Source organism: Anser brachyrhynchus (genome assembly GCF_964034855.1).
Source record: "Anser brachyrhynchus genome assembly, chromosome: 1".
Lineage (NCBI taxonomy): Eukaryota > Metazoa > Chordata > Aves > Anseriformes > Anatidae > Anser > Anser brachyrhynchus.
In genome coordinates, this window is record NC_137694.1 from 6,727,510 (window position 1) to 7,269,447 (window position 541,938).

The window sequence follows — 541,938 nt, forward strand, 5'->3', positions numbered from 1 at the left end:
ACGTCACGGCGGCGGCTGAGGGAGGGCGAGCGGCGGTGACAGCGGCTGAGGCAGAGCCGGCCCCGCCGCCGCCATGGGCAGTGAGTAGCGGGCTGGGGGCGGCCGTGGGGATCCTCCTCGCTGCCCCCCTGAGGGGAGAACATGGCCCGGGGGGGGCCGGGCAGGACGAAGGGGGGGCGTCGGTAGCGCCCACCGGCAGGGCGAGGGTGGTCGGAGCTTTTTGGGGTGGGTTTTTATGCCGCCCCCCCCCCCCCCGGCTCGCCATGGGGCGTGAAGCCAGGCTGTGGGATGAGCTGTGAGGGGGGTGAAGGAGAAGCTTGGCCCAGCCGGGAGTGTGAGCATAAATGATGGGATTTCGACCCAAAAAGCTGCCTAACCTCGGTCCGCAGCGTAACGAGTGCGGTTTGGTGGAAGGGGAGCCTCTGGTGGGTTTTGGTGGATATCCAAATGTGTGTGTCTGGGGGGCGCTGGGGATACCGTGCAGGTTTTGGCAGGGAAATTGCCCACCTTTGTACGTTCTGGATTTATTTTTTATTTATTTTTGTTTTCCAGAAAAAGAGCTCAAACTGTTGAGCTTTTCTGTGTTTTTAAAGGAGAAGCTGTGAGCGGAGATGGACCAAAAGTTAAAGTAAAATCCCACAAAGTTCTGGTCAGAATAGGTGTTGCAGTGATTTAAGTTAAGGTTTCTAAAATTATTTGAGTTCTTTTTTTTCTTTTCTCTCACCTACATGCACATGTAAACCACAAGGTACTGGTCTCTGTGTAGGTACTCTTTAGCATCCTTTGCTGCTGTGTTTAACAAGCACAGGCCAATATATATATTCCACATATATGGAATATACTCCATTTATTTTTAAATTGAATATAGTTTAGTTCACTTCTTGTGATACATGTGGTGTTACTTCTCCCACAAATGATTGGAGGAATAGAGGATGGGCCAAATCTGTTTTAAAAAAGGATTCTCTTCCACATTTTTACCCATTTTTCAACAGCTTCAAAAAAAGGGAGTTATTTTTCAAGCTTGAATTAGAGTATGTTTTGATGAAATAATTGCCCTATAAAGTGTTTTCACATTTTATTTTTTCCCTAGAAGATAGATAAAGTCGTAAGAAGTCTTATAAATTCATGTAAGTTCGTTAAAATATTTCCCTCTTGTTCTTTTTTCGGTTTGTTTTTCTGGAACAGTTAAATTCTTGGAAGTTATTAAGCCATTCTGTGCGGTTTTACCTGAAATCCAGAAGCCGGAAAGAAAGGTGAGTGCCACATTATGTTTTTACTTTTACTGGTTCATAGATAAGATTGTTGTGCCATTCGAGTACACGCTACAATACTAACACAAACAGTGGGCCCTAAAGTAGGACAGGTTCTTTGGAGGAGAGGAAATCCATGTTAAGGTGAAAGATTAACGCAATGATGAAATCGTAACTGCCTTCTGATAAGTTGTTCCATTTGGTAATTGTATTAACTCTTTTTTTTTAATGTCTTATCTCTAGACGAACTTTATTACTTTCAGCTCCCTATGACTGGATCTACGTTTGGTGGTAACCAAACCAGAGTTTTCAAGCTTTTTTCCTGTGGATAACACTGTTGGTATTGGCTTCAAGTCCTGGTGACACTTCTAGACTTTGAGTTGGCTAAGGTATTACTTTTAAAAGGCCTGTGCTGGAATTCAGGAACCTTGCATTTAGTACTTCCTTTCCTACAAAACAAAACGTTTCCTACTCCAATAACCATTTCCCTTTGATGAGGTGGGAAAGTGATCTGTGATAAAGTTCACATAATTGCTCCCTGTTCGCATACTGAATGTGACACTTTTCTTTGTTTTGAAACCAATAAACTGAGTTCATTTATGTCTGACCTACCTATTCCCATAGCCCTAGAACCCAGTTCTCTGCCTATTTTCTAGATCAAAATTAGTTAATTTCTGCAGATGAGAAGGATCAGAGAGACCGGCCCTGTCAAAAAAAAAAATGTTTTTTTAACTTCTAATACTCAAGCACTCATGTATTGCCTAGGTGACAAAGGTTCTAATTAGAGCAGCAAATTTATGGAATGTTCATGCCAGTGAATATTAGGTAAGAGCTAAATGCTGATTTTTATTTTTAAAAGAAAATACATAGCTGCAAGTATGATACCAGCACGGAGAATCCTCTTACCCTGATGAGAGATTCCCGAGGGTTAGGACTGGATGAAGAGATGTTGGTTCCAGTCACCGTAGCTGAATGTGCTGGATTGGATGGAAAAGATGTGATAAAAACTGCCAATTATCCCCCTCTGGGTCTGATTTTTAATAAGATTGGGATTTATCCCGTCTCTTCACCCTGTATGTCATTCCTTGCTGATTCCCAGCATCTTTCCCTCTCAGGACAGGTCTCCAAACAACTGATATCAATCAGACAAAGGCATCTTCAGAGCAGGAGTTTGCAGAGCCAGACTTTGTGCTCAGATCAGGATGCAACTGCTTTGAGTACAAAGTTTGAGTGCTGTGTTTCTGCAGCAATGAACCTTAGTGCAGTCTTCTCGTGCCGGTTTAGAGCATACCTTTGACGGGTTGGTTATATCTGCCTACCCCATTTTTTCGAATGAAATAGATGAGAAGAGGAAGCTAAGATAAATCTATAGATATTGAGGTTTCTGTAAAGCTCAGCAACAGTTGTGATTTTTCTCTTGGCTTCTTTCTCTTACCCTTCTCATTGCCAGAGAGGAAGAGAGACTTTATTTGTCCATGTCCTCCATCAGCTGATGAAAGATGCCCAGGGAGGTGCTGAAATTCTTGTCCTTGCTGCTTGGGTCACTTTGTCTCTTTCACTATCTAGGTCACTGTCTAGGCAGTGACTCTCGGTTGCCAGCTTTGTACAGATTTGAAGTGAAAAATATACTTGGGAACGTCGTTCCTAGACTGAAGAGTCGTTTGAGCATTTTACATTATGTTCCTTGCTTGTGTCTAGTCTGTTAAGAGACCTAGGTCACTCTGTATAGCTGTAATTCTTTTTTATTTATTGTTTGCTTGCAAACTCTTACGGGCAAACATAATTAGTAATGATTTTAGTGGATTGGTTAAGGCCAGGACAAGAAATGAAGATTAAAAAAAAAAAAGTCCCCTTCTCTTAGCTTGCATTGATTGTCCAGTGAAGATGAAGTTTTAATTCAGATGTGCTCCCGTTGAACCATTTTTCCATTATTTCTGATGAGGGAAGTGGGCTTTTGCTGTCACTGGGGAGCGTTGCTTTTGTTGTCAGGCCAAGCTGGTTACCAGAAGCAAGTGCTGCTTTTTGTAGTTAGTAGCATTTGTTCGTATTACCCTGATATGCACAGATTTTTTTCGAAGTAGAACACAATGTTCTGAACACCAAGATGATGATGCTCAAGTCCCTTTATTTTCACAGGTTGTAAGTGAGAAAAATGTCGAAGGAATAAAATGTCCAGTTGAATCTGATCCGATGATGAAATGTACTCTTTTTGTGCTTGTTATCATTTGTGGCTGGAATATTTTGGTACCAGTTGGTATTTTGCCGTTCTTGGCATGCAGATTCAGATGCCTTCTTTTTCTTTTTTTCTTTTTGGATCACAGAGACTGTTCCTTGTGAATGAACTGTGATTCGAATGTTGCAGAATTTCCCTAATGCTCATGTTCACCGTAGTTAAAGTGAGAGCCTGGGCAGTTACACAGCTTAAGAGACTGATACCCCAGAAGCTAAGTTTGGGCTGCAGAGATAGTTCTCCTCGTTCTTCTTCTTTTAAAACTCTGTACTTAAAAGCTGAAATATAAAATCCAAACAGCACTTAGTAAAGTGGGTCAGCACTGCATAAGGTCTAACACAAGACACTGGATTTATTTGCTGCTGTCACTATTTTTCTTTTTTTAACTTTGTACTGCATGTATTTTTAGCATCTGGCCTCTTTTAGCAGTGAGTCTGTATCAGTAAATACATTAAATTACTGGAATTATTTTGCTTCAAAGTAAGTGCATGTCTTCACTTACAAAGATATGGATTATTTCCGAGTTTTTGTTTGAGAAGCTGCACTGCTGCCTCAGCTTGTAGCTTCTTGTTTGTGGGTGCTCAGGGCCTATAAAACTAGGCACTGATCCTTTCTCTTGTTACTTCTCTACAGGCAGATTCAGTGGTTGGAGGCAGAAATCTCTTACTTCTGCTGTGTCTGTCTTGTATGTTAGTTCATGTCTCGTTTTAGTAGCTGCTGTGCTCTTGTCTGCAGAGAACACGCTTCTCCCAGGGTTTACAGTCCGTGGAGGAGAGGTGGGAATTTGAACGTAACGCTGAATCTTAGCTCTCTCTTGGTCTCTGCAAATGCATTCTTTCTCTCTCAGGCTTTGAGAAAATCTCTGGCTCAAACGTAAACCTTGTGATTCTTCTCTTCTTGCTCATGGCAGTAGTTACAGTATTCTGCCTCAAAAGTTGTGGCCCTGAGAATGTCCTCAATACGTTAGTGACTGATGATCATTAATCTGACAATCTTTTAAAAATTATACCTAATCTGCATGGACAGAAATACTTCAGAGGGAAAGAAGATCCTTTAAAATCGCGTTGTAGTCTGTGTCTGTGATTGCAATGGTTAATTTAAGCTTCCTGTGGCACCTTTTGACGAACTGCCTTCTGAATGGTTTGAATTCCTGTCCAAAACTAATGGTTCTTCTGGTTTTTAGTCACTTAACTTTCAGCTTTACAAAACTGTGCCTCCAATCTGTTGAAGCCTAGAGATAAAATCACTGCAGATAAGTTTTTTTTTGAATTAATCTTTCGTGTTTGTTCTGGTATGTTTGTGTTTTTAGCCATGCTGTTGCTTTTCTGTAAATACCCCCTGTATTAGAATACTATATATAAAACATGTTCTACTCACCAAATACCAGGCACGCTGTCTGCCGGATGCCATGTAAGCTTTCTTTGACTACCCAGAAGCCCATGACTGTTTCTAAAAACTCTGAAATCATATTAAAAATAATTTCTGATGAGAAATGACGCCATCTGGCTCAACGTCTTCACATCTAATTCTGAATGATGATCAGCACTTATGTGGTAGTGGAGTGAAAATTCTTAACTACAACGAGCGCAATAATCTCTGTCTCCAATCTGTTCTTCAGATCCAGTTCAGAGAGAAGGTGCTATGGACAGCTATTACACTCTTCATTTTCTTAGTATGCTGCCAGGTAGGTGTTGATACTTCCTGCGTTTCAGAAAGGAGATATTCGGTATGTGGAATGCTAAAACTGTGAGACTTTCTCTGTTCATGTTGACCTGTCAGCTTCAGTTACGTATTTTTGTGGTTAAGGATTTAAAGTTCATTTAAATGAATAAGACTATTCCACTGTTATTCATGGATATGTTTTTAGAAGTTAATGCTTTCTCTTTAATCTGAAATAATTTTTTTAAATGTGAAATATCCTATGAAATGGTGATACTGGCTGCAGGGTAAACAGCAGAGATAATTATTCATTGAGTAACCTAAGCAGCAAGTTTATGCATTCTTTACTGTCTGTTCATAGCTAAATTTAAATTTTAGCAGTAACAAGTTTGAAAATGAGCTAGAAGTGACTACTTTTACCTGATTCCTCTTGAGCAAGATAATGAGTTGTAAAGATTGCGGGGAAATGTTTTTCTGAGGTGTTGAAGTTGACATTTAGAACTTGAGTTTTTGAATGTATTGTTGAAGATATTAGCTAACCTCCCTCCCCCAGGGTCTTTGTAAACATTTACATGATCCTTAATATTTATAAATGCAGGAGTTCTTAGAAACCTGCACTAGGGCTATGAATGGATAGCTTTGTTTTTTAAAGAATACATATTGCAGAAGATCCACGCATTACTTGATTTATTTTATTTTTTAGAACTGTTAGGCCTCTTAGATCATTAGGATGAACCAGACGTCTTCAGGCCTAGGCTTTTTAGGTTATATTTTATTTATTTATTAACTTGAACTTCTATCCCAGTCAGGCTCTGTGGCAGCAGTTTATAACTTGGATGTTTACAACACTGAAGGACTGCTGAAAGGCTAAACCCCAGCTCGCATACCTATCTACTTTTTGGGTGGACGAGGCAGGAAGGATACTAGAGATAGAAGAACGTGTAGTTTATCTGTGCTTCCTAGCTGCTAAATAGATGCATAATTAAGATTTTTTCTATAAACTTGGCTAACTTTGACATTTTCACATAGGATATTTTAAAAACATATTCCCAGCTGTAGAATTTGAATATTTAAATTTGATGGAGGAAGATATTTATGTTGTAATTTATGCCTTATCTTTAATTTGTACTGAAAATAAATTTTGTTTAGGGCTGTTTAAAAATAATAACAAAAAACAACAACAACCCTCATTTCTTCTGTATTCTCAAAGAAAATTTGGCTACAGTTTGTTCCATTGTTCTTGCTGGAATAAGAAATGGAATGTTGCAGGGTTTTTTTTTCCTTTTTTTCCGCCCCTCCATTCTGTTAATATTTTGTGGTATCTAACCTATTTATCTTATATTTTTTTCCCTTTCCCCCCTCCACCTGGGCTGTAGTACTCCATAATTGCCTAAAACAGCCATTTACATCTTCAGCTTCAGTAATCTAGCTTATGTGCACTGACTCTTTTTTTCTAGGGAGTTCTGTTTTTTTCCTGCAGAAGGGGTCTTAGGTTCCATAGCATAGTCCTCTGAGTCATACCCCAGTTAGAGGATTAAAATAGATGGTCTCGGTATCTCTGTTATTGTACATTCTGGTTTAATTAAAAAAAAAAAAAGGGAATATGTTATACTAAAGAGTGTAACAGTTGAATCATTACAAGTTCAGATTCTTGGGTTAATGGAAGCTTTCTTTGTATATGTGTTTAATGCTGCTGTGTGCTCTGACAGATACCTTTGTTTGGAATCATGTCATCAGATTCTGCAGATCCTTTCTATTGGATGCGAGTCATTCTTGCGTCAAACAGGGGTTAGTAGATTATTTCTTTTCTCTGTTTTTTTATCGGTATAAAACAGACTGGGGAAGAAAATGGGTGGCTGTTAAATTTCGTAGAACCCAGGTGTCGTGTGGAAACACTTTGTAAGGTTCTTAACACAGAATAACTGACTGATACCCGAGACATACGTCACTGTAGGAATGGGGTCCCCTCTGATGAGTAAATGAGATTCATCTTGACTCTCAGCTTTTGGGATGATTCTGTTTCCAAGTCTTTTCCTGATAAATGTATGGGACATCAAGTCTTTTCCCCTGCCAGTTAAGAACGAAAATACCTTCTGTGTGCAAATCAGTTATGCCTCGCAACGCCTTGGGTGATGATAAGTCATTATGGGTGATTTGATAGGTTGGAAAGCTAAGGGAAGAGATGATTAGGCTTGTAGTTCAGGAAACACAAAGTAATTTATTGTAGAATAGACAAACGAAGCCGAAACAAATACATAAAAGATTTAAACTAATGCTAGAAGTCTAAAACTTAGGACCTGGCAAGCGTGACTACAAATGAGGTCACTACCCAAACAGAATGGTAACTGGCCAAGAAAAGACTAGAGAGACTGTGAAGGCAACAAAAAACAGGAGAGGGAAAGTTAATTTACACCTAAGTCAACTGACTAGATGTCACTGGAGGATGTAAGGTAAAAGGCTAAAGTTTTTGACATCCTAATTTTCCCAAATCGTTATTAAAATCTTGATCTCTGGTAAAAGAGTTCATAAGGTGTGGAGAGGCACTTTTTCCTCTTAGCGTAAAAGAGAAGGGGCAGCCCATGGTGTTTTTAAGCAGCATGTTACAATTAGTGGCAGAAGTTGCCAGAAGCAGTTTCTGAACAAATTCCTAATATATCTGTGGGAAAAGGGAAGTACAGCTTGATACATCCCCCAGAGAAGGGACCCTTTACAGAGGTGGAATTTGAGAAAACATGAGTTTCTAGCCTGATCAGCTATGAATACACCGTTTCTAGTTCTTTTGACCTTCCTCAAGACCTTACAGACCGTGCATCCCCTGTCACCGATTCTTATTGAGACTTTGCAAGTCTCCAGTGTCTAAATACTCTTTTTATTAATAATTTTCTGGTAATTTTATGATGGAACACTACTGTGCTAAAAGTGAGAGCAGAATGGCACTTAAATGTAAAGAACACTGAAAAACTGTGAGCTGATTCTCCTTTTAATCTCTCTGGTGGATATTGTGACAACGTCAGGAAAAAAATGTGAATTATTTATATCCCTTGAGCGTTCATGTAAAAGATAGTTAAGAGGTAATTTGGTCTGGGTTAATTCAATATTAAACTTGTAAAATGTGTCCTTACCCAAACTTTTTTTCTTCTTCTTAGTTTTAAGGTTCTAGTTTGAGAAACGTGGGAAGATTCAGCACTTGGTAGTTTGTTTCTTAATTTTCATCCAGGTTTTCAGCTTTTTTTTTTTTTTTTAATAAATCTTCCGCATTTTCATACTGGAGAAGATTTTCTGGTATGAACTGAAGGATAAATTAAATTTCAAAAATGATCTCTTTGTAATACTCTTGCTCTAAAAAGGTGATGTGGAAGATGTTTCTTGTATAGTCAAGAGAGTATATTTTACAGGCAAAAGGTGGGTTATCTTCCTGAGTTTAATTGCCTTGAGTATCTTCAGTTGTGTTCCCATACCACAAAGTAATATAATTCAAACAGATATCAGTAGTTAAACAAGACCTTGCTGAGAATATACCTGAATTAAAGTACGTGGTGGTAGGTCAGTTATTGCGTGTGGCACTTGAGGGTGAAAGCAATGTTACAATGCCTCAGTTTTTATTACACCAAATGAAGTGACTGGGGGGAAAACAGAGAGATTTTCTGGAACATAAACCTATATGCTGCAGAATTAGTGTTTTACAAAGTTATATTTTCCTGTTTGAGTTGTCTGGAGTTGAACATTGATACCTTGCACCAGTAGGTGAGGTGGCAGCGTGGAACATCTTAATGATGCGTTTGTTCTGTTAAGAACTGGTTTAATCCTAAACTTCTGTGCTCTTAACTAGAGGTAGTGATTCGGAGGGTGCTGTTGTTGGGCTCTGTGGATCTGCATCTTCTTTCTTGTGGTTTTCCCAATTAAACTTCTGTAAAATGTAACAGCTGAAGCAGTGACTGAATAAACAGCCAAGGAGAAGATGGTTTCTGGTGAAAGGTTCCTTGATATGACATGGCAAAAAGCTCGCTCTGTAGCCTGCTAAGCTTCAGTGTGTGTTGACCTGTAGCATTCACGTGGTTTCACAAAGATATTTAAGGTGAAAAGCTACATAGGTTTGTCATGCTGCCTTCAAGCTTACAAATTTTTAACACAGCACGCTTCTGTGAGGAGATGATGGTCTTTGTTTTGATTATGCCTGTACTGGGATATCCATTTGAAGGGTTATGAAAAATGTTCCCTGTAGGTCAGAAGTTTTTCTACAGGCCTAATATCCTCCGTGTATAATCCTTTAGGAGAGATGCTTGAATTGCAATTTTATTGGTTTTTCTTCCTGGTCAGGTACGTTGATGGAATTGGGTATCTCCCCCATCGTGACATCTGGTTTGATCATGCAGCTGTTAGCTGGAGCAAAGATCATCGAAGTTGGTGATACGCCGAAAGACAGAGCCTTGTTCAATGGGGCTCAGAAATGTAAGCGCTGCTCGGATTAAAATTAATGAACATCTTTTTATTTTTGGGAAAGCAGTCTGCATAAATGATGTTAGATGTGAAATTTCTTCGATAGGTGAATCCAGGAGATTTTTTTTAAAGGATTTGCTTTCTTTCCTGTTCTAGTATTTGGGATGATTATTACCATCGGGCAAGCCATTGTCTATGTTATGACTGGGATGTACGGAGATCCTGCTGAAATGGGTGCTGGGATTTGTCTTCTTATTATAATTCAGGTTTGTAATGAGCTATTTTGTGTGTAACTAAAACTGGCTAGATGCAGTACGGCTGGAAGAAACAATCTTTCAATGTCTGTCTGCCTTTTATTTATTTTTAATACTAGGAAGCACCATCCTTCATATCTGCTGTCTGTATATGAGAAATTCCTACATCTTCCGTAACGGAGGAGAAAGTCAGGATAATTAATATCACAAATGTTTCAGATAAGGAGTGGCTGCTTGATTCCAAATGTAGAAATTAGTAGACTTCGAAAGCAGCAGCTGCTGTTCAGTACCTCAGAGGACTTCTCACTTAAGAGTAAAGATTTGACTTTCAGGCGTTATCCTTTAAAGCAAATCAGTAGATTCTCAGACTTAAACACTTTAATGAAAAAAAAAGTGCTCTTTGAGTAGTCCGTTTGCTTGCGTCAGTGTTGAAAAGTCACAGAGATTATTGCCAGGTGAGATGTGCAGGTGTGTACGTGAGAGGGCAGAAATACTGCATGAATGGTATTTAGGTTAAAAAAACCTTAAAGATCACTTTCCAACATGATGAAAATAACTGAAGCAAGTAATTAATCTGTAATTCCTAACTTGATTCATTCTTGTTTCTGCTCAGTTTTGTTTCTTTTCCCACAGCTGTTTGTTGCTGGCTTGATCGTGCTGCTGTTAGACGAGTTGCTGCAGAAAGGTTACGGGTTGGGGTCCGGTATTTCCCTATTTATTGCTACCAATATCTGTGAAACCATTGTCTGGAAGGCTTTTAGTCCCACTACCATCAACACCGGCAGAGGTATGGGTGCTATTACAACAAGTTATAACGTGTTTCAGTGGATTTATACTATACATACGCTTTATCAGCTGTAGCTTCTAAAATAAATTGTCAAAGATTGACGATGAGAATGTCGTCTGACTTCCAAGAAGATAAATTAATTACCTGCAAGTTTTCTTTTGCTGATTTGAATTTCAGTGGTTAAGATAGGAGCTATAGCCCCTTGATTGAAGATTTTAGATTTCCAGATTGAAATAGCCTTGGTTTAGCATAACTTATTTTGAAGAAATAGAAGAGAGATTAGATTCTGTATGTTCAGGGGAGTTGGTTTTGATCCAACTGTTGTTTGTGGCTATAGGTTACTGTCACAGTTATTGCCTCCAAATTACTTAAAGCTTGTTTGAGTCTTCAGAGACTGCCATCTGTTTGTTCCTCAGCCAATATCTGGTTGTCCGGAGACTCTGGAAATACCAAGCCAAGATACATCCTGTGTTTGCATCAGGAAGTTAATTAGATTAATGAAATCTAGTTAATTATCTTAAATTCTGAGCCAGGATTTAGTTAGCTCTCATTTTCACCAGACTTCCAGTATTTTTCTCTGCTGTGGTTTATTACTGCTTTTCTAAAGCTATTTTTTCTCCTCTTTTATTATTTCTTCCTTCCAATCCTCCTCCTACCCCCAGGAAAGAAAGAAAAAGAAAAAAGAAAAAGATTCTTTTGTGTGAAACCTTTTTTTCTTTTTCTTAACCAAGAATAATCTTGGTTATTCTCCCTTCTGTGAATTAGAACACTGTATTGTGATACATTTCTTGTAACAGGATTTATGTCCTATTGAATCTGATTTTAGACATGTCACTTTTAAAATTTCCTGAAGAAAGCTGTGAAGATTTTTTTAAAATCTGTTTTAAATGTACAGTTTAAAACTTCTTTTCTTTTTTTTCTTTTTGTAGGAACAGAGTTTGAGGGTGCTGTGATTGCCTTGTTTCATCTTCTGGCTACGCGAACCGACAAAGTCCGTGCTTTGCGGGAGGCTTTTTACCGACAGAATTTGCCCAATCTCATGAATCTGATTGCTACAGTATTTGTGTTTGCTGTTGTCATATATTTTCAGGTGAAATGAGAAATTTCTCTTAGTAGCTCTGTGAAACTGCATAGGTAGAAGTGCTTGGACTCCAGAGAGTGCAATCGCTGGGGAAAAAAAAAATTGCAAAACTACAATAGCTGAATTATCTCAGCTTTGAGTAAGGAATTCTTTTATTTGAATAGTGTTACATCAGTACTGTACCGTGCCTCTGTGACAGTACAGCTGTTAAACTTTATAGCCACACGTACCCGTATGCAGGCAGTGATGTGATTTCATATTCTGTTAGATACCTTACGGGCCGTCAGAGTATTTGTACTAAAAATGGGTTCTGGAACTGCAGTGGTTGTATCGCACAACAAATATCCTTGATATTCGTAGCTGAGTTAAAAAATAACACCTTTGGCCACAGCTGGAGAACCTTGCTTCTTTGGGGCATGCATGATACAGATTTGTTCAGGAAATGGCTGTGTAATTAATAGATTGTGTCGTGTTCCCCCCTGCCCTCCCACTTCCCCAGATTTTCTTGAAATACTTAGCTGTTTATTTTTAAATTTGAGTATTTGCTAAAATGGGTACTAAAATAGACCCATATATATATATTTTTTTGGTTTTGTTTTGTTTGCTGGGTGTGTCCAAAACGTGATGTTTTTCGAGCTGTTGAGAGTGAGTGCTGGCAAAAAAAACAACACTTGAATTCTGTGGTTTTCAAATTCATGTGGCTTTTTTGGGCCTACTGAGATAGGAGCCCACCCCAGAAAGGCTGGACTTGCAAATGTAAGTCTCCTGATGCTCACCAGTTAAGTTAAAAGCCATTAAAGGGTTTTATCAAACCATATTCTGTAAAGTAAGTGTATTTTAGAGAAATGTTACTTAGCATTGGAGAGAGAATGTTTATATGAAAAGAATGTAACGCGACCAAGCAGTAACACTTACAAATCCCTAAAATCTGTAAGGCAGGCTGCAGCAGAAAGCCTTTGGGCTTTACTGTCCTCGAGTTTGCACTCCTTGTTTATCTAGCAGATATCTTCAGGGATAGCTTTTAGGCACACTAGGAATGATTTCTGTCTTAGAAATAAACTTGATGCGTTTGTGTTCTTTCTTGTAGGGATTTCGTGTTGATTTACCGATCAAGTCTGCACGGTATCGCGGACAGTACAGCAGCTATCCTATCAAGCTCTTTTATACCTCCAACATTCCCATCATTCTGCAGTCTGCCTTAGTGTCGAACCTCTATGTTATTTCCCAGATGTTGTCTGTTCGTTTTAGTGGCAACTTCTTGGTGAACTTACTAGGACAGTGGGCAGTAAGTATTTCATCACTTAAAAAAAAATTAAAAATTATATATAAATACATATCTCTATTACTTTATGGTGAGACTTGGGTACTTAACCAGCAGAAAATTGGAATGCTTATTTCCTAACATTTGTAGGGAAAAGCTGTTTTAAACCTTGAAGAGGAATTCCTCTGTAAACACAGGATAGGAAGGTGAGGTCTGTGAGAACTAACTGTTTCTTTTCTTCCCCTCTCCCAGGATGTCAGTGGTGGTGGCCCTGCTCGTTCTTACCCTGTTGGTGGCCTGTGCTACTACTTGTCCCCTCCAGAATCCATGGGTGCGATATTTGAGGATCCCGTCCATGTCATAGTTTATATCATTTTTATGTTGGGATCCTGTGCGTTCTTCTCAAAGACTTGGATTGAGGTGTCTGGTTCCTCAGCGAAAGACGTAGGTGTTCTGCTAAACGCGCCTAATGGTTGTATTTTCAAACACTGCCTCTAATTTAGAACCGACTAGTTCCTAACTGATCGGTTATTGCTCTGACTAAACACCAGCTGACTGTGAAACACCGCAGCAGTTTCATAAAGCCGTGTTTCCGCAGGTTGCCAAGCAACTCAAAGAACAGCAAATGGTGATGAGAGGCCACAGGGACACTTCAATGGTTCACGAGCTTAACAGGTGAGGAAGTGCTGACCTCCAGCTGTGCCGCTCTGCTGGGTGGGGAAGAGGGCTGGGAAGGTGTCAACCAGAGCAGATACGCTCGGAAAAATCGGGGATTGTTTCCAGTACAAATGTCAAGATCCTTCCCATTCAGCTGTCTTCTGTCCCGGTAATGCAAAAGATTTATATAGCAGTGGGTGAGAGATTAACCTGGAGATTATTTGTGTAAGCAGAATAAGGAGGGAATTTGGGTTGATTCTCGAATGTGTTTTTAAAAGGAAGAAACCTTGATTTTTCCCAGGTGTTTAATTTACCATTTCTGAACTAAGATGACGCTACAGAAGTGGTACTTGATGCAGTATGCAAAGCGTGCAGGTGTGGATTGCACGGCAGGGTTGTCCCTGCATATTTAAGTCATTGGTTTCAGTCCTGTGGAGGTTACATAGTATGCATATAACGAAAAAAAAGTTACCCTGTTAACTAAAAAGCTTTGCCGGTGGTCAATTACTTATGCAGCTTTCCCGTCAGTGAATATTTATTTTTGTTTCTACGCTGTACAAATATAATTTAGAAGATCGTAAGATGTAATGGCAGAGTTCCAATTGCAATGCTAAACTCATCCCTAAATATTCGAGTTGGTTGTTTCAGGAGTAGATATATTCCTAGAACCCTTGTAGGAAAAGGTGTCAAGACGAATACTTTTTGTTACAGGTACATCCCGACAGCAGCTGCATTTGGCGGGCTGTGCATCGGCGCCCTTTCGGTTTTAGCTGACTTCCTAGGAGCCATCGGGTCGGGCACTGGCATTCTGCTTGCAGTCACCATTATTTATCAGTATTTTGAAATATTTGTAAAAGAGCAAGCAGAAGTTGGAGGAGTGGGCGCGTTATTTTTCTAGATGTCCAAATATTTCATGGTTTTGTGTGAAAGGGAAAGTATTTTGACAACATGCGTCACTTAGTCCAATAATGCTCTTTTCTTTTTACTTGTTTTGAAGTGCTCCGTGTCCCGTTAATGTAACGGGCATCGAGCCACGCCTGTGTGCAGCATCAGTACCAGCTGCCTTAAGAATAAAGTTTACATTATCTCGTTTAAGTATATCTAGTGTTGCCTGTAATGCTGGAAACCAATTCATCTACCTTGCTGTTGAAACACTACAGTGAGATGGTAAAATGTATCAGTTCGATGTTGGTAAACATTTTTGCACAGTATTAAAACGTTAAATTTATTTCCCAGTCCTTAATAGGAAGAGATCTCCATTCAGATTGCCACGTGTCAGTATTCTTAATGGAATTGATTTGTAGCCTGTATTTTACCTTAATTTTTATACTTTTTTAACTTGCATTTCCCCATCACCGAACTCAGCACTCCTTATTCCTTTGCGGTGCCTCCACCCAGGCACCTTTCCTTTAGCTCTAAGGGTGGACGAGCAAACGTTTTTACCAGAGACTGATACTCATCTCACCTGTGCACTGGTTTGGTGGTGGATTTGCTGCATCACGAGGACCGGGGCGCTGCTTTCTTGCCCTGGGTTTCCTGTGAGACAGCGCGTGATAGCTGCTGTCATGCTGGCAAGTCAGCCCGGTAGTTTTGTTTGAAACATGTACTTGTGAAAACTGTGCCACTGAAACTTCATGTCCACTTTGCTTTCGTGAGTCTAAAGAGCAAGGCCTGGTTCCTAAAGCAGTGTTCATAGAAGGGAAGAGGGGGGGGAACGTGGAGTTCCTGCTGAAAATCTATTTATGTTGTCGCACTTTACAGCGGCAATGTAACAAGTGTAAACGTTAGACAATAAACTTATTTAATTAAGCTCTCTCCTGTCTCTTTTCTGTGCAACGTACATAATTCATACGCAGTTCTTAGTAATTTTCAACAGGCTTTGTTAGTGAGGTAGGTCTGTAAGGCCTCTTTTTTTTTTCCCTGTTTTTTTTCCTTTGTCTTTCTAGAATATAATTAAGGCTGCTGAAAAAAAATAAATCTCAAGTTTAAAAATTTTAGTTAAAGTTAAAATCGTTGAGGTTTTCTGCTCACCTGGGACTGCTAGCTTTTTCCCTTTGATTTTCTATTTTGATTTCTTTTGTCTTTCACACCTGAAAGTAACTTTGTGGTGTTGTTTGGAAAGGTAGAACCTTAAGGAAGGTTTCTACTTCATTTCTAAGTTAGGAAAGTCTTCCTTGTTTCTGCATGCTCATCCATTTCAGAGGCAAGACTGATACTACTATATGCTGATGACGACTTTTAGATCCTAACCTTTAAGTTGTGGTGGTGGTTTAGATAATTAGAAGCAGGTGAGTGTGCACTGAAGCGGTTGTGTTTTTGGGCAGAAGATTTACCTAGAAATGATTAGATTGAAATAAATTGTCACCTCCTTATGCAGGTACATGAGGCAATTGGAGAAAGCATAGCCTAGCAGATCTCAGGGTGTGTAAGGAAGCCCAAGCATTAAGCAGCATTACTTACCAAGGCCATACACTGTTTTAGTTTGTGCCAGTTGATATTTCGTTACTGTCATCAGAGTCTGTATTTTCTTAGATTAAACAGTGCCTGGATCAAATTAACCAAGTTTCTCTTTCCACATAGTTTGGTTAGGGCTGGAAGAAGGAATCTGATCTTCAGGTCTAAATCATAGAAGTGCCCTGAACTGCACTTTCAAATGCTGTAGTTGGAGTGTGCACGGTGTGTCCTTGTGCAGCTGTTGCTGCTCCTAGTGCAGAAAATTACCTATGGTTGTTTAAATGGTGCTGCTTGTGCACGTGGACAAAAGCACGATGCGCTCTTCCTCATTTTTAACAGGTGTTGCTACCCCACCAACTACAGGTCCTTAAGCATCTTTCTTCCACTGAAATATAAATATAGTGTTGAACATGAAATGAAACAAGGTGTTTTGAAAATTAAACAGTGTTTTTATTATGATTATCCTCTAAAGGCTTGATAGATTAAACAGTTAGGAGAAATACTTTTTGTCAGTTACATAATTCCAGGTAAAAATATCAGAATTATTCCAACAAAGTGTTTTTTTATTCTGCATGTAAAGTAAAGGACCTTTATAATAAGAAGAGTTACATTCTAAGCCATCTAGACTGGACAATTTTCAACTACATTTGCCATTGTGAAATTTTAGAACTTCATGAAAGGAACTTGGAGCGGTTTCTCTGTTGCATGCTTCAGGGCCAGTGCATAAGTATAAACCCTGGCATCCACTGCAATGTGCTCTTCTGCTACTAGCTCTGGGAGAGGGGAAAAAAATGAGATGCTGTTAAGACTTTCCATAAATTTCCAAGTTCATTACTAAAATGAAGATGTACTTAGGCAGATGATAGGACAAAGGGGAATGGCTTTAAACTAAAAGAAGAGAGGTTTAGGTTAGCTATAAGGAGGAAATTCTTCCCTCAGAGGGCGGTGAGGCCCTGGCCCAGGCTACCCAGAGGAGCTGTGGCTGCCCCATCCCTGGCAGTGCCCAAGGCCAGGCTGGATGGGGCTGGGGGCAGCCTGGGCTGGGGGAGGTGTGCCTGCCCATGGCAGGGGGTGGCACTGGGGGGGCTTTGAGGTCCCTTCCAACCCAAACCGTTCTGGGATTCTAAGTATGGCGTTCTAGAATTAAGTTCTTCAGGCTAATGCCTAAGACTTTCAGTAAGTCTGTCATATGGCCATGTCTTCTGCAGCTTTTTTTTTAAGACACAGAACTGTAGGAGGAGAAATGTCAGGAAGAGTTATGAGAAGAGGTACTACGGGTTGCTTGAAGCTCATATTAGTGCTTTTAATGTGTCAGAAAGCTCTTACCATCAATTCTTTGCAGTAAGTCATTCTTTGGAAGTGAAATAACTTCCACATATTCTAGGAGAAAAGAAGAAAATGTTAAACACCTCTAAATCAGTGGACAGTAGAGGAAGTCTGTCTCAGTGTTGTATTTCTTAAAGCTTACAGGAGGAAACAAACTGGCTTAATGCTCATCACCATCTAGGAATTGTGAACTTTCATGTATCATAAAAAGGCTCATTATATAAGGGAAGACAGTGAGTGGGGCCATTAAAAAACAACACATTTGGCAGAATAAAAGTGGGGAAAAAGGCGGAAGCTATGGAGGGTGAGAACCCCTTGAAAGGAGACTCCCCCTTCTGAGAAGGGAAAAATATCATATTGTTGAAGTGGACTCCTGTCTGGCTTAACTGGTACAGTAAGGGATTTTAGATGCATTCAAAGAGCAAAATAGCATGCTATGTAAAGAATTAAGTTTTGCTAGTGGTGAATTCGTACTGGTTTATAGCTGCACAGTGTGTCTAAATTAGTTGCATTTGGGGGGGTGCTTGAATTAATTACAGCTGTTGTGGATTCACTAATTTTTATTTCTTTAGATACCAGTGCAATGCTTGAATGTAACTGATGTGATAATACCCCGCAGGAATTTTCTTGTCTAGGCCAGAGTCAATCTCAGGTATGTTTGATTAGGGTCAGGAGATTAACCAAGCCCAAAGAAAAAACATTTTTAACTGACATTTTCTAAGTAAAACACAGAAAGATCACACTTGACCTTAAATGTCACTGGGAGCACAGTATGTAACATACCTCCATCATCTGTAAGAAACAAAACAGAAAAAGCAAGTTAAGGGTTTTGAAATATACTAATGTTCACAACTAAAAAAGCAGTTTTTATACCTGACTGGCTGTGAATGACACCATACTTACTTCCAGGTCAAGCCCCAGCTAAGGAAAATCAAAGTTCATAAGTGCTTACGGCACTCACTGAAGTTTACCACCTGAATTTCTCATTTTGGGTATGCCCGTACCTGACACCTAACAGCTATGAGTTTAGCAAACAAACATGGTTCTGCTCCACTAGACTACAGCATGGGATTTGAAGGATTTATTTACAGAGTCTAAACCAGCAGGGAGGGAACAGAAGAATGCAGTGGTAGGTATAGTTCCATTAAAGTTCCGTTATCTTCTAAGAATTTTTATATAAATGGTAGAAAACTCACCAAGTTTTTGCTTAGGTCTTGTATTCTCAGCCTCATCTCCATTAATGGTGACGCTCACAATGTGCGTTGTGCTGTTTGACAAACCTGGGTCCAAGCAGAGAGCTGCAGACAGGCAAACAGGCTCATTTTTCAAAAGCAGAGGTCAGGAACCTTGCCATTTTGCAAAAGATTCCATCCAAATATACTTTAGGAGAACATATATTTGCTGTTAAGTTCATGCTGGAGTAGTGAAAAGTAATGCTTCTGTAACTCATCTCTCCCAGATTCCTTATAAGATGTGTTTTCAGCACTTAAGTTTATTTTTCATTCCATAAATTGTAGATTAAACTGTAAACTACAATTCTCCTGTAAGCTTCCTCAGCCTATTAAGTCTAATTTTGCTACCACCTGTCTCTACTTCTCTGTCCCCAGCATGCAGTTATACCCAATAATCAAGAGTCAAGTTTTAATTGTACTGACATTTACTTGAAACCATACATAAGTTGCCTCAACAAGTCACAGATTTTGAGTAAAGTCTCTTATTTAATAGCAAAGTTTTCCCCTATGGATGTCAGGCTTACTTTAGTCCTGTTCAACAGGAGTTCAGCAACCGACTCACCAAGGACCAAAGTCTCACGAGTACAGCCATGGGACACCACTCTGCTAATCTGCATAGAGTTTTCTGGATAGGTGTTCCCTTTTGGTTTAAAGCATGTTGTGTCTATCAGAAAGAATTAGCTTTGGGTGGGAAAGAAAAAGAAAAAAGCACGGACCTGGAGTACATTCAACGACTTCCCCCTTGTACCCCGTTTCTTCCTCCAACTCTCGCAATGCAGCACTTTCTGCAGTCTCGTTTTCCTCAATGAGGCCTGCAAGATAAATAATTACACAAGAACAACTTAAAAATTAGCACGCACTTACCCACAATACCCATTCTGAGATCTAATGCAGCTTTACAAATGAGGTGAAACATCCTCGTCACCCCATTTTACAGAGGAAGAAACTGAGGCATTAGGGAGGGTTCCAGTTCCTGGATTCATCATTGCTGCTGCCCATGTCTTCAGCTGACTACCTCCAGCCTCATGCCACCTTCCCAAAAGATGGCGTTAATATTCTCATGAGGGAAAGAAGCCAAATGCTGTGGCTCTTAAAGAGAAGAGTGGAGGGAAATGCAATATTGTCTTATCAGACTCCTGTGCAAAATGTCTCTAATCTCCTAAAATGAACGATGCTCATTTTGTATTCTTCGTTACCAAATATTCTTATTTCTGAGCAGCACACTGAGCTACAGAGACCACCATGGATTTCTCAGAGCTTCTTCATTACGACTGAAACTCCAAGCACACCTAGACACGCTTAACTACCAGCTTTATGTGACCCGTCTTAACGTTTCAGCCACTTACCTGCAGGAAATTCTAAGCAGTAGCCGTTAATTGGAGGCCTGAACTGTTTCACTAGGACAACGCAGTCGTAGTGGAGAGTTCTCTGTAGGACAGCTATCACTGCTACACCTACAGGCAGCAACAGAAAACATAAGCACGAAATATCTGAGTATAACAAAGTGAGCATTTGGTGCTAGACCCAAAAAAGAACCTATGGACTGTAACACTGTGCATTAAAATGACAAACATTTAGATGTCTGCTCTGTAACCCTGAACTACTTTATACCATGCATGATGAGAGGTAAAAGCCCCAAATGGGATCTCCAAAATACCCCAACAAATTATAGAGACATGTACCAAGGACGACCAAGCATCAGCCCACCCGTAGCTTGGTGGGTGCTCGCACCTGCAAACAGTTTGGATGCCAAAGTCTGGAACCTACGCTCCTTTTGTGGCTGAATTGTGTCCCTCTTTTGCCTGAAGAGTATCGTATCCCTAGTCCCTAACAGCAAACCCAGTTCATCAGCCTGTGAGCTGCTCTGCATCACGGCATCCCTGACTGAAACTGTCCCATTGTTAGGAAGGGAATATAATCATCTTGGGAACACACTGCTACCAGTCAGTTCCTGATTCTTCAGCTCTCAAGCTGGGATCTCGCTAGAGCACACTTGCTCAGTGGTCTGGCGTATCCTGGGAGCCCTGCAGAGCTATTTGTGCATTCAGCACCACATTGGCTCTCAGTCTGCTCTGTGAGTTTATCAGAACTTTCACAAAAGCTACAAACAACCAAAGTCTTACATCATCTTACCATCGGCTGAAACTCCCTTTTTCCTGCCAGCACGCTTTACGGTTTCCCAAGTTCTGTTCAGCACAGAGAAAAGAACAAATTGATACATTAAAAGGAACAATATCCATTTCTTGTAAGCCGTCTTCTACCCTTGCTTTCATTTAAAAGCAAAATATGCCATTATTCAGTGAAGCTCCATAAGAAAGCAGCTGGCCTTAGGCATCCCCTGTCCTGTTTTGGCTCCATAAGATGTCTGAGGTATAATTTTGTTTTGCCTACCTAAAGGAGAGAGAAAATAGGTACTTACTGATTGCTTAGGGTCACTAAAAACAAGGGAAGGACATAAATGATTGTCACGGAACACACAAGTCATATAAAAGTCATCCTGGAAAAATGCAGAATAAAATAATTTATGTATTAAACCTGTCAGATTTTGTTAGTTTTGAAAAAAAAAAAGACTACGTGCATTCTATCTTTTAACTTGCTTTTGCATACCATTAATAATGTAAGTTATTGTGAACTCAGCTCAGTTACTTGGGCAACAGAAGCCTGTAGGCAAGGAAGACCCAAACTTCTCTCTCCATATAAGCAATGAAATGAACAAAATCCAAAAACCCATCACCAATAATAATCCATTCACAAAAGCTCCAATCTTTGCTGTTTCTTAGAAGGATACTTTGCTGATGAACAGGGAGGCACTTAGAGAAAGCAAACTTTATGGAATCTAATACACGAAGGGGGGGAGGAATAAAGCTGTGTCACGTCTAGATAAACATGGCAAAACTAAAGCATACAAAAGAATTGGGCAGGTGTTATAATATACAAGAGGACGATAACTTGTCAGTACTATGCAAGGTTCTGTAGTGCCAACAGGGAAAAAGGAGCCCTTAGTGAGGAACCAGAAAAGTCAAAGGACGAACTCGCTGATCATCACAGCTTCTCTGGACTACTAGAACTTCCTTCTGCACAGCACCTTTACAAGAAAGCGGAAATGCAAGGTAAACCAAGGTCTAATGCACCCTAAAAGATTTAGATGCCAAATTTGATCCCACATGCTAGCTAGAGTAGGATTTTTTTCTCTGGACAGTATGAATTATAAAGAAATTGAACAATAAATACATCGTCTTTGTTGAATAATAGGTTTGTAGTGCTCATATTCTATCTAGCCTGTGGCTGGTCCATATAACAGGGAACGTGATAGGAATCTGAAAAGAATGCAAAAATAAAATTACCTGGTTTTACCATTGGGATCAGTATAAGTTGTTTCCTCAAGCTTCAACCATTTTCTTTCTACAATTACCTATAAAAAAATGATTCTTTGTTAAATAAACTACAAGATTAATCTCAAAGATATTTGGGTTTAGGGGGGAGAGACAATACAACTTTATTTGAAATTCTTTTGAGACAAAATCTCAGCATCAGAATATACACAGGAACACTTAACGACTTCCTGTAACAAGCAGGGAAAAAAAACATTTTGCCACGTTCTTGAATTGGAATAGCAAATAAGCTTAGTAAATTCTTTTAACTTCATTTTCATAACCAAGCTGCAATGAATTCAGTGGGATTTCATTTAGCGAAAAGTCCTATCCCCCTCGTCTTCTGAGAAGAACTTTTCAAGGGTCAAGTTTCTGCTTAAGATGGGGCACCTGTCTGCATAGACCTTACCCATACTGCTGATTATCAGAGCCTGTTTTTCAGAAAGCGTGCCCTAACAGCTATCCATGAAATAGCTAAGCTAAGACTGAAAACCCAACTATTTTGAAACTTTTTTTGGCCTTTATTATGGCCTCGACTCACCGTTGCCTTCTGTAACTGAGAGCCCTTTTTACATACATGCGTACCTGACCTTTTAGGATTTCTGAAAGCTACTGACTGAGTGCTCGGCATTAACACTATTATAGCTTGTCTGTTCTGAGCTAAATGATTTTTTTTCCCTGTGATATTTTCTTATCTTTTATGTAATTCCTTTAAAAGGGGAAAATATGTGTACTAGGCTTCCAGCTTATATTTTTTTAGCATATCTTGAATTTTAAGCCTTACTAAGTGCGTAGGCAGACAAAAAGCTTGCCTCCAGAATTTTGTAACAAGTTGGCCGTAGGTCTGACCACAGAAATCATGACTAACCAGTAAGATGGACAGATTGCTTTCTATTGTCTACTGAGACATACTGCTGAAAGCAATGGAGTCTGTACAAGCAAGGGGAAAAGAGGCTCTGAAAAAAACCCACAACATTAAATTGTAGCAAAGAATGAAGTTAGAGGCTATTCATGTCACAGGCTCGTTACAATCCTCCAGTGCAGGACAAAGAGCAAACAGGACCTGAGTAGCCATGTGAATCAAGAACTTTATTTGATAGATTCACCAACTAAACCAACAAATCTGTAGAAATGAACTGCAGTATATGACACAGCTATAACCAGAGTACAGAAGCACAAAATAGCTTCAACCGGATGCAGAATAGAAACTGGGAGTGACTCAGGTGTCCAGTAAATTATAGTGGAGCTGAATAAACTCACGTAGTCCTTAATCTGTGTCCTTCGGAACAATTATTTTGATATTGAAATATCAGTAGCACTTCTGTGGTTGTAAATATGGCCACACGTACTTTACATGGAGAGAGTTTTGGCATTTGCTTTGGGAAGTTTATTTCCAGGTAGCACGAACTGAAGAGGGGAGCTATGTGCTCTCAAAAGGGATTTCTAAAGGATTTGTGGTCACAAAACCAGCAGGAAGTTTATGATGTCTGTTTCAGGAACAAGAAGTAATTCCACTTGGAAGCATTCAGATATATTTTAAATAGCTTTGCATTCGCTCCTAAGGCACTGCAGAATGAGAGTACAGGAAGATCCAAAAGAGATGAAAATCATGTCCCACTGGTTGTCCAAGGAGAAGAACCAATATGCTTCAGTTGAAGAAACAAACACAGCCAAATGTTTGTGTTAATGAATTTTTTAAACACTGCAGAGAAAGCGAAAGACTAGGCTATTGGTTGTAGTTTGTTGCAGCATTCAACAGCACTGGCAGATCACTACCACTGTCGCCAAGTTATTGTTTGCTAAGCAGAAAGGGGAAAATGGCTGAAAAACAGGAAAAGCTCAGGTGCCAGGAGTCCTAGAGGAAAAAGAAATCACTAGTCTGTAAGAGATTTGACCTATCCGAACTCCAGAAAGACAACAAAAGGACAAAATGTAGATTTTAAGCATACAAAACAAACAATGTCAAACAAAGTGTCTTGTTTTTCATCTGGTATTCTTAGGTACAGCTTTTGGCCTCTACTGTCATGGAGCAGTAATTAAAAAGTACTCTAGGCCACGGAGCATAAATACGTACAGTGGAAGTGAGGTGAAAGCCTTGCTGCTAATTGCCTACAGGGGGAGGAAACTGAAAGCAGCCAGGTTTCCCTAAAAGTAAAATAAAATGTTATTGTCACCCACCTTGTCAGGTGCACAACTAAAACCTTTTGGAAGCTGGCTTAGAAACATAACTCTTGCCTTGCAGAGCTCCTTACTTAGGGCCCAACGGCACTTTTCAGGGCGTGTTCTACTAACCATACTCAGTTTTAGAATGAGCAATTTTTTATGGCTTGATCTATTACTTTGATGGGCAAATACCACGTGTTTTTGCTCACAACAGCCTGACTGTGGGTTCCCAGAAGCAGGTAGAAGAAAATAAGATCAGCAGCTACGTTCACGAAAGAAGATTCTCCAACATCAAGCCACACAGGTGCTGAAGACCAAAACACTTTCAATATAAGGGTGACTGGCAGACACATGGTAAACATTCTCCTCAGCTATGCCCAGAAAATGACCGAAAAGCTAAATTGCTTAGAAGATGTAAGATCTAATTACAAATTTCTAATGACACTGAAGAGTGCAATATAACAAAGGAGAAAACCTAAGAGGTATTATGAAGAAAAAGGAGCATAAAATTCAAGTATTACCTGAAAAACAAAAACAAAACAGGTTCTAAGGTCTAAAAAAACTCATAGTTTCAATTATGGTGAAAATGCTCCTAAAAAGCAGCCAGAAGTACCTCAGAATTCCATTCTGAAGACCTGATATTTTCTGATTCTGTAAAGGTAAGGTGCAACTACAGTGTTTTTGACAAATATTACTACCTCCTTACTAACGTCTTTAGAACAGCAATCATCTAAATTCAAATCCTTCCAGAAAACATCAGAGAAGATAAAATCCTAAATGTTAAGGCAACTCTTAGAGGTTCATCTTAGAGGAACAGACAGCATTTTCACAATCTACCCATTTCTACAGTATCTGAGAGGAATCAACATTATTTCTTAATATTGAAAACAGCCTGAACAGACAATACAACAAACAGCTATAAAATTAGGAAAAAAAAAAGCTGAAGCTTAAAAAAACTGAACACTGTAGATTTCTCTCCCTCTCCTTGATAATTTGTATGATTGTTTCGCAAAAAGAATTACATATTCCTCATCCACGTCACCTTCTTTAAACTCTTTGACCATCAGGAAGAAGTGCTCTGCCTGAATAGATTTTACAAACCTACAGCATCTATACCATTTCTTACTCTGCACTCACAAACATTCTGATCTGTCTCAGCTAGTTGTTATTTAGCAATAAAACGTGTCAAAACCAAACATGTTATACCTCTTCTTTAAGGACGAATTGCCTAGCAGTTTTCGGAACTTCTGCGGATGTCTCAGTTGCCATTTTCAGGAATGTCAGGCTTTTCCCCTCCTGTGCAAAGTCCAGACTACTATGAAACAAAGTCAATATTTGCTTTCAGAGTAAAGTTAAAAGGTTCATTTCTGCATTCTAAATTAACAAATCCAACTTGCGAGAGAAAGTTAACAGCATGTGATGGCAAGTGCAATTCACATTTTCAGCTCCACCTGATGGTTTCGAAGGAAGTCTGGGTCAAATCCCAGACTTACGTAGTTGGTAACAGTCCTATCAACTGCAGAGCAGCTGTGCTGGCTGAAGATACCCTCCTTACCCGTTCAAAGGTCAGGCACACGCAGAAGCAAAGTTGATCCATTTAGTAGAATTGTTTCATTCTGCTCAGTGAAGTGCTCTGTCAATGCAGCATTGCCACAAGAAGTCTAAGCACTCCACTGTCAAAGTGGAAAAAAAACTTACACCAGAAGGACTTCCGGAGTAAAAGTTGCACATTATTGAGAAAGAATCAGAACCAGAACCTACATACATCACATATACGTACATAAATGGCTCAATTCTTCCCCCCCAAAAAAACTCCAAGGTCAAAAAGTCACCTGTGTGTTGCAAGTCTAGGTGGCACGTGGAGTTAGCGTGATCAAAGCACGTCACTCTCCCTTACTAGGAATGGTGTGGCCAACACAAAAGGCACCTGGATGTGCCCAAAGCAAGGCTGTCTCACTGCTGAGGTATGCAGCACTTTCGGCACAGAAACTATTATTCCAAGGAAGCTCATCTTTGATATTATGTTCCTGTACTGAAGCCCTGAAAATTAATTTTAAATAAAAAGACAGTGCAAAGAAGAAACTCAGTTTAGGTGCCAGGAAAGACAAGATCTCAGAGATCTGTTATTCTCAAGAGTTCATTTAAGGTTGTAATCTTTCCATGAAGTCAACAGGAACCTTTCCATTGACCAACTATAGTTTAATAAGGGGTCTCTAGCAATGAACACTGTCTTCTGTGAGTGCTCACCTTCTCTGTCACCCAATTTTAGCACTTTCATTCTTACTTCATCTTTATCCTTCTGTGATAAAATCTACAGCACGTTTGTGAAACATACATGAGCATGGAGCTATATCAGCTTTCCTACATATAAGTTTTGTATTTAATTTCACAGAGTAGTTCAGAGGACTAGACAGTACAAGCTATGTCTGGTTATCAGAAGGATTACAACTAATGTACATAAATCCATTTCCTCAGTAAGTACAAAGGGCAGGCTCTTTCTTAAATCTTAAGACGGTCTTGTTGGATGCAGTACATCATACCGGTTGTCAAAGTTTCAAATTGTCTTTAGGTAACATAAAACTTGCACAGGAACCCTCACTTACTAAATCCAATTCTGTCATTTCAAAAATATATTACCCTTTTTTAATCCTAAAATTACATTATATTATCCTTTCTAAAAGCAATGATGCTTCATCTTAAAATTATGTAGTTTTATTGCCTACCTTACCACTACTATGAAAAACTGTTGTAGGACCTTACTTGCTTATCTTACGTTTATCCCATATTAGTTCAATTAGTGTTGCCCGTTTGTTCTTAAGCCAACTCAAACCCTCCTCACTTAGGATTTAAGAGACGTGACTGGCAAACAGTCATAGTATCTCGCTGTGAGTCTAACATACAGTATTAAGCTTTCCATGAAACTCATGCAAAAGAACCACAGCCCAGCATACTGGTTTGAAAAGGCTCCTGGTCATCCATGGGAGACAGTCAAACTAGGCTCTGTGCGACGCCCTAAGTATCCAGCTTCAAAAATATAGAAAATTCACATAGCTAGCTACAAGAAATGCACCTCCGATGTTTGGAAAGAATTATAAGCTTTCTGATTGACAATATGTACCTATCAAAGACAGGAGATAGCAAATGGTGTTGATCTTAAACTTTTTTTAGGACTGGCTGAATAACTATTCCTCTTTTAATCCCCCCTCAAAAGAAATCCCCTTCCATTGATCATCGTAACCCTTCTACATTAACTGCATCTGCGTATCTCTCTCAAACAGATTACCACAGTTGTTCCCAAAATCTCATATGCAACTTTATTAATGCTTTCTATAACAGTATTAATACTTACCTACATCAATTACAAATACACCCTAGGAGCTCATCTCATGCCAGAAGCTCTTTTCAACAGAATTTGCTCTCTCCTGCAGTGACAGATTCAAGGATGATTTGTGACTAAAATTACAAGAAATTACTGAAGATGGCTTCAGTTTGAAATAGCACGAAAATGTGCAATGAGTGAAAATGAGACTCATCCATCTCAGGTTCTGTACTGAAGATCTTCTCCACTAGTGGGTGCAACAACTCTATATATGAGTGACATTTTAAAAAGTTCTACCAAAAAAGTAATGTTTTCCAAATCCAACTGACTGTGTAGAATTGAAAATTTCAGCAGTTACAAAGCTGAAATACCACTTGGCTAATTGAAGGCTGCAGGTCTGGTATCTCACATTAGCCAAGGGTGCTCAGAAAAAGGAGGCAACACAGCTCCTATTTCATAAACATTCGTGGTAACTGACAATTAAATCTACAGATGCAAGGTAAAGCTCTACGTTAGGTTTCAGAACAGACATTGTCTCACAGCCCTCAGAGAGGAAGGCTCTTTCTCATACAGTTACCACTGGATCATTTGAGTCAAAAAAACATAAAGCTGCTGGCACAGCAGCCAGGAACCTGATTACGTGACTTCCACTTACATGAACTCCGTGAATTTAAATACTTAATAATTATCAGCAAAACTTTAAGAATACATCAAAATGTCCACATTTACCAGTCTTCTTAGCGTGAATCAACACTATTTGAACTATAAATTCTAGGAAAAAAACCACACAGGTTGGCCCACTTCTACCTTCTTGTTGGCCCACTTCTACCTTCTCTGATGACTTCCATGGTTAGTGTCACAGGATATTGCCGGCAAATTGTGCTGCTTGTTCCATTTGCCTCATGTAGGGCTCAAATTCAGACCTCAAAAAGTCATACCATTTACAAAAGGTATAACTTTACGCCTATTGCTTATTCCTTTACTGAGTGGTTTCCTTCGAAGGGAATATCCAACCTTTTGACATCAGTTTCTACATTATCCTTCCCGAAAGTTAAGATCTAAAACCGAGTGAGGCCTGGGAATGAGCTTACAGAGCAGCCAGGCTACCAGGGCGTTACGTTAACCTCTTCAAGTCACAATAGATGGATTAGCTTTTCTAAACTTCTTTTCAAAAGGAATTATCTGATCCAAGCTACACATCCCAACTGACAGCAACCAGATTTAACAGAAGCTCAGCAACGGTGTCCCAAGGCAAGATTAAGCTAAAACACCAGACAGGATCCCTTCCGCGGAACGTGCAAAAGGGGCACTGGCGAGTGTTTTATGCACAATTTATCCAGCAGAGTGCTAAGATACGTGCTCAAAACACACATTGCTGAAGTTTGGGAAGTCACTTTTATTCACCGATTTGTCACCAGGTTGCAGCGAAGTTCGTTTGTATTTCAGCAAGACGATTCGAGCACCAAAATCAATTGATTAGAAGTTGAGAGGAGAGGAAAAGGGAAGAAAAAACATGTCATTTCTGTCCTTATTTCAGCAGTATGGATGACCCACTCACTCAGAAGTGAATAAAATACGGAGAAATAACCGGCTCCTGCCACGTAGAAGAGAACAAAAAAAGAAAAAAGGGAAAAGAAGGACAGCTTTGTGCAAGCAGAAGAGGGTTAGCAGCACCCGTGTGTTGCTGCCAGCCTCCCCTGAGGGGCAGAGGAGGGTGAACTAAAATCGCAAAGTTCAGAGGAAATAGGGGAATATGGAACTGAGCACAGAGAGCACCGAGTGGGACCGAGGGGGGGGCTCGAAGGCGGAGCAGAACCGGAGGGCTTAAAAACCCCACATTTCCGTGGGCAATTCCGCGGCTCCCGGGGAAATACTTAAGGAAAGGGATGAAAGGGCGTCTGGACGCCGTCCCCAGCGGGTGACCCCGCAGAAAAGCCCCACGTACGAGCTGTGCCCGGCGGCAGGAGGGGAGCCGGGGCCGCGGCCGGGTGGCGCTGACGAGATGGCGGCGGCTGAGGCGAGGCGGGGCCGGGCCGGGTGCGCCGCCGATGCCGGCCCGGGCGGCTCCGGGAGCGGAGGGGAGGTTCCGGGCGGAAAGGGAGCTTTTCGGGGAGAAAAGGGGCCGAAACGGGTCGGGCCGCGCCGTGCCGGCCTGAGGGGAGGATGAAGAAGGAGCAGGTAGCGCACTGCCGCTTCTCCGTGTGGTACCCGCTGTTCAGGACCGTCACCATCCGTAGGTGCGTGGGGTTGGGGGAGCCCCTGTGGGGCGGCGTGTGAGGGGGGGTGTGGGGCGGTGTGTAGGGCGATACGTGGGGTGGTGTGGGTTTGGAGGCAGGGGGAGTTTATGCGAGGCTGGTCCTGGCCCTGTGGGTTAGGCTGCGAGCTCGGTTAGACCCGGGGAGGGGTGTTTGGGGCCGGGCTGGGTGAGAAATAAGGGCCTGCGTGGGGCAGTGCTGGGTGGGAGGAAGCACAGAGGTGTCCATCGAGGCTCCAGGGGTTGCCCCACGAGCTGGAGCCTTCTACATCCACCCCAGGGAGCTGCTTTGGGAGGCCCGAGGTGCAGGCCTGGCGCTGGTGTTCTCCGTGTTGTGCTCTGGTGGGACCCCAGGCTGTCCGCATCCCACCTTGTGCCCGCTTGGTTGCTCAGAGAACCGGGCTGAGCGCCCCCAAAACAAGTGGCTAACTTCACGTTCCTGTATATTTTTTGGAAAAAGTAGCAGCTTCTGTGGTTGCTGAGGTGCCGCTGTGGGTCACCCGGTGGTTATGAGACCCACCAGCAGCTCAGGGAAGTCAAACTCAAGAAAGGTGCCCCGGTGGATCAAAAAGCTGTAATTATCAGGCATTTGGTAATCAAAGCATTTCATCTTTATGCATTTTAGTGTTTAGCCAGTGTAGGGTTTTTGGTCAATTTAGCAACAGTCATACATTTTTGGAACATTCAAGTGATAAAGGCAAATTTTGGTTTGGATTTTAGTAGGGAAACCTTTGTTTTGAACAACACATTGCCCCTCTCCTCACTGGCCACATGCAGTCTTTGAATTTCTTACAGGTTTGAAGAAGTGGAGTATTTCTGTGCATTTTGTCTGAGATTTTTGTCTCTTTCTTTCTTCTCTACTTCCCTGGAAGGAAAAAGAGAGTTGCATTTTGGGAAGGGTGGGAGGGGAGGAAGAGAAACATGTCTTTTCATAGCATTACAGAATAAAACATACCGATATTGAGGTACGTTCCATTTAAAAGCTATTATTCTTACTCAACAATTTATTATTTTAGCAAGTAATATTGATAATAAATTACTGAACTAATTTTCTTGTTTTTTTTTTTTTTTTTTTTCCAGTGTTATACTTCCCCTGCCAGATAATGTGAAAGAATACTTGCTGGATGATGGGACGCTTGTGGTTTCTGGAAGGTAAAGAGTGTTTCCCTCCCACCGTGCAAGTATTAATACTATTTTATAATCACAATGGTATTTTGTATTCATTTGTATTACAATTTGCATAAGGAGTTTTGTATGTTTGACCAGCCTGGCTGCAGCAAACCTCATACTATATGAACATGTGAGTGATCAGACTGTTGCTGCTACCAAAGCTTGACTTGCTAATGCTTGATACAGATCTAAAATCCATGCAATATATTTGATTGGATTCTTTTATTTTCAAAATTAAAAAGTTCTTTTATTTTTTTCTTTTTCCTTCCAGAGTCTACCAGTCTCTCAGGTTTCAGTGCATAGCCTGATGATTTGTGTTTGGTTGCTTTGGTACAGTTACTTCCAGTTCAGTGGCCTGAACAGTGCCACGGCATTCCCTTGCCTGCAGCCTTATTCAGGGGTGAAGTGTCATTACTTGAGTTTAATTCTCAATAATATAAACAAAATACAAAAATCTTACGGATTATTGAGGCTGTATTGAGGTTTGCTTACATATAATCAATTTCTACAAAGAGACTGAATGAACTGTATGTATACCTATGCCAAGATTTTGGGTTGTGAAGAGTGAGATAGGTACCTGTGAAAAACAGTTGGTATGAATCCAGGCTTTGTTCTTTGCTTTCTCCTTAGGATCTCACTGTATGGCTTCCTTGTAAAATGATTATTGCACAAATATATCTTGCTAATGATCAGGCTCAATACAGTCCACACTTTGTCATCTCCTAACTGGTAGTTTGACTCTCACAGGGCAACCAATTACGCTGTGGGTATAAGGGAGCTATGTCTAATTTCTCAGGAATCAATCTATACAAAATTGAAGCTGTTTAAACACCTTGTAAAGGTGAAAGGTCAGAATTGTTTTTTTTTTATTTTTAAACCAATTTGGTTAAGAATTAATACTGTCACCTGTTTCTGCAGAATTTGGTAATTTATTTAACAACAGCCATTTAATTTGTAATCAGACTTGAGAAAAATTAAAACTGAGGACTTGAGTTCACAGCTATGCCATACGAACAATTTCTGCTGTCTTCAGTGGAAAAATGGACAGCTGTATAATTGAATTAAATTATATTAAGGTAGTTCTAATTTAAAAGTCCCCTTTAAAACCCAGCTTTTCTATTAAGTTGAACTTTCTTAGCTAGAAGTCAATGTGATCTTCCTACAGTCAAGGCCAACATCAATTTTAAACCTCAATGAGCCACTGTCTGAGCTCTGGATCTCAAAAACTGAATTGACAGTTTGACCCCTGTGGAAGTGCATTAAGGAACTGCAGAAATGTAGCTTGTTGAAGAACTGACTTTTTGCTAACAGTACCTAGTTGTATGGATGTACATTTGAACTTACCCTGTTTGCTATGCTGACTTGCCTTTTTCAAGAGCTTGGTCTTCTACCTTAAAAGATCTTCACACTCAGTTCTATTGGCCAAATAACTTCAAAAGTAATGTAAAACTTTAAGGGAATATTTGCAACCAAGTACTTTCTCCCACATATGCTAATGTTTACAGCAGCAGATCTCATCTGTGGAGAAAAAGGAGCTTCCCAGGAAAAAGTTAATGGCCCTGTAATCACTTTCAGTAGGATCCTCTTTTTCTGTGTGTGGAGTGTGAGGAAGTTTTATTTTCAGAACCTGAAATACACAGGTCAGCATTTCAAACTAAAGTTTTATAAATTTTTACTTGGAAAAAGAGTGTGGAGGCAAAGCATAATCTAAGTTGATCTCTTTTTTTTAAAGTTTCTAACTTTACTGTGCTCACCCCGTAGCACAAGTTAAAAGAATGATTAATAAGGTGTTGAAAAGCTTGAATTATGGTCTTTTCAGAGCAGCAAGTGATCTGCTAATTGGAAAGAATCAAACTGTTTTGGATAGGGCTCAAGTCTAATGCCAGGGAGCTTTGTCTTTAGTTTTTCTATATTGTCTTGCTCTGATTTACTCTGCCAGGGGTTTGAGGCTTAATCCTCTCACGAAAACATTGAGATCAACAGCTGGAAGATGCTGTGGAAGTGTAATATATATGATCAAGTCAAACTCTGGTGCTCAATTTTTTTTCCTATTTATTTTTTTGGTTTAGAGAAGATCCGCCAATGCATGCTCAAGAAGGGAGTGATGACGCAGAGGAAATACAGGTCAGTGTAAAACACAACTTAATGTCAAGTGTCTGGAGAAAACCATGAATATTTCTGCATGCTTTAGAGGTGAGGGTAGTACTTCACCAAAATAATAATCACATAAATAATAATCACACAAAATAATAATCGCTATTTGCCTTGAAAAAACTTACAAACATCATGATTGACACCACAAACATGACGTCAAGGAAGGTTTAAAATGTTAGCTTTTTCACACACAGTTTTTTTTTTCTTGATAATTACATTTCTAATAATGACCAAGGAATGTTGAAGGATGTTGGAAATGAAATTAAAATGGTTTTATGTCCAGAAAAATTAGAAGGAGTTATTCAAGAAACAATAAAAGTCTGTAAGGCCATAATAACTCTGAGGGGTATTCTGGGGGGGGGGGGGGCGGGGGGGGGGGTGGAACCACAACCACTGAAAAATGTTATAAAATGCAAGGTGACAGAAGATGCAAAAAGGATGAGAAACAGAAATAGAAGTGACGCTAGTAGATTGTGGGTCTAAGGATGAAAGTGAGGGAGGTGGAAACAACGTTTAGATACGGAAGACTCCATTATGTTCTGAAATGTTCAAGTCTCCGACATAAATCACAGTTAAAGTATATAGGTGTTAGGTGCTTTGTATTCATGCCTTACAATAGTACTTTGGCTGGATATACACAACTTTTTTGTTACTTTATAAACATAATAGTTAGAGGATAATGGTATCATGCTGGAGTAAAATCAGGGCAATGATGACATCTACATGTTGTAGGAAGCTGTATAGTTTCCAATATTCTTAATAAATTCATAATAATTATAAATAAAATCATAAAGGATGTCACAGGAAAGCAGTGACCTTTGATTTGTTCTTATTTTTAACAGTGGTCAGACGATGAGAATACTACAACGCTTAAGGTAAGGTCCCAGCATGTGGGTTTTTGTCAGCAGTATTCTTCCTGAAACCTCGTGATAGGAACTTTTCGCCAGTTAGAGATAGCCGTTGTAGTTAGCATTTTCAAACCGTTCTAGACAGATGGCAGTGTAGATACCTGTAAGCTTAAAAATGTTGTTTTGCTGGCTTAATTTTATTTAACTAAAAATAAAATGCTTCTTTTCTTCATCCCTAACAATCACACACTTGTTAGACTATAGGAAATGAACTGAAGGTTGGCTCTAAATATAGCTGTCTTTCATTTTCACCGCTTTGAATATCTCCCAATTACTTAATCAGACTGGATGCAGAAAAAATGACGCCCCTGCAGCTCAATTTTCACAGCTCTTCTCTTGCACCTTTGCCATTATTTCCTCTAAAGTACCTTTCTTTCCATCACCATTTTTCCCCTTTTTCCTGTCTTTAGACTCTCCTTGTGCTGTGCCCAGTTTAGAATCAGGATCATGATGGATATGATTCGGGCTCCCTGAGTTTTTTTAATTTTTTTGAAACTTGCCATTGCCCTGTCATTGTCAGAGTTAATATACTTGCACCACTTGACTGAAGCAGTAGTATCAATGGCAGACCTGTTAGCTCCCCAGTATTCGACATGGTGTTGGATTGGGTGCTGTGTAAATACCACCTGCTTTGAGTTACATCTGTGCTACCATAGAATTTAAAGCACAGATTTTAAGACTAATACATCACTGCCTTGTACATTTTAATAGTTTCAGTTCAAATACCTGCCTTAGATTGTAATTCAGAGCAAGGATTTTGGTATTCGTCTTATTTTTTCCGAAAGTCATGTTGCTCTGTCTTGCTAAAGAAGAAATCCCAGATTTTCGATCTGGGTTTCATCATAGTGTACAACAGAGTATAAAAATCCTTAGTCAGGGTGTGCGATAGCCACTGGAAGGGTACAGGTGATTCCAGGTTAGCTAGGTAAGGATTGTGTACTTTGCCCCGTCTTCTCTCCAGTGGCAGGGCCAGGCATGGGCAAGAGTAAGGGAGGGGACAGAGCCAGGACAGCGGACCCAGGTTGTCCTCAGGAATATTCCATTCCATATAAAGTCGTGCCCAGCAATGAAATGGTAGAGGAAGAAGAGGGATGTTCTGGCTTCTAGGGTTGCTTTTGTTCAGAGACTGGCTGGACCTTGTCTTTCATCGAACCTGGCACTTTGAAACTGTTTGATTATGAACATGGCTTAAGCCCGTGGCTCTTTACAACAACAACAAGGCCACGTTCGGTCATACAAAGATTCTAGAAGTGGGATTTCACAATGTGCTCTGTACCTTCTCATAAGTTTGGAAGGTGATCGCCCTGAGGGCTCCTTGGCAAATGTATTTTCTCTACCTGAAAACAAGGGGCTGCTCTGAGGGTAGAGAACGAATGGGACCAGTCTCTTGTGCTTTTAAGTGTTGCTTGTTACCACTCTGGCAGTGATGAAGAGGAAGAAGAAACAGCCTGTCTCGAAAGCAGAAGGGTGGGGAGCTGCACCTGGAGTTACTGCAGAACATAGGAACAGATCAAGTAGCTATTTGCAAGCTGAACAGGGAGACTCTGGGGAACGTCATATGTAAGGAATTGCAGAGAGGCTGGAAACTGCAGCTCTGCATTCATCCTCCTTATTTTGCTAACGATAAATCAATGGATTATAATTGGTTTCTTCACCGGTTTCTTTGTTCAGGGAGCACTAAGGTGGGCTGTGACTGCGATTATTTCATTTTGATAACCTGCCTGAGTCATCAGGTAGAACTTGTTTCCCTTGCCCCTTCTAAATTCTGAAGAGAAATTAGAGCTAGAACCACAGAACAGCCCAGGAAAATAATATTATATGTCAAGAGACATGTCTCAAGGAAGGAAATCCATACTTCCCAAATTTATTTTGATCCAGATGTGAAGGGAGAGTCAAGAGACAACAAAAATTTTACTTTGTCATGAATTTCTTTTTTAAACATAAAATATTTCTCTGGAATAAGAATCCTATTTAAATTTCTGTGAAAGTTTCTGTTTCAGAACACTTTTGTTAACGTATTCATTGTAGAGAGTATCATCTCCGTTCTACAAATAGGATCTTGAAACAGACCTGTTTAAGTTAAGCTATTCACAAATTTGGAACATCATGGGATTATAGAAAATCGTGTTTAAACAGATCTGTTAATATTAATGATTGTAAAGTCAAATGAATTTAGTAAAAGTTCATTGAGTTTTAGTAAAAAGAATTCAGCTTATTTATGCTGCCTTAGAGCTGTCCTCTTTGTGTAATATTTCTTCACTTGTATTAATCAAATGACACGAAGGTAACATTTCCCCAGGGAGGTTTTGTACGCACTGGTATTACACATGTAGTGTCACTCCTCTCTTCTGTCTAAAGAAGAAGAGATTGGATCAGAATGCACTGCACGAAGAGTTTCTCTTCTTGCAGCAATGATTTCTAGAATCGACTGAAGCTCTAAAAATAAAATAAGAGCCTTTTTAGTACGTTACCTGGTCTCCACGGGAAACTACACCTGAAACACTAAGGAAAGATTCAGAATGCATGAAGTTCAGTCTAGGACACTGCACTTTTTTTTTTGAGTCTGTTTTGTGAGGAGCTGCAAAAAGGAGATGACAAAATGTATTCAAACTTTTTTTGATCGCTTGTGTGGCTGTGAGGGCTTTGTTTCAGAGATCAGTTAGCTTTAGCCTAGATGTTATCTTTGGGCTGCGTTAATAAATATAGGTGGAAATAGTGCTGTTATATACTGTTCGCTATAAATCTGTAAATCCTTGACATGTGTCTGAAATAGCTTCATGTTACTGTAAAGGTCAGCAGTCTGTTTTTTCTCTTTTTCTTGTGTGCCACAATTAGAGTGGAGTTTATAGCTTCTTGAGGAGGTTTTTCCCCCTTATCTTTACAATATTTGCAGTATTCTTTACAAGTCAAAGTTCTCTGGTGCAACAGTCTTTGCAGTGTGTCCTGTGTTATGATACAAGTTAACATATATTATTAAAGAGCTACTTTAAGTCCTTATTTAAAGTAATACTAGAAATACTTTGTAAATAAAAATACTAATGTATACTATATAATAAATAAATACTTTGAAAAGAATGTCATGATTGATTCTTAAGTGATTTATTTCTACAAATGCATTATGTCTGTGGTGGAAAAGTTTACTAATTTTTGGACAAGTTTATTCCTTCTACGATATGCACTTCTAATTTTTAAGAATCTTAAATTAATCTTAAATTTTAAGATGGCTGCACTTCATTATTACCTGTATTAATTTTTTTTCTTGTTCTTTGTTCAGGCACCAGAGTTTCCTGAGTTTACAGCTAAAGTTGAAGAAGCAATAAGTTCCTTGGGTGGTAGTGTTTTTCCTAAGCTTAACTGGAGCGCTCCGAGGGTAAGAATGCTGAGTCCTAAAATTTTTAACAGATGCTATCGCACAGATTTTTATTTTTATTTTTTGGTTTATCTTAATGCATTGGAAAGTAGAGGAGACTGGGGTGTTCTGATAAAGAAAGGAGTGATAGATGACAGTGAGGTTTGATACAGCAGATTGTTCTGGTGGATTAAAGCTAAATGGTACGCTGCTTGGTCAGCCCGATGCAAGACAGCTCTGTCTTTGTTATATAACCCCCCTGCGTCATTGTTATAGATAACTGTCTGGTGGTCAGACTCTCCTCGTTTAGGATATTTGTTGAAAACTTTACCTTGGATAAGGAGGAAAAAAAATTAATAAAAAGCAATAAACTTCCTTCTAGTTATTTTAGGTACTCTAGCTATATCTTAAGGATGTGTGCCCTTAAATGACTTTGTATCATGTTCACAAGGAAAATTAGTGTTCAAGCATTCCAGGAAAGTACCTGGAAGCCGTAAGGCAAAACCTTGGTTTTCAAATGGATTTTTGCAGCAGACTATTCGTAAGAAAAGGAACAGCTATTCTACACCCTTGTAATAGCAGGTAAAGCTTGCCTCAAAATCCAAAAATCATTTTCTGCATGTATGTCCAATGTTGCATAGTATTTCGATCTGATAGATCTGTAGCTTGTATCTTGTAGCTTTATCTTTACTAGATTCTGCTAGTAAAGATAATTTTTTGGATATATTTTTTCCTCTTTAGGATGCCTACTGGATAGCAATGAATAGCTCTCTGAAATGTAAAGCTCTAAGTGACATCTTCCTCCTCTTCAAAAGTTCAGACTTCATTACTCGTGACCTCACTCAGCCGTAAGTAGACTTCTAACAGAGAATCTTATTCTTACCCTGTCAAAAAAGAACAAAACACAGAGGGTAACTTTTCAGTTCCTTTGAAAGATCTCACTCTTTACTGCAGAAGAACATCGAATATCTGATACAAAGATTCTTATTTATGTCTAAAAGTTGTGAATCAAATGAATTTCAAGTGCAGTAGGAAGTTAGTTCTTTGAAACTTACCCCATGCCTTTTCTTCTTCATCTTTGTCTCTGCACCGCGCAAAAATAAATTCCAGGTTCAACTTAGTGCAGAGAGTTGTGAGGCAAATTATATTCAGTGTTACTTACTGTAAGTGATTTTTTTCTAGTAAAGCAGAATTGTTTACCTAGTTGCAGTCAACAATAGAGAAGCAAGCTTTCTTTTATTCCTAATTATCTCTTTTTTTATACATAGTGAAAAACAAAACACAGACATTACATTGAAGTACTGCATGTGAAATGACACTATGGACTAAGACCGTTTTGATTGAATTAATTTCCAAGGCAAATGATATTTTAATGTTAGGTGTTTTTTTCTTTTTTTTTTCTTTTCCATCCCACCTCTCTTTGCATTTACTTCTTGATAGTTGTTAGCTTGTTACTGCTAGTTTTCATGGTGATACAGCATGACTTTTCCATGTCCCTTCCAAATTTTGAACACATTGAAGTTTGTGTGGCTGCCTAGAAGAAACCTGAGACTTCTGAAGTATTGCTAGAGCTCCTTGTGAATCCAAGATCTTGAAGCTCTTGGAGTTCCTGCACTCCAGGAACTGTGACTAAGGATAATAGTTAAAGTTTTATAAATGCAGTGTGCTTGGTATTTATTTTATCTGTGTACGTAAAAAGAATATTCAATTGTATAGGAACAGTTTCCTCCTGTAGTAACTGAATCTGATTCACGTAACTAATTTCTAAAATATAGACTTTCTGGAAGAAAACACAGTTATTGAAATTTAATGTTCTTCTTATTATGATTACTATTATTTTTCATTGAAAAGAATAAAACAATTTCAAAGAGAGAGGGCCGTCCATGCCTCAACATGAGAGATCGTTTTCCAGTAGTTATTCGATGCTTGTTTATGTTACTGCAATATCTAGGAGCCTGACTCAAAGGCAGGGGCCTTGTTCTAGGTGCTTTGTACCGAACATAACGGTCCTGTCTTAAGTAGCTTAAGAACCAGTAAGAATTATGTTGTCTAAAACGTGAAACCAATTATATTAATGCTGTGCAACTGCCTTCCTTTTTATTCCTGCAAGTCTAATAGCACTTTTTTTCCCAATTTGTTGGTGCATTTAAAAAAAATGAGTAGGTAACAGTATCTTCGTCCTTATCTCTGCATTTATGTAGTGCTAACAGTGTTGTCAGTCCCGTTCTGATGCTAGGTTTTACATTATATCTAATGTACAATATGATGAGGTAAAGGGGAAGAGGGTGAGAGATTAGGGAGAAGATGTTGGAGTGCGAAGACAGTTTGAAAAGCATGTTGGGCAAGGGAAACTGTTTTAAGCACTGAGAATTTGGAGTTCTGGGACTATAGAGAATGAAAGGGCTGGGGGAGATGAGAAGTCTGCAGTCTGCAATTCAGAGTTGAGTTTGTACTGATTCTCAGGAAACTTTGATGCCTTACTAAGGAGCTCTTCATCATGATTTCTGCTAATGGGAGGCCAGGCCACTTGGCCAGGTGTCCTGAGGACAGTTTGCTCCAAGGACTGAGCACTAACATTTAATGTGACCTCTGCTGTAACTGCTTTTACGCCTGAGTTGTGCAAGTCTGAAAATATCTGTACACTTTATATCAAGCCCTTTGTGAATATGAATCCTTTCTTTTTTTCTTTTTTTTTCTTTAATATTCTACTGTCCCCTTGCATAAAGAAGTTGAGAAAAAACTACTACCCCAAGCTCCACGGAGAATTCCTGTTTGGATAACTACATTCTAATGAGTTTGGGACACAATCAAACATTTATCAAGCACTGTTTGATTAAAAGGTGTGGCAGCTGGGGGTGTATGTGTGTGTGGTCTTGTGCTCTTAGGTTATGCTCTTTGTATGGTAGAATGAGTCGGTTTGATGACTGAGATCTAAATTGGTGCGTTTCACTTGAGTTTTATCTCGTATCAGGCAAAGTTTAGCGCCTCAGCTTATTCAGCTTGCCCACTGCAGGCAACACTGGCTTACATGGGAGGCAGTGAACGCGTTCCTGTGCTGTGAAATTTCACAGCATGGGTGATAACTTGAACCATCAGTAATTTCACCTTAAATTCACACCGGACGAAGAGCGGTAGTGGCTGAGCAGCCTGCTGGGGGAGAAGTAACCTCCAGCAGAAAGGCAGTGCCTCAAGTTGCGCTAGTTCAGTCCATTTGTACTCCTTTTCAGAGTGCTAAGATGGATACAGTTGGATAATGGAGCTCAACACGTGAGTAGCAAATAAACCAACCTTGTGTCATGAATGCGGGATTATCACCTGATCTAATGGTTACAGTGAAGTTTCATTTGAGAAGCACTGTATTTATTTCTCCTCCCATAAAGCCTAATGTAATGTTGGTATAAAATCAGTTGGTTTCTTTTTCCAGAACAGCTTTTGATGTTTTGTTAAAGTAGAGTTAACATGGGCAATGCTGCCTTGCAGTTTGATGCAATTTTCATGAATTTGAAGTTGTGTATATGACAAGGTGAACATAAAGTGTAAAAACACTTCAGTTTCTGCATACCTTATATTTTGAGTGTTGTGTACCTGAAGAAAGCATGTATTATCGTCCACTGTGTGCATGGTATTTCTAAACTGCTAAGTTATTCATACAAAATGTCCCCATCTGAACACAGAAATGATTACTGCTGAATCACAGAGGTGGTCTTAGTTGTGCTATTGATTAGCTGCCAGCTCCCTAGTCCTTAGCAAGCAGAAACTGGAAATGCAGTTGGCGTAAGAACCTGAAGTACTGAACAAATGAAAATTGGAAACGTACCCAAGTCACAGCTAGTCAGAGGGAGGGGAAGGGATAAAAGCAATGTATTTCTGCTTCTTTCATTAATATTCAGTGGGGTCTAAAAGTTTCTTGTCCTGCATAAGTAGCAGCTGAAATCTGTGTGTGTGTGTATATATACACGTGTATATATGTATATATATAATTTTTTTTCCTGTTCAATGGTATTAATTTAAAAATCCACTTCCTGGGGCATAATATGAAACCTTTACAATGGAAATTTGAAGATCTGTTTCTTACAGCAGCTTTGCCAGTGATGTGGGACTTAAAGCACTTTCTGTGCTTCTTTCTTCCTCTTCTGTTTCCTGTCTGCTTATCTGATACTGATCTATCCGTTGTTCAGGTCAGGGAACTGCCCTTGCTGTAATTCTCAACTGTCTCAAGTTCTGAGAAAATTTCAGCTACGCAATACTTCAGTACAAACCATTAGAAAATACAGCTTTAACTGCAGATACACTGAATGAGACAAGATAAGCTTTAACTCTTTAAGTGTTTGGATTTTCTCATGACATTGACACTTGTTAGGTTTCAGGCTCAGAAAACTGAATTCACTTTCCTCTTGGAACAGGAATAAATTAGCAAAGACTCAGAGCAGTCTGCTTGTTACTGTAGTTGATGTGGTTTCTGCTTCACGTAAGCATTACGTTTTACTTAGCTGAGTTTGCAGAAAAGGTGGTGGTGGTGTGACCCTTAAGCTTTTGAGAGACTACATTAAAAACTGAAAATGTAGTGTGGATGTTTGATAAAAGAAACCCCTTTCTAATTGGGATTTCTGTTAAATGGTTAACACTCCTTTTTTTGAACAAAAATTCCTTTGAAATCCTGTTGAGTGTATTGTTTTAGTAAGTAGTTTTCTTGCGCATTATTAGAATGTTTGGGCTACGTTTTGTTAAGATGTGAATACCCACCTCGAGACTGGTATAAATATTAGCAATAGTTTTAATGATCTGATAATGCCCTTTCAATTATAAGATAAGCTGGTTGTTGCTAAAAAAGCATGATGTAAACCTTGGAAATTTTGCTGAATTTTGGAGATCGTTCCTATTCTGCAGTGCTGAGCGTTTTAAATCTGCAGGTGTCACTGCTGGGATGTTGAAGCCTACAGCGTTCCTATTTTTCTGGTTGTTTATCAGTCATAACAGAGGTGAAATAAGAAATCCTGTAAGTTCAACCTTGTCCAAAAGCAACCTGAAGCAAAAGATGTTCCCTGCAGGGACTGCCCTTTGCCCTGGCATGGAGGGGCAGTTAGGTGCCAGAAGGTGCCGTTTTCTGGTGAGCACATACCAACTGCTGTAAACCAATGTTCAGTATTTTATTGGACCGGCTCGTCCTGCGCACCTGTTATTTCCAAATGTTCACTCCTAAAACCTTTTTGAAAAGGTTGTTAGACAGGTGAAACGAAGAGTCCAGAGGTAACCACTGAACCCTGCCTGGGCCCAGGGTGCTACTTTGCAAGTGAAATAGAGGTAAGGGACCACCTGCAACACCTTTAGTAGTTAGGAAATATCTCCTAGGTTAAGGGAGCAGGTGAAACTGCTCCCAGTGAGCCAAGTTTCCAAATGTGTTAATGTGCAAGACAAAAAGGAACATGAGGGGAGATGCGCTTTTTTATATAGGAGTTTATCGGAGGGCTTTTTAAGCCTTAAATCTAAGCGCCTGTTTCTCAGAGCAGTTGAGAAAGTCTGTTGTCAAGTCAGGTTTAGCCCATAAGGCTCGTAAGGACATTGAAACAGGGCTTTAAAATCAAATAATTTTTTTTCCTTTAATGTAGCACTCAGACTTTTATTTTTGAAACCAGACTTAACTCTTTAAAATATCAAACTCCAAAGCTCTCTGTTTGACCCAAACGGTATGCTCATGGCATGAAAGCTCACTTATGAGCGACGAAACGCCTGACTCAAAGGGAATCAGATAGGACAAAGTCTCCTCGGAGGAACCCGATCCAGGAGGTGCAGGTCGGGTGTGCCCAAGCACACGAACGTCGCTGGATTCAGCCAGGTGCCTCGGTGCAGTGCTGCCAGGTGCTGCATCTCTTAGCCAGAACGCTTGCTAGCTAGGATGTGAATGATGGAGACATCCTACCTACAGCATTAGTTAATCTATTTTATGTTAGATGGAAAAATTAAATAGAATTGCCACCTCTGTATTTCATCTGCTCCCTCCTCCCCAGGCAGTCCATTGTGATCTGAGGAAAAACAGCAGACCACCGTTTTTCTTCTACCTCTTATTCTCAGTCTTGTTTCGTTTTCTTTCCAATTCTTGCTCTCTGAGAGGAGACAAAAAAATAGTCGAGGCTTAATACTTACTGTGTTTCTGCCTGCATCTAAACTTGATTCAGGTAAAATATTATTTTTGCTTTTTAGTGGGAAGTTACAAAGTTCTTTCGGAGACGTGGAGGGATAGTAGCCTGCGTTCTCCTAACAGAACATAGGAGGCAGCGTTGGCTCATAAAGATGTGACTTGGCAGTCAGAATACTTTTTGTAAGAACGGTAGCTGTTGGTTTAGACTTTAATATAGCCTATTTCAAGGTAAACAGTTCCACATTATCTCATGTGGAAAACAAGGCCTTTGATATTTTTTACATGCATGCCCATTTTTCCGAGGAATTTACAGTGCATATAGTACAAAATCCTTTTTCAAGTGGTGCCTGAATTCCTATCTGCTTGTGGTCCTTAAAGTTAAGTATTTCTTGCTGTTAGAAACTGGACTATTTTATTTTATTAAGGTTTGAAAATAAGCTGTGAGACAGTAGCAGGGGAACTGTCTGGTACAAAACGGCTTTTACAATTCTCATTATACGTGTAATAGCTTATTCTGTGAATAATAATCTCAGCTATTTGCAAATGAGTTGATGGCTTTTATAGCAGGCTAGGTACCGGAGATCTTACAAACCTTAAATCACTTGTCTCTGTGGTGCAAGCTGAACTGCATAACAGCTTCATGTGGTGTGTCCTGTCGTCAAGCGTATGCATTTAGAGATTAACATCTGCTACAACTGAGAGACCTTGATCCTTCTCTTGTTGCCATCTAAGTACAAATCTGTAGGCAAGCTGTTGACCACAGCACAAGCAGCGGAGTTCATTCCTTCACCCTCCTAGTGTTTAAAATTCTAATTTTCAAAGGCTTTGGAAAAGGGAGCTGGGATATCTTTCAGTTTTGCGGTCCTTGAGTCTCTGAATGCTCTTTCAGTTACCTGAAAACCTGAATGGGATGCAGGTTAAAGAAACCCTGCTTAGCCTTCTGTCTCTAATGTTCAGAAGGCTGTAAGGAATGGATGAATTCAGCCGTGTCCAAGCAGTTAATGCTAGAATAAGTTGGTAAAAGATATAAAATGGCAAGGAAAGAGAGAGTATCTTTCCCCACTTAGCCCCCACCCAAAATATTTGAGGGTTGAGCAAAAGATAACTTTGATTTTTTTTTTTTTTTTTTACAAGGCTGTTTTTTGCTAAATGGAAAAGTCTGCATCCTACTGGAATGGAGCAGATTACAGATAACCCCATCTCAAATACGGAAGTCTGAAAGATAATGCAGCTCCTAGCACGCAGGGGCTGCAGAACTGTGGGCTGGACTTCAGCTGCCTTTTTACCTCTAGTTTATGGTTATTTTGGTGTGTGGGGAATATTTTCTTGAGCAAGGTAAGCAGATACGATCGTAATGGAGGAGTTCTGAGTCGAGCAAAACTGCAGGCTCTTAGGAGTGTTTCTACTGCCTTGACAGATCTTAAATTGCTGGGAATATAAACTGTAGCTGAAGGATGTTATCTGTTTACATAGGCTTACAGATTTATACAATCGGTTTGATTACAGTACTTTCGGAAAGCATGCCTGCTATCACTCTGCTCTTCTCTGTGTGGTGGATATTACAGCCTAATCTAAAAACTTACTTCTTCTGGCAGCATGCTGAGAAAACTGTTACGATCGCTCTTTGCTTCCAACTGAAGGCCGGGCAGCCGTGTCTTAACAAACGCAGTGCTTTGCTTATGAAGAGCAGAGACCTTGGGCAGCCATGTCTTGCAATGCACTGCTTGTAGGAGAGATGTGAGACTTCTGGATTGAGTGCCAAAAGGAGATGTCTTAAATGGCTGCGTTTATCCTTAGTGCTCAGCCCTGACCCTTTACACAGTTTTGCGCGTCGAAGTAGTTTGTTGCCAATAAGGTCAGGGAGTACGCCTGGAAGGAAAATGCATGTTCTTCCGATAATTCCCTTGGACAGTTACGGGATTTATTGCAAGATTTGCTGTATAGCAACAAAAACGTTCGTAGAAGTTGTCTTGGGTATTACTGCCTCCATTCTTGGTAGTTACTGAATGGTGGCACAAAGAGTGAGCTACTCACAAGGAACAAAACCTTGGCATCTGCTTGCAGTTATGGAAATAGTTTTGTTTATTCCCACTCTCAGGAGATTTCTAAGAGCATTTCTTAAGGCTCTTAATTTAGAAAAATACTATGCTGTGGAATCAAAAGCATTGAGTGGCGCTGTTTTGCATCCCTTATTCATAAATGAAAATAATTCTGAACTGCTGTAAGATAAGTGATGTCTCTCAGTTGTCTGGTTTAGGAAGTTAAACTTCAACAACCTAATCAAGTTTCATTGCAGCATGTTTTCCTTCGTACTTTTAATGTTTATCTGGTTCTTGGAGGATACGATGATGGCAACATAACAATAAAGAGAAAAGGAGCAGCACTGTTGAATCAAACAAAGGACTTAACAGTGAATAAGCACTCACATGCTAGCCAAGTCCCTGTCCATTAAGTGCTTCCAAATTACACTAGATCAAAAGAGGTGATTTTTTTCCTCGATAATTGTAGAAAGGAGGTTTGTTACTGCCATACTGAAATTACCTGCTTTATACATCTTAGAGGTAATTTATCTGTAGCTTTTGTGATTAACGTTTTGGGGCTAATTTTCCTCACTATCGCTAAAATCTTGTATGTAAAAGCAGATTTTGACGCCTGTGGTTTATTTTCCAGATTTATTCACTGTACTGATGATTCCCCTGATCCTTCCTTAGACTATGAGGTAAGACTCTTTGCATGACTTCTAGGTAATTTAAGTGAATTACGCACGGGCAGGCTGCCACTTGTACTTGGGCATGTGCCCACAATACTTTTTTGTTTGTTTGTTTTAATTGTGTTGCTTGGGCAGTGTGGGGGAAGTCTGGTGAAGAACTGCAGGTCGTAAGGAGTTCATTTAGTTATGGGTCAGAGATGAGCTCAGTGCAGACTTTCGAAGCTTCCTTGCAGTTCCCTATAGGGTCTGTCAGGTTTTGCCAGGAAGGACAAGCTCAGTAGCTGAAAGTCATATATTCTGTGTAAAGTGCTTCCTGTGGACATCACAGCTGAGAGAGAAGCTAGCTGTAGTGCCTGGGGTTTGTAGCTGTTTGTTAAGAACTGAGATGGACTATCATACCTTGTTATATATGCTCGTTCCTGCATTAAAATGGTAAGTTAGTTAGATATTAGTAATGCTTTAAACTGTTCTTGTGCTACTGTCGATTTTATGATGGCATCTAGTCATGTCTCTAATAATTTTAATGTAAAAATAACATTCGTCATCATCCTGTGGGCTTAGAGGGCTTTAGAAAAGTGAATGCACCTCATGTTTTGAAGCACTGTCTTAATGTGCTTTAAAGATAGGCCTCTGAAACTTGCAGCAGTTTCATGTTTACGTTGTATTTAGGAGTGTCACCTTCAATTACTGAGGTTTTTCTACTGCACTTGATAGGTGTTGGGAGTTTCCAGTACTGTGAGCAGCAACTGAGGCCCTCCAAAGAATGGATCCGTCTGAATGCTTCAGCTTAGGAAAAGCAGAAACTTGATGAAGTGCCAGAGAGATGCTTTAATTACCAGGCATTCTGTCCTATTGGCAATAATAGTTTGGTTACTATTTCCATCTCACGTCCTTATTTGAACTGGTTTGTACCTCCAAAGGCATCGCAGAATGGTGCTTGGGTGTATACCAGAATAGAGGTTGAGCTGGTTAAATTTAATTCTGTTCATCAGCTCTTTTTACTAGAGAGCAACTTCTGCCAATTCCATGACAGATTTGTTGTGCTGTACAGCAGGACTTTTTGTTTTCCATGCTGTATCATTAATGAACCTTGGAAGTCGTTTCACAAATAATTTCACGCTTAAATACTGGATAAAGTGGAATAGCACGGGATAATTAAGGTGGGAAGAGGCCTCAGTAGTTCTCCAGTCCATTCTCGTGCTCAAAGCTGGGTAAACTGAGATCAGTTTGGGTTGCTTGGTGTTTTCTCAAATCTGGTCTTGAAAACATCAGTGGATGGAGGCTGGGCCAGCTCTGTGAGGGGGCTATTCCAGTGCTGGACTGTCCTCCTGGTGAAAAGGTTTCTTCCTATGAGCAGTCTGAACCTTTCTTCTTACAACTTCTACTTCTCATCCTCCCACCAAGGGCTTGGTAGTGTTGCTTGGCCTTGCAGCTTTTGTTGTGATGTATGCTGCTACAAAACTGCTTTGGTCTCAGCTAGCTGTCAGTGAAATACACAGAGAAATTTTGAGAAGAATACGTATAAATAGTTAACATAATGTAAATCCAGGCTCAAATAAAATTAAGTGGAAGATGAGTTAGAAAAAAGTGTGTGCCTCTTTCCTTCAGGTGGCCAGAAAGCTATGAAAAGACACTTTTTGATAAGGTTTGGTGACCATCTCATGAACTCAGTGCTGGTGGCAGAGGGCTTATGAACGTAGCAGATTTATTCAAGGGTCTTGAAACATGGAACTCAGGCATGTATACTGACATAGTGTGCTCCAAACATGGAAGGAGGAGGTATTTACTGAATTGTTCTCTGGGCATCAGTGTTGAAATATATTGGGCTTCATAAAAGGGGGCTCTAATTGGTAAATTATAGTCTATTAGGGTAATTTTCTTGTACATTCTCATTATGTATAAAATAGTATTAAGTCAAATTGCTTTGAAGTATTTCCTAAGATAACTATGTGAACTGCAAGTTAAGATCGTTTTGTTTTCTTGTATCAGAATTAACGCCAGAGGTTGTCTTACTATTACAGCCAAACTGTTGGAAGATCTACAAGGTATGCGTGTTGACAAAAAATTACCGTTCTGAAACAATACTTTGTCATTTGTTTCCCTTTATAGCTCGTTCTTCGCAAATGGTGCGAACTAATCCCTGGTGCAGAATTCAGATGCTTTGTCAAGGAAAACAAGCTTATTGGTGAGAATTGTCTTAGCGATGAAATTATTAGCTGAAGTTCATAAGAGTTTCTCTGATTACTTGGATCGGTGCTAAATCTGAAGATGCTTCTTCCTTATTGCTCTCATTTCAGGGAATTAATGTTTTTCTTCTTTCTCTAATTTAAAATGTGTCATGCCAATTTTCTCTCTTCACGGTATTTGAAGGCCTGATGACATAGTCTGTCCAATATTACAGCGGGAATGTTCTTGATTCTAATTGCTAACTCAGAAACTTCACCCGAAGGCTGTTTTGTAAGGGCTTCCTTTATATCCAGGAGATTATTGACTCATAATCAACTTACAGAATGAATACAGAGGCAGCTGGATATTGTACTGATAAGATGTGACCGCATTTGGATACTATATACTGAAAGTTGTGGAGGTCAGAATGTGTCCACAGATGTCTGAATTTGCATTATATGGAGTGTAGCTTAGTCAGAAAGTCTATCTAACTGTTACTCTGGCTGGAAAAAAAACCCTAGATGTAGAATGTTTCAAATGGCACTGAACAACTAGGGTGTCCACAGCATGCAAAGAGCTGGTGGATGCAGCTGGAGGACAGGCAGATTGCACGAGAGCACGTGTGTTAGGCAGCTTTCAGGTGAATTTAGCTGAATTGTGCCCCTCTAGATGTATTGACTGATCTCTCCTGACTATAACTGGAGCTTAGACACCTAGTGCACGTACAGCTGCTTAAACTGAGGGGTTTAATTTCAGCCTTAGTACCGTCCTGTAGTTTGAATTCCCTTTTGGTGTGGTCTATCATGGAATCTTTAGAGATGAATGGGAAGGTGAATAGCACGGGACTGGTGCACACCTGTCCTTAACTACTCTGCCTGAACTCTAACCAGGAAATGTCCTTCATAGGAAGGAAGGTGACTTTTGCTTTAAAATAAAAGCAAATTTCTACACTTTTTGTCGCACACCTACATACTCACAAGCACCAAGATACATTTATGTAAGTGGTCTGTCCAGGATTCCTTGTGATGATACAGAGGTAAAGAGGCATAAGGTGTTTAGTCCTCATTCTTTCTCCTGGCACCTTCTCAGCACGGTGACTGTGCTAGTACTGGCTGTGCCGTTTTGTACCTGTTAGGAGCTGTCAGCCATTTGTCTCCATCCTGTCCCACCATTAGGAATTTACTTCTTGTCCTTTGTCGCTTGGTCTGGTTGTTCCATGAAGTTTCAGGTTCATTTTCAGTTTTTGGATCTGCTAATCTAGGTGCTGTCAGCACGTAACGTTCTCAAAGCCCTTTTATATGGCTGTGCTTCCACGCTCATCTTCCCGTTCTCTCTCCATTCATGCCAATTGCAGGGTTTGTGGCAGTTCTCTGTAACAGATTTTTGTCTTACTAATAGCAAAGACTATCCGTTAATCCACTATTGCTTAATTGTATTGACGTAACTTTTTTGAAGTAGGAAAAAGCTGAATCTTGTCCTGTTTATTGCTGCTGGAACACAACTGCCAGAGATACGCATCGCTGTAATAACCTCTAAAACATCTGACTTTAGATTTATTATAGAGTGTATGTATCTATAATCAAGAGAGAGAATGAGTGATATTTACTTTCAAATACCCCAACGCATTTGTACTCTGGCTAATTAAAAGCTCTGCACATTTCATTAATAGGTTTCGAAACCTTGGGAATCTACCAGTATGGGTTTTTCAGCTAGCACTCCAGCTGCATTTCTGAGCACCCTTCCAAGTTTTTTCACAATATGTTCCCATGCTCTTAAAATTAATGAGCCTGTCAGTCAAGCTAAGGAGTGATACTTGCAGAGTGTAGTGAATGCTTTTCCAGTTAGACATCTGCATCCCCTGAGATGCCACCATCTCTTGTTTTTTTGTTTTTAGGCCTGAGTTAAACTTTGCAGTGATATTAATAATTCAAAGTTCCACTGACTTCATAAACTTTGCTGTATGCAGACTTCTTTAAAGGGCAGATCTCAGAAGGAAATCAGCTTTGTCCTACAGTAAAACTTGATCTTTGTGCTTTTTGTATGGCTAAAAAAGTAAACTGCCGTCATTGATACATCTTCCATGGGGACTTCTGGGTTTTTTTCCTCCATGAATAGCGTATATTACTCATTCTGCAGTGATGGCGTAGGTCTTGATTTGACGTTTGTCCAGCAGGATATTGCAGTGGCTTATGTTGACATATCCTGTACAAGAACTTAGGTCATTTAAGATGCAAGTGTATAATTCTGTTGATGTCAACTTAAACTATTGTCTTGTAGACAAACAAATATCTGAAATCAAGCACTTGTGATGTAGTTGGAATAGTTTACCCAATGTCAGAGATGCAAGAAAGCAGTGAGGGAGGGGCGAAGATACTAGGCTGTATGCCAGTCTGTTGGTTCTAGGATTTAAGGCTTCACCTCTAGTGTCTTTTCAAACAGGTACACTCTATTCCAGGCTTAATGAATAGTTTAAATGAGAATCTTTATGGTACACTCAGTTCTATCATCTTTGCTAATGTGCAAACCTGGCCTCTCCTCCTTTCATTTTGTGGTTCCAAACTCTGGTTTCTACATTTGATGTGCTGAACAGAAAAGGTTTTTGACCAGAGTAACTAGGGTGAATAAAACTGAAAGGACAAGACAACTACTGGAAACTTAAACTCAGGCGAAGATTCCTCCTGAAATTCTCTTAAAATAGTCAAAGTGTGTATGTATAAAATGAGGCTCACAAAATGTAGGGCAGAACTGTTCAAGGAGAAAGTTCATAATGACAGTGTTTCAAGTACTGGAGAATAAAGCCAAAGAGCAAGTCACTGTTAATGGCTGAAACTTGGGAGATTTGTGTTTTGACTGTTTGTGGGGTGGGTTTTTTCTGTTTGTTTGTTTGTTTTCACATCTAAAGCTCTTCATAATCAAGTAAAATTTTTGACAGGTATATCGCAGAGGGACTACACGCAATACTACGATCATATCTCTACGCAATGTGAGGAGATCTGTCGATCAATACAGGAGTTTTTCAAGAAACACATACAATATAAATTCTTGGATGAAGACTGTAAGTATCTTAACGCTTCAGTTAGAGGAATGTGGGGAGGAAAGGAGTGCGTTTATAAAGGTTTTTAAGAAGACGCTGCATTCGTGGTTACAAAGACTTAAAAATGAAGGGTCTACCTTTCTGAAGTTATTTTGCAGGATGCTGGGAGGTTTGTAATTGAAAGGGCTTGCAGGAAGGACTGTCTCTATAGAAATGAGACCTGTTGTCCTGTCCTCTTGCTGAGCCAGGCTTGTTTCCTCCACAGCGCACCAAGTTGCAATGTGCAGAACTCCAGCTCACTGCTGTAGAGCAAAGGGATAAAGTGGTATACGTCAATAAGAAATGATATCCCTGAAATTTTAAGTCCGTGGATGTGTCTCTCTCTCATCATAGCTATTGATTTCACAGGGCTTGGGTCTTTTTGGCTTGGGAGAATGTTATATCTCTAGTGGCTACAGCGTACGTTCAGAGCGGTGTTGTTCTTGCCTGACCATAGAACTGAGAACAAAAAACCCCAAAGGAAAAGGTTCAAGCTTTTCAGAAAAGCACAAAAAAAGAGTGAAAGATCTCTTTCAGAGGGCATAATGTGTTTTTTGTTCGTTTGTCTTTTTGCTTGTTGGCTTTTTTGTTTGTTTTTGAAGGCGTTTTCCCCTTATACATGTTTTTAAATAAGAAAAATTCAAAATCCGAGTAATGGGTAAGAAATACTTAACAAAAGACATTAAATAAGTAGGAAAAATAAGAAAATGTTTTAAAGGTGTTTGCTGCTGTAGTATTGTTGTATTTTCCAAAGAAAGGATTTGAAATGTCTTTTCAAGAACTTATACAGACTTCTCCTAGAATATTGATGTACAGAATTTTATCTGCTCAAAATTTTGAATGGTATTTGATGAGATTCTACTACACCTGAGCAGCCTAAGTAAATTGTTGCAGTTTGTAAATATGGAGTCCTTTACAAATTTTATGGGAAATAGTTTCCAGACATGGTGTAGTGAGAGTAAGATAGTTGTTTTTGTCATGATGTGTGATCAGGACTGGTGAAAAGTATGATGAAGGAATTTAAATTGGTCTGGCATGAACCAACCCTCGGTTTAATAAAATACATAAACATAAGAATTGTCTGTCAGTTGTATTGTCTTTCATAAAGCTTTGGCCACCCAACCTGTAGGTAAGTTTTGAGCATGGTTAACTATTTTGCTGAGTAACTGGGACAGTCAAATAGATCTGTTCTGACTTTTTAGAAAGGATACCTCCTAATGCCAATCTGTTTTACTGACATTCTTAAAAATTTGACTCTGCACGGTTCCTTTATTTCAGTTTGGACATAATACATACAATTAGTATACTAATTTAACAGATCTCTAGCCCTAACGTTCTGAAGTAAAATCAATCATACAGATCTGACATTCTGATTACTGTTTTAATTTTCCTCTGTGTTCCAACATAATTTCAGCTGGTGTGTAATCAACTGATAGATAAGAATTCAGGGCACTATTTTTAGAAATCAACGCCTAGATTTAGGCTCTGAAACTGCTGCCTAGTGAACTAAAAGATCTGAAGTGTTGTCCTGTGTAAAGTAAAACTGTGCCATCTGAATTACCTTCTGGGGGAAAAGAGGTTTCAGGGTCACCTACTGGGATGGAGGTTTGTTAACCTTTTGGTCTTGGGCACTAAGTGAGGTGTCTGGCCAGTTCTTCTGCAGAGAAATGCCATGCAGAAAACATCTTCTGCCCTCTTTTTATCCCCCATACCTTCATTCATCCCCCGGCGTATTCCTTGATTCACTGTCTGGTAGCATATGTGTTGTTAACAATGAAAATCTGGGTTTACTTGTTTGTTTGCTTTTAAAAGGAAAGGTATTATAGCTCTTTCCCCGACTTCTTGCTTCGTTGAGGCTTTCAGTGCTGTTTGCTCTGCTTTTTCCAGTTGGTCTGGTAGCATCTCCAGATGGAAGAGTTGAGTCAGAGCAGCTGAAGCACTGCGGAGTCAGAGCAGTAAGATAACAGATGGGCGAGTGCTTTTTAAATACTTCTAAATGGTGATAGAACCCTCTAAAATCCTCTCATAAGAGCCTACTGAAAACAATCCTACAGAGGTATTGATACTCGCTGTAGGGTCAAGCTTTAGCTTACCCTCAGTTTTGAGCAGCTGCAGGTACAGTCTCACTGGCACGCAACATGCCTGTTCTGAAGTGGTCCGTAAAAGAAAAGGGACACGGTTCAAGTTTTCCTCTCTGTTTGCTGTTTGTGAATGTCCCGAATGAGTCACCGAGGTGCAGTCAGTCTTAATGGGGATGTAAATCCCACTAAATGTGGTCAGCCTCAGTGATTAATGATCACTGCTGCCATAGGCTCGCCCCAAGCTGACAGCCATCGTTCAGCCATAAAGCTGAAATGAGAGTTTTTTCATTAGTGAAATATGGCTAATGAGGGTATGTGGTAAAGCAACAAGTTCAGCTGAGCAGCTGGGGAAGAAATCTCGGGTTGCTGTGCTTTTCTTTGCATCGGTGACTTAGCCACCGAGGGCTTGTCTTAGTGAGCAAATCACAGCAATTAATCCTACAGCATCACTTTAAATTGACGTAACCGAGCTTGTGCAAAAAGCTGTGTGGATTCCTAGGCCATATGGCCAAAAACCAGTTACGTGACTGGCTTTAGCTCGGAGTTGTGGTTTGCCCTTAGCGCAGCCAACTTCACACAAAGCAGTAGGTTAAGTTACGGAGTAGCTTTACATGCGTGGATGTGATCAATCAATGTGTCTGCTATTGACAGGCAGCTTCCTGAGGAGCTGCTGAAGCTCAAGTGCTCTTCAGTCATATCCTGAATTTAGTTTATCTTGCATGGATTGGGAAATCTCTTAGTTAGCTGAACTATTCCCTCCCTTATTAGCGAAGGAAGTACAGCGTTTGTCTGAGTTTCTTCTAAATTTGGCTTTTTTTTTTTTCTTCCTGCTGAACTGGTACAATTTCTGCAAGCAGTCATGCCTGAATGCTTCTCTGTATGTTTTCCGTAGCTGAATGGAAAGACAAAGATTTGTTTAACCATACAGTACAGAAGCTAATAGGTAGATACATCTACAGAGATTTCTGCTTAATTAGGCAATGGGACGGACAACAATGTGACTACGCAAGACGGCTTGACTTAAATCACTGAGCAGCAGAGTCTCTTTTATAGAGCTGGTGATAATCACTAGGTGTGCAGTATCTATCTGCAGTATCTGCTCTGTTTTACTTCAAATATAACCATTTCAGGGCCAGCTCATCTTCAGCATGCCCACTGACTCCTGTCTTCCTACAACCTGTTTGTCTTATCTGCTGAATTCCTAATCTCTCTGAAGCAGGAACTTTCTCTTATTACATGTTTGTGCCACGTCTAGCACAATGGAGTCTTGATCCTTCCTTGAAATTTCTCACTTCTGCTGCAAAACAAACAGCAGTAATGTAGAAGATAAGCCTCTCTCAGTGCTAAGAGTTTATCAAATGTTCTCCATTGGGGGAAAAATCAGCAGAACAAACCTGAATTAAATGGAAAAGCCTGGCAGACGCTCTCTCAGTGCATTAACAGTAGTTCTTGAAATTTTTCAACTTCCTCTTGGAAATGAACCTAATTCTGGCTTTCAGTTCTTTGGATGTATTGACTTTGCAGATTGTGCCGTGTATACAAGTATGTGTTTAATTTTAGACAACTTCTGTGGAATTGTATATCTTTAAAGATTAACATATGTATTTCTGTTTTTCAGTTGTTTTTGATGTCTACAGAGACAGCAGGGTAAGTGAACAACAGATTATGTATGTCCTTAGTATTGAATTGTTTGTTCTGTGGAAACAGCACCTGAAACACTACAGAGATGAAACAAATAATAGCTTCATCTTCCTAGAAGTGGTCCTGGCAAAAAAAAATAAAAACAAAAAACGTCAAAAACCATTACCTAGTTTTACCATTCTCTTTCCCAGTTCCTTTTCAAAGTTTTCTGCTGTCAACGGTAGGAGAATGATAGGATTAGGGGTGCAAATATGTCTGTGCCAGTGATGTAATTATTTACTAAATATCTTCTTCCAGACAAGTAATCTGTTTTAAAGAACATACCTTTGGTTTCAGCTGCAATTCAGTCTGAATTGCCTTCTACTGAGGGCAATTTAGTTTTCTTTTAAGATAGATACTTAGTATCGTACAATATCACTAAACAGTTTTAGTGAAGCAGTACTTGTTATTAAGGCTCCCTCTAGATAGTCCCTACTGCAGGTGCTTTTGACAGAAATGTATCTGAACACTCAGCCAGAATGACTGGCATATTTCAAAAATTAGGGGGAAAAGAGGATGTTTTGCTCACTGAAAAAATGCAGGAGATTCTTACGACTTTTTCTTCCAAAAATTATTTCTTTGGCATTTTGTCCTGTGATCAACCCTATAGCATCTGAACTGATCCAAGCTAATCATTTCTTCAGACTGTCCTTCAGAGGTTGGCAAATAATAACTCCCTTCCTCTAGGTTACAAAGGGATGATCAGTATAAGAGTATATGAGTGTTGCGTGCTTGGTTTGAGGCAGATGGAAGCTAATTGTTTTCTTCTCAAATTATTCCAGCCGTGATTTCGAGTGCTCAGCAAATCAGAACCTTGAACATCTGGATAGTGACAGAGCAGGGAGAAATGTCCCACCCTAACTTCACAGGCTGATACCTGCATTAATCACTTTCACCTTTCCTAGTGTCAATGGAGGAGTAGGTCATATGAACTGTGCTCTAAAGACACATACATATATTATCTTAAAAGCAATCACAGCCAAAAAATGCATTATATAGCCTTAAATCTCAATACCTGATTTTGGGAATAACATTAACACATGAGAATTAAATACTTGTTTTAGCTTAAATTTATTTCCAAATCCTTATCCAGAAATGCAGAAAAAGATGTTATTGAACGCTATGTACTTTTAAAAGTCTCGTTGTTTGACGTGTTTACAGTTAAGGGACTGGGAAAAGTCTTTATTTGAGGTGAGTTAGGAGTATTTGTAGTAAGTCCTGATTATGACTTTGAATGTTGCTAAAGTATTTTTTTAATCGTGTAATAGTAAATCATGCCATTGTTTGCAAAACAGAAACAAAACAAGAATATGCCATGTGAAAAGTAACTACTGTATTGTTACTCAGCACAGCTTTTAATGTATGTACCTAAAATCAGGCTGCAGGCTGAAAACAGCCATGCTGAATGGCAATGAAAACTACCTGCCTGGACTCAAATCATCAGACTTTAGGATGCTGTCAGCCGAAAGGAGAATGAATGCTTTAGCATCTAGCCAGGTTCTGCTTTTGGGTACTCCACTTCACAGCTGAAGCATGAAGACAGATTATTTAAGTAAAAGGTCTCAGCCTGTGTGATCTCAAATGAACAGTGTTTCTTCATCTGTCAGGATAAAATATATCTGTTTGTAGATATCTCTTGGCGCCTTTTACCCTCAGGTCTTGTAAACTGCCAGATAGCCCTGTGTGTCAAGTCTTCCTCCTTTCACACATGCTTTTGTGGTTTGCAACTGTATTATTCATTGCTCCCTTTGTGTGCGGGTTGCAGGCAGCAAAAGAATATTGAGTGTTGCTGAGTCTGATTAATTTCCAGAGCCCATGCTCTTCTTCGGGCTGGTTGCATGGCAACCTCACCTACAGAATGAGAGAAATGTCCAATGTCTGCTTACTTTAAATTCTTTCAACTCTAAATATTCAGCTTGGACAAGCTTGTTCTTTGCTGTAGTTGTGGGAGAGAGCAAACCCTCCACATGCTTTCTTTAGTTACTTGAGAGGCTGCAGAGTGCTCTGCCACAAGGCCAGCTCATTGAGTCGGAGGATGCCATAGAATCAGCAGTTGCCCTGTTGAGAACAACTTTTTCTCTGTCTGCCTCTCCTGGTATGCTCTCTTCACCAAGCACATCTGAGCTAGCACCTGACTTGGCAGACTACTCATCTTTTAAGGAAGAAAAACCGTCGTGCAGTCTTCAAAGCCCGATGAACTGGAGACCTAGCCCTGAAGAAGTCATACTGCAGGGCTAGTAGCCTGTTTTCACTTGGATACACTTTATTTTTTTTCTGCTAGCAGCATGCATCGTTGTGCAACAGCTGACCAGCCTGAGACTCAGCTCTGCTGTTGCTCCTTTTCTCTCTCTTACAAGTCTTACACCTTGTAACCATGTTCAAGACAAGTCACTGTATTAAGACGAGGAAAAGCAAGACGAGTGGCTCCGGAGCACTGCTAGTTCACAACTCTTCTTGTTAACATGCAAACGTGTGCTAGCGTCTCTGCTCAAGAGCATTGTCACCGTGCATGAAGGTGCAGCTGGAGTTAGGGAAATGTAACAGTTTGGTTTGCGTTTTATCTATCTTTTAACTTCCTTTAAACAGTCTTTGTCACAAGCACTTCCTTTCAGCAGCGTGCTGCTTAATGCTTCAGTAAAACAAAGCATGAAGGTGTCATGGTATGGTAAATCTAGTGGTTCCTGTTTTAGGATGAGAGAAAAAATCTCATGTAATGCATGTTTTTTTTTTTTCTCCCTCCAGATATGCACAACTTTGCTTCTCTGGCCTGTGCATTTGTCTGCTCTCATGACAAAGATCACGTATGTCAGAAGGCAGCAGATAAATAGCTTTACTCCTGCTCTTCAGATACACAGTGCATGGCATCTACATGCATACATTTAAATAACAGAATTGCATAGAAGACTTGAATGAGTATTTAATCTGAAGAAAAGATGGTTTGGTTACCGACCCAGAGTTGTATACATTCCCTTTATCGAGGCCTGAGAAAATGTATTTGGTTTGTTCGCCACTTTTCATCAGTTTGCTACTACTGGAGCTCAGCAGAGATTTAAGGCGGTCTCAAGGAAGCAATTGGTGTTGTGGATGGAGTACTGCTGTCTGCAGAGAGGGAAAACACTGCTAGGGTGCTCACAAAAACCAGATGTTGCTTTCAGTAGTCTCAAACCAATTTTCTTTTTTTTTTTTTCCTACGGTACATCTTTTCCCTAGAGAAATGACCTTGAATTTGTATTTAAAAAAGAAAAGCACGACACCCAACAATTTCATGTATTTGGGGTGAGGAAGAGACTCTGTGAAAGCCTTTCATAAGGAAGTCCTTTATTAAGTGTAAACATTTTTGATGCAAGGAAAGATTCTCTGAACTGCACAATGAACTTTGCCAGCCACTGCTTCTGCCTGTGGTTAAATTGGTTCATTAGCTTGTTTTTCTAGTGCGATAGAATGAATCTAAATTTCAGATTCCTCCTCCCAATGCCTTGGAGCTAACAAGATGTCCCCATTAGCAAAAGTAAAACATCGCTTATAATGAGAATTTGTGACTGTGTTTCAGGCAGGAACAGAGACGGAAAATGGTAGCAGAGCTTGCCCCTGTTTGCAGTCTGCACCGACGGTGTCAATTTTGGTTCAGAGGTGTTGCAATTTAGCAGATTTGTGCTTCCTCACCCTTCCAAAAGTAAGAAGCAGGTCCGTGTCCCTGCAGTTCAGAGTTTCTTTTGCAGCTGTCTGGTGTCGGTAGCACCGTTGCAGTGTATTTGCTTCCTAAAACCCTCTTTGGGACGGCTGTACCCCATCGATCTACCCGGAGGGAGCGAGACCTGTGACAGTCTGCGTGCAAACCCCAGTGTCACAGGTCGCCGCGCTGGCACGGTTCCCATTCCCATTCCCAGGAAACATCACCGCTTTCGTCTGCGCTGGGACTCCCCCCACCTGCATTAGTAACTCTGTGCAGATGATGGCAGGCTGCTTTTAGCCTCTAGCATTTCTGTTCTCGGCTATTGGGTGGGTTTCTACTCCTTTCCCACTCTGCAGCGCCTCTGAGGGTGGTTGAGGCAGTGTGGGTGGGAGAGGAAGTCTCCAAGCTACTCTGTGACTGAAGGCTTCAAAGGGATCTTTGTAAGTTAGAAAACAGATGGCTCTAGTGTAAATCATTAAAGGTACGTGCATTTTGTATCAAAATAGGAAGGCTCTCTCAGAGAAGGAAGATCCTTTAGGAACGAGGGAGGGAAAAAGCAAAATAATCTTTCAGTAGCTACACAGTTTCAGGTTTGGTTTCCAATTCCAATCGGTCTTTACTAAATACAATAAAACCCTCCAGTACCAGATGTTACAACAAGCTTTTTCTCTCCATATTTGATAGATCAGATTTCTTCCAGATGTGATGCTTGTTTTGCTAGTTTTTACTACCAGTTGTATTCATGTTTCATTGTAATTCATCATAAAGTATTTGTTTTATTAGAATAGATGACGCTTTCTTGGGTAAGAAGAGAAGGCAGTGCACTGGGGGTTGTATCTCGAGATGACTCAAGGAATTCAAGGTCTTTCTTGCTCCTGGCAGACTTCTGTTACCTTTAATAAGTCATGTTAGTCTCCCTGCTTTCATTTTTCAGTTGTAAGTAGGCATGCTCTTGTGCATGCTACCAGAACTGTTCGGCATATTAATATAAGGCAGGAGAAAATCTGGACTACTAGTGATATTAAAATGCCTTTAAGTTACTGTTTTATTTTATTTTTAATCTATATCTGTGCAGCTTTCATGATCTCCACTAGCATTTTGCAGACCGTGCTCTGTTCTTTTACAATTCCTTCTGAGAGTACAGGAGTGCTGAGGCAGCTCTTAATGGAAAGCAAAATCCCTGTTTCTCATTTCTTTTTTTTTTTTCCATCCTTCTTTATTCATGCTGTCTGTGAGTCATGGAGGACCACAGCAAAACTTCTGTGCTCTCATCCTTGTATACAACTGTACCTTGTGTAGAAGGGAATTCAGTTTATTTGAGCTCTGACTGATATTCTGCCTAAAGTAATAATAATAAAATATAAATTCAAAGCTTGCTATGTTTTAACTGTTCGATGTTAAGTATGTTAGAATACTTTCAGTGTGTTAGAACAGGTGATTGCAATTTTGACACCTTTTTTTTTTCTGTAAAGACCAGGCATATTACAGTAGAAGAAGTGTGTGTGTGTTCTGGTTTTGTTTAAAATTTTATGGCTTGTTTTAACTCTTTTGTTGTTCTGTTGCAGGGTAAGATTTGGCTAATAGATTTTAACCCATTTGGAGAAGTAACAGATTCACTGCTGTTTACGTGGGACGAACTGACCTCTGGGAGAAATTTGAAAGGCGACCAGAGTGAAGAGGAAGCAACAGAACAGGTAAGGCTGTGCTGTGAGGAAGGCTGGTGAGTAAATCTAAAAGGCGTTACGGCCTCTGCTGCTTCTTTATGATGAAATTGTGATGCAAATCCCATTGAAGTAAATGGATGCCCTTGATTCTTGAAATGTAAACTCTTTGTAGGAAGAATTGATCTTTTTAGGTGGTAGTTAATCTCAACAAGTACTACCTGCTAGTTCTAGATGCCTGCAAAGGAATTTGTATTTCAAACCATACAAACCCATATTGCAGTTCTGACTTCAGTTGAAGATGATGCCCCAAAACTTGGTTTGATGCATCTTAAATTTCTCCTCATTCTTTTCAATTTCATTTAAAATTTGTTACTTTTCTATATAATCACTTGAAGTTTTTTTTATTTTTTTTCTGATACTCATCATACAAGCTCTCCCTGAGTTCCAGATTTACATTTGGTGGGAGGCAAAAGAAGCTTAACTTCTGTGTCTCTCATACTAAATGCCCTCAGGGAAGAAGCGTTGTCCTTTGATTGAACTCCATGACTTGCAGAGCAGGTCTTTTCTGTCTCTCTTCCAAGCTGCCTCTGTAAAAACAAATAACTTCCCATTAATACTGAGAGAGAGGCATAGTCTTCATTTACTTCTACTCCAACTTTTTCCTCCTTGTGTGACTGAGACTGAGCCCTTGCATCTTAACAAGTCCTTGGATGGCTGGATAGGAGATGTAAAGTAGTGTGTTACCTGATCTTGTGAAGCACTTGCTGTTTGTCTGGAGAGGGATGGCTAGTCAAATAGGGCTTTTCTTTAGTTTCTAGCTGTTAAAACGCATTAAGAGTATCTGAAGTATCATGCTATGTAGAGCTTATTTTTAACATTTGGTCTTTGCTTTGATTCCATCACCATTTTCATAATATGTTGAAAGGGAAATAAACTGCTATGCAGGTTACTCTTCATGCTATTTTCTTAGCTTCACGGTCTGGCTATTGCTGTATGAAAATTCATTCAGTGAACCTTTCTGCTAAAACCTGTCTCCTTTGTTAAAAGCACATTCCCAATTCTCAAGCTGTCCATGGAACACCTGAATTTTGGATTTATTTTTCTGTGCACCAGATGCTTTACATAATTTCTCTGGTGTAAGCCCGTATGTAAAGTAGAATGACTTGTCTTCATCCTTCAGCCTAAATTGAATCACAGGATCTGTTGTAAAGTTACCGAATGTCTGTCTTTTAAAATGAAGTTACTTATCGACGTGTAATTGCCAATTAGGTTGCATGTCTAGAGCATCTTTAATGTACAATATGTTGAAGTGAAAATTATATCAAGTTACCTAAAGCCTGTTGCAAGAATTGAGAGGTTTAGAGATACGTCTGGGTATTTTATAGAGCAATTTATTCACCAAAGGCAAAAATATGTCAGAAAGCTTAGGTCATAATTTTGATAAGGTTATATTTGCAAATATGGGTTTAAAGAAGGAACCTGCGAAGAGGGGCTTAGGGATATTATTGTAAATATTTATTCACATAACTCATTGTAGATTGTATTGCCTAAATTCACTGGTAGCTCCATTACTATGGCGCCATTAGAAATGTGTATATGTATTAAACACATTCACAATCGATACACTGTAGAAATTTTGAAGTGAGGAAATGAATGCATTTATTTGACTGTTGATAACATTTTAATTATTGCTCTTAAGTGGGCAGAGTTTTTCATGAAAAAATAGTTGTTAGAAAGTGCAGGTTTAGTTGAGTGAGAACTAAATAAACTCTTTGGCAAGGTGATTCAGACAATATCATGGAGGAGTTCAAATGATTTTAGTGGTTATAGTCTTGGACACTGTTTTTATGTTATCCATTATCTTTTCCAAAGGACTATCCAGTTTTCCGCTGTACGAACAGTAAAGTTACTGTCCAGCCTAGTCCATACCTGAGTTACCGACTGCCAAAAGATTTTGTGGACCTTTCTACAGGAGAGGATGTTCACAAATTAATTGACTTTCTTAAACTGGTAAGAAGTACTGAAAAAAATCCTCACCTTTCATCTCTGTAAAATGGGAACATCTAACTAGGTGCCTGGACTTGTGCTTTTGTAATTAGCATAGATTACATACGTACCTGTAACATATGATATGAAGCTATGATACAAAGTACTGTTGGTTTTTTGTTTGTTTATATATATTCATGTATATATTTTATACATATATACATATTTCTTTAGTGATTAAGAGCACTCTCTCATTTTGATCTTACTTCATTTAATTAATTTTATCTTTAGGGAAGCAATGTAAATAAAAATGTAGTCTAAATGGAAATGTATTCTTTGAAGAGCTGAAATTAATGCTTCTAAGAACTTTTTTAAAAGTTAGAAGATAAGTATATTAGAAAAATTCTATTTCTTTATTCCTTTGATAACAGTGACATGAAAACATGACATTTTTGTAATCTGGGGAAGGGAGGGTTAAGTTGCCTTCATCTTGACTACTGGCTTCTGCCACCACCATCGTTTTCTGTTGGTTAATGTGTGGGGCAAATCTTGTTCTTTACCTTCAATACAATCCAGTAGTTTGGGATGAGGGAAAGGGTTGATGTGTTTGCTGGAAACATTACCTCTTGCCATTCAAAAATGGCTCAGAAACACAGTCATTGTCTGATATCCAATGAATCTGGAAACACTTGTGGTTTAGTAGCACTCCCATTTCAGATAAATGTGTCCTAACATTATGAACTCTTCTGTTTCCTTGACAGAAAAGAAATCAGCAAGATGATGACTGAGGTGTCAAGAAGCATTACAATGAATTACAAACAAGAAATGAGGCAAAAGTTATATTTAGCGTAACTATTAAGCTATCAATTTAAAGAAAATCTGCTTTTTATAGTCATTGAAAGAACTGAAGAGCTGTTCATCCTCTGTGTTTGTTGGTTTATGCAACAGTGTAGAAAGGCTTTTTCATGGAAACCTGGGGGGTTAGGGTGAGTTCTCCTTGGAATCCACGTTTAATGCAATTATATGGCAATGCAAGCAAGCAACAATCTGAGCACGACTGAATGCCTTCTTATCTCCTAATGTGAAAACTGATGCCACTGAAGTATGCTGTCGGACTCGGGTGATAAATATGACAACCTTTAATTCTTGTGCAGTTAAAACATCAAGAATTCTCCAGATTTCAAGTCAAGTAATGTTTTCGCACTGCACCTAAAGCTATGAAATTTGTTAAGCTTCATCAAATTTAATTTTGTTTTCATAGCAAAACTTTCTTGGAACTTGTTTTTAACATGATTACGTATCAGACATCAACTTTGGCTTTAATATAAATAGTTAAGCATAACATCAATCCATGATTTTTATATGTGGACTCAGTTTTGTTTCTTTTGTATTAAGTCTCTGAGTTTCTGAAGCATACGATTACTCTTTTAGCTCTTAAATTCTGTATTTATTTGGTGGTACTTCATGTTTTTTGTATAAAAGGAAGTTTGACTAAGTTTGGGGAAACAGAAGCTCTTGTTACTGATTTTCTGTAATTTTTTTTTTAAAGGGGTGTTCAGTTTCAGACTAAAAACCAATTGACTTCTGGATATAGGTGTTTGCATGGCATCAGTAATTTAAGTGTGCCCAACTGAAATGACAGTAAATTCAGAGGTGCTCACAGCCCCTGGAAATTGGTTCCTATTTTGAACCAGTTATGTGATATTTTGTGTGTGTATATAAAGTTGTTCATATTTCTTTGCCTCGCTTTTGCTGGCAAATTGATGTGGCAGTCAGTTACAATCTGGTCTTAGATGCTAAATCTGCACTTAGACATTAAATCGTTTCTTACTGTCTCTATTTAGCTTCAGTTTTCAATGAACTTTGCTTAAAGATTATGCAGATTAAGGATCCAGTTCTACCAAATAGAATTATTAAACATCACAGATTACAACTTCTGGAGTCTTGAGTACAGAATGTGCCCTACCCTTTCCTTCTGAAGCAGTGGAATCTCCTCCATAGCTTTTTGCACATAAATTAAATGGACATTAACTCAGGGCTGGGCTATACGCAATCCTGTCATGCTGTGCGACTTTGGATGAGGTTTTCTCACCCTTGTCAGAGGGTTTCTAAACCCTTGTCAGATTGTAAATTCCTACCTGATTTAGAAACAAATAATAATAATAAAAATAATAAAAAGCTTTACTCTTTGCTTTGAAGTTACTCCTTCCTGGCCGTAACCTCTTCAGGTCCTGTTACAGAAAGTCCCCACTATAAAAAAAATCTGTTCTACATAACTGGGTTCCCCAAAATATTATCTCGTCGTAATTTAAACATATACTCAATATTTACTTTGCTTCTTTCTTTGTCTTTTGGTTACCAGTTTTTGTTGTTGTTATCTGCTAGATCAAAGATTGCTCTTCTACAAGAATTCTCATCCCCTACGACCTTTTGGTCTGTGAAAATAATTAAATGTGTTCCTCTTGGGGAGATGGGGAAGCCAACGTTGCTACATTAAAAATGTGTTATATCGGTTTTAAATGGAAGATATGTGAAGCTTTTAATTCTATTTCAGGTCATAATAAAATCAATTTTTGCCTCTAGCTATCATACAGAAATTTCAAAATACAAAACTGCAGTTGTACAAGCCCTTGTTTCTGTGATTCAATGATACGATCACCATTTGCTGAGTAAGGACTATCTAAATACTATATATTTTTAGTTATATGCCTAAAACATTATATAAAGATATTTGTAATCTAACCTAGATGGCAAACAGAGAGCTTTAGAGGGAGGTGGCGTGTGATCTCTGTACAGATCACAGGCTTGTCAAATAGCATCCTCTTAAAATCTGGCTACGTCTAATGGCTCAAGTGTAGTGAGTCTCTATTCTTGGATCGCAGCTCTGCCACAAGTGTCAAAGAAGTCTTCATTATTTCATGGCCAATGGTTGCGATATTCGATCTCTCAGGTGGATTTGGAATAATGCTTGTGTATCTTTGGGCTATGGACAGTCCATTATATTTGTACTCCTTTGGCTCTTCTTTTCCAGTGTTGTCCTCATCTTCCTGACCCACCAATGTAATATTTGGGTGAAAGTTAAGATTAGAACAAGCAGCAGCATGGATAATACTGATCTGAATTAAAAAAAAACTGTGTCTATTTGTTTCCTGCCTCTTAGATGTTCTGATTTAAGTTTCTGAGTGGTGCTCTATTAAGATCTGAAAAGAACCCTAAAAATAGGGGAATAACTTGTTCCTCAGCTCTGAGCCTCAGTAAAATGAATAGCACTTGTTAGATTCTGGTCACACTGTGTGGTTTGTTAATCCTCATAACTGCATCCGACAGTCTTACCTAGAAATTTCATAAAACTCATTCTTAAGCACTTGCAAGTAGCTGATGTCCAGGGTGCCGTGCTGGCTAGAGGAAAGGCACCACGTCAGACACAGTTCAGGGGTCCGTTTAAGCAGCATAGACTACCAGACGAAAGGCTTTCAAGAGACCATTGCCAGAGGAAGGGGTTCCAAAGTAGATCAGTGGTAGCGTGGAGATGGGTAATAGTGGGGCACAAACGGTGTAAAAAGACTTCCTGGTACTTTTGCGCACACTTGAGTTAGCGTAGCTCTTACAAACCACCTCGGTTCTGAAGTGTTGGCTAGCTGGAGAAGACCACAGGCTACCTGCCAGGGAATACTGCTACACAAATCAGCCTGGCATCTAGTAATAACTTGAACCTCAGAGGTCAGAGTTATGCTATTCATTTTGTGTTTGGACAGCAAATCTGTGACTCCAGCCAATAAGGTTGTGTTAAAAATCATATCTTTGGTCAAGAGAAGATGGGCCTTAAAGTATAATACAGAGACAGACCGTGGGACGTTTGATTCATGACAAATACTTGGTAATGCTGCTATTTGGAGGCTTAAGTCCAGCTGTCTTAATAACAGAGGTTTACCAGGATGTGGAATTTACATATATCATCAAATTCAAACTATGATATTGTAAAGATAAAGTCTCCTTGAACTTACAGCCATCCGGAAATAGCATAGAATTAAAATAAGATTTGTTGCCTAACTGGCTTATTTTGTTCAGACCTTAAAAGTACAGAGTCCTTAAGCAGTAATGTGTGATCATAGATTTTTGTAATAATAAAGAGATTAGCACTGCCCTAAGAGACTTCTGATTCTTTGAAATGGCATTTCTGCCAAGAGGAAAAAACAATCAGTACCTTTTATTTCTAGTCTTCAGGGCTCACGTTCAGATACTAGAGTAGGGCTTAAAATTTTGGTTTGTCTCACATGACCCAGGATCTCTGAATGTGGGTTCCTGTGTCTTCAGGTGGAGGTTTTAGCTTCTGACTCTGGTTCTGGCATGAAACTCTACGTCCTGCCAGACTGTTGCACTTCACTGATGTAAATAAATTATTAACTGGCCTGAGACTCTCTCCAGGAGAGAGAATGAAGCAACATGTTCGGCTAAAATGTCTTTACACCTGTATGGGTAATACAGGAGAGGAACTCAGTGTAAGTATATCTCAAAACTCTGGTTGATGGACATTGCAGAGACTTTGGGAGACAAACCGGAGAACTGGGATAGAGAGATGTGGTTCGTTCAGGAAGGATTGATGCTGAGCCATCATGCTCAAGAGCAAGTGTGTCTGTATGTACAAAGCTTGGGAAGCTAGATGTTCCCACAACAGGAAAAGCAGAAGCTGTGCTCTAGTTGGTATTAGGATAGACTAACTAAAGAAAAAAAAGAAGTCAAATGGGGACTTTAGACATCAGGTCGACAAATAAAGTCTGGTGGAAATGGGAGGTATTTGCTATTCCTGTATCTGTTGGGAAAGTAACATGGGAAGACCTGGAAAGACAAAGAGTTAATGATTTTTTTTCAAGAGAACAGAATTTGTATCTCAGAAGGTGTAGGGTGTTGTACTAGGGTCAGCTGTTTTTGGATTACATTCAGGCTTATTAGAAGTGCTTAAATGTCTTGAAGTCGGAGTAATTCAAGTGGAAGCGTCTGCAGAGTCGGTGTTGAATGCTCTTGGGAAGGGAGGGAAAGAAGCAGAACGAGGACCTCAGAAGGCAGCTCCAGTGAGCATGGGTGTTGGTGCCTGGGTCCGTTTGGAAAATGATGAGTGGGATAAGGAAATTGAGGGGAGCTGCTTTTTTTTTAATGGCCCAGCAGCAATCTGCTAATGTGAAGAGAAAAATTGCATAGCAAGGACTTCTAAGGATCAATCAAAATGAAACTACAGAAATTGGAAGGAAAGGCACATGATTAAGTGTGAAAAAATGAGGGAACAGAGGAAGAAATGATGAACGATTCAGAGAAAACTGATGCAAGTAATGTTTTCCTTGCCTCACTTTCTTTTTGCAAGCAAAAGAAGGAAACGGACTAAATTATCAGTGTGGTAGGAAAAAAACTACACTTGGAATAGTTACTGGTATGTAGTCAGAGAGGGTGTTTCTTCTAGTAAGGTCTGCATCTTTCTGTATCTTCATTAGTGACTTGAGTGGTGAAATAAGTAGCCCATATAAAAATCTGTGGTTGTCACCAGCTTGAGAATACGTGCAGGCACTTCAGATGGCTATATCAGACTTGGAAATGGCCGTAATACCCGGGGAAAAAATGGCCTGAAATCACCAGGAAGAAATTTGATAAAGGTGAGTGCAAAGTGCCGTTCTTCGAAGGAGATAGCAGGCGTTCGGATACCAAATGGGGAAATCGCTGGCGGAGCAGCAGGACAGTGGGAGTGGGTGAGGTACAGGAGGGACCATTAAACGCAAGGCGATAATAAGCTGTTGGGGGAGGAAAAAGGCAGGTGTCATTGTGGGCTAGCAGGGGAAGGACACGTAAGAAACGCGATTATGTTGCTTGGTTTGGCGATGGCGTGCTGCAGCGTCCAATTTTAGGCATGATATTTCGAGAAATATGTCGATCATTGGAGAGTGGCCAGAGGGAGGGAGGATCATTATCACAAGAAAACGCGGCTTGTTAGGAAAGACAAAATCTGGATCCTTCAATAAGGAAAGTGGCGCTGAGCTCCATGTTGTTTCTGAAAGAAACTGGCAGTGTGTGGCAAAGGCGAGCAGGGAGAGACCTCCGAAAAATTATTCTACTCCCAGCCCTAAAGTAAGCTGCATGGGGAGTCTGGGGAACCCTGCAGGAACCTATTGCTTTATGCTTGATTTTACTTGAGACCCTTCCTCGCCCTGCTTCTTCAGGACTCGGTGCAAATTTCAGCCTTACCCAGCGAGACAACCCTCCCTGGGACTTCACATCCCCTCTGTGGGTGCCGCGTGTCCTTTCCCAGTTGTACCTGTGCTTGATTTCATCGATTTCATCTGGATGCCCTTGGTGTTCTCCCGTCTGCACGTGGCCACCACCATCTCCTTTGGGGACACAGTGGTCCAGCCCTGCTCAGAGCACGGGGGTGAAGAGGAGGGTGAGTTCAGCTCCAGCGCTGGGGTTGGATTTGGATTTTCTGACTCGCAGGGAGGCAACGATCAACACCAAGCAGTGCAGCAGTGTTAGGGAACAGCAGTTATTCTCTCGCAGAAACCATTTGATTGGCATCAGTGAGCTGCAAAACGACCTGGTGGGCTTGCCGATGGATCGGGATTGCCTGCAGATAGGTTTTCTCTCTAACCTCACAGCAAGGGGAAGAAAACTCATCTGGTGCCTTTTGTTCTCGCATACACCCGGGAAAGGGAGAGCGGCTCATTTGGAGGGGAGATGCAGATCGGGAGCAGGTGAGGAAAAAGGAAGACGGTGCCACATTGGAAGGCCTCTGTCTCAAAGGGTTTGCTAATCGCCTTGCAGCATTTGGTGTTCTTTGGAGCATAAATATCCACAGAACAGAACAAAAGAAAAAAGCATTAGTATAATTTGCTGGTAATGTTTAATTACAGAAAATCCTGCATGATGATGCTCTGTGTTTGTTGTGTTTCTTGAACCCCTTTCAATGACCTTGAGGTTTGTCAGAAATACTTGAATCAAAGAACTTTGGTAAATCTGGACACTTTTGATGTGCTTCAGATGACCTTTGTCCCTAAAGAAGACCTGAAGCCAAGGGATAATGAGTGCTAATTGCTGCTTTTTCACCTGTCAGGCCCACCTGGCTCTAAGAAGTGATTGATGACTCCTCCTTCAGTCTCAGAGCATGTGAGGTTTATTTGCAGAATTAGCCATCGGGGAAGAGCTGTGCATTTCTGACTATCTGACATCTCAAATACCTCGGCAATCTGCAAACGAGCCACCTCTTCCCTCTCCCTCCCCAAATCCTGCCTAGCAGTTTGCCCAGGTTGCTCCCCAACATTTTGATCACAAAATCATCCAGGTTGGAAGAGACCTCCAAGATCGCCGAGTCCAACCTCTGACCTAACACTAACAAGTCCTCCACTAAACCATATCACTAAGCTTTACATCGAAACGTCTTTTAAAGACCTCCAGGGATGGTGATTGAAATGTTAATGTAAACATGTTTTTGAACATAACATTGGGATGTCTGGGTTACGTTTTTCTTGGAACATAAATGCAAGTCCATGTGGAGGTAATCCAGCCTGAGCTTCTTCTGGGCATGGAAGCAGTTGCTCCGTTTGATGTTATTTTCCTAAGCAAAAGATTATCTGCTTCTCTTTAATATGGACGTATAATTTCTAAACTTCAATTATGTTGTTTTAATACATATCCTAAAGATAATTCTCCTTAATTATTACCTTAAGCACACAGCTCAGATGCTGTTTACACATTATATACACACATTTTCAGTAAGGGAATCTGCATTAGTCCTAAATTTTGACGTGTTTTTCATTATCTAGGGTGCTAATAAGTTAGTCAGCCTACAGCTTTCATATGTCAGGAGATGAGGGGCTGTGGTGACTTCATGGCTGCAGAACCCTCTTTAAAATTAGAGGAGGAGAAAAATAGTACCCAACCCTGAAATAAATTAACTGGAGTCATTCCAGACACCTGCAACCGCCATGTGTAACCATCAGTCTTGTGGCTGACATTTATAGGAAGAGAAACAGGTTTCCGGGTGGAACAGCATTAACCAGCTGAAGCCTACGAATGGTGTTGTGCACAGGTGATGAGTTTTCTTCTGAGGACTCTTCAGCAAGGACTCTGACTTCAAAAGGTCCTCGCTGGGCAGGAGGCTCTCCCTTGTGCTCTGCGCTCACCGTGTCATCCAGCACCGGGAGCTTCGATCTGTCTTGAGGCTGGAAGGGGAGGAGGCACGATGGCTGGATGGGTGTTACGCTGAGATTCAGGTCTGCAGGCTTCAAGTGGCTGCTGTGAAACAAAACCCACTGGTTTTCTGCTGCGTTCAGCTTGCAGAAGCTTCTCCAGCAGAAGCACAGAACCTCTGTGTATCCGTGACCTCCGGGGACATCTCGGTGATGGGCTGAAAGCCACGGCTATGGTTGAGGACAGGAGGTCTTCCCATGTGGGGTGTTCCACCTTACTCACTTTTCTCTCTGCAATAGCCTGTTTTGGGGCCTAGGGCTTCAGAACAAGCCCTGCACCCATGGCACCCCCAGCTGTGCATGGAGAGGGTCTTGGTAGGGAGAAGCTGCAGGATCAAGCATCCGCTGTGAGGAAAGGACCAGAAGGAGCCGACGCCGAGGATGCATACAATCCTTTTTTTCTGTGTATAGTGGGGCTAACAAGGTCTGGTTTCCAAAGGTCTTACGCCCCTGGTGTCTACACAGGCTCCTATGTCTTAACCTCATGTCCCTCCCATGTGCCCTGTTCTTCTTCCTCAGCCTTTTCTGGTCCTCAGCCATGGCCAAGGCAAGGCACAGCCTCCTGGGGCTAAATTTGAGTTGTCCATTGGGTCAGTTACTCATGGGCTATCTGCTCAGCTAGGACAAATAACACATTAATGTTACCCTTGTGTTGAAGTTTATTAGGGAAAACACTAATTTCAGACTCTTCTTTTCCTCTGCCCCACCAGTGTTCTTCCCAGAACATGCAGCTTCTTCATGTCTTTGATTTTTAGCTGTCAAGATTGGTGCAAACAAAAAAAAAAAATTGTGGGGACAGACGGAAACAGAGCAATGACACAAACCTCACACCTTAACGAAATAAGGCAAAAAACTGTGCTGCGTTTTGCATCCCAAGATCTGGATGTGAATTTTCCACCCCAGCTTCCTCTGGAATCATGTGCATCGTGCTGACTTCAGACCTGGGTGCGTGGAGGCTGGGCTCAGCCCCTAATATTCCACCAAGTTTTCCGTGAGCCTCCAACAGCTTGTTAAACCAGATGATCCTGGCTGCATACTTCCTACAAACGTTCCCATTCATAGATCCAGCACGTGTTTCTCCTCATTAGCGGCAACACTCCCGATTCGGATGGCAATTTTGTCATCAATAAAGTGAAGGGCATCTTTATGTTAAACTAGTAAGAAACACAAAAGACTCTTAACATCAGATGCTAACACATGATAACTTCAGAGAGAAAGCTGTTTTCTCACTCTAAAGTACAATTTGTAAAATTTGGCTCCCAGCCTATAATTCATTTTGTAGCTGTTTGATGATTTTCTCTTGTATCGTTCAGGCCTATTAAAAAACAATTTTCATTTTGTTGGTAAACATTAACCTAATAGCGTCTTTTGGCAAAAATAAATATAATTCTTTTAGGGAAAATTACGATGGTGATTTTGGATTCCTGGTGACCTAATGCTGAATTTTGTCCAAGCTCTGACTTCAGTAAACTTTTAATTGTTTGAATTTCAGATGTTATTTATTAGTCTGGAAGGGGGAGCACACGAGAAATAAGGGGCAGAAAATAATTAGCATAGAGTGTTAGGTAAAAAGGGAGGGCGGAACAGGAGGGAGATGATTATTGTGATAACATTGTGAAACATAATATTGTGAAACAGCCAGTGTTTGCACATAGGTTAAACGTGGTCAGGATTTCCATGAAACCGTATCCTGTTTGATACAACAACACTGTGTCCTTTCCATTGATGGGTTTGTAGGTTTTGAGCTGAGCCTTTCCAACAGTGAGGCACCTTGCAAGTCAAACACAGACCTAAGTGGAAATGTATGTCTTTCAACGTCTGAGGCTTTGATATAAAAATAAATAAAGAAAAAGGAAGAAGAAAACCTGCTTTACTGCCTATATCCTTGTGTGTGTCTCTGGGGTAGTGTAAGGTGACTTTTTGTTCCAGCTTGAGTTTTTTAGCTGTGCTTTGGGTATGTGGGTGGAGATGCTTTGTGGATGTGTATGTTTAGCTTTGTGCACAGTTATGCAAGAGCGTATTTCTTAAATAAAGGAATCCTGGGGAAGGGGGAGACTGCAGATCCCTCTCTGGTGCTCCCAAAACCTCTGCATCAACCTCACGCCTCCTCTGAGAGTCAGTCCCGTGGGGAGGAGGAGCACATTTACACAGCACCATGTTCCCTGGCCTTAATGGAGGTTGCCATAATCTGATTTACTTCCAATAGCTGGAGGGGCTCCCCACAAGATGGCATCAGCCTGGCTAGAGGCTCTAGGAACCGACCTGTCCTTGAGATGAAGGAAAGCATGCTACAGAGGTAGTGCCCAGTGCCACGCTCAAAGCAAAGCCCAGAACGGGCTGAGCCCCATGGTCTGGGGCATCCCAGAGGGGCTGCTCACATCCGAGCAAGGGACCAAGTAATTCCAAAGAGGAGCCCAGCTCAGCACAGCCCCCTTCCCCTTGGCTTTCTCTTCAGCATCAAGCAGGACCAGGGAGGTGATCGTCCCCCTGTACTCTGCTCTGGTAAGGCTGCACCTCGAGCGCTGTGTTCAGCTTTGGGCCCCTCACTACCAGAAGGACATCGAGGCCCTGGAACGTGCCCAGAGCAGGGCTACGAAGCTGGTGAAGGGCCTGGAGCACAAGTCCTGTGAGGAGCAGCTGAGGGAACTGGGGTTGTTTGGTCTGGAGAAGAGGAGGCTCGGGGAGACCTTATTGCTCTCTACAGCTACCTGAAAGGAAGCTGTGGGGAGCTGGGGTTCAGCCTCTTCTCACAGGTAACTAGTGATAGGACCAGAGGGAATGGCCTCAAGTTGTGCCAGGGGAGGTTCAGGTTGGAAATGAGGAGACATTTCTTCTCAGAAAGAGCAGTCAGGCACTGGGACGGGTTGCCCAGGGAGGTGGTGGGGTCACCGTCCCTGGGGGTGTTCAAGGAAAGGTTGGACGTGGTGCTTGGGGACATGGTTTAGTGGTGACATTGGTGGTAGGGGGTGGTTGGACCAGGTGATCTTGAAGGGCTTTTCCAACCCTAATGATTCTGTGATTCTATGTTTGAGGAGGTCTTGGGTGTACTGGACTGGCTTTTCATCTATACCATTCCTGTCCCAGCTCTCGGAGCATGTTTGGGAACCGAGAGCTTAGCACAGGCGTGTGGTTCCCAAAATCAACTGGGGGGAAGCTTACGCTGCCTTCTGGGCATTTCTGAGGTACATCTGAAGGCTCTGCAGCTCCTCACGAGTTCAGCTCTGGCTGTTCCACGCTCTGAGGCCGCACACCTCTGTGCCCTCCCTCCTCCTGGCTGCATTCATTTCCTTCCACGGAAACATTTCCGTCCTCCGAATGTGAGCTTTATTAAATTGTATTCACAGCTCATTAGGGCTTGCCAATTCATCTAGGGGAGCACAAAAGCTAATATTCCTTGTGAAAAGCCATTAAAGCTGAAGAAGAAAGGCACCCACAGGCCTGCTCCGACGTGTTGTGGTGGTCTGCAGCACCGAGGCCCACCTGAACCTGAAAGTCTGGAAAGCAAATCCACAGAAAACAAGGCTGGGGGCAGAACAAATTGCCCAGGACCTGGGGCCAGGGCTCAGTTTTGGATGCGATGGCTCATGGGTGCTTACTGAGTTTTTTCCAGCAACTTAAATGATGGTACCAAAAGCTGAGGAAACGTGTTTTCTCAGGCCCAGGTGCCTGAGGAGCAGCTCCTGCCAGCCTCCCCAGGCCCTGCACCGGCTGACGCAGGGATGCAGCTTCAACAGCAGGGCAAAAGTTTGCTGATGGCTGTGACTTTCTGCCCGGGTGATGTAAATTAACATATGTGTAATGGTGCTGTCCTGTTACAGCAGCTGGGCTGCTTTTCTCTGTGAATGAGGGCTAAATCACTAAAACAGCAACAGGTTTTGGATGATTGGAATCCAATAACTTCCTTTATAAAGGCTCTGGGTTAAGTAGCATCTGATATGATGGGTATTCCTGTGTCAGTCCTGGGGAAGTCTGCCTCGGTTACAGTCCTAGAGGTACTAAAGCATCATCGGACAGCATTAATGCATCATAGTTCCTCGGACAGCCTCTAAAAATCTGGAAAACTTGACGGGAGATGGCAAGAAATATTGTTGCTTTTTGGGCCAAAAATACCACTCTTTCCTGGGGCTGCAGAAACATTATCTGTGCAGACTGCATGGGCAGAAATGCTTTTCTGCAGCACGTTTTAATGAACGTACGGACAAAGCCGGCTGCCCTGCTGTCGTTGGGGGAAATGCCATGCAATAGTTGGGCACCTGGCATACAGATAAAGGAGGAAAATAGCTTTTCATCTTTCCGGTTGGGAACGTAGGAAACAAGCCACTAATTCAGATTTTCAGTTGTGCCAAGGAAGAGAGAAGAAACAACGTTTTCGTACAGTTAGAAGAACAAACTGTTATTCGACGTGCTGGGGGAGAGCTGCTAGCGGGCCTTCAGACTTTCTCCCGCAACAAGATGAGCCGTCCTTTCATGTCAGATACAAAAGCGGGAGCAAACGTGCTTCTTAGTACATGCCTTCTTTGTTCGGAACAAGAAAAGAGCCAGCTTCTCTGCTGATATAAATCAGCACAGCCCCAAAATTACACTACCTGAGGAGCTGACCATTGCTGCGCCAGCGACTCGACGAGCAGCGCTGCGGCTCCGTTAGCATTCGCTGCACGCCAGCGAGGATAAACCCACGGTTATCTCCTCGACACCTTGGGCAACGCTTGGTGAACACCAGGGCTTTTGCACAAAAAGATGTAACTTGGGGCTGCCTGCGGCCCCGCCAATCTACTCAGCAATCTGAAGCAGTGCAGAGGGAAGCGTGTGCTGCATTTGGGATTCATCCTGCCCATCCCCGGCTGCTCTGAATGCCTGTGCTGGTGCCTGGTGTGGAGTTGCTGCTGGTGTTCCTGTGCTGAGGCATGGTTGGGATGCTGGGACTGCAGCTGTTTTCTTCCACTTTCAATTTATCTATGTAAAATAATAATAATAATAATAAAAAAACTTGTTATCTTTTATGTGCAATGCCACCTGCATTATAGAAAAATCCCTTTGGCCCTGACTATCCTCGTTCTTTTCAAAGCTGGTCAAAAAGGGGATGTTTTTCACCCAAAGTGTTTCCAGGCTGCCAAGGGAGGATGAGCGAAGTGATTCTGGCCAGAGAGGACCACATCGTCACAGCAGAGCAGCGGTGAAATGATGATGTTTCTCGAAGCTGTTGCAGCAAAAGAGGCCAGATTTGACGGTGGCTACCATGTTGGGTTGGGGAATATTTTTTTGGAGCATCCCTCCTGCAGGCAGGGCAGGGTGGGAGGAAAGTGCTTGTTTCACAACGCAGCTCTGCATTCATTTTGCCAAGGCTGGAAACAGCCCGACCAAAGAGACTTGCAAGTGAAGGGGGAAAAGCCTGCAGAAAATGGCAGGAATTTGTCAACAGCTGCTTGAGCATCACATCAAGATAGGCACCAGCCTGAGAAAAAACTTCACTGAGCTGGGCCTTTGCAGATTTTCAGAGCATGATAAGGTTTAAGTGGGAAAGATGGTGCCTACAGATATATATAGATAAATAAATAAAAATTCTGTTCTCTTCCATGCTGTGTCTTTCTTTCACGGAGCACGGAGCGACAGGGCTGCAAAAGGGAAAGCCCTTTGGTACCCACACAGCCATGCCTCACCATGGCTGGGTGTCCCAGGATGGAAGAAATGCTGGCTTCTGGCCTAAAAATAACATCTTAGTAATTTTTCCTTATGTTTCACAGGCCATCCTTTGTTCCTGTACCATGCCTATAGCCAAAAAGCAGAGCCAGTTTACCTTCAGGATATCCCTGTCATTTCCCCCTCTTTGGGTCCTTGCTCTTCTAGGAGAACCCCAAGCTATTTTCACTGAGCATTGATTTTTCCCCTGCAGCGTTACCAGGGCCACCCGCTTCAAACTGATCTTCAGGAAGGGCAGCAAGTGACCTCCACAGAGGTGCCACCTTCATGTTTTTCGGTCATTGCTTGGTACGTTGAGCACCAAAGTATTAAACCATCTAGCTCCACTTGCTGCTTTGCCTGGGGAAGCAAACACCCTGTCCCCGCCGTGCATCACAGAATCAGAATCGTTTAGGTTGGAAAAGACCTTCAAGATCATTAAGTCCAAACTAATAGATCCTATGAATCAACATAAAGAGAAGTTGGCAGTACAGCAGAAAAATAAGCTGTCAGGATCTAATGAATCTTCTTGTTTTTTTCATATTTTTTTTCCTACCTAATAACCCCAATTTTCCTACTCAATAACCCCACAGGAATGTGTTTCACATTATGAGGAGAAATGGTCCGATGGCGATCCTTATGAGACTCACCCCCACATCAGCAGCACTTTGCACCCTTTTCTCCCCGACCATGACTGCCCCATGGAACTTTGGATAAAAATTGCTTCCCAAAATGAAAATGGTCCCACTGCTTATATACCTGCATGGCCTGGCTTTTCCAAGTGAGTCCAGACCCCCTAGAAAGGAGAGGGTTTTTTTGCTGTTTTGGGAGGCACGAAGGCAAATGGGGAAGAATAATAAGAGCAGTGAAAAAAAAAAAGAGAGTAAAGAAGAGGAAATGGCCTTTTTTTACCACATAGGATGTCCCATAATGAGGCCTTTCTCAGAGGGACAAGCGGCATGGGGCTGGGGGATGGAGGTGTTGTTGTTCTGGGAGATAAAGCAGAAAATAAATGAGCCTGTTCTGGGTGGAAAACATCACGGATGTGGCTGGTTCCTGGAAGAGAGCTGTTTGTCTGAACAGTGTCCTGCGTGCTCCAGCCCCCGGCAAACACAGAGCCCAGGGTACAAGGAGACCTGTGTCAAGGCACCCCAATGAAACACGTGGCAGCAGGAACAGTACTGCCCCTTCCAGGAGACTGGTAGGTGGCTCTAAAACAGTGCTTTTCACTAATTAAAGCAGGTCTTTTTGGACATAAAACGGCTGAAAGCTTAATTTTCCTACTTGGTGCATAAATTAAGGATCAGGCAGGCTGGGTCAAACAGACTTCCCACCCACGTCCTTACGTGAATAACCGAGGCTTTAGGGAAAAGGGGGTACGCCTTGGGTCTTAGTACAGGGTCTGGCTTACATGAGCTCTCTTTCAGGCTGTAATTTTCAGTTCATCACCTTCAGCAGATCAGCTTTGCTTTAACAGTCTGAAACCACCTAGGCAGTGGCCCTACTGAAGCTGTCCTCCTGCCTAACCTGCCCTGACCCCAGTGGGCAAGAGGACGAGCATTCAGTCTCCCTTTTAGGTGTGCAGTGCTAGCAGAAATCACTGTGGTTTCCACTCAGATGGAAAATAAGATGTTTGGATGGGTCATCTCTAACACCATTGAGCAGCGAGATCCCAAGCCAGCAGCCTGCCTTCACTTTGCAGTGGATGCTGAGCAATGGGCACCTCCATCCATCCCATCTCCAGGTGTCTGAGCAAGGCACCAGGCTTGGCGTGTGCACTTGAAGGCTGAAGGTAGGTGAGATGAGGTCAGGTCTTCATCATGGGCTTCTAGGCAGAAGTGCAGGTGTGTTGTGTTTTTTCCAGGCCCCATCCACAGTGTGACTGCCCCATAGAACCACACGGGTAAGAGGGCAATGGCCAATGCTCAGTGGGTGCACCCAAAGTCTACGGGTGAAGGCAAACAGTGCATGCTCCCCACGGAGCCCCAAAGGCACATTGCAGAAATGGCAGAGCTGAGGCATTACTATGTGGCTCATCTCCTTGTCCAAGCAACTAGCCAACATTGAGTGACACTGGAGGAGCAGCTGGGGAGATATGAACAGCCAGGCTCCTCAGCTGCTTCACATACCAGGCTTTTGTTTTCATTGGAGACATGGACCTGCTTTTGGGGGCTGAAGGCTTGTTTAAGTGTCTGTGAAGGGCTGTGATAAGGTGAAAGAGTTTCAGTGAGACTCAACATGATTAAAACATGCCAGTGACATTGTTGATCAGGCCAATGGCTTTTCTGCACCTCTACAACGGGGATGAGGATGCTTACTGAACAGCGTGCAGCAAGCATAAATCAAGACAAGAGCTTTGATGACAGATAGGACAGAGCTTACCATATCCCAGCAGGAATTGCTGCAGAGTCAAGGTGAGGAACCCGTTTTTGGCAGCTCTTGGGGGCTGATGTAGTTGTAGAGCAAAGTGCCTGCAACGGTCTCTGCTCAAAGCAGGTGCAATAGATGAGTGAAGGAAAAGAGCAGAGAGTTTCTGAACGGACCTTGGGAGATGGCCTGGCTGCTCCACACTGGAAAGAATCCAGTGTGCTGGGGAAAATGGGTATTGCTGAATGAAAGGAGCCGGATTCAATAAAGCAGGCTGGCTTTCCTTGCTTTCTACGCCTATGCAAATCTATTTAAGGGAGGGTGCCTAAAATGCACCAGAGTTTATAAAGAGCATGAAGTAAAGCTCAATTCCATTGGAGAAAGCCACCTGCATTGTGCTGCAAGGATTAGAAACACCTGCTTAATTAAACACTGTATCACTGTATAACAACCTTTATGGGGCTGTAGCTTTCATAACAATTAGATAAAAGCACATTTTTTTCGAGATGAGTTATAGATCTCTGGAAGAAAATGAGATTTGCTCTTCTACTAGAATCCTTTCCCTGTCCACCGCACTGCATAACTCACCGTCTGGAGATCTTTTCACAGGCTGCTCACATCTCAGTAGCCACAAATTTGGACAGCTGGAAGAATTACACTGGCTGGCGCTGGTGGCCTGGAAGTTGGGAATTCCATTAAAACTTTCCCAAACACGTCTGCTTCTGCTAAACACTGGCACCTTCTGCTTTCAGCTCTGGCAGGGAATGAGACTTTTGGCAGAGCTAAAATTGCAAAATTGAACCCTTTCTTTGCTTGGCAACTCGGTTGGTAATTCATTTTGTTTTGTAAAAGGAGTGTGGCTTGCAAAGAGCAGAGGGCATTGATCTAGCCAGGGGGCAACTTTAGCTCAGCTCCATCACCCGATTGCTGCTGGGAATGTGCAGGATGAGGCAGCGTTTAGGCTTAGATCCAGTGCCCTGCACCAAATCTTTGCTTGTGGCTGCTCTGGCTTTGTGAACAGGATTACTGCTTGCATTAGTTGCACTCTGTCAACCCAAGCATCACGTTAAGATGTTGACCCTCTACACAGGAAGGGCTGAGCACCGTGTGAAGCATGGGGCTGTCCTGCTGGCCCCATTCTGGAGGAATAAATCTCTTGTGCTTTGCCTAAAGCACCTACTGAGTTTGGGGTTTGCCTGCCAGGGAGCACTAGGGCATGGCCTAAACCCAAGGCAAGAGCATATTTTATGTAAAGAAGAAGAATTAGGACTTGAGCAAGCTCATGTTTAGCTTATAGTCTGCATTCCCCTTCCACGCAGGTGGGTCCCATTTCTCCTGTAGGCTCTGTTGACTCACTAACTTTTCTTCCAACCCAAGCATGAGATTTTGATGGATTTCCCCGTGGATTTGGAGGTCTGCAGCCTCCCATGGGCTGCTAAGGTCTGCCTAACTACTGCAGGCTGGGAAGAGGCAGGGGTATGCCCAGCTACATTTCTTTTTCTCCTTTCCATCGCCATCCCTGCAACACAGCCCTGTTGCCAAGGAGCTGGTGCTAATGGCTTGAGCTTGCCTCATGCAGCCCTTCAGGGCACATATAATGTGATGGAGAGGGAAATGGGGTGAATAAATACGAGATCAGGCTGTGTAAGCTTCTTCCTAGCTTGTTGTCCAGTTAGCCAGGGATCCTGGTCCTCACCAGGGGCTTTTGCAGGGAAAGGTGAGGAACATATTCCCCAGCAGACCTCCCTGTTGGCAATCAGGCTGCTCGCTATCTTTGGAGATCTCTTTGTGGGAGATAAAAGTGCTGCCAGTTTACTTTTTTCACTGCTTGCTCCAGGGCATTTCCTTTTTTTTCCTGGCAGCCAACACCTGGAGCGAAAGGCCCGGGGGACTCTCTCAGCCCTCATTTCATAAAGGCAGAAAATTTCTGTAGAAAACCAGGATGGTGAGACTGCCCCAAGTGTGTATTTCTGTGTCATACCATGACTGAAAACAAATATCATCATTTTAACCTGGAATCCCATCATGATTAGAAACATATAGTAGGAAATCATGGAAAGCAGGCCTGAATAATGCATTTGGTTGGGGAATCTGCCCATTAATAAAGACTGCAACACTTCATCTCTCCTCTGGGATCAGTTTGGACATCAAGGCTCAGCTCCGGCTGTTGTCTCACATGCTCATCCGCCGATGGCACGGTGCCTTTCTTGCGTGCGAGTGCAATGTCAGCCTGGACTTAATGCAGTGGCTGCGGTTAATTAACAAAGCTGCTTCTCTCTTCATTATTCACCAATGTTAATGGCTGTGAAAGGAAAGAACAAAATGAGCCAAGTTAATTTCAGTTCTGTGAGAAACACAGGAAAACAGAAATGTTCACCAAATGGGAAAGAGAGAAAATGAGGAGACAGAAAAAAAAATTAATTTCCAGCTTCTAAGAGGACTTTCACCAATAACAATATAAAAGATAGCTGAGTGTTCTTCTTAAATGAAAAAAGTGATTACTTCCAAGGCAAGTGAATGGCTTTCCATATTTTCTTCTTCTGCCTGTGTCATTTAATTTCTGTTTTCCTCCACTTTTCACTTATTATTTGACTCCATCGATGTGGTGAGATGTTGCTGGAGGCTGTCAATGTTTCTCCTGGGTGCAAGCAACGGAGACATCCAGAGTAAGTCCCTTCCTTTGGCTAGGAGGACCCTGGCTGTCACCCCTGCAAGAGAGTCTATGTCCATGTGACATTCATGTGTTTTGGCCGTGCACGTCAAGCTCACGGTGACAACTCGTGTATGGCTTGAGCAGTAATACTGCGTGAAGCTGGGGGGTTGTGATCTGTCCTCAGGGTGAACCCGGACCCAATGCAAGCATGGGCTGAGAGGGAAAAAAGGTTCTTCCATGGTGTCAATGAAGGTGCTTCAAGGAATCATAGAATGGCTTGGGTTGGAAGGGTCTTCAAGGGTCACCCAGTTCCAACTCCCCTGCCATGGGCAGGGACACCTCCCACCAGCCCAGGCTCCCCAAAGCCCCATCCAGCCTGGCCTTGGGCACTGCCAGGGATGGGGCAGCCACAGCTCCTCTGGGCAGCCTGGGCCAGGGCCTCACTGCCCTCTGAATGAAGAATTTCCTCCTAATGTCTAATATAAATCTCCCCTCTTTTAGCTTAAGGCCATTCCCCCTTGTTCTATCATTATCCACCCAAGTTCCCTCTCCATACTTTTTATAAGCCCTCTTTAAGTACTGAAAGGCTGCTGTGACGTCTCCCCAGAGCCTTCTCTTCTCCAGGATGAACAGCCCCAGCTCTCCCAGCCTTTCTTCATAATAGAGGTGCTCCAGCCTCTGATCATCTTTGTGGCCCTGGCAGGGCCTAGCAGGTAGGATCTGGCCTCTACGTGTCATTTTGAGGTTGACAAGCCCGGTTTCCTGATGTATCATAGGGATCATATGGATCATATCCTATCATATGGATTGTATCCTATATCCATCAGGTGAAAGAGCAGCACAGGGGAAGCTACACCAGAGGTGCCCATGTCCTACGGACTCATGTCTCCAGTTTTGTTTGCATCTCCTGTGGGTTTCCTGGTGTGCAGCAAGGCAACCTGTCGCCTTCAGGGGGAATAGCTTTCCCCTTTTTCTTCTTCCCTGAAACTTTCTCTTCAGGGGGAATAGCTGGACCTTTTCTCTCTAGTCTGCCTCCTTGCTCATTGAAATCTTCTCTTTTTGTGGTCCCTACAGTGGCATTATTTTGGGTTGGATTTGGTTATCAGATTCAAAAGTTACCAGGGGTGGGGTAGGCTGACAGGCACTGAGATAGTGCAGGGAGAGGCTTTGGTGAGATAAACCTCCCTTCCTCCGGACACAGGCTATAAACCCACGTGTGGGCAACAGTGAGGTTGCAAAGTCAAGCTCTCAGGAGGAAACGCCAGAATTAAACAGCCCGCACACCCATAATTTGGGCCTTTGTGCACATCGAGTGCAATGCATCCTTTAATTATCCGATCACCTACGATTTTGAGTTATTTTAATCCAGCGAATTGCTCTAGGCCACATTAACACACGCTGTTCAAACCACACACTGAATTCAACATTAATTTCCTTGTGAGCTTCTCTGTAATGCTTCAGCATCTGATCAATATTAATGCGTTTATCTGCACAGCGCTCCTGCGATATCACCAGCTGGTGAACTGAGGCACGGGGAGATTAAGGCCAAAATGATCAAAGGCGCTTGCTAATTTTGGGTGCTCAATTTGCAACACCAGGGACATGATCTTCCAAGGCCCTTGGCATTTTATAGCACTTGGCGCGTTTGAAGCACGGCTCTTGTTGGCTTGTTCCTGTCTCCAAGTGCAAATCCAGTCTGAGTGTCCTACAGGGCATCAGGAAGATGGGCAGAGCCTTATGAGCAGCCCCTTTGCTGTACGGGTGAATTCACAGGAAAGGAGAAATTCTGAAAATAACCACCCCAAGAAAACCTGTAGCATGATGCTAAGTTGAAACTATTAGGCCATCTTTATTTTTATTTTCATTTTTTGTAACTTTTGAGTCTTTCCCTGTCACCTAATTTTCTTTCAATATAGACTTTGTAGATGTAACATCCTAATTTATATCTCCCTCCAAAGAAAAGGAACACAAAGCCAAATCATAGAAGGATAGAGTGGTTTGGATTGGAAGGGACCTTAAAAATCACCAGCCAAGCCACAGATGCAGTTCTCATTTTGACCCAAATTTGGCTCATCGGCAGGGCTCGTCCCATTGGACCCAAAGCCCAGACCTCCCCCTCGGCACCTCAGGGACCGAGAGGGAGACATGCGAGCAGGGTTTGTGCTAGCCCTGCAGCTCTTGTTATGAGATGCATTTTGGCATTTTGGCAATTTTGCATTTTTCACACAGCATTGAAACTTTGAGATTTGGGACTCCAGAGCTCAATGCCAGGAAGGGAGTGGGACGGGTGGTTTTGCTTTCTGTGCCTTTTGCCCCCTGGGAGCATCTCCTGCCTCTCATCCCTCAGTCCTATCCATCCCTCAGCTATTCCCTGGTCTCCTGTCCAGCCACTGCCTGCTCTCCATGGCTCACATCCATTTTTACCAACATGTTGCTCCTCTCGCTCCTGCTTTGTCAATGATTGCTTTTTATTCCTCACCATAATTTTATATGACTGTGATTTATGATCCTGAGTTTAAAGATTTATTGCAATGGACACATGGCATGGCAGACTTAAAGGGAGGTGTTCAGCTCGTTATTATTCTCTTAAATCCCAATTCTTCCGTACTCTAAAAAGCAGCTTCTGCATCGTGTTTTCAAGACTCTTGTCCCCTAGCTTTCTAGGTTTATCAAGATGAGGAGAAAACCAGGCAAGAAAAGTTGCAGCTCTACAGTTAAGAGGTTGGCTGGCATCTATGAACCTCACGAGTAATGTAAGCACCTGGGGGCTTAATAAAGCACTGGATGGTCTTCAGGCAACTGGCTGCAGGCTGAGGATTCACCAGGATCAGCACTTGCTTATTCCACCTTACAGAGATGGTTGATAACCCTACAGCAATTTAAGCTCGCTCCTCCCCAAGAGAAAAGCAGCACAGACAGCAAACATCGACCGTCTCCTCTTCCTTGCATTTGTGTGGTTTTGGACAGTGTTTTAACTGCCTAAGATGAGCAAGGGCCTTAGGTTGTCTTCAAGAGCTTAAACTGATCTAAAGCTATAAAGTGCTTAGAGGTGGTTTAAGGACATCGATTATAATTAACCGGCAAAAAGAACACAAAACACCACGTATCAAAGACCTGCGGCCGCCTCTTGTTTAGGGTGGATTTTTTTTTTCTTTACACGCCTCTTGTACAGCTCAAGTCAAAGTCCCCTGAAGTCACCAAAAGTCTTTGATGAGCTCGAAGGAGCTTTACTGTTGGCATGGGCTGCAGCAGGTTCAGCCTGGGAAAAACAGGCTGCTGTGGCCATGCTTAGAGCTGAGCTTCTAGTTTTGTATCCTGGATTTGTGGTGGCAAAATAAGCCTGGTAAACATTAAAACCCAACCACAAGCACTAGTTTCACCAGTGGTGAAAACCAAAAAGAACCCACAAACCCTGGTCCCCTACCAAAGGGCACCTTTCAAACTGCGGTTCTCTTTAATTACTGTCCTGAGGGAAGAAATAATGTTGTTGTTGTTGTTGTTGTTTTTTATATATATATATATATAATATTTTCTTATATAAATAAACATTTAAATTTCCCATTTTAAATATGCAATTTCCTCTCTTTTTTAAATAAGCAATCCTTCTCATAAGTTAATTTTCTCATGACTCAGTGTAAATCCCAAGAGGATTTCCTCCCCGTTTCCTCCCAGGTCACCTTGGGTCAGAGACTGCATCCAAAGTGTTCCCCTCCTTGCATAAGCCAAGAAATGCCATAAATGTATATAAAAATAGTGAGTTTGGAGGGAATGCTTATCATGCTAGTCAGACCTGGCACCTACTATAATTAAGACAGTAACACATGCTGCCAAATATGAAGATGCTTTGCTCCAGGATTTTAGTGTATCTTAGGCTCATCCTAGAGACTGGGAAGCATTGGGGATGTTACTTTGAATTTCTTGCTGAGGTCTGCACCCACGTGTGGCAGCATTGCTATCAGCATCCACGTGAGCAAAGCCCAACCAGCACCAAACAACTTTCCCCCTATAGTTTGTACGTATATATTTGTGGTGTTTAGATGTGGCTGAAACCAATAATGAACCTTTCCAGTAGGGATGGTGAAAAATTGATTTGCCATGAGCAGAAAAGCCGCTGTCAGAGGTTGCTACGTGCTGGATATTAACCCGTGCCATGGACATGGACCTGCAGGTGCTCAGATATCGGGCTCAGACCAAGGCAGCTGAGGAAGAGGCACATCCCTGTTATTCTCGCAGAAAAGTGCTGATTTGTAATTGAAATGGAGAATTATATAGAATGACTCGGAAACAATGTTGGGGAAGAGATCTAATAGTGTAGCACTTAAACAGAAGAAAACCAGGTTGTAAGTGGAAGAGCTTGGAAAGTGGATGTGGCTCAATTTACACTCATTATAACGTAGCTTGCACAGTGCCATATTAGGGGCCAACAGCAAACGTGGCCCTACGCAGCCATCCCGCCTGTATGCAACCCCAATACTGTTGGGTTTGGAGCATTTATTTGAAATACATTTCAAAAGTATTTGGAAGGACCGAAGAGTTAAGGAGCATGCCCAGGCAATGAGAGGTTGCCCCTAAGCAGCCACAAAAGGGGACGGGACTGATGTCTCCTCGGCAATCGTGATTTTTGCATTTCTGTGTGCTTCATGTTGCCACTATATTAATGTTTTGTAATCTGGTTGTAAGTAATCAAATACTGGATACAGCCATCCGGAGCCACTTCACTGCCGCACGCCCTGCTACAGAGAGAAGTTTTCTTAAAAGATTTTTTCTTTTTTTTTTTTTTTTTTTAAATACCTGTTCTTCAAATAACTCAGTGCTCCACAATGGCTCTGCAGAAGACTGTCAATCAAGCAAAATTACAGCCTGACATGACAGACAGTAATGACTCTAAAGGGGCCGTTACCATCTATTGTGCCAGGGGGCCCTTCCTAATAGGAGTGTCTCCTCCGCTTCTCATTAAAAGTGCAATGGCTCCCGAGATTTTATACATTACCGGTTATTTCAAATACAAGTTATCACGCACACACACACAAAAAAGCACATTTATGGGATGTTAAAAGCGCGGGCTAAATTGGGAAAAGAAAACTTAGATTTACAGGCTGGCATTATGCTTAGAAATTGCAGCACGGGCAAGGATTTGGGTAATTTTAGGTAAAATTTTTGTGTGCTGAAAGTTGGAATGGCAAAGCGGGCGATGCTGCCTGGGCAGTGAGATTATAGCGTGATGCTGTACGGGCAAACACGACTTCAGAAATAATGGCAGTGAGTGGTTTGGCTATGCCACGGCTCCAGGATAAATTATGGCACCAGCCTCCTGGACTGATGAAACCCTTCGGCCTCTGTCAGGCTGGAGGTCAGGGCAGATGATCGCTTTTGCCCCTTTTGGCCTCAAATTGTCTCAATTTTCTCCCAAGGACAGCAGGTTACTTTTGGCAGCCCCATTCAGCAACCCCAAAAATCTCAACACGGCATTTCTGGCCCCAAGTGATTTATTATCTTGTGAAAAAGGGAGAAAATACAACATTGGTGTGGGTTGGAGGGAAAATTATTCGGTGTCGGCTGCATCTTTTTGGGGCTGTCCCACCCCCATCACTTCTCAGGCGGGGGCCACCAGCTTGGGGATCCCTGGGGACACGGACACGGGGAAGGAAGGCTGATGGGACGAAGGGGATCCCCATGGGGAGCAGGAGGATGTGGGTAAGCCAGCAGCAGAAGGAAAGGTTTGGCTGCTCCAAGAACATACTGGGACAACACACAAGCACCCATCGCAGGGAATCCCAAGCGATTTGGGCCACCCATGGGGCGGGATGGCCACCAAAGCATTGCATTAGAGAGGGCACTAATTAATGCAGGAGCTGGCACACGCTCAGCCGTGTGCCTGTGCCCAGCAGAGGGTAGCATTGCCCAAACACCCCGGCCTGCCTCGGTGTTTTCCCCAAATTTACACCTCCCCACCCGGCTGAGCTCCCCCAGGCTCCAAACCCGCGTGGAAGTGGGAGCCCCAGGGGAAAGCTCCCGTGCTCATAAATGATGAGCGGTCCGGAAAATCCCTTTCCAAAGTGGGATTTTAAGGACTCTGTGAAAGGACACGGCACATTTTAAGCAGTTAGGCGCACATTCACATCTGTTTACGAGTCGATGCAATATTTAGTCGTGTCACGCCTCGTTTTCAGCCGCCTCATTTGATGACCAAGGGTTTGAGCCGCCCCCAAAAACACCCGTGGGTCCGCACCTGCCTCTTTACTTCCCAACTTGGAGGAGAAATCCACTTTTTTTTTTTTTTTTTTTTTTTTTGCGCTTTACCTATTTGCAAGACATTAACGGGAAACCTACCCACGGGTCTAGCGCGTATTTCTGCCGTGTCACCGGGGGCGCATCCTGCCCGTCGCTCCCGCTGCGGGGTGGGCAAGGGGCTGGGGGCCACTTTTGGCCCCCACGGGGCGGCTGCGCTCACGGTGGGCACCGCAAACCCCGCGCAAAACCCGCGCATCCCCCGCGCATCCCCCGCGCAATCCCCGCGCATCCCCCGCGCCGCTCCGGACCACCCCGCCCGGCCGCCTGCGGTGTGGCTTTTAATTTTTATTTTTTTTTTCCCCCGCTTTCCCTTTTTTTTTTTTTTTTTTATCTCTTTGCTTTCCCTCCCCTCCCGTTTGACGTGCGCGGTTTTGGTGCAATGCGAATTATCTCCAGTCATTCAGTCAGGAGGGGCAGCGCCAGGCAGCAGAGCAGCGGCGGGGCTGCCTCCTCCTCCTCCTCCTCCTCCTCCTCCTCTTCTTCCTCCCCCTCTTCTTCTTCTTCCTCCTCCTCCTCCTCCTCCCATTGCCATAACAACCGCGCACAGCCGCACCGCGCCCGGGAGGCTCGGAGCATCCAACGGGGCCCCCGCACGCCCTGCTTGGGGACAGCGGGGGGGTAGGGAGGGGGGGGGGAAATCAGTGACCTCCCTCCAAAAAAGAAAAAAAAAGAAAAAAAAAAAAAAAAGGGACTTTTCCTCCCGGAGTGGGGGGACCAAAGTGTCCCTGAGGGTGCTGAAGGAGGCGGGGGGGGACACGGGGCAGCCCCGGGGGTGGCACGGGGAGGGGCGAGGGGGGAGGGGGGAGGACGAGGGGAAAGGGGGTGGGGGGGGGCAGAGAAAGTTGGGAGGAAATAGCCCAGGAAAAGTGGCACTCGTGGAGCCCGCCGGAGCGCGGAGGAAATAAAAGCGGCGGCGGGCAGGAAGTGTGAGGAGGAGGAGGAGGAGGAAGGGGAGAAGGAGGAGGAGAAGAAGGAGGAGGAGGAGGAGGAGGAGGAGGAGGAGGAAGAGCCGGCAGAGGCAGCAGCCGCTGCTTTCTCAGAAGAGAAAGCAAAAGCCGCAGGCGGCTCGGTGCCGCCCGGCATCCGCGGGGCTGCGCGGGGCTGCGCGGAGCGGCCATGGCCCGGGAGAACGGGGACGGCGGCGGCTCCTGGAAGAAGCAGGCGGAGGACATCAAGAAGATCTTCGAGTTCAAGGAGACGCTGGGGACGTAGGTGGCGGGGAGCGGAGCGGGGCGGGAGGCGCCGTCCCTGCGCTGCGCGGGATTTGCGCGGGGGGGATTTGCGCGGGGGCTGCCGCCGGGGTCGCTCCGGGCATCCCGCCCGGCACCGAGCCGGGGAGGTTTGGGAATCCCGGGACAAACGGCACCGGGGGGGGGGGGGGTTGGTAGGAGGTGAGGGATGAGGATGGCTGCGGGGCAGGCGGCTGGGCTACCCCCCCCAAAAAAAATAATTAAATAATAAAAAAGAAAGAACAACAAAAAGAGAAAAGAAAGAAAAAAAAAAAGAAAAAGAGAAGAATAAGAGAAAAGAAAAAGAGAAAAGAAAAAGAAAAAAGAAAAAGGAAAAATAAAAAAGAAAGAAAAAAAGAAAAATAAGAAAAAAAGAAAAATAAGAAAAAAGAAAAGAAAAAGGAAAAAGAAAAAAGAAAGGAAAAAAAGAAAAAATAAAGAAAAAAATAAAGAAAAAAAAGACCCCCCCCACCCCCCGGTTTAAAATGTTAATAGGATAGGGAGATGGGGAAAGGCTTTTTCTTGACGGTGCCACTGTAAATAAATGCGGTCTGACTTGCATGCTGTCCCCTAAAGCTGATGGCTGCATCCATTCGTGGACGGACAAGCAGAAATAATCGGAGTGGATTGGATGTGCTTTAGCTACGATGCTTAACTGTTGTTGGGCTTTATTTCTGTTATTTATAGTGGCGGGGCATAAAGATTAGTAAAACGTTGGAGTTTTTTTTTTTTTTCTTTTTTTTTTTTCGGAAGGCTCAGAATAAACATGCGCAGATGGTGGAAGGGAGCAGGGTGCAGGCTGATGCTTTTTTGGCTGAGCGGGGAGTTTTATTTCTGTTGAGAGAAATTTTCGCTCGTCGGATGTTGTAGAGGCAGAGAGCCGCGGTTGCTGGGGAAGGGCAGGGTGCGGGCTGCCGTGTGGGTGGGCGAGGACGTGAACGCTGGGTTGTATGGGACGGGTGCTTTATCGCCATGTCCCCCTCGGTGTAAATTCAACTTCGAGCACGTCTCTAAGTAAAGCATCGCCGAGCCCAAGCAGCGCGTTTTGTGCTCCGCATGCCACTTCCAAAACACGGCTGAACAAGTTTCGGCCGTAATATTTCAGTTTCTTTCTGCTTCCAAGGGAGGGCTCTCTACAAACAGAGTATTTCTGCTTCTGCTGATTTCCTGCACACCAAGTGCGAGTGAGAAGCGGGCTGGGTGCTTGATGTGGAGGGGGGGGGTCACGCACCCGTGTGGTGGTGAGCACGGTGTGGAAACACCGCCCGGCTGGTGACATTCGTGCCTGCCCAGGGCTCTGAAGATGCAGGGTGAGGTGTCCCTGAGAGACATGTCCCTGCCTGTCACCTTCAGCACCTTCCTGAGCTCAAGGGTGTAGGGGAGGCAAGTCCTAACGCCAGGAGACTTGTGGGAGCAGCAGGACAGCTTGCTGTGGTTCCCATCACACAGCCCCGTGTTATCTTCCCACTTGTGGTGTATGGAGCATCTGTGAGGGTTAACTTGCACCATTAGAGAGGTCCAGACAGAATTAATGCTGTGGACTTGGTGGGTATCCCACTGGAGTTGACAGGATCAGGTGTAGGTCCCAAGGTAGGTGGAGTTGGGCAGAGTTCATCGCTGCGCACATTGGGATGGCTGCTGCAAATGAAATCCACTCACCATGACCATCTAGTGCCTCGCACTCTTAAACATCATCGTAGCCAGGCCTTCGTGATGAGAGGGCAAGCTGTAAGGCTTTAAAACTTGACCTAACAGTCAGCATAGAAACTTTCAGAAAATTAAAATAACTGCATCAAAACCCCGTACCTGTCTAAAGGAGGCAGATCTGTCCCTTTTCCCATACACACGGACATTGTTTCTGGGTGTAGGTGCATTTACCAGCCTACACCTCAGTCGCCTTCTGGCTGTGTGTTCCTGAGTCACCGAGGGCAGACCAGGCAGATAAGGAGACATGGATGTGCGTTTCGGATCTGCTGTGAAACTTGTCAGAAATCGAGGCCATTACTGTGCAAATCATTAAAGGATTTCTTCAGCTCCCACTGAGGCCAGCGAAGGTCTGTTCACTGACCCCAGCAGCAGATACAGGGGAGCTCGAACCCTAGGACACATTCAGAGTTACCGATAGGAAAAAAAAAAAAAAAGAAGAATTAAGCAAAAGTCTAAATACCTTTAGAGCATCTGGACCAAAAAGCTTTCTTCTAGCTTTATTTAGGAGCAGGGATAAAATCTGCTTTGATCCCTCCTGCAGTGTAATGCTGAACTGCGTTGGACATGCATCAGTCGATCTCATCAGTTAATAGATTTTTCTCTAGCATGGCTGGGGCTCGGAGTGAAAAACCTGGAGTCTTGGCTGAGGTGTGCTGGATTAGGGTTGTGGCTGTGTTTTGCATTGCCCTGCCGCCTTCCCTCTCAGCACCTTTAGCAGAAAAGCAGCCCTTTTTCCTCGAGTCTCTGCAGCTGTCTTAACTCACTGTGATCAGCTACAGTAAAATAAGCCCCAAACCCCTAAATCAGGGAAAAAAAAAGTCAAAGAGAAACTTTAAAAACATGTTATGTCAAGTGCATGGATTTGTGAATGTTTAATCTGTGTGTGTACTCTATTAATGATTTGCTCTCTGAAAGGAATCTTTCATTTGAATAAAAGGGTTTTACCAGATCTCTAGCATGTGGAGAGATGAAATTGCTGGGATTATTAAAAAGATCGTAACTCAGTTAATCATGATACCATTTGTGCTTCAAGGAACCTCTGATGAGTACCCAGCTCTCTTCCAGAGCAGCATTACAGCAGGAATTAATTATTTACATGTCTCTGTAAGTCATGTCCAGCCATATTGATAATGAAATAAGCATCCTGAATTGGACATCACCTCCAGAAGCAGGAAAGTAGCCTTTTACACCCAAAGAAATGCTTCCTTCGGTGGCTGAGGTCCTTGCTGTTTTGCTCTGCTCGGTGCTGGTGGCAGTAGGGTTTCCTAAAGGATTTCTCAGTGATGCATCTGGCTCAGGTGGTACTGAACCCCAGGAATGGCTGCAGCCTCCCACAGGCACAATTCTTGTTTTATTTTCCCTCACAAAGAGAATTTTGCTTTTACGTCTCAGCTTCCCTGGTGACAGTGGAAGTGGGAAGAGGGATGGAGGAAAGGGTTTAAGGCAGACATCAGGGAAGAGCAATACAAGCAGAGGTGGAAGGAAAAAGGGGAAGGAGGCAGAAAAATGAAGGGGGGTGGGGTGGGAAAGTTGAGAAACCGAAGATGTGAGACTCTTTTTGTTCTGTATTTGCACAGTCCCTATGCACATGTGATCTTAGGTTTGTGATTGCAATCTCTTGGGTATCAGGGTATCAACAAATTATTTTGGTCATATTACTCACGAAAATATAACAAAAGAAACGTGGGCAATACACTGATAAAATGTGGTTCAGTTCCGTGGTCCTTACATACGATTCCTCTTAGCCTCCGAACTTGGGCTTTCTGTTTTATGTTTGAGATTTGTGGCCATGGGAGCTGTGGTCCTGATTCATCCACGTGTAACTACGGCAGCACAGCAGTGATTCGTGCTCTGCATTAGCAGCTTCGGTGCAGGAAACTGGACCCAGTCACTCCTGAGAATATAAACTGAGGTTACAGATCCTGAAAAAGTAGCTAGGAAGGAATACACAAAGCAAATCAAGGATAAAATAAAATCATAGCGGCGGGCCAGGTGCTCAGCGGTTGCAAATTTGAGTCTCTTCCAAGTAGAAACAGGTAAGCTTGAGGAAAGAAGAGGATCTGATTAGCTGCTTATCTTCTTAAATTTCCACAAATTTGCCTATTCTAGCTCTGCTCAATTCACAAGCCTGCCTGGAGAGGGGGATTTCTGCCCCTGGGAGACGTGAAGTTTCACAATAGCAGGAAAATCTGATGAGTGGTCACTGAAATACCATTTTCTCTCCACGTTTAACTGATATTATATCTAAAGCATTTTAAAACTAAGATTTTGATGTTTTGAGAAGTAATGTTACACAATGCTATCCGCCAGCCGAACAGAGGAAAGCCTCTGATCATTCGGTCCATCTAATCGGATCAGGCTGGCATTTCTAAGATATCTGTCATTAGGCCTTATTGACATTCGAGTTATGATGAAGTTATCTTATTTAGGAAGGCTCAGGCTTAGTAGCTGTGGAAATATTTGTGTTGCCTGTAAAACTGCCACAGCAGATTCCTTACAGCTTAGTAATGATAACGTAGGGAGTTGCAAGGATGTAGCCACAACATAGTAGTAGCCGGTTGGGAAGACAAGTGCACTGCAACGATGTCTCCAGTTCTTTTCTAAAATATAGTACAGAGGAAACTATAGGTGGTTCTGTTTTTCTTAGAGGTTCTGTCATAATTTTTGGTTCCTCTATGTCCAGGGTCTGTTCCATAGTCTTACATCACCCGATGGGCTCCTGGTGCTCTGCACAACTCTTTTATGCACCTGTAGGGTGCTAGTTCTCAATGTGAGATGCAGTCACCCGAAGCCTTGCCCTCACATCTGTTTTCCTTTGTTTTCCTTCTCACACACATGCACAGGCATTGTCATAAACTCTTGTGCTCCGTCTTTTGTATTTTTGTCCCCTCATGTCCTTCGTCATGTCCCCCCAAGTCTCACGCGGACACCCAGGCTTGTCCTGAGCAACTCTGCCCCATGCTCCCTTCTGCTCTTGGCTGCTCAGACCCTCACGGGGGACAAGGCTGATGGAGGTGACATTGTCACTAACTCAGGCCAAGCATTCAGCCTTGTCTGCCACTGGGGAGTGCCAGAAGATGAGTGCAAGAATGTGCTTGTGGTAAGGACGGGTCCCGGTAGAGGTTCTCCAGGTGTTTGAGATGCTGTGAAGAGAGGAGGTGCTGGGAGGCTCCATTAGGTTCAACATCTGGTTGCCTCTGTTCAAAGACCTTCCCTTCTCATCAGTCAGGTGCCCAAACCACCAGTTATTGTAATCAACCACTTGTCATATTCAATACATCAAACCATACTTGTTAGCTCATTAACATCAGGCATTGTGTTAGTTACCCAGTTGTTTTTCCCTTCTGATTTTGGAGATTCTCAAAACTTAAGGAAATATCTTTACTGATATTCTTGAAAATCTTGATATTTGGGCTTTTTCCATCTGTGAAGACTGAAGAGTGTCTGCTTTCCATATTTGTGCTCACATTACGAGTAATTTCTGCCTCTCTCTTATGGCACCCTGGTGAGGCAGCAGTGACTATGTCAGACTGTTTCATCCACTTCTCTGTTCAGTATTTGTCTGGTTTTTAATTAAATTAAGGAAACATTTCACAGTGAAAAGTATCTTAAAAAGAGAAAATACAGGGTTCCAAAGGGCTGAGGTTAAGGCTTGTGTTTCCAATAGGAAGGCTGATCAACCACTGGGACAAATTATGAAGGCAAGGGGTTCTTGTCCGCCCCAGGAGGAGTTGATGGCAGAAGTCCTTTTGCCATCTGAAAGCTCTCAGGCTTTATGCAGGAATCACCAGACAAGAACCTCTTGCCCATGGGTACAGGGGAGGACATTTCATGGTCTTTTTGACCTTAAAATCTGTGACTCTGGGAAGCTTACCATCAAAACCATGGGGGTTAGGGATAATTAGAGGTGTGTGGTACCCCCAGCACCTCTCCAGCATCTCTGGGAGGAGGAGAAAAAGCTGAGATCCAGATATAGATACGGATGTTTAACTGAATGCTGTGAAACAGCTAAGATATTTTGGTTTGTAAAGAACGTAGAGAAACCAGAAAAATACTGAGATGACTCCTTTAGGGTGACATATTTGTTTTAAACTAAGGAATCCTCACTGCTATCATGTGATGTAGTTTTACTATCCAGTGTTCCTGCAGGCTTTAAAATTACTTGTCCCAGTATCTGCAGTGTGAATTGTAGTATCTTATGATGTAGATTGTTGGTCTCCCTTGAAGCGTTACAGAAAATAGCAGGTTTGAGCGTTCAGCTGGAATTGAAATGGGGAAAAAATGGAAAGCAAGATGGCCAACTGATTTAAAGGCTGAGCGAGAGGACTGGGAAAAAGTCTGCAGCCCCTGGTGATTTTCACAGCTCTCCAAGTGTGCTTCGCGGGTGCGTTTTTTTGACACTGCTTATTTGGAGCAACAGGATAGCATAAAGGTCAATTTTCTTTCGTTAACTAAAAATAAGATTCCAAAATTCTCAACAGCCAGAGGCTTTCAGGAAAATACGTCATTTTGAGGGCACCCAGTTTGCTGCATTGCTATTTGGGCTGCGATGGAGTGCTCGAGAGGGTTTGGAGGCCTGGTGGAGTGCGTGGAGCTGAACCCAGCTCTTCGGAGTCCCCTAGTAATCCTTGAACCAAAAGTCTATTCTTCCCATCACAGTCACAACACGGTGGGTGTGAGAGCCTTCTTCTCCACAGCTCCTGCCATCTGGAGAAGCCTGTCTGCTTCCTTCACCCTCCATCTGCTTTCACACAGGAGCTGAAATATCTCCTTATCCATTTTTTCCTTCCTTTTTCCTTCTTTTTCTCTCCTCCTCTGTGACTGACCGCAATTATTTCTGCTGCCCCTTGCACATGATTCTGTGTACTATGTGCAGAATATTGGTTGGAGTTATTTAATCCTTTCACGCATCCAAAGATGCAATTTATATTGAATAAAGTTGTATTGTTTTGGCTTGCCTGACAATAACAAGCATTTATAATAGGATTCTGAATTTATTGCCAGTAATGGTATTCACTTAACTGGTGAGTCACAGTTTATGTTCATGATTACTTAATAGGACCTAATTTTCTAGTCATTTTAGATAGCATGAAAACAAGTTGGAACTAAAAAGGTGCTGTTAGTAAACAGGTAATGAGTGAAAGGAGGGAGAAAAAGTTCCTTGGGGCATCGATCTGTCATTTTTCGTTGGAATTCAAGCCATCTTGTATTGCAGTGGTTTTCTGTAAATAATAATTAACAACAATAACAATAATTTGCAAACTTGTGTGTGTGTGATTGGGCTGTTCTGGAATGACAAATAGCTCAGCAATCAGAATATTTCTCTTTTATAGAAATCATACTGTTCCTTAAACCTTTCTGTCAAATCTTAGCACTGATATGCTTTTGTGTTCTCTGACTTGGCGGTTCCTGTAATTTTCCTCTGAATGTTGTGTCAATCACTTTTAAAAAGAAAACCATAAATAACAGATTGTTAATAAACTTTTCAAGGCCCTTCACTGCTGTTTTTATGTTGAAAGCTGTGTATTGAGTCTTGTGCCAGAATTACTCACCAAACAGATTGTATGAGGTTAAATTAAAATAATACTTTTTAGCAGATTTTTTTGGCTGAATTAAAATGCTGATTTTTTTCCTAATTAATTAATTAATTAATTTAACACTGGCTGTGCTAAGAGAAAGCTAATGGGAATCTCTCTTGGATTTGCTCTGTGCTCTGTGTGCAGAACAGCTGAGCACAGGGCTGGAGATCCTCCGTTACAATAGATCACTGATTTTGCTTGCTCTTTTCCTGGGCAATTTCATATGCTAGATTTAAAAACACCAAATGCTTTGGACAAGAGGGCTACATAACCACAAAGATAGTTCCTAAAATACCTTTTTCAAGGGTCGAAAGGGGAAGAGGCGAGTGAGAGAAAACATGCTGGCTCCGCTGTATTGAGGATTTATTTTGATTTTTGTTTGGATGTTCATACATTACAAAACTGAGCTAAATTAAACAGTTTCAGTCTTGTTCTGGTTTCCAGGAAGGACCAAAGGGAGGTTCTTTTAACAATGCAAATAAAGGTGAGCATTTACCATTGGCAGCAGCAGGGCAAGGCACGTCTCCCCCAGACCCTTTGCATGTGCACACCTTCTGCTAGCCATGCATTCTGCTCCTAATGCTCTCCCTGATTTAGGCTGACTATTTGAAGGTGGGTTTTTCAAGCCTAAGTGACAGAAACTTGGGGCTTACATCAGATGCTCACGTTTCAGAGTACAAGACCTAGAAGCTTCATCCGTAGCTGGTGGGAGTGGAGCAAGGTCAGATGTGGAAAGTCTGATGTCTGAGAGCCTTTAACCTCTGTGTTTCTGTAGGTGAGGGTCAATGTGTCAGTTCAGACTTCACACGTAAGAAGAATTACAACCCCCGATCATCAGCTGTGGGGTCTGAAGGTTTGCAGATCGTCCCAGGAGCTTCAAAACAAGGGTTGGATATTAGGAAGAACTTCTTTTCTGAAAGGGTTGTTAGGCATTGGAATGGGCTGCCCAGGGAAGTGGTTGAGTCACCATCCCTGGAGGTCTTTAAAAGACGTTTAGATGTAAAGCTTAGTGATATGGTTTAGTGGAGGACTTGTTAGCGTTAGGTCAGAGGTTGGACTAGGTGATATTGGAGGTCTCTTCCGACCTAGATGATTCTGTGATTCTGTTTCTCAGGCGTGACCATCCTTAAGATGATGATCCAGTATCATCCAGTGCTGCAGAGTGGTCCTGTGACGTTGAGGTGTTTTAGCTGAGCAGCGTGTTTAAAACCTCCCCGCAGACCTGAGGCATGGGCATTTGAGGAATGTGGTTGCCCATCTCCCATCAGCTACGTCAGGGTTGCAGAAATGCCTGGGTTTTTGTGGGTAGTGCAACATGAACTCACGTAGCCACTCACGTTTGGTTTGAAAGATTTGCGAAATGTGAAAAGCCAGTGTGTTTTTTAGGTTTGGACACTCGCAAATGAAATATGAAGGGTGTAAAATAATTTTCGTATGTTTTTTTAAAATTTATTTCTATGACTTTTGTTGGCCTCAATGGAGACCAGGCTCCGTTGTGCTAGGAATACTACAAGCAGCAGAGTGAAAGACAGCTCCTACCCAGAAGAATTTGAAATCTAAATAAATAAGACAAAAAAGCTAACACGTCTTTGTTGAAAACGAGGCAGCGTGTCAGTTGTAAAAGGCAGAGCTGTGCCTGCATCTTAACTCCAGCCTTATGCAGCGGGCCGTCTTGCTTCTTTCAGCTTCTGTCAGCAGCAGCTTCTTCAGAATGTATTTATTTCTTTGTGAGTCACCCAGGGGCATCACAAATAATTAGTTTTTACTAGTTAAGGTTTGTAGAAGGCTTTGAAGATGCAGAGTGCTGTGCCTATGCCGTTGGTAACGGCACGGGCGTGTTATTGCCGTGTTGTGTCACAGATGCTCAGAGGGACTGAGGTTTTCCCAGAGCTATAAAACGTTGGAGAAGGCAAGGCAATGGGGGATTGGGGCAATGTGGGATTGCTTCAGTGTCCGTGGTGGTCTCTGGTGGTGGCATTTCCCAAGGGTTTCTTTGCATCATTGATCTTTTTCCAGCATTTTTTTGCCACTTCTATGCAACATAACGCAATGCAGAGTCAAGCACCAAAACCAGACTCACTATCTATGTTCCTACCATTCCCTCCGTTCTGGGCAAGGGCTCAAAAGAGGGAAACTTTTTGATGAAAAGCTGCTGAAAAAGCTAAACAAAATAGTAAGCCCCCAAAACGACCTAGAGGGAGGACGGGTGGGGAGGGAAGAGTCCTTGGAGAACATGCAACCACGTGGGAGTCTCCTCGGGGAAGGCAGAGCTCGTAGTCAAATTCATCCATGGTTGAGAGAGCCTGTCGGAGCATCCCTTAATGATCCTTCACTATTACTTGGAGCTGGCTTGGAGATTTCCTTCCACTGTTCACTCTCATCTTCTGCTGCCTCTCAGCTTAAGCAAATTACTACAATATACCTATCCATGAAGCCTGCAGCGTTTTGGAAATTTCAGGCACCGCAGAGTGCTTGGTGTGTGCTGTCAATGGCAGAAGATACTGGGAACATGCTAAACTTGTTTTGTGCTCCCTCCTTATTTTTTTACAGAGTACTTGAACAAATTCAAAGGCTTCATCTTTTACTTGAGGACATTTTGAAGGTGGGGCATGAGATATCTAAAAGACTATCTAAAGCTCTGGGATCATCGTGAGCCTCACACCTCTGCCTTAATGGGATTTCCTGCCGTAGCGGTGTAGTTAATTTGTTCAAGAGACAGAGTATTTTTGAGGGGAAAATCTGACACCATTGAGTTTCTCCTTGGGCTGATGATTGCCACAAAAACACCACCCCCTCTGAGTCCAAGCCACAGTGTTTTGATATACCTTCTCTAGCATAATTACATAGCAACCTGAATATTGCAAAGCAAACAAGCTCTCCTTCCCAACACAAAATCCTCCCAAGCTTTAACACCCAACAAAACAAATGCACAAACCCATCTACTAGAGGGCTGCTGCATATGCACGTCCTTCTGTAGGGAGAGAACAGGGAAGTAAATAGCATGTGACACCTTAGCTGAGTTGCTCAGTGCACCATGGGAAGATGCAAAAACATGGATGTAAAAACACATATGGGGCAGAAAAATGGTCTGGCCTCTGTTAGCCATATTACCCAGGTACTGGGGCATAAGAGAGATAAATTAGAACAAGGGAAATGTATCGTGTCCAAGGCTTTATTTATATAGATTATGTTTTTTTGGGAAGCTGGACGGTATATATTTAGAAGGGATAGGATGCACCAAGAAATGAGATTAAAAAAAAAAAAACAAACAAGCAGGGTTTTCAAAAGCATGCAGACACAGGACATAGAGGTACTGCGGGCTGAAGGGAGGTTTCTGCTCTTGGGTATGTTCAGGTGTTTCTGAAGTAATTTTAAACTGCCTAATTTTCCTGGCAGAAGCCGTGTAAGTGTAATTTATGTTACAGACATAAATCCCACGCTCTTTAGAGAGAGACCCTGAAAAAAATCTCTCAGAGCTTTATGGGCAAGTCCATTGAATACGGTTTCTATTGTGATGAATCTTGTATTTTTAATGGAAAGAAAATCAATTGATTCTAGGATTCCTGAGTGACAGCTGAGATGGTTTGTACCTAGAGAGCAACCTGGTGCCCTTCTGGCACTACTGAAGGAGAATATAAAGAATATGAAAGCTGAGCACTTGCTCATTCTGCAGGTGAGTGGAGCTACACCGGGGGGAACATCAAAAGGGAGAGGTTTGGGGCAAAGAATAACAATGAGAGTTCAGCTATGGATCAAAGCCAAGAAAGAGATGTCTAAAATGAGGTGGGGTTTAGCCTAATTGACTTCCACAGACAGCTAACCCCAATATGCTTGTTCATGAGACAACCAACTGCAAAAATTCGTAGACACAGGTTCTTTGGGCAGGATTGCTCATATCTGGCACCAGGCAACACTCTGTCATTTTCAGTTGAGGGCCACTGGAATTACCAGCAGCCTCAGTGCCTGTGTTTGCTCTGCTGCGAAGCTGTAACATCTTTACATAGTATTGCCACATAGCTATCAAGAAGGTGTAGGAGTCCTTCATATATATATATATATATAGCTATGTATAGTGGTATATATATACATTAAAACATTATTTATATGGTGATATATAGTGCTATATAGTGCTATATACTGATATATAGTGCTAATTTCTTACTGCACAGCATGTTGTTTGGCTTCATTAATAAATTCACAGAGAACGACCTGTGCCATTTTGTGAAAACTGTTTAAGAGCACTGTGGAGCACAGTTAATATATTCTGTAGTCTGAATTTCACTTCTTGTTGGGGTTACATTTAGGTGAAGGCAGGAGATTCATGACTGCTTGTATCACCTAAGCTTCATTATTCCTGGTAGTGTCTCACCCACAATTCAGTATGAGAATGTTTGCAGAGATGAGGTGATTTTTGTCCTTGGCTGCAAACAGACTTTAGCTGGTTTCTAAGTGCCTTTGCTTATGGCATGACTTCTTGACAGATGTTTTTGCGATGCCTTATTTTGTTCTTCCGTCTACTGAGATGAGACTTAAGTTCCACCAATGGCTCTGTGTTTCTGTTGTTGTTCACTAGAGGGTTGCTTTCAGCGATGAAAGGGGGGAAAACTGCTTCTTCCCATGCTGTTCTCTTCATCAGGACTTGGTAGTGCTGCCACAGCTGCTCAAATACGCAGTGTTTGACCTTGCTCAGTTTGTGACCAGAGATGATGAAAAGCTCTCAGGGGTGGGAGGTCTTGGCTCTTTGATGCCCAAGGTCCCCTGTGGCCCTCAGACTTTGTTTCTGGGACTCTTCTGATAGGTCTCTCTTAAATATTGGAATTACAATACTCGCTTTGCCCCACATTTAAACAGGAACTGTGCGGTGCTCCCTTGTTCATTTATCTAATGGGACCGAACACAGCCGGGACAGAAGTGTGCAAGGTCCTTCCCTGGTGCCATGGCCGCATCCTGCAGGTGTGCAGAGCCGGGAAGCACAGCTGGAAGCCAGCACAGCTTCTTCCCGTGGGTCAGCCGAGGGCTAGATTTGTTTGGGTAGCACACCCTTCACGTGGGGAAGTGAAAGCGGCGCGCAGCAGATGGAGTCTGTTTGAGCTCGCTGGGTGCAAACTTGACCTCAAGCGTGTGGAAGGGGAATGAACAAACACGGTGCTTGGTGCTAGCAGGTCTGTCTCCTGGGAGGTGGGCCACTTCTGCGGGTGGGGTGGTTGGTGCATCTTCACCGACCGCATTAACTCCTGCTTGCACCACTGCCCGCCAGCTGAAGGCAGCTGCCTGTTGGACTCTCTTGCAGCATGGTCAGGGCTTGCAAGCTCGTGTCGATTAGAAACCCACTGTTATAATGTCATTAGAGAGGCAGGTGCATTAATTTCTGTAACCAGTTCCCTCTTCTGCTATTATTTAAGCAATACCCATAGGGATGTAACAGTGTCTTGGGTATTCTGGTACTTCAGCTAAAGGTGAAAAATGGAAGAGGGGGAGACTGATAGTAAATATATTATTTAAAAACACAGTTTTGCTTTTGAAAGGTGGCTGTAAAATGTCTTCCTAGAGGTTTCTGTGTGTGTTGGCTTAGTGCTCCGAATAGATCTTCCTGAAGTCAGAGGGTAGCACACAAAAGCACACCAGGTCTGTTTTCCTTCTGATTTCCTCTTAAATCATTTGTAGCGGTGCAAAGTGACTGTAAAATTCTGCCTTTGATGTGCACAGCTTGGAGGTTTTCCTCTGGGAGTCCAGAAGGGCCTATATTACTCAGCAGCAAGCTGGAACAGCAGCATTTTATGCTCCTTACTTTCGGGTTTCAAATGGCAATATAAAATTACAAGACTGTGGAGAAACAGGTTGCAATTCCAGGCCGGAATAGGAAGGGGCTGTGCCTGTCCCGCGAGGCGGTTTGCATCTTCTGCCAGCCCAGTTGTTTGCAGGGATGTGCCGTGAATGTGTTTACCGAGGTGATAGAGGTTAAAAACAGCCTTCCAAAAAGGGGGCAGGGGCAAGGGGACAAATACAAAGTATAAGAAGTTTTACTTCTTTCCATTCCATAGAAGCTATAAATCAGCAAAGAAGTGACATGTGTTGTTCTTTTTTTTTCTTTGTCTGGCATCGTTAAAAAATCATCAGCCACTGCCCTGAAATGGTTTGCAAGAGCCACTTCACCAGGAACAATATCTGAGTGAGAACAATAAAAAATTGGTGGATGCCAGGTCGAATTCGTGTGTCAGCAGTTGCTGAATTCAACTTAAGAGCTGTAAATGGAACCAATCATCATTTCTTAATGAGATATATGAGAACAAAGAATCACAATGCTTGAATAATCTGTCACATCTCCGTCAATGCTGCTTAAGCAATTATGCAGTTTGTTCAATGGTTTGACAAGGTAACATGACAAAATCAATTTACAAAGCAGATTAAATATAAATATGCAACACTTTTTTCCAGGAAAGTCATTCTCAAAGCCTTAAGTTTTTTATCTTAACGCTCCCTACCCAGTCATCTGCTTTCAGGACTGCTTGGATGAAGTCCTGCATGGCCCACAGTGACATTCACCAGATCATTTTTCACTTATCCATCTCCAGCCTAATGATACTGTCGTCTGGGCCATGGTAAAAATGAATGATGCATTGCTGCAATATACAGTGTAAGTATGCTTTTCACTCAGTGCTAAGGCTGTATTTTTCCAGGGTCCTTAAGGAAGCCTGGTCCTCAGCCCCTTTTAACACTTAATGTAAATCTTTCTGAATATTTTAAGTGTTTGGCAGCAAATGTAGGAGAAACTTTGTACGAGTTCCCTAGGAACTAAATAACAAGCAGTGTACATTGAGGTGATACAGTCATCTATTTTAATACCAGACCTTTCATCACATTGCAGCAGACAGGGACTGGGACAGCCCCATCCCTGTTTGCAGAGATGGGTATCTGCAGAAAACCACAAATAAGAAGAGGTTACAGGGACCATGACAATAAATGCCGTCCTTGAGGATGAGGCGGCTGCTGGCGAGTGCTGGCTGTGTTTAGGTGCTGTAACAGGGCAGTGCTGAGGAAGCCAGGCTGGGAGAGCATTAAAAAATGAAGAATTGTGGTTTGTAGGACTGTCAGCAGGAACTGAAAAGAATTAGGAAGAATTGAAAAGATTAGGAAGGAAGGAGAAGCACTGTGAAATCTGAACTTGTTCTGCCCAGTGCCAGGACAAGAGGCAGTGGGCACAAACTGGAACACAGGAGGATCCCTCTGAACACCTGGAAACATTTCTGCACTGTGGGGGTGACGGAGCAGTGGCACAGGCTGCCCAGAGAGGCTGCGGAGTCTCCTCCTTCGAGATCGTGGACCTACCTGGACGTGGTGCTGGGCACCCTGCTTGGGGTGGCCCTGCTGGAGCAAGGGTGGGACCAAACGGACCAGAGGTCCCTTCCCACCTCAGCCACCCTGTGACTCTCTGTTTTGCTGATAAATGGGTGTGCAACAGCAACTGGCTTCTTTCAGCTCATCCGAGTCTCCAGTCTGTACGTATTTTTTGGTCTTACATTTTTCTTCCATAAACAAATCTCCATCCTTCAAATGCACTAGTGCAGCGTGGTGTAATGAAGCTGGCACAGAAAACATTATTTTTTCCTCATGTAAAATGTATGCACCTCTCATCCTCTCCATGGGAAACTCAAGGATAGAAGATTTCTGTTCCCCATACAAATAACTCTGGGATTCCCTCAGTCCATTTTTCTTTTGCATAGTTTACAAAATGCCATTGATATATCTGGCTGCATATCTCATTATGCCTCTAACTTTGATTGTCACTGGGTTCGATGTTGTAAACAACTTTTAGGGAACTGTAAGCACTTTTCTTTTTATTTCAGGCAAGTTGACAGTGTTCCCAGCAGCCTTTTAAATATACCAGAGGATTGTGTTATAGAGGAGAAGAATATTTTTTAAGTTATCATTGCCATATGACTCCTGTTGCTACAATTTCTGAGCAAATCTCAGTTCTTACAAAATCTGTGATACCGAAAACTCGTATGCTTGTATTTTTGCTACATTTATGCATGACATATGGACTTCCAGTATCTGGTTACTCAGTTTCTGCTCAACATCTTGTATTTTCTGATGACTATCGAAGTATCTGAATATGCATGGTATTTCCTTATGTACTATTAGTGTTGCTGCACTCCTTGGTCTTTTGTGGCTTGTTGGCTAACCGACAGATACTCATAGCTTTATCAACAAACAGATGTACAGGTCTACTCTTTGTTTTTGTAGCTGCACTTTTGACATATTGTAAATGTCCTTAATTGATTTTGTTCAGGATAATACCATCTGCTGGCATCTGTTTCTGCTGTGGCTCTTGCTAAATACTTGTGTGTATCACGGTCTGTAAGGACAAATTATAGAGTTTCAGCACAGCATTATGTTAGTTTTTTTTTTCTTTTTTTTTTTTTTTTTTTTTCCCTGAAATAAATGAAAGCAGAGTTTGGACATTGGAAGACCTTAAAGAATCATAGAACCATTAAGGTTGGAAAAGACCTCCAAGATCATCTGGTCTTGACCATCCCTCTACCACCAATGTTACCCACTAAACCATGTCCCTAAGCACCACGTCCAACCTTTCCTTGAACCCCCAGGGATGGTGGTTCCACCACCTTCCTGAGCAACCAGTCTGTTCCAAAAGGTGTTTCAGGCAAGAACTGGGCCCTGTGACCATGTTGGTCTCTCTTAATTAATTGTTGGCATATCTGCAAATGTATCTGAGCTCCCAGAGAGAAAAGCAGCCTTTGAGTTTATATTTGGCTGCTTTTCATCATAGAGTGGTGTGGAATAAACTTTTAGATCTGCCTGAAGCCTTGACATGAAACTCTGTCTAATAAACAGTCAAGATAAGTCATCTTTAAACATCACTTACCGTATCTGCAAGGTTGATGGACTTGTCAGCTTTTAACTGAGTACATAGCTGAGTGTGTTCTGGTATGAAGCTTTTGGAGGCAAAAGCAATACTGGACAGGCACTGGATGAGATGTCTGCTGAGGATGCAACTAGGAAAATGCGTGCTGTCTCCTGAGATTCCAGACCAAAGTCCTTCTTATGTAGCCAACTGTCGTGCTGTGTTTAGCTCTCCATCCTCAGATCAGTCCTTTTTATTAGGTGGCATCAGCACTTATGGTAGATTTTATTACAGCTGCCATGTCCGTGTCTGAACTCTGAAATGCAATAGAAATTTCATTTCTTGGCGCGTTCTGTCTCTGGTCATGACAAGTGCAGGCAAGCGTCAAAAAGTATCCGGGCTGGGATTTATCTGTAGTGGTCTAACTCTGCTCCCAATAAAAATAATGAGAGCTGGCTTTTGATGTCACTGAGACAGCGTTAAACCAATTTTGAGGCCCTTGAGAAGCCCTTCCTCCTCTCTGCACCACTCACGTGTGGCAGTGACGGAGGGGAAGTGGGGTCATGCAGGGAAATGAGAGCCCTTCAAACGTCATCGAAGACAGGGAGTTAGGTGTGCTTACTGTTTCGTTGGGAACTCCTGGAGCTCAGGAGTTTGGCTTTGTAAAGTCATGAGCTGTGGAGGTGATGTGGACTAGTGGTAGAGGCATTGGTGGCATCGGGTGGAAGGACACTAGATAATGATTTAGAGGACTTGGATTTCATTTCTGACTGTGCCACTGGGCTTTTTTTATGACCTTGGAAAAGTTGCAGCATCTCTCTGGCCTGGTTTTCCTGTCTGTCAAAGAGTCACCAACCTACTTTGGAACTCACTTTGAGACGTAACCGATTAAAGCTTGCTATGCAAAATGTTCAATATGTACTGTGCAAGGTGTTGTTTTTGTTATGGCAATGTGGCAGTGATCTCCACCATTGTCTTACGTTATATTTGACTGTGTTGGGAACTTGGCTGTAATGCTGGAGTTTTGTAGATGATTTTTTTTTTGTGGGACATGCTTCTGCAAGAACCTGTTCCCTTTCCTAACAACACCACTGACTCCAAAAGGAGGTGGACACCCCCACCACTTTCGAAAACACTAGAAACGGGACAACAGAGAGAAACCAACTGAAACACATTTCATTTTCTGAGACTGTTGTAATTTTTCAGTGTGTTGGAATTCTAGCAGGGCACAAAGACGTTCCAGAAATGTCTCTTAGCTCCCAAATCCCTCCTGCTGATGGGTTTTGCAGCAGAGGTTTGCTGGCAGATGGACATCAGGGAGATGATTGGAAGCAGCTGTAGAGCTGTGAGGCAATTTTCCCCTCCTGTGAAAGCCAGGTTATAAGTGGGAGAAAAGGAAAATGAGAGTGGTTTTCTCATCATGCTGCCAACGGAGTGGGATTTGCAAAGTAGTGGATGCAGATTTGTATTGCCCTGAAGAGCTCTTCAGTGATAAGACAACGTGGTCTTGTCTTGAAAATAAGTTGGTATCATTACTGATCTGTTAGTTATCAGTTAATTATGTTTTTCGACGTCTAACCGTTTTTGTCCCTCTTGAAAAATCACTTCAATTGCTGAAGTCAATGTGGTGAGTATCCATGGTGACCCTGAAGTTACAAGCTTTCTGAAGCACCGTCAGAGAACAATTAACGCAATTGGAGTAATTTCTTCATTTCCATGTCTTTGTGGGGAAAACAGTGGTACCTGTGAGATGCAGCAGGAATATAATCGTATTTCCAGTCACTGCATCACTACTGTTTTTAAAAAAAAAACAACACACAAAACAAAGCACAAACCTTTTTTGTAGGCAGAATACATTCTGTTTTTTCTCTGATTCTGGAAAAAGGTAAAATTAGTGCATAAACTGGAAAGCAGGCTTTCATTTAAGCTGTGTGATTTAGAACTGCTAGTGAAGCTTGCTGCTGTAGGGCATTTGGCATTCATCAGAAAAATCCCCAAGTCTAAATAGTTTTATTATGCAAAGCTATGTACTTGGAAGGTAAACCGCTGTGCCTTTTTCCACTTTGAAGACCAGTGCCAGCTGATGGATGTCCTGTCGAATTTCTCATAAGGTTGCAGGGGAGGTGAATAGCTGTAGGTCTCACCCTTCAACCTATGGCTGCTATAAGTAAGGGGCCTGGGGGAAAAGGATGCTTAGCTGGGCCATGGGTAGAATAGCCTCGCTCAAGGAGCCATGTGGGTGTTCTCAAACCATGTGTCAAACAAGGACTGCGTTAGCAAACCACTGATGCCTTCCTGGATTAAGGTCCCAATATTTGCGTCTTTCCATTCAGATTTTATTAGTATTGCTTTTTATTCTTATGAAATACTTCTACAGCTCCACAGGCAAAGTGTAGTGACCTTTCACATCAGCGTAGAGATGTCCTTGAAGTGAATTTTCCTTCACGATGTAAGGTTACAGTTCACTAAAACATTTATTAAGACTTCGCCTTGTTTAGTGCATGATTAATTTGCTTATGAATACTGCCAGGTACACTTATCCCCAAGCACCTGCTGAATCCTATTAGAGATGTGAAGTCAAAGGGACTTCAGCAGGAGCCAAAATATTAAGCACTTAATTGCTTTTCTGATAGGTGTTGATGACTGAAAAGTGACCGAGAGCCTCATGAGTGGTTGTTCTGTACATTTCTTAATAATATAAGGGACCAGGTTTGTAATCCCACTGAGAGCTCATCACAACAGCTGAAAAAGCTGAGTAGGATGGGAGCCGTGAACCAGACCTCGCCCTGCAGCAGCTTTGCCTGATCGGGGCAGCCTGAGCCATGGGGATGGTGTTGCAGAAGCAGCCAGAGCTGGTGGGGTTGCAGAAGGGACGTCTGGTCCTCGTTGGCCTTTATCTGCCTGGCACTGAGCTGCAACCAACGTGAACCAGAGCCCTTTTAAGTCACTTTGTAAAACTGCCCTGCAGAAATATCTTGGCAGGGTGAGAGAGGGAAAAATGTATTTAGCGTAGCACGCTGTTGATACACCGTGAATACTTTTCTTGGTGGCATAGAAACTGCAATAAGGGAACACCAGCCTTTATGAAATGCCCTTTAAAAAGAAAACTCAGCATATTAACAGGTTCCTATTTAATCAAGCAACCTTTTACAAATAAAATAAACTCTGAGAGCTCAGAAAAATAACTTTCCTCCATCACAGGCAGAAGAAATGTGTTGTTTCTTATCTTTGGATAGCTTTAGCTTTTCTGGGAAGAGGACCATAGCAGAAAGAATAACCCAAGGCAATGAACTGGGCCTTGAACAAAAACATTTTCTTGCATTTAATTTGGGTTTGTTCTCAGATGAGCCTGTGCTTCAGGTGAAATGTCTAAAACTTGTTTGTCCTTCAAAATGCTGAAGAAATATGGGAAAGAATGCATTATTTGTTTGCCCTGTGCATCACAGGATCTGCAGAAATTTAGAAAACACTGCTCTTTCTCGGACTAATCTGCTGCTACCCAGGAATTTTTAAAAACAGCAAAGAGGCTGGGGGGATTCACTGCACCGATAAGGATTGGAGGTATTTAACTAAATTTAGGCATTCAGTGTCATTTGGGATGTCCTAGGGTATCTGAAACAGCCACACGAAGACTGGATGTGCTGGAGACGGGCACCTTGTGGGAGCTGAAAGTTGGATGGAGTAGCAGAGAGGGTCTTAAATGGCATTAAATGGCATAGGAGTAGGACACGCTTACGGGTTGTTCAGTAGCATCCCTGACATTTGGGTCCTGAGATGAATGCAGTAGAGCCCTGCATGACCTTCATCACATCAGGGTGGGGGAGCTGATGTGCTGCTGTCAGGAGGAATGAGCTGGGTGAACACTGTTGGTAATACAAACGCTGCCCTAAGCTTTCTTCTTTGCCTCCTCATGGTCTTACAGGTAAGAGCAAACATTTAATAGTCTTGGTGCTCTGCTGTAGGTAATGAACTCATCTGAAATTAGGCCAAAGGTACCTCAAGCTGGGTCACCACAATCAACAAACAGCTTTAAAATGTAGGTTATGTGATTAGTCTGTATTAACCTTTGAGAAAACTGGTTGACTGTCATGTTTCTGAACCAGCAGCTCTTTGCTGGGACTATTTCTGGCCAAGTAAGTTAACGCCAATGTGGCTTTGCAGGGTTGGGTCCTTTCTGTGAGCTACACCCAGCTGTCCTGAGGATGAGATGGGTACAGCGTCTTCTCCTTTCTTGGCCAGATCCAGGATTTTTACTTTGCTTGCACAGTTTTCTTGGTGTTATGAAAGTACAACATACCTGGAAGACTGCCCTAGCATGGCAGTCAGTGATGGGCAGTCAGGTAGAAAAAAGGACCCAAGGAGTAATAATTAAAAAATCAGCATGTAAAATCTTCCACTAAACAATACTGGCGAAAGTCATATTTTTTTTTTGGTTGGATCTCACTTCATGCTCTTCACTTTTTTGTTTCATTTGCCAGATGTCCAATTATCTCTGGAAACTTAAGACAATTTTTTTGGTCCTCTGAGGCTGGCAGTAGCAGTATTTTCTCTCCCTGGATCTGGCACAAAGCAGGCATTCCTTTGATGTTGGTCATTTTCAAATAACCTCTTGCAAAGAAAAAGTAAAACCACACATATCCCCACTCAAAGCACTCGGGTTGTTTTCCTGAAAAACCTCTGGTGTGATAATTTCATTCTGGGTTTGTAACCCATTAGGAATCCTCTGTGATCTTTGTCTTTATAAAAGCAGCATCCACAGTCATTAAACATTAACTCTACCTTTGCTTGAAAATAGCTGGCATCATTACTCTTGGCAGTTGTGAGATTTTTTTATTTATTTATTTTTTGTGCATACGGCTTATAGGCTTTTAATGCACATGCTTGATTTTTATCTTGGTTTGTATTTGCACTGAAAGGTGATTTGGATCTTGTGGTTTCATGTCAACGTGGCCAATCTGCTTAAAATTACTTCTGGGTCATTATGCAGAAAGGCAGGATTTCTTTGCTCCAGGTTCAGTGGTTGGAGGAAGGGGCTGCTTTCTGCCTTCTCATGGTAAAGTCGGCAGGAGCGGAGGCTCAGCCACCTGGGGATGGCTTTGATCGAGCATTTCTTCAGGGAAATGTGGGTTTGGGCAGAGGAAGGTTGGCAAAGGTATGGGCGGGTGGGGAATGGAAACTCCAGCTACACACCAGGGCTTTCTTCAGCTCCTTTTTCTCTGAACCATCCTCCAGCTGGCAACGTCTTCTTCCTCCTGTGGCAAGGGGACATTCAGGCTCAAAAGTGATGGTTTGGTTGGTTTTGGCAGCCTGGTGCCCTGTTAGCTTTCAAAGAACCACGGAGTCCCAGGATGGCTGAGGTGGGAAGGGACCTCCGGATCCGTCTGGTCCCACCCCTGCTCCAGCAGGGCCACCCCGAGCAGGGTGCCCAGCACCACGTCCAAGTGGCTTTTGGAGATCTTCAAGGAGGAGACCCCACAGCCTCTCTGGGCAGCCTGTGCCACTGCTCCGTCACCCCCACAGCACAGAAGTGCTGCCTCGTGGTCAGATGGATCCTCTTGTGTTCCAGTTTGTGCCCACTGCCTCTTGTCCTGGCTTTGCTGGTTGCATTAATGCTGCTGTGAGAGATCACGCACATAAATATGCCTCTCCTGCACCAAGCAGTGATGGCTGGGTGTTACACAGCCAGTGGTTGTGGATTGCTGGGGCCAGAGGGTGAGCCCTACAAGAACTGGAGGAAGAAACCAGACCCCTCAACCCTATCCATGCAGGTGAGCTACCGAATAAAATACAAGGGGGCAAGAGGGATGGGGAAATACGTATCATAAATGGATGTGCCAAGTTTAAGTTGCTTCTTGGATGGTTTTAAAGGAAAAATCACAGAAAAAAAAAAAAAGAAAAAAGAAGTTGGACCATTCTTGGATCAGAACAGTGAGAAGCACTCATCAGCATCCTCTTCTGGACTCTGACCACACCGTTAGATGGTTTCCAGTTCAGAGCAGGCTACTACCCAGCTGGTGGGAACATGGGCTGAAACATCTCCCATACACCTCTAGATGTATGTGCCAGTCTAGCACACACTTCACGGCACAACATGGGGGTCAGGAGTGGGGGCAGCTCAGACACACACATCCTTTAAGGATAAATTTGGTCTTTTTCAAATTTCCTGGTGGCTGCTGAGCACTTTCCTTACTTTCTCCTCCCCTCTCCAAGTGGGAAAATTGTTTTTAAGTCTAGGGAAGTTGCACCCTGTATAGTGCAAGTGTCAGAGACCCTGTATCCTGGGGAATCTGTGATGATTATATCCAAAAGGAGAAGAAGTTGTTGGTGAAGTGAAACTTGCTGAGATGCAAATGCTGCTTAAGTCAGTGAGCAACATGGGACCAGGATGGGATCTACGGGTATCTTCTGCATGGCAACCTTTAAAAAATACTAATCAAGTAATTTCTGCCATCTGTCAGTGCCAGCCTCTCACTATATTTTGTATTTCTTTCCTGCATGGACATTTTGAGTTCTCAGGGTCAGGGGCCAGCACTTCTGTAGTGATATGTTTTCAGCTGCAGCAGTATGTGGTCGTTTCAGCATCTTCCCCATCGCTTCCCCTTGACCAGGAAGCAAATCTCAGGAAGACATTTGCCTCGCTTGGCTGTGTGAGAGCCAGAAATGTGCTGTTTCTTTGAGGATTTGATTTTTAACCCAAGCAGCAACTGCAGAGATTGAATTATATTCCCAGGGAGAAGGTGCTGGGAGCAGCTGTGCTTGCGTGACCCTGGGACAATTCGGCTCCGGTGTCCGTGCTAAGGAGTCAGATCTGGTTCATCTGCATCTGACTGTAGGCTCAGTTTAATTAATCTTCTCTTCAGAGCAGATTAAATTGATTGCTTTGCAAAAAAAATAAAAAGATAAAAAAAAATCCCCCTTTGCATTGTTTTTCAGTAGCCAGCTGGGGGGGAAAAAAAAAAAAAGAGAAATTGCATGGGTTCAGATGGTTTTGACTTTTAAATCTTTGTTCAAAAGGACCCAGGCTATAGGGTATGAAACGAGAGGCTGTTGTACAGGAGATCCCCTCATTTTTAGTGTGACATGTCCTGCAAAAGGAGAGTCAATAATGGAAATAAATATTTGCTTTACAACCCAGTAAATGAAGAGAGACAACTCCAGCTCCAACCAGCTCCCTTCTTTCCCTGGCAGACCCTACAGAGACCCTGTACAACATATTAAAGCACTGCTATTTCTATCTGGGGCGGGTGTGCATGCACTCTGCCATGTGTGCTTAGAATATCCTCCGCACCTGGGATGGGATGGATTTACTACTTGTGTCTGGAGCCAGGGCTGTACACGTTGGATGAAAGTGTACATTGATTTTTATGCATGCACGTGAGCAATGCATGTGGAGCTCCTGCTGACCAGGACTTACGAGATTTTTGGATGTCCTGAAAGTCTTGTGTTCACTGCCAAGTCTCTCTTTTTTGCACTTACACAAAATTTCCAGACAGAAATGAGGATCTCTGTGGGGAAACTCAGAGAGACAATAACCTAAAATTAGAGTGGTGAACAATGGATTTGGGCAGGGTAGGTAGCCCAGACCCCCCTAAATGGGATTTTTGTTTAAGTTTGGTCTGGATAAAAGTTGTTTTTTTTTTTTTTTTTTTTTTTAAGTGAAATGTTTCACTTGGCTTGTTAAATCTTTTTTTAAGCATTTTCGAGTGTTGCAAAATGTGAATGTTGCCTTGAAAAGTGAGAGAAATAATAATAAAAAAGATGATTTTTCCTTTCCAAACTGAAACTAGTTTGTAGCTAGTTCTGATGTCCTCCAAACCATATGGTCTACTGAATGTAATATTCATTATGGTATTTTTTACACCGCAACTGTTTTGTGTGTCAGTTTTTCCATCTGATAATTGAGGATAAAGAACAGTATACTCCTATTTTCAGAACTGCTTTGAAATCCACTTTAAAAATCCCAGGCAAGTGCTGTCTACTGCTATTGACTGCAGGGAGGGATTGTGCAGAAGAGCTGCCTCTGCCTTGCCATAATCTGATTGTAATTTGAGTTAAGTTTCCATTTGCAGGTAACTTGCAAAGGGCTGATAGGTAATTAGAAGACCTCTTGTAATAATAAATAAAACGTCCAGATGTGAATTATATCAGCATGGTGCCAGCAGCAGCCTGGCTATAACCATCCGCGATCCCTCTTATAGGTGCACATGTTCCCATCGCTAATACCTTGACCAGACGCGTTGGCCAACTCTCCCGCTTCCTCTCAGCCATTTAATTGTGGGAATCAGAGTTTGGCCTTTGCCCACAGCTTCAGCTAATCCTCTGCCCTGGTCTTTCATCCTGAGCTATTCAGAGATTTGCTTCTTCGTGCTGTGCCCTCCCACTTAAGCTTTTTAGGTGGCGTGTGATCTGCTGTGGCACATGTGAGCGTGGCTCTACCAGGTGCTTCCATATAGCCAGGGATACACGTGGCCAGACATAAAGGGGCAAATTTACTCTCTTGTGAACTAGAGCTACACCCTGGGTAGATTCGAAGTCCAGACTGCAGCTTATTGCTGATCATCTCCTCTGGTGGCAGTGCTGGTGCCCCACGTCAGTGTCCATCGAGCTGGGTTTGCTCCCTGTGTGGCTCCTCCATTACAGCCTGAGAGATGGGAGGACAGCTATGAGGAGGCATGGGGGAGCTGTCAGGCAAAGCTGTGGTCACAGTTCTCTCTTGAAGGCAGGGCCTGGCTGGCTTTTTGGCAGGTGATGGAGCAAAGACATCTGAAGGACCTTGGGGCGCTCGAAATTATTTCCTGTTCCCAGGCTTTGCACAAGCATTCCCAACCTAGCACTCCAAGAGCACCAAGACCCCAACATGAGGGATAATCCTCCCCTGCCAGAGGTCAGCAGTGTTTGGGTACCCCAGTTTACCCCCATGCAGACCCCCACAAGGAAGGAAAAGTGTCTGGGAGTAACCTTGAGGCTTGTGAGAGCTAAAGATGAAAGTGTGAAAGTTCCCAGTGGAAAAAGGACTTCTTGGATGACTAAGGCTGTCTGCTGCCCGTGGTTTCCTAAAGCAATAACCGGGGGGTAGGCTAATCCAGGGCAGAGATGGAGGAAGAGATGAGAGGAGCCGGAACCATGACATCATTGTATTTTCTTTCCTGGTGTTATCAAAGCATGTGGCTATGTTTATATGAGCTCAGTTTTAGGGATTTATCATGTTTTGGAAGCTACTTAATATGAATGTAACTTATCCATGTAATGTTTTCCCATTTCTGTGGGACGCAGACATCAGCGGGGGAGCTTTGTGTCAAGGAAATCATTCAAATTAATGTAACTATCTGTTTGCAAATCTTGGTGGAAAGTCCTTTACCAGCAATGCAAAAACACCATCTAGCAGGGTTCACTCTGGTACTTTTTAAGTACCAGATTTGTGTGGATCCCAGGGAATTTTAATCTCCTGTTTGATACAGCAGGGATTTGATGAACCTGGAAGCCTGTGTACACTGCCTTGGGTGCATGGTGGGAGCATGGCTGCATTTTGGGATGGGTGGGATGGCTGAGGAGGGCATAAGAGGGCGTTGTGCTGGGGGCTGGCTGGAGAACACCTCTGTGGGTCGGGGAGCTGTGTGCCACCAGGCTCTCTGCTGCACCATGGCCAAAATCTGCTCTCTGTTTGGCTGCTTTCCAAAGCATGAGCACCTAATCTCACTGTGGCTTATTGACTTTAATGGAGTTTATTATTATAATTTTTACAATGGTGTAAGTGAGAGCGGAGTTTGGCCAGTAGCCACTACAGTGCTGGCAAACAGAACTGGTGAAACAGAGAGGGCGGAAACAAACCCAAGGCAGGGTGGCTTCAGGTTTTGAAATACCCAAACCCACTGTGATTGGCCCAGGTTTCTTGTTTTCCAGGATCGCTGGAAATGAACCATCTCTCCCCAGTAAAGATTGAGTATGTGTAGAAATAAAGAGTTTGGGGCCTTATTCCCAATTCTCATTCTTTTCGTACCAATTATTTCACCATCCTGAGCCATGCGTTTTGAGTTGATAAGATGTGCTGCCTTCCCCAGTGCTTCTTGAAGAGTCACATGCTTTTGCTCCCCAAGATGACAAAGACCAAATCAGAAAGAATGGGCAAACCTGTCGTTTCTGTGCAGAAAGCTAACGTGTAACCACTGGCTCGGGATGACACATTGACTTGAGCGGTAGAGGCAGCAGTTGGGGCTTTCAGAAGAGCAGTAGCTGTGGTCTTTGCTAAGAAAGACTTCAAACCTAGTGCCACCCTCCTAAATTCACTCTTTTAGATACAGATTAAAGAGGTTTAAAGATGTGAAGTATGAAGCTGTACGTGTAGGTGTAATAGGAAATTGTATATGTATACATGAGCAAGTGAGAGAGGAGGGGAAGGTGAGGGCTCAACCATGCACATTATTTCCTAATAACTTCTGTGTTCTTCATGCACTAATTTCATTGCCAATGCGTGTCAGTAGCATTGTCTCTCCTCTTCCCTTGCTTGGTAGCCTCCACATAATGCTGTGGAGGGAGACACAGAAAGCAGATATGTGGGTTATCCCTCCCCCATCCCCCATTCCTTATTACATACCCTTTTTGATTTCTCATGCTTCAAAGACTGGTTTAAGCCCTGAATGTGACCTTCAGTATGCAGTCAAAAAATGTTTACTCATTAGCTGTAACTCTGTTTAGTCTAATTATCCGTATAAATGCCCAGTAGTATCATACAGTACTATCAAGTTGGTCGTATAATTAATTAGCTCATGCTTTATATTTGATCTGATGAGTTTTAATCCAGCAGATGCTCTTAGCTGATCAGTGTTTTCCACGTGTATGTGGTCTCCCTCCCTTGCTGCGAATAGAAATGTGTTTACACTCATTGAACATATTGTAATCCACGCGTACACAACATGTACAAAGGGATGTGCTTTTTGGGTGCACAGCACATGGAGAACAAGAGAAAGCACCTGTACGAGTGGGCCTTGGCTGTTCTCTGGATTGTGTTTAACTGGTAGCCTTGCACTTGGAAGAGATTTCCTTCATTTGGCAGTGTCTGCTCTTTAGTAATGTTCCAATTTGTTTTCAACACAGCCTGAATGTAATTGAATGGCCTCTTTTATTTCTATGTAAAAAAATGTCTGGTTTACATGCCTCCTGAGGATTAGGGAGTGAATTAAAAGCAAGTGGTTTTAGAGAATCACAAATAAAGCTTTAACCTCCCTCCCCACTGAAACCAATGAATGATTCTCTAAATAAACAGATTTTCTCTTGTATATGTCAGGCTGGAATGAGACGAGAGTCTCTTTCCCAGCTGGCCCCCTCCAGACCCTGGCTGGACCCTGGTGGTACATGAGTTATTGCGGGTTTACCAGCCATGGAGTTCATCCTCCCTCGTGATGGGGAGCTGCTGAATTACTTCACACATGGCTTGCCTGGTCATCTGGGTTGGTTTTATCGTAAGTTGCATAAAGAGTTTAGAACAAGACTGTTCCTCTGTGGCTCTTTGACTATTTTTAGTTAATCTCTGTGACTTCCCTACAGCTCTCTCCCCCCTAATGCAGCTTATACTAATAGGCAGAGACAGTCGCTGGGGACGTTAATGACTTGTCTGTTGAGGTCTGTCACTTGCTGGCGACTTGTGCAGTCAGGTTGTTGTTTTTCCCCCTGGAGCGCTTCACGATTCTTTATCCGAGCCTCCCTCTCTTGTCTTGCTGGGATTACTAGAGAGATTTTAGCCACAGATGCACTTCATCAAACACAAAGTACTCTGCATTGTTTGCTGGGGTGTTTCTTTACCTCCTCACACTTGCCTTATGGAGCCGCTTGTTAAGCAAAATTTAAAAACAAAACAAAACTTGCTCCTCTTATCAAAGGACTCTTAGGAGAGAACCAAGCATGTCTTGTATTGTGAGGGCTTAAGTCTGTATGGATTAATGGTGGGTGACAAAAATACTGCGAGGATGGGAGGTGCTGACAGTTTGGATGATGTAAGTCTTGTAGCTCCTGTGTTGCTGCATTTCTCTTAAAGGGTCTGTCAACAATGTCTGGACTTTTGGATGATTTCCCTTCAGTCAGGTTTTCCTTTTACATTGAGCCATCGCAGCATGTGGTTTGGGAGAACATCTCAGGAGGAGCTGGGGGATACCGTAACTCACATGCCCTTGAATGTACTGGATTTTCTGAATGGATAATGCTGGGTTTAGTTTTATTTTTTATTTTAATGAAAAAGTAACAGTTCCCTGTCAGAGAGGTTTCCCTCATCTTAGGAGGAACTCAGGCACCTGGCAGACGTTGCATAAAGTTGTCGTGCGTGAGCAGATTACTACCTAGAGCCTTGTTTTTTGGTCTCCACTGCCACGGTAACTTATGGTCTTGCTGTCAACTTAATTTGATTGCAAAGTCGAGTCCATCAAGGAGAGACTTCCAGCTATGCTTGTGGGTTGAAATTGGGAGAGCATCAATGAGACCATCATCTCTACCGTCTGACTCAGCAAGCAGACACTCAGTCTGGGTTCTATAATTACGTTGTATATTACAACTACATAAACATATAGCAAAGCCAGGTCTCTGCCCCTGGCTCTCGTACCCAGATCAAATGGCTCCACTTAAGGCTCAGCTCTTCTGTGTATTCTGCTTAGTCTGATCAAGCTGTAGCTGAATACCTCCTAGGAGTACAAATCACATAGATAATTTCTGTCTTCCAAGTGTTTGTTTTTTTTTTTTTTTCCTCATCTCCTCTCAGAAAGACAGTAGAAAAAAAAAGTTAATCTGGAACACAGAATTGGTAACAATGAAGTACAGAGCCATTGCCTTATACCGTATCTGACAGCTGTAGATATCCAGACAATGTAGAATAGTATACTCTGAATTGTCTCCCTTCTTCAATAAATATGTTAAGTAACAATAATAATTTCACATATGCCTGAGCTTTGTGAAAATTTGAATATGAATCTAAATGTAACTTTGAATTAGGTAGTATACTCTTCTGTTGGGTCTAGACGTGAATCCGCATCTCAGCTTTGGGACTTTAGTTCTATATCTAACCATAATGGTTTCTAAAGAGATGAATGAATACAGTAATATAAGAAACAAATGCATTAGATACCCAGAGTATTGAAATTACAGGGCCAAAGAGGTGAAAAGGGGATGTTGGTATGGCATTTTGCATCACTGCAGGAGCCTTCAGGGAAGCAGAATTCTCTGCTGGTGTGGAGGAACCTCACCTGAGGTGTCACCTCCCCTCCCTGTGAGCATCTTCTTGTACCAGCAATGCTCCGATAGCAGGGAGGATCTCCTGGGGTTGAAAGAAGCAGGCAGTGGCAGAGGTCATTATTAGACATAAAGGGAGGTGGGTTGTTGAATCCTGAGAAGATTGCCTTGGGGACACGTCTGTGGGGCACAAGGGTTGATATCATGGTGTGTAGGTGAGTCCCTGCTGTTTGCAGGGGGGGAGCAGATAGTCCGTGATGGTCCTGGGGACATGGTGGAGTATGGGGGGTGTTCTGCAGGATAAGCTCATGCTGCTAAGGGGGAACTGAAGTCCAAGATTTCCATGGTAGCACTCTGAGATACTGCCAGAGTGACAGGTGAGGCTGGAGAGAAAGATCTGTGGTCTCAGTGCTTGGAAGAGATGGTGTAGAGAACCAGAGGGGTAGTCTTTGGGTCTTCAGAAACTGGAGAACCTTGAGTGGACAGGAAGACCCTGTAGAGAATCTATTTTTGTCAAAACAGATTGAGATTCAGAGCCATGCTACTGGTACTGAGCAATAAAAGGATCATAGAGGAGCATTCAAACTGGGAGCTGGGGAAAGCTGGAAGAAGGTGCAGAGAAGTGCTTGGCTTGGACTGGTGCAACCAGTGAGCTGGATGTGGTTGGTGCTCAGTGCACATTTGGAAAGTTTGGGTGGACCACACAGAGCAAAACTGAAGTAAATGGAAAAGGTGAATCAGGCTCCCTGCGAAAGCAGCTGAGTGACTTTGCAGCAGCATCAGGTGCTGGAGTGAAGACAAAAGTGCAGGTGCTCATACCCCAGTGCTGGAAGCCTGAAAAAATGTTAGGGGAGCCAGAGTGCTTGGTGTTAAGTGACAACCGTGACATAGCAGGTACCTCAGGGACCAGATAATTAGTGGGATGCAGTGTTGCCAAGCTACCAGTTTCATAAGAGTGCTGGAGTGGGATGTATAGGTGGGGGATTGACAGTGCAAGTGAAGGATAATACAAAGTGCAGCAGCATAGAAATGTTATGGGAAAAGAGAACCCCTATAGTATCCTTGTGGGTGGAAATCCTGACTCTAATAATAAGTACAGTGCTTAGATTGTACTGCTGCCCCCCACCTTGCCAATCAGGAAATATTAAGTGAGATTAAAGAAGATGCCAATTTGGGACAGGTATTAATAGCAGGAGATTTCAACTACCCATACATAGATTGGGTTAGTGCCTCATCGGGATGAAATGTGGCGAGAAAGTTTTGGACAGAGTAAATAGTTGCTTCCTAGAACAAGTAATCCTAGATCCTGTAAGAAAAGATGCTATTCTGGATTTGGCCTGGAGTGGTGCACAGGACCTGGTCCAAGAGGCATTAGCAGACGAGCTCACTTGTAGGGAGTGCAATACAATTAGATTTAACATCACAGGAGAAAAAGGCAGGCCACATAAATCCGGCATGTAGATATTTGATTTCAAGAGCGGCACAAGGTAAATACGAGGCAGACTTTAAAAGGAGCAGTTCAAAAAAGCAAGGAACCTACATGCAGCTAGAGGCTGTTAACAGTAATGTGTGAGAAGTGAAGATAAAATGTGTGCCACAATTAGAATAGAAAGCAAAGTTGACACCCAAATCCCCTGCAGACTCAGTAGGAAAGTTATGCAGCATATCATGGGGAGAAGGTTGGCACCTGAGAAATGGAAAGCTTGTTCAAATGAAGGGAATGGGAAAGCCTGGAAAATATGGCAAGTAAATGTAAACAGAGAATTGGGTTTGCAGAAGCCACTTGAGGTAGTCAAATGCCATGAGGCTGATGAAGAAGTCCAGAAAAACCTCGTAAAAATGACTGTGTGTCAGAAAGGTGGCACACAAGCTTCAGTGTAGATAAATGTAAGGTAATCCATCAAGGGAAAAGTAAACCATGCCTTCATGATGCTGAACTCAAGAACTGGAAGTACAGCTTGGGAGAGAGATCTTGGAGCCACTGTTGGCAGTTACCTGCAATCACCTGCTCTGTGTGCAGTGATGTCCAAAAAAGCAAAAAACCTTTTCCAACCTTAATGATTCTGTGATTCTATGCTTTGTTCCAAGCCAAGGGCTTCTTTTAATTGAGCAGAAATTTATTGACTGTAAAGGAAAGCAATCAAAAGAAGTAAATGGGCAGATGCATGGAGCCTCTATGATATGTGACTGGCCAGTAGCTGGCTTTATCTAAATATCAAACTACGAGATGATGGCAGCTGTTGATACCTGTCAGCATGATTTGCCTTCTCACCAGCTTTACATTACACAATGCTCCTACGCAGATTAAAATATTGTCGCCCTTATTTCCCTAAAGGACAAGAAGGAAGTGAGGATGGAGGTGGTGGGAGAAAGGCTGTGGGTGTGGATAGGAGAAGGACAGAGCATTTAGGGTAGTGTGGAGGTAAATGCAATGCCCCAGGTGTAGCGGACAGAGTGTGTGGAAAGAAGAAAGTCCAAGAAAGAAGTTCATGGGGAGGGGTTCAGAGAGCCCTGGTATGGGGCTGAGTTGAGGAAGGCAAGAGATATGTATTATGAGGGTGATTATAGTACCTCTGTAGAAGCCAGTTTGATGTGCATCTAGATCTATTCACCCCCCCACCAGACCATGGCACATACATACCATATATGTGGTTAAGTAGTAAAGGGGTAAATTAGCTGGTTCCTTCATAAATTAGGATGTTGGTGCAATGCTGATTGGTTGGTCTAGAGACTCCTAAACCAAACTGTTTTGATGCTCAGTCAAATCTGAAAAGCAAACATGAATCCTGCCTAATGCCATGGCTGTTATAAATCTACCCACCCCAAACTAATTCTAATACAGACAGAAAAACATTTTCCTGATGAGGAAGCTCTTAATAGAGCGCACTAATCTCAAGGCAAGGAGAGGACTGTGGGCTCGGGTGCAGCTTAGCAAATAGGCTGGGAAGGGGAAGGAGGCCAGTGTTATGAAGGATTGTCCCCAGTAGTTAGGGCAGGAATGGCATTTCAGGAAGACCATGACTGAGCTGCAGAAGAGACCCCTTGAGACCCCTTTGCTCTGTGCTGTAGAGGCAGCAGATAGGGGTTTCTTGTCATGCAGAGCAGGAGAATGGCAGCACCCCATTGCCACAGCCATTGCTGGTGTGATGCTAAGGTCGGCGTGGAGGTCCTTGGCCAACAGCTGCATGAGTTAATGTGTAGGAGTGGGTGTGGGTGCATTTTCATCAGCTTTATGTTGTTCTGAGATATCTTTCCCAGTGAGAGGTGTCTCACTTCCCACTTGTCTGTCTCTGGGTTCAATCAGAGGACTTGGAGCCCGTGGGGCCAAGCAGACAGAGATGGAAAGCCTCCAGGAAACTCAGCATTTTCCCTTGGCTTCCCCTGCTGTTTTTGTTACTTTCCTCCCCTCACTTTGCAGCCATTTGCACTGGCAGCTCTCACTCCCTGCGAGGGCTGAGGTGCTGAGCCTGGCAAATGTCCTGAGGGGCCGAAAGGGTCTGGGATCCATCCTGCCAGCTCCAGTGAGGGGCTGGGAGGCCTCACAGCTCCCTGTAACCTGCCTGATGGGGCTGACCCTGAGTGCCAGCTCTGCGGTATCTGGCTGCCTCTAGGCCTTCATCAGCTGTCTGGTTTTCGGTGGAAGCCCTCCCGTAAGAGTCAGCTTGCTTATAATAAACTAGTGAGTCACGCAAATGCAGCGTTTCCTTCTGCTTTACCTTGGGATTGGGTTGGCACAGAAGCAGGCTCCACAGCCTCGACCCATGAGGCTCTGGTTTGCTTTGGCATCCCTTCTTCTCTCCCAGGGGGGTGTCATTTTGTTGTACATTTTTGAGCTGCCCCGTGAACAGCACACAGAAATACAGCTCCCGTGGGAGCAGCGAGGGTTCCCTGTCAGTCTGCTGGGGGCTCCAACATGGCCATGCTTGGACCCAGCCCCTCCGCACGCCGCAGGGCAGTGATGCTCCTTTGTGGCTTCCCCCACGTAGCCTCTGTGGGTCAATTGGTGTGTGGCAGGTGGATGAATCCTGTGGCAGGCACCCCTTGTCCCGTGATGGAAATAACACCGGGGCCCCACTCTGAGGAATGTGTCACAGCTGCTCTATTTTGGGAAACAGCCCTACGAATGAGAGTTTTCAGCGAGCATCAAATCCAGGACTCGTGTTTGGCTCTGGCAGGCAGCGGGAGGCTGGTTTGCTTTTACAAGGGGGTGATGGCATCCTCTACTTTCTCTGGGAGCTGCTTCCATTCAAAGCCCCCTGAGTCTGCAGAGACTGCCCCACCATGGCTCCATGGAGAGCTGCAAGCTCAGCCTCAGAATTAGGGGGGCAGTCAACACTGGTCCCCTCCAACCCCACACCTCCTACCCATGTCTTAACCACAGGGAAGGATTGTCGCCATCCAGAAACAAATGTATGACAGGGTCTATTTATATAGAGTCTTCCACCATGGGTGCTCCCTACTCATCTGATTTCACTTCTGGAGTTGGTTCTGTCATTAAATTTCATGCCCAGGTTCTGGTTGACTAAGAAATTGGTAATGGCTCCACCAAGAATTTGGTTTGACACTCTGAGTAAAGGCTCTGCGGGACTGAAGATTTCACCAGAGCAAGGAGCACTGATGTGAACCCATAGGATTTATACTTTGAAAACCAGTGGTGGTCACAGCAAATCTCAGTTGCTTTACGCCGTGGTGCCAAGGCTGTAAAATGGAATGGTACCTTCTGCCCAGGTGTGATGGGCAGGGATGTATCGGGAGAATAATTTAACTGGCTGGAAAGCTGCCCAGCAGAAAAAAATGGGGGGTGCTGATTGACAGCAGCCTGAATATGAACCAGGTGGGCAGAGAGGCCAAGGGCATCTGGGCCTGCATCAGAAATAGTGCAGCCAGCAGGACCAGGGAAGCGATTGTCCTCTTGTATGTGGCACTGGTGAGACCACTCCTTGAGTACTGTGTTCAGTTTTGGGCCCCTCAGTACAAGGATACGGAGTTACTGGAGTGTGTGCAAGAAGAACAAAAAAGCTGGTGAAGGGACAAGAAAACAAAAGTTATGAGGAGTGAGTGAGGGATTTGGAGTTGTTTAATCTGGAGAAGAGGAGGCTGAGGGGAGACCTCATCGTAGTCTACAACTGCTTAAAAGAGGTTGTAACAAGGAGGGTGTCAGTCTCTTTTCTCAAGTGACAAGTGATAGGACACAAGGAAATGGCCTCAAGTTGCACTAAGATGGGTTTAGATTGGACATTAGAAAGAATTTCTTCATGGAGAGGGTGGTCAAGCATTGGAAACGGGCTGGCCAGAGACATGGTGGAGCCTCCATCCCTGGAGGTATTTAAGAGATATGTGGATGTGGCAGTAAGGGACATGGTTTCATAATTTTCCAACCTGGATGATTCTGTGATTTCAAATAATTTGTAGACCTTTAAGGCTACGGGGAAATGTAGTGACACAGAGTTGGAAACACGATCATAGGATCTAAATTTGAATTCGATGTCTACACCCTTCCCAGAATATGTACAGAACTCGCTTTTTCCGGCACAGAGATCCAGCCCACTGCAGTAGAGGTATATGCTTCATACTGCCCTGCTCATCTCTGGGTTGTGGCAAGAGATGAAAAACTTCATCATCCAATGGAAGAACAAGGAGGTTTTAACTAAGCAAATTATTATTACCCAAACTTGGTTTTGCCGAGATAGAAGAGACCGGTGCCAGCCAACGCAATGCTCCCGTTCCCCATGGAGATGTAAAGATTTACACTAAACAAGGAGCTTGAAATGTGCATCCAGTAGAGGAAGTGTTACGTAGGATTTTGGAAGAAAAAATATTTTCTGTCCCTTTTAAAAAAAGCAACACTTCTGTGCTGTTTTCTGCAACACAAATGGTGCCACACACTCAGAAGAGCTTGGACTGGGATGCGCTGCTGTCTCCTGAGTCCTGGAGCTGGTGGTGGGATACTGGCATGCAGAAAAGTCCCAGAGTTGCTGTTGCTCATTATTTTTGAGTGTTTTGCTTTGCTGAGTGCTTCCCTTGCTGAACTGCGGCTGCAGGTCTGGCAGACCTTCACCTGAACGGTGGTTGATAAGCTTCAATCTCCAAGGATGGCTTTATTTCAGAAATGAAAAGACGGCGGTACCTCCAAAGGTGGGAGGATCTCCAGGGACCCCCCTTCCTATCCGTACGAGGTGGGTTTGAATTCCCTCTCCAGCATGGCTTTGGCCCCAAAGATGAGATTGCTTTGCCGAACCTATTAAAAGCCAGATTAAGATCTCTTGCAGAGGTCATTTAGCAAGCTGTGAGACGAATTGGCAGCCCTTCTCTGAGGAATACTTGTTTTTCTCCCAGTCCTCAAAACAATCTGGGGAATGTGTTTGGAGCCAGTTTGTTTCTGCTGAATTTAACTCTCTCATCCCCAGGAGAAATAATTCATGTTGTGTCCATGTGCCCAGGATGGGGCAAGCTCTTCCCCAGCCCATGGGGACCAAGAGGCGTAAAGATGCTGTTGCAACTTGTGGGATGGTTGTGCCTATAACCAGATCCTGTTCTGGCTTTTTGAGCCACGTTGGTTTTCAGAAGCAGGCAGCAGGGTTTGTGATGTGTGTGTGTGTGGGTATGCCTGCGTGTGCGTGACGAGAGGGTGACTAAACCCGGCTGCTGTGCGGTTACATAAATTTGCATCAGCCCCTATGTTGTATGTAAAGCACAGGGATGACTCAAAGGCAGGATCTGCAGTGGCACGTAGCGTCTGCTGGCTGTCACTGATTGTCAGCCCGGGGCAAAGCTGTCGGATCGATATTTGGGGCTGGCTGGGTGTTCTCGCCTGCCGTGGGCCATGACACTGGGGAGCAGGCATCTCCTGCATCTAGGAGCTACCAGCAGGTCAGCACCACCAGGAAATGCAATATTGTGCATGCGGGCTGTTGAAATGCAAAAGAGCTGATAGGAAAATGAGCCCCCTATTTCTGCTGTGGTGACTCCCCCACTGCCCGTGTGAGGTAAGGCCACGGTTAGGTGTAATGACAAAGGATGTGCTGCCAGCAAAGCTCAGCTCTGAGCCCTCTTGAGCTCAGGATCCGGACTAAAAGCCTAGCGCAACACACTTTGGAGCACAGAGAAAGATTTTGCTTCTCTCTAATTAAAAAATAAAAATAGTTTTATACAGCAATTAGTGCATTCTTTATGGCTATCCTTAATATTCAGTCATCCCTTCAAATTGCAAGATCAAAAAAAAAAACACTAAATTTTTAATGTTCAAATTAACTTTCTAGGTGGTGAAGCTTAGATTTCCTTGCTTTACTTTTTGTTGTTGTCGTTGTTTTGCTTTTTTGTAGGTCAGAAGTGTATTTGAAAAAAAAAAAAAAAGAAAGGAAAGCAGCACCCCAGTTTCTTTCTCTTCTACCCCACTTCAAAACTCCTTGGGTAGCTGCTGGCTCTGGGAGCCAGGATGTTCAGAGAGGACCAAGTATTGCAGGATGCGCAGTTCACCCCAATAATAACCACACTGAAGGCAGATGGTGAAGTGCATTTTTTTCATGTTTTATGTGGATTAATGATTTCAATAAACATTTTTTCTCATTTGTGTATGTTAGGGAAAGCATCTACCTGGCATCTGAGAAACCTCTGAGCTTTCTCTGGCTTTCCTGGTGGCTGCACTCGAAGGCCAAGTTTGTTTGATCTGCCTCAATCCCCTCTAATGTTTGTCATCTGTATTAGCCACAAGACTGCAGTGAGACAGCAGTTACTGGTCCCTGAGGGGTCTGGTTTTCCCTTGATGTGTCTGTAACTCCTTTTACAATAATAAGAGTTATTTGTACATACAGCGGGGATTAGTTAATGGCCTGCGATGCGCAATCCAGCAGGGCACGGCTCTCCAGTGACTGCCATTATGCGATGTGCCGCGGTGATTTCTGAGTGCTCCGGAGCCGTGCCTTCATTAAGCCGCAGCGCATGGTGGAGACAAATATCCCTGCCCTCGTTTCGAGATGGGAAAGCTGAGATGTTCCCCATTTTGTGGGTAAATAACGTGAGGTGCTGCAAAGTGAAGCAATTTATAGCAAGCCAAGCTTTGTATGTATGGTCAGGGTGCTGTGGTTTAACAAGCCACATCTTCTCCTCTCTGCTCTTGCAGGGTCCATGGGTGTCCTCTTAACTGGGGGTAATTGCTGGGAAATGAGCTTAGCCGAGGAGAGAGGTGATGGAGCTGAGATGCGTGAGGCTAAGCTCGATGAATACATCAAGTGTGCTCACTTTTCCCAGGGCTTTGCTTATGAGGTTATTTAGCACCTCACCGAAAAGCCTCCAGGGTCGGGTGTGGGAACCGGGCTGGTGGCATACTTGGGTCTGGGAGGTGTGGGCCCTATAGTACCTGCACTTGCATTCCCATGGCTGTCAGAAATGCTAGGAGCAGTCACCAAGGGAGAGGATGGCAGCAGGAAGGTCTTGCTTTGACAAGGAACATTCCTGCTGTTGCTCAGTGTCAGTGCTGTTACTTGTATATATGGTCCCTGTGGTGTGTGGCCCTGATCCCAGGGCGGCGTACAGCATCTGGGAATGACTCATGCAACCACAGTGTAACACATCTGCTCCTGGCCAGATGTAAAACAAACACACGGTTTCGGTGTTATCTTGACCTAGACTAATGTCGCTATTTTGGAGTTTTATGTCAGAGGCACAGAAATCCTGGAAATCACTGATGGAAAAGACCTATGAGATCATCCCTCCCACCCACAAGATTGTTCCCTGAAAAATATTCTCCATTGCTTTGTCCAAAGCAGGCAAAATTTGCTCAAGTGAGGGGGATCCTAATGCTTTCCCTTGGGGGGAAGCGTTACATTTTACAACATACGAGTAAAGACTCATTTATCCCCAGTCTACAGTCCAAAGTCAATTTTACTCAGTTTAAACCTGCCAGTCCAAGTTCAAATCCCTGAAACTGCTCCTCTTCTTACTGCTGGTTGTACCCTGAATGGGACAGGGACTTCCAGCAGCAAGAACTGAAGGCAGGCTGCTCAGCCCTCTGTAATGGGATGAGTTTGTCATCAAACCTCAAATATCTCTGGGGGATCCCAGCTATCCAGCTGTCACAAGGGTGGTGCAGAACAGTAAGCTATGCTCCACCGGGCTGCATCTCCTCCTTCCCCTTGAGGCACAAACTTCCCAAAGGATATTTTTTATTCCATTGAAATATCTCATTCATGGCTTCATAGGGATTTGAAGATCCAAGCTGGTAGCCCAGACTTTTTTAATATCAAAGAAAAAGGCAAAATTTACACTGAGTGGGAGAGAGCTGCAGTAAGTGTCTCAAGTTGCACCAGGAGAGGTTTAACTGAACATTGAGAAGAATTTATTCACAGAGAGTGTGGTCAAGCATGGGAATGAGCTGCCCAGGGAAGTGGTGGAGTCCCCATCCCTGTAGGGATTTAAGAGATGTGTGGATGTGGCACTAAGGGACGTGGTTTAGCATTGGGAATCAGTGATATATAGGTTGATGATCTTGATGATCTTGAAGGTCTTTTCCAACCCAGGTGATTTTATGATTCTAACTGTGTAGCAGCTATCTGTTGGATGAGAGCTGGTTTAGACCACCTCAACGTGCCCACGTGCTTGAGCTCCTGGGCAGGGTTGCTGTGGGCACCAAGCCTTCTGTCAAACCTTGTCACGCCTGAGATGCTGCAAGCTATTAACAACTTCTGCTAATGAGCACCATCACATCGTCAAGAAGTCTATTTTTAATGCAGAATGCAATTGCAAAAGCGCAAAAAAAGTCCCCCAGTTAACAGATTTTACAGATATATTGGAAAAGAAAACACTCTCCATCTGCAGGGCGGGGGCTGTGGGCGCCTGCTCCCTGCTCTGTCCCAGCTGTGTGCCTGTTCTCGCCCTCGTGTCCGCTGGGAATGGGGATGGAAACCTCTGCGCTGGGCTTTGGCAGTACAAGTGGATGCCAAGGAAAGTTTTTTGCCAGGACTTAGCAGGAGCCAGCTCTTGCTTCACTGTAGCAGTTAAACACATCAGTGCAATGAGCCGGTGCAGTCCTCCTGGCAAGGACTGAATAGAGGTTTGTGTTTTCTTTTTTTTTTTTTGCACAGGGGTTATTTTCTTGGGCTTCTGAGCACTCATCTGAAACATGAAATTGCCTGACCCCAAAGCTCACTGTAGGGTTGGTGAGATCCACAGGCTTGCACTGAACAACATTTTCCCTCCTTTAGTCATGGAGGAGTCTCCAGACCGCAATCACTCAGCAGCTGGCAATTTTCAGACATCTTTCCTTTGTGTTTCCAGTGGGATTTGAACATCTTTGGAGAATGTCAATTTACAGCAGAGGATCGCAAAATGAGGCCTTGTTCCGTGACCTTCCTTGGGCAAGCTTTCTGTAGGGACCAGTTGCCACCTTTGATGGGATACAGTGGCCAAAGGGATGCTCTGTGGCACGCAAACAAGATGAACAGCCCCAGGCTGCACACAAGGGATGTACCAGGTTGTTCAGTGCTGTAGCCCACATGCAGACCAAGGATTTCTCTTTGCTTGACAGCAGATCCTAGCTAAACTGAGATCCCTGAGCTTTGTGCAGGGCTGGTGCTGCCCATTTCAGCCATTGTGGGATGCTGATGCAGAAATATGTGGAGGAAGGAAAAGGTCCTCGTGTCTGCAGAGAAGTCCTGTTCATTCCGAACACTTGCTGGGGGTAAGAGGAGTAGGGCAAAAAGTGTTTTTCAGAAAATCACCTCTTGCTGTTCCTGTGGTTCCAGCATTTCTACTGAAATCTGCTTGTCCTACCCCCAGTGCCCAGGATGTAGCTCTACCTTCCTCCCATAAGTCTGCCTCCTACTAGCAATATTCCTCCCATCTCACTCCCATTAATCATCCCATATTCATCTGACCTTCTCTTGTCTCATTTATTTTGCTCTGCTTGCATTTATTTGCTCTGCAAATTCCTCAGGCCAGGGGCTGTGTGTATAAAGCATACAGTGAATGTCCAGCAGGATTTCTCTGTGTGATTTTTTTTTTTTTCAGCGCACAGAAAAAATAGCAAGACCAGCCCTACAGGCTGCTTTTGCAAATTGTTCCCCGTTTGATGCGACCCAACTTTTAAAAATGAGATTAATTCCTGCAACAAAAGAATATAAATCTCAGTTCTCATCAGACTCTGGCTCTACAATAAGTGAATCATGTAGCAAGGGAAGATAAACAAGCAAACATTCAGTTCTTCCCAGTATCGAGCACAAGCACTTGCTGTGCATTGGGTCATTTTTTTGTCATCACCACCTTATACGGTGCCTGCGCCCATTTCTTGCCACCCACAAAAAGTGCTTTCAGAGTAACCAGGCTGAGTCATTAGTGTCCTTAGCTGCACATTTTGCTCTTCGAGCTTCACGCTGCTGCTTTGCTTAGCGCATTTGTGCCGATTCACTGAAGCTCAGTTCATTTGTTTTATTGATGCATCCATGGGACAGCGGGGAGGGTCGAAGAGAGGCTGGGATTGCAGTATCGAACATTTTGTCTCCCAAATCATTGCAACATGCCCCAGGTCAGCAGGGGACAGCAGCCACCCCAAGTCGATGGCCTTTGTGTGACAAGCTGGAGGTCACAACTGTGCTCATAGCAGCCATGTGTCTGTTCTGCTAAAAACTTGCATCTTTCCCTAGCTCAGACAATCTTTTGCTCTGGTATTATAAATTCTGGGCCAATTATTCTTGCTTCACTCATGCAAAATTCAGAGAAATCGACTGTTGGTACAAAGCCCTTCCACATTTCCTGCCTTGCATTCATTTCAAACTAACAGTGGAACCACAAAATCTCTTGAGTTTTATTATAAAATTACTAAACAACCGAGAGGCCGAATCTGCTTTAAGTGGAAGTCTCGGTGCAGCCTCAGCTATGAAGCCACTCTCCACTTCTGTAATTACCCATTTGCAGTAAATGAGAGAGTCTGATATAACTGCCTCGCAGACACATTGTTGGAAATTATTGGCAGCACTGGAGACTCAGACCGTATTTTGCTCTGTCATTGGAGGTGCTATACAACGGTGTAGACTTGTGTGCTTATAGCTTGGACAAGGTCAGCTGAACTCTTGTTGCTCTCCATTATTTACATCCTTTTGTGTATAATGCAGGAAGGAGTCAACCACAAACCCACCAAAGCCTGAGAATCACAGAATCATTAAGGTTGGAAAAGACCTTCAAGATCATCTGGCCCAACCATCACCCTATGACCAATGTCACCCACTAAACCATGCCCCTAAGTGCCAGGCCCAAGGACAGCAGCCTGGTCATTATGCACATCTCTTCACTGGGGGGCATGCAAGCACGGACCACTTCTGCTTCTGTGTGTGTTTGTCGTGGAGCTTAACCTATGCCACACATATTGATCACTTGTCTCAATAAGATACACCATGTGTACTTGAAGCCAGGGCGACCAAGTAGCTAATACAAATTTATGAACTCCCATTACTATATCAGAAAAAAATACTTTATAATGTGTTTTTTTTTTTTCCTTTTTTCTCTTTTTTTCCCTCCTGTTTTTCTTGGGTGCATTGTGAGGACCATAGCCCATCTCCCACGTTATCCTTGTGGTGGAGCACAGACTGGCTGTGAGGCAGGGGGATGTGGGAGAAGAGCTCCAGCCTCACCCCATTGCCTCTTCCCTCCCAGTTCAGTGGAGTTTTTCTCTGGGAAGAGGCTCCATCCCTCCAATCCTTGGGGTATGTATCACCGGGTAGTGGTTTTGTTCATTGCAGGGTATGGATTTGCCTAGGGGCACTGACTTTCTGTAGGAGAACATCAGGATGCTCTTAGATATTAAAGTCAAGTTGTGCAAATGTGATGTCACCCCAGCTTGTTTGCTCTTCTCCAGTTAGTAGAAGAAAATCATACCCCTCCCCAAATTCCTCCTTTAATTCCCTTTCTGAGTTTCCATGGGCTGCTTTCTGCCAGCAAGTGTCCATTTCGGCATAACTTATCCATACTGAAAGAGGACTAAACCCTGGCATTGCAAGGCTTTGCTGCAAATGCTGGGTTTGCTTTGGAAGCTGACCAAGAACATTTCTTGTCTATGCAGAGATTTCCCCTCATTGAGGGTTTCACACTTACAGGAACAACGAGGGCACCACAGAAATAACTTCAGCATTTGGGGGACATCAAGAGAACAGTGTCTTGACTACCAGACCATCCCTGTGAACCCTGATAATTCATAGGCTTTAAAGGTTTGTCCATGCCATGAACCCAAGTATCGCAGAGCCACTGGTCTTGCCAGCAGCCCAGACTGGTTTGCTTCCAGCCCCCAGCAGGGCTTGCAAGGCTGGGCACCCACCCAAGGTGATGCAGTTAAACTGCACCTGGAGCAACCTCATTTGAGGTATCCTTGTGTGCTGTGTGGCTGGACCCCATGCTATCCATGCAGGCTGTTTTATCTTCACGGCAGCCATGTGGCCAAACTGTTACGATAAGGGCTGTGTGACCCCAGGAATTTGTAGTAGCAATTCAATGGTAAAACTGTGCAGTTCCTCACCACTTGAGCTAAATGGCAAAGTTCGCCATACAGCATTCTCATATCCTGCTGTCTGAGCACTGATAGGGGTCATAAGACAGGATCCCAGCAGGGGATCACTTTGTGGTGCAATCCTTCCTTGCTGTTTCACAACCTAGTCTTTTTTGTGCGTGTGTGTAGATTTTCTAATAGAAACATTTGTTTGCAGCAGCCAGGACTGCTGTCTCTCTGCTGATACTTTTAATGAACAGGGGAATGAAAGGTATAATCTGATTGTTTAACAGGGAAAAAAAAAAAAAAAGAGTGTATATATAGTCAGAGGAAATGATCAGCCAGAGAAAAGAGGGCATTTGCAGTATGATACTTCATATAAACAGAACGCTCCATCTAGCTCCCGTGGCATATCTGGATGATTAATAACAATAACATGCTAGTTGCAGTTGGCAGGAGATGCTCTTCAGCATTGGCACGTAAGTGCAGAGAGCTAAGCAATCAGGAGGTTTGCATATTGTGTGGATACAAAACCAAGACGTGGTCCTGTGGCTCCAGCACGTGAAAGATGCAGGAGGGTTCTCAACAATGAAAACAATCTTCTTTCTTTTGGCTGCATCATTTAAAGAGGGTAGGCTTCATTAATGTCGATGGCACAGATTGGGTGTCAGAAGATGTTAGCTTTATTGCTGTTTCTTGCAATGATTCCCTGCATTTCCTTCTTCCATAAGTATGACTGTTCATTGCCTCTATTTCCTTGCCAATAAAATGGGGATCACAACATCACTTACCTCACAGGAGTATTATGAGATATAATTAATATATCTGAAGCACTCTGATGGAAGGTGGAAAGTCTTTTCATGGGAGCTCACAATTCCAGCTAGAAAAGAGTTTTGTATGATGAATGCTGAGGTTAGAAAGGTGTGAAGCCAATTTAGCTTCCAAATGTTGTGGGCCTTGATGCAGCACCTGATAATCCTTGAATCCAGGTCCTTGACATTTTACCACTTTAACCAGTACCAAACTCTGCCATGTGCATACTGAAACCAATAGGTCTATGTGCATAATAATGCAACTCTGATCCAAAGTCCTGGTAGTCACAGGTTCTGTGAGTGTTTGATTTTTTAATGTACCTCCTAGACATCTTCAAAGACAGAAATAATTATTTAGGCTTTTTTTTTTTTTTTTTTTTTTCTCCTGGGAGAACCTCTTATTTGCTGATTGGGAGCTTTTTTACTCCAGAAAAAAATAGCAGTCTCATCAGGAGTTGTGGCTGTGAAGTCCATCACAGAGTTAGCACTGCAGCAAAAGCTATTTTCCTGTTCGAAAGTTGGAGTTCTTCACAGGGCCATGTGTTTATGATGACTAATTTCCCACTCTTATCTAAGAGTTACTTAATCTCAGAGTTCCCAGTGGGATAAATGGGACAGGAATGAAGGTGATAGTTTGCAACTGTCAAGGTGAAAAGAGAGAAAATACCCACATATTGCACTAGGCGGGCACTTAAAAATGTGCTAGCTTTGCCAGGAGAGATAAAGGTCTCTCCACAACTGCAAAGTTTCCATGAAAGATGTTGTAAATGCTGCAAAAGAGGGAAAAATGGTCATCCAGATTGTACTTTGGGGATGGTGCCCAGCCTGCTCCACAGCCACTTCATGCTTCTTGGTCTGACTGACACAGGCATTGCCTGTCAGCCTCAGCTCCCTATGAAAAACAGCAATAAACCACATCCCTATATCCCTTGGGAATGCTTTGACACTGGGCAGGTTACATGACCGAGTGTGTTCAGTGACCCAAGGCAAAAAGGCTGTTTCAAGATACTGCTCTTCCCCTAAACCCGTTGCATTCCCCTAAACCCACTAGGAAGAGAAGGGAACTGCAGTGTAAATGCAACGTGCTCATACAAATAACTCTGATTCCTGCTCTGAGAGGTGTGAAACTGCAAAAAAGGGTGTTACACTTCCTAACTGAAGAGTTTTGTGTTAGCTATGGTCCTACTGTGGTGGTCTGAGAACCTGCAGGGTCCTCTGCCCAAGCATGGGTAGATAACCTCCATGGGAACTGCTCACCTTGGGTTCCCTTTGGGGAAGGTTGGAAGCAGCAGGTCTATCACGGGTGTGAAGCTCTGCTATCATCTAGTGAGTTGCTGAAAGCCCTCACCCTCACCTCAGCTAAATCCTCAGGGTATCCTGAATTAATTTTTAAATCAGGCAGTGGAATATGGCCAGATATCATGCCTATCATTGAGTGCGTTTCACTCCTGGGTCTTTAAAATGGATTGGAATGGTCAAACTTGTATTCGTGGAGCTAGGCATGTCAATAACTGCGTTTTATGAGGGTATTTAAGCCTGAATGTGGGTTTCTTATTATACAAAACTGAAAATTTTAGCTCAGGAATCACAATGTGTGGCAGCCTTAAGAACAGAACTGAAATCTGCAACGACCTGTCATTAGCTACAAGACTGCTTGGTGTTACACTCTGTCTTTGGATGTACTTTTATAGAATACCTCACACTGAAAATTTAATTAATCACAGAAGGGTTATCACATTACCAGCCCGACTGAATTATTTTTTATTGAAAAAATGTGTGTTTAAATGTCTAAATGCTCCTGTTACAATGACTAATTATCTCCAGAAAATTGAAAGCACACAAGAAATTATCAAGAAAGAACATTTAGACATCATCTGTCTTCCTAAAAACACTTGTCGGAATGTATTAAGAAGAAAATTATTGCAGCATAGATGTTGGCCATTTGGAATGTATTTTTCCTGCCTTCTCTTTAAATGTATTTTTGCTACATTTTTTTTTTTTAATACAGTGTCTGAATGGATTAAGGATTTATTGAATTTTTTAACTGGGATGATTCTCTGGAGCAGATTGATTTCTCTGCTGCCTCCGATTCAGTATAATTTTTGTGTTACTTATGAAATAATGAGAAATATACATCAAAGTAATGGGGAACAGCAATGGCACAAAGCACTAGTGGCATGCCACAACGTGTGGGTCAACAAGGAGTCTCGCCTCTTGTATTTATGGACCGTGACGGTATCGCAGAGATCACAGCTTGCAGAAGGAAACCAATTGCCAAAGGCAGAAACAGTGGAGTGTACAGCCAGCCACCTATAATTCTGTGTGCTGGTATTATTTTTTAACTCAGGATCAGGGTTTATTAAATATATATGACTTGATGATGACATATTTTGTTTAAAAAAAAAGCATACAGTGAAACTGTAGCTTTACATCAGAAAAAACAAAGGGGCTTTTACAACCCAGCAGGGGTTTAGGAAAGTAAAATTTACTCCTGCTTAGAGGGTTATAAAAACTGAGACCATCCTTAGGTTTTAAATGGGACTTTAGCAATGGATCAGCCCTGTACCAATCACTTGCAACAGACTGATAAGTGCAGCAGGGAAATGGGCAGCATGTAGTTGTTCTCTCTTAGGAAATGATGGAAGGAAAAAAAAAAAGAGCAGAAGAACCCCAGGCAAATAATAAAAAAAAGGTTATGTAGATTACACAGAATGCACAGAGAAATCAGCATACATGTACTTGCTGACCACTTTTTGGGCAGACACAAGGCAGAACTAACACTGTAAACACTACCTTCTGGAAAAAAACAAACACACAAAACAACACACAAAACCACCCGAATCTCTGTAGGAGAGAGCAATAGTGGCTGACACAATCTCTGGGCCAGTGTGGAAGAGAGAGCAAGGGGATGGGAACAAGTGCTTGAGGAGAGCAAATATTTAAGCCAGACTTGCTCTGGAAGCCAATGTCCCATTGAACTCAAACTTGTGTCCACTAAAATCTTTGGCTCGTTGTGCAGGGCTCAAGATCGTGGTTTGAATTAAATCCATTTATAGTAGCTTTGGAGGAGAACTGGGCAGAGTGGAATGCCTTTAGCAAAGAAACTGAATGTTAATAACAAACCCAGTGAAGCAAAGAGCTGGCCAAAGAAAATAATAACAAAATGGAAAATAAAGTACCTATTTGTGCTGCAAGAAGTCCTCGGTTCAGTCCTGCATCGATCCTTGTATAGGGTCTCAAAGTCAAGGACCTGAGTCATATGTAAGGACCTGAGTCATATGTCTGAGCGTGGTAAGATGAAGTTTATTCTTAGAATGAACATTATCTTTTGTTTTCTAAACATTTACAAGATTAAGAAAAGGACTCCAGTGCCCTGGTATAACTTCTGAGCCAAGTGCTCTGCTAGCATTCTCGGTGCCTCCATTCAGCAAGTTTAGATAGACTTATATATCAGAAATGGAGAGAAGAACAAAAGGAGTTAATGATCAGACCAAATTAATGGCCATACATAAATGATTAAGTGGATGTTGTGAATTATTCTCATTCCTTTTTTCTAATGGTTAAGAAATACTGCACCAGTGCAAGTAATAAATATACTCTGGCTGAGCATATTTTGGAATTGTTGTGGAGCTTTTCATCAGCAGAGAATGCCTAGCCCTGCTGCTGTAATTACATGTTGCACAGTGCTGTTGTCTCACCCTTCCCTCTCCTTACATGAACAACAACCACTCCGTCACGCCTGCTGTAATAAAACAACTGATATCTCCAAATAATTACTTGGCACTAATCATGTTCTGAAAAATATTCATTCCCAGTAATGGCATCCCTTTATCATTGGTGCAGCAAATTAAGATGCATTAGTTTTTGGAGAGGAGCAACATCAACTTTCATCTTGTCTTTCTGACATAGTGAATCCAGACATCACCTAACGTGCTGTGTGTATTTTCAATGAAATCCTAAACAGGCTTCAAAGAGATGCTGCAGCTGTTCTGAATTTCAGTGAGTGCAGAAGGCTTCGTAGCCACAGGTTGCTCCCCCCAAAGCCTTTCTTTTACCACTGTGTTTTTACAGTTGTCTTGCACACAGTCACTGTTTCTTACTGTTAATTTTCAATGTTCACCACCCAACTTACCACAGCATTTATCCTATATATATTGGATGTATATATATATATATATATATGTATAGGGGCAGAACATCATTCACTTCAATAGCTGATAGACAGAAGATTCCAAGGAATGATAATAAAAAAAAAAAAAGGCTTTTTGGGGAAGTTTTGTCCAGATTTGTCCTTAAGAGGTCTGATGATGTGTTTGGTTTAGGATAAAAGAAGCAGTGCTTGTGATCAGAAGTGGCTGCATTACCACCATTCAGTGACCCACTGCTGTGGTGGGTCAGGATTTATCTGGCTGCTCTCATTGCAGGAGGAGGAGTGACTGCACATGACTGTAAGGCACGTGTAAGTCCTTCACTTCTGGCTGTACATCTCTGCCCTAGGATTGCCATAAGATAAGTCTCTGTCACCCTGAAACATCAATTAACTCGAAGATGTGGAGGGCCACCAAAGTGATGTAGGGCTGGAGCGCGTGGTGCACCAGAAGAGGTTGGATTTGTTCAGCCTAGAGATGAAATAGCTCAGGGAAGTCCTTTTTGCTGTCTGTAACCACCTACTGGGAAAACATAGAGAAGATGGAGCTCAACCCCGCTCAGCAGTGTGGGGCAACAGGGCAAGAAGCAAGGGGCATAAGTTGTGGCATGGGAAATTCTAATTGGATGCAGGAAAACATTTTCCTCTGTGAGAGTGGTCAGCATTGGTGGAGGTTGCTCTGAGTGGCTGGGGACCTCCGTCTTGGCAATGTGCAGAATCTGGCTGGACATGATCCTGAGCCATGGGATCTAGTTGGATGTGCTTTGTGCGGTGGGGTAGACTAGAGATTTCTGGGGTTTCCTCCCAAGCAAAATTATTCCATGAGCACTAACAAACCCAAGATGTGAATCACAACATCACAGAGCAAAATCTTTTTTGCTGTTGGTTCACCCTGTTGTGTTGTGGGGCTGGGCTCATGGTGTGGACAGTGCCGGCTGGGTTAGGGTGGGTTGTGGACGTCTCAGAGGAAGATGAAGGCTGCAAATGGGGTTGGAAGTGAACACTTGTCAATGTGGCACCGTACCTGGTGTGGGGCAGGATTTATGAGCTGGGTGTGGAGGAGGATACTATGAGATGAGAGGAGGCACTAACTCCTGTGGGACCACAGGTGAAGGGTTTTTACCAGCTATTCAACAAGCCCAGACCTGGTACTCCTTGCTTCCTTGAAAACTTCACAGAGCTGAAATGTAAATTTCCTGCTTGCTGAAAATGCCCTCTCTACATCCTGCTTCATGTTTGCTAAAATGTGCCCGAGGAAGCAATACTGGAACAAAATGGGGGAGGCTCTCAGTGAAGCTCAGAACACCCTTCTGGAGTCAGTGCGTTGCTATTTGCTCTCAAACTGAAGAAAAAAATCTCTTGTGGTTAAAATGGCTCTAAAGTAAGCAGCTGTTTTCTGGGTGGGCTCTTAAAAACATTTCAAAGAAGTTAAGCACTAGAGAGTGGAGTGAACCAGGCTTGCCAGGACATCAGTATCCACAAACTGAATTTTCAGTTTTTGGAAATGTGACCAGTTCATCTGAGTGCTTAATCCTCCAGTCATCCTCAGCTGAGTGCTCCAAAATATTTGTCATGTGTATTCTTGTCCACCTGCTTTATCTCCTCTTGTTGCTTCGTAACCAACGTGAGCGATATGTGGCTAGTGTTTACAAAAAGAAATAAGATTCATCATGATGCTTCATCATGGCCTCTTTCCAGAGGTTTGAAACGTCTTTACTTAAAAAAAAAATATCTCAAAACACCATGTGGGCACCAAACAGTTAAACCTCAAAACATTTATTTGGGGTCGCAAAGAGATGTAAAAATTGTTCTGAAATGTCTCTTCCATTTTTATGCGTCTTGCTTTTGGTTCACAAGTGCGGTCTTGTTTTGTACCCCAAAGCCTGTGTGTCCTGCCCTCCTGTCTGGGCTGTCCTGTGCTTGTGATGGCTGTGTGGCCTGGCATCCCATAACAAAGCTCTAGCACAACAAGGAACAGAGTGTCCTATCTCAGGCAGATTTCTTTCTATTCCTGGGGGAGTTTTTGTCCATTTCCCAACTAATTCCCTGGAGCACCAAGGGACGTGAAAGCAATGGAGGGGGAGAGGTGAGGCTGGCTAGCAAAGGTCTAGTAGAAAATCACTCAGCCTTCCTGTTAGGCATTAAAGACTCCCAATTTTATGAACTTTGCCGGAGTCATGGTAGTGATATGCAAAGCATTTCCCGGTACAGCTCAGCAGACTTCAGTTTAACGGCTGCCGCAGATCTCTGCCCACAGAGGGGAGCGTCAGTGCCTGGGGCTGGAGCCAGGGACAGCAAGTGTTCATCTTATGGAGCCTTTTTGCTCTCTTAAAGGCTGTCTGGGGAAGAAAAGAAAAAAAAAAAAGACAAATGTTGGTTGCACTTCACTATTGCTATAATAGGAGGATGAAGGAAAAAGTGGAGCCAAAAGCAGAGGAATGGGATCAGGGAATAAGGTGGCAGTGAAAACATTCTCCTTCTGCCCGGGATGGAGTGGGACCATTGCCCTTAAATCACAGGGTGCTGCAGTGCTCTTGAAATAAACTCCATGTCAGGCGGTAAGACAAATGGATTGGAGGAATGTTTAACACTTCCTTGGCTACAGACCAGAGTTTTGGGTAGTTCTGTATTTTATAGTGTTTCACTGATGGGGCTGGAGGAGATGGCTTCTGGGTAGGCTAAGGCCAAATCCCTGTCTGCCATGAGTTAATGAGCAGCGTGGGATGGGAAAAGTTGGCAGGGAGAGGTGGAGCAGAGCCAATTTCTCCTGGTGTTGGTTTGGAAGTGATGGTAGGGAAGTCTGAGTACTTAGAAGTTGTATTTAGGTAACGTGGTCTGTGGTGTGACTGTAGGTCTGGCTAACCAGCTTCCCCAGTAAGGCTGTATCCTTAGTTTTGGGGTGAAATGGGCTCATTTCTTCACAAAACCAAGGTGAGTTGACCTTTGTTAATCAGAAGGTTTTGCTGTTTATGAGCTTGTTGGTGGTGACAAACCTGGCACTGTGGAAGGCACAGGGAGATGTGGGGGTCTGCCAGTTGTGTTTTACACTGTTGTGTTTTGAATGAGGAGGAAAACTACCAGACACATAATTCACTCTTAATATCACTCTATGAAGCTTTTTGCTGCTTGCTGCTCCATGGACGTAATTAGTCGTGGGATCTCTTTTTTAGAAATAATTATGCCATTAAGCATACTTTCACTTCTATGGCAAAAAATGCATGGTTGGACTCCGTAATTACACCACTTAATGACATTACGTAATTCTACGTAAGCATATACGGAGCAAACAATGTATGGCTCAGGCTTCCTCTGCCTCGCTGCCGCTTTGATCTTCAAAACAGTCACTGGGTGTGCAAAGTCCATGTCCTGCGTCTGGGTGCGTTGTACCTGAAGGAGTCATTTTCTACCCAGAATTACCTCCTCCGAGTGTGATAAGGCTGCTCAGGTTCATGACTAGTTGAAGGATCCAGGCTTATGTCACCGGTTATGGTGTTTTAGAGCTTTTGTAGAGGTGTTGGGTGGTTTGGAGACTCACCACAGGCCCGTAGCTGTTTGAGTTGGTGTCTCCAAAGAAAGGAGGACTTTAGGGTCAGTCTGGTGTGGGAACAGAAATAGAAATAGGCAGTGTGGAGGGGAAGAGCAGGAGTGTAGCTGCAATGTGAGAGCATGGCCTTGCTGGTTGGTGGACCTTTGCATGGGGCTGGATGGAGAGGAGCGTGCTCATCCTCGTCTATCCTTGACACCAGTAACTATAGACCTTAATGTGGGTGACACGTCCATTTAGAAGAGATGGAAACTTCAGAGCATATCTCAGGTGTTTGCTGTATGGTCTCACTACATAGTATCACCCACCTATGGCTGACACCGACCCTGCTCATCACAGTGAGGAAGATGAGGATACGAGGTACTGAGACCGGCCCAACGATGGATGTGTCCCCAGAATGGGAGCTGGAAGGTACCAATAAATAAGGGTGGCTTCTGCACACCCAGATGAAAATACTGCCCTGGCAGAGCTTGTCTGGCTTGTGGACACAAGCATAAGGCTGGGATATAGCGCAGATGATGTGGCTTTCATCCACCAAATTGCAAACCTGTAGTTAACTCCTCCTGGCCTAAAATCTCTGTGTTTACATTTTCAATGTTTTATAGCTTTGACATTTGTTTTTACTGCTTGTTTGGAAAAAAAGAAAGCAAAGCTGTGTTTATTATGTTTCTTTAGTTAAAAGGATCAAATGATGAATCCAGTCTTAAAAAGAAATCAAAATCAAACAACACAAGCTTGGGAGCTGCACAAGTAGCTCACTTCCTCTGGGTTTCTAAATAAGTACGTGTCCATGAGACATGTTTTTGTTCCTGTTTCTTCTGTACTCGACAACACAGAAGCTTTAAGTAAAATCTGCCTCAAAATAGGCATCCCTGGGACATGCAGCTGCCAAAACAAAAATCAGGCAATAAAACTGGGCTTGTGTCCTGCAAACAATTTATCCTGTCACATTTTTTTTTCTTTCTTTTTAATCCCTTCCATTTAGCTTTCTTGATTATTTTTTTTTTTTCTTTTTAAATAAATACTGTGCCTGGCCAAGATTTTATCCTTCCCATTTGGGAGACTGCAGCCATTTCGGCACAAGGTCAGAGTTTCTGGCAGTGGCTGTGTGAGCTGCGCCATGCCCTGCCCCGGTACATGCTGCAGCTGTAGGCATGGCTGGGAGGTTGGAACCCCATGGCACTGTCAGCTCAGGTGTGCGGTGGTTTTGTATTTGGTGGTGGCTTGTCCACCACACAAATGTCTCTGATATATATATATATATGTATTTTGGAAATGGTGTAATGAATGGCATATTTGGGCTGATGCAATTAAATTATGTATAGTTCTGTGAAAAGGCAAAGTTGGAAGTAAAACCTTGCAAGGACAGCACCAGCTTATTGCATTTCTGCTATCTGTCTGCATGGTTACCAGGGCAGTTGAGGAACTTCTAAATTAGTACACTTCCATCTCCTTGTAAAGCCACCTAATTCCCTTTTCTCAGTTACATTACTCTGCATTTGGGCATCATGTAATGATCTGCCCTTCTGACACTTGACCAAAATAAATGTCTGCTTACATAGCATTACCTTTTTTATTTGAAAGGAAACTTTATCTGCTGCTAGTATTTAAAAGCCTATGCAACTTGTCTGTAATAAGATATAGTTCTCTTACAAGCATAGGAATACTTGTTTTCAGCTCTCAAGGAAATCTATTCTGTAGAACAGCTTGGTGTTAAAGAAGATGTTTATTTTGTCATGGAAAGGGTTACACTGTAAGCCTCACAGCTCAGAAAGTAGCTCACATTAATGGATTTTTTATAGGCAGTGGAGACACCAATTCTGAATTTAGGGCCAATCTAATATTATTCATTATAATGTTTCCTCCATCTGCATTTTTATTGTGGCTTTGGTAGCCTCTTTGTTCTCTATCTGATTCTCTGAAATTGCCTGCAAAATAGTAGTTTATTAAAGACCAGAGCAGCAGGTCTGACAGCAGACTAGGAGTTTGGAGACTGATGCTGATCTCTGCCATCAAATAAGGGATAGAAACCAAATTACTTCTGTTTGGAGGAGAAGGTGAAGGACACGGAAGAGGCCGTGTTGCCCTGACCAGTGCCCTCTGAACGGCTGCTGCAGGAACTGGGGCTACTCCTAGGGCAGCTCCCCTTTGGTTGCCGATGAAAAATCATCTGATGTTTCTGCCCCCTTCCCTGGTGGCAGTGCTGAGGTGGATGTGTGGATTTCATGGGTCCCTGCTTGGTTGTGCACGTGGTGAACTGAGCGTCACATGCACTCAGTCGTGTCAGAGGTGCAAATCTTGGCACAAAACTTGGCAGCAGTTTGGGAGCCTCTGTCAAAATACACAATGAAAAGTCATGTAGCAGCCTTAGGACACCTCTTTGCACGATGCTTGCTGAAAAAGGACCTAATTATGTGTGCAGTGGCAATGTTGCCCTTCAGGTTTCCTACCTAGCAATGGGAGTCTGTGAACGTTTTGTCTCTGTTTCTGCCCTCCGTCCTGGCTCTCAGTTGAATGCATCGACCGGTTTGCGTCCTGTGTCTGCTGCAAGAAAATCTTTCCTGGAGATTGTGACCATTGCATATAAGATTTTCCCAGGATGAGAATTAAAATCATGGAATTTGTTGCTGCAAGTTATCGGATCTCATCTCTTTCCAAATGACATGAAAATCTTCATGCTTTGGCTTAACTCTTCTCACGAGATAAATTCTGTGTCTTTGTATGTACCGAATGTGCATGAATGAGTGACACTCACCAACAGCGAGTGTTTTGCTTTGTTGAAGATACATGGACACAAACTCAAGAGAACAGCTCTTTATATTACGGCATTAGTGATGTTGTGAATGTGTGGCACAACTTTGGGATGTCTAAGAAAAAAATGCTGCAAAACTGAGAGTAGCAATAGTGTTTTATAGAAAATCTAGATTTTCCCCTGTAATAGCATTTATTTTCTCTCCAAGATATAGATTTCACAGGTTTATCTCTAAAACACCAAAGCCCCTCGTGTGGAACCTCCAATTATATACAATAAAGCAAAAGGAAACTTTGAGCAGGCCTTGGAACAAGAAGCATTTGCAATGTTTACAGCCTCTCTCCTACACTTAGGTGCATTCTCTTGGGCTTCTCTTGAGAACTGAGTTCCCCTCCACACCGTCCTCACCCGCAGCTGAGTGTGCAGACATGAGCCAAGGGCATGGCGTGTAGCCCATAGCTTTAACCTGGACAATTATGTTTTGCAGTTATTAAATTGGATACTGATCTAAACATAGCTGATTTTCCAGTAGCTGAAAAAATCTTAAGTGCAGTCTTTTTCACCTGAATTACCTTTACAGTACATTTTCACACACACACACATACACACACACCACTCATAAATGTGTAATTTCCTGAAAGATTTCCCCCCACAAATTTATTTTTAGGCTTGTGTTTGTTTACCAGAATCTGTCTGAAGCCTAGCTAGATAGCAATTTAATATCTGCTCATTGATTTCTTAGCTCTCATTAGCTTAAATACTTACTTGAAGCTGAGGGTAAGGAGGTCTTCATCTTTTATTTTAAGAGCATTTGGTTTTAAGATGGTCTTTTGTGATCTGTTGCATCTGAATCAATTTAAAAGGGGACCATTTATGTTATCATTCTCTTTAATGTTTACTTTTTGGCATGAGCATCTGGTTGTTTCTGCTTTATAGTACTCTGAAACGGAAACTTAGTTAGATATAGAAATTAATGAGCTCACTGATCATTTGCCAAAGAAAACATGACAGAGAAAATCTATGTAACAAATTAACCCTAAGATTTTCCTGAGAAACGGCCTTTCTTTTATCAGAGAAAAAAAGAACTTGGAGGAACCTAATGATTAAGCTTATTATTTTGTTTGCGAGGAGGTCGCTCTGCTTTTTGGAAGGCAGAATTAGTAGAGGTTGAATTGATCTTAGATGTCCTGTGTTAAGTGATTTCAATTTTTTTAAGCCTCTGGTTACTGTGTATTACATCTAAAACAACATATATATATATTTTATTTTTTATTTTTATTTTTATTTTTTATTTTTTGTAAAATGCTTTGTGGGCCATAGGAAAACGCTCTAGAAGAGCCAAAATGAGTACAACATTTGTGTCTGTAGCATGATTTGAGCCATGCTTCAGCCTTTCATCTCTTCTCAGACAGGGAATGCATTCCCTATACGGTCCGTCCTGCTAAGCAATATGTTTTATCCTGGTCGGTTGTCATAGCACGTAGGGGTCTGGCTTTTCTTACTGCCAAGGCAAGGCTTTAGGGACAAAGAGAGTCAATTAGCAAAAAATTTCTCTGGGGGCAGAGGAACGATGATTCCCACGTAGAAAAGACATGTAGAAGAATTGGACACTGAAAGTGGAGAAAATAAATACTACTAGAAAGGCTTTTTAAAACTTTTGTCTTGTTTAAGATCGTGCCAGAAATGAGGGAAACTTTGAAGGAAGGAAACTAGAAAGAGGATATGAAAATGTTGCAGTCACCACTTTACAAGGTTTTTAGTACAACCCCTTTTAATGCTCTTGAATTTTGTGACGAAGAAAAGGCATTTTTCATGGGGACACACCCAGGCAGCAAAAGTGTCTTGATGTGCTCTGTAACTTCAGTGAGTCTGACTGAAAGCCCAGTGGTCAGCAGGCACGTTTTGTTTCTCAACTCTTGCCAGCTAGCTAAAAGAAAATGCTTTTTTTTTAAATTATTATTATTATATATATTTTTTTGGGGGGGGGAGGGGTATGGGGGTGCAAATAAATTATTCCATATGCAATATTGGAAACTTCGCTTCAGAGGTTAATTTTGAAATTCTGTCTGCTCCTCTGGTTTGCCAAAAGACTCAGCTGAATTACTGAGGATAAGGCAAACAAGCCCTCATGTTACCTTTCATTCGTCCACTTCTGGCTTTTGTTCATGCAAGTGCACTATTAGTTAATGCCTAGATGAATCCTTTCAAAACTGGACTCTTGGAGTGCAAATCTAGGAGCATGCACACATATTATTAGTTAGTATATTTGACTGTCAACATCCCAAATGAAAAAATCTTTATTGCTAGAGCTTTCAGCTCTCTGTGTCCCTCTCCTCTCCCGTTCTCTGCCCATTTCTACCTGGAAATGATAGGGAACAGATCGCTTTGCTTCTCCCAGCATGGCACATGGGATGCTATGCAGATCTTCAACAATTGATGGGCTATAAAAATGATCTTAAACATCCTGCAAGCTCACATTACTGTGAGCCCAAAACATTGATGTGGACCAGCACAATGTGGATCAGGAAACATGCTTGGGCCAAGATTGCAGTGTAGCTAAGTTTTCAGTGTCCTGTCCAAAAGAAGTGTGTTTTCTGTGGAGAAGGATAATGGATTGTCCTCAGACATGGGGCTCAGATTCATCATTCAAGCTGCTAAGTCAGTGAGCTGGGCAGCCTGTCTAGCAGCTGTCTTCACTGACATCTGTTTGCAGCAAAGTACAGAGAAAATGAAAGGTGAGCAGATTGCAAAGGTACTTCTGCAGAAGGAATATTCATTTTTAATGCATTATGAAACTACAAAGTTCAGGCTGCAAGTGAGAATAATTTATTACAAAAGTTCTGCAGTAAACAGCTAGCCAGAATACGGAATATTTCACAGGAGGAAGATTTATTGAAGCAGCCTGTTTTTTACTGGGAGAATATAATTGCAAATAAATGCAGTACTCTATAAAGCATTAGAAGAGCAGCATGGCACACTTCCAGCTTTCTGTGCTGAAGTCTGATGAACAAATATTTGAAGGGGGGGAAGATCCATAGTATTTGCACAGGCAGATCATTTTTGGCCTGCAGTTGTTACGTTTCAGTAGGGAATCAGTAGTGTCAGCTGTTTAGAAAGTATTGTCAACACAGAAATGTGGGCTTTAAAGAGTAAAACGTGTGGTGTCTTATCTTGCCAACTCATCTTGTGATGCTGTCGGTTGTCAGCAGCTGAGCAGAGCTTGGTTGGGGATGTTGTTTGTTTTTATTTCATATCCTGGCATCCTACCTAATTTTCCTTCCTCCCTTCCTCCCTTCCTCCCTTCCTTCTTTCCTTCCTTCCTTCCTTCCTTCCTTGCTTCCTTCCTTCCTTCCTCTGGCAGGCAGGCTTCCTCTCCATCACTCAAGTATCTTAGCTTTGGAAAGAGGGTTGAAGAGTGTGGCTGCCAAAGCACAACTTTCATGGTGCTTAGGAAGCTTCTCAGAGAGGCTGGGGGGAGAATCCCTTGAGCTGGGGGAACTGGGTATTTGTCCACTGGTGTTGAGAGTGCTCTGGTGGCATTCATTCACCTTCTGTAGACATCTTGGTTAGCTGTCTGAGCATAAGATGGTTTTGTGTTTATGTGGTCAATGGGGGGAAACGTGAAATCCCCAGGGCTGATACTTCTGTCCTTCCTAAAAATAGGATGGATTGCCTCTTGGAGTATCTCTTTCTCCATTGCATAGACTAGGTTCTCAACTTTAGACATCTCCACTTGGGAGAACCAAATTCCAACCCATATTTGTATCATCAGTAGCACAAGTGGGAAGGGACCTCGTCTCTTACCCAGCCTCCTGCTTGCAGCAGGGTCAGTACTGAGATCAGAATGGGCTGCTCAAGACTTGCTCCAGTTGAGTCTTGAAGGCTGGAGACTGCCCAGCCTACTCAGTCTGAACCTGTAAATCACCTGAGTATCTCCAATGGTCTGCAGCCCCTTGTAAGACTTATCTCGAGACCGTCTGTTTTAAGAATCCCACACAGCCTTACACAGAGGCCAGAAGACTCCGTAGTTTTGGGACAGCCAAGGTGACAAAATTTTTGCCAGGAAGTGTAGGTTCAGATGGCATTTGAGGTGGTATAAGAGGTCAGACTGTATTTTTGGATCACTCTGTTACTTAGTCATCCCCATTCTGTTTGTGTTGCACTTTAAGCAATAAGTGCTATAGTTTGGGAAGTGTTTTGGGGTGAACGGTGATTTTTAAGTACACAGCTTCAGAGTGCTGGAAGAATTGGGCATTGTCCAGGGAAAGCGTTCCAGAAAAGAGGCTCTCTGGGTTATTTTAAGAAGGGATTTCAATTCTTGATAAGAATCACCTCTAAATGTCTCTTCTGGTTCATATTCTGTGTGTTGTGTCACTGTGAAGTGTCAAGGAGTGCAAAATTCAGAGTTCTCACTCCATCCTTTGGGAAAAAGGGAAGAAATAATGAATTTTATTTAACAAAGAACTAATCAAGAAAATTAAAATAATGAGTCTGGTCAAAGAAAAACTGTTTGGGTTCTTTTTGTTCACTGGTAGGCTTCTGAGCTTTTGAGGTTCAGGATTTCAAAGCTTTTTCCACATTCAAATGAGTAATTGAGAGTTTCTGCTTTCCTTTCTTCCTTAAGCAACAGTGCAGGAGGATATTGTGGAGCAAATCCATAACTCCTGAGCCTCAACCTAAGCCCCAGTCCTGCTATTTCCTAACAATGAGGCATCCTTCATGGTCTCATTTCCAGCTGCTGAAGAGGACAAAACCTACTGCTGGGCATTAGCAGTTGTAAACTGCACATGCATCTGTCTGTTCCGTCTCTCTCCTATCATTTAGGAATGATGTGAGAGCCTAAGGGTTTTATTCTTGAGATTGACTCACTCCCATGGTGGTATTTTGATCTTCCTGCCCAGAGAAAGCTACATGGAGAGATTTATTGCTGTGCCAAATCTTGGCTGGATGTAGAGTAATCGGCAACAGTCCCAGCTTTACCTTTTTCAGAGAGAGAAAGCAAAGAGATATGATATTCTGCTTGGGCTGCAAGTTCAAGGAACTACCACTGATTGGGGTGATCCACAAAGGCCGAAATGTTCAAGATCTAAATGTATTTACAGTAGTTTTCTCTCTTTTGTTTTCTTTTTAAATTATTTAAATAATCTTCCATGTTATAAATAATCTGTTTAAATAATCTGCATGTTATATCATTGCTTTGCTGATTAACATTTTGAAGTACAGCTTTTTATTATAGATGTCTATGTGTGTTTATAGTCTGTATATATATAAGCTTATATTGGAAAATATAGGACAGCGTTAGCTTTAGTGTGTACTGTCACACCAGAATATCTTCCCTTTCTTGCCCATTATGATTTCATTTCACTGGCCTTGCAATTTGGAGTGCTTGGGCTCTAGGAGCGTGGCAGTTCCTGTCCATGCTGAGATCTGAACAGGACCTAAGGATACCCTGTGTACTGGTTCCTGATCGGGGCCATTCTGTGAAAGTCCCATATTTCCACCTGTGATTAGAGGAAGGGGATGTGCTGGATATGCCCCCAGTAGTTAAGATTTGAAAAAGGTTTGGCTTCAGACCTGAACTTTTCTGCATTCCAATTGTACCTACCGAGCCTGCATTTGTCTCATGGTGTTCAGGGAGTTTCTTTTGCTAACAATACATTTTGAGCCTGAGTGCTTTCAGCCTCTTTAGGGACAGACTTGTGCTTTCTGTGACGAGCAGTTAGGAGTGGGGCTGGATCTGAAATTCCCAGTTCTCAGACCCCCATCACCAGAGATGTTGCAAGCTCTCCTTGGGGGAGCCTTGTACCCGCATGCAAGGGACCCTTCAGTCACAGTGGTGGGATCAGGGCTGGTCTGGATGCTCCTGAGCTGCCTTTATAGTGACTAGCTTGGTCCCACTCATGCTGTAGGTGAGGAAGATGAGGTCTGACCACTGGGCTTCCAAGCCCTCCAGCAACCTTGCCCTTTGCACAGCCTGTATCTACACAGCTATGGTGTTGTATACATCTCATTTTGCAGTAATAGCTTCAAAGTAAGTCTCAGTTCCTCTTTGGCTTATGGCAATGCCAGCATTGCATCTGAACAGCTGTCTTGTGTGGAGTCCATGGAAAGGTTCCTTTTTCCACCATCCCATCCTTCGCTGGATGCAGCTCTTGAGTTAGCCTGTGTGTTTCCAGTGCAAGAGTTGTGTAAGAGTTTTGTTTGGGACTGTGCTTTTGGCTCCAGCTGCACTTCCTTCCTCAGGGGAAGGATCGAAGAAATCAGCCCACGCACGGGCCTTTATATCAGGGTTATTGTAATTCTGTTTTGGGACCGAGATATCACAGTGATGGGAAATGATGCCATTAAAGGGGAAGACTGACGGGACCCAAACACACCACTAAAGCCACAAGGAGTGTTTTGGCACAGCGGGCAGTTGTGAGCCCCATACACAGGGGTCATCAGCCCTGGGATGTGGCTTTCAAGAAGGAAGCAGAGCCCCAGTCTGTCCTAGCCACAGGTTTTGGTCATAAATGGCTGCTTGCGGTCCCAGAGACCTGTACCTTTAATAGCAGATCTTGTCTCCTTTGCATGGATGAGGCAAGCCCCAGGATGGCTGGGATTGCTGCAGTTCATCCGTGTGATGATAAAGAGCAGCTCTGCACTCGGGAGCCCTATGCTCTGGCATTTCTTTGTGTAGGGCTCTCGGCCCCCCTCCAAGTGACACTTCCGCAGAGGTGGGTGTCACCGGAGTGACATTTTCTGTGAAGAGCAGGAGGCTGCAAGCTGACGTCTAATAACCACAGCCATATCAAACCTGCACGGCCACCTACGATAAAAGAGGCACTGGCACCTTGTTTTGCATGCCAGGAGGTGCTGGTGGGGCTTGCACGTGTTGCTCTCATGGCAGCCACCACCCTGGGGATGAGAAGGTGCCCATGTCCCAGCGTGGTTCCCAAGGGGAAATCTACTTACTTGGGCTTGTGCAGGAAGAAGAATGTAGCACTATGCGTTTCTGCAGATTTTGGCTTCTCATTGGCATCATCGTGGTGTGCTGGGTGGGAAATGGCACAGGGAGGTCACTGGGGACGAGTGATGCCAGCCAGTGTGCTGGGCCATGGGAGGGGAAGAAATGTCATGCAGAAGGGGAGAAATGGTGTTTGAGTAAAAATAGGGTGAGCAAGGAGGAGAAGGTATTCAGCAGGCTTCAGGGAAACCAGGCTTCTTCGGCAAGCAGAAGTACTGTAGGAAGTTGAAGACAAATTTATCCATGAATATAGTGATTTTATTGGGTTTATATTAAGGATAACTTTCTCTCAGTAGCATAAGCCCTTTAGGATGCAAAACACTTCTAACTGTTTGGTAGTAAGAATGATGAATATTTTCTAAACTGAACTCAGAGATGTTTCTTAAAAGTCTGGTATGTTTTTCTTCTCTAGATATAGTTGAAATGTTTAAAAATTAAAAAAAATATTTAGAAGTAGCTATTTTTTTCATACAAATGTTTGTGGAAGGTACTGCTAAGCCTGTTTTCGTGCTGTTGTGCAATAACCTATCCGTTTACTTCAGAAGCTTTGCTGATTGATTTCTTAGTTGCACTCATTTCCCTTTTTGGCTAGCCTGATATTTAATTATTTTTAATAACAGGAATATGAATCATATTTTTCAATATCTTACCATTATTCTTCATCTTTTCAGAGACAATGGAAATAGAGAAAATTGTGTATTTTGACGTTGTTGATGGAAACATAGCGGATAGGAGATATTTTTATTTAAAAGTATTAGTGCTCATATAGGCCCACATGCATTGCTTGCAAATTGAACCCAAATTAAAGTAGTGCAAGGAAGGACCCATGAAAAGAACGTCCAGTGCTGTAAACAGCTGTGAGTGGAGAATCAGCATCCCAGAGAGCTTTCAGTGTCAGACCAAAAGTAAACTGCTGGGGTCTCGCTGGCAACCTGGAACCTGATGGAATGTGGGTTCAGATCCCTTGAGTTAAGTCTTTCAACCACAAGACCATCCTCCACTTCTCAGCATGGTGATTTAAAACTTAAGGCCAAGTTCTTCCTAAGTGCTGAGCATCCCAAGGAGAAGAGGCACTGCATGGTGTTTCATTTTTTAAAAGCAGAGGGAAAAAGGTCCATGCTGAATATAACCTTCCTGGTTGTACTCTGATCATTTCCAGCAGGCTTTCTCAGCTGCAAGTCGGTGGTATATTACCATGTTTTTTTGTGAACAAAGTACATCTCTCTGTTGTGCTTATATCCCCCTTAGAAGCTACTTTTTCTTTTACAAGCTGGTATCTGATATTGTGCCTTTGGGCTATATCCTGCAGACAGGCTCAGACAGTGCTCCCCTCCAAGTCATATCACATAACGACTTGTGAATGAAAGATATTTCTGATCAAGGAAAACAGGAAAGTTCAGTGCAAAAAAATAATACCACAGCTCTTATCCAATTCTTTTCATTCCCTAATCTCCAAAGGGTTTGTGAAGGAAACTGTTCATTTATGCATGTTCTGCAGACAGGGGAACACCCAGCAGGTCCAGCATCACTCAGTAAAACAGAGTGAATCAGAACTAGGTTGTTCATCTCAAATCTCCAGGCCAGTTTCTTACTCTCTGCCATGCCATTTTCTAAAATTATTATTATCTAACAGAAGTTTGCATGGCTATTTTTGGTAGTTTTTTTTTTTTTTCCCTGAGTGAACACTATAGATTTTGATCATTCAGTTTTCCCAGTGAATTTATCGAAGAGATGTGTTAGAAGATGGGACTTTTTTTAACCGAGGCAACTGGACAGATACCTGTCATCAAGAGGATGGCATTGGAGAGTGTCAGAGGCATGGAGAATACTTTACACACTGGGACCGACTGAACTATCAGCATCCCATGGCATACTTCAGTTGGAACACATGTCCCAACTATAACAGAGGGTTCTGCCAAACTGATAAGGCTTGAAAATTGGCCAAGAAAGCAATTTCAGACTACGGATATTGCATAAGAATACATTGGCTTCTTATTTATTTACAAGAGGATGTATATAAATCTGAATTCTGTTCTCTGGTTCATGGTTATTTAAAAGAGATGAGAGAAAGAGGGTGTAAAACATTTTTTTTTCTTCTGTATTCATTTATCTGTAAAGAGAAGGCATTGCCCCATATGTCCCTTGTATCTGGCTTGTGTGGTATTTCTGGGGACTTGGCTGCATTCAAGCCTGAGTGCTTTGCTAATTCTGATGGAGCACAATCTGTTTAAGATAACAACTTAAGGAAGCTGGATGGTCATGCTTGTACTCGTTTGATATGTAGGACTGTAGAAAATAAAAAGGGTCATCAGAGCCAGGTTAACTTTTTTTTTTTTTAATTTCTGCATGGCCAAGACATGCTTAGTGGCACACAAACCATGTAACTGTAGATGTTGTTTTTAAAACAGGATGTCTTAATTTTTTCAGGCTCTAGATAACTGTTTATCTCCTTGTAAAACCCTGAACAGTCCCACACAAGCTACAGCTTGGTAGGAAAGGAAGGAAAAGGATACACCTTTGGCCTAGTTCCTGCAGACTTTCTTCATGTTTTCATTATGTTTGAATCATTGGTAATAGAGAAACACTGCTATCTTCTTCTTCAGCCAAGAATACTCATTGACTGGGGGGTTTCTCCTGATATGTGTTTCCCTTTTTCTGTGTCTGTGAAAGGAAGACCAGGGTTAAATTAACCACCTAATTTTCCCATGGAATGGGTGCTTCTGGTTTTGGGTAGCCAGGTCTTTAACAGGGCCTTGCCTGGACAGACATGTTGTCGGGGCTGTGGTGGGACAAGGCCTATATACAATCATAGAATCACAGAATCATTAAGGTTTGAAAAGCCCCTCCAAGATCACCTGGTCCAACCACACCGCTACCACCAATGTCACCCACTAAACCATGTCCCCAAGCACCACGTCCAACCTTTCTTTGAACACCCCCAGGGACGGTGACTCCACCACCTCCCTGGGCAACCCGTCCCAGTGCCTGACTGCTCTTTCTGAGAAGAAATGTCTCCTCATTTCCAACCTGAACCTCCCCTGGCACAACTTGAGGCCATTCCCTCTGGTCCTATCACTAGTTACCTGTGAGAAGAGGCCGACCCCCAGCTCCCCACAGCTTCCTTTCAGGTAGTTGCAGAGAGCAATAAGGTCTGCCCTGAGCCTCCTCTTCTCCAGACCAAACAACCCCGGTTCCCTCAGCCGCTCCTCACAGGACTTGTGCTCCAGGCCCTTCACCAGCTTCAGAGCCCTGCTCTGGGCACGTTCCAGGGCCTCGATGTCCTTCTGGTAGTGAGGGGCCCAAAGCTGAACACAGCGCTCGAGGTGTGGCCTTACCAGTGCTGAGTACAGGGGGACAATAACCATGTAGCAAGTGAGCGTTCAAAGTTGTGCTGTTATCTTTCTTCCTGATTTTATCTTCCTTCCACCAAATTTCATTATTGAATGGTTGGAAATAGTTGTTCTTACACCATCTCCAAAATGAAAAACAACAGCAATTAAATTAAAAAGTGACCTTTTACCATCCCTAAGCCATTTTGGAACTCCTGAAAGAGGCTGATAACTGCTGCAGGTCACAACACACCTGATGGAGAGATGAAGGAAGTGGAATTAATAACATAATAGGTATACTTTCATTTTCTTCTTCAGCAGGTGAATTCATAGGAATCATATCCCTGAAGAGTCTGACATACCTGCTCAACTCATCAGAAAGTTATGGTAAATTGGAAAAACATTGTTAGCAACATGGTGAACACAGTCTAAGACCTACAGTGGGACCTGAGAGTTTCCTTCCAGATTTTTAAGCACACAGAATTAGACAAGCTAACTCAAATTCATTTCAGAAGCAGACTGAAGTGGAATCCTATGTGGAAATCGGTGTTATGACAGGATTGGATGGAGCTGTCAGTTTGCTTTGCTTTGCTATTAGTCTGTTTACTAATGTTGAGTAAAGCCATCAAAGTTGGCTTTATGTGGATTTGGCAGCATCTACCCACAAACCAAAATTGGAACAGCTAGAACAACTCTAGACAGGCTTTTTTTTTTTTTTTTTTTTTTTTTCACAGACCAGGGCATCTTTCCCATGTAATCAAATCACATGTTATGAGGAATTTGACCCAGGAGAGTTTATTTTACATCTTTCCTCGGTAGGCTCCCGAGGTTGCATTATCTGAGCTGGGAGTTGTGCAGGAGTGTTAGAGGGAACGATAGCTTGCTTCAAAATTAATTACCGTGAGATAAGGGTTGTGAAATAGAGCTGTTCCTCTTGGAGCTGTCAGCGTCTCCCTCATGCCTGTTCGATGGTCGTATGGCTTTTTGTGGATGCTGATGGCATCTCAGGTTATTAAAGCCACTTTGTAATCCATACCAACTGCACAGGGTGTAGTGAAATCTGGATCTACCTGATGACATTGAGATCTGGTGTTGCTGTGCCAGACTGGGAATGTTTTCTGCATTTGTCCTTTTGTTGGAAACAGTTGAGATCTGTTCTGAATATTATCTACAAATTTCTCTGAGGGAGGAGTGTGAGAAGATCTCAAAGGTCTGCAGCCTCCTCAGGATAAGTCCAGCCAGGATCTCATAAATTCACCATCAAAAAATGTTTATCTGATAAGTCTTGATGAGTTAGTCTTTCAGAAGGAGTGTATTGGAAGAACTGTTTAACTGAACTGGCTCCCTGACTGTGCCCACATAGGCGGTTGGTTTGCAATTAGTTACTAAAAGTAAAAGGGTGGTGGGAAGAACAGTACTTCAATCTGACAGATTTGAAAATTACATAATTTTAATGGTTTGAAGAGTCTGTCACCTATTAATGGTTATTGAATAGCTTAAAAAATAATGTTCTCAGGAAGATAGAGGCTAAAAACTTGAACTTGTTATCTATTATTATTTTTATTATGCAGCCCCAGGCATGAACCTGTGTTCCCTCCTGTGTCCCAACTGCTCTTGGTATTGTACAAGAGGAATAAATAAGATTTTAATTGTGCACGCGTAAAAGCTTGAGGTCTGTTTTAATGCCTGGGAAAGGGTGAGAGAGGGAGGGGTATCTAATTTAGGCAGGGTTGGAGCATTTCTCCATGGAGCATACCTTTGGACCATCAATTTTCAGTTGCTCTGTTACTCTTTTAACACAGTGGTAGCTACAGTAGTTCAAGCACTAGTACTAGGCAGGCTGCCTACTTTTCCTCTGCAGAGGAAACGGCACTCACTATACATGCAATATTTAGGATTTGGTGTAGGCTGTGGTACTGACACAGGATGTTTGGTCTGTCGGTGCTTCTATCCTTCCATAAATTAAATGGAATAATATTTGCCTTCTTTCGTAAAGCGTGTTGAGATATAAGGAGAAAAAGAAAAAAAAAAAAGAGAGAGAAAATCAAAATTATGGTTGTTTTATTTAGTGTTTTATTGATTTAATGCTATCTTACTGTTAGCTTAAAAGATTCCCATGGAGAGTTCCTAGGAATTCAGTATCTCCAAGAGGAAGCAAGTTCACACAGTGCACTAAGCGTGCTCTAAAAAGAAAAGGAAAAAGGTCTCTCAGATCAGATCTTATTAAAGGAGATGGTAGATGAGAGTCTTATACATTTTTCAAAATGTAAATCATACTTAGGGGACACATCTGAAGCTAATGCAATTAGACATAATGTGATATTAATGCACTTGTTTCAAATTAGCCTGTAATCAACCCTTTAATGAAGGCACTAGGTCCAAAACCATATAAATGATAAAGATGAACGATGAGAAAGTGTTTAAATGAGTGAACAGCAATAATAATAACAGTCTCTATTTCTACTTGATTCCAACTAAGACAGTCTTCAATGGGTGTTTCACTTTCCGGATGGAAGAGCTGAGGCAAGAGTGAAAGGGCCAGTGTTTTCCTGTGTACCTGGTCTGTTGTCTGCATAGGATGAATCATAGAATCACGGAATGGTTTGGGTTGGAAGGGACTTCAAGGGTCACCCAGTTCCAACTCCCCTGCCATGGGCAGGGACACCTCCCCCCAGCCCAGGCTGCCCAAAGCCCCATCCAGCCTGGCCTTGGGCACTGCCAGGGATGGGGCAGCCACAGCTCCTCTGGGCAGCCTGGGACAGGGCCTCACCGCCCTCTGAGGGAAGAATTTCTTCCTTACAGCTAATCGAAATCTCCCCTATTTTAGCTTAAAGCCACTCCTCTTGTCCTATCACCACGCCCCCTGACACAGAGTCCCTCCCCAGCTGTCCTGCAGCCCCTTCAGGCCCTGGCAGGCCGCTGGGAGGTCTCCCCGGAGCCTTCTCTTCTCCAGGCTGAACACCCCCAGCTCCCTCAGCCTGGCTCCACAGCAGAGGGGCTGGATCATCTTCGTGGAAAGAAAAGCATGACGTGGGCTCTTTTCAAGGGTTCAGAAGAGAGGAGGTGCCAATCATGCTACCTTCCCTCACCGACTGCTGGTATCAAATATATTGTCAAATGGGTGGGGAGCAATTCTATTTAATGACAGCCTTTAAGTTTACACTTTTATGAATCAGATGTGATTGAATCTCACTTATTAAAGCAAACATAATTTTGACAAATCTAGACAGTCACAACTCATCTGTGAAATAGGATGCATTAAATTTTTCAGTGAAACCAAATTAAGGAGATGTGAATATGAATGAATTTTGCAAGCACTAACCCCTCTGTTATGCACATATCAATATATATGTGTACACACACTCACATTAACCACCTCCAAACTTTGCAAAATCCCTTTCTGTTCTTTTGGCCAAGCAACAGCCTCAATTTTTGACATTTAAAGTTACAGTAAAAGAAGACTGGCTTTTGAAGTCAGACCTCCATGATTTTGACACAAGAAATCTTTTGCTGGGACTATTTCTCTCACAGCCCTTTAAAACTTTTTTTTTTTTTTTGAAAGTAAATGTCCGGTGCAAATATTGAATGCATTTCTCTGTTCTTCTGATTTGATGAGCCATTCTTTGAGTGATCTCCCGAAATCGTCTCATTATAGTGATGACTTCAGGATTTTTCTGGATTTTGAGTAGATAGTTTGATTGTACTCATTCTGTAATCAGGATGGGAGAACAACAGAATCAATTTTAATCCAAATCTGGCTGCTTCTAGTAGCTTTTTAAATTTTGATATTGTGTAAGACTGCAGGTAAAGATAGAGTGTATAAATTGGTCTTGAGCTTGGCCAAGTACTTCAATACACTATTTTCCCTTTGTCTTCCCTTTATCTATGGCTTTGAAATCTTTTAAATTGCTGGTCTCCGTGTCTGTGTTGTTGTAGGATGTCAATTTACATTTAGTAGTGTGTGACTAGAAGAGTCCTCACCATGTCGTGTTTGTTAAACAAATCTGTTGCTGAGGACGGGAATGTCTTTGGGGCGAAGCTATGATCTCCAAGAGGACAAGTCCCTGTCTCTGTAGGAGGTCTCAGCACAGGGACTGAGGATTAAGCAGGCAGAGAAAACTGTTACAGCTGCCAAAAGAGGTTTGAGACTCGCTGCTGGGGCAGCAGGAGTCTGTTGCTGCCTCTCACCATGGCCATGCTGGGCTCATAGACCTTGTCTGAGTGCTTGGTCCTGTGCTGAGACCTTGCTGGTCCAAAGGCAAGAAGTAAGAGTGAGGAGGGGAAGGTGATATTGCCTATGTCTTTGTGCCCTGTTCAGAGGGTCTGGTATACGAGACCTATCTGGGTAGACCGAATGGGATTTCAATAAAGAGTTCAAAAATATGCTTTAAAAGGTAATAGAGCTCTTTTAATGATTAATCAAGGACTAGGTTTGGAGATGAGAGTTTTTCAGAGGTGTGCAAAGAATAGAAGACAATTCTTCAGCCTAGCAGACACATTTCCCAGGCAGCTTCTTGGGATGCTGAAGCTGGGCAAATCTAGACCAGAAGCAAAACACAGATTTTATTGTAGTCATTCATCACTGGACACAAAATAAATAAGTAATGCCCTGATCAGGCATGCCCTGAGAAACATGTTGTTTTAAACGCAGGATTAATTCAAGGAAGAGGTTTGATGGCTTGTTGTATAGGAGATCAGACCACCTGATCTTCATGACTTGTATATTTATATTCATTAATGAATGCATCACTTTTAGCCATATGGAGATGATCCTGCATGTTGGAAGATGAAGCATTTTGTGATTTGTCTTTCTGACTCTCTGATTTTTAGTTTGTTCATTTACCTAGATGGTGTTCCCTATAATGAGTCCCTCTTTCGAGGCATGTTTGTCCCATCTGTGGTTCCTCACCTGCAACTCCTTTTTTTTTTTCAATTTTTCTGTCTCTTGTAATTGCACTCATGCTCATATTTCTTCCTTCCTAGTCTTGTCTATACAAGTGAATTCCATAAGATATCCTGTAATTCTGTAAGATATCTTTATGATATCTTTCATAAGAAGGGTGGGCTTTCAGTATTCTGGAGAAATGATCCATATGATTTTTCAGTGGGTGGATACAACCCAAATACAGCTATCTTTTCCTTAAATAACTGATTATGAAATGGGATATACACAAAACATCAGGTTTGATAATTTCCATTCCTTGTCAGCTCATTTTGGGCTTTGCATGCATACTGCTTTTTTATTTCGTGGTTGCTTTCTGCAGTTCCTTTCTGTCAGCCTGAGGACACAGCAATTCTGTTTTTGAAATCCTGTTCCTGTGTGCAACACCATGTTGTGGGAGCCTCACAGACGTGGAGTGTTTGCCTCTTCTTTTACCTGTCACTAACAGTCACTCTCTTTCTCACCAGCTTTGCTCCCATATACAAGAATGTATATCAAGGTACACCACAGGGACTCTCATGTGTGGATTTTGGATGTTATGGGCATCCTGAAATCAGAGCAGACACAACCTGTGAAGAACACCTGTAGTTTCTTATTCTGTTCAGACTTTATGTTATTTCTAATTCTGGTTAATTGTTTAATTTGTCTATTTGAATCAAAGCAAATGGGTTTAGGAAGGAAGCTGTGCTAGCTGCTGTAATTTTTTGGAGATGTAAAAGGAAGCAGTGGTTTCCCGTTGCCAACTGAACAAACTGATGTGATTCTCCTAATCTTTTCACATTTACTGGGGAGTAACTAATTATGTCACTCAGTACAAATTAATGTTACATCAACACGTTTATCCATTTGTATTGTAGAGTAATGCATCTTTACAGAAGGAAGGGAATAATGTAATTAAGGATGGGCAAGTACATTGACATGAATTTGCCTTCTATTGAATGCTCCTTGCTTTAGATTTGGTCTGAAAATAGCTTCTAAAATTAAATGGGGCCAAATCCTGCCCTCATCCGTGTGGATGTATGGCTGGTTGATCCATCAGGTGAGACGAGTGTGTAGCTGCTAGTACTGATGGAAGAGTTTCAGATGGAGTCCTGCATAGTAAAAGAGACCTCTGAAATGTCTCACTGGTTTATAATTTTTTCCAAAACAAATGTCACAGCTCTGCCCATCCATCCAGAGTGGGGCAAAGAGATCTAAACAGTGCACAAACCTGGCCACAGCCCCTTTAGCACCAGCCTTGGACCAGGATTGGCCCAGGGTCTGGTTTCAGCTTGCAGCCAGCGTGGCCTCCCTGGGTTTGTTCATAGCAGTGGCTGTTCCTAAGAACCACGGGAAGTAAAGCTTCATTTCAAGGGGGTTTCTCCAAGGGGAGAAATCCAGATGTCTGAAAAGAAGGAATTAAGGCTCACTCACAAAGCAAAGAGAATCATCCTCTATTTAAATCCTGCATGGAAGACCTCTGTGCTGCCTGTGGTGCAGGCGATGCATATTTCATATTTCTTTCTTTCTTGTTATTGTTGTCTGTATTTTGTGCTATTGTATTTCTGCTGCCGTAGCACCTGGAAAACCTGGCTCTTACTCTTCCAGTGTCTAAGAGTGCTCTACCCGGAGGCTGCAGAATAAATGCATTAAAGCAAATTTACCCCACAAGTGCAATGAGGCAGGAGCAGGCTGACAGCCAGCTGTTGTCATCTGGCTGGTGGGGGATGAGCAGCACCAGTCCCACCTCTCTGCAGCCTGAGCATACGCCAAGGGGTCCTCTTTTCTCAGAAGGGGTCACAGCTTAAGATGGACCAGAAAGCTTGTAAAAAGACACATATATTATCTCAGCTTCTAGCCTGTGTGGCCTCTTCCTTTTATAGAGTTTTATTGGAATTAAAGGCTTTCTATATTCTTTTTTTTTTTTTCTAGTTGCTAACATCAATTATCCCACCAGCTTCAGTGAGCAGCTTTGATTTAGACCTATAAGCCTGTTCTCATAACTAATCAAAGCTTTTAATAACACTAGCTGTAGTGACGCCTTTGTAACGTTGCTAAAAATTATCTTAACACCTGTCAGGAGATTTGTTTTATTAACTCGAATGACAAGATTTATCCAGTCAGTAGCCAGTCATTCTCTAAAGTATCATTTTATTTTGGATGCCTACCCATTTTTCAAATGCTTAATATTTGCATGTTTTCCTCTGTCATTTGTGAGCAACTTTAGTACACGTTCTGCTCGGCAGGAAAATCAAATTGAAGGTCCTTATCGTGCAGTGCTTGCAATTAAAATGAGAGGACCAGACAGCTGGCAACAGACTGTGGAGGGGTACATAGAAAGACAGAACAAGAAGAGACAGATACTCATTCTTGAGGACATTTTTTTTTTTACACATAGTACAGCTTGTATTATGACAACATTGGATGAGGAGAGTCTAATTGCGACCAATGATGGGTTCAACTGAGCCAACTGCGTATTTGTGTGTATTAAGTATGAGGCATACAAACTGGGTGAAAATCTTGGTCCTTCCACATCAATAGATATTTTGCCCCTAACTTCACTGCAATCTTTATTCACTCTGTCTTTTTAAAGAAAATTATTTTGTCGATGCTGTCCTAGTCCACGTGGCTGGGAGGATAGAGACATTTTCTGGGACTCTTCCTGAAGGCTGCTACCTCCTGTTTTAGAGAGTCCAGCATCTCCAAAGCCCAGCGATTGCATCACATTCATCCCAGGAAATAATTGCCTTAATTCAGTAATGATCACATCTGCTGTTTGCTCTGTGAACCACCTCTTGGGAGAAATAACATCTTTGTGTATCTTCATCCTTTTTGCCATACTGTTGAGATTTTAATCATCTCATGAAGGGACTGTGTGTTGGTATGAGGTCGAAATGCCTGAGCTCTGGTTTTGGTTGAGCCTTGATCTCATTGAGCTCCGTTTGGTTAATCCCCATTGGAGGTGTGTTGTCATGTCAAGTGGGAGCACCTTGGTGGAGCTGTATTTGCTTCTTGCAATGGCAAACGGGGTAGCGCTCACATCAGTTTTCCGCTAAAGTTTTCAGTGAGTTTTCAGTTCACTTTTCAAGTAAATTTTAAATTCAGATTTCCAAGAAAATAAGTCCACATCCCCCTCCCCAGAGCCCCCGTTCTTCACAGGTAAAACAAAATCTTGAAAGTTTTTTCCATTTGCAAATGCTCCCCAAAACATGCAGCTCATGTTGTTGCCTAGGTGAGCACAGCCCTCCATCTGCACCTGCTGGAAAAAGTGCAGATTTTATTTATTTTATGTCTGCTGTCCCCTGCCTACATGCCACATCCTCCCAATTCACACAGGGGCTTATAGGGGCAGTCTGGCCCAAAGTTTCTCAAATCAGGGTAAACTGAACCTGAATTAAGATTTTGTTTGTTAGTTTGTGTTGAATATTCTCTACTGCATCAGTTTTGCAGTAGAAATGAAGAAATTAATTCCCGTCCTGTGCGCTTGATACTTCAGCCTTGCTTACACAGCCAGGGTCAAGTCTGGCACAAGCAGTAACTGGATGTCTTCATGGGCACTGCCCAACATGCACTGTGGAGCAATTCTGGAATTAACTGCACTGCAATGTATATTTAATACCCCTACCTTTCAGTTAGGTATTGAAAACAATACGTCAAGTTGAAAGGCAAATAAAAACCTTTGTGTAAAGATACCCTGGAGGTAGGTTGATTGAACTGTATAAATTTTTTTTTTAAATCCCTGTGTCTTGTGAGAAAATTCTTTGTTGGAGAGGTGATGCCCTGCTGGATTTTATAACAAAGTTCCAACAGAAGTTCTAACATAGTTATTTTTATTGGTTTGTTTCAATTCAGCTCAAGTACTCTTAACCACACACTTTCTTACAAGAGTTTTATATAAATGTCCTGACCAATTCACGTTAGCTCTCTCTCTTTGCCAAAGTGTGGTGCTGAGATGTTAAACATCTTTCTCACAGTTGTCCCCAGTGGATTGGGTCATGGTGGCAGACTCCCACCTTCTACTGTAGACCCTGAATTTTGGTGGGTTCTTCAAATATTGATAATGGATTGAATACCAGCATGGTGGTTTTGCTCATTTTATACTATAGAATTGCTGAGAAATTGCTGCTGTACATACATACATTAGGTTTTATTTAGTTATTTAGTTATTTATCCTAATCTGGTAGCATCTAAATGCTCTTGTAATGGGCACACACGACCTAAGGCTCTGGTCAGTAGGGAGAGAGGAATAGGGGGATCTCATCACTGTTGCCTGAGATACTTTGACAAATGGTCTCTCCTAAACCAGGGAGCTCTTGGGCCCCCAGGGTGAAAAGGGAAGGAAAAAGAAACAGACCTTGAGCTATGGACATTTTGCAATTTTTGATTATCAGGAGTTTCATCATGAAAGAAAATCAGGTGCTAAATCTAACCGTACAGACAAGTCAAGTCTGAGTTAAAAAATCCATCATCCAGTGTTCTTGGAAACACATAAATCTCCCTAAAAATAGCAAGATTATGTAAAAAATTACAGTTGGGTTCCTTGTTTTGAGCCTTGAGGGTGTACTTGAGCCATGTGGTCAAACTGTTCCCTGTAACCATGAAGGCTAACAGCCACCAAAATAAAACAAAATAAAAATGAAAGCTGAGCCACAGCATTACTCATGTCTTTACAAGCTCAGACTTTACTAAAAAAGCCCAGAAATACCCAAAGACTGAGGACAAACTTATGAGCCTTGGCAATATCATTACTGCACGTGAATGAAAAACAGTGAGTGAAGTTGTCTAGAAACTGATGATGAACTTAGGTAGTCTGGCCTGAAACGTGCAAAAGGAAACCAAGGGCATTATTAATGACAAGAAAATGAGTCCCTTACAAATTTGTTCATTTTTTCCCCCTGAAATATATAGTTTAAGATGCCATTTGGAACTTAGGAAAGAAAAAAATGTTTTATTTTTGAAGATATACTCTTTCCAACTTGACAGTGCCCTTTTAAATAATTCAATGAGATTGGTGAGCAGAAACGGGAGCCGTAGTGAGTCAACTCTGCAGCTCAGCAATGAGTGAGATGCACTGCAGTCTAACCATAGAATAAAAAGGAGAAAGAAAGAGCAGGAAAAGGAGCCTGTAAATGAATAAATTTGGTGAAACATTGCTTAGAGACAGACCTATGGAGCACAGAGACATACGACCTCTCTTTCTCATTCTTCATGAGGAAATTATACCTTGTAAGTAGCCAGAAAAAAAATCATGTAGAGATCATTACATTTGCTTCTTGGATTTACTTTAATTTTTCCTTTGGCGGATTTTCCCATGGGAAACATAGGCACCAAATTTCATTTGACCTATGCTTTACTGGAGGTTGATTTTTTTTTTTTAATTATCCTTTCTACCTTCTTCTGAAAATCAGGGAAAGAAAAGCAGAACATGACCTCAGTTGCTGGTATGAAATATTGCAGGGCAAGCAGTGGTACTAAAACAAGAAACTTCTCTATTTCTCCTTCCAGCCACTGGAAAAGCTCACATCTTCATTCAAACCACGCTTTTTAGGATTCTCTCTACTGGAGATGTGCTGGATTGCAGGGCTTTAACCGCAGACTCTCACAATTTGCTCAGCTGATGAAAGGGGAAGTTCTCACCAGCAGATCCGTGTCTCCTGGGCCCATCTCTAATTGCACACAGGAAGGGGATGAAAAAAAAATAAGAAGCGGCTTCTCTGCTCTTGCCCAGCAAGGATCAGTGTGGGAACTTGAACTCAGCTCCCCGGCAGCTGACAAAAGTGAGAACTTTGCCCTGAACCTTTGATGCAGGGAAAAATCATTCGGTTTGCTTTTGTGTCCCGCTCTGGGGCAGGTTTAGGGGGCTGGCGAGATGTTGGCTGATCTCCCCAGTCCTGCCTACATGGAAGTATTTTTGATTAACGCTGGAGCTTCCCATCCTAAATATTTAATAAGCCTCCCGCTGACGCTAGAAACCAGAGCTTGGGCCTGAAATTGGCTTCACTGATCATAAGGTGACATCAATGCTTTTATGTGACAGCGAGCGTGTTTGCTCTGGCGTGGCGTGCAGCAGGGCACACGCTCTCCAGCGAGCACACTGGCACGGCTTGCACACAAACAAAACCTGGAAGAACTCGAAGAGACGGAGTCAGCCAAGGCAATCGTTCACGGTGCAAGCGGTGGCACAGCTGCAAGCTGCCTGCCAACCGGGGATGCCACCAGCATGTGAGTCTGAGGAAGGCCCTTGTGTGTTTCACACCCAAAATAATTCCTGCACGTGACAATACAGGCAGGACACACAGAGGGGTAAAAGCTGCCTACAGGAATAATCCCAAGGAAGTCGAAATTTGGAGTAGTGACTCCAAATGGGTTCAGTTTCTTCCTTCAGCTCACACTGGTGTCAGTGTTTTGTTGCGAGGGCAGCTGGAATAGACACAGTGGCACGAAGAGAGATGTAAAATGGACTTGGCTTTTTCTGGGAATAAACCCAGGTGCTTTCTCCAAAGCAGGATGAAGAAGCACATTGTTCAGAGCTGTGTGCAGTGTGCTCATGGTGCTGAAGGCCTCTAGTGTGTCCCATGCTATGTCCTCTGGCACCTTACACTAGCAGGGATCAGAACAACCCAAGGGATTTCAAAGCGTAGAAAGGCCCATCTTGAAGGAATAAGCCAATATCTATGTAATGAGGGTTAGAAAGAAGCTTTTCCAGTGCTGGATACTTTGTCACAGCCCTGTGGTGATGCTCACACCTTTCTTTGGTGTGGACACAAAGCAGTGGCACAGCACTAGCTCAACAAATTCCACCTTCTTTATGGATCAAGAAGGTAGAGCAGAAGGTCTTGTGAGGACCAAGAGGGAGAAGAGGAAGACCATCAGCTGATATAAAGCCAAACAAACCCATTAATGTCAATGGCATGCAGCTGGCACCAGCTGAGGCTGTGCTTTTGCACGGCTTTTCTCTGGGGAGCTACAGCAGGTTGCTTGGCTGGTTGGGGGAAGCTAGGGGAGGGAATCAGGAGTCTCCCTATATTTTCTCTATCTTTCTATTTATTTATTTATTTATTTAATGCTACCATTAGTTACAAGCTAGGGGGTATTTAGCTAGACTGTCCTTTGGTTTGGCCCAGCATGGTGGCTCCTCTCTTCTTACCCACAGGCAGTGTTGAGTGTGCCTGTATTTTCTACAGTAGATGGACAGAAGGGAAGACGCTATGACCTGCTTTGTTCCTCTTGATCTGCTGGACTTAACTTCTTTTTTTGAGTGTGGGTGAGCAGTTAAGTGTTCCCCTTGCAGGGCAAGAGGACGCTGGGGGTGTTCTCCATTAGCGCTTTGCAGTGTATGGGTGAGAGGGCAAGCCCCTGGCAGAATTACTCACCCTGTGTAGCATTTAGAGAGAAACTTGGCAAAACAGAGGCTTGAAACCTGTAGAGATTTTTTTTTTCTCGATGATTGTATTTGTGCTGTAAAATTGTTAGAAACGCAGGCTGGGATTTCCATAGCTGACAAGCGGTGATAGCTCATGGGGCTCTGCTGCCAGAACAGAGGATGCACCCTGCAGCTTCTCCTTCCCCTTTTCCCCAGCTGGTGCTCTGGGCATCTGCCCTCTTCTCGTGTTTTATGTCACTTGGGATCAGCTGTATGAAAGCACAAGATAGCTTGAAAGCAGTAGCTTTGGCAATGCAGATCTTGGTATGAGCTGATTTTCTTCTCTTGCAAAACAAGTATTTTCTAGTTCGTATCTAGCTCAGGTATCTCTGCGGCTGATCTGCTGCTGATATACAAGAGGGACAGAATTTAACTCTTGTTTAGTTGGACTGACCATGCAAAAGAAATGGGGGTAAAAATCAACAAAATCCTAATTGTTATTTTTATATCTTGCTTGGAAGTGTTCTTGAGGATGCAAAGAATGAGTAGGTTCGTGGAATAAGAAGATGCTTTTACAGACACTTATTAAAGAGCTACACTTGAAACATTTTGTTTAGATTTTTAAATGTCAAGTCAGTTTTACTGGTTAATTGAGATTTAAATACTAAATAAGTTCCCAAACAAGCAGAGGCTGTGCAGTGTCATGTCTGATATTAAAACTGCCACTCAGCTACCTCGGTCCCCTTCCATTTAAGCAGAAGAAAATCAAGCATGTGTAAAATTTGGAAGAGGTGCATTAAAGGGCTGCCTGCATTCCCTCATCCTCTCTCTTTGTTAAGTGCTTAATTATTTTTGTTGTCTCCTTACCTATTCATAAGTGGGAACTGCTCTGCCTCTGATGTGGATGATTTCTCATTGCATTGTGCCTCCAAATTGACATTTATGAATTAAACAGCAGTGTGCTGTCCCAGGGAGAGCCCCATTGTGGTACAATTAGGAATGTAATTGCAGGGAGCCACCTGGGAGGCAGCTGGGACGAGGAAGGCATCGCAGATGCTACAGACGAGGACAACATAGGTAACACTGATGTGCAGTACATCGGGGTGGCAGAAAGCTCACCCAGACGATCCCAGAAGAATTGTGCTTGCCGCTTTGCTCTGGGGAGGAAGGATGGAAAAGGCATCAGAGAGCTGATGGCTCTGCTTTCGTTGAACTCAGCTGAGATTTTCCCTTTGACTTTACCCGGAGCAACATATTGATTCTTCATGTAGAAACCTTAGATGCCTTATGCTAAGCACAGAGAAAACACCGGAGCGAGCAATTAATTAGTGTCCCCCTGCACGCTGAGACCTATCGCTTGGGCAGTCCTGGGAGAGGACTGGTCTGTGGGTCCCTGAAGAGCCACACTGCTGCTGCATCCTCTCCCAGGCTGGATGCTCTCCCAGATAACATCAGGAGCATGTCTTTACTGTGTGGGTGACGGAGCAGTGGCACAGGCTGCCCAGAGAGGCTGTGGGGTCTCCTCCTTGGAGATCTCCAAAAGCCACCTGGATGTGGTGCTGGGCTCCCTGCTCAGGGTGGTTCTGCTGTAGCAGGGGTGGGACCAGATGGACCCAGAGGTCCCTGCCCACCTCGGTCTATGGGGTAATGCTGCAGAGGGCTGAGCTTTCTGATTAAGTTAAGCCAAATGTAAGCTGACCGGAGTTATGTTTCCTTGGGCTTTTATCGCACATGTTGGCTTGTAGCCTCCTACAAGATTAACTTCCTGATCAGCCCTAATGAGAACTGCACATGCAGAGGAAAGGGGATAACGTGTGTTCCCTCTCCCAACATTGTTCTAACTCCAAATTGCAAGTAATAGGAAAAAAACATGTCTTTCTTTACATGTATCCTCTTCGTCGTGACCTTCAGCCCCTGAACGTGCTGAGCATAGGATTGTTTTGTTCCTTTAGGCATATGAACAAAAATGTGCTGGGAATTTGGGGGTTGATTTTCCCTTCTTGAACTGGAGTTAAGATGAACCAGACAACTCTGGAGGCATAAAGCTTCCTGCTGGTGACCACTCCAGGTCTGTCTTTTGTGCCATCAGCGCTCACCAGCCCTGCCCGAGGAAGGACAAACCTCCCGTGTGAAGCCACCCGGGTGTTTGCAGCTCCCCACCAGCATTGCCCGTGTACAGCTGGTGCCAGCCAATGCTCCTGGGTTTTGCAGCGTGAGCACGTGGCTGGGTCAAATCCATCAAATTTGTTTCTCACTGAGTAAACATTGCCAACGGTCATATGCTGGAGGCTGCTGACCCTGGCTGAGCTTGAACACATAACCTCCTGGGGAAAGGGGCCTTGACAGTTTAGCGATTAACATGTTAAGGGCATGCTAACAGGGGACTTTTTTCCCAGGAACAAATACCCGGAAAAACCCACATTGCCTTAACCGCTCCTTGTTTGTTAGGCGCACTGGGGGCGAGGAAGGAGAGGTTTCCTTGGAGCTCGCTGAGGTCCTCACATTGCTGGGAAGGCAAAAACCCACTTGCACGATTTTATCTCCTTCCTTTTGTGCTTAACTAGATAAATGACACTCAGGACCGTTGGTTAGCCCAGGCTGTTGTGATTCTCTGGATGATGTGTGGATGGATGCCCCCAGTTCATTGGGATTGCATCTGATTTTGGAATTGGGATCGGTGGGGCTGTGCACAGCCTGGGTTTTACTGGAGCTGGTAGAGCGGACCTTAAGCTATATTGGGGAGAAATTAGGTACCGTCCTTTGTTTGTACGTGCCGTCTTGGGAGCAAGGGTCTGCTGTAGGCACAGGTGAAATACGGAGCAGCAGCCAGAGGCTGCTCCTGGCCCCACCATTTACTCTGTGTGCACCAAGACTGGCAAGTGTGGCAATGCACCTGATGGAGCTTGTCCTGGGGCACAGGAGTGGGCCTCCAAAGGCAGCAGATACCTCCCTAAACCACCTTCCTGGTAACAGCAGGAGCAGCAAATATGTATTTTTCCGAGGGTCCCTGCTCCTCCTGGGGGCAGCAAAATTCAATCATCTGGCTTACACTGGCAAGGAGCTTGAAATTGACTCTGTTCTTACCCGACGTGATTCAGCGTACCACAAATCAGTATAGCTCCATCAGCACGGTAACACGGGTAAGTACCAGCAAAGGACCTGGCCCACAGATAACTTAGAAATAATACAGAAAGCCAGGGTTGAATAATTTCAGAATATAAATGTAGTCATGGTAGTAGTAATAATAATAATATTTTCCCTAGTGGGAGAAAAATAGACCTTTCATGGTTGTTGTGCCTGGAGCTATTAAATATGGATGAGACAGATGAAATGCTGCTTCTCCTATTACACAGAAATGAATAAACAGTAATTCTCAATCACTATATGCATCTCAAGCTTAAAAAACCCACAAAAACAAGTTAAATATGAACACCTGCTACTGTTCGTGTATAATAAATGCTACTCTGAAGCTTTTGTCAACAAAGTGAAAAGATTTGCTTCCTTATAAAGACTCTGATAGCAGCTCACCCAAGGTGTCTATACTAAAGTTAGGAAACTGGATTTGCTGTCAGGCATGGGGCCCCAGTAAGTGAGTTTATTTAACTGTCCTACTCGGTGGCTTGACAATGTTGTTGGTTACTGTGGATTTAGTAATGTGTGGTGTAGAAAGCAAGAAGCACTTCTGAAATTCTAAATTTTCATGGTGAGATGGCAGACACTGCCAGCTTTTGTATTGGATTGCTTTTCAGGGGAAGAGCTAACCTTCAGCCCTTTCCATGGATGGTGCGCGTTTTGGGACAGCTGCCTGTGATATGGGAGGAAAGGAGAGCTAAAGCAATTTTTTTTTTCACCTAGGCTGAAAAAAGGCTGTGTCTGGGTCCTCTGTGATCCAGCAACATGTGAAGATGCTCTTCTAGTTAAATAGTGGGCGTTGGACTGGGGGGACCTGGGGTTTGTCTGCTTTATGCCCTCTCTGCCCAAGTTCCCATGTATTTCATATGAGTGACAGCACTGCCTAATCCTGTAGGGATGCTGTAAGGATAAATGCATGAGAAATTTTGAAGTTTGGGTCCCTTGTAACTGAAAGGATGCAAAGGAGAATTGCTGCATTCCATTTAAGATGTTATAACTAAGTTTTGGGATGTGACCTTTATTTTAATTAGTGGCATCTTCCCTCTAATCCTGCAAAGAAGAGACCACTGCTATCTGCAGTGGCAGTAAAAGGTGCATCACACAGTTAGCCGGATGAGAGGCAGCCAGAGGTTACATTTATTTGAGAGAAATCAGTTCAAGAAGATAACAAAGGCTGTTTCGTCCACAGGTGTGTGATAAACTTTCAAAGCTGTGTTTTCCCTGGACACCTCATAATTCTCTGCTCTTCTAATTCCTCTCAAGTCATAGGCTGTATTTACTTCTAGGTATCCTGGCTGGGCTACTTGGATGAAAATGGTCTCACTGGAATTGGACAGTACTTTACACGCCATGGTACACATCCTTGCTCTTGCCATGGGTTAACCCTAAAGATGTCCCTCTTTGTGTCAGCGATGGGCTTGACTCCCCAGTATTTCACATGCCCATTTGTTACTTGAGCTGCTGTCGGCTGCTGCTGGCTCTACCACATTAATGGACTGTAAGAACAGCTGTCCTGGGTCAGACCAAAAATGCAGCTCATCCTGTGCCCCATCCCTGCAGCCAATGCCAGATGTCTGGGATGGAAAGCATAGGTCAGCGTTTGACAATAATGTAATTATTATCATACTGTGAGCACTCCTCTAGCATTCAGAGAGATGTGCGCAGGCTTTTTCGGAGACACAAATTGTGCACTTAGTAGTCTGGAATGGATTTTATTGCTCGTATTTTTCCAGTCCTTTTTTTTTTTCAATCCCTGTTAACATCCACTGTGTCACACAGAAAGTTGCATGAAGTTTGCTTGGTGGTGGGTCCCTGTTACCTTCATTTGCCATCACCTCATCATTGCACTGGAAGGAACAGCGGCATTTGCCCTCCTCCTCCTCTCAGAGCTTAATTCTGTCCCTCTCAGTTGTCCATTCCTGAAGAGGCTGAAAAGACCCAGTTTATTCAGTAATTTCTCATAGTGGAGCTGTTTCATACCTTCAGTCTGTCTTCTGCCCTGATTCTTCCATGTCCTGCAGGCAACGAGGAGGATCACAACAGCACACAGCATTCAGGGGTGGTGAACTGCTTCCTTAGCAGTCCTTAACACTGGTTATTTAATGGATTTACCATTTATTCCTTGCTGTTTTCTGTCTTTTCACTAGTTCCTTACCCATGCAAGAAGATTCTGCTATTTGTTAAGCTGCTCAGAGAGTCTGTGCTGAGGCAGCCCCTTGAAATTAAGCTACATCAACACATCATTTCCTCATCTGCATACATGCTGGTGCCTTCACAATACTCCAGTACATTCCCTTTTCAAAAGTCTTTTTGGTTTTTCCTCCATATATCATGTTTTTCCAGGTGTTCAATAGTTCTCTCCTTTACTAGAGGGATGTTTATTACAGTTTTTACTGACTTGCTGACCTCAAACTTACTAATGTGGAGTTCCCTGTAATTCCTGTGTTATTGCTTTGAACCCATTTTTTAAAATTGTGTCACATAAGCCGCCTCCTTATTTTTGGGTACCCATAAAGCTTTAAGTGAGAAACTTCAGCCCATGGTTAGTTTCAGTAGTGTCACCTGTAAGTTCCCCTACAACGGTTGGGTCAGTCCAGCCTATAACCACTTCTGCCAACCTTGTAAAGGTTTCCAGTGTAAGAACCTCCCCAAACCTCTCTGCAGTGAGCACAGATCCACCCAAAGTCTTTTTCTTTATTATTATTATGGTAATTATTATTTTGCTACTGCTGTGTGGGTTATTTCATGCTGTTTCTATACTTCATTTCTTCCTCACCCACCAGTGATCTTGTACACTCCTGGCTTCTGATATGTGCAAAAATGTCTTTATTGAATTATCTGCCTCTTGCAACTTGTTCTTCAAATGCTTTTTCCTGCCTTTTGATGTTTTTAGGTTTTACCCACTAGAACTTAAAAATCCATTCCTGTTTCCTCATTTGGACACACATTTTCTGATTTTGAGGATGCTGTCTTACTTCTCATAAGTTCCCTTTTCCAGCTCTTTGGCCTTCCAGACTTCTCTATTTCTCAAGTTTTTCAAGCATTGATGTTTTTAAACAGTCCTTATGCCTCCTGCAAGTTTTAAATCTCTTGTTTCTGCCTCCAAGGGTCTTCTCACTTCTTGCTAATAAGTTTCTTCATTTTTACAGTTCTTTCAAAATTAAATATGACACTGAAGATAGAGCAGAGAGATGTAGCACTTGTTTCCTAACAATTTTAGGTTTGTCTCATGTATATCCTACTGTAGGTTGAGAGTTTCTTGCCTTGGAGAGTGGAGTCCAGTTCTGCAAACCCCTTTGCTGATCATTTCTAGCACATCTCTCTAGTTGTTCAGTATTTTCATGATTTAAAATAAACAAACACATTACATGACATGGGAGAGCAGTTTGCTAGTTAACATCTTTAAAATGTGCTTTAATAGGGAGTTATGGAAAGAAAGTATTTGGCAGCAAATGTTAAAATGAGCAAACAAGAACTGCTTCCTCCTATAATTTGTGCCCAAACAGTGGAGCTCAATTCTACAGGAGGCTGTGAAATTCAAAGTAGATGGGCTGAAGAAATTGAATTATACAGAGTAGTAGAGCATAGGTAGGTAATATGTGATGGGTCAATGCAACTGTCACTTGAACAGAGATCACTTTTCTGGATCACTGACTGCTGGAAGCTAGGGAGATAAACTGGGGGAAGTCTTGTGCTGCATGAACTCCACTTCGTACACTCTTTCTTCACTTATCTGTTATAGCTATTACTAAAGAAAGGAGCCTGGACTGGAAAGATCTGGTTGCTTAACCCTGTTGAGAGTTTTTTGCCTTCTTAATTTCTTCCTATAACTTGGTAAAAGGATCCTTTTCATGAACAAGTCACACGGAATTACAGTTCAGGCTCCTCAGCTCTCCATTTGCTTGGAATGACTTCTCATTTACTTGGAAAAGGAAACATTTTAATGGGGAAAGGGCTGTGTTTCAAAGGGGTCATAAAGTTTCTAATCAAATTAGGTTCTTATTCATAGCAGAAAGCAAAACTCTTTTCCCCAAGGACGTATCATGCTTTTTCTGCTATTTTAACGGTTTCATAGAGCTCCTTTCAACCTGTCATGTTTTAATGGACTCAAAATTCATAGTTAACCTCCCATCTGATCGTGGTGGGGACATACACTGTCCCACTTTGATCTATTCCTAAAAAGACTCCAGGGATCAACTTGTGCACTTGCTAGAAGCATTAGGTGTCCAGCCCTCCTTCCCATCCAAGCTCTTTCATCATTGACAGCAAAATGAATCTCCCCTGGAGGGCAAATTGCTGGATTTTTTTTTCTAGATTTTTTTATTTTTAAATCAACTTTTAACTTGTTTTGAGTACTCAGTAACCCATCCCATCTGTGGGCTGATGTACCAGCTACAGCACATCCACAGCCTATGTGACTTGACGTGCTTTTACCAGCTTCACCATAGCTCCCCAGCTCACTGCCAGTGGCGTGCTGCTTGCAATATTTTGGGGAATTGGCTCCCAGGTAATCTTTACAGCACACTGGGAGAGAGATTCCTGCAATCCCACTGCTCCTCCTCATTTTGCCAGTGCTCTTGTGCTACTCTTCTGGGGGATTTTCATCTTCTGGGGTGCATGTCACCTGGGAGGATACTATGCCACTTCCTTTTTATTAATGTTTAAAATTATGAAACAGCTTCCGAAGAAACAGAAATTATCAGTGTCAGGTTTATGGAGCTGTGTTCCCCTTTCCCCACCCTCATCCAGCTCATTGTGTATGTCGGTACTGCTTGAACCTGCCGTCCAAGAGCTGAGCTGGGTTATCTGGACCCGTGTAAAGGCTGAGGAGCACGGTGGTTGTTCTGGCTGGTGTGTGTGTAACATGTCAACCTGTGATGGAAATGAGTTCTTAGAAACTCCATTTGTAAAAATAGGTAGGGAGCGTGGCACTCATCTCCTAGGAGACCCCTCGTTGCGTTATGAGGCTATAACGTGCTATGATTACAGTTCAGATAAGGGGAAGCGGAGTTGCTGTCAGGTTGTTTCTGCTGGAGTTTTCCAACACAGAAGGTCGCCCATATGTAACAGTATACTCTTGCTGGTGTTTGTGGACTGGTTGGGGCACTGAGCTGGTTTCTCTTGTGCCGTTGCTCACTGGAGACTGGGAGGTGAAAACAGAAGCAGGTGTAGCCCTGAGTTTTTCTGCATGCAGAAACCTTGGGTGGTTGGGGTCTAAAGCTTTTATGGGTGATGTGACAGAGATCTCAGTGCCTGGTGGCTTCCATTGACCAGGCTCACCTCTCTGGGTGGGGAGATCTGTCCTTCTTTCAGACGAAATGCAGGAAACACCAGCACTTTTTTCTGCTGTGATTCTCTAAGAGGCTCAGCTGCTTTGGTGCAGGTGTGCATGCAGGAGGGACTGCTTCCCTCCTGACGCTGTCTTCTACCATCATATGGGGAAGGCAGGAACGGCTCCTGTCCTCAGAAAGATTTCTGCATGTGCCACTGGCCTTCTTGGCTCATAACAGCATAGGATAAACCTAGAGGGCTGCTTTTGCTGGGTCCCATATGCTCCCTGCTTCATCTGGACACAGTGCCTAGGCTGGGCATGGTTTGGACAGAAGCTGGTGCAAGCTTCTTATGCTTATATCACCTGGGGAATTTCCTCTTGGTCAGTCCTAGTGACATCAGTGTCCCTTGACACCAGAAATGTTCATTCAGAGCAGTGCAGAGGCATGTGATAATAGGTTTAGGAGGGGAAAGTTGTGCTGGTGCCGTGTCTGTTTTGTGAGTAACTTCAGGAATCTCAACACAGCACCTTGAGGGTGGAGCTGCAGGGAAATCCCTTGCCAGCAGAAGCTGATGGGAGAACCCTTTTTGCACCGAGGTCTGAATGAGAACAGGACTGAGACTTGCACGCATAGAAACTGCGTGGCAATTCTTTTAGCAGAAGGATCTGTGAGTTTCTGAAGTGCCTGGTAACTGCTTTATACAGCTACACTGAAATAATCTTTGCCAAAATGTTTGTTTGCAAGCCTGCTGGTTACCAGGCAAACCCGTTTGCTAAGACTTCTTAGCATACCTCAGCTCAGACATGAAACAACATGTGGAAACACGAGTCAAGAGGCAGGGGGGAAGAAAAGCTAACACTCCTATGGTGTTTTAAAAGGTGGCCATTGAAAGGAAGGCTTCAGATGGAGCTCTGGGTATATTGCAATGGCATTTCCTACCAGAGCTCAATTCTGAGCTACAGAACAAATTGTATTGCATTTTACTGAATTGTCCCTCCCCCCACATTTTGTTTTTATTTTAACTCTAAGCTACTACTTGGAGTGGGCAAGGATACAAAATACACATCATTTTTAGTCCAAATATTTAAAATAGATACGCGAGACTGGCTGGATGGGTAACAACAGGATGAGAACAAACCCATTAAAGTTTTCTAGAGGCACAGAAGGGCTCTTACACAAGGGGAATTGTTCAGCTGTGCTTGTGACAGCTCTGAACCCTGTGGCCTCTTCTTTCAGAGGCTCATCACACTCATGGGGAGCGCATCCTGACCGGGGGTCGTCCACTGGGTCTGCATGATTGATCTGGAAGAGGCTAATCCTACTTGTGCCCTGGTCGTGTGATCTGATTAACTAACCTAAATTTGTCCTTGAAACAGGCAGGGACTGTGCTGTGATCAGGGGCATAGAAGCCTTATGAGTCTCAATCCTTGTTTTGATTTGAATATGTGCTTATTGTGCACACTCAGGTCCCGTGATTTAGGGAGGAGATTTGCCTGCTTAGCCTTCCGAGTGTCCACACTGCAGATGTTTTCAGTCAGTCTCTCCCCTGGGGCTCCCTTTCTCTCAACAAAGATCAAGAGATGTGTTTAGGGTGTGTTTTATCTGACCACTATTAGTTGCTCCCGGACAAGCTGACGGCACTGCTGTGTTGGCCATCTCTTGTCTGTAATGCATGGGGAAGTCGCTCAGACATCAATAACATCCATGTAGATGTGCTCAGGAGTTTCCTTCTGGGTGGCCAAGCTCTGCTTTCTCTTGAAACCAGACCAGACCCCAAGGCTGAAAGTTATCTCAGCTCATTGCAGCTGCCTGGCGGGCATTTTGGGGCTAGATATGGGCATCTCAGATGATCTGTTTGACCAGAGCTAGGCGGCAATTGGAGCGTGGGATTTTTGGTGGAAGGGGCTTAAGGATTTGTGCAGCGCCATGCTGTGCTTCCCTCAATATATTTTAGGATGGGATGTAATTGCCTGTTGGAGATTCTTCTCTGAGTGTAAAAGGAGTATGCACATTTAGATTATGTGATGTTCTTTGCTTTTAAAGAATTGTTACTTAAGGATGGGTCCATGTGGTTCCTGTTCCTCACGTAGCTCATCTGTAGAATGGGTCATACAGATCCTGAAAGATGGGGACAGCATTTGAAAATCACATGTCAAGTAATGCAGTCGTTTGTTTTTGATTACCGAGGAAGAGCACCAGAGCTGATACTTAGGCTCTGTTTCCTAAAGATGCCACTTGAAGGCATGGAGTGGCACCTTTTGCAACTTGGATTTCAAGGTCCAGACAGCTTTAGGAAAAACTCTTGGGTTAATTGGATTTTCCCATGGTTTAAACCCAACTGCAAAGTTACTTGCTCTTTAGGCAGTTGCTAGTTTCATCTTTACTAAAGATGAACTGGCATTCACTTTAGAAGGAACATAGAAAATGCTGAAAGCAAAGCTAGTGTTTACACTGTCTTTGCTTTGCTCTAAAAGATGCAGCGTCATCCAGTTCCTAAATTGATCCAGCCTCTTTGGAGAGTGCCAGATCATTTCTTACATTTCCGTGTGGAGGAAGAGGAAGAAACGTGCTTTTTCAAATTGGTGTAATCTGCTTTATAAGGCCAGATAAGATCTCCTGAAATAAGATGTGTTGTAATAGACGCTGCATATATCAGTGTCAGGACAGGGAAATGCTTTGAAAAACATTATGGAGCTCACTTATCCCTCAAGAAATGTTTGCGGTCATTATTAGGGAAAAAAAAAAAGAGAAGAAAAAAAAAGGTTATTTCCCTGTGAGAATGCTGCCATCAGATAAATCCTGGGAGACAATGAGCTCCTTTCGTCTTTTAAGATGAAAGTGGAAAAAAGGTACTTAAATATTCACTTTGGAAAGAAAGTGATCATCAGTGGAGAAAATAAACTGCTTAACAGCCCATTTGTGAAATGCATAATGGAAAGAAGAGCTCAATACAAAAAGCTGAATGTTTTGCTTTTGATTCTGGATAGCTTTACTGTGATTGCCACAGAGGATGTAAAGTAAGCATAATAGGCCTTTAAAGACAATACTTCCCTTTCTAATAGGGGTCAGGATTAATCAGAAAGGAGCAAACAGTTCAGGAAAGTAAAGCACTGTAATAACAAACAAGACTGGGTATCTGTGCTGGGCCAGTTTCCCTTTTTAGCATCCATGCATCACTGTCTCAGACCAGACTGCATAGCATCCTATTGAATTAGCATACACCAGGCAGCTAAAACAAATTAGTTCATCTCAGAAAGGGAAGAGTTTCCACAGAAACTTTTCTTTTTGGCTTAATTTTTGAGCATTATGTGGTTTACTCTCTTCTGCTCCTAAGTTTGATGGCACCAAAGCCTGCATGCCTTACTCCGCTCTGCACGTAAGGGCTTTATTTGCCCAGGAGTCTCATCAGCCACGTGCTTTGGTGCCTTCACCCTGCTGGTGTGTGAGCTGGAGTGCTCCAGGCCCTGGTGGATTCCTCATCCATGTGGCTGCAAGCTGTGCCAGCAGCTTTGCTGATGCCCAAAATGTCATATCTGGAGGAAGGGAAGGGAACCTGGCAGTGGCAGGGGGCACTGTCGATGTGTGCCATGCCCCACTGTGAACTTGAAATTCATCCTGGAGTCAAAATTTAATTTCTCACTACAGCATCGTTTAAATGGTTCCCAGCAATTTTTCCCTGGGTGAAAATTGTTGACCATGAAGGAGGCGGTTGTGTTCTGGTGAAACTGGTCTGGGGGAAGAGGCAGGGCTGGGAAGGAACCTTCCTTGACTACATTGTCATAATTTCATGTTTTATCTTGTGCAACTTTAACTTCACAGAATTCTTTCTCCTCTAAGTAGCTTTCCTTTAAGTAGCTGACATGGTTTTTCAATCTTAATTCTAGTTAATTTCTTTTTTTCTCCGAGAGTATAAAGTACTGAGGAGTTAAACCAAGAAGAAATGATAAGCCTCAAATTGCCATTAAAATTCCTGCATCTGACTGGTGACAAAAACTGTCAAAACACTAAGCTGTTGTAATTGTAGATAATAGTACCCAAGAAAATAGAAGTTGAATCCAAACAAATCCAGACACTTTTGGTGACTACGCGAGATGAAAGCTTTGTGCTGCTTGTTCCATCGTAGTGAGCTGCTGTGTAAAGGGGGGAAGAAAGTCAAACTGGTGTATAAGGAGGGGGAAGAAGCAGCTCTACCTGGAACATGAAGCCGTCATGTGTCTGTTGCGGTCGTGGCTATGAGTCCCAGCAGAGATGTGTGGGTTGCTGAGGTTCCTCTCCCAGAAGCTGTGCTTGATGGGGAGCATCAAGGTGGTGGGAGAGGTGAAGCCATGAGCTTAGGGATGCGTTGCTCATCCCCATGCACAGCAATTCCCTGGCTCCTCTCATCTTGTGGGTAAGTGGGGACCTATCTGGAGAAAAATGTGTAACCCCAATGGTCTTAAAGTGCCTTCTAGCTTGGGCAAAATGCTGAGGGTATTGACACAGGGGAGCAGAGAGACATGGTCAGTGGTGAAAATCTGCTCCTTGCTGCAGGAACATGCAGCAAACGGTATTTTTGCCCCTTGCTGTTGTTATTTGTGTGTCCACCAGGCAAGATCAACAGCATTTTTGGCACAATTTGAAGTGCTGTTCATCATCTGGAGCGTGTAACAGCAGCTCCATCCCCAGGTACCAGGCACCTCATGGGGAGGGAGGTCATCGCTGTGGGTGCGGGTAAGGATCAGCCCTGGGGAGGGGAACCAGGGTCAGGCACGGCCCAGGATGGCCAGCTGCGTTACAGCAGAGATTCACCTGGCCCCGAGGTAGAAAAGAGCATTTTTAGTTTTTGTCTGGGTGGTTTGGTGGAAGTTAAATGAATAGGGAGGCTAAAAATACCAACGTTAACACAGTGTTAATCCTGGTCGTCCTGTGCTTGCAGAGGCAGAGGAAGCATTGCCATAGAAGGGGCTGCAGGGTTGGGACAGTGTGTTTGATGAATGAAAATAGCTAGAAAAAGCATTTGTCCTCCAAAGAATAGATGGAGTCAAAGAGACCAGTATGTGTGTTTCTTTTCTCAGAAATTTATATTAAGCTTCTTGGGAACGTGTAGGGATATTTGATTTCTGTACCGTGCATAACACAGTCCCGAGAGTCTCCTCTCTGCTCCTGAGTAAAAACACCCTCCTCACTTCAGTTTTGTTACCTTTGCATTCAGACTTCACTGAGCTGTTGAAAATTTCATTGTAAATTCATTTTCATGCAGACCTCAGGACACTCACAGACGCGGCTTTGGAGTGAAAAACAATTTCCAGCCTTAGTTCGGGTTTATGTTGGGAAATGTCTGGGATTTGGAAGAGAGAGGACATGTGTACAGAAAAGACAGAGTAGAAAATTTAATGAAAAAAATAAGGCGACTTCTGCAGAAAAATGGCTTGGGAGAAAAATATTCTAGAGGACCAGAATCTCCTTGGTATGTGCTGGTTATACAGAGCCTGAGCTCATCCCACAGTTAACTCCTCAAGGACTGTAAGAAAAGCTGTAAAAGTGCCAGAGAAGATTTTTTTTCATACACGCCTGCCTCTGTCTGTAGTGCAGCTCAAAGCTGCCTTTGTCTGGGCAGTCAAGGAGCAGAATCTGTGTGTGGTTACCAAAGCCACGCTACGGAAATGGCTTCTTGGGTTTGGTCGGTCTCACCCAGTCGGTTGGTCTCCCATCTCGGAGTGATCTTCACGGTGGACGTGGTATATTTCTCAAACCATGAGTGTTCACTAATTTTTTCCATGGTTTGGCTGGGGCAAAGTACACACAGAAGGCCAACTGTACCATAATTAAGATCATTAGCTACACACAGCCTGAAGATGTGAAATCTGTTTCCTGACTATGTCTGTTGATTTAGTGTGACAGAGCACCTGCTAATGCAGTGGAAAACTCTCAACGTGGAGGTCTCTGCAAATGGAAAAATTAAGTTTTCTCCCTCCATCAACTCTTCGTCTTCATTTTGCCAGTGCTTTTGTAACAACATTTTTTTTTTTTGAAGAATAAGAACAGATTTGTTGTCACAGTATATGTTGTGTATATATTTTATTTCAGAAATTAAGTGTTCACCTTAAATTATAGTTCAAGCAGATGAAGAAAAGTTAATTGGCCTTTATTTTACTTTGATCTGCAGGATAACCTAGCCTTGCAGCCTTTGTTTTCTAATAGAAAATGCAGCCTGGGTATGAGTGCTGTCCATATTCCAGTGATAATCTTGAAATCCTAATCTGTAAATCTGAATTAAAGAAAATAACCAAATAAGAAATAATTTAAGCAAATTAAAACTATAAAATATTGACATCTCATAGGATGCTGACATATGCAAAGGGGTGAGGAGTCAGCAGGTCTCAGCCACCTTCCAGAGTTTGCCATCATCTCAATGTCACTTGTCCAGTCATTTAACCTTTTTTCTTTTGCACTGTTCCTAATTCATATGAAAATGATCTAGATCACAAAATTATTCCACATTTTAATTAGAAGTTTAACGAGAGCTGATCCTCTAGGGTAAATGATAACGTGGTCATACCTTTCAGAAGTAGGTTCAGTTGCCACGCACTTATTTCAGCAGCTAGCTAGGTGGTTTAATTTTGCAGAAGTTTCTTGCTTACCCATTTCCACTGCTGTCCTAGTTCCTCAAAAATGTGACGCTTTTCCTATTCATTTGCTCTAACCTCCAGGAAGGACCTGCAAAGCTGACAGGGGGGTTCGTAGCCCCCAATTCAGAGAAGCAAAGGCTGGGTCCCCAGGCACAGTGGAAAGGTTGCCGTTAGCTATTTCCCAGCTGTGGGGAGTGGGACATCCCAACCATTGCAGATAACTTTGAAATAGTGACTTTTAATTAATTAACCTCTTCTCCCTGCTTTTTAAAAAATCTGTGTTGGAGTGTGAAAATAATTTTTGGACCAATTTTTTTGGGGGGGAGAGGGAGAGTGTGTGTTGTGGAGGGCTGTGAGAATAAAAGTCCCCCAGATATTTTCTGAGTAATATCTTAGTAATTTTCAGAGTAAACACCTTCCTCAGAATTTCAGAGAATTCAAATATATATATATATTATATGCTGGTATTCTTCCCAGAAATTGTGTTTTTCCATGCATGAAATTTCAGATAAAAACTCATAATTCAAAATACAAGATTCAACAAGTGGCTTCCGAATCTCTTTCTGGCTCAGTGCTGATTTAACATTACTTGACGATGCTTAATAAAAGCCACATCCTTTTTACAAGAAGTCCTGTCATTTCAGTGGTGAACGGTGCACCGTTTTCTAAACCGAAACACATTGAGAGAACTTTGTACACAATTAACTTTTAACCCTCAATAAAAAAATGCAATAAATTCTTGGAGATAAACTGTTGCCTTCATTAATGTCTTGATTTTAAAGGGCACAATAATTCTTTGGGGGGGGAAAATATCTCCTTTAGTAAGCCTGCCAGGCTGGTGTTCTGGGGATTTTTTTTGAGGAGATGGGGAATTTGCTGTAGGATATTTCACTGTTAGCAAGAAAACGAGCAGCTTTGTATTTCTGAATTTCTCTCTGTTATTTACCTAGTCATGTATAAGTCAAGAAAAATTTAGTGGGGGCTGGACTGGATCATTAAATGTGGGTGAATTCATCTGTGTATTTGAAATTAAGATAATTACCTGTCCATCTATACACTATTATTTCTGGCTCTCCCTTGACACACTCCAGGGGTGTCTTTGCTGCCATTTGCTTTCTATTTCCTTTTTTTTTTTTTTCTTATACCTTTCTTTTCTGCCCAGCTCTGTTTAACTCTCTGATCCCTATCTGCATTTCTTCCCTCCCTTCTCTTTCTTTCCAGCACTTCTCTTTCTTTTGTCTGTTGCCTCTCTGCTTCTTTTTTCCTTGCTCTGTGACCACAGGAGCTGTGCAGCAGGAGCACGTGCAGTGCAGCAGGATCGTGCAGACCATCGTTGCCAAGGGTTGGCATTTATGTGAATGCTTTAACTGAGGTTCAGCTCATTTCTTGCTTTGACGAGAAAGGCTGCTAAGAAGATATGGAATTGTTTTTTACCGGTGTATATCAGAGTTCCCCCTAAAAATGCATTTAAATATACAGAGGCTGCTCCAACCTCATGGCTGTCCTAGTATGTGGAGAAAGAAATCCAGTAAAATGGTGAATCCAGCTGAAATAGAGGCATTTCTCAAAGCTCGGTTTATTATATAGAGGGATATAAAGGGATTTCATTGATTTTGTCGTCTTAGAAGAGCAATGAAATCCAGATCAGAATGGGAGCTCTGTGCTTTGCAGTATTGTAAACACTTGGAGAGCTGTGTGAGCAGTAAATGACCAGTATGGATATGCTGTTTGTAACGGCATTTAACTGCAGCCAAAAAGATTATTCAAGACACAGCTAGAGTGAAGTGGTGAAAGCTTAAGCAGATAGGACTTTAAGGCGTTCATGAATTATAGCTGGGAGCTGCCCCGTGAGTTTCTGAGCGTCCGAGTCTTCAGCCAAAGCCGATAAGCACTGAGGGGTCTCAGGATTTCCCAGTAAAGGGATTTTATTGCAATTCCACTCTGGCTGTCCCGAGCATGAGGGTTAGAAGGAAAGCACCGTTTGGCAAACCAAATAATTAGGACTGTTGATGACAGGAAAGCAAAGAGTAGGTCTGCAAAAATATGTTGGGTTGCTCAATTTTCTTTTTTATTGCTCCAGCCATTGGGATTGATTGTATGGACTCTGAACTGGAGTCTGTGATGCTCCGACATGCCGTGGCAGTTTGTACACAATGCAGAAAACAAAGCTGTTCCTGCACTTAGTGCAGCATAAATGAGTCTGGACATTTTTTTGGTCCTTTTTGCCAAAAATGAGGCAAAGCGTTCTTTGTTCAGAGGGTCACTGCCACATGGACACAAACCACCAGTTTGCAAAAGTCTCTTTTAATCCATCCCTAAACTTCCCGTCTCGTTTCCCTGTTGCTGCTAATGACCAAAACGTTTCTGTGTAAACAGGCACTTTCTATCCAGCATCCTCTTCTGCCTGCCTGCTTCGCTTACCCCTTGGCTCAGTGATTCGCTCGGTTCTTTCACAACTCAGGAACTGGCAGTGAGGTTGGGAGCGCTTGGTCGTGTCGTTGTGCATGACTTAGAAAGGAAGAGCCAGGAGAGGAAACGTCTCTGTAGGTCCGCAAATACCTAGATAAGCAGTGACCATGGGCAACGAAAGTCAGGGAAAGTTCATGGTAGCCAAATGAGGTTGTGATCAAATATTAGGAGCGGGTTGGAGTGTGGTTGGGTTTGCTCAGCCTCTTTTCGGAGAGAGCTATGTAGAAGAACAGAATAACCTAGTGATGGATTACCCAGTGTTCTACCTCTTTTAGTGTTGTATAAGTAAAATATGATCCTTCGCTGATGGACTTTGAATTGGGATTTGGGGAACGCTACATTTTGGGTGGTGCTTGGCTCTGGTGTCTCTTGGTAAAGGCAGGTACTTTGGGAGGAGGTTTTGGTGAACAGGAGCAGGGATTTGCTGTTCCTCAGCAGGCTGGTGGTGCTCTGCCATGCCCACTACCTCACTGCTAAACCAGCAATGAGCTAAACCTGATAAACCAGGAATTTCAGAGCAGCCCCACTGTGCCAGAGCAAAGGTCCATCCAGATGCCAAAAGGCTCTGAAGGACGCCCAAATTCTCAGAAAGCAGCATGAGAACAGCAAAAGCACCTAAGGGCCCTGCCTGTCACATCTGCCTGGCCTCTCCTCAGCCAGGATGCTTTGCAGGAAGATGTGAGAGTGCAAGAAATAATACTGTTACGGAATAACCCAATGAAGGAGAGGCGCTGCCCACTCTTGGCAATTAGCAACTGGCTGCTGTGATGATGTTTCTGCATCCTTTATTTGTGTAATCCTCTCTGGGGTAACTGCAGGGAAGCTGCTATTAAGGCAGACATTTGGGCTTGTGACTTAATCCGATTGTTTGGCTTTAGCAATTACACATGGCAGTTTGTTTTGTGGAATATCTCTGTGTACAGAGAGGAACTCTGACGATGCTTCTCCGTCTGAGTCAGGGTTGAGCAAAGGGTGAAGAGATGCTCAGGGAGGACCAGAGCGGAGGCTCTGACCTCTTGTGGTCACCGAGGAACTGAGAGCACGTTTGGCACCCGTGGGTCATTTGCTCCCAGGGACTTTGTGGTGCTCCAAAAAACTTCAGAAAAGGGAAAAGTACATCATTCATCATATGTCAAATCAGCAGCTTGGCTGCGGTCCCTGCCCCTGTGTATGGAAATGGCACTTTCTGATTTTTGACCTTTGCTCAAACTTCTGCTGGACTGTAGTTTTTTATTAGTATTGTTGGGTTTGGTGAGCCTTTAATATTTTGGCCGAATGCCTTTATATATCTGTAAAAACAGTGAAAGATTCTCATAATGCCATGGCTGTGATTAACGAGAGCAGCTATCAAAATCCACCAGAAGAATAGATTCAATTGCTGTATTTCAGATAACAGCTTGCAAAGAAATGACACCACTTAAAATCTCTGCTTTTCTTTTCTTCCTTCAGGGGCGCATTTTCCGAAGTTGTTTTGGCCGAAGAGAGAGCTAGTGGGAAACTATTTGCAGTCAAGTGCATTCCCAAGAAGGCACTGAAGGGGAAGGAAAGCAGCATAGAGAATGAAATTGCAGTCTTGAGAAAGTAAGTATCAGACCTTTGTTTCTGCTTCTTTGCTTCGATTAGGCTCCTGCGTTTCAGGCACAGGAGCAGTGACTGACAAGTGTGACTGACGGGTTGTTCAGCCCGTCACCGGCAGACAAGATCAGCCGAGTTTAAATGATGCTGAAAATGTTTTGAGAAATGCTTTGGTTTTCTTTTGTATTAATCCAGCCGGATGACTGTGAAATGGCAAAGAAGAGGAGTTAGGCTGGAGTAAAAGCGGTGATGCCCTGCAAAAACCCTTACCCACTAATAATGTCAGCAGTTGGGTCATCACCTCTAAGGGGAGTGAGAGTGAGGTTGTTATTTCCAGGTGCTTAAAGCACTTGATACACTGATTGTTGTAAAACTAATTAGGCATGCTACAGATTGCTCAAGGTGACAGTGGTAGCCTGTAGTAGCTCTGTCACCTCTGCTCTATCAGAGTTGACCACAGAGTGCAAGTTTTTCCTGACATAAATCAGACATAAATGAACAGCTCAGGACTGCGATGGGTTCAGAGCAGTCATTAGAGGCTTGATCCATACCTCTTCCTTACCTTGTGCCCCGAAGGCAGGATTCATCTCACCTGGCTTGAGACACTTGGATCTGAACTTTTCACCCTTGACTTCCTTTCTAGTTAGTGGAAGGAGATGAGTAACTTTAAGATAGGTCCATATGACCTGTTTCAGATTTCTAAAAGCAGCTTTTCTTCTAATTTAATTCAAAGTAGCACAATTATATAGAAGTCTACATTGGACTGGGGCAACCAAATTCCTGCTGCTCTGCTGTACCTAGTGGGACTTCTTGCCTCAGCTCTGGGTCATGTAGAAGTTGGTGGCTCATCGTCTGAGCACTGAAAAGCAAAAACTGATCCTAAATGTTTAACTAGATACTTAGATACACTAAATGCTCAAGCAACGTAAGCCAAAGGAGCAGGTTCCAGGGCAAACTCAGCTGTCTCAGGAGGCAGAGGGGATCCTTAGCAGCAGAGGGGAGCAAGTGGGGCTCCAGACAGCTACAAGGATTTGTTGCAGTTGCTTTGCCATTGCTGGACCCGTATGAGTTAAACACCCAGTTATAACTGCAGCAAGTTGGCTTGCTGCATAGAGGTACTGAGAACCTGTCATAAAGCTAAAACCATTGCATCTCCATGACCAGGTAATAAGGGCCAATACCAGGCAGCTTGAACCAGTCTTTGTCTCTGTGGGTCTGTCCCCTGATACTCATACATTGCTATATGAGCAGAAGAGGCAGCACCCAGGCTGGGCTATTTGTGCTGTGATGGTAGGAGAGGGAGTAGGCAGAAAATTTCTTAATTCCATGCAATTAGATCTGCTTGGTCTCTTGTCCTGTGCACGCTAGGGCCATGAGATTTTTCCTTTTTTATCTCCTGATGTCATCTACTTAGCTGTTGCTAATACAAACTTTGCATATTATTGTATTTATTCTGAAAATAGGCATCTTTGCTAGCAGATGCAGCATTGAATTTGTATGCACCACCAAGAAAATGCTTAGAAAATAACAAACTGGTTCTGCCTGGGATTGAGGAGAGGAGATACCAGCCTATTTCTCTGTTCAATAAATTATCTGCTTCAAAACCTGTCAGTAGAAATATATTTGAGAGGGGTGGAGTGGGTCCTGAGCAGCAGTTGCTAAGCTCCAAAGGTATCTAAGTGCCTTGCTTTTGTTTCTGATAGCTTCATACTGCGTAGGGATGGTTAGTGTGTGTGTTGCCTAATTAGTGGGTAGGATGCCAGGGCCCCAGGCTGCCCTGGATGGCTGCGAGGAGCCACAGCTGTAACGTGCCATGCACTGAACCGGCCACTTCTGGGGAGGATGTGCTCAGAGGATGCCTGGAGGGAGGGATTTGTCCCTCTTCCCTGCAAGGAGTGCACAGAGACATAGAGGATGGATGCAAAGCAGATATAAATCAGCACGTGTGCTGACCCCATTCTCTTTCTGTTTTTGCATCATGATTTTGGGGGATGCTTGAACTCCGATGGGGTTAAAGTCCTAAATGACAGCCTGCAAAGCTGAAATGCAAGCAAACTCCTTGTGTGCTCCTTGAGGCTGCCTGTCAGACAGGCGCCTACCAGGGGGCCACAAATACACTCACTGCACCCTCTGCCAGCTCTCTGAGCTGCTCGTGCTCCTGTGTGTGTGGTGAGCAGGTTTTTGGGGACAGTCAGAGATGGTGCTGGCTGTGTACTTTGCACCTTTTGTGCCCTCTGGAGGAGGATTGTCCTCCTCTTGGTCCTGCCAGACCACCCACATCTGGCAGATTCAAGATGCAGAAGGGTTTGGATGATGCAGTCTGTTGAAGCTGCATTTAAATAATATATTTTAAATTCAGGACTGAAAGTCTATGTGTGGAGTACTATAGGAAGCAGAACCTGGTGGTGAAAGCATGAACCTAATGACCAAAACCCTTGCATCACCTCTCATTTCTGCTGCTGGCTTCCAGCATGACCTGAAGTGCCTTCCGTCTGAAATAGCTGTTGTCTGTGATACAGCCAAAAGCCTTTAAATAAAAAGTTTTACCTGCAGAACCTTTGCTTTCCTTTCCTCATGTCAGCAGATGGAGAAGAGTGGGTCCAAGAGGGGAAGTTTCTGGTCTGGACTTTTAATGCAAAATCATTGCAGCGTCCTGTCAGCCCTTCTCTGGCTCAGTTAAAAAACAAAACAGACAAAAAAAAATTGGAAGTGTTAAACCAAATATTCCTTGCTGGGGAAGGCCGGTGGTCCCCACACGTAGTTCATGGAAGGTAGGAGATTTTATCTTTTGGATGCTCTCTGTCTGTGGGCTTGGCCGCTGTTGTTGCCAAAACAAAATGACACATTTTAAAAGCGATGTTCTGCTAACAGAGGAGCTGCCAGCCAACTGATCTGCATGTTTGTGTGAGTGCCAGAGTGAATCATGCTCCCTCCAACATTTTATTTTTCCAGCCATGGCCAACAAATCTGTTCTTAAAAAAGAAAAAAGACGGAAGAGCCGTTAAGTCAATATTTACGCCTAGCAACCTTAACAGGGTTCTTCCAATATGGACTCTCTTGTTTCCCGTGGAAATCCATGGCAACATTCCCCGAAGACTCAGATGGGTGGGGATGCAGTGGGAAGGAGCTCGCTGTTGGACGCAGTGCTGGCAGAGACGAAGTCTGCAGCTAATCCGGGAGCCCCAGCCTGATGAATTCTTTCGGCCCCATTTCAGCAAAGAATTTAAGCATGTGCCCAGTTCTAGGTGATAATTCATCCCTCTGAAATCAACTCATCCGCCTGAAATCAGTTCATTCCTTTCGATTTGAGCTCACCTTGCTGATCTCAGGGCTAAAGGGATGCTTCATGGAAGGGGGAAAAATCCCACCGGGCACCTCTGTTCGAGTCCGCATCAGGAGGGGAGTTTTCTTAGTGTCCCCAGTCCATGCCCAGGTGATGGGCTGGTGCACAAGGACTGCTGTGTCTCATAGCTGTGTGCTGGCTGCATGTAGCTGGACACGGTGCAAAAGGTTGCATCTCAACACAAAACCAAGTGAGAAGCTGGGCTGCATCAGCTGCTCAAGGTTTATTTCTTTTGCAGTGGAAAATGTACTATTTTTTAGAGTCTGTTTGAGGAAGGAAACTGGATCCCTAGGGTAGGACTATCACATCTCTGTGAGCTGCCTGCTGCAACCCAGCACACTGTGTTACACAAACTTTTTCTGACCTGAGATATGGGCGGTTTCATAACCTGCTCAGAAAGCAACCCATTTCTGTTTTTAAGCAGAAAGGTAAATGCAATTGCTTCCATTGTTTGCTGTAGAATAGTGGAAATTTCTTCCCCGTATGGTAATTGTGCAGGTGTGAACATGCTGAAAGATGAATTGGCTGTTAGACGGGCTCCTGAAGGCAGTAGGTGGTGTGAAGAGCTGGACTGCAGTGAGCATCAGTTTGAGGCTCTAGTGAAGTAGAGAAAAACAACCTTGTAAGAGAAAAATATACCTGATATATGTTTTTTTTTCTTTCTTCTTTTCTTTCCTTTTTTTTTTTTTAATCACTAAGAAACTTTCCAGATGGTGGTATGTTATCGGGGTAATACTGCACAATCAGACGGGTTCGGTGCTGAGTCAGAAGAAGGCAAGGGAAGGAATCAATGCAGGTGTATTAATTGTAGCGGCCATGTGCACAAATTAGAGTCTTGTTAAACAAATGCTGTTTAGCTAGAAAATCAGACACTGCTTTAGCTAGTTTCTGCTGAATGGGGATTTTAAGAATCTTTTATAAACTACTTAGGTATCTCCCACTCTCATCACCTGCTCTTTACTCTCCTAGATCCTCTGGGAGAGGCACCATAAAATTCCTCATTACAAATCCAAGCCTAATTGCAGTGAAGCCATTTTTCCTGTTAAACAGCGTGATCAAACCATTTCTAGCAGGTCAGCTGTATTTCTGCCTGTGCTTTCCATTCCCATTTCTTTGGAAGAGGTGCTGGGTGTTCGGGCAGTGATTCATGCTCTGACGGCTGCTTTTCTCCTTATATGCCTGCACCTATGGCCAGGAGCTGCTGCTATTATAAGGAGGGAGAGAGGCACCCTCCTGCAAAGTTTGCAAAACCCATCTCCAAAACCCCAAAAAACAGAGATTAAAAGTTTTCATCAAGCAGGTGAAAGCATGGGCGTGCTTGGTAGCACCATTCCTGACATTAAAGGGGACATCTTTGATAAGGAATATAGAAAAATCACCCCGTCTCAAGGTGGCGAAGGAGAATCTGAAGGCTAAAAGGAGAATTTCAGAAGTCACACTGGTTTGCTCCATTTTGGTAGCCCATTGACAACCTCCCCCTAAAACCTTTCTGTCCCCCGCTCTTACCTCTGCAAGGACTTACCCCTCCCAGGCTAACCCCATAGCCTCTGGGAAGCCAAATCCATGTTCAGTTTTGAAACCCATTAGTCACCCCTTATTAAACTCTTCTGTGCAATTTAACTCAGAATAAAAGGCTACATTAATTCTGAGTAAAATTGATCAGGCAGAAGTTTAATGTACCTTAACACAAATTTGGGCACCTAATTAATTCGGCTGAACGTTCCTGAGTGACTTTGTGGGACGGATCCTCCTATTCAAGTGGTGAATGTTTCTGAGTCAAAAAAACAAAGCCCTTGCAGGCCTGGATGGTACTCTGCTCTACTTTCCCAGTCCACAGTCTCTGCTGGTGTCCACCAGTTCTCTCCTATAGGAATTATTTTTCTGTGAGAGGTCACCCAGCCAGAGTACAGGGCCAGCTAAATTGAAGAGACACTCAGATCCTGTGCTGATAGATTTAATTTTTAGTGTAAAAACAATGTTTTTAGTGTAAAAACAATGGTAATTAGATTGTGCAGCTGGTGTGTAACAGAACAACTGTGGGATTGAGGTTTAAGAGGTTAATGACTAATTAGGACTTGATGCCCCAGCAGTGAGAGCTCTTTTCCTTTAAAGAAATGAATGGGATGGTTAAGAAAAGAAAACAAAAACACCACCAACAAAAGCCAAAACACTTGGCACCTCTGTCTATCAGGTAACATTATTTCTCTGAAGCTTTACTTACCCTATAGACAAAACAGGCTTGCTGCTTTTTTTTTTTCCCTCCTATTTTCCCCCACCCTGTGAATAATGGTGAGAAGTTAGGCTGCCTCAGCAAGAACTGCAGAGACAGCTGGTTGTTATATTAAGTAATCACTTTCAGAGAAAGCTTTTATGTAGATTGACTTGCTAAAACCTGGCTTGCTCATGCCGTTGCTGTTGCGCCGGGGTGACAGGAGGCTGGCTCTGCCCTCCCCGTGAGGCCACACTCTGAGCTCTGCTAATTGCAAATCCAGGGTGTCCCAAAAAATGCATCCCCAGCACTACCCTGCGGATTGATTGGGGTGCCCAGATGTGAAGTTGCTGGGCAAAGGGGTGATCCTGGGTGGTGTCGTTAATGATGTCGATGTCAATGGCAGAAGAGTAGGGCTCCAAGAGAATATATCTGTTGCTGTCACACGTGGGTGGGCTTCATCCTTTGGAGCCACTGTTACTACTGTAGGCATGACCCCAAGAGAGGCACGTTAGGCATGGAAAGGAGCCAGGATCTACAGCACAGCAGGGTAGGGGCCATTTGGGCATGCCTCGAGGCTGACATCAGCTTTAAGCCATGAGATCATCTTCCGAATCAAGGAAGTGCAAACAGCATGAATTTCCCTTCTCAGGTGTCAGGCAAAAGTGAATCTGACCCTATATATATAGGTATGGCACAGGACAGCTCTGCCTTGGCACTACGAGGTGACTTCTTGCTAAGCTGCTTATTTTGCTGTGAGGAATTCATGCTGGTGGAGAAAAAAAAACAACTGAAACAAAGCTGAGATCACTGAGATGCTGAAAACTTTGCAGGGGAAGACTTTGCAGCCGGGACTGCCCAGATCGTGTTTCATGCTAGATTAGATGTAAGCAGATGTACAGAAGCAGATCAAGGCATCTTAAAAATCCTAAAATACATGAGAAAGAAAGAAATCCCTTCTGAAAGAGTAAACACAAACAAAATCCCCAATGTCTTCTCTAGTCTTATGGTTTTATTTGCATGCAGCATGCTCCTAAATAGCTATGGTGAGCCTGTGTTCCTGCCTGATCTTCTCCAGTGTGCATGCAGACCAGCGTGCTCCTTGAAGGAGGTTACGGTGAGAAGTCATTGCAGCCTAATTGCTGGGTGACAACGTGGCTGTCCTCCCTTCTGGGGAGCACTGGCTTACCAAATCTCCCTTGCATAGCCGTTCTTCTTCAAGGTCAGCCCATACCCTGACCCAACTCAAAAGACGGGCCCCAAGAGATGGGGGCAGGTCAGGGGGATGAAAGGGCATCGGAGCTCAGAGCTCCAGCCTGAGAAATAATTTGGTGCATTTTGGAAGAAACAGCTGCTTTCTGAAATGGTTGCTCCAAGATGATTTCAGATTAGAAGAATGGGTTTTTCAGCCTTAGCTGGAGCCTGCTTCTGTGCCAAATATCTGTTTTATGTGGACCTCATTCTGTGCATAGCTGCAGTCACAAAGCCGGGGTCCTTTCACAGCTCCTAGCTAAAGGATGAGAATATATACCCTATTTTCATGTATTTATTACTCAGGAAGATGGTTACCATTGTATTTCGGCGATACAAGTACCTGATTATATGCGCTGTTGTCTGTTACCTAAAAGGAACGAATTGTTAAGAGGCATAAAGCCTCTTTAATAAGATCTAACAGTTTGATAAACGACTCAGCTTTATATCTGGATGCATCAGGTCTGCCTTTGTCACTCCCACATGTTCGAAGCTAAGAGTCACCTTATTTGCAAGCACCTTCAGCTGGGGCCTATGAAGCTCACAGGAGCTAAGGTGGACCTGTCTGTGTATGGGAGGACACACATCTGTGAGACCAACCCAAGAGGTGGTAGACATGGGGTAAAATTTAGAGTATGCAGGGTTTGGGGTAATAACAGGGAAAGTGTTTTCACAAGTGCTAGCACCCAGATAGATCTTTCAGGATCTGTCAGTTCCTAGAATCTGATAAAGATGTGGTCCTAGGTGACTTCATTGGGTAAAATACTTCCTCTTGTTTTTTGTTTTTGTTGGTTTTCACAGAGTTCTTCATAGGTCATCTGGAATATTCTACCCAAAACTAAGTTGTTGATTTTTGTCCCCGTGAAAGTAATTTCTTCATCTGGAAAAAGTTTAAAAGGCTATTTAAAGGTCTCACGGTATTTACAAAGTGAATATGTCCTTGTCAACATGCTATCAACAAATTGCATTTTGCCTGTCTTTTCTAATTTAATCTTGAATTATTAACTGGAGGAATTAAATGTTAAATATTAAGCTATTGTGATGTCCTGTTAAATATTAAGCTATTTCAATGTCCTGTTGGGAGCCAGTTAGCTTAACCGTAAGATGACCATATTTTAATGAAGGGCAAGTTACTTACATACACAGTCCAAACACCTCTATGATATTTTTCAATCTCACTTTCATGTTATTAAAATCCGTGGCGTTAATTTACATAGTGCTGGAGAGTAGCAAATTAGGGTATAATTTTCAAAGCACTGCATAAAGTAAACCAAGTAAATGCAAGGTAGGATTCATCCGGCCAGCTGGAAGCATCCTCAAGGTACACAGCTGCATCTGAGCTCACATCTCACTTGTGGAAATCATCAAATATGCATTTCTAAGTGGATCAGAATGTACAGGGGAAAAAAAAACACAACACAAGTATTCAAAAAATGTCAGTTCAAGAAGGTAGAAAAACAGAAATCTCATCAGAAATGACAGTTTTCATGAGCACTCCTTGTCCAAAGCAGTTGTTTGCTCTCAGCAGCATGCTAAAATGCTCTGTGAATACAAGTTACTGCATTTTAGGCCTCCGTTATATGGAATTAGACCAGTAGTGTTATTGGTGGGCATATGAGCTTGGTGTGAATTTAAGAAATCTGTTGGCAACTTCTGCCTTCTATTTTCATTTAGAGAAGATGAATCACACTTACATTTTGTCCCTCAGTAAGGTCATGATTCCAGGTATCTTGAACCAGACTTTGGCATGGGGGGGCTAGCTCTGACCATAAGAAGATGGGTAAATATTTGTACTCCGTCCCACTTCCAGTTGCACCAGGTCAAACCTAACAGCAGCCTCTGTGTTTTGAACACATCCTGGATTGACGACTGCATAAATTAACTGGTATTTGGCCAACCAAGCCCACAGTTGTCATCTGTACTACATATTGATTCAGTCTTACAATGCTTACTCATACAACACTTTGTGCTCAGTAGGAGTTTTCCTGGGGAAAAAAAAAAAAAAAAAAAGATATGCGGGTATGGACTTTGTCTTTGACCAAGGAAAGAGCTACCACAGTTTTGTTCTGAAATAAAAATTCATTTTTTACAAAAATCAGAAATTCAATTTCTTATCATGCCTTACATTCATAAGGCATTGACTTAAGCAGAATAGATTGTTTTTATTCTGAAGTGAGAGTGGTCATGGTAGAAGGCTGTGCTTCTGCAACTAGAGGACTTTAAACCTATTAATCAAATCAGTTTTCAAAGTAAAGCCTAATATTTTCTCTCATTATATCCATGTTTCTGTGTCTCTGGTTTTCAGATATATTGCCCAGTTCTTAAACCTCTCTAAGTGCACAAATCTGTGGGTTAGTTTTAATACTGACAATTTGTAAGTGGCCTATGAAATCATTTCCCTAAGGAAATGTGGCAGCTAGCTCTTGCTTTGCCAGATATTTTATCAAATTAAAATTATGGAGCATTACATTAAACAGGGATGTTGTTGCCTCCTTTACTTCCTCATTATTATTTTTTCCCCCGGAAAGTAGACATAGGTGAATTCAAGCTTTCTTAGAGAAAAAATAATCTTTTTTTGAAGGCATTTTCAAATACCTTAACGGAATTCATTTCTTCTTCTTTAGAGTTTTTTCAAAATCTTTGAGAAGGAATATTATTAGCAAGAAGCATCAGATAATAATCTAATGTATTTTATAGCTCCACACTGACTCGGAAACAACTGACAAATGCATAACAGTGAAGTGTGCCAGACATGTTTATACACACCAGCACTGACTCCTTCTGAGATTAGTCCAAAATTTCTATATATAATTCATTGGGGTCCCACCAAATGGATTAACAGCCTGCTTCAAATATCTTCATACCTTTGTGACGTCTGCTGTCTCAACTGATGCACCAGGGATTAAATTGGGACCCTTTTGGACTGGTACATATGTGTCTGTACAGCCCCAACTAAGCAGCCCCTCTCAGCAGGCAACTGGAACAGATTCAGACCATGGTGGACCAGGCACTGAGCACAAGGGTTGACTCCTGCTGACAAAATTGTTTGAAAAATACACCACCATGGGTTTGCTTTTCAGCTGTTTCAGACCTTTTTTTTCTTTCTTTCTTTCTTTTCTCCATCCACTGAAAGCAGAGGAGTCCACATGCAGCAGCCGTATTTGGCATCGCACACTTTGCCAAGATGCAGCTCTCCGGAGCGATGCAATCTGGTTACTCCCATGTCTGCTGTAAACTCAGTAATTAGAACAGAAAACAGAGGCTGTTCACAACTTTTCTCTTAAAAGGGAGAATACAGGGTTTCTGACTGCATACAAAGAGGAAAAGGCTTTTTCTGTTAGTTTTTAAATGCTCTGTTTGTGAGTCACAACAAATATGTGAATGTGGCATGAACCACAAAGACGTAGTTTTTATTGGCATTTATATAGAAACGGCAGTTCTTCCCTTTCTAAAGATAAAACGTTGCTGTGATGGTGATGGCTGCCTGCTTTTAGCTTTGCTACACGTGGGTGCTGGAAGGGAAGCCAAAAACATTGGTGAACTTTGAAACTTTTCCTTCTGTGTTCCTTGGGCACATGAGAGCGTTTCCTTCGGGTAGGGCGGCGGCGTGCCCCACAGTGTTTAGGTCTTGAAGGCATTGTCCTTCCCTTTTATGGTGTACAAAGCCACATCCAGGCCATGTGGCATCAGCATGGGTAAACGAGCGCTCGTCGTTAACAAATAGACATGGGTAATATGATCTAATGCTATTCTGGTCAATAGGAAAATTCAAAGCCGTTGAACTTGGTTACATGACTCTTCAAGGCTCCCTTGAGAATCTCAGCCCAAAGCAAAAGTGGAAAGAAGCCCAAAGCTGAGGGTTGCGGGGTTTTACCTTGTGCGGTCATGCAGTGAGCACGTAGGGCTGTGTGCACAGCAGATGTGCTGTACAGCACCCACTCCCGTTTTCCTAAACTTCTATATCAGAAAAAAAAAAGGGCAAGAGCCCACATATGTGGATTTCCTCTTCCAAATGAAGAGGAAATCTCTTCCATCTCCAATCCCATGTAAGTCCAGCACAGCCAAGCCAACATGGGAGCCCAGCTTTGCCATTGGGATAGCTCTCCACCACCTCTGGGTGATGGGTGGGAGCAGTGGGGCCAGGGGTGGGAACAGTGGGGTTTACGGTGTTACTGCTGATTTAGGCTGCTGTGGCTGAGTCCGGACTTCACCCTGCAGAAGGGGAACCTGCCAGGGACTGGCCATATCTACTCTTCTCTCTCCGTGTAGCTTTGGAGCTGGAGCAAGGGAATCCAAAAAACTTCTTCTGTAAAAGGAATGTGGTCTCCATCTTACAAAATGGGGTTTTCTCCTCCTAGATCTTGCTGCTGGCATTCAGTTGGTTTTCCTTCTAGAAACAGAAAAGACCAGGCACAAAGTTCACCATCAAACTTCACCCCAAAAAGATGGGGATGGATGGCACATAAATGTTTTCTCCTCTGGGTTCTGATTTACTATGGGGGCCCTGAATTGCTGACTTTGTTTAAAATTCCTTCTTTCATTGGAAGCATATGTTTCTGATTTTCTTTCTTATGATGACACAGTTTGCACTCTTACCCAAGAGCTGTTTTCTTAATAGGACCAACTATATTTGGAATCACTCTGAATTGCTCTTGAAATGGAAGATTGATGTCAGTATTTCTGGCAGTTTTTCACTGTTTTTCTTTCTTTCCTTTTTTTTTTTTTTTTTTTTTTTAAATCCCTGTAGTTGAGTGTAAAATAACTGTTCAAGCTGGGAGCACCTATACCACTTTACTTGAACATGATTTGATTTGCTTCATTTCAATGCTGTATATGCTCCTAGTGTAGCTGACACAGGTAAATGCATTAGCAGCGCAATTGGTGGAGGATTTTGTAGAATGGATACATCAATGAGTATAGAAAGTTATGCTTTGCATCAGTTTACATACAAGGAAGACTTATAAGCTTTAGAGAACTGAGTCATGTACCAATTCTCACATCCATGTGATGAGGGTAGATGTGAGTTGCATTTTTAAAATCATCTGCACAGGAGAGGGATCTGGATCCCAGTGAAAACCCCTAGACAAGGGATGTTAGGAGAACTCTTAGTTTTGCTAGTCAGCTACAAAATTTCCTATATCACAATTATGCCTTCTATCTATGTAGGTTACAACTGTTTTCTGTCTTGGGGCTTCCAGTCCTTTGCTGTTTTGGACCATAAACCAAGAAGAAATCAGCCCTAGCTCTCATGACCCAGTTGCTTGGAGTCCCTTGGTTAACATTTCAGTCCCTCCCGGCACAGTCCCTGGCCTTCTGCTTGCCTGAAGGCAGCAGCTCAGAAATCAGGCACACCCTGGAGCATCTCAAAGCACGGGGCTTGCAGCCTCTTTAGTATAGATTGTATTTTTAACCCAAATCACTTGTCAGAACAGGTCTTTCACCATTTTGGAAACCTCTTTAAGACTTTTGAAAAAGATCAGCACACCTCTTTCAAGGAGAAAACCAAACCAAACCGAACCAAAAAAAAAACAGGACCTGAACTGCCCAAAATCTTGGGCTCATTTTGAGCTGGAGTTTAGGCTTAGGAAAGCCATGTAAAATCAAGCCAATCCCTTTAAAAACAAGTACTTAATTCTGGAAAGAGAAATTCACTCATCTGGCCTGACCTTCTGCACCATGTGGGCTATGGGATTTCATCTGTTTACGTAGATGATGATAGCTGGATTTGACTAGTAGTTAGGAAGGTAGCCAGGCTTGGTTCTGCCTGATGGGAAGTCTCCTGTTGTTCACTGGAACTGTGAAGGCATACTTTGTACTCCTATTTAAAAAAAAAAACACACCCTACTAATTCCCGTTTGTTTGGATTTAACTTCTTTACAGAGTTCTTTTCCGTGTGTGTTTCTTGATGTATTAAAAAATCTGGTATTAGTTTAATTTTCTCCCCATATGGGTTCTTGTTTTCTCTAATCACTCTAATTTCAATAAGCAGAATTTTGTAGAGTTCTTTATAGGCACTGGCTGGTACTTGGGGAATGTTTTGGTCCTTCCCCATGTGTAATCTGCAGCAAGAAGTGTTCTCACGGCACATCGTGATTTATAGGGAGAGTGACAGGAGGAAAAAATGCATTTGAGAGCACTGTAATGCTGAAAAGAACACTTGATTTGGTGATAAAACTCAGCTGTGTTTTGTCTTCATTTATAAAGTAGGTAGAGGCGACCTGGGGAGCACAGTGAGGCTGTGGGGGTAAGACATGGCAGGGCCCCACGGCCAAGGACATGAAGTATGTGGAAATTGAGCAAAAAGAGGGGTTTCAGTGGGGGAATCAGCTCCTTGACTGCTGTGGCCAATTTGCTTCTTGTTTTTAGGAAAATGGAAAAGCGAAAGCCCAAGAGCTTATTCTAGAAATGGCTTTATAATAGTGGTTTTCAACCATTTGAATAGGTGTGTACTTTTCGTTTTTTACTCAGAGGTTTGCACACCCCAGGGTGGAAACCACCTCTCTGAGGCATGGGGGGATGAAAAGAAACGTTAAAAAAGCACCCTCTAGAGAAAGCAGAAGCTAGCCATGGCAAGTTAAAACCAATACAGCAGAACAACGTTGGGTGCCTCTAGTAGCAGTACAGTTGCTGAGGAGTTAATATCAGACACAGTTTTCAGGAAATCCCTGTACATGTATTTTTCCTGGTAAGTACCTGAGCCCACAGCATTATTCATCAGCCTTGCAGGAACCACAGCCAGCCCTTGCCTGTTGCTGCACTGTGGTTTTCCTAAGAATCACAGTGAAGGTAAGCTTAAAAAAAAAAAAAAAGGCAGATAAGGCATTCTTCCCCAGCATGAAGACTGCATGAGAAAACAGGACTTTTCTCCTCCTATTCTGGGCTAAACTTTTAATTTGGAGGGTCCTAAAAGAGCATCTCCTCCCTGAGACTCCTCCTGCAGCCGTGCATACCACAGGGCTCGTCGGGTCGTTGCAGAGCCCCACTGAAATAACATTTGAAACAAAATCATAAGCACTGCTGAGTTACATAAATATCAGCACTTGGCACTGTTATCTAGAGCCAAAAGTATTGCTGGGATAAAACAGTTAATTAAAAACTGCTTTGCAGTGCTGTGCATCTCCTTGTACTAAGACTGAAGTGGAACATCATGAGTAGTTGGTCAAGCTGTTTTGTAAGCAGTATTCGTCGTGCTTTCTCCTCTTTAATTTTGATAATATTGAGAAATTATGCTGCTGATCAAAGAAGTTGCATAGAGTCTGCTATGGTGGGACCAGAAGTTTTTCTGTAGCTCTGCTAGGAAACCTTACTTGTCCTATAGTGTAACAAAAGTGCTCCTTGCTTGTAGTTTATGCTTGCAGTATTCCACCCTTCCCAGGGGCGCATAGCACATGCAGACATTACTCTAAATAGAAAATATATTTATACATGACACATGGCCACATAGATGTTTTATGACTGAATAATTCAAGAGAAAAGAGGAATGATGGAAGTATGGGAACAAAAAGTCAAGATTCAAGAAAAGAGTTTCACCAACTTGCATTCTGAAAGAGGTTCCCAAACAGTTAATTCCTGTGGTCAAGAAGTGTTGTCAAGTGCTAGGAATACGAACTGGAGCTGTGAATCCACTTGCAAAGTCTTTATTTGTTCAAAATTGTCTTTAGTATTTTATAGACAGTGGAATTTTACAGTTGCACTCTGGAAGCTATAAGAAGCCAAGGGAAATGGTGTGCCAGATCATACCTGCACTCGAGGAAGCGTTTTCCAAGTGTCATCAAAGGTGCGTCTCTACAGTTGAGACACAGGGACAGATTCCAGCCATAGTCATGGCTGGAAAACGAACTGAAAACACCCCACATGGACAAGGGCTTGAACTTCCACCAGTGTTCATTGCCTGAGTCAGTGGGGGTTCAGGTGCTCATATCATGGGCTAACCCAATGTGCACTTTGTGGGCACGGCTTGAGCTAGTGCTTCCCAGTCCTCCCCGTTCTGCAGCCAGATGCCCACGAGGATTTGTGTCAACCTGAGAAAGCTAGTTTTGTGTGTACGTTGCCTCTTACAGAGCACAGTGTGCGCCGTGTAATACAAAATAGATTTGTCTGTAAACGATGCTGACCTTTACCGCGGAGCGGTCTGCTTGAAAAGAATGCCCTGAGGAGACATATTCCACCGAGTAGACAACACTGTGTGATTTCTGTAATTTGTGTGTGGTATTTCTGACTTAGGAAAGGCTAAGCCATTTCATTGCTGTTGCTTCCCACCAGACACCTTAACACCTTCCTGCCCAGGCCCTGGCTGGTACTGCTGTTGTAAGCCAGGTTATTTCAGTAGGGGTAGAGGTGTGAAGTGTAGTTCTCCCATAAGGAACTCCGCTATTTTTGCTGTTTCCTCTGGTTGGAGTTAATGGGGTTACTCACACAAGTTAACTGTCTACTATGAGCAGAAAAGTGCAAGCCATTGTTGTGATGTGCACTGTGGTACGGACCATAGTATAAACCCATTTATTTGTCAAGAGAGTGCAAATGTCTCAACATTTCCTATTCCCAGAGGAACAATCTTTAAGCATCGTGGCTCATAGTGGTCCCTCACCACAGTATCTTGGCATTGTGTCTGCAACACTGCAAACAATGAAGTACATAATATATATATATTATTTTTTCTCTGCTTTAAGGGAGGTGGCAATGTTTTCTGTGGGAAAAACTTACTCGAACAAACAGATCTTTCAGCCGATTTGATGGGACATAAGTAAAAATTATCATTTGGTTTGCGGTGGTGCTTCAGGGCTGAAATCCTGGACTAAGGTCTTGTAATAGTGATTCCCATAGAAAAACAAAACAAAACATAATTTCACCAAGTCACATACAGTGTCTTTCCTGCTCTTCTTCAAGAAGCTCACTTAGAGCTTTGGATCAGCTTCTGAGATATCTTTCCTCCTTTTTCCTTGGACCTGTCAAACCAGTCATGTCTGAAAGCTACTACTGAAATAAGTCTGGTAGAAAGGAGCATACTCTCTTGGTTAGTGTAAGCTTAATTTACTATGAGAGTTTTTTAGATTAGTACCAAAAACTGGTCTTGATCCCCTACACAGCAGGGCACTGGCACAGGCTGAAATGCTGTGGTGTGATGCAGTGCATGGATGTTTGATCACCCCATGGGGAGAATGAAACTAGGCAGCCAGCCCTGTTTCTTTGTTAACTCTTTGATCAGATATGGGAAAGGCAAATATTCTCACCAGGAGTCAGGGTAGTGATCAAGTCCTTTTGTTTCTGTCCTGGGAACTGGAAATGCTCCTACCTTGCTCAAGACATTGCCTGTCCTCAAATGGTTAAGTGCTGATGTTTGCATGAGTTATTTCCCTCTTCTGGGTGTTAAGTGTTAAGCACTAAATGATGCATGAGCCCCATTGGAGGGAAGTGATACATTCTGCACACAGACTGTTTATTTTTCACTGATGATTTTATTCTGGTAGCCAGGTGTGGTTCCAGGCTAATATGACATGCTAAGCAGGTCCGGAGCAAAGCAGTCATTTACGCTCCTCTAAACAAACACCTCCTCTAATTACTGTTTTAAAGGTGATCTCACATAGCAAGAAGCAATAGCAAATAATTGTATAGGGTGGGACACATGTCAATCTGGCACTGGAGTGAAAGAGAACGTCTTGAAGTTGTAACAACTTGTCTTTATACTTGGCATGCTGCTTTGCTTGCCCCGAATTTAGCAAGAACTTGGGTGATATTTCTCAGGAAATTTTGTTATCTTAGGGATCAGTGTCTGTCCCAACTGCAAAAAAGGTCTTTTTTTTTGTTTTTTTAATCACTTTGTCTCTGCTTTATGTTTTTTACTTTAATTATTTGCCTTTTCCATGCATATTTTAACAGGTGAGCACTTGTAAGGTCAAATGGGGACTAAATGGGGCTCTCCTGTTGTAAAGACACAAGATGCTGTAGGTTGTTTGAAGAGCCCATCTCTGCAGGAAGGGTTGTAATAAGCTCTTAACAGCCACAAATAGATGAAGAGGGTGATCCAATCAGGCAGTCATCAAAGAGTTACACCTTGAGGAATATGCAAGCATGGCAAGCCAAAGACTCTTAATAATTAAGATTGCAGTCAACTTTCATTATAAAGCCCAACTTTTGATCCTCTCTTCTCCCCCCTGGTCACAGCTTGCAAAACTTAATTGGCCTTGAAGATGACATATTTATTTTGAAAAAGGTTGCTTTGATTTCTGCATTGTGAAAAGGAAATTAATCCAATTCATTTTTAGTGACAGACCACTAGACAAGTTGGCATTTGTCGAACACTCCAGCTTGATCTTCTGAAGTTTCTAATCCTTACCTTTACGGTACCATCGGCAGTGATGCTGGGTGAGTTATGGGCCTTGGGCAACATCATTCTCTGCTCTCCTTTATGCAGGATAGTAATGACAGTGGCTTCAATTTGAGCTTACTTTTTTAGCTCATGTGTTGACTAGCAAAGTTAGAAGATCTCCCAGGCACTGTGTTGGAGATGAGAGCTATATAATTTTTATTATTTATTGAGTTTCCCTAAGAATTCCCCAAATGTTCTTTATGCTATCACTTTAAAAATATATATATGAAATTATTTAAACATATCAGGTAAACTATTATATGAGATTGCCTTGTCTCCTGTTTATTTAGCTTGAGATAGTTTCTTTTGTATTTGCATGAAGCCTTTCTGTCATTTCTGTTACACATTTTGCATATTATAAAACACTCTTCCTTGCAGACAGAGAGGAAAGCAATGTGCCTGAAAAAAACAACCCGTTAAAAAAACATCCTAGCACACAGGAACATTGTAGTCCATAGTTATTTAAAGATTTGGTCAGAAGTCCCTGTCATCTGATCGTTCCACGTTTCAACAAAACGCGTCTAATATCAGCACTGACTGCAGACATATGTTGTAGCAATGTGGTCGGCAGTGGGGCTCATGTAGCAACACTTAAGATAATACCCAGAGAGATAACTGGCAAAGAGCACGGAGATATAAAGAACAGAGAAGGGGAAAAAGGGCATTTTTAGCTGCACTGCACTGGATGGATCAGTGCGGTTCACCACCAAACACCTGTTTAAATTTCAGAAAACAAGCACTTGTTTAAACAATTTCTTTCCAGGAGAATTCAGTCAGAGGCTTCTTCATTCAGACGCTTCCAGGATGGTTATTTATTCTTCATCCAAAAATATTTTAGTTTCATCAGAGGGAACTGTAGCATGTTCCAGCTAGCAATAACTTGAATTTACACAGAAAAACATTGCATCCTGCCTTGGCAATAAACAGGAACTTTAGAAAATGTATGTTCCCTTTCCAAAGTGTGATTGCTTGTGATACGTCAAGAATTGCATGCAGACTGAGGGACGTAGCTGTTGTTTGTGTGAGTATCATGCACAACTGAGTTTACATATTTGATACGATCCTGTCTGACTCCAAGGAGATAAATGAAATTAAGTTCTCAGAAGGGAAGTAATTAGGCCATGAAACAATGGCAAAGATAAGGCACTATGGGAGAAAATGTCCTTGAATAAATAGGGAGTGGAGGGAGCTCTTAGTGGAGAAATACAGGTTTCCTTAGCTCCAAATATATTAGCAAGGCTGAGGCTCTTCAAAATTAAAATGAGAACCAGTGGGACTGCTACAGATCTAAGATCCTGGCTTTGGGAAGAGGAGGGACAGATTGGTGGGGGAACAGTGCTGTCAAGAAATCTCCATCAGAGAGTGGGAGGAAGGACTGCAAGGTGGGATAGATCCAAGCTTCATCCTTTTTTCTTGCTTGCCACAGACATTCTGTGAAATAGTGTGTTGGCTTAAAGAGAAAAGAGGCTGAGAGGTGCCAGACGTAGATGGACGATTTGTATCTGGAAAACAAGGAGTCTGCCCATTGGAAATGAGTGGCGAGAGGGTTTGGCCAGTGGCCTTCAACCTAGTGAGAGGTGGGAGAGGAGGAAAAAATGCTTGGCAAAGTGTGCTGGCTGTTGACATGAATTAATTTCTTCTAAAACGGAGTGAATTCCCAGCCCTGAAATCTGCCTTTGAAGCAAATGAGACAACAGATTTTTATTATTATGCCTGACCTTTAGTTAAACAAAAAATAAATGCTACCACAAGGAAATGCTGGCTAATCTTCCTTTTAAATTATCTAATAGCAAAACTTGTTTGTTTGGAGAACAGGGCTCTAAATCTCTTCCTAGTTACGTTAATTTTATATCTGTTTAATTTCTTTGACTTCAACAAGGTTGTTTCTGAATTAAAATCTAACTGGTTGTAATTAGCTATTAGCACGAGCAGCTTGCAAACAGTGCCAGTGGGATGCTGAAGGGTTTTTTGTGTGGATCATCCAGAGCATCAGGAAACTCACAGTTGTGAGAAGCAATGGCCTGTTCTCAGTTCAAATGCCAGAAAGTAGCTCTTGTTCCATCCTATCAGGTTCACGTGAGCCCTGCATCCCTAAAGGGATGGATATTGCTTGGTTTTCTCATTGGATAAGAGATGATGTTGGGGTTGGCACTATGCATGGGAGGAATCCTCTTTCTCACAGAGTACATTTAATCATACTGAATGCTTAGAAGTTACTTGAGTTTAAAATAGGTCATTGTCTTAAATGGACTGATTTTCAAAAATACTTAACACTCCCCATTTCAAGGGCACTCAGCTGGAAATCAGGGGTCTCTGCATTAGAAATCCATGAAGATTTGACTAATCTGTAGGTGAGGTTTCTCAGGATAGATGGGAGCAGATGGTCATGCCAAGGGGTGGGGAGGTAGGAGCTTTGCATCAACTCTGGACCATGGTCTGAAGCTCGGTAAAGAACTTGGCTTCTTGATTTCAGCTGTTGGTCTCATTCCCTGCCGTGGATGGACACTTCATTCACAAACAAACCCATCAGCCTGTTTATAAAACAATGAAAAGTAAATCCTGTTTGAAATGGAGGATTAACATCGTCAAGGGCCTGGAGTGAGCAGAGAGGGTGCACACACATCTGTCTGTTCTCTTGTTCTCTGCTGCAAACCATCACAATGACGTCTTAATAATGCACCAGGTAGATTAGGAATTGCTAGTTCTTTTCTGAACTTAATGGTGTGTTAATGACTTTGCTTTTGCTGTTATAAAATGCAGTCCATACACATACCTGCTTAATGTTTCATAGCTAATTTTACACTTCGATGTTTGAAGCTTCTTTTTGATATAATTTGGGGGTGTAATAAGAAGGCAGCGAGGTGTTTTAGTCTGGGAAGGAGTTAGCAACATTTGCCAGAGGGTTGTGTTCTGGCTTTTTCTAACCACCTTTAGAAATGCTTTTCACAGCTGATGTCCCCAGCAGGCACATACACAGGCACACTCTAGAACGAGGCAGCATCTTACGCGGCGGGTGGTTTCATCCCAGGAGGCAGCTGGCAGAGTTATTTTCAGAAGGCAAACTCCTTCCTCGGGGTTTCTGCAAGGGAGAGGAAGTTTTCGGTAGGAGCTATGCTCACAGTCTGCCAAGTCAGCATATCCTCAGCCTGCTCTGCTTATGCTGCGTTCCCAGCTGGCGTATCTATCTCAATGGGTGCTAAGAGAGAGAAATCTCAGCTCATTTCCAGGTCTGTAGTTCCCTCCCTTGGTGAATTTTTCCACTTTCAAGGGCCATTTCTACTTTAATCAACTGAAAGTTGAGTTCCTTTGGACCATTAGACATCTGTGTTCTTCCTCCCAAGTGGATTGCTATTCTGGAGAAAAAGAAATGGAGGTTGTTTATCTGCAGCAATCTTTGGCCAAGTCCCACCTTCAAACTGTAGCATTGTTATTTGGAAGGAAAAGGAAACACTGAGAGCCAGAGTAGGATGCAGATTTACTTAGTGTGGTCCAAGGCTTGTGGAAATGATCCACAGAAGGAGCTGGAAACCTTGGAGGAGCCTTCCAGAAAGTCAAAATGCTGGATGGAGATTTGCCCAGAATTAAGCAAGGCTCTATGGAGCTTCGTGACCTTCCTCTGAGCTGTATGTTAGCTGCCTCTGTTCATTCCGCAACCAGACCCTACAGCTCTTTCTGGAGATAGGCACCCAGTTGGGAGGGATGCACTGCTTTGGAGAAGTACACCTGGCAGCTCACCAGTTCCACCTCCCTGGGGGGGTTTGCAGCCAGCCACCAGACTAGAGAACCTCCTGGGTTTGGGTGTTTTCACCCATTTCTATTGAAATTGGCACCAGGCATTGGGAGCACAGGATTCAGGGGTCAGAAGGGGACCAACCCATAGGGTGATCACTTAGTTGGGGCTGGGAGCAGGGAGATCTCTTTTCTGCTCCACTCCAGGGACTACATCCACTGTCTTCACAGGCATTGGATCAGGAGCAGAAAGGTTGCTGATAGGTAGAATCTGTTAAATGTGGAGCAAAAATTGTTTGTGCTGCAGGGAAACGTGGTAGGGGAGATTGGCACAGGCAGATGAGAGCACAAGGAATCAGAAAGATCTATTGGCCACTCTCCCCTTAGCAAAGGTTTTTAGGAGCCTTCACTGATGGTCACTCTAAGTAAAAGGATAGGTCCAAAACACATGGACATCCAGCAAGTATAACATGCAGCATAAAGGTACTTGTTTGAAACTCTTGTTCTTTTCCTGTTGGGCACCGCCACCTCGCTGGAAGTAAGGAATGAATATTCAGTGATATAGGTAAGATGGGGAGCAGGCTAAGAAGGTTGTTGAAGATGGTGATGAATGTGTTACGTTTCAGGGAATAGATAGTGGTAGAGCCAACAGGTACTGTGCAATGAATAACACAGACTAGGAAATAAATGTTTTATGTTTCAGGGAGTATGTAGAATTGCCAGGTAGTGTGCAACGAATAACACAGACTAGGAAATGTGCTTTGCTGCTGTATGAGTGCATGAAAAAAAACAGAGAGGAGACTGCAGTAACCATAATATGTACATCTGGGGCTCTCCCCTCCCCTTCCTCTTAGCACATGTCCCTGATTGTCCCTCTGAGTTGGGTCTCACAGACAGCACAAACAGAAGCACAAGCCTTTGGAAGCCATACGTGACCCTGTGCTGTTACACAGCATGGGTAGCACAAAGACCAGCTGCAGAGCCAATCTCTGCACGCCAGAGAGCCTGACACAGAGCAGGAAGAGCTTTCCACCTTCAGGCAAACTTCTGACAAAGAGCAAATTGATGGGGAGGAGGCAGCTGAAACCAGAGGAGAAAATAAGAGGTGAAAACAAACCCAAAAATCCAAACACAATGGGAAGCACAGAGTAACAATTAAGCTAATGCAAGATTAATTTTAAGTGTTTTAACTATTCCTGCTGAGTGATTAAATGCTCTGAGATTTGACGACTCTGATTATCCACTCAGAAATATATTTATGCCTGTCAAAAGCAAAATGACAACTTAGAAACGGATCCTCACCTTCCCCACCTGTATCTGGTATGGAATTTGGAAAACATAATTCAACAGTCTGTATTAATCCCAGTGACAGCAGTGAATTGTGTGTGAATTAAGCACATGCACAACTGATGTAATGTTAATTGCTCAGCAGATTTTGTACATGGGATTATGACTACGTGGCATTACCAGTACTATAGACATGGTTTTGGGTCACTGAAATCCATTTTACCCCTTGGGGAGCCTCTTTCTCCCTTGTCTTGTGTGTCATGGCTGTCATAGGGAGAAAAAAAAAAAAAAAAGAACATATTTTGGAAATGTGGATTTATGATTCTTTTTTCCTAAATATTTCCAGAGCATTTGTTTAAAATGCTTACCTGTAGCTTGTGCCAGTGTGAAGCCTGAGCATGTTTCCATGCTAACTCCGGCTCCCTTTGAAATGCTCTTAACTTCTTGAACAGATTCCATTGGTTTTACAAGTTTTTATTTTTGGTCCTAGCTCAAAGGTGGATTTTTTAAAAGTGTGAGAACAGTGTTTTCAGTCACACTTCAGAGTTATGTGAGTGGGGAGAAATGTACTTCTTTCCATATGCTTGGTTTGAAGGTCATGATTTCATAATGAAAAATGGTCCAAGTTAGGAGGTTAATGGAAACTCAGAGCTGCAAGCATTAACTCAGCAGGTAGCTTCCTCCTTCTTACAGTCCTATTGAGAACACACAAATGTCCTCCTGTCTGGAGGAAACAATTATTTGCATCAAATATGTTGTTATTTTAAAACCCCATCAGAGCACAGAATAACATAGTAATGCAGTAATGCACAAGTTGAAGTGTAAGTAGGTGGATATAGCAATAAAACAAGGCAAAAAGACTGGGATAGAATGCCTAAACAGAAACAAACGTATCAGGATTTACAATAAATTCTGATATCTAAGTAATTCAAAGTTAAACTGGAAGAGGTATTTCACATGAGGGTGTGAAACGTGAGAAGACATATAATGGACATGGACCTGTGCAATTCTAAGTTTTAAGCTTCGGCATAAATTACAATTGTATAGGAGCATCTGTGCTTGTATTTGTGTTGCATCTGGAAGTGAGAGGTTCTATAAATTTTATTCCAAATCAAGCTCTCAAGAGATCACCAGATTGCAGATTATGAGACCTGTGAGAATATGTACATTGGTCTAGAAATGAACTTCTAACCTCTAAAGTTTGTGATGCTGATCACATCACTGACTACTTTCCTTGCTGTTTTTTCACTTCCTGTGCTATCTATGAACTAATCTATGAACTATCTATGAACTAATATACTTGCAATTTGTAACAAGGCACTGAAGGTACTGAATCTACGTAAAGCTGAGGTAAAAAAGAGGCAGTTTTGATGTCGATTTCACGAAGTGATGTAAACTTAATGCATTGTTTCAATCGAGCACACAATAAGCAGGAGTGAGTGCTATAAAATCACACCCTTTGCTTTGCAGCTCCTTTTTTCTTGTGGGAGAAGCAAGTGAAGGCTGAGTTGGAAAACGCCTTCTTCCCAAACACATGCTCCACCTAGCACCCAGCTGATGCACCCTTGGTGAAGCAAGATTTGTTGTTTTGGGGGTCCTCTAACATCATCCTGACAAGCTCTATTAGCAGACACAATTGACAAAGAACACAATTTAAACGTATTAACTCAGTGTTATTTGTAGTATACAACACAGAGGAGAGGGTGATGTTACTGGAATGCCCTACGTCCATTAGCTACAAGGCTGCATTTACTACCATTTATTTTAGACTTCATCTAATAGCTACCTTTCATTCTAAATACCTTGAATTAATTAGATGTATTGCTTAGGAAAAAATGAGTCACTATGTGTGACTTGTATGTGTGACTTGGCTGCATAAAATATTAGAAATCTATAGCGCTGTAGTTTAGAAGTCAGTTGGTTAGAAAACATTCTCTTAAATGCCATGAAACAACCCACTTTTTCATACTGATTTCTTCTTAGTTGAGTGAATAAAAACAGGAATTGACAAAGATAAATCTGCTGTCGTTATCCTTTGAAATATATTTACGAGCTCTTATTTTCCAGTTATTTTCATTCCCATTTCTGCTTCATCATGGCATGCAAAGAATCAATGGGCAGTGATAAAACCTAGAATAATAGAAGAATAATCCACATGTCATTGCAATATTGTTCTTTAGCCCTGCTGTTCTTACAGTTTGACTTGCCTGTATTTTACAGGAGGTATTTATCGTCTTTTAACATTAATAAACATTAGTAATGTCATAAACAGTAGTTTATGACATTAATATTCTGCTTGTTGCTGTCTGAAGCACTGGCATTGTTAACATCCATGTTCTTGAGCAGGATAGTACTGCAGTGACATATTAAAAAAAAAAAAATCATCTGCAGTGATTATTAGGTTTTAAATCCATGGAAAGAGGCCTGGCTTCCAGCCCTTTAGTGCTTATATTACCCTAGCAATCATTTGCAGATATATTTTAAAAATATTTAGCTATCTGAAGATTCTTGGGAATAAGTTTGAAAGTGCTTTGATGCGTAGTTACTGTAGGAAGTTACTTGCATCATAAGGTGACTAATAATCTCTAAAAGTCTGGTCCTTGACTACTAAGTGGGTGTTTTTGGAAATTTACTTCCATGCTATGGGCAAAAGAAGGAACTGCAAATTCAAGTACTCTTTATTGGGCAGGTGGCTGCAAGTATAGACCTAGCTTCTGGTTTAACCTCCTCTGCTACCTCCCCAACGGCACACTGGGGACATGTGAACCCAGGTTTCTCTCCACTAAAAATAGAAACCTACACATGGGGTCCCGGTACGCCACAACAAGACAAGTAGCAAGAATAAATGAACTTCAACACTATTTAATTTTTAATTAGACCCCTTTTTATCATATCCTTTGTAAAAATGGGGAGATTAACTTTTGCAGCCCTATTCTCACCTGGTTAAAAACCAATTAGCTGTCATACACAAGCCAAATGTATCCTTATTAGCAAGAATTTGTGCTAATTACTTTGTTATGGTTAAGTGACTTTTCTGCCACTTGGTGCGTCAAGTTCAGGTCGACTTCGGACTCTACAGTGGTGTTGCCAAGATCTGAATCCAGCCAAATGAGATTTCCAGCAGTCTTGCCTGATTAAATATTTCAAGATTTGGCCTGGCTGAATTATGCCATGATTAATTCTCCCCGTTGGGTTTTGGAAAACGCTCTGGGAATTTTCTTTCTTTTCCATCCCTCTGCTTCTTTCCTGAAGATGGCGTGCAAAACAAGCCCAATAGCAGTCGAAGACTTATTTTTGCCTCCGCTATCTGAGAAGATTCAAAATAAATCAAGCTTGAACATCAGTATCCTTCACTTAGTTTTAAAATGGCAGGCACAGTTACAGAGGACTGTGCTTTCCTCTGTCATTGCGTGCTGTGCAGAGCGGTGGCTCTGGGATAGTCAGGAGTCCCACAGCTTTCACACCGGTGGCAGGAGACACAAATCTGCCCTGGAATTTGGCTTTCTCTACACCATGATTGAGGACAGTAGCTCATAATGAACACAGAGCGCTGTGATCGTCCTCTGAGATCAATCCCCCGCTGTGCAGAGCTTTCCTACTTACTCTCTTATGGTATAGGGTGTATATGACTCACCCGAGGGCTATTGGCACTTCCCACAGGCAACTGGGGGAGCAGCCTTCTGTGTAGGAGTGTCCTAATACAGTGATGATGAAACGTGGAAACCTGCCTAGCCTCTTACTTATCCTTCTGTCTTTCTAAATAAATAAAATAAATTGGCTTCCCAGTAGCTCAGTGGAGAGGAGGGGGGTTTCTGGCAGGTTTCTTCTGATGGGTTTGTCATGTGGCTCATCACTGCAGACCGAGCGTTTGAGTCAGACCAGTACTGAGATGCCAGCTAGGGATTGCACAGGAGAATTGAGAGAGCTGGGCTGTCCATCGTGGTCTGCAGGACAGAAATATGCAAGACTGGGACTCGAAAGCACACATGCTGGGAGAAGCAGAGCAATTACTATCCACCCTGCGCCCACAGACACTCCCACCACTTTTGGAGAGCATTCATGTTTCTCACTGTGGGATACAACTGCAGCTGGGCAAATCTGATGGCATTGACCCCTAGCATGGCAGCGAGGAACTGTAATGGGCTTTAATTATCACACACACACTCACACTGATGGGATTCAATAGAGGCTTGTGATTTACCAGGCTGCCCAGCAACAATTTGTGATAGCCCCATCTGCAGCGCTGAGCATGCAAGGGGCTCATCAAGCTCACTGGGAGGCAAAAAAGTTTATGCTCAGAATGCCATGTGTGCTTGGTTACCTGTTTGCTTTTCAGCTTTGCATGTGGAAAAAATGTGATTGTCCTCTGAGTACATAAGTGATCCTCATTTTTGTGCCATTTCTTGTCCTTACCATCAGCAGTATGGGTCCACCTCAGCCGTATGTACTGGCTTTTAGGACAAACCAATAACTAAAGATCCTGTGCAAGCCACTGCTTTGAGTCCCAGCTGTGTTACCTGGGTGAAAGTTACATTTATTTCCCATATGGTGGAATGAAATACTCAGTTTTGTTCCACCTCTCAGTCCCATGCTCCTCCAAACAGGCAGTTTTCCATGTTTCTGTGTAACTTCTGCGTGTGGGTGGTATAACATTCACCCTTCATTAGTATGTATTCAAACCAATGAAGGAGATAATAGTAGGCAACAACATCCCCGTGTCTGTGTCAAATGGACATTTCACGGATGGCAGAACTTTCTCTTCAGAAGTGTAGTATCTGCTGTCAGGTTGCAGATACCACCGAATGTATGTGTACATGCTGCACTCATCCGAGAACCAGGAGGCTATGAAAAGAGCATTATACTCGTTTATTCACCCCTTCATTTGCTGTAAAGTAAATAAGAGCTTCAAATTTGGTGAGGCAAGGTACTGGGATAACCATCCTCCCCAGGAGTGTCAGCCTTTAGGGCAGTGTTTTTCATGGGTTTTGCAAACCAAGCCTCTTTTTTTTTTTTTTTTTTTTGTTAATTTTTCATTTGCATGAAACCTCGTCAGAGCGAACCACCTCAGCCCAGGAGCTGCTCACCACTTTTAATGGCATGTAGCTCCCACCTCTCCTGGGCAAGGGAGTGGGAACCCGCTATAATTACTGGCTGCACATGTAAACCCACACTCCTCCACGCTGGAAAAACAGTGCCGCTGCCAACAACTAAAAGATGGTTCGCTGCTTTTGGCTGAGATAAATCCCTGCAGCCACTACTTTTATCTTTTTCACCTTTAATGATTAATTCATCATTAATATTTGTTTTGATGTGTTTCGAATTAAACAGTCTGGAGGTTTTTTGCTCAAGCTTTGCAAGCCTTTCTGAGTGCTGCCAATTGTGAGCCAGTGCTTGGAAACCCTCATTCCGATGGTTTGGTCTGCTTCTCGTGGAAATTGGGGATATTCCTGCAATCAGGGATGGCACTTACGTAGGGATATCCCTGCTGGCTTATAAGCAGGTGCAGGTCCTATTGTAGGAGTCCAAGCATGTTAGAAGGTTATTTGGTCCTAGTCTTCCTTCTAGAGCTGTGAGTTACTGCAATACAAGACCCAGAACTTGAATTTTGGTTTCTTTAAAGGCTACTGAGCAGCCTTCACATGAAAACACTCGAGACGAGCACTTATTTTCATATCTAAAATAAGCAGCTGGACACAGGTTTGGTACCTAAGTCTGGGTGTGCAGTCCAAGAAACCCTCACTTTTAGTCTCAAAGTGCCTACACTCGTTTGATGTTTGTATGGGATTACAGTCAACATCAGTGCCTAGTGAAAACCCATGTGTCTGTGCCGGGGATGTTCAGCCTTTGTCTGAGCTTTGTTATGATCTGGAGATGAGGCAGAACAGGGCATAACCTCAGCCTGTGTCCCAGGGAGGCAGCAAAGCCTGTGGGCTCACTCCTTGCATGCTTAATGCACACAGCAGCACAACAGCTGGAGCCAGCTACTTCTTCAGAAACTGTCAGGATACTGCCTTCAGCATCCCTTTGGCATCGTGCCTGGTGGCTGGAAAGTGCCACCAGAATGAAAATACACATGCTGTGTGGCTGAGGAGGTTCATCCAGCTCTCTCCCCTCCCTAGGAGGGAAACAAGCTATTTTTTAAGATGAGCAAAATTCCCCCTTTTTTCAAGCTGCACTGCAGAGCAGAGTAGTAAAGGAAGGATGCCTCCATGCAGGCTGCTCATCAGCAAGTGCCCCTGGCAGTGAAGAAGCCAGACCAGTTTCTGCTCACAAGATCTGGAGAAATTAGGAATGAAAAGAAGGATTACATGGTTCAGGAGTACAAGACGAGGTAGAGCACAAAACAGAAATGGTGAGGTGTACGTGGGTAGGTCTTGTCACAGCCAGTTAGTGCTACAGCTGCTGAACTACAAAACTTAAGTTTCCAGCTGTGAAACGTCTCCAAGTTGACATCACAGTGAAATGCCAAAGAATATATTGTGAATAAAGTACATAAGGCTGGCATTGGTGCTAGAAGAAGCGCAGTGCTGGGGAAGGAAGGCCATTGAAATGGTTGGAAAGATTTATGGATCTTCACCCTTGAGGAGGAACGGGAGATCACGAAGGTGATGGGTAGGATCTGAAAGATGAAACGGAGAAGAACTTATATAAGCACGTGATGGAGTCTTCTGCCACATCCCCACCTTTTCCCCTTCTGGGCAGTTTGTGATACCCCCAGGCAAGCCCTGGAGAAGGCAGCTCCATGGATAGCAGAAACACTCAGCACCATACTGGGACACACCTGCTCGAGACAAATCCCATCCCAGCTCATTTATTTACATACAGCAAATTACTTCTCAAACTGAAGTGCTAAATCAAAAAAACAACTAAACCAGAAAAAAATAAATAAATGGAAAATCATTGCCATCTTCTAAGGTTAATAGGAGAGGGCCTTTTGGTGGGCATTTGTCTTCTGAATTTTGGCTGCCCCTGCTTTCTTTCAATGCCTGCTATGGGCTGCTTGCCACTGGCTACCAGTACTGGGGCTGAGGGAAGATAAATGAACTGATTCATCCCACCACGTTGGCCTTTGAGTCCCATCTTCCAAGGCATCCAGGGTCTTTCTCTCACTGCAAGTTTTCCAAAGCAGGCAGTACGACAATATTTCCTATCCACTCCAGTTAACATCACAGAAACACAGAGATCTTAAAGATGCTAGAGAAAATATTAATTTCCGTCCCATGTTGTGAACAGTCTGTGGTTTGCAGACCACATGTGACCTCAAAGTTCAACTCTTTTGCCTTCCAACCACAGAGGGTTAGCTATTCTGCCATATGGGGACTGAACCATCTGGCTTTGAGCTGGAATTAGCTCTCCCTTGCCCAGTCGATAGATCCAGCAAGGCAAGGTGGGCAGTATGGGTGGGAACAAAAGGTTTTGCAGTGGAAGGAGATCAGAGGAGGTCAAAAATGCCATCTGGACATGAGACATGGTTAGCAATATTTCTATCTTTCTGCTCACAGATAGAGTTCCCTTTTATTTTAAATGCAAGGGAGTATTCAACACTGAATTCAATACTGAATCCAGTAATGCTCCTCCAGATATTTGTGATAAGAAAATTAAGGGTATAACTTGAAAAAAAAAAAAAAACCAACAAAAAAAAACAAAGCAAGACAAAACAAAAACAACAACAACAAAAAAAACAGCTAAGTGCAGTAGGGGAGAAAAGCAGGTGTTTTGGTTTTGTAAACTCTGTAGAGCCACTTTTGCTAAGAACAACAGACATCTGCCTGGTTTTGTTCACACCTCTGCTCTGTGTCTAGTGGAGGGTTCTCTAAGTTTCCCATTATTTGCATGTGTGTTTGTCAGTGAGAGCGAGGTAGACCACTGAACTGAGATGCTGGAGACCACAGCCCCTTCAATAGCCACAGAACCCATCACCGGTGCAGAGCCACGTGCACGTTGGCTGTTTGAGGGGGAAAGAGCTGCTATAAAGTCACTTTTTATAAGATACCAGGGAATCCGTGGAGGAAAGAGACCTGATAAATATCAGCTGTGTGAAGAAGCCTGGACTGGAGCTTTCATTTCTTCTTTTCACACCAGAAAATCCACGTGGGAGGGAAACCTGGACGATGGGAGAAGTGTCAAGCCGAGCTCTGCTCATGCAAATAACAGTGAAGCTATATGGGGAATATCCATCTGCAAAATACCCACCCTGGAGGATGCTTGGGGACCGTGGGATAAGAAAGGGAGGGGACAGAGTTGGTGGTGTGGCTCCTTCCATCATTCATGTCCAGTTGATTTTCAAAGATCCAAGTTATAGGAGACCTCGCGTGGAGAGGAGGCACCACAAATCCCACCGCTCTCTCTCAGAGCAGAAATTGTGATTTAAACACTTCCCTTGGCCAAGGGGTGAATTCTCCAAACCTGTAGCCCCATGCTGCTGGCAAAACCCCTTGCGGGGCATAGGTGGAAATAACTGATTATTCATTTGCAAAGACATTTGGTTACCCATAGATACAAATCCTTACAGACTCGGGCTTTGTTAGTTTGGGCTTTTGCAAAATTATTTGTGCTTTCTTGTGGCATTTCATCCCTGACACGTGCTGTTCGTGGAGGTGCAGCATTAAATGTCATGTCTTGAGAATGTAACACTCTGACTCAAAAAGAGTTGTTACATGGGAAACCTGCCCTACTTAAACAGCTCTCATGTTTGCCCAAGGTTTATGTACAGTATTCTTCTAACTGATCCTCGTTTTCAATGTTAAATATGATAGATGTTAATATAAGTGATTCAATCACAGTTTGTAGCATGCCTTTGCAGCTAGGAGATTTAACGTGCTCTCCTGCCAGCTTGGCAGCCAAAGGAACAGCAAAATCTGGGTCCTCGGCTTTCATCTGTGCTGCCCCTCTAATTAATGATCCGCAGCAATATGCAACCGCTTTTCTTTCATCTGCTTGGTCTCTGGGATGGTTGGGAGCCAGCAGAGGTGCACGGGAAGCTCAGTCATTAAAGGATTTAGCTTCCTTTATTGTACATCAACTTCCATATATCAATCCTTTGCTTAATAGCAACCTCCAGCTAAAGCCTGCAGAGTATTTTTTTTTTTTTTTTGGTGAACGTTGAAGTGAGCTTTACCTGTTGGGGCTCGTTCTGGTCCTGTGGCACTTCTGCCCTTCTGGTAGCAGTGAGCGGGACGTGGTAGCTCTGTGCTGTCCAGTACTGAGGGTGGATTTTGGCATCACTGGGGCTCCTCGCCATGTACTCATCATTACGATGCCGCAGCACACCCAGCTCATCCAAATGCCACTCCTGGTCAAGTCAGGTCTTGTTTTATGGGCAGATTTCAGAGGAAGACGTTTCTGCATTTCAGCAGCACTGGGTGCTGTAGCAGTCAGGGAAAAATGACATGACCCCAAACACCCTTGCGCAACGACTCCACAGCAAGCAAAGGGGACCGGTCGGTGCTTGGTGCTCTGCAGCAGATCAAACGCTCTCCCGTCAGCCCTTGTTTGCACAGCTGCCATGCTCGGAAAAGCCACCTGAAGCCCTTGGTTGCTCTGTTCAGTTCATTCCTCTAAGTCCTAGCTAGCAATTAGATCATTGGATCATATATGCTATAGTTTCTTATATTCAATCTCTAAATACGTATATTAGATTGTTAGATTATTAGATTCAATTATTATCTATGCATTAGATTATTTATATTTTTATTAGATTTTTATATTCCATCTAATCTACAGTTTATAGTTCATGCATGTTGTATTGCTCAGGTACAGCACTGCCCCTGTTTGCTCGTGTTGCTGACACCTCCGTAGAAGCACATGAGCAGAATCACAGACTGGAAAGGCCAGAGGGAAAATCCTATGATTTTATTCAGTTGCATCTGCATCGTGCCTTGTGGCTCGTGTCTGCCTGCACAGCTTTCAAACCAGTGCTGCTCTGAATCTGATGAATCCATAATTTCTTTTTCTAGGTTTTTACTAGGATTGATCACTCGTATTTTTTTCTATACTTAAATTTCCCTGATTCTCACTTCCAGTTATTTTTTCCCCTTCTTTGTCCCCTGTACTCCAGCAGGTCCTGGGTCTTGTAGCTGAATCTCATGGGAGGTGGCACCTTCCCTTTGCGTCAAACACAGGGGGATTTTGGGGGACACAGTAGGGTGTAGGAGATGGAAGCAGTGTCTGGGATTTGCCAGGAAGGAGGGAGAGCAGCCAGAAAAACATCAAGTGTGACAAAGTGGAGGTTGAAAGAGTGATAAGGGAGATTTCCTCAGCTGGATGTTTCCTTGTTTGCAACAATTTATATAAACTGATCTAAAATGCTTTATCCAAGCCCAGGTTTTGATGTTTGCTTTGGGGGCATTGTCAGCACAGTGCTCCTCCAGGAGAGGGAACTGGAATAATAAGGCTTTGGGTGATCTGCTTCGTCCTCCCATCAGACTGCAGAAAACCCTTTTAGCTTTTCTGCACGCTTCCTTTCCTCTGCAAAGTGAGAACAGCACCTTTGAAAAGAAAAACCCCCAGCAGGTGCTGAGGAGCTTGGGTAGCTGGGCGAGTACTTCTGCTAAGAGAGGTCACCATGGGGCTGCACGGAGGCATTCTGAGGGTTAGCAGCATGAATCCCCGAACCTCTGAGATTCACTTGGTGCTTCTAAAAGGGGATAAAAGCAGAGTTAGTAAGCCATCCCCAAATCCCTCCTGATCTGTGACCATCAAGAAGCTGCCGCTGCATGGTGCTTTCCTCGGTTCTCGATTTACCCAAGCATCTGTGCAAGCCAGGAGCATCCGTCCCCATTCCCCGTGTGTCTGGTGCTGCTGAGGAGGGCCTCACACCTTCCCTGCTCCCCTCCGTGCTTTGCAGGGTGGACAAAATGCGGCGTCAGTAACGCACCCGATCCCACAAATCCCGAGGTGGTGTCGTAAAGAACGGTGTCGAGCCAGGGAGGCTTCATTATTTTGTAGCAGGGCTCTAGGCGATTGCTGTCCCGTGTTTTAGAGCAAGGAAAGGGGTGCACGAACTTGTGCAGACTGAGCAAAGAGCAGCAGCGGCTGCTGCTGGCTGCAGTGACCTCTGCTGGGAAGCACACAGCTGCTCGGCTTCACTGGCCCGACCTGCAGCTGGGTCTTACCCGTAGGCTTCTGCCCGAGCTAGCTCCATTGATTATCCCTATTTTCTAATTTTGAATTCCATTTTCCCTTAAATAGCATATCGTTCGGGATTCCCTCTGAGTATGGAAATGTTGTGCGAGCCAAGCGACGTGCGCTTTGGCAGGAATATTAAGCACTGCGTAACGCCGAGGTGAAGGCCCTGCTGATCATGGGGAGGCTGAGGCAAAGCAGAAATAAATGCCTCTGACCGTCACAGAGAGCCCCTCCAGTGCCAATGGTCGATGGGGTGGCTGTTGTGCATGGCTGTGATGCCCCAGGATATCTTCTTCCAAATATCCTCATACCTACAGGGTGACTCCTTTTATTCTTTGGGGGTGATTCAGCTTCTGCTGCCTTCTTTCCCTTTCTTCTTGGGTCTTCTATCCCCTGTCTCTCTCCTTCATTCTGCTTTCGTTTCTCTCCCTGAGTCTTTCACCGAGGAATCGCTTTAAAGCTGAGCAAGTGCATCCGCCTTCAGACAGTGCAGCAGCACGGGGCCCATTTGCTTTGCAAATGAGGAAAGGGAGAAGGTCTTGTGGCAGCCCTCAGCCTGCAGCGCTGTGTGTCTGATGGGCTCCTCTCTGCCCTCTGCCACCCCAACTGCTCGTCTTTGTGGGTGCTCCCCCCCCCGTCACCCATGGGCGTGCAACCTCTAGGTGTTGCTGGCAGCTGCCTCACAGGGCTTGGGTTGAGTTTGGAGAACCTCCGAGGTTCCCAAAATAAAAAGGAGGCTCTCGAAATAGAAAATAAAAATAGAAATGCAAAGCGTTTGATTTGCCACACGTATATAGAAAGGCATTAATATATGTGTGCGGTAAAAATGTGCTGCAGACTATGTTGGAGGCTTTAAACAGCTATCACTACTGATATTAAAACTACCTTCTCTGTCATGATGGTATCAGGTACACAGACGATCACACGCCTGTGTGTGTGCATAAAGGAAAATGAATAAACATACATAAGAGTTTCCATTAAAAGTGAATATTTGCTGGAAATGCCTTTTGGGAACTAAGAGTGCCTTCAGCTCACTGAAACAAAGCAAAACTGTCCTTGCCCTACTTGCAACCCTTAAGGGACTGTACAAAGCCAAGCGGGTGGTCTGTTGGTTTCCTGCTGTCAATAAGAAGAACTTGATTTGTGATGCAGTCTACCAGGAAATTTTGCTAAAATATCACAGGATTTTCCCGATATTTAAGCGAAGTGAAGAGCCTACTCACGTATTTGTTGCTCTGACATCCTGTAGCGTATTGTATTTAGGCTCACTTGTTGTTGATGTTAAATTTCCTGTACATGGAGGTCCTTATATGAACGCAGCTTTTGATGACTGATTGTGGGCATAAATTCAGGTCAGTCGTGATCTTTCTGGTGAATTCAGAGGAAATTGGATTAGTCTCTGTTCTTACGGGAAAGACCCTGCCAGGCGCAGAGGACCTTCTGCTCTCAGCATCATCACACAGACTTTGGGATGATTGGGAGTGCTGAGGACGAGGTCTTGACACATAATTAAGCTTTTTAATTAATCTTCTTGAACCTTGAGACATGTAGAGAGTTCTGCATTTGCTGATAACGCACTTTTACCTTCTTTCTGAGCATGTCCGTATGTTTAATAAGCAGACTGTGCATGGCATTTCCCAGATTTGTCTTGCTCTTAAAACAATTGTCTGTAATTGGTGTAATTAATATTCTGCTCCTGGAGTTGTACTGGTTGTCTCTTTAGGGCTTGCACAAGTTAAATGCATCCTTTGGAAATTGTTTGTTAAGTATTTAAGGAGCAAACCCAGAGAGGCTTTGCTCTGAGTAGTTAATTATATGTATGTTTAGAGAGATGATTTTTCTCTTTAAAGATAGCACTTTGACAAACCAGAGGTCCTTGAGGCTTGGTGGGAATGATCCATGCCCTTCGCCCACCTGCTGGGCTGTATTTCAAACCTGGTTTCCTTTAGAAGTGAGGTTTATGTCATCGCACGATCTGCCTGTGCATGTCCCTGGTGAGAAGTGTCAGCGGAGGCTCAGCCCTAGGAGACATCAGAAAATCCACGTGGCAGATCACCAAACTCAGTCACTTTTCAGAAATTCTGTGTTTATGTAACTGCATTCAGAGGGAGAAGAAAGCAGCTCTATGGAGACTAAAGCAATTCTTGGGGGTGATGATTTGAAGGATTTCTTGTTCCATGTCATGAGGGTGTAGAAAACCCGCCTTTGGACAGAAAGCACGCGGTGCTTAATAACACTGCAGGGAAATTTGGGCATGCAGACTGGTTGTGACATCAGAGTGGGCCAAATTCAGTGGGAAGGGGCATGGGGCTGTTGTATGGCCTCTGTACACATGCTCCAGCTTCTGCATGGGGGCAAATCCCTCCAGCCCACACTCTGCCTCCATCCTCTTGTACCCAGCTTTGCCACTGTTTGGAAACTTCAACCTCCAAGCAACCATCTCCATTCATCTGACACGGGGTCTTTAGACCTCTAATGTCCCAAATACCTTACCATTGAACATTTTGACCTCGCAGCAGATTGAGGGAATTTTCTGTGAGTAATAACAGAATTCTGGGCTGTAAAGCACTTGTCACTGTTTATTTTGGTCAAGATCCTATTTTATGGTGCTGATTGGAGCACTGGCAAGTAGTGTCTAACTAAAAGTAGCCTTCTGTTTTGCAGCCCCTTTTAAAAAATCTCTATTTCATCTTTTACTTACTCGTATTATGTTTTTTTCAGGATCAAGCATGAAAATATAGTTGCCCTGGAAGACATCTATGAGAGCCCAAACCATTTATACCTGGTCATGCAATTGTAAGTACTGAACTTAATCAAGTTTCTGTGGCAAAATTGCCAACTCTTCTTGTTCACATTTTGTTCTTTAGCTCAAAAGATGAGATAAGTGAGAAGTATCTGTCTTGTGTGCTGCTGTCTGCAAAATCTCTGGCTGGTGATTAAAATAAGCCTTCAGGTGTGATGGGCTGTATTGTCGCAAAACTGGGAGCTGAGGTGTCTTGTGAATGGTCTTGCAGAAATTAAATCAGAGTAAACAGGGGATCCCTACGGGATCAGAACTGGCCCCATGTACATGGAATTGCCACACATGGTTTAGTCCTCTGGTGACTCAACAGATACATGGTCTGTCCTGAGCAAGAACTAACCCAAGATGCCACTTGTGCATGGTGGTAGATTTGCAAGAAAGCTTGTCTCAGCAGCAGGACCATCTCATAGCATGTTCCTTGACATGTGTCTCTCACCAGAGTCCCTCTTGTTCCCCATTTTCCCCCCACGTTCTAAGAAGAACAGGACCCCATCAGGTACGTGATGTGTTGTGGCTGACCTAGCCCTCCTGTCATATCCACTTGGTGGGGAGGAGGGAAGTGATGCTCATGCTTTTTTTTTTTTTTTTTTCTTTCTCAAATCAATTACAAAATATGACAGGAAGTTAAATTTCATCTTAACATCTCGCCTCTCTCTTCCTCAATGACGAGGTCACCTGAAACAAGAGCAGAGCAGATATAGGGCAGAGGGATAAAGTGCATCAGTGAAGAGCCAGGTGTGCTATAGGGGAGCTTGGAGCATCTGACAGAGGCAGCTCTGGAGTTAAATACCCTGCAGCAAGCTGTTGGGGACCAGATTTCATTAGTAGCTATCCTGCTGGCAGTGTGGGAGAAATAGTGCCCTACACATTTTTAGTTTGTGTTTGTAGTCCTACGTTTCTGCCCAAAATGCTGCAAAACAATTTGCACAGGCACGTCAGTGTTATGCAAATTCCAGCACGCCAGCTGGATTGTGGGAAGTACCAGTTTCAAGACCAGCTGATTTACAAATCCTTATTTGTGTTTCGGTAATTACTCCTAGTTATTATTAACTTGCTTAATGTAGAGTAACCCTCACTTTTCCAAATTTCTTATGTCCATATCATTGGCTTATCTAAGATGTAGGGCTGTAATTGTAGGTAACACTGAATATGTTAGTATAAACAGAAAGGAATAGAATAGTTCAGCTGGAAGGGACCTTCAGAGATCACCTCGTCCAACTGCCTGACCACCTTAGGGCTAACCAAAAATTAAAGAGTATCATGGAGGGCATTATCCAGATGCCTCTTGACCACTGACAGGCACAGGGCGTCAGCCACCTCGTTAGGAAGCCTGTGCCAGTGTGTGACCGCCCTCACATTAAAGAATTTTTTCCTAATGTCCAGGCTGAAACTGCCCCAGTGCAGATTTATGTCATTCCCATGTGTTCCCATGTGCATTGCTGGTGACCAGGGACAAACTACTTGCTCCCAATTCAACATTTAGCTAGGAAACTATTCCTCCAGTCATAGCTGTGTTTGTAAACCCAGACAAATTATTATTTCCCAAGGACCAAGCATTTAGCTGTTGTAAAGAGACATGGTTTCACCAAAGAGCATGGTGGTGGGACGTCTGGCTGAAGTCAGCAGCTGGGAACCCATCTGGAGAGCTCAGGGCTGTGGCTCCTTCTTCAGCTGGAACGAAGAATCAAAATTTTGGGAACATTTTGTTTGAATTTGGGCACATATCTGAGCGTGACCAAGTGACAGCAATGTAAACTCCCACTCATGCAGAGCTTGTGTGATGAAACTCGTACGTGTTGTGCACTTATTCAGCCTCAGCTATGGGGTAAAACATACTAGCTTAAGATTCTTTTATTAATGACAGTTAATACTGTGTCAGGTTGTTTTTAGCCCTACTCACTGCTGCAAATCAAGACAAGGCTGCGTTGGCCTGTGTTCTGCACAGGCTATATCCTATGAATAATCTTCTGCACTCTTTCCGAAAAGGGTTGTGCAGTGCCAAGGTGGAGAGGATGAGAGCATGGTCATCCTCATCACTGTGGGCATCACATCAAGGATGGTGCAACCTCTGCACCCCCCTTCTGTTCCGGGTTTCCATCAATAGCTGGGATTTGGGGCTGCATCTCTGCAAAGTTCAGAAGACTCAGAATCAATTCTGCATGCCTCCTTTCCCGGTTTCCATCAGGGAGAAGGCATGTATGAATAATCTCTTGTTTCCAAGGTAACACCAACTTGTTGATACAATAGCTCCGAAGCATTGCATGGCATGAGGTATCTATTTGTTTACATCTCTGCCCTATTTATTATTAGATTCCTTGTGGGATTTTTAGCTTCTGATTTTTTTTGTATAATTCTCGTAATCGAGGCAACGGTTATGAACTTTTAAAACTGGGGTTTGGTGTGAAGTAGAAGTGGTTGTGATCAAGCAGGTTCCTGGAAGCCCCATTAAGGTAAAAATAATAGGGGGTAAAATTAGGACCAAAGATCTGTATCATGGGCAGAGCAGATCTCAAATCCACGTGCCCTTCTCCGTGACTCACTGCTTTCTAAGCGGGCACTTACTCACAATTGCCAAAGGAGATTTTCTGTTGCACGGGCAGCATTTTCATCACCAGCCTTCAGAGCACTCCTTGCAGTTTTGGGGAAAATCCACGTTTACAGCCCCTGAGCATCTCATAGCTCACCGTGGGAGAAGGCTGTTGGAAGCACTCCATACCCCTGTGTATGTTTACCCTCTGTACATCTGCTATTACTTGAAAGCTGTGCTTGTTAGCCAGCCATCCTAAAGGATAAGTATTGCACCTTGTTTGCTCTGTCAAAGATATGGGCAGGCACAGGTGGCAGTGTCTGTGCTGGAGCTCGTAGGAAAGGAGGTGAAGAGGCGGCTGTCTGCGTCTACTTGATGCTTGATTTATTCCTGCAAGTCCCTCTGGGAGCTGTTCCCAGGGTTAGGTAGCTGTTGGTGAATGTCCTGTGTGTTTCCTGGCATGTTCTTGTGGAAATCTCATCTCCAGCTTCGGTTTCAAGCCCTTACTTTTACATACTTTTTATACAAGCCATCATAAAACTGTTTTGTCCCAGCCCTGTTACTGCAAGGTAGAGACCAGCTCAGGGATCTCCAGATCAGACAGCTCAGATTTTCACGTGCTGTCTCCAGGCATTTTCCTGTTTCTTAGAAATGGCTGGGCCATTATTCCTTCTTTTATTTACCTCAAATGCAGGATACCTCAATCCAAGAACAAAGACAAACACCAAAATACTCTGAAGTTTTCATTCGTTCTGGATGCTGGGTGAGATTTCCCCAGAGGATATCAGGGAAGACGGGAAAATAAAGTAATTTCAGAAATAAAAGCTCTATTGAACTATGTCTTGACATGACAGTAAACTTTGTTAGTGAGCAATTGCAGGTTGCTACTGGATCCACGTGGTAAGAATTACCCCACCTGTATTCTAAACTCTCTGCCTCGCTTCATCTTGCCAGTATAAGGAAATTTCCTGTTGTGGTCAGTATTGTTACATGCTAACATTTCATTGGCATAAACGGTCTCTTTGGATATTGACGATTCATCCTCTGCATGATGGAAAGCCATGCGTAAACACGGATTTACATAAACACACATTTTCCGTCTAAGTGCTATGGGACCGTCTGGATGCGCTGTTTCAGAAGGTGCTGCCCGCGCAGGTCAGAACAGATCCCCAAAGCTCGGCTCTGACTTCATCCATATTGTTTGACTGCATCAGGGCGTGAAGCAGCAAAGTTTGGTCTCCTGAAGGTCTGTGTGCGCCCTCCATTGGGCATGGGCCACGCATGAGTCCCCTCCGTGCCTCCACGGAGATGCGTTGCTCACGGCCACGGCCAAGGGGCTGGAGATGTTGCCTCTCCAAAAGGATATGGGCCACGTTAAAAATCAATGGAGATGCTCTCCTTGCTCTCCTTTATTCAGCCATTTGTTTAAAATGTGTAAGAACGTAATATTTTTGGTATCTCCAATCTTCTGATGAAGTTGAAGTTTGCCCGATGGGTCAGAAGTCAGTAGGGTTGACAAAATGAGATGGACAGACATCAACAACATGTGCCTCACTTCCTTTGGCAAACTGGCTAAAAAAAAGGTCTAACAGGCACCTCCAAAGCTTCTGGCATTCACCTGGCCTGTCCTTAAAAACCTCCAGTCACACCGTCCCCAGGGAATTAACACCGCTGCTTAATGCTGATGGGTATGGAGCTTTCCCTAATTACTACATCTTCCGGGCTGCGATTTAAACTTGTGCTGGAAGTCTTATTTCTCTAATTCCTTCTGAAGGTAACAAGGCTGTTCAAATGGCTAAAGGTTACTCTAGCAGGCCCTGCACATAGCTAGGTAAAGTACTGATTGAATCTCAACACCTACCTTGGAGTTTCTCTGCACTTTTTTCACACCAAGCATAGTGCCAAATTCAGAGAAGTTTCCAATACCAGGGGCTCAGGGCATGCTCCGGTGAAGCTCTGCAACATCGGAGCTAAGTTTTGCTATGTTTCAGAAGGACATGGGGGTTTCTAGCAGCACTAATGTCTCAGAGCTGAGAAGAAAGGGAGGCAGGTGCATGGTTCAGGGTCTGGTTTGAGATCTTCGGGATCCTGAGAAGCAAAAGCTCCATCAGTGGGCTCCTTCAACCCAAGAGTGACCTTCTCTGTAGAAGGGCTGTTTTACCCAGATCCTGTCAGTCTGTGTTCCTGATTCCCAAAGAAGCTGGAGGATTTCCCCCAAATGAGGTTGTCTGAGGCCATGTTGTCACTGCTCAGGGCAAGTTTTTATGGAGAGCAGCCTGCTGCAGCTGACCCCGAAATGCTTCTCCCCACCTCTGCAAAAAACAACCCAAACTGAGCTTAATATCCTGACCTGAGGGGTTTTCCAGCTTGACATCTTAATTCTGCTGAATTATTCAGATTTCCAGCACAGAAAAGCCAAGGTGATGGGGGCTCCCCCAGAGCTCATACACAGAGAGCCCAGTCTTTTGCAGGCCCAGGGTTTCGGTGCTCCATTTCTGCTGTTTATCAGCTTTCCCCTGCCACACGTAAGCTTGTTATAACCCTGCAAGAGAGGTATCTTAGACAGGCATGCACCTACCTGCAGTACAATCTACAGAAGTTTTTATTATTACTGGAACCTACAGCGCTTGTGATTTTGCTTTCCACCTGTATGCTTTGCAAATAAGCTTGCAAGGCAAGTGGAGTGCTAAGCTGTGATTAAGTGCTGAATTCCCTTTGTTTTTTTTTTGAAAGCCAAATGCCTGAGCACACTCCAAGAGCAGCAGAGCATGGACAGGCTTTGCAAGTGACATTTCAATGAAAATATTCAGCCTCCAAGAAAAACAACAGACAATTGAGGGAAGTGCCTTGTTTGCCAGGTTCCTTAAGGAGCCTAGCAAGGACGCGCTGTGTTACAAAACAGGGACACTCACGCCAAGCCGCTATCACATCAGGATGCTAATTAAAGCAAAACATAGATCTGCTGCACCGCATTCCTTAGATGGGATTTATTCCGTACTTGTTTTTTGTGCCCATAAAGCACTTTGTAAAAGACAGAAGGAAATATCCCTTCATTCACAATGGGACTTATATGAACAAGAAAAGCCAGCTGAGTTCTTTAGCAGCAGAAAATACTTATGTCCAAGCAGCTGAGAAAAGCCCCTCACATAACTGCTTTCTGCGGATGGTGTATATATTATCATTATTAATAATTATAGTAATGGCAACAGGAGAAACAACTCCAGAAGTGAACAACTCTGGAGCTGATTGACTGGGGGATTCACTTGGTTTTGTGGGATAGGATGGGTTATTTCCAATACTCCTGGCTCATACGAGGCATTTCAAATTAATGCCTGGTACCCACTGAAAATGCACTGGGTCTATGTTGAAAGGATTGCATCCATGCTTCTGGCACCTCATCATGCTGCACGGGAATAAGATGATAAATTTATGTGGCAGTTGGCTCTCAGAGGGTTTATTGACTAGCACACTTTATGGAGGGGCCAGGGAAAGACCTGCTCTCAGTTCCTGGTCAAACAAATGTTCACAAATTTTACTTTTTTAAAAATTAATTATTTATTTATTTTTGAGCAAATGTTGCCTATGAACTACAGCCTGAGGAAGGCTGGTGCACATTTGGGCACACCAGGAAGGAGACTTCAAGTTGCCAAGTGAGCTTTGCTTGGATTTTGACAAGGCTGAGCAGAGCTTTAGGGGCTCTAGTTAGAAAGACTTCGTTTTGACACAGTTTGTGGGAAGAAGCATCAATGATGTGGGCAAAAAAGCCTTTGGGAGTCGGCAGTGGAACAAGAAACGGTACTAGCTCTGTCCTGTGGTTGAGAAAAAGCCTTTTGGTGTTTCTATGGACCAGAGTTTTTTGAACAAGGGATAGGATGCTGCACAAGGAACAGCCTTCCAAGGATGGATCCAGCTGGTGAACACAGAAAATGAAGTGGGACAGCAGCAACAGGGTTGAGTATGTGTGGCACGACTGGGAGAACCAGGCATGACTGTGGGAGAAGTGCTCAGAAAAATGAAGCCTAGGCTCATCACAGCCTTCGATATGGACATATTGCAAGTGTGCACCCAGACTGCAGAGCTGGGATGTTAGACTCTGAACTCTTCCTCACTGCTTGGGCATGTACAACACAGGCTTTGTTTTCAGACTGTTTCTAGTGCTTAATGCAGTCAGAGCATGGGCTATCAGTATAGCTCAAAAAAGGTATGTTTAAAAAAAAAGCATGCCTTATCAAGGTCTTCAAAGACTTATTGACTGAATAACACAGGTCACCCTGTTGCAAGGTTAAGGGAATTAATCTCACTGTGCTTCAGTACTTTCCCACAAGAGCTTTGCAAGTTCTGAGCAATTCATAAACTGACCCCTGGCATCATGCCCCTGGGAAATGGGTGGTAGTTATTAATCCAGCATCAAGTTCACATTTTTTAATTTTGGGAGACGAGATTATTACATCAGTTGAGTTACGCTGATAAGTGCTCAATAGGAAGGACTGTATCTCCTTTTCCAGTGGTTGAGGGGTTATAAGCAGACCAGGAAAGATTAATGTCAAGGCAGAGATCAGGGCATGAACAGATTTGTTGGTAACAGATAGACCACAGAGTGATCTCCAAGATAAATTCTAGACACCTGCAATTGCCAGGATTGGATATGGTCCTAAAAGTGCAATACGTGCTCATCAGCTGGTCCTAGCTGCCCTGAGGACTTGGGCTTCTGTTTGCTTGTGGCTCTGGCAGGACTTTTAGTAGCTCCTGCTCCCCTGTCCTCTCCAAACAAAGCACCTTCTCCTGGGAATGGCGATGAACAGCAGCCCTGTTGCTTCCTTGCAACTGTTTTATGTCTAAGGATTTCAGCCCTGGTTAGGAGCGGGACATTTTACAGCCCTTGTACATCAGTGTAGCCTTCCCTCAGAGAGAGAGAAATGAGAATCTTCTTCTTCTTGGGGACTGTGAAGGACTTTCTCATGATGATTTCCAAAACCTTTTGTAGGCAGTCTCCTTCAAGAGGTGCAGACAAATGCCAATGTCCTTGCTCCTAAAATTGCACTCTTTATCAATAGCTTAGTATGAAGAGTCTCATATGGACTCTGACACATTAGCAAGGCAACACTGAATTTTTTTATTTTCAATCAAAGCGCTGTGCTACACCTGATGAGGAGTGATCCTTTTTCTTCTGTAGCCTTGGGAATGAAGAGATAATAGAGAAATTTTTCCACATTTTCCTTGAACAGACACCGTTGTAATGTTTCCTTCTGCAGAAATGTGAACGATTCAGATGAAAATGGATCTTTTCTTTAAGAGATTTATTGTTGTGAAACTGCTCTTGTCAATAAAGATAACAAGAGGTTTGTCCAAACCTCCCAATAAACCTTGTTCTAAAGTATTATTCTTAAAAGTTGCAGAAAGACTTGGAGGGCTCATAAATCAGACGGGCATACGATTATCTTCGGTGAATACAGTAGAGTCCTTTCTGAGTGTACTCATTCAGGGCCATTCCTCCTCCTTACTGCAAACCCTACCACACTCCCCAAAGAAGGGAATGAGGGAAGGGAATGAGCCCAAAATGAAAAACTTGCTTTGTGTAACGTCCAGTCTCCAGCAAGGACTGGCAGCAAATCCTTAAGGCAAAAGTATGTGAGTTGATTGTTGCATTTTTTATTTTTTTTTTTACAGCGATAGCAAAATTTTGGCAGTATCGACTTGAGTCTCTTCCATCAGCAGCTCCTTTGCTAACTCCCCACTGCAGCTGGGCACGGGGGCATACGTGCCCCTATTGTATAGCTTGGGCTGGCGTAGGCGATTTGCAGGGCAGCAATATATATCCGCCAGCAACCCTTTATAATATCACTGCTTCTCTGAGAGCAGGAGTGGGGCCTTTCTCTCCGAACAGCAGGCAGGTGGCTATTTAGAGCGCTAGCAATTTACACTCCATTCTGTTGGCTTTGGATAACCATCTCATTTCTTTCATGCCTTGCCCACAAGTTTCATCGCCGCCGATGTTTGCGTAGTAACTGAATTGCTCTCGCACATTTAGTTCTGCATCTCTCGGTACCTGGTAATTTACGCTGTGGTGCACTTACTGCCTGCACTAAAATCAATTAAATAGCTGGTGTTGGCTTCAGGAGGAAGGGGCTTTGCAGCAAGGCAGATAATAAACGTTAAATCTATATATGCCCCAGCATGAGAATTCATTATGAGACGGTAGGATGCCTCTTGGGCACTATGCGGAGGCATTCTGATTAAATGGTTACACGCCCTTAAACAGAAAAGGACTTTCATAACAGCCTGGAAAGCTTTGAATTGAAATAACATGGCACTGAAGCAAAATGCAAAATTAAAATCACTGCTCACAGGTTTGTCCTTTAACGTGGTGGCACTGTTATTGAAAGTTGTTTTTCCCTCTGAGTTGTCTTCTGGAGGAAGGCTGTACAGGCTGGAGACAGTAGGAGGCTCACAACAGTTTCATGTCAGTGTGTACCAGAAGATATCTAATGGATTTGTGGCCAAAAAAACGCTTAATTTCCCAAGCATATCTCAGCTTCAACCTTTCTTTAAGGTAATATAGTCAGGTTATTCTGCTCCAGAGCCCATAAGACAGCCAGTGTTGCACTAACTTGCAGTTGTATTTTTATTGTCTTATCAAGAGGCTCTGTGTAAAACTTTTGGAAGACCCCATCAAGCAAGGTGATGATGAAGCATTATTACCCCATACAAAAGCTTTTTGTATTCATTCTGAAAGAGACGATCTTTTGCTTTACTTTTTTTTTTTTTTCTTCTGGAACCTTCCCCCAAAGACTCTACACAGCACATATTTTCAAAGCCAGGGAGATTCATACAGCTTTATGTGGCTGGGGTCAGGACTCTAAATGGGATTATGTAAAATGTAGATTTTTTAATGGAAATACCAGTTCCTGTCTAAAATCCTGTTTTGACTTTCTTTGGTAGTGCTGTGGTTACCTCTTTTGAAAGAAACAATTTTCATAGAGCTAAAGAAGTTCTTGCCACAGTTTTCTGCTTTAAACATTCTCCCTCGGAAAAGTTTTCAATGGAAAAAAAATCTGGGGTTGATTTTTATATTTTTTCCACCTGAAACAGTGGTTAAGTCTGTTGTAGCCAAACTTTTACTTTTTTAAGCATTTTATAGAAAAAGAAAATACTGTCACTGGTGAAGCTTTTCTTTGATGCATTTATAGAACATGTGCTCTTTTTATTCTGATCATGCTGCATGTTTATATCTTAACCTGTAAAGGCTGTTTTTCCCTTAAACTGGAGGAAAAGAGAGTTAAGAGGGCCAAACCCTTGTGTCTCCATTTTTCTTCTTCTCTTAGACAAAATTCCCATTTGTGCCTGTGTGATCCTGGTGTAGTTGTCAACGAATTTCTAGACTGGACTGCTGAAAACCTTTTGGAGGAGTTTGATGTTTATTCTGTCTGATTATTCTCTTGGTAGCATTTAACCATTTCATAATTCTGTTTTCTTAATCCCCAATTGATAATACTCCAAGGAGCGCTTGGGTTGGAGGTAGGGAAGCCTTTAAATGTCCATGAAAAGAAGATATTTCTTCCAAAAATGTATTGTAATGAAAAAGAACTCAGAAACATTCTTAAACCCACTGAAAGAAAGTGGAGCTATTAAGACCTACTTAAGCATACAAAGAGATAAAATAAATAAATAAATAAAAAACACTAAGAACTGTGGTTTAAATTCCTACATTAAAGTCAGTTAGCAAAATGAAATTTTCACTATGCACCCCCGCCTTAGATTTTCTGCCAATAAAACTCTGACGTGAGTCTCTTACAGCTCCTGAAAAAGGGAGAAAAAGAGCCAAGCACCCGTCTGGGCACCATGGGGAAGCTCCTTGTGGTGGTGGTGGTGGGATCTGCGCTTGGTCCTAAGGGTCACCCCATTGCCAGATGCCACCAGCCAGCAGAAATGCAACAAAAAGAAGTGATAGTGAGAGCACAGAGGAGAGGAAAATGACCTTATTCTGACTGCACACCAGTGTTATCTGCAGGAATATTTATCTCCTTGCAGCCTAGGGTCTCTTCCATTGACTCATGCTGGGTTTCTTGTGAGCATCGGGCAGCACCATCCGTAGAAAGTACTGCTGACATTTTGCGTCTCAGGGCTGGAAACCCTCTGCCAGAAGCTTTTAAATCTACTCTTTTCAGACAGTTTCTCAGCTGGATTTGCCATGTAAAGGGTTTTCTTCACCTTGGAGCTGTCTTGCCTAGTTTGATAGGTGGCGAGGGAAATGAAGGAAATGTAGATTTCTGTCACTGGAGATCAGGTAACTCTTCAGACTGTGCCAAATGAAATATAATTTAAAAAATTCTGTCTGGGGAAAGACATTTTATCTCACACCCTTTTCATCCTGGAGCTCAACTCATTTGTGTGTACGTTCAAAAGTTTAATGCGAAAAAGGCAATTTGCACAACAGTATGGTCAAAAAGAGAAAGAAGAGAAGATTAAAATAACTAATGTAGTCGCTGTCTGTGGACAGTGCCCTGAATATACTTTTCCCTGGAGCACACTGCTAAATGTGACCAAGATAGTCACTCAGTATGTTACCCCTGTGCCTGAGCTTCTTTACCTGCCCACACATGTGCTCCCAGCTTGCTCTGTTTGTGCTCATCTTCATCCGAGATGTTCTTCCTGCACCACCACAGCTTGTCACACTTTCTGCTCTCCAGAACTGCTACAGCACCTCAGGACAGGGACATCCCAAGGGGGAACTGCTCGTGATACTCATCTCCTGTTCTGCGGCAGGTCCCCTAAAGCTGCTCTGTACCTTACAACCCATTGGATGCTGGTGGGAGACAGGTGCAGGAGTATTTTATTGCTCGTTTGCTTTTCCTGTTGTATGACAGCCTCCGGCAAGGCAAATGACACAATGGTGAGGCTCTAAAGTCCTAAAGGACCAGTTGGCTCTGAATTCCAGCACTCAGGGGCAGGGGCAGAGGCAGAGGAGGCAGCTCACGGCTTGAAAGAGGAGGAGGAAAAAGCAGAAGCTGAACCATATGGTACAAAATGTAGAAGCAGACACAGTATCTCAGTGGTAGGTGCTCGTTAGACTGCTTCTGATGTGCTGGGAAGACTGAGTGTATTCTGCTAGAGGGATTGCAGTGTTCTTGTATAAGCTAAAAAACCTAGCAGTGCAGAGTGGGTAAGGGACAGGTCTCTATCTATGGAAAAATATTCCAGCTGTTTTCCAGAAACGTGTAACAAGATCCAGGGGCTGCTGGTCTCCAGAGTCTTGAGAAGATGTTTTTGTGGTTAGAGCACACAGGTCTGAAAATCTGGAGCTCTTGTCTTACTCTGTCATTGATTTATGTTGTGGTCTCTGGTCATTTTGTCTTCTAATTTCCCTGCCCACAGAAAGGGAATACTTTCCTAATTAATTCTGGGTAAGATTATTTTTTTTTCCTCAAGTCAGTGCTACTCTTTGTGCAGTAGGTTGTTACAAGAAATAAGAGTGCTGCAGTCTGGCCTCTGGCTTTGTCCACCGAGGAGCACTGCAGTACGACTGGGGATGAGTAAAAGCCAATGGGTTTGCTTGCTGGGACCTGTGACTATTCTGAAAAACATATCCAGCGATGCCTTGATCCATACTATTTTTTTCTGTAGGTACCCTTTGCAGTAGCTTTTTCCCTCTATCCTGTCTTTTTAGGCAGAAACCTATACAGATCATATCCCAGGCTGCCCACAGTGGCGCAGTGTATAACAGCATGACCAGTGATGGACATCATCATCTCATAGATTTATTTATCCTTATGGTGTTGCTATGTGGAAATGTAAAACAGCAGCAGTATGACATCCAAAGTTAAAAAATCCACTTAAACAAAGTCAGGATGTCACCTACTGTGTGCAGATGTGGCTGCAGCCAAATGCATCAAGCCAGTGATGGAAGGTGGCAATGAGAGGCATCAATAAAAACTTCATTCAGGGAGAAATATAAAAAAGCAATTTAAACCCAGGCAGAATAAAGACCGAACAGCAGTATCGAGAATTTGAATATCCTTTTCTTTATGTTGCAGGTAGGTGGAAATGGTTATTGCAAATAAGGGGATGAAGGCACACTGTGTTCTAGGACATGGTACAGCGGGCTGGCTCAAAGTGATGGATGCCCCAGGACGCATTGCAATGAGAAGATAACTAGTCATTGGTCCTATGTCTGAAATAGTTATTGGCCTCAATAGACAATAAACACCAAAAGAGGCCTTCATAGAAGGATCCTTGGGGGCATGAGAGCCTTAGACTTGATATATAAGCCTTCAGACCCTCAGACCCTGCTGGGAAGCTTGCCTAGGTCCAGGCTGTGCTTGGGTGTCTTCTTCTCACTCTGGGGAGTGGATATGAATGCAGTGGTACATATGCAAGGAATGACCTTTTTGGCTACATCTATCCTAGTAAAATTAAAAGGTCTGTATTGGTGTAATTCACTGAGCTGCATCCAGGCACTGGTAGGAGTACAGCTGGGCATGGGGAGCGACACCTCTGTGCCTCTGCTCCCATTTGGGAAGTGAGAATAACAGCCCTCTCTGCCATTTACGAGGGCTGTAAGGATAAATACATTAAACTCTGCAATGCCTTGAGATAATAATATCAGTCTAGGCATGCAAGTGCCTCAGACAAATCCTGTGTGCAAAAGCCAAGTTGTTGAAAGCACAACTTTTGGCACAGTGAAACTGCTTGAAGGAGACTTTAGTTTGATTTCAAAGGGTTTCTGAGAATAACTGTTCTGAATCCTGCTTCCTCCCTGAAAAAAATAAATGCATAGTGTCACGAAAAAGACATTAAAAGAGGAAAATCAAAGCAGTTGGAAGATTACTCCTGGTTTGGCTTTTTAGATTTGAGAAGCACACATCAATTCATCTGTTGAGCATTGTTGGTCTGGCACTGGTACGACTGTCTGTTGCCCTGCAACACAAATCACTGCTGCAAAAGCTTCTTCAGGACACAGTTATTTATAATCATGGAATCACAGAATAGTTTGGGTTGGAAGGGACCTTAAAGATCATCTAATTCCAGCCCCCTGCCATGGGCAGGGACACCTCCCAGCAGCCCAGACTGCCCCCAGCCCCATCCAGCCTGGCCTTGGGCACTGCCAGGGATGGGGCAGCCACAGCTCCTCTGGGCAGCCTGGGCCAGGGCCTCACCACCCTCTGAGTGAAGAATTTCTTCCTAATGTCTAATCTAAATTTACTGTCTTTCAATTTAGAGTCTTTACCCTTTGCCCCATCACAACACACCCTGTTAAAATGTCTGCCCCCATCATTCTTGTAGCCCCTCTTTAAATATCAGAAAGCTTTAAGTATTTAAGAGCTTTCTGGCTCTGAAACAATTCAAACTTCAGTCTGTCCACCGTCTCATCACTGGCATGGACATGGTTTTAGAAGTAGCTTACAGAGGTCCATTCTGCGACCCAGCTCCCACCTGGGGATGTCAGCCCTTACGTAGCCGCAGACACCTGCATGGTGGTGAAGTCTGTCCCAACTGCAGGACAAGGGGAGCAGGAAAAGGGAGAGGGAACCTGAATCATTAGCAGGAAAATTGGCCTTCTGTATGCATGACACCTTCCATGTACCATCAATCATGCATGCACCACATCATGTGGCTGTTAGTGCAAAATTTACTTGCTGTTTGCTATTGACATCTTGGTAGTAAATTACATTCATGGCCTCCGGGTTCTGGTCCTGTTGAATAGTTATTTGCAAAGCAAAGGAAACACATACTGTTTTTCTTCTATTTAGACTCTGAATGCATAAAATATTCTCTTTTCAGTCTGAGCATGCAGGTGCCCTTTAGAATGTGAATATTAACATTGCTTACGGAAAACATACTTTATTTCTAGGTAGTTATTTCTCATGTAACAACGCTTCTTAGAGAATTCAACATTATTTATGTTTCTCAGAGAAGCTCCTAAAATAAAAGCTGTCCTACTTTCCTTAATCTTGAATCCTCACTTGGTAGATCGCATCAGATTTCAGTGCAATTCTGTCTTGTACAATTAACCTGTGAGGAAAAAAATCCCCAAACCTTCACCTTGTGAAACTCACTGGGCCAGATAGATGAAAAGCAGGCACAATTGCTTCTAAGATTTTACTTCTGGTGATGTATTTACAATTACTTTTGAAAATTCAGAAACATTATGTTCTGACAGATAATGGATAATCAAAATTTTAAGAGAGAAGTCCTGTAATTAGACACAAAGAAGCAAAGTTTAACCTGCACCAACAGCTAAATTAGACATAATGAGACTTGTCCAAGGTTCTTTCATCAGGTATTTTGTTTGCTGGAGTGATGCCTTTGCATCCTGGCTGTGCCACAGGATCTGCCTGTTCTTGGAGTTCCTCTGATGTATATGACGTACAAGATTTCCCTTTATTAGCCCCATCTTTTAATTACTTGTCCGGGTGTCTGGAGGGGCTTTGCCTTGGCTCCTGCAGAGAGGCAATGCGATGGTGTCAGGCCACGCAGGGCGTTCCAGCCAGCCTTCTGCAGATGAATCATCTGAAGGGCTCTTTCTGAAAGGCTGGGCTCTTGCATTTGTTTCATTCTCCTTGGTGAGCTGAAAATAGTGTGTATTGTTCTCATAATCCTTAGCAACTTGAAAACTGCCATAAATTGAATTCTTAATCTTTACCTACAGCAAGAAAATAGGCTAATTCAGTTATTCCTGCAGTTACTTAGCTAATGCTAATTAACTGGGATTTTGATGGCTTTGTTTTTTTCAGCAGTTTTCTAAACATTTCACTTATCATTTAAACGAGTCCTTTACAAGTCTAAGCCATAGTGAATAGCCTTGTTTCTACGGTGCACATTTTTAAGTCAGAGCAACATATGTAAAAATAAATGTACAGGAAAAAAGACCTACTCCCACAATCTCATTAATCATAGATTAGCAAGATTCCTAATAGGTTGGATATGCTTTTTGTGAGGATTTTTTTTTTTTATATAGCCATGTCACAGGGCAGAAATAAATGAAGATGATGTTGAGAAGTGGTGGTACAACTACAATTTAAACATATTTGTGTAGTTGTAGGTTACAGGTCAGAAAATACATACCCACCAGACCTAGCTATTATTCCTAGAACTTATCTGGAGGACTGTGAATTCCAGCTTTGGATATTTTGAGGACTATTTTGAGCTGCATTTGCTTTGTTTCCCCTGAAATCTTCTTCTCAACAGAGTTAGAAACAACGTGTTGAATGACTTAGACAGGGTCAGAAAGATCAGGTGAAGGATCAGGTGTATCTCCGTGCATAACTTCAGTCTGATGCTAATCGCTAAAGGTTTATAGGCTGCAGTAGGGAAGGTCATCTTTTGGGTAACCAGCGCAAGTGGCCACACGCTACTTAATACAGAGGGAGCACCATGTATGCGCCTGCACAATGGCAGATTTTGCCCTCAAAAACTAGTGAATGGTTGTTCTATGTGGCTATTATATGGCTGTGATGATCCAGTGCTTACTACCAGTTTAGGGAGGGGTCACAGTTATGTCTTGAAACCCTGTAGCCTCGGTGATTTCCAGCCTGTTCTGGCTCCTGACCTCAACTGCATTGAGCAAAGGCTTGTGTCTCCTATCCGAAGTGCATTAAGCGATGGACTGGTGAAAATTAACAACCATCAGATCTGGGAGCATTAGATAATCTCTTTGCACATTCAGTAAGGAATGTCCTCCTTTTACTGTAAGAACCAGATGCCTCAAAGAGATCTTCAAGGACTGTGTGCAGGGACTGAAAGCAAGACAGAAGAGGAACAGGAATAGAGGGATGAGGTTGTGGGCGAGGAGCACAGATCTGCTTTTGGTGCCCAGCTGAGGAGCAGCTATTGGCTCTGACACTCAATGGACTTTCCTCAGCCCTATTTCTATGCCTTGTGGCACGCAGCTAAGCATGCCCATGCTCACATCTAGGGGCACAACCTGCTAGTGCTGACAGCAGCCAGAATTCTTCTCCTAACTTTGACAGGATCCCTCCCAGATTAGGTTTTGCCTCTGGATGGAACTGTAATAACTGAAACACTTTCAGCATTTCATGGGACAGTGAAGTGCTTGTGATATGCTAGGGAATTAGAAAAAAAAAAAAAAAAAGCAAACAAATTTCCCATATAAAATGTCTAGGTAAAGCCTGTACAGGTGGGAATAGACCAAGCCTGATACTCACAGTAAAGAATCCTGCATAGTTCTTCTGGCTGGATTGGTTTGCTAAATAAAGAGTGGAAGGGGCTCGTTTGTGGCCCTCAGGACAAGTGTCCTGATGGACAGGCCTGCATCTGCTCAGCCTATGCCCATCCTGCTCTGCATCCCAGCTACATGGATGCCACAGAGCTTTGGGCCCTTGTTTTCCTCCAGGTTTCAGAAGGTGCTGTGGTGGCCCTCACACTTGATCACTATGTTGTTGTTTGCTTCTCAGATCAGACTGTCTCAATGGGCATAAAGGACTGTGGTGAAGTCCTCCGTGATAGTGTGTGTGAGTTACACGACCTGGGGAGCAGCACGGGAAGCTGGAGGTGTTGGAGAGAGATCTTGTTGCAGTGATCCGGAACAGTCATGTTGTGAGCTAAGAGAGTATCCATGAACCTCAGGCATTTGGTGCTTAAGTGAATGCTTAAGATCATTTCCTGGCCTTCATTTAGCTGGTGTTGTACAAGTGTCCCATATCTCCCTCCCAACAGGAGAACCCTGAGTCCTGAAATCTGATCTATATGGTCAGATCCTCAAGCAAATCCACAACCTCTTTGAGATGACCAGCTCTTCTTCAGCGTGTTTGCCATCCCACCCAGTGTCAGGATTGGGGTCTTAGTGCTGGTCTTGTTGCCTCTGGTCCCGGAGGCTGGGCTGGTTGTTACCCCACCAGAGAGGAGAGGCCACTGCTGATCCCAAGTGAAGCGTAGCAGCTGGTGGGTAGGAGTCGGTGCTAAGGCAGCATCCTGTGCTTCCCCGGCGGCGTGAAGAGCTGCTCGGTGCTGAAGGAGGGGAGGAGGGAGTATGCTGGGAGGAAGCTGTCACGGATCTGCCTCTCGGTGCTGCTCACAGTCCTACGCTGGCTGAGTCAGAGCTGGCGGGGAAGGCGAGACGCGTGGGTGGCCTCTGGGGAAAGTCCACGCTCACATCAAAAAAAGGTTTACGAGGAGGAGAAAACCAGCAGGACCCCCCCTGAAGTCTAAGGGCCAAAAAGCTGAAGGGCTGTGCCTGATGTTACAGTGTGGTGAGGGTGAGGAAGACTATCCAGAGCCTTTCTTCGCAGTCTGTACTGCCTGGGTAACTACAGAGGCTGGTTGCATGTTAAATGGCCTTCCCTCTGTGGTGGCCGTGCCTTTCACACCAATGGTCCCATCCTGCTCTGGTGGGTAGTAGAGAACAGTGGTTCCTGTGCTGTGAGGCCCCTGGGGAGCGGGAGGTAGTTGGTCATGGGTAATGAAGTCTGCTTTTTTTGGGTGGGCAGGCTCTGTGTGTGCTCTTTGGGCTGTTTGCCACTGGTGAGCGGCACTCACCATCATGTGGGCCTTGGTGGACACGTGTTGCTGGTTCTCATACCCTCGAGAACTGGGAATTTGTCAACACTGTTGGACAAAGCTGTGAGGCTCAGCCTTTAACATGGACCAAGCCACTGCATTCAAGCTGCTGAGAGCAAACGAGCAAGATGGTGAGATCTCCACCACAGCATCCAGTGAGTTTCCTTCCCTCACTTTCCTTCACCCCTTGTGTCATGAATTCACCAGCACTCGTGTTGCCATTCCTGCACACACAAACACTGTTCTCATAAATAGCACTTTTTAAAACTTCTCCAGGACTTACTTAAAAATGTTTGTTCTTGGTGGAGATGTGCAAAGCCAAGCATGGTGAGCTTTGAAATCAAGCTTATGTTCAGAAATAATCCAGAGACAAATTAGCAAAGACTTCAGAGTTAAATTAGCCAAGATAACATGTCAAGCCATTGAATTTCAGTTTAACAGGATGCCAAAATATCTCAAGATGTCTCTTATGATGTATTGCATTGTTTCTTACAATTTGAGCAGTAGGAAAGTGAATAAAAATAAGTCTGCATCCTTCTGTTTCTCTTTGATTTACTGTCTGAAAATTCAAGATGTTTAAAAAGGTATTTATAATTGTACATTTAGGCTTCGGCAGGCATTTATTTTACTGTGCAATTTGAAAGTGATTCAGTTAAGCAATTAAGGACTAAACTAAATTGTCACACACAAAAAGGGATATTTGCATATGTTACTTACAGCATCCATTTCAAGTTGATTTCCAGGAGTAAAACATGGGTCTTGCTGTTCCTTCCCCACATCCTTCCTAATAATTTTTGAAACATTGGCCAATTTGAGCTGAATTTGATGAAGGAGTAGAGTTCTTGGGTACAAATAGATCCCAATGAGTTTTGTGAAGATATGCCCCCAATAAATAGAGCACCTCTAAGTGCTTCCAGCAGAAGGAAATGCATATTCTTGTGAGTTTTGAAAGTGGTAGCACGTGCCCCATAAACAGCTCAGCATTTCCCAGTGGCTGAAGCAGAGAGGTGTTTCCTTCTCTAAGTATAGAGTGGTTATTTTGAGGGCTTGACAGGGGAATGTGGAGTTTCATGCATCACCCACGATGTTAGAAAAAGCATTAGGATATTGAGACTATCTGTGACAAGAAGTAGAGAAATGATATAAGAGGCTGGCAGAAACATCGGGGAAGACTTTAAAAGAGCTTGAAAGGTTAGTCCGACCAAGCGATGATTAATAAGGGATATGTTATGCACAGTACCTGGTGGATGCAGACTGCTAGGAGAGACAAATTGGCTGCGGTTGGGCCTGTGTGACAGGCCTTTTCTGACTGCTCACTCTGACTGCAGGTGTTAAAGAAGACAGAAGATATGATTCTGCAGATCTGTTACAGAATCATAGAATGTCTTGGGTCAGAAGGGACCTCAAAGCCCCCCAGTGCCACCCCCTGCCATGGGCAGGGACACCTCCCCCCAGCCCAGGCTGCCCAAAGCCCCATCCAGCCTGGCCTTGGGCACTGCCAGGGATGGGGCAGCCACAGCTCCTCTGGGCAGCCTGGGCCAGGGCCTCACCACCTTCAAAGTAAAAATTTCTTCCTAATATCTAACCTAAGCCTACCCTCTTTTAGTTTAAAGCCACTCCTCTTATCCTACCACCACACCCCCTGACACAGAGGTCATCCCAGCTTTCCTGCAGCCCCTTCAGGCCCTGGCAGGCCGCTGGGAGGTCTCCCCGGAGCCTTCTCTTCTCCAGGCTGAACACCCCCAGCTCCCTCAGCCTGGCTCCACAGCAGAGGGGCTGCAGCCTCTGATCATCCTCGTGGCCTCCTCTGGACTCGCTCTGATACATCCCTGTCCTTGTGCTGGGCCCCAGAGCTGAACGCAGGCTCCAGGCGGGGTCTGACGAGAGCAGAGCAGAGGGGGACAATCCCCTCCCTGCCCTGCTGCCCACGCTGTGTTGGTGCAGCCCAGCACACGGTTGGATTTCTGGGCTGCAGGCGCACATTGCTGGCTCGTGTTGGGCTTCTCATCCACCACCACCTCCAGGTCCTTCTCCTCAGGGCTGCTCTCCATCCGTTCTCCACCCAGCCTGGATTTGTGCTTGGGATTGCCCCAGCCCAGGTGCAGGGCCTTGCACTTGGCCTTGTTGAACTTCATGAATGTGCATGTTAACCTGCTCCAGCAAGTACAGCTCTTTAAACCTCCCTTTCTCTGGAGGAGGACATCAGCAAGCACCCAGGCTAGGACTAGCTATGGCCTGAAAGGACATTTGTGTTACTAGCTTATGTCTGTGGAGGAGACACTGCTCAAAACCATTGAAGTCACTGTGAGTTTTTCCATATGCTCAGTGAGCTGTGATTCAAGCTCTTGCAGAGGTGAGGACAAGGATGTATCCACTTTTTTAGGAAAAAGCAAATACTGTCTGCAGAAGCTTCTGTTCAGCAAGAAATTCCAAAGAAAGCTTTGGATCTCATCGCTTCTGTGACATTAAGTTATGGTAATTTTAACATATTCCTTTGAATTTTAAAAGCAAGTAGCATGTGCTCCGTAAACAGTTCCACGTTTCCCAGTGGTAGAGAAGAGAGGCGTTTGTGGTGTTGGTACCAGTGATGGGGTTTCCACACACCCTCAGAAGGAGGAGAAGGAGATCCTGATGTGGTTTGTGTTATAGCAGCAGTGGTGATTCCAGCATGGCTCACAGAGGAAGAACGGGAGAATTTTAGAAGGGTCCATCTCGGTGCAAGACCGTAGGAAACAGCCACCTGCCCAAAGGACATTGAAGCTGAGGTTTCCGTGATGTTGCTCATTTTGAGACATCTGCTTCAGAGAGGGTAGCACTGGAGTGAAAGCAAGGAAAGAATGAAAGACAAGGACATTGTTATGATGTGCACCAGGACACACTTTCCTAATGGTTGAACTTATCCTCTGAATGAAGCGTGAACAGATCTGTGACTCAAAGCTGAACAGCACGGAGAAGTTGGGAGCAATTCTGCAAATTCAGAGGAAATGATCAAAAAAATGATGGACAAAATGATGTGTGAGCTTTTTTTCCCCACTTCTGGTTTCTGCAATTTGAAATTGCTTCTAATGCCAAGAAAATCAGAACAGAAACTGGCCAGTATTGCAGGTGCCTCGGGTATGGTCACGCCTGATCTTTAAAGGGCATATAATGAATTTCCTCCTGAAATTTTGCAGAGTACATTTTGTATTTTAGTGATGGAAAGCAGGGCTCAGATTGATTCTTCTCTGAAGAGTGAGAATTTCTGGGTAATGTTGATCTTCAGGTTTTACTACATTTTATAAATGCAGTTCTGTTTTCTTTTTCCAGATAGGAAAATTCATGATGTAAAAGAAAATTCTTTTGAGAGGTAGTTTGAATAAAGAAACTACTTATGTGCAAACGTGAATATAAATTTAAGAGAAGAGACAAACTAAAAAAAAAAAAAAACCTCTTGAGGTTATTACATCAATCTCAAACTTAATAAGCTGGAAGAGAATGCATTTTAGATTTTATATTAACTTCCTTCAGACTGAGAACCATTTCTCCTTGCACTTCAGTTTCCATCTCATTAATTTATTAATAATTAAACACCTGAAAAATAAAAGATCTGTTATTTCTCAAGTAACGTCAACCTATAGATTTCTAATTAACCAGCCTCAGAGCGTGGAGAAGCCGTTCCTCCAGCAGCTGTTGCTACCACCAGCAAATTTTAGTTGCAGAAATAAAGTTGAATTATTTTTCTCTGCCAGAACAGAGACCAAAGGCTAATGGAGATTGTGCTTAGCACAAAGGCTGTGTCTAAGGAGGGAGCCTGGGAGCATCTCTGGGTGTCCTGGGCCTAGGTACAGGCTCTAGGTTCATCCTGGCTTGTGGGGCGATGCATCCCATTCTGTGTTGGTTGGAAAACCTGAGTGCATGGATGAGGAAGGATTCGTCCATGCTCCCTGCTGTGTTCTTGGGGATGCTGTGCACAGGGAGGTTAGAAACTGCATGGATGCATTGCCCTAACGTTGGAGACCTCACAAGCCCTGGAGCTTCATAGATGAGACAAACAGCAGAAGGTGAAATGAAAGCATTTGGAGGAGGAATAAAAGTGGTTTAGGGCACAGAAGGAGCCTGTGGTGGTGTCAGAAGAAAAATGCACCGTTTTCAAAACCTGTTTTTGCCTGTTTCTGGGATGAATCTGTCTTACCAGCTACTCTCTAGCACTTCCAAAACCTCCTGTGAGTTGTGGACAGAGAAACTCTTTAAGGTGTATTTCATCTCATGATCCCGCAAACGCCTTTTGACGTAACTTTACCCACATAAATAATCCCCTCTGCAGGGATTTGAGAATCAGGTTCTCAAATTATAGCTCCTGATGTGCCAAGTGCCTCAGACTATGTGGATCTCAGCCCACGGCAAATATCCTTAGAAACTTTTTCCGGATTGATTAATATGTTCTTTCAGAGTCATCTAAAAAATAATAATAATAACATTTCCTGCCTAATAACTGAAGAGACAGCTGTGCATATAGGGTGAAACTGCAAATGCTCCTTGGAGCTCTCATGTTCTGCCTGCTACAGTGGTGCTGAGGCTCCTCCTGTGGGGATCGCGGAGAAGTACAAACGATGAAAATACTGGAAACAAGTAGGGAAGAGTGGCTGAGGAGCTGGAGGAGGGATACTGACTGGCGAAGAATGGAAGTCTTAGCAGTGAATCATACAGTGCCAAAAATATAAAACAAAACCAGTATCTCTCCTCCCCTTGCTACAGAACTTCACAAGTTCTCTTTTGATTCTGAGTTTCTCCTCTGCATTAATTGCTAGAAGTAGTGGCACCTATTCCAGCTGAAATCGGGGATGTGTGGGGTTTATATTTAGGGAAACCCAGGCAGGTTAATGATGCTGTTTGACCTCTAGGAGAGTCCTGATATCCCAGGGTTCAGCCTTCACTGTCCTCCAAAATCTGTGCAGCATCTCCCTGCTGAGGCAGCAGTGTGACTCCTGTCCCCTTTCCCGGGAACAACACCCTACAACAGAGGACGTGCTGTCGTGTCACCAGGTTTCCCCGCTCCTAGTTATCACTTCTCCATAGTCCAAGGGGAGGTTTGCGCAGGTACCGTTGAGACCTGCAAAATGTAGCTCTGCAAAATTAGCTTTTCTCCTCCAAAGAGTTCCTTATTGAGTGTGGCTGCTGCACCTGCCCTGTACTGGGTAGAGATGAATGAGTGTAAGGGGAGGGGGGAGAAAGAAATAGGTTGCATTTTTAAAGGCAAAACTGTGAAGTGGAAGGAGCTGTTTTCTCCACAGGGAATGATGACTGAAAGGGAGGTGGCTCAGTATGACCAAAAAAAACCAAATACACAGTTTTATCTATGAGATAAACCCAGTTCTGACAGTGATGACCCTGTTCCACATTGGGTTTTCTCATGAAAATGCAATTAAATATCTGCTGTAGCCCTACAAAATCTCTTGGAGGCTGTTTTGCCTATACACCCCCACAGCCAGTGCCAGCCCTGCTGGGGACCAAGAAGCGACAGTAACATTATGTGCTGGAGGTGGGATCGAGCAAGAACATCCAGTCTGGCCCCGTCTAATCTTCTGTTTGTTCAAATCTGGGAATAAAACCCGAAGAAGAAAACAAGCAAACAAACAAACAAAAAACAACCCTCAAACAAATAAACAGACAGAACATCTATGCAGGGATGGAGAGAGAGGGGATAAATGCAAAGAAGGACTTGGGCGTTCAAATTAATGCCTACCTGGAATGTAAGCATCGACATCCAAAGCTGTCACGGTGAGGACTTTCACGTAGCGTCCCTACCTCTGAGGGTGCTTTTTGCAAACCCCTGCCCCAGGAGGTGGTGCCAGGCTGCTGCCTCCACGCTTTGCCATGGCAGCATCCAGGTGGGTACCCATCCAGGTGCTCTGATCCCCTCTGAAAAAAATGCCTGGGGACTGCCAGCAAGAATGGCTAGCTGCAGTTTTTGCTGTTTTCCTTCTTGTATTTTTGTTTCCTATATTTCCAGAGCCCCAGCTATTTTTCTTTTTCAAAATGTATAAACTTGTGGGGAAAAATATTGAAGCTTTCTTAGAGACAAAACCTACTGATTCCATAGAAATGCAAAATAATGAATTGCTTTTCACTTTCTCTCATAGGGGTGATTTTTGTGAAACTTTATTCCACTGCTAAAGGTTTAAAAAAGATACAGCAGTTCAAAAAAGTCAGAGAGTAAATGCATCATGGGTGCTTTGTCGACAGCTCACATTTACGGAGCAGTGGCCAAATCTTCTCTGAAATTTTGAATACTTACATTTTATTTTCACACATCTTGCGATGCTCATTTTTTTTGCTTTTATGCTCTGGGCTGGCCAATTTAGCTCAGAATCAGAGGCAGTCAAGAGCCCAAGAGACAAATTTTAATTAGAAGGCAATCAAACCACCAGATGGCTCCCTGATGTCTTAAATCACCACTTGGGCGAAATAAATTGATTTTTCTTGAAAACAGTGCTAGAGTTAATTTTAAACAAAACCCCAAAGCTGAAACATAAAATAGTTTTGCATAGTTGTGAGAATAATTTGTAGACTGCGAAGCATACATTGGAGTGTTTTATTTGTTTAATAAAAAGCATTAATGGCTGAAACGCTGGTTACTTTTGCATCGTGCCCTGTGATCTGTTCTCAGCTTGGCTTTTGTTTAAAAATATGTTTAATGCTTGGAATTGGCTGTACCAAACAAAAGAAAATAGCACAAAAGAAATTAATTCTTCCCAACCCTCAGTTTCGGTATCGTGCTGCTTCTGAGAGCTGTGGAAGTTTGGGGTCTGAACCAGCTCTGGGGTGTGTTTTCGAGGTGGCTGCCCTCCTCTTGGACCTTGCAGAGTAGCTGTGGGACCACAGTTTTCTCCCACGTCCCACCTGCCGCTTGAGGTCCAAATTCAAAGCCTGTTTGCAGCAAAAATTTGGGACTATTGTTGTGCCGTCTGCCTCTGGAGGGAGTCCAGTCTTGTGATCTAAACCCACCACCAAGGAGCCACCACTCTGCAGCCACGTGCTTTTTTGCCCACTGTCCGTGTATTACCTTGTAGCCTGGTCTCTTGCCTTGTGCTGCTGTGTCCTGGGGGGGGTCCTGCACTGCAGGGATGATCAATCGCAGCTGCAATGCCATTGCCCCTTCCACATCACCTGGCCACATTTGTGGTGGTGTCTGCTTCTTCTACAAGGGACGTGCACACATCAGCCTGTCATGCAGCAGGTGACCCAACACCTGGAGTCTCCTGTATTAGACCCTAGGGAGCTGGGAGGTCTGTTCTTGCAAGCAGAGGCATTTTAGGATAGGTTTATTCTTCTACAGTAATGTTGTCAGTCTATTGTACTGTTGATACGTGCTTGAATCTGCAGACACTGCTGTGAGCAGGATGCACCACTTGATTTCCATGTTATTTCTGCTGGCTAGCCTAGAGGAGCTGAACAATGGGGGGGAAAAAATCATAATAACGTAGTTTGGTTTTGTATCTCCAAACAGGGCTTTGGTCAGTGCTGAAAGCCAAGTCCAGCTGGTTTCGTGGCTGAGCTTTCAGCGCTGGGGGCGCCAGGACACAAGACGTGTCCTTGCCTCAGGTGCTGACCCTGAGCGTGGGAGCAGCACAACAACAACAACAACCATGAAAAAAAACCCAAATCATAAAAACGTCGGCTCCGTTTTCCCAATAAATATTTTATTTTAACTGAGTATTATACAGAGGTGCTTTTACGTACTGGCACAGCACTTTAACAAAAAGTACTTTAACAAGGGGGTTCAGCCCGGTGCTCAGCAGCTACGAGGCGGGGGGGAAACATTTGGCAATTCTGTTTTCCTAACCTCCCGAGAACACACCAGAAAGATTCCTCTTAATTGAACCCTTAAACTTTTAATGCAGTCCCTGGACTGATATGCGTTTGCCATATGTTTTACTTAGCTGTTAAATGGTTGACTAAGGCCTTTACTTGGCCTGTTAAGCTGAATTGATGACATTTTAATATTGCACAGGGAATACCACAGCCAAATAGAAAACAGACGTCTGTGGTGCTGAGACGGGTCAGTGCTGGTGCAGGGTGCGGAGCCGGACCAGGGAGCTGCATTTTTGCAACCAGAGCAGCATAAATAACACCGGGAGAGCAGGAGAGAGTTTGCAGCAGTGGCTTTGAATGCTCATACCTAGTTATAACTCATTATTTAAAGGCTGTCTAAAAGCACTTTATAAATCACCAGCGTGAAATCTGTTTTCCATGCCTGTCTATAGCAAATGGCTAATATGAATGGCTCCTTCCACTGCATAAATATACCTGGTTTGCCTGCCTGAGGGATGGACACACTCCCTCTGCAAGACCAAACTTGGCTTGGCGATTTCTCAGTTGGTTATGGAAGACAAGCGATAGGATTACCATTTTACCAGCGTGACAGGACAAACATGTTTCTCAGAGGGATGAATTTGGCTCCACGCAAAGGTGAAGGGAATGGCTGACGTTCATTTTAACGGACCTCGTTACCACTCCGTGACATTAGCATCAATAACAGTGCTGAGTAAGTGTTACGGCACCGGGGGAGTCTTGAATTAGTTCCTGAGAAGCGGAACATTTTCAAGCGGAGGTATGGAAAACACCCCGTGGTTTGAGGCACTTTCCAGGAGTTGGAGACATTGGCTTGAAGCCCCTGCCCTCCCTTCCAGCTGGAGCAGGGAATGGAGTTTGTGCCCCACGTCCCAGGAGCTTTGGTGCTCACAGTTAGCTGCATGGCAGGTCTTGACCCGTTGGCAACGGGTTATCTGAACCACGTGAGTGATACTAGATGCTCAATTCCCCTTTGAGACACCTAAGTCCCCTTTTAGGCTCACCCTTTGGTGACTTGCCCAACATCGCGCAGGAAATCAGTGGCACAGCAAAGACTAAACACCAGTCTGCTGGTTGGGGCTCTTGCCGTGGCCATGCTCTTGTGTCCCAGGGTATCATGATGGTCCTGTAGGTCTCACACTGCCCCCCCTGTTGGCATTAGGGGCTTGGGAAGAAGAATTATGGGGTTGTGTGGGGGGCTTTTGTGAGTATTAGATGTAATTAGTGCAGTAATATTTGTTTCCTTGCCAGCCCTGGTGTTAGTGAGGCCACGTTTGGTATGGAGCAGGGGTGGGACCAGGTGGACCCAGAGGTCCCTTCCCACCCCAGCCGTCCTGGGACTCTGTGACACTTTAACAGGCTGCTGGAAGATAACCAAAGCACTTTGGTCTTTTCCTTAGGACCAGCATAACAGCAGTTTGCTGATTTGACTGCATAGGCTTAGGGAGACTCATTGCCTTCCTGGCAGTGTCTTGGAATGAACACCCTCCTTTTTATTACCATTTCTTTTGTTTTCAGCCTCAGAGTTGCCCTCATGCAGATTATGAGTTGCTCAGAGACTTTTGCACTAATACTTGTGCATCAGCATGCGGGCTGCAAGATGCTGGGTGGCACCTGGGGTGAAGGCTCCCCCTTGCATTATAAGTCATGCAAGGCACAGACTTTTAGAAGCTAAAACAGCATCGTTCTGCAGCTAAGTGCACTGAGCTTCTAGTCCTGTGATGCTCACATCTCGTCTGTACAAGACAGTGACTGGAGTAGCTACCATACACATGCTTCCTATAGATAGGCTCTGTGCTAGAACACGTCTTTGTGCTCCGAACTAATTGCTCCGCTCCGCAAATTGTATCACTGCTGTGCCACCTCCTTCTTCACAACCTCAGGGTCGCTGCTGGCCGCACTGGCCACAAACTTGCTTCCTTGTCAAGTCCCAGGTTAACTCTGAGTGAAATCCTCCACCGCTGTAACCAGTGCAGCCCCATGGGCACAACCAGGGCTGCCTCGCTCAATATTTCTCCTCTGCGTGTCGGATGCTGAAGCTGGATGCGTGCAGGACACTCAGGATCACAGTGCAGGGCTTGTGAGCCCCGCGGTCACAGTGTCTGCTTCATTTTTGTCTCTGAGCTTTTGCAATGCGCTCTGACTACCATATTAGCAAAAACCCTCCGTATCCAGCTGTTTTCTCAACTCCCAGGCATTCTTAGTCTGTGTATAAATCACGCAGCCCAGGAGCACAGTGAGAGCTATATTTGTTAGATTATTGTTTGGGTTTGATCTAATCATTAGTTTAGTTTCGGCTTGGGATGGAGGAGGAACTTCTGATTTTAATTTTCACATTGGGCTTGATCTAATCACTGCTTTAGTTTTGATTTGGGATGGAGGAGGAGCTTTTGGTTTTAATTTTCGCATAGCCGTGTTTATAACACATGCAAAAGGAGCTAGGACTGGCACTTAGGCGTATGACTATAGAATGAAAAAAGAGGATTAAAACCTTATTTATTTTTTTTAAAATCACAGCTGAATCCATGAAATGATGAAGCCATGCTATTTTACCAGCAGGAATGCTCAGGACGTTATCAGATCCTACACTGGCCAAATGAAGTAGACAGCCAGTAAACGTTAATCAGTAAACGTTAATGGAGTCCCTATGAAATGTCCTGAGCTGTTGTGGTGGCACCTCAGAGCAGGTTAGCATCATGCCCATCAGCACAAAAGTGTCCCCCAGAGGTGCGATAAGGTCTCAGACTGGGTGTGCTGGCTTGCACCTCGTCCGTGGCTGGCAGAAATGATGCTTTTGGGTCTTCTCCTGTCATGAGCCTCTCCTGAGAGCAGCAAGGCTGAGCTGGGAGGGCAGTTCCACGGCTGTAATCTGAAGGTGATGCAGTTTCACAGCTTGTGTTTTTGCTGTTGCTGCGGGGTTGCTAACGAATGGGATTTTATGGGGCAGTTTAAGTATGAAATGTGAAACGTGGGGGAATTATATCCTGTATGGTCCCCAGGAGGGAAAGCTCTAGGGAAAACTGTGCATGGGGCACGGCAAAGAGTAGGAGGCAGCAAGATTTTGGGGGGGCTTTGGGATAGTCCTGTTGGATGCTTTGGGGGCTGTGGGAAATAGGGACTGTGTCCTCACTCTTCACCCACTCTGCTTTGGGGTGATGCTTCCAAGGAGCTGCATTTGGGATGCTGTTCCTGAGAGGGGGGTTTTTATGGTGCTCTCATGTGGGATGGGCACGAGTGTCGCCCAGCACCAGCGGTATCCTCAAGCTGCTGGTCAGACCTTGACAAGGTGCTTGCTGTAAGGTGGAGAAGAGGCTTTGAATGGTGCTGTATTTGGCTTCTGGATGTGGTTCCCGCAGATCCTGCATCTGAGAGCAGCTGGTGCAGCTTTTCTCATTTTTTCCAGCAAAGATTATTCTTTGTATCAGTTATGGATTTGTTTTTTCAACCATCGGATTTTCCAGTTTGTCATTAATTCGCCTACTGAAACATTTTAGGGAAATAGGCAGGGGGATGGTAACGCAAACTCCTAAACAATTGAGCATGAACTGTAAGGATTTGCTTATTGGCATTGATTTGCTCTCCTGAAAATAAAATTACCATGGGGCAACTTGTGCTGATTAACGAAGAATTAGCCAGAGACTTTTGTTTTCTCTGTCAAGGCAACTGTGTAAAGTGCTGGAGTAGACAGCAGCCTTGGAGCAATAATGTAGAAGCAGATATTTACAGTCTCTCCCAAGGCCATGGGACAGACCCAGTAAAAGCCAGAAGGCCTGGCAGTTGGCCAGCCTGTGCTGTTAAGAGGCAGGAGCAAATAGCTACCTTCAAAAATAACAGATACATAAAATCTTCCCCCTTTTCCTGGAGTCTTCATTGTTAGCTTGAACATGTGTCTGTTTTCATCTGCATGATTAGATTCTTGGAATTCATCTCCATGATAAATTGATGATTTCCATTAGAAACATCTCAATGGCCTGGACTAAATCAGCCACCAGTAAGGCAATAATTGAAGAATTATTAAAATAAGCCCAGGGCACATTTCTGTAGGATATTCTGAAAGCTCTCTCTTTGGTGTTTTGTGCTCCTACTTTATCTTTCAACAAATGCTTTTCCTAAAGGAGTAGATAGGGCTTATCCTTTCAGAAGACAATAAAAGTCAGTTATTGCATGGAGTAAAACCAGTAGCTTTGTGTCTGTGGCACCTGGTTTGGGTCTGCAGCGCTGAGCAGCCAGCCTGGACTGAGCAAGCACAAGGGGTTGGCAGCGTCGTCCTTTTCTCTCATGCCCAGCTGGTTTCGCTCAGTGGATTCCCAGCATTTTTGGAGGCTGTCCTTTCTGCTGGCCAGTTTTGCCTGGGGCTTTGTCGGCTGCTGGTGGCACCTCATTCCTCCAATGTCCCGTGGGGACACCATGGTCAGGGTCTCCTTGTGGAGTTCATGAGGGATAACTGAAGAACAGAAATAGCTCCTTGGTGACTCACATGCTCAACTGAGGGTTTTGGGTTCACTTTTTCCTTTTTTTTTTCTTTTTTTTTTCTTTTTTTCTTTTTTTTTAATATGAGGAATTAAGGCCAGGTGTGAGTTTTTATTTTTTATTATTATTATTATTTTATTTTTGTAAGAAAATGTCTCTTTTCTGCATCATAAATCTTCTCTTGGAGCTGTGAGAGAATATTTGTGCTGCCCACCCTCCAACCAACCCACAGTAAATCAACAAGTCCTGCTGGCCCTCAACATGCCTTATCTGTGCAAGGGGCACAGCTTGGAAATTCACTGTTGTCAATGGGAGAAGACAACTGGAGAGCTGCAATTAGCTGCAGAGCTTTAGTCACGAGCGCTGTGCCTGGCCCATCAGCAATCACATCCTCTGCCAGGCTTCCTGCACGGAGCTGGGAAAGAATGGGTAATGCAAAAAATTGCAATGAATAGGATAGGTGAGAGGAAAGTCTCATGTGGGACAGGGTAGGGTGTGCTCAGCATGGTGGATTGCAGCGGGGTTGGAGCAGGGGGATTTAGAGCAGTATTTTGCCATAAACTGTTTTTAACAGCTTTGAGCTGATTGTGTGTGCAGATCATCCTTGCTCACCGTGCCCCATGTCCACAGTCCCCTCTTTATAGAAGATTGGTTAAGAGAGTAATCCACTTGCATACGATCTAGGGGTTTCCAAATTCAATTCCTGTTACTCCTGGTTCTTACAATGACATTACAAATGGCCTTGCAGCTCCAGTGGAAACTGAATTTACTGACTAAGGATATAATATTGCTCTAAACAGTCACATAAGTTTTATTTAGCTGAGGCTGCATCCAAGCTGTAATAATTCAGTTTGGTCTCTCCCTCAAAATGGGAAAAATTCACTCTCCACTGTAGAAAATGGGAATGTTTTAATTGAACAGTAGTGAGATAAACATCATGAGATGTAGTAAGGTGTAGGACTGAACATATGATATTCAGAAGAGGGTGGTAATTGGAGACTATATTTTATTTAGTTTATTCAGTATTGAAATATGGATATTTAGTACTGGTCCGTATCCTGTCCAAGAATGGCCAGATCGTTATTCATGCAGATATAAGCAAAAATATTCAACATGGTAACTCTTTTCCAAATGGAGGACCAGAAATCAGCATCACTGTATGTGCACTCGGCTCCTAGGCATCACTTAACAGAGGCTGTAAAAGTAGCTGCTGAATATCATTTTTTAGGGAGAAACATCAGAATAAGGAAGAATGAAGTTACCAAAACCTAAAAAGAGGAAGGTTGCTCTAAAAAGCAAATATCTAAGGAGCCTGGAGTCAATGTTTAAAGGGATCCAATGACAGGTTATCAAAAATTATCATTGGAAAGAAGCTCAATGTAATTAGCCAGTGCGTGTAATTAACCACTGGACAAAGCAGACAAGGGATTAGCAGTATCATCTAAGTCAAGTCTGGACACTCTGCTAAATGATAGTCTTTTGTCTGGCCAGGAGCTATGAATCTGAGGCAAAAATTGTACTGTCTTTGTTTCGTCTGAGGTCAGATTGAATTATCATAATGGCTTTAAAATCTATGAATCTGTCATATTTGATTTTAAATGAGTGAATCAAAAGACTGCCTTAATGTAGGTATGCACATTCAGGCCAAGGTTGAGTGAATAATTCAATAATTAATTCGATGAGCACAAAGATAATAACATGAGCATTGTTTTATTGGGTCATACCAAGGATTCATCTCTTCTAGGATTGCTCCTCAGACGGCAAAGGCTTCTGCCTTAAATCCACCACCTGCTAATTCTACTAGGTCCACATTTCTTGTGCGTGGTGTAAAACAATTTCTTCTATTTCCCTTTTTAATCTTCTATTCTTTTCATGATTTGGTAGAGCTCTGTTGTATCTCCTCTGTCATCTCTTTTCTTTGTTAATTTGACCTCTCTTTTCGTGGAGATACTGGCCACTTGATTTCTTCTTTGTACTTTTGACTATACTTTTCCATGATGTGGTAACCAAAGCTTCTTCTGGGCTTTTTTATAGAAAGTGTCATCAAAGCGGGATTTATCTGAACGAACACAGAAATGGGCACTTCTGTTTGACTTATCCTGAAGTGTGAACCCAGCAGCATCGCACCCTAGAAGTGCCTCCTTTTTTGCATTGGCTGAAGGAGCTGAGGGCGATAGCTCACATACATGGGCTTATTCTGTAGACTTGCTACATTGGGTGAGATGAAATTTGTCAAAATGTTAAAGGTGAGGTGGTACCTTGGGTGTTTACAGGGAGAAAATATTTTCTCCTTTGCACTCAGTTTCCTCCCAAACCTTCTGCATGCTCTCTCATGGCCATAGACCATTTCAGGGAACTGTCAGTGATAACACCAGCATTTTGTTCCTGATTTTATAGAGGCTGTACATCCTAAAGTCATATATGCACAATGGAATGGGGTTTTCCTTGTATTAACTTTAGTTTCTTGGAAATTTCTTAAGAAATACTTCAATATAAGCAACTAGAATTTTGTGGTTTTCGTTATCAATTCTCCATGCAAGGTTCTTCACATTTTTCTCTAAAGCCAAAGAGCACATAAATGACTTTTTAATGTATATAAATATAGTTGTAACTTGATAAAATGATACTTATGTAATTTAGAGTTATGTTGGTCAGCTTGGTTTAATATTTAGCTCCACGTGTATTGTTTCTACCCACTGTTTGGAAAAGTCGATTTCTGCAACAACATATCTTGCCCGGTTGACTGCATTTCCTTCTTTGTTTCAAATTTAATTTTGCTCCGTTGTGTTCATCTAGAACAGAGGAACAACTCAAAGTCTATACATATAGTGCATCCTATAGGAAAACAAAACAAACATAGAATTTACATGAGATAGAGGTGATAGAAGGGGCTCCAAAGCTCTTTCTGTGCTGAGACAGGTATCACTCAATGTTATTTTAACATTGGCTGTTTCCACAATGATGTCTCTCTGAAAATTTACTTGTGAGAAATCATGGAAATCAGACACAGAAGAAGAAATACACATGCAAAAACAAATTTCTATTAAGTATTATTCACGGAAAAGATGAGCTGTTTAAGCGCTGGCTGAAAGTGATTTTAGTATATTTTCTGTGGTCCTATTTTTATATTTAGGACAATTCTTCCTACTGCATTCATCTTACATTTCATAATAGTTTACTGTACATTGCGTAATTTATGGCATCCATTTTCAGTTACTTTGGTTCTCATAATTTTTAGGTCTGTTCTTCCTAGTTCGTGCTGGCAGGACATTGAGGTTGGTTTCCACTGGAAAACAAGTCAAAAGGAAAACAAACCCAACCTATTAGTGCTGAAACCTGACCTACTTTTAAATTGCTGTCAGGTGAGGAATCTCCTCCAGATTTTAACCATCCGTTTATTTTATGGAGAACTTGAGGAATATGACGGCAGTTAGAAAGTACATTGTTCCAGACACTGGAAAACATATTTTGTGTGGTTTGTCTACAGAGCTCTACTCTTCTGTTTTCTCGAGGCAAAGTGAGAAATAGTGAGGCAACAAAATCACACGCATGTAAATATATGTATACAACGAGCAGAATGATTGTACTTGGGCTGATTTACTGGCATCTGACATACAGAAATGAATTAAATAGAGTACTTGCTCCTTTAACACTCAATTTTTGAGTGATTTAATGCATATTGTGCACATTCTAATGAAATTTTTAAAAATGATGTTGTTTTTTTTACAGTGAAACCTGTGGTGAATCTATTGTGTGTATGGATTCACGTGTGACATCAAACTATCGGATGACATAGGGCATAGATGGAAGTCACCATCACCATTTGCTTTTTTATTTAATGCAAAGCTGTGAAGAAAAGCAGTCTCTATAATCAGCAGATATATCCATAGGACTTTTTTCAAGTGGCAAGGAGCACACTTCAGTGTGATCAAGCTGCTAATACTAGATGTTTCCTTGGTTTCTGTGGAGATGCCAAGCAGACTATGAGAGCTCAGATGAGTAGAAAAAAGATCTGCACATCCTCTTCCCCATGTCCCTATGAAGGGTATGTCCCCATACCTTTCATAGTGGTTGCAGACCTCAGGGGAGTGGTAGAAATATGAAAGTTTGCTACACTATTACTTAGGATTTGATTATATGGGAGGTTTATCAGTGCAGGTTGCTTTGCTATAGATATGTGCCTCATAAATAGCAATAGCAGAACTGGGGAGTTTGCTGCAGCTGGCAGGTCCAAGGTCTCCTGTGTGTGCCACTGCTAGTGGGGACGAGCATAGATGGGAGCCCGTGGGCTGCTGATGTTTGAAGGACTGTCATAAGCTGTTGGTCAGTAAGGTTTAGTCACAAGAGTCTTAAAAACCTGAGATCTTTTGTTATTCATTTTCTCTTAGTGCTGTCCCACTTTTTACCACTGGTGGAACTGGGGAACTTTTGAATTCAATGCTGAATATTTGAATGCAGAATAAAATTTTGGCTAACACAAGATAGCATTGACCTCAAAAAGTCATGGACCCTGAAAGAGCTCTGGAGTAGGGATTCTATGAAGGAAAATTTTGTCTCCAAAGATTTTATTTGCCAGACAACGTTGCATCCCTGAGCAAGTGTGAGCTGAGCTTTCCAGAGACTTACGGTCTTGCCCCAGTGGAAACAGAAGTGCTCTCCAAAGCACAGCCTAACTACAGATGCTCAGCAATTGTCATACAACACTTTTAATACAAGGGGAAAAAGTATTTTATTTTGCACAGTTTGGTTCCGAAAGCTGACAAAATCATTTCTGCCCCAAATTTTCCCCCCAGTGTTCCCAACCGATTGCTGGTTGACACAGTTGGACACAACAAGGTGCTGGGTCATACCATGAACAGTGCAGGGAAAATGTATTGGTAACTGTTGGTACACTCACTGTCCCTGGTACAGCCACCATCGTAGTGGTGATGAAGGGCTGAAATCCAGAATAAATCCCACAGCAATGTTGCTTTTAACAGTACTGTCAAAGGAGAGCATGCTAACAACCATCCATCCCTTTCTTCTGTACGCACACAAGGGTATTCTAGAAAAATAAGCCAAAACTAGTCCTACATCCTTGCTTTGGTGGCTTTGGGGCATATATTTATGTCACCATTAGATTTTAAGGTGGGTGATTTAAAGCTACAATAAGAAGGAAAGTCCTTGCCTCGTTCAAACTGAATATTTTATGATGTGCTGCAAATGCAAAAGCCGGTGCAGTTTTCTGAGATGTATACTGAATAAGGCAAGTCTCTGCAGGACATACAGTATTTCTGTAGCAATATATGCCCCTGCCTGGTTAACACCTTAGAATATTGGCACAAGAAGAATTGTAATCACATAGTTATTTTTGCAAGAGGTCAGGCTGAATAACCATAATGTTCCTTTCTGGATCTAAAACCTTTTAATCTGTTTACTCATTTTCTTTTTATGTGTTGCATCATTTGAACAATGAGACAAGGGCAGCCAATTCTTCTTTCCTTTCAAATGCTGAAGTAGCCAGGTTTGCTCTCTGGTTCTCATGCATTTTCACAATGCAGAGGAAGTATAAAGTCAAACAGAAAATCCCTCCATTAAAAACAAAATAAATTTTAAAAATGGAAATATTTGTATTAATAAGAATTCTTTCATTAGAGAAAACTAATAGTCAAAGCCAGAACTTCCTAGAAACAGCCCTTTCGGCCTTTCTTATCTCATCTCACACTTCCAGCTTCATGCCCCAGGGGCTGAGGTATGTGCTTTTCCTGATTTATATTGTAAGAAACTACGAACGTCTAACTTGAGACCAGTAAGCTCATCACTGCTGTTGGATAATGCTCCTATTTTACCTACTTTTCATGTTGACCTCGGATCCCTTCAGCTCCTAATTTCTGAGATCAGCCCTCTTACCCCTCGCATCCCTGATGTGCAGGTTTCCAGCCCAGCCTGATGGTGCTTTGCTGACTTGTCCACCAGAGGCTGCATCATGGCTTGAACTGCAGTGAAGCATCAGGTGAACTTCATGCACTACTGGAGGGAACTGCCTGCTAGCTCTGAAGAGCTTTGATGGCATTTTTTGCTTAAATCCACTGCTGATGAGTTCATCAATAAGACTTTTGATAAAAAGCAATTAAACTGTCAAGCAGTAAACAATCCAGGGCTACTCCAGCCTGCACTCCAAGAGACAGAAAAGAATAACATTGACGTTTTGCCAAATGGCAGAGAAGTGAAAGCCATATTTCAAAGGGTGTTGTTTTTCAAGCAGAAAGGTTCCTACACTTATTAACAGCGGGGGATGCAGGGGTGAATAAATGAGAGGATTTATCTGTACACACAGATGGTACCAGCAAGAAAGAAAGGGTAACATGAATACATTACTAACAATATATGACTAACATCTTTGTAAATCCACCATTTGTTTGTTCTTTCATTAATTTATGTGTTTACCTGAAGGCTAACACCTGCAGCCCCGGCGCAGTGAGGGTCTGGTGGGTACCTGGCAAAGTCAGCTGCGATGCATGGGTGCAGGTGTCGCTCTGCTAGCTGCAACATCAGAAATCAGGACAGATTGGCTCTTGGTTTGTTGTTTATGAGTTTAGAAGCCTTAAATTCTGAGGTTTTTCTTGGTGCTTATCTTTAATCAAAGAGTTTCTTCGAAACTTTGTATGTTCAGCTTTCCTGATAATACTGCAAAAGAATCAGCTCCTTCAGAAAAAGGTTGATCCCATCATTCCTCCTTACCTGCAGCAGCGATTGTTTTCTTTTTGTTTGTCAGTTTGGTTCTTTCCTGATTAATTTGATGGTGAAAAGGATTAACGTAAAATCAAGGTGTACTACTAATGCTGAAATGCCTCCTTAACTCTCCCTGGGTTACATCTGTAAATTAGAAATTACAGAAAAACAGAAATTGCCTAGTGACAAGGATTGACACCAGCCCTTGAAGGGAGCCTCAATAATTACCAGGACATTGTTAGAGTGGCCTCTCCTTCCCCTCTAATAAAGATTGTGGGGTCCTTTGACTTACCAGCCACTTAGCCAACCATGCACACATGCAGCCCAACTAACCAGGTAGCTCCTTTGTGTGCACAAAACCATTTGCATTCGCAAAGTTGTTTGAATCCAGCCCTAACCTGGGATGCTCAGTATGACTTTACTGGAGATTTGAGATGATTAAATGTCAAACTGGGAATAAACAAGACAAAATTCCCAAATCCACCCAGAATTTTTTTTTTTTTTTAAAAAGGAAGTGTAACAATGAATGCTGAGTCTGTTTTGAATATCTGTCTCTGTTCCTTCATTCATCTCCATTAGAGTTATGCAGACTTTATGTAGCTAATCCCAGACCAGAGGACTTTAGGATTTTGTTGTAGACTCCAGCACCAGGCTAGGTTGTCTGAGAGATTTGCATCATCTGCACGATCTATACCTGACGTCTCCTTAATGAAAAACTACATCCAAAAGCTTTTATCTCAGGAAACCCTGGAACCAGAGTGCAGTCTGTGTGACCCCATGGGAACTGAAAATAATGTCTCTATGTGATCAAACTGTGTTCTGCTGCCCCTCTTCAACATGTTGGGTTTTGGTGGTAATGCATCTTCCTCAGTAGGGTAGAGCTTGTGGTACAGGACATTGCTGTAAGGCCTGCTTGTTTCATTGGGACTAATCTGAGAGTTTCTGTCTTTATTTCCTGCAGCAAGAAAATAGAAATAATGTTTCTTCTGGCCTTCTTCATGCTGATAGTCAGTGATGTGTGCTAAAGGAGCATTATTTCCACCTTCTCATTGTAGAAAATAGCCTCAGGTAAAAGTTGTAGCAGAAGTGAAAAGTATTGATATTTGTGCTTTTTTGTTTGTTTGTTTTCTTTTTAAATAAAATGGATCTTTTGAAATTGTTTTCTGTACCCCCAGACCCAAGCAGGGCATGTGCTCAGGGTGCCCGTGTGTGATGTGGGCACCCAGCTTAGCTCCTTCTCCAGGCGCTGGGCTTTTCCCATGCCCTTGGAGAACCAGAATCAGTGCTTGGTGGCCGAGCAGGGACAGAGGGATGGAGCAGCGCACACCTGGCTCATGGTCCCAGCAGATGTCCATGTAGAAGATGCAAATGTGGCTGCTTTGCTAACTTTTGTCCAGGTCCAAGTCCCTGGGTGATGCTAATGGTGCTCTGGTTTGCAGCATGACACTTGAGCTGTTCCCAGGGTTAAATGCTTTTCAGGTAACTGCACTTGGCTACTCCTCCTTTGAGTTATTCTTTGCAGGGAACCAAGATCAAAATCAGCAGGGGAAAGAGATTCCTTGTGCTGATGCTTGGGACAGTGTGTCCAGCCACATGAGCCAGTGCCAGCCTCAAGACAAGATCAGTTGTCCTCCACTAATAAGAAAGTCCTCCTGCCCTCTCTTTCTGCTCAGAAAATTTTGTCTTAAATTTCTTTCAGACAAAGACCTAATTCTGCTCTTGCTGCCTGCAGTTTCAACTGTGCCTCCTGTGCACTGCTCAAAATTGCAAAGCTGGTGCTGCCATTAAAGAAAAAGAAATGTATCCCAGAATAATATAGGCTGGAACAAACAAATTGTGGCAGTGTTTTGTGAGTGCCCAGGTCTGTTCAGAGCGGGACGCCAAGTCCCGGCTCAGCAGAGCAGAAGGGATTGGCACCAAGACTAGCTATAGACAAGTGGGACACATCCCCACCGTGAGTTAAGAGCTCAGATGCTCTCCCACAGCTGCCCTTGCTGGTTTGCTCCTGACACGTCAGTCCCTGGGCACCATACGTGGAAGAGCATTCCCAATGACATTACATTTGAGTTAACCCTATTTTGGAGGAGAAGAGCCATTTGGCCACAAGCTCCATATGGAAGTAGCACCCGTGGTTTCCAGTGCTGTGTTGCAGAGCATCCCTGAGAGGAGGGACCCAGCCATGATGCTTTTCCCCAGCAGGGAGACTTTATTGGTGTGTGCAAACATGTAATGCAAATCCCAAATCCCATAACATGGAGTATCCAAAGAAACATATAGGAGCATGCATACTTCAACTCATAGCTTGTACCCAGGGGTGCCATTGGCACTGAGTAAGCAAGTGGCTGTAAACTCACCGATGGGTCCTCTTGAGTCCTTGGATTAAGTTCCAGTTTGCAATGCATCATTTAAGAGGTTGAAAATATTTTCTGTGTGTTGAAAGGAAATTATAAACAGATTGAGCCTGGGTACAGTAGATCCACTGAACTCAATTTTACCAAGAAAAGCTTTTGGTTAAAGAATGAGGCATAAGGAGAGGGAGCTGGGATGGAGGACAATGTTGTCATTTTAATGTAAAAATGCATACAGAGGTACTCTCTGTGAGCAGGCAAGGACAGAGTCCTTGTGCAGGAAAGCACCTGATGTAAATCAGTGTCTACTAAAGCAGTCCATCGCTTGAATATTACCGAAGCAACTGTGTGAAATTGCGCAGCAGCATGCATGGCATTTTCTTGGGGATATGTGCTGTGTTCAGGCGTATTAATTACTGCGTGGGCTCAATTTTCAGTGCAATCAATCCATGGGAAACAAAAGTGCTGCAGGGGAAATATAAAAAGACAGCCAGCTAATAAGAGCCAGATTCAGTAAAACTATCTGCCCTCTCTGAATGGTGAGGTAGAGGTTGTGTTCGTTCTCCCTTGGCAAGGCACGTGAGGTTGTGGTGGGGCATGCAAAGGGTGTAGGGCTGAGGGGTCCTTGGAGCAACGTCCTGTGCATATATATAAAAATATATACATATTTATATACACAAGGCACAGCTCCTGTTGTGGGAAACTAGATAAGAAAGGATTGTAATTCAAGGTCTTCTGCAGAGTGTTCAGGGTGTGCTCTCATTGTGTGATGGCTTTTCTGCTGAGGCATTCTCTACCTGCAGAGTCTCTTTCCCTGCCCTACTACGAATCATGGGCTCATGGATTCAGTAGGGTACCAGGGGCTTTCCCTGCCCCACTGTCATCTTGGCACGGCTATACCAGCCCCTCTCTGCTAGCAGCAGGCATCAAGCCCCACTGACGCAGCCATGGGGCTCCTGGGTGAACTTGACGTTTACTGCAGAACTTCAGTGTAACGCCAATATTTTAGCAGACCATTTGGTCTGTTTGCCTAGCACTTAATAGGGGGGATTATTTTTATTTTATATTTATTTTTTTTATTTTCCTTCCCAGATTGCTTTTCAATTTTGAAGTTGAATGTGCTCATTTTTAGTGGTAGTTTTCTCATGCATTCAGGCTCCAAACTTCCCTAGGAAGTGACTTCATGGCATTATTCAGGCAGATTATTGCCTGGAGTGGCTGCTGCTGAATTACCTAGTGTTCATATAATGGCAAACTTGCAGTCCATATGTATTTAATGACTGTAATCATTTATTATTTTCCCTTTATTAGGTTTGTTTTTAAAGAAAGTTTTACAGTGCTATTTATGATATGCTAAGTGGTGCAACTTGCTGAAAAAACATATCACATTCATTTTATTTTTTAATAGGCTTTGCTTGTTAAAATGGAAATCTTTTATTTACCCTAATAGGGCAGTTTTTTGCTGACAGTTTTATTATTTCAATTACTCAGACATTTCTTTCCTCTTTTGTTTCCCCCAGTATTCCTCCAGGGAGTTTTAATGTGTCCATTCTTTATTTAAGATTGGGTTCAGAACGTGTTATTTCTAGCAGGGCAGAGGAAAAGCATAATATAGCAGACATTAAATAGTGAGATGTCAAGATTTTATTTTCTTTCCTCCTTGAGTAGTGGAATCCTTTCCCCATCTGTGTCATCTGGTGATTAATTGCGCTCATAATCTGTGCTCCTTCATCAATAACCATCTGCTATCAATGCCAGGCAGAGAGAGGCTGTGCTCAAGTAAAATGCATTTGACTAAAGGGTTTGTGGCTGCTGATAAATGAACATACATTTATGGGTAAATACTAATTTACTAATTTACTAATACTCTATAGGCAGTGAGTACTGTATGCATTTCACTCGCCTATGGGGAAAGCGGAGTGGGACCATGCCTCCGACCCAAGCCTTGGTCAGCATATCAAAACCTGACCCCCAAGAGCTCATACTAGTGGGGAATGTCACAGTCTCCACTGGGCCAGGTATCAGTGGGCAAGGGCAGATTGAATTCACCTCTGCTACCTATTCACCTATACTAGGTGAGTTAACTAGGGTGGAAAACAGTGTCTGCTCCCCCTGGCTCTTACTGAGGTAGAGAGTTATGACTTCCATCTGCAAGTCCTAGGAAGTCTTTGACCACTCTTTGGTGGAGGGTGGTTTTATTTTCCTTTGTAGCATGGTTCTCTCTGGTTTAGTTCTGTTATGTCTTTTATTTGCTCCTTGCCACTCTTCTGGTCCACTCCTCAGACCCTGAGAAAACCACAACCAAATACTTGCTGGGAAATTTGGAGAGTTCCTGGAGCTCTAAGTGGATGTGTGCTTCTCCTGACAAGTTACTGCTTGGCCTTGGCCATTGTTTAGAGAGGTATAAAGCATCTTAAAAAGCACGTCCTCATGCCTCTGTATCCCATTATGTTTTCCAGAGTATCTGGGGGAGAGCTTTTTGACCGCATCGTTGAGAAGGGGTTCTACACCGAGAAGGACGCGAGCACCCTGATCCGGCAGGTCCTGGATGCCGTCTACTACCTGCACCGAATGGGCATCGTCCACAGGGACCTCAAGGTACCACCACAGCTTGACCAGGCAGTGTTAATGAATTTTGCGTAATTATGCAAGTTTAATGCATCTAAGTCCAGCCTCCCCTGGGACTGGCTGTTTCAGTAAAGATTTGCCATTAGAGGGATGCTCTAAGGGCTACGTACCCTTCCATTGTAATTGGTTTTAATGAGGACTCTTGCAATCAATGCTGTTACAGTCGATGGGCGTTTTGCATGTATGATGTGGAGAAAAAGGCATTCATTAAAACCCAAAACATTACATTAAGACAAGGCAGTCAGCTGGGATGTGTTTGCTGCTGCACGCTATCTTGTAGATTTGCTGTGCTATGTTTATTTTACTTAAAAATAATTGATAGCTAGGAATTGTGTGGGAAAGTTGAACACTTTCCTATCGTACTATTTAGTCCAATGTTTCTGGAGACACTTTTCACAGCAAGGATTCTTCTAAGTAGCATTTGGTGACAGTGTGATTTTAAGATAATCGTCCTTTCAGCTCTGCTATGTTATCACATCAGAAACCCTCAGCTTTGCTGGTAAAAACCATCACCAGCAACAAACAAACAAACAAACAAACATTATTTCTGTTTTGTCTTCTCCTTATATCTCAAAATGTCATTAAGATAAACAGAAAGGCCCGGATTTCATAATACACAGCTGAACCTTCCTGGTTTTAGCCATCTTAAATAATAAATTAACAGTAGACATTTGTAAAAGACACACATGTCAAAAGAAAGCTAAAAATTAAACTAAAAATTCTGTGAATAAAACAACAGCATTGCTTTTGTTTTGGAGGATGCTAGAAACAGGAGTTGCCTTCAATGTTGATGCTGTGGTCTTGAATTGTCCTCACATAATGATAGTGGAATTTAGCAAAACAGGTCAAATTATATGAAGGTTGAATTAATATTAAAGTTGTCATGAGCCACAAAGTCTTTCTTTTTAAAAATAGTTAAATACAATTTTAATTAAATTTATTTTAAAGTTATTATTTTATTTTCCATTGCAGTCCGGTATTAAACTGCAAGTTGGCAGTTTTGGCACATCCTGTTAGTGAAATCTGTAGTGCCTGGAATGTGACCTCATCATTTTGCCTTAAGTTAGACGAAAAATCGTAGTGATGAGAGATATTATTTATATACTTTTTTATCTCCTCCAGAACTAGTGCTGATAAGAAATGCTGCTTGGGGTAAAATAACAAATCCTGGGCTTGTTCCAAACTGTGATGCAGCAGGGCCAAAGCAGAACCCGTTACCACTGTGGCCATCAGCAGCACAGCTCTCTAAGGTGGAGCAGAGCCCAAGCCAGGCAGCCCTGGCCTTAATTTGGGAAAAAATCAATGCATGTTTTTCCCTCTGCTGATGTGAATCATGGGCCATGCATTTTAAAGAAAAATATTGAATCTGCTGGAGGAAAATAATGTCCCCCAAATCGGTGTTTCCGCTTTGGCATTGTGCAGTTTAGTCCTAAAAGTCCCAAATAATGTTTAGTTTTTTTTATTATTATTATTACTTATTTATTTTTCTTGGTTGGTTGGTTGGTTGGTTGTTTCAAGGAGACACCAGTTACTCTTCTTCTGTCTCCTACAGCAGTCAAGTGCTGCCCATATTTCCCATTCATTTCCAGCTTTCACTCTGAAGGGCATTAAAACATTCTCTTATTACTAGAGTTCCACAGTGCTTCAGTATTGAAGTGTTGCTTAGTTATTTATGTCCAATTTTCTCCCAGATTCAATTTGCAAGAAGTAACTTCGGACCTCTTTCTGCTGTGGGAGACTTTGGTGGAAGGTCTAGTCTTAATTCAGATGTTCCTCTGTATGAACTCTATTCTTCCTATCTGTCTTTTAAGGGGATGCTGTAGCTCTTGGAATCGCAGAGTCATAGAGTCAGAGAATGGTATCTCTTATTTTAAAACAGATTAATCTTATTAAGAGTTCCCATAATAAAACATGATATTTGGAAATGGAAAGTGGATTAATCTACAAATTGCTTCAAGAGTTTATTTAAGGACATGATGAATTTAGATCAAATGAATCTCATTCTCCAGCAGTATTTTGGGGCAAAGGCTAGCTCTTTTCTTTTTCTTTCTTTTTGTTTGCAAGTGTTTGTCAGTAGCATATCTGTTGTTAAAATGACTCATAAAATATGCTATATGAGGAACACCTACTGTGAAATTTCTGTTAACGCAAACATTCCACGATGACAAAAATGGGAATGTAGTAAGGCTTTTTGTGGTTTCAAAAATTCAAGATAAGTGCAGGTTTCAAACTGTGATCTCCCCAAATGAAACTCTGGGAAAGAATCCACTCTGTAAAAATACAATCATTGAAATATTTGTAACAATTATTTATAGCAATTACGTGTTATTCATATACCAAAATAGTACTTGCTGTAGTTAGGAGAAGCGGATCTGTGCTCCAAGTCTCTAATCTCAATAAAGTAGCAGAAGCTAACAAGAGATGGCAGCAGATAAAGTCCAGTGAAGTCCAGCATTGGCAAAAGGAGTGAAAAGCTGGAGCAGTTCTGCTTGGTACAAAGCCATCTTATTAATAGTTTTGGAATTAACCAGCTCATTTTATAAAAAGTGGAATTGATTTAAACAGGTATTAAAAGAGGTTTAAGTTTCAAATGGGTGGGTTTCTGGGCCTTAGTAAACATGAGTAAATGGGGAACCTGAGATGAGTCAGTGGAAATAATTAGGAAATAGTTGTCTTTCCCTTAATACCAACTCTACCAGCCCTTCAGCTGATCAATACCAGAAACATTGATTTTCTGTTTAGTTCTACAGTCTGGAATTGCTTCCTGCATTTTGAAACTGGTAAGATTTTGACTGGCTGGAGGCAGCAGGGAGAGCACGAAGAGAAAACCATATAGTGGAGGGCTCAGGGGATGGCATGAGTTTGGAAAAGGGCTGCTGGTTGGTCAGGAAGGCATATAAAGGCTAGCTAATGCACTGGACTTATGAGGTATAAGAAAAAAAACGTTAATGCTACCACTCTATTTTTATTTCTACGAGCAGCTATTTCCCTTTTTGCCTCAGTCCCAGCTGGTTCACAGCTGCAGCTGGAGCTTTCCCTTAGCTTGTATATCCTCCGTTGTCATCATGTCACATGGATGAAGCCATCACTATGTGGCTTTGCGCTGTGACCAGGCAGACATAAAGTGCTTTAACCTCTGCTTGAGGTTGAGCAGGAACCTCAGAGTAGGTTGGAGGACATGTCTGCCTCCTTCATTTCATACCTTTTTTTTCCGGAGAAGGAGGTTATGGTGAAGGAGAAGGAAAGGCAGATGCCAGGGCTGCTGCAACGTGATTGCTCCTCCTCATACATCCAAGCTTGGATGTGTCCCAAGGAATTTGATGATGTTGCATGATCCCAGCTGCTTCTTGCCATTTTCTGGAAATTCACAGCTGAAGCACACAATGGGCTGATAGACAAAATGCATGTGTGTAGGTGTTTGTACCAGCTTCTGGGCAAGTAGTCCACACCAGGGTTATGTTGAAGCGTTGGGTATCCATCATTTTTATCAATAAAGACTCCATGGTCCATGCAGTGTGATGCCTTGCTGTTAGGGTGCCAGCAGAGGCTGAACCTTTTTGCAAGTCCAGTTGTTAAGCAGGGGAAAACCCCCGACAGTGTGCTCTCACAGCACCTAGTGAGAGATTTGCTGTAGGATATTCACAATTTATGGATGGAGACCTAGCACATTGGCACATGGAGGTTGGTTGGGTGTTCCAACTTGCTGATACTGATGTAAACCACCGGGTCTTTGTGGAGTGAGTCTTGTTTCCTCTCAGCATAAACAAGTCACTGTGCTCAGTTCTGCAGTATTTTTTCCTAATCAGCTCTAGCTAAAACACTCTTGCACAACTATGTTAATTCTAAAGGCATTTCCTCTTCCATAACCATTGATTTCCAGTGGAAAAGGTGTAAAAATTGCCTTCACACCTACTGTTTTCCTTTTTCTTTTCTGTCTTTTTTTCTTTCTTTCATTTTTCTTTTCTCTTTTTTCTTTCCTTTTCTTTCTTTTTTTTTCTTTTCTTTTCCTTTTTTCTTATCTTTTCCGTCTTTTTTTCTTTCCTTTTCTTTCTTTTTTTCTTTTCTTTTCCCTCTTTTTTGTTTTCTTTTCCCTCTTTTTTTCTTTTCTTTTGGCATGTTGGACACATCTCCTGAGTAAGAGATAAGGATTTGTTCATATTTGGGGTGCCAAAGGAGAAGTTCATGACGACAGTCAAGTTACTCAAAGCTCAAGGTGTCGGCTTCTCCCATAAGTCACCACACAGGAGTCTGGAGAGGTTCTCCATATGGATTGTATGAGCAAATCTGTAGGACTCAGGAGGACTGAATGAAGTTAGTGTATGGTATAACTAAGGATTGTATTAAATATGAAGCATTAGCCAACAAATGTTACTGGACTTATATATTCAAACCCCACTTTGCTTATTCTTCTTTCTAGCCCGAGAACCTGCTTTACTACAGCCAGGATGAAGAGTCAAAAATCATGATCAGTGACTTTGGATTGTCAAAGATGGAGGGCAAAGGAGATGTGATGTCCACAGCCTGCGGGACTCCTGGCTATGTTGGTAAGAGGTTTGGTTATTCCATCCATCCACTCCTCCCAGCTGCAATACAGAAGCATAGTGAAAATCAAGGTAGTTACAAACACACAAACAAACAAACTTGTTTTCTAGTGCCAATACATAGTGCACAGGAGATTTTACAGGTGTTTGCTAGATCTAGAGATTTCAGAAGCTGCTGGTGTTGTGTCCTGTGTACTCTTCTCTCTTGGGTCCGAATTTTGCAGTCCAGCCCAGGGTTTGTGGGATTAGCTTTCATTTCTTTACAAAAGGATTTTTCTTAAAGCCTCTGCCTGTACCTAAATTAAAACCATGTGAAGAATGTAGTCAAATACCTCGAATCTGCAAACACCTATAAAACCAAGACGCTTCACATAATGTAGCATATAATTTTAATCACAAAGAATAGTGTTTCCCAGATTCCCCTGACAGAACACAGTAAAATGAAAGAGCTACATTTATTCTGACATGTTCAGCCCCACTAAGTTACTGTCTCTTCGATATAATATGTAAAAGATTTTTAGACCCATGAACCTTTCTTGGTGGTATCAAATTATTTCCTATCATATATATTGTTCCCTATTTTGTCCATTCAGAAGTGATTGTATCAGGCTACTGATTAGGAGCACATTTATCAGTCTCCTAATAAATAAAGTTAAAGCAACTGAATTTGAGAAATACATGGCAGGTGATGACAGGGTCTGTTTGAGGAAACAGTATCTGAAAGGCTCACTGCATGCATGGAACATCCAGCAAGACAGTGCTTCTTACAATACCTAGCTAGCCAGTGAGATGGTAAAATTAATCTTAGAATCACAGGATGGTTTGGGTTGGAAGGGACTTAAAGATCATCTAACTCCAACCCCCCTGCCATGGGCAGGGACAGGGACATTAATCTCTGGTATTTATCCATGGTTAAATACATGAAACTAAAACGACAGTTCCTTCCCCAAGGATTTTTTTTTCTTTCTAGTAGGAAAGACCTGATGTTTTCTACCCATCAGAGGGAGGCTCCTTTTGCTTTGCAGCTGCCACCTCACCTCCATTTTCATAGCTCCAATGATATCCTGGTATGAGAACCCAAACAGATGATGTGGTTATGATATGGTGATCCAGATTTTTCCCAGGAATACCTTTTTTCCAGCCATTATCTTTATGCTGTACAGGCATGCTTTGTCCTGATAACATCAGAAAAAAGGTTTCCCATTGTGAAGCCATCAGCCCATAGTTTTTTATTTTAAGATATGAGTCAGGATGCACTCAGTGCACCCTCAATAACTGTCTTGTGTAATGATACCAGACTGGAAATCTTCTTCCAAAGCCCTAGCACGAACAGAGCTTAGACAGCAATTTTCATAATTTTTGCTGTCAGCTCTTCTCTCTTTAATTAACATGTTTTATTTTGCTCTGAAATGGGCACTGACTAAAATAAGTCTGTGAGATTCATGGAAGATAAGATGATATTTTTTGAAGCACTGATGAAAATGAGGGAGTGTGACTCTGCTCTGGCACTGTGTGATCTCATATGGCTTCTCAGCATATCCATTTATATAAGAAAAGTTGCTGTTTTGGAAAGGAAACTCTCAGAACATGTGACATGAATTGTAACACTTGGAGAGGTGTTTGAGAGCTCTCATTACTCATGATCTGGATGCTGATAGGTACACAAGTGCCTCCAGGTCCCTCATTACCTTACTGAGCACAGAATTCACTCATCGTAGTGCAAGAGGTCATGGCCACTTATTTCAGAAGTGCTGACGGGAGTTTTTCTCCTCTCTCACAAAGAAAACCTCTCAAAATATTTGCTCTATTCCTTTTCCTTTTTCCACAGGAGACAGCTCCTCTTATCGCTGCTTTTTTTTTTTTTTTAAAGTAATTAGTTGCCCAGACAACATTTTCCAAGCACTGAAAATTTTTGTCAGTCACCGCTATGATGCCCACAAATGGGCCTCTGTTACTGTTACACCTGATTACACATCTTATGCACACACAGTCTGCAATTTGTCTGCATCTGAAAGCATTCATGCCTTCCAGCTTCACTCCAGTTTGCTGCACTTGCTTAGTGCCCTCAAATAAATGCAACAGACCTTCCTCCTAATGGCACAACAAAAATATGGTCAAACCCCACACCTTTCTACCAACTCTTTTTGTTGAGGGCATTTTTTTCCCCAGCTATTTCACCTAGATTTGAAGTAACACTCAAGAGTCCACAGCTTACAACATAAATCCTAACATTTTTCTTTAAAGATATGTAGAGCATCCCATTTTCTAAGATTTAGTGAGAAATTACTTATTTTTGTCAGTTTAATTTGCTTTTAAATTCCAGAGGGAAAAAAATAGGCATATATCACATGCTAAAGGCACCAGGACTCAGTTAAGAAGTCATTAACATCTACTACTCTTTATACTTCACCTCCTGAAACGGATCCAGTCAGATCCTGCTGGGCAAAATGCTGCACAAGCTTCTGACGTTGTACCAGACTTGATCCTAACTCAGGTCTGCTGCTCTTCACATCTGCAAGCATGCAAGGCCCTCTGTCATTTCTGTTTAATTTTCCTGAATAAGATATACTTTCAACTCCCTGCATCTCAATTTTTAACTCAGCTTTTCTTAGTTTTAGCTCTAAAGAATGGTGGTATCTGAGACACTAAATTCCTGTCTATGTGGTTCAGAAATTCATTAAATAAGGAAGGGTATAATTATAATTAAGCTTCTTAAGAAATATCAGTTTTCTTTCTGAAGATCAAATTGTATCTTATTGAATTGGAGGATGTCTAAAATGTGCATAACCAGTAATGCATGAGCACATTGGCTTGGCTTTTAAGGCTCTGCCTTACAGATTAAATTACTGTCAAGAGTTCAGAGACTTTATTCTATCAGGAGTCTTGTTGAAGATTATGGTCCTATGCTGAAAACACAATAATTTAACCCAATTAGACGTAGTTGGGGCACGTTTATTAAGATGTAAATCAAAATGTTTACTTTTGGTCTGATAATGCAACCTTTTCTAATAAGAAGGTCTCCCACTTTCTTACCTGCTTAACACTCTTATGTCCTTCCATCTCTTATGGGGGGAGTCCAGGTGATGAGCTGGGACTGGACACCCAACTTTTAGACAACAACTTAAACTGGGTAAAATAAGGTAGCTTCTGTGATACATCTTATTGCAAATTATGTGTGGATTGGCTTGCATGGTTCTCAGCCCTTCTAGAATGGAGTAGAATTGGTGTTTTCCAAAGCCCCTGAGTGATCCATGTGATTATGGGCACGATCCGTATAAGCCATCAGTTATCTGCCATTTTAAACATCACAGATTTGGGCTGCTTGGCTTGAGACCATTTATAAGAGATTGATGGAGGAGGTTTTCAAAACCTGTGTGAAAATGAGTTGTCCTTGAGGTATGTCAAGTTGGGCACTCCCTGAGTGACTCTCCAGTCACTCAGCAAATTTCTCTAAAGGGATTTTGGTTATTTGGGAAGTAGGTCTCACTGACTTGCTTTCTGTGAGAGTTGGTCTCTGAAAAGCTTTAGTTACTTTTGCAGATGGAACTTAGACTCACAAGGTACTTAGGAACACTGGAAAGTTTGGAAAATATGTTAGCCTGTCTCAGCATTCTCATCTCCATTTGCAGAGACACTAAATTATTAACTGTGTTTGTGGCTGGCTAATATCTTAATCTTACTGAGATTTAAAATTTTTGCTCTGGGGTCCAAAACAACTTTAAGTAAAATTTATTTATATTTCCCTGTTGTAAGGATTGGGACGGACCCCGAATTTGTGATTGATCTCTGTACACCCCACCTCACTTGCTGTTTTTATTCTGTGTAGTGCCTTTAGGAAAGGTCATCTCACACCTTTTAGCTCTGAGAGAAATCCAGTAGAAGTTCCAGATCTTATCAAAGCCATTTCTCTTTAGCCCTCTGCACAACTGAAGCACTTAAGTAAACAATAGATTTCCATGTTTATTTTTGACTTACTTGGTATCCTTTGAGTAAAAGGTTTGAAAATATTCAATAAGCCTTTGGAAAATCCTTATTAGCAAAAAGCAACCCCAGGAATTGTTTAGGTAGTAACATGAGTAATAAAGTAAAAATAAAGCATGGGAACTGCTGTCATCAAGGCACAGGCTGGCGACAGTGGAGCTGCTCAGCTCCCTGAAATGGACTGTGCTGGTGTGTGGCTGTAGCTGTATTATTTCCCGTGATGGCTCCTTCAGTCTGACTCAGTAACATGAAAAAGGGACAACTGTACCAAAAGAAACCAGCAGGGCTACACCAAAACCTCACTGTCATTATGACACAGCACCAAACTGCAAAGTCTTGGCCAACCAGGACAAGCCGAACTCTGAAGGACTGCGTGAGAGAGGGAAAGAAGTGCTTTTCATCTCAGCAGGCAGTGGAAGAGGGGCTCTGGTCTTGTGGTAAAGCGGCTTTGTATGCCTTCTAGCCTGTTTGCACTGTGAAGAAGACATTGTGTATGGAGGCAGTGGAGTTTATGCTGCTCTTGCACCACCTTTGGCTTGAGGCGAGAGAGTAGGCCTCAGTGCAACCAGCCGTCTGCTCAGTGGTGTGGGGTTCCTCTCTGTCCAACCTCTCAAGGTGGTACCCTCAAGAATCTTATACTACAGGGCTTACACCGGCTCTGCATGGCGTGCCTTACAAACCCTGCCTGTTAATCATCCTCTTTCTTGGATTTCATGGCCATCTTGTACCCTGCTTTCCATGTGAGACCTGCCTACGTGATGGAAACTGGCACTAAGTAATTACCAGCTGAACTCTCAGCCCTCGCTTGTACAAGGCCAGTTTGTAGGGCAAATTGAGCTGTGTCCCTGCCCAATGTAAGCAAGTCCCTGATTATTTTAACTGTATTTAAATATTTTTATTTTTTATTCCTCCCACATTTATGGCAGCATTCTAATTTGTCAGTCCTATGGGGAATCTTCAAAACCAGCACCGTTTGTTGAAATGCATCATTCCTTCTGGCACGCAGCTTGTGGGAAGCCATATAAACCACAGAACAATAGCATTAGATTGAGTTCTTGTGAGACAGCAAAATCTGCGGGGAGTAGCACCATCATGGGAGTGAAGGAGAACTGCTTTTAAGCATGAGGCTGGTATGAAGAGCAGGCACCCTCATGACTTACTTGTACAATTAGTTCAACAGGCTTAAAGTATCAGAGCAATCCCCATCAGTTGAGCTCTTTGCAAGAGCATGGATTGCTGGTTTTGGCATCCAGCAGCTGCATTTTTAGGGAGCTTATCAACATAGCTGTGCCCACTGTGGGTAGTGGCACAGTGCTCTGAAAGGCTTCCAAACTTATTTATTCTGAACACTTTCTTAAAAACTCCATTTTAAATAAGCCTTTAAATTTTTCTCTTATTAAAAAAGAAAAAAAAAAAAGGAAAAAAAGCACAAAACCCACCCCTAACTGTAAATCAGCAGATCATCTGGCCTGGAAGTGGAGTGCCCTCCTCATCCAAAGAAAGGTATAACTCACTCAGGATTGGTTTTCCTGTCCTTCCGATTGCTTTGGCTGCTCAGAAAGAATGAAGGTCTTCTTTCTGCTCAGCTGGTGTTTTCCTGGCACCAGAAATGGGAGTTTTGACTTTTCCATTCTCCTTACTGCTGTTTTGCCTCCTCAGTCATCTGTGTTGATCCTCTAACACCGTCAGCTCTTGGATTTTTTTCATTGCATTTCCTGCTTTTGCGGGCACCGATCTACTGTCATTTCTAAGGGCTTCTCTGACTTGTTTTTCAGCTCATTAAATATTTCCATCTTTTCTGCATATCAGACACAGATGATGCTTGGCTATGTTCTGCTTCCGTTGTATATTTGCTCTTTGGAATAAAAAACAAAAGCAGCCATTTGGCCTCAAAATAGTTATTTAAAGCTTCTGACTTTTTTCATTAAAGTTTACCAAAGGTGAGGTAATAGCCTTACATTTGCCTTGGGTTTCATCCTGTGGTGTCCTTACCTGCCACCATCCACAGCAACAATTGCCTGTTATCGGCATACTTCACTTCTGTAAAACAGACAGAAATGCTTCAACACAGCTTTGATGTTTAAGAGAGAGAGAATCTTTATATAGTTCACATCCTCTCATCTCAGATTTGTTTTCTGTTATGTTAATGTGGCATATCTGTATAATGTCAGGAGCTCACTTGGATCTGTGGTGTTCAAGAGCCATTTGCATAATATTTCCTTTGGGGGATATGGAATGTATAATGTTCACCAATCTTGAAAATGGTGCAAACAGGAACAGACAGTCAAAGGTAGAAGAGATATGTGAATAAAATTTTGGAAATTTGGAAGAATGGCAGAGTTGGAAGACATATAACCACCTAAGCACAGGGGAAAATGAACTTACTTCTTCAGCATGTTTTGTCACAAAATTCAGTCACAAGGGATGGGACAGAAAAGGGAGCTGATCTTATAAGCCCTATTTGATGCACATTTTGGAAAAAAAAAAAAAAAAGGAAGTATTCTTTTTAGAAGACTTTAATTTTGATGAATCAGGAAAGAAAATGAAGTTAAGGGATGCAAAGATTGTCTGGGAAGGTTGTCCTGATCGACTTTGAGGAACAACTGTTAAACGAGCAACAAGAGAAATATAAATTTGCCATGCTAACAGCTTGCCAAGTCATCTGGGAGGCAATAACAAGCCAAATAGGATGGCTCTCCGGTGCTTCATTCTTTTTTCCCAAGTTCTTCAAGTTCACTCCCACTGGATTGACTAGCACCAACCTGACAGATAAACCCTGACCCAGCCAATGGGAATAGAATTACATCTGGGTGGAAACAAATGTCTTTTATATTCACACAGCTCCATCCACTATTGTAGTAAGAGCATTTTTACCTTTGTCTTGGTAAACTACAGCAATGTTCCAAAGTCCTGGAGGGAGTCAGGGATTTCTCAGGAACTGGGGTGCAGGCTTTTGCCAAGCACCCAGTGCCAGGTCAGGAGCCCTTTGTGCTAGGTGCAGTGGAGAGAAACCTCCTTTGTCATGCAGTGGATAGGTGTTAGGGTATTCACACTTTGCAATAGTGTAATAAGATTAACAATATATGAACTGAAATATCATTTAAATTTCTTATGCATCTCAGTTTGCTGGATGACTTGAAGACTGGGGTTACATTTACCCTGTGCTGCAGACTGGGGCAATCCCCACACTTCCAAAGCCTTCTCAATCTGCCAGCTATATCCTTACCCACATTCCCTTGAATTTTCTTCTTTTTTATATAATGTCTCCCCATTGTGACTTGACCCTTTCCATCGTTCTGCTCCTTGTGGAAATACAACCCGGATGCCCTCCGTCATCTGCCCTGTGCACTGTCTTCCCTTCAGTCCTTTCTTTAAGCTCTCATGCCCAAGCACCAGAAAGCCTTTTCAGTTTCTCATTACTGCTTTCTGTTCCATTCCTTGCTGGCACTTTTGACCTTAGTTTTGTTGGCTTGTCTAGCTTAGGAAGATAACTCTTTGAAGAGTCCTTACCAGTACCCCAAGGCATATATAGCAAATAAATGTGATGCTCGAGTTATAATACATATATGTGCTTCACAAATTTTTTCACTGTTCTTCAAGTAACTGATCTGTGGTTGGTAAGAATACTAGCACAGTAAGGCATAACACTACAGAAATATTTTTGATGGGACTTACCCTCCACTATTTTTTTTGTGGAGCATTTGAACTCCAGAGTACTCAGAAGAAATACTGTGTTTTGAAGAGCCTGTGTGGTGAGTCTGCTTTAGGAATGCCACAAGCAGTGATTTGTTGCATTATTGTGGACATTTTGCTTTGAAAATGCAAAAGCTTCTTTACATGAAAAAGATTAGAGTCATGGGTTTTTAAATTTTAGGTTTAAGCATTTGCAACTGAAAGGTTCCAACAGGGAAAACATAATACTCCAGGCTCCCAAATAAAAATATAATGCACCTTTTCAACTCTCGCTGGTTGAAGAACGGAAAGCAGACTCACAAAGAGTTTCAATAAATGGCCATACTCTCACTTCTAACAAATTTCAAGCTATGTTGGTGGAAAGCTAAGCAGAGGCAGAGAAGGCTCAGTTCTTTATGCATGTGTCCAGTTTCTGCTGCTTTTCATTTCTTACTCCCAGAGGCAGGAGGACAAATGATTCCCTCTGACACTGGCATCCAGGAGGCTTCGTTGGTCAGCTGGCAGTAGCATGTCAACAGCTCCCCTTCCTCTCCTGCAGACCTAGCACATCACCTCTCTGACACAGTATGCTTTCTAAGTTGCCTCTTGAAGTCCTTCGTTTGGCAGTACGAAGTGGTGGAGCTGTGAGGCTGTCAGGGTGAATGTGCATCTCAGCACTGCTCCATTTTTCTCAGCTCCATTTTTCTCCAACTCTCCTAAAGTTCCTCTGGCAGGCAGCTGATGGCCCTGCTGCCCTCAGACTGCTAGGTATTTTTATGTGCCTGCTTTTCATTTCTTCCTCTGGAGTCAGAAAATAGGGAATTTTCTCCCTTTCAGGAATACTCCTTCTCCTTGAGGTTCGAAAACACCATGATTTTTGCAAATATGAGGGCTGAATGTGGAAGGCAACAAAAAGCCTTTGGAAGCTTCAGGATTCAGGGAGCACTATCAAATCCTACTTCTTGGCAACTTTCAAAAGTTTGGTCTTGTAACATGTGCTTGTTTGGCTTTTTGTTTTCAGCTCCTGAAGTGTTGGCCCAGAAACCCTACAGCAAAGCTGTGGACTGCTGGTCCATTGGGGTCATCGCATACATCCTGTGAGTATCCACTGGGTTTTCACAGGCAGCTTTGGGACTTGCGACATGCTCTCCCATCATATATTTTCCTGCTTATTTTGCTCCAAAAAAGTTCGTCTCTGACAGTTGTGAGCCAGGATAACATGAACCTTGGACATGTCCCAGTTATGTAAAGGCTGAATTTCAGTAGAAGCTGTAGGAAATGAATGAGAACCCTTCAAAAAGGCAAAAATCCCTACTCCTGCCTGAATTACACGTTATACAATAGTATGGGCTTCTTCAGGTTGTGATGTCAATGAAGCTGTTCCCTCCCCTGCTCGGGTTAGCTTTGACCATGTCCACAGGGCACAGCACCATGCCCATGGATGTATCCTGAAGTGTCACCTCTCCTGAGGTGTCACTGTGTTGGCTTCCTTCCTTGGGGACGGCCACAGGCAGATAAGAAGACAAGAGCTTTTTAGATACCACAGTGAACTATTTCCACCAAAGGATAATACAAAATATTGGGATTTTTACTGAAAATGGAGGGTCATTTTCTTTAACGCATCCAACACCTTCAACCTTCAAGTCCCATAGGAGAGGATGGGCTGATTCCTGCCCTATCAATTCCGTTGCTTTTCCATAAAGCAGTTGAGCCTCTGCCTTTGTAGCTGAGTTTGCTCCTCTGGCAGAACTCATTGCTAGTCAAGAGTGTAGGGTCTGGTTACTTGAGAAAGCTACGGGACCAGGACGTTTGTGCATTTCCCAAAGTGGTGGATAGGTCTCAGAACCCATATGATTAAGGAGATTTAGTGCCTGTCTTCATTCAGTATCTGCCACTGTTCTTTACAAAGATTTAATAAGACCATAGGATATTTAGGTTAGAAGGGATCCCGGGAAATCTCTAGTCCTGCCTTTCAGGTCACACCAGGTTGCCCAAGGTTTTATCCAGTTGGTTCTTGAAATCCTTCTCAGGGACTATACAAGAGCAACCTGTTCCATGCTTAGACTGTCCTCATGGGGAAGAGGTTTTCCTTATATCCAGGTTTGTCTCCATGAAATGGGACAGCTGGTGCTGTGGATGTGGGTGCACCTTCAGCATGTGAGCCGTAGGAGTGGGTGGGCCCCCTCCTCTTCCAGTGACAATGCCTGCAAGGACTCCAGAGGTGTCTTGGCTACTGTTGTTGTGGGGATATCCTGGTGCCAGAGGTCATTAGCACTACCCAGAGAAGAGCACCCCTAATATTTCAGGAAACCATCATCTGAATCCATCTCTGTATGTGTGAAGATATGAAATCACCGTGGGTTGGGAGGGAAATGCAGAACTTCCAGTCCATGAACCTGTAGGAAGACCTTCTCTAGGTCCCATCCTGATGGGCTGTTCTGTGCTCAGGGCTCAGGACCCCAAGCTCATGTACACCGTTCAAACAGCAGTTGTGTAGTTGCATCTTCACAGTGTAGCTGATTTTGAAGCAGGAGCGATCCCTACCTTGTGCAAGTCTTCGAGACGAGGTCAGGCTGTCACCATGGGCTGACTCGGGGAACCACACAGCACAAGGATCCTGTTCCCTGTGTTCAGGAGAGCACATCTAGCTGTTGACTACTGCAGAAACAAATGCCTTTTCATGCCAGAACTAGCAGTGCTTTCCTTTCTATTTTTTTTTTATTTTTTCCTTTTTACACAACTGTCAGAGTTATACAATACTGCAGGAAAAAGGCAGCTCCAATGAGGCACAGCATTAAAGCATTCCTGCTTTGTTCCCTTTCTCCTTATGCAAACATTTCATGGCTTGTCGACATGAATAACTTTTCGATGGTGTAGTAGAACTATTTTTGCCAGGACACACCTCATTGCTGCATTATCCACTCTGTGCAAAGTTCATTCTTTATATTTTCATTTAACCTTGAACATAAACTATATATGACCCAAAATAGCTTTTATATACTAAAATAGGGGCAGGCTTTGTTTATTTGCATGTATGTTTATTTATTTAAAGCAAAGCCCTGCCTACAGACATCAGCCTTATGACTGCCTTTGCCATTCTGCATGAATATTTGTAAAGTTCTTGAGTACAAAACTTTGCAGAGGGATGGATTTACCTCAGAGAAACCGTCAATAGCTGGATTCAAAAAGACTTTTGCAGAACAAAGCAAAAATCCACAGTTCACTGACTTTTTGTCAAAACCCAGTGGGATATGCCACAGCAATGAGGAAGAGAGCAGACATGCCAAAATACCTTGGAGGCTGCTTCACACAATACTCCCTAAGGCTCTTTTAGATGAGGATGGGGTGTGCTGATGCAAGATTGCCATCTTGCACAAGCAAACACAAGCATGGGAGCCCTAGATATTTTCTTGTTGATTTTGGCTCTTGCTAGCCATGGCAGGACAGCCAGGTAGGGTCATTCCTTTTGCTTTCAGAGTACTTTGCTGAGTACCAGCTTCAGGGATCAAGAGGCAGGAGGATGCAGGTGGAAGAGAGCCATATGTTGCCTTGATTCCAGGCTTGACCACTCCCCAGGTTCAGTTTAATGTCAAATTTTCACCATGAAAATACGTCTCCACCTGGCAGCCTGCAGGAGGAATGAACTGTTGCATCCTGGTTCCTGGAGATAAACTTGGTTCTGCTTTTTGTCAGGTTTTCAGTCCCATTCAACTATGGTTCATGCACCAAAGGTCTTTTCTGCTGGCAGACCTGATATGATTTCATTTGCTGCTTTTATGTGTGAGGAAAATAGGTGAGACAGTGCTAAGCAATATCCCCGCCACCTCCTGGTTCATGAACACACCTTCAATGGGAGAAAGGTTTCGGTCTCATCCGTAAACCTGACGAGGCTGCTCTTTCTGTGAGGTTCACCTCAGTGGCTTCTTGCTGTTTTCCAGATCAGCATGTGCTGGGCTTGTCAGTCAAGGTGTATGCACTTCTCGGATGTTAATTCACTATTTGCTTTATGGGGAATTCCCAGCCCTGAAGGCTTAAATCAGTTTAGTGAGAATGAGTCCCTATGAATTTCTTTCTGCAGGACAAAGATACCTTTTGGGGGTTTCTGCACTTCATGTAATAAAGACCTGATTTGTATTATGTGCAGCAAAAATGAATGGCAATAATACGTTCCACAGGAGCGTGGTAATGTGTTCACCAGACTGTAATTCGGTCTGCTTGGGTGGGATTGGGTCTGAGATCAAACCACCTCCTGGACTATTTCTGCTTACGAGCTACATCTTTCAGCTCCTGGTACAGCCAGCAGCACCGCAGGATCCACGTCAGCTCCCTTCACGTAGGTGCTTCGTGCTGTTTTAGTCAGCCACAGAGTCCCACCTGGTCTTGAGCTGTCACCGTAGGATCATCCAGCCCCCCACAGACCCGTGACCTACCTTGTCAGGTTGGGTGTCCCCTGTGCTCCAGGGACACGGGTGTCCCAGAGCTTCTCCTGTGCCACTGGGCTCTACACGTGGGCACCTCAATGCAGCCTGTGTGTATGCAGGCAGTCCCTTCACCGGGATGTGCCTTTCAGTTGCCTAAAATATGCATTTAGAGCCACGCTGGGGTGTCCGGGACGGCCACGTGGATTTGGCAAACGTAACGCACTGCGGAGACCTTTCTTCTGGAGCAGCAGATGAAGGATAGCAGGATACCCAGGGCCATGTCGAACAGCACCAGATGCCTGTGTTTAGGTGACTGAATCACTCCCTGCTCCATTCCCAGCCCCCTGCCTTAACATTCATTTGTGTCACTCTCCAGTCTTGGCTGGCTCCGTCTCTGGGGACTGTACCGGGGTCTTAGAAACCCAACCCACAATTACGTGTCCTAACCTTGAACTGGATCTCCCCCTTCCTTCCAGGAACAGCCAGAATTGATAGACATGTCCTGGTAGGAAATTGTATGTGAGAGGAGCAGTAAAGATAGAGAAGAAGAGGGGTTCTTCCCACTCTGGAAGGAAGCTGCCCTTCCTGGGTGTCTGATACCACAGTGATGGGCACAGGTTTAACAGCTGGGTTGGTTGTCTTGCAAGTGCCACACCAGCAAACCAGATGGAGACCTATTTATGCATAGGGAAATCAGAGCACATCAACTTGCATCACCTCCCTGCCTCTCCCATGACTCCTCACAGCCACTCTGAACAGACTGTTATCATTTAAGAAGATGGAAACTCAGGGGAATCTGACACAGAAGCCAGGCATATATTAAAGATGTTTTGAGCTATTATTACTGTAAGTGGCTTGAGTGCCTCCAGACACATGCTCGGTCTCACATGAGAGCCTTCAGTTTATGACACTGGAAGAACAAACTGTTTCTTGGGCAGCGAAGCTCTTGACAAATATTTGTTTCTCTAATAGGCAAGGTGAAGTATGTCTTAGGAAAGAATACCTTTGTTTCAGTGCCAGTCTCTAATGCCTCTCGTTAACGACATCCAGATTGCAGAGGCTGCACCAGCAGAGCTTTTATCAAAACCTGTTTTGCATGAGAAGTCATTATTCACAAGAACTAATTATAGCAGCTTGAAATTTCCTGTTATTCCAGTTGCAATATTTCTCAATCTGAAACAGCCTCATTGTTGAACTCAGTTTTCTGCCTATCACAGGATAGTTTTGATATGTGTTCAGCTTCAAAACATAAAACATAAGAGCAAGAGACCTCACTGGATTCCCATCAGCTGGGTTTTGGAGCTGCCTGGGTCACATGAGAAGTTGCAAAAGCCTGCAGAGCTAAAATACTGATACCATGCATACCTGATATAAAGAAGATTAAATTAATTGATTTAAAAAAATACATAAATAAAAACATGTTCCGTAGCTGGAAAAGAGCCTGGGGCCACAAGCTGCTCTGCCTCAGCCCCTGGCCATTAGCACTCAATGCATCCTGTCTCTTCTGCGTGAGGCTGAATGCATTTTGCCTTGAACTTCTGATTCTGTTCATTGATAGGACAAGTGAATTACTGTTTTTTTGTTTGTTTGTTTGTTTGTTTGTTTTCTATTCTGTTTATAAGCAATGGATATGTAGAGGTAATTCTTGGTTCATATTCTTTCCTAGAGTTTTTTTTTTTTCCTGCTGATTTTCAAATAGAAGTGCATGAAATCATTTATGAAATGTTTGTATAAGAGGATTAGCCACAGACTGTACAAAGTATTCCAGAAAAGGTTTCTACCTTTGTCCAGGAAACATTTCACCCTCTCAGTACCACACATGAGCCTCAGCAGGATAGTGAGTGATAACTTTACTTGTTTGGTACTGCAAGGAGAATTAGCAGAGGCAAAACCCACATAGGCATACTGGGTTGCTCAGGATGTCACAGTTTGACTGGCAAAACAACCCCAGATTATTCCTCATCATTGTTTGCTTCTTAATTTGTTTTTTATTCCCCATGCTAATATGTCCTTGTCCAAAATTTCACGAGGGCACTAGCATCAGCCAGTATGGAGGGCCATTCCCAAAACAAGAAATACATGGGTTTGACCATATAAATAGAACTTTGATGACTTCCCACACCGTACATCTCAGGTCTTTGAGCACTTACTGGATTCTTTGCTCTAGTCTCACTAAAAAAAATTGTTTGTAAAACTAACCCCTGTGCCTCCTGTGTTGCAAGCTGGACGCTGCCCATGAGAATGGGTTATTTAGCTTTTAACATCACCCCAGTGTGTAATGGGAGCTTGCACAAGTTTGCTTTCTCTGCAAGAAAGAAGACATTCCTGGTATTCTTACTGTGCTTTCCTGAGGGCTTCTAGAAATGACTTCTGGCAGTATCTTTCATTTGTGCATCCACCTGTGTTAATTTTTTTTTATCTGCATCCCATTCTCTTTTAAGGCAAGACTGGGAATAGGAGGTTGAGGGAAGATCTGTTGCTGATACTGTAAGGTTGTTAAATAATTCTAAAAAGCTTTTATTTAGTGAAACTGCTAGAAAATGATGACATCTAATGGCTGCCTGAAGCTCCCCCAGGACTAGGCAGGATTTTTTCACATTGAAGACAGAGAGGATATTTTTGTATTTCTGCATATCTAAATAAAAGCAGCAGAACCTCTGATAGTGAGGTCATTTTTTTCACACAGAAACATCTCAGCAGATGGAAATGAAGTCGGTGGGATTTTGATTCTATACGAATTAAATAAAAACTTATTATGGACTTTGGAAGGTGGCCCAGTCTTTGGAAGTCCAGTAAAATTTCCTCCAGCCATAAATTGTTTGTTGGGCTAATTTACTGGGGCTTTCCCATCCTTTGCTGCAAAGCCAGTGCTGGCTATGAGTTACAGTAAACCTCTGTGTCTTCTCAAACTCTGATTTTAAGGTAAAGGACAGCAATATTTTGGCTCCCACCACCTCCATGTGCCAGGATGCCTGAGCGTTTCCCTCTCACATGCCACCTCCTCTGTCCTAGGGAGCTCACTCTCTTCTCAAATGCTTTCTACTGTAGGTTCTCGGTGGTTTGCCTCCTAGAGGAACATCCTTGTGACTCCCTTTGTGGGTCATTTGGCCCCCCTGTTGTCCCCAGCTGAGCCAGGACCAGCCCTTGCCCTATTCTCAGCCTGCTTTTGGGCAGAAGGTTGGCTTGGAGGGATGTCCCTGTCCATGACCAGGGATAGTGGCCAACGCTTCTCAAGCTCTCCCCATTCATCGCTGAAACTGCAGAGATGGGAGCCTGGGGGTAAAACTCAAGGGGTGATCACAGGGCTCATCCTGCCACTGCTAAGGGGCTCAGATACCCAGATGTGTAGATACCCAAGGCACACCGAGGAGCTTGGGAAGCTCTTGGGATTTGTAGGAAAGGGATGAAAGGCCCTGGGAGGGCTGGGACTCTTGCTGGGGCACGTTTGTCTCAGCTCTCCCCCCTTGCAGGGTTACAGCCCTCCAGCTCTGTGCTGCTCAGCAGTTTGCTCCTATGTTTTGCTGCCACAAGCACATATAAATCATCGCCGTCCTAACTTGTGCTCTTGTACCTCTGCCAAGGTAATTAGTATGGTGAACATTTTAAGAGAGTTATTTCTTTCTGCGGAGAAGCCTGACAGCACCTCAGCACGCACAGCGCTGTCTGCTCGCCTTAAAATGCTTTATCAGAGCAGTTTGGTTTTCTTTAAGGAAAGTGCTGAGGAAGGCAAGAAATTAATGGAGGGCTGTCAGACTTCTCGTACGGAGCCCACTGAGTACCCCAGGGAAGAGGGGCAGGGGGATAGCTCTGAGTGCCTTTGCAGGAGCAGTTTTCCTCCAACCTGGGCACCTCTGCACCAGCGGCTGTCGCAGTGGTGGCAGCAGTCAGCTCCAGCCTCTCCAACCCATCAGTAATGCTCCCAAAATCTTGCAGATTGTGTAAAAGAGGAGGAAGGTGAAATTCAGTTAGTGTCCCCAAGACTGTGGGAGCTAAGCACTGAGATTTGTTAGATTAAAACATGATATATAAATGTTCTTCAAAGATATTTGTAAAGCTGGATCCAGTTTCTGCATTCAGTTACCAGATAATTTTTTTTTTTTGGTGCATTTTCCAGGTGGAGAGTGGCTTTTGGGGCTTTCGTTTAAATGCACCATTCCTAATGGCCCTTCTCATGTGCCATTTCCACCATGGGTCTCATACAGGAATTGCTGCATCAAGCCCCATACACAGGCATGTGCCTGTCAAGTAGATATGCAGCCTTGCTTCAAATGTAAATGCTTGTCTGGCACGAGGTTATCTTACTTGCTTTTGATAATGGCAGTCATCCAGTGGGACACAAATGAGGACTGACTCATCTGCTGTGAGAGATAAAGAGATGTCTTATTCGGTTGAAGCACAGTGGTTTCATTACAATGCTGCAAATTTCAGCAGAGTTCTTCCAGGTCAATATGGATCTGATGCAGATCAACATCTCACTCTGCATTTAAATTATTTATCGTGCACACTGACTCTTCAGAGCTAACAAAACACTGCTCCTTTCACCCTCAAGTGTTGAGTTGGTTCAAATAACCTCCAGGGCAGCCGACTGGCTTTGGGTTATAAATAACTTGAGTATTTCATTTCTTACAGTTTTACCCCCCTTGCTCTGTTGTTGCTGCAGTGTGGTGTTTCAGCTAGATCTTCAGTCTGTTTATAAGAGCAGGCTCTGCCCAGTTAAATACTTTATTGAGATTGATTGGCCTAGGGTTTAAGAACATGTAGGAAAAAGATCATTTAATTATCAGGGAAGCATGTGAAAAAAATTATTTACACCATAGGCTAGAGATAAGAGAAGGAATTAAGAAGAAATTAAGACATCTCTATACAGACACAAAAAACGTCTGGGCAACTGTGAGCAGGATGGCTTTGCTAAAACCAGCCTCAGAAGTCAATCTGGCACGTTGCAACGTTAAAACCTGAAGAAGGGATATCTTTGCTGATATGTCTGTGCAGAGAGGGACAGGCTACTGAAAGCAGCATCTGCTGGACGAGAGGGGTCTCTGACACACAGACTTTGCAGCTGCCTTGGCTCCGTGCAGCGCTGGAGGTAGTGCTCCTGTGCACAGCATCTGCAGGGCTGGAGGAGCCGTGCCTCGGCAGAGCAGACGTCCTGCTGTCTGCAGCACTGCGAGGGTGCTTCCTCACTGCTTTAGTTCAAACTGTGCACATAACATTCAATGTCCTGCTTGACCTGGGGCTTGGCTTTCTGGTTATAAACACTGAAGACCTGGGCAAGGATATTGTTAGCCTTAGGCAGCTTGAAGGGGGCAGCAAAATTGCTTTCAGAAGTGGGAGAGAAAGGGAGAGATTCTCCCAGTGCAACAGCAAGTCCATGCCCAGCCCATGCAGGCTCTGCTGGTTTTGTACCCCATGAAAGATCCTCTTACCATTTGTAGGGGAGAGGATGGAAGGGATCATGGCCATATTGCAAAACAATTCCTCCTCTACACACCCAAAAGCGTGCAGAGAGAAGTCAGGGTATCTGTGGGTCACTGTAGGATCAGTTGCACCAGATTGCTGTGCAGAATTCCTCTTTGTCATGGACAGTGCTGTTCTTCAGGAGTGTTTTTATGTGTTCCTGAACAAACTCGTCTCACGATAGCACTTGCCTGATTGAAAACTTAACGGGACAAGTCCTAAACAAGAGTTTCTCCTCCCTCCCCCTTTCTCACCTTCTTGGCAGAGATGAGTCCAAGTGTCACTTGTCTCTTCTCTTGTTCTCCATTAGGCTCTGTGGCTATCCCCCTTTCTATGATGAAAATGACTCCAAACTCTTCGAGCAGATCCTCAAGGCAGAGTACGAGTTCGACTCTCCATATTGGGATGACATCTCTGAGTCTGGTAAGAAACTCATGTATTTTCCACAACCAGGCATGCATGGAGCTATGCCTGTTGTAGGTATCCTTCATCAGGTGTGAGAATGTGCCCTCCATTGTGTGTGGAGCTCCTTTTAACTGAAAATCATTGGGAATGGGCATTTCTTTTAGCTAAATAGTCACAGGAAGTTATTTTTGCAGGAAATCAAACTAAGTACCAATTCATCCAGTCACATACAAAGCATTAAAATGGAGCTGGGACAGAAGGAGAAGATAGCAGAATGTCCCAAGAAGATGAAGCAGTATAATAACGCCATCACATCCAAATAAAATGCAGATGTTTTATATGTCACTAAGAATAGAGAAAGTAGTTCAGCTCTGTCACTAAAGCTGAGCTGCAGGTCCGAAGTGAGTCTGCAGCGTGTACAGCAAAGACAAATGAAAGAAGTTAATGGCTTCTAAACAAGGACAGTAAGCAGATTTGGAAACTGGGAGTACTGTCCAAGTGTCTGGATCCAGGTAGCTGCCCATGTGCTTCCCTGGTTCCCCACCCAGTGTAGAAACCTTTTAACCCATAGCACCTGCCCGTACCTACAGAGGCTTGCTCAGCATTGCATCCTGTGGGTACCACTGACGGGCTGTGGCCTCCAAGAGGTCACACAAGCTCGGAGTCCTTCCTCTGTCCATCCTGGGGAAACATCTGGCATTTCACGCAAGGGGAGAAATGAATTATAGGAAAAAAATACCATATAAATATATCCCTGGAAATACATTTTTTTTATTCCTTAGTAATACTGATTACTTAGGTGAGACATTAAAAGGAGTGTTTTATTTTAAAGACGATCCTTGTGGGTCCCTTCCAACTCAGGATATTCTCTGATCCTATGAGATATCCTGCTATCTCCTCATAGAATAATATTTCATGCTGCTTACATCTGCAGTCCAGATATCGTTGGGAGAGATTGCTTTAAAATATATGTGATGAGAGGTTTTTTAAAGCCTGTAAGAATTTTCTGAGCAAATATGAAGGTCTGCTGGCAGACTTCTTTGCATTTTGGGGGAGAAAGTACATCACCTAAAGCAGCAGTAAGATTTTCCTGCTATATATGGCTTTGCTGTTGCTCCTTCAGCTGCTCTCACATGAAACTACTGGATACATGCCATGCTGTGATCTCCCTTCCCTCCATCCTAGCATCAATTAAAAACACACTACCTCGTGCCCAAGGGAGTCCCTTTTCCTTGGTAACTGGTTTTAAAATACACAACATGTCCTCTTCACTGCCCACGTATGCGGTTGCTTGGAATGAGCCATGAAAGGCTCCTCTTGCTGCAGTTTCTGGCCTTCTCCTTGCCTTTCCCTCTCAACTTCCCAGCATCTCCAGCAGGTGTGGCCATATTCAGACCACTAAGGTGCTCAGAAGCACTTGGCTAACCAGGGAGCTAGGAGCTAGCAGGATCAAATTCTTCTGACTCCAAATTACTCACCCTACTCCTAAGCATACCTGCAGGAGTAGAGGTCTTAGGCTTCTATCTGCCATATTAAATTTGTTGGATTTGGTACTGAGTCACTTTGGTTATGTCTATATTTATAAATGACAAATGGGCCAGGGCCATTTCCTGGCACTGGTGGCATCTGGTGGCCCTCTGTTAAATCTCCTTTTGCCCTCAGAACAAGGTAGCATCCTGCCTATGGGAAATGGGCCATGCTTCTTCCCAAAAGATGCTTGGGAAGGAGCTAGGTGGTCCTGAAGGCAGTTTTAAAAGGGACAGCTCAAGAAGCTAGATGGTGGCTTTCCATCAGCTGTGAGCATTCCCTGAAACTTTTCTTTTACTAGTTCAGGCACCATTTGTTTACTAGATCAGACATCAATCTTCGCATTATCCAAGCAACATCTTCCATACCTATGGGGAGTTCTCTCAATAATTTGGTTGCTGCTGGATGTAAATAGGAAACCTAAGTGTTGGTCTGACCATATTGCAGAACTCAGTATTAAATTTATTCCTTTAAATGATCTTTCTTTTTTTTTTTTTAATAGCTAAAGACTTCATTCGGAATTTGATGGAGAAGGACCCTAATAAAAGATACACCTGTGAGCAAGCAGCACGACACCCTTGGTAAGCAACAGTCACTGCTGTGAAACCCTCAGGACAGAGAGCATCGTTTAACACTCACTCCATTGTCCTCCAGATTTTCCTGGAAAAACATGATGGACTTTAATCTCGTGCATCAACCTGTTGAGTATCTGTGTAACGATTCAGTGAAAGGCTGCACTATGTTGACTGCAGTGCAGCAGTGGGATACACTGAAATGACTGAACCCAGAAAGCATATTTGGGGTTCTGGGCAAATGGTCAAATTGTGCAGGTGTGCAGAAAGCTGGGTATCAACCTGCTCATAAGGTCTTTGACAAGGTAACATCAAAACACCTAAGAGCATGTTAGGAGGTAGAAAATTCTCTGTGCTTCACAGATGGTGGCCTACCTCTTCACCTCATGCTTGCAGCACAGACCTGGTTTGGCATGCTGTTTACCCTGCCTTGTTGAATGAGGCAGGAAACACTAAGAGAGGGATAAGCTGAGACTGAATTAGTCTAACAATGCTGCTTCTCTGCAGTGACTACAGAAAAGTGCCTGGTCTGGCTGTATTCGTAGTTTAGACCTCCATTAAGTGCTTTACATGAGATGATGCCTTTGCACATAGATGACTTGACCAACATTACCCACAGATCATGTAGCTGAAACAGGAATGGCTCAAGGCCTTTTGACCAACTCGCTTAGCGTCACCCCACTCTGCCAGCTGCACCCAAAAATGGGTTTTAGATACAAGTCTTTTGTCGGGGATCATTATATATGAGGCAAGACTATCTTTGGTTGTTACAGTAGCTGCAAAAGAAAGGAGTCAATGACGGTATTTTCACCTCAGGTATGCATTAGACTGTGCTTTTATGCCATCACAATTACCACAAATGCCATTTCCTTTTGCAATTTCTGGAGTGTTAGCTGGATAAGAGCATTAGGCTGTGCATTTCTCAGGGAACAGAAGTTTTCCTGACTGTCCCCAGCACCTCAGGAAAGCCATTGAGCCAGTGTCATAACTACCTAAACAGCTTGATGGACCTTAAAAACGTCCTGGTGATGCAATCTCAGCCCGGTGATTAACCTCACATAGTGCAGCTGAGTGTAAAATGCCTGCTAGGAAAAGCACAGGCAGAGAAGTTATTGGTGTTTTTCTGGGTAGTTTTGGCTTTGAGGTGTTTATGCTCCCCTCTCTGACCCCTGACTAGTTTGTCTCATCCCACTGCTGCTCTCAGTCCTGGGACAACATGGATAGTAAATCCTTTCAAAGGTTTTTGCAGAGGAAAAAAAACCATTTTGGCTCACTTACTGGTGATATTTTACCAATATGCAGGGTGATGAATTACCCTGATCATTAACTGATAGTTTTGCACTCATGAAGGAGGCGGTAAGTTACAACTACAAAAGCAGGACACTGTAATGGCACTGATTTATTCATGGTGGGAGTGAGGTACCAACGTCTGACTGCCAGTTGCTGTATTATAAATTAGGCTGAAGGTAAGATTGAGGGCCACCCTTTACAATTAAAACAGTTGTAGGAAAGGTTTGGGATGCAGAAAGAAATGTAAATCATTGAGAAAATCAAAGTTCTTGCTTTTCATTTTCCGTGTAGTGACAATGAGAAACGTCTTACAGATGGTTATCAGCTTGGTCAGCTGGGTTATTGGCTGGCATCAATGCGAATGAGAGATGAGGGAAAGTCAAGGCCTGGGTCTGCCCTTTTTCCAGTTCCCCATCAATAACTGTGTTTCCCATCAATATGTGCTTTCTGTGTGACAAAAAAAGAAATCTGGGAAATGAAATCTGACATTGGTGAGATGAAAAAAAAAAAAAAAAAAGCATTTCTAAATGATACTGACCTGAGCCTCAGGAAATTAAACAAGTTACAAAAGTCAGTATTAGAAATACAGAATAAATAATGGGAACGCAAATCCCAGCAGGGAATGAGGTGACCATTTGTATAACTGAGAAGCAGATTTTCCAAAGCCCCACATCCAAGATACACAAAGCGTAAGCATCCAGCTCTTGGCCCCGCTACATCTGTGTTGGTTGCTGGAGTGCAACAAAGAAACGTGGCACTTGTAACACACACAGCTTCTGGGCCCTCCTAAAGGAACAAAATGATAAAAAGAGTTTTCTTTTTTTTTTTTTTTTCATGGCCCACAGCCAATGGAAACTCACAGGCTGCTCCATAATGTTTGGTATTTTCTACAGAATCCAATCTTCCGTTGAAGAAACCCCCCTCAAAAAGGGATTTCCCCCGTTTCTGTGGCCGGGGTCTTTTTCTGCCAGTCTGACTTTGCAAGGCAGTGGTTCATTTGAAGGGCTGCCTGCAAAATTCCCAAATCCACCTCTCTCCCACATGATCTGCAGAGCACAGCAGGTGGCAAAGGCAGTACGTGTCAGTGGATTAAAGAGCAGAAGGAGGGCTGTGCAGTAAAAGCAATGCATAAATGTATCCAGAGGGATGGCTTCAGACCCGCCACTGTCCTCCCCAGTGTGCCCCTGAGCAGATGTCTCGATGCCTCCTTCCCCCTTGCTCTTGAAAATCTTCCTGTAACATAAATGTCACAGTTTTGGACCTCTCTGGTGAGAGGTGCTGTGCTTCTTGGAGGCTCTGGATCCTGTAGTGATAAACACTACCCGATTGCCTTTTTGGATCGTCAAGGCTGCTCTCCCAGATATCATCTGTTATTTCAGAGTTAGTGGTAAGACCTCATTTTGCCAAACCGTTGCTCAAGAAGCATTTTCCACCCAGATTGCTTATGCCAGGAAATAATGAGGTTTTTACTGTTCCTTTTCTCAGTTTAGCCATTATATCTGTTGCAATGGCATCCTCCCCTCCCCTTCAAATGCGGAGGAGGAGGTGGAGAGCTCGACGCTTCTTCTCAGTGGTCAATTGTGTCCTTCCCTCAGCCTGGATATAAGTTTCCAGCAAGCCCAGGCGTGAGTTCCTCTGTCTTGTGGCTGTATTTAGTGTCACAGCGGTTGGAGACAAGGGTGCAAGTGTTTAGCCAACAGAGAGAGGCTACAGTGACTATTATAATGGGGACATCCCATCCCACCTGTTTTGCATGAGCATGTATTTTTCAGCATACATCCCTGTTACAACCTCACATTCCATAGTGTCTGCATTGTTTTATTTTCTGTATGGAATCAAAATTAGTGTAAGTGGATAAGTCTCTTGGCTTGGCTGGAGGAGATGATCTGGTAGAGAAGCATAAATGAGAAGGTAGCTTCAGGTAGTGACAATTTCTAGCTTTCCCCTTTTACTTCCCCCTGTGAAATCTTTTTCTGCAGTGACGGATCTTTAGGATCACCCAAAAATCGGGAAGAAATATGTCAAATCATGAATACTTCTAAACACGTAGATTATAATCTAAATGCGATAAAAAATTGATACCTACGCATAAGTTGGCAACCTGGTCAGGAGACTTTGTTGTTTCAATGTATAATATTTGTGAAAAACTGATTTTCCAAAATATTCCACTGATTTTAATTACCCAACCAAATAAATTGATAAGGTTTCCAAGAACTAGATCTTGCAAGATATTGCATTTGTGCCTTTAAGGTTAATAATCTCCTGGAATTTCAGGAAAATGCTCAAGAATAGCCAGCTATTCACATGACTAAATGTTTGTACAGGATCAGACCCTAAAAAAAGTAAATACTTCTTCCTAATGGCCCACTTTTCTGTGCTGTATCTGCTCCCCACATGCCTGCATTTACGTGATGTTTTGCTATTTATAATCAAATGGCCTTGGCAGGAGGACAGTATGTTAAACTTGGAGTTGGCAGAAAAGGAGGCTAATAATTGCAGTGAAGTATGGTAGCAGAAACAGTACAATATGTAAGGCTTGTTGGTATAATGATTACACCGCAGGCTGCACAATCTGTGCATTTATACAGATTTCTCCAGTTTAATATACAGATGACTTATGCTTTCCATTGGAAAAGTGATTTGTTTTATAGCATATCTTTCACCGAAGCTTGCACTGTTTATGATGTGTTGCAAAGGTGCAATGTTCTGTTTCATTGTTCCATTGTGACTTTTCGAAAAGGACGTGGAAAATGAAGGTACGAAAAGAGTGGGGTAATTTGCTGCAGCTTGATACATTTTAATGTTTCCCGAGCTCGTATTAATGACAGCAATTAAGTTTATTAAATATATTGCCATGTCAAAACCCACATCCTGTTTAAGGCAGCAGCTCAGGCTGCAGTGATTAAGGGCGAGCAGCAGAAATCCAAGGATCTGTTTTTTCCAGCTGTAGGACCACACTGTGCTCCCCATCAGGTTGAGCTGGGTCCTTTAGCCCTGGGGCTGGCCCCAAATTCAATTTTGGCACAGGGGGAAAGAAAAGAGTCCTCACAGGGAGAGGAGAAGGCCCAACAGTTAAGAAGCTGAAGTGGGAGCTGGAAGATGTTCTGTGAACTTATCTGCTTTGTCACGCATTTCCCAAGTGACCTTAAATGGGATTTAGAGCAGTGTGCTGCTGCTGGTTACAGCATTGTAGACAACCAGGGACGTGGAAATTGAAGGGTGTTATATGTGTTGCCTCCTTATATAAACTGCATAGGAGAGAAGGAGGTTGTGGCACCTGAATTGTTGTGACACCTGTGTTAGCGGATACAAGCGTGGCCTTCACCTTCCCCACTGCTCATGGGGAGGGAGAGCGGATACTTGGGACGTGCTGACATCCATCCCCACCTACGTCAGGAATTGCAAAGCTTTGGCAAGGATTGAACCCCTGCAAATTGTGACCATGACCCTGTGTGTTTATTATGTGCCAGAGAGCACAAGCCAGATAATAATTTCCACCCAGGGAAAGGACATGGTTTACAAAGAGCTCAGTTCTCAGACAATGTTGTTTGAAGTGCGAAAAGGGCTCTCTGAAGGGAACTGCTGATGTTTACAACATTAAATCAAACTCTTGTCGAGTTCATCCCCGCACTCTATTTATTTTGGAGCACCACTGATACCGTATGCGTGTGTGTATATTTATACACATGCATGTGTGTATCTGTGCATATATATGTGTGTGTGTGCATGTATAGAAGAGTTGTGATCCTTCAGCCTTATCCATTCCAGCTAACTCCATGTTTCCTGTCATCATACTCAAGAGTATTTCCAAGCACTGCTTGGCCAGCACGGCGTTTGAGTTGGCTGCCTTCAGTGAGTATGAAGGGTCAGAAAATAATGCTAGATGAAAGACTCTGCCTGCCATCATGGGCAGGGAGGACACGGCATGCAAGAGACATATGCTTGCAGTATGCTAACAAAGAACCGTCTAAAAGAAAACTTACTGTTTTCGTCTTTGTTGGACGTTCCTTTCAAAGCTTAGAAGTGCTATATCTAGATAAATTGCTGTGATAGCTTCAAACAAAAAAAAAAAAAAGAGCTAACATAAATTTGAAATAATATCTGATCATTAGATTAGATTCTTCTCATGTACAGGGCCATATTTTCTATGGTTATTCATGAGCAGAGTCCTTGTTAGTTTCAGTGGGAGTATTTGTGATGGAGAATATTCAGATCGTGGCCCTTGGTATCTGATTCTTTGTGTTGAGACACTCATATATTTGCGAAGGGATGTAAGACCAGCTTCAGCACAAAGTTCCCCAAAGAACAGTCAGGATGTAGCTACAGAACAGGGACCCCAAGAGAAAAGTTAGGTCCCAGTGAGTGTAGTAAGTCCTTGCTCAGTCCTGGGTGATGGTCAGCATGATAATAGATTGTTTCTGATTGTTCAGATTTACTTAATTTTATTTTTGTATATGTGTGTGGTAGGTAGAAGTAAAATCTTTTACTGGGCCAACATGTATAGTTGGTAGAAACAATGAAACTTCAGTGCTGACGCAGTTAACATCAAAGTGAACTGCAAAGTTAAGAACTATTGCTCAGGGTTTGAGTAGATATGCATCAGTTTGATTATCTCTGAAAGAGAAGATAGCTGTTTCTCATGGCAAGTGGAGCAGATTCCTGTAGCAGAAGGATATGTTGTGTGAATGCAGGGGAGGGAGGAAGAAGAAAAGATGCTAAGCTGATTCTGTCGTAAAAGAAAAAGCAAGACGGCTTATATACTCTGGATATCGAGAGTTAGAGAAAAGTCAAAGGGAGATTATAACATGCCCTAAAACCAATATCTCTATTAGATCTCATGCGTCAACTTCTCAGCATGGGAACTAAGGTTCATGATTAAACAGATTTAGTACAGATGCGATGACGCTCATGACTCCCACCTCAGGGTGAATTTGTGTGCCCAAAAACTCATCCGAATTTTCAAACTCTACCAGCTGATTGTGTAAAAGATATGACTTCTACCTGCTAACCTCCATCTCTCTCACCTCTCTGCTTAAACCACCACATCTCCAGCAAAACACACCAGAGAATGAGTACTAACTTTTCTTTTGGTTTCCTAGAAGTAAAACTATACTCTAAGCACCATAACACTATGAGTATTTTATAAGATTTATAAGACTGAAGATCCTCCAAGTGCAAAGTACAGTATAAATGCACAGTCCTCATGTTACAGCATTGCACTGTTAACAGGATAATTCTTGAGGGGGGGCTTGGAGAGCAATCCCACAGCCAGCTTTGGCAGCTGGGGCTATGTTTTGGGCCACACCATTCAGCATTCCAACACGTGTTTGAACATCTCCTGCTGAGCCAAACTAGCCCCAGCAGTGTTCTTATTTTGTTCTGGTTAAAAACTTGCATCTGCAAGGTGCTAATGCTGCTGAAGAGACCTTAGATGTAGGTTGGTCCCCACCAGTGTAGCACTTCAGGTCTTCACAGGGCATCTGTCAATCCCTCGGTGAAGTAGACAAGTATTATTCTTATTTGGGAAACATCCAAATACCAAGGCTATTTTTTCAGGATTACCAGAACTATGTCATCAACACAGAGTTAGTGGTGGTAGGAGACAGTTTGTGAACTATTGGAACCAGCCGTTTCTTACTGAAACCACCATGATTTCAGAAAATGATCCCTAAACTCAATATATATAACATATATATAGTCTGCATTTGAGCTGCATGCCTGATGAAAAGTTTCATATAGCAAAAATGCATTTGTGAGTCCTTCTGGAGACTGACGGGAAAGATCTTCTGGGAGAGCTGGCAAGGGTATCATACCCCAGGACCTTGTTCTGCCCATGTTTCCAGAATAAAATTTGACAAGTGGGAAATGTGATCTGTGCTTATACAGCTTGCTAACAAGCTTGTTCATAAAGCAAAATGCTTCATTAACTTGGTAGGAAAAAATGTTCCTTCCAAATGTAAGTAATCTTCTCTCTGCTGTTCTGTCATTTTGATCAGTTACTGAACAGATCGTTTGGCTTGTAGTCATCCACATATGAAGTGCCTGGCTAAAAAATTTAGTTTTCTTCCACAGATCTGTACTATGACAGCCAGTGCTCCCAGCTGGTACGTGTTGAGGGCACGTGTCTACACCGAGGAGGTGTCCTTGGATGGAGCAGAGTGCTCGTGACATTTTGGAGCGACTCTGACTAGCTGTTTGCATTCCCACCAGGAAACTCTGCTAGGGCCCATGTGCACCAAAAGGTTGAGCAGTGTGCAAGGAGTGCACACAGATCTTCATGCACTTGTGCACCTAAGATAGTGAGCTGTACAGGGCAGGCAATGCTGCTAGAGTCTTCTCAGGCTGCTGGCTCATAGAAGTGACCTGGAGGCAGTCATGGATACTCTGTTATGTCAGTTGGGTCATGTAGGCCTTTGGTAAAGCTGTAGAAACCACCTCACATGATGGTTCCATGCCTGAGAAATACAGAAAATGCACTGTATGAAGTGTGCAAGGGCAGCTGGGCTCTGGATCCATCTAGGAGTGTATGTTGTATGGGATCCATCAGAGGCTGAGATGGGCCTGACTGTATTCCCTGTGTAAATAGTGACCATGATGCTTAAACTAGATGCTGCCTCAACAAACTTAGAGCTGCCTGGACCCAGTGGGAAATCTAGGCCAACTTGCCTTGCTATCAGTGAGAGGCGATCAGGAGTTCGCTTCCGAGGAAGATCTGAAGGTCTTCCAGTTCTCCTCTCCATCACACCTCACCTTCTCCATCAACAGGACAGGGGCCCAAGAGGTGTCAGGTGCCACTTGGGAGCCCTGTTCTGTTCATGGTACCCATTCTTTTATCTATTTAGGTGGCAGTTATGTGGTGGTGGTGGTCAGCAAAGTGCCCTTCCCAGTTGGAGAGGGGCTACCCTGAGTGGGAACCCTGCCCTTTCCTGCCCACGCTTCTCCTGGCTACAGTACTATTGAATAACTCAATATAGAGTAGGTCAGCTCCAACAGGCTGGAATTGGTGGCTCTCCTGTCTCATGAAGTGAAGGTTTAGTCCCTCATTTTCCCTCCAAGAGTAAGTATTGTCTCATATCTCTCACTTCTTGGGTGAGAGCTACCATCAGGAACGAGGGGAGCAGTTTGGAAGAGACTGCTCCCAGACAGCACTAATTAGATGTGCCACTGACACGAAAGCAGAAATTGCTGCAAGTCCTATGAAGAACAAGGTTACAGTTTGAAACGATCTGGGCAAAATGAAAAGAATGTCTCCAATTCATGGGATGCATAAACGGAAACAGCAGGCTGGGGTATGTAAGCAGAGTTTCATCTTTTAAGAAACACAAAGCAGTGCTGCCATTCTGCTGCCTTAGTTGGAAAAGAGTGAGGCTTGGGTACCGCCCTCTGAGGAAGATGTGGGCTAGTTGGAGAAAGTCCAGAGAAGCTCACTAGATCAGAGGATTAGAAAATATGAGTTATGAAGAAACAGTGAAAGAATCAGTTTGTTTAGTCTAGAGCAGAGAAGACGGAGGGAAGGCATGATAACAGTCCTCAAATATGTGAAAGGATGCTTCAAAGACAAAGGGAACAAACTAGTTTCCATGCCTTCTGGGAGATAGCGGGGCACCGAAAAAGATTGTCTGAGAAGTCTCCATCTTTTGGAGATCTTTAAGGATTGTTTAGGCAAATACCTGTCAAAATTATTTTGACAAAACTGGGGTAGGGGGAGGAATAGATGATCATTGTGTCCCCCAGACCCTCCAATTCTGCTATTCGAGGTCCCCAGACCAGGAGGCTCTGTCCCTGACAGATGTCTCATTTCTTCAATTTCTTAACATTTTCTGTTGCTAATAAACATCAGGCTTCTACGCTGGTGCTAAAAAAAAAAAAAAATTGATTTCTGAAAACATCACATACAATATAGGAGGCAATCTTTGCTTCCTGGCTTCACCTATGTCGGGTAGCATTATTTACCCCAGCACACAGCCTAATATCAGTTCACGAATGTGCCTACACTTCCAAAAGATCTCATGCCTTGATGAGTTCAGTAAATTAAGGAAATCCTCTTGAAATAACTATGTTTTCCAGAGAATTGAATGTGTCTATCTGTTCAAGAAACTGCACAATATCAATGAAGTTTCTCAGTCAAGTGCTGTTCAGCTTAAGCTATTTGTGCAGCTGTGCTAATTTAGTGAGTCCATGTATCTGTTTTACTGTTAATCTACATTAATCAAGACGAATGGCTATGTATGTTGTAGGGTGGCAGGAAAATCTCCAGTGCAAACAGAAATCAGACAGGTTGGAGTGGCTCTGGAGGCTGCTGCATGGCTGAGGCTAAAAGTAGTCTCAGCCTGTTGATGTTAAATCTTTAGATGTAAAGGGAAAAAAAAGGTACAATGTTTTCATCAAGGGCTGTAATGGTGACAGAAAGCAGCCATGCACCAACAAAAGGTCGTACCTCTTTGTAGCTGCCAGATCTACAAGCCTTATCTATGCTTTGCTTTTATTGCCCCAGATTTTCCACCACTGCTGCCAGCAGAGACAGTGGTGGGAAGTCGGAGGCCTCATGTGAATGAAATCAGCATCTCACTAGGAGCAATTGCACCTTGGACCAGACTTATCTGTTGAGGAGAAGAAGAATGGGTATTCAAGGAGAGCAAAGGATGTCTTAAAACCTGCCTTGTCTGCCTGTTTCAGGATTGCTGGCGATACGGCACTCAACAAGAACATCCACGAGTCTGTCAGTGCTCAGATCCGGAAGAACTTTGCAAAAAGCAAATGGAGAGTAAGTGACCCATCCTCAGAGGTGACGCTTGGACACATAACTCTGCTACCGCAGCATCTGCACAGCCCTCACAGCACGTCAATGCCTTAAATAGAAAATTGCTTTTGTGGCCCAAAATTTTGGACATAATAGTTGGTCCCATCTTAGATCACATGGCTTTGCTGCTTATAGAGCGTGCAACATCAATGCATAAATACAATGAGTACGAGGGATGGGGCCAGGACTAAAGCACCAGTGGTTGGTTATATGTTGGAGGGCAGCCCTGAGCAGGGGATACAAAGCAATTCGGACACCCATGCGTTGGTGTAGGGAAGGATATGTCCAACATAAGAAGGGATTTTGGGCTACCACATCCCATCTGATGGGATTGGAAAAAGTTGGGATGACAATGGACTCTTCTGCCAATGCACAGTAACCAGGGAAATGGCACAAGTTTCCCTTCCACGTCCAAATTTTTATTTTTCTTCCTTTTTTTCCCCCAGCAAGCGTTTAATGCCACGGCGGTCGTGCGACACATGCGGCGGTTACACCTCGGCAGCAGCCTGGACAGCACGAGCGCCAGCGTCTCCAGTACCCTCGGTCTCGCTGCGCCGCTATCTGATGCAACCACCCGGAAAGATTGTGAGTAGTGGGAGAAAATCTGTGGGAAATGCTTTTTCTCTCTGCCCCCAGGCTGCAGTCCTTGCTGCCAGCAGGTGTTTGAAATGAGGACTGAAAAGGGACTGAGGCTTTTGTGTTTAGCTGGCCAAAAAAAAAAGTAATAATTCAGTTGGAAATATTTATGCACTGAAAAACTGTATTTTCAACTCAGTGCATTTCTTGGGAAATCCTCCTCTTGTTGAGCATAGGGGCTTTTGATTGGGAAAAAGACCCAGACACCCCCAGGAAAAAGTCATGGATTTGGCTGAAATCTGGCAGAGTTTAATCAAAATGTTTACGTTTAAGTTTCCAGTTTTGTGATAAAACTTTTTTTTTTTTTTCCCATAAAAATTGGCTTGCTTTACATTTTCTGTGGGGGATACTGCTCCTGCCAGTCCAACCCAGCCTGGGCCAAAAGAAACTCCTGTACAGGAGGCTCGCTTGTCTGAGCAGGGCCGAGGCTCTGCACACCACCACAGGGTCTGGCCCGCTGATTTGTTTGTTCCCTGCTGCAGCTGAGATTTTCAAGCTGCCCCATGGAGTCAGATGCTTGCGGTGAGTGAAGCCAAGTTAATCTCTGGCTTCTGAGCATTTATTTTATTCCCTTCTATCCATCTGTAGAGATTTTTATATCACGAAATGGAGGGACACAGACTTTACAACTTTACAGAAGAGATTATTTCAAGCAGCAGCACCACAAAGCTAGTAGCCTGTGCTGTGGCTGAGCCAGAGCAGAGCCCCTTCCCTTTGCATCCCAGGTCTGATGGTGATTCGTGCAAGAAATTTTGACAAAAGCAGCTCCTGTCAGTGCCCAGGTGGTTTGCAATGCCCAGTGCCAAATCCTACAGGTGCTGCCAAAAAGTTTCCCTGTGCTCCTGGCATGCATCTACCACCTGCAAAGGAGCAATGCAGCGCTGACCAGCAGCAAAGCACTTTAACCGTGAGCTGGCAGTGCAACGAGGTTGAAAACCCATTACAGGGGAGAAATGCACCTTCATCTTGGTTCCTGCCTGAGCTGGACCCATGTTAGGACTAGAGCATCTGGTGGCATGTTTTGCTGCTAAGCACAACTGGTGAGTGATTAATCTCCATCCATCCAGTTAATGGATGATCAATATCAGAAGGTGATAATTAATTGCACTGAGTAGTCTGAATGGTAATGGAAAAAACATCCGTGCACAACAAAGGTGGGAAGAGATTAAAGTCTATTGAATGGCTACAGCAAGTCCAGAATCCAGCAAGCCCCTGTGCAGGACCCGGCTCTGTTTTTGCAGTGATGGGGAAGCCAACTAGGATATGAAGGTTAAAACCAGGTGTGTTGAGAGGTGATTTTTTTTTTGATGTCAGAAATACGAGGCAGAAAAGTATCTATCTCTAAGCATCCCAGGTTAAGTCCACCAGAAGAGCTTGCCAACCAATACTGAAGAGCTTCCTTTTCGCAAAGAAATTAATCAAAGAGAAGAGTTAGGAGATGCTGGAGCCCCAGAGAACCAGTGAGGAGAGCCAGGAACACATGCAAGGTGTGACATTAAGAGGCAGCTGACATGTCAGGCACAGCCCATTGAATGCCTCTTGTTGGGAAAAAGGAAACCTCAGAGGTCTCTGTCCTACCTCTTTCTTTCTCCGTCACCTCTGGAGACAGATTTCTTGTGTGGGAAAGATCCCATTCATGCAGCCAGTTACATGACACAGCTGTGCCACCATTACAAAATGCAGTCCTGCCTAATGCTATTGATAGTGCATTTAATGAGCTCTCCAAACAGTTTCAAATGCAGTAGTTTCACATCCCTGAGGGCAATTAAATACAGCCCTAGCCCAAGAGGAGCTTATATCAGGCTGCATCCTAATTCTGTTCCTGTGTTAGGCCAGAGAAGATTCATTAGGCTGGGTTATGCTTCCTGTCGGGATGGTCTAAGTGAATCCATTGGGATTTCTCAAGTGGCTTGCCCTGATTTTCAGTCTTCTGTGCCTGGCTTATTCTGTTTAGATGGGGTTGGGCTCCCTAGATTGATTACAGAACTTAGATCTCTGTGTTTTTAAGGTAATGCATAAATTGCAGCATGAAGCCAAGGTGTCAACTCCGAATGCTGCTGGGAAATGGGATATGGCTGGGTGCGGGTACAGGATAATCATCCCTGAGGCTGAAACATCACCTTCAAGCTTGGGAAAGTAGGCAAAAGTCACAGCAAGCATCAAAAAGATCCTGAGTATTCAAGGGACTGTACCAGACTTTACATTGAGATATATTAGTATAGCTTTCAGCCATCCTCTACTCACCGGGCTGGAAAAATGAACTTTATTTCTCAACACACCAAGCCTGCACTTTCTCAGAGCAAGGTCACCACGCTGGGATCCTGCTCAGCAACACAGGGGCAGATCTTCTGTGGAAAGCTATGGCAAGGATAGATTTGGGTGCTCAGCATGAATATTTTCTAAGGGAACTGCTGAGGTTGTGCTCGAATAGCCAAATCTGGAATCTGTCATTCCGAACCCAGCCCACTTTGGGATTTTCAGGGGTTATTCTTTGGAGGGCTGTGTTTTTTAGAGCTGTGCTGGAGGGTTCACTGGAAGTGGACACGTTCTATAAATATTTCTATTTAGCTAAATCCCCATTTTTTCACTAAAAAAGTCTGTGAAAAGTCTGTGATTAGTTCAAAAGCAGCTGCCTGGGTAAAAATTGGGTCCAGGCACCTAACCTATGTCAGTCTACATCTCTTAGCTGGAAGTCCTGGAGACATACCAGCAAAGCCTGAAGTGACATAAGGTGTCGCTAGCATGATGCCCAAGTCACACAAATTTACCTTCTCTCTAGATTTACAGGAACTCACCAACGAGTTTGACCCACTGCACTTTTTTTATCAGCAGCTTTGCAGGATGCCTGGGGAAATGCGTTTAGCCCAGGCGCGTGGTCTGTTCCTTTAGCTAGATGGCCGTGATGAGAAGTTTAATCACCTTTGAGGTGCCCACGAGGAAAATTACCTTGAGCAAGCACAATGCTGGAGGGATTTTTGAATCCCACAACTCTTTGTCTTCAACCCTAGAAATGTGGCTTCGGTCTGGCTGGACACATACCAAAGCCAGGAGCACCATCTCCAGCAGCGGTCCCCTCCGCTCTGGAGCAGGCTGTGGGAGCAACACCCACATTCCCCCCCTCCAAAAATAACACTTCTAACTCTGTTTCTGGCTTTCCTTTTAGGTATGTCTCCATCCACTCTCTGTAGTTTTGTTTCATCTGCTTCTTCAGGCGTTTCGGCAGTAGGAGGGGACCGGAGACCCAGACCCACCACAGTGACCACAGTGCACACAGGGAGCAAGTGAGAGCCCGGGCGGCCGGGGCTGAAGGACTAGAAGAAAGAAGATTTTTTTATGGCCATATTTTATACTGCAATTCTGAAATGTTTCATTTATCACAAACTGCAATGACTCCAGGGGGAACGGATCTAAGTCTCTGGTGCTGTACATATATATACATATATATAAATATATATATATATATGTGAGTCTAGCAATGTTCTAACTAATGAACACTCATTCTTTTCCCCAGTGATTTACTCTTTTCTCAGTGTAGGTAACAGTATATGTTGTATTGTTGTTTTTTTTTCCATTAACTACAAACATCTCAACTGGATTATTTAAATAGAGATACTTTTCTGAGCATCATAGATATATTTTTTTCTTTTAAGAAGTACTTCCAGTAATGTCCCTCCTCCCGGTCTGCTGGAGGATAGGCTGTTTCTGTAGGTAGGAGTGGATGTCAACTTGGCAACACAGGAGGATTTCAATGGCATGCCATTTCTCACTCCTCAGACTGGACTGCAAGCCTGGCTGGCTTTAGCAGAGCTGCTGCTCCGAGTAAGAAACCATTGCTTTCCCCCTCCTCCTCCTCCTTGAAAGCCACGGGGAGAATCCAGCCACCACCAGCCCCATTCCTGCAGTGCTGGCAGCCTGCAGCACCCTTGTTGGAGAGGAGAGGCCGGCACACGGTGCCTTTGAGGAGCAGACCAGAGCTGGGCAAGCGAAACAACAGAGCCTCATCCTGCAGCAGTTCCCTTCTTGGCAATCCCTTCCAGCCACTGCATGTGATGGGCAGAGTGAAATGATTTCTGCGTGCCTCGGTTTCTGCCCCTGGGAGAGGGCTGATGCTTGCACCCTTCTGTAGAGCTCATATACAAAAACCAGCTCAACTTTTCTTTTTTCTTTTCTTTTTTTTTTTTTTTTTTAATTACTTAATACATGCATTTCCCAGGCTACACGTGCTGGTGCATTATTTGGGAACAGCCACTGTGTTGTGTGTCCATGCACCTTGAAACAGAGAGGAGAGCAAATCTGCCCTCATCTGCCCAACAGCTCCAGGTTACTTCTCTTGTACCCCAAACGGGCTCATCCCCACCCAGAGGCACAAGCCTTGTGCTCAATCACCATGTTCATGTCCTTTATCCTGCACAAAACATTGCGAAAGGCAGTACAGGTGCAGCTGAATGGATCAGGCAATAGTGACCGTGCTGTGAAAAGCCATAATTATTTGTCATCGAGACTTCAAACTCCTGCTTCAGCTTCACTCAGTTGGCTTTGACCAGCACACGGGATTTCATCCATCACATTTGGAGTGCTAAATGCAGGAAAAGCAGGTGTCAATGAGCACTGACTGTTCAGACAGGCCACTCCTTTGGTGGCACTCGATAGAAGTCCAGTTTCCTTGCTATTAAGCTACTACCCATTTTCAGAGGGCTGCAGCACATCTGAATGAGCCCCCTTTGCTGGGAACAGCCACCCATGCCTGCAGGGTTTAGCAAAACCGTTGAGATTTGGGCAGACCGAAGGGCAGGGGCTGTCCTTGCTGCAAGCCATGCTCCTGTCCCACGCTCAGACCATTGTCACCATGAGACCACTGTCACCTTGACAAGGGTCGCTGAAAATTGCTATCATACAATTTACACTCATACCAAGACTACTTTATTTCACCAGCCTGAGGAAGGAAGCTTTAGTCTGGGAGACACTCCTGTCACAAGAAATTGGAGTTATTCTGCACCCACGTGATTTCATAAACTCAGTTCTGCTCCAGATGCATGTACGTACATGGGCAGTCCCCCAGCTTGGAATCAGTCGAATTCCCACATTTACACTCGTGCCACCAGAAGCAGGATTTGTTTAGGGAATATTTTGGTCTTTGGACAATTGCTTCTAAGGTTGGGGCTCAAACATTCCCTCTTCGCATTCCCTCTTTTCTGAAACCTGAGGTTTGATTTGAACTCAATGTAGTTGCTGAAGCTACTATGCAAAACATAATGTTCAAATATATCTTGCAGAAAAAAAAATAGAAAAAGAAAAAGAAAGTAAATGGATTTCCATCTTCAAACCAAAGAGCAGTGATGGGAGCAAAAGCGGATGTATTGTCCCGTATTCAGGGGGTTCTTGTGCACTGGCTGCCCTATATGCTCAATGTTTTCTGTGTTTTTTATTGGAGGGGTATTTCTTCCTTCCAAACATGCAATTATTTTTTTTTAGTCTTTCCGGTACCTAATATTCTGCCATAGCTGTGCAATTTATCATCATTATTTTAGGTTTGTTATCAACCACTGGGATGTTAAGATGAGAAACAGAAGCACTTAGAAGCAAAATTGTTTTTTTCTGCTACAGTTTTGTGTGGTGGGAAGCTCTTCTTTTGGTTCAGTGAGACACAGCTGGGGACCTGACCAGGTTCTCCATGCGCATAGGGTAGAGATCTCTCATCAGCGAGTCCCAAAGTATCTCTTGGATAAAAATTAAATCTGACCAAATCTGTTAAGTGGGATGGCTTAGCAGCACCCAGGCCAGGTGTCTGGGGGCTGGATTTGTTTGCCCCTGAGCAGCACAGCCTGGCACAGCAAACACCCCAGCATCGCCTGCCAGGGATGCTCCAGTGCCACCACAAGTCCTTCCCCTGCACCAGTAAATGACGTGTGCAGGTGGGGAAGGGGCTGATAGCCCAAAAGTAGATGGTTCAAAACAAAGCAGACTTTTCCATGCTGGAGCAGGTAGAAAAATTCTTCTGGGCTCTTTCCCAATGGGCCGTCCTACTAAACAAGCTGTGATTTACTCCTCGCACGAGGACTTCAGCCTGGGCTCATCTGTCTGTTTCCCTTTTCTGCTTTACTTGACTGGCACCGATGTGTTTTCCGTTTGTAACTTGTTTTCCTCAGCTCCTTCCCCTTCTTTTTCTTTGCTTGCAGCTTTGATTGTTGATTTTTACCTCCAGAGTCACAGAGGCCATCTTTGATGCCAACAGCAGAGTGCTCTTGCTGGGAAAACAAAACTAAAAATCCAGAAAACCTCCAGCTGGCCCCTTAGCCCGCAGAAGAAGGGTGAGGACAGGCTGCCCGTGAACTCTGCGAGCTGAAAGTCAGTGTTGCAGTGGCAGGGGCTTATGCTGCTGATTTTGCATGTGACTTCATTCCCAGTGCATCCTCACTGCCTGCTGGATCACCCCTTCTGCAGCACGGAGTGGACATGCCGCATGGGGGGAAGCAGGAGTACGGGGAAACCTGGCAGTGATGCTTTCATGAGACTGTGTTACCCTGCTGGTGATGTCTTTTCTGTCCTGGTTGCTCTTGTACAGGTGCCATTAGAGTAGTGGGGTCAGAAAAAAAAATAATAATAATTGGATTTTACCTACTCCTCGTGTGTCTGTTTTGGTTGTGGCGCTGAAATAAAACCAAGAAATGATAAAGGTTCATTCCTGAAATGAATCGAACCACAGAAAGGGGTGTCTGCCCTCTGGTCGTCATCTTCGTGTAGTCTGCAATAGGCATTGGATTGGGTTTTGCTCTGTGCATGTTCCCTGCATACCTCCACGGCTACCGACAGTATTTTTTCTGTAAGCAGTTCTCCTTCTTTCTTCTCAGCTCCAAGGAGCTTCAGAGCTTGCCCAAAACTATTTCCCAGCCCTAGGACCCAACACAGCCAGAGCGATGCCCAAGAAGAGCAGTGTGAGCAGCCCTGAGGCTGCCCCTTCCTTAAATATGAGCCTGGTTTTAGCGAAACAAGCCCCCAAGGAAAGCCAGAGAGCTTTTAGCCATTGGTGAGCAGGGAGAGTTTTGTCCTTCAGTGTGAATTTGGAGTCAACTAGATAAGCTATAAGGAAAGCTCTGCTAACATTTCCCCCTAGGGTAACAGCTCCAGGTCTGAGCAGTGCTAGCTAGGTGAACTCTGCATAAAAACACCAGTCTGCCTCTGCCAGCGAGTTCAGGCAGAGAGTAGACTGTTGCTTTTGGTTTTTCTAAAGAGCTGAGGGACTCATACGCCTGCAGAATAGCAGCTTCTAGCCTGAGCCCCGAGGTACAGAAGTATCTTCCTTTCAGCACATGGAAATTGCCATTTAATGGGATTACTTGCATTCATGCTCCTGTGCATGTTTATCTGGTTGAACTGGAGCCTGGACGCATCCCTGAAATTATTCATGTGAAGGGAGTTTTGCCTGCATTATCGTGCTTCTTTGCACCAGAAACTCGATGCTAAGAATCACACTCATTCAAGCAAAGACCAGAAACACACCCGGAGACTGCAGCATCCAAGGCAAACAGCATCAAAATGGAGCACGGAGGACACACTGGCAATGGCTGAGTGCAGGAACCTGCCCACAAGCACTGTGCAAACAGGGTTTCCCCTGGTACATTACTCATCCCTGATTTCTTGCCCAGCAACAGTTTTACTCCATCCCTTTCATTTCCCCACCTTCCCTGCAGCTGGGTCCTGCCTGCCCGCCCCTGCGCGTGTGTGCTCTGGCCCCAGGGATCGCAGGTCCCACTGCTGGGAAATCAGGAGCTGGTTCAGGTTTTTTGGTCCAACTTTGTGCTGTTGGGTCGAAGCTGTGTACATAGTGTTTATAGCCGAGGATAAAGGCTTTTTATCCCAGACTCTGGTTTTCAAGACCCCTTCCCCACCTCGAAGCGTGCCACTGCTTTGTCCAGTTGGTTATTTTATTCCTCCTTTTCATAAACGGTAAGGTCAGAAGAGCAGCTCTTACATTTTTCCATGCCCCAGAGCGGAATCATGGCTTGTACACTCGCAAGCGCTGAACTAATGATAACACCAAAATGTCCAATAAATGCATGTTACTGCACTGCATGTATTAAACTGCTGTTCACTGTTTCTGTATTTCCCGAGCCTTTTCTTTATGCACATTCGATCCAGCCTTTTCTTCAAGGGGTTTCTTCTAGATTTTGCTTTTAAATGACTTAATGTATCTGTAACTTGAAATCCATCGTTAAGTTTGAGTAAATGCAAAAGCTGATGTTTTGTGAACAAGATACTGCAAAACCTGATAATGTATTTTGTCTTTCTGTGGAATGCTCCGCAGCATGTGCAGGAAGAGTCACCATCCAGAGCAGCTGAAAACTATGCAGCAGTCACGTACACACATCTAGAAACAGGGAGTCGGGGAGGGTCCCCCTTTGAACATGATGTTAAAAAGTTTGGCCTGCATCTAAAATACCTTCCCTGGGTTGCCGATGCTCAGGGCTGCCAAAAAGCACGTCAGTGTGTCTCTTTAGGGTTGTTTTCTCTTTTTTGGTTCTTTATCCTTAGCGAAAACTTTGGCTGGTTTGCTCAGTTCTTAGTATTTTTCTCTTAGGAGGTATTTCTTTCTCACCCGTTGCAGAACGGACTGCATTTTGTGGACCAAGATGCTGTGATTATTTGCCTGCATGAAATAGGGCAACGAGCTGAGCTAATTATCCACTCGTTTCTGAAACATCAAATACGGAAGCGCCTTCCCCAGCATCACCACCTAAATACTTGCAATCAGTCCTTCAGCCTCCATGTAGCCGTGCCACCATTTATCCGCAGAAGAGTTTGGCTTGGTACTTCTTCCACATGGGAAACATGGCCTTGCCTCGTCTTCCCTTAATCATCGATCCATTTTCATTTGTGCTGGTCTTTCTACGGCAGGGCAGGGTACAGGAAGGCCACATGTTGGTTTTAACACATCTGGCCCAATCCTTTTGTGAGCTTTGACAGGGCGATGGTCCCAGCTCCTCCATGGTCACTGTATTGGTGTGGAAGATGTTTATCTTCTCAAATCTCAAAACAAAGGCATCTGAAAGGGTTGGGAAATGGTACTGGGCTCCTGGTAATGGCATGCCGAATAGAAGGGCTGGAGAGAAAGTGCTATGTTGGTAGCATAGGAAGCAGGTATCAGTCCTTGGAAATTATATCAGGGTTTGTTCCGTGGTGGCTGAAAGCACCAAGAAGTCCTGAGCCCACCTTCAAGGCTGGTGCTCAGTCAGGATGCCATGTCATCACCAAGACACTGCCTGGCAGTGCAAAAATCATCGTTAATGATAGTTGTAAATCAGTCCAAGTTCAGGTTGCTGAGGAAGCACATGGCACAAGGCTCCATGGGAAGGTGGACATGTCCTGTGGTTTCCAGTGGTTGGGAGACCCTAGGAGGTGCTCAGGGCAGCCCTAAGCTTTTCCATCTTTCATCTGCATCCTGCAAGTCCAGCCTGGTGCTGTGCATGCTGTGTCATACCAGGCCAAGCTGTAGCATCACCGCCAAAGTGAAGAGCGTGGAAGGTCATACATAGCTCAATGGGAGATGTGGCGTGACTCACATTTCTGGTCAACACAACGTCAGCTTATCAGCCTCTAGTTAAGAAGCAGCATTTTGGTCAGTTTGGGCCTTTTTTTTTTTTTTTTTTTAATAGAGATATTTGATTTGGGTCAGCAAACAACCAAAAAAAGCCCAGTCTGCCCAGAGCAGTGACTCCCCAATGACCTCAACTGCAAAACATCTCTTGGTCAACTTTTAACGAAAATGCAAGCATGTTTTCTACAAAGGCTTAAATCTTAATCAAGGAATGTCAGTGTGCCTAATATTGCAGGTCTTGTGATTGATACAAGTTCATAACAGCATCCATGTCCAAAAAGAAGGGAGAATGTGTATTTACTCCATGCATGTATTAAGGCATCGCAAAAGTTTTATCTGCATAATGAGTTTGCAATACTGCAAATTGTTAATGGGGCTACGTCGCAAGTGGTTCTCTGCCTTGACAATCATGTATACATATCGAGATTTCTATCATAATGAGAATTTAAAGGGATGACTAATTGTTTTCCTCCAATAAATCCAATTAAATCACCCTGATGTGAAGTGTGTTGTTTTTGAGTGCATGAGTCTCCACCTATGTGCAAAAAATGAAGTAAATAGTTTCTATGGTGGCTTTGCTGTTTTATGAAATAATTTCCAAACAAGATTTTTTTTTCCTCCCTAATTCACTCCATAAGGAAATGAATTAGAAATTAATGAATGATTAGTCCATTAACTGTTTCCTAAAATTGCTATTGGAAGTGATGCTGTATGGCAACACATGGAGACATGGCTATCTCTTGGGGGTATCCTGGTACTCTCCTGAGAGTGTCTGTGTGGAGCTGGGATAAGAAGATGGAGTTGTTAGAGTGATGGTTAGTTGTTAGAGTGCTGGTGCACCTTTGAGCTGTTCCTGGTGGTTTACACGGCTTGTGACGAGAATCATGAAAGGAGACGGGATCTTTGCTAATGTTTGAGTCACTCTGCAGTCAGTTGTGGGCTCCAAAATCTGTTGTGTGCATTTCATTGTTGGCTTCCTTTTCCTCCAGAGCATGTTGTTGGTGTGTGTTGACTTGGTTTTTTGTTTGTTTGTTTGTTTTTCTTTTATTTTTATTTATATAAATATTTTAACTCATATTCATTTTCCCCATTTTGTTTCTGCATTTCTGGCTTTCCCTCATTGGCACACAAGAATTCCTTCCCCTTCATACCTCCTTTACAAATAGCTGGCAAAATCATTTTGCCCAGACAAGTCTTGTTGGGTGCCCATCAGGGAGGTGGGGCCATGCTTGGGGTTAAAGCCCCATGGATTTAGATATCTGGTTCCATAACAGAGCTGAAATGAACAGCAGTGATAATGGCCAACCCATAGCAATATAAAGAAAAAGACAAATTACATAAATAGCTTCTATATTGCCAGGAAAGAAACAAGAACCAGAACCAACCTGATTACTGTTTCAAAGCTGTGGTATATGACTGTGGCCACAGAACTAGGATTAGATGGCAGGCTCCACAATCTGCCATTGTGCTTCAGAAGAACACATCCATAGGAAGGTACGTCTTTGGAAAACTACATCTATGCAAAAAATCATCACAGGGGCTGGGGTAGATTTGCAACAGCCATGTTCGTGCCGGAGGGAAGGGGACTGGACTGTCCTTATTTTGAAGGCTTTCTGTGTGTTGGTATTCACACATAAGATGCCACAGGGACATGTTGTTCCCATCATATTATACTTTCTCCCAGCTCTGGACATATCCATTGCTGTGGGTATGTGTCCTGCCCAGCACATCCATGTCCTTAGTATGGTGGAGCCCTTCAACAAAGCCGAATTACTGTGATAATAGCCATTGTTGATAAATATGGAAGTGGAAAGAAGGACCATCTGGATCAGCACTGCAAGTATTCAGCTGAGTATTTCCAGATTGTTTGCCATTTGGGCTTTCTGGATTACACTGGGATAAATTCCTGACTTCCAAGCTCTGTTTATTTAGCCTGAATACCACATTTTCTTTTTTTCTTTTTTCTTTATAACTGCAACATTGTGATACAGTTACAGTCAATTAATGAGCTGTTTACCTTCTTCACAAAGCATTTTGTTTAAGGAAATTAATAATAATAATAATAATAGAGCTGAGAGGTAATTTGTTGTTCACATCTAACTCATGAGCTTTGTGCATTCTTTGGCACCATATAGGCTCTTGTATGTTTTTCATTTCATTATTTGGGGCAGAAGCAGGAGCTGTGTTCACATCCTTACCTCAGCTTACAGTCTAGCAGTGACCAGAAATGCTTCAAAAATATCAAACTAATGTTTCCTTTTGCTGGAGGCCAGCTGGGCAGGTACAATACTGAAAAGGCACATATCAGATTTATTCCAGAGATGCTTCAGGTTTGCATGTGCTCAAAGTAGCACCTGGAATGAAACTTTCCTGATCCCTGATCCACTGCAGCTCAAAGCAGCACCAGAGTAGATCAGATCCTTGATCAAAAAATGTGCCACCAGTTGTATTTACCATGAGCCCATACTGACCCTAAAGGGAGTTGATGGATAAACTCCCATCTCTATAGACAGAAAAGCACAGGTATGTGATGGACACACACTGAAGTGTGTATATATGTAATACCACTATAATAATTTATATCATATCGTATCATTGTGGTTCTTTGGCCTAGAGAAGAGAAGGCTCCAGTGAGACCTTATCGCAGCCTTCCAGTACATAGAGGGCCTACATAAAAGGTAGGGAGGGAGTATTTGTAAGGGAGTGTAATGAAAGGACAAGGTGTAATGACTCTAAAAGAGGGTAGATTTAGATTAGACATTAGGAAGAAATTCTTCCCTCAGAGAGCGGTGAGGCCCTGGCGCAGGCTGCCCAGAGGAGCTGTGGCTGCCCCATCCCTGGCAGTGCCCAAGGCCAGGCTGGATGGGGCTGGGGGCAGCCTGGGCTGGGGGGAGGTGTCCCTGCCCATGGCAGGGGGATTGGAACCTGATGATCATTAGCAAAAGCTTTTCACCAACTTGAGCAGTCCTTTGGCTCCTTAGTATCTCCTCTCCACTACTGGAAGATCTTGTATCAGATCTTGCCATTTTTATCTCAGCTCTCTCAGAGCCAAGATCCCAGCGTTTTTTTCCTGCACTCATTGCCTGAATTCTTAGGATAATGTTTAAATTCACAGCCATTAAATGTGCCAACATCAGAGTCCACTGTTGAGTCAAATGGTGATCACAGTGGAAGCATGTGTTGGGGGATTTCCAATTCCTCTTCCTTCCTAAGTACTTATATGATTCCTAATGCACTTTTCAGGGATTTTGAGACATTACAAGTAACAAAATTGCAGAGAGGTTGGAAGGGACCTCTGGAAGTCATCTGGTCCAACACACCTGCTCAAGCAGGGTCACCTACAACAGGCTGCCCGGGACCACATCCAACATCCAGGTGACTTTTATTCATCTCCAAGGAGAATCCACAACCCCTCTGGTCAGGGGCTTCACCAGTCCAGAGCAACAGACTGCAGTGTTGACTGAATCTTCACTATCAAGTACAGATTATGTACAAGTTAGTTGAAGATCCCAAGGAAAAAAAGGGAAAAGATTTTCAACCTTTACCCCATGTTTTCCTTTTTTTTCACAGAGAAGATGAGTGTCTGTGCAAATATGTGTTAATAAGTAAGAACTTTAAATGCTTTTCTGAAGGACAACTTGCCATGATGCTGGTCAGAGGATCATTCCTGGTTGAAAAGTCACATTATGCAGCAAGTGCCATGTCCTTGATTGTACCAACAGTTCATGTTAAATCTGGACAGAAATGACTTTTCAGCAGCTCAGCTGGAAGAAAGACAAAGACCTTCCAGAAAGAGCCAACAGTTGCACTAAAGAAGGATCTGTTAGCAGGACACCAGCAGGACTTAGCTGAGCAAAGGAGGTGGCGACTGACTGATGAGGTGATGTAGCTCCAAATGTGGCTGAGCAGATGGGCAGGTTGCAGACAGATGTACAGGGTCCAGACACCTGTGCCTGAAAGTCACCGTGCCCTGGGCTACATGGCCACTGCATGGCCAAGGAGAGCTGTATGGCAATGCTCCCCAGCTGACTGATGGACCTGTACCAGGCTGTGCCCATCACCACTGGGTTGGTTGTAATAAGATGAGCCGGGGACCTGAACTGGAAAGTATTTAATTTTTTTAATTCTCCCAAGGCAATGTTAATACAGTAATTCAGTTCAGCATCATCCTCATAACTTGTTTTGATTATCTGTGGTCTTTCGGTGGTGATTTAAACCTTTTGATTTACTGATTCAGTCTTAAATGCGTCCTGAATTGGGTTATTGCATCATTTTGTCTTTAATTGCTTTAGTGAAAGTCTAGTAAATTAGGCTAGTAATATGCTTGCTTAGAGGGATTTTCGTCTGTTCATGCCTCTTAATAAAATCCATAAAAAGTTAAAAAGGAACAAGCTTATCCTACTGAATTTCCACTTGTATCATGGAGTCTAAAGCTCAGAAAATCAGTCTGCAGTGGCTTTGTCTCTTCATCCAAATACATGTCCTCAGAGTGAGAAAAATTAGCACTTCAGCAAGCATCCCCACAGCAAAGGGGTGAGTGGAAGAAAATGGTAAAAAGTGAGTCTAAAGCCTAGCTTCCAATTCCTGCTTTCTGGACTTCCTTTGACTTTGCATGCAAGTTATTTAGGAGAAGACCTAAAAAAAAAATACTTAAGATCCCAAAAATGAATGCAGCCCATGGCTAGAACATACACTGAGAATTGTTCCTGTCTTGGGAGACCAAATCTCTGTGGTTTTTGATTGGTTGGTTGCTTGGTTGGTTGCTTGTTTTTTTTTGTTTTTTTGTTTTGTTTTGTTTTGTTTTAATTTAATTTAATTTTTATTTATTTATTGTTATTATTTTGAGGTCTATTGCCATGTCCCAAAATGTTTTTTCTCATCACTCTGGCATCTCGGTGCCCAGATGAGCATTTAGGCGGAGGACCCAGCAGCACCCGTGAGAAGGACCACCATCTCCAAGGATCTCCCTACAGTATGTCCTGACATCCACGAGAAGCAGCTTTGGCCATCGTGGCTGCCCTACATGACGGCTAGGTACTGCCCGTTGCCTGCACAGGTCTTCACAGCCTCTTCCCTGCCGGATTTCCAGCAAGACTGCTGCATCCGCAGCGCATTCTCTACCCATTGCTAATGAGCTCTGTGTTGCCGAGGCTGCCTGTAACTTCTTACAGCTTAAAGCCTGCTGTTTAATAGCTGGAAATATGCTGCTTCCTCCCATTCCATCGGCGAAGACCATACGTTGCGTCTCGTTTGACGGCGGTTCCTGCTACAGAGAAAAAATTACTTCCCATCTACAACCCGGCTTTACATCACCTCCTCTCACCAGCCCTGTTCATACACCCTGAAGCCTGCTTCTATAAGGACTGTGATGTGTAAAGACGAAGACTACAAAGAATCAGCTCCAAAGATAAAGTTGTGAAACCAAAGAAAATCTGCAGTTAATTAAAAATGGCGAGAATTAAGCACAGAGCAAATGAGGATATAAAGTTCGAATCAGCTTGATCCCCAGCGTGACGATGCATTTTATTTTATCCATTTAGCAGAAGAGGGATTTTTGTCTCTGCACGGGCTACAGAGACATGGCTGGAAAACTTCCACTGTCTTTAATTAAAACAGTGTGATTACATTTTCCTTTCTCCATCCTACGTAGACCCTGAGTCAGCGTGTAGAATTAGGTACAGGTGGTCTGAGTGCAGCACTAATTTTGCTCTGTTAAAGCGGGGCCAGATCCAGCACCCTGATACCCTGTCCTTGAACTGCCCATGGCTCTCTAAGAGCAGCACGGTCCCACCACGCTGGGGCTGCCTGAGATGCTGCAGTAGACGTCAGCTCTTCTAAGCTGGCTGCATCTGAATTCATCATATGCATTTTAGGACAGCTGCAGCTGGTACAAAAAAGCTTGATGCCAGGTCAAACCCAGCAAATCTGGAGGTATGTTATAATTGCAAAGCCAAGACCAATGTTCAGTGTTTCAGTTTGGCTTGGAAGAGGAAGACGACAGGGTCTGTGCCCGCTGCAGGACGGCTTCATATTTGTTGTCTTTGATGGATTTTGGGCCTTACTGAGTGTGGTTTGGAAGCTGTGCAGGCATTAGGAGGGTGGACTTGCTTTTGCTTCATGGCTGCAATAGCTGAGAAAACAGGCTGGCCTGCAGGAGTGAAGCAGGCAGATTCAGAACAAGGAAATGTGTGGAAATGAATCCTCTTCCCACATCCCCTGACCCTGGGTAACCCACAGGGCTGCAAGGAGAGCAGCCCCTGCCCCCAGCATTTAAAGCTCAATAGGTCCGTGTGGCTCAGGATGGATGTATTATCCTTCCTGACGCTCACCTGCATCATCGTGCAGGGGCTGTGAAGGCTCCTGGCACATGTGAAACACCTCATTAGTGGTGTTGATGTCTTCTGCCTGGGGCTGTATCTCAGCAAGTTGGGTATTTGCTGTCTGTGCTTGCCCAAGCCTTCAGGCGTGTTATGGCACATTGGGATGTGTTAACCTCCTGGTCTGGCACCTTCAGGACTTCCATCTGAATATCTGCACTCACCTGGAAGCTGCAAGGCCTGGGCCCTGCTCACTCCTTTTCCATTAAATTGGATAAAAACACAAAATAAACCCCTGAATCATGCTTTGCCATGAAGACTTCCCTTCACTTTGGCATTGGTGCCACCAAGCTTCAAATGCAGCTGACCCTGGGAGCTCTGTGCTCCTGGATGTGCTCTGGTCCATGCCTGGCTGCAGGGCTTTGGAGGGGTTTCAGCCACTGCTGACACCTTGGTGACAAGGATGGGTGCTGAGGAGGGTATTGAACTGTATTTTCTCACTTCCCAAGGTCTATGTGTGTATAATCCTATGTGCATTAAGCCATATATTAAATATATAAAGCCATATATTAAATATATAAATATATGCACAAAGCCATATATATTAAAACCAGACATTGTCACTAAGATGGCAGTATTGGCTGGCTCCACGTTTTTTGTTATTTTCAAAGATATTTATTACTATGAATTTCGTTATTAATTATTATATTAATACTTATTTAAATTTTATTGTATTGTTATTTGTTTTACTTTTTATTATTCTGGTTATTTATTCTACCGATTTAGGAGAGTCTGCCCACATCGCCCATCTAACTTTAGCTGGTCCCTGACAGTCCCTGAGTACTCTCCACCAGGGCACCTACATCTTCTCCCAGAACCAGACCCCAGTGTCGTATCAATGCAAAATCCTTTCTCTTTTCTCCCCTGAAATGACCTTAATGCTGATTCAGGGGTTATCAAACACCTTTTCTCTTCCAGATGTGCCTGCATGTCAGAGCTTGGGTGATATTTGTTAGATATAAGAGGACTGAAGGAACACTGGAATTGTCAGATGATGTTATTATAGATTATGCATCCCTCAGTGTGCTCAGCACGTGCCATTCCTAGTGAACAACGGGGCAAACGCTATTGTAACGGGCACAGAGAGGGGGTATCGTTGTTGCCTTGTGGAAGTGAGAAGGGCTATATGTAATTCTGGGGTCTGGATGGATAAGGTAGCCTCGTGAGGTACTCTGGAAGATGCTCAGGACCTTGTCCACGAGACAGTCCTGTTTTCTCTCTGCTCTGCTAAGCACTGGAGGCTAAGGATCTATCCTATGCTAAGGATCTGATCTAAGCACTTAACTGAAAACATCTGTCACGGGGGCTTTAAGGACGATTTGCTCTTCTTGATTTCCAGGTGGATGTTGGGTTTCCTTCCCCAAGGGTGAGGTAGCACGTGTGTGGCCACAGGATGGACTTCCCTGGTGACATGAGGATGCAAACACACAATGCTTCCTGGCAGAGACTTTTAGCAAGTGGCACCGCTTGACCCATCAGATTGCACCCAGCTGTGGTACATTGCCAGCAATGCCACCAGCGGCCAGCACCGACGTGGTCCACAAGACCAGGCCAGCAAAGCTGCTTAAAGAGTCTTGTCTGAGTCTATGCAGCTGAAGGACTGACAACCATTCGTTACAGTTTAGGTGGATTTTCCATAGAAATAACAAACCTGATATAAAAATATCCTCATCAGACTCCAGCTCTGGAGATGGTGATGGTAAAAAAATCAGGAGAAATATTTAGAAAAAATAAAATGTTTTTCAGTTGCAGACAGCCTCGGAGATGGTTGGCAGTTTGGAAACAATTTTTTTCCATGCATTGAGGCAGAGACAGGCACCAGTACGGAAACTTTCAACTTGAAAAGCGTAAATACAGCTACTGAAAATGTTATAAAATCAGAGCTGTCTCACCCTCTTAGCAAGCAGCACAGGTTCCAGCTCCAATTATATGATCCATTTCTCGAGGCAGGAATTAGGTCTTCATCATCTGCTCACGGGGAGCAAAATGGAGCCCTCATGTTGTGCATGTGAAGAAAAATAGATTGGAAACCTAAAACTAGCCTGAGTCACCATCATATACACAAGAAAAGAGAGATTGAATTAGAAGATATTTTCTTTTACTACAGAAAATATTTTCCTTGCTGCCAGCTTCCAACTAACACTCTGTAGCTATTGGTACTTATTGCAATTTCTAACATATCTAAACCAAATAATTTTAAGATAGTGTAGCTTATGATCTGTTTTTCTCCAGCAAGAGCTGCTTTTCCTGGCATCAAGAAATAGGAAAAATAATTTATTGACAACAGTCTGTGACATTTCCTCTTCCTTATCTCTTGAGGCCAAGTCTCCAGCTAGCAGGGTATTTCAGAAATAATCTTAGAAGTAATATGAAAAAGAAGAGACCAGAACAGCTGCCCCATTCCCATGGAAATGCATGGGAACAGATCAAGCAAGCACCCCTTTGCGATGCAGGCATGTGTTTGTCCTTGGAGAACAAGCAGAGATCAGGCATCTCATCCCCTCTGTAGTCTGCTGGGGTGTTACTGGCATTGCAGATGAAGTCCCTTTTGCCCTGGAGGCTTTTCTCTGGGCAGGGGAAGTGAAACAGAAATGTTAACCTCCTGCTCTGTGCTTTCTGCCTCCCCTGGTGCAGCTCAGTGTGATGTTCCCCTCTGTCCTCTTCCCAAGCCACCGGAGCCCCAGGCCCCAGGTGGGCACCTCTGCCCATCAAACCTATTTCCTCCTGGGTGAGAAAGAGATGAAGGAATGGGCCATGAAGGTTAAATGACCTGAAATGCTTTTTGATAGGACTGCTGCTTCCCTCTTCCTCTGCTAAGTCACAACACAACCCAGCAGATTTGCTGTTCTGCAGCAAGCTAACAAAAGACGTCTAATGGTCTAATGCAATTTTCCTGCCCTTTCTGTGCTTTTCTCATACCCATGGAGCAGATTTACTCTTTAATATGAGCAATTTGAGCAATTTGAGCAGCCAGCTCTTTGAAGACCTGCTTGCAGCTGCTGCCAGGGAGGCTGTGGGCAGAGAGGACAATCCTGAGCACGCGGGCTCCAGCACACTGACTCAGCTGAGCAAAGCCCTGGCGAAAGCAAACATTTCCTTTGGAGCCTGAGCAACGCGTGCATGGGGTAGGGGAGCAGAGCAAATGACAGGGCTGATACTTATAAACATCAGGGAGAGGATTTGATGGAGTTCTGTAAATTTAGGGTTTGGATTGTGGCCTATCTGCTAGAGTAAACAAGAGCAGAATAGGAAAAAAAAAAAAGAAGTGTCAAAAATCCTCTCCACTCTCCAAAGAGCGTGTCTAGCCTGCATAGGCATGCTGAGAAACCCACGCCAAACAGTGAATTTGGGTTTTATACAAACCAGTTCCTTCTCTTGACCCAGTGAAATGCCACTGTTTTGAAATGCCGTATCTGTTTTGATATGCTGCAACAGGCCCCCAAGGAAAGTGGTCAAAGCACCGAGACTTCTGGAGTTCAAGAAGTGGTTGGACAAAGCTCTCAGATATATGGTTTGATTTTTGGGTGCTCCTGTGTGGAGGCAGGAGTTGGACTTGATGATCCTTGTGGGCCCTTTCCGAATCAGGATATTCTGTGATTCTGTGATTCTGCCTGCGTTGCCTACTTTGGCATCTCAGTTGTCTGGCTGGGATGAAGACCCAAGAGAGGCTCAAGAAGTCTCCGTAAGGGCATTCATTGCAGTTTTAGCCATGAAGCACTGCGAAGGTTTACTGGGCATGCAAGCATTGCAAAAATGAAATATTTCAAAGGCCTCCTGCTGATTTTTGTTTGGGGGATGAGGGTGAGGGGTGGGGGTCATAGGAATTTATGCCAAATTTCATCATGACTCCAAAGTGTGGGAGTCTGCCAAAGAAAACGCCACTTCACTGTTTATATGTTAACATTGCAAAACAATTACACCCACCACCACCTTGTTCTGAGAAATGGCTCCTTGTTTGTGGAAAATCTCAGTAAAAAAGAAGACTTTTGCAGCAAGCAATTGCAAAGAAGAAACGCCCAGCAGTGTCGTGATGCCACCAAGCCCATCGAATGGAAAACCAACCAAATCTTGGCCCACTAAGAGGTGATTCCTTGGAAAGAAGGCATTGCTCCTGCCCCACGACATCTATATTTTGCCTACCTCCTGAAGTGTGAGCTCCAGGGAAATCCCTGCCGGGGTCACTTGGCCATGTTCCCCCGAGAGCCAAGGCGACTGGAGCCAACAAACCCTCCCAGAGCAGCACCACGTATGCTGGAACAGGCTGTCCCGCTTGCTCTGTTTGTTTTAGGGGATTAGGAACATGCCTAAACCCAAGTACATGTTGGAAATGACATTTCACACGCAAAGCAGCCTGGTTTGGAGGGAACTAGCAAAGTTTCTGTGATTAAATGAAAATAATTGGGGTTAAATGGGGAGGAAAATGAAATTTCATTGCAATTACTTAGATTTATTGCAAGAACAAATGACATATCTTGTCAGTTTTATCTGCTCTACACAGTTTTCCCTGTATATTTTTTCTCTCCTTTTAGAAATTAACTTAGGCTCCTTTGCCTCATTAATGAGAGATTACCTAGCTTGGCGAGAAATTTTGTGTATAGGAAGTGGGCTTTACTGATGCGACTCTGAATCACTGGTGTGCTCTTCTGCTCCACAAGCCTTTCCTGCTAAAACCCAAACAGAATAACATATGGAATTCATTCTCTTCTCAATGGTTTTGGTGTTGAGAAGCAGAGAAAGCTGCTAGTGTTGTCTGGTCTCCATAAGTCCTCCTATACCACTACATGGTTCTCCTTGAGCTACCCACGTAGGGCTGTTGAATCAGGATAATGCTTGTGATTTTATGAGTGGTGCACTTTGTTCTACAAACATCCCCATTAAAAAAAAAAAAATGCAGAAGAGTTCCTCCTATTGTTCCTATTGTAATATATAAGGACATAAGGTGCTTTTGGGGCCCAGAGCATCAATAAAATATCCCTTTCAGCTCTGTTGAGGCTTACCATATGAAGCTACTCTAGAATTTGGATTTTTCTTGTTGCCTCTCACTATGTATTTCCTATTAGATGCTTTTTTTTTGGGGGGTGAGGTATAACTGCCCACTGCATACCAGATGTGGGTGTACCTCATATTTAGCAGTGTAATGACGATCTCTGTCCCTTTCCTAATGATTTCTACCACTTCACCTGCTTTTTTGATTGAGTGTTGAGCCAGCGTTTTCACTGAATGGTATGGAGTGACCTCTTCATGATACTAGACTGATCCAGTTGATGGGGTAATTGATCACTGACTTTATCCAATGATACTAGGTGGCCGATGCCAGCTCAGAGCGTCTCAATTCATGTGAAAAAATATGATTTTTTTCCCCGTGGATATCCTTTCACATTACTTACATTGCATTTCATTTATTTTTGTTATCAGTCGCCCAGCATCACTCAGCTAATTCTCCACTTCATTACTGTTCCTACTCATTTGCTCCTTGGCTTTACAATTTGTTAATATTCGTTTTTCTCCTTAATTTCTTTTTGTCACCTGCTGGGTCCCTCAGGAAAGAAAAAGAATAAAAAAAAAAATAAAAAATATTCAGCCATGAGAGCATCCCTACATTCCTTCACAGTGAACACAGAGGCCAAAAAATCCCCTCTCTGCCCCCAGTTCTGGCTTCATCTGCTCTGGGAAACTTTAGCACCAGCCCTGCAGATACTCTGGCATCCTTCAAGCCCCTGATGTGTTTGCAAAAGCAAATGGTAATAATTTATAAAGGATCTTTAAACTTCTTGTGTGGGGTGCCTCATTCGATGGTGTTTCTGACCAATTGTTTCCTCATTGGAGGGCAACTTCTGCTCTCTCTTGCCTCGCCACCTGCCATCCTCCTTTTTTTTCCAGCATGCTCTTTGGGTTTCTATACCACCCCTTGTCAACTCCCTCTGCACTTCTGTACTTTCACCAGTCAGTCTCTCCTGGGTAGCTTTTAAACAGGAACATACCCAGTCATGCCCTTTGCATTAATTTGGGAAATAACAAGAATTTATGTCTTTTTTTTTTTTTTTTTTGCATTTCTAGATTAGCTGGTCATTGAAATAGCTGCAGAGTGGGTCTGAAAATGTCTGTCTGTGTCAGGCCCTATGTGATGAGTCCCAGACTGGGTTAAGATGCACAAACTCCCCTTCACACTCATGCTTCCTGCCCATAAGACAGTTAATGGTGACACTCTAATAGCATTTTTATTTGGGCTTGGCATCCCCTATTACGTGTTGAAAGAGTTACCTTGAGATCTGATCTGACTGCTAGTCCTTATCTCTGGAAATGGTTCAAAATCAAGGAGGAATGAAAGAGAAAAACCCACAGGGACACACCCTTACTTGGTTTTGTATCCTGGGGAGACATTTTGGGTAGTGTTTGGATTTTGTATTTGGGGGTTTTGTTTTTGCTTTCTTTACAAAGTGACAAAACTCTCATGAGACTGACAAGGAGAAAAAAAATGGTTTACTTTTTTTTTTTTTTTAAGCTAGAGAAAAAGCAAAAATAGGATGGAAATTCCTATCTTTTTGTCTAGAGACAAAAATATCACCCAAAAACAGAACGTTTTTCAACATTGTGTTTGGAAAATTTGTAAGAATAGCAAAGGTGTAGCTATATCAAGTATACTTCTCAGCTTTATAAAAACATTTATAAAACATAAATGAATAACAGAGGGAATGCTTTTATTAGCCAAACAAAAAACAACAAAAAAAAAAGAAAATTTGACACAAGTTTTTAATACCTATATCAGGAAAAAGTCAATTTATTCAAACAGCAGTGTAGAAACCAGAAACAAACAAACAAACAAACAAACAAATAGTTATTTTCCTGTGGATTTACATTTCAGAGTTAAAATCTCTTGATGGCTTCTAGGGAAGCCTTAGGTCTGTGGTAGTTCTCAGGAAATAGCATTGCTGACTACAGCACAAAACAACTCGAATTGTGCTGATTTGGTAGGCGAAGCCTTTGAAACCAGTGGAGCTTTTGGAGGAGTCAGAATCTTAAGAAATGCAAATATTATTTCAAAGGGGAGGGGGAAAGCTCTATTTCCAAAAGGAGCAAAATTGGAAGGCAATTAAACTCCGCAGCATCCTAGAAGCCAACACAAGGCTTAACTTCTGAGCTCAGCTTGGACTGAAGCTCATGGTTGAAAGCTGATACGGGCTTTTCCTAGCACACGGATAGTTAAAGCGTGGTCCAGCAGGGCTGCAGCCTGGATATATTCTATTTTTAAATGCTGAGACACAGCATGGAGACCATGCAGAGATCTGGTAAAGCACGGAGAATTTGGAGCAGAGCGGTGGTTTGCACGGTGTTATTTCTGAGGACCTCACCTCTGTCATCTGGATCGGTCCAGCTTGTATAAACCAGGTTTAGCCCTGGCAAATTGTCAATGTTCCCTAGTGCTGAGCAAGGGCTGTCTGTCCCCATTGAAAAGCATAAGGGCATATCTACACTTGGGGCTTATGCTTGGGCTAAGGGAAACTATTTTGTGAAGGGAAGAAACACAAAAACTATTCTTCCACCTTCCTCTCCTGACAGTGCCCTGTTATGAACAAAGATTTTTTGACTACCAAGACCAAAGACATGCTCTGGTACATTAACACAGCTGAAAAACGTGTCAGCCATGGATACTGATGCCTTAACCTATACTGCTTGAGCAGAAGTCAGTTTGTAAATGTCTAATAAAGACCACGATGAATTTTTTTTCTATGAGATATCAAAGAAATCAGATTTACTTCATATTTTAAGAAATTAGACCATATCAAATGTGTAATAAAAATATTTTCTATAGGATTTTAAAATATATACATATATAAACTACCTTAATTTTCAATGCCCTGTTGATTTTGATGTGATCTCTACAGTATCTAAACCTAACTAAGTGAGGCTGCCCAGCAACCTCCATTATACCTCAAACAGTGATTACAAAACTTGAAGCCTTGTCCACACTGTAAATGAAACCTGCTTGAAAACAGGATCTGAAATTGTCTGCTGGGCCTGTAATAGTCAGGCTAAGTCCACTCCTGACTGCAGGAGCTGGATTAGGCCTTAGGCACAGACCCAGAATGAGGTGGTTACCAACCCTGTTGGGTGGGCAACATAGAAGGCACCTGAGGGAGTTACTGTGACTCTTAAGGCACTTCCTGGTAAAATGAAAAATATTAGGTATTTAGTTTAGAATATTTAGGGATATTTAGAAACTCTTAAGACAAATTTGAGCACATCTGCATTTCATTTTGAATAGGGGCCCAAAATGAATATGCCTCCTGGACATAGCCTTTGCTCAGACAAGGAAATATAGACTTTAGTCAAGCTTAAGGGAAGATGAAAGCTTGGGGTCGTGATGGAGCAAAGAGCATTTATGCCTGCATCCTTCCTACAGCATCCATCTCCATACATGCACTCGGCCTTCCTGGCCTAGCCCATGTGAAGCAGGTAAGAGGGCATCAGATTCTTCCTAACAGAGCTCCTGTGCCTGCAATGGCCCATGGGGCAGAACAGGCATTTTCATCACACCCATCCCGCCACAGGCAACCTAAAACTGGCGACAGAAGCAGGGGGATGAGGACCAAGAAGCACCGTGTGCTTTAGATTACAGTCTGGCCCTACGTCCACCCAGGACACCATGGACTTGGGTTTGGGCAGTTCCTCCAACACCTAGATTAATCCAATTTGCATTTCTGATTAATTCCTAGCACCATGTCTAGAGCAAGTTCAGATTCATTTTCCATGCAAGGTTTGAAGCACAGTGTAGACAAGGTGTGAGGGCCAGATCCTGATCTAATGCAGGCAAAATTTGTCATTATCATTGGCCTGAGCACTTACCCTTGCATTATACTTTAAGGTAGGTAGCATGCGAGTTCTCCTGCTTTAAAGAGTTAATATAGGGGATTTGACCACCTGCAGAGGAAAGTTTCTCACTGAGCTTTCGGTTCATCTGCTCCATGTGCCTGGTGTTTTTCCTAGCTTGCCGGAGAGACCTCTTGACTTTTTTCACCCGATCTCGCAGCTGTTTGTTGCGCTTCTCCAGCGTCGCCACCTTCTGCTGCAGCTTCTTCACTCTGTCCTCCTCCTCAAACAGGGCTTTCTGCACCGAGGAGCACATGAGCTGGGGACAGCAGAAATGAAATAGAAACAAGAAGCTTATTAAAGTAGAAGTTAACTCAGTAGTTCATTGAAAGACCTCACAGCTCTTCAAAAGTAGAACAACTTTTTTGAAATTCTACATATTTTTTTACATCTTTCTACTAAAAGCCTCACTTTCTCTTCTGTATTCAGATAATACCCCAAATTGTAGCTTTTAATAATACTAGTAGTTCACAATGACTTGTGTGAGCTGTTTTGAGAGACCTGTTGAGCCCATTAAGGCTAATTTGAATTTAAGAAGAAAGGCTGTCCTATTCATGGTCTGAAACCAGAGTTCAATCCAAGGTGTTGTCACTATCAGAAAACTCAAGACTAGATTCAGCCCAGAAGCTCTTCAGAAACTCCAGATTTTGACATGGGTGTTCTTTATTTCAACATGTGAAAAGTCAAAACCTGCAAGACGCAGAAGTTATTTTTACCTTTTCAAGCACAGATTTGCCTTAAATAGCTCATTAGTTGGGCTTCTTTCAGATGAAACCCTAAAGCATACAATTCCAGCATTTCCCAGGAGCCCTGGGAAATTAAAGGCCCCTTAACTTTAACAGACAAAGAGGAGGTGAGATCAAGGACAGCCCCAACAAAAAGTCTCTGATCTAGAGCAGCGATCAAGAAAACTATTTCTTCTCAGACTGACGTGCCCCCTTCATTTTTTTCCTACAAAAAAACCATCCTGAGATATTTCATTGTGTATGTGGGATTTCCATCTGATTGTCACATCGGTGTGCTATGGTGAAAGGCAGTGTCTTCTGCTGAATCTGTCTCCTATATACATCTAGATTTTTAGTGTGTGTTTCAAGCACTCCTGGAGCCTAGATGGGCTTTCTCTGGCAGAACATTTGGAACAGTCAGGAAATCTAAACAAACAAGCAAATCCTCACTGTGATGATGAAGGATTACATGTTTCTTTCCATCTTCCTTTGTAGTATTTTCAACTAAAAGTTGGGGAGGGAGCCCGCTTTGATGAGTAATGCTTCGTTTGCTTTGGAAACCCCCAGCAGCCAAAAAGCCATGGCTGGTCAACACAGCAACTGCTTCCAGTAGCCATAAGCTCTTGTATCTTGTGCAATAGCACCACAAGGCTTTGCTAAGAGGGAAATGCTTACCCTGGTTGCCCTCTCACCAGGGATCTTTTATAAGTGCCTGCTAGGAAAACGAGGAGTTGAGACTGAGAGATGAAGGCCAGAAATTGCCTGACAGAGGAGAGAATTTGATTTTGATCACAGCTCATTCCAAGAGCTATTTGAAAGCAGCCAGCACCCCTTGGCTTCTGTGTTTGCCAAGCCCTTGCAAAGCTTCAAGCAGACCACTTCTTGAATTTAAGTCCCTGCATGGGAGAGCACTGTTAGGAAAAGATGTTTGTTGGGAAGACAGGAGGTGGAAGCTCCACTTTCTGAGGGACTTTTTGTGTTTTTCATTGCTGCACTGATAGGTCTGGTGCATTACAGCGTAACAGAGAATTCATGCACCTGAAGTGTGCCGTGATATGAACCCGACCGTACCTCATCTACCTGGGCTGGCTGGGAAGGGAATGGCAATATCTGATGGCTGACATCAGGGATGGCACTAGCCTCACCCAAAGGTGCTCCCAAACCTTTGAGGTTGGTCCTCTGTCAGCAGAGGTAATACAGGTGTACAGAGCCACTCAGAAACGTCTTGGGTATCATCAGAAATCTAGTCAGCTCATTTCCTTATGCCATTCTTCTTCCAGATCTCAACTTTCCAGCCTGAAGCCAATAGTTTAGTACTTAAATCACCTGGAGATATCCAAACAGATCACTGGAACAACACAAATGTACAAACTAAGATACTGTCAGACACACACTACTTTGCTTACCAATGGGAAAAACAATAGAACGAGCCCAGCCCTGCAATCTTGGGACTACTAGCTGAAAAGTAAACTCCTTTGCTCCTTCTAAGTGTGGAAAAACAACAAGATGAGGTCCTCATGTTCTCGCCAGCTGGTCACAAATGGCATTTTTCACAGAGCTCTGCAGTAAGGATCATGTATAAACATCAGTACCGTCCTACCCCTGCTGTTACTGCTGGAGCCGTGGCTCAGATGGATGTACCCAAGTTATTTTTAAGCTATTAGATCTGGTGCTGAGAGCTGTGGAATTGTGACAGCGTGGAGCTCAGTACAGCCTGTATAGCTAACTAGGAATAAATAGCTGAGGAGTTAACCAGCCCTTGGTCCGTGCTGCTCCTCGGATACTTGCTGCCTGCAGCCAGACGAGATATCCCCGCGTTGCGCAGTCCTTCCCATGGAGTATATCTACAGGCAGGAATTTCACACCCTGTTTTCTCTGGTCTCTTGAAACCATAAATGTGCATAGTTTGCACTGATGACAATCAAGATCAAGCTTTAGTCCAAAAGCATTGCAAAAAACTACGGAGAAATGTTTGTTTTTTTTTTTTTTTTCTTTTAACAGTCTGCAGCTGTGACTCCCCTTGCCTTTAGCAGATGTTCTTTGACATAGATATTCAAGCTGGCACACAATTTCCTCCTTCCAGGCAAAGAGAGATGACACCGAGCATCCCCCGTCCTGCCCGAGCTGGGCAGGAGTGCAGACAGCCAGGTGACACAGCGAGAAGATGCTGAGAGCAGCCAGTTCCACCTGGTGCCCCTGAAGGAAAGAAGGGGTCTGGCAATTAATGGACAGCTGACAATTCCCACTCCCACAAGGAACCAGTAGCAGATAGTTAAGCAACAGGTCTGAAATGCTGCACTTAGCACGGCATACATGTCCACAGACCTGGGAAACGGAGTGAAGGACCAGGATATGACTCTTCAGACAAATCTATGAATTATTTTTTGAGGTTTCTTTCTCAAGTTACATTATCTGGTGACCTATGCAAGATTTGTTTATCCTGAACATTTCTGTTTGCATGTCTGCTTGGTCCAGAGTTGTGTTACCAAGCCATCCTCAACAGTGTTTAAACAAATCCAGAACAGTGGTAGGTGTAACAAGAAAGGTAGTACAAAAAGAACCATACATGTGCTTAGGATTTAGCCCAGACAGCCTACAGCTGTGACACCACAAATTACATATATTTCAGTATTTGTCTGAAACATCCTGTCACAAATACACCCAGTCTTAAGTCTCACCACATCTAGATGATTTACACAGATGATTTATACAGATGATTTCTGTCCATCTGCCAAACACATCAGCACTGCGTTACATCAAACTGCTTTTCTGAGTGTCACATTACAGGCATGTAAGCCCCTTACCAAAAGCCCTGAATTGCCATATGTATAAATTTCTGTCAAACACACACATCTGCCTTCTATAAGCTTCATCAGAATGGGACAGTGACAGGAAACCCTCCGTGGACAGGGTTGTGATGGGGGTGTTCATCCACCACAAACGTCCATCTGGTTGAAGTCAGTGTTGCAGAGCCCAAGTCACTCAAATCTGGGCAGTGACCACCAAATCTTTTCCTTCCTTTACCAACGGGAGAGAAGTTGGGTTCTTGCTAGCGTCTAATGCACTCTGCCTATGGGCAGCACTGCCAAAGAGCCCTGGCACCTCATTAACGAAAAGTCTTTCAGTTCAGGTCTCCTAAAATATCTTTCACGTCAGCCAGAATTTTCGGACACGGGGTGTCATCAGCCAAGATGATTGTGGGAATGTCTTTAAAAGCATGACAGGAGGACCTGACTTCCTCTGCATGGACACGATATTTTTTGAAGAACTGGGCATAGGCCACGTTGGTTTCTTGTCCTCAAATCTTCTTCCAGACCCACACTGTTGACCAGAGCAGCATCTAGCAGTGCTTGTGCTACCACGGGATTCTCCTTCAGCATCCCAGACCCAGCACAGCCTCAACAGAACCTGTTGGGAGTGTCTGATGGAAGAAACAAGAGACAAGTCCCTCTGGAAACGCAGCCCAAGCACAGTGGGTTGGCAAGCCCATCTCCTGCTCTGCTGCTGAGCCCTCTCCACGCTGCGCCCCAGCCTGCTCATCACATCCCCACACCGCTCTCCTCTCCCCCTTCCCTGCTGTAAATCTGCCCCACAGAAAAGGTAAAAGCTGTCTGAATTTGCTGCACGTTGTCTCACTGCTCTGCGCTTTACCGCTGTTAAAGTTATATAAAACATCTTAAACTGGAACCTCATGCAGCATGAAACATGTTCCTCCATCTCTCTTTGTCTCAGCACAGCAATAATTCATGCGTTCTCTCAAGAGGGGCTTGGGATCCAAACATAGCTCTTTATTTTTCTTTAACTCCACCTGGATTTATTTCCCCAAAGCCTTCTGTGTGCTCAGCAAGAAGGGCTCTGTGCCCTCAGGAAGCTGATATGGATGCAACGCAGCTCAGGCAGACAAACCTTTCCTCTCCTGGCTGGAGCAGTCCCCTTTGAGCCCTGCCTTGCCACTGAGAGATTTCAGACTCCGAGCATCACTTTCTCCTTTTGTTCAGCTCCTTTGGGCAGGCTAAGTGGGAGTGAGCATGCTGGACGGACAGACGGACGGTGCGGTGAGGGATAGGAGGAGGGATCTGGCAGCGGAGGGCATGGGGTTTGGGATGGAGTCGCTTAACCACCAGTTACTGGGGCTTTTCAGCCAAGACTAACACTCCTGCTGAAGTGTGGAAAAGCCCCTGTCAGCACTGTTAAACCATCGTGTTGGATGGAGCTCAGTTAAACCACCTCTGCTTGCTGCAAGACTGCACCTTTGAGAGACACTGAATTAGGGTCCTGGGGCCAAATCCAGCATCACTGGCATTACTGGGGATGAGTCGAGGTTTCCCTCTAGGACTCCATATGAACCACCAAGATATATATGATCCGGACAGCGAAAGAAATGGTGGTGGTTGTTCTTGCAAGCATAATAGGGTCAGCATTTGCTGTGGGAGGTGTAAGGCTTGTGGCATGAGCCACCAGTAAATCAAAACTCTTAGAAGTAAGGACTTCACTGGGGTAGGAAGCCTCTGCCAGGCTGCACCCACCATGAGGGGCCTTGGTACTGCCAACGGTGCCTTTCTTCCCCATTCCACTGCCCAGTAAAGGCAGATTCTCACTTTAAAACTCTAAGTGCCTAATAACTTGCTCGGGCTGAGATGGATCCCGCCCAGAGGCCCACAAAATGGCAGCTGGCACCACTAGCTACCTCAGTGAGGCTGCAGTGGCAGCGTAAGGGTAGTTTTCTTGGAGTTTGGAGAACCTTGCCCTGTCCACAGTCAATCAGGAGGTTTTAAAAAACAACCCTGTTAGTTCTGATCTGCATCAGACTGCTGCTTGGTGGAAAATCACCTGAAGAATCGTTCAAGGGCCTGAGAGGGCAGCTCTTGGCCTACGCCTTGGCAGGTCTTTTGGCTGGTGCTTGGCCCTGATATTTGCCTGAGCGGATGACAGTGGCCCATCTCCCTGGAAAATAGGAGTGGTGTTTACAAGCTGTGACGTAAGGCCTGAGTGCCAGCAGCTCCACCAAGGCACCGGCTCAGCACAGAGGATGGTTCACTTCCAGGGAAGAGTGCTTTTCAAAAAGGAAAAACACCCACAACTTAATCTTTTTCTTCTGATCTCTTTTTTTTTTTTTTAAGCTGAACAACAGATTTGTTTAAAGAAGATACTTCCCCATGATGAAGTATTTGAAAAAGCAGACCTTCCTCTCTGGCAAGGTGTCTGAATTTCTGGTGGCTCTCGTCTGAAGTGGGTATGGCAAGCATTCACCTTAAAACCCTGCCCTTAGCCTTCAAACTTGGAGCCCTTGCATCCCTGCTCCCAGATTAGGGGTGGTTTTGGAGGACACAGGGGGATTAGGAGGCACTCGAGGGCTGGTGAAAAGATTCTCAGTGCTGGAAGTACATGGATAAAGGTCTCTGGCCCCAAAACCACAGACGGATCGTGGCCTGGGCTCTTCTTTGCCTGGAGACTTTGAGCCCTGAAGCCTGAGATGCTGCTAAGGGGGAAGAAGTGAGGGTACCAGGTGACAGTCTGACCTCGTCCCCTCTGCTGTGGTTGGGGATGGTGGTGGAAATGCTACTCTGTGATATTTGCTCTGATCACTGCCAGCACCCAGGAAGGGACCAACCACCTCATTCCCTATTTTTGCAAAGGAAAAAAGGCAATCATTTAAAGAGGAGAGAAACCACACTAATCAAGAAGTCAGGAAAGGAGAAAAGAAAAGAAAAAAAAAAAAAAAGGTGCAGGGTATGAGCCAGGCTGCCTACCACAGGCATTCAGCTTGTGCCAAGTGAGCAGATAAGTCAGTCCCGACAGTAAATCCCTGAATTCCCTGTACAGGAACCGGGAGACAGAAGATCTCCAGAAAGAGAAAAATAAATCAGGAGGGCAGGACCTCACCCTGGGGCATCTCCAAGCCCCTTCCCTCTCCTCACTGACCACGCAGGCAGTGCAGCGTGGGCGAGGGATGCACACCAGCAGCCAGCCGGCTGCTTTTTCCAGTTGCTCCAAGGCGGTGGGGCTCTGCGCTCGCCTTGTTTCCTTTGAAAGCATTCCTCCCAGCGATTCGCCCAAGATGCCACAGGAATGCAGCAGCGAGGGAGGGAAGCAGCAAAGTCTTGTGTCTAAGCGGTTTAACAGGAGCAGCCGTCGTCCTCCTCCTCGCTCCGCTGGAGCTGCAGAAGCAAAGGCTGAACATTGGGCTCAGCGCTTGATGTTCAGCCCCACCGGCCCCATACCTTGTGCTTTCTGCATTTTCAGGAGCTTCACAGCTTTTGATATCGCTCCTGGCTCAAGGCTGGGTGATGGTTGGGTGTCCAAGATGGGGCAGGGCTTGGGGGATGCAGAGGGTCTCGCAACCATCCCAGGGGTTTAGCCCCAGGGAGAGGTGGTGCCACCTCGCCAGACTCTGCTGGGACCCACATCCTCCCTCTATGAATTCCTCCACTTACAAGGAATTGCATTTGCAATTTAGATCCTGCAATCCAAGCAAAGCAGCATCTGTTCTGGTTCCTTCTGAGTGCTGCCACACGTGGTAGATATTCCCAATACACCTGCCCAGTTCCTGGGGAACATGTTGCAGGTATTGATTAAGCTGGTTGCTTATAGGTAAATGACACCAAAATTTAAAGTGCACTACCCAGCTCAACCTTGCTGAGCTTAAGGAAAAATATTTAAAGAGAAGATTAAAGCATATTTTGAGTAAGAAAAACAATGTCTTTTCTCTGTTGCTGGAAGCAATTTAGCTGTTGAGAATGAAGGGGTTTGTAAGTCTGTCTCACAAGCCTTGCTGCTTTGTGGATTTCTGCATTTCGCTCTGCCTAAATTCTGAAAGCAACTGAGTTGCTGCTTTTGCTGGTTGGGTTTTTTGCTTGTTTGCTGCTTTTTTTTTTTTTTTGTAATCTTTTTTGTCTCAAAGCTAGGGCTGCAGTTTCAGCTGGGCTTCAAAAATCTCTGCGAGACTTTTTTTCTGTAACTCATACAGAAACTTTCCATTTCCACAGCTACCAAGCTTTCCAAAACTCACAACCCACTTTAATTTCCAACACAGCTTTTCCCCATGCAGTATTATTAGTATTACAATAAGACTAATTACATCTGATATGCCTAAAACTACTTTGCCAACATACCTTTCCCCAAGCGTATTGTTCTCAAATTGAAAGTTGCTGCATGACTGTGTCTCCAGCTACCCTTGTTTTCCTTGGCTTGTATTTCAATAGGATTAGGTCACTATTCCCCCTCCACACACAATGAATTAATTAAATATCAATGAAGGGATACAACAAGCAAGATGCAGGCACAAAATGTGTTGTGTCCTTCCCTCTCACTGATGGGAACCCAGGGACAGGAGACATGACTCATCAGAGCAGCACAGCATCTTATGCATTGCTCCTATTTACTGAGATATCAGTGTTGATTTCTGAACGAGCTGACCTCTGCCTCGTATTAAAACAGTTCCTAGAAAGTTCATTTAATGGTCCAGTTAAATACGCACCCTTATTTGACAGGGTAACAGTGAAGGAAGTACAATATATTCAAATATACCATCTCCACATGTAGATGGAGCTGAGAACCAACATCAGCTGGTGAGGAAACATACGTACCTTTACCAATAGACATTTAACTAAGAATAATATTTGTTTAGACTAGGGTTATACCTGATTTGGGATGTTTAAGCATGGTTTACGTCATTGTAATATGTTACAGCCTGCACGAGTTCCCTGGAGGCCCTTGCAGAGGTGACCGATGCCCTGGTGTCGTAGGCGCTGTCTGGATGGCTGTAAGCTCAGGCTTAGATTAACCATGGCTCTTAGGGGTACAAAATAGGTTGGAGACATCAGTGGTGGCAGGATCAGGGTGGATGAACCAAGACCTGTCAGCTGTGCATGAACTGCAGGTAGCATTTGGTAGCTGTGGCAAATTCTTACAAGGGCCCAGCGATGCCACACGCACCCAGCACAGAGGTGGTCAGTGGCCACACTGGCCCCTGACCTATTCAAATCCCTAATTCCCCATCCACAGTCTGAATAAGGTGTTTAAATGGTCATTTATTTTGCATGGGAACGAAGGTCATTGTATCATTTTTTACACTCATACAGCACAGGAAGGAAAACCAGAGGAAAATATCCACAGCGCAGCCCCCCAAAAGAGTCAGAGGATAAGGTATTTCACAGGAGGTGGGAAGAGATGGGGCTGGGAAACATGGAAAAAACGTCGAATGAGGGTTCAAATACTTCAAAACCTCCTGTGGGTAAGGTGATGCCAGAGCAACGGGTACCTTGCAGCAGGCTCAGAGCACAGAAGCTGGGTGCCTGCATCCTCTGTGCTGAGAAGTTAAAGCATCATTAAGGGACCTCCCAGCCCCAACTCCTCTGCTCCCCCCATCCCTGGGGCTGGCTGCCCCCAGGCAGTACATATATAAACCTTTGTTCCTCTGTCACTTCGGGGTCCAGCTGGAGAAAGAGAGAAGCAGAGCAAATCCCAGCAGGGGTCAGTGTGTGAGCTCATTGCATTAAATGTCATCTCGCACAAAAGCACAGAAACAGGGACATTTGCTGAAAGCGGAGTCCACGTCTCCTCCCCATCACATATATCAGACCTTGGGGAAGTTTTATGCACAGGAGGAAAACCCGTGCTGAGAAAGGCAAATGTTTGAAGTTAACGCAACGTCTATAAAAGTCATGTTCCCCTATAAATCCCTCCGCTCTGGACATTTTGGCTTCATACTTCACATAAGCTGCTGCTGCTCAGCTGCCTTTACAAACAGATAGGATTTCCTTGGCTGTAGGCTTGGCTGGGAACCCTGCTGCTGCAGGAAAACTTCTGGGTTTTGAAGAACAAAGGCAGGTGCCCCGGTGCAACCTGCCATCCTCTGGTGCTGCTGGAAAGCAGAGGTGTCCTCATCTCTCCTGAGCATCCAGAGGAATTGACAGAGCCTTTTTATATCGTTTATCAGATCCACTTGGGTGTAGGAAAGCAGGGGGTTTGAAGAGGGAATACTTAAACCTGCGTTCAGCTGTGCTTGGTGCGTACCCTTAGGAGAGTCTTTGCACCACCCTGCTTAATCTAACCTAGATCCCGAGTTGGAAATACTGGTGTTATGGGCTCATTTGACAGTCGCTGGAGAGAGAGAAAGTCCTCAGGAGGATGAGTCAGAGAATCTAATTTAGAGCAGAGAAGCAGGCACTGGAAACAGTATGGAAACAACTCAATTCCTGCTGCTGCACACAGCTGGAGGAGGCAGGAGCAGCAGAGGCTCTACCAAAGCCCTTTCCTGTAAGCAATAAGAGATTTGTGAAACCTCGAGGGAAATAGCAGCAATGACTGAAATCAGTCTAGACAAACAAAGCACAGGGGCTTGACAAAGGACATCTGCATCTGCAGAGAGTGGAGCAAGCTGTCCTGCCCCTTCAGCAGTGAAGTCCCTTCCCCGGGAGCCTATGGGGCTTTCTGAGGGTTTTTCTCTCCTCCCCATGGCACGCTGGGGACACAGCTGGGTGCTGGCTCCTGAACTGCTCCACCAGCCCGGAGCAACCAGGAGACCCCAGCAAGGAGCAGTGGGTGATGACACAAGTGGTGATGACACATATACACACAGCAGAGGACCAGGCTCAGCACTAATCCCAGTGCAGAAAAGCCACAGGCTCCCAGAGAGGTGAGGCTGGGGGAAACAAAGGAAAAGGCACGGCAAAACAAATATCTGAAATCTGCAGGCACACTCTGGCTAACGTCAGCCTGCTGAGAGAGAAGCTGAGGAGGCAAAATGCCTTGGACAGTAATCAGCAGCTCCGAATAACAAACTTGGAGCACTAACATCTGGCTAATGGGACCTCACCACTGCTCACAGATATTCCCGTCCCACCGGGCAGCTCGGAGCAGCCTGTCCACAGCTCTGTCTGCTGCATGGGCTGTAAATCCTGAGCGGCCCCAGACCACCCTGGATGTGATAAATGGGCAACAGGCTGCTCTGAGCATGGCAGAGTTTGGTAAATGACCAGTCTGGAAGGTGCAGAGATGTGGTATTTAGGGGGTCACCCTCTTGCTTGCCTGGTTTTGAACGGTTCTAAGCATTTGGAGCATTAAATGCCACTTTCCATAGGAGTCAAAACTGCTGCTTCACTCCAGGACAATCCCTCAGATAGGGTCCTGCTCCTGAATCAGTATGTGAATTCTCCCCAGAAATTTTGGGTCATGGAAATATTGGGGCATACTTGAAATCTAACATATTTAGTGTCTCAGGTCTTCCCCTACAGCTTTACTGCACTTCATACACAGACAGAAACTTGATAAGCCCCTATCAGCTCCTGAGCAACCTACTGCCTTCTACAGGGAAAAGCTTTTCACACAGGGCTGGATTCAATGTCCGTGGAAAATAAGGTCTCCAGGTGAGGGTGAGTCAGGTCTCGCAGTGCACACAAGCATGCAGCCCTCTTCCCAGCCTGATTTCAGGAGGTGAGGAGGAGGATGGCAGCTGCCCAAGTGACAGTCAGCACCGGACAATGTGTCCCCAAGCTGATGGATGCCCTGCGGTGAACTCTTCCATGCAAGCACCTAAAATACGGAGCGCACACTCAACTGCTGGTTAACGTAACGACGGTGGCTTTTGACTGCTTAATCCTGAGTTAATAATTGTGTTGGGGTGAGATAATTACATAGCAAGTGCCGCAGCACTGCACAGCGAGCACATGGTGACACCTCTGAGATACAGTCACCCACAAGTTTCCTTGGCTCTTTTGTGAAAAATCGCCCTGTGATATGAAAAATCTTGTAAGATGCTGCTGTCGTGCTCACTTACCTGTAAAATATGCTCTTCTACTTGCCCAATACTTAGGGGCAGGTACCAAATGTGTCCCTGTAGTCTATGGTATGAGTGTGCAAACGAGGGCTTTAGACCTGATTATGAAAGTAATTTTCTCTAACAGTCTGAAAATACTGTGGATATTTATTTTGCTTTTCTTACATTTCTCTGACACGGAAGTTATCCGTGCTTCACCAGTTTTGTATTGCATCCTTTTAGCAATAGCAAGAGCCAGGACCCGGACAGCCCCCGAGGGCAGATGATCTGAATTGCCCCCAACCCATCCAGCAGCAACAACCTCAGAAACACCAGGCACCATCCACACAACCCCGTTTTTTATAATCTCAGGGCCATAATCAACAACAACAACAATAATAAAACACTGTGAGGAACCCAGACCTACCCAGACCTCCAGTCCACTCTCTTAACTAGCATGCTTTTGTTGTCTTTTGGCAACGGTAATTTTGGAAGAACAAAATTGCAATTCTTGTGAGCTGCGTTATCTGAACAGCTTGTTCTCATTAGGCAACACGCACACTTCACACCTAATCAAAGCGGGCAGATAAAATGAGTGTTCTATTCAGAGGAAAGGAACTGGATGTCTCCATTACAGAAAAAGCAATAATCGGTTAGGAGAAAAGCAGTCCCAATGGGAGCTAGTTTCTCTGCACTTCAATTTTCCCTCTCCAAAATGGGGATAACAGGAAATCTGTCATATTCAGAGTTTGGATGGTGCAAGGATGGGAGCAATAGGGGAGCTGGGATCTGGGGTCAGATACTTCACTTTCAAGCAGAATGGTCTTGGTGCTTCCCTGGGCAAGTTCAGAGGTTGAACCCAGAAATCACAGTTTTCCATGAACAGTACTACAACACATTGCATGCCACAGCATCCCGTCTCCAGCGACCTGGAAACCTGTTTTCCAGTAAGGATCCTGGAGAAATCACCTGGCACTGGAGCACACAACTGGCTGAGATTTCAGTAATTAGGGGCTTAGTCAATAAAAGTTAGGAATACAAAATCTGCATCTCTGAGTGTCACACATCAAGGCATGTAAATCCACATTATCCAAGAAGGGAAAATTTCTAGAGTGAATGTTTGGGTTGGACAGGTTAGCAACATCCATGGGATCTGGATGCGTGCTGTGTCACATTCGTGACAGACAGGAGGAACTCTCAGAGATGGGAAGATCACACACCCTGATCATTGGGCACTTTTGGAAATCTGACCATGTGTCTAAATGATTTACCAAGAGTTTGCTCTCAGTCTTCTTTGAAGACAAGGGTAAGGTGGTTAAATGTGCTGCAATCCTGAAACCTTATTCCTTCAGACGCTGAAGAAGGAGAATGAACTGTAGATGATACACACAGGGCTTCAATCACAGAAGTTTATAACACCAGAAGAAGAGGGATCTCTGTGGCATTAAATAATTATTTTTAGTCTATATTTTTTTCTTCTAAGCTGTAAAAGCTGCCTGTCTGCAGGACAAGGATATACCCGTTCAAGTGAATTAAGGTGGAGTTGTGTTGTACAAGTGCCTTGTAGATTAGAAAGGACTAAGACACAGTGGACTGTCATTTCATTACCGGCAAAAAACACCTTTTTGGGGAAGCTCAAAGCTCGAACCTGGGCCATCAATCAGTTGGCTGAACACATTCCGATCACCATCTGTCATCGAGATGGGACAACTGTGCCCTCTGCTAGGTGAATGACCTAGCACATTCACATGTTGGCACTGGGGAGGGCATGGACGTGTTCATGCTTCTCCTTGGCTCCAGGTGTACCCAGCAGAGGATGCCAGTCGGTAGGTGTTGTAGCCCCAAGACCAAAGTTTTCAAGCACAACCAAAGGGACAGCTTCCATCAATTGCACTCATCAGGACACAGATGAAGAGAACACCTATTCTTTAATCACTATTCATCAACAGGGACAGAAGAGGTGAGAGCACCTGGGCAACAACGTGCCAATGGTCACACCTCTTCCGTACTTAAAGGCCAGCAAACTAGCAGAAAAGCCAGCTGAAGAAACAGAAGGGTTTTTTACAGGAAGGACAGGAAATATTTATTCTCATTCGTCGGCTAGGACAGAAATTAATGGAAATTTGAGCTACTGTGGAAGAGCAGACCAAGAACACAACACTATGCCCTGAGAGGGACAAGTAAAGACCCTTTCCTGAAGGTTGTTGAGGCCTCTTTCCATCAACCAAATGTGATTTAGGGTTAATACAAGTAAACTGCAGCACAAGCTCAGCTGGAAAGACTGGATGACAAATTTGTTTAATCTGATTCCAATCCAGACAGATCTCCCAGCTCTGCCTTGGTCTGTTTAATCCTGTTAATAAGTAAATTACTGTACTGATATTCAGCACCTACACTTCTCATTGCAACCACTGTTACTGAGAGACAATCAAATCGGGGATCTACACTGCTCCCTTAGTAGATCTGTGAGCCATTTCAAGTGCAGAAGCATACACAAAATAATAGCATCATTTCAAGAGTTTTTCCTTCTATCCACTCCCCACCCCAGAGGTCCTGCTACTTACTAACATTTCTTTATTTAATCCCTTCCTAAAATAACCTTTTTCCATTGAGAAATTTGGAAGTATTTGGGAGGGGGAGGAGTTGTTTGCTGTTTTGGTGGAAGGAAGGAGAGAAAGTAAATTATTTCCTGGCTGAGATTTATATGTCAAGTTTTAGCTTGCAGCCAGACATTTTTAGCCAAGTTATAAAATCTGAAGATAATTCCAACTCTCCTCCTCAGTGGCTTTTATGAAGTAATTCCCGATATGTGCTGAAATAAAAGAAGAGTTTTTGCCATGGAGGCTTTGAATGGAAATGAAGAGACCTACCCCTGCACAGAAGGAAAGGTTAGAAACGTGTCAGCCTAGGCAGAGCTGGTCATCAGAAAGCAGCAGCTCAACCCCAGGTTACTAAAAACTGGTGAACACACTGACACATCTGCACATTTTAAACAATTTGGATGCAAACTGAGAACAAGGCAGAGGTAGCACAGGTAGCTTGCACTTGAAGGTGGATAAAATGAAGCTGGGCTTTGTTTGAAGCATCAGGACTGTTGGAAACAAGAGCAAATATCATAAAGATGCTCCTGATCTGCTGGGACTATACAGCTCAACTGTGGTCAACTGGAAGGTGTTTTGATCGTGTCTTCCAGCAAGAGGACGCAGAAATCCCTCACTGAGCCTTGGCACTATTGTACTCCTCCTTCCCTTCCGTCACATTTGCCATGACCAGACGATGTTGGGACACTGAAGTGACCAGAACCATGGCTGACCAGTCACCCATGGACTGGCTCAGAAGGAAGAGCAAAGAAGCAGCAGAGATGAGTAACCACATCTTGATTGAGACTCTGAGAAAAGGCTAGGGCTGGTGGCTACATCCACGTTAGCAAGCTGAAGCAATAGGAAAGCATCTGCATGCCGAAGCTGAGATTGTTTTGATTAAACGTGACTTCTTCTTGACAAATCTAGGATGGCTGCTGTTCCCCCAGGTGTTTCTTGTATCTGCGTGGCTTGGGAAAACTTCAGAAAACAGTAGCCCTCGCAGTCATTGCACAGCCTGTAATGCAGCCGGTTGCTCGCTTGCCTCCTGTCCTTCCCGATGGGCCGGGTCCAGCCTCTCAAAGTCTCTGAGCTGGGCTGCAGACAGGAGGTGGTGATGAATGTGCAACCGCTCCGACCCACGCAGCTCTGGGATTGTGTAATCCGATTGTAACACAGAAATAGCAGCTGGCAGCTCCCCAGCGAGCCTACTACTACAGCAGCTTGCTATGTTTCTCTCCATGAAGTTTCACTTGAGAGCTTGAGTGAAGTGGATGGCTGTCTGGGCTCCAAAATAGCCCACCGTAATTTCCCTCCACTCCACACCCTGCAAATCCTTGTGGTGCTGACATTCATGCTCTCCCAACCTCTCACATTTTTTAAGAACAGTTGAACCAAGTGCTGGGAGAAAGCAAAGCCCGTGAAGCCACCTTGGCTGTGTTTTAATGCCTTCTGGAAAGATCCTAATGCAACACAGACATTCACGATACATTTGCACTTGTAACTAAGCTCTGGCTATATTTGAGCTTGGCTTTAACGAGCTCTCCCCCAAATACCACACATGAAATACAGGCAAAGAGACAAGGGTATTGGTTTCAGAGTTACGTGTGATGGAAGGCTGAAGACTAGCAGTGAGAATTGAGTAGATACGAGGATTCCCATACTCCCTCCCATCGCTGCTAACGACTGTCCATGCCTAAAAGCCTGCTTAAATTTTTTTTGATGCTCCATTTCTGAAGCGAGTCCCTTACACACAGCTAAGCCATGATCTTTAGGTATACCACCAGGCTAGAGCTGAGCTGCATTCAATAAAAGCCACAGATGCTGATCTGCTCAAGAAATGCCAAGAAATTGAGGTTGCCCCAACCTTCTGCTTCGTGTGAAGTCATGGAAAGTGGCAGATCAGAGGTGATGCTCTGCTATAGACTCAGGGTAATGAGTCCAAGGCTTGCCAACGTGACAAGGTAGAAAATTGGACAAGGTGACAGAAAGGAGACCAAAAGTAATGCAATAGCATCTAAATAAATTGCTGTTAGTCCAGCAGCCACGTCAGCTTCCATGTGCCTTTTGAAGTCAATTGTATCATTGCCTGCTAGGTGAAAGCTCATGTCTTAGGTCACTAATTCTGAAATTGAGTGAAGACCATCGAAAATGCAGGCCATGTCCCTGCGTAAGCCTTTGATCGCTGAAGGAAAGTTTCCCAGGCATTTCAAAGCTTGGATATTCAAAGGCCTTTTCAGGCAGTTAGAATAAAACTGATGTGTCTGTAACAATAATCAAGAAACAAGAAATTTATAGGGGCAATCCAACATGAACACGAGTTGATTCAATTACTCATGTTCTGGTTCACCCTTGGGTTTGCAGAGAGCCCTTTGCCCCTTTGTTTGGCCAAACCCAAACCCACATCTACTCCAGACAGTGGTGAAAGAGCTTGTACAGCAATGCTTCACCATTACTGCTTTGTCTCATCAAAGTAGACCGATATTCTAAGCTAACAAAGCCACTTTTGTGAAAAAATAAAAATAAAAATCTGAAAGTGGCTTCATGTTTCAAACTCATTTATTATTTTACTTTTATATGCATGAGTCATAGCGCACAAGGTCTACACAAAGCCACGCATAGGGGAAGAGGAAAAGGGAAAGGTTCCGTAATAAAAGAAAAGATAGGTATCTTCCAGTATCGTCTCACCTTGATGTTAAATTGCAAGAAGGGGTTATGCACAGTTGTAACTAAATGAAAAATCAGCAGTTCTGAGCTGAGTTTTAAATCGTGGATGGTGACACACTGAATGCAAATGCAGTTTGCCTGGACTTTAAAAGTCCAAGATAAGGAACAATGAAGTTACAGTAATGGACATGACAAAGCATGTCTGTAGGACCCGCAGCTGGGCACTCCTCAGTCTTTTTCCTGCGTGTATGTTACGCATTAAACCACGATAGGCACTGCAGCACACAAATAATGCACACACAGCATCTGCGAGGCCTGCACAAGTCCAGGGGAAAAGGACACAGATGGAAGAAAACCTCTTCTCTGCTCTGACAGATTACAATCAGCACACTGTTGCGGATTTTCCGTGTTTCTCAGGGCAACGTGGTGCTAAGGGGCACTTTTGCTCCTTGTAGTCAGCAGAGTCAAAAGCTTCCCAAAGACTACCTCAAAAATCCCTCTCCCAATTTCCATCAGAAGCCTAAAAACAAAACCCTGTAACAGCTGTGCGCAGATGTCCTTCCAACATCCCTTTCAACAGCTGCTGGACACCTCAGAGCACGATGCACCGCCGCGTCCCCAGCCCATGGTGGGTCAGACCTCAGGCTTCTTCCTGCTCCTCTTTTTAACTTCACAGCATCAGCTGAGCTGAAGCAGTTTTCTGGATGCTTTCCCACTTCCTTACTACTTAACAAACAGCACAAATAGCACGGAAAGGCTCAGCGTGCGTTTTTAAAGGAACCCAGGCTTGACAAGCACTACTTGGCTGTCACGGCTGTGATGGAGATGTATTGGCCTTTGGTTCTGCCCTGTTTTTAAAGCTGCTCTACAGAGTGTTTGATTGCATTTGGTGGGGAACTTTAAAAGGCTCCTGTTCTGAAGTGATTTCAGAAGACAGCCTCCATACAGCAATGCTTTTTCTCACCCTGGCTCTTCAGCTACAGTCGAGCGTGGTAAAATGGTGCCTTGGACAACTTCTGACCTTGCTTTCAGGGCTGCTTCGTGATTTCTGTGGTTGGATTTCCTTGTGAGAGATCATGGCTGTACAAGGTTTCCTGTGGCCAACAGGGAGGCAAATCACTAAGGATGGGCTTATATTATATTGCATACTCTATCATGTGATGCATGGCCCTGAAAACCACATTTTTGTTAGCCAGACTAGAAAATACCTGGGAAATAACATGCTGAAAGCTCAGGTCCAGTATGGCCCAATGAGAGAAACAAAAACCAGCCCTGTTTAAAACAGATTAGTTTATAAAACTGATCTTCTGATCTGATTTCCTGTACAAAATTGTCCAAAGACATCCCTTGAGCTCACTGAACGACTTAAGCAAGTGCATATCTTTCCTAGAAAAAAGATCCAATGCTCTTCTCACTGATGGGGAATCTGTCATGACCCCTGGCAAACCAAAGGAAAGATTAATGATCTACCTGGGTCTAAAAAATGCTTTCAAGTTGGGTTACATACGGATGTGTAGCTAACCAATTTCCAGTTACAGATTAAAAAATAATTTTAAAAAAAGATCTAAAGTAACACAACTCCTGGTTTGATTTCCAAGTCAGGAAATCCTCTCTGTAATTGCAGTCTCCCAGGTAAGTCCCGCTCTCCCACCCACACTCCATCCAGGTGTTTAAGGAGGTGCCGCTTTCCTCTCCAGGGAAATGTGGTAGCCTCCAGCAATCGCTAATTAACACCTTGCTGATCCACGAAGCACCGAAGAACACTTGCTTCTCTATCACTGCTGGCTCCATAACCAATAATTACATTTTTGTCACGCTGCCAAGGTCCTCGCACACACCTGCACACTGCCCGCATGGTCGTTAAGAAGAGATTTATAATAATTAATTGTAACATTCCTATCACGAACCTTCCCACCCACTTCCAGCAGTGGCATGCAAGTCCAACAACGGGCATGTCTGATTTCCCCGGCTTGTTAACAGGGTTCGCAGCACTAGAGTAAAGTCAGTTAAGATTGTCTTCTCTCTGCATCCTTTGATGCTTTGATTTATTTTTTCCCCTGACATCTTAATTTACATCTAGGCGAGGAACCGTGCTTTTTTTTTCTTCTCCTTGCCTGGTTATTTGTTCGCGCCTTCATGACTAGTCTAGACAGCCCTACCACTTACGATTTTCCCAAGGCAGATGCTTTCCAAACTGCATCTCTCCTCCCACTGAAAGTGGGCCAAGCTTCACAAAACCAGACCTCTTCCCCCAGCTCACCGTTTCCCTGGCTAACAGTTGGCTTCCAGAGCTGAAGAGGTGAGAACTGAAGGCCGTGTAAGGTATTCATCACCTCCAGGACTCTTCCCAATTACCAGAGCTATCTAATGTCCATGCAGTGTCCCACCAAGCTGCATCCCTGGTGCTGATATTCCTTCCCCCTACTTACTTTGTGCTCACCCTTGGAGCCTCCCAAGCTGCAAACACTGATGAACACAGCTCGGGTGTCTGCTGCATTACTTCTCTTGCTGGTCTCGGTGCTACCCTTTGCAAAAGCAAAAAAGCCCTGTTCAAATTTTCCTTCTTCCTGATTTGCTTCTAATCTGTTTTGCGTTTTATTCTTTTTTTTTTTATTTCCTTTCCTTCTTTCCACACCATATTCTGTTTTTACATCCTTCTCAGTTTTCACTTTCTCTCGCAGGTTGCTGGCACCACTGACATCCATCTGCACTTAATCTTTTTTGGGGTTAAGTCTTACACACAAATATTTGCTTTCCCTGTTGGCACTTTCAGCAGTCTAGGCAAAACTTTGAAATTTCCCTGTGGCAATAGCAGTGGGAGGTCCCAGACAGGCAGGAAAGGGGCTTCACTCCCTCATTCCTCGTGGCCTTGCATCTCAGAGCATTTGTGGTAGCTGATTCCCATCCAGGATAGGACAGAAACAACATCCTTTGAGGCTCAGCCGTCAAGAACAGTCTGCAACCTTGGATCCTGTGCTACAAGAGGATACAGGATAGAGAGCTACACAATCATGAGTGCCATGGAAAGTAAATAGAGACTGACAGCACTTTCCAGCAGCAGAACTGGCTGTGTCAGATGATACAGTAGGAAGCAGGTTCAAAGCAGACAGGGGTGATTTTGAAGAGGAGACTGAACAGTTTCTTGAAAGATAAATCCACTCAAAGTCACTAAATATATAGAAAGAACTAAATATATAGAAAGAACTAAATATATAGAAAGAACTAAATATATAGAAACTACTTCATACCAGGGAGTCCTTGAACTGATAACACGGGAGGCTGGGAGATCATCAGGAGGAATACATCATTACGCCCTTCATATTCTCTTCTCTAAACACCTGCTTTAGATGTCTGTTGGGTTTCTTCAAGGGGGCAGGTGAAGACGGACAGTCTTTCATTGCATATGGAAAAAAAGTAAACTGTCACAATTGGTTAATTTCAGCTCTTTCACAGCCAAGCAGGTGGCAAGGGATGGTTCAGCACTGAAGCTCACCTCAGTTGGTCCTACTTGGGTCCCTCAGCAATGAATCATATGAAGAAGTGGACATGACGAAATTGTTACCAAACCCTCTTTGGTTCATCTACAGCTCCCAACTGCCCTACTTTTATTAGTACTTTTTTTTTTTTCTTAAGGCCACAACTGGCAATATTTTTTTTAAAAAAATCAGTGAAGTATATCACCATTCCCATGTCAAACGAGAGTATAGCTACACAAGCAGATGATTTCATTCGCAACAAGAGAGGCAAAAACTCCAGTACCAGGGGTGGGGTGCCAGCTTTTCAGTTGATGAAGCTCCATCGATTTCCCAGCCCTGATTATCTCAGCCTTTAAACTATTCATTGAGTTTCCCTGACATCCCCTGGGGGAAGATGCCTCACCTAGCCGTGCCAATCTGCCCATGCTAATGGCGGTTAAATATTTACCTGAACTCCTGGGAATTTCTGAGGGCCAATAGTGTGCCAGGGAGGGGTACTGATAAAAGCTGACCTTTCGGTGGACAAGGCTGGTCTCCTCCCGATCCCATTACTGTTAGCAAGGAGAGAAACCCCTCCAGTAAAGCACTCAAGAAAGATGCCCAGTTGAGGGCAAAGGGAAACATAAAATACATGCCAAATGTATGATCAAAGCCCCTTCTACAATATATGCTTGGAGATCAAATAGAAAGAGCCCTAAAATCTCTGTTGAAGTAATTCAAAGAGCCCCAAGTAAAAGGTTGTCTTACATGATGGTTCCAACAGCGTTACCTGGATTAGAAAGCTTATTCTGAGTGTTACTGCAAGCTTTGGAGTCTAAGGCTTTCTGTGGTCAAATATACTGTTCCTTTTTGGTAAAGTATTGCTAATATATGCATCCTTTTTTTTTTCTTCTCCTAACACCATTTTGATTTTTTTTCTTTTTGTAAATAAAGCTATTTACACGTTTTGCACCATTTCCTAAATCAGTCTGCACTTGACCACAGGCATTTAAAAAAAGCAGGGGCAGGGGTTTTGGAATTTCAAAACCCACGGAATTGCTTTAAAGCAATTTAGAAAATTGGATTTAAATCCGCAAAATAAAACTCAACGTCTTACAAGCATTCAGCAATTCTTATCCAAAAGGCTTTATAAGCTAGAAGATAAAGGCTCCAAAATGCATCATAAGCTCTAGGCAAATTCAAGCCACCTGCTCCACGCAGCATCACACACAGGAGGACTCTGGGCAGGCTGCGGTGCTTGCTTCAAGCTCTGGTCTTTACCAGAACACACTGAAACTAAGCCCAGGACCATTTTATGCTGGAAAAGCACATGGTGAGATAGAGCCATAGTCATGGGTAGGGTGTTGTGTGGCATAAACACTGCAGGACCACATCAGTCCCTTCCAACTCACATATTATGCTGGGCATGGATTTCCAAATCACTGCATTGCTCTAGACAGGAAGACAGGAACACCAAGTGCAGCTGAGACTGCAAGCACAACTTGGGGCAGGGGAAGGACCAGTCCTGATGTTTGGACCAGTCCCCTTGTCCTGCAGAAATCATTCGACCTTGATAAGTATTCAAGACCTTGTCTTTGGAAGCACTCAAACCTCTACCTTCTCACCACACTCAGATATGACAGAGGCTATCCAACTACACAGGAGGGTCTGGTGGTTCTGGCACTGCAGATCTGGAGCTCATCATCAGAAATAGCTTTTATCTCTAGGAGGGAGCCACCAAGCACTTCCTGTAATGGTTTTCAGTGGAGCCTTTTCACTTAGGACTCATACGAGTCCCTGATGTGTCTTTCTTGACACAAAATGCCACATTAATTAATTGTCACTTTAATATCGGTTTTTATTTAAAAGGCTTAATAAATCACAGGAGAGGTTTCAGCTCAGAAACTAAGACACTCTAGTCTAGATATCAACAGGTAGCTGTTTACAGAGAAGATCAGAGTTTTCACAGTAGTGGAGATCTAGAGCCCAAACAAGGTGTCTAGCTCCTTCTTGGACAACTTAGTGAGCCAAAGATACCATCAGAGGACCACAAACGACTGCTCAGCTTGTCCTAAAGCAGACACCTCTATTTCTGCCTGTACTCTTCTGTTTGCACTGCTCAGTAGCAGGATTCAGCTGCCCACCTTGTGACACCTAGTTCCACCCGAAATGTCCATGTGGTCTCCAAGCTGCCAGTGCAGAAGGTGATGTTCAGGTGAGCAGAAGCTTTCCTGCTGTTCCTGGTCTAGTGCTTGCTCCCTGAGTTCTCCTAGGGCACCTCAAGTGACCACAGGCACCTGCTTCATGCAATATAATTGCTCCCATAAAGGTGAGTGTCTCAGCCTTGCCACTGATCCCCACCCAGGGGTGGAAATGCCAGAGACATCCAGCTGGCCTCATCTCAACCTTCCGGGCTTGAGGGTGGAGAAAAAAAGAAAAAAAGAAAAAAAAAGGCTTTTGTTCTTTTAGTGGTTTCCCTTACTTAAGAAAAAGGCATGTTACGCTAATTGGAACCATGTTTCTAAGATGTTAAATAGCAGAATACCACATCTGAACATCTGCTTGGCGCTGGTGACTTACTAGGGTAGGCAGAGATGAACCTCTCCAAGAAAGAACAGGACAAGCTTGCAATGACCTTTGTTCTGTTCTTGGGGTTCCAAATTGCTCTGAATCCTCTTTTAGCTAGATAGGGAGCTTGTCTCCTTCCCTTCCCCACACTGGGTGCATGTGCTGCTGCCTTCGAGGACTGCCTGCCTCTTTCCAGGACGGAAAAAAAAAAAATAAGGAAAGAAAGAAAATTGAAAATTCCCGGGATCTGTAGGGGAAGGGACAAGATACTGTCCGTGATGAATATTGACAGCTAAGATCGATGCTGCCATATCTGCATCCCCAACACGGGGTTCGGACCAAACCTGGACACCACCAATGGTATGTTAATATTTAAAGTTACACTTGGGTTTAGGAGCAGGTCAGAGTACACAATTAGCCCTGGGCAAGCTTGAGATCTCTGCATTTGAAAACATAGGAAATGCTGTAAATACCACAGCAAATGTAATTATCAGAGCACGATGAACACCACTTCGTTAGCGGTGACCAGGGGGAGGCTTCTCCCCTTTCAGATGTTTCTGACAATGAGCAGAAACCAAACCCGAGGCTGATCCTGAAGTCCGGACACAGAACAAGGAGACAAATCCCTCAGGGATGCCTCTGGTTTGGGATTTTGTTTTTAGCCCTGATGTGTGTTTAGCCCCAGGTGCTGCTGCTGTAATGGAAGGAGCCACAGCACATCTTTAACGTCTGTAAAGCAGCAACCATCCATGAGAAGCGGGATGCACTCCAGCAGCTCCTGAGTGCCACTAACTTGGAAGCACCAGGACATTTCACAGCAGCATTTTAGCTGCTTCTAGACATGGGTCAAATATAAGAGGGTTTTGTCACTAGATGTGCTTTTGAGCCATTTTTATGGCAGCAGGAAAGATTTGAGCATAAATTACTATTTCCTGGATACGTTTAATGTAAGTTCTGCATTCTTTTGGGAAAAGAACCAAAAATCACATTTGTTCCCTGTCCTTTGAAACTGAGACTTAAGAAAACACAGGCTCAATTAAGATTTTAAGGGACAAATCATGAAGTGTTCCCTGAACTCAGACAAAACGTGCTGCCAGCCAGTGCCTGAGCCTAAACCACATAAAAGGCAGAACCACAATCACTGATGGCAGCAACAACCCTTCCATGGGTATTCTTCAAACTGTTTCCAATCCACAGACTTTTCTGAACATCTGCTGTCATGTCCAGCATCACTCTAGCTGCCTGCAGGGCTCAGGGAATTTGCAAGTGATTGCTAAAAAAATTTACCTCCGGGCTGTCTTTGAGAATCTGCAGATGGAGGGGCTGTGGATGAGGCTACCTCCTGGGGCTGCTCAGGGGGATCTAAACGTTCTTCCAGGGGGACAAGACACTGCTGTAACACCAGTGGGAATGAGAAGCAGACAGGGACAGAGCACACTGAAACCTTATATAGTCCCTCCCAGAGCCATGCAATGGATCTTCCTGCAGAGGCAGGCAGCAAAAGGAGAGAGTCTTCTTCCAAGCAACAGCCCCACTCCCAGCTTGAACCAAACCTTGTAAATGATGGAGATTTCACCATATCAGTTGGTTATAGACTTCAGTGGATTATGTCCCCATTTCCTTTTTATTTATTTTTTAATATTTTCTCTTATTTACACCTGTTCATTTTTTTGTCTCTGCTTAGAGCTACCTCTCCAACAGAGGTAAATGCACAACAAAAATAAGCTGCCTGCTTCCTTCCCGCAGATAAACCATGTACACGGAGATTCCCACATTAAGACATCTTTTGTAGACCAGGAATAAATTCTCAGCACCTCTCATCCACCCTTCTGAGACCTCAGAGCATGGGCTGGCATCCACAGGTGCTATCACTAAGTCCCCTCCTCATTATGCCTCCACCTCCACACCCCAAAATGATGCTTTTAGGTAGAAAAGAGCTTTCCTGCTGCACAGCAAAACAGATTTTCAGTGGATGTGGCTGTTATGTTCATGCTTCAGAGACCGAAACAGGATGTTTTCCTCATGCAATGGAAATGGGGACTTCTATCATTTGAATTTCTATTCGCATCCTCAGCCAGCATCAGTACAAGCTGTTCCTCCACTCTGACTTTTCTTCCTTTCTCTCCCCAACTACCATCCAGTTGTGCAACTAGCTGAATTTTTTCCACAGTAAAAAAAAATATAATCAAAAACATCCAGGAGAACATAATTGTGTTCAGACCCTGTGTAAAGGCTCTGGAAAGACCGAAAGCAAGCCAAACAAGTGAACGTGCTCCGAAAAAGATTTACATTGAAGATGAATGGAGTTGACAAACTCATTGCATTTTGAGGCAACGAAAAGGATGTGTCACCATCCACCTGAAGAAGTAAGTCAGGTTTCATTCCAGCCACATGCTTTGGTTTGAGTAAGAACTAGACAAATAAGTTAAAAGATAGAAAAGTATTCAGACTTCAGTTTCTGATTTTACTGAGGATAAATCCTGGGTCAAAGAGAATTGACTCCACTGGACTAGGATACACAACCAATTTTACCTGCCTTATTTTTACAATCCACAGAACAGGAATAGTTCTCCCTCCACACTTGCACAGTGAATAGAGATGAGTTGCTCTGAGGATGAAAGTATCTACATACTAGCTTACGTTTTTGTCTCACATCTTTTCTCATCTCGAAACACTGAAATGACATTTCCTCTTGCAGTAGCTAGAATTTCTGCTGGTTCCCCATTGATTTCTGCAGGAAACACAGAAATACTGCAGAACAAGTCCATTAAAGGCTTTCAGATCTCAGGAAATATATTTTTTTGCCTCCTTGCTTTTAAGTTTCTTGGGCAGAAATTCAGACCTGGCTTTCTAGCTGTATTATTTCCCTTTCACATTACACAATGTCATGGAAACTTGCTTCTCCTCCTGTGTGTTTTTTTCCTACTGGCATTCATTTCACAGATAACTGGACTGAAGTTGTAATAGTATCCTTCCAAAAAAAACCACTTTAATTGGGGCAGTGAAAGGAGGCAGCCCCTGCGCCAGCTGCCAGAGGCACCTGCAGTGATTTGGGCAGCAATAAGCTGCAATCAGCCACACCAAAACCCTCCCAGTCCCCCCCCAAAACAGATTTTCTGTTTTGTCACTTCGCATTAGCTGTGTGCTTCCAGGCTGGCAGCAAAGCCAAACCTGCAACCACGTGGCTGCTCCTGCATGAGTGCCACGGGGCAAGGATGCTTCTCCTGGGGAATCTGGAAAGGCGCTTGGCTGGTTGAGGCAGGATGGGCTTTAGAAAGCTCCGTCTGCATCTTCCATTAGGGACTCGAGCTACCGTTGCCTCGGAGCCAACTTGGCTTGCCCTTCATGAAAATAAACATCAAAATGCATGAGCTGGGAGAAAATATGTCCCCATTTGAAAGACTTCATCTCCCTTCAAGGCACAATGGCTGATCCGGTTACAGGCAGTATTACAGGTGTCCCGTCTGCCAGCTGCCAGCTGGATTTTCGTGGTTGTTGATTTTAGTAAACATTTTCTCCATCTCACAGGTGCATCAGGAGAGACAGAAGTAGAAAGAAAAGACTTCTGCCCGCATTCAAGTTTGACTGTGGCCAGCAGCTAAACCAAAGTCTGGCCCTGACCACAGCCGGACCAGTGTATGGACCACAGACAGACCCTGGCCCAGGACTGCTGGCCCTGGACCCCATAAATCATCCTTCCTGACTGCTGAACTACACAAAACATGGATTTGCACACGCAAGAACACTTAACATGTCTACAGACTCACAGATTTACAGAAGGTCTTGGTGGATCCCATAATTGGGCTGACTCTATTCTCAGGCTAACTTGGTACTGTCACTGTGTACGGTTGAAAAATCATGGGACAAGTATGAATAATAAGTACAACTGGCTCAAAAAAGACAAAAACAAATAAGAAAGAAAAAAAAATCATCTGCTTCTCTGGGCCACAGATTCTGTTTTCTTTGGGTTCGTAGGATAAAACACCCACCCTACAGGAACACAGGCCTTAACCCTCCTCCTTGGCAGTCAGGGATATCCCCGGGAGCACCTTGCCTGCAGAAACCTGTGTTGAGGAAGGTGATTTGGATGTGGACACAAGTGCTTTCAAATACGTGTTGCCCCACATCTCTTCAGGTCCCAGCTCCAGTAACTGCTCAAGGCCTCACCAGCTGCCTCTCCTCACCCACCAGGTGCTTTCAGCCTTCCCGGTCCATCTGCAGTAGAGCACAGACCTTCCCCTTCCCACACTGGAGAGGCTGTGAGTAGGAGGACTGAAAAGCAGAGGAATCACTGAAATGTTCACACATGGTGAAGGAGACAAGGGACCAAGGTCAGCCTTGGTCTCCTCATGTCTTCTTGTCGCTATTTGTGTCATGCCAGTGTCATCTCCAGAGGGTACGCAGGGAGATTTCCATGTCTCACTACAGTGCTCCTGTTGCATGGGAGGTGGAAAGTAAAAAGGATCCCCTCCAGACAGGGCAACAATTTGCGTGGGGATTGCTTCTTATGTCATTGTAAAAGTGGCTCCAAACACAGCTCGGGTTCATACAAAAATAATGGTGCTTCCGCTAATATCTCCCCTCCCCCTTTTTCCCCTCCCCTCCCATCCTCTCCTCTCTTCTTCCAGGTGAGCAAAGCATTTGCAGCAATTTGTTTCATTATGCAAATTTTAATAGCACATTCAGCAAGGTGTGGCTACAGTAAAGCAAATGGTACCTTTGCACGAGGTTTCTGCCTCGCCTGCAAATGCCAAGCAGTGCTGAAGGCCTCCTGAGCAAACTGCTTCTTCCCCACCATTACATGTGGGTGCTTATGGGGTAGCTTCAAACTTCCCACTGCCCTCCCCAGCAGGAGGTATCTCTCAGCCCGGCCTCTCCCAAACCTTATGCTAGCACAGAGGGAACGTGACCAGCTCTACAAATTCCTGCCTCTCCTAGCTGCCCTGAGACCACGGCAGTGACATCCTGCCTATGCCACGCGCGATGGAGCTGGCCTCATCCAGGTTGCTGCATCCTTCTTACACCACGGGAAACACATTGGCTCTGCCCTTGGCTAAGAGACCACTTGGTCTGGGGCTCAAAATAAAAAAAAAAAAAAAAATAATGTCCTTGTCCAGCCGAGCAAACACTGTGGCAGGATTTGTGCTCAATGGCACCACCTCAGGGCCTTCAACCACCTCTGGGCTGGGAGCCCCAGGGGTACAGCACTGCGGGGGCAAGGTTCCCCACAACCTTGGCTGCAGAAGGCAGGAAGGACTCCGGGGTCCCTCAGACCTTGTGTTTGTGTCCCTTGATGTGCAGAGCTCAGCCCCACCACCTACAGCCACCTCCACGGCCACCAGCAGTCTCCCACCATGAAGGAGAAGGACCAGGCCGAGAGCTGAAATGTCGTACTGCGCTCAGGGCCCGAGGCCTGCTCGCGTACAGCAGCACACAGCCTCGTGCCATGAAATCCAGAGCGATTTCGTGCATTTGGCAGACAGAATTTCTTGAAAGCGTGGCTCTGGATAATTAAAAGCAGCCTGGAGCCATGTGGGTGTCCGCTCATCACCAGTTCCTGGAAGGATTGCCTTCGGAGGCACATGCGCGCACATCCCCATGGCTGCCCAGGTGTCTCCTTGCCCTGCAGACTGGAAACGGGATATTTGTCTGGATATCACACACTTTGAGGTGCATAGGTCAGAGACAGCTGTGCTCTGGAGTAACCTGCACCTGCTGATAGGAGCAAGTTGGTCCATACTCCTCTGCCAGGAGCTGGGACAATGATGTGGGACTCTCCTCGCCTTGTCCTGAACCCACGTTGGTGCAAAGTGTGGGCCTCCCCTCAGCAGCTCCCTTTTAGTCACAGAAAGAGTTCAGGGCTAGGGAAAAGCTCTCTTTTCAGCCCCAAACTGAGACCGATCATAACTGAGGCTCTCACACACTACCACAGGTCAACCCTCCTGTGCTGTATGACAGCAAGAGGCCAAGCTGCCTCCTGATAAAGAAATAAGGTGCCTCTATAAGGCACCCTAATAAGGGAGACATTTCCCTCTTTCCATCCTTGGAAACATTCAGAACACTTTCTAGGTGCTATAAATACAAGACCATATGCAATGGAAACATCCCGTGGATAAGACTATTTTGTACTCCTCCATGATCTTTTATTCTCTATTTTCTCAGCCTGTGTGGTTGTGAGGAGACAGAAAGCTGACAGGGAGCTGCCAATCACACCCTTAAAAATCCACTACTACAGGATGGGTGGGAAGTTTTGGAAATGAGTCAATGCCATTTCCATGCTGAAAGGCTCTCAGGGATGTTACACAAATATATCAACTGTCTCGTGGTCTCCCCTCATCCCATACACTTGTCAGCAGCTCTCCATCTCATCTAATACTGCTCATGAGTATTCAAATCAAACACAGATTGTAGGAAGGGGGTACACTCGGGGTGGGTTACTGGGAAGAAAACGAAGGCACTGTAAATCATTAATAAAATAACCCAGAAGCAATGTGCACTTTCTATCGTGCTATTAGGCTGATGGAGCAACAACTCTTCCAACAAATGGCAGGGCAAGAAACCCAATGTAAAAAAAAAAAAAAAAAAAGAATTTCAAACCTCCTTTTGTTGGACCCTATTTTTATTGACTTTGAGGTCATTTTGCCCTGCCTTTGCCACGTTGGAGTGTTTTAAAGTGAGAATATTTTCTATTTCCCAGTCCTTAGGGCCAGGGAAGGGAGGATCCCTTGTGCAGCTCATGCCACAAGCAAACACAGAAGGTCAGTAAGTGGGAGTTAAAGAAAACTCTCAAGCAAGCCAGGCTTCAGTGGCCAGCACACCGTGCTAAAGGGCATGCCAAGAGTCTGCCCATGACCTGCCCTTTCCAGTTCTCCAATTCCTTTCCCAGCACCCAGGGCAGAGAGGAAACTGCAAGAGCAGAAGCTCTTACCTTATAAAAGAGAAAAAAAAAAAAAAAAAGCAAGCTGCTTTTTTTTTCTATTTTTTTATGTCACTGAGTACCCTGGATGCTTCAGGGTAACTGAAGGTGAAAACTGTTAGTTATCAGCTAGTTTTTCTAGTGCCCACGCTTTGCATGATTCCTGTAGAGGGGTCACCTTTAGCACTCCCTGTGTTCATCTCAGCCACAGCAGGAAGAGTCCTGGTCCCTGCACCCGACTGTGGCAGAGAGCATCTCTCCAGCAGGTACCCAGCCACACTTTCTAGCCATGATACTATTTAATTACTGTTCAGACTCAAAACCAGAGAGGTCAGAAAAATTATGGAGACTTCCCCAGCTTTTCCTCTTCTTTTCCTCTCTCTGGGGGTAGCAGCAGCCCCATGCCAGTCACCTGGGGAAAGGGATAAAAAAAGGTCCTGATGGCAAATATTATGCAAAACCTTCTCTGGTAGCCCAAAGAGCATTTGTAGAAGCTGCTGTTTTTCCATGCTCTCATGGTCTTATGAAGTGTGTCTGAATGTGAGCCATGACCATCCGCCCAGCTGAGATCATCAGGGCAAGAAACAGGCTGCAAATGCACTGCTGCCCAGGGATGGGGTCAGGGAGTGATCCGACCCAGTGGCTCCCGGTGCGTGCACATGGTCTTTGCTAAAATACAAATAGCTCTGAAACTATTTCCTCTGCTTCCGCAGAGGAAGAATGCCATTTAATTTAATTTTCGTTTTGCATAATAATGGGAAGGCCAATTATGCAATTATATCCCTTTTCTTATCTGGTTCCCTTTTTAGCTGCTCCAAAGCCTTGCAGGTGTTGTAATCAGGTCATCGGGTGCCTGCTACAGCAGCCAAAATGCCACCGGAGAGGAAGACCCGAAGATGCTATGCAGATATTTGTAGACTGCCTGCTAAAAAGCTAATTACCTTGCTTATTATTGACACTGACTATTTTCCTAAAAGCTTTATTATTACCCAAATAAATCTAATAAATCTCTGAAGGTCTCCCAGAATGTGAGAACAGGGTAATTCAACTGAAGTAGCAGCATGACCTTGGATCTCATGCTTGAGAGGGGGAGAGGCAACACGTGGAGGGAGACTTGATGAAAGATAAAATCTTCCCCTGCAACCTCGACAAGTTTAATGGAAGTTATTGGGCTCCTTAGCTTCCGTGGGCTTTATCACCAGTGCCAGCGCTCTCAGTAGCTCACGGTCAGTTTGACATGCTGCTGTTGACTCCCTTGTTGTGATGCACATGGGGTCATCTCGCAGCTCACCTGGTGCCCTGCAAAGCAAGCACTGCATGGCCTCAGGCTGAGAGCATCTCTGCAGCTTTGCCCAGCGAGCTCCCAACAAGCTTAAATGGAGGCCAACAGACTGAGCCTCCCTATCAGCTCGTTGACAAAACTAGGAGCTGAAAGTCTTTTGAATAACAAGTAGTTTGACACATACACAAGGGCGTTTGACACCTCCATAAACCAGACCTCGAGTCACTGTGGTATAATCCCTCCTGTGCAGACAAAGCAGCAAGGTCTCATTCAAGAGACTGTACTGTGGCCCGCAGCAGGCCAAGTCGGGAGAAATGTGAGCCACCACCTTTGTTTGCATCGAAATGTAGAAGTTTACACGGGGCCAGGATTTCAGTCCCAATCCACTGTGCAAAAAAAAAATAAAAAAAAGGAGGTCGCAAGGCTGCTCCCTAAAAGCATCCAAAGCTTTCAGCAATGCAACACCAGTGCTGCTGGTTGCACCGACCTACAGAGAAAACTGGGTGGCAGACAAAGCTTTGCGAGCAATGCCAGAGGCACTGGGGGAAGCAGGGGGTAAAGGAAAAAGGCCCCTGGGGCACTTTTAGAACCCAAAGGGAGCCGGAGGTTGTGCCTTGGCCAGCACAGGGCAGCCTGGCATGGCCGGTGAGGAGGCTGCCAAACCTTGCAAACTCTTTGATGCGTCTGCAGGTCCTCCCTCGGGGCACCGACGTGAGGTTTGGGTACAAACAGGGAGCTCTTAAGAATTTTAATCGGGTTTTTATTACTCCTTAATTGGTCCTTTCTTTAATAAAAGCACCTTATTAAAGGAAACTGCTGTGACTGCAAGATTCCTTTTATAGGCAAATACTGCAGCTCTCAAAGGGGAGGGGGGGTGGGAAGAACTGACCGAAACCATAACTCCAAGGGGAAGAAGGGGAGTTCCTTTGCCGTTATCTCCACCAACATCAGCTCTTAAGCTTTAAACAGAAGAGGGAGAAGTGGCAATGACTTGTTACAGCCCCAAGCCCAGAGCTGTGATGGGAACTCAGGGCTTTGGCAGCAACCTAGCAGCAAACCTAAGCGAAGCAGGAGGTCTGCAAACATCGCTAAGAGGCTGTGAGAAAAGTCAGAACGGGGCCCTGTTAATTACAAGCCTGGAAGCCAACACGCAAGTGCCTAAAGAAAGGACAGCTTGAGCTACTGTTGCTCTCCAGAGTGGCCAGAACAGGCACCTGAGTGAATTTACGAGACTGTGGGGTTATTGGAAAACCGTGGAAAGCAGTGTCTGGCCCTCAGCCCAGATTGCAAGGGGCTTAAAAACGCAGCTGGAATCAGCTTCCAGCAGCAGTAGCAGCCCGGGAGGAGGAATGTGTTATCCCCAACAAGACGCGCCTGGGGTCTGGCCTCCTTTTCCCACGTGCCCAGGGGCTTTCCGAAAATTAAAAGGTTTTCCTGTGCTCTGCATCTCTTTACTGTGTCAGTGCACCGAGGGTTTCCCACACAACTATTCGCTCTCTTTTCCATCGTCTTCCCCAAGTGTCAGGCACAGCAGCCGGGACGAGGAGAAGGAGCTGTCGGTGTTCCCCTGGTTTCACCCCGTGGGACAGCCCCAGTGAGGCTGGCTGCAGGCAAGGAGCACAGGAAAAAAGAAAAAAAAAAAAGTCTTTTGGAGTACAGGATCCAGCTGGAAGAAGATTTCATCACTTCCTGCTAGGGCCAGGCTGCTTTTTGACAGAGTGCTTTTGAAGATGTCCCAGGACCCAAAGGCAGGACCTTAGCTACTAGCTCCTAAACCAGACCTTCACCTTCTGGTCTGAGGATCTCAGCATCTCCCTCTCTTCCCTCTGTCTTCACAAAACATTCACGAATGATTTTTACCAGGCGTTTATGTCAAAAGACAGCTAGCAAGATCCCTGCCACCTCACTACTGCATGGGCTTCATCATCTGTGTAAGATCTCCACCACTTGACACCATCACAGAACCCCTTTGGCGTCCCCAAGCCCCCTAAAAGCCCATTTTTCAAAAAACTCCAATACATAATTCTCCAAATCATGTTCACAGAGTGCATTTGGAAGCGGAAGTTGTTTGCGCCACGGTGGGATGCAAACAGCTGAAGCAAGCAGATGCAGGAAAGCCACCACAAGATGTGACATGGCAAAACAAGGAGCAGAGCCCTAACCAGAGCTGCACCCCGCGTTGGGAAGAAGCGGGGAGCACTCGCAAGAAGGAGAAGCAAATTCCTAACGCAATTCCTATCCATCTCCCAAAATGGGAGCACAGATGCTTGGGCTGAATGGGAGCACAGTCAGCCTGAGCTATTTTTAACTGGTGCAGAGGAAGCGTTTACTTTTCATTGCTAAAGGAAGCAGCGGGGAGACAAAGCAGCCGTCAGTAGGGCCGAATTTATTCCCTTGACGGGTGTGTGCCGAAGTATTTAAAGCCCCCAGCCCCAGCTGTAATTCCCCCCCTAATCTGCTCGCAGCTGCGCAGGGTCATGTAGCGCAGCAGCTGAAAGGCACTTTTGGTTCATGCTCTCTAGGTTGCTCCAGCCTGCCTTGGAGGATCCTGCCTCGTGGTTTCCCTTCCAGTTCACAGGTGAAATGTACTGCTGGCATAAATAAGCACCAACCCATAGGTTCCCTTATATTTAGCTCAAAATGTGTACTCGAGCATCACCATTCCCCCTTTTCTCCCGGAAATATCAGTGATGGGAAAATTGGTGTTCGCGGGGCATCCCACGGACTGGGGTCATGCCCGTTGTGCTGCTGGCCAGGTGGCAAAACAGCAGCTCGAACTTTGCACATGGGTGGTCGGGCAGCTCGTGGGGGGAAAGGCTGGGTTTGCTGCTCAGCTCCCTCCCAAGCAAGCCACCAGAGCTTCTGCTGCCACACGTAAAGATTGTGCCTTGCAGGGATCCACAGGAGACGCGAGCGATGACGCATGCCCCATCCACCCTGACCTAAAGGGGTGCTTAAAAGGTTCTCAGCTACCAGCGGAAACCCCCAGCTGCATAAAACAAGGTCTGGCACTAACAGAAAGAAGTCTCCAAGTTCCACTTTCGGAAGCATGGATGCACATCCAGAACAGGCACACACATAACTGCAGGCTGCTCCCCACTGCCAAGGAAGTGTTTAGTAAAAGCCTGCCTTTATTACAAACACTGCAGCCCCATAAAGCTCGGAAACCACTGGCAATGGGCACCGGTGGACTTCCCATGCTAAAAATGTACTTAAGGGAGGATCGCCTGGAGGGTGAATTACTTGTGGTGGTCTCACATGGGAGAAGAAAGAAGAACTTCATTCAGCTTGCTCTGAGGCAGGTGCTGGCATGGCTCAATGCCCTCAAGAGTCTTTTTTGTTACCCCAGCAGCTACGAAGGGAGCTTTGGGCAATTAGTTTAGCAGATGTTTATGTTGCTGTGTGGAGTTGGGAAAGAATAATGCCCCAAATCTGCCACGGTCCAGACAAGGGCACAGCTCTCACTACCTGAGATGAGCACAGGAGCAAAAAAGCAAAGCTCTATTCCCAAACGTTTCCACCTGAAGTCAAGGTATGGGGTCTGCAAACAGCAAAACCTGGTCAGAGCAGGACAGGAGAACAGACAGGGCTGGTTCCCAACCTGCTGCTCATGAGCAGGCTGATACCAAGCTTGGCTCAGGTCCACAGGAAATTTAAGAGCCAACACAGAAAACAGAACATCTCCCCAGCAGTGTGTAATTTGGCCAGTGATGCCGCCAACGGCACAGAATAGGAATCACTGGGTCACAGAATGGCTTGGGTTGGAAGGGACCTTAAAGATCACCCAGCCCCAACCCCCTGCCATGGGCAGGGACACTTCTCACCAGACCAGGCTGCCCAAAATCCAGGTTGGCCAAAGCAAGTATATATACATACATACGTTTACAAATGATACGTAAATGCCTGTGCCCACTTAGAAAGCTGGAGAACAAGTAAATCCCTTACCCGGTTGTCCTCTTGAATCTCCCAGTCACTGGAGAAGCTCAGGGCATGCTGCGCCTGCGAGCAGTTGGAGAACTGGAAAAGGCTGGCAAACATCCTCCGGTTCTCCTGCGTGTCCGGGAAAATCGCCTCCTGGAAGTTCACGCCGTGCGGCAGGAGGATATAATTCTCATCCATGCTGAAACACAAACCACGCGGGCGGCCCGCTGTGAGGCTGGATGTTGGTTTCTCTCCTGCAGAAGTCACCCTCCTGGTTGAAGCAAGTGCCACCAAAGGTTACATGGACAGACTTTTAGCCAACGTGTGGCTCTTAGCTGCCAAATTCCACCCTGGGATATTTGGCCAGGCAGCAGCAGGACGGACCTAGCACTGATATCTGCTGCTTCGTGATAAAAACGAACCCCCGAACCTACACGGCACGTCTGTATTTCGGCCTTGGGTTCCTACTGAACATGCATTGCCTTGCCCCTGATCCCCGGGTTTAAGGACTCCTTCAAGCAGTCAATAAATAACTTGCGTGAAACGTGCTTAAAGACGCTGCCTCTGAGCGAGCACTGGACAGCATCAGAATGTGTTTTGCTACACACCCAGTGTAAGAATATACCAAGGATTTCGAAACAAGCCACCGAGTAATATTTCGCAAATGCTTCTGGATTGAAAGGTCGCGGCGAAGCCTTGTTCCCACATCGCGGTTTATTTTTCTTATTCTTTCGATCAGCCCCGGGGTCGGGATTTGGCCGGGGTTGGGGAGAGCCGGGAGAAAGCCTCCGGGTGCGTTATTTGGGGATCGCTCCCAAACCCCCGGAGCCAAACTTCGCAGAACAGGCGGCTGGCCCCGCTCCAGCGCCGGAGAGCAGCCCTGCCCTCCAAATAAATAAATAAATAAATAAAAATTAAAAAAAAAAAATAAAAATACAAACCCGAGGGCAGCGGCTCAGCCCGCATCGGGAGCGCGTTGCTGGGTTCTTCTCGTCTGGGTCGGTTTTGGGGTTGAAGGATGGGATGCTGCGACCCCCCCCCCCGCCTCCCTGGTCCTGGAGCATCCCCTCCAGCAGCGGGACCCCCCACCCCCGGCCCCCCAAACCCCGGCACTCACCGGAGGAAGAAGAAGTAGGAGTAGCCCTGCAGGACGGTGTGCGAGTGGCAGGAGAAGTATCCGAGGCCGGTGAGGTTGAGCCGGGAGCCAGCGGGCACCTCCAGCATGCTGCCCCACGCCTGGTCGCACAGCAGCTCGATTTCGGCCGAATAAAAAAGCCCCCCCGGGCCGTGCTGGGAACCGGCTGGGGCGGGGGGGTCCCTTTGCCAGGGCAGGTAATTGTAAGCCCCGTAGGGATCGGGATGGAGGGCCAGCACCCGGGCGTAGACGATGATCGCCGCCAGCTCGGCTCGGCAGCCCTCGCTCAGGGGTCGCCACTCGGCCGGCAGCTGGCAGCCCCCCCCGGCCCCAGCTCGCCCCCCCAGCCCCAGCGCCAGCCCCAGCAGCAGCAGCGGAGGCAGCGGGGGTGGCATCGCTGGGGGGGGGGCCGTGCCGGCTGGGGGGGGGTACGGGGAGAAACGGGGGGCAAAGGGGGGGTGAGGAGGTGGGGGGGAGAAGTGGGGGAAGGGGGGGTATGGGGGTGTTATTTGGGGGGGGGGGGGGAAGGTGGAACCCAAAAGGATCCTAGTTTGGGGGGGAGAAGGGCTGGGGGGGAAGGAAACGGAGATGGGAGGGGGGGGGGGAGAAGTGGGAAAGGTGGCACCCAAAAAAACGCTGGGGGGGGGAAAGGTGGAGAAAGACTGGGGGGGGTGAGAAGGAAGCGAGGGGGGGAAGAGGAGTGGGAAAGGTGGCACCCGAAAAAGACCCTAAGGGAATGGGGGGGGAAGGTGGAGAAGGTCCGGGGAGGGGGGAAAGCAGCAGGGAGGGGAGAGGAAGGTGGGGACGGTGGCACCCAAAAAGACCCAAAGTGGTGGGGAGAGGCGGAGGGGGGGGGGGGGGGAGCGAAGGGGTAAAGATGCGAAGGGGAGAGGGGGGAAGAGGGTCTAGGGTGCGAAGGGGCCGAGGTGAGAGGAGCGGAGATGAGAAGGGGAGGGATGGGAACGGGCGGAGATGCGGAGGGGCAGGGATGCGAAGGGGAGGGATGTAAATGAGAGAGGTGCAGAGGGGGAGGTGGAGAGGGAGGGATGCGAAGGGGAGGGATGCAGAGGCAAAGAGGAGGGATGCGGAGGGACGAGGTGGACGAGGACGGACGTGCACGGAGGCAGAGATGCCAAAAGGGCTACCCCAAAAGCCACCCCCGGAGAGGGGAACCTCCTGCAGGGCACCCCCTGGCCCTAAAGTGGGCGCTGGCGGTACCCGGGGTTTGGGGAGGTGAAGGGGGGGGTCTCCTAGGGAGGGCAGGGGGCCAGGAGGGAGGTGAGAGGTGCTGGGGGGGCAGGGGGCTGTGCACAGCTCCTGGCTGGGGGAAAAGAGCCTGGGAAGCTGGAGGGGAGAGGGGAGAAGAGCCCGCCGCCCAACCCTCTGCTCCCCCTTCAGCTGAGGCTGGAGGAGAAGCTCGCCAGCGGATCGTTTTTCAAAACGCATCTGGTGGGAAGGGTAAAAATAAAAAGCCGGGTCTCCGTGGGTTTGGGCTTCCCACTGTTTCTTCCTGGGGCTGGCTCAGGCAGCTTGGGGCTTCTCCAGCTTTTTGGCAGGCGGCTCGGAGGCTGACCCCTCTCCTGGCACACACGCTGCTGCGGAGCTTCTCCCGAGCATCCCCAGGGGTCCCGCACCACTCGCAGCCCGAAATAGCTTCTTTCTAGCTCGGTTTTGTCCTTTTCCCACATTAGATTTCACTGGCAATAATAGGGCCAAGAAGGGGCTTGGGATGCTTCAAAAACTTACGTTAGAACACGATGATCGTGCAGACATGGTCCCGGTTACATCTGTCCCTAATGGTAAAAATTATTAAAAGTTTGACAGTGAGTCTTGGCTGGTTCCTTTAATCTCCTCCTCCATCTGTCCGTCTGTCTGCACCCATCTGCCTCTCCTGTCCCGGATGAGGTCCAGGAGCCCCCAGGAGCAGGAGGTGCCTTTTTGTTCCGTGCCCGTACTGTGCCTGGCGTGGGGGGTCCTGGTGCAGGACGGGTGTTGGAAATGTTGTGCAAAATAATCACCCGTAAGTTAAAGAGTGCTGAGCCAAGTCCGGGGCAGGGAGACAAGACTTGTGACAAGTGTCTCCCTCGGGAATAGTTTCATCCAATTCAGCTGTTTGCAGAAAACAGAATGAGGAGTTTAATGAAGGTAGTATTCATGTTTCGTGGTGGTGCGGTCCTACAATTTGTTGCATCATAGCTTTAAGCAAGAGCAGCAAAGCTGGTTCTTGCTAAAACAGAAGCAGACTTCTTTCTAACAAAAACTCCTTCGTAACAGATAGAGCTTCTGTAACATTTCCATAATCCATTTCTCGGAAATCAGCAGATTGTTTCGGAGCTTTCCAAAAAAGCTTAAAGGAAAATTTGATTATTATTATATTTTTTTTTCTGAAGAATATATCCTCAGGAAATCCCAATAGATCAAATAGGTAACTATTTGGTAAACTTTATTTTAATGTTAACCACCAGGAAAAACTGTTTTTGCTTTAAAGCTGAAGGGACTAAACTGTGTCAGAGAAGGAGGTTTCGTCGCCTCGTTCAGTAGATTTTAGACATGTAAATAAGAACTAAGGAGGAAAACAGAATCGAGGCTGTTGTTGACTTGAAGCAAGGCTGGGGCCATTGCCAAGACATTTTGCGCAAGGCAGTGTACAAGGAAGCCTCAGTACTACCGTTGTAGATACTTTTCTTTTGAGATAGGGTGCTTTGAGACATGGGTGAAGCTGTGGGGTCACGTACAGAAGGAGGGAAGTGACCAGAGACGTTCAGCCCCTCCGAGGTGGTCTCTGCATGCGTGATGGCTCCAACGTGGATCCCACATTTGGTGTGGGCATCAACACGCAGGTGTGTTATTACTCCCAGCCTCTTCAGAGCCCCAAGAAGCTGATGAGATGTTCATAACCATAGGTTATTTTGTCCCAGGAACCAAATTCTTATGGTCATGTGAAAGGCAAGTGCTTTTTCTTCTCTGTGTACATAAAGAGATTGATATTTTCTGGGAAGAAGAGAGTCAGATTTAGGCTCCGACACTGTTTACTGTGTGTTGCAAGTGAGTAATGGCCAACTGTCCTCAAACCACTCTGGAAATATCTAATCTCAGCTGAGATTTGTTCTGCTCTTGCTCACAGTTCGGTTAGCCACCACGTAACAGCTGGGAAAGAGCCCAGGGAGAGAGAGGGAGGGACACAGGCAGCCCAGACCCAAAGTGTGGAAGTGTCTTTAATTACTGCCACTGTTAATTGTCTGAATTAAAGTGCTTACATGTGACCAGAGGTTTTGAATCGGTGAGCCGTCGCAGAAAGCACAATAGCATTTGCTGGCACACGCTGGCTCTGACTGATGCTCTCCAGTTCTCTTTTTGGTGGTGATTACCGGAGCGTGGAAGCCTTTAATTCATTAATTAATGCTCTTTGGAATTTCTCTATGATCCTGCAGAGGTGGTAGCGCCAGCATTGGGAGGATACATGGGGAGTCTATGGAGCTGGCTTGAGAGCTGAATGAGCTCCACGGAGGTCTTGGCCGTGACTCCTGAACAGACGCAGTACGCGTACAGGTCTGCACATAAAAACAAAAATACCTCTCGCTTGGAAGTGCCTGGTTTCCTCATTCCCTCCCATTTATGTTTGCTGTTGTTGCACCTAGTGTCGGTGTAAGGGCTTGGGATGGCTCGTCTTCTCCCATGCCCTCTGCGAGACACCCCCCACTGAGACCTTTCCCTGTCGGGAGCTCGTCGGAGATTGATCAGTGTGTAACTTTTCCTTCCATCCAAGCAAGCTGGTCCCTGGGGCTATTTGCTGTTTTCCTTTATCTCATAGACCACTTTCAGATCAGTATTTTAGTAAATAAGTGCAACCATCTGCATTCAGATCACAATTTTGCTCTTAAGATTTTCTCTACAGAAGCACCATCGATTTTCTCCTCTCTTCCTTAGTTTCTGAGGTAGCTAAAAGCAGTACGAGCACCTGAATCCTTTCCAGGAGTCCTTTTGTTTCTAGCTCTGGATAACACGGAGTCAATGACACAAAGTAAGGATTTAGAAACCCTCCCCGGAGACCGCATCCCTCAGATCTGAGTTTGCTGTTGCTCTGCAGGAATCCACCGGCTGAGCTGAGATGTTCTGCAGGGCAGCGTGAATATTTTCCTGCTGTGAACTCAGCGTGGGTCTGACAAGTGCTGGAGCCAAAGCTAGCTAATCAGAGCAGCGTCAATAGAGCCAGTTAGCACTCAGACCATCTTTTTAGCCACTCATGCATGTGCCAAAGTTACTCATTTACTTCCTCTGCTTAGAGAGTCTCCTAGACTTCGGGACAGACTTGTGGTTTTCCAAGGCAGGAGCTCTTCCTTCCCTTTCATGCATCTTTACAGATACTTCAACCAAAGGTTTCTCGCTCCAGGCTGGGCCATTTTTCTTTGCTGTTCCTATGGCAAAGCAGGTGATTTAAGGCTTTTAATAAAACATGGCTTGGCTCTGTCTCTCTTTGCCTTTAAAATATTGACAGAGTTGTGTTACTCCAGGTATCAAACGAGAACACACGAGAGTCTGGCTGCCCCTCTGATGGGTGTAGGTGAGCTGAAACCTCAGCCCAGCTGTCTTCTACTTCTATATCCATGATGCTTCCTTTGTAGTCCAGGGTACAAAATATCAAACCCAGATTTCTTCCCCTGTGCCCACCCCTCTTTAAACTGGGCAACCTACGAAGAGGGATATTTGGCTGCATTAGTGTCCCAACAGGAAAAGATGTTTTTGCTACCTTATTCTGTCTGTGCTTGTCTAAGTTGAGTTGTTTTTGTCTTCTAGTTTGACATTTGTTCCATCATATTTAATTATTTTTATACCACTGATTGGGTAGGTGATTCCTATTAAAAATAATAATAATAATCATATTCCCTGGTCAACATTTCCCAGTAGTTCTTTTTGCTTCTTTCTTTCTTTTGAACAATAATCATGACCATGAAGAAATAGGGTCTCTCTCTGGGGATCAGCTAGGAATTCACTGCTACCTCAAGGAGTTTGCAAGAAGGTAGTTTATGCATATCGTTGAAAAGAGGTTTTTTGTTTGTTTGTTTGTTTTTGTTTTTTGTTTGTTTGTTTGTTTTAATTATTGAGAATTTGAATGGAAAAGTAAGTAGAAGAATTAAAGAGTTGGTATGGATTGAGACTTTTTCCTACACCTCATTTTTATCATTCTTTCCTTTCTTGGACCCTTTGGCCTTTTCTCTTCCCTGCTTCCCATCCTACACTCATGTACCCACGTGGTCTCTCTCTCCTCTCCCTCTGGCCCCGATCTCTGATGAATCTCACCAATTTAAATGCAGCTTCCTCCAGACAGGGAACTCTTTCCTCCTCAGCTGTGTCCCTGTACCTGAATTCCAACCTCAGCCTGGCCCTCTGATGTCCAGAGACACCTGCCCCAGTCTCAGACTCATCACTGCTAAAGGGGAACTGTTCCTCTCATTCCAACAAGCCTTTTCTCCCTTTCTCAGCCACTTTTTCTTATTACCACTTGGGCTGACAGCCCGGGTGTCACCCTTAGCTGACTCTTGTCTTTCTATTCTCAGGGTCACGTAGATACTTTCCCCCTGGTATCTCCCAGACGTGACCTTTCCAACCACTCACACAATGAAGATGCTCTGCAGGTTCTTTCCTCTGATGTCTTTTGTCCTGCAGAAACTTTTCCTGGGCAGACCCACTCTTGACCCATGGCTGCCCACCCGACTTGCTGCTATACGCACTGATTTCCCACCACGACTGATCCCGTTCACCACCCATCTCTTTCCCTGGGCTCCCTTGTCCAACACCCACCCCTTGCTTCGTGCCAGGCTCTTTCAGAAGAGCTCCGAGGCAAGGACCTCCTCAGCTTTGCGTTTCTCCAGCATCTGGTTCACGAGTCGTGCCCGCAGGTCCAGGAATAAGAATAACAACATCGTGCAAGCTGACTCCAGCCCAAGGCAGCGGAGGCCAGAAGTTGCTGTGCTCAGAAGTCTGTTCATAAATCAACATGAAATGCGCTGTCTGAGCGGGGCTCCCAGTAGACACACATCTGCATAACACATACCACTGACACAACTGGCAGTGGGAAAAATATCTAAACATATCATTCCCACAGCTGTGGAGGAATGAATAAAGATGGCTAGCTCCCCTGTCCCTAGGGTGAACCCTGATCCAGGTAAATGCAGTTTTTAGGAGTCAGAGGTTTTAAAGGCAGAGGACCATTAGAAAAGTCTAATCTGACCACTCCGGCTAGAAAATGTCCCCAGGACCACAACAGTATTTGAAAGAAGAAAGCTGCAATAAAGACACCCAACCCTCAATTTAAAATCTCAGAAGGGGGAGAAGCTCATCCCTTCATGAGTTCTTACAATGCTAAAATCTTTTGTTTTCTCCCATGCTGGAGTTGTCTGGCTTCAGCTCCCAGCCATGGGATCAGATCGTGCTGTTGTCTGCTACATGAAAATAAATTAAAAAAAAAAAAAGATAAAAAAAATCCACATACATTAAAAAACCTTCACACGGTTTCAGCATGTATAATTCAAAAATCAATTATTTCTTTGAGTAAACTGAATACAAATAGCTTCTTTCACTAGGTGGCAGGGTGACCAGACTACCAGTCATTATTGTAGCTTGCTCACCCTTGATTTTTGTCATCCTTTTGTTCTGCATAGACCAGAGATGAAGGCTGTATTGTAGAGACTGGTCTCCAAAGATCCAGGGAGGGGTTGGCACCACCACTCCTACATGGTTTTTTGCTCCTTCACCCAAGCACGGTATTTATTCTGCTAGCAAGTCTTATACAAGTGTGGAGCAATTTGCCATGGTCACTCCTGCAGAAAAACTGTATAGGCAAAGTACAATTTACACTTCAGACATACCTCAGTCAAGTGGAGGCAATTCTGTCCCAATTTTTGGCCAAAGCAATTGTCCCTCCAGCACCTGGACCCTCACAGTGGGTCTCTTCAGCTGCAGGATCCCAGGGGAACCGTGAAGAAAGTGATGCTGGTCGTGTCCCAGTCCTACCGCAGCAGTGATATTACAGGATTTTGACTTCTTCTCTGGAAATAAAAAGATGGAGATGTGTTGTGGTTTGCTTTTGATTTAATAGCTCAGTTTTATTTTTCTTTTTTTAGTTTTTTTCTTTGTTTGTTTTTTTTTTTTTTTTGGATTTGTATCGTGTCCCTCCTCTGTTTTTAAAGAATTGAACCTGTTTTCATTTTTGAATCACAACTGGAGGCAGCGTGTTTGTCACCGTCATTTCCCAAAGTGAATTTACCTGATGTGCAGGTAGATCCAGCAGAGGCAGGTCTCCAGAGATGTCTCTCACCCTACAGCCTTCCAGTCTGCAGGAATTGCCCTACCTTTCCTTCATCACCCAGAAACCAACATCTGACCACAGAGGGTTTCATGTAGAGCCCATGCTGTATGTAATGAGAATTATGAGTCTCGAACTATTACTGACCGAGCAGGAACACTCATGTCCAGTTCTGGGCCCACGCAGACCAGCCTTTCTTCTTGTACTTTGCCTGGATAAAACAAAAAGGGGAGAGAGGTAACTCTAGTGAGTGATCTTGGCACAATGTATAGTTAATGCAATTGAACTCACACCGTGCTCAGTTTTCACAACCGGCTTCTTATTCTGATGAGTTAATTCCTTTTGACATCTTTTATGTTCCTCCCCTGTTTTCATTGAGTCTAAAATAACCCAACTGTCCATCTTGCTTATGGAATTACTGAACTTTTAAGAGAACACAAAGTGCACTCGCACGAGGATTTGGGATTAAACCTCTCTTGTTTATGTTAAACATAACATCTTAATTCATCCTTTGCTGGAGGGCAAATGAGTCTCCACAGCCCCAAAGAAACTTGCTTTCAAGCCCTGGAGTAAAGGTCAGTGCAATTTGTTTCTTATTACAGCTGTTCTTTCCAGTAAAGTTGTCTCATGGTATATGACAGTCCTCTTACAAAGCACCTTTATGCAATTTACAGCATTCTTACTTAAATATTTTCCATTGGAAGACAGCACATGCTTAATTTTCAGCACGTTTCTCCTCTCAAACTGCACAGATCAGTGGAGTACCTGACTTTTTTTTTCAAGGGATGCGATAAGGAACACAACTGCCTGCCATCCACACCTCACCCAGCACCCAAAGAGGTCTGGATTTGGGGAGCGAATCCCACTGAAGCTGGCAGTTGCTGAATTGGGTTAGGCTCCAGCCTTCCATCTCTGTGGTCAAGTGTACTTGGGTACAGACGTGTAGGCATATCTGGAGGGGTGGACCTGTGGGAAGAAGGGCAAGGCAGCACAGATCACTGAGTCATAGATTGCTGTTGGTTATTAATGGGGTGAGAAACACCCCCGTACCCCATAAAGTCCTGGAGGTGAAGAGAATAGGAAGTACCAGGAGGGATAAGGCAGGCACAGCGATGCAGAGCCCAAGAGTAAACCAGAGACGGTGGGGAAAAAGCAGAGGGTGTTGGAGGAAATGCAGAAAAAGGTTTGGGGTAGGAGAAAAGGGGCAGCAAAGAAAGTAGCTGGTTAAGGAAAAATTAAGGTAAAGAAGGAGTGAATGAGGGAATTAAGAAGTTTACAACTTAATTTATTGAACACTGTATAGTGAAGCTATGGAAATGGTGACAAGAAGCCTTTATAACCTATGTCCCAGAGAGCTTGTAGCCTTCCCACCACATCAACGGAGCAAAACAACTTCCATCAACACTCCCGTGAGATACACCTGGTCCTCACAACCCACTCGCTCCCCAACCATGGAAATATGGAAAAGAAATGGAAACCAGCAAGTTTCTCTCTTTACTTGCTACTGAGAGGGCATGAAACCATCTAGACAGCCCTCCCCAAATGGCTCAGGGCCCTGCTGAGCCCAGTGGTATGTGGGCTCTTTATTTTTCTGTGTCTTCTGGTCTTGTTCTCTTCTGGAATGCTTTTAAATAGGGTTTTCCGGGTCTTTGACACAGACACTGCGTTTGCAGAGCAGTTGACACAAAAGCCCATCACCCCTGCCATTGTGCTGGAGGTTTATTTGGATTTTAGAAATTGCTCTCAACAAAGGATAAAAAAAGCTGTGCTTAACCCCGGGAGTTGACCCAAATGTGTGGCTATGGTGAAATGGGCTCTGATCCAGCTGTCCCAATGGAGATTGCACCCTCCTCTCCTGGCAATCAGCTGGCTCATTGCTCAACAGAACACCTCTTGACTCAGGGCGCCTTCATTTCCCAGTACAAAAAAATAGACAGGGATCTCCTGGGAAGAGTCCAGCAGAGGGCCACAAAGATGATACGGGGCCTGGAAAGGCTGAGAGACCTAGGTCTGTTCAGCCTGGAGAAGAGAAGACTGACTGAGAGGGGATCTCATCAATAAGTATAAATACCTGAGGTGTGGGAGACAGAGGGATTTGGCCAACCTCTTTTCAGTGGTTTGTGGGGACAGGACAAGGGGCAATGGCCACAAAATGGAGCCCAGGAAGTTCCACCCCAACATGCGAAAGAACTTCTTCACGGTGAGGGTGACGGAGCCCTGGGACAGGCTGCCCAGGGAGGCTGTGGGGTCTCCTTCTCTGGAGACATTCAAGGCCCGTCTGGACGCCTACCTGGGCAGCCTGCTCTAGGGAACCTGCTTTGGCAGGGGGGTTGGACCCGATGATCTCTGGAGGTCCCTTGCAACCCCTACAATTCTGTGATTCCCCAGGACCTGGGCTAGCAATGCCACCACCACCGAGGGATTCACTTGGCTGCCAACAATGACAGCAATGCTGCTGATGGGTAAGCGCTGGTGGTCTAGTCCTGCTCCCAGTTTCCTTGGCAATGAGATGTTCCTACACGCTGTCAGCTTTGCCAAGGAGGAAACACCCTTTCCTCTTTGATTTGTGTTTATGGCACTCAGATAACATGGAGACAAGCATTATAGGTAAGCCCATCTAGGTATTAATAGCTCTGTTTCTGAAGTCCTTCCTCTTAAATCCTTCAGGACTCAAGGACAGAAGATTTCAGGATGTTTGCACACCGTACACGAAGATAAAACATACCTTCTCTCTAGGAGAGCACAGCCCAAAGAGCTGCTCAAGGCTCACCACCCTGAACTAAGGCAGGATGCTTATGAGACCTCAGAAGCTCTTGTGCTACCAAAGATTTACCATTACCTATAGATATAAGTCGGAGTCAGTTTGTGTCCATGTATGCACAGAACTTGTTGAGACACCAGGAAAAACCTTCTCAGTGGTTCTCACCTCCAAGTGGAAGAGCACAAAGAACCAAGAGCTTTAAAACCCATTTGTCCAGGAAAGAGTAGCTCAGTGTAAGTCAAAGAGCTGCTTTCTGCAGGCACCCTACTAAAAACCCAGCTGTGCAGAAGCTTGCTGGAGCTGGACACAGCCATAGCCTGAGGTCCTGAAGGAGCCTGAAACACTTAGCAGGTTACAGACAGTCTGAATAAATTGTCCTGAATAAATACAGACAGCCTGAATAAATTGTCCCCATTTCTTGGAGGGCCACCACAAAGCCACCTGCAGCCCACCCATCCTCTCGCCACGAGTTTGGTGCTGAGGTTCAGCCCTGTGCCTTGTCTGCTGCACAGGTGATAACATAACCAAAGGGGGAAGGAAAAAATCTCTTTTTCATAGACATCTCTGTTAATCTCCAACTCTGATTAAATATATCCCAGCTGCTAGGAACAGCTGTGAAAGATTTTTTTTTTTTCCTTCGCCTTTTTCAAGTGTGATGCATTCCTCCTCTTCACCATCCCATCATGTAGGAGGGAAGAAGAGCCTTGGATAAAAGCCTTGCTCCAGGGCAAGCAAAGATCCGAACTGCAGCTTTGCATAAATCTGTCACTTGGATTCCCCGGAGAGCAACTGCAAACTTGAAAAATAGCATTGTGAAGCAGGCACAGGTGTGAACTCTTTTTTTTAATTCGGTTAAAAAAAAATAAAAGCTGCTGTGAACAGCCTCCAGAACATGATTTCTTTCACTCAGCTTTAAGCTTCTTCAGCTCTTCTAGGACTAGCCCTGTGTTGACAAAAGTGTTATTTGTAAACCAGAAATAAAACTGTAAGGAGCAAACTGTCCTGTACCAGTATACACCGCAGGATCCCCATCAACCACTCTGTCCTTCTGCTGCTTTTTTCTCCCTCCAGAACAATTTGTGAGGGAGTTCTTGCTCTCTCTTACTTTTAAATGCAAATGCATCCAAGATTTGCTGGGTTTGGCTTGGAGTGGGAGGGCAGCCTCCGAGGAGGCTCAGTTATGTCTTTCACCCCAGGGTCAGCTTTGCATCCCGTGGTAAATTTGGCTCCTTTACTTGAAACAAAGAAGCACTGTTATTACACAGGCTTCTCCTCTCCTCCGTCCAGGCACTTTCATCCCCAAATGCTTTGGCAACAAGTGGCCGGAGCTGGCTGGGGCCGGCGGAGGCGGCCGTGTGGGCTGAGCTCATCCCAGGCTCCCGGCGGGCTCCTCTCACCCCCCACGCTCTACCTTTGTCCCCAAATCTTTCATGTTCTCATGAAGCAGGAGGGTGTTTGCTGCTGTGTTAAGGCCCCATTGTAAAGGAGGAAATTGCTTTTGCAACCGCAGTCCCAAGGGCTGCACTTGCCTTGTGCAATTGGACCTTTATCAGACCTCATGCTGCAGTGATAACGTTTGCTGAATACGTGTATGCTGACAGACAGGGACCTGTAGCCTAAAAAATACAAGGGCAGCACTTTTAACACTTTTGCTTCCTTTTTTTTTTTTTTAAAGTCCTTGCCTAGTCCATAGGCAAAGCCATATTTGCAGTAAATAAAGTGAAATATTCAGGACTGTATCGGGTACTGCTAGTCACCGTGTCTAAGCCTGGCAAACGACCCTCAAGGTGTGATGGTGACTGCTTCTCCCCTGGGGGAGCACAACCTGGTGGGACTGCAGAGCCCACCAGGCTCATCACCACTTTCTCACCTCAGAATTTGCTGTTCTGGGCCAGCAGATAATCCTACTCAGCAGATAATCCTACTGGACAGCTATAACCCTACTCAGCCACAACCTGAGAGCACACGGAAAATGGTTTACCCACCGAGGTAGTTTTGCATTTCAGCGCTGCTCCGGTTGTGTTGACAGCCAAATTAATAAGAAGGTTTGGCCAAGTTCTGCATAAGTTGAAACCTGACTTTTTGGCTGGGTTTCTGTCTGACAAAGAGCGAGGTTTCGACGTTCCTTTTCAGCAGCATTGCTTCCCGTTCCAGCAAACAAGCTGTGGGTGGCTTTTCTCCAGCTTGAGGATACCGGTGGGTCTTGTGAGCCGTGATGGGAGGGTGACATGGGGTTGGGTTTAAAGAGGTGAAGCTGGAATTTGTGAAGCTTTTGCAGCCTGTGCAATTGATTTGTAACAACAGAGCTAGCGTAAATCCTGTCACTGCGGCACACGGCCGTGCCTGAGTACGTGGCTGTGCAGCTGGAAGAAATGCCTGGAGGAAAGCTGATGGGAGAGGGAGGACCAGAGGAACTACAGGCTGGGGTCAATACTGGGAACGCAAGAGGATCCATCCGACCTCCAGGCAGCACTTCTGTGCTGTGGGGGTGACGGAGCAGTGGCACAGGCTGCCCAGAGAGACTGTGGGGTCTCCTCCTTGGAGATCTCCAAAAGCCACCTGGACGTGGTGCTGGGCACCCTGCTCAGGGTGGCCCTGCTGGAGCAGGGGTGGGACCAGACGGACCCAGAGGTCCCTTCCCACCTCAGCCATCCTGGGACTCTGCGACATGCAGAAGCTCAAGCTACCGCCCACTGTGTGGAGACTGATAGATCACACCAAATCATACCAAGAGCTGTGCTGGATTGTGCTTGGAGATTTGTCGTGTTAATAACCTACCAGCCCTCACTGAAATCAACAGGAAGCTGAAACTGATGGTTACGATGTCAGATGGATTGTCTGCTAAAAGCCAGCAGTGTTCGAGATCTCCTCTCTTACTTTCTCCCTCTGAGATTTGAGAAACTTACTACTGACAAGTGCTATCATGCATGGGTATGATGAATATGTGGCATGACTAATACTGCACAGTTCAGATCAGAGTTATCTCTCTCTTAAGAAAAAGATCTTTTTCTACTCATTATCCAGAAATGGTAGAAGAGAACTCCCCATGAGGAGCCCTTGGTTCTTAAAACCGCTTCCCTCTTGGTTCATCTTTCCTTACAGGCATTTGACAAAGGGATGAGTCCTACATGGACTAGATATTGCAGAGCATTTTATGAAAGACAACAGAAATGCAAAAAGAAAAGTAAAAATTAAAAGAAAAATTAAAAAATGAAACCAGTAAAATAAAGCTGACCCAGCAGGTAGGGAGTTGACTTAGGACATCTGGGTGTAATTCCTTTTTCTGCCACTGGCTTCGTCTGTTACTTTGGCCAGGTCACCAAAGGCCAAATACTTGACTATATGGCTTCATCTCATCGTATCCCAGATTCCCATTTGCAAACTTGAGATAACACCATTTCCTTTGATCACAGTGGTGTGTTAAAGCCGAGATCCTAGAGTATCACAATGGGGGGGATGACATGAATAGTAACAGACTACTGGTAACGGGGACTACATGAATAAAGCTCATCTGGTTTGTTGTAGGAAGGACTACTAACAAAGAATTTATAACAAGTTGAGGAAAAGTAATCCAGCAGTGAAAGGTTCAGGATTACTAACTGTGTGTTTAAAGGTTTGGGAAAATGCCTAGAGCGGTGAGTAGGTGCCTGAGAAATTAATTATGATCATAAAACTTCTGGGAAGAGGTGGAAATGCTGGAATGATCAAATCATGCGTAATTACGAGGAACATTTTTTGTCTTGGTAACACAGCGCTGTAAGGAATGTGTGTATTGCCTCCAGAAAAGTTAGGGGCCGGGATGTCATTCCTTCAAAAACAAAACAGACAAGAACCAAAAGGGGGGAAAAAAAAAGAAAAAAAAAAAACAAGAAAAAAAAAAAGAAAAAAAAAAGGGAAGATGATAAGGAAGAAAAAGAAAAAACAAAAAAAGCCAAACCAAACAAATGCCTCACCGGTCATGACAGAGCAGCAAGAGGTTTGAAAAGAAGGCCAGGGGAAATTCCCTGAGAAGATTCACTCTGCTCAGGTAGGAATTCCTCTCCCCCATCCTTCATTTGGGATCAGCTGGGTCATGTTATATGGCTTTGTTTCTCTGTCCAGACGTACATCAGTGGATGAGTGGATGGTCAGGGACAGACAAGCCTCTTGCTTTCTTTCTTCCCATCCTCATAAGCTACTCAATTGCCCCTTCATGAACATATTTAAGGGCATGTTCAACAAACTGCTACTCACTGCAAAAAAAAAAAAATATTCATAAAAACACAGCCTTGATGGCAAGTTGGCAGCACAATTACCTAAACTTGCTGTGCAGGACCTCCAGGTCACCAACGGCTGTTTAAGGCTGTGCTGTTTCAAGACCAATTAATTGCCTTCTGGGTTTCCCCTGGCTCTGCAAGGCTTTTCCTGGGTTCACACACACTGCCAGTGGGGAAAACTAGAGCTGGAAGAGGAGAATATGGATGGGCCCTGTCTAATAAAGCTTTGTTTTTGTTTGCTTCTGGAAATCATGATCTCTTTGTGCTGCAGTTTCTGTTGCGCTGCAGGCCATTGAAAAGAAATACTAATAATAAAAACAGACATTGCAAGCAATGCAAATGAAAGGCTTTGATCTTGCTCTGCTGTTTGGGAGAACGACTGCAAACTCCACCCCGCATTACAGCCTTCATCTAACATACTCGCGGGGCCCACAGCTGCAGCGCGTGCTGTCCCGTTAAAAAGGAAGCTTTGGTACACAACAGTGGGATTCCCACGCACTCCAGAACGGAAAGCTTTCTTGATTCTTATTCCTTACAGAAATAGCACGTGATCCTTATTCCTTATAGAAATGACGTACAATTCCCCATGGAATAACTGCTTCTTTGCATCACGTGGCTTGCCCTTACCATAGTACCCAAAAGCCCTGACACGATGAGTGTCCAGCATCTTCCCAGGGCACTGTCCTGACGGATGCTCCCATCACTCAGCAATATTTGAAACACCCTTAAAATCAGGCTGTCTGCCTTCTCACTCTACTTAGGATTCAAAGCACTTTTCCTGGATGCTCTGCCAAAGGATCCCTGGAGATCCGATGAAAGAAAGGAAATCTTTACCTTCTATTTTCTGTCTATTGACTCTGCAGTGATGCTATCGTGTATCTCACAGATTGCTGACATCTTGGCATTGGTTTTCTTTGCCTCCCATATACTGATGTCTCAGATATGACTTAAGCCTTTACCAAGAAGTTTGTTGATAGACAGTCTGCCCCATCAAAAGAAGACAAACCCTAGAGAGGGCCCCTGTTCTCAGTATTTATAAGTGGGTTTCATTTGGATTCCCAGATCCCTTAATTTCAAAGAGCACACCACACACGTACCTTCCATTCGTAAAATGCAAAATCCTCCTACGGCACACCTTCCCTGCAGTTTACTGGTACTGAGAGACCCTTTCCCTTAACCACTGCATCATTTTAGCAGGGGTGGAAGAAGTTTATTGCAGTCTTCTCCAGGGATGTCAGCACTTCAGTCAGGGGATGCTGTGAAGCACTGTATTTCAGTTAGGTTCTCACCCTGTATTGGGAGAGTATCCAAAAGCCTTTCAGAAACACCTCCTGCAGTGTACCTATCATTTGCCAGAGGTGTTTATTGCCTTTTTTTTTTCACTCCCCGAGTTAAAAGCTATTATTTGTCAGGCTCTTTTCTTCCTCGTGTACTTCATGTATATTATCAGCTCTCCATAATTGCATCGTTTAAGCTTTAGGATGAAATCTGGAAATAACACTTAGACCCCTGGTGAGTTCATTCCTACAGACTAAAGATGCTTTCAGACCATTCTGCCTGATTGCATCCCGATACCGAATGATTCGAGAGAGCAATCCTTTACACCTCTGTCGCTCCTACGGTGAGAACCGTGACAGCGCAGGGAGGAGCTGCCGGTTTGGCTTTGTAGGTTTTGGTGGTTTTATTCCCTTTTCCACCTCTGCCTGCACCTAATTCTCAGATAGGTGAGCTCAAGCTAGGAAGTAACTGCTCTGATTTCAAGTGAGATAGGGGTTATTCAGCTGGCTCCCCGCGTTGCTCAATTATTAATGTCGGACCACTACTGATTTTGCCTCCCTGAGCTTTGTGGCAAACAAGGACCGAAAAATGGAAGTGGCAAGCGAAAGAACAAGGAGAAAAAAGCCTCTGCTTCCAAAGCAATTAGGTTATCTGTTATCCGAGTGCCCCACGAATTACGTTAATCTGTGAAAAATCATTCTCGGGGAAGTTATTTTCTCCTTCTCGGATTCCTTTAGTTACTTTCGCTCAGCATGTTCTTCTCCATTTCATGGGTTCAAGGATGAGGTGTTTTGGGGTAATGGCTCCGGGCAAATGATCCTTTTATGAGAGCTGGCTGTAATCTAGGAAGCTCTTTGAGGTTTGGTACATAGATATCCACTGAAGCTCTTACAGGCAAAATGAGTTACAAAATTAAAGTGATGTATTAGTGCAGCTCTCACTTGCAAAAGCAATCTTCCCCACTCAGTCCCAAAGCATACTTTACTGGCTGCAATCTCAAGCAGTCCGAAACCTCAGATGACCCCTTGCTTTCAAAGAATAAAGCAGAGAAAATGCCTCTGAAGAAGTTTGCTTTCATGAGTTCCCCATGCTTCAGCTCTAAGCTTCCCCATCGCTTCTGCATCCTACACAAAAATCCTCCAGAACCCCAGAACAGACTTTAACAGGGTGTCTCTGCTCTGGGACACACCTCTGCTGCCAAAACCTGCGGTGTCCAGCTGGGACTCCAGCAGCAGCTGTGTCAGCAACCGCCCTTAGCCTCGAGGAAAATCTGCTGGGATTTTTAAAGAGATCTTGCACTAAATCCCCACCCAAAGCGCAGCCTACAAGCACAGCAGGTGGTTTCAGAGGGGAAGTTATCAGATCAAGAAAAATCTTTGCAGAAGTCAGAACTAGCCATGTATAGAGATGAATAGGGTTTTATTATGATCTCAGGGGTGTCCAGATCCTATAGTGATGCATTACAGGAACAACTGCAAGTAAAAGCAATCCCTAAATCTGAATCCCTGTTGGGAATGGTGCACAATATTAGTGATGTTTGATCCTAGGGTTGGTTCAGATTTTGTCACAGCTCTCTTTCCTTGGGAGGAATAGGCTAAGCCAAAACAATGAGATACGGGCAGGAGCTAGGTCATTTGGGCCCTACTCTGACATCTTAATACTAATAAATGCATAAGATAAAATATATATGTTATACTAATTTTATCTCAAAGCCTTCGGAAGGGCTCCTGAAAATCATTACATTTCCTTCATTTTCAGTGTCTCTGGCATAAACAACTCCCTTTCAATAGACAGAAGCTATGGTGTAATGCAATCAGAAACAAGCCGGACTTTTCTTTCTTTGCAGCACACAGAGGTGAGTCCAGGTACCCCTTCTCCTTTGTACCCATTAACCTCACAGCCAGCAGAAGAATCAGGCAGCAAGAGAGGAAGAAAAGAGATCAAAAGAGCTGGCTGCAAGTGAAACAGTGAGATAGAAATAACTGTAAAGAAGCTGCCTAAGATCCTGTTTAGATTTCTATCACGTCCTGGGCAACTCCGTCCAACTTATGGGAGCTTAATAAATAGAAATGACCACTTGTGTTTACCCCCTGGACAACGTATTCTCCAAAAAGCTACCCAAAATATTTATCTATTTTCTTCTTTAGATAAGAAGGCAGCAGAACAAGCAAGTGAAGAAGTGTGACAAATAAAACCTGTATAAAGCAAGCATCCGCTTTGAGGTTACAGCCTGTGGGTTAACAAGATTTTTAATAGGTTGTTTCTTTGTCCTCACAGAACTCAGCATGTCTAGAAACACATTTTTTATAGGAGGCTTTCTGTAACATCAGCTTGTTCTCATGTCTGTGACTGGTTTATTGCAACTATGATAATAATTGATCAACTTGTAAAGCTGATTATAAAGTCTGCTCCCTCATCTGCTTTTGTTCCTTAACTGGCTCTCGCTTTTGAGAGCAACAAGGATTTACCGTGGGGGCTGTCTGCAGCATCCAGCCCCTCCAGGGCCTGCCATTAATGCTGCCTGGTCCGGGAAGCCCAGCCTGGCTCCCGTGGAGTGGCTGAGGATGTCTGGTTACAGAGCCTCCAGCCATTAACCCCACCTGGACCTGGTCCTAGTTGAAAAGAGAGCATCAAAGTTGCAGAGAGGGCTCTAGGAGGAGAAGAAATGCCTCTGCCTTGTATTCAGGCATCCCCCAGTCCTCACGGAGCACACTTGTGAGATACTGAACTGCACAGAAATGAATGTCCTTCAGATAGCCCTCTGCATCAAATAGTTATGACGCTGACAAAAGCACCTGGAGGCTAAAGATAGACGATATGTTAAGCAGGGGATATCTGAGATCACTTGCTCCTGGGGACATGCACAGGCTATACCTTGAGAAATCCAGACTGAATCACCCGCAGCAGACCTAACAGGCATAAACGGTACTCAGCGAAGGGTTTGGCATCTGGATCTGGCATCTCATTAGGAAACTAGACCTGATTTCTGCATGCAACAACGGCTCTTCCTTTAATACCCAGGTCCGTCCTTCTGTGGAGAAGCAGACAGTCACCGTGCTGCCTGGTTGTGACGTGAGGAACTTACATGTTGCTGAAGCCAGTTTTTAATCTGCTGAAAAGCTGCAATGTGCTGGAAGTTCCAGGCTGAGTACCAAGAAATGGCATTTACTCAGCACCAAGAGCGGAGACATGAAGGGCTTTGCCATTTCTCTGCAGTTACCAGTACTTGAAAACCAAAATCAAAGTCTCCATGGATGGAAGGTGTGGCAATAGACTGACATAAAAATCCTTAACTTTCCAAGACAAGATGTCCCTTTAGAGCTGAAACAAGCATAGAAACTATTGCCATGATGACTAGATTAATCTTTTTTCTTGATGACGTGAGGTATCCAACTAAGAAAGACTTTAGTAGCAGTAAGTATTTGATTTAAATAAAATAAGTGCATACATTAAGTGTATTTCAGCAAAATACACTGTTTTTTATTTGTTCCACTACTGGTAATAATAACGGTTAACAACTCAGAAGCATTGTTTCATGTTCTAAGGAGCTTTACAAGTGCTAAGGAATTAAGGATAATAAAGAATGGTGAATAAACAAAAGTCAGAGGGATTTTAGGAAGCCTGAGTAAGTTACAGCAATCAACTGAAGATAAATGAGAAACCAGATAAATCTGGTATATATTAAAAATCCCTAAAAACAATAATGTAATATGGTCTGGATGAAATTAATTTGGTGTGTCTCTTTCCAGAACTGGACAGATGTGCCACAGCACAGAACCCACCACAACAGAAGTCCTTTTGCTTGGAAATTTGTGGCAGATATAGATGTTGATTTCACACAAGGTGCCTCATCCCAAGAAGCATATCACAAAGGCAAGGATATTTAACCAGCTCTGGGCGTTTTTCAGCTTTTATTTTATTTTATTTTCAGCTTTTTTATATTTTATTTTTATTTTTCAGCTAGTAGTAATGTTAGAGCCTAAGCCCCTGCTCAGGCTTTGTTCACTAGCAGCACCATCTCTGGTTCAAGCACCACCGTATTTAAGAGTTGTGACTTAAGGCTCAAACCTGCAAAGCACCAACTTTACTAAAAATGTGCTGAGCGCCCTCAGCTGTCTGAAAAGCAGTTTGTTTTCTGCCAGAATTTCAAGTTTGTGCCTTGAATAATCCCAGAAAATTTCTCCTTCTCTTCTTTTTCTAGCAAACCAAATTCTTCCTGATGTTCACTACTATTCCCATGGCCATATAATGACAGACTGCGATTTTTAGCCTGTTTTGCAGAGGGCAAGTGCTTGTCTTGTTTGCAAGGCAGACGCCCTGCTGTGCCCAGGAGGCAGAGCAGAAGTGCTGAGCACCAGGACTGGCATCCCTCTAGGATCCAGGGCATCACTGAGAGTTGGGGTACCCCACTGCAGTCTGCAGGGCAGATACACATCGAAGTCCTCTTGCTCTAGGTCCCAGTGATGATAACATCTTTTCCTGGTCCCACTTGGGAATCCCTTTGGGATTCACACTGTAGTTTCACGCAGAGTTTATGCTGGCATACACCAGCATGGCTGTTGAAGGAATCAGCCCTTTTCCCCCTTTATCCATAACCACTTCTTCACAGTCTTCCACCAAAGTTATGTGAGCAGGTGGTGAGCCAGCTCAGGGGAAACCGATCCAGGTCAAAATCTCTGATCTGGTTCACTCTGTTCTGGTTGTCTGTATGTCTCCACCTGAACTCTTTTCAATGGCAGCTCTTGTACAGGCTTAAAACACTAAATAAAATTATGGCCTCAAACGCTTTTGATATTTCAGTCATAGTCAGAACTCTAGCTGGCTTGGGAAGATTTCTCAGTGATTTGTCTCAATTAAGACATTATGTGTATTATATGCATTACTTATTATGTGTATTGACACATAAGCCCCATTTGAAGACAGGAGCTTCAAGACACTTTTTGCCCCATGGGTTTTGTAGTTCAACAGTTCAAGTACTCTTCTTCTGTGCCAAGGCCCAAGGAGATTACTGCATCATGGATTGTCTAGGCAATGCCAGAAAACAAGATAAAACTGAGAGAAAAAGAAAAAAATATATATATATATATATGGAGATTTGCAACGGTGAGTTTATAACTGAAAATTGAATGACTTGGCAGGAAAGAAAAGGTGAAGATGGCTTTTCATGTTCAGCATTCCAGGCCTCTTTGCAGCAGGTGCATTCCCAGGTTCACTGGGGTGTACCTCCAGTCATCACAGAGAGAAGTCAAGGCTGCAGCACAAGAAGGTTCCCTAAGTGATCAGAGAAACATCACAATTTGTGAGATGTGCTTGCAAGCTTCACTTCCATTCAGTAGTAGCCACAAAATCTCAAGAGGAACACAAGGATAGATATGGTCCCACTCCTCCAGTACACAGGTCTCTGAAGTACTGATGAGGGTTCACGGCATCTAGAACCAAAACATATTCCAGAGAGGAAAAAGGAAAAAAAAGAAAAAAAAAAGAAAAGAAAAAAAAAAAGAGAGAGTCAGCTCCTATCACGGGTGTCATCTGGGTCTTTTGGGGAAACTCTGTACTGTCACAACCTTCATAACATCCCTGTCATTGTTCTCTTAGGGGTTTGTAACACCTGTAGTGGCATTTGCTGCATCCTATTAAAAAGGTCAGTGCAGCACAATTCTCTATGGTATCAATGCTTCCTTCCTCCAGATTTTGTAAAAAAAAAAAAAAAAGGAACTAGTGATGACTGCACTTACACAACCCACCAAAAGTGGTATTTTCATACCTAGCAGGAAAACAGTTTGCGGAGTCACAGGGAGCCCTTCAAATGAATATCATTGCAAGACATTTGAGGTTAAAACAAAATAAGGTGCACTTGCAACTACAAATACTAGAGGGAATTTTCAAAAGGATTTAAGTGGTAATATTCATGAAGACTTGGGTGTCAAAATCCACTTGCCTCCAGGCCTTAGTTGAGAGTTATGCCTTTTAAAATAGTGCCATGTTTCCACTCAAGTATTACTGTTTTGACTATCTCTTCAAAGCCAGGAAGCAATGTTCCCTTTATGTTAAAAAGTGTGATGGGAGCATGGATCCCTGTGGCCTGTATGGTGGTATGGAGCTGCAAACACAGTTCTCTTTTAGGGATGAACAAGGGTGCACTTCAGGATAAAGAAAACAGTATTGTTTGCAAGAGGTTTTCTTCTTTTTCCACTTTGCCACAGTACTTTCAGAATAGAGGCTTCCTCGTCACCATTCTGGCTTGATTTCCCCTTACAGCTTTAAAGAAGCACTACAAATCCCCACATACATGGGGAGATGCTGCACCGGACAGACCACTGCTCTCCCTAACAAGGTGCACTGCCATCGCTCCTTGTCCGTCCATGACTTCATTTAGCCTGCAGTCCCCATGCTTCAGTTTCCTTTCTCCATGGTTCTCCAATTCCTGCTCGGTAACTCCCTAAAATAGTCCCACTTTTACTTTTGACCATCCTTAGTCAAAAGTAAAGCTCTCTCCCTCGCTTCTAGCCCTCTGTCACATTTGCGGGTTGATCTGCCTGTGTTTTCCTGGCATGACTGTACTTGGCAGCAGTACCACATTCCGAGGGCTTCAAACATTTTCTCAGTCTGCTGCCTTCTTGGTCCAAATTTCACACTCAGAGACAGCAAAAGAAAAGGGCAAAGATGCTTGTGTTTTTTAAACACTTCTGGTAATCCAGAGCTCCTGTCAGTTCAGCTGACGATGATCCGAAAGAGAATTAGTGCCATCTATCGGAAAATAAACACAAGGACAGTTATCAATTCCACTGTAAACTTTTTTGCACGTTTATCCATTTTTTTTCTTCTTTCCCTTTACCATCAAGAGTGCAAGGACAAAACCAGCAGCACCTTCTGGTGTGGTGGGTGTTGAGTGAAATATTTTGCTTCCTGAGTGGACACCTGTACCTGTTGAGTGGTCAAGGAAGGAGAAGATAGCCCAAACAAGGATCCTGTGGTAATGTCAGTGGCAATTTTTCCAGTCAGTACCTTTCCTCTGAACTGCCAGGGACAGATCACAAAACCACCAGACTTACAGAATCATAAAATTATAGAATAACCAGAGTTGGAAGGGACCCACAAGGATCATGAAGTTCAACTTCATGAAGTCCACACAGGAACACCCAAAAATCAGGCCATGTGTCTGAGAGCGTTGTCCAAACACTTCTTGAACTCCAGCAGGCTTGGTGCCATGCCCACTGCCCCGGGGAGCCTGTCCCAGTGCCCGACCACCTCTGGGTGCAGAACCTTTCCCTAACCGCCAGCCTGACCCTCCCCTGTCCCAGCTCCATGCCGTTCCCTCGGGCCCTGTCGCTGTCCCCAGAGAGCAGAGCTCAGCGCCTGCCCCTCCGCTCCCCTCGTGAGGGAGCTGCAGGCCGCCATGAGGCCTCCCCTCGGCCTGCTCTGCTCTGGGCTGAACAAACCCAGGGCCCTCAGCTGCTCCTCATACATCCTCCCCTCTAGACACTGCACCATCTTTGTAGCCCTCCTTTGGACACTCTCTAACAGTTTTATGTCCTTTTTATACTGTGGCGCCCAAAACCACACACAGAACTCAAAGTGAGGCCACATCAGATCAGAAAGGGAGAATCCCTTCCACAGCTAGCCTGATGCACCCCAGGGTATGGCTGGCCCTTTTCGCTGCCCACCATACCCTGGTTATCTTGTGGTTATTATGTGGTTATGACTTGTGAATATCATTTTGCTCTTCTTCTCAAAAAAAATAAATAAATCTAAGGCATCCTACTGACAGGCAGAAAATTATTTCTTTGTCATGCTTCTTAATGCAGAACCTTGTACTTGAAGTGACATCACACAGGGCGCTTTTCATAGATGCTGTTCTTACTAGACTGAGAATAAATGGTGACTTTTTTGCCAATTTGACCTCAATCACTAAATTTATTAGAAAAAAAAAATCTTTTTTTTTTCTTTTTTTTGGTACTGATGGCAGAATGTATCTGAAATCAGAGCTGATGGTGAGAAGTCCAGCAACTCAGCACAATCAAATTGCAACTCATTTCAGGGAAGGAAAGCTGAAAAGGAAAACTGTTAAATTACAATTTTTCTACATACCAGCTAGCTCTGAATTAGATCATCTAAAAGCTGCACTAGAGGCACTATTTTTACTCTTCTGTGTCATTGCACAGGGATGTTATATAATTGCAGTTGTAAAAGAAATTATCCATTTGGCCATGCGCAGGAGGGAAAGTGGTACGTGACACACTGAGTATGAAACTGTGCAGAACAGGCCAAAAGCAATCAATTAGATACATTCTTTGTCACTACCATTTGCTTTACATATCCTACAGGGATCCCTGCCCACAACACATTTATCAGACTAAAAACATGATCTTGGTTCTTTTTTTTTTTTTTTTTAACAATTTTATTTCTGCTTTGTTTTGACTCCCTTGACTCAGTATTTGATAATTCTCCCTTTCAAGGTAGTAACAACATCAATAGAAATCAGTTCAATACCGGACTGTCAATCAAAAATCCATGAATCTCACCACACCATCTGTTTATGGCATTCGGTTCATACATCTGAATGTCATGATTTTTGTAGTTGTTTTACTGTAGAAGATCATGTAAGGTCTGACATCTTTTAATGTAAATTTTACCAGCTGGCTCTGAGCCATTTCCAGGCCATGGTAACCCTTAATTGTTGTAAGAAATGAATGCATTTCATTATCTTACTTTTCTCTAGGTTATGGTGACATTCATCACACAATACTGCTGACTGCAGAAGTTGGATGCACTTCACAGCATCCCCTCTCCTCCACTTAATCTGCTCAAAGCCTGCAAAGAACATATCTTTGTGGTGCTTGCAAATTACCTGTCAATTGGAAATTAACCTTAATCAGCAAATCTGAAGGCACAGCAAACACTCTAGTATTTGCTTTGGCAAGAAGCCCAGGTATTAATCAAGGGTAGTGGTCCTTCCACAGACCCATGGACACTTCTGTAGACAGAATAAAACAACGCTCTTTAAGAACCTGAGCTCTTCAGAGGAAGCAATCCAGACTGGTGTAGTGTATATTCGTGGTGTCCTGAGAAAGAAGTCAGTCTTTGGGTTATGTCTGTAGAGTATCTATGGGAACCTGGCCAAAATCAGGAGTTTCCAGCAGCTAACACAGCATCGGTCAGGAGCAAGAAGGCAACACAGACTAGAAAGACAGGAAGAGCAGAGCCAACATAAGAGAGTCAAAGGCAGCACGAGCTCCACATTATATAAGACAGACGGACAGACAGATAAAACTTAAGCTGTATGTGTATATACATAGAGATATACATAGAGAGAGGTTCTTCCTACCTAAGCTTTCTGAAGTTCAAGCCTTTGTTCCAGTTATGTTAGACTCTCAGGGTTCAGCTCCTGGACAACTGCAAAAACAGCCTCTGAGCTGTTAGCCTGGGGTGATGCGAAGATAATTCAACACAACCCTCTGTCTTTTCAGACAAAGCTAAGCTGTGTTATCTCACATTTGCTAGGGAGTAAGATGTATACAAAGACTGTTTCCATGGCTCAGCTGCCACAAGGGAATTTCTTAAGTAACTTCACTGAATCTGAGCCCTCAGACCTGGAGCTGACCAATGCCTATTTTCGCAATAAATACTATGGTGTGACTTGGGGAAAGCTAGACACTTTTATACATCTGTAAGCCGTGCCTGCAAATATTTACCCTCAGTGCAGTACAGGCAGAGATAGATGAGCTACTTGTAACTCACTCCAGCAGTTCAGGCCATCATGGAAAGAGTTAGAATAAAGTTTCCTTTATTCACAGGTCACACACAGTACACTCCTGCATGTTACTCATGACCTACAGAATGGACAAAAAAAGAATTGTGACCAGAGACTGTGGTGAAAAAAAAAATCAGAAAAAAATACATGGGTCCAAACAATAGCTTTCTCAGTTGTATTCCCACTATGCTGATGTGTTAAAACAGTGTTTCATGCAAACACTGTAACATTCCTTAGATATAGAGCAATATTTCCTTATCACTTAAAAAAAATCAAACTTTTTTTTTTTTCCACAAGGCCTCATTGGTTATTTATCTTCCCCCCACCCCGATCTACAAAGATTTCAGTTTCTCTTTGCCTTTTAAAAAAATGTTTCGTTGCAATTAAAATCAGATATATCACTTCTGATTCCCAAGAACCCCTCCTTCATTTTACAAATGTAAGCAAGGACTGTTCCTGCATTTGGAACTCTTCAAAGAATTGCAAGATACACACATTTACTGGCAGTAAAGCTCATATCTAAATAATAAATAGTTCCCTCAAAACTTGGATATTTTGCTGTTTAAATAACATCTGTTCCCAAAGATGGACTTTTGGTAATAAAATCAGATCTAGGATCGCTGTGGGAACAAACAGCTATCAGAAGCATAATCAAATAGAAAATGCTTCCTAAAATTGTGCTGTCAAGTAAAACTCAGCTCATCTTTGTTGCTCTTCTTTTGTCTTTGCGGCACACACAGTAAAGTCCTCCAGTTTGCCAGAACTTAGTCCAGAGCTCAAATAAAAAAGTCACAATGAGCTGCTAGTCCTTGTCCTTGTCCTGCTCCTTGTCCTCACAGAGGCTGTCTTTACTGCCCCTCTATGTCTTAAATGCTCATCTAATATATCAACCATGGATGCCGTGATGGGAGGCAACAGTAACTCAGAGATCTCACTCCCACAAGCACAGGAGATCTCTGTGTATCTCCAAGGAGACAGATTCCCTTTCTTAGCAGTATAAGCAGAAAGCACATGCGTTATGGACTCAGCATACATAAATCTACTATGAAACCTGTAAATGGTCCCAAATGTTTTCTGGTTTGATTTCTAGGGAGACTGGTAACCTGCAGCCAGGGTTTGAATGCTGAAATTTCTCAGCTGGTAACCTAGTAAAAGGATGGGTCCCTGCCAGTGTCCACTGTCCACCACCCTTCTCTTCCTTGTACTAGTAAGTTTCTGGCTTACTCCATAGAAAGTCAGAAACTGCATCCAACCACAATGTTTAACAGACATTAATAGGCCGTGTCCCTTGAGTGTGGTTAATCCCTTCCTAATCTAGTCATCTCTACAGTATCCTGTGGCAATATTTACTAAAATGTAATCATAGTCTTGTATGAAAAGCACCTCATTTTGTTCAATTTACAGCGTTGTCTGATCATTTCTCTGGGCACTTTTTAGTTCTAGTGTAATGAGAAACCTTTCCTAACCAATCCTCTTGATATCCTCCTCTATTGTTTCTTCAATAAACAAGGGGAACTGGAAGTTTTAGTTAAGTCTCAGGACTATGATATCATTGGCCTCAGCGAGAGATGGTGGGACAACTTACGTGCCTGGAGTGCTTGGACAGATGGTTACAGGCTCTGCAGGAGAGAGAGGTGGAGAAGGAAAGGATTACGTTAGGGAATGCCTAAACTACATGGAGCTTGGTTATGGTGATGAAAAAGTTGAGTTTCTTTGGCTAAGAGACAGAAGAAAAGCTAATGAGGCAGATATTATGGTGGTAGTCTCATATAGACAGCCCAAGGTGGATGAAGAGGTAGATGAAATATTCTATAAGCAACTAGAAGTCTTGCGATCTCTGGTCCTTTTTCTCATGGGGGATTTCAAATTCCCAGATGTCTGCTGGAAACACAGTACGACAGAGAGAAAACGGTCTAAGAGATTCCTGGAGTGTGTGGAGGATAACTTCCTGACAGAGGTGGTGAAGAAGCAAGCTAGGGAGGGTGTCCCACTTGACCTGCTGCTTGCAAACAGGGAAGGACTTGGGGGTGATGTGATGGTTGGAGGCTGTCTTGGGCACAGCGATCACATAATGATAGAGTTTTTGATCTTTGGTGAAGCAAGGAAGGCAGTTAGCAGAACTGCTACCTTGGATTTCCAGAAGGCAGATTTTGGCCCATTTAGAGACCTGGTTGGCAGAGTCCCTTGGGAGGTGATTCCGGAAGGTAAAGGAGTGCAGGCAGGCTGGACTTTCTTCAAGAAATAAATCTTGAAGGCACAGGGGCAGGCCATGCCAATGTGCTGAAACTCAGGCTGGCAGTGAAGAAGACCAGCCTTGCTAAACAGAAAGCTTCTTCAGAAGCTCAGGAAAAAAAAAAAAAAAAGAGTTTATGAGCTCTGGAAGAAGGGGCAGGCAATGCAGTAGGACTATAGAGCTGTTGTCAAGTTGTTCAGTGAGAAAATTAGAAGGGCCAAAGCCCAGCTGGAACTCAGTTTGGCTAGTGCAGTAAGGGAGAATAAGAAATGCTTTAATAAACACATCAACAGCAAAAGAAGGACTAAGGAGAATCTCCATCCCTTACTGGTTGTGAGGGGAAACATAGTGATGAAAGATAAGGATAAGGCTGAGGTACTGAATGCCTTTTTTGCCTCCATCTTTATTAGTAAAGCCAATTGTTCCCAGGGTACACAGCTATCTGAGTTGGAAGATGGTGACAGAGAGTGTGATGAAGCCCCTGTAATCCAACATAAGAGAGCCTGCCTGGTAGGGCAGCTACCTTCCAAAGGACTGACTGCAGCCCTCATCTTCCCTGCTGGATTTTGCTTTGGGTCCCCACTGGATCCCACCCGCTGCCTCCTCTGTGTAGAAACTTGTACGGGAAGGGAGTTGCTGTGTGCCCAGATGTGGGCCAAGGCCATGGAGCTGTGAAGGGCATAGAGCTCCCTTCTCCATACCTACCCTACACACACGGTTCATCGCAGGTCAGTGGGGGGCTGATGTGGTGGGGCGTGCTTATCTGTCCTGCAGCCTTTGGTTGTGTGGGACTTGGCTGCTCTGCCACCTGCGAGGCCTCTACCCTGACAGGAAAAACATAGAGCCCCGTGAAGCAGAACCCGAGGGAGGCCCATGCAGATGGGGACCTGTCCTCAGAGGAGCCTGTCTTCCTCAGTAGCCCCAGGGCCAGGCTCAGCAGGATGCTCTGCCCTTGGTACTCTCCCCTCTGCAGGGTATCTGGGACCGGTGCTGTTTAGCGTCTTTGTCGGTGACATGGACAGTGGGATCGAGTGCACCCTTGGCAAGTTTGCCAGCAACACTGAGCTGTGTGGTGCGGTCGACACGCTGGAGGGAAGGAACCTGGACAAGCCTGAGAGGTGGGGCTGTGTGAACCTTATGAGGTTCAACAAGACCAAGTGCAAGGTCCTGCACCTGGGACAGGGCAATCCCAAGCCCAAATCCAGGCTGGGAGGAGAATGGATGGAGAGCAGCCCTGAGGAGAAGGACCTAGGGGTTAACAAGAAGCTCAACACAAGCCAGCAATGTGCACTTGCAGCCCAAAAAGCCAACAGTGTCCAAACAAAAGCAGTGTGAGCAGCAGGGCGGGAGGGGGGATTGTCCCCCTCCGCTCTGCTCTCGTCAGACCCCACCTGGAGCCTGCGTTCAGCTCTGGGGCCCAGCACAAGGACAGGGATGTATCAGAGCGAGTCCAGAGGAGGCCACGAGGATGATCAGAGGCTGCAGCCCCTCTGCTGTGGAGCCAGGCTGAGAGAGCTGGGGGTGTTCAGCCTGGAGAAGAGAAGGCTCCGGGAAGACCTTCCAGCGGCCTCCCAGCGCCTGAAAGGGGCCGGCTGTCAAGACCCGCCCGGCCGGGCAGTGCCGCCCAGAGGCCGCTCCGAGCTGGGGAAATCCCCGCGGGGGAAGGCGGAGACGGCGGCTCTCGGCACTCAGCCGATGCGGGCGGCCGCCGCCATGGGCACGGCGTGAGCGGCGTGAGCGGGGTGAGCGGGGCGGCGGCGGGCACGGCCCCCGCGGGGCGCTGAGGCGACGGGGCCGGGAGGGGACCGGGGAGGTCGCTTGTCCCTGCCGCCGGCCGCAGGCGGCCGTGGCCGGTGACTCAGCGGCTCCGGGGTGGGCCTACGGGGAAGGCAAGGCAAGGGGAGAGCTGTGACTGGGCACGGAGGCGGCCGCCTCAGCGCCTCCCCCGGCGAAGCAAACTGCGACGGAAAGAGAAAACGAAAGCTGGCAGGGAGGCGGCGGAAATGTAATCCCGGCGGTAAAGGGGACCGAGAGCTTTTCGAGGCCTCCTGGTAGGGGTGTGTGGGTGGGCAGGGGGTCCCCCAGCCCCGGGGGGGGTCCCCCAGCCCCGGGGAGGCTGCTGGGTGCGCCTGAGGAACGGGGAGAGTGGGTGAAACACGGCTTTGCTGCCCTTAAAGGCTTCCTAGTGTGCAGGGAAGGGGATTAAAGCTTCTTTTTATGTTTCATTCCCAGAGGAAGGGGCTCCCAAGGAACGGTTTTAGGCTGAGAGACGTCTCGGTGTTACTCATCCAAGATGTCTCAGGAATCAAATGCCTTATTCATCCAGCCCTCTCTTTCTGGGGGGGAGGTTAATGGGATATAGAGACTTGTGGATGTCTCAGCTTTATTCATCCAGTCCTCTCTCTGAGGGGGTTAATGGGTTATAGAGACTCGTGGGTGTTCTGGAGTAGTGGGGTCGGAGGGATCGGGTGGTCCCTGCATGCTATGACTGGATGCACAGCTCGTCCAGGTGAAATGAAAGTGTCGTATTTTCTTTCTAAGTAGCTATTTGGCAAGAAATCATGTTTTTCTCATTACTGACCTTGTAGTGGTCGCTTCAGAGATGTCCAGCAAGGTGCAGAGCCGTCCTGCTGAAAATGGAGAGCATCCCAGGAGCAAAATGGAAAACGGGACGGACGGTGCGGCTGCCCCCACCCTCAGCACATACACACCAGAAGAGATGGTACAGCAGATGAAAGAACTGATCACTGAGAACAACGAGTTAAAAGGTGAATGTGAATGCAGATCTGTCTTGAAATGCAAAAGGAGTCTCTTCTGCAGTTTGTTTGTTTGTTTTTCTTTTCCTGCGGGTATGAATTCTGTGCCCTTGCTGGATGACGTTTTATATCTGGGTAGCATTCACTGTACAAGCAACTCTGCAAGTGGCAAGGCCAATTGATAGGACACATCAAGTTGAATCAGTATGGAAGATTAGGGGGAGAACAGCCCAATTTATGAGTGACTTAATTGCTTCAGAACGACACACACAGTCAGAATTGCATTGTGTATTTTAGGAGATTTTGCTCATCAGCCTTTAAGAGCTTTTTTTGGATTGTATTTTAGAATGGTTGAGCATCTCCATTACAGATAGACTAACAATTTGTCATAGCTACATCAGCAAAGTGGATAGGTAGTCCACGACATCCAGAATAGTTCTGGTTAAGATATTCTCTGAAAGGTGCTGAATCCTCTCAGGTAGCGAGGGGAATTGAAGCAGACTGTTCTACACTGTGTGTAGTAACCGCTTCGAAAGTTTAGTTGTGGTAGCACCTTCTGTGCTTCAAAAGGAAGTAACAGTCATAGCTTGGTCTATCTGGGAGAGACCATTAGATTTCTCTGAAAATGCCTAATGATTTAAGCCTTTTAGGTGAGAAAGCTTTGTTTCTCGATCCCAAAATCTTAGGTGTTAGATGCATATATTTTTTTTAATGGTTAGAGCAAAACCCAAGGGGTTTGGGGATTTTCTGCATAAAAGACAGAGGTACCTAACTATTTATATAGTAACAGAGCATAAAGTCATGTGTCCTGTGTGCTGTGATTTTAAGTCAGTGTTCAAGTTCCATCTGAATCATTTTTGGACCTGGTGCAAGTTCTCTGCCTTGGAGTCCCATGAGTATCTGGCAGGAAAGTCGCTTCGAGGAGCACCTCTGGTATTCTGCTAAAAGGTCCTATGCCATATAAGATAATGTTTTAGGGCCATAATTGCAGCTGTTGTAACTCATACCTTGCAAAATGGCATCAAGACATAAGGGCAGTTACAGGAATATACAATGTACAAAAGATTTTCAAGCAACTGGCTTTGAGAATGTTGCTTTAAAAAGCAAGTTTGAAATCCTTTTGTTGGCTTCATAAAAATACTGTAAGCATTTTGCTATAATGAGACTGGTGCTGTTACATACTGACTCACTGACTTTGTTACATAAAACATGCCTTCCCAGTCAGGGTGAGCTGACCTTGCTATAAGTTATCAGTTACATTTTTTTTTCAACATTTTAAATCAAATCTTAACTGAACGTTCAAGCAGAGGATGGTTGGACATATTTGAGACTTTCAATTTGATAGCATCTGCTTTCATGCACTATTTTACCAGTCTAGAAAATCCGCTTTCCCTGCTGACTGTCATTAGTTTCATAATCTCCGCTCAGTAGTTTCATTTGGGTTCATCATGCACATAACACATGCAGCAAGATAACGAGAACTTCTTGTGAGCAATACTTCTTGCTTGCACTTCTTAGCTTCGGAATAATTCAAGGAGTGAGAGAGTGTGGGCATGTTATTTCAGCAATGGTTTTAATAGTATTTATTAAAGTGTTAAGAAGCTGTAGTAAGTTTTGTTTCAGTTCACTATCTAAGACACATGAGAAGGAGGTTTGCATTTCAAACCTAATTACTGCTTACCCGTTTGATACTGAAGAATGCTGAGCCCATGTAGAGGAAATCTGCTGTTTCATTGACATGTGTTACTGTGAATCAATGACTTGTCTCTGGCTATCCTTTAGAAGCCATGAAGTTGCATAACCAAGCTATGAAGGAGCGATATGAGGAACTTTCCATCTGGCGAGAGAAGCAGAAAGAAGAACGAGAATTTTACGAGACAAAGTTTAAAGAAGCAAAGCAGTGCCTGCTAGCCAAGTGCATTGAAAATGAACAGCTACAGCAACAGCTTCAGAGCTTAAAGGAAAGAGAAGAAGGAGCTGAAATGGTAAATAAGGAAATGCTTGGATTGACATACTTTGAAATTAATGAAAGGAGCTTTTATGCCCCTTCATCATACTGTGAGGTTTGGAGTTTTGTTAACGTTCTCCATTTTTATCCTTATGCTGTAACAGGTAGTCTTGGCCTGACTTATTTTATGAAGTGAGTCTTCTCAGAGTGTGGTAACAGAACATAGTGCCACACCTGAGATAATTACCATTTTAATAATAATTAATAATAACAGTTAACATTATCAACATTACAAATCAGAAATGAGCATTTCTTGGCAACTTACCATTCTTTATCTTGTTTACTGTTCGGTTGGCTTCATCCCTCCCTTTCCTCCTTAGATTCTTTCTCAGGAAAGTTTGATTGCTTTGTTTTTGTCTTTCCGGTGGGAAGTTGGCATGTAAGCAAAAAGAAAAAAAAACCCAACAACCTGCCATCTATTTTTATATCACAGAATCACTGAATTGTAGGGGTTGGAAGGGACCTCCAGAGATCATCGGGTCCAACCCCCCTGCCAAAGCAGGTTCCCTAGAGCAGGCTGCCCAGGTAGGCGTCCAGACGGGCCTTGAATATCTCCAGAGAAGGAGACTCCACAACCTCCCTGGGCAGCCTGTCCCAGGGCTCCGTCACCCTCACCGTGAAGAAGTTCTTTCGCATGTAGGGGTGGAAGTTCCTGGGCTCCATTTTGTGGCCATTGCCCCTTGTCCTGTCCCCACAAACCACTGAAAAGAGGTTGGCCAAATCCCTCTGTCTCCCACACCTCAGGTATTTATACTTATTGATGAGATCCCCTCTCAGTCAGTCTTCTCTTCTCCAGGCTGAACAGACCCAGGTCTCAGCCTTTCCTCACAGGGGAGATGCTCCAGGCCCCATATATCTTTCTCCACTCATGAAAGCCTTTTTACTAAGGTTCAGATTAGATTTGTTCTTCAGCTGCTCTATTTCAGTCTGACTGAGCTTTCTCCCTCTGTGTTACCTTTGGCTCTGTAGCAAGTAGTTTCTAATGTTGCAGGTGATTGCTTAGCAGTCAGATAACACCAATTCGCAGGTAGTACTGAGTAGTCTGTGGACAAAGCCTGTTAGAACAAAACCTGCTTTGTGTCCCGCATTGTTATGTGAAGAGATGATTAACGAGAAGTTTCACGCACAGCCAAATCAATCAATACTGGCAGATGGTGCAGAATGAATGTGGATTCTCTGTTGCCTGCTGGAGGATGAGTGTATCAGCCTTTCCCTCCACAGGGTCACTGGTAGGCTTTCCTTTCCTCTCATGACTGCCTATTTTATGGAACTCTGTTAGAAATCTCCCAACATGTAAATTTAAACTGGCCGATGAGTTCGAAAGTTGTGAAGGGTATAAGGGAAGTCATGTATAAACATGTGATTGTGCAAGTGTGACTGTGTTAGGAAACCAGGCTAAAAGTCGTGTTTCAGGATTGTGTTCCAGGGAAACTCAGAATTTCATAAATCTGAAATTTTAAGGGGAGGTAGGGGATTTATTCTGCCCATACCTGTTTCAGAACTTCTTGTGCTTCAGATACTTAAAGTGTGTTACTGACAGAGTGATCCAACCTGCCTGGGCAATCCGACTAAGTAAAAATAAATCTCTTAATTATCTCATCTGTAAGAACTCCATAAAGCAATTCTTGATTCTTTAGTGATTTTTGCAGTTCTATCAGTCAGTGATAATTTCATTTAGATAGAAACATTTCACTTCTGACTATGATTTTCAGGCTGACAGTGTCATCTAAGCCAAAATGGTTTTCTCTCTTGAAGACTTTAGCTATACTTTAATTGAATTATCTTTTTTTTTTTTTCAAAGCACTAAAAAAAATTCTCCTAATCTTCTAATTTTCTCCTAAGGAGAAAAAAAAGTCTAATTTCTCTCCTCTCACCTCTATTTTTGACTCTTTACTGAGATGGATTATAGTCCCTTGCTACTGCTAAGTGACGTGCCCATTTCACACAAAGCAAATCACAGATGTATACTGTTGCTTTCCTTAGTGATAAAGCAGTATTCATAGGAGAGTTTCTCTCAAAACAATACCCCTGAGAGCACTGGTGGCAATGAAACTCTCTCTTCTTCACTGGAGCTGACTCCTGTTGCAGCCTTTTATAGCCTGAGCACAAAATCACAGTGAGTCGTGTGTAAGGAAGTATTGCAAGATGAGACACTGTCATCATGGCAAGAGTTTGGAGATTTGGCGTGAATGATAGGTTAGAATGTAATTCCAACTCCAGGAATTGTTCAGAATTTATACTGATGGCATGTCATATAATAAAGCATTACCAAGAGATAGAAGAATTGGATTACAAAACAGGGAAGAAACAAACTCCAGGGAGAGTTTCGTAAGGGGGAGAGGCATCTAAAGGAAAGGGAGAAGAAAAAGAGGCTTCCTGGTTATGTGGGGGCTTAAGAGAGGGTTTTGAGGATCCTGAGGAAAGAGAAGAGGCAGAAGGTGAAGGAGACAGTCACAACTAGAAGGAGAGATTAAGTTTGGGAAACTCTGAGGGATAGAGATTGTGGAATGGGAGGGATGTAGAACTTGGTGTGAAGGTCACGGATATAGGCAGAAATTTATACGTGGATGTGGAGTACAGAGAGGGAGTTTTAAGAGTTTTAAGGTGGTAGAAGGCTGAAAGTGGTGTATACAGAAAGTCTCTTTGCCAACTGGTCTTTTCTCCCTAGAACCTTAGGTAGATTTGGAAAAAGAAATAAGGATATGGGAAAAAAAAAAGAGAAGAAAAAAGTATAGGACGACTGAGACCCTACGTGGCAGTGAGAGGCATAGATTCAGACAAAGATTTACATCCTAATTATCCGTGCATTCAGCAGACCAGGTCCATGGTTTCCAGAATTGTGATACTCATCGCTTGATAAACCTGGTTGCACAGTTTATGCTTCTTGCTGTCTAGTGAACCAAAGCATAGCTTAGGGATCTCTATACTGGATTTTTCCAGGCAAAACTAATCAGAGAAGTAGGGCAAAGGGACACCACTGTTACGTTCAGGCTCTGTACTCCTTGTCTGCTGTTTCCTGTTTGTTGGCTAATGCAGGTTTTTGTTTATCCCAGGAGGGCTGCGTGGCTCCTGAGAAGGAAGCGAAGCAGCTCAAGTCCCAGGTGCAGCGGCTCCAGGCTGAGAAGGCAGATCTACTAGCCATCATTTCAGAACTGCAGGTCAAGCTGAACATCTCAGCAGAGGACTCTTTCGTGGAGATTGGGATGAATGTAAGTGAGGGGAATAAAAAGGACACGGTGAGCTGCAGCCAGAAACTTTGTTTCAAGCTTGGTTCTCATTTTTTTGCAAAGTGATTTTTTCTTCTGTGTTCCCTAGAAGCACAGAAATCTGTTTTTTTTCTACTCTTCTTGTATCTGAGAAATCTTTATAGGCAAAAAGTGAAATGTGAAAATGTGGGTCTCTGCTACCCCTGTAATAGCACATCCCTCTCTGGAAAAAAGTACAACAAGAAATTAAGAGAATTTAATTAAAAATTCTTCGGAGTTGTCAGAGAAAACTTCAGACTGCAGGAAAGCTTCAAGGATGCCTTCTCCTTTTTTGCTACAAAGAGTTCCCTTTGGACTACAAAGGTCATGGATGAGTTTTGCAGTGGGAAAGAAGAGTGGTTCTCTTGGCAGGCAGGAGACTGAGTGGTTTTTAGGCTTGCATTCAAAATCTATTGGCAGTGCTGTTGCTGTGTCATCTTTACAAGAGAGAATGGCCATGGAAATTGTTGATGAAAGGAGAAGGCCAAATCTCATTGTTGTTTCTCTTCTCTGATCAGTCCTGAAGAGATACAGGGAAAGGCATGTGAAGTATTTAAGTTAACGTGAAACTGGTATGTAGGAGTTTTGTGTTTTATTTATTTTTTATTGCCACCGCAGTATTTTTTCCTGGTTTTCTTCCTTCCTTAAGTAAATAAAACTATGTACCGGTTAGTCCAGATACCAAGCTAATAGTTTGGTTTTTTTTTCTTTCTTTCTTAGGAAGGAGAAATAAACAGAGCTGCAAAAGAAAATCAAGATAATAGTGGTGAAGTGCCCAGTAACGTCGCTGTCTACATGTATGTAGATTCTCGAGTGATTCAAACTTCTGCAATGTGTTTTGCTTTCAATGTAAGGGAAGTTTTTTTTCTAGAGGAACGTGTAGTAAATCCTGTTTTTCTGTGGCCTTGCATCCTTCCACTGCAGTAGCTCTACCTTCTGACCACGTTGAAAAGACCCCCAGCTCTCTGGCGTTTTTCCCTCCTGTTTTCACTAGCTGATGAGAGAGTGCGTATTCTGGCCAGTTGGCCGGGCATTTATGTACGAGCAGACTTGCCAACTGCCTGCTACTTTTCAGGTTTTTAAGGGAGGCCAGAAAGAAAAGATAGAGGCTGCAGGGACGCCCTCCCATCTAGTCACTCTGGACTCGAATAGAGTCATCTACCCGATTCTAATGATATTGGTAAGAATCAGAGGATTTGTAGCCTTTCATACCTGATCCCTGCCCATTCTGCTTGCGTGTTGTTTGTATTAATTTGATCATAGTGGGGCAGGCAGACAGTGCAATGGCATAGTCCTTGTTTTTCAGGGTACTAGGCTTAAGATATCAGCGTTCTGTTTAAGTTACTTCTCAAAATCTGATCTTTACGTCAGCTCCAGGGCACAAGGGACTTTCTTGCCCCTAGCTGAACCTTTACTCCTCATGGACACAGACAGCTGATACTATAAAACTTTCCATTTGGGATACTGCCCAATGTAGCAGCTAGGTGCTTGGGGCTGAACTGTCTCATTTACTTTGTGGCCTTGCTTTTGGAAGGGAAGGATATAGAAAATGTTTGGGGCAAAGCAGGCTGGAAAGCTGTGCTCTGCATGCGTGTTTTCCTTTGAACTCCGTCACTGCCTGCTTCAATGCAAAGGAGATCAGCATTTTAATGTAATAACGTAGAAAACTTGACCCTCAGTATGCGGTTAAGCAGCTGAAGGCAAAAAACCAGTTATGGTCAAGTTATGAAACAAAGAGATGCTGACCGCAGACAGGCTGCAAGCATTCAGGTTGTCATGAGCAATGGCTTGTGAGAACACTTTGATTATTAGACAATAATCTCTGTGGGACCTGCTTCCCTTCTTATGAGCGTCAGAGCCATGTCTACAAGAACAGGGGGTATATATACCTCTCTCAAAATTTCCTGTGGCACCACGTGTCTTTGTCCAGTACTGAAACCTTAGACCGGTGCTCTTAACAGCTTCAGAGAAATGTGATCCACTCAGGACAGGTTTATTTCTGTAAGAGCAGGCCGATGCACTAAAAATCCCCTGATAAAAGTTATTTACTTAATATATCCTGGCTGAACGCTGTCTTTGGGGTACTGAATTTTGCTTACCAAAGATACCAGGCTCTCAGGAGCACATACAGCACTATGCTTTACTTTCTTTTCTGAATTACAAAACTGAAGTTGTAAACACGTGCTGTTTTCCAGCTGAGCTTCTGAAATGTGTAACCTCTATCTGTTACCATATAGTTTGTGAATTTCAACGTTCTGTCTGGATGGACATGAAAGTGGAGGTAATAGAATGCAGTATTTTATCTCAGAAAATTAACTTAGTTTATTTTTTCAGAGTGTTTTTTATTTGCTTTGGTTTGTTTCTGTGGTAGCATATGCAATTTTCCAAAGAGCTGTAGAATATGATGGAGGCAAAATATTGAAGGATTTTTTTTGTCTGGAAAAGAAAGTAATTCCCAATGTCCATTGTTGGTGGAGCATGCCTTCTTCTCCTGGAAAGGAATGAGACAAAGATAAGAAATGTTGCATATTTCAGTGGAAAAAGAGTTATTTTGGGAACATACAGCAGCACTTAGCAGAAGGGGATGCAAAGTAGGTCAGAATAAAGGCACTGGGTTTTGTATTGTCTTGACTGTTTTTGTTTCCTTTGCTTAAATACCAAATTGTTCCCCCAGCCTGATGAAGGGACAGTCTGAGCACTGCACACGCTCAGGGACTGGGGCTACTGGTTTGTGGGCAGGTCGTGGTTCTCAGGAATGAGCTCTTTGCTCAGAACGTTGCTTTTCAGCACTGTGTGAAACTGGCCTTTCAGATCAGGTCCCAGAACCAGGGGGTGAGGAAGTGCCCTAATAAAATCATAGCTGTTGTTACTTACCTCTCGTTTGGTTTGCAGCAGGGGCAAATATGCAGATGAGTCCAAGAATTTGGAATCGGAGGAGCTAACTGTAAGCCAGCTGCTCTGCTGCCTTAGAAATGAAACTCAGAAAAGAGAAAAACTTGAGAAGGAGCTGCAGGATCACAAAGAGAGGTACGAAATGGTGCACTGTAATATTTTAAGCTGTTTTCTTTCAGGGCTGCTGCTGCAGTTACCAAGTCTGTGGCTGATGGGAGACAAGCTGAAATATCAGTATGACCTGGATGGGGAATTTCCTGAGTGCTCACTAGTAATAATTTCTTTTTGTCATAGCTCTGATAGGGATAAACCACAAGTTCCGTTCTGTGAGCAAAAGAGTTTCTCTGTCTTATTACCTCCTGTAGCATCACAGATCAAGACAAATTACCTGTTGCCTCTTGGGTTTCAGCTTTCCGCAGGTGATGTCAGAACAATATGAGAATGAGCTGAGGATGTTCTTTCTGCTCACTCCTCTGTCATTATTTGCTTTTATATGAAGGCAATTTTTGTATCTACGTGCGGGGCTTAACCAAATCACCCTGTATAAAGCAGGGATTACAGTTCTCTTTGTGCTATTGGCAGGCTACGTTTAGCAGTGTGAGCTTGGCAAAGCTCCTTGGAAATGTCTACGATGATTTTAATTCCAAACTTACCTAGGAGAGCATTTTTGCAGTGAGACCTGCATGAGGGTCCATCACAGCTCAGTTATGTACGTATCAGCATGACTGTTCAGGCGTGTACAATTGCCCAAGCAGTAGCTGCTCCAAATCCCCAGTTTGCAGAGGCAGAGTAACACTTCCTGGACATTACTTGCTATGAAAGGTTAGTGGCTCAGTAATTGTTTTGACGTGGTCTTCCTAGAAGAGGTAATGAGCCAGAGCCAAATGATTCTTAGAAATCTCAGCCTCTGAAAATATCGGAGGAAAATAGAGGCAGTGGTAGTCATTGGATTCAGTGAACAGACTGACCGGTTTTCAGAGAACTAGCAGTTTTGGGCTGTACCAAAAATTGATCGGTGACTAAATTGACCAGCGACTGAATGTCACTGTCCTTCACCACACATGCAGACTTGTACATCCACTGTAATTAAATATACATGCTGGGGGTCCTGCATTCATCAGGAGGCCCCACGACTGTGCCGGCTTTCCTGCATGTCTGGACTTTCAGCTCTGCCCCCATTCGTGGCTGTGATGTTAGAAAGGCAGTACATCACTTGCATGAAAACCTTGAACAGTCACAATGTACATATTGAACGGGATTCTTCTGTTTTCCAGAATTTCAAAGCTGGAGAATGAAACAAGCAACTGCCTGGAGAAAGGGACACAAACTGACCAGGAAGAAGAGAGTACAGAGGCTGTAAGTATCTGTCCTCCTGAGCTGAGTTTTAACAGCATACAACTTACGTGTTGAGACCAACAACTTCAGGGTCTACATTTGCACTTTCTGTCAGAGAGCAGGGGGCAAATGTCCTGCACGAGCCATGGAAGTGAATTTTGAACTCTCCAATCCATATCTTATAGGTGGTTCCAAATTACACCAGCCACGCAGAAGGGGTAAGATTGATGGCCAAGAATTAGGGAAGTGTGGCATAACTTCAGGTGCACCTCATTGTCCTGGCCATGCCCATTAGACAGAGAAGGATGCAGTCATTTCTGTCCCCACAAAATCTTCTAAACCGGATGAATTTTCCAACTGCAGACTAGGTCAGCTTTTAGATAAGAATCCACTGACAGCCAACTGTAAAACAGACTTTAAATGTGTAGCTTATATGGTGCTTGGCTTGATTTTTTCATGGGTCAGGTGAGTTGCAGTGCAATGGGGGTGTGTAACTATCTTGGGTTGTGACACAGATCCAGGCAAATTTAGTCCTGATGTTTTCACTTAAGGCTTTGAATGGATTTTGGGGTTGGGATTCAGCTCCGGATTCAGACATCTAAATTTATGTGCCTACAGTTGTAGGCCTCTCCGTGTGGGGTAAGTGTGTAAAAATCACAGAGTCCCAGGATGGCTGAGGTGGGAAGGGACCTCTGGGTCCGTCTGGTCCCACCCCTGCTCCAGCAGGGCCACCCCGAGCAGGGTGCCCAGCACCACGTCCAGGTGGGTCCACGATCTCCAAGGAGACCCCACAGCCTCTCTGGGCAGCCTGTGCCACTGCTCTGTCACCCCCACAGCACAGAAGTGCTGCCTGGTGGTCAGATGGATCCTCTTGTGTTCCAGTTTGTGCCCTCTGCCCCCATATCCTGGCACTGGGCACCACTGAACAGAGCCTGGGAAGCTCCCCTAACAGTAGAGATCCATTCAGGGTCAGTGCAACTGCAAAAGACAGACAGCTAAGAATGCCTGTGTGTGAGGCAGCGTGGGTTATCTGAGGTGCTGCGTGTGGCTAGCAAATATGATACGGGATCTGCTGGAGACCTGTGTCCTTCCAAAGGCCAGGACAAGTATTCTAGGGCAGGGCTGGCTTAATTAACCAGTTCTTCTTGTACCAGCTCGTGGTCAGGCCAGAAGGTGTCCTTTCTGTGGAAGGCAGATGATGTCTCAGTTAATTCTTTACAGTATTTTTATCTCAACTTTGCCTTAATTACAGTTTGAGCCCCGTGCTCCTTACCTAAGGGCTGATATCGACGTCAGCATAGTGGCATCCTTGTGGCAGCACTCATTCTTTCCATGTGTGTGCTGTTGAATATGCTGTTGTATATGCCCCTTCAGAGGGTTCTCGTCAGCTTAGTTCATGTTTTCTCCCTCTGTTGTAAAATGTAGATATTTAATGAAACAGTGTATGGTTGTGGTGTGGACTCTGAGGACTCCGCAGTTGGAAGACATCCTGGGGAGAGAGGGAAGTGTTTCTCAAACCTGCTTTACTCTGTTTGGAGAGTGAGGAGTGGCTGGGGTAGAAGAGGCTAGAGAACATCTGCCAAACACTCACGTGGATACTAACTCAAGCCAGGTCTCCTGAGATGAGGCATCTTAAAGCACCGCTGCAGTTATTGCTCTGCCATCCCTGGAAGGCTGCTTGCAAACTTCCCAGAAACAGACCTAGAAAGCTGTGATTTTGGTGTTCCTCTTTCCTGAGCTAGGAAGTGGTTGTTGGAGAGAGACAGCCCGTACTGTGCGATGGGATTTTTTGAGTCACCTTAGTCTTTTCTTTCAGCAAGATTGCTTCCCAGAAGTATGCAACGATAGTGTCCCAATTAAGTAAGATATCTTGAATTTTGATGGCTTTCGTGAGGGAGCAAAAATTCACAGTGCAGCTTTATTAGAAGTCAGACTCTTGCCAGTGATACATGGTTTCATTTGCTGGCATGCTTTCTGTTAAAGAAATTGCTGCTGATGTCTAGTTTTCTGCAAATTGAAATGCCATCACCTTACAGAAATGAGCGCTTTCCTCCATGAGTATGATTGGATTAGCTGGATTGCTCAATAACATATTTTTGTGGCTTGCTTTGAAGCTATGCTGGTAGACAAAAGATCTCCTTTTGCTTCGAAGTTAGAAAAAGCATAGAGCAATGTGGTTTGTGTTCACACCATCAAGTTCAGTCCCTTTTGATTGGTATGACTGGCGAATGGCGTTGGCAGCTTATGGAGGGTGACCTCTTCAACACCCGTCAGTAGACAGTTGTGTTCTGTCCACCTGTCAGTCTCACTGGCTCTGTTCCACACTTCTGCTGGGAGATAAAAGCTGGAAGTGCTCACAGGTCGTCGTGGATGAACAACTTCTGTTGCTTCAGTTGCCTGGTGAAGTGGTGGACTTTCTCTGTTACAAAAGTGAAAATTTTCTTCAAGGATGTACGACAGCAGCAAATTCTTGATACACCTGGTATCTTTTTCAGCCACAGCCACCTAGCTCGCTCCCAAGCTGGACTGGGGACTTCCCATGCATTTGAAAAGATAAAACATTTCCAACGAAAATTCGAGTATGAGGGACAATTACACTGATGCTAGTGTGATGATAAGATCTTGATGTTTCTTTAGGAAAGCTCGAGGATGTGCCTTGAGAAACCACAAAGCAGCAGGAGGCAAAGGTTTCGTCTCTCCTAGAGTGTGGGAGTATATTTTAGCAACTGAAACCCTGAAGTGTTTCAGGAGGAGTGAACTGCTCCTGTTTCTTTCCTCCTACTACTTTTTGCCCGTCTTTTGGATCTTTCGGTGCTCTTGGTCTGAAGCCCAAACAAGAGGGCCAGAGACTCACAACAAAACTGGTAATCTCAGAACCGCCTAGGTTGGAAAAGACCTTCGAGATCATCAAGTCTGATTAATAGTTGTACTAGAAATCATTTTCTTCTTGATTTGCAAAGTAGATTCCTGAAGGAATGGTAATGGAGTCATCATTTGTTTTTATTTTTTTTTCTGCTACAAAAAGTTAGAGCCGTAGACTTCCAGTTCTGTGACGCTCATGTGTTGTGTGGCAGAGGCTGGCGTGTTTAATCCGCCTCCTCTAATTCTCTGCTTCCAAACTGCTTCTTCCATTCTACACCTGCTGTCACACCTCTTTCTGAAGAGCTTACTGATGGTAGGAAACTAACCTACCTAAGGATACCCATGTGTTTATATTTCTTTGACAGACTAACTGCTGCTTAGAGGAGTGGCAGTAATCACTGACTCTGTCTGCTTTGCCCACAGGTTTTAAATGATGAACTCTGTTACACACCTGTATTCTAGACAAAAGCAATAGAGATGTCTTAGAGTCACGCATACCTTATGACAGCGTTAAGTCAAAATGGGGTTCTGCCACATTTAGGAATAATTGCTAACTGTGAGGCCTTGCAGAAGCAGCCTTACTATTGAACATAAAGTATAATGATGCAGACTGATTCGTGCCGTTTTCTCTAGAAAAAGAAAACTTCTAACCAGTACTTCCTGGTTAGATGTCTTAGTTAGCTTGCAATTTTTCTATCTATAATTGTCCATGTATAATTTTCCTTATTTTTTCTCTAAAAGGTTGGCAGTGAAGTAGAAACCCTGAATACTCAAGTTTGCGCTCTGTTTAAAGAGCTTCAGGAGGCCCACGCGAAGTTAAAAGAAGCAGAATTGATTCAGAAGAAGCTTCAAGAAAAGTAAGGTTCAGAAGAACAAAAGTTTTGCTGTGACACCCAGTAAATATTTGTGTGACAACTCCCACCTAGGGAAACTCACTAGCTCTACAAATACCAACTTAAATATCTGTCTCATAGAAATGCTGTAAAAGATTGCTCCTTCTTTGTAAGTGGAGATGAAAGTACAGAAATGCAGAAATTGTCAGCAAATCCCAGCTGCCAACCTAGTTCTACAAATAGAACCCCACTGCCTGGAATTTGATCATTTGGGTTTTAATCCTTCCTGTCATAAAGACGAGTCTTTCTTGTTTCCAGCTTCAAATAACCAATCCGTGTGCTAGTCTTAGGGGAAGAAGCTGAGGGACCTAGTTACAAGCCTTTTCACATGAACTGTCAGTGCTTTTGAAGATTATTGATCCTGTAGGTCATAAAAAGTGGTTACAAGAACCTCACTGTATTTGCTTAGTTTTCTGTCAAATTCCAGTTCTTTGAAATTCATACTAGTAAGAAAAAAAGCATTAGGTTTAGTAGTTTTATTTTCTGATGGTTGTGTACAGATTTATCTTGTATTTCTTTTTTCTTCATCAAAATAAGCCTTTCAAATGATTTTTTTTTTTCCTACAACACCCACTTGTTCCAAATCATCAGGAAAAGGGGAACAGGGTGGATCAAGCTTTTTCTTTTCTCCGTTGTTCTGTCAGGTGCCAAGTACTGGAAAGAATGAACTCAGCTGCTGCATCAGAATTGGAGGAGAAGCAGCAGCTAATATACACCATCAAGAAGCTGGAGCTGCAGGTGGAGAGCGTGCAGGCAGAGGTCAAGCTAGAACAAGCCAAGACACAGGAAGAAAAGTGAGTATGACTTGGTTTTGTATCTTGGGGAGACATTGCCACTCCCTTTCGTGTGCAACATGAAGGAGTGTGAAATGTCAGCGTAAGCTGTACGTAAGTGTGTAGGCTGAACTGTCTGCAGGTACTGTCGGCTGCTGGAGAAGCTGCTCATTACCTGGTCTGTGTCTGGTTCTTCTCCTGAGGAATTCTCCATCACTTGAAGTCTCTAAATCAAGACATCAGTGTTTTCCTAAGAGAGGTGTTAATTTGGAACGGAATTGGTGAACTTGATATAAAGGTATTGGGTGATGGATTCTTCAATCTGAAATGCAGACAAATCAGTAAGGGCATCTGTTTGGACTCAGTCCAGGGATGAGCAGCACACAACTTCCTGGAAGAGAGATGTTGAGAGAATGGAGCACAATTTTTTCTCATCAGAAGTACAGATTAATTTGCAAAGAGATGAGTTATTTTTTTCTAAAGACTGATAGATTTAGATTTGTGTATACATGTCTAACTCTTAAAACCCTAGGAAATTGAAATTTTACAAGGAAGGAAAATAGCCTTCAACTGGGACAAGCAGGATAGTTTTGCAAAATGCAAGATGGTAAAAAGAGCACCAGATCTTTCAAAGAACTTCTAAGTGTTTCAAACTTTTGCCTCTTTCCTTTTCAAAAACAGGACAAGATACAGTAACTTGCAGGATGCATACAACAAAATCCTTCCTGAACTCACTGAAGCAATGAAAACAATCAGTGAAATGAAAATCAAAGAGGTAAACTCATCACCAGGAGAAATCATAATGAATTAGGGGGGAGTGGGAAGGGATGTGAGAATGTATCTGGGAACAAATTCAGGCAGGAAACAGTTGTGATCCCTTCATATAATATAGTGTGCAACGTAGCAGCGTTGCTCTGAGAAAAATAGATTCTGTGCTGTCAGTTACGGAAAACTTACTGCACATCAGTACTTACATGGTGTTTTCTAGATATGGTTTGATCTGCAGTGCAGTATGAAGTGCAGTCCTTGGAGATAAGTGATATGCAAAGCATATGTGTGTTCCCACAGCATAGTTTGTAAATGTAGGAGGGTAGAGCTCTAAACATTTTTGTATTCTTATATAGAATGTCTACCATAATAGGTCCTCTTCATAACTGAGGCTCCATGTAAGTGCCAGATTTTGGAAAGTTTCCTTTGGAGTGTCCATTAGGGAGTTCTGTTTTGACTTGATACAATGTAGTTTGAAAGCTCAAAAAGAATTTATAAATTGAAAGGTCAGTCACTGCTTCTGTCTTAGTGCAAGTTGCTTTGATGGCCGTGGAGTTGAAATCTTTTCCAAGGGCAGGAGGAGTAGGTAGCAAACTTCCACTTCAAGCAATGTCATATTCTGAGTTCATCTCATAATCATAGTTCCTCCTTGCAGCTGGACAGAGTGGATAAAGCTGTGGTGGAAGAACTGAATGCGAAGGTGTTGCTGGCAGAACAAGCCCTTGCAGCAAAGCAGCTCCAGATGGATGAAATGAAGCAGATAATTACGAAGCAAGAGGAGGACCTTGAAACCATGGCTGTGCTGCGTGCTCAGGTATGAGTTCTCCTTTGAAATTGGCTAGTTCCTCCATACACTATTCAGAAACCAGAAGGAGCTATTTAATGTCTCAGTCTGGAATATTGTGTGTGTGTTTCCTCAGTTCCAAAGCACAAATCCCTTACTCATCCTACAGATCCCTGCAGAGCCTGTACCACCATGTCCTGCAGTTCTGGAGAGTACACTGGAGTATGGCACAACAAATAAAGGCTGGGAATAGATGTGTTTTCATATTTAAAACTACTGTTTTAAGAATCACTGCATATGTTTTAGGGTTTATTTATTCAAACCTAACACTGTGTGTAAACAGCGTCTAAAAAGGGTTTGCCTCACATTTAAGGCAAAGGGAAAAAAAAAGGCATCTTGGTCTGGTTCCACTATCTGTGCCACCAATTTGTCAGTGTCACAGGTCAAGTCACCTCTTCACTGCTGTTCTGCACCTTGTTTCAGCTTCTACATCAGTTGCACAGTCCCAGATAAGACCCTTGAAGTCTAAATGGAGAAGCTACCAAGTCTTCTTCACCTTGTATGCAGTGCAGCTGGGTACTTTGCAGTACATAGGTGCTTCAGGAGTGTTTTAAGTAGATGCAGGCTATGATACGGGTTTACTATTTTGGCATGTAATATATGACTTGGTTCAGTCTATGTTACAAATTCTCAGCACGCTTCAATTTCTCTGATCAGATGGAGGTTTATTGTTCCGATTTCCATGCCGAGAGGGCAGCAAGAGAGAAGATCCATGAGGAGAAGGAGCAGTTGGCCGTCCAGCTGGCATACCTGCTAAAAGACCAGCAAAACCTTGAAGATCTTGGCCGGTGAGAACAGACTTTGGCTGAGCCATCTTTGGATTGTCTCGTTATCCCACATGCTGGAGATGAACAGTGTTATATTTTTAGCATCTCAGTAGAAAGGCAAACAAGTTTGTAGACATGTATTTCTTGGTTAATTTGAATTTTAAAAGGGAAAAGAAAATGAGTTGGCTGACTTCTCTAATTTAGTTTTGTGAAAGAGTCTCAGAAGCACAGTAGCGTAAGGCACGTCAGCTCTGACTTGGATACCTCAGCAAGATTCCACTTTGGATGACTCATATTTGGTACCTTCTCCTTGCTGATTCAGTTGAATTTCTTTGGATTCCGGCCTCAGTTTTAGTGGTGAATCTGCAGCTAAGCTTGCTGGCATGTGTGCCAGGGATATGTGTTGCTTCTCCAAGTAGTAGTAATAAGTGAGCATATGCAGCTTCAAGTACTGTCATGCCCTGTAGTTGCACCGTTTTAGCACTCTTAGCTGTAAAATACAAGAAAGAACTATTAACCATGTGTTCTCCACTCATCTTGTGGAAGCCCTGGATACAGGAAGAGTGACCAGAATTTGAAGAATCAAATTACATGTCAGGTTAACGGCCCTCTGAACCCATTATCTTGTATAACTTGCTTTTCTACTTTAATCTGATTTGCAGTTTGCCTTGAGTGGCTCAGAGCCCTTGGAGTTTTCCAGAGGAGTGTCGCCTGGATTCCTGAGTGTGTAGCTGCCTAAATCCTGCTGGTGTCAGTTGTTTGACCCTGATTTCAACAGGCACTGTCTCACAAAGCAGCAGTGTTTCTAGGTCCTGTGTCACAAAGCAGCAGTTGTGAACTAAATGCATCATTTGTTAACATGAGTTACTTGCAAATCTCCTGAATTATTTTGAATCCTCTTAGCTTTTCTGGATGCAAAGGGAAGATACCTTCTGTTCAGCCTTCTTTTTCAAAGTCCTTTTAATTGACTTATTTTTTTCTCCTCAGAAACTCTTTGGCGGAGATGCAGAATCGCCACGGAGCCAGGGCACCAGAACGGGAACAGTCACCTCGCCTTGTCCAAAGAGGTACCGTAAGCACCCTCCCCAGCTCACGGGGCCGGGCCCTGCTGTGTTCAGTTTAAAACAGCTTTGCTTGGCTGCAAGCTGCTCCCCAACTCCCTTATGGCTGTTCTGGCAACTGGGTAGCTGCAGAGAGTGTGATTCTCTGGCTATTGGGAGCAAGCAAGTCCTCTTTGAACTATTGCGCAAAAAGAGTGGAAAAATCAAGTAATGTAACAGGTAATCATTTATCTTCTCTGCTTGCAGGAACTGGTAGTCAAGAATGGCCAGAGCAGCGGAATACATTGAGATATTCATGTCCAAAATGTGAAGAAATTCTACCTGACTTGGACACACTGCAGATTCACGTTATGGACTGCATTAATTGAATAATGCCCTCCAATTCCTCATCTACTGGAATTTCACCTGCCAAACACACTTTTATTTTCTTCTTTCTGCTGAAATAATGCTCATCTCTACATCCAGTGAAGGAGGTTTTCAGGGTTTTTTCTCATCCTGTGAGAAAACAGGAAAACTCCTGCCCTACTCTGCACTCCCTGATCTTGCTGTAATCTGCTTTAGGAAAAAAAATTTTATAGGTTAACAACATGGATGCATTAAGAAACTCACAGAGTGTCTGCTGCAATTAAATCTTTAAGGAACATTCCCCTGATGTGCTCTGCTCTTATGGCTAGTCCACAGGACTGGGCTGAATTACTGAAGTCAGAAGGGAGATGGGATATATGCTGATCAGTTAAACTACTGTAAGCCTGTAAATACTTCATCTCTCATATACTATTAATCAGGAAACTAATAGATTAAAAAGCTGTTTGAGAAGCTTCCAGTGAAACGAAGTAGTGTCATATTCATCAAGCATTTAAAATGAACCCTGCTCTTTCTCCAGATGGCAGTTTTATTGCTGCCCTCGTGACCATACTAATCTGATGTTATATTTTTGATGGCTTATGTAACTCCTTGCTTTAGCCGGATGTGGATAAGGTTTAAGACAGATCATTAAGGTCTGATATATGTAGCTCCTGGTGTACCCAAGTCACTGGGTTTTATAGAACTTTGTTTTTAAGGTGTTGTCTTGATTATTCCTTATTGTAATAAATTTATTTGAATCTGTACAGTATTGTGCTAGAAAATCTGAAATGGATGTAACCTAATTTAAAGAGAGGAGTATAATGGATTTTCACATCTCAAAATAAACCTATGGCAAGTATAAAATTATCTGTGCCTGAGAATACTTTGGAGGCTAAAAGAGGATTGCTAATCGTGTAGAAAGAACTGCGGTATATTAGTTCTGTTCTTGACCTCACTTCTGTTTTATCTCAACAAAAAACAGTTCCTAACATGTTCCTAACATATATAAGGGAGGAAAATATACAACTCCTAACAAAATATAAATGAGCACGAACAGCAGGGAACAACATGGGATCCATATGAATAAAGAATTTAGTTCCTTTTGCAAATAGCTAAAATCTGCACTCCTGGAAACCAGCAGTGAATGGAAGCCAAACATGCATGAAAGCCTTTGAGCAACCAAAATGGCATCTTCTTATGGCATCATCTTGCTCAAGGAAAGTGTTGGTCACTTGGGCATTTCCCAGTTGGAAGGAAGCTTCCAAATGGCTTTGGACTAATCTGCCAGCCTTAGGATAAGAGAAGATTTTTATTTATTTCCTCCAGTGTTTAAAACAGCATCTCTAGAAGCAAATATACTAAGGCAACACCCTTTAACTGCATTACAACCCGGTAATTAAATCTCTCCCATCTTGTTTTGGGGTAGGTCTGTTTGTTTTGCAGAGGGCACCAACTGGTTTGATTTGTGCCTGGTCCATTTCTTCCCAGTTTCCAGAATTGTGGGCTGGGTATTCAGAAGGAGCAGAGTAGGATGATTACACAACTGAAAACGAAAGTTCAACATTTTATTCTTAATACCAATTTATTACTTCTTGGCTCACCCTTCCACTTCAAAGTCCACATTATAATGAGCCCGAATGCTTCCCAGTTTGACATTACAGTGCACTGGTCTCAGAGGTGTTGGATTGCCAGAGTTAGGAAGCCTGAATCTTCCTCCTTTATAGGCAGTGTGAACTACGGACATACTTGGGCCTCTGGAAGACCAAACGCAGGAAAGACTGCATTTATAACTACAGCACTTTTACCAGAATAGGTTTATGTAGGAAAGTGCCATAGTTGTCATAAATTGCTCATATTGCAGAGTCTGCTGAGAATGCTGGCTTTTCGGCATCGGTCTAATAAAATGGTAGAAAGTGTATTTAATAACAGAACATAGCAAATCGTGGTAAAAGACCATTGTAGCATTAATTATTCACCAAGAAAGCCTCAAGTAGTCCAAAGGGGGAAATTAGACAGGAACTGCTATCTCTGATGATGTGATACGAATGATCACCGTGCTCCATTGCAGGAGTTACAGGGAATAGCTTTAGATTTAGTAAATCAGGTGAGGGACAAAAGAGATGGGACAGAATAAGATGAGTTCAGGATTTCACAGATCAATGCCATTTTTTTTTCATTTGAGAAGAACAGCTTCTTCCATATCTGTTATGTAGATAATCATGTAATACAATTCAGATAGAGCATATCTTGGAAGGTCTTAAATGTAAGGACAAATTATGACTCCAATTAGCAATGGTTTTAGCCCTGAAAGCTGAGGTATCTCAGATTCCACGTACACCAGAAATAATGGAAGTAACTGCCACTATTGAGCTACAAACGGACTGTCCCTTCACTGCAAGCACTAAGCCATGAAAGACTCAGTGTTCAAACACATTTTTGCAAATCTGGCACCCTAACTTGAGTGTTGTGTATAGGAAGGAGTCACACACTCACCCTCCATGACATGGCTTATGAGTTATGTCACCTGTCTATAAGAAATATGAGACTATGCTCTGTCATCAACAGTGACAGGTATGTGGCCTTTACTGCTGACATTTCAGGGAGGAGTTTCACTTTCAGACACATTGAATTCCAATTTTAAGAGATATTAGCTAAAGGAAACATTATTTTTTTGTCAGTGCTTGTCCTCTCTCCAGTGTGTTCACGGGGTCTATGAGAAGTTCCCAGCTCTGTGCCTTGACTGGTGAAGAGAAAGGGCATATTCACATATCTGGGAGAGGGGCTCTGGTTTGGCGATGGCTGTTCTAGCATAATTGGGAACATGGAAAACCCACCAGGCCCCAGCTTTGGACAGCTGCAAGGCAAGATAATGCAGACCACTCTTAAGGAAAAGAAGTCAAGCCACGATATGAAGTCCACTGCTACTCATCAGTGATAGCTAACAGAGGGCAACACAGCTTTTCAGGTATTGGGGGAGAAATTCTTTTCTTCCAGATGAAGGTAATGATTAGGTCACATTCTGTACTCTGACGTTCAGACCAATATTAAAAGAATTGTACAACCTCTGAGATGTGTGTGCAGTAAAATTAACATATGTAGTTTATATCACCCGACAATGTTGAGCTAAGGAGAATGGAACAACTCTATAGGAGAAAACCATAGGGATGCTGGATACAACAACTGAATGTGCAGTGTTATGGCAGATATTTTGTACTGGTACATGACAAATTCTCCTGTCAATCCACTTCAAGAAATAAGCACTTATCCAAATGGTCCTGTGGATGAAGATCCAATCACAGAGAAGAAAACGCACTGAACAGATCAATAGCAGAATTAGAAATAAAAGTTTGGTGACTCAATATCTTGCTTCAAACCTGAAATCAAAAATATTCTAGAGCTGATTAATTCAAAACAAAGACCTCAATAGTGTAAGATTTACGTTTCAGTCCAAACAGATTAATATTCTTAAAGCATACACAAGAAAAATATCTGTAGTGTTTCTTGGGGGAAAAAAATATTCCTTCATTGTATTTTAGTGTGCAAAGACAAGCATTTCTCATGTCATGCTGTCATTGAACTCTCAGCTACCAACACCAGGAAAAATAGTCCTTTTTTTTTTTTGCCCTTGTAATTAAAGTTTTTGTTTATTTTTCTATTTTTTTTATTTTTTTAATTTGAATTCAGGGGTTGAACCCGATGATCTCTTGAGGTCCCTTCCAACCCCTACTATTCTGTGTGTGATTTGTTTTTATTTTTGTGGTTGTCACTATTGTTCTACTTTGTTCTACTTTTCTATTGTAGTTTCTGGATTCTTGCTTCCTGTTAGCTATAGCTCATGCTCTCACATGGATTCATCCATAATTTCAGGTAATGCAAGAGCTGACTGAAATCCGTTGTGAAGAGACATTCATTGGCTTGGTTGCAACCTTATTCATCAATTACAAGCACCCCCAGCAGATGCAATCTCTTATTGACTTTTAATTAGTTCCTCGCGACAGTAGGATTTATGGGCTTTTTTCCTTGAATCCAATTTTATTACAGGAGCTTTGCGATAGTTATGGATTCTGCAATGATCAAAAGCTGTTGGAAGTGCTACTAGGCCAAAATCAAACTAAGAGAATGATAATAGAGCTGATTTCATCTGAGGAACATTAACCTTAATGAAAACACAGAAAATCAATGTGAAAGGCCAAAGGAGGAATTACTTATGCATCTGTCAAGCCAAAATTAATCATTTTAAGAGGCTTCGGTAAGAGAAGGGATCTTAGCACAGGAATACCAACAGGACAACATGGGCACTAGCTGAAGCAGGTCTTCATAGAAAGATAAGGTACTGGGTCTAATATCACAAATCAGGAGGGACAAGGAACTGAAAGGAATAAAGCCACAATACACTGAAACCTGCTAATGCAATAGGAAGGATCATTTTTTTCTGAAGACGTCATCATTAACTGCAGTCCATTTAACGCAGAGGACAAATTACCTATCATGACAGGTTACCATGGTCAGCAGATACTCATTAGCACAAGTTTAAGAGTAATTTGCTTTCCCTTAGACGACAAATAAGATAAAATGTATTTGTCCCTTAAACTGACTAGACTGTACGTGCCAATGAAGTACTTACTACCTGTCACATATCCCTGTTTTTAACAAGACGGATGCTGTTGCAGTGTTTCCCATGGTCAGCACCCTGTCTCAGTGCGGAACAGGAGACAGAATTCCAGGTTTAAAATCCAGGCTGGGGAGAGGACAGGAACAGTCCTGTAGTTTGGGCTTTGTGAGCAGGAAAGTACCTCTGGATTCGCAGATCTCAAATCGCAGGGCTGGGCAAGCCAGCATTACTCTAGTGAGATGGAGAGCAGGGGGACTTGGTGATGCTCTGTGAATCACACAGGCCATTAGCAGCCAAAGAGAGGGAAAATACCAAAAAAAAAAAGAAAAAGAAAAATACTTTGACTCTGGAATTGATAAATTTTAAAAACAGTATTGGGCAAGTGGTAAGCCAGTGCACTAAAACTGAAAAATCAAACAAACAAACAAAAAACAAAAACACAAACAAACAAAAAACCCTAAGTCTAACTCATGTCACCACCAGCCTGCTTTCAGGCTTCAGGCAGTTTGAGAAATGCCTGGGTAGGAGAGCCAGGTATCTCCAAACGTACTGTTGCCTGCCCAATGATTCCCACCCACCAAGATGGGCACAAGGTGATGGAATTATGCCTGAATTATGGGCAATTGCTGCAGCTCTGATGGGGGCCAGTGGGTCAGGGAAACCTCGGCCTGCAATCAGGTCCTACGGCTGTACTCTTCACTGGGACAACCACCCAACCGAGCCTTTCAACCACCCAACAGACCACTTCAACCACTCAATGGGGCTTGCATCCATCCAACCAAGCCTTTCAACCATCGAACCGAGCCTCCCAACCACCCAATGGAGCCTCTCAACAACTCAACCAAACCTTTCCATCCCCCTGTGGAGCCAACAGACCACCCAACAGATCACGTCATTCACCCAAGTGAGCCTTTCAACCACCCAACCGAGCCTTTCAAACACTCAGTGGAGCCTTTCAAGCCCCTAACAGAGACTTCCAACCACTCAACAGATCACTTCAATCACCCATCTGAACATTTCTCTCTTTGCTTTGGATATATGAGTGCATCTTCGTATTTTTTCTAGTCGTCTGCTGGAACTTTTTTATGATTCCTTCAGCTCCCACAGAATTTCTGTCCTTAATTTACCTTTTCTAACCAGGGACTGGTACCACTGGCCTTCAAATACCATCTCTTTTTTTTTTTTTTTTATATATATATTGTCTTGCAGGGTTGATTTAACACAGTACCCTTGTGGTCTGAGCACACTGCCTCCCATTTTTGGAGCACTTCGGGGGTGATTTCCGTGTATGGCAAGCAGAAACTAAAACACGAATATTCGTACATATTCAGGTATCTTATTTTTCACAGAATCTTGGATGCTCACCCCAAAAAAAAAAACCAACAAAAAAACCAACCCTGAGCCACCCCAACCCCTCCAGCCGCCCACAACCAAAATGGCGCCCGGCTGCGCCCCCCGCCATGGCTGCCAGGACTAAACATGGTGCGGGCGCAGCGCCCGGCGGTGCCGGCGCGCATGCGCAGGACGGGGGCGGGGCCCGCTTGGAGTTTTGGCGGGCGGCGGCGAGCGCGCGGCTGGCGGTGAGAGGGGGCTGTGAGGGGAGGGGGGGAGGAAAAGGTTGGGTTTAATTAAAGGTAATTACCCCGTCTGGCTGATGAAGTGGGAGAAGGCGGTAAGCATTTCTTTAAGTCTGTCCGTGACCAGGCTTTTTTTCTAGAAATAATGCCCTTGCGCTGCCCTGAGTGCCTCAGAGCTCAGGCTGTAGCTGTAGAAAATGCGCCTGGGGATTTTAAATTCGGTGGATTCCTTATCGGGAGCTGTGAAGAAAAGCAAGCTGCTGGTTTGCACATCAGATAGAGAGCCAGAGCAGCTCTATATAGCTGATTATATCCCTTCTGACAGTGTCGATGTTGTTCTCCTGTGACAGAGGACGTTTTACCTCAAGGGGCTCTTGAAGAGATCCTGGTGAAATCATGGAAGGTAAGGGATAAAAGTGCTCTTTTACTTTCAGTCAGGAAGTTTTCTTCTGACCAGTAAGTTGGTTAATTTTGTCCAGAAAACTTGGTAAACCTCTTAACAAAGGAAGTTACATTGCACTGATTTCTCTCCCAGAGGCCTTTGGTGTTGTCCCTTGCCTTTGTCACTGTCGCCTTTGTGTGAGGCTGCTCTGCCTCTTCCTGGATTTCTGTTTTCTTCAGCAGCAGAGGCTGAATACATTTCTTGTTTTGTTCTGTATTTCATTTCTGCTTTCTCTGTTCCATTCCTCTCCTTGTTCTTTTTTTTTTTTTCCTGTTATTTATGCTTTTGCTCCATGCTCCTTTGCTACGTTGTCCCTTGAGCACAGCATATCTGAGGATATGCTTTCTTGCCTGCCTTGCATCTTCCTCCTTAACTTCTATTGCCAAAAGCCATGTGGGTGTCCTTGTAGAGCTGTCAGCTATCCTTTACATGTCCCAAGGCTTCTTTGTAACAGAAGCTGTTGTACAAGCAGCTGCATAGGAGGAAAAGCCAGTGCTGAGTGGCCATCAAGCTTTCTGCTGACCAGCCAGCATGGATCACAAGCGGAGAGTGTCTGCAAACACATTTCCATCTGACCAGGTGGCAGGAAGCTGCTTTATCTTCCTTCAGCCAAAGTTAAAGCAAGTTTTTAAAAATACTGTTCGTTGCTCTGATTTAGTCCTGGTTGTTATTAGCCTGTAATTAGACTATCTCAAGTGTTTTATTCCATGGCAGCTTTTCTCTAAATGTACAGAAGTAACATTTGAGTTTAATTTTTGCCTCAGCTGACAATGACTTGGACCTGCTGGCCTCCCTCCTGGAAGAAAGTGAGGAAGCTGAGGAGGGGAATTCTCCTGAGGAGGAAGGTGACCCAAAGGATGAGGGGGGAGAACCAGATGAGTACGACGAGCTCTTTGATGCAGAAGATGATGCATCCTACACTGAGGAGGTCAGCACTGAGGACAGCATCATTGATGAGCAGAAGGAGAACCTGGCTGCACTGTTTGGAGACGTGGATGACCTGCTGGAAGAAGAGGAGGCAGAAGAAACCGTTTCCACTTCAGCTCCCAGTCAGGAAAAAGAGAAGACCAATGAAGAACTGCAAGGTTTCTGTAACAGCATCTTTTATCTCTTTTGTCATATCTGTATCTCTTGTCTCAAGAAAGCTAATGGGCAGAAGCTTGCTGCTTCTCAGTTTAGGACTCAGTTTAGTAGCCAGACAGGGAATACAGAAAGGTTTTGTGAATGTGTAGGGCATTCTAAATCCAGATTTCAATGCTCATTAACCAAACTCACCAAACTATTTTCCCAAAAGAAGGACACAGGACTGAGTAAACCAGGGAGACTCAACTAGCTCTGGTGAGCAGGATAGGGAAGGTTTCCTGTGCACTTCTGCCTTGTCTGATGAAGAACAACATTGCTTCAGTCTTTAGGGCTGTCATCCTGGCATCTTTCACCAGCATAACTCCCCCTGCTTCCCCAGGGATTACTGGTGGGAGGTTCTGCCATAGCAGCCAATATCATAGCAGCAGAGCTGGTCCCTGAGCCTTCCACATATTTGGTTACACTGGAAGCACTTCTTTATGCTATGGAGTGCAATTGTCAGCCATTTAAATTGTCTTCGTTAGGAAAGATATATGCAACATGCCAAGGAACATATACCAAACAAGTCAAATAGTTAGATAAGTCAGCTCCAGGCTGCATAGAATCGTGTCCCTTCGCCGTGAGCTATGTAGAATAAGAGCAAAATCTGTTCTGTGGCTCTAGGCTTTGTTTTCTGAGTTTCTGTGATGTAGTAAAACTGCCAGACTTCATAAATCCCTGCTTGCAATGACTTCCTGCTGTCTTCATTATTATCTTTTTTTCTTATTATTTCTTTCCTAGCTGAGCTGAGAAAATTGCAAGAACAGATGAAGATGTTACAGGAGCAGTTGCAGAAGACAGCTATTGGGCAGCAATCCAGTTCAGGCCCTGAGAAGAAAACCCCTGGTAATGAGACTAATTAAATGAGTTCCTGATTTGTTGGCCTACCAACATGCAAATTATAGGCAAGACTCCAGATAATCTAAAGTGAGCACTGAGCAGCAAGGGGGAATGGTGGTCTGGTGTATTCCCACACAGCTTGTTTCCTGCAGCTACAGACTAAATCAGTGAGCTGCAGTTTTGGCATCTGCCTCATATGTTGATTCTTTGTGGGGCAATCGGTGACTGAGGTGCTCCGGGGTCTTCTGCTGGAGGTGTTTCTTCTTGCTGGCAGACCTCGGTACGCCCAGAAAATACAGCTGTGTTTATTGTGGTAGCACATTGGGTGTAGTAATAAACTACATGGGGGAAATTGAAAAACAAGGGGATGTTCCTGCTTTCCGCAGCGTTGTGGTTTCAGTGACATACAGAGTTTTGGGTCATCAGGGGAAACAGTCACTGGGGCTTTTCTTGATGTTGCATTTCAGATGCTGGAAGTTTAGCTGAAGGGTTTCCATGTGGGACACTGACTTGGCTTTTTTTATTCAGAGAATTACTTAGTTTGGAGTAATCCTTAATATTTGAGTCTAGATCCTGAGATCTCATAAATACTTGTTGGTTTTCTTGCCCAGGTAAATCTCCCTGTCCACCCTTAAAGGAAAGGAAAGTTCAGAAGCTGCAAGAGTCACCGTGTTTCTCAGCTCAGCTAGGCAGTCCCTTACTGACAGCCAAGCAAGGAACCCAGAAATCAAAAGCCTCCTCAGCAGGTACCATTCTCACTGAAACACACTGGGCTTTTGTTGAAAACCTGCGTAGGTCACAGCAGCAGTGCAGACACATCCAGGGTAGTTTTTGTACTATGCACCGGGAGCAGTCTGGTCACAGCAGAACAGAGCTCATTACAGAGTTAATTATTCTGCCCTTTGCAATGGGTGCTATGCTCTCTGCTGCTGTGGTTAACCTGGACACTGGCAGCGTGTACTTTTAAGCTTTCCTGGAAAATGCTTACCTGCCCTGGGAAGCTCATGTTGAGGCAGAACTCACTGCTTGAGTACGCGCAACTGACCTGGAGCTGTCAGTTCCTAGCTGACTGGAAGACCAGTCCCGTACCAGTAAGACAGATTTATGCCTTTGCTCCCCTGTGTTAAATTAGACTCCTGCTTGGTCAGGTGTAAGTTAACGTTATTTTCATTTAGAAGTTTTCTTTCATTATCAAGAGGTATTCTTTTTTGCATTTTTTCCTGCTGAAGAGACCAAGGCTCCTCCTCTGCGACAAGTCCTCAGTCTGGCATTCCAGCCTCTCAAGTCTGCCCCAGGGAACACACCCAATAAGGTAACCAGAGAGAAGACTCCTCAGACGCCTACGTGCTCCAGTACAACATCTCAGCCGGTGTCTGTGGAAACCTTCTCGGGACTGAGATTAAGGTCAGCAGCCCAGCAGGATCCCCACCTCTCTCTGGGGATATCACCCTCAAGAGAAGGGGGAGCGAATGCAATCAGTCCAATCTCCCGTGATGCTAATCACACAGGTAGAGAGCGGAGGACTGGATTTCTGATTTGCTGTTTGTACACTGCTTAACCATGGCAGACTAGTCAGTCATCAGTACAGGCTGTAACACAAAGCCACAGCATTGTCTGGTTGTCATTAAAGTGAACTTTTTACGTGGCTTATTACCACGTTCCTATTTTTATCTTCGCTCCTTTCTAACAAAAAATCTATAATTTTATTAGCACTGACTTCCCTGGGATGTCCTCAGCGGTGGACATGTACACAGGCCTGCTTGTGCCCCAGCAGAGCAGATTTCATTTCACACCGAGAAGCCTCAAGAGCCACTCGGCATTCCCATACTCGGTGTAGCCACAAGAGGTCTCTGAATACTTGTCGTGTCTTCCTCACCAGAAACCGTGCTGGATTTCTAGCATATTTCCAGATAGTTGTGATACCTGGTCCTTCCTGAAACGTGAAGAGTTAGTGAAAGCTCAGGGCTAAATTGCAGTGCGACTATTTGGACAAGGAACAAAGTGTGTGGTTAGTAGCTTTCCAGGATTTGGGCAGCATCTGGAGCTAAGGGGTTTTGTTTCACGTGAACTCAGGGTGAAATGAGGCACAAAAACATTTTGCTTTGAGACAGTCTTCCACAGGAGAATGCAGAATGTTTTTGTTTGTGTCTGTCCCTTTATGTAAAGGAATGTGTTCTTTTTTTATGTGCTTTCATTTGATGTAGAAAACCCCGGGTTTCATCAGCTGAAATGGACAGAAAAATGGCTAACCGGAAGCTGATCCGACTGTCCCAGCTGAAAAGCAAACTTGCTACAGAAAACTTGGAGGAAACAGACTGGGTGACATTTGGAGTTATAATAAAGAAGGTCACTCCTCAGAGCGCAAATAATGTAAGTAACTTCGTTGCATCCCAGTGAAATGCTGGTCTTCTATCCTGAGGAACTAATTAGGTCTTCAACTTAATCAGCTTCCTCTGTGTAGTTACTGAAAAGCTCCTGTATTAAAGAGCTTGGCTCATCTTTCTTCATGCAGTAATGCTGCTTTTAGTCCTCAGGCTAAGTCCTTAGCTTATCTGGAGCAACTGTCCTGGGCACTAGTATAAGTGTAGCCGTGGCATAAATCTGTCAAAATCTGTTTGCCTGCTGTTACATGTGAAACACCAGTGGAAAAAAATGACTGTGACTCTCTGTCTTTCTAGACAGGTCTTTCGTTTTAAATGTGCCAACATATTGTGCCTCCATCATTTCCCTCGAGATCATTCTACCCTATATGGTGCATGACCTGTGGACTTTCACTGATGAAACAGAGAACTGAATATGCCTTGGTGTTGATTGTTCAGTGGGGTCAAAACCTCTTCATTCAGTGAGCCAGAGTGCTGACCAGCTTTAATATCAGGAAGATTAGTGAGAGCAGCAGTATAGCACTAGTTTGGCCTCTAAGAGTCCTAGAACTGGCTGTGTGGCTTGGCTGGATGTATTGTATCTAACCTTAATCGAAGATACAGTTTGTGCTTGCCTAAATTAGGAAACGCCAGGGGAAAATAATCAGAATAACTTCAATGCAACAGCAAGAGGGGATGCAATCAGTGTCCTCTTGCTGAGAGCTGAAAGGAAAGCGAATGTGTGTTCCAGGGCAGAACCTTCAGTATCTGGCGGCTGAATGACCTGCGGGATCTCAATCAATCCGTCTCACTCTTCTTGTTTGGTGACGTCCATAAGGAGCACTGGAAGACAGACCAAGGCACAGTCATCGGGCTGCTCAACGCTAATCCTATGAAACCTAAAGAAGGCTCGGACGAGGTGGGAGAATTTTTAACTTACTCATCAGCTGTGGAAAAAACAAACAAAAAAACATAGCTGAACTTTTTCGTATCTGCCCGAGATTTAGCTTTATAACACGCTAAGGTTGAAATTACAGTAGTCTGATCTAGATATTTGCATGATGTGTTTTTGCTCCTGATTTTCTGGAAAACTAACTTCAAGAAATCCTGTTAGGCATCTAAAATCAAAGTTTATTCTAGTGTTTAACCTGTTCTCGGTAGCAGTCAGCTCCTCTGGAGTTGTAGGAATTGTATCTTCTTGTCAGTTCATTCAGCTACTTCAGTGCAGCGCCTGGTTCAGCTGAAAAGTCTCAACAAGCTGAAAAAATGGGGGAAGCTCATTTTTCTCCCCTAATTTAAGCATGAGATGTGATTGAAAACGTTTCCTGGTTCCAAAATCATAGCTGAAAAAAAACAGTGTTTGATTTATAAAACAAATCATATATTATGTATAGTAAGTTGATACTTAGCACTTCATTTGTTTAATCAGTCACTTATAAATGTGGAACATGATGAATTACTTTTTCTTTATGTATCAAAACATGTAAGGTAGCTTCATTTTGCTAATAAGTTAAATGTTTTTTTAATGTCTTTTTAATTGCACTGGAATGGAAACCGTTTTTACTGACTTCTGTCAAGGGTAATTTCAATCTAGTAGCTGGTGATGTAGTATTTTGCATTTTAAATTCTCCAAATGGAAAAATTAAGAATCTCATTAATTGTCTGTTAAACTATATAATTGCTGAAATTACCATTAATAAGCTGTAGAAAGTCCTGCTGGTGAGTAGAAAGGCACACCAGGTTTAATGCAAGGCCTATATTGAATATTTCTTCTTAGCTAAAAATGTACATGTCTAGAGCTACATTAAAACTGACTTCGCAGAATATTTCTGGTCTTCAAGTCCCAGTATCTCTGGGTGGCGTGAAGATGATGCTTTTCATGTCCCACAGGAGACAGCTTTGTCTGGAGCTGGACATATGGAGAGGGACAAAGAGTTCCAGTCCATCTCCACTTCCCCTCCGCTGCCAAATGTGGTTGCCATGATGCTGTCAGCTTGCTTCCCTGAGGCTCTGAGCATAGAAACACAACGTCCTTCATCTCCTTGTGGGAAACAAATTTGCTTTTTTGTTTTTAACCGAGTCTTTTTCTTGGTCTGAACAGGATGTGCGGCTTTCTTAAACTAGGCCTGCATTTTTTAAAACTGCACTGCTAATACCAGAGGTGCCAAACTAGACCAGAAGCAAACCAGTGACATCTAGAGAAAAGCCCCTCCTCAAGGCATGTTCTGATTTCCTTCTAGGTCTGTCTGTCTGTTGACCATCCCCAGAAGATCCTGCTCATGGGTGAAGCTCTGGACCTGGGTACCTGCAAAGCCAGGAAGAAGAATGGCAGTTCCTGCACACAGATAGTGAACCTGGTTTGTACCCTCAGTAGTTAGGACATCCTGAATCTGTTGGTAAATTTTAGCTGCTGCTTTTGTACTCCTGCTCCAACTCTTTTATTTCTTTCTGGATCTTGTAAGTAATTAAAGTGGGTGGAAAAGCTGAGGAATGAAACTCTGAAGAGCTGTTTCTCTGACAGCCCTGTAGCAGCAGCACTGCAGTTCCCTAAAAGCAAAGCTAGTGCTGCAGTGGAAAGATAACGGTCTCGACTCATGTCTGTCACCATCTCCACATCCTTTCACTACCCTTTGTGCCAGTGCAAGCTTCCATGCACTGCACTAGGGAGCTAACCCAAAATAAAACAGTAGAAGGTTTTTCTTGGGAATGGTTCTGGTTTTTGGAGATGATCTTAACCAGGTGAGTTCCCTGGTCCAGCGTGCCCACTGGCTGCTGGAATATTTGTACCTGCACAACCATTAGAGAGGAGAGGGAAAAGGTGGTGGGATTCACTTTCTGGAGACAGTATTGACTTGTCTAAGCTTAAAGGACTTGTGGACTGTGTCACTTGCTTCACGGCTATGGTGACATTAAGGTATCTGAAAGGAACCTTGTCCAAGTCAGCAGGGTAATTGTTAGTAGGGAAGTACTTAGAAGAGAAAAGGAGAGAAAAGGAAGGAATGAAAAACTGGGGAGGAGCTAAAAGTGCGTAGAGTGGGGAGGAGGACAAAAAGAAAAGGTACTTGTAGCAAAACAAGGCTGCGACTACAGACCCACTCCAGGAAGTGCCTGTGCACAGGGCTCTCAGGGTCAGTGAAATATTCCACGGCCGCTTGGAACAGACCACAGATGGAGGCTCTGGCGGAAGGACCTCCTGAAGGAATTAGCTGCCTGCTTACTTAGTGACAAAAGATGTTTGATTATGGGATAATTGTAGTTATACAAATATGGGGCAGATGGATATCAACAAGAGAACAGTAATTTCTTTTTGGTGGTAAAAAGAATCCCCTGAGAGAGTGCTTTTATGACACTGCTTTCTCTGGCAGGCAAGTTTACTATCTGAAGTTCCAAACTGCTGTGGATTGACGCTGAAACCTGATGAATTAATTTGGAACCAGTGCATGAAACATTGTGCTCTAGTTTATCTTTGTGTTCATACCAGTAAGAAAATGGCATACAGCTCAGAGTCAGGTGTACAGAATCTGGGCAAGAGGACCTGGAACGTCAGTTGTCTTGAGCCAAGGAGTGGCCTTAAAATTCCTGGGATGGAAGAAGTCTTTGATGCACAAGCTTTTTTTTTCTCCAGTGATTAGCACAGGCAATTTTATTTTTTTTATTGCTGAGTGTGAGCTTGTCTTTGCTGATTTGGGTGATTGCTGGAGTGCTACAATGGAAGTACAACTTCGGTTTAGCCACACATGTGGGTGAGGGGAATGAAGTAAATTGTATCTAATAGTGTTCTGCAACAATCTTCTTCCCTTTCTTTTCAGAATGACTGTGAGTATTGTCAGTACCATGTACAATCCCAGTACAAGAAGCTCAGCTCGAAGCGGGCAGATCTGCAGTCTACCTTCTCTGGGGGCCGCATTCCCAAAAAAGTTGCTCGGAAAAATCTCGGTTTGAAGGAGAGGCTGTGCCAGGACGGATTTTACTACGGAGGAGTCTCTTCAACAGCATACGCAGCCTCAGTGTAAGACAAACCACACATTTCCTTTGGGCTAAAGCACAGGTCTCAGATTTTGAACAGAATTTCTCTCCCATATATGAGTGAGCGTGAAGCTCTCTCTTAAGGGTGGATATTTAGTTAGAGTTCCCTTTCACTTACCTGCATTCATCAAACAGGAATAAATGTCCCATGTTTGGTGTAATACTTCTGGCCTCACAAGGTAACAGAGCTGCTGTTTGATTGGAAAACTTCATCAGTCAGTGCTAAGATGTGGGCAGGTGTGTTTTCACCTCTGAATTAATACTGCGTTGTGAAGCCAGATGGTATTGTGTGTCAGCGGGTAAAAGACCTTTACGATGAGGTCCCAAGCATTCGAGCTGAGTATTTTTCAGTGCCATTCCCTTACCCTAATTTGTCGTGACTCATTAAATTTTAATCCCAGTTTCAGTGTCAGTGCATTCTGTATTTCTTCTTCCTCCTCTTCCCTTCTTTGACTGAAATGACCCGGTATCACTATGTCCATGAAGAGGCAATGGTACGCCCTGTGTATTATTAAGTTACCAAAGTTGGTAGATCACTACGTATCACCGACTAAAGTGGAGGGGTCAGGCCCTTTATCCAAATCCCACTGAAGACAGCTGTGGAAAGGCTTGAGTCACAGCTGGATCAAGCCCTGCGTTTGCACACTGCTTTGATTCCTTTACCACTGCCATCTGATAACTGCTGTGACTCCACAGTAATGAAACAACTCCAAAAAAACCCTGACATTCTGGTTTTATTTCCTCTTTCTAGTGCAGCAGCTGCAGCGCCGAAAAGGAAGGTTCAAACCACTCTCTCCAATCTGGTCGTGAGAGGAGTTGATGCAATTGTCCAGGAAACCAAGCAGAAAATTGGTACCTAACTACCTGTGTAGTCTCTTCACCCTCCAGATATTTTTTTGACTTGATGTGTAGCTGTGTCCCAGGACCCTGAATGAATCTGGCGATTTGTTTGCTGCAGAGATAGACGTTTGCAGGCTGCTTTCTCAATTGATCTGAACTCCTCTTTCTTCTTGAGATCACAGCTGCCAGGCAAATGTAACTAAGCAACTGTGTGGCTTTGTGCATCTTTTTTCAGCAGTGCCCTTGAATTAAGTCTCCCGTTCTGTCTTTGGACAATGACAGAAGATCTTTGCCAGATTAATGGGAATTGGAAATTCTAAGAACTTTGAACCAGAGAATTTATTTTAATTGATTAAAATAGATGGCTTCTGTTAGTCTGGGAAGCTTCCAAGGAATACTAAGTATAAATCGGAGACAGGTCTGCAATGCAGGGGACCTGCTGGGTGCCTCGCCTGTTTCTTGTGCTTTTCTTTTGTCATCTTCAAAGCATGTTCCTTCCATAGTCTTTGGAAATTCACTGATCTTCTCTGCCTCTGTTTCTTTTCTGAAAAGTACTTAATATTACACCTTCTTTACACTCAGTGGAGAGCAGATGACAGATTATTCAAACCACGTGCTCCAGACATTGCTTAGATGTGTGATCCATCTTTTAGTTCCTTCAGCTGCCACCATTTCAGGCAACATAGTGTGTGTAATTTCTCTAGCCTTTAGCTGCTCTTAATTCTCCAAGAATAACGTTTGATGGCTGTGGGGCTTTCAAGCAAAAACTGTTTAAAAAGGGGGATGGTAGGAACACCACAGACAGCCAAGGCTGGTGGGGGGCTGACTGATGAAATTGCTGAAGAGGTAGAAATGTTTGTGTGACGTGCTGTGCTTGAGCAACCAGATGTAATGTAGAAGTTAGTCCTGCTTTGGGGGGTGCTTGAGCAGGTGACCTGCAGGGGTTACTTCCAGCCTAGACTACTTGATGTCTCTAAAGCTAGGCCTGCTTCCCTTTTTGGCTCCAAATCTCTTATATTTATGCTTCTTCCACGCCAGGTGCAGCAAAGAGGCCCATGCCATGCTCTGAGGAGTTCAAAGAACTGCTGGCACAGCCAACCTTTGGAGCACGAAACCTCTGCAAGCACTGGACCAAGGCAGGTACGTCCTTGTGCCTGAAGGAAAACCCACTCCGGAGAGCACTCAGCTCCTTCTGAGCACACATTGGTGGGTTTTATTTTATTTCTTCCAGATGCTGAAAATAAGCAAGGGGGCAGTTTCCAGTCTCTCTCTGCCTCAGCACTGCTCAAGCAACAGAAACAGAAATTGCTGGAGGCCAGAAAAAAGCGATCTGAGGAGATTCAGAGGAGGTAAGCCATACTGACTTTCACAAGAAGGGGTCCATTATTATGGCCCATTATTATGCAGAGATGTCTTGCTCTTTTTCATAAAAACTTTGTTTAAATAAAAATACTGCACTGGGTTTTTTGTTTGTTTGTTTTAGTAGAGAACTAAATACTCCAGTGTGGTGCCCAGTAAGTGGAAGGCATGATGGGAAGAGGTTGATTAGAGTAGGAAGCTGGGGTCAGGACTCCTGGTTCTGTTCATTGCTGGTCTGCAAGGGTCTTCTGAGCCTAACAATTTGCCAAGTGCATCTCTGTTAACAAACTTAAGAAAAACGCCATAAGGGCCAGCCTGGGTGAAACTGAAACTGACGTAGCCTAGTAGCCTCAAAAGGCTCAACTGGAGCCAAAACAAAACCTAAAGGTTCCAAAACAACTTGAAGGAGAAGAATAAAACTAGGTACTGATCATGATGATTTTTCCCCAAAATATTTCTCCAGCCTCCAACAGCGTGTATTTCAGGCTAAAGGTGGTGTCTGTTACAGTATCCCTGAAGGGATTGTTTTTCCCATGAACCTGTCCAACCTCTGCCATGATTTATGTAAACTTAAGTATTTATGTGCTTAACTACCACTGCTTAACTACCAATTCTACAGAAAAGTCCATTTCTTCATGTGCTTTCACCTCCTACCTGCCAGCTTCATTTGAGGTTTCTCTCTGTTTTGGAAAGAACCCTCCTGTCCCTTTGACTTGTGTCACTGTCTCTTGTCTTACAAGGTTTCTCCAGAACACAAGTAAAGCTGACAGGCCTGCTCTCCCATCCTCCTCCGGGCAGTCCTCACACCTTTCCCCAACACCTGGGGCGGAGTTTCCCAAAGCTGCAAAAATGTCAACTCCTCAAAGGCCGAGGCTCGGCACAGGCTTCTCAGAAGGAGAAGATATCCTCTTCTTTGATGGGCCTCCACCTCCAACACCAAAACTAGGCAGCTTGGCAGAAGCCAAAAAGGTAACAGCGCTCTGAATGGGTGGGTTTTGAGTGTGAAGAAGGGGAGGTTAAGGGAAGTTTGATCTGGGGTAATACAGGAGTCATCAGTCTTCATGTATAGGCTAGCTCAGTGCTCTTTGCTTGGCACAGATCTGTTCACATGTTTGTGAAAGAAACTTCTCTCTTCCAGCAAGTCTTCTAGGAAGAAATCTGAATTTTTGCGAGTATGGAAAGGAATAGTTGTATACAATTTCCTATTAGTTTCTTCTGGAAGACTTTCTATTCTGTGAAACAGTTAAAGCACTTCTGCAGAGATATCAAGCCTTGGTAACCCCCCTGGAGGAGTCACTTTATGGTTTGGAAGAGTCACTTTATGGATTGTGAAATGAGGTTGGGTGGTGTGTTGAATTAGATGTACAGCAGAGCTGGGGATTTTGTTGGTTTTCTCTTTGCCCTGTTCTGTGTGGATCTTGCCTCCTCCATCTGACAGACTTCCTCTGCTGCTGCTGGAAGTAGGAACGTTGGAGCCAGGCTGGTCACCAACCCATTCACTGCTCTTCCCTGTTTTCTAGCTGGCTGCAATACACCGGCTACGAGCAAAAGGCCAGGTTCTTGCTAAAACTGATCCAAACAGTGTCAAGCGGAAAAGAGCTGATCTTGATGATGTCCTAGAAATTGTTGAAAGAGTTGAGAAAAACGTTGCTCAGTCACAGAACACAGACACTAAGAATGGTAAGTCATGTTAAGTTCTAGAATGGAAAAAAGTATGCTTATGTTCTGCTGAACAGAGCACTATTACTGGGTCAAGGACTCAGGTTTGAGAGAAGGTGCAATGTTACGTATAAAATGCTGTTATTTCTCTGAAGCCATCTTTGGCCTTGGCTTCACATTCTCCTGAACTATTAAATTCTGTTGCTTGACCTGAACGTTTGCTTGAGACATCTCAGACTTCCAAAATCTCCTCCAGTGATCATGCTTAGAAATCACAACCTTGTTTTGAACTCGGTCTCTAGAGGACTGAACTCTTTTATTTTTCTAGATGTGGATGAACTGGAGCCTGCCCAGAAGAAGCGACGTGAGCAGCTGGCCTATCTGCAGTCAGAAGAGTTCCAGAAAATCCTGAATGCCAAGTCCAAGCACACGGGTGTCCTGAAAGAGGTATGGCCTCAATCCAGCCATGACTGAGGGCTTAGACCTAGGGAGCTGATTGGACTTCTCGTAATGATTTCAGCAAGAAGCAGGTACCCAAACATGCCGTAGGCACCACGTCATCCTGACGAGTAGCATCAGGGGTCTCTGAGCACACAGAGCACATTATTACCGTAGCCATCATAAGGTCAAGGTGCCATCCTCTCTTGTTTTGCTGTTTGCAAGAATCAGTGAAGCTTCCCAGTTAATGGATGAAAAAAGAAATCCTTCTACCTGTAAAAACAAATTAGCCACGTGCCTATTTTATACCTCATTTCTTATCATCTTGGCCACAGAAAGGTTGCACTGAACTGCTAAGAGCTTGGGTTTCTCCCATCAGGGTCCTTGCTGAGCATATCCCCAGAGGATACTGACTCTCCAGAGGCACAGGGCTCTTGTCTTGGATATGTTGTGGTGGAGCACGGCATGTGCACTACGTAGATTATTCGAAGCAAGAAATGTTTGTTATTTCTCTGGCTCCTAGATTGCAGTGTTCTCCAGACACTCCCCATAATTTGCCCAGAGGCCACATGTGGAGTGGCTTCTCCCATCTTTCTCCCCATAACCCTTTTTCTGTGCCCCCACAGGCTGAGGCTGAGCTGCAGGAACAATACTTTCAGCCCCTGGTGAAAAAGGAAGAAATGGAAGAGAAGATGAGGAACATTAAAGAAGTGAAATGTCGAGTCGTGACATGCAAAACAGTAAGTGAGGTGGAGCCAGGGCGACAGCAGGGGACTGGGGCGCAGATTGTACAAAACGGTGCTGGGCCATCCTGCAGCCTCCTGTCAGTCACTCACTTGGCCATAGTCCAGTGCAGGGATTAAATGGGGATGGTTTTATTCCTTGCAACTGTTCTTGAGAGCAGCACATGCCCTGAGAGTCTTTGAGACATGAGGACACAGGCAAGGCAGGCTTTAGTGCTGTGCTCAACATCAATTTGGTGTTTATGGCAGTGAGTTCCCTGGATATTGGTGTTCTGGCATCCATTTACCAGCTTTATCCCTGAAGCGCTCGGGATCAGGCCCCTCAGTTCCCCATATTACATGATAAATGAAGCCCCATGCCTTGAAAAGCATATCTCTCAGATCTCTCAGACTGGTGGGCACCTCTAGATGGGAGAAGGCAGAGGGGCTTTGGTTTGGATATTCAGCTGTCCCCAGCCCACAGAACAGGTTTTGTGTGCCGGTGAAGCAGTCACAGCTCTCTTTCTCCTCCCAACAGTGTAATTACACCTATTTCAAGCCTCTGGAGACGTGCGTGCAGGATAGCCACGACTACCACTGGCATGATGGCATCAAGCGATTTTTCAAATGTCCTTGTGGCAACCGAGCCATTTCCCTTGACAGGCTCCCCAAAAAACCCTGCAGGTAAGAAATGAGCTGTGTGAAACAGCAGCTCGGGGTTTTCGTGCTGTCCGTTCACAAGTAGCGTGCTGGGAGTCACAGAATCATGCCCTGAAACTGGAACGTCAGTCCTTCCTGCTGAGTGGTGTGGGAAAAGCGTGGGGCTCGTTTTGGACCCCCCTCATGCTGTGCAGCAAACATACCACGGTGGTCCTCACCTGCCATCTTCATCTTTCAGCACCTGCGGCCTCTTCAAGTGGGAGCGAGACGGGATGCTAAAGGTGAGTGTAAGACACCAATTTCTGAGCACCTCAGCACTCTGGCTTCTGTCCCAGGCTTTGCTTCAGCGCCCTTAGGACCTGCCCGCAAAGCCCAGCAGCTCTGCACCTTGTCAGACCCGTACAGGAACCTGCAGGCTGTGTTTTAGTGGAGTTTCTCCTTTTGCTTTCTCTTCTTGAAGCTTTCTTTTAATTAACCGCGGGGAAATTGCTTTTTCCCAGATCTGTAAGAATTCAGAACGTCAAGATTCCTAGAGGGTCTGCCAATATTTAATCAGCTAACTTAGTCCCACCACAACTTCTGTCATTAAACTGGAAAACCTCTTAGCACATTTTAACTTCCTTTCTCCATGATTCGTATTTCTAGGAGAAAAAAGGTCCGAAGATTGGTGGAGAAACACTTTTACCGAGAGGGGAAGAGCAACCAAAATTCCTCAATAGTCTTAAGTGACCTGGAGTTGGTGTTTTCGTAACATAAGGATGAATTTCTATGTCTAACCCACACATTACTGGAATGCCAGGAGGAGTCTGGCTTGATGAATCAACAAGGAAATCAATTCCTCGTGAGAGGGACATCCACAAAGTCTCCTCTTGACCACTGCGTGGGCATTCAGCATTGATCTTTTTAAAACTGCCTGACAAAGGCTGCATGTGAAATACCCGTTCATGTCTGTACTTTCTTAGTAACGGCTGGTTTACAAGATTTAGCCTAGAAAAGAGACAGGTACTGTGGAGTTTGTACCAAGAAATCCCTAGGGATCCCACAATTTATGTTAAATGACCAGTGTAGGATGACCCCACCAGAATTTTAAGGGACAAATCATCATGAACTGGGAGAACTGTTGATTCTGTATGCACTTGTGAAGTTAATATTGTGGTGCTTAATGTGAGCCTCGTGCCTTTTCAGTTGTTGGCTGAAAAGGGGTCTGAGAAGGGTTGTAACCACACAGCAGTCTTCACTGGCTCCAAAATTATTCGCTTGGAACCCTTAAGAACAGAGTACAAGTGGTTCCTGAGTCGTCTCCTTGGCTTATGACTTCAGAAAACTTCTGTGCCCCCCAGGTGTCTGCAGCGCAGGCTAACCAGAGCTCTTACAAAAGCCTTTCCTTTTCCCACAGCCCGTGCTGGATTCCCAGCACCACCCGCACTACAACGCTTCTACAGCTGCGAACCTGCTGCTCCCACCTAGGAAAAGGCATTTTAATGAGTCTGGCGCTCTTGGGAGTGGTCTTAAAGAGCTGAGTGGTTCTGTTGCACAGCTTTTCCCCTTTTTCTGGCATTTTAAATCTTCCTGAAAACCTTCCCATTCGTTGCCTTGTGGACCTTGGGTGCTGCCACAGCTTGCCTGGGGGACAGGAGATGTCTCAGACCAAGCAGGAGTGATCCCAGTAGGATCACAGGGGGGTTTTAAGTACCTAAAACCACCAAGCATCTCTGTTTTGGTGAAACTGCCACATTTTTATGTCGCAGTGGCCTCATCGATGGCTCTTGTTTGCTTGTACAGGGGCTGGAAGGAAAATGTTCCTTCATTTGAAGCATCTGGGCAGCTTCACCCGCGTACTGTAGCCCTCTTCTCCAGGTGGTGCTTCTGCTGGGCAGCTTTGCTTGGCACGTTGCCTTCATTTCAGTCTCGTTTTGGTACTTTTGGGGCAGGAGGTGCCACTGGTTGGTGACTAAATACGGAGCTGTGACATTTATTGGAAATGTCCCTTGTTGCCTCATCCAGAATAAACGCTGCATAATCAAGCACTCCCTGCCTCTGGATGGTATTTCTCTGAGGAAGAGGAGGTGCGAGTTGCTTGCTCAGCATCTTTGCTAGCTCACTGCTGAATCACCGCAAGGAATTGGTCTGTAATTCTGGTTCCCACACGGTTTTTCTCATTCAGACCAGCAGGAGTTTCTCGTTTGGAGTCCACAAAACCAGAGCACAATTCCACATCAGTATCAGCCTTCAACTGGCAAGTTGAAAGCCTCACGTGTTTTCCGATTCCTATCTCTTGGGCCGAGGGAAAGGAAATTCCTGCAGAAATCAAACTGCCAAAGGTAATCCTTTATCTTCACCAGTGCACGCAGGACTGCGGTGTGTAGGCCAGGTACCTTTCTCCTTGAGAGATGACGAACAAAAGCAATATTCTCAATTCTTGTGTGCAAAAATAGGGTGGCGGTACTGAAACAAACTGCTTTGCTTAAACCCCAGCAGTAAATGAGGGAGAGCTGGGACTCGTGGCATGGAGTCTGTGTGCCTCGGTCTGTTACTGGGGAGATTTTCCTTGTGCCAGAGATGGCTCCAGCACAGCAGGAGGAGACAGGAGGGGAGCTGCCTGCCGGGGCACGCTGCCTCGTGAGCGCGCACACCCCGCACTGTGCCAGGGCAGCCTGCGGGCTCTGCTTGGTACCAAGCTCGTGCATTTCCACCGATCCTTGGGAGCAGGAGCAGGACGGAGGTGCCACGACAAGCCCAGCTGGACCCGATAGCCAGCTGGTCTCATAAAAGCCTCCCACAGAATCAGGCTGGGTTTTAGATCCGTTAAACATCTCCCCAGCCCTCAGCTCCTGCCGAAATGTTAATTTAAAACACCTTGCCCTGCTGCCACAAATTATCTTCCCTTGGATTTTATGAACACTGGCAAAAATTAAACCTTTAGCATTTTATCCCTCGGCACTAATCAGTTGAGTCCTACCGACTCGCGGATAAAACCAGATTAATGAAAAGTTAATGCCCTTCTGAACAAGCACGCTACGAGAGGACCGTCCTCCGTGCCTGTCAGTTTCTCGTGGCAGAGCCCGTGCAGCGCACAGCGAGCTGGGCTCACCCAGCCCTTGCACCTCGTTTTATTTTCCTAACTCACTGCCTGGCTTCCCTCTCCTAAAATTAAGTGTTGGCGGGATGAAAGCATGGGCAAAACGCCCTTCTCCTGCACTGTTCTCATTTCCCTTGCAAACCACCTTGTGGATCCTGCTTCATTTTGCCCTGCGATGCCCACGTGGGGAAAAACCTCGAGGTGCAGCTGGAGCGTTCCACCAGTGGCTGACGCATCGGGAATCAAAAAGGTAAAAGAACCTTTGTCCGCGGCTTCCCCCTCATCCTCAAGGGTCAGGGAGCGATGAAACTGGGAGCAGGGCAGTGCGAAAGGCGCGAGGTGGGCGCTGCTCCGTGCCCTGGGGCTGCAGAAGCTGCTGCAGCTTTATCGGGGCTGCTGCAACGTCAGGGTGCCGTGGGTTAGCCCAGGGTAAAGCAGCCTTGCTCCCTGGTTTTGGGGGAGGAAAAGCTTTTGGGGAAGTGGCATTTAGAGCTGGGAAATAAGTGAGTAGTTTAAAAAAGAAATCCTCAAAAGTGGCTATTAGACAAGAAAATGGTGGGGCCCTCTGGGTCTGCAGCCTGGGAAGCTATTTCTGAAGTCTTGAAATAAAACAACCCCAGACGTGGTTTCCCTCTAATTTCCTCTTTATTTCGAAAAGAATAAAATCCCCGTCTTCAGCAGCTGTACTAATGACATGAGCTCACACTACGGGCTTGCAAGAAATGGATTCATTGTGCTTCCTTCGCATGGAGAAAGGTGCTGGAGACCTCAAAAACCAAAAAACCATATACTTGCATATAACCTAATATTAATTTCATCTAGTTATAATTATGATTATGTTCAGATTATTAATAACCTTACATTAATATCCACCCAAAAGTGTATCAAAAGAGATATTAGGGGAAAAAAATCAGGAAACGAAGCACATCTGTCATCCTTTCTCTTTGATTTGCAGGTGAGGTTTCCTTTGAAGTACATCAGCTGTTCAGCCTCGGTGCAACCACTTTGCGTTAGCATAATATGCTTTTACAACGGAGTATTGGGGTAAGTTATTTACGTTGAGGGCAAAAAGCACAGAAATCTGTCTCGAGAGCAGTGGCTCTCCCTGCTCAGGAGCTGGTGCTCGGGCACGTGCTTTCCATCCTCATCTTCAGAGGCAAAAGATTAACTCTGAGTCCTGGACAAACCCTGCCCTCCTGCTCTCACAACTTCGGTTTACAGTCACTGAAGCGGCTGCTGGAAAAAGTTGACACGATCTGGGTCCGATTCGCACTGAACGGCACCACGGGGTGCTGACAAAATCCTTCTTGGCAGCTCCGCTGGTGAGCAGAGCTGGAGGAGGAACCTGCCGAGCCCCCCAGCTCCGTTCCAGAGCCCAGAGGGGGCTGCGGGGACAGCAGGGGCACCCCTCGGGCACAGGCAGCAAGAAGCAGTCTTACGACAAAGGCCGAAAAGGTTTGCCAGTTACAGCGTAAGGTCGTGATTTAAGGTTACTGTGCAATCTATTTGTCACTTTATATTAATATTTATATACTTTATTAATATATCTATATTTATTTTATTTATATTTAAACTCTTCCTCTCTCCAGGTCCTCTTGGCTCGTGTTCTTGGCAGCAGCATAGCAGCCCTCCCAGCTGACAGAGTGACAGTGTGAAGAAGCCAGGCATCACCAGCCACCTCACTGGTTACAGAGACCACTGCGTGTGCGTGACCTAGAGCAATATCTGCCCGCTTGGGCTCAGATTATCAGCGACTAAACCAGCAGTCGGAGGAGATGCGGCTGTTCAGTAAGGATTCCTACCCGCTGTGCCCAGGCAGCCCCGTCAGCCCACTGGTCTCGTAACCAGGTCCTGGGTAAGCAGTTCAATGCCCGTAGTTTTATCGACTGACCTAATACTGAAGCTGCAGGCAGAGGTGGGTTCCTACCCCTTTCTTTTTGACCTGAAACTACCAGGAGAAATTCTCATCTCACAGCTAACTAACTTTGCCTGCTTTCTGAAGCTGAATTCAAACATTTCACAACTTTTCTCCGTTGGAGGAAATGGAGAAGAGCACAGAGGGTGTTACAGCACCCCTGGGGTGTTCGGTCCAGCCTCCTGCTCCAAGTGAGGCCACCTCCAACACTGGGCCAGGTCAGGAAGCATCCTAAGGGACAAAGGTAGAGCTTGAAATTAAATTCTGCTCAATTCTTTATCAGCCAATTGTTCTCCTACAGGCAATATGTATACTTGCAAGGCAGGAATGAATTTAGAGGAGAAAACGTTCAGATGTGGCAAAAATAGTGAAAAATAATAGAGAAAAATGCCACTGTGGGTGGGCGTGAGGCTTCAGGGGCTCCTTGTGCACCAGGCAGCCGTTGAACTCAGCCTACCTGGAACATGGGGAGCTGCACTGGAGAAGCTCTTCATCCGCTTCAGATGGGACACGGAGTTTCCACAGTAAATCACCCATCATGGCACCATGGCTTCAGAAGCTGCTCCAAAGCTGTAGGGGAAGCCCTGCCTCTAAGCGTGCTCTTTGCTGACACAGCTCTGAGCCCAAACCAGTTTAAATCTCGCTCTGAGGCCCAGTAAAAGCCCAGGCTTGGCTCTGTGCTGGCCGCAGCTGCTCTGTGGAGTTGCTGGGAATGACACCAACAAACTGTGTTTTAATAACTCAGCGCTCGGCATGCCTGCGCAGAGTCTGGGTACCTCCGAATGGGAAACAGTGTGGGGTTCAACTTTGCTAAACTACAAACGCTTTTGAATAGTCAAATCTGCTTTGAAAACCTGTAATATAGTTAATTAAGCTTCCTTTTTTTTCCCCCCGAAGTAAGACTTTGATCTGCAGCAGTAGGAGCCAAAACCAGGCTTCAAAATCCCTCCTTTGGCACCTGGACAAGTGTCTTCATATCAAAGCGCTGAGCACGCAACAACTGTCAGGGAGGGCAGGAGTTACAGGCTAAATTTGCTGTGTCTGACCTCTTGGTCTGGAAAAATCACACTCAAACACTAAGCAAAGGACCTTCTCTTCATTTATTTTCATTTACTAAGCTCCCCAGAAAAGTGATTTCAAGTGCTTAGGACACACAAAGTGTCTTAAACAGTGGGGCTTCTGGCAAGTGCAGACAGCTGGGTAAGTGAAAATTTGTTGGTGCCCAGCACTTGGCTTCCTTTCTACCAGCCCTAAACAATCAGCTCCTCAAAACAGCATCCAGAGGATGCAATCCTAAGGGTGTGCAAGGCGAGCCAAATGTTTTCTGAGAGCTCTGTTAAGTGCTGGTGGCCTCACTGCCGCTGAGCCTTCCTCAAAAAATTGGGGGGGGGGGGGGGGCGGGTGGCTTGGGTAATTATTGCTTTTCCTCTCTTTGGTGGTAAGTCAAAGGAGAAGTGTTAGCTTGGGACCAAGGCTAATAAAACTGTGAAACTCTCCTGTGGCCACAGCTCCTCTGCAGTCACCTCCCTTGCATGTCCCGCTCAGCTCTGCCCACAAACTCAGCTTCTTTTCTGTGAAATCCTGCAGGAGCTGATGCTTTCTGTGGGGACTGCAGCAGGCGCAGGCAGTGATGCCTTGTGCTGCTCCGTGCCCTCTCCACCCTAAACTGCAGAGGTCTGTGTCCCCGTCCTGGGCACAGGGGCTGGGATCTGCTGCCAGATATTCTCCAGCTTTTCAAGTGAGGCTTGGCTGGAAAGAAGGAGGTTACAAATAGCTTCCTAAGAGTAAACTGAGGCAAATCAATGAGACTTGACTAAAAACAGCCTAATTAAAATCACTTTCAGAGCTCACGCTTCATTTAGAGAAAGTTTCTAAATCATGTATGAAAGTGCCAGAGCAAGCCGCTGCCAGAAGCACTGCACTGCAAGGAAGCCAGACCCTGAAAGAGACAGGGCTGTGGATTTTGTTTTTGTATTCCCTTAAAAAAAAGCCTAAAAAAAAGAGACTGAGTCAAGAGACTGAGGGATCCGACTGCTTTGCAGTGTGAGGGTTTGCCCACAGAGGCGAGCTCGCCTCAGGTTTGTCCTCCCCAGGCTCTGGCGTGTGCTTGGCTGGTTGCAGGAGGGAGTGAGCACACGAGTCTCTCATCGACTGCTGCGTTCATGCAGTCTGTGAGGGCTTTGACAGGTTTGTTCCTCTGAAGGAGATTTAAGCCCCTAGGCAGAGATGCACCCATTTTTAAAAACAAAGCCAAAGCTCTTCCTTCCCCTCTCTCTCCCAGTTGTAGAAAGGGAAACCTCAAAAGCTCTGTGAATCCGTGGGACACCTGTAGATCTCCTCTGTGGTCGCAGCTCCCTCTGCAGCCAGCTCAGCTGCATGAGCAGCACCAGGCAGCGAGGTCTCCCTTGATCCTGTGTCAGGAACAGGACAGAAATCCCCCCCGAGAGCAGCAGCTGGGCTGAGCGGAGCCTCCAACCCACTGGAAATCTTTCTCAGGCCCATGCAGCATGCAAAGGCCAGGTCGAGAAGGTCCGGGTCCGGCGAGGCATCGTGGCACAGCGCCCTCAGAGAGGGATCGGTGCCGGGGTTACACAGAGCACGCGTTCAGAAACCACGCACACAAACAGCAAACCCACAGACCCTGTAGGAAGAGGAAGAAATCCCCAATCTTTCTTTGGACTTCAGCTGTTTGACGACTGCCTGTGAGCAAAGACATGAGCAGCGTTTAGAGCAGAGCCAGGAGGAGCCAGCCCTGCCACCACCGCTGGCTGCGCAGCACGGCTCTGCCCCGCCTGGCCCTTTGCTACCAGGCTCTGACAGTTCGCAGTCAGCAAGCTGCAACAGCTTCACGCCCTGGGCTCTTGCCTGGGCAGCCTCCAGGGTGAGAAGGGTTTGAGTGTTGCGGGTCGAGGACAGGCTGCACCTGATCTGCCTTGCCTGAGCATCCTTCTGCCCGCGGGGCAGCAGAGCAGAAGAAGCCACGACAGGACATCCGTGCGGCCTGGCCCTTGGACTGCCTTGGACACGAGAGGACGACCCTGCAGCCTCCCAGGGGAGAAAGGCAGAGGGACACTTCGGTGCTGTTTCTTCAGACGGAAGGGCTGAGTGGAAAAGAGCTGAGGACACCAATTTTATACTGGGATGTACAACTACACGCAACACCGGGGTTTCCGAACGGCAGAAGTAATACCACATAGCCTCCGAATATAGTTTTGCTCTAATTTAATAAGTATTTCCAAAACAATAGAGTCTGAAAGCAAAAGAATCTTTCAGAAGTCAAGGAAAAACAGAGTGCAAAGTGAGAGGGTTGTGTCAGAGCACGTCAGTCCACCCAGTGCATCCTGAGGAGTGCCCAACCACCTCCCGACCAGCCAACACCAACAGGCACTTTTTCCAGACCTGCCCGACTCGGAGGAGGGCTCCCCCCTCGTTTCACACAGCCCCAAATCGTTGTGCAAGGCCGCCAGGAGGCTGCTTGGCCGGCCCGGCCGTTCCCAACCCTATTAACCACACATTTATCTTGTGCCGGTGCTGCTCAGCTGGCTAGCAGACCGCACCAGGCCACGTCTGGAGAACTCCACCAGTGATCACGTTCCAGCCCCTGAATTCCCTTTCCCTACGCAAGTGGCTGCTGCTTTGCCTTTGCCCAGTTCCTTGCACAGCTCCCTTCTGCTGGTGTCACTATCTCCATCTCCATCAGCTGTTCTAATGACTTCCCACGTAAGCACGTACTGAGGGTCTGTATGAAACCGATTCCGTGTGCTTACTTTGCATAGAAAAAAGAAGTCAGGCACTTTAAAATAACGTACCCTTGCATAAAAATCTTATTATTAATATAGCGTCAGCTCGAAGGTACGTCGCCAGAGAAACTTTTAAAAACCAAAGAGTGAAAACATCAACAAATCAAGGTGCTCTTTAAAGACCATCATTCTTTGATTGGCTAAAATAACCACAGCAAATCTCTGTTTTCCTAGGTTAGGTTTTCTTTGACGTACATCAGCTGTTCAACCTCAGTGCGATTATTTTGCATTAGCATAAAAAGGTTTTGCGGTGCAGCGTTTGGCTGAGTTACCGATACGCGGGTCACCAAGGCGCACACAACTCTGCTGCTCTCTCCCCTCAGAGGCGCTCAGACTTGGACAGATGTTTTCCATCCTGGTCCTCAGATGTTCTTCTACAGATTAATCCTTTCCCCTTGCACAAGCCGTGCTCGGAAGTTCCAGATATCCTTCAAAACAAAAAATGGGACAAAGGAAAAAAAACACACCACGAACCTTACTGAATATCCTTTCAAATCCTAAATATCAAGAAGCAAAACAGCCAGAACTGGGAAAAAGGCACAGCCTCCACTCCACTGGCAGGTCTGGCACGGCCTGCGAGCTGCCCGCAGTTCAGTTCTGGAAGGAAACAAGCAGCACAGCGAATATTATCCTTGCAGAAGTCGTCCTAGCGTGCTGGCACACACAATGCCTCCCTTGTGCACCCCTGGGTGACCGGAGAAGCTCAGGGACTGACTGCCTATCGCATGCTGCTACACGCGAGCAAGCGACTTGCTCTGTGCAGCAGAGCCCAGCAGGAAATAACAGTGATGACATGAATACGATCCCTTTGCCAGAAACGGGGTGGCGAGCGGACATCGCTGCGGACTGTAAAGCAAAGGAAAAGACCGCTTCAAGAAGGTAAGCCTTGGGCAAGTTCCTATCTTGGTTTCCCTGTCTGAGGATTGCTTAGTTCTCATCATTGGTCTCGGGAAGGTAAAATATAAGACCCGAGCACTCCTCCTCGGGAAGAAGCTCCAACTCTGGTTAAAGAAATTATAACGCTACAAGAAAACACATAGACTCATCTAAGGCACACGTGGGCACACACTGATTTCCACTCCCAAGAAGGAACTTCGGATTTCACTGCCTACCTACTAACTCCAGGAATCAAAAGTCAAGCAGCTGTAACTTCACAGACAATCTGCAAGTCCAGGGTTACAAAATAAGACCCGATACCCAGCCGTACCTCGGCACACCGTGGAGAAAAAAACAACGCAACCAAAGGTGAAAAAGAAAGCCCTCTGCTCCATAATGCCCTAGGTATTGAGTAACTTCAAAAGGAACTCACTGCCTATTACACCTGGCCTTGGTACTGGATGTGTATCTGTCTGGGAACTGCTGTGGATAAAGAAATTCAGAACACTTGGAAACATTCAGCCCCTGTAATAAGGTTTGTTCTTCTTTCAGGCGCTTAATCCCTGGAGAATTTAGATTTGTTTTATATTTTACACAACGGTTTCAATTATTTATTGCAAGAATGTTACATTCATCTCTTTTTTTTTTCTCTTCTGTTTGTGGCAGATATATAATGCTGCCTACATCCCTGCTTTTGCCTCAAGTCTGAACAATTGATGTGGGATTATACTTAACCAAAAAACAATCTGTCAACTTTTGCAGTCAGATGCGGCCACTTGTTTTAAAAGGAAAATCCACCTGCCATCAGGAGTTGAAACCATAAGAGCTGGGGACATGCCAGATGGAGACAAGCACAGAATTTATCATTGCACCTCCTAGTTATTGTGAATTTGGGACAAGAGATCGCTACATCTTCCTGTTTACATCCTGCAGTCCAAACACAGCTGCCAAGGGCTCTGGTTCAGCAAACCTGGAACCAGGAGATGCAGCAAAGGGTAAAGCTTGCATAAAGTGCCCCCGTTCCTGCCTTGCCACGTTAGCCCTCCCTACTGCTACCCAGTGGGGCAAAGCCAGGCGTCTTGTCAGAGAGCCCAGACCCCCTTGGATGGTGTGAGAAGAGCAGAGCCATCACTACGGCAGAGCCCAGAGCTCCTCCTCACTTACACGACTCCGGTTGCAGCCACCTGAAGAAGTCCTGACGTGGTCTGCACCTTCCCACCTTGCTGAGAGGGACCAAGGCACGTTCACAAAATCCACTTTGGTGAGCAGAGCTGGAGGAGGAACTGCTAGAGCTCAACCAACACGAAAGAGCTGCCTAGGGAGCGAGGCCGTTTCTCCAGCACAGGTAGCTAGGCAGCAAGAAGCAGCCTTAAGAGCACAAAGGCCAAAAAAAAAGCCTGCAACCATCCTCAGAATATGAGATCTTTTATTTTGCCAAGCACCTCTGCTTGGCATAGCTTCACCTGTGAAACTGGGAGTAGCAAAACCACAAAACTGCCATACAAGAGGTACGTAGAAAAGGGAACCGAAGAGGATTGTAACAAGGAACACACCAAAGTCTTACCCTGAGTTTCATTGAAGGCAAGCTGTATTTCTTTTGTACCATTTCTTGCAGTTCTTTCTCCAGGTCTTCTTGGATCGTGTTCTTGACATCGATGTAGTAGCCCTCCGAGCTGGCAAAGTGGCAGCTTATACTCTGTGGGAGGAAATTGGGCATCACACTACTGCCCTGGCTACAAATAACAAATGGAAAAAATACTCCTGTATCCCTGGTCGTAGGCACCGCACTCTTTCCTTACAGACCAACTCTGCAAGTTCCTTCCTCCATTCAGAGAACTCCTGCAAGGGTTTCCCTGGAGAAATATTCCTGCTCACACACATGCTCGTCTTTCTCCCCTCCTCACAAAGCATTCCCCCAGCCCCAGGAAGAGCTCCACTCCCATCGCTTCCATCCCTCTGCGTCCCCCCACCAGCGTTAGGCAGGATGTTTCTGGCCACCCTGGAAATGAGAGAGCAGCACTAAGCTCACCATCCCACAGATTTCTAAACACTTCAACCAGAGATTCAACACCTAATTTCTGCTCCTGCTCTGGTTTTTCTCAAACAGCCCCACAGCATGCTCTTCTCCCAAAACACAGAGATGTTAAAAAGGAAGAAAATCAGAGAGAGACAGCAAAAGTATACCAGGAAGTTAAAAACCACCTTTAAAAGCTCATCAGATATTCATGAGCTTGGGGTGCCGGGTATTATTTTGATCAGTTGCAAGCAAGCAAGCAAACAAAAATATCAGCAGGTACAGCAAGGCATGGTTTCCTACCTTTCGGAAACCCGACGTCCTGTTTATCCCAGAGCCGTGAATGAGCAGCGGATGGAAGAACACCGTGTCTCCCTTCTCCATGACAAGGTGAACCTTGGGACCGTTCTCGTCGTAATCGATAATCCCGTGGAAAAGCTTGTTTGTCTTACCCTAGGGGAAAAAAAAATAAAAAAAATGCTGAGTTGAAATCACTCAGTTAAAATTGGAGCAAGTGGAGATTCTCAGTGCAGGGAACGGTGGAGACAGCTCCTGACCTGCGTTCCTCCGGGAAGGTTATTTGGTATGGCCAGCTGAGAGCCCGCCTGCATGCCTACAAGTCTTGCTACTACAAGCCTGAGGTACAGCAAAATCATATTTTTTTTTCTGTTTTCTGAAGCCGGATGACAATTAAGAAGGTTTCTCCACTGGAGAGAACGGAGAAGGGCACCAGGGAATCCCACAAGAGATGCCACCTCTGGGGTCCAGCTTTCTGCTCCCCATTTAGCCACCATCAGTGCTGGGTCAGGCTAGGAAATACCCGTTCTTAACAGGAAGGTAACATTAGGTATTTAATCCCAGCCTTTTAATTACTATCCCGTTTTGCTCCTACAGCAAAGCACACGAGCTCTGCAAGCAGGAACAAATTCTCGGGAGGAGAGAGAATCCTCAGACTTGGCAAGGGCACTGGAAAATGGTTGCACGTGTTTAGGCAGCTATGCCACAACGTGACGGACAATTCAGGGGCCCCAGCCCCTGGCCCCAAACTATGGTGCAAGTTCAGCTCCAGAAAAGGATCCCCTCCAGCGTCTAGGTATAGAGCTAGAGGGGTATTCTTGAAAGTACACCAATACTATGCCGTGATTTACCAGGTGTTACTTTCCTCTAATGAAGAACCAGGGCAACCTCACTCCAAAAGGCTTTGGGTGAAGCTGGGAACAGGAGCAAATCTGCCCAGTGAGGCAAACAAAGGCACTCTCCCACAAAGCAACAAGACAGCGTTTGCAAAGACAGCAAAACCCTTGCTGAGAACCTCAGCTTTGTCCCATGCCCCACGTCTCCGCGGTGAGCCCCCCCGTGCAGCTCTACCTCCCGCTGCGGGTAGGCGTGAGGCTTCAGGGGCTCCTTGTGCGTGCCCGGCTGCACGACCAGGCACCCGTTGGTCTCGTCAGCCCTCTCCATGGCGGTCCAGGAGCACACGATGCGGTCCGCCGGCCGGAACGGGAAATAGTGCAGGTCCTGATGCATGGGGTGGAGAAAAGTCTGCTTATCTGCAACACAGGGGCAAAACCTTCAGCCTCTTCGAACGGGACACGGCCTCCTCAGAAGACTCCTTTGGTGGCCTTCACCACCACCACCACCCGCCTGCCAAGCTTTCGCCTTGCACTCGGCTGCTCTCGTTCGTGAACTTTAACCAGCACAGTGTTGCATAAACCTTTCCCAGCACAAAGATTTTCAAATAACTCCAGACAGCAGCGCCGGGAAGGCTGTCAAGAAGTCTCTCGATCTGTCGCTGTGCTGCAAGTAGAATCAGCCCTGCCCATGCTGCACTCCACAGATGTTCATTTGGCTCTTTATTCTCTTTTATTTTTTTCAATCTCCCCAGACAGTCCACCCAGCACCCTACTAGCCTTCTTCCTAGAGGCTTTTTTCCCCTCTAAAGTCAAAACAAACAAGAATATTACTGTAGGTTTGCTTGTTATTTCTCTTACAATGGAAATGGAAACAGCATCCTCTTTCGCACCAAAACCTTTTACATATTTGATGATTTATTTCACCATTGAGTTTGCTCCCAGGACAGATATAGTAAGGCTGTTTCTACTTGCTTCATTTGTCGTATTATTTAGAATTTGGGCAGCCTAGAAAACTCTCCTGAGACCTGCACCTCTCCTCAAGTACTCTCAAAAACACCGAGTGGAGGTCTTATAATTACAGAGCAGCTTCCCATTTCTTGACCACGATTGTTTTCCTTCTGCATTAAAAATGCATGGTCTCCTGTTGAATTCCCAAACAAAAACGACACGCTTTTCTGCGACGTTTCTAAGATGGCAAGTGGAGATGACTTTCACCGGCTCAGTATCTTAATAACTCCACATACTGTGTGTCTGCACACCCGAGCATAAGAAACTGCTCAGGTCTCAACTTCCCTAAACTGAAACAGCTTACGTGGGGTCAGAGCTACTTTGGAAAACTGTAACATGGTTGGTCAGGTTCTCTTTACGCTCCCTGCTCATCATCCTTGTATAAATGATGATTTCAATTTCTAGCAGGAGCAGCCAAAGCCGGGCTTCAAACTCTTTCCTTTGGCACCTGCTCAAGTATCATCACATCAAACCGCTGAGCATGCAGCCGCTGTCAGCGAGGTCAGGAGTACAGAAACTCTGAGCAAAAGATGATCTCTCTATTTATTGCCTTTTACCGAGGTCCAAGGAAGCACTTGTTATCACCACGTTTGAAAAGTCAAGCTTAAAGGCATGTCACGTTTCCAACAGTGGGCCCTTACGCAAGCACAGCTGGCTGAACGGGGAGCTCGCTGGCCCACTTTGGTGCAGCCAAGAAAACAAACAAACAAAATCCGCTGAAAACTGAAATACAAAAAAATGTTATCTAAGTAAGCTAAGGTTAAAAAAACCCCAAACTGTTACCAAAGTGGTCTCATAAATTTACAAAATTATTTTGTTTTAGTTTGTCTCACATTATTCAATAGACAGCATACACAAACGATTTCTGCATTTCTCTCTTCTCCTAGTTCTCCTTACCAGAATCTGGAAGTTTGTTTATCAGCATGGTGTGCATTGCCATTATGTTTGGCCCTGTGAAGCACTCAACGTATTTGAGGACCTAAAAGGGAGAAAACAGAAAAAAATATAAGGAACATGAAAGACAAGAGAAAAGATTGCTGAAGGGCTGCATATTTTATTTTATTTTACATTTCTTTTTACTTATTTTTACCTGGGGCAGGGTGCAGTATCTGAAGAGCTCCTCATCTTCCTGGAAGTCCTGCACTTTATTAACTATATTTTCAGACTGGCCATACTCGGATTTCAGGGCCTCATTTTTCATAATCATAGCTCCCGGGAGGCTCACCTCCTTCTTACAGATCCTTATGAACTCCTTCCTGCAAAGCAGGAGGGAGAGAAGACAGAGCGCATCGTAGGTATATTTGGGCAAATTACTCTCCTCAAAGACACTGCATCCAGCACCACCACACACATCTGTTTTCATAGGATCCCAGGACAGTTTGGGCTGGAAGGGACCTCAAAGCCCCCCCAGTGCCACCCCTGCCATGGGCAGGGACACCTCCCCCCAGCCCAGGCTGCCCAAAGCCCCATCCAGCCTGGCCTTGGGCACTGCCAGGGATGGGGCAGCCACAGCTCCTCTGGGCAGCCTGGGCCAGGGCCTCACCGCCCTCAGAGTAAAGATTTTCTTCCTTATAGCTAATCTAAATCTCCCACTTGTAGTTTAAAGCCATCCCCGCTCGTCCCGTCACTTAGTTTTGGGAGAGTCCAACTTCCCCAGGCTCGCCCCTGTGCCCACGACCCATCAGCACCTCGGCCAGGGGTCCCGTACCTGAAGCGCTCAATGTCCTCATCGGAAACGAGCTTCTTAATGAGCAGATAACCGTTATCTTCATAGAACTGCCTTTGCTCTGGGGTGAGGACGTTGTTGTCCAGGGTATAGCTGAGACACGCAGGAGAAAGGCGGTGGTGCGTTAGGGCGAAGCACATGGCATCGGCGCCCGGCGCTAGAGGCGGATGGCCCCAACCAACCCCGGGGGAAAATTATTGAGGAACCCTCTCACAGCAGGCACCAGGGCACTTGAACGTCACCCCAGCTCTCCAGACACACAGTTATTTACCGTGCCCGAGGGATGGCTCAGCCCAGCAGAGCCAACACGGTGTGTGGAGCACCTCTGCCACATGCAGAGCTGGAAGCAGCTGCTGCTGTGCTCCGTGCCCTTCTGAATGGGAAAGGCTCAGCAGCTTCGCTCTCAGCAGGGAGGTAGGAGCACGTGGGAATGTCCTCCACAGTCAGATTATCCGCCTGGACGTTTTCAAGATTTGGGGTTAAGCTTTATTATTAAACTACAGTTAAATCAGGAGAATACATCCCTGCAAAATGGAGGACTACGCAAAGACTGATGATCAGTGCAGGAGCTAAGTTGTGCGGGGTGGAAACAAAAATTGAGCTCAGAAGAGTTTGTTTTTTCTACTCTCTACAAAAGAGGATACAACTTACCGAAACCTCCCTGGCTGAGGAGCAGCACTAACGTGTGCTGAAGTAGGAACGCTTGTCTGGGGTGCAAATTAAGGAATATACGCTCAGACACATAGAGTTAATGAACGTCTCCGTGTCCTGAATCCTACCACGTGGGTCATCTTAAAAATATCACAGAATCATAGAATGTCTTGGGCTGGAAGGGACCTCAAAGTCCCCCCAGTGCCACCCCCTGCCATGGGCAGGGACACCTCCCCCCAGCCCAGGCTGCCCCCAGCCCCATCCAGCCTGGCCTTGGGCACTGCCAGGGATGGGGCAGCCACAGCTCCTCTGGGCAGCCTGGGCCAGGGCCTCACTGCCCTCTGAGGGAAGATTTTCTTCCTTATATCTAATCTAACTCTCCCACTCGTGGTTTCAATACACCAGTATTACCAATAGCCACCAATCTCTAACGTACCCATCCCTAAGAGCAGCTACAGGAGGCAATTAGGTACATACAAGATGATATTAAACTCCCTATTGTGCAGGTTTCATTTTAAATAAACAGAGAGATCAGGACACTCTTCTCCAGGCTGGGCAGGTTGGGCCTTGGGGCGAGCTGGCAGAAGGCAGCTAACTCCTGCCGGAGGATTTACTAAGCAGGGAGAAGTGGCTGCACACATCTGCACCCCAGCAGAGCAGCTCAGAGCTCCCGTGGTTTGGGGCCGCTTCCTATTTTGTGACTCTGGTGTGACCAGTATCACCGCCAAGGTATTTCTTCCTCTGTAAAAGGAGACATTGTTGGGGGTGGAAAGGTGACTGTCATGGCAGATTCCTCAGAGCCAGGGATTAAAACAAAACTGGTGCACTGAGGGAACGTATGTCAAATAAACCCGTTCTTACCAGTTTCTGTTATTTACCTTACCCACACACCTTCCTTGTTCCAGCCCAGTTTAATCATAGTTTTGTCCAAAGCTCTTCATGTCACAGCCTTTATGTCTAGATTTAATAACAGCAGTGCCTGAAACTGGATACAGACCTGGGGGGTCCCCTGGGTTTGCCTGAAAAAACACAAGTAAACCTAAGAATAATGAGGAAACACTTTAGGATCCCATCAGGAACGTACTCCCCTTACAACCAGGGTGCTTTTCCTTGCATTTATGTCTGATTTTGTGCCCCTGCTTGCACCTGTGTCTCTTACCAGCCTGAGTTAACTGCTATCCGTACATCTTTATACTTTTTATACATTTGGAGACTTTTATGTGCTGCTTGATCACATCCTCTTCACTAATTTATTATAATTCAGAAAACTTGCCAGCATTCAGCTCTTACTGAGAATCTGCAGCATTTAGTTTATTTTTTATTAAAAAAAAGGCAAAATTTAAGGCAGCAGCTTTAAAAATAGCATCAGCAGGCAGTCTTCATTTAACTTTTGGAAACGTGGAACAGACCAGGGTGAAAACTGTCTGCCCCAGTCTTGTTTCTTTGATCTATGGTAAGACAGGCAGCCCTCAAAATCCCTACATCCTTTCCCACTCACCAGTGCAGCACAGACAAAACCTTGCAGCTTTTCCTGGTGCTGGTCTAATGGTCAGGTCTGCAGCTGCCGACAAGGTCTGAGACTTGCTGTGTGATTGCTAAGCCCTGCAGGGTTTCTTTCCCCCCAGAACGTCAATCTTTAGGGTAAATCCCCCTGCTCACTGCTCCCGACGCACAGGCAGGTGCAGGATGCACATGCATGTTGTGTTTTCAGCGTGTTTTATGAGCAGACCCCGAGAAACGAGCAGGCAAAGCTGACCGGAACATCACGTGCCGTGGAGCGATGCCAAAAGGTGGCCGGCCCACCAGATGCACAGCCCCGTGCCCGGGTTGTAGGGCACGGGGAAGAAACTCCAGGCGGCGAGAGGTTTTTGGGGCGGGACTCCCCAAAACCAAACGGCCAGGACACGCGCTGCCCTGCTGCCTACCTGCCTGCCACACGCTCCCACTCCGCAGCCGGGGTGCCTGCGCATCCTCATAGAGCACCACCGAAGCCCTCCTAGGTGTGCGAAAGCGCACGCAGCGGGGTGGGGGCATCCAAAAGGCCCCCACCCCAAGAGGGCCAACGTCTCACCCACCGCCCTCCCCACGGACATAAAGGATACAAGAGCAGCGGCTGTCCCCAGCCGGGGCGAGAGGTGCCGGAGGATGGTGTCCAGCCGAGCCGCCGGCCCCGACCTCTTCCCCAGCTGCTCCATCGCGCTCGTCCCGCAGCCTGACCCTACAAACACCCGGGGAGGAGCTGGGCCCCGTCACCCTCCGCAGCCGCTGCCTGGGCTGCACATGCGCCAGCAGCCGTGCATGCTCAGAGAGGCTGCAGAAAGGGAGCCAAGGCCTGGCAGGGTTTGCGAGTGGGAGGGCCCGCTGGAGGCTGGGAAGTACGTGGGGAAGCTCCGAGCGTGCTTTTTGCTCGCTCCCCCCTTCCCGTGTTTTTCCCTTTCTGTGCCAGCAGTTACTGAGCTGCGAGGATTTAATCAGCCCTGTGCAGAGAGCGGCGCTTGGCACGCTCGGTCACAGACCACGGATGAGGCTGGCAGGAATATTCTCTTTTTTTTTTTTTTTTTTAGCTCCCATCTCTCAGGAGACTTTCAGAGCTTGCCTCGTTTCTCCATGAATCAGTTTGCAAAGATCTTTATGGCCCCGCAGTCACCTCAACACCGTGTCAGGGTGCGTTTCCTAAGTGCCTTACTTGCATTGATACAGACCTGGAATGCTTGCAGCCTCCATCACATCTGCACTGGACACAGGACGCTGTGCTGGGTGCCCTTTCTGCCCAGCTCCTGCGGCAGCTCTGGTGCTTTTAAGTCAGCAAAGAGGCCAAAGAGGAGCAAAGCAGGTCACAGTGCTGCACCTGGGGAGTTCGGGGTGAGGAAGAAAGCCTGGAAGGGAAGTCCTGGTGTAGGAGGATAAGAGCCCTTAGCATTAAAACGTCCACGTGCTCAGAAGTGCTGCATGGGTGTAGGTTGCTCCTAGCATCCTCTCCTCTGCCTTAACTAACACCGTGAGCATGTCACCTGAGAAGTCTGGGAATATTAAGGGACTTAAAACACCTCCAGCATGGCTCAAAAGGTGATTTTTGTTATTTTTGCACACCTGCTGTTGCCGGTGCTCCTTTTAGAGCCTTACCACTCCTCCAAAGTGGGCTTCAGGTCCCCTGTGTCACTGTTTAGACTAGCTTGTGCCATCGGTGTGGCAATCAGTTCATCCTCGCTTTCCCTTAAAGTGCTATGCTGTGAGGCAGGCGCAGCTGAAAGGTGAGGTTTCTGATGACGGAATTAGCCATCGTGCTTCCTTCTCCACTCCCTGGGCTAGGGGCGTTTGTCTGACCAGGACAGAGCAAAGCACTGCAGGGAAAAACTGTTAAACACTTTGCAGCAATATACACCAAGTAGCAGCATCAGGACTGGAGGGAAATTACGCTAAGAATTGACGTTATTGTGCCAACCCACTGTATGCCAGCGCCTGCTCAATTCCTTCATAATCCTCTTCTGCATGAGCGACGCAGCCAGGCCCTGCTCCTGAAGATGCACCGTCACCGCTGCTGTACCGTTCTCCAGGAGAGCACGTCCCCTGTTGCTCCGAGCCATCTCACGATGATGGGGTGTGCACCACAGCTACTTTAGGAAGCTCAAGTCCATTGTGCAACAGCTTGGGCTCGAATCCAAGGTGGTGTCTTGATGAAACAAGACCTCGGCTGTCAGCATCCTGAGCCTCAGTATGTTAGCTCTACAGACAAACAGAAACGAAGGCATGGATAGGAAGTGCTTCCGAACTTCACCTGCATCCTAAAACCAAACCTGAATGCCTTCAAAACTCAGTGGCAAAACTATCAAGGACTTAAGTAAAGATGTAGCACAGCAGGGTACGTAGTCATTTGTGGCAGCTGCCCGGACTGGAGCGCGATCCTGTTTCTTGCTCATGTGGCCAGCAGTCCCATGCATGCTCAGTGAGGTTGGTCACTCCCTTCAGGGACTGTGACAGAAGGGAGGGTGTTCACACAAGCGGGAAAAAACAGGATCAGGAACCCAGAAAAACACTTCTCATATGACAAAACTGTTCTGTGTAGTCAGAGGGAAGCACGCAGGCATGACGAGGGGAAAACAAGTGGCAGCAGTGACAGCACACAGCCCTTTATTGCCAGTAACAGCAGACCTTTGACTCCTGATCTATAGGAAAACCCTTAGTCATAGGTAAACAAAAAGTTAATAAGAGTCTCTCTAAAAGCAAATTCAAGGGAAAGGAAAAAAAGCAACAAGAGTAGCAGTTTTATTACAGAAGTTGTAATTACAACTGCATCGAAAGCTCTATTTATAATTCAGATATATGCTGTAATTACCTTCACAATCCAAAGAGACAGGAACCCCAATAAATCTTCACCTGTGACAAAATTCAGGTACGAGACATCAAAAAGACAAAAGACGAACAATACTACACATGCCAGTTCTGACACAGACCCCTCGTGATGTAGCTATTTCTTCCCCTGTATATGTTTAACATCATCTTCTGCAAAGGTGGCTTTCGTGTCTGAAAAAAATAAAAAGAACGTGTAGTGAGTAATTCTGCTGTACTGATTTAGAAGCTTGAGAACTAACATGCTTTTATACATACATAATACACATACATACCTGTGTGTATGTACATATATGCATTTTTAAACATGTAAATTTGAATCAATCAAACCTCAGAGAGCTCATCTCCCTGTGCATTGTTTACAATCATTCCTTTTTACTTATTGCTTCTCTGGTGATGTGGCTAACACTACCCGTGTTAGCACTGGTAATACTGGTTAACATCCAGTAACACTGGCTTGCACAGCAACTCCCACGTTCCTGGCCCACCCTGTTACATCAAATCCCCAAATAATTCAGGATACGTCATCCACCTTGACACAGAGGAACGGACGGCTGAGGTGCGACTGCCCTTTATTTGTACTGTCACATACAGCCCGTGCCTAAAGCATTTTACACGTGTACTTTAATATAACAAAAGGGTGATTTCAGGCATCGCTGCCACCGCTCTGTGCTGCAGAAGCGAGAACCACACCGTGACATAAATGGCACGACTGCTGTATGCACTAATATTTATGTATTCTAAAAACTGGGAAAGCGTTCGCTGTTCCGTAACACACGTGGTATTCTCTCATATATAATATGGTGGTCTGGTCAAATGAAAAAAAATGTCCTTTGTATCTTATTCAATAAATGAAAAAACACTACAGAGTGAATCATTTTTGAAATACATTCATAAGCTTTGCTAAAGTACAGACTGAATATCACCAACCTAGGAAAAGAAAGAAGGAAGAGACTTTCTTTGTTAAGATAACTGATAGCGACATTCATCTTTTTATTAAAATTAATGGCATTTGACAGCGGCCGTGTCTTTGCAAATTACTTTTACAGCTATGTCTGTCAGTTTACCAAGTTTTATAGAACATTTTTATACAGCTGTTTTGCATTTGGCTTTTAGTTTTAATGTTTTCTGTTCATTAAATCACAAAACTAATAAAAACTAAACGATCAGGATTTCTACAAGCAGCACTGAGATGGTTCTAATGCACAGCGTTGTAATTTAATAAGCATCTCAATTGACTATTAAAATCCACATTATGATCAGAACTGTAATTCCAAAGATGAGGTCTTCTGAAAGCCTAATTTACTGCAGTGGGAAGTGGCAGCTGCTGCAACTCAGCAAAATTAGCTTTTTTAAACTTAGATGTCAGGGAAAACGGATGTAGGAGCCACTAACAAGAACAATAAAATCTACCACCAACACACAGGTTCACTTTTCAACACCAGAAGATTCAAGAAGGGCTTCTGCGGATATATTAGCAGCAAAAGGGAGACAAAACGTGGACCCTGTGGGGAACAAATAGAGGGGGCTAGTGATGAAGGACACAGAAAAGGTCAAGGGAACTGCATGGGAACTGCTGGCATGGTCTCTGAGGTTCCTGAGGTCAGGTTCCCGAGTCAAGCAGCAAGATCCCAGGGCAAAAAACATCACTTGTGTTGCAGAAGACTGAGTCAGAGACCACTTGAGCAAAGTGGGCATTCTCAGATCTGTGGGACTCGCTACATGGGATGTATCAGCTCATGCTGAAACTGCAAAGCTGCTCCCTCTGCTGTTGCCAGGAGAGGTTCATGATGTCTACAAAAAGGCAAATGTCATACCTGTCTTCACAAGACGAAGGATCTGGGGAGTTACAGCTATGCCCCGGTCTCCAAAAAGATTATGGCTTAAGTCCTCCTGGGTTTGCCATGTCCAGGTACACCAAGGACAAGACAATTGGGAACAACCTGCATAGATTTACCAAAGGCAAATTGGGCCTGGCCAATCTCCTCACCTTCTGCAGTGGAACAGCTCTGCGGACTAGGGCAGGGCAACGGACAGCGTTTACTTTGACATTACAAAGGTTTTTGCCCTGTTGGGACAGGCGGACTATAAAAATGGGTGGAACGTTGGCTGAACTGCTGCGCTCAAAAGGCCGTGACCAGCAGTACAAAGTGCAGCTGGCTGCAGAGCAGTTTTGCAGGAAAAGCCTCAACGGATGAGATGAAGATGAGCAGGAAGTGTATACCTGCAATCAGGAAGGTTTGGGTTGGGAAAGACCTTTAAAGGTCACCTAGTCCAACGCCCCTGCCACGGGCACGGACGTATTTCAGGTTGCTCAGCGGGAAGGGCTAACTGCACGCTGGGCTGCATTAGCAAGATGCCCCCAAAGCGTCAAGGGAAGTGATTGTTCCCTTCCAGCAGGCACCTGAAAGATTACATCTGGACATTGCGTGTAGTTTTGGGCTCCCCAGCAGGAGAGAGAAAAAGACGTTGGCACGCTGGATCTGGTCCAGCGGAGAGCCACCAAATTAGGAGGCTGAAGCATACGATGCACAAGGAAAGGCTGAGAAAATACTGCAGCCGGAGGAAGAGAAGGCTCCACGGAGATCCTACAGCTGTCTGCAAGTGCCTAATAGATACTAGAGAAGACAGCCAAACTCTTCCTGAAGGTTCACAACAAAATCAAGAGACAACAGGTCTGCAGCAAGGAAAATTCGGCAACAACTGCAGCAAGGAAAATGTCTGCAACTGCAGCAAGGAAAATTCCTTTTAGATACATGAAGAAAATCAGGGCAAATTTCTCAATTAGGCCAAAACTTCAATTTCAGGGGTGGCCAAAGACTGGAATAGGGGGTATGGAAGGACTGAGCAATGTCCACCGTGAAGATATTCAAATGACTCACACAGGCCTCAGAAATCTAGTGTGATTGTCCTTGCTTTGGACCAGGAGCCTGTAAGACACCTGTTCCAGACTAAATTATTTTAAGAGCTCATTTACTATAGCAGGCGCATCCTCTGAGTGACCTGTTGTAACAAGGAATGTGTATCGTATGTGAACACAAACATACATTTACCTTAGAAACACCAGGACCATTTTTATGTGGTTACCATATCTCCCTCTTTGATGGTTGGAGATGTGGAGTAACAGCTTCTTCATACCTTAAAAAGAGGCAACAGAAGAATTTAAAAATAATAAAAAAAAGAAAAAACAAAACCACACACAAAAAACCAGCCTCTTCCTGCACAGCAAGCTCTTTCACCACCACCTCATCCCTGCAGTTTGGGAGCTGATGGGCAGAGTTGCCCTTCACGGAGGTGTTGATCCAACTGAGGTCTCCTCCCTCTCCCCGCTGACCACCTAACCTGGGACAAATGCCCCCAAAATTATACAGGGATACGTACTACCTTCCCCCACTTTGAGCACTGGCCAGAGGTTGCAGTCCTATCTCGTGGTCAGAATACAGACACACCTCCAGATGATGACTCCTCCCAACCGCTTGCCAAACATTTAGTGGAAAAAAAGTCAATAAACCAGCAAATATTGGTTACTGTGCCCATCTGCTCACCCTCCGGGCACTCTTTTTTCTGAGTTCTGCCTTGTTCCTGCAGCACTCACCCTAACTCTCACGTCTCCCAAGTAGAAAACAGCTGGCTAGTCCTCACTTACCAGCAAAACAGAAGTTCAAAATAATACCTTTAAAAAAATAATAAAAATAAAAACCATTCTGACGTTATATACCATTACAGCTAATTTCAAGGGCGTTATTTTACCCCTGCTGCAGGGAAAAGCAAAAAGACAGAGGAAACCTCATATTAAAGAGCGATTGTAATAGATATTAACTATCTAACAATCCATGCTACTTATCAATTGTATTGTTCAGGCCAGGGAGCTTTCCAGTCATTAAATTCCTTCTTCTTACTCTCCACTCCTGCCGTAACTTCAATGGAGTTTTACAAGAAGCCTTTTCTTCGAGACTGACTTGTGGAAGCTGGTGCACGCAGATACCTGTGTACGCAAATGAAAGCACATTACATTCGTATAGGAGACTGGACAAAGCTAATAAAAAACACTAGTTGCTTTCTCATGGCTTTTTGACGCCAGCAAAACACTACGCATTAAAAAAATTAATTTAAAAGGCTATCTTTGAGTGCTAGAAATATCTGCTGATTGTTCAAAGCTGGATGACTTTGGACTTGCTAGTCCTCTTCGTATACCCTCCTATAGCTTAGGCTCGATCTAAAACCTGGTATTTCGCAAATAAAGCTTCTGCACAAATCACCGCATTCACCAGGTGACGATAAAGGCAGATTACAGCTCAGCGGTATCACCCCCTCTGAATCCAGTGGCACAGCTGGAAATAACTGCCCACATCAGCCCTGACCAGGGCAAACACCACCTCTGGGCTGCCAGCGCCAGGAAGCCCTTTGGGATGCAAACTGCTGCCATCAGAAACCAACGAGGCATTTCCCCTGGTGCTGCTGCTGGTGGCTGGATTCTGCAGCTCCAAAGGGAAGCTTTCTCTGAACAGCTAGACAGAAAAAAAAAAAAAAGGGGTTTCACCCTGAAAGCTTTTAGGAACACGATGACCGACGGCTGTGAATTTTCACTCACCTTGCTGATGAAGCAGCCTTCCTCCAGGCACCCTCACCCGTGAGGGGAAACCTTCAAAGCACGCTCGGTAAAAGAGAAGGGTTGGTTTCACACCTGGCTGATGAACTTATCGACAGAACAGCAGCGGCTACAAACCAGAACATTTTCCTGCGCGGTACGAGCCCCTCGCACACATCTAGCACCAGCTGAAAACACAAGCCGTCTTTGTAACAAGTTTTTTCACATACAAGTACTGACCACTTCATACACATTTCATCTAGTTTTTTTTTTTTTAATCTAATGAAGTTATTTATGCAGTGACAGTCTTTTCCTTGACCATAAAGAACAGAAGCCCAGCCACACGGTTTTGTATCAGAACACAGAATGCATTTCACAAAACGGTAAGGGGAAAAAAAAAAAAAAACTTAATTCAGGACTTTTTGCATAGACAGCTAGTTTTCGATGCTTTATTTTGGTGTTCAGAATGGCTGTGAAAACACTAAAACGTTTTGTCCTGTTCCCCCCACCCCCAACAAAGTCAAAAATTCAGTTACTGCTTTGAGGTTGTGTTGTGAACACACAACTCGGACTTAGTTTCCAGGAACAGGATGGCCATGTCCTCGTTGTTTTGGTACAAAAGAAAAAAAAAAATGAAGAAAACTCTAGCTTTTCATAGGTGTCTGTTGAGAACGCTACCGAGTGGAAAAAGATGAGCCAAGTTTTGCCCCAGATTTCACTAGGAGCAAGACTGGAAATTTAAGCCTTGCATGTTGCACACGACAGGTTTGTCTCTAGCGAGTCATTTTTCACAGACAGAAGCCCTTGTTATTCTTGCTGGTAGTGGTATTGACTATCAAAGATTCTCTTCTTCCTGGCCTGAGCATCAAGGAGCTAATTCCACAATGTGGGAAGCATTTAAAAAGAGCTGGTTCAGAGAAACGTGCTCGGTTCCGTTCCGCAGAAGAATCGCACGGTGTGGCTTGGCTCCCGGGGGCTGGCAGAGCAGAGTTAGCAGCGAACGTGCAGCTTTACACACCCTCGGAGGAAAAAGACGGGTTTCGGCTTTCGTTCCACGCACAGGGCTGCTCACAAACCCTCGTCTGGGTTAGAGCAGGCACAGCCAGGAGACTTGCAGAGGATGCAGAGGAAACAATTCACATCCATCGCATACTTTGCGCTGGCAAGTAAAATAAACGCAATGAAATGGACAATATGCTTGTAGATAACCTGCTTGCCCCTAAATTCTGGCACACAGGAGGAGATATTCTAGATTACCATGGGACATCACAGCTTGCAGAGCTGACCAAAGGAGTAACAGCAACAATCAATATAATTACACTTGTGTTAAAACAAGAGATAAAGGAGGATCTCTCCTCTTTCCAGTTTGTAATTCAGGTAGGAATCAAAAAAGTTCATGCGTTTATACAAGAGCAATAAAAAAAATTAAATATTTATTTTGAATAACAAGCTTAAGTTCAAGCTGCAATGTTGGCAATGTAGATTTTAAACACAGATCACAAAAGCGTGCACAAAAATGTATCTGAGCAAAGAACAAAATAATACTAAGAATTATACTAAACAGCTGCTGATTTTAAAGAAACAAAAAAGGCCTGTAATCACTATACAAAATATAAAATGTATTAAACACTACCATCCACAGAACAGAGGTTTATTTTAGTTTGATTATATTTAAAAATTATTTGTGTAGTTATTTATATAGTGAATTGTAAATGAATATTATACAGTAACCTCCTTTTGGTCTGCAAAACCTTTGTTGCACTATAGCACATCCAATCACATTGCAAAAAAAAAAAGATTATTTTTCCTTACTATCAATAAAGAAAATCATTGATAATACAGTAAATATTGTCAGGGCTACAAATAATGAAATTAAAAATGACTCCTTCGACTCTGAAGTGCTTTCCATGCAAAGTCAGCACTTGCTCGTTTAAACAGAGTGCACTACCAAGCAATGTCCAGGGTCGTAGATGCTCTTGGTAAGACTAAACCTTACAAAAAAATAAAAAAAATAAAAATAAAAATCAAAGATTGAATGTAATCATGCAACCATCTTACTACTGGGCATACCCACTGTGTCGCTTATCAAATTTATTGCCTCTCTGGAATATCACTCAAGGCATCAAAATTAGACTTATGATAAATATACATATAATGAAAGGACACAAACTGCTATTTGACACTACTACTGGTAATGTCTGTGCTACGTGAAAGCACCTTTAAAAAGAGCCTATGCGGCAAGAGATAAGTGTCTAAAGATTCAAAATGAATCAACAGTATTGGATAACAATATAATTCTCAACTCAGAAGCTGCCTCAAGATTAGGTGCATCTTCAGTTAATGTAACAGGAAAAAAAGGCAATGGATTTTATTTCATTAATTGTATCCACTCATAAACTGACCTAAGGCCACCAGATGTGCAGACACAAGTTTTCTTTTCTTTTTTTTTTTTTTACAGTTCTTTTTAAATTGTAGGATGATAAAGGAATAGATCTATTTAAAAACAAACAGCTATTTCATCTATATTAAGAGGTGGCACCCGGCGTTGGGTTCACGTTCTGAGTGGCCACCTGTGGTGCAACTTCAATGATTCGTGGTTTGTCTATAATTCTGGCCGTGCGGTTGCCCTTCTCTACAATGCCAATAATCCATGCTTGGTGGCCCTCGCCGTATTTTGGAGACTTGATCTCAGCACAGAACCGTGCTGCTTGTTCCCGTGGTAAACAGATGAGGAGGCCTCCTGAAAAAGGAAGAAAAAAAGCAGAGCGTTAAATGCCTGATTGCAAAGCGTTTCAACCTGAACGTGCCAAATTCCTGTTTAGACACAGACTCGGTGACTTCGGTGGATTCCGTCAAACTGCAGGACTCCAAGTGAAGACACGGTGGAAGTCTGCGAGCTCTGGTTTTACAGAAAAAGTTCAGTGTTCGGTGCGTACGTAAATGAAGCCAAAGACACAAAAAAGATGCTGGCAAAAGGACGTTGTGCTGATGCCAACAAATGACATGGGAAAACAACGCCAGCATTGTAAACTTCCAACAGAGGACTGCAAAGTGCCTCCGCAAGAAGCGTACACAGGAACATTTTGGATAAAGGTCATATTCAGATACCTATAACCACGGATTGGGAGCAGCTGATTCTGCAAGTAAGCCCACTGCCTGTGATGAAATCCTTCATCAGAACAGGGACGGTTACAACAGAACACAAAAGGCAGAAAATTAAACCCAGGCTTGACCCAGCGCTCTGCGACAGTCAGTCCCTTTGACCCCCTTTGTTAGACGGGAAGTTTTCTGACCTTGTTTGGCCTTTCCAGTAAGATCTTTTCTTACAGAGACGACAGGAAAATATTTACTAATGAATGCTTTTCAGGGGCAGCACCCTAAGTAGCTAGCGAGGTTGCCATTTGGTTAATAGGAACTCCTGCATTTGAAGAATCCCAAAGCACTGAAAAGGGGATTTTGCAAATATCAGAATGAGTTTTGTTGTCAGCCAGGGCACAAATTTCCAGGGGGCATAGATGGAGTCACTAAATATTTTGGTGCTGCCCTCTATTACTAAAAGTTGCAGGTTTTCTGAATTGCTTACTTTTTTTTTGTTTTTTACATTTATGCTGTACTGCAAATCTGTGAAGCACTACAACGCGGAGCTGCAAATTCATCTACAGATGCCTAGTTAAACCTCAAAGTGTCGCGTGCTCCACACAACTTGCATAGCTCATGCCTATACAGTGCTACGTTCCAACAGACAGCCTCTTTTAAGGATAATTTATAATTATATGTATTTTATAATAATTTATAAGGATATGTGGAAGCATGAAAGTTATTTTTGGGGTTCTATATGGAGCAAATGAGCGCGCCATCCAGAAAAACGCCTACCTCTCTCACAGAGATTTCAGAACATAACATCCAGGTACCTCCATCAAAAGCGCAAACCAACAAAAACCAGAAACGTGAAAACGTTTAAGCTGCTCCATACGTAGCAGACAAGTCAACTGCAACGGAACGACGTGCCGTTCCTGTGGAAGGCCCTAAATCAAACTGAAGTGCAACCCACGTCACAGTGCAGGCGAGTCAGGGAAGAGAATTATACGCAGCAGTGCACAGAGGGTGCTGACCAGCCAGAAGGGAGAAGTGGAAGTACAGGGAGAAAGAGAACCAAGAAAGAACATGAGAATAATCTTTGTTCATAATCTCTTCCCCATACACTCTTCCTGCAATTTTGTTATCACTTGTATGCTCACCTGGTTAAAACTCTTTGGCAAGATCTGGAAAATGTACCAAATCCCAGCTAAAACATACTTCCACCTGCTGGCTGCATCCCCCAGTTTGATCAATAATCTTTAATAAAGGCTACGGGGCACTGTTGGTCAGCGGTAGGACTCCTGTCTATGGAAATCCTAAATATATTTCTGTGGTAGATTGATCAGTCTCTTTAAACCTTTGGGCAAATCCCAGGGTTTTCCACTCTATTACCAGTATCCCCAGCTGCTCAGAGTGGTTTTTGTCCCGCAGACGACTGCAGGAAATCCTCACCTGTGCAATGTCACAGCCACCAGGAGCTTAAGCTGCTGCAACGTGCCTAGGGAAAACGAAGCAGAAGTGCACACAGCAGCATTTCAAGGAGCACCAGGTTTCCGAGGTCTGCAGCCACCACCACTAAAGACAAAGCAAACAGGCTGCAGACGGAACGGACAAATGGCTCTGGCAGTTTGAGAGTTCGTTGTGTGCTTCTTTGGGGGTGGAAAAGAATGCAGACGCTTGCTATCTGTTCCGGCTTACCTTTCTAAAAGCGTAAGGGTTTTTTTTTTTTTTTGGTAAGAGGTTTTGAACATCGCTGCTTTTAACTGTCGCACTGCAAGCAGGGAACTGGCCACTGAAAACTCCTGAACAAATCTCCTGGCTCCCGTTAACAGCTTTCTCTCACGACTAACAATAGGCTGAAATCCTAAGCCTTACCTCTCAGTGAGGCAACAGCCCTTCTTTTCTATCCGTCTATTTTCACAAAATGCACAGAAACACTGTATCGTTGAGACACTTCTACTACACTAACAAAGCAGCCTGACACCAGTCAACAGCTTCAAAAGTTATTACAAGAGGGCTGGCAAAAATATACACGTGCTCAAGTATCCTAGAGTATCCCCCCCAGAATAATTCTGTAACTTATTTCTACAAGCAGCCAGTCTAATAAGCAGGATTAAGTTTTCTGCAACTGCAACTTTAACCATTCCCAAGGAGTTGCCTAGAAGGGAGCCCAAACTCTCATAAACCTGGAATTTTCAGAAAACACCACAAGCAGCAGTGCCTGGAGGATGGAACACATGACACACGAGACCTTTCCAACACTGACTTTTGTCAACAGGTGCCCAGCAAATGTGCGCTGGGAAAAACAACAACATTCTTAAAATCAATTCACATTGTTTTCCAGTAAATTTCACGTTGCCTGCCCACTCCGCGGAAAAACATCTGTTCACAAATGAAGAAGCCACAGACAGAGCATTTCTGGAAACTTAAGATACCAGAGAAAGAGCGTATATATAGATTACGGTATGAACAGCCATGAGCAGCCTAAAAGGCATCCTCACAGCTGGTCATACAGGTGCTACAGGTGCCACAGGGCACATGCTTGCCTACAAATAAATCAACCCTGGGACGTGAAGTGGACAAGCAGCGTGGGTCCGTTTGCAGCTCACCAAGCTGACACACGCTGCTGCAACGTGCCAGACTAGCAAGCAATAAGCATAAAGCCCACACGTGCAGCTTTACAGCTTTCAGACCCTTTAGCTTTCATACCATGTAGCTATTACATCCACCTGGCTATGGATCTCTCTAATATTTGGCAGACATGACCCTGTAACAAAACCCCGTTTTAATGCTACGATGAAATCAAATATAGGTGTTTTGAGGCACCCGAAGTTCACAACTAACCAGATATTGCTGGTTTTTCCAATCATCACCTGTTTCTGCTGAAAGGTAAGGCAATTCTGAGTTTCAAACACCTCTTACTCTCGTTCCCAAAAGGGATTCAGAAGTTGACTGTTCTCCCTTTCCATACTCTCTGTTTGTTTTTACATTCCTTCAGTGAAAGGACAGCACTGTCCCTGGGGTGCAGAAGGGGCAGCTCTGAAGACCCCAGCACCCAGTTTACAGCTAGACCATTCCCATGCCAGCTGCACGAAGCCTGCGTCACAGCCACTCACCTGAAAGAGCCATCTTGCAGCTCCAGATCTGTGTCCAAGCTATTTTTCAGCCTCTCTGCAACTGGTAACAAACGCCCCGTGTAAGCAGCACACGCAGCAGTGCCACTTGCACTCTGGTTACGCGGACTCCTAGCTAGAAAGAACCTGCCTGGTGCTACCAGCCGTATTTACAGCTCACCAAACAGCCACCAGCTATTTCTGGCCTCGGCTGACTGAAGCTGGATTTGAACTCCTGAAAGGGTTCATGTCCCATATCCTGTTACACAGCATCTGAGCCACACGCTCTCTGTAGGACAGAGCATCTGTTATAAACACAGATGGCTGAGGAACAATTCAGCAGATCGTGGCAAGTTGTGTATTCGCTGGGGGAAAAGTTTATGGCTCTCACTGTGATGCTTCTTTCCAGAGCCTTAAGACTGTTTTGCTTCAAGGGGCCCCCTCTGTTGTGAGCTGCAGAGAACTTGGATAATACTTTTGGAGAGCAGGAAGAGGGTGGGGAAAAGAGATAAGAAAAGAGACAGATTCGTTGCTATATCTTCTCCATTTCCCAAAGAGAAAGAACAGCGAGATTGAAGAAGAAAAACAAAATGGAACAGGACAGACGGTTCAAAGGGAAAACGAAGTACAGAGACTGCCAGCAGACGACGGTGATTATTCTGGTAGGCAAAGCAGCCTACACTGAATAAGACAGAGTTCAAATAGAGCATCAGAAGTTTTAAAATCACCTGAAGAGCGTTTAAATGTTCATCTGAAATTAACTTGATGCTCATAGCCTTATTTTCAGTATGTCTGTATTCACTGTCACTGCAAGGGGCAGCTGTATTAACTAGGGAACTCAAGAACTGAGGGGGTCAGAGACCAAATTCTTTTCTTGCGGCTGCTCATAGCCCCTGAAGTCAGGTTTTATAAACTTAGGACAGAAAATCTGTATTCTCGATGTCTGTATGCTGTGGACAGAGAAGGCTTCCCTCAGCCTGGCCTATTCAGCACCCAACTTCACACTCCTTCCGAATGAGAAGCCAAACTCCACTCATTTAATTAGCAACCTACTGCAGGTGGTTCTACCTTTCTGAGAGCGCTGTGCCAGCTGTGCTGGGATTCCTTGTTCTGGAGCTAATAGCTATGAGAAAAATGCATTTCAAAAGAACTCAGAACCATCACCGACTCTTAACTGCAAAAGGTTCCAGATACCAGGCACGGCGATGGTTTCTATGATAGCGTTTCATAAGGAGACGTTCAGAACAGGATGGTGGTTTGGAAATTAGGCTGAACTACTTAATTGTGAAGAGTTGTACGGCTAATGCTCCTTAACTTGGACATAACCCAAATCAACGGTGATTCTGAGCGCAAAGTACAGCATTTATATATTTGAAATGTTATTTAACTCCGACGTAGAGACACAGGGAAGGAAAAGAGTGATACAACTGTCGCTTACCTGAAGTCTCTGGACAAGTCCCATGCATAAGGCCAAACATGTTTCCGCAAGCCTTACTGACAGCAGCCATCTTAGCGAGAACAGGGAGGTTATGAATAACGAAGGACACCTCGTTTCGCTGCTGCTTGGCAAGGTTCTGTGCGTGTCCCAGGATTCCAAACCCCGTGATGTCTGTAGCTGCATGTGCGTTGAAAGTGTGCATGAGTCCAGCAGCTTCAAAGGAGGGAGAAAAAACCAAACAAATCAGGAAAAGAAGTACCTGGGAAAGTAACGTTTCAACGATGCTGTGCGCAGTTTGAATGAAGTTGCATACCTTTAATTCAAATCAGTTCTGCTTACTGTTTAAATTAAAAAAAAAAGTGTTTGAGAAAAGATCACAGTGGAACTTAAGTTCTGGGCACTTAGCTTAAGCTGGACACTTAATTTAAGAGCTTAAGAGCAAAGCCTGCAGGTCGTGGGGGAAGGGAGTGAAGCTGGTGGATGGACAGGCGCAGCCAGCCTGAAGCCCCAGCCTCCCCACCTATGCATTCATGAAATTCTTGGGCATTTGCAACTTACAGAGCCCTGGGTATCAGAAAGGCACCTCTGCATGCAGCACAATAGCTCCAGGTAGGAATATTTAAGTGTTGTTAGAAGTGCCTGACAAAAACGAGGGCAGAAAAACAAAGCCAAGAAGGTTTTGCCCTTCTCTGGGGCTTCCCAGTACGTGAGCAGGACTGAGTTCTTTTCCATAAGACAATCCTGGTCATTTATTTTTCCTGGAAGACTTTGTGAAAGAATGAAAAAGCAGTGGGATGATGTAACAAATACCAAATGAAATCTGAATAAATGGGAGAAGAGCTATTTAACTATTCCTGTTCCTTCAACTGAGAAGGAAACGTCTAATTCAATTCTCAGCTCCTCTAAAGATACTTCGAGCAAAGGGAAATCCCAACTTAAAATTTCTATGGTAAAAGCAAAACAACCCCACCACCAATATTTAAAGAAAAAAAAAAGGAAGAAATACACGTGTTACATATTCCACACTTTGGGAAACACGTAATACGACAGCATAAAATTAAAAAATTAAATTGAAGCACAAAAAAGTTAAGAGGTTTTCCTTTTTTATTCCATTTTCCTTTTTTTTTTTTAAAGCCTTATTGCAGTCAGGCCCTCCTGAGTTCTCTAGGCACAAAAAATAAAAAGGAACAAATCCCATAGATTTCCCTTTAAAACATCCTCTAACTCACTCAGATGTTACTTGCAGCGCTCATATGAGTCATAATCATCTCCAGCAGCATTTGTGTTTTTGCTGTATAATTAAAAGAGGGCGTTTGATTTTAATTTGCTTGCTTCACAAACACTGAACAGCAGAAATGTGGGAAAGAAGGAAGGGATAAAGAAGCTATGTCACACTTCCCCACAGCAGTGAAATGAAATTAAGTACAGAACTGGGGAGGAATGACCAAAAACCCCACAATCTCGCCCACCTCCCCCAACACATGCATTTCCTTTACCTGTTCGGTTCAGCCGTGCCATATTCATCATTGCTTCCTGGTATGCTAGCTCTACATCTTCCTGCGTTACCACTAGTTTGATTTTATTCCACTTTTCTGGCTAATGGATGAAAGAAAGAGGATTTTCTTAGGTTTTCATCTACATCTTTTAAAGCACATCGCTATCACTTAAAATCCTTCATTCAAAAGGCACTTGTGATTTTTTTATTATTTTTTAAACTGAGTTTAAGAGGAACAACAGCCTGAGTGTTTCACTCAGAGGTTCTGAAGCCTACTGTATGTGCTTTACCCTGCTTGCACCCAGGTGAAGTTCATTTAAAGGTCTGTTGAGCACCTAAGCACCTCTAATATCGCTTTCACCTGCGGTGTAGTGGAGTGGAACGACCTACCCTAAGCAAATTAGTCCTTCAAGGCAACTTTCTGGCTTGAACTCTGCAACCAAATGACAGGAACTCTGCTGCTGGATGTTGAGATTTTTAATCTCTGGCTTCTTTGTTTTTAAAGAGAAAGTTCTTCATTTCACACCTGGACGCTCTGATCAAGAAAGGCCACTGCTACCCAGAAGTCCAGCTCTCAAGAAGGTACACCTCACTCTAGTGAAGTAGGATTGAGACAGTTTTTCATAAGCTTCCTTTGCAGTTTAACATCAGCACATCCTTCCACCCATTCCCCAGTCTCTTGTGTGGATTCATGCCTCCATCACACGCTAAGCAATGCTTTTCATCCCCAAAGGCTGTCAGAACAATTTAGGAAACGGTACCTTATAAAGAGCAATTATTGTGTTCGAAACTAAAGTAATTCCAGATCCAGAAGGAAACAAAGCAACCATTTAACTGTTTAGATCAACACTACAAACGGGTTTGTTCTTTTTGCAAATAAAGTAAAACTACAGCGAACTGAAGTAAATAAAAATAAGATTATTTTGGAGCCACAAAGCCTACACTGCTATTCTACAGCATAAATACATTAAAAATTTTTACTTAACCAAAGTTGCAAAAACTGCTAAGAATTGCTGTAAGATGCTGCACTAGGGAAGGATCTTGTCAAAGAGGCTCTTATCCTTAAGAAGTGGGCACTGACTTCCAGGGGTGTAAGAAAGAATCCAGAAAGGTTGTAAGAAAAAATCCAGAAAAGGTGTAAGAAAGGGAAAGAGGCTGGTCAACTAAAAAAAGTCCTTTTTTAAAGACTAAAAAAGTATAGGAATAAGATCAGACCTTCTGAAATGAGGTTGAACTTGGTCTGACCAAGCAAGCAAGACAAGCATTTTTATTTAGGTAAGTGAGAGCGCAGGGGAAAAATAAATGAGATTATTAACACCTACGACAGAATGAAGATTAATCTGGCTTTGGGAATGACTGAAAAACCTGATCAGTCATTTTGTGATAGTTTTGAAAATACCTTTTTGAGGCTGATCATGAGATGGGAAAAGGTCAGATGCTAAGAGTGGAAATGAGGAATGAGGTGAAAGAAGAACTAAAGGCTGAGGCTCAAACACAGATAGGCTGTAAATTAGACACAAATTCCTCCCGCTATAACAATCAGATACAGGTACAGTGGGCTTAGCGGGCAGGAAACAGAAAAGTTCACAAAAATCCCCAAAGAACTTTTAAAGCAAGCTTAGATAGACCTTTCCCATTCAGAGGTCTCTCACAGCAGGGACTAGAAAACCCTTCCTGGAGATGTACACCGGAGCAACCCCTTCCTTCCCTGACCTGGTCCCCTGGAGCCCCCACGGAGCCCCTCTCCCTACAGCCTCTTCCCTTTACACCCTAAAGAAGCTGCTGCCAGCAACATAGCTGGGGCTTAGCTGCAACCATGCTGCCAGGAACCAAGCAAGGAGGAAAATTTGGGCCTCCATTTGGATCTTCCTGCCGTAAAGGCAGCTCTCATGTGGTTATTGCTATGGGTTGCCCTTCAGTTAGTTCCTTTAACTATTCACTACTGCTCTGTGTTTAAATACCTCTGTTTGTTTGTTTTGATTTTTTGTTTTGGTTTGTTTGTTTATTTTTAAAGCTTGTTTTGTAGCCACCTACCTCTACGCTCTGTTTTTCCTTTCTCGCCTGGGTATAAACTTGCTGTACTACGTACCTTCTTCCACACACTTTTCAACACAAAGTCAAATTCCTTTCTGAAGTTTGATTTACAGGTGGACTTGTGATGGGTAATTCCAGCTTTATTTTCCCTCCTCTTTCACAAGACAAAGCTGAAGACAAGGCAGCGCAGCTACTCAGAATTTTTCCTACCACAAAGATATATGCTGTTTACACGCAATATGAGAATTGATTTCCTCGCTGTCCCCATTTTTCAGACCAGAAAGTGTTTCTGGTTGACAGTCAGCGAAATTAGAAGTACTTGAAATATGTGGAAATGCAGAATATCCTTAATTTGCGAGTCTATTTGTCAGTATAATAACAGATATGTTAAGGAGTGAGATTATGGCCAGAAAACATGCTATAAAATGTATGTCTTCTTTCATTTGATTTTCATATCAGGATCATCTGAGGCCTTGATCCTTTTATCTGATTCGAAAACAGAGGATTCAAAATGGCTAGGCCATACTCTACAAAGGAGGAGAAACATGTCCCTAATTGCTCACGCTTCAGACTCCAATGAAGGTTTAAGCTGCTTCCCTCCCACTTTTGCTTTGGAATTAGGATTCATCTGACACCGCAGTGGGCGACAGTCAAGACTAAGTAGATTTCAGCTCACTCCTCTGCCTGCCTATTGGCTCGGTAGTCCCAAAAGTAGAAAAAGATGCATCTTTTTAAAATGTAAACTGAGCAGTTCTAGTTCTGAAGACACGGACTGGGAGCCAGACAACATAAGCAGATGCCTATTTTGTAGTCACTTTTCAGTTCAGTAGTTCCATTTTTGCCCGAAGTAACAGATGGAAATATGTCTACATACATAATGCTGCTGGAAATATTCTTACTGAACGCACAGGGTGAAACGTAGAGAGAGAATTCCGTGTACACGAGCAGCAAGCCCATGAACACAGACAGCAATCTTGGCCTAATTGACATCAATAAGCTTCTGCCAACTACTTTGGCACATGGAATAGGGCATAATTTTACCCAGGGTGCTCGTCTGTTAGTCAACAATTTTGTTTGTTACAGCAATGCCTGAGAGCTAAGAATTAGACCCAATTAAGATAGGTTCACTAAACGCAAACTAGTAAACTGCCTCGATTCCAAAGAGCTTTGCATGTAAGCAGATAAGGCTGACGCACCAAGGAGGAAGGAGGGGAGAGAGGAGGATCAGTCCCAGCTGAGGACTCAATATACTTCTCACACTACTGAAGTTTTTCCTTTTGAGATGTTGAGCGAATAGGGAAGGTCACCTTTACCCCACGTCCCTCTTCCCTACTTCTTTTTCTGCGGTGTACTCACAATATCTAGCCACTGGTGGACAGCTACGGCCACTTGTGTTCCCAAGGGTTTAGTTAATACAAGCACATCTCCTGGCACTGCATTGTCTGGCCTGAAAACAAAGAATTCATATATTAATTACAGAGTGCGATTCACACATTATTAGGAATAAGTGCTGATAATTATATTTTCACAGACCCGTGTATCTTATTGTGCAGATAAAAAAAAGACTAATTGCAGAATTACCCTTTGGGATTTGTTGCCAAGGGGCATTATTGAGCAAAAAAGCAGCAAACTTATTTAAAAGTGCTAATCCTCCTTTCTTGGAGTAGAACAATGCTTACAGTCACACTAATTTACATCTCTTCTTTCAATTTACCAGAGACATAAGATAGGAGAGGGGAAAAAGTGGGCTAGGTCACTGAGGACATAAGCCTAGCATCACTAGGATCCCAAATTCCTTTGTATACTGCAGCATGCCACAGTAGGATATTCAAGACTGGCTACTGTTAAACAGCCAGACTGATGTAAACACAGCAATTCTCCCGTTCTCTACAGCAATTGATAGGTTAATTGGGAGATATTTATACATGCATCTTAAACTGGGACAGAAATTTATGTCCCAAAGCAGTCTTCAATACCTTCAAAGGTTAGAAGCTTAACTCTCAGAAGAGAGAACAAGATCAAAAGATACTGGGGGAAAAGTAAAAGGACATCCCATTTAAAAAAGCAAATAAAGTACAAAAGATGTGGCATCTGTTGAGTGCTACGGACAAATGCAAGCAGGAGAAGGCACTGCTTTATTCATCAGGAGACAGATCACAACACAGTATTTAAAGGATTTTTACTGTATCCCTTCAGACCAATGCCTTTGATTGTTCAGTGATTTAACTTACATTATAAATTCATTAGGCTGACAGACTGTCGTGGCCACTCCTCCTAAAACAATCCAGGGATTTAACACTGTTTGGCCACCAGTAACAGATGTTCCTGCCTCTTCTGCTGCATCTTTGAAACCCTGGATAATTAGAGGCATCACTTTGTCTCTTTCCTAGAGATCAAAACAGAAGTCAGAGTTCCGTACACAGCAGTACGAGCCATTTCAAGACCAGTCCGGGGCTTTAATCACTCAGGTCAAATCCCCTCAGAGCAAATAATTCATGAAGAAAAAAACAGCCTCAGGAAGAAGGCAGCTTCCTGAAAATTGCATGTTATGCCATAGAGCAGCTCCCCGAAGGATGCTGAAGAAACATTCTCCAAAAGGTCGTATAAAACTGGAGAATTCAGAGAGCTTTGAAAACTCAGAGCAAGTGTCCTGCTGTTGTAAATGAGGTACAGCCAGCAGTACAGTGCAATCGGGCAACGTTAAATCGAGATGCATTTAGCCTCCCCTAACTTGTAAAATTTCAACTTAACTTCCTTCTAAGAATAAACAGTCCTTTTTTTTTTTTTTGGCTAGAGCAAACGTACATACATGCTGGTCACTTCCACCACAAAGAAATAAAAATAAAAGCAATCTATTTCAGTTTCTTCTGCTTCAACACGATGCTGCGAAGCTTGCATAAGCAAACCAGACGTATCCATTTCTGTGGGTATCACAAAGCAGCAGCAGATTACAATGCCACAGAAAAATCAGTTTTTATCAAGTAACCTCAGAAAGTTTATGAGGCAAGACCCGCACTATGAACTGAGGCTCTCACTAAAACCACCTCTCGTTTAAAAGGTTTCAAACTTAGAGTAGAAAATACAACAAAAAAATTACATTCTAAGCACGTAGAGCTGTTTGGGTCCTTACTTCAAAAGCAGTTACCCCACATCTTACCCTATCTGTCATTTTATTGCTGATTCCAAGGAGCATCAACATGTTGTCGCATTCCGTGACCCCCATGGCATAAAGGTCACTTAAGACATTGGCACACGCTATCCGTCCCTGAAAAAGAAAGAAAAAAAAAAATCTGCTGGGCTGTTTGCGTACGTTCAGACAAACACCTGCCACAAACGAGACATCTGGCGTGAGTTTGGGCTCAGAGCTGCTTATTCTGTGATTCTGTGATTATTCCAAAGGCTCCTGCACTCAGAAACCCAGCCCAAAATGTGGTGTGATCCATTCCATACAACGCGTCCATCTAGAAATGCAGATACCTGCCCCTTTGACAGGTAAGGAGAGAATTCACCCCAGCTGCCTTGCTCTCAGTAGCTCCACAGGGATCTCATGAGTTTAGGCTCTTATTTTAGAGGCTGACATTACACTAGAGAAAAATCCAGCTTTGATAACGAGCTCAGCTCACTTAGACTGATATGCTCCTATTACCTCTAGTCCAGCACAGAATTCTGTACACTGATGATGAAGACTACGGTGTGTCAATTTACACCTGCTAGGAAGCTGATCCCAAAACCTAAAGCTGTAGTCTCTTCTGAACTGGAGTATATAGGAGACAGGGACCTGGATGAGAAAGCTCCTCTGCACCACCCCAGAGGCCACGTTTACTCTCAAGTTTTCGGGACAGTACTCTCCTTTCCAGGGGACACAGCTGTGCTAGCAGCACACAGGCACGCCCGGGTGGCTCTTGTGCTACGATTTCAGTAAGAAGCCGCCTGCAGAAGAGAGCACATGCTGGGGATTGAAGAGCTCAGGTCTCCCAGATGCTGGCCTCATCACGGCTTGGAAGCACGCACGGCTGCTGAGGCAAGGTGCCTGCCTGATCCACGCCACCTGTGTGGCGTGGGACGCGTGCCTGCTCCATCACTGTTCAAGCAACAGGAGTTTTCCTACAGCGCGTACGCTTTTAGGAACTTTTGTGCATACAAACATCACCGATAAAACCCTCTCCAAGAGACGCAGAGGGGTATTTGACAGAAGACTGAGGAGTCGTGAAGCTGAAAGGACTGAGAAGGGTTCACCGGGGTCTCGTGAGCTTAACTACTCTCATTTTGCTAAATGAATGGATCTCAATTAGCCAGCAAGTCAGGTGGGTCTGGGTTATGAACCCGGTAGAGACGAGACATCAAGCTTCCTGAGGAAGATGCGGAACCTTCTGACACGTGGTGTGTCCCAAGGGAGGGCAAAATAATTTTAAAATACTTTCTAAAATAACATTCTGGTGTGTTAATCTGGAAGACACCACACACGTTATTAAAAGATTTAGGTTTACAGCTGCAAAACTGCAATCAGCATCTGGGTTGATGATCTTAAATCTATGTTTTTCATCAAATTCAGAGGCAATGCCACTGCAGTAAAAACATGCCTATTCAACATGACTTGGAACACAGAAATATGCTTTAGCTGGAAGACGGGTGGGGGAGAGAACATTTAAACACGTCTACATTTCTGCCATCCCCAAAACCTTACAGTTTAGTCACACATCCAGGGTTTTGCGTTTGTTATTCAAGAACGAGTATTTTCGGGCAGTTGCTTCACTTTCTGATGACCCGAAATAAAACCTCCAAACCACAATTAAGCATGATCCAGTTTTTCATAAATTAAAGAGCTTCCAGTGGCATCAGGGGAATCCCTTGTGCATTTGGAAAGCAGAATATGTTTTAAATTACACTACTAAGAGGAGAATGAGCTGTGGACCGCGTGGTTTGATAGATAGTCACTGTTAAACTCCTGGATGCTTAAGAACACTAAAGCCCATCGTTTTCCTTTTCTGGAAGGGGACTATCAAACTGTTCTCCACTATCTTCAGTATTTACCAAGCAAACTGCTGGTTTATGCCCTCTTAGGCATGACAGATAAGTTTTTAAAACCACACTGACAACAGCTCTGTATTCTAGCAGTCAGAGGTCAGCCTAACACTGCTTTTGCCAGTTGGCAAAACCTTTCTGGAAACAAACCCGGGGAGGGCAAGCCTCAAGTCAGAAGAAGCAGAGGGAACGATACTTGGCTTGCAAACACTGATAAACAGGACAGGATTCACGGGCAGGTCAGCCGAGCTCTGTCCCACACATCTCCTAACCACACGGATCGCTGGAACACAGCAATCTACTCACAATACTAAGAGGTATTTACGAGGGCAAAAGCAGAACTCTTTCAGAACAGGTCCTTAGTAAGAGAGAGGGGAACGGAGCCCACCCTTTAAGCAGCCAATTTCCTGCTGCTGCGCTCAAAAAGGCACCTCCACACCATCCCAGAGGGGTGGCCAGTACCAGTCCTACCACCGGTGGCTTGGTACTTAACCGGAAACCCATTTTCAATTACTTGTAACCTTTCCAACCTCGAACCATCTAAAGCAAGAAGTCCTACGCTGGACGTAAACTTTACAGGCACACTTCCTGGGAGGCTTCAGCCAACGTGGATCAGGTGTTTTCAAGAACAGGGCTGAAAAGAAGGGGCACGGGGAGAAGGAAGGGGGATTTTTTGTTTGTTCGTTTTTCTGCTTGTTTTAGAACAAAGTATTTCGGTTACGAAGTTTAAAAACTTTGTCACTGTCCGTTTTCCAAAGCAAAACTCAGAAATTCGGCTGGGTCCACGCGCATTTTTACCTCCCTCAGCCTTCTAATCCCTTCTGTCGCTGCTCCCAGCTTGGAGCCCATTTGCACCTTCGGCTCTCCCTCCTTCCTTTCCCTGCCCCCAGCTAGGAAGAGAGATGAGATGAGGAGCTGCAGGTAGGTAGCGTGAACAGAGAGAGGAAGAGACTCCGAGACACTGTCCACAAAAGCCCTAGCAGGCTGTATTAGCCTCTCCTGCAGCTGATGTTGGTCCGCAAAAGGAAACGGCAACCCCTGTTCCCCCCGGGTACTCCAGTCCCCCGGTGAGAGAGGTCCGAGCAGAGGGTCAGCCAGCAAGGCTTATCACATAACCCCTGTCTTCAGCCAGCTTTCCAGAAGAAACACCCACCTGCAAACAGATCGGAGGTGGCAAGCCATCACGCTGACACGGACGTTGGTAAGAATGACAGCGAGGAACCCGATAGCTCGGAAACGCCAAAGTTACAGCTGCTGGTGCGTGGGGATCGCAGCAGAGGCTTTAACTGAGACGCAACCACAGAAGGCGGACGACGGCCAAATTTACATTCCTCTCCTACCACACAGGCCTAAAGCTCATCTGCACGCAGACTCATCTCTCGCCGCTGCGGCATCTCGGTCCCTTTGGATCCCCAAACAAAACAATCCCCACCACCACCGCCGCCTCCTTATGCCATCCCTTACAAGTTTTGGATACAAGGTGAGAAAAGAAAGTTTCTCAGCTGGTGACGTTGAAAACTACTCTCCGACAAGACAGATTTTTTTTTTCTCCTCTGGTCCCTGGCAGTTCCCAGCTTGAAATTTGAACCAAATTTCTCAGGAGAGCTCAGCAACTTTAAACTCTAGAAACCAGTCAGAGATCTTGGCTGCTCAGTCAGCAGGAGCAGCGCTCTGCTGGAGCGGAAATCCAAGGAGCTCTGCTTGCTTATATGCACAGGCAACACCTGGTCAAGCGTGCTGAAAAAACTCTCCCAATTGCAAACCACGCGTCCCAAACCTACCCAACAGGTCTCACAGAACAAATACCAAAACAAGAAGCGATCACATAAACAGCAGCAAAAGCCTGCTTTAACGCGAAGGAGCCACACTGAAATCGCAGGAAACTCGAAGTCTAGCATTTCTTAACTGTCGTTTAAAGAAAGCTTGCTGTGGAGATCCTTACAGCTTCACTGAGACCTTTTTTTTAAACATGCATTTGTTTCCCCACCGCCTTCTGTTCAAGCCAATACTGATCGCCATCACACAACACCACGGAGGGGCCTGTTGCAACGAACTAAACGAAAGGTGAACGCAGAAAGAACCAAAGACAAAGAGCACGCGACTTCTGACAAGCCGTTTCAACTTGTCCTTCTGCGACTGGATAGCAGGATGGGAAACGTGACGTTCACAAAGCGCCCTGACGTTGCCAGACGCTGTTACCACCTCCGGACACTGAGGCTTTTCCAGCAGTAACAAGTTACCCGGTCATTTCAGAACCCCAAGGAAAATAAAAAGGCCAACTACAGTGTAGTGCTCCTCGTAAGCAGAGGTTTCTGTCTGCTGCTCCATAGACAGCTCTTTTTTCCCCTTTTAAGGCTTTTCAAGCCAAATCTCACGGAACAGGTGGAGGGAAATTTGAATTCAAGGTGGCAGATCGCCCAGCTTTCACCTCCAGCCACAGCGCTGCAGCATTCCTGGCTGACACGGAAAGGACTGCGGGATGAAACAAGGCCTTTCCTTTCTCGCTGCCAGGTAGGAAAGGCTCTGAGCGCAGTTCATCAAGCAATTAACACTGCACGTCTAGAAGAAATGGTCCAAACTGCCGTCAGATAAGCAAGAAGCACAGATCAGATCGGTAATATATATATCTAACAATTCCGTTCAGCCAACTTACCATCATATAAGGGTCATCCACAATAGGATAAATATAATCCGTTGTCTGAACCAACGACAAACCTCCGTGCCTTAATGGAATAACGCAAGTGTCCATCCCAATTCCTGCAAAGAGAGAAATCCATCAGTGAGGCAACTCTGTCCTCAGCTGTCTGTTGCTCCAAACGAGAGACCTTACAAAACGCGCCTGTGAAATACAGCTCTCGATGCTGCCTGAACAGAGGCGGCAAATCCCTTCCCTGGAGAAAGCACGTAGTAAAAAGACGAGGAAAACTGAGAAAAGAATGAAAACTCCTGACTGGAACAGAGCAGAGATGTAAATGGCTGAAAGTGAGAAGGAAACTTGCCACGGTTTGTTGCAGTACGATAAAAGCACGCTGCTTTTAACATCTGTGCTTGTATTTACGTGCATTTAAAGTTAAAAGGAACTACGTAAACTGACGTTGTCAAAAGCTAATAGGTTTTCCTGTTACTCCCATCTCGACAGAAGCATAATGACAGTTTTCAAAGGGCACAGCTTCACATCAAGGGCATTTCCTCACTTCTGGAGGGAGAAAAAAAACCACCCTAAGTCACAGCCTCGGCCCTCGGTGAAGGATGATTCAGCCACTTGGAGCTTCTGCGTTCACCTCGTCTTACTTCTGAGAGACCGAAAGGCGGCAAGGCGATCTGCCAGGCAGGGAAACTCCTTTGAGAAAACCACAATACCACACCAAGCGGAGCCTTCCCTGACGGGGGAGATTTCAAACAGAATAAGCAATGGTAGAAACCTCCAGGCGCTCGCCGGGATGCGAGAGCCTGCACAAAAAAGCAGCGGGTGGCAAATCGAACCACGGCAGCTGCCCCGCGTGTCCCCCCCCCCCGTCGATAAGCTCCTGCCTGGTGGCAGCGGCAGGTAGCTTACCTCCTCCCTGGGCTGACAGCGAGCTGCCTGGCTTTTCTATGTGCACCTCGCGAGGAGAGACCCTTCAAACAACCGGTCTGCGGGGAGCAGAAGGCAGGCAGTAACTTCCCCCGGGTGTTAACGAAACGTGCTACCTACCAAGAGCTATCAAGGCAGCATTTGGCAGCGCCCTGTGCAGGAACCGAGCGAGCTGCTGCCATCCGAGCCCCCGCTGAGGGCACGGAGCTGAAGGCCTGCCAGGCAGCAGCCACGCAGGCAGCTGGAGAGCTGCAGAGGCACAAGATCTTGCCTCAGAAGAGAAGGGATACTAATAAGCAGTCATTTAGGGTTGCTCATCCTCTGCAGAAGCTACCAAGCCGCTATGTCCGACACTTAACATCTCCGGAGAAGCGCAGGCGAGCAGTTACAGAGGAGATACAGAAGCTATTTTGCCCTCAGCTCACCCCTCCGTGTCATAACGTTGCAGGGCTGACTCCGCTTGGGAGGTTTTTGACATTGCAGCCAAAGGGCTGCTACAGAGCCGGGCACCAGGGCCTTTCTGAGGCCATGTTCGTGTTCCACACAAACAAAAACACAAACAAAGGAGGCTGATTAATGAAGAGAAACCCAATCAGAATCCGAAAACGTGGAACAGCTCAGAGAATCGGTACCAAGCTTGTAGTTTCCGACATTGCTCTGGGTACCACCACGTGTAAAACTCATGCTGAGGGAAGCTGAGCCCGTTAGCGGGAATTTCCCTTCTGACTGCATCTCAGAGGCACTGTGCCTACGCGCAGCCTGTAAAGCTTCCAGGCTAGCCCTTCTAAGCACAAGGCGTCAGAGGTAATTAATACCTAATTTACCTGAAGACAAATTCGTTAAAGGGATACTCACCGTAAAAGCATCTCTATAAAGAGATCTGCTTTCTCCACCTCCTACCACTAACACGTTTCCTGCTACATCACAACGCGCCTACGTACTGACGGCATTATGCTGCTTTTTACCTCATCGTACAGCTGGAGAAGAAACATCTATTAGCAGTTCCCGCTACAGTTTAGAGCCTCTAAGTTTATAAGAGGAAAAAAATAGCTAGAAAATTAAACCTAAACCAAACTGTTACTGATTTTAGAAATTTGCCAAATTGAAACGTTGCTGTGAATAGCGCATTTAATTAAGAAAAAAAACAACGACACGTAAATAGCAATTTGGGTACAAAAGGAGCTCAAAGTGTCCCTCGTTAGGGAATACGAAATTATCGTGCCACCCCAGCTCCACACACAATAAGATTGCTATTGTCTAAGCCAGAACACGGGCTCCTTACTAATCTCTCACTGAATTCAACCTCCGCTGGAATAACGGGTTGCAACCTGTTAGTCTGCTAACAGATAATTAGCCACGTTAAAATAATTTTTAGTAAGGCTATCAGACGCCAAATTGATAATTTCAGGATAAATACTACATTGATATTCCTAAGCTGAGGGAAAAATCCATACTGCACCGCAAAGCAGAGCTTGAATACGCAGGGCTGAGTAAACAGGCAAACAGAATTAAAAGTGTCATTAAATACGTATCTATATTCATATAACTATATCAATGTTAGGTACAGGAGCTGGTATCAAAACACCTACGTTCGCCCTGTTCCCCACGAAGGTGGCTTGCGCAGGTTGTTTTCCCTTATGGCTTGCATCATTGTGCAAACATCAAAGAGAAAGTGAAGCTGGCAAGAAACACAGAGGTCTTGGAAAGAGCCTTTCCCAGGCAGCTTCGACAGGTGAGCAAAAAGGTTAGAGTGGGGTACAACGAAAGGACCGAAAGGGGAAAAAAAAATGACAGCTGCGAAACAATCCACTCCCAGCCTCTGCTGCAGTGAGAAAGTTTTCCCTCACTCACTTTCTCTGCCCCGGGAATGAGGGGAAAGGGAGGGAGAGGGGAACTTCACCTCTAAGTCCGCTAAGGACTATTCATTGCATAGATTTTAAAAGCCAGAGCATTAATTTAACATTCCAGAAATTAATTGATACTCCTTCAGTTTGCAAAGCATCTACGGGGAAGAGGGTGAAGGGGGAGACTGCAATTCCTACGCACGTGGCTATTGCTAATTAAGGCCATTCCTGACCATTTTATCTTCACAGCTGAGCGCACTGCAGGACCTTAAATAATTATTCTCGCATCCCAGATGCCAGCCAGATTAATTCTTCCAGCTTCTGAGTGATACGCATGCATTACGCACCACACAACATCTCCAAAGGGGTTAAACAAACAGCAGACGAGCTGGAGTCGCCACACGGACAGAGCAGAAGGACCACGCGTGTCTAGGGGAGCAACTACTTACCCAGCCTGGGCATCACTGCCCCCAGGAACTGTTCATCTTCCTGAAAATGGTTTTCTTGGAGAGATTCGAGCAGTTTCTGTAACACATCCTGAGGCACTTTGCAGCCTGTACCTTTCAGTTCGGTGAAGCGGGTCAGTCGGAAGCTCTTGTCCAGCTCGTAACTCTCTGGGTTAAACGACTCCCGAACAGACATGGTTCCCTCGCACGCACCGCTGGCCTTTCCCACCCCAGAGCAACGGTATCAGGGTTTCTCTGCCGAGCGGTCTGACTGGAAAAATGGGCAAGATTAGAAAATCCTAGCAGCTACGAGACGCCAGGCTCTGCACAAAGCTAAAAAGAGAAAAGCGCCCCGTGTAGCCCACCTGTCCCCGCTCCTCTTCCTACCTTCTGCCGTTCAGAAGCATCAGAGAATAAATCTCTCCTCCGGTTACGCTGTGTTTCTCATTAAAAATAAAGAATCTAACACGCTTACCAACCTCATTTAACCCAGAAGTAATGAAAGAAATGTAACAGTTCCCAGAGCGCCGAGGTCAATTTCCAAAAGGAAGCCCGGGCCCTGATCCTGCGAGGCGCTCAGCAGAGACATCTGGTTGTACTCAGCGCGGCGCAGGATCGCGCTTGGATCCGTTAACGTACGAATCTCACGAGCGGGACACTTTTTCGTATAATGGCTCAGCTTCGGGTCTGATGTAAGAAGCTGAAACTTCAGAATACACCTGCTGTCCCTGGGGGAAAACACAACGCCGGTGTTGCGTTCGCACAGGTAACAGAAGAACAAAGAGGCTGCCTTTAATCAGAGCAGTTTACCCACAAACACGCCGGTTTACCTTTCTGTGTGTTCACGGGCCTAAAAATGCCTAAAAGTTTCTTGCCTCTCGAGCCCCTTTTTTAGTCAGGCAACTAGACCGAGAGTACCCAGAGAATCGGCCGTTAGAGTGGCAACGTAAAAAGACACTGATGTAAGTCATTTAATAAAATTCTTAACAATGCACGTCTAATTTTAGAACGTTTTTCCACTCTGACTCACATACAGCACACTCCAAAACTAATAAGGGGCCTAACTCAAACACTGCCTTCTAAACAGGAACAGCCGGGATACAATGCAGTTTGTCTTCCTCGGAGAAAAAAAGCTTTCAGGAGTTACTAAAAATGACCCGTACGCGGCGGTTTCTTAGAAAGCAAGGGTCCTGCCTCACGAGAAAATGACAAACAGAGTGCAGCATGACAAAACCTGACAGGAGGTTAAGCTGGAAAGTTAGAAAGAAAGGAAAAGACGGTAAATGGCTGGTGTCGAGTAAGTTGAACAGCACAACATATAAGGAAGAAGTAAACCCATAAGCTGTGCAACCGATCCGCCCTGTCCGCCACTTGTTAGCGGTTATGTCAGTTGCACGAACCTTTCAGTCTGCTAATTTGCTGGATATATTTTGTTATAATTGGAGCTGTAAGCTCCCTGGGAAGTTGTGATAGGGAGCCCGGCTCCCCTGTCCGGCGCTTTCTCTCCTTCTCGGGGAGGCGTGTCGCTTATTTAAAACAAATCTCCCAAAGCCCAGGCGCGGGCAGTGATCCAACCTCTAGCTACACGAACGTGTCTTGGATGAGCAATGAACCCGGTCCGGAGCTGTCGCCTTCCAACGTGAGCCACTAAAGCACTCGCCATCCAAAAAAAAAAAAAAAAAACCAAGAAAAGAAAGGGAGAAAAGATACTGGCTGGGAAGGAACCTGTCAACGGGAAGGGGAGACAAAAGCTTTTCGAGGAGGGTTTTTTTTTGTTTTAGCACTTGGTCCAAATTAATTCCAGAAGCGTACGAGCAGCAGCTCGCCCCAAAAGGGGAACTTTTTCCTTCGTCTAAGCAATAATTGCACTGTTCCTAGCACCCCCTGCCTACCTACCCAGCGAAGGGAAAGGCTCGAGGCCACAGCGACTTTCTACAAGACGCGGCCAGCCAAGCTCCCCGCTTCGAGAAGGAACACCGAAAGGCACCGGGACGCCTTTATTTAATGGAAAACACCCACGGAGAGAAGACAGTCGCTTTTTTTTTTTTTTTTTAATATTTAATTTAATGAAGGTTTGAGCAGAGCGCGCAGCAGCGCCCCGCAGCCTGCCGTGGCAGCGAGTCCTGGCGGCAGGGAGCACCTCCTGACCCTCCTGTAAAGCTCCTTGCTTTAAGACATGATAAATAGTAAAAAAAATAATAAAATAATAAATAATAATAATCAAGTTTCACCCTTGCCTCGCTAAAGAGCTGAGGGCTGGGGGGGGGGTCTACAAACGGCGGCACTGGGACACCTTTAGCGGCCGGCTGGTGCTTTCGGCCTCTGAGGGGAGGAAGAGGAGGAGGAGGAGGCTGAGGAAGATGAGGAGAAGGAGGAGGAGGAGGAAGATGAGGATGAGGAGGAAGAGCAGCAGCCTCCCGGCGGGGGGGGGGGCGCCCCCCTCCGCCACCACAGAGCGGGCACGGAGCCGCGTGTGAGGGAGGAGGAGGAGGAGGAGGACGATGAGGAAGATGATGATGAAGGTGAGGAGGAGGAAGATGAGGAAGATGAGGAAGAAGCGGAGGCGCGGTGCAGGTAAGCCGCCCCCCCCCCCCCATTTCCCCTCAGCGCCTCAGGCGCGCTCCCGCCTCCCTCACGGCCGCCGCCATCGGGCGCGCGCCGCCAACCCCCCCCCCCCCCTTCAGGAAACAAAATGTCGGCGGGGGGGGGGGGGGGAGAAACCGACGGTTTAACCCTTTCGCTGCCGGCGCGGCGGCGGCGGCCGGCGGCGCGGGGCGGGTTTTCCTTTTTATTTTATTTATTTATTTTTAAAGCGGCGCGGCGCTCGCCCTCCTCACTCCCCCCCCTCCCAACCCCCCCCACCTCCTCCTCCTCCTCCTCACAGCCGCCCTTCTCCCTGCCCTTCCTCCCCGAGGCCTTGCCTGTGAGGGGGGGGGCGGGGGAAGGAGGCCGGCGGGGCCCGGAGCCGGAGCGCAGCGCCCCGCGCGTCCCCCCCCCCCGCACCACCCCCCCCCCCACCCCCCCCGCCTCGATTTCAGCGTGAGGCGAATTCCCCTTTAAACCCCCCCCCCCCCCCTCCTTCCCCCTTCCCTCCTCAGGTCTCCCTCTCACCGGCTTCGCCTCCTCGCCCTCCGCCTCCTCCCGCGAACGGGGCTCCCGGCCCAGTCCCACAATGCACCGGGCGCGGCGGGGCTCCCTCGGCGCCGCCTGAACAGAAAAGAAACCGCCGCCGCGCTCCGCCGCCCGCCGGCAGCGAAGGGGTTAAATTCCCCCCCCACCTCCCTCCCCTCCCTCCCCTCCCCGCCCCGTCGCCCCGCCCACGCGGCGCGCGCGCCGCGCGCTCCCCCCCCCCCCCCCCCCCCCGCCCCTCACCGCACCGCGCGCGCACCCCGTTCCCGCGTTCCCGCGCGCGCGCGCGCCCCGCGGTGCAACCGCGCCCCGGGGCCGGGTGGCAACGGCGGCCGCGCGGCGATGCGGCCCGCGGCTGTTCGCAAGCAGAGCACCGCGGTGCGGCGGGCACGGCCTGCGCGCCCCCGTGTGCAGACCTGCTGCGCCTCGAAGGGGTCCCCTCGCCCCCCAAGACCCCTTTTCTCGATCAGTGAAATGCGGAATTCCAGTGATTTTCCCTCAAAATTGGGCTCTCTTGCATGACTTTCCCTCAAAATTTGGATCTTTCGAAGGATTTTCCCTCAAAATTGAGCTCTCTTGCCTGACTTTCCCTCAAAATCGGGTTCTCCTGCATGATTTTCCCTCAAAAATTGCCTCTTTTTCATGATTTCCCCTCAAAATTTGCCTCTCTTGCATGATTTTCCCTCAAAATCTGCCTCTTTTTCATGGTTTTCCCTCAAAATTTGGCTCCCTGGAATAATTTTCCTTCAAAATTGGGCTCTCTTGCATGATTTTTCCTCAAAATTTGCCTCTTTTGCATGATTCTCCCTCAAAATTGGGCCTTCTTGCATGATTTTCCCTGAAAATTAAGCTCTCTTGCATGATTTCCCCCTCAAATTGGGCTCTCTGGCATGATTTTCCCACAAAATTTGGCTCTCTAGCATGTTTCTCCCTCAAAATTTGGCTCTTTTTCATGATTTTTCCTCAAAATTTGGCTCTCTAGCATGATTTTCCCTCAAAATTTGGCTCTCTGGCATGATTTTCCCTCAAAAATTGCCTCGTCTTCATGATTTTCCCTCAAAATTTGCCTCTTTTGCACGATTTTCCCTCAAAGTTGGGCTCTCTGGCATGATTTTCCCTCAAAACTTGCCTCTCTGGCGTGATTTTCCCTCAAAATTTGGATCTCTTGCATGATTTCCCCCCAAAGATTTCTCTTGCTTCACATGCCAGGCGAGTTTTCTGCTGAGGTAAGGGAGATACAGGTAGCGTAGGGCCCGCAGTTACACTGCAGAATATTTTTTTTGAAAAAAAAATAGCTTGTTTCTTGCAGTTTGCAGGTAAGCACCTAATTAAGTAATTGTCCGTTAATTCAAAGATGGTTTAATTCGCAGGCGGCCTTTTGTGCAACTCTCTTTGAAAAAGTCCGGCTTCAAACTAAACAGAGGAGGAAATTAAAACGCTGCTTTTCTCGCCTGGCTTTTAATTACTCTTTTTTTTTTTTATCTCCAAGCAAACGCAGCACCCCTGGACTGCAGAGCTGAGGACCAGAAGAGTGGAGGCACCGAGCACCTTTTGGAGGCCACCAATACTTGTGTAACATCACCGATTTCTCCTTCCGGACGATCTCGGAGGTCTTCTCCGACCTTAATTTGGTGATGCCAAGCTCCACACACACAAGTTCTCCAGCTCCAGGCGCTGGGCAGCTGGCGATGCCCCGGGACCTGAGCTGGAGGCTGGGCTCCTCTTCCTCCCTGCCTTCCTCCCTGGAGGCCACAGAGCGGGGTGGAGGCCACCAGAGGATCTCAGGATCTTTTCCGACAGCCACCCATCCGAGCTGAAGTGCCGGGCATTGCTTCCACGTGTCGTTTGTGTGCCCCGTGGCGGATGATTTCGGTCCGAGAAGTCACCCCTCAGTGCCTTGAGGGGCCGTAATCGGGTGCTCCAACCTAAAGTTCCTTGAGCTTTTCCCCATTGCCTCTATCACTCCATCTCGTTTAAAGGAAAAAACAATAAGCAAATAAATAAGACAGGAAACATACAGAAAACCAAGATAAAACAAGGAACGCTGCAGATTTTTTAAGCCCTGACTTACAGGATTTTTTCTCTTCCGATTTCTTTGTAGGGGACGGAGGAAGTAAATCACATTCCCCTTTTTCTCACAAGGGTCAGACAGCTATTTCTTTAACAGAGCAGGGAAAAAAATAATAATAATACTGAGATTCCAGGTGGCAGCATGAGCAAAAGAAAACCTGAATACACCAAAATTCACACCAAGGTGGAGAGGTCCGGTGACACCACCCCCCGCCCCACGTTCTGTTTGGGAATGGCTGGGTTTTGGGGTGAGGAGAGGGAAAATGGGGCATGGCGCAAGGGGGACAAGGTGCTGAAACGGGGGACGGTGCGCGGCAGGGATGCGAATGGCGGCCTCCTGCCTGACGTTGCACGCATCAGTGAGATTGCATGGTGAAATTATCCATGTAGCATTTTCCTACGGTTAAATAACGGTGTTCTAGGACTTAACAAATAAATAAACAAAGATGATCGAATGTCTTTTTTCCTCTTTTAAAGGCTTTGTTGCTGTCTGGCGTGCAGTTCTGCAGTAATCCCCCGATCTGGAGCGGTTTGGTCCAGCGCCATGAAAACGGTCTGCTCCGCACACCTTCGGAAGTGGAAAAAAACAGGAAAAAAAAAAAAAAGATAAAGAGCCCTCTGTGCATGCCCTGGGGGGCTGCCTGACGGCGCTGTCACACCAAAGCCGGCTGCTCCTGCACCAGGAGCACGCAGCGGGCGGCCTTCACCTTTACAGGTGCGGCCGGGGCTGGAGCAGCTCAAATTTCTGTGGCCGAAGGTAAATCCGAGCGATGGGCCTGGCGATGCAGGCGGCAGGTTTGGTTCTGCTACTTTCGAGCTTGCCGGATTCAGCGCTTGTAATCTCCCCTTTCTGTTTAAACGTCAGCAGAAGTGTTTTTTTTTTTTGTTTTTAATACCTACAACCTTCCCGTGGCAAGGTTTCTAAGTGAGAAGCTGCGGCGTCACGAGAGCGTGATGAAGCAGAGCTGATTAAAGCCAGGATAAGGAACGGCAACTAAAAGTGACTTTATTTATTTATTCCCATTTCAGAATTCCCACTGCTGGGAAAATTCGTTTCCATTTCGGGATACCCGTTGCTGGTAAAATCCGACCAGCTGATTCAGCCCTGATCGTGCTGAATATTGAGCTCAATGCGTGGAGACAACTCCTTCCACTGACATGTAGGGCTGGTCCTATGCTTAAACACATGCATTTACTTAACATCGGCAGAGTTACAGCCTTAAGCATTCTCCTGCTCTGAGAGGGAAACGCAGAGTTTTCTTGGTGCAGGAGCTTTGACCTTGTTGCTACAACTTCATTTCTCGCCTTGCAGAACCCATTTCACAACGCAGCGCCCTGCTGAGGTCCCTGCTTTGATGAAGCGACCTAAGTTTGGGCTGTTCTCAGCCTCCCTTGCCTCGCTGTCTTCTTCCTGCCTCTCATTAATACGCGGACGGCATTAATTAGTAATGATGCCGGCAGCGGCCTCTTCTGTGCCTCAGTGCTTCCCCCTCCTTGCCCCGAGGAGCAGATGTTCGTTACGTCTTTGTTTTCCGTCGCCAAGCGGGGACTTTGCCCCATTAACCTCCGATAAGGCGCTTTAATGGGCTCTGATGGGAGATTTTATCAAAAGTCTGTGCAAAATCCAAACAGAACGGTGCCCGCCCAGCAGCTTTTATGCCTTTTTTTTTTTCCACCGTGTTTTAGGACAGCGCGAGGAAGCGCCGCTTCCTTCGTGTCCCCGCGGTTTCTGCAGGCAGCGTTTGGAGCTGCCTTTGCCCGAATCGGCTCCCCAGCAGCCGGATTTGCACGTTTTGGCAGATGCTTGAGTCAAAGGCAAGAAATACAGCTTCAGCACCCGCTCCAGGTCCTCTTCCGAGCCGAGCAGGGGGTGCCCATGGGGATGTGCCCATGGGCAGGGGCTCGGGCCGGAGCTGGGGGGCTGAAGCGGGGGGTGATGCTGCCCCCGAGCAGCCCGGGGGGTCCCAGCGGTGTCTGGGCTCCTGTTTCCAGAGCCTGCTGGTACGAGATGGGGCCCATCCGCGCAGATAACATCTGCACCGGAGGGGAAATCGGCCTCGCGCTTTAAAGCCGCTCCAACCCTTGCTGTGAGGATGTGCCCTTGCAGCTCCCGTCTCTTCCTCGCTTCTTCTGCGGCGTTTCATGCCTTGCTGCTGCACGTGTTCGCCCTGAAAGCACCAGGGGAGCGTTCCCCTCCTGTTTTCCGCCTGTTTATTTGCCCCGGGTGTCACGGGGCTTGTACAAACAGCCAGGGCTCTCCCCGGGATGCTCCTACGTGAGACGCGTCCGCGTGCTCTCGCAGGAGATGCCCACAAAGTTCAGGGTGGCTTCCTGCTGCATCCCTCCTGGCCCTACCAAAACCTCTCCTAAAATGTTCTGCCTTTAGTCTCCCACCCACTTGGCATCCCCACCTGGGGAAGGACCCAGGCGACGACGGGATTGCCATCCGCGCTCCCACCTCGCTCTGAGCATCGTCTCACCTCCACCCCGCAGCCGAAGGGGTTGAGCTGGGCGGCCCTTTGCCCGCTGCTAACCCCCCCCCCCCCCGCAAAAACACACAGCCAGGGCCAGCCTTGCAGACTCGTCCTCGGGTTCTACCGGGCAGATCCCGCAGAGCTGCTCCTTGTTACTGCCCGTGTGGTCTCCACGCGGAAAATAAAACATGTGCGTGGGGCTGGTGAGCCTACAGCCTTCGCTGGAGCGGGATGGGACTGGACGGACCCAGAGGTCCCTTCCCACCTCAGCCATCCCCTATCTTCCCCGCTTCCCTATTGCAGCCTCAAGTCTCACGCTGCACCACACTCACCCCTCCTTCCCCCTCGTGCCCTTCACCCTTTGTAGGACTTGATTCTCCCAAGACACGTCCCGCCACAATAAATCCTGCCCCGATCTGCCTGCACCCTCTGCAGTGCTCACGGCTGTCATAGAGCATCTTGGCCACGCTAGGAACCTCTCTTTTTCTTCCTCAGATGCCCCAGAAACCTTTCTTTCTTTTCCTCGGATGCCCCAGAAACTTGGCATCCCCACCAAGAGAGGTTTGGAGCGGGGATGCTCCCGTGGGCCGCCTCCAAAGCCATCGGGGCTGCATCCCCGTCACCTGCTGCCCCTCGTGCTCCCCTGGGGGACAGCCCCGAGTCACCACCACGAGCCCCGGGTGCAGCCCGACCGCGCCAGCGGGCGTCCTCCAGCAGGAACGTCTGCCTTGCCCGTCTCGTGCCTCTTTATGGAGCTGCGCGCAGCTTCCAGCGAGCCATCGGAGAATATAAATCGAGCTGCTGCGAGCTGGAACCACCCGCTTCAGATGATTTTCTGGCAAGGAGGCTTCTTGCTTAATCTCCGTCCACGGATCTGGTCTCCCACCGCTGCCAGCCCCATCCGGAAGCTGCGGGGCTGGGTGGGATCGGCGGGACCGATGGGGGAAACACTGCCCAAGCCCCATCAGGAGGCGAAAGCCCTGCTTTCGCTCTTCTTAGACCTCGCGGCGGGGTTCTCTTCCTAAAGCGTGGATCCTGCAGAGCAGAGGGTGGGATGCTCTCCTCTACGCCACCGATGTGCCGGGTGGCTTGGGCTCGACCCCGGTTGCTTTGGGTGCTGCTCTTTGCAAGGTGCTGGGTCAGGAGACAGCGGGATTTACTGATTTGTTTTATAGGATTTGTTTTTCTCCAGCATTAACAAACAAACAAACACCAAAACACCCAGGGAAGGTGAAGACCATGCCATTAAATCCTCCCATTTCTCCGTCCCTTTGCCCTGCAGCCGCTTGCCCCTTCTCTCCCACTGCAGCACCGTCTGGGTGCATTTTCTCCTACCCACACCCAGGTTTGGCACTAAATAACCTCTCCGCTGCCTTTGCAGGACCCCACGGGGCAGCAGAAGCGAAAACCTACCAATGGCTGCGATGGTAGGGACAGATGCTTTGATTTCCAGCAATGCAATTAACACCCTCGCTAACAAAAATCATCGAGTGAGATCTCTGTGCGGGAGAGCAAACCTGCAGGGAAGAGCTCCGAAAGGAAGGCATTGCCCTCTTGCTGGAGCTGTGCCTGCAGACACATGGAGCCACTGCTGGTTTTAATGCAGTTGTTTGAATTAACCCAACCTGCAGAGCAAAGACTTTTCTCCTTCTTCTCCTTCTCCTTCTCCTTCTCCTTCTCCTTCTCCTTCTCCTTCTCCTTCTCCTTCTCCTTCTCCTTCTCCTTCTCCTTCTCCTTCTCCTTCTCCTTCTCCTTCTCCTTCTCCTTCTCCTTCTCCTTCTCCTTCTCCTTCTCCTTCTCCTTCTCCTTCTCCTTCTCCTTCTCCTTCTCCTTCTCCTTCTCCTTCTCCTTCTCCTTCTCCTTCTCCTTCTCCTTCTCCTTCTCCTTCTCCTTCTCCTTCTCCTTCTCCTTCTCCTTCTCCTTCTCCTTCTCTCCTCGTTCTCATTCTTGTTCTCCTCCTCCTCCTCCTCCTCCACCTCCTCCTCCTCCTCCTCCTTCTTCTTCTTCATCTCCATCCTCTTCATCTTCATCATCTTCGTCATCTTCTTCATTGTCTTCTTCATCGACTTCTTTGTCGTCTTCTTCATCTTCTTCTTCATCGTCTTCTTCGTTGTCTTTGTCTTTGTCTTCTTCTTCTTTGTTGTCTTTGTCTTTTTTGTCTTCTTAGTTTATTACTGATTATTATTATTATTATATCACATGTTTGCAGTGTAACAGGTCAGGGAATAGACCTGTGCTCCTACAAACACTTTGATTCCTGCTGTTGGTGGCTGTGCCAAAGCTGGTGGCACTTTGGGGGGCGAGGAGTGGACACCAGGGGTCCACGGGGTGGACCAGGGCAGCGGAGCGCAGGTTCTGCTCACACCGCTCGATCCAGCACAGCCGTCAGCCCTGCGTGCACCTTCTGGGTCTCCACAGCTACAAGCAAGATGAAGAAACCTTCCCAATTTGGGCCCAAATTGCTGTTGTCGGAGCAGCTCTTGCCCGTGGCAAAGGCGATGGGCGCAAGCCGTCGGTGGGGCAGGACAGGAGCGTGCTGCACCGCATCCCCTGCCTGAGCGACCGAGGTGGGATTTGCTGCAAGGGACCCCTGCGGTGGGCAGGACGCGGCCCCGAAGCCATCGGGCTGCTTTTAGAAGCAGAGATCCCACTTTGGAGTCAGCCTCCTTGCACGCGCAGTGATATTTCTGTGAGTTACCCAGCCAGGAGGCAGAGTTCAGGATGGAAAATTGCCTCTAAGTTCGGTCATTTAAGACAGCGGAGGGAGTTTTGCTTCTAAAACTCGCCGAGTGTGAGCGGGAATCACCTCGCCCACCCACGCTCACTAAATATTTAGTCATTTTTAACGAGTTAAACAAAGCCCTTTGATTGGATTTATGCTAATGGCTCTTCCGGAGGCATTTCTGATTCATTTACATTTCATTTCAAAATTGCCTGTGTACGCTGCCGCTTCCCCCCAGCACCATTAGCAGAGGAGAGGCACAAGCAGCAGGTCACGGGCGCCACAAGATGGCAATAGCTGAAGAGCAATTTATTGCTGGAGGAAGGGAGCTGGATTCCCCAGCAAAACCCTCGCCGCCCTGCAAAGGGCACGGCGCCGGGCGCGCATCAACCTTTGCGCCTGGGAGCCTTGGAGGGGAGCAAAGTGGTTTCCTTCTGCCTCTGGCTCCATCCTTCCTCCCACGGACGGAGATGGACGGAGGAGAAGCCAGGCGGCCCAAGGTCGCCCAGCGCCTTCTCGGCGCGGGGTGCCCACAGCCTCCCGTCTTGGGCAGGATTTTTTGCCGTTCGATTCTTTATTTCCAGGATTTTTTATTTTATTTATTTATTTTTTTTCCTAGGTCTGCGCACCCGCTGCATGCCAACCGGGTGAAGCTTTGCAAATGGCACCGCTCAGAGCAAGAGGCCGGTGCCTCCCGCCCCGGACCAGGAGCCCCGGCGTGGTGATGTCCTCCAGGTCTCGCCGCCGTCCTCCCGAGCGTCTCCAGCCTGGGTCTCTCCAGCCCAGGATATTTCTGCAGCACCACAAGAGCGACCGCTCACGTCTCCCCTGGCTGCCCTCTTTGATTTTTCTGACAACCCCGGAAAGAAACGCGGTGCTTTGGCGCAGAGCAGGAAGGGCAAACCCCCCCTGCCATAAACCCGGACTTTCCACCCGTGTAGCAGCAAGCAGGAATCATCGGGAGCTCTCGGAAAGCCACGGCCAGCTGGAGGAGATTTTCTGCTGGAGGAAGCATCCACTGTGCTTTTTAGGGTGGGTGCCGGCTTGCGGGAAAACCCTACAGCCTGGGAAGAGGCTGGTGGTTCAGCAGCTCAGCACCAATCCTGCGCAGCTCCGGAGGGGTGGCAGAAGGTGTCCCTCGTCCCTGCCTGCTCCTCCCCTGCCCCAGCAGCTCCCAGTTTTGGGACCAACCTCTCCCGCTCCAGCCTCCGGTTCCCCAAGGGACATTCAGTGAGAGATGGGCGCTCAGCAAAGGGCAGTGAATTTGCTGCGCTGGAGCTCGTTACTCTAATAAATGTTAAATGCAAAGTCTCTGGTGATGCACCGGGCTTTGGCACGCTTTGTGCTCCGCGGTGATGCCCTTACGGGCAGAGGAGCCAGGACACGAAGAGTCCTCGCAGCAGCAGCACTGATTTTTTCCCCAAATTCTGCCCAGAGGCTGCTGCCCGGGTTTTGGCACCAGGGGAAGGTGCACCCCGTTGGGCTGGGCGGTGGGACGATGCTTACCCAGTCGGGAGCAGTTCATACGGCCTGGACGCAGGGTCTCCACCATCAGAGGTCTTTGAAAGCCACCTGCCAGGGAGGCGTTGGCTCAGCTCGTGCCAGCCTGGTGGCGGTTCTGGTGGTTTTAGGAGCCCCAGGACACTCTGGACACATTTTGCGGTCTGTGTCTTGCGAGTGACTTAGTTTAGAGATAAATCAATTGGGCTCAGCATCCTCGCTCCGATCCCGCTCACGTTTTGAGGTCTCAGCGGGGTCATCGCTGCCTCCATCCTGGTGTCTGCAAACGGGGCAGAAAGTCTGGATTTGGGGTGGCGCGGTGGGTCTCGTTGGACGTCCGTGAGCGTTATCCTCACCAGCCAAAAAGCCCGTGGGGTTGAGCTGGGCTCTAAGTGCACGTGTAAGGGGTTGGAAAAGGGAAACGAGTGGAGAGCAGAGGTGTGCCCGGATGGGAACAGAGCAGTTCACACGCGCCCCCTGTGCCGCGATGAATGGAGCCATGAGATACAGTCAGCGAATCCTGAAATCTCTTGGGATTAAATGATTACGTTAATCTTTGCTTTCTCTAAGCTGCGGTAACAGCAAGAGCCTCACGCTGGTGCCAGCCCAGATCCCCCCGTGCTGACTTCTCTGCATCTTGCTGGGGACTTTGCACGGGCTCGCAGCGTCCGGACACACAAAGCCCCCCTCGTCCCCCTCCTGCCCACATTTTCTTAGCCCAGTGCCTCCAGAGATGCTGCGGGGCAGGAGCGTCGCTGTGTACGAGGCGTTTTTTGGGATGTCTCCCAGGTGGATGTGTCTGCAAAGGGAGGGGAGAAGAGCAGAGGGGAGAACATGGGGTACAAAACACAGCCTCCTCTCTTACCACCAGCCCTCTGGTCAACGGAAACCTGCAATTACAAGACAAAAATGATGTCTTTGTTTGTAATTAGCTCCCCTGCTCATCTGATCCCTCTGTGAGGGCCTGGGTGAAGGAAGGAGCCAACGCAGAAACATGTGGGGCATCTCCCTGGCTTCCAAATTCCCCAAGTGCTAATTATTTTCTGCCCCCGTTATGTCATACATAACGACGTACGCACGCAAGGGCGGGGGAAGAGCTGATGGAATTCATTCTTTTTTTTTTTTTTTTTAAACCCAGAATCAATGTTTACACAACCGAGCTAAATTATTTATACACATAATGTTATAGGTTTCACATCAGTGCCTTTTATTAGCTTTCGTCGGATGAGAAATCATACCTGACCTACTTGTAGGAACGCCTTGCCCGCCTCTCCGTGACGCAGCCGGTGGCGGGGAAGGGGTGAAGGCGCTCAACTTATCTGAGATTTTGGGGAGAACGTGCGCAAGCGGGTTGGTTTCGCTCAGTCTCGTGAAATGCCGGCTGTGTCTGTCCCCTTAGGGGGACGTGGCAACATGCCCGTTGTCATCTCTGGGGTTTTCCTGGGGCCGTGCCTCCCCTTTCCCACCACGATGTAGAGCTGCATCACCCAGCGGGGATGCAGCTTTGTCTTCCCACTGACAGCTCCAGGGTGGGATCTGTCGGGGCCGCCAGTCCCCCAAAAGCCGGGCGGTGTGATGGCGCGCTCCCTCTGCCAGCCGTTTCCAAACCAACGTGTCACACAGGCTTCAGATGACTTTCTTTTTGCCTCGCAGTTAATGCATTTTTTATAAAGCCCGGGCTCCCGTTTCCTTTCATGTCACTGCGAGGATATCCTTTTCCTGCTAAGCTTCAGAAGGATTTTTTTTCACCCGAAGAATTCATCGCTAGCGTCCCGTAAATAGGACGGCGGGACGCACGGCGTGGAGCTCCGGTGCCGGCTCCGTCCTGGAGCATCCTTGCAGCATCCTTGCCACGGCCTCTGAGCTGTTGCGTTTCCTGGCACACGGTGACATTTCTCGTCCCTGATCGTATCACGAAGCTACAAATAACAGCGCGTTAACCTGCCCCGGGATTAAAAAAAAATCAAGCAGAACAAACCCGCACGAGGACAACTCGCAACGCAGAGTGGGACGGTGAAAATCATCGCTCAGCGAAGGATGGATTTGTTCCACCAAGTTCAATGGTCATTATTTGTGGGAACGACGACTTGCACTCGGATCTGAAGCCAGTTCGGACTCAGGTGGAGCTCTCCCAGCTCACGACGATGGACAGGGACCCAGTTGACTTGCACGATGCCCGCGGATGCTCCGTGCAACCACCGAAGCGGAAACGAAACCGTCGCAGGACTTTTCACCATCAACTGCTGCCCGGCGCTCCTCGCAGAAAGCGGGCAAGGTGCGGTGAGTGCTCTGCCCTCTTCCCTTCGACTGGAGATTGCCAGGAGCGTGTTTTTGCAGGGGATATTTTCTAAGGCTAACCAACGCTTGACGAGGGTGTGATAATAAATTACCGGGCGTATTTCTTCGCGGCCACTCCAAATTATGGATGTTGGTTTGCCCTCCCTATGTGTTGTTTCCATAGAAGCAGAGCTTAACCTTTTAAGTGAAGATTATAAAGGCACCTAATTCAATTAAAACTAGACTTCAAGCATATCAGCACTTAATACTCGAGAGTTATTACGCGATTGGATATAGCCATTGTTCTGATGGACGGGCAGAAGCGTTTCCATCAGAGCCAGTCAGAAAAACAGCATCGTGGTAGCAACTTGCGGGGTTTTCCATACGTTTCCCTACCTGGTCCACGCATTCCTAGGCAATTCCTCTGAAATACGGCAATCCAGTACAAAACACAGGAAGGCACGTTCAATTAAAGTTATTTATTGTAGGTTTTCTTTTCTGGACTGACAAAGAGGGTTTCCCAGAGATCGATAACACGACACAATGTTATACACCATATCACAACTAGTCCCTTGTCGCTTTATTAAGAACATAGTAATTTAAAAATATCTAAATATTTACATATTAATAAAACATATATACAGAAGATTGAGACATTTTTACCTAAATATGGAATGATTTTCTTTTTTTCTTTTTTTTTTCTAATAAACCCTATAAAAAGATCTCTGAAGAAAGTCTGAACAGTAGTCACAGTAAGTAAACACCAACGCAATCTTCAAAATTTACAAAACGCTGATTCCATTGCTGAAGTGTTACGATACGGACACACGGCGTGGGGGCATCGCTGCCCCCGCCCTATGCAGACAACTCCAAGCCATGAAGGAAGGAAAGACTTTTTTTTTTTTTTTTAAGGTTCGCAGTGCACATTCAATATATTCCACAGTTTTCGAGAAGACACGGTCATTCCTAAAAGTACATCGTTTGCGGGCGGGGAAGGCTGGCAGCCTGATTTCTCAGGTGCTGGGAAAACACGCCACATCTGTGGGGATTTGACAGCTTCCGAGAAACGGGCTTCAGGGGGTTTTAAAAATGAAAGAAATCTTTAAATAGTTTGAAAAAAGAAACATCCCACTCGGTAATAGCACTTCAGTTGAAACACTCAAAGGCCAAATAGTTTCAAAGGGGGGGGGGGGGGGAAGATGCACCTAAAATACACAAAGGAAAATGAAACACAGTGGTGAAGGCTATAGCAATCTCTCCCTCGAATCGCAGGAAGCCCACTCAAACTCTCTGCTGATCGACAGATGTTGCAGGTAAGACCTTCTAGACTTTTCCCCTACGTTTCTTAAAGTGAATTTAGTGCTGTTGAAAGGTGCGGAAGTGGCAGTTTGCACGGAGGAGGGCCGCGTAAGATTTTCCCTTAGCCCTGACCTGAAAGGACCGATGCTTTCTGCGTCTAAGAGGGTGAATTTCTTGATCAATTCACTCGTCTTAACTGCCGAGACATCAATAGAGTGCCGGTCAAAAGGTGACTTTTAAAAAAAATAATAAAAATATTGTCCCCAAGGGCAGTGGTTGCAAAATCACAGTGTGCAGACCCTCGTCCTGGAAATCTGCAAACTAATCTGTTTTGAGATTGAGGTGGTAGGGAAAGCAAGGAGAGCGTGCCTCCCTCCAGCAACCAGCACTACAAAACTGCTCGAGAGCCATCACGCTGGGACCGCGGAGGGCAACTCCAGCTTGCTCGAGGAACAGCTTCTCCCTGCTACGCATGCAGAAATGGGCACTGCTGCTACGTATCCTGCTCTTTTTCCTGCTAGATCCAGCCAGGACTTTTTAATTATGGCTGTGTATACCTGGCCATTTGCACTACGGGTCTCTAAACAGAGAAACAGCAGCCGGGAAAGGAAAAGCGGGTCTGCAGGAGCACAAGAGCAGGACACTTCTACCAGTCAAACGCTCATCGAGACCCCTGGGTTCAGGAAGGAGAGACGCCACCACGGTCCCCACGGAGGGGAAGAGTCATCCAGCTGTGTTCACCCACCTCTGCGTAGCTTAAGATGAAACGCAAGCACACTATCATGTGGGAAAGTACGACGGCCAAGGAAAAAACAAAGGCAAGAGAACGTCTTCAGGCAGAGTGGCTACCACCCTAATTAAATACCGTATTAGATATGGAGGGAAATCATCTTGAATTAAGATGAGAACCGGTGAAACAACCTGGTGGTTTCGTTACTTGAGGGTACATGGAAAACGCGTGGAACAACACAAACTCGAAGGGAAAGCTGTACGGACGTCCACGTCCCGCAGGAGGCTGAAGTTCTCGCACCGATCTTGCAGGAACATTACTCAAAGGAGAGGATGTTTTATAACCGCTACCATCACCGGCGTGAAGGTTAAACAGAAAAATCTGGGTGTGCATCGATCAGATTATCCGTTGTGGTGTCGAAAAGGTTACCTGGAGGAAGAAGAGTTGGAGGACATTAGTTTAAAAGGAAAATGTTTTTAGGAAATGAAATTAGTTTAAAAGAAAAATGTTTTCAATAAATCAGTTCAGTCATCCATTTAAAAAAACAAAACAAAACAAAAAGCTGGAAATTATATATTTGGATTCTAATTCTAATTTGTGATGGGGCTGAACTGTTGGTGTACCTGCAGACAGCAGCTGCTGAATTCCATCTAGAGTAAAGCCCAACCTGCTAAAGAAAGCAAATTAAATGGATTTATATTTTTTTCATACTGAAAAAAGTGAGCAAAGTTTTTCACAGAAAATAAAGTACGCCCCACTTCAGATGTAAAGCGCCGCGTTAGACTGCGGCACAAACTGCACTGCGCTGCTTCCCACTTTGAAGTTGGTTTCTGAAGAAGTGAAAAAAGCACCCCATGAATTTTAAACCTAGAGTACATACTTTTGGATGTTCTTTGGAAAAAAAAAAAAAAGGGGGAAAAAAAAACCACTCCACAGCAGTCTAAATGCATATGGCAGAATAAAAATAAAATAATAAAAAAAGAACAACAAAAAAACAGAGGTATGCTGTATGATTATATCCCGTCTTTTTAAACCACTTTAAGAACATGTTTTTTCTAAACAGCACAATGAAAGATGGACAGAAGAATTACAACTACAGCGCTAAGAACCCAGGGCAAATAGGAGACAGACATCAATCAGCCTAAAAGGCAAACACAACCCAATGAAAAGGGAAGACTCACAATCAGGCACTGAAAGGATAAAGACTTATATTACAATAAAGGATTTATATTTAAGGTTTCGAAAAGGTTCTTTTTTTTTTTGAAGTTTCGTTTTCTTGATATTGTGTTTCGAGAGAAAAGGAGACAACCTATACAGAATCGGATCGTTGCTATTTTCTTATCGCTGGTTTCTTCCCGAAGAGATTGCTCTCATCTCTCGACAAAGCCGTATCACCCCCGGACCTGAGGATTGGGATGTTACTGATTCCGCTTCTTTTAGGGATATCAAAATACTTTCTCATCTCAAAATTAACCCCAATGTGGAGAAACTGTATGAAACCTTCAGCCCAGCGGTGGTCCAAAGCACGGGTATAAGGAGGGCTCCCTCCTGGCCCTGGGCTGCGCGTATCTTCCAAATGTGATTTACAAGATGAGGATTCATGAAAAGGGTGTTGCAGCTGTCTTAAATTTGTTTCCGTATGCAGAACTTACGGGTTATACTTAAAAAAAAATAAAAAAAATCCAGATACTTTAGATAAACCGTAGACCAAACTAAAATGAGCTTTTTTTTTGCAACGCCAACTCATACAGGAAGACTCCAAAAGCTGCCACGTCTTCATTCTGATAAAGATACATCTCACACCTTTCAGGTTCCCACATCAACGAGAAACTAATCGGTCCTTCCAGCCACTCCACAGTAATTAGCCTGGGAGCTGCCTGATCCGTCTCAGCTCAGCTCTGGACACAGACTTCAGCTTAAGCAACAGCCCGCTTTAGTACGCGCAGAAGCTGGAACTATCGGAGCTTTCCTAAGGTTTGTTAGAGACAACTCTTCTAGCATTTTCTTGAGATTTATCTGTTATTCTGCCAAAGTTCCCAGCAAGTTTAACTGCTACAGTTCTTCCAATTTTCTTTAAACACCCTTCAATCATCAGCCTTCAAAGCAAAGGCACTCTCAGCATCTAGGGTGATTTTAAAACGGGAGCATGATTCTTGCTCTGAAGTGCTAAAATATAATTGGGCAAAAACATCTTCCTTAGTTTTAGGAGAATGTACCAGCTACATTTTTTACAAGGCTTTTGAGTTCCAAAAGAGGGTTTTGGAAAGAAAACACCTCTTTTCTCCCCGGAGACCAGGACTTTGCCGCTTGTGGGCCCAGAAGGAGCAGATTCAAACCTGGCTGGAGGCACCTACGTAAATGAGCCACATTCAGAGCAGTCGTCCTGGCACCAAAGAACAGGCTCTTCCAATTGTGAATGTAGCCGATCTGAACTTATTCCTTCTCCTATCATCTGTGAAGAGAGCTGGGAGCGAGCACGCTTCCAACTGCGGTGTCTCCGATGACATGCCAGCCAGCCATAGGCTGTGATCTGAAAACGCGTAGGTTGAAGAACTGCAGCACTGACAGCCCACGTACCCCCGGATTGTGTTTATAATGTCACCGGGGTCACAGGCAGCCTTGACTGAGCAGAAAAGGCAGATTAGAGAAATCTGAGTTCTCCCTTCTGTGCACCAACACTCACCACTGATTTAATTCAGTCTAGGCACTTTTACTTCCCAAGTTTGTTCAGTTCGTGGAGACCAAGAGAGCAACCGCCCGATGTTCGGCACAAACGGCTCCGGCATCCCACCTTTCCTCCCAGCCCAGCCTCGGGCACGACTCCCCCCAAGCGACCTGATCCAGTCCACTTTTATCCCGCTGCCACCCCACGCCAACCACCGACCGTTCCCGATTTATCTCCTAAGAGATGTCACCTGCGAGGGAGGCCCACCGCACCGGGCGCCGTACAAACACCGTCAGCAAGGCGAATTTTCAAGCTAAACAGAGAAGACAGCTGAATACATCACGCTAAAGCTCTCTTTTAACGCCCTGTCAGTAACACCCCCTATAAAAGCAGCTGTGCCAAGGCAGGGAAAGACCTCTATAAAAGTTCCATTCCACCTCTTTTGTGACGCTCCTCGATAGAAAGCATCTGTATTTTGGCTCTCCGTCGTAATTACTGTCATTAGACTGTCTGTATATCACTTTAAATCATTTGCTTCCAAGAACAGTGTGATATTACATTGATACGTACTATAAAGAGGCACTTGCACACACATATAATAATGGGTGTGAGTCAAATGCTTGGCGCGCGGCCCGCGAGCATCGCCTCCCCCACCGATGCAAATCGCACCGTGGTTTATTTAGGCATCCTTCCACGGGCAGTATGGAGACACGCACATGCAAAAGAAACATTTCGGCTCGAGAACCGTGTGTGCGGTGTGATGCTCCGAGTTGTACGAGCAGCCAGAGCGCACTGGTGGTGATTCGCTTGTAGGGTGGACGGGGAGCTGGCTTCTCTGCCACGACCGTCTCAGCACGCTCGTTTCCACCGCTAGCACGAGGTGCGAGAAGCAGCTACAGAAAGCGCAGCAATCCGGTAACTCTGCGCCTTAATACGCTTACTCCAGCAACGAAAAGATAACGCTCCGTAGCATTAGCAAGCTTTATTAGGGCCCTCTTTCAACGGAATCGCTTCCCTCCCTGATAAAGGAAACAAACAGGATGTCACTTGGAAGAGACCTCTCAAAGCAGAGCTTCCTGCGCCTATTATCGCAACAGTACCCTGAAATATTCACTGGCTGGCCAAGAAAGCAGCACGGCAGCTCCCAGCGAGCGTGTGCTCCCAGCCCCCACTGGGTCCCTGCCAGAACAAGACTATAGCTGCTTGTCCTCGCCGCTGCTTCGCTGCTCCTATTCCTTGGTAACTGCACGTGCTCTGACAGCAGGATTTCAACCGGCCGTGCTCGGCGGCTGGCAGCTGCTGCTCTGGCCCCCAGCACGCAGCGGTGGCGGCTGAAAGCCCCTTCTCCAGCCCTTACGTAAGAGGGATTAGGAAGTGATCCTGCCGAAGGCAGATGCTGCGGTGTCGCTCTCCCGACCACCCCGAGCCTCCAGGTACCGCGGGCTGTGCTCAGCAACCCGATGCCAGCCACGTCCTCTCATCTTCGCAGCAATTGCACGGCTGATCTCCAGCCGCGCTTTGTTGTTACACCTCAGGAATCCGATAAAAAGGGACTGCAGGCTGTGACCCTGCTCATCTGCTAAAGCTCTTGTAGCATCCGTAGCATCTATTGTAGCATCCCTCCTTTTCCTTTGGCTTTGGCGGTGTTAGGCTGCATCCTTGTGAAATTACGGGGGAATGGCCACCTCCCCACACTCTGGCTCCACGCAGTTTTGGGAGGATGGGAACTCTGTTCCTACCACCAGGGCACTTATTAATGAACTGCCTGTTAACGAGAGGGTGTTTCAGAATTCACTCTCAGCCTATCTCGATTTTAACACGATGTACAGCAGCACACAAAAAACTGTATTTCCTAGCCCCCGCCCTGCATAGCTACATTGCTATTTAACAATTACCAGGCTTTGAGGCAGGGTGCCTGCACTCCAAGAGAAAGTAAGACAACACTTAACTATCATAACATACGCATATAACATGCAGTCCTTCTGTAAACCCAAGATATTCTTGCTACTACCTTGCCCAACTGAACAGATGCTACAATAGAAATCATTGAGTCCGTCCCTACCCATAACACTGTTAAGAACCCCGAAAACTCCCAGAAATAGAAGGGATGAGCGCAAGATCCTGTTTGGAATAAGAAGGGTGACTTACCGGCCTTATTAGCTTAGCTGCTGCCATGAACCTTGAGGTTTTATGAATATGAAATAGAGGAGGAAATTTTAAGATTCCGGTGCATTTGTTTTTTTAATACGGGGCGTTCAAAACGTAGATAGCTGGGTCCCGTGTGCAATTACCCGAATGTATATGGCACGGCAGGATTACTGAAAACTGCTTATGCGCAATAAACAAACACAAACATTGGAAGCTGATAAAAATTTTAATGCATTTTACCTGTTTGTAGTAAAGAAATGTCCGGCTTCTCATCACAGTCAGTTGCCTCTGCTGATTACAAATATAAACAAGAAATCTCATTACTTTGACTGAATACAGGAACGCGATTAAAAAGCTACATACTGTAGAGTGATTTTGCATTTTCTATCTACTTTCCTCAGCTGCAATTTGCTACCGCTCGGTTAAAAACTCACTGCTTGGAGGAAAAGGTCATATAATAAAAATGCAAACTTAGGAGAGGCTTTGGTATTAATAAGCAGTTGCGCCAGCAATGGGCTGCAGTAACGCTTGCTCCTTTTAAGGTTTCAGGACATACGAGGTTGATAAGGGGAGCTGCAATCATTTTGTAAAATCACATCAGAGAAGTCCTGTTTGTTAAGCCATCTACGGCTTCTGCTCCATCCTCCTGTAGTTGCCATCATCAGACACCTAAGGGGAAAGTATGAATTTCTGCATCCAAACTTTCCGTGACCACAGGCAAGGTCGTCTGGGGAGAGAGAGATTTGCTGGGGCAGGAAGTCTTCAAAGGTGCAGGTGGGCACCTAGCAGAATTACAACAGCGGGTAACCGTGCGGGTACACAGGCAATTACAGTGTATATATACACACACGCTTGCTTTTAGCTCACGGCATGTGCAAGATCATTTGCCTTAATCTAGCCCACGGTAAAGGAAGGCTAAAAGCCTAATTTGTTCCTCTCCTATTTGCCACGGGCCAAGGGTATGCATAGGGATGGTTCATGTGGCTCCGCGGATGTGCAGTGACTTGTCCGGCTGTAGTACCCTGGAGTGTGCGTTTGAACCCCGAGTAAATTACAGGCATTTAACAGGAATTAGGTGCCTAACCCACACAATCCCCATTCAAAATCCCATTACCTTTGTCTTTTGACAATTCAGCACGATATTTAAGGCCTTTAAAACACAATGAGATCTTCAAGAGCACTTAAGCACACTAGATGTGGTCATAAAGGTGAAGTCCCTTACATTGTACACGTGCGGTGTGGTGGATGTGCATCGTACCACCTCCGTTCCATGCACATTTTCCACAGGCACCAAATTTACCCAAGGCCATAGATACCTTGAGCAACTTAGTTCAGCTCTCGCTTGACACTAAGCTAACTGTCCTGGTCATCTTTGTTATAGCTGTACACAAAGATGTTGAGTTGTTGCCTTTATGAGGACATCACAAGATGAACTAATCCAGCTGCTGAGCCACGTTAAAATTCCCTTCCTCCAGCTACCCCTGGCTATCCATCCCTGGAGGCTGCTCTCTTTCCTACTTGTACGGAAGTCGGTTTAGAGTTTTGGCTCTATGCTTTCCACTCACTTCTGCAAAATTAGTTGAACTAAAGAATCACAGAATCAGCTAGGTAGGAAAAGACCTTCCGCATCATCAAGTCCAACCATCAACCTGACCTACCAAGTCCCATCACTAAACCATATCCCTAAGCACCACGTCCACACGCCTCTTAAATACCTCCAGGGATGGGGACTCCACCACCTCCCTGTGAATCCCATTCCAATGCTTGATCACCCCTCCATGAAGAAGTTCTTCCTAAAATCCAATGGAAAGTTCCCCTGGGACAACTTGAGACCATTTCCTTGTGTCCTATCACTTGTCACCTGAGAAAAGAGACCGACACCCTCCTCGCTGCAGCCTCCTTTCAGGTAGCTGTAGGGAGCGATGAGGTCTCCCCTCAGCCTCCTCTTCTCCAGACCAAACAGCCCCAATTCCCTCACTCGCTCCCCATAACTCTTTTCTTGTCCCTCCACCAGCTTTGTTGCTCTTCTCTGCTTGAGCAATGCTCAAGCAACTCCACATCCTTCTTGTAGCGAGGGGCCCAAACCTGAACATAACATTTGAGGTGTGCACAAGGGGACGATCACTTCCCTGGTCCTGTTGACCAGCGCCCCCAGGTCCTTTCCTGCCGGGCAGCTTTCCAGCCTCTCTTGCCGCAGCCTGCACCGCTGCCTGGGGGTGCTGTGCCCCAAGTGCAGCACCCAGCACTTGGCTTCACTGAATGTCCTGTGGTTGGACCCAGCACATTGATCCAGCCTATCCAGATCCCTCTGCAAAGCCTTCCTACCCTCAAGCAGGTAATAAAGAAAACAGAAGCAAACAAAAAAACAACTAATATTAAACAGCTTTCCTCCCGTGGAAGGTTTAAATTGAGAGCCCTAACAAGTACAAGACACAGACCTGCAAATTACTCTGATTGTGCCTTGAACTGATAACTTTTTCTCCTTCGTGTGAGAGGGGGGCACACTGAGCAGAAAGAAATGAAGTGCTTGCTACAGCTTATTGCAAAAAATCTGTAATTTTGGAAGGAGCGTGGAGCTCAATAAATGGGAAGAGGTTACATGATTCTCTGCCTCTACGTTGGTTTGCATCTGGACTGGACTAACAGCGATGGAAGGACTGGATGGAGGAGACAGTGTGGTGAAATGAGTGGCTAGGAAAGAACCGATAGGATATATACTACTGCGGTCACACTCTGAGGCCAACTTGTAGCTATGTTACGAAGAACTACCTGCACCAAGTGGTTCTGCAGCACGGCACGCAAGAGATGTAACCGTAAACGGCCCCATGGGCTGAAGGGACCCAAGCCATGAAAATGGGGGAAGCAAGACATGACACGAATGCTGGCAATCGTCTGAAAGTCTTCCCTCTACCAGTATCAAGGCCCATGCCACCAGCTACACTGTCCACTCCAGTGAGAGGTTTTCTGGAAGTCTCAGCAGCGACTCCAGAAGCAGCTCTAGAAATGTGGTTCTCTTTCTACCTTACTGCCCTCCTCACGCCTGGCTAAACTCGAACTCAGAGGAAGGAGTCACACAGAAACAAACGGAGGCTAGGAAGTACTTGGCTTTCCGCAGATAAGGGCTTGAGTTTCCAAATTTGCAGAACCAACTTTGTTGATAACAGAGTAGTTACCTGGCCATTTTAATCTGGCACAAGACCGATACGGTGCTGATAGATGAGGTCCAGCTCACCACCGATTGTTCCAGCCCCGTTCCTCATGCCAGCACAAACGTTCATATGGCCACAGAGGTCAGGTCCAGTTAAAAACTGACAACGTGGCCACGTGAATGCTTTTGCCAGTGCCAGGAAGGGAGTGGGAACAAGACGTGCACTTCTCAGTGGCTGTCCCAGTTGGTTTGATGACACTGGATGTGTAGCCACAGCTTCAGGTGAAGTACGACCAGCAAAGCTCCTGCTCACAAGTGCGTGATAAACACGTGGACCTCCTAACATGGATGTAAAGCAGCACCTTCTCCCATTGCATTCCAAGCAGGAAAGAAGGTTTGCCTTCAACAACCACACCCAGGGACTGCCAGCCAAACTTCACATGTCCTGAGCCAGCCTGCAAGACAAGGCAAGCAGGAATAGGTTCTGCTGTGGGAATTCTAACACTCTTTTCTGTCCTTTGCTTAGGTAGAGCTCAACAGCTACTGCAAAACAATCCTACTAGCCATTTCCTTAGAGGTCTGTTTTTTTCCCAAAAAAACTGTTTAGCTTCTGGTGTCCATGTTTGTTAAGTGTACACCTGCTGTTTTGCTCCTTGGACAGCAGTACATGTATGCTCAGGGCTGGCAAGATTGTTGCAAGAGTAGCTCATTTTAATATCGCTATCTTTATCTAAGATACTAGCCACAAAAGCAGTGTGTCACATCTTGGGCTTACATCCGACATCCTTCCTGGTCTTGTGTTTATTGCTAAGCAAAAAAAAAAAAATAAAATCAACACAATCTCTTATAATACATAGGCATCGGATCAGAAGCACAAAACAGGGAAATCAGAAGGATGAAGAGAAATAGAAAGAAAAAACCAAAAAACAACCAAGCCCCTCTACCCCCCTCCCAAAACGTTACACGAGGCAATGGAAGCAGGGGTTTGAACAAGGATGTGGGAGAAAAGGCAAATTTCCAAAAAGCGTGCAAGTATTTTTCCTTTTTTCCCACCATTTTACATTGCAACAAAGTAATATTAATTTTAAACAACAATTCAAGGATGAAACGTCATGGAATTGTAATTTAAATTAATCCTGCCTGAAAAGTTTCGGCATGTTTTCCAACATCGCTACGTTCTCCTTTATTGAGTACGGCAATCAAAAGCTTCCAGGTTATGCACAAAGCAATCGCTTTGCAGGAACGGCTCCTACCCTCGGTACTCCAGGAGCGTTAGTCACACAGCATCAACTTCCCTGGCTACGCAACGGGCAGACGTTACAGATTAATGGATTATGTACTCCCTTCAAAACGTAAAAAGGGAGGAGGAACTTCCTGCAAGAGATGTGTGGCCCCTGACCCGCTGCTTATTAAGGGATGAAGAGTTTAGTAATCAAAAGGCTTCCATACTGTGTCTAGCACAGAGGTGACACGAGCAGCGAGTCCTTCGGATTTCGCCCTTCTTAGATCTTTATGCTAACGCTCGCCTGGCTCTGTAAGGCCACTGGCAAGGCCACCAGCCCCCGACCCATGTTCTCTCTGTAGGGTGGAAAGACCACGCGGTGGGGAACGCGCCGAGTAAATTACAAGCCGATTTGCACAGTAATTCACACTGCTTTAAAAGAAGAGGAAACCTACACATCTTTTTTTTTTTTTTTTTTTCCTTTGACTTCCTTCCCTTCCAGGGCCACTTTGCATCCCGTGCCAGAAGCCAAGAAGCTTCTCTGCTGGGAGAAAGGCAGATCTGGCACTCCGAAGCTGTGCCCCAGGACGCTGTGCTGCTGGCATGAAACGGGACCAATCGTCAAGGCTGAGGAATATTATCATACTATTTAATTTTAATTATAACATCTGTTTGTAACATTAACCTCGCAGTCTCTTCTCCCCTTTGTGACAGCCGACTTGTGAAATTTTGAGAAGACTGAACAAGGCCAATAAAAATTTAATGGTAGTGACAGCTTTATTCTCAGATCTAACAAATAAAAAAAAAAACCCTACCCAAGTCTCAGATCTCAGGCAATAATCTCAAAGAACTAAGAAAAAGCCAAAGCAAAAATAAATAAATTAAAAAAAGAATATTTCTAGCTATGAAAAATATTGTCACTGATTCCGAACTTAAATGAATTTTTATTTGGTTTAGGATAACAACCTTTCAAAATCCACACAGGGGAACTATTTTCTAGAAAGCAGAATTTTTAAGTGGATTTTTTTTGATTAGCTTCCCAAGTAGGGAGCTTTTCCATCCCTAATTCTAGGAGATGAGCCAAACATGATAAATAAGGTTGAAGCTGGACAGCATCTATCATCCAGTGATCATGATTTCAATTAATTTGGGAATCCTCAAGAGAATACACCCTACAGAGAGAGGTACAAAAAGCAGACCTATCTCACTCATTTGCTAGAATACTTTGAAATCATTAATATCACTGAAAGCTAGAGCAGGATTTACATTATCAGACTGAAATAATGTTCTACAGGATAAAGCAGACAGGGCTGCTCATGAATGCAGTGTCTTATTGCCTGGTTTGAAGTGAGAAACTAATCAGAGGATAGACTAAATGGCTCAGGGGAAGGCAAACAGAATGGAAAGCCTGCCCCTTGTCTCTTAAATACTTCTGCTGTTCAAATTTAGCACAACTCAGTGGTGACTAAAAAGTTGTTTTGTGGTTTCTGTGAAATAAATAGACCACCTTAAGCTTTTCCCAGATAAAGCCTGTGCATCGAAACAAACTCGAAACTGATTTAGATAAAGCAGCATGATCAGCCAGCAGGGAGACACGACGGCTTAGAAAGTCTCAGATCAATCTAGCTTAATGCTGGCTCCAGTTTGTTCTTCGGGAACCTCAGCCCATGCCCACAAGCCTAGCTGGAGCTTTGCAGGGAGCAAAAGTAGACAAAGCTAAGAGAGGGTGACTGGGGAGTAGGGAAGCGAGGACACTTGCTTGGGGGTTTTCGGGCTCTTAAAGCCAGCGTTTTGCAAGATGAAGGCTGGGAACATCTTTTCCCCTAAGCAGATCAAACCTCCCTCCGTAACTGCCCTCCTCTCCCATTTTGGTCTCGGCGAGTTACCCACAGCGCTGACAATTTTAGAAAGGTTTCACAATGAATAGTTCACATTTGCATTGTTCCCACGCAGCCAGGTTTAAATCAGGCTAAGACTTCTGAGGACTGTGAGACTGTGCTAGCAAACATCCCATCTTTCCCTTGGCCCTGGGGACCTCCCTGGGCATCTACTAATGGGCATCGTAGGAAACAAAATATGGGACTGGATGGAGACGTCATCTGATCAGCTCTGTGCTCCTCGTACCAGAAGCTCACGGCTGTAACACTCAAGTACCAAATAACCTTGTTTCAGCAAGATGAAGACTGCAACCTGTTTGCTCCTGCTCTTCCGTAGAAGGGGGAACTCCAAGCAGTGGATACTGTCCACAACAGTGGCATTTTCAGTCGCTCCTGCTGCATCTAAAAGAACGTGTCTGCCTGTGGCCAAGTGGCAGGAAGAAAACGATGCGCTTAGGGATCAGTGAGCAAACCAAACAACAGGAAAAAAAAAAAGAGCCTTTCTAGCAATGCAGTTACGATGTACTTCTTTTAGTAAATAAAACTGAGGGGTTGTTAGGTGTGTTTCTGTTTACTACTCATGCCCACACCGGCTGATGAGTTAGCTTCCCTCTGCAGGCAGGGACAGAGACAGGAGCCTATCTTATTCACCCTCACTATACTCAGCCTCGCTTATTTTTCTTCATAGTCTTGCCCACGTACAAAGAATATCCTCTGCTTCGATTCTGCCATCCCAAGAAAGGACCAGAGATGGAAGTGGCCCTGTTTAAAAGGCAAAAGCAGAACGGCATTGTCATTTTAATTAATACCCTGCAGAGGCACCAAGAAAAGCAAATAAAAAAGGATGAAAGAAAACCAAAATCCAAACAAAATTAGGTCAATCCTCTTCCTTGAGGGATCTCCTGCAGACAACCCAAAGACCCTCTTTTGCCCGCATCCCACGCTGTGCTCTTCACCTTATCAGAGCCTGAAACTGCATTTCCAGCCTTCTGCCCAGCCAGCCTTTGGTAGGGGCAGAAAGCAGTCCTGTTGTACAACCTCAGTGAGCTGACACTGTCTTTAACGAGATTACCTCGTGTCCCTCTCTCCTCCCTCCCCAACATGCACAAAAAGCCCTTTTTAAGGCTAGTGGTGGTTTCTAGTGGTGGGAAGCTTATGCTACTGAATAATCTGCATTTCCCCCACCTCTGGGTGCTCCTCGTTCTCCTTAGTTTTACGCTTTTTCCTCCTGGAATTAACAGAGCTGCGGATAAAGAATTCAGATGCCAGCGTGTGTTTGGACAGAAAACACTGGCTCTCTGACACATGGAGCCGGAGAGAGATGTTTTTGCCTTTTCCTGCCGTCTAGCTCACCTCTCCATAGCCAGCAGGACCACTGCATCCCCTGCTGAGCCATCGAGTTTCCCATTCCTCAACCCGTGGATGCTAATCGGCACTTCATTGTGGTGAGGGGCAGAAGGGAAGAGGGGAAGAGGCAGTCAGCTACACATGGAAACGGTGAAGGAACACGTTTAAGGACGTTGGCACAAGAGACGCACCTCAGACAGTGAAGTCAGATGCTCCAAGGGAGAGATGGGCAGGAAATATGACCACAAGAGAGCCTTAAGAGATACCAGAAGGGAAAAGCAGGAAGCGTGAAGAAAGCCCCTTGTAGGACACGAGGCACGAAGACGGGAAGGAGACTGGTTCAGGTTTGCAAAGTAATTAAACATCTCTTAATCAGCGATATTGCTTTCAGGTTCCTGTGAACTCCACGGGGGATTTCGGGACTGCGCACTGCTGTTCATCACTGCAACTGAGAGCCCATGGGCAAAGCGATGCAGCCGGATGCTCTCAGGCTGGGTGCTTCAAACTGTGCCTTCGCTGCCCAGCGAGCTCTGTCAGGCTGGTCCCAGGCTGCCCTGCACGTTACTCTGCAAAGCTGAGCGGCTTTGCTGCAAATCCCTACCCAAATTACCTGTTACTCACTGCTGGCAAGCACACTCCTCTGCTTTGGTAGGTCCTCACAGGCACAACCAGCGTGGGAGGGTCTTTTTTTTTTGCTAGAGTGATGCCGATTCTTTCGCAAGGAGTGTGAGAAAACTCCTCTGTCCTTCCAGAGACGCAGAGTTTGGAAGGAAAGGTAATTTAGGTTATGGCCTAACACTACGGTAAGTGGCTTGGCAGGGCCAAATAACAGGGAATTTAAAAACTTCTGCCCACAACCCTGGCTGGATCAGCTGGTTTATGACTCAAATCCCATAAAACGCTGGGAAGAACGCTCATAGATAGATGGGTTAACTCCTAGGTTGCCCTGGGTGGGATCAGGAGTTGGACTCAAAGATCCCCATGGGTCCCTTCCACTTCAGGAGATGATTCTAAGAAAGTTTTGGTTGCTAATGGAAAGAGGTTGGAGACAACATTGAAAAAGACTTTATAAAAGCTGCAAAGACCGCTCCTGAACGTGTCACCCCGTACTTTTACACAGAAACCTGTTAAAATCTGGGAGGTCAAATTTTCACAGAGTGACCGTGTACAACGCTTACAGTCAACAAGAAAAGGCTCTCAGATTTTAGTCTTACACTCACATGTTTTTTCCTTTTTTTTTTTTATACATACCTGAGCCTCTTTTTAATCGTCTTCTTGCCAGTTTAATTTGATCCTGAAGGATCTGGACCCAGTCCCTAGGACCAGGAAGTTTATCCACATGGTTAGCAGTGCAGTATTTTTCTGTGAAGACTGAAATAAAAAGATATCTTTTTCAAACGTGCCACCACAACCGAGAAAAGGAGGCTGAGGAAGATTACAAACAAACTACATCAAATTGTCAGCTTAACAAAGAGCATTTCAATGGCCAAGTCTAGGATTGCAAAAACAGGGTCAAACTCAATGTTTCACAGAATAAGTACTTTGAACCGAGTCTCCAGATGTGGTAGGCACTTCTAAACGCTGCCTTCCGTACGGTAGAAGTAGAGAAGTGAACATCTGGTCATTTGGTGGCCTCTCAGTCTCATTTTCTAAGTCAGCAAGCAAACTGTTGAAAGACACAAGACCTACCACTGCAGAAATCTCTACAGTTCTCATACCGCCAAGCTGGGTGGAACAGAACCTTTATAAAGCTACTAAAAAAGCAGATTTGCTTGAGAAAAACAACTACCATATAGGTCCAATTTTATATTTTTGTAAAAATAGCTCATGTGTGAACAACATTGTCTTTAAACCCATACACAAAAGGAAATTCTGTGCCATATTTACAGCAAACCAAACAATATAGGAAATTATAAATGCAGCGAAACTGATGCAATTGATTTTCATCACACAACTGAGAGGTGTGTGCAAAGTCAACGAGAGCAAAAATAGAAACAATATTATGGCTGTTAGTATTGCTATTGTAGTCTTGGGCTTAGGCCTCAGAGCCAACTGTTCACTAACGACCAGCAAACAAAGAAAGAAAACTGGTCCCAGCTGAAGGAATTTGTCATCCTTGGGAATAAATGTCACACAAATAGGGTGGAGAAGCATGCAACAAAAACTGTCAATTTTAGAATTCTTATACACAGACTTTTGAAGCAGTGCTAGCTGCTAAGCACAAAGGGACCCAAAGTAATCACACCCTCCGAATTCTTTTCATGTTAACAACTTCACAAAGCCATTGCATGAAAGGCATTAACAATGTTTTTCTCTGCAGTCTGGACCGACTCAGGAGGTTTCCCAGAGAAGTCAGTACAGCCCCGTATATTGCCAGTGTCCGATTTGCAATGCTTCACAGGCTCCTCGAAGGTAGAAATGATCTTTCTCTTCTCAATTCATATGGTCCCTAATACAATGGGAGCCTGACTGATGCCTTAAGACTCCTACTTCAAACACGGGACAGCACTTTGTGTTTGTGACCGGGGCCTGGGGACAACCTGGGACACCAGGCTGTCCCCAGGCCACCCTCCACACGTGCCCGAGGTGAAATTTTGGCTATTGCTTGCTGCTGGCTGCATGTGTAAAGAGGGTACAGCAGCCTTGGAGAGCAAGAGCGGGAATGGAATAGGAAGGAGGCAGAAGTGGGACCTCACCTCTCTGGTCCACCTGAGCTGTACCTCACCCCGTGCCATAAATCTCCCCAGCAGATCTGATCACAGCTCATTACTTCTGCAGGAACGGACCTTCGTGCAGGGCTGGACTTGTTGTCAGGAACGTAAAGGAAAAAAACCAACCACTTCTGATCTCTCTTCCCCTCCTCCTCTGAGTGCTAAGGGAAAGATTGATGCAGCTCACAAGGGAAATTGATTGCCCAGGAGAAGCACTGCAACTGATTCAACAAGTGCCACTGAATATCCAAAGTCAAAAGGGAGAATTTATTCCTGGCTAATCATCCTGTTACAGAGGTGTTAAATTACCCGTAAGGATGGCAGTTAAAATGTTTTCAGACAAGGAGAGCAATTTTCAAGCAAACAGTCTCTCCTTTAAGTTCTCTGCTCATTTCTGTCATGAATGTAGCCTTTTTTTTCCCCCCACTTTCATGTCTCCGCCACAGAGAAGGCCTAAAAGTGCCACTAAAGGGTATCTGGTAGAGGAACGTCCTAATGAAATAATGCAAACAACATGATGTTGTTCTCATGGAGATTTCATACTGACTCAGCCATTTCTTGGAATAAATGAAACCACAGTGCTTGATAGCCCAGCTCTTTGAGGGGAAAAACGGTGCCATCGGAGCCAGGCTGAGAAAAGATCCTCAGATGCCCTCAGCACCTTACTCCATCACAGCTTTTAGGACGTGGCTCCCCTACCAGGGATCACGCACTAGCATTTGGGCAATCCTGTACATGCCAATAAAGATCACTGTTCTTACAGCGGTACCTAGTAGTACCAACGCAGACAAAATTTATCTGTTGAAACTCCTTCTTCCTCCCTGCTGGGACCAAGGGAAGAGGTTAAACCAAGCTTCAGGATCTGCGCTGGTAACATGAGCTCAGCTCCTGAGAAACACTGATCTCTGCAGTGGGTGACAACTGCTATTTTAATAGTGCCACTGCATCGACTCAGAAACTTTTTTTTTACAACAGTGCTGCTCCAAGTAGAGTTTTTTTTTTTTCTTTTTAAAGTAATTTTGAAAACCTATCTCTTCCACTTAACTTATTTATTAAAGCTTTTAGGGAAGAATGAGATACAGATGGAGCGAATTCAACTGCAAATTTTCACAGATTATTGATTTCTAGAAAAATAGGTAGTGTTTATAATTGAACCGTAATTATAGGCAGAACTGTAAGGAAGTCTGCCAGAAACTCTGCAAGATGCATTAGGACTATGACATAACCACTTTATTAAAGCATTGCACAGGTTGAAAGGGACTTCTGGACATCTCCATGTCCATCCTGATGCTTGAAGCACACCCAACTAGATCATGATGCTCTGGACCACGTCCAGTCAAATTCTGGATACCTTCAGGGATGGAGATCCCACAGCCTCTCTGAGCTCCTGTTCCCCTGTTTCACCACCCTCATGTTGAAAAAGCTTCTTGTGTATTGTTGAAATTTTCCCTGTGTCCAATGCCTCTTGTGCCTCTGAGAAGAGTCGGACTCCATCTTCTCTACACCATCCCGCTAGGTAGTTGTGGACAGCAGTGTGGTTTCTCCTGAACTTTATCTTCTCCAGGCTGACTGAACCCAACTCTCTCAGCCTCTTCTCGTCTGCCACTTTGCATACATACTTCACCACTTACCTGTTTCAGTCCTACAATAAGTCTTGGTGGCCAGCCGCTGGCCTCACTCTAGTATGTCAATGTCTTTCTCGCACTGGGAGGGGGCCTGAAACTACACACAGCAGTGGCTGCAAAAGGTTCCCCTGCCTCCTTTTGCTGCCAGTGTGATTACAGAAGTTCTTCTCATTGCCTTTTATCTCCTAGGTTAGCAGTCTGCACTTCAGGACAAGTCAAGGACCCTAAAATAAGCCCTGTTTTGCAACACCGCCTTTTTGTAACTTGGGTATTTTTCTTGCTATATGTAATTCCATAGAGTCATAGAACATCTTGGGTTGGAAAGAACCTTAAAGATCATCTAGTTGCATCCCCACTTCCATGGGCAGGGATGCTACCCGCTAGATCAGGTTGCCCAAAGCCCCATCCAACCTGGTCTTGAACAGCTCCAGGGACGGGGCAGCCACAGCTTCTCTGGGCAAAACAGTATCTTCGAAACGGTAGAATCCAATTCAGAGTCTCTGATGTAATATTAGCTCTTCATATGTTGTGATTACAGTGTTTGAGAATAGATATTTCCTTTTGGAACCCTGAAAGCAGTGATCGCTAACAAAAATACCCAGCATAAGGTAACACCAACTAAGAAACTTGCTCCCAGTTCGACCACCACAGCTCTTATGAGCATCAAGCTCATCTCTTGGTCCCGGTAAAATCTTCCCCTATCTCACCCCAGTCCAGCCACCAACTATTAAACTATTTACAGAGCAGATGCAGTCAGATGTAGAGAAGGCTCAGAATTTTGACTGAAGATGAACAGTTATGCCGTCATTATGTTTTCAAGATTTCCTTGTGTCGCTGATATCCAGGAAAAAAGAATTCTTAAACAGAACATTGAGATTCCAGCCTTAGAGCCTGACTTCAGAAACTGGGATCACTGGCTTAAACTTAACACAAGCTGTCCCTGTAGAATCTATTTTTAACAAGTGAATGAAAGGGAATAAAAATAAGACTGCATATTTTAATAGACCTAATGCACGTCAGAAATTCTAATCCCTTTAGATTCTCCTTAGCTGCAAATGTGTTCTAATTACACATATGAAAGTAAGCAAAAACATACCTTTTATTGCACCCACAATATTTTGGTCTAGTCCTTTTCGGTTGTCATTGAGCCCTCTTTTCCTTTTGCCATTTGGTAAAGAGTTAGCCAAAGTCTTGTCATCAAAAAATGCACAGACCAGCTTCCTAAAGAGCAGACTTCCTGAGCGAGTATAGTTTGATAATATAGAGTCCAGCTGAGATTTCGGCATGAAGACATCAAAGCCTTCTGCAAGTTGCACTTCTGGCTACCAAAAGAATATGAATGTTTTAATTAAAATAGCATTCAAACACATTATTTTACTTCAATCATGCATCTGGCAAGACTTTACAATCACTTAAATAATCAAACCATGAATTTTCTTCCAGCTATTCAGCACCCCATTCAGTACCTGCTTCATTGAAATCAAACCCCATCAGTGAATAAGAACCTTAAAAGGCAAATCAAATAATCACACTTATGTCTAGCCACCGTAAGAGTTAACAATCACTGACATTATTTCAAGGCGTATAGCTAACAAAAAGAAAAGAGATAGCTTTCAATATTGGATAATAATTACAAACCAGAGGATCATCCCAGAGCAATATTCCTATACAAAGCTTTTTGGACGTTTATCTACCCGTTTTATGGACCTGTTTCACTGCCAAATGATGCAGATTAGCATGCTGCGAGGCAGCCAGGCGCTTCCAGGAAGGACAGCGGCAGGGCCAACAGTCCATTCCATGCAGCTTCCCAAGAGGGCTTCTAGTGCAAATACAGCCCGTGCAAAGTAGAGGACGACTTAGAGGTTGTCTCTGTAGCCAGTGCTTGCTGATTAGCTACTTCTCCCTCAGTTTCATATCCCCCAAATGCAGCCTCAGAACAGGATGATGTCATATACATAGATTATTTCAACACAAAACAAAACAAAAGCAAACAAAAAAAAACACCCAACAACCCTCTGTGATAAATCACAGATGATTTATGCTACTTCCAGAAAGGGAGACGGAGGGGATGAAGGAGGAAAAATCATGTTGTATTTCACATGACTCATCTCAAGCACACTTTGGGCCAAAGCAGACAAAGGCCTTTGAGAAGTCCCCTTTCTGAGAGTTTTTTTGCTGCCCCTGTCTGTACAAATCAGAAATTACACGAACAACATTTATAGCATTTTCTTCGATGGCTACCACACAATGCTTACACAAGGTGCCCGTATGGAAAAAACTATATATCTAGAATGAAGATGCATCGTGAAAAGACTATATATTTTAAGATATTATCTGGAACTTGGAAAGGGGTAAAAAAAAAAAAAAAGAAATTAAAATCTGTGGTCATGATGTGAGAAAATAACATAACATTACAGCCTTGTTCCTAACGACTTGCTCTTTTTTTTCCTTGCATGAAAATACACTCACCAGCGAGGGTGTATTGTCAAAAATGTTTACAGAACAAGAGCAAATGCCAGCCTGCATCAAATCACCTGCAAACTTCTTGAGTCTAGATAGAAGAAATGGCTGCCAATCGCAGAAGGATTTGGCTGTGTAACTCTTTTCCCATGGATTTTTAAAATCAATATCAAGAGAGTTACAGCAAGCAGTTTTTCCAAAGCATACACTATACACAATGTACATTGCGTGATACATACATGAAACTGAAGATCACACACAATGCTTTTGGAAGCCAGGATGAACATTCTTAAAATACGCAGATAGTAATGAAAAAGTCTGAAAAACACATAATATTTTCAGCTTGTTCTGGACAAAAAGTTTTTTGTCAGTGTTACTCTATTTGACAATCTTCTGATGTAGGTGGGTTTTATATTTCACTTCTACAGTTTCTGGTGATGAAGATTTTCATGTGTAAATAAATGTGGGCCAAGTTTACTACTTGGGAAAAATTCTACTTCATGTTAATCAAAAACCGGAATGTAGTTGTCATGGTGATGAAGGTATCCTACCCTATTTTTGCTACTTTGGTCTTGGGTCTTACAATAGACAATTTAAGATGACCTCGACGATACAAGCAGGCTAGAACAGACAAGTCTTTCTCACTAATACAGCTGTAAAATACAGTTGAAACCTCACCTCTGCATCACCATAAATGAGTCAATATTACTTTAGTTTTGACTTCTTTATATTAAATATATTAATTTCTATATAAGTGAAAGAATTTGAAGGAAAAATACTGATTTATTCTTGGTTTCCTTTAGTAGCTAATTGTTTTTCAATCCAAGGCAATCAGTATCTAATTGAACTTTACGGTCATTTTGAATGTGATTTCTCAAAAGGAAAAGCATTTGTTAACAGATAGTGATCCGGAAACCGGTGTGTAAACTACTCCTGTACAATGAAAAAAATAAGACCTGAATACCAGTGCTAGAATTAACAGGTAGTGAATTAGAGTTAATCCTAGACATTTCAGTAGGTTGTACTATTTAGATTAGAAATGATTAGATTATAAATGAAATCTTATAACAGTAAAACAAACACAAGAAAATTTATCTATGAGTAACAGATCATTACGTTTAAAAAATGGGTTATCTGATTTGTGGGCCAGATTAACGGTTGACCTCACCGAGCCAAACACAGACTTTTTCCATCTCCATAAGCAGCAGTATTTCATCTTAGCAAGCCTGAACTAACTGCACTGGTTTGGGTTATGTAGCCCCAGTTTTATATAAATGAAGCTGGGATCTTCATCTGAGATGTCGACAGCAAGCTGAACACGAGCCAGCAGTGTGCCCTGGCAGCCAGGAGGGCCAACAGCACCCTGGGGTGCCTCAGGCACGGCACGGCCAGCTGGGCGAGGGGAAGGATTGTCCTGCTCTGCTCTGCCCTGGGGTGGCCTCACCTCAAGCTGTGTGTGGTTTTGGGCGCCACAGTATTAAAAGGACATAAAACTATTAGAAGGTGCCCAAAGGAGGGCTACAAAGATGGTGCAGGGTCTAGAGGGGAGGATGTATGAGGAGCGGCTGAGGGCCCTGGGTTTGTTCAGCCCAGAGCAGAGCAGGCCGAGGGGAGGCCTCATGGCGGCCTGCAGCTCCCTCACGAGGGGAGCGGAGGGGCAGGCGCTGAGCTCTGCTCTCTGGGGACAGCGACAGGACCCGAGGGAACGGCATGGAGCTGGGACAGGGGAGGGTCAGGCTGGGGGTTAGGGAAAGGTTCTGCACCCAGGGGTGGTCGGGCACTGGGACAGGCTCCCCAGGGCAGCGGGCATGGCACTGAGCCTGCTGGAGTTCAAGAAGTGTTTGGACACCGCTCTCAGACACATGGCCTGATTTTTGGGTGGTCCTGTGTGGAGTCAGGAGTTGGTCGATGATCTCTGGGGGTCCCTTCCAACTCAGGATGTTCTATGATTCTATGATCTTCTTAAAGTTCAATAAACGTTGGAAAAATAACAGTGGCAGCAGTATTTGTGTATGACCCACAACGCATGCAATATTGTAAAGAGAACGCTAATTTATGGTGCCGTGTAAAATGTCTTTCAGTTTCTTTAAGCACTCAGACATGCTGGTTGTGAGCACACTAGAGATGCTTACGACTAAATAGAAAAACATAATACCACCATTCAGTCTGAAAGAAATGACTTTATTTAGCCTTTTCAAAATGTTTAAGGTCACATCTTATTTTCACTGTTAAATATATGTGTTTTCAGAACTCAACTGTTTTCTTTCCAAAGGCAAAACAAAATCAATTTGTTTGTCTTGGGGTTCTGGCTCTGTAAATATATTCAAACAACTGCTGTGGCAAACAGGGGCCAAAGCACGGGAGGGCAGATGAAGATCTGATTTATGAACCACATGCTTTCTGTTCTTTTTTAAGTTCAAATTGGCACCTACAAAGGATTGTGTCCAGCAATGAAACACATTCATAAAGCCAAATTAAATTCCATTGCAAGTACAAAACTGTTTTCAAAACTGTGTTTCAAACTAAAAGAGAGTGCCACAAGCGAAGAAAAATTACAAGCAGAAATCACGTATTGGAGCAAAATTACAAGTCCCTCCCCAAACACATTCCTTCAGACATTATTAAGCATCATACAACAAAACCTTTGAAAAAGCATCAAACTAGTTACTTTATATCACTACACAGACTCTATGGCAAGAGACTGCAATCTAATTAGTGGTGTGGCTTGCATCTATATAACTGAATTATCATGACTACTCTCTTTTATTATTAGTTCCCACTTCCAGAAAGGTAGAACATTATCTGCAGCATTGTTTTCATTTACGCTTATTGATACTGAATTTAATTATGTTTTTCTATCTCACAGTACTTAGGAAATTGGAAACTGCCTTCTCAAAATTAAAAATGTATTAGAGAAATTAATGATCAGTTTACTTATCAGTGAACTGTTCAGACTACATCTGTTTGGTCATTAAACAAAGCCAATCAGCCACCAGATACATGAAATTTCTATCAATGCATACATGTTATGTGAATCACGAAAATATGCTTACTGCAATTTTATATGTGACAAGTACATGTTTTAAAAGCAGCAAATTTGGGCCCCTTTAATCACAGGGACATCATCAACAGTGCCAAGGCCACAGCAGCCACAGCAATGAAGACTAAAGAACCCAATTCAGCAAAGACGGGTATGAACTTTATGGAGGTGAGGAGTCCTCTGAGGTCAGTAGGACCAGCCAGGCATTCAGTGAAGCACATCTAGGCAGGATAAGGGCTGATGTGTGGACTACTTGAATTAATCAACAAATAACAGGGTTGTGAATCTTTATACACAGAGCACTTTCCACAGCTCCTGATCTCATGGTGGCTCTTGGCAACAGGACAGGTAAAGAAAAACAATTTTCCACTGCAAGCTCAGACAACAGGAAGCCTTGAATTCAAGACCAAACTTCATGCTCATGAAAGATGGAAAACAAAAACAAAAAAAAAACACCCACAATTTTTAATTAGCACTCTCCATGTCGAACTCCACTGTCTCCATCAAATCTACCCAAGTTTTTCTTGTTTATTCTTGCAAGAAGAGGAAATACATTTCAAGCTGACATGAGTACAGATTCTCCCAAATCAGTGCTTTAAACACATGTGATTCAATGTATTGAAATGTAACTTACATCTGATGAAGTTGATTCAAGGATAATTCCAAATCCTGAAACAGGGGTTTCTGAACTTAGGGGGGGTTCAACTGCTTGCAGATTTGATCTTTCAGAGTTTGCTGACAGCTTCTTTTCATTCTCTGCAGTGCTGGTTTTCTTATTCATGGTAATTGGTTCAGCAGTTTTGAGGGGTAGTTTTTTCTTTTTATTTCTCTTTCTTGATATTGTCGACTTTTGCGCACAAATCAGAGGAACAGGAGGCTGCTGTCTGTTTTGAGTTCCAACTGAATGAAAAAAAAGTAATGAATTAAATTTATAGACAAAGAAACATGCATAACCACACAGACACACCATTAAACTACAGGCATACTGAACTCATCTTCTGGATAAATGGTACAGTTTTCAGTGCTGTTTGTGCATGTGGAACAGTTACATTTTATCACCTTTGCATAATTTTCCAATCTGTACAATGGGGATAATGACGCTGAGCTCCACTATGAGGTATTTCCAGACATATTGATGAATAGTTTTAGGAAAATCGGGAATATGTGGCTCTTCCTCCTAGTGTCCACTGGATAGTTAGTGACATAAAGGGCTTAAGCAATGATTAATTTGTATACTCTTGAATGACTGAGAATCTCATTGTCTTTGAGCATCTTTTCTTGATAAAATAACACAAGTGCTAATGCAATTACAGTTATTTTTCTGAATGTAGTCACCAAGTTAATTAGCTCAGCAAGAACATTTCAAGTACCATTATGTCAAGAATGAGTGAAAACACTATTCAATAGTTTAATTTCTAGGAAAAAAAACTAACCCCAAGTTGTATCAGTTTTTTTTTGCTCATACAGAAACTGACAGTTCATGTGTTACTTTTGAAACCCAAGAGACCGTATTTTATAATTATCGATATTTTGCGTTTTCTAGTATCCACTGTCATTTGCACAAATTAAGGCACCAATCCTGAACCCGTATCAACATGAGCCAGTCCTCCGGCAGAACACTATGCAGATACAATGACTTGTATTAATATTTATCAAGATCAAGGGGAAAACCAAAAAAACCTACTAAAGTGCTAGACATCTATGTTTCACCACATGCAAATCAAACTCATTCAAGCTACAAGTGAACTACTAAGGGTTCTCGCCTACAAAACTTGGGGAAAAAACAAACCTTGTGATACTGTTTATTAAATTATTTCTGTGGTATTTAATTTCTAGTAAGGACTTACAGTGCTGTAATTTATAGTTTATCATTTAGACAGAAGGGTGTCTGAATACCAAAAGAAGTTATTACACTTTCACTTATATATTCACATTTTACATTTTTTCTTTTAGCAACAAAAATACCAAACTTTTTTTTCTCTGAAAAAACATTTTTTCCATGCATACCAGAAACTATGGACTATTCCCTGGTCTTTTCATCAAGAGATTCACTAATTAACAAAGTTTTTATATTGTAAATACATAATAAATATGAAATACTCCTGCTATTGAGGAGCCAGATCTTCTGGCATAAATACCACAAAAAAAATTTAATCATGCACATAATTTCAATAAAATCAGCACACGTGAGTAAAGAAATCCCTATCCCAGAAAATATTGTAAAACTGGGCCTTCGTGTACTTCTTCGTACATCGATGACTTTTTAAAAATCGTTTTTATTTGCATCAAGTGGTATTACAAAACCTATCTGATCCTCCCCTTAGCTCACTAAAGCACTATATGCTGGGGATACAAGGAGTTTAGTCAGCCCTTCACTCCACCCATGTTTCAGGGAATTACTCAACACTCTCTTTTCTTACAGAGTTGTTATCCAGTCACTGTAAGAAAAACCTCCATGGATCCACTCCCTATCGCTCACAATGGATGGGGAATTCGGCTGAAAAACCTCCAATGTCTCCAACTCCTCATTAGGATTAACACCACCCTTTACAAAGCACAGAGGCTGTACGCTTCATGGCAGCCTTCGATCACCTACCTAACTCCCAGCTACCAGTCTCGTTATCTTGCTGGCTCTGGCGCTCTTCTAGCTCTGCGCTGTTCTATTTCAGCTCCTAACCTAGCAGAAACTTAGCCCCCAGAGTCCTCCCCAGTGAACAGATTTCTGCTAGTTCAGCTAGTAGAAATAGCTTAGTACAGGAAATGGTAGACCAGTCTGAAGAAGGGTGGAGGCCACAACATGCAGCAGCTAGCTCAGTTTAGGCTACCGCGGAGCTGCAACTTGAAAAATCTTTGAATGAAGTGCTATCCAGTAACTTCAGGTTGCCTTCCAAATTTGTTTTTGTTTTGTTTATTTTTCCCTAAGATTAGTGGACTAGGTAATAACAGGCAAAGTAGCGTTTGGCACCTCTGAACAAATACACACAAACCAGGGTTAGTTGTGGCGTATTAACCCACCTACTCATCTCCCACTAGTAGAGTATCTAACCACACTATTATTTTTGTAGTTCAGCTTCAAAAGATTCTTACAAGTTCACGTCCCATGTTACAGAAAAAGTAAAAATTACATTTCCACAGAGCCTGTGAAAATTTGACTTTGAACAATGTGTCAAAACCAACCAACCAACCAGAAATAAACGGTCCGGGTTGCCCAGGTTTTGCTGAATGTCCAGATAGATCTCTGTCTTAAGAGACTATTTTTCCTAACAAGAAGATGCTAGACATGGACACAGACGTATGGGACCAGTCTTTGTACCTGCTTGAATCTGCATCAATTTCCTCATGGTCTTGAGCTCTTGAAGAATAGCCTGTAGAGTTGACTGGCAATTGCACGTACAGCAGCTTGGTCCAATTGATGAATTCACCATTGGGATTTCTCCTGAAAGAGAGAGGAACGAAATACGTCAGAGGCGATATAACCCCTACAAACCCACACAAACAAAAAATACCAGCAGGAATCTGAAACTATTATCACTACGCCTGATCGTGAAATTAGATCCAAAGCAAGAGAGCAAATAATTTTCAGCGTGGTCCCTTTTAAGAGGAAGAGGATGCTAAGTTTTATCCAATTACTAGGATGCGCAATTATATACAGTAAAGGATGCAATGTTACATGGGCTGGAGAAGACTGCTCAGAGCGTGAATACAATGCACTCCTCGCAGCAGGGCTCTCTATTGTTAGGCTAGTTCATCTTGAATAACAATAGCACCAAACCTCATTATAAACATACTCACTTTATCACACACAAAAAAGCCCATCTCCCAGAGCAGTCTTACAAAGAATGAAGACAGGCTGCGTAATAAAGGTTTATACTGCACATTAAATGAGGGCCTAAGAATTTTTTAAACTGCTTGAATGTTACATGTGATTCTTTACCACACGAAGAATTGAGAATGAAAATAAAATCCTCTATTCAGAGAATGTGACACGCACACACAAAAAAACCCAAACCCAAACAAAATGGAAAAAAGAATAGAAAAAAATCACCAGCAAGAAAAGCTTTCAGATTTGCTCCTCTGTTTGCTAGCGTGGAATTGTTTTCTATGGCATGTTTTCCAGCACTCTGACCTATGAGATGGGTTTTCCATAGTTTCTCCTTGAAGATGAATATAGTAGTTCAACAGATTACCCTTTTCTAGTAATTCTTACTACTGTTTAACTGGATTCACACACTTTTCAAATGCTGTTATTACTGCCTTGCCTTCCAAGAGTTTTGCACCGTAGGTCTTGAATTAGGCTGTAACAGTTCAGAGTTTTCCAGCTTTACCTGAACAGTTACATCCTGTGCTTTAGTTTAAAATAACCGCATCCCTGGCTTTAATATTGCCAATAAAAAATTCAAAATTCAACAAAACACCTAGCAGTGTCTGCTTGCAACCGAGGCCAGATGGAACGCACCTCCCTTCGTCTCAGAATGTGCTCAGCGTCATTTAAATTGATGGCTGTTTTACTGCTCATCAAAGCATGCAAGAGGAGGGATGATCATTTTATGAAGATATATACAAATGGATCTAACAAAAATCATCTCACTTGGTGTCACATATGGTGGACTTCAGAGAGCGTGTTTCCCTTTTTCTTCCATATCCTGACAGTTATCAGGTGCCCTTTTATCATTACTTCGCTAAAGCGAACATAAGCAACTCATTTAATCTTCACTCATAAATCCTTCCATTTTTCATTATTACTTTTGCTTTCCTCTGAAGCCAAACTGGTTTATTAATACCTCTCTAGGTTTGGTTTGCATTCTTTTCATCAGGGCTCCACTGATGTCAGGCCCACGCACATCCTCTGGCTTCAATCCTCATTTTCAACGGCTGAAAATCTGGCCACTGCTAGACCGATCCCACCCTTTCTTAGTTCTTCCAACGTGCCCCTCGTTCCTCAGAACTCCCTTCCCAGGTACTTATTCCTTGTCCCATTCACTCTGTCAGACCTTATGTGTCATCTATCAGACTTAAGAAAGCTGGTGCTTTTTTCTCCCAGAGCTGAGTTACTTCCAAAGCTAAACCGATGTGTCACTTAAAGGTTGCTCGTGTCTTCTGGGTACCACTTTCCTCCTTTCCTCACATATTTTGATTGTCCCCACTACTGAAAATTCAGTAATCCACGGACAACAAATCCACGGACAACAACTGTTCACACTGCATTAGGACAAATGGAGCATTTTAAGAATCTCTGAGAATCTAATAAATGTGAATGTAATAGTTCCACTGGCTTTTCTTCTTCAAGGTTACAGCTGTAACTATAACAACTTCTAAGAGTAAAAAGCAATCTGGAAAACAGGCTGAGAGCCTCATATTAAAACAAAACCAGATTACTGACTCAGCACAACCCTGCCTAGTTTGAAATCATCCTTCCTTTGTACCCTGTCTATTCACACTGAAAGCTCCTTGGGGCATGGATAGGATTTTATGTTTTCAATGGTCCATAACATGTTTAGCCCATTGTAACAAGTACATAGGGAAAACAAATGTTATCTTTGGCTTTGCAGATTACTCAGAATCCCTGAACTTGGCTCCACCAATATCCTTTCACCTATTTGTTAATGTAGCCTTTTAAAGCAGATGTGAGCTTCACGACTACTTTCAAACTTAACAGCACCAGCATAACTCTGTACTTTTCAGTAAGACAAGCAGGTACTGCAGAAAGGGAGTATCTGTTTCCCAGAAAATCGGGAGATTTTTATTAATAAGAGAAATACATAGTAAGGAAACCCTCGTCATCCCTTCCTGCAGGCTTCTCCGGTCTCTCTCTCTTCTCTGCTGAGACTAGCAAGTTCCTTAGGATAAGTAAGTTCCTTGGGATAAGGCCCATCCTCCCTCCTCATCAAAATCCCATACTTTAGCAGGCCTCTGGAAATAATATCTGAAAAGACTACAGTAGGAGACAGGGCTGGTGGCTTTTGTTGTCTTCTTAACAAAGACTCTACATCGTGCTGAATTACAAGTAAAAATTGGACAAAGCAAATTCGATCAGTAAATACCTGTCCGTCTTCCCTGTTGCAATATAATACATCCCTAATGAAAGCGTGCAGGCACTCAGTCTCCTGATGGAAAACCAAAGGGTCTATTTTCCCATTGAGGCACGGGGGATTTACATTATAATCCCCATTAGCATTGATAGAAATTACCCATGTAAATCTACCATAGGTACTGGAAATGGGAAAGAGAGACCACCAATATTTCAAATCAAAGCAGGGTTCTACTGACTCCATACATATTCATGAGGGTTTTTTATTTTATTTCTATCCTCACTCTTCTGATCAGTTACTGTTTTGTAAGAAACATCTTAGAGAGTGTTCTCAGTCATTGTTCCAAGCACTATCTTTATCATTTTTAGAGGACAAAAGCAACCCTTTTCAACTTGTTATAAATCAATTTTTAATTTTAAAAAGAGAACAGACTTTTTATTTTTATGAAGGAGTCTTTAAAGAGCCATCTCCCCTCTCTTTTTGGAAGCTAGCCAGCATGTGAATTTGATACTAGCTTGTATGATTGAGAGAAGACACAAATACATTACACAAACACACTGCTTCCCCTGTGTGCGCTGCGAGTAGCCCAGGACAGCGGTCCTTGCAGCTGGATCTGCTGAGAGTAAATTCAATCGGGGTAAAATTACTGCACAAGTTTGTATTTGAAAAAAAAACATGCAAGTGAAATCCATTGCAAACAATCTTGGTGTAAACAAACAAAAAAAAGAAATCCAGCTGCTGCATCGCTACTGGATTTCTTACAGAGCTCCAGAAATGAGACTCAAATATTTTAGCCAGACGCTGAGTTTGTTGATTCTAGTTGGATAGGCATGCTTACCACTGCTTATGGCCCCAAGAGGGGGCCACTAAAATCAAAAATCCACTAAAATCAGTGGGTCACAGATGTCTACCTGACACCCTGACTTGTAGAACTGCCTCCTGAAGTCCAGCTTGGAAAAAATCACTTTGCTTTTCAAGTATGTTGTTCTTCTTCCCTCTGCTGCAGCAATTTCTAGTCTCTCCTTGTTACTCCTTATCTCTCTTTGTCTATCTTTGGCAATACATTTTTTTCCCCACACCTGCCTTCTACACACCAGCATCTATTAAACATCCATTCCAGCCTTCCTTTGAACAACCTTTAGCTTGCAAGTCAATAACCATACTAGTTAGATGGATTCAGATGTCCATTACTTTCAAATCTGAGTAATCCAGGCAGCCTACAATGTGTATCTGCCAGACCCTGGCTTCCCATACAGTATCTAATGGTTGAACCTGATGATATTAGAGGTCTTTTCCAACCTAAATGACTGTATGGTTTGATCTATCCAGTGGACAGAAGCAGTTTCTGGACTCAAACCACCAGCTATATGTGCCTGGACATCTCCCCAGTCATGACCTAAGCCTAAGAGCCCTAAATAATCGTCTTATTTCCTATCTGAGCAGCTTTGTTCATGAATTTAAACACTGTGGTAAGTAAATCCCAAGAAGCAGCATCTCCCTTGATGTACTGCTCAGCGTTACTAGAACCAGCTTTAAAGGACTTTGTCCATCCTTTAAATAACATGTAAAATACTGAACTAGATACTTGGGTTCCCAATGCAAGGGACTGGGGGGAATTAGGGACTTCAGCATAGCTGCCCCAAAGAGCTGTGTGCTAGCTGAGTAGAAGCTTCAGAGCTTGCCTGCAGCCCAGAAATGCCTCAGCAGCTCTCTTTTTGCAGAGACGGGGCACCAGAGCCCCAGCAGTGGGACTGCCGAGCAGGATCCTGAACACCCTGCTGCGGGCAGACACCCATCACCTTGCCCTCAGAGAACTGGGCAGGTTGCTTTGCGAAGGTGACCAGAGGAGAGGGCCCACACCCAGCTTTATGTAATAGCCTAGAGATCGCATTCCTTTCTGCAGCAGAGCAGCTGCAAAGGGAGGGGTGGAAGGTGCCTCCACCCAGGCTCCCTTGGTGCACTTCCCCGAGAGATGGGGAGATTTGGGCATCCGTCCTACCGAGCTGGGGAGCTCATCTCAGCCCAAGCCGACTGTCTCAGAGACCGTGCTAACCTGTACGACATCACAAATCAGAGAAAAAAAAAATCTTTCCTCCTGCGAAAAGCTAAAAAGCTGACATTTTCTTGCAGACGGGGCCAAATCCTGTCGACATGGTTTAGCTCACCTGCTGAATCAGACCCCTAAGGGGATATAGGTGCTGCTCCACCTACTTGCTGGATCCAGGAACCAGGCACCTAAGCTGTGCAGGCTCGGGCGCTCCTGTGCGTGCTGAGAACTGCCCCTGCAGGTGCCCAGGGACTCTCAAGCCAAAGAGGGAGATGCGTAATGAAATTCAGGTCCTGCCACACTTAGAGGGCTGCTACGGTGGGATTTTGAGAGTGCAGTTTTAGACTTGAATGCAAAATCCAAACAAGTGTCTGCTTTCCCCTCTCCTTTAGATCTGCTAAGTTACTAAAAAAAAAAAACCACCACTGTTTAGTAAGCATTATAAAGCAAACCAACCTAGCATGACTTACTGCAACATCTTTCTCCATGTCACCCAGCACATCTATGTGAATCATTATCTACAGAGACCCAGTCGATCCTGTGAATTCTAAGACCACGTGCCTTTTAGTGTGGGGATATTACTTCCTAAAGGACAGTACTGAGAATAATAACAATACTTTTTTTTTTTGTATGTTAGAAGCAATGAGAACGTGTGCCTTTAGATAAGGACTCACAACAGATGCCCCTCTATGGGAAGCATGAATACCTTCAGAACCAACTGGAAATTGAAAATTGATAGTGTTTTCAGATTCAATCTGACAATTTTTTTTTTTTATTTTCTACATGTTCGAACCTGAATATGAAAACTTTTTTAAGCGTAGGACTTGTATCAGGAGCAAAACCTTAATTTCCTTTCCTTTTCTTAAGGAAGTCCTTCAAGAATTTGGTAGTAAAACCTTCTTTTTCTGGGAGTGAAAACTAAGAGAAATGCATTTAAAAGGCACAACCCATCTCCTTTTCTCTGTCAGATCAAAACAGACCACAGTACATGCTGTTCGTAGGTAGACTCCATCCTCTCTCTTCTCCATTGGTCCTAATCAGAATAAAACCCTAGGGCTCCAGTGGGATTTTGTACCTGAAGTTCAGTGGCCAGTTATAAGCCTGATTCCATCACCTTATGAAAGCCAGTAGAATCCTGCTCCGCAAGTGGTGTCACAACTGTACTACATTACTCACTGCAAAGAGGGGTGGTACCAGTTGACATTTAATTAGCTATGAATTTAATAACAATGGCAAAAGCTGTTTTAATAAGTACTGGAAAGGAATTAAGCCTATATAACAGAATTGAGTAATTCTCGTCCTATCACCAGGAATCCATTTTAAAAGCTAGGACAGATGGTAGCAGAATGCACTGTGCCCACTTTCGCACCTTTTCAAAGTGATAACTATGTGCTCATTTCGTAGACTCTGAACTATAACTGATTTCAGTGCAGCGGTACAATAAATCATCAGAACAAAGGCAGATATTCAGTACAGCACAAGGAAAAAAAAGAAAAACGGACTGTTTTCAGTATCTAATGCAGATCATACCATTGGATGTCACGGCTCGCGTTTGATTTTGGAACGTTTTGGATCGGGTTCCGTATTGCCCTGAAAAATGGCTGGCTTGGGGTGACAATTCATTCCACGCTCCGCTCTGGGAAGGATGAAGGCTCGCTTGGGACTCTGCGGGGGGATTCAGGCGCTGGGCCCAGGCTAAGTCTAAATCCTGGGGCTCCTCCTTCAGTTTTTCTCCTTCTTTGCCAACTCGCTGATAGATTCTTCCAGTGCTGTCATTCAGTAATCTTCTCATCCCTGTAATTTGTTTTTTAATTTCCCGGCTTTCATCTCCTAATGAAAACAGAGCCACAGTTATCACTGTAAATTAGCAAAAACGGTAATGGGTTGAGATTAGTGATTTTAGATGCCAATAAGAGTTCCTAGCTGTTGGAGTACACAAATAAATAAATAAAAGAGAGAAAGCAAAGACACGGATGAGCAGTAGTTGGTGCACACTAGGCTATGCTTTAACACAGTTGAAGCTGAGGTCTCACATGGTTAAAAGACCTGCTGAACTTGGCTTTCCTGATGCCCTTTCCAAGGCTTTGATGAGCAAGATTATTTCTCTCCAGAAGGAAATAATAATAGCTAGAGCAGTTTCAAATAATCTATCCTTTTAAGAGACTGATCCTATTCAGGCATTGACATCAGCGGATATTTTCCGAGTATAGCCTAAGGAAGCAGACCTTTGTAGAGCAGTTTGCTGTACGCTTAAGGACAGATTTTACAAAGGAAATAAAAAAAAAATCAACACAAAAACCACCACACCACACCCTAACATAGAGTAACACTGCACCTATTGATTTTAATAAACAGGATCAGTTCCTCACTCCACAGAATTTAATAATGCTGGATTACCCGGGAATAAATTAAAAAGCAGCTAATACGTGTCTAACCGTACATAGCCTAACTGCTGGGTGTCTTAAAGCGTAGATTAGGAAAACAAAATGAAAATACACACAAGAAAAATGTGACTGTTTCAAATAAATCCAGGACATTTAAATAATAACAATTACATACTTTAATACTCCTGGCACCGTTTAAGTATTAATTTTATGTTCGAAACTGCTGATTGCACACTGAATATATATGTTTTGGGCAGATAGTAGCTATTTTGCTCGTTAAAGCATACATTACATTTCGCTGGTAATAAGGACGTGTTCATAACCACTTCTGAAATAAGAAGCTTCTATTTTTTTTATTTTACTGGTAATAGAAAAATCAAACACCCTAAGCAAATGGAATAACAAAGATCAAGAAACTGATGAATTGACCCTTTATAGTATACTTAATACAGTAATAATTGGGATGCTGAATTCAATTTACATTCCCGCTTCCCAAAGCAAACCTATTTTTGGGAAAGCGGGAATAGAGAAGAAATTTCAGAAAAAAATAATAAAAAAACCCTCTCCAAAACCCAAACATAGTGTGCACTGGCTCTGGTTCAACAAGGTATTTGAAAGTGTGCTAATGCCAGCCACGTGAAATGTTTTATCAATTCAACAGCACCATTCTTAGGTAGGTGCTCTGCTAAACCAGGGAGTTAAAAAAGTGGCATCTCCCTCCCCAGCACCCTGCACGAGCCAAGCTCCACGTGCCGGGGACACTGGCAAGCCCAGCGCACCCAGGGACACTCAGGACGTGGCCAGGGAGCAGAGCAGAGATGAGCTGAGTGATCGGACCGAGCCTGGGCTGAACCCCAGAGCATCTCCAACCAGGAAAGCGGGTGCTTTGCAAGAAAGCTTCCAGTCCCAACGCCGAAACCACTCGCCGGCCCCGTGCGAAGGACCGTAACGGCGTCTCCGCGCCAGCCGAAGCGTCGAGGAAAGCCATCTGCAAGGAAGTTCTACATTACGTTTCATTTTGCCGTTTCGTCTGCAGATCGATGCGCGCGCGGGTGATTTAATTAACAAATTACGCTCCTCGGACCCAAGCCAGCCAGGGGCTGACCGTTTGCAGTCCCCAGCCTCGGTGGGAACGGAGAGGCCCCCGAGTACCGCGGCACTGCAGTGATCGAGGCGCTCGGATCTGGGCGTTGAAGGCTGCCTTTCTTGCCCACGTCTCAGCTCCCAACGCTTCCACGGCACGACAGCATCAGAGGATCCCTGCCTGTCGTACCACTTAGCAGCACGTAGCGCTCTCGGAGCTTTACGTTACCCACTCGTGTCGGTGTTTAATAGCAAAACGTACCTAAACGTCAAAAAAGCTTCCCACCCACCTCCTCCTATCAGGCTTACTCGACTGCATGCTCCGCTGCTGGTCAGGTGACACGCTGCTTGAAAGATTAAATTTCCCTTACCCAATTACATCAAATATTAATGTTAATTGAGCTTATTCAGCCCTGATTCTGGTTGCATGTTCCTTTTTATAGAGGTCTTCCTATATAATGATGTGAGCACGCTTACCTCCAAAGAGAAAAATCCCTACATTTATATCACAACTCATCCCGAAATTTCAGCAACTCCTACCTAAGTATATCTTTGCATTTACCTAGATCCCTACTGAAACTGGGGAGATTTCCCATTTATGAACTTTTTACTCCCCCCACAAAATACGTTCTCTTTGGAAGGAAGGTCCTTGAAAACACACCCTGAAGATTAGGTCAAGCCTACAGCGTGCAAGTTTACAACAACTCATCCACCCACCCAACCCAGTTATGACGTTTCCATCTTTTTATGGCTTTTAATTTGTGACTGCCCAGCTACAGTCTTCCCAACCCGAGCGGACGTTACACTGCCTGCCTGAACGTGAGGGCTGCTGCAGGAACGGATTTAACTTCTTGCTCCCTGGTTATCTCATCCGGCTATTAGCTCTAGAGCCCAACGATAGAGTTCTGCTATCACCTATTCCACTGCTGATGATCTTCATAGATAATTATGTAATTTAAAAAAAAAAAAAAAAGGAAAAACCAAACAGCTCAAGCTACTACATCCTATGGAAGAGCCAGCCTTCCTTTTCAAATGCTGAACGGGATAATAAAGAAAAGAGAAGTTTGCTGCTGCGTTACCTGTCTGTGATAAGCCTCCTGAGAGGCTCCTTAGCTGCTGAGGACTGGGAGGAGCAGCGTTTGCAACACGCGTCCCAGCCCATCTGCCAGAACCCAGCATCTCTTCCCCTCTTCTGGGCTTCCAAAGCACCACTGTTGCGGTGCAGCCCTCCCCTGGAAGCCCTGTGGGTACGTGCCCGAGGAGGTGGGATTGCCTCCGCCAGCAGCCTGCAGCCCCAGGTTTTGCCTCTCAGATTGCCCGTGTAATCCCTTCGGGTTTTATCTGAAACCACTGAATTCACTTGCAAATTACTGTTCAAAACAGACAGGCATGGCAAATTACTGCCCTGTTTAGGAGCTTGCATGTGAAAATAAGAGTCATAGCAGAAATGTATTAGCAATGTTTTTTAATAACTATTATAGTAATTTCTATGATGGCCCCTTATATATAATTTATTTTTTTTCCGCATGGCTTGACTGTAATCTTAGAGAACAACAAAGGACAAAACAAAGCCTTTTCATAAATTCTACATCAAATATTCATAAAAAGTGATTTCCCCCCAAATTACTTTCAATCTCTTTCCTTACTGCAAGTATGCGCACAGTGTTAAAACGTACTGCTTTGAAAGATGCAAGAATGTCAAAAATTTAAAACGCACAGATATAAAACATAAATGTCCTACTAGGAGGTGGCGTCCACGTGCTAGGCGTGCCGCTGGCTCAAATAACACAACTGTTAACAATTTTAGCTAATAAAATACCATTGATAATTCATTAATTCTCTGCCTCTGGATGCTTGAGCATTTTTTCACTGCTATGCTTATTGAACTTCATATAAATATGGCTCGCTGCCTACAAACAGGTCATTAGACTTTTCCAAATAATTTGTCAAATACTATCACAGCGCTACAAAGAGCGATAAAGCGACGTGCAGCCATACCCATTCGTTAAAACATTAATTACATATTTGGTTGCCACTTCTTTTATACTGCAATGTAATTAATGCATATCTTTCAAAGTGTATATATGAATGAGTTAAGGTTGGATAATGGACTGTATAATGTTTTTTTTTTCCCCTTTTGACTTATGTAAACGAGTAACTGTAATGTTCTCTTGGCCTGATATTTTGCAATTAATTTCATTATTTTTAGCATTTATGGGAAATATTTTGGGAAGTATTCGTAGCTGACTTCTAATAAAGTCTGATTTTCTATGAATTAGTGTCTCATTTTGTGTTCTGTTGTGGTTTGGCAGATAAAACTCCTAGGGAAATTTTCCCTTCTTGGCTATATAAACAAGACTTTTACTTCTATCAGGCTGCCTACTGCAAGACCTCAGTATCTCAGATTTCTGCCTCTGTGTCAAACTAAGCTGGAATTGGAGTGAGTTCAGAAATTATTAAGGGTGTAGGAAGTACAGCAATAGACACCCAGACAAACACACACGAGGTGACAGCATCGGTTCGGTTTGTAAGGAAACAAGGCCGCAGAGGCGAGGAAAAAGTAGAAGTCGAGGCACGGCTTGCAAGTTTCGAGGGCCCAGAAGAAACTGCGACAGAGCACGCGGGTTATATAATCAAACTTACTAAATGCCAGCTTATTAGACGCCACTTGAATGGTGCTCTTCCTGGAATGGGGCCAGCAAAAAAGTCAGCTGCCCGTGTTTGAAGAACTTGTAAGGGCTAATTCGGAGTACTGCAGGGAACCGGGGAGGTGCACGCATGCACGGCACCCACCTTCGGTGCGCAGCCCAAGTCAGCACACTGGCCGAAACACCGCCGTGAACATTACGCGGTGCTCAAGAAAAGAACAACAGTTATCCTAGAAGGGAGAGTTACCCTAGAAGGGAGTTAGGCAACCCTTCTCAGCAAAAACTATACCTACGTCATGCCCTAGCTTTCCAAAACTCAGCTATTTTTGCCACTTAACTCGTACCGTTCAGGGCTCCTGAAAATTGTGAAGTCCAGCGTGGGGAAAATAGAGGAGCCGTGTGCCTGTTTCCTTATCAGATCAAAAGGTTTCCTAAACCGAATGGAAAGTTGTTGTGACTGCTCCGCGGATAATTTGAATTGAGCAACTGTGTAGCTAAGCCGATTGGATAAGCACACATTTCTCAAACAAGTGATCCCCAGCCTTCGCTGGCATGTAAGAACCTACACTGAACAAGTAACACAGGCAACAACACGCTCTGCAAATTAAAAGCTTCAAACCCAAGTCAACAGGGAGAGCGGCGGTCACGAACAATGTCAGAGGGTCACACAAGCACCATGAGTTATGAGCCTGGGACTTTTACTACCCCTAGCGAATATATAGGGATATCAAAGCCGTCTTAGGTGAGGCATCCTACCAGTGCTCTAAAGTGATGTTTGAAAGCACTTACCATCCTTCACATCACCACACAAAGCACCTTCTGAATCAGCACCCTCGGATTAGCTGGCCTCAGCCCCTGCTCCAAAACTAAGCACGGAAGCCCACGGGTTGATCCATCCCCCTGCCTGCTGCGAGACCCAGGAAGTTAACGAACATCACCAGCATATGAGCAAAGCAACCTGCAGAACCAAAGCCGGGGCAGACCCGGGGACCACCGGGAATCTGGAGGGCTGTTTCCTTGGAAGATGAATGAGATGAGGTGGCCCAAGGGCAGCCACAACAAAGTAACTCTTCTGAAGAGCCTGGTAAAACAGTTTCAAAAACAGCCAGTAGGATCAGATACCGAAGTTACAGACTTGAGGCCACACTGCATCAACTAAATCACTCAGGAAACTGCAAGTGAGCAACTGTTTCTACATTTACATACTAACAGAGTCATAGAATTTAAAAAAAAATAATGAAGCGCAACAATGTCGTCTTGGAAATACCCCATGTCAAGATCGTGCTTCAGCCCCGAAAGGGAAATGCTTGACAAAGTTATTTTCTACATCTGTGTTCTCAAATGATCTTTTTTGCAGTCTTAATAATAGCAGCTATTACTGCAACAACCATACTTGGGATGTAATTCTATTAAAAGTACCGAGTAACTTCAGACTTGCGGTAAGTCAACTTTTTCCTCTATGAATAAATTGCAAAGGGTATTATTTCTGGGACAGAATAAATTCTTGGAATTAGTGAGTAACTTATGCATCATTCCCCTGCTCCAAGAACACATTATTTATTTTATCATGACACGCTAACGTTATTAATCTGCTGCCTTCCATTTCAGCAACGTGAAATGCTGTAAAATGCACAGACACCTGCATTACAGTACATTTCAGCTCCACTTTATATCAGTCATAAACATCTCTGTTTTGGACATCTCTTCAAAACAAATGCTCCAAGCACCCTGCGCGCAGCATTCGATTTTATGAAACTATAAAAGTTCTTCACTGTTAATTACACAGACAAATGTCTCATCACACATTTGGTTACCAGGATAATATAATTAGTTTTCTACATTAACCTTTCAAACATAGAGCCTGAATTTCAAGTTGAAAGCATTGTAAAAACACTCAGTCTGGAGGTATATTTTTTTTTCCGCTTTTTTTTGTGTGTTGATAATAAAATATTATGACTGGGGGAAAAAAAAAAAGTGGTATATACAAAAGATATTTTTACAGACAAGCTGGCTTTAACCGGCGCTGTCCGCAAACCCTGGTTGTACGGTCCCTGCACGGGCTTGTGTTTCCAAGTCTGGGCTAGCAGCCTTGACAGCACATTAACGCTGATAACTGCTAAAAGCTGAAGACAGGGCTGTCTTAAATCTTGATCACATTCAAGGTTTAAGCACTTCACTCCGGGCTGCGTCCTGCTTTTCAGAGAGAGCACTCTCCTGATATTAGATATCCGAGCCCTTCCCTTCAAAACAAAACAAAAAAAAAGATGCCAGTCCTCACCTGCAAAAGGCAGCAGCAATAGATTCACCCGGAATTTTGCAAAGGCTGCGCTTAACTGCATCCTTTGTCTAGGAAGATGCAAATTCTCATTTATCATCTTATCAGAGGAAAGGATTAGAAAAGACGACGGGGTAATCTCCCACAAACTCAGCCACTGCAACACACGTGCAAACTTCCTAAGCCAATGAAGCTCCGTTTAAAAAGCAGTGGTGCTGCGTGCCCTCACACCCAACAGAAGTCGCTTCCACCACCACATTTCTCTTGTGCTGACGCTTCCTCCAGTTCGCAGCCCACATTGACCCAAAGCCAGGTTTTGCCCATTTTGCGCTGTTGCAAAAAATGAAAATAAATAAAAATCCAGGTCCAACAGGTCTTTTCTGACATTTGATCCCAACAACGCATTAAATGTTTAATCATTTACCCCAGAATCTCCCTTCTTCTCATCCGTGCATCCCTTGACCAAAACATCTGCACGTCTTATTCCCAAGCTTCACTGCTTCACTTGTAGGATGACATTAACATTTCCCCTTTTCTGCAGTAAATAATTTCGCTGACATATCTTAACATCCATTTACATACTAAAGGCTGCAGCACGTTGAGGTTTTAACAGCTGTAGTCATCCCACGGATCAGTCAAAAGACCTAAATCAAAGAATAAACTTGACTCTAAACCAAGGACCCAAGCACTCGATGGAGTGATTATCCTTCCAGGTTTAATTTTGGCACAGAACATTGAAATTAAGTGAAGCAGGGATTACAGCCTTATTAGGGGACAGGACAACGAGCCGGGGAAAGCATCGTTCTCCCATCCTCCCTGAAGCACAATGAAAAATTACGGCGTGCAACGTGAAATTTTCAAAAGGGAAGCTGGAATGCCAAGTGCTGCTCATCCCCTATCTCCGCTGGAAGGTGGGAGCTCAATTTTCAAGTGCTTTCGGCCAAGTTCAGTTCCCACCACTGCTTTTCCTACATCCCAGATCACCTCCTTTGTCATTAAGGAATCTGGACAGCGGCGTAAGCTACTGAGGACAAAGCAGAGAGGGTTGTGCGAGCTCTGGGCGACCTACCAAACCCAGCTCCCACAGGAAGAAAAATTCCTCATCTGCAGATCCTGCACTGTCGTAAATCATTAGTTTTATCAAAATTAACAGGTTTTGAGGAAATTTGGAAGTTGGAAACTCAGACTGTCTCTAGAAAATAGGGTCCTCTTTCTTTTCACAGCAGCTGAAGGTGGGCTCCCAGGACTGCAATTCTGGGCTTCAACACCTGACAAGAAAGTCCTCTGGTGGGACTCACTAAGGACTAAATTCTGACGGGCTCCTGATGTAGGTGAACTTGATGCCAGAGCACATTCAGTCACAACCAGAAGCTGGACACGTAAAGAAATCAACCAAGCAAACAAAAAGCGACAAAACCAAACAAAAAGCAAGTAACAAACCTGCCCTCGGAAGACGAAGCAGCCCTCAAAAGACAACGCAGCCAGACCAAAATCATCAATTGGTCTGAGTCACGGCACAAATGGCAAAGCACAAACTCCTGCACAGCCTTAGAAGCACCCCGGCTTAAGCAGCTAGATGCCTAACCCCTGACAAAGCCTTATTCTGATTTGGGGTTGAAGAGAAAACATTCGTGGTAAATCTCTAGTGCAGGTCAACCCAAAAGTGCTTACACAACACAGAATCCAAACGCAAAGCTTAGCAGCCTCCTTCACTCTCCCTGGAAACAGGTGTAGGGAAGAATTATTTGCTCACAACCCTAACGGTGAGAAGCTGAGAAGGGAATTTAACACAGCTCTCCCCCCTCGTAAATATTCTAATCGGAAGACTCCACACCATCCAAGACGTCCCCTTTTCTCTTCCACTTGCCGTTGACCTCTAGGAAAGGATATGGTACAATGAACTAAGGAGACCAAAGGATTTTACCTGCAGCTTGATTTCAGGTGCTGCTTCACATGCTCGGGACTAGTGCTTCTCACTGGCTCTAGGGGGCAACACACACAGACTCCAGAAACCTTAGATCACCTCACAAACATTTAGGCTCCCGGTACAGCTAAGGAAAGGCAGACGCCTCCAGATTTCCTGCTGTGAAGGCACCTGCTTTCTCCAAAGCCTGAGCAAGGTGACCAAGAGCTTGCTTTGTAAGCTAAGAGTCATTACTGTAGCTCAAAACCTCGCCTTTATTCTTCTGAATTTGGCCCACTGTCCTTTTGCAAAGGGGTTCAGCACCCAGAAGAGGTCCTGGATGAGACAGAAGGGGGCTGGAAGCAGGAAGAGAAGCATTCTACAGAAGAGTTATAGAGGAGAACAAGCATACAGGCAAGAAAGATAAAGGTTCACCGGTAACTAGTCCTATCATGCTGTGGTATATATCACGCTGCAGACTATATATTACTATATTACTTCTCTGTTTTCTTTACACATTTTTAACTGTTGATTTAATTTAATTTAATTTTTCCCATGGCAGGATTAGCAGGCAGGCTACAGAGGTGAAAGGACATTACATTAAGACAGCACATTAATCCTCTATCCCACCCAAGGCAGAAGCAAAACCAAACAAATAGCAGCTTCCTGGAAATTGAATTTCTGTTATCCAGATGTCAAAGATGTAATACCCCAATTACACAAACTATTGCCAGTGAAGCATGCCAGAGAATATGCAATGTAAATGGGGTGAGCACAGAGCTGCAAAACTGCAGAGTCAGCATCTGGCTCTCTGAGTGAGTGATAATTAGCACTGTGTGTAGACACTAATAAACATTTATGTCTGAAATTACAACTTTTAGCAGTGTTAATAAAGGATATATTGGCAATTCGTAGAATAAAAGGGTCTTGAAAAGAACGTCATATTAAACAATGGCAGGCGCTTCCCATGCTTGCACAGAGATTTTTTTCCTCCCTAATTGCAAATGGCCACGCTATGTTGCTCTGAAATTAATCAACACAAGCACATACCTAAAAAAACGGGTTGTGTTTCTTTGGTCTCCCCATTAACATCATTGCTGTAGTCAGAGATCTTATATATCTCATGATGGTAATCTGGAATGAAAAACGATAAAAAAAATTAGAACTCAAGTGATCTGGAAAAAATGAACACTGAACACATTGCTACAGTTTTACTACATAATTTATCAATATATCTGCAGTTTATTTCATGTACATCAGATTAACCACAGAAAATGTGCTCTGTATCAGCACCTCCTAAAAAAAAAAAAAAAAGGAAAAAAAAATAAAACCAACTTTGCTCACACTGGAGAGGCTTAGCTAAAATATTTCACAGATTTTAGGGAATAGCCATGCCTGCCCTAAATTACTGTGTTCATTTTCACAGCAAATTATCCCACCAGATGCCAATTATCTGGCTTCTTGCTTTACAGATGGAAAGCAGATTTATAATGAAAACTTTACCTTCCCAGAGACCCAGAGAAACTTTCAAACTTTGCCTTGATAAGAAAACCAGCAACGTACGTCAGGGCTGCATCTTTCAGCTCTGCTGACTTATCTTGAGGTCACTGGCCTCTGAGTTCTGAGGAAAGGAGGCTCAGGGACACCTTAGGATATTCGCTTATAGAAACCAACGTCCATGCGAGATGACCCTAAAAATAAACACTGGCATCTTTTATTCAGAGATATGACAGGACACGCACAGAAAATTGAATTTCTGCTTCAAATAAAAGGATATTTTCTGTGAAGGTCTCCGCTGTAATCACAGGCATGCGTTCAGCAGAAAAGCAGTTCTGTTTACATGTGTGTACAGAGGGAATAGTAATTACAAGAGGAAAAAAACCAACAACAACAAAAAACAACTATCTGAGGGCAGCTCTCCTGGATTCTATTTCTGACTCTGCTACTGGCACACACTTTGTCCTTAGGCAAGTCACTCAAGACTGAACAATATATTCAGTGTCTTGAAATAGCTGCCTCATCACCTAACTCCTGTAATGCTGAAGCCCTCCCAACTAGCTCAGTTACTCCCTCTGAAAACTGGTTCTTGTATTTACCTGCCTCGCAAGAAGTCAGGTGGAGATTAACTCCTGGAAGAGCACTCGGAGGGATTCAATTAAAAGGCACAAGAGGACCGAATGGCACCATAAGCAACTCCTCCTCTTAAGAGGAACACACCTGCCTTTCTGACAAAACAATCAGCTACAGAATTATAAAGGTCTCCTACAAGTCAAGCTTCTTTGTTACGATTGTTTATTTGTACAGCATGACTGTCTTAACGGCACAAGAGGAGGAACTACCCAGTAAGTAAACCAGAATCAATCGTATTACAGCACTACAAAAGAAAGAAAAGGGCCTGGAAAGAAATGTCAGTATGGTAGGGAAGAGAAAAAAAAGAAAAGAAGGAAGGTAGCAAGGTCAGGAGTGAAGTGCTAACCAAAGAGGCAGCATTGGGGTTTTGCGTGTCACACCGAGGGAGTGAAACATATGGGCTGCCTGACGTGTACTGGGTAAAGGTGAAGTTTGAGCCACAACATCGAGGAAGTAAAGGTCCCTTCTGTGAGGCTAAAAATACAGAATTTATGCGAGCTGCACTCCGTGCCCATTAGCTTTTCTCCACATTTTCATCCTCCGGAGATCTGCTAGGAGCGAGCACGTGGAAACTAGGATCTAAATAACTTACAGATTTGCAGTCCTTAGATATATAGATTGCATGCGGTTTCTTCTCTAGCACTTCCCTGTGCTCATCCAGCCGGGCACAACACTCTCCTGATCTACAGCTGCTGCCTGGAAGTCACCACGTTGCACCTCAGAGGTGGCTGCATTTCAGATTGAAAGGAAGCCCCTTCCTGCACTAAAAGGAACTGATGGTGCTGGTAAGGTGCTCTGAAGTTTTTTGGGACAGAATAAGCATCATACGTGTTATTGACAGGCCGTGCATTACAAACAAATCGACCCAGCGTACCATTTTCTCTTTGGTTCCCTTCTTCTGCCTCAGATGTCACAGTCCAGGCGCTGTGAAATCCATATCAATTTCACAACAGTAAACACTAAACTGTGACATTACTGAATGACTCCAGCAAGAGGCAAAGGCCAATTACAAGAGACAACTATTTATACATAATTATCTTCATAATCAACTGTGATAGAAAGAGGGTACGTGAGAGCAGACTCACATACAGAATGTGATTTTTATCTTCTCTGCTCTCAAAGCGCAAAGACGTTTTCTCTCAGGATGTGCTTTTAGTGTAGCTTTCTATGTGAATTCCTACATCCAAAAGGAGACAGCAGATAAAATAAGGAATGCCAATAATTAACCATCATAAATGAATTTATCCAACGAGGTTAAATAGATTGCCTTATACATTGAGAAATATTTAATCCAGTTATGAGCGGCAACTGACAATTTGCAGAATATTGACACATTTTTGACAGCGCGCACATTTTTTACGCCTCTATTAGGAGAAAAATAAAACCGAGGCTTCGATTTCAGTTTTGCTTGTCCACACGTTTCACTTTCAAGCCCTACGCTCCAGCCCTGCACGAACTGCTTGGGAGGCGACTCCGAACAGCAGATGCTAAGAAACCCCACAAACCAAACCCGCCCTTTATAGAGACGAAAGCCCTCCATGGGTTTGCTGATGCTGGCGTTTAAAAAAAACCCCAATAAATTTCAACAAGTCTGACCAGTCGCTGTCCCCCTAGTTTGGGGAAGGTGGTACGTGCCCTGCTCCAGACCCTCCTGTGCTGTTTAAGCAGTAATTATTTACTCTTCCTACCAGGCAAGTTCATTTCCATCTTTACGTTTCTCTGCTCCTAATCTGATTTTGCAGCACGCCTACGAAGGCATCAGCCTTCATCCAGCAAGTACTGAAAGTCGCCCTCCCCCCCCCCCCCCGTCCCTAAGTGTGACATTACACCAAAGTAGTCACCTGCCCTGAACTTGGCATGCAGGACACACACAGCATTTCAGGGAGATATTTCAGCCCAAGACTTCGAGACACAAAAGGGGGAAAAATAATAATCATAATAATAATAAAAAAATCCCACGTCAAATCAATCAGGGCAAGAGATCTAATCAGCTGAAGCAATAAATACCCAGCCCAAAGGAAACCCTAGGGCTGGGAAGTCCACCTGTTAAAATGACTACCAGCGGCTGTATCTTTTAAAAAAAAAACAAAAAACAAAAAACACACAGGATTGAACCAGAGGGCTGTGTTCCTTCCCCGACATGAATCCAAATATTTTCCCAGCGATCCCTTTTAAAATACCCTCTTTCCGAAAAGCAAACACACGCCGAGCGAACAAGTTGCATGCCAGCAATTCCTCCTCGCCCACGTACAATTAATTACCTGCGTGGATTTTAATAAAGCAACCTCTGTGAGGCTTTTCTCTGAAATACGTGTGTGGACGCAGTCGAGAGGAGGAAGAAAAAAAAAAAACACACACAACACACACACACACAACAAATCCACAGGAGTTGAATACTAAAAAGGTCCGTCGCTGCTCAAGTGTCATTATTCTGCTAAATTCTCCATTTCACCTTTTTCTCCCCCCCCCCCTCACCCCAGGGGGATTTACAATGAAACGCGATCCAACTTTATTTTGTAGGAGATCTGCCCGGAAAAAAAAAAAAAAACACGTCCACCTTTGGAGGTGTCTTTTTTTTTTTAAAGCAACATATAAGAGGTGCACGTAAATAATGTGTATTTGCGCGTGTAAGAAGTGAGAGAGGGAAAGAAGGGGGGGGGGGGGGGGGGCAACAAAATAACAGCAAAATAAAGACCTGCAGTGCTTCGGGGAGTTGAAGCATACGATTCCGGAGTTAAATAATAAATACGAGGAGGGAAGAGACATTACAGAGGTGGAGGAAAGGGAGCACACACATTTCATAACATCCTGCTCGCCTCCCGTGGCAGCCAGCCCCGTTTATGTAAAAGTCTTCTCCGAGGCGCAAACAAACAAACAGCACAAAGCCGCCCCCCCCCCCTCCCCACTTTTACCTTGATTTATCAGTTTAAAGCTTTGGGATTTCCTGCTTCTCTTCCTCTCGGTAAACTCCATGGTGCGGCCAGGAGGAAGAAAGGGAAGGAGAAAGGGGATGAGAGGAGCGAGCAGGGCGGCCGCGCAGCGGGGAGCAGCAGCCGAGACCAAGGTCCGTCTCTTTAATCAGCAAAATAAACGCAGCCTGGCAGATTTCGGCTCCAACTGCAAATAAAGGCAGCCGGGACAAGTTGGCTCCGGCCCCCTAAGGCGCCGCCCGCCCTCCCAGGCCGCCCCAAACTTTGAGGGGAAAGCGGGGTGCGGCGAGAAGAAGGGGCGGGGGGGGGGGGGGGGAGGACGGACGAGCCCGGGGCGATGCCGGGCAGCGCCGCCGCCGCCGCCTCCCCCGCCGGCTGCGAAGGGCGGCCCGCAATGGCTCGATGGCACCGGGACCCCGCTGCCACCTGCTGGGGGGAAGGCGGCGAGCCCCCGCCGTGGTGGCGGCGGCGGTGGTGGCGGCGGAGGAGCCGGCCCCCGAGGCCGGCCGGCAGCCCCACGCCACCCCGGGGACGCGGCCCCGGAGCTTCGGGCCCCGCGGCGAGCCGGGCCGGGCGCCGGAGGGGGGCTGGAGGGAGAGGGGCTGAGAGGGCAGCGCCATTTTGTGGCCCCCCTCCCGCCTTCCCCTCCCTCCTCCCTACAGCCACTTGCTGGCTCCCTCTGCCGTGCCCCGGCGCTGCTACACGGCCCTCGGAGCCCCGATGGCTCCCTCAGAGCAGCCGGGGGTGCCGACAGGGTTCTCGGCGTGGTCCCGGTTCCCCTCGGCGGGGCGGCCGGCCGTGAGGGAGCGGCGGCCTCCTGTCAGGGAGCCCTCCTGCCAGCCCCGGGGGGAGGCTCCCTGAGGGGCTCTGTCTGATTTTTGGAGGCTGGAGGGGACCCCAAGCTGGGGACAGTGACGGTGGGGAGCGTCGCAGCAACGTTGGACTTGGCGGTGGTGGAGCTGCCACTGTGCGAGTGGGGTATGCGGGGTGGGTGAAAGGCAGAAATAGGGCTGGGCCGGGTAACTAACTGCTCGTTGTTGTGTTTTACAGCAATTCTGGCAGTGATGTGCCAGCATCTATCACAGAGCGCATCGAGGAACAGACCAAGACCGTGAAGAGCGCGTTGAACCGCTGTCCTGCCGAAGGATGCCAAGTTTCACTCTCGATGGGCAAACATGGAGTCCCACAGTAAAACAGAGTCTCATTCCTTGGAAGGAATAAGATTCACAGCGTCTGGCAACTCTCCGACGATTACCAAGGAGGTCACCATAGCCATATGGATGATCCAAATGCAGCTGAACTTAATGCTTTGATTTATCCGCCAGTTGACGCCTCCAGCCATACTTGTGGTTCACTTATGTTGCACTAAATTAGTTTCTGGTGTAGCTTTTAGTTTTCACTGTCAAGACTGCCTTTGCTTATTGCCTATAGAGGAGGACTCAGACTTTTACAGTTATGACTACGGATAACCAAAACACAGCTCCCGATCATCATCTTGTGTTTTAAATGTAGTCAGGCTGTGTTATGACAAGGAGAAGAGTATGTGATAGTTGCATACGCATACTCGAACAGAAGCAGATCTTCATGTGGTCTAATCAGAGTACCCAGGAGAATTCCATTGGCTCCAGTTATATTGACTGACCCTATCACTTTGAGTAATGAAATAAAATTAGTAAGAGGAAAGCAAAGTGAATATTAATAATAATGATTTGTATCATAGTGGCGTGAGTAGACACAGATCTGAATTCTCTAGTGGAAGGTGCTGTCCAAACGCCATGCAGAGAGTTTACCCAGTTCCCGAAAAGCAAAATCAGAAAATAGGTTTAATGGTGAAGCAATATCAGAAAATATGCCTAATGGTAAAATTTATTAGACTCTGGAAAATTAAATTCATGAGGGAGGTTACGGAAACCTCACAGATTGGGTAAGGGTGTAATTTTCTATTAAATTGCTAAGTGGAAAATCCCAGAGGCAATCAATATGCTACTTTTGGAATTTTCCTAAACTTCTCTGTAAGACTTTGTGAAAGGAAACTGGGCTAACATACTATTTAAAATCCTGTATTATATATTTTTGGGTGAATGCTGAAACAGCAAAGGTAGATGGATGTCATATGCTGTTTGCTAAATTATATGGGTCCAATTAATCTCTGGTACAGTGCAGTGAAGTCAGGTTTGAGATACAGAAGCAGTGTTCCTAAGTTTTGTGTACAAAAAAGAGTATTTTTTTTTTCCCCAAACAATCTGCTGATTCCTGTCTGCTAACTTTATTTACCAGACTTAAAGTATTGCTGAAAGTGTTGTATGACTCTCATCCTTACTGGGACAATAGGAGAATTTTATGAAACATAAGGCCTTCATTTACTGTTCAACTCACATGATAAGCCTTATCCTGCTTTTGCCAAAGGAATGTGATACAAAAATAAAAAGGTCTTTTCTCTTTTCCTTGGTTATTCAATTTTGTTTAACATCTGGTATATAATTTATGGAAACATGTTTTATCGACTGTTTTTTCATCCTTTTAGTTCTTCTTCTGTGTTAGATTCTTTTGCTTAAAGGAACACTTACAATTCAAAATGTCATTTTAGTCTGAACACTGCACCCAAGTTTCAGGTAACATTTTACAGGTTAGCACATCCCTTTTTTCATTAGTATTACTCATTTTGCTTCCTGTGCATTTGACGAAAGAGATTCACCCTTTTCTATGTGCGGAGTGAGCTTATTCTGCAAACAAACCTAATTACGGTTACTCGGATAAGTAAATCTCATGCTTTTCATTTATGAAAGTGTTAGCTGGTTTGGATACCTAGGCCCCGATCCTGCAATCTCATGTGCATAAAAGTGAATTAGAAACTAGGACAAGGTGACTTTAGGTCAAAGTCTTCTAGTTATCCACAGAATGTGTAGGAGGATCCAATAACTGCAAAACAATCTTTCCATCCTGTACTGCTCATGTTTCTCAGCCATGATGTAGAAAAGACTACTTGAACTCAAAGGCTCCTGTAGTCCATGGATGCAGTAAGTCACAAGATTCTTTTGGGGGGTGTTTTGGGGCTGGTATCCTACAGCTGGACTCAGACCATCTGCTCATTTTTCATGGGCCACCATCAAAATGTTCTAGCTGGAGAAACACAGGGATGAAAGCCGTCCTTATTCCTTGCTGCCTTGTGTCACTCCAATAGTTGGCTGCATCTCTGTGGTAGCCAAGTAACTTATGATAAAGTGCACTGGCTCCAACAGGCAGTCAGCTTTTAATTTCATCTTTTATTTCAGTTAATGTCCCAGTATTGGATTATTATCATTACACATTAAGAAACCGTAGTTCTTTTTTTTTTTTTTCCTGGTGAAAACATGGAAAATTCAGAGCATTGTTTAATATATTCCTGAATGGTCACAAAGTATTTCCTCAATCAAATCAGTAATTGAGTAATGTGTTTTTCAAAATGCCATGAAATTAGCTAACTAAATAAAGGCTTTATCTTGCAACATATTCCAAGTCAGTATGATTATCCCTGGCTATTTCCTAGTTACCATTTTATTCTGCTGTAAGTAACTTTCAAAATATCCCCTTCCCATTCTAACTGATAATAGTTTTTCTGACAATTTTCTGGTTTGTAAAATGATGATTTTATTTCATGTGTAGGACACCAGCTAATCAATTAAATATAATTACCCTCGTAATATTTCAGTATGGATAGCAGCAATGCTCTTCACATCAGGATGTTGCAGACCGTTCCTTTGTTTCCAGCCTCATCCCCAGAACAGGTGTGTCCAGTTAATCGCAAGGTTTTGATTATTATTCACAAAGTAGGATTGAATAGGACCAAAATGACTGAAGAAGCCTAGAGCTTAGAAGAATTTCACAGGTCTACTAAGAGATCCTTCAGCTTTTCAGGCGGAAAAATTGTACTGAAAAACGGCGTAAAAACTCGATGGACTGATCTGAGGCTTTAAGTCTAACATCAAGGAACACACGTAAGGCCAAGAGAGGTAGGAAGAGGCTGCTGTTGTCTTAATATTGCCATGATTACTCCTTTTGGAGCCTGAGGAAGTTCAGTGCGATATTAGAAAGCAGGAGAAGGGTGAAGAGGCAAAGTAGAGACCAGGAGTTGCAGAGGTGACGGGTTAATAGGTTAGCTATTTCGGTTAGTTACGTTTAATGAATGTCATTGAAGATTTTATAAACTCTGACAGCGTTTTTCCCTTGCAGGTTTCCAGTGGTGTTTTCGTGGTCATATAAAATATGTAGGCAGTACTTTTTCTCATCTTCCAGTTTGACAGTAAGTCACTGACGTCTCTCTGTCTTACTACAAACCTTCTCTTCTGGGGGCTTTCACGTTGTTGTATCTGAGGACTGGGTCATCGCAGAGGTAGGGTTCTGGATGTCCAAGTCTGAAGCGTGGAAGTGCAGTTTAATGTGTTTTCTGATCCCCTGTAAGTTCTCCTTGTAACATTTCAGTCGCAGTACTTGACATCTTAGTATGTCTCAATACTTACTCTTTTTTTTATTTTTTTTCCTTTGGGATGCTATTTTGAAATAACTTCTCGTCTCTTCTGCTGTTTGTTAATCTTCCTCACATAAATTTTAAAGAAAAAGCTACAGGAGGCAACGATGTTTTTATCTGTTTGCCAGCTCAGGGAAACTAAAACATTCCAGAACTGGTTCAACAATAAAGAATATAACTGAATCTATGTACAAAGTGTTCTTTGTGTGTGTGTTACAAGCCCTCTGTACACTTCTGTTTCAGACTGCAAAATCCATTTTGGCTGTAAAGCTGGACTTTTCCTTCCTTCTGTCATTTTATGTGTACCTTGGATGGAAATTGCAAGGCAGGGCAGTATAAGAGTCAAATTTTGATGGTTATCCATTCTGATTGAATTTCGTGGGATAAATGGATATTAAGATACCAACTCTTCCCTAGGATAAGCCACTTTTCAAACTTGAATTCTGGGAGGAGTGGGAAGACCGAGGTGTCCAAGGAACAGATTTGGTTGGAGGATAAAGAGGACAAGGTCTCAACAACCCTTTTATGAAAGCTAAAGTGGAAGAATGGAGAAATCTGCCCATATACATGGCTGTTTTGTGCTTCTCCACAACATGGAAAAATCAAAAGCTGCACAAATCTTGC

General features: G+C 44.2%; 10 protein-coding genes and 3 long non-coding RNA genes across 47 annotated transcripts; 7 read left to right on the forward strand and 6 right to left on the reverse strand.

The window, feature by feature from the left end:
- SEC61A2 (SEC61 translocon subunit alpha 2) lies at window positions 1-15,430 on the forward strand. Of its 4 annotated transcripts, XM_080581072.1 has the most exons (13): window positions 22-80; window positions 553-628; window positions 1,186-1,253; window positions 5,099-5,164; window positions 6,849-6,927; window positions 9,457-9,588; window positions 9,733-9,842; window positions 10,464-10,617; window positions 11,547-11,707; window positions 12,786-12,983; window positions 13,212-13,403; window positions 13,558-13,634; window positions 14,328-15,430. In XM_080581072.1, exons 5-13 carry the CDS (start codon window positions 6,867-6,869, stop codon window positions 14,512-14,514), a joined length of 1,272 nt encoding a protein of 423 aa, XP_080437198.1. In that variant the 5' UTR covers window positions 22-80; window positions 553-628; window positions 1,186-1,253; window positions 5,099-5,164; window positions 6,849-6,866; the 3' UTR covers window positions 14,515-15,430. The 4 variants fall into 4 exon arrangements, with proteins under 4 accessions (XP_080437196.1, XP_080437198.1, XP_080437197.1 ...); XM_080581070.1 differs by lacking the exon at window positions 553-628 and having other exon boundaries at window positions 1-80; XM_080581071.1 differs by lacking the exon at window positions 553-628 and having other exon boundaries at window positions 22-425.
- Window positions 15,431-16,498: 1,068 nt separating this feature from the next.
- NUDT5 (nudix hydrolase 5) lies at window positions 16,499-29,557 on the reverse strand. 7 transcript variants are annotated; one of them, XR_013946935.1, is made up of 9 exons: window positions 29,427-29,541; window positions 27,512-27,584; window positions 25,369-25,458; window positions 21,973-22,040; window positions 20,762-20,814; window positions 19,975-20,082; window positions 19,345-19,440; window positions 17,397-18,694; window positions 16,499-16,843 (listed from the first exon to the last, which is right to left on the reverse strand). XR_013946935.1 is itself a non-coding variant. In XM_080581138.1 (9 exons), exons 2-8 carry the CDS (start codon window positions 25,429-25,431, stop codon window positions 17,417-17,419), a joined length of 528 nt encoding a protein of 175 aa, XP_080437264.1. In that variant the 5' UTR covers window positions 25,432-25,477; window positions 29,427-29,557; the 3' UTR covers window positions 16,499-16,843; window positions 17,397-17,416. The 7 variants fall into 7 exon arrangements, 2 of the variants coding, with proteins under 2 accessions (XP_080437264.1, XP_080437265.1); XR_013946936.1 differs by having other exon boundaries at window positions 25,369-25,477; window positions 29,427-29,540; XM_080581138.1 differs by lacking the exon at window positions 27,512-27,584 and having other exon boundaries at window positions 17,397-17,450; window positions 18,589-18,694; window positions 25,369-25,477; window positions 29,427-29,557.
- CDC123 (cell division cycle 123) lies at window positions 29,481-65,631 on the forward strand. Its single transcript, XM_080581108.1, has 13 exons — window positions 29,481-29,718; window positions 30,816-30,887; window positions 32,975-33,029; window positions 33,902-33,934; window positions 37,242-37,337; window positions 38,058-38,164; window positions 46,123-46,171; window positions 48,272-48,347; window positions 51,261-51,383; window positions 55,101-55,129; window positions 60,401-60,529; window positions 62,372-62,509; window positions 63,247-65,631. Exons 1-13 carry the CDS (start codon window positions 29,645-29,647, stop codon window positions 63,271-63,273), a joined length of 1,008 nt encoding a protein of 335 aa, XP_080437234.1. The 5' UTR covers window positions 29,481-29,644; the 3' UTR covers window positions 63,274-65,631.
- A 20,940-nt stretch (window positions 65,632-86,571) lies between these two features.
- Window positions 86,572-308,211, forward strand: CAMK1D (calcium/calmodulin dependent protein kinase ID). Of its 4 annotated transcripts, none has more exons than XM_080605573.1 (11): window positions 87,754-88,905; window positions 184,558-184,689; window positions 220,717-220,791; window positions 262,657-262,795; window positions 267,243-267,369; window positions 276,041-276,116; window positions 285,208-285,320; window positions 287,332-287,410; window positions 297,368-297,455; window positions 297,938-298,076; window positions 304,330-308,211. In XM_080605573.1, coding segments are annotated over exons 1-11 (1,062 nt in total). In that variant the 5' UTR covers window positions 87,754-88,813; the 3' UTR covers window positions 304,332-308,211. The 4 variants fall into 4 exon arrangements, 3 of the variants coding, with proteins under 3 accessions (XP_080461699.1, XP_080461700.1, XP_080461698.1); XM_080605574.1 differs by having other exon boundaries at window positions 306,730-308,211; XM_080605572.1 differs by lacking the exon at window positions 304,330-308,211 and adding an exon at window positions 301,291-301,751 and having other exon boundaries at window positions 87,758-88,905.
- LOC308200242 lies at window positions 89,069-116,667 on the reverse strand. Its single transcript, XR_013955371.1, has 2 exons — window positions 110,577-116,667; window positions 89,069-103,461 (listed from the first exon to the last, which is right to left on the reverse strand). It is a non-coding gene; the product is annotated as an uncharacterized lncRNA (long non-coding RNA).
- CCDC3 (coiled-coil domain containing 3) lies at window positions 301,385-359,435 on the reverse strand. The gene is made up of 3 exons (XM_080605592.1): window positions 358,951-359,435; window positions 357,858-358,032; window positions 301,385-323,223 (listed from the first exon to the last, which is right to left on the reverse strand). The coding sequence occupies exons 1-3, from the start codon at window positions 359,361-359,363 to the stop codon at window positions 322,948-322,950; spliced, it is 864 nt and encodes a 287-aa protein (XP_080461718.1). The 5' UTR covers window positions 359,364-359,435; the 3' UTR covers window positions 301,385-322,947.
- Window positions 359,436-388,032: 28,597 nt separating this feature from the next.
- Window positions 388,033-407,963, forward strand: OPTN (optineurin). 5 transcript variants are annotated; one of them, XM_080605700.1, is made up of 14 exons: window positions 388,033-388,283; window positions 389,139-389,318; window positions 391,089-391,291; window positions 394,368-394,523; window positions 395,280-395,356; window positions 397,452-397,586; window positions 398,726-398,807; window positions 402,390-402,505; window positions 403,186-403,335; window positions 403,996-404,089; window positions 404,738-404,896; window positions 405,584-405,714; window positions 406,681-406,760; window positions 407,001-407,963. In XM_080605700.1, the coding sequence occupies exons 2-14, from the start codon at window positions 389,153-389,155 to the stop codon at window positions 407,120-407,122; spliced, it is 1,671 nt and encodes a 556-aa protein (XP_080461826.1). In that variant the 5' UTR covers window positions 388,033-388,283; window positions 389,139-389,152; the 3' UTR covers window positions 407,123-407,963. The 5 variants fall into 5 exon arrangements, with proteins under 5 accessions (XP_080461826.1, XP_080461829.1, XP_080461830.1 ...); XM_080605703.1 differs by having other exon boundaries at window positions 388,036-388,292; XM_080605704.1 differs by lacking the exon at window positions 388,033-388,283 and adding an exon at window positions 388,338-388,567.
- Window positions 407,964-413,202: 5,239 nt separating this feature from the next.
- MCM10 (minichromosome maintenance 10 replication initiation factor) lies at window positions 413,203-436,772 on the forward strand. Of its 8 annotated transcripts, none has more exons than XM_080605618.1 (22): window positions 413,203-413,291; window positions 413,614-413,691; window positions 414,495-414,815; window positions 415,594-415,698; window positions 416,304-416,438; window positions 416,922-417,096; window positions 417,897-418,062; window positions 418,804-418,971; window positions 420,293-420,409; window positions 421,862-422,061; window positions 422,830-422,930; window positions 423,957-424,058; window positions 424,150-424,267; window positions 425,018-425,246; window positions 425,798-425,957; window positions 426,265-426,383; window positions 427,001-427,114; window positions 427,635-427,780; window positions 427,995-428,037; window positions 428,402-431,085; window positions 431,791-431,879; window positions 432,425-436,772. In XM_080605618.1, the coding sequence occupies exons 2-20, from the start codon at window positions 413,685-413,687 to the stop codon at window positions 428,483-428,485; spliced, it is 2,610 nt and encodes an 869-aa protein (XP_080461744.1). In that variant the 5' UTR covers window positions 413,203-413,291; window positions 413,614-413,684; the 3' UTR covers window positions 428,486-431,085; window positions 431,791-431,879; window positions 432,425-436,772. The 8 variants fall into 8 exon arrangements, with proteins under 8 accessions (XP_080461744.1, XP_080461746.1, XP_080461743.1 ...); XM_080605620.1 differs by having other exon boundaries at window positions 413,231-413,291; window positions 413,639-413,691; XM_080605617.1 differs by lacking the exon at window positions 413,203-413,291 and adding an exon at window positions 413,293-413,383.
- Window positions 435,958-446,307, reverse strand: PHYH (phytanoyl-CoA 2-hydroxylase). The gene is made up of 9 exons (XM_080605804.1): window positions 446,061-446,307; window positions 443,959-444,014; window positions 443,290-443,400; window positions 442,672-442,837; window positions 442,479-442,560; window positions 440,809-440,990; window positions 439,744-439,893; window positions 438,991-439,122; window positions 435,958-436,978 (listed from the first exon to the last, which is right to left on the reverse strand). The coding sequence occupies exons 1-9, from the start codon at window positions 446,151-446,153 to the stop codon at window positions 436,925-436,927; spliced, it is 1,026 nt and encodes a 341-aa protein (XP_080461930.1). The 5' UTR covers window positions 446,154-446,307; the 3' UTR covers window positions 435,958-436,924.
- Window positions 446,308-453,328: 7,021 nt separating this feature from the next.
- On the reverse strand, window positions 453,329-478,310 carry SEPHS1 (selenophosphate synthetase 1). Of its 2 annotated transcripts, none has more exons than XM_080605786.1 (9): window positions 478,049-478,310; window positions 474,941-475,204; window positions 471,727-471,830; window positions 467,209-467,316; window positions 466,283-466,437; window positions 465,408-465,498; window positions 462,019-462,118; window positions 460,523-460,735; window positions 453,329-455,633 (listed from the first exon to the last, which is right to left on the reverse strand). In XM_080605786.1, exons 2-9 carry the CDS (start codon window positions 475,131-475,133, stop codon window positions 455,419-455,421), a joined length of 1,179 nt encoding a protein of 392 aa, XP_080461912.1. In that variant the 5' UTR covers window positions 475,134-475,204; window positions 478,049-478,310; the 3' UTR covers window positions 453,329-455,418. The 2 variants fall into 2 exon arrangements, with proteins under 2 accessions (XP_080461912.1, XP_080461911.1); XM_080605785.1 differs by having other exon boundaries at window positions 474,941-475,208; window positions 478,049-478,305.
- On the forward strand, window positions 475,215-490,339 carry LOC308200304. Of its 3 annotated transcripts, none has more exons than XR_013955465.1 (3): window positions 475,215-477,511; window positions 479,556-485,832; window positions 485,952-490,339. It is a non-coding gene; the product is annotated as an uncharacterized lncRNA (long non-coding RNA). The 3 variants fall into 3 exon arrangements; XR_013955466.1 differs by having other exon boundaries at window positions 479,556-480,384; window positions 480,614-490,339; XR_013955464.1 differs by having other exon boundaries at window positions 479,556-490,339.
- On the reverse strand, window positions 489,574-537,230 carry BEND7 (BEN domain containing 7). 9 transcript variants are annotated; one of them, XR_013955410.1, is made up of 10 exons: window positions 536,793-537,230; window positions 532,801-532,884; window positions 522,988-523,287; window positions 516,695-516,817; window positions 514,016-514,281; window positions 508,978-509,203; window positions 504,797-504,916; window positions 496,192-496,242; window positions 491,762-495,568; window positions 489,574-491,567 (listed from the first exon to the last, which is right to left on the reverse strand). XR_013955410.1 is itself a non-coding variant. In XM_080605744.1 (9 exons), exons 1-9 carry the CDS (start codon window positions 536,851-536,853, stop codon window positions 491,506-491,508), a joined length of 1,293 nt encoding a protein of 430 aa, XP_080461870.1. In that variant the 5' UTR covers window positions 536,854-537,229; the 3' UTR covers window positions 489,574-491,505. The 9 variants fall into 9 exon arrangements, 4 of the variants coding, with proteins under 4 accessions (XP_080461870.1, XP_080461869.1, XP_080461871.1 ...); XR_013955412.1 differs by lacking the exon at window positions 536,793-537,230 and adding an exon at window positions 536,142-536,772; XR_013955413.1 differs by lacking the exon at window positions 536,793-537,230 and adding an exon at window positions 533,847-536,111.
- LOC308200310 lies at window positions 536,982-539,044 on the forward strand. Its single transcript, XR_013955468.1, has 2 exons — window positions 536,982-537,090; window positions 537,861-539,044. It is a non-coding gene; the product is annotated as an uncharacterized lncRNA (long non-coding RNA).
- The last annotated feature ends 2,894 nt before the right edge of the window (window positions 539,045-541,938 follow it).

Excerpts from the sequence above, each read along its gene's own strand:
- SEC61A2 (XM_080581070.1), top strand. Across the intron at positions 10,618-11,546 it reads TACCATCAACACCGGCAGAG|GAACAGAGTTTGAGGGTGCT; the intron begins GTATGGGTGCTA and ends TTCTTTTTGTAG. Across the intron at positions 13,635-14,327 it reads ATGGTTCACGAGCTTAACAG|GTACATCCCGACAGCAGCTG; the intron begins GTGAGGAAGTGC and ends TTTTTGTTACAG.
- NUDT5 (XM_080581139.1), bottom strand. The coding sequence starts at position 25,431 with ATGGCAACTGAGACATCCGCAGAAGTTCCGAAAACTGCTAGGCAATTC. Across the intron at positions 20,815-21,972 it reads GATCCCAATGGTAAAACCAG|AACTTGGGAAACCGTAAAGC; the intron begins GTAATTTTATTT and ends TGTGCTGAACAG. Across the intron at positions 20,083-20,761 it reads AAAGGGAGTTTCAGCCGATG|GTGTAGCAGTGATAGCTGTC; the intron begins GTAAGATGATGT and ends TGCTGCCTGTAG.
- CDC123 (XM_080581108.1), top strand. The coding sequence starts at position 29,645 with ATGAAGAAGGAGCAGGTAGCGCACTGCCGCTTCTCCGTGTGGTACCCG. Across the intron at positions 33,030-33,901 it reads ATGACGCAGAGGAAATACAG|TGGTCAGACGATGAGAATAC; the intron begins GTCAGTGTAAAA and ends TATTTTTAACAG. Across the intron at positions 51,384-55,100 it reads TAAATTCTTGGATGAAGACT|TTGTTTTTGATGTCTACAGA; the intron begins GTAAGTATCTTA and ends TCTGTTTTTCAG.
- CAMK1D (XM_080605572.1), top strand. The coding sequence starts at position 88,814 with ATGGCCCGGGAGAACGGGGACGGCGGCGGCTCCTGGAAGAAGCAGGCG. Across the intron at positions 276,117-285,207 it reads GGGGTCATCGCATACATCCT|GCTCTGTGGCTATCCCCCTT; the intron begins GTGAGTATCCAC and ends GTTCTCCATTAG. Across the intron at positions 287,411-297,367 it reads CAAGCAGCACGACACCCTTG|GATTGCTGGCGATACGGCAC; the intron begins GTAAGCAACAGT and ends TGCCTGTTTCAG.
- CCDC3 (XM_080605592.1), bottom strand. The coding sequence starts at position 359,363 with ATGCCACCCCCGCTGCCTCCGCTGCTGCTGCTGGGGCTGGCGCTGGGG. Across the intron at positions 358,033-358,950 it reads TCCTACTTCTTCTTCCTCCG|CATGGATGAGAATTATATCC; the intron begins GTGAGTGCCGGG and ends TTTGTGTTTCAG. Across the intron at positions 323,224-357,857 it reads AGATTCAAGAGGACAACCGG|CTCATGTGCTCCTCGGTGCA; the intron begins GTAAGGGATTTA and ends TGCTGTCCCCAG.
- OPTN (XM_080605700.1), top strand. The coding sequence starts at position 389,153 with ATGTCCAGCAAGGTGCAGAGCCGTCCTGCTGAAAATGGAGAGCATCCC. Across the intron at positions 389,319-391,088 it reads TGAGAACAACGAGTTAAAAG|AAGCCATGAAGTTGCATAAC; the intron begins GTGAATGTGAAT and ends GCTATCCTTTAG. Across the intron at positions 395,357-397,451 it reads AGTAACGTCGCTGTCTACAT|CAGGGGCAAATATGCAGATG; the intron begins GTATGTAGATTC and ends TTTGGTTTGCAG.
- MCM10 (XM_080605618.1), top strand. Across the intron at positions 426,384-427,000 it reads ACACGGGTGTCCTGAAAGAG|GCTGAGGCTGAGCTGCAGGA; the intron begins GTATGGCCTCAA and ends GTGCCCCCACAG. Across the intron at positions 427,781-427,994 it reads CTCCCCAAAAAACCCTGCAG|CACCTGCGGCCTCTTCAAGT; the intron begins GTAAGAAATGAG and ends TTCATCTTTCAG.
- PHYH (XM_080605804.1), bottom strand. The coding sequence starts at position 446,153 with ATGGAGCAGCTGGGGAAGAGGTCGGGGCCGGCGGCTCGGCTGGACACC. Across the intron at positions 444,015-446,060 it reads TGGGGACAGCCGCTGCTCTT|ACAAGCGTTCCTACTTCAGC; the intron begins GTATCCTTTATG and ends TTTGCACCCCAG. Across the intron at positions 440,991-442,478 it reads AAACAAACTTCCAGATTCTG|ATAAGCAGACTTTTCTCCAC; the intron begins GTAAGGAGAACT and ends CCTGTGTTGCAG.
- SEPHS1 (XM_080605786.1), bottom strand. The coding sequence starts at position 475,133 with ATGTCTGTTCGGGAGTCGTTTAACCCAGAGAGTTACGAGCTGGACAAG. Across the intron at positions 471,831-474,940 it reads GGCAGTGATGCCCAGGCTGG|GAATTGGGATGGACACTTGC; the intron begins GTAAGTAGTTGC and ends CTCTCTTTGCAG. Across the intron at positions 455,634-460,522 it reads GACTTGTCCAGAGACTTCAG|GAGGCCTCCTCATCTGTTTA; the intron begins GTAAGCGACAGT and ends TTCCTTTTTCAG.
- BEND7 (XM_080605743.1), bottom strand. The coding sequence starts at position 536,307 with ATGACACTTGAGCAGCGACGGACCTTTTTAGTATTCAACTCCTGTGGA. Across the intron at positions 516,818-522,987 it reads GCGAGCCGTGACATCCAATG|GAGAAATCCCAATGGTGAAT; the intron begins GTATGATCTGCA and ends TCTCTCTTTCAG. Across the intron at positions 491,568-496,191 it reads CATTTCTTTACTACAAACAG|GTAACCTTTTCGACACCACA; the intron begins GTAAAATGCATT and ends TTCTTCCTCCAG.